The 576,716-nt window shown below is 38.3% G+C and overlaps 2 protein-coding genes and 1 long non-coding RNA gene across 3 annotated transcripts; 1 reads left to right on the forward strand and 2 right to left on the reverse strand.

Moving 5' to 3' along the window:
• Window positions 1-129,590: 129,590 nt before the first annotated feature.
• SLC16A7 (solute carrier family 16 member 7) lies at window positions 129,591-240,595 on the reverse strand. Its single transcript, XM_063309292.1, has 5 exons — window positions 240,296-240,595; window positions 170,416-170,654; window positions 136,456-136,599; window positions 133,839-134,651; window positions 129,591-130,287 (listed from the first exon to the last, which is right to left on the reverse strand). Exons 2-5 carry the CDS (start codon window positions 170,627-170,629, stop codon window positions 130,016-130,018), a joined length of 1,443 nt encoding a protein of 480 aa, XP_063165362.1. The 5' UTR covers window positions 170,630-170,654; window positions 240,296-240,595; the 3' UTR covers window positions 129,591-130,015.
• Window positions 240,596-240,686: 91 nt separating this feature from the next.
• On the reverse strand, window positions 240,687-402,818 carry LOC134500942 (uncharacterized). Its single transcript, XR_010068306.1, has 3 exons — window positions 402,807-402,818; window positions 300,141-300,234; window positions 240,687-240,701 (listed from the first exon to the last, which is right to left on the reverse strand). It is a non-coding gene; the product is annotated as an uncharacterized LOC134500942 (long non-coding RNA).
• Window positions 402,819-512,308: 109,490 nt separating this feature from the next.
• On the forward strand, window positions 512,309-575,049 carry LRIG3 (leucine rich repeats and immunoglobulin like domains 3). Its single transcript, XM_063309294.1, has 19 exons — window positions 512,309-512,625; window positions 521,796-521,867; window positions 522,759-522,833; window positions 548,147-548,281; window positions 549,168-549,311; window positions 550,916-551,059; window positions 551,282-551,425; window positions 551,823-551,966; window positions 553,523-553,603; window positions 554,701-554,772; window positions 555,131-555,202; window positions 557,687-557,850; window positions 563,894-564,214; window positions 569,811-570,092; window positions 570,320-570,772; window positions 570,979-571,140; window positions 572,403-572,546; window positions 572,657-572,932; window positions 573,822-575,049. The coding sequence occupies exons 1-19, from the start codon at window positions 512,420-512,422 to the stop codon at window positions 574,064-574,066; spliced, it is 3,336 nt and encodes a 1,111-aa protein (XP_063165364.1). The 5' UTR covers window positions 512,309-512,419; the 3' UTR covers window positions 574,067-575,049.
• The last annotated feature ends 1,667 nt before the right edge of the window (window positions 575,050-576,716 follow it).

Below are 576,716 nucleotides of genomic sequence, written 5' to 3' on the forward strand. Positions count from 1 at the left end.
TCAGTTTGGTGTAGTGGTTAGGGCATCAGGCTAGAAACCAGGAGACCGTGAGTTCTGGTTCTGCCTTAGGCACAAAGCCAGCTGGGTGACCTTGGGCCAGTCACTCTCTCTCAGCCCTAGGAAGCAGGCAATGGCTTCCAAAAAACCTTGCCAAGAAAACTGCAGTTGCGAGGATTCCAAACTGACTTGAAGGCACCAAAACAAACAAACAAAAGGCTGGATCAGCCAGGCCACTATAAGGTTTATGTCCACTAAATACAATGGGACTTAGTTGATACAGAAAAGGATATGGGTTCATTGCTTTTTTGCAAGGCAGTAAGCCTTGTGTTCCATGGCAGCACTCCAAAATACATTTACTGGGGGAAAAAAAAACCCATTGGATAGAGTGGGGCTTACTAAGTGTGCACTTCTAATCACTTTTAATTTTCCTCTGTACAAAATGTGATATTATTTATGTTAACTTGTGTCCTTTATTTCTTTTATTTTTCAATTACCCAAATCCAAAAGGTAAGGCCTTTTGGGCCTGGGAAAGAAAAAAAAGTGTTTTTTTAAATGTTCTAACCTTCTCTCTAAGGAAATATGCATTATAAATCTATTATTTCTAAAATAATTCAATTTAATATATGCCAATTGCCTGAGGTAGAACTGATTTTTAAAGGTCAATTAAGCACCAAAAACATCATCCAAACTAAATAAATAAAAGCTAAGAAATAGCCACAAACTGTTTACTTAAATCCAGATTTGTTACAAACCTTACTATAAAGCAAGATCAGATTTTCTCCTATATAATGCATATTACTCCACAGTACTTAGAAGTACAAGGTAGATTTATGTTGAGTGTAGGCTGCATTAAGGTCACAATATTAATAGCAATAAAACATCCTGTCTACTTCTACAAGCAAAATTCACTCACAATCGTATTTAAGAGGAAGATGAATTAAATTGCTAAAGGCACCAAGCAGTGTCTGTGTTTGCATTATTAAACATTAAATGCAAGAGACTTGTCTGGTTGTGGTTACTGCAGAAACATACGTGCTCAGCCATCAGGAGACTGCCTCAATCCCTGAATCCCCCACTCCACAAAAAAGAAAAAGTGTCTAAGGAAGGTCATGTGGGAAGCAATGGTTTGGGGAAGATAAATTGCATTACTGTATATAACACATACCCTCCTGTATTTTCACTACAGCTAGACCTCACTTAATGACTGCCCTGTTTAGCAACCATTGGAAGTTACAACACTGAAAAAGTAACTTTACTACCAGTCCTCACACTTACGACCATCCCAGCATCCCTGCAGTCATGTGATCAAGATTTAGGTGCTTCACAACCAGCACACGTTTATGACCATTTCAGTGTCCCATGGTTACAGTGTCACGCAGTAGCCATTTGTGCATTTCACAGCCGGCTTCTGACAAGCAGAGTCAATGGAGAAGCCGGCAGTAAAATTGCAAGTCATGGTCACATGATGTCTCATTTAACAACCATGGGTGATTCACTTAACAGCCATGGTGGAACTGATGTCGTAAGTCCAGAGCAGTCATGTGATGTTTCACGTAATAATCATATTGTTTAGCAACAGAGTTGCCAGTCTTAATTGTGGTCATTAAGTGAAGACTACCTGTTTAAGAGTAAGGGCCTGATTTGACATGCTATTTCAAGCCAAACATACATGCAGGTAACCAGGGATATCATGCAAGCACATGTCTATTAAGCATCAGGGTGATATGAATGATTTTCAAGAGGACCACCTTATGCAAGTGATAGTACATGGCTTTTTTAACCCCTTCTGTATCAGTGTGGCTGGAAGGGAAAGCTCCTACTGGAATCAATTGATTCTTTTTTCTGCAGATGAATAGCAGCTGTCTGATAGGTTTACTTCACCTTGCAGTGGGGCAAGAAAATATTTATACCTCCTATCTGCACTTACTACTTAGAAGAGAGAGAGTGAGTATTGTGATTTGTAATGACACACTTTCAGCACAACCAATTTGCATCTAACATGACAGAGTGGTAGACAAAATTTCAACCATGCATAAGATATGAATTGCGATGAAACTACGTGGGTTCCCATATATCTTACGAAGATTGAATAGTTGGAGAGCAAAAGATAAAATAAATTACAGGTTAACATCTATGATTTGCTGCTATACATATTCAGTCCAATGTAACTATTTGGATTTAAGGATCTGGGTAGAAGTTTTTACAGCTTCACTTATCCATTAAGTAACTGAAACTGTATGGAGTGTATAAAAAAAAAAGGGGTCTGAATCTGGTTAAAACTGAAGCTAGGTATTTTATCAAGATTCTAGAATATGAAAAATACTTTTTTCATTTGCTTTACTTGAACCAATCCAATCTAAAGATAATATCTAAACTGATATCATGTCTCCAGATGTTTCTGCCTGTCCAGAGGGATGGGGGGGGGGAAGTTAACAGCAATAACAGATAAAAAGTATATTCCAAATTGTGCATTCAATATTGTCTTCCTATTGTGAATTTACAGATATTTACAGACACCAAGACTTTTTGTTTTGGAAGTAAACTAGTTGTTGTTTATTCGTTTAGTCGCTTCCGACTCTTTGTGACTTCATGGACCAGCCCACGCCAGAGCTTCCTGTCGGTCGGCAACACCCCAGCTCCCCCAGGGACGGGTCCGTCACCTCTAGAATATCATCCATCCATCTTGCCCTTGGTCGGCCCCTCTTCCTTTTGCCTTCAACTCTCCCTAGCATCAGCATCTTCTCCAGGGTGTCCTGTCTTCTCATTATGTGGCCAAAGTATTTCAGTTTTGCCTTTAATATCATTCCCTCAAGTGAGCAGTCTGGCTTAATTTCCTGGAGGATGGACTGGTTTGATCTTCTTGCAGTCCAAGGCACTCTCAGAATTTTCCTCCAACACCACAGTTCAAAAGCATCGATCTTCCTTCTCTCAGCCTTCCTTATGGTCCAGCTCTTGCAGCCATATGTTACTACAGGGAACACCATTGCTTTAACTATGCGGGCCTTTGTTGTCAGTGTGATGTCTCTGCTCTTAACTATTTTATCGAGATTTGTCATTGCTCTTCTACCAAGGATTAAGCGTCTTCTGATTTCCTCACTGCAGTCAGCATCTGCAGTAATCTTTGCACCTAGGAATACAAAGTCCTTCACTGCTTCTACATTTTCTCCCTCTATTTGCCAGTTATCAATCAAGCTGGTTGCCATAATCTTGGTTTTTTTGAGGTTTAGCTGCAAGCCAGCTTTTGCACTTTCTTCTTTCACCTTCATCATAAGGCTCCTCAGTTCCTCTTCACTTTCAGCCATCAAAGTGGTATCATCTGCATATCTGAGATTGTTAATGTTTCTTCCAGCGATTTTAACTCCAGCCTTGGATTCCTCAAGGCCAGCTTGTCGCATGATGTGTTCTGCATACAAGTTGAATAGGTAGGGTGAGAGGATACAGCCCTGCCGTACTCCTTTCCCAATCTTAAACCAGTCCGTTGTTCCGTGGTCTGTTCTTACTGTTGCTACTTGGTCGTTATACAGATTCTTCAGGAGGCATACAAGATGACTTGGTATCCCCATACCACTAAGAACTTGCCACAATTTGTTATGGTCCACACAGTCAAAGGCTTTAGAATAGTCAATCAAACAGAAATAGATGTTTTTTCTGAAACTCCCTGGCTTTTTCCATTATCCAGCGGATATTGGCAATTTGGTCTCTAGTTCCTCTGCCTTTTCTAAAGCCAGCTTGTACATCTGGCAATTCTCGCTCCATGAACTGCTGAAGTCTACCTTGCAGGATCTTGAGCATTACCTTACTGGCATGTGAAATGAGTGCCACTGTTTGATAGTTTGAACATTCTTTAGTGTTTCCCTTTTTTGGTATGGGGATATAAGTTGATTTTTTCCAATCTGATGGCCATTCTTGTGTTTTCCAAATTTGCTGGCATATAGCATGCATTACCTTGACAGCATCATCTTGCAAGATTTTGAACAGTTCAGCTGGGATGCCGTCGTCTCCTGCTGCCTTGTTATTAGCAATGCTTCTTAAGGCCCACTCAACCTCACTCTTCAGGATGTCTGGCTCTAGCTCACTGACCACACCGTCAAAGCTATCCCCGATATTGTTATCCTTCCTATACAGGTCTTCTGTATATTCTTGCCACCCTTTCTTGATCTCTTCTTCTGTTAGGTCCTTGCCATCTTTGTTTTTGATCATACCCATTTTTGCCTGGAATTTACCTCCAATGTTTCTAATTTTCTGGAAGAGGTCTCTTGTCCTTCCTATTCTATTGTCTTCTTCCACTTCCACACATTGCTTGTTTAAAAATAATTCCTTATCTCTTCTGGCTAACCTCTGGAATTTTGCATTTAATTGGGCATATCTCCCCCTATCACTGTTGCCTTTTGCTTTCCTTCTTTCTTGGGCTACTTCTAGTGTCTCAGCAGACAGCCATTTTGCCTTCTTGGTTTTCTCTTTCTTTGGGATGTATTTTATTGCCGCCTCCTGAACAATGCTGCCAACTTCTGTCCAGAGTTCTTCCGGGACCCTATCTACTAAGTCCAGTCCCTTAAATCTATTCTTCACCTCCACTGCATATTCCTTAGGGATATTAGTGAGCTCATATCTAGCTGATCTGTGGCTCTTCCCTAATCTCTTTAGTCTGATCCTAAATTGTGCAAGAAGAAGTTCGTGATCTGAACTACAGTCAGCTCCAGGCCTTGTTTTTACCGACTGTACAGATGTCCGCCACCTTTGGCTGCAAAGGATGTAATCAATCTGATTTCAGTGTTGTCCATCTGGTGAAGTTCATGTATAAAGCCATCTCTTAGGTTGTTGGAAGAGAGTGTTTGTTATGCAGAGTGAATTGTCTTGGCAAAATTCTATCAGCCTATGTCCTGCTTCATTTTGTTCTCCCAGGCCATACTTACCTGTAATTCCAGGTGTCATTTGACTGCCCACCTTAGCATTCCAGTCTCCTGTGATGAAAATAACATCTCTTTTAGGCTTGTTGTCCAGTAGGTGCTGCAGATCCTCATAGAACTGCTCTACTTCAGCTTCTTCAGCATTTGTGGTTGGGGCGTATATTTGGATCACTGTGATGTTAGATGGCTTGCCCTGAATTCGAATTGAGATCATTCTGTCGTTTTTTGGGTTGTATCCAAGCACTGCTTTAGCCACTTTACTATTAATTATGAAGGTTACTCCATTTCTTCTGTGGTCCTCTTGTCCACAGTAGTAGATCTGGTGGTCATTTGATGTGAAGTGGCCCATTCCAGTCCATTTCAGTTCACTGACGCCCAGAATGTCTATCTTTAATCTTGACATCTCACCAAGTAAACCAGAGACAGCTGCTATTCTAAACATTAGAACTGTACTTTTTTGTTTTTCCTCAGCTGAGGGCCACATTTGGCCTTAATCTGGCATTCTGGGGCTCTACTCAAAAACTAGTGGCAGGAGTCAGGACAAAAACTACATTTGATTTTAATTTCAAATGTAATTAAAATTAAATACAATCAATTAGATTATTTTCCACTTGGCTATGTAACAATTTCCCTTTAATTTTCCCATTAAGATTATCATTTGGTAAGAACTTTTTTGGAGTACTTTGAGGGCTGTTTTAAGACTTTTGGTCCCTCACCTCAAATCATGCATCTTGGTTAAGCATACTTTGTAGGAAGGAAGTTCAATTGAACATAGTGTGACTTTTTTTTTTTGCATGATTGGACTGTAAATCCTGAATTTTATATTTAATCTTCTTGATACATGACAAATACCAGACTATATTAATATTCCAATTCCCTAGTTTCTCCTGGCAATTTCTTATTTTACAGCCTCCTCATCTGTCACATAATATGAGTACAGCTGAGAACTCTTCCTCAAGGCCACATTAATGTGTATTCTTCCAGTCCTTGAATTTGCAGAAAGAGTATGCCAGCATTAATTGTTCAGCCTCAACTTCTATTTTGCCTCAGTACTGAGATTGAGATTGGTGCTGTTTTTACAAATTCAGTGTGAGACAAGTTAAGGAATGCAAATTTCTCTATTTTCATTTCTTCTCCCACAAAACTTCTCAGTTGGTGGGAAAATACATCCACCAATCACTTTCCCTGACATGGTCTGGGGAGAATTTTGATGGTTAGCTAGTTTTGATAGTTCATTTGGATTTCCTATTTTTCCCTAGGGACTCACCCAGAGTTCCCTCGGGATCAGGTAGCTCATCCCACAACTGTTAGGCTTGGGAACGAGTTTGAGCAATGAGAGCTTTATCAACTATCAAAATCTGGTACCAAAACAACTGATCCATGGGATAGTTGGGGAGTTCCTGGGAAAACAGGAGAGAAGACGTTTCCCATTGCACTCTACAATTCCTTTCTCCCTTTATCAGCTCTTTTTAAAATTAGTTTTTTAAAGAGTTTAATGCTATCCATTTAACAAGAATTATCTGAATTCTCACGTTTATTCGTAAGTGTAATAGAAAGAACTTGATATCTATATTTTTAAAAAAGAAACAAATATGGGAGAAGTGAATTTTACAGATTTATCCTGATGGTAAAAGAAATGTGAGTATGTGTGAGAGAAAATAAAACCAGCAGATTCATTCATGCCTAACTGAATTATGTTTTAGACTTTTAAGTGTGTATTAAAGAACAGAAGAATACAAAGGGAAAAGAACGTGCCTCAACTAAATAAAATAAACGGTGAGAACTATGACAAGAACAAGAGAAATATATAATTCATCAGCAATGTATAATTGGCTATTTTGGGTGAAAGTCAAACATTAAGTTCATTGATTTATCTCTCTTATTTTTTTTTTTAAGTGTTTCAATGTTCTAAACACTGATTATGGAATCTACAAGATGATGTTAACTTTACATGCAAGCAAAGATATTGACAGATACAGAGCAGACTAAGATAAGAATTAGTTCTTTTTATTCACCCACTATTGGTTGTCAAGGACTGGTAAGTTTTTACTCTCTGACAAGCATTGTTGTCTCTGTCAGTAAAATCTGCAGTTTTATTGACAATGACCATGTAAACCTAATCTGCTGTTTTTCTTCTAAATTTTATTGGATCTGGTGCTAGCAGTAATAGAAATAATTATTCATTGGGACCCAAATAAAATAAAGAATATGGAAAAACCAACCTTTCTTTCCATAAATGCATTACATAAAGATCTGGATCCAAAAACCATTTGGTTAGTTCAGATAATTAGATGAAATTCATCTCTCACTTTTGTGTCTTTTCCAACCTTAAATTTGGCAACTTGATCAAGTTGCCCAATCACAAAGCTGCACAGGTGATGGAGTAGAAGGGATGTGGGCAACCCAGCATCCCCAGGCTTCACGCTGCTCCCAAAGCAATCTTAGATCACACTGCCTAGATTTTGGTTGCCAATAGCCAATATCTGACAGTCCAATTTTGTACTCAGAAACTATAAGGGAAATGGAAATACAAGAACTCCCATTCCCAATCCATTAAAAAAAATGGACCTAAAGGCTATGGCATTGCTTTTCCAGGGACATCCCAGCATCACCAGTAAGTCTCCTGTAGCTCTGTCATTGTGGAAAATAACTTTGATTTCAGACCTAGTAAGGTTGCATATCACTGCAGTAGAATTTCCCTGAAGTATACTTTTTAGAGTGCGTGTATGTATGTATGCGTCTATGCGTCTATGTGTCTATCTATCCATTTATCTTAGTTCCCAACCCTCAAATATCCATTGCATTTCCACTTTTTGTCTCATGTCAGTTATACACAATCCTATCCAACTTTCTTCTTCCCTCCTGTTTCTATACTGAGAGCCTATTTTTTTTAACTTTAGTCAGTATGCTCATTCAAGCTGCAAGATTATTCTTTTCTGAATACAATGAGGATAAACTGTCTGGTAAAAAAGTAACAGTTCCTATGAGGACTGCCTTTATTTTGCCACTGCTTCTATGAGGACTTCCTCTGGCCAGCTCAGTAAAAGGAAAGGAGGAAGAATATACTTGCAGGAAGAGGAGAGTTTGCCCATTCTCCCCCCCACCCCCTCAATCCTTATTTCACCTCCTTATGCATCGACCTAGAGCAGGGTTTCTCAACCTTGGTGTAATGATTGCCTATCCTGATATACTGAGACTCACAAGCAGATACTTAATGATATCTGATTTATTGGAAGAATAGTATGCAAATACAGAGAAAGCAGAGAATAACAAAAAGCACGCCAAATACAAACTAAAAACCCTTGGCTCCAAACGTAATCCCTCTCCCTGCCCAGCCATAGCAACCACCCCCTTCCAGGTGCTGTTCACCGTTTTCCACATATCCTGGGAAAGCAACCTTGAACACAGGAGATAACCCAAACACATTCCAACCCAGCAGCCAAGAGATAACAATTCCCCGAGAAGGAATCCTCCTCCCTCCTGAGATCAAACATGTATCAGGCAAATGACATGCGAAATGTTACGATGTACCAGGAACATTGGAACAGTGAACATGACATACCGCCCCCCCAAAAATACTAAGGAGCAGGTTTCAGAGGGTAAGCAGCATGAAAACGCCTAACTAGAAGAGGAGAGTAAACATCGTGGGCAGCCACCCACTCAGGGTAGGGGAAATGCTTCCAGCGAATAAGGTACTGCAGGGTATTACAAAGCCTGCGGGAATCAAGGATCTCCTTCACTTCAAAGTGCTGTTATCCGTCAATCATAATGGGCGGAGGGGGTGAAGGTTGGAGATGCCAGCGATCAGAGTGGTGAACCGGCTTGAGCAAGCTGCAATGAAAAACAGGATGTAAGCATTTAAGGTTGTGTGGCAAGTCAATTTGAAAGTGACAGGGTTGATAATTCCCACGATGGGAAAGGGTCCAACAAACTTAGGAGCCAGTTTCTTAGAGGGTTGAGGGGATTTAATGAACTTGGTGGAGAGGTAGACCTTATCGCCAACTTTGAAGGCAGGCTGAAAGGCTCGCTTCCTATCAGCATGCAGTTTGTAGGTTGATTGGGCATCAGCCAGTGCTTGTTGAATTACTGGCCAGGCATTGGCCAGGTGTGCAGCCCAGTCGGAAGGGGAAGAAGGCAGTGAAGTGGGTTGAGGCAGGTCAGGAATGGGCACGAAATCCCAGCCAAAAACAGTATGGAAGGGGGTGTGACCTGTGCTTTGATGTACAGCATTGTTGTAAGCCACTTCAGTGAAAGGCAGGAGATCAACCCAATTGTCCTGCTGATAGTTAACAAAGGCTCTCAAATATTGTTCCAAGGTGGCATTAAGAGCCTCCGTAGATCCGTCAGTCTCAGGATGTGATGCAGTGGACAGCGCCTGTTTGGTGCCCAGCAATTTTAAAAATGCCCACCAAAACTGGGAAGTAAATTGTGTCCCGCGGTCTGTGACCAAACAGGTGGGGCATCCGTGAATTCTGTACACGTGGACTAGGAAGAGGCGGGCTAACTGCTGAGCCGACGGGATAGAGGCACATGGAATGAAATGGGCTTGCTTAGAAAAGTAGTCTTTTACAACCCAAATCACAGTCTTTCTCTGGCTTGGAGGCAAGTTGACAATAAAATCCATAGAGATGTCCTCCCAAGGATGGGAGGGGCTGGCCACCGGCTGCAGCAGCCCTTGCGGTTTACCCCCCTTCCGTTTTGACATGGCACAGACAGGACAAGAAGCAACATAACTTTTTACATCACGCCTCAATGTGGGCCACCAAAACTGGTGCCAGACCAGGTGTAAGGTTTTTACAAAGCCAAAATGACCAGCCAGTTTGTCATCATGAGACCTGAGTAGGACCTCCCTTCACAAACTGTCAGGAACATAGAGACGGCTTTGCTTCCATGCAAAGCCTTGGTCAAATGTAACATTGTCTCTCTTTGCTTGCAACCAAGTGTCAGATTTCAGTTCGGAGAGAAACTGTTGTTGCAACTTAGAAGGGAGTGACAGCCTCCCCCCAGCTGGTGAAACTGAATCTGAGGGCGGCTGTGCACGTGTCTGGCTGCGAGTGACAGCCTGCATACCCAGCTGGGGGTCTGTCCACAAAGTGCCTACCACATCAGGCACTGAGGTCGAATCTTGGGGCAGGCGGGAAAGTGCATCAGCCAGGAAGTTCTTCTTACCCGGAATGAACTTCAACTTAAAATCAAAACGGCTGAAGAATTGAGCCCAATGAATTTGTTTAGGGCTGAGCTTACAGGGCGTGCTAAGCGCTTCTAAGTTTTTATGGTCCATTCAAACCTCAAACGGACACTTGGCCCCCTCTAAAAGGTGGTGCCATGCCTCCAAAACTGCTTTGACAGCAAAAGCCTCCTTTTCCCAAACATGCCATTGTCGTTCCGTCTCAGAAAATTTTCGGGAGAGATTCGCACAGGGTCTGAGGCAGCCAGCAGCATCTGCCTGCAACAAAAGCGCTCCAATGGAGAAATCCGAGGCATCCACTTGAACCACAAAAGGTTTAGTGGGATCAGGGTGTTGCAGGATAGGCTCAGCCGTGAATAGGCTTTTTAGCTTGTCAAAAGCCACCTGGCATTCAGGTGTCCACTTGAGCAATGCTCCCGGGTTCTTTACCCTGCGTGTGTCTCCCAGACCCTTCGTTCGCAATAAGTCAGTGAGAGGCAGTGCAATCTCCGCGAACCCCTGGATGAATTGGCGATAATAGTTGGAAAATCCAAGGAAACTTTGGAGCTGCCTGCGAGTACGCGGGCGCTCCCACTCTAAAATGGCTTGGATCTTTGCAGGGTCCATTTCAATACCCCTGTCAGAAATTCTGTACCCCAAATAATCAAGCTGAGTCTTATGAAATTCACATTTAGAGAGTTTAGCATAAAGCTCAGCCTTTCTCAGTTTGCTGAGCACCTGTTTCACCAAACGCTCATGTTCTTCCATCGTTTCAGTGTAAATTAACACATCATCCAAATAAACCAGTACCCCTTTGAACAAATGCTCATGCAACACTTCATTGATCAATTGCATAAACACCCCAGGAGCCCCTGCCAACCTGAATGGCAAGACTTTGTACTGGAAAGAGCTCAGGGGACAATTAAAAGCAGTTTTCCACTCATCCCCTTCCCGTATGCGTATACGGAAATACGCCTCCCTCAAATCCAGCTTAGAGAAGATTTTCCCCTTGGCCAGATGTGCTAACATGTCTTTTATTATTGGCAGAGGATATTTGTTTAATATTGAGACCGCATTTAATCTGCGGTAATCTGTACAAAGTCTCAATGTCCCATCCTTCTTTGCTTGGAATAACACAGGTGCCCCCACTGGTGAATTAGCTGGTTCGATAAAACCCCTTGCCAAATTTTTGTCCACAAACTCTCTCAGTGCTGCCAGTTCTTTTTGGGTCATGGCATAGATTTTAGGTTTGGGCAGTTGGGCATCTGGGACCAACTCTATGGCACAGTCAGTCTTCCGATGCGGTGGGAGTTGGTCCGCCTCCTTCTCACCAAACGCATCTGCAAAACCCTGGTATTGCTCCGGCAATCCTTCTAGTGGGGTGGTTGCAAAACGTGGAGTCGCGGCTGCCGCCCTCCCCACTGCAGCCTTGGAAGCGTCATCTTCCTCAGGAGCTTGATAGAAACCATCCCCAAAAGTCAAAGTCCTGTGCACCCAATTTATATATGGGTTTTGCTGGACCAACCAAGGGATCCCCAAAATGACCAAAGGACCCCCCACTGGCTCCACTACAAAAGGCAGCCCCTCCCGGTGGGTACCCATTTGCAACGCCACCATGCCCGTGGAATGAGTGACTGGCTTCCCCCCCCCCCCGCTGTAGTCCCGTCCAGTTGTGTAAAAATCATGGGCCGTTTCAACGGAAACATGGGTAGCTCCAAAGCAGCCACCACATCAGGGTGCATTAAGCAACGTGAGCACCCTGAATCGATCAACGCCCACACTTCCACCGTTTTTGTGCGGGAGCCCAACTTCACCTTCACTGTCAGCGTGGGGTAGTTGCCACTCACCGAAATATGGTCGCACCCTTCCTCTACCACCTGCCCAGCGGCGCCCTTTAGAGCAGGTGGCTGGCGTTTCCCACTGGCTGGGACAGCTCGGGCTCCCCCTTGTCCCCAAAGAAAGGGATGTCCTCAGCTTCGGTCTCAGCCAACGCTGCCTTCATCTTCCTGGGCGCGGAGGGGGATTTCCCTGACGACTTGCCCGGACGCTCCTCGGTCTTTCTCTGTGGGCACGCCACTGCTCGGTGCCCTTCCTTCCCACATTGGAGGCATTGTCCTTTTGCAAGACGGCTCTCCTTCTCCTCCTGCCAGGCCGGGCACCCCACTCTGCCGGTGGTGCCCAGTGGCTTGGGCGCTCTCATCATAGCCATTTGCTTAGGACCCTTCCTGCTTTGTGCGAACTTAGCGTGGGCTTGCTCGACATTCCCCGCCAGTTGAATCCAGTCATATAGGGTAATAGGATCTGCTCTTCCCAACGCCCATCTCAGCAACTCGGGTCTCAGTCCATCTTTGAACATTTCTATTAAGGTCGTTTGCGACCAATCGTCCACCTTTGCAGCTAAGGCTTGGAATTCTAGGGCGTAATCGGCCATGGAATTTGATCCTTGGATCAATTCCTTCAGAGCCACCTTGGCTTTCTCTTTAGCTAACGGGTCAGCAAAATGCAACTTTAGTGCCCACAGGAAGTCTTCGAAATCTTCCAACTCCATGGCGTCCATCTCGGTTAATTGGACAAACCAATCAGCTGCCCTCCCCTTCAGTTTGGTGGCCACAGCATTTATCTTAGCCCTTTCCGAAGGAAACAGCCTCCCAAACTCCTCCATATAGCTTTTTGCATTGGTCAGGAAGAATGACAGCTTCGTGGGATCCCCATCAAACTTGACAGTGAAATCCCTGTATCTTGCCCCCCGTGGGCTCCTCTTCCTCTCTTTCTGCCCAGCCCTTCTCCTGGACACCGGGGACCTTTCCTCTTGGGGGGGGGAATTTGAAACCCTGACTTTGGGATTTCTCTTCCCATCCCTATTTCTCCCCCTTCCTCTGTCCTCCGAACACCACAGGGGCGATGGGGATGCATGCTGGGGACTGCGCGGTGGTGATCCCCCCCGATGCCTCCTCTGGTCCTTCTTCCTCACGCTTGGGGGGGGAGGAGAAATAGATGGGGACAACCATCTGTAGCGATGTTCCCTTCCTCCTCTGTCCTGGCCGCCCCACGCCAATGACATCTTGGCCATCATGTTTTCCAGGGACCGTATCCTGGCTTCCCATCCTTGTGATTTCTCAGGGGCCTCAGAGTCCTCCAACCCTCTCTTCTCAATCCTGACCACATTCGGGGACAGCGGATACCTTGTTTTCCCAGACGCCTGGGGCGTGCCTGATAGGGTTCCCTGTTCCTCACCCCCTGTCATCCGATCGCCCGGCGATTCCTCTGCCTTCTTAACCACTTTGGACTTTACCGCTTTTCCTGTCGTTGGGCTGGAACCCGAGGTCTCCGATAGGTCCTCCGATTCCGGAGTGGGGGTCCTTTCCCTTCTCTTTACCATGGAATCTGGTTCCCCCGCACTGGAATCTTCACTTTCCCCTGAGCAAGGAGTAGGTTCAGTCATCACTAACTTTATTTCCTCACAGATACTCTGGAAGGATGTTAGTGGTAAAAGTTTAAATATTCTCAGCTTTATGTAATGATTGCCTATCCTGATATACTCAGACTCACAAGCAGATACTTAATGATATCTGATTTATTGGAAGAATAGTATGCAAATACAGAGAAAGCTGAGAATAACGAAAAGCGCGCCAAATACAACCTAAAACCCTTGGCTCCAAACGTAATCCCTCCCCCCGCCCAGCCATAGCAACCACCCCCCTCCCAGGTGCTGTTCACCGTTTTCCACATATCCTGGGAAAGCAACCTTGAACACAGGAGATAACCCAAACACATTCCAACCCAGCAGCCAAGAGATAACAACTCCCTGAGAAGGAATCCTCCTCCCTCCTGAGATCAAACACGTATCAGGCAAATGACATGCGAAACGTTACGATGTACCAGGAACATTGGAACAGTGAACATGACACTTGGCAACTTTAAGATGTGTGGACTTCTACTCCCAGAAGTGGCTGGCTGGGGAATTCTGGGAGTTGAAGTCTACACATCTTGAATTTGCCAAGGTTGAGAAACACTAACTTAAGAGTATTGCAGGTTGGAAATGTAACTTCAGGGGCACAAATTCTTCAGCACCTCATGACTTGCTGACCACAAAGTGACAGTAACATAGAGACAGAGAGTTTAGTTTGTGCCCCATTCTTTGCAGTGACATCCATGGGGGATGTCAAGGTCAAAACAGGCAATATGATGGTTGTGGCACCATGTTTGAGGTCTTTGTGCATGCATGTGACATTCATGTCCATACAAAAAGGGCAGGGCTTGGATTGCACTGCTGCAACCACTGTTTTGCTTGGCTTAGATGCCAATGCCTCTGTCTGCCACTCTTCCTGCTCTTTGTCAAAGACACTGCTAATCTGAAGACATTTCCTTCTGCCTTTGTTCCCAAGCGAGCATGCATGATGCACGTGCTGTTCCTGCTAGGATGTAGTTAACTAACCCTAAGCTTTTCCTATGCCTATAATGTATTTCCTGTAAACAAAGTATGTTATTGTTATAAAACCAGTTTCACAAATCATTGCTCAAGTCAGTTTCCCAGTCACATGCACACAGAAAGTTTAATCATCCAACCCTGCAGGAAGAAGTGTCCATGGGTTTGTGTCAAATGACAAAACATCATTGCAACTGTGTGACACAAACTGTGCCCCTTTGTATGTATGTTGCTTTTATCATTTTAATGAGAATATCAGATCCTAAAAATACCACTGACTGCAAAGCAGACTATCAGGAGGAAAAAGTACTGTGGGCATTGAGGATGGTAATCTCCCCAAGAAGTATTGCCCTGACAGACACCCTTTGGAAAACTAGTCATTCTGATGACCACCGTGCTTTTTTTTCCAAATGTGCTTTTCTACAATTTATCACAGAAACTTTTATACCGTGCGTCTCAGATTTCTTTCCTCCCTTCTCCCCACGTGGCTTCCTGATCCTTCGGATAAAAGATGATCTTTTATTTTTTGGAGAAAGGAAGGTCGACATGAAAGGGTCTGACAATTTGGTTTGGGTTCCAAAATTATTGGCAAACTCTCCAATCTGAAAGGATGAGGATGGGAAATCTAGTCAGATAAATTCTCAGTCCAGTCTGGAGTTCAGCTATCTCTTATTACTAAATTAAAAGTTACATTTAACTAGCAGTGAAATTATGTTACATTCATTTGTTTGGGTTTGTCAAGCAATTCATATATTGAGCTTTTAATAACCATCTGTTGGTTAGAAAAGTCCTATATCTCCAAGGGTTTACCAGCCAGGGGAGATTAACTGTTGTATGTAAAATTGTTATGAGTGCACAGGCTAAATTAAGAGATTGCTATTGGCACGGAAACAAAGAAAGTAACATGAACCTATACATTTTATATTTGCAGTTAACAAAATGATTGTATTCTAAAAATAATGCTTTGCATTGTTGATTAGTCATGCAGGACTTAGAGTTCCTCCACGTATTTGTAAGCCAAGCTGTTTTACAATTCATCTGTTATATTTAAAAGTACAACATATTTGCCTCACTACAGTACAAAGAGGATATTGTAAAAATTAATATAACCTTGTCCTTATAATTCTAGATCAGCTAAACTGATTTTAGTAGTTTTAGTTTTCACCATAAACTTTAAGTTTGGCTAGTTAATTAGCAGGATGACAGAGTAAACAGCGATTGCTTTTTATCATATTCATTGTTCTCTTCAGGTGTATAACAGGAAAAAAAAGAAGGAAAATGGAACGTGTATATTAGGTGAGGTTTGTTCTGCTGTGCCATAAAACAATGTGCTCTGAAATAGTGCCCTGTAGCATATGTGGCTCATGTACACTAAATCTGCTTCCCCAACCTTCCAGGGCTATACACCATTGCCCTCTGTCTTGCTTGCATTATAGCTTTCGGGAAGGAAACCAAGCAACTATCCATAAGGCAGTTCCTGCACATGAATTTTGTTAAATGTCAGGTAGGACTATTCAGAACAGGAAAGGTGAACCTTGACAAAGAAGCCTATCTAATGCTTATTTGAAAAATCCTGCAAACTTCTTGTCTGTAGCCTATTAGCGTCAGAATGGACAGCATGCTTGAAAGCTGCCAATAGCTATGCCTAGAGATATGGAAGTGCTATAGTCTTATCTGAAAAAGCCTCTGCCAAGAAGAAAGCATCCAATAAAAGAAAATCCCTATGCCTACCCTCATGAAGTCCTCCCATGATTCTGATGATAGAAGAGTACTCTGGGAGGAAGAGAAACATATTTGTCAGCTATTTAGTCTCAGGTTTTGTTAGACCGAAATAAACAAAGCTTCTCATTGTAATAAATGAGGGCTTAAAATTGTATAACCCCTGCCTTTAATCAAACTATCCTTAGTGTTTAATTAAATAGTTCTTGCGGTCGCTGAAGTCCAAATTGTAAATATTTTTGTAATCTTGAAAATATAGAATCTTCTAGAAAGAGTAGCATATTATATCTTTCCTCACCAGATTTTTTTATATGCTGTCTTGGATCCCTGTCCTGGTTAGATAGGAACATAGTCATGCTTTGGCCATATTGATTTCAGTGGGCATAAAGCTAAGCTTGACCAGATTCAAGTTAAAGCAAATTGGCTTTATTCATTTTTAGCGTGATCCTTTTGTTTCAGGTATCAGCTATCTGACTGGGTTTAGAATGACCTCTCATGTTTTATTTATTGCAGCTTTCTGTTTCTTTATTCTACAGCTTTGAGGAAAGATTTTTGTTGGGACTGCAGCATTAGAAGAAAGGGGAAAATGTGCCTTCCTAAGACTACATGTCCTGATGTTGATCTCTCTTCTGTCTTCAGCTGCTTTTTACAGAAAAAGTGTTACATGTTCCATGAAATCATGCATTTAACATCCTGTGTAGCTTAGCCCTGAGTTGCTGGAAAGAGTAACCTGATGGACCTCATCTCATAAGGCTCTAGGAACGATAAAGGGACTAGCTCCCTGTGTATTGTCTCCTTGGGTTAAAATATCCATCTTGGAAGAAAGAGAATACATATGTATAATAAATCAGAGGCCGTTATTATTGTATTATGCAGTGTAGCTATTGTTTACTTACTGCATTTATATCGTGCTTTTTTCTGAAAACCCAAGGCTAAGTATATGGGAATCTTCTCTCCACTTGCATTTTATGACTACCATCACCACATCACTGGGAGGTAAATGATGCTCAGAGAGCATAACTGGCCCTAAATCATCCAGTGAGTTCCCTTGTTGAGTGAGGACTTGAACCCAAGATTCCCTATCTCATTTCAAAATCTTAATAACTATGCTACACTAGATATGGTAGTGATGACGCTACGAAATATGCATTGTTTAAAGTTTGTTCTGGAAATGTTTTGTTCTAAAATAATCTATACATTTGGATACATCTTTTTAAACTAAGAACTCTTGCAAAGTTTGGAGAAGTATGAAAGACTAAACATAACTATCCTAATTTCTATGCAGAAGGCTGATTTATTTCAAAAAGCCTCAAGCATCCCTTCAGTCCAAAGAATAGGCCCTTTCCCAGCGTCAGCAGGATAATTTCCCTTAAAAATGAGCAAGGGTTTGGGGGACGAGGAAAGAAAGGCAGTAGTCTCACAGAGCAGGTCTGCTGTAAAGCTAATGGATGCTAAACTGCATGCATAGCAGTTCCCCAAGGAGGCAGCTTATCAACAGCCAATGTTCCCTGAAGTAGCAGCTTGCTAAGTTTCTGAAACAACCCAAGGGACTGAAAGTGATTTTATTTTCCAAACTTCAGGAAAGATCTACAGAGAAAGGTAAGCAGAACACTGCATGCAATTAACAAACATAAAGGCGAGAGCAAAAGGAACATTCCAGATTTTTGTAAATGAAGTCTGAGCTGAAATGGAGATTCCCATTAAATGAGCCCCATTCCCAGCAGATATTTCGGACTCTTTCTGAAAGGGTGTAGAAGTGTCCACAGCTCCCAAGTCTTCATCCTTTCTCAGAGCCAACATCATTTGCTATCTCAGGGTACATCCACATGTCCTTCTTGCTGCAAAATGAAGATACCCCACTAACCATTTGCTGGCCTTACAAGTAAATCTGAGGCAGGCTGAAGTTGACCTAAGGTGTTCAGGCATGAAGGTAGTGTTTTCCTTATTATGCTAGCAGAAGACGTGGCTATCCTAGGGCACATGGAGGAGACTGGACTCCAAATGTAGAGCTGCACCCTTCCACCTGGCTGGTGGGCTCTAAAACTTCATGGTCGTTTTTGCCATGGTTGACAATGAATCATGACACCTCACTGATGCAGCCCATTCTAAGTTTTTGTTGTTTGGACATGGTAATTTGGACATCATGGAATTCTGTGAGGAGTAGAAGTTTGGGAGAGCATTATTGGCAGAGTGCTAGAAAGCATTTGGCCCAGGAGAGATCAGAAAAGTCACACACCAGGCATTTCTAAAAAAATAATTTTATTTACAGAAAGCAAACATATTTAAAGGCTGTTTGCTGAGAGGAGAGATTTCTCTCAGCTGCATATTCTCTGCAAGCCTACACAGAAGGGAAACTGAAACCTAAAACAAGTCCAGGCAAGTTCCTCCCTTAGGCAATGCAACCATTAACACATGAAAAGGGGACAATTAAATTCAACCTCTTCACCCAGCCAAAATGATTAGTTACCATAGTAACTTTAATCTGTAGTAGAAAACACATTAACACTCCCCTTTTTATACTACAGAATAAGATGCAAACCAATTTTCTTTGACAACTCTGTATGTCTTTCCATTCACAATTTTTGAACATTATTTCCCCTTTAGTTTAACAGAAAGCTACCATCCTTCTTCCTGTGTATTTCCAAACCTAGGTAATTTGTTACAGTTCCAAGGCTTTTCAATGTGAAATGGCTTTTCATGCAGGCTTCAAAATCAAGCCTTTCTTTTTCTGTTGGTGTGAACAGCAGCAAATCATCAACATAAGTGCACAGATACATACAGCCTTGTTTGTCTTTCTTCATATATACACATGGATCTGTGATTTCCAAGCAAAATCACGGTCAAAAGTAACAGTGTGTAAATTTGCTTGCAACCAAGTGTCAGATTTCAACTGGGGAAGAAACTGTTGTTGCAAGTCTGAGGGAACTGGCAAACGTCTGGGACGGGGTGAAATTGAAGCGTCTGGCTGTTGCGCGCGATTGTGGGTCCGTCCACAGTGTACCGACTACATCAGGTACAGTGCTGGAATCCTGGGGTCTGCGGGAAAGTGCATCAGCCAGAAAGTATTTCCTTCCCGGAATAAATTTCAACTTAAAATCAAAACGGCTGAAGAATTGAGCCCATCTGATTTGCTTTGGGTTGAGCTTACGAGGTGCACTGAGTGCTTCGAGGTTCTTGTGATCAGTCCAAACCTCGAAAGGGTGGGTAGCCCCCTCCAACAAATGGCGCCAAGTGTCTAAAGCTGCCTTGACAGCAAAAGCCTCTTTCTCCCAAACGTGCCACCGCCTTTCAGTCTCAGAGAATTTACAGGAGAGATAAGCACAGGGCTTTAAACAGCCCAACTCATCTGCTTGCAGCAGGAGCGCTCCAATGGAGAAATCAGAAGCATCCACTTGCACCACAAATGGCTTGCTAGGATTGGGATGCTGTAGAATGGGTTGTGCTGTGAATAGCTTTTTAAGCTGGTCAAAAGCCACCTGGCATGCGGGCGTCCATTTCAACAATGCCCCAGGATTCTTTGCCCTCCGTGTATCGCCCTGCCCTTTAGTTTTTAGTAGCTCACTGAGGGGCAACGCTATCCCCGCGAACCCCTGGATAAACTGGCGATAATAGTTCGCGAATCCGAGGAAACTTTGGAGCTGCCGACGCGTGCGTGGTGGCTCCAATGCTAGAATGGCTTCAATCTTAGCTGGATCCATTTCAATACCCTTGTCTGAAATTCTATAGCCCAAATAGTCAATTTGAGATTTATGAAAAGCACATTTGGACAACTTAACATACAGTTCAGCCTTTCTGAGCTTGCTGAGCACTTGTCCAAGCAGTTCTATATGTTCCTCCATGGTTTCAGTATAGTTTAACACATCATCCAAATACACCAAGACCCCTTTGAATAAATGGTCATGCAAGACCTCATTGATCAGTTGCATAAACACTCCAGGTGCCCCCGCCAGACCAAAAGGTAACACTTTATACTGGAAAGAGCCCAAAGGACAATTGAAAGCAGTTTTCCATTCGTCCCCCTCCCTTATATGAATGCGGAAATATGCCTCCCTCAGGTCCAACTTAGAGAATATTTTGCCTTTTGCCAGATGTGATAACATGTCTTTGATTAACGGGACGGGATATTTATTTAATATTGAGACTGCATTCAATCCACGGAAATCTGTACATAGTCTCAAAGTCCCATCTTTCTTTGGTCTGAATAGAACAGGAGCCCCAACTGGGGAACTGGCTGGTTCGATAAAACCCCTGGCTAGATTTTTATCGACAAACTCTCTTAGCATTGCCAGTTCCTTCTGGGTCATAGCATAAATTTTTGGCTTAGGCAACTTTGCATTAGGGATAAAGTCTATGGCACAGTCAGTTTTACGGTGCGGCAGTAGTTGATCCGCTTCCTTTTTGCCAAACACATCTGCAAAGTCTTGGTATTGTTCCGGCAGTCCATCTAGCGGACTAGTAAGGAGATGCGGAGTTGTAGCTGCCGCCCTCCCCACCTCGCCGCTGTCCAGTTCATCCCCCTCAGGGGCTTTGTAGAATCCATCTGCAAAAGTCACAGTCCTGTGCACCCAATTTATATGTGGGTTTTGCTGAACAAACCAAGGCATCCCCAAAATGACAAATGGACCCCCCACAGGCGCTACCACAAAAGGCAGTTTTTCCCAGTGGCTTCCCATTTGCAATGCCACCATCCCTGTGGAGTGAGTCACTGGTTTCCCCCCCACTGTAGATCCATCAATTGGGTGAAGATCATGGGCCGTTTTAAAGGAAACGTGGGTAACTCCAATGCAGCTACCATGTCAGGATGCATTAAACACCGTGAGCACCACGAATCAACCATAGCCCACACTTCCATGGTTCATGTCCATGACCCCAATTTCACCTTCACTGTCATGGTAGGGAAATTTCCACTCACCGAGGCGTGATCGCGCCCTTCCTCTTCCACCTGCCCAGCAGCGCCCTTTAAAGCAGGTGGCTGGCGTTTCCCGCTGGCTGATTGCAAACAGCCTCCTCCTCATCCCCAAAGAAAAGGACTTCCTCAGGTTCGACCTCCGCCAGTGCCGCCTTTATCTTCCTTAGTAGGGAAGGAGATTTTCCAGATGACTTTCCCAGCCGGTCTTCGGTCTTTCCCTTCGGGCACGCCGCTGCTCGGTGCCCCTCTTTTCCACACCGCAGACATTGCCCTCTTGCATTGCGTCGCTCCTTCTCTTCCTCCCAGGTCCGCTGGCTGGATTTCCCTGGAGGAGCCGAGGTGTGGGACCCTTTACTGAATCTCCCATATCTCATCGATTTTCGGTGGGCAAATGTCTCTAGGGCATGCTCAACGCTGCTCGCCAGCTGAATCCAATCATATAGGGTTCTTGGGTCCTCACGCCCCAGAGACCACTTCAGAACCTCAGTTTCCAGTCCATCCTTGAACATCTCCACCAGCGTGGATTGGGACCAATCTCCACTTTCCCCATCAGTGCTTTAAATTCCAGCGCATAATCCGCCACAGATTGTGACCCTTGGTACAGTCCCTTTAATGCCCGCTTTGCTCTTTCCTGAGCTAGCAGGTCTTCAAAATGTTGCCGTAACGCCCACAGAAATTCCTCGAAGTCTTCTAACTCCAGAGCGTTCGATTGGCACAGCTGTACATACCAATCGGCCCCCCTCCCCTTCAGCTTGGTAGCAATGGCATTTATTTTCCCCCGCTCTGACCGGAACCCCTGTTCCCAATCCTCCATATAACTGTTGGCATTAGTTATGAAGAAGGACAATTTGGCAGGGTCCCCATCAAACTTTACTGTGAAAGGTGGGGGTCTTGCAGTTTCTGGTCGCTCAGCCCTTTGTACTGCCCCTAGCGAGCGCCTCTTCGCCGGAGGGGACCTCAAAATTGTCACCCTCGGGCCGCTCTCCTCTCCTCGACGCTGGACCCTGCTTCTCCCTCTAGGGGATGGTAGGGGTGACGAGGAGGGGGAATGCCTACGGCAGGACCCTTCCCTTCCTTTTTCAGGCGACCCCCATCCCATTGACATCTTCTTCAGCATGAATTCGACGGAGTCTAATTTTGCCTCCAACACTTTTATACGATCAGGGGTGGGGGACCCCTCAGGCATTTCCTTTCTGACCACCTTGGGTGACAGTGGGTACCGCCGCTTCCAGGAGGCTTGAGCCGCCCCAGGGTCCGATTCCTCCTCCCAAGTAAGGTAGTTACCAGCCGAAGTACTGGTCGTTTCGGGTACTTTTTGATGTCCCTCCTTCTCCTTCGAGTTGGGGTTGGGTTCTGCCCGGACCCCCGGAGCATCGCTTCAGGGTACCTTCTCCGCTCTAACCACCGTGGAGTTCAGTTCCCTTTCGCTCGATGCCTCGCTCTCCATCTCCTGCAATCATGGTTCGTTCCTCGCTAGCGCTCCCCTTCACAGATGAATCTGGATAGGGGCTAGCGGAATAAGGGTTTTGAGATTCTCAGCTTTATGTAATGGTTGCCTATTCTGACAAACTCAGTCTCACAAGCAGGTGCTTAAGGATAACTGGTTTATTGAAAGAATAGTATGCAGATACAGAGAAAGCTGAGAATGAGCAAAAGCGCGCCAATACAAACTAAAAACCCTCGCTTCAAACCCGGTTCCACCCTCGCTCGTGCTTAGCAACCACCCCCTCCCAGGTGCTAGCAACTGTTGCCCACATCGGCCTGAGAAAGTAACCTTGAACACATTCCATAACCAAAACATACATTCCACAGTTGCAGCAAGGAGATTACAGCCTGGCACGGCTGGAAATTTCCACCCAGCAAACACGGATCAGGAAAGTGACATGTGAAACGTTACGATGTATTCAGAACATTGGAATGATGAACATGACAGGGGGTTGCTGCATGTATAATTTGTGGTCTAAATCACCATAGAGAAATGCAGTTTGAATGTCATAGTGGTGAACTGACATTCCTTTGAGTGCAGCAATTTTTAACAGTAATCTGATTGATTCACCTTTAGTAACTGGTGCCAAAGTCTTGTCAAAGTCTAAATCTTTCCTTTGAGTGAACCCTTTTGCAACTAACCTTGCTTTATATTTTTGGATTTTGCCATCAGCATCCCTTTTCAGTTTGAAAACCGACCTGCAACCTAGACAGCGTTCATTGGGAGGTAGATTTACCAGTTTCCATGTTTTATTTTCTTTCAAGGATGCTAACTCCTGTTGCATGGCAGAATGCCAATTTTGTGCAATCTCAGGTGATAAAGCATTCACTTGTTCTAAAGACTCAGGTTCTGTGAATATGTGAAAAGCCTTTACTGTTTCAGCCTGAAAACATGATGGAGGAACACCTTTATCACTTCTTTGAGATCTGCGAGGTAATACAGGGCTTAAATTTTGACTCCTATCACTTTCCTGAGAAGCATCTGTCTCATCAGACAGATCTTCAGTTTGCTTTTCTGGTTTAATGTCCTTATCAGGCAAAAGATCACCATCATCAAGTCCTTGCTGTTCTCTTGTGGTGGTCAGATCAACTGGAGAGCTAGAATTTAATCTCCCCCAGTTTTGTTCAGCAAAAGAAGTGCTTTTGCTAATTATTAATTTCTATCCCATTATGAACCTGTAGCTCCTCTGGCTTTGTTCATAGCCAACAAAGATGGCTTTCTTTGTTGTGGGGCCTCCTTTCCTTCTCTGTTGTTTTGGAATATGAACCCATGCAGTGCTACCAAACACTCTAAGATGGTTTACCTTTGGTTTCACACCATAAAACAAATGGAATGGAGTGTCCTGAATCACAGAGTTATACAATCTGTTTTGTACATAATAGGCAGCAGATATTGCCTCTCCCCGATACTTAAAAGATAAATAAGAATCTTTAAGCATGCATTCCATTGCATTTTGCAAGGTTCTGCCCTTTCTTTCAGCAACACCATTTTGCTGAGGGGTGTAAGGGTTAGAAAGAATTTGTTCTATCCCCTTTTCTGCTAGGAACCTTCTGAATTTATGAGAAAGGTACTCTCCTCCTCTATCACATTGGAGTGCAGATACAGGCCTAGGGAATTTTCCATTTGCCCATGTCACAAAACCTTTAAATTTCTCAAATGCCTCATCTTTGTGTTTTAACATGTAGATAAATGTGTATCTTGAGAAATCATCAATGATGGTCATTGCATACCTTGCTTGTCCAAGACTTGGAGCAAAAGGACCAATAATTTCAGAGTGTACAATTTCCAAAGGTCTAGTTGTAACTCTGTCACTGTGCTTACTCACAGGAGCTTTTAGTGTTTTGCATTCTTTGGAAACTACACAATCTAAGTATTTGTCACAGGGTTTTATCTTTAGGTCAGCATACAGCTGTGGCATTTGTGCTATATACTTGAAATTAGCATGACCAAATCTCCTGTGCATCAAGTGTACACATTGGTCATGATATGGCGTGTTGCCAACTGCAGCCTTGCAGCTTGGCTTCCTTGCATTTTGCACAATGTACAAGGAGTCTTTTAATATACCAGTAGCACACAATTTTCAATTTTTACATATCTCACAACCATTTTTCTTAAATGTTATGATATACCCTGTTGCAGCCAATTGTGCCACAGATAAAAGGTTTGATTGTAAATTTGGCACATACAACACACCTTTTACAGTTTCTCCCAAGCAGGATAAATACAAGTCACCTTGTCCCATAATTTTGGTCACAGACCCATCAGCCAAAGATACACTTTGACTTTCAGTTTTAGACAGTGACACAAAAGAGCTTTTACAATTACATAAATGAAAATTGGCCCCAGAATCTAACACCCATACATCAGAATTACCCTTCTCAGCAACCTGTGCAATTTGGGTTGTCTCAAGAGCCTTCTTCTGTGTTGCCCTTGGGTTCTTCTTCTCTGTCTTTCTACTCTTGGGTCTCAAGGCACAGTCTTTCTGCAAATGTCCAGCTGAACCACAAGTGAAGCATCACTGGCTGGCTAGTGCTGTGGCCTCAGGTTCCTTTCCCTTCTTTTCCCTTGTTTTCTGGTACTGCAGCTTTCCACAAGAGATGGGGGGGGGATCTTTCCTCTCTCTTCTCCCATTCAGCAAGTAAGCACTGTGTAACATACGATGGGGTGAGGTCTGCTTCAGGCATAGCCTCCAGGGTACAAATCAGCGTGTCCCACGTTTCATTCAGTGAGGACAGGAGGATATATGATTTTGTGAGAGGTGTAAATTCCATTCCTCTCTCCTGCAACTCAACAAACAGCTGCTGAATATAATGCAGGTACTCAGGAAGGCTATCTCCTTCTGCAAGGTAGGCTTTGTACAGCTTTTTTGTCAGGGTAACTTTACTCCCTGCTGTTGCCTTTACATACAAGTCTCTCAAAGTGTCCCAAAGTTGCTTTGCAGACTGCATACCTCGCATGTGGACTAGCTGATTGTCCTCAACTCCCAGGATAATGGTGGCTCTAGCCCACTCATCCTGTCTAAGCCATTCAGCACTGGGATTTTGGGGGGTTTGCTCACCCATTGGCAGCCAAAGATTCTTTCTGCGAAGATACATCTCCATCTTCAGGGCCCAATTCAAATAGTTGGTCGCTGATAGGTGCTCCAGAGGCATTGCTGAGGGCTGGGAGGTAGCCATGGCTTCTCCCTTCTTTTGCAAGTCATCTCAGCTGGCTTCTTTGTCCTGTAGACCAGCAGTTTCTGGAAAATCTCCAGGTGGCTCCAAAGAAAATCTTCACAGGTCTTTGCTACCTGCCTTTAAATTGTGCATGAGGTGTGGAGCTGATCCCTCTATTCTCTCTGGATTTTACTGGGCTTACTGGGTTTACTGGGCTATTTACTGGGCCTATAACCTGTTGGCAGAGTGCTAGAAAGCATTTGGCCCAGGAGAGATCAGAAAAATCACACACCAGGCATTTCTATAAAAATAATTTTATTTACAGAAAGCAAACATATTTAAAGGCTGTTTGCTGAGAGGAGATATTTCTCTCAGCTGCATTTCTCTGCAAGCCTACACAGAAGGGAAACTGAAACCTAAAATAAGTCCAGGCAAGTTCCTCCCTTAGGCAATGCAACCATTAACACGTGAAAAGGGGACAATTAAATTCAACCTCTTCACCCAGCCAAAATGATTAGTTACCATAGTAACCTTAATCTGTAGTAGAAAACATATTAACAAGCATGAGGCTCCAGCTGTAGCATCATTGGTGGAGATGGGATTACAGCTGGTTAATGAGGAATTGGGCAATGGCAGGGTGGTGGCTGAAGGGGTAGAGAAGTCCTGAGAATATTTATAACCTTTTTTGGGGGGTGGGGGTGGGCACGCCAGAAGAACATGCTATTAGATGGTTATCAAGGTGAGGGACAGGGAAAAATCATTCAGACACGAAGGGGGAAATTGCTTCATGAATTTCCAGTACTCAGGCTAAAAATAAAAATCACGAACGAAGACAAAAAAGAAAACAGGCCTTGAGAATTGAGGGGCAACAACTGAGGCTTTCTGCATGTGACATTATACCAGCTTGCCAGAAGCAAAATAGGCCTTTTTAGACTTAGGGGACTGCCCCAGAAGATTTATCATCTATGACAAGAGAGTTTAAAAAGGAAGAAGCTTCTGCCTGAAGTCTGAGTGAGAATCAGTAAATCTTTTTCTTTAAAAAAAAACCAGGGTACTTGACAGTCATTGCATGCTTGTAACACTGATATGAACCAATAAAAAACAAAGGAAACTATTTATAATGTTGCTCAGTCATAGAAGAGCATATATCTTTTCATTACCAGCTACAAGGATTTTAGTAATTGTAAGTTGTTCGGATAAAACAGGTTCAATACAATTCTGTAATTGTCCACTTATTTGTGAGAATTACATATCAATTAGCTGTACATATATATAAATTGCTAGTGTTTACACAGACACTAAGCCATCATGTGTTTTGTTTAAGTTTGGCTTAGTAAATGGCGATGTCAGCTATTGAAATCATGGTTTGTCTCTTAGTGTGCTCTATGAGCCACATGAATTCTGGTTATTCATTAAACAATTTAGTATCATGTGTGAACTGAATCAATATCCAGTGATATGTTACTATGAAATTGGCTATTTTTTTCATCTGTAAAACATGGAATTTAGCTTTTTTCAATTTGTTGTCATTCTGATATGTTCACTACAACACCCAGACTTTTTTGCCATCATTGTCAGCATTGGAGAAGGTTTATATACAGGTTTAGTTTCATATTTTAACCAATGTGAACATAGATTAGGTAAATGAAGAATACATACATGCACACATACATTTAACTATGGTCTTCAAGCTTTTAATCCATTTGCTCCTTTCATTCTAAAACCTTCATTAACTTTCAGTATATGGTTCAATATTCTCCAAACCATTTCTACCCAAGAAATGTCTGTCTTCACTAACAAACAAACAAATGTCCTGCAAACATGTGAAAAGATGATCAAAAGATGATTTTATATACATAACATTTAAATTATGGTATCTTTTTTTATTTTAAAAAGGAGTGTTTTATTATTAGGGGACGTGGTGGCGCTGCGGGTTAAACCGCTGAGCTGCTGAGCTTGCCGATCGGAAGGTTGGCGGTACGAATCCGCGTGACGGGGTGAGCTCCCGTTGCTAGTACCAGCTCCTGCCAACCTAGCAGTTCGAAAACATGCCAATGTGAGTAGATTAATAGGTACCACTTCAGCAGGCAGGTAACGATGTTCCATTTAGTCATGCCAGCCACATGACCACGGAAGTGTCTACGGACAAACGCCAGCTCTTCGGCTTTGAAACGGAGATGAGCACCGCCCCCTAGAGTTGGACACGACTGGACTTAATGTCAAGGGAAACCTTTACCTTTATCTATTTTATTATTGGAAATGAATATCCCAGCTTTAAGACTGGCTTCTCTATCATTTTGAACAACATAATTTTATTATTCTTCTATAGACATACATTCAAGAAGAATATAAAACTATGCCACCTGTCATGGTATAAGCTGAATCCCACAGGAAACCTGAAATTATTTCCTTCCAAATGATATAAAACTGCCCAAGCCATTCCCACAGGGTTTCCACATATCATCCAAAGAAAAGCACATTTCTGTTCCCTGTATAACTGATTTGTTCCTGTACTGATTCCTTCACAGGAATATTTTTGCATAGGAAACTCTTTAGATTCAGGAGCTGCTGGGGATGGTCCAAAAGAAGGCTATTACTCTATGATGATAAGTAGCACATGTCAAATCCAAAATGCCATGTGATAACTAGAGAAGGTATGTAATGAACTTCAGAATCACAGAAAAAAGATCTAATTGGCTATGTTCACAAGCTTGTTCTGTGGCACTGCAGTATGTTAACACTGGTAATATTTGCTCATCTATACAACATATAGAGGTGATTTTTCTGCATATTTCCTCACAAGCATTCTTCCATCCATCTTCTATATCATTTTAATCTGAAGAAGCAACTGGTGCTGGTGATGATTTATTTATTTACTACAGATGCTTTTATGCAACTTCAGTCAGCATTCAGCCTCCAAGCAACACAATTCAAGCAGCATAAATGTTTTAATGTAGGAGAATCATCTATTTCTTTCATCTTTGAATAGAAGGTCTATGTTACAAAGTCTGGACCTAGGATGCAAACAACTTGTGCAAATTGAAGTCCAACATCCTCTTAAGTTTCTCAGACGGCTGTTTGTGTAAATCCTTGAGGGGATAGAAAATGCAGTGGCTGTTTGAATCACACACTTAATGGGCTCATGAGCAGTGTTAGTGTGCTATGTAATACATGTTATGCAAACAGTGAATGATTTAAGCAACAGTTATGCCAATCAGTTTGTGTGACTGTTAAGGCTGTTTAAGACTTCTCCACTTTGAGCTAAAATATGCTATTGTGTTCAGCCTTTTCAGATTCAGTGTTTTCCTGTCCCCAAAGCATAACCTAGTCTGATTAATAACTAATTAACTAGCTGACTAATCCAGCTAAACCTCCTGACTGATAGTTTAACCCTGTGCATGATTAATTAGATATATTTCAGGTTAAATTTAATTCCACTGGATTAATTGACCCCATTTTGGTGTTCCCACCCCATCTAGTTCAGTCAGTAATCTTTGCCCTGAAAATAGGCAAACTGAGGTTCTCTATGGGATGGGAGGGTGCTTTCTCTATATGGCAATCTAAAGAAGTACAATCATTAATGCCTAGGAGCCATCATATTAAATAAGACAATGCTGGGCAGGCTAAGATGAGAGAACATCAGGATCTGGTGAGCCAGGATGGACTGTAATGGAATGTGAGGATGACCTTGGAAGATGGGGAGAAGAGATGCCACCTAGGGAACAATCAGATAAAACAGAAAGGAGCCCTCAACAGAGTAACAGCTGGAGAAAGAAACTTAGGAAGGACCCGCCCTAACTACTCAGGCAGTAAATAGGGAGGGCGGAAGTTTTGTGCTTTCAGACTTGCTGGGTTCTGTTAAGGTAGCTGTATAATAAAGTAGAATTAGCTCATCTAGTTGTGTTTCCTGTCTGGTTTACTTCGAAGGGCTGACAGGGACTGCCATAGCTCAGCACTCAAGTCTGTTTTATATAGGAGTGGCATTCAGATTCTCTTTCAGGGTGATGCTGGTTACGCTGGTTATTAGATAACTCATTCTAAGCTGCAAGGATGCTGTTAGCTGTTAAAGCCCACCTTGTGTTTTAGTTGCAGAGTTTTCAGTTTTGGCCTAGATCAGTGTTTCTCAACCTCAGCTACTTTATGATGTGTGGACTTTAACTCTCAGAATTCTCCAGCCAGCCATGCTGGCTGGGGAATTCTGGGAGTTAAAGTCTGCACATCATAAAGTTGCTGAGGTTGAGAAACACTGGCCTAGATTATCCATCCTAATGTGTTTTGCTTCATCATTTTACTGTTTTCACACAATCCACTTCAGAAACCAGAAGGAACATAAGTTTATGAAATGGCCTAGGGCTTTTTACTGAGACTAAAAACAGCCATCTAAACTCTTGGACTACCTAGATATTTTTTTTTACTATTGTAGTCTGTATAATTATTTTGTGATGTTTGCTGGCATTAATGTGTGGATAAAAATCTGTATGGGCAAAATGTCCTGAGAACTTTTTCCAATTAAAAATAGCATCAAAAGCAAACATTCTGTCTGTGGATTAGGACTGATGCAAGGTAGATTAGCAAAAAAGAATCATTTTAAGACAAACATATAAGGTACAAGTTGGAGTATCTTTTTTTCATTCAGGGTAATGTTGCCAAGCTGAATTTTTTTCCAGGCTCAGTTTGGTAAGTAACATTCATCTGAAGCAGGTTAGCATAGCGTTACTGTTGAATATGTTTGTGTTCTAATAACTGGTAGCTGATAGTATAACTAGCTTGATGAAAAACTTTGTACTTGAAATTCTGGAAAGTTTGTGAAATAAGCTTTGGGCTTTTTTTCCTGCTTCCTAACTGGAAAAAAATAGATTTTATTACAATGTCTTCAGATGGTGTTTCTGAGCTTAACTTTTCATTGCAAGCTGGCAGAGATTTACTCTTTATGCTTTTTTTTTCTTTCCTACTGCAAGTTTCTCTAGAGTTTTACAATCTCTACAGCTGCTCATGCTTCTTGATCCGAAAAAGGCCCTTTAGGAATTTTATCCTGTGCTTTAATTGGAACACAGGTAACCAAAGGGAATAACAAATCATTTACTTATTTTTTTTCCTCTCCTTTATCCATCCACCATTCCACCCACTCACATCCACATTTAATTAAAATCCCACCCATAAGAATTCTGTAATTTGTTTGCTCTTTAGTTTTTATTCTCCTTTATTTTGTATTAAACTGACTAAAAAAGAGTAAAACATCTAGAATAATTTTGTTGGTAAATCCATCACTTTTAGCAGCCTGGTCTGCAGCTGTGTTTGCATTCTAAAATTAGACTCCCTAGCTCAAACTAAAATGGATTTGATAGATTCACCTGTACATAACATTTTAATTTAAATTTTGAACTTAGCTTTGCCCGCCAGTATCTCTGCCAGTGAAAAGCAATTCTCAAAATCAATTATAAAATATGCTCTCTAGAAACACATTTTTATATTAAGTGTCAAAAAGATTATTTAGCTAGATAACAAAGGCATAACATATGATACCGTTTTCATTACTGTTCAGTAATATTTGCTGGTAACTGAAGTTCAATAATATCAGGATGACATAATGACCAGGAATTGTAGACAGAATGAAAAAAGAGATGCAATTTTATAAGATAAAATGGTGAGATTCAGCATTTGCATCACAGATTTGTTACTTCTTGAAGTTTGCTTTATTTAAGTCAGCAGTGTCCTGTTTCTTGTTTGCATCAATTCTCTTTAATCTATGTATTGCTATATGAACATAACATAAACTTTGTTTCAAACATATCATCAAACAATAAAATACCAACAAAGAAAGGAAATATAATTAAAACTGTAATCAGTATCAATATAGGTCAAATTGTTTCATTGCCCTACAATCAACTCCAACCTGTGCTAGGTGATCTTCCCTTTTCTGCAGTATTTTATATATAAAAACGGTGGTCCTTCCAATGACCAACAAGTGGGTTCCCTACTGTAAGTGAAACACTGCAACTTTAGTCTTCCAAAAGTTCTTAAATTTTATGTGGGATTCTAATTGATCAGCCCATTTTACAGTAACTGATATTTAAGTAACATACAAGCAATAGAGACTATGGCATCTGCACTACATATGCATGATCCTTCAGCTCTATAAAACCTCCCCAGCTTAACCATAGATTTGTTTATATCGTGTTCTACTAAAAGCTTGTCTATGGTGTTGGGGCACATGGACTGTTAAATACTTTTCAACATGAAATAGAATTTTGTGTCTAGCCAGCCATTTCAAAGATTTAGCACATTTAAGCAATGTAATATCCACTTGGACAGCAACATCACACATCCTTTGCTTGACAATTTTCTTAGCATTTGGACCTGCTTCTACTAGGAATTGCATTGAAATTCCATAATGCAAAGTGGTTAGGGGGATTTGGAAAGCCAAAGTATATTCAGATGTGTGACAGGACTGTTGTTCCAAGCACAGGTTAAGGAGGCTGTCTGTTTCAACTGAATGGATCTTGAACATACTTTAATAATAAGAGTTACATACTTTAATTATAAAATGGCTTTGTATGGAAAAAGTCCCCAGCTTGGCCCTTGCCCCCAAGATTGGCATGCATTTAGTCCACCAAGGATACGTTTCAGCAATGAAGATTAATTTATGGTAAGAGATTAATTTTTAATGTGTGCATTTATATCTGTATTGGAGAAGGTCAGAAGTTACCTCTGCTTTGACTCAGGTTCTGTGGCACATAAAGAATTGTGAAACAAGTATTTTATGTTTGGACCCATCCACAGTGATGTTCAGGACAACAATTTTGTGATAAGCCCCACGTTTTCCCAAAATTCCGTGTTTTGTGGTTTCTATCTATTTTTGCACTATTTTAGTTCTTGTTTCTTTTTTAGCTCTGTACTCTTTTTTCTATTCTCTATTTTGTATTTTAACTATACTTGAAAAAATCAATAAAAATTTAATTGCGAAAGAAAGAAAGAAAGAAAGAAAGAAAGAAACTGAATTTGTTCCAATATAGGAACACTCATAAAACCTCTTAATTCTGCTTCATATGTTAGTATTGGAACTATTTTTGCACTACAGACTTCAAGAATTGGGGGTGTATTGCTATATTAAGAAATAGCTATCCTTAAACTAGGTTTTCTTTTTATACTTTGCATTTAAAATAGGTTCTGACTATAAATATAATATTTATTTGAAATTGTTGTATTTTCATTTCTTATGTTTTTCTACAGGGAGTATAGATGAAGAAAGAGAAATGAGAAAAAATGGGGGGCAAAGGACAGTAGACTGGAGGGAAGAGAGATAGAAACAGAAAAAGAAAAAAAAATTGGAAACAGATGAGTTGGATGCTTTTCTATGCTGAAGCTCAGTTTGATGAGCAAGTTTTGCCTTTTTTGAAGTACTTAGTTTACAACAGAAAGAAAATAGTAAAAGAAACATAAGTTACCATGGGATTTAAAGGAGTGTGTTTGTATTTTGGGGCTCTTAAATACTTCTGCTTTGACTCAGGTTCTGTGGCACATAAAGAATTATGAAACAAGTATTTTATGTTTGGACCCATCCACAGTGATGTTCAGGACAACAATTTTGTGATAAGCCCCACAACGTTTTCCCAAAACTCCGAACTGTAAAAGTTGGAGACTATTGTAGATTTCATTGATAAATAATACTTTCTCTGCTATGATCTTCAGGCAACTGAATCTACATTCACCATGTTACTTTTATGGTGTAGTAGTCCAACCTCACTATGTAAGTATTCAACACACTCTCCACCAATGATACTCAGAGTATGGGCCTTCTCTTCAGGCAGTTGTACATTTAGCTTGATAGTCTACAGGAGGAAGGCATACGAATACAGTGTGCATGAACCAAAAGCAATTAAGGTAGTACCTAGCCAGTGCTAAAGCTACATGTGTATAGTTCAGTGTATAGTCCAAAGTGGTCAATATTGACTCCCAAGGGGTTGATGTTGTTATTATTTCTAGTACTATTAGTTGAAGTAGTATTTATTAAATTATTTTCATAAATGTTTTGGGGGTCAATGAACAATCTGAAACTTCATGAAAGGATCGATGAGCTGAAGAGTTTGGGAACCCCTGGTATAGATGCTCCCATATAAGCTTTCTTTTTGCATACTTCTATGGTCTCACAAGAATAATGTGAGCTGGAATTGCTCAACAAGTCTATAATATGGGGGTTATTGCTTGTTGAAGGAATCATATATTCACACTGCCATCCTGTAACAAATTTCAGAGAAGTACCAGTGTGGTGTTGTAGAAATCAACAGATTTCTGAAGCATCTTAAAATCAACACTTATAGCATAAACTTGCACGAAGTAGTCACACCATGATAAACTTGTTAATCTTTAAGGTGCCACATAATATTCTGATGTTTTCAACAATATGGCTAATTCTGACACCTACTTTTTTATATCCACTGAATCTACAGGCCCTTATTTTCTTCATATGTTAGATTGCAATCCACTTTACAAGCAGTTCAACATAAGTGAAGACATTGAAATAGAATTCGTTCTTGAAATGTTGAGTGACTTCTGATAGTTATATGTGAAATAATATAAACTATAAGGTGTTTTAGAAGTGTTGTGCTCCCCAATCTTTGGCTTAAAATGGAGGGGGACCAATTAAAGCAAGTTGTTTATTTTGTAATCCCTCTAAATGTATTTTTAAATATATTTCTACATTTCTATTTCATTCAGTATAAAACATTTCTATTTATATTTATTCAATATAAAATTCTATGCAATTCTATGGAATCTTTTATTTGCAAGATTTTTTTTTTTGCTGATGTCTAATAATGGTGCTTCATTATCTGTAGCCTAACATGCATTCTGGCTTTGCTTGCTCCATCATATTAGAAAATGTTCTACATGTTTTGTTTGTAAAATGTAATGTTCATTAATGTAATAGCACCCTCTATGTTCCATAACTAGCATGGATAATAATACTCCTTCCAGAATTACATAAAAGTATTTATTTTAATTTCAATTCATGTTTAATATAATGATGAAATTTTATGCTTTTGTTTTCATATTGTTTTTATATAGAAGGAGGGTTTTTTTTTAATAAACAGAGCACAATGGAATGCTAAATTTCAGGCTTTTAATCTCATAATAAAGATCCCATCAAGCATTATTGTTCTAGGAAAAGAAATAAATAAAGAGAAATGGTCTTTTTGGGAAAATGCATGTGAAAAACCCTAATTAACATTTAAAGGTCTAAGTAGTAATAATACATTTGCTTGTGACAGGGAATAATAACTGGTGAAATATGGATCAATTTATTAGAAAATGTAGGAACTGTGCTTTGTAAATAAAATGCAAGCAGATTATGAGAGAGTGGTATATTTATACACATATTCTTCTCTACAGTCTTGTTTCTGAGCTGCATTTATTTATGACCAATACCAGAGAAATGCTTTGTTTAGAATAAATTAGGAAGAACTAATCAACATGGAAAACAAGGATCTTTAAATGTAAACATTACATAGGATTACAGGCAGGTAGGAAGAAAATAGGTTGGCAGTTTAAGAAATATGCAGTCTTTATAACAAGCTGTCCATTTAATCTTTGGAATATGAGAACACTTTTTATGAGCTGAATAGACAGACCTCAGAATATACATATCTTAAATATGCACAGGAGCTTGGGGAGAAACATGGCAGTTTCTCACTAATGCTTTGGAATGGAGAAGATGAGAAGATGAGAAGTTATGAACTGAATGTGGTCTATCAAACACTTCTGCGCATGAAAAAATCCACACGATGTGACCATTGGGTGAGAATGATATTAAGCAGATCTTTTCGTCCTTTAAAGATAGTAACATGAAATCTTTCCCAATTTGAGCAGAAAAGGTAAGTAAAAAAGAATGTTACCAGCATATTAGGAATAACCCAGTCCAAACTTCCAGCAGTTTCATGACTATGAATTGTACAAAAGGCAAGGTAAAAATGCCATGACATTTTCCATATTAGAAGCTATAAAGTGAATTACTTTTGTGCTACAAATTTAACCTGAATATTTTTGAAGTATTTTCATCTAACTGGATGAAAGAGAATTGCTTTCAAAATTCTAAAGGAAAAGAGAATTTCAGTAGAAATCTTGTGGTGGTGGTGTAATGATCTTGGTCTTTCCCAAGGTAGCGAAAGAATATGAATGAAGGTCTTGGGTATTACTGTGCAACACATTGTTGTATGGTCTATTGCCTCCCTGGCTTCTTAATCTTCAATTAAATTCCAGAGGCATGCCTTTCTGACTGAGAAATATAGGCAGGCAGGCTCCAGAATGAAGGAGGCCTGTGTAGCAAAACAGGCAGAAGTACCTGCCTCTTCTAGTGTTACATTAAGCTCAAAACCCTACCAAAAGAAATTCTAAAGAAATTCTCAAGCACCCCAAGAACAAGATTAAAAAACTAGAAGCCTCCTTCATAGTAATTTTCCTCTGGGAACTGCCCACCATACATGACAGAAATAAGCACATCACTGGACTTTTTAATCCTATCCTGTCTAGGAAGTTCAGGAAGATGATTTCGCTGTGAAACAGCTGGGAGAAGAAGTAGGTCATTGTATAATACACTTTATCCATATTGGGATTTTATGTAATTGCACTAGTATAATTAAAAGGAAGATGGTCCATTGGGAACTAATTAAACTAACATGTAGATTAACCCCAAGATTTTCCCTCAAGGCAGAGCACTTTAAGTGATTAGCCCTTAAAATCTAGGTTTATATTCTGTCTAGTCAACCATGATGGTGGAAACCCAATTAGGGTTTCAGATTCTTTTCTTTTTTCTCTATCAGGCTCCCCATCTTTATCAACAGTTTGGCAAGCAGAGATAACATGGTTTGCAGGGAACAGTGTCATGCAAATAGGAACATTGTATTTGGTTGGTTTTTATAATCATTTATCAAAAATAACATTGTATTCATAAACTGGCAGGAAGAATTGGAATTAAGGAAAATAAATGTAGGACAAAGTGAAATGGGCTGAGTTAGGGATCTCTAGGTATGACATTTCCTAATTTGTTTTTAAAAACAAATCTTGAAAAGTTCCTGCTTCTATTTGCAAGCTTCATTTATTTTCATGTCCAAACATTTGGGAATGTTCAGTGGGATAGGAATTGGGCTGTGCTTAGAATCTCTCTCATTTAGTCTCCTGTCTCTATTGCTGGTCAATCATGGACTGCTAGGAGCCTAGTATTCGATATTTTTGTTGTTTGACTGCTAGTTGCCTGAAAGTTCAGTTAACCTTTTATTCCCATTGATGGATCTCTGCTCCATATAGTTATCCTGTCTGCCTCATATTATATCCTGTGATAACAACTTATATAAGTTTTCTATTCTGTGAAGAGGGTTTTTAATTTTTCTGTCCCACTTCTCTTCATGTCCTTTAAATCTGTCTCATCTTAAAACTCAAACTGTTTCTGAAAATTCCTTCTATTCTAGAAGTGGTTGACCATGATGCATGGTGAATAAAGAATTATTCAAAAACAAAAAAAGCCTACTTAACTTGATGCATGCAAAAGGACTCGGCCTTGTCTGTTTACTGCATACAAATCATAAGTATATTATAACTTACTAAATGAATGTCATCTATAAAATGGTTTGGGATGTTCAGTGGCTTATTAGGACATTCAGTGGTTGCTTCAAACCATCCAGACGATATATGTTCTCTTTTGCAGTAATAATTGTTTTATAACTAAAGCGTCAACAAAATGTAGTTAATTATTAAGCATTGGCATATGTATGTGTATATGGTGTCCTGTATTGATAAAATATAGTACATTCATTATTAATTGTTATTCAATAGAATTGAAATGAAGTAACAAGCTCACTTTTTAAAAAAAGTGAATTTATTATCAACTTTTTGAACCAACCCCCCCACCCCCAACAACCTGTAGACAGCTGCTCTGGGCTTGTTACCTTGAAAATGTAAATGCACTAAACTACATTATGCATTCAGACAACCAACTTCTCTTACTGTCATATAAACTAAGAAATATCTGGAAAATAAACAGGACTTAATGACACATACAAAATAATGTCCAGCTACTGGAAGTTAACATGACAGCAGAAATTCAATATGCATTGCAGTACAGGGAAAGACAAAGTAGGTACCTACCATTCAAATGTAGAGAACCTGAATTGTTCTGACAGATGTATCACAGTGACTCATCTCTCAGAATTCAGGTTTTCTACATTTGCACTAGATGACCTCTATCCTAATTAGTTAAATCAGTTTGATGTTACCTTCTGACCTAACCTGCAACCACTGATGCTTCTTTCAATGAAAGAATGGAAGAAAGGCTCCAGAACTAGAGACAGACAAAATGGTTTACCTGGATGTCTTGTCAATCCCATTTCTCCAGTGATATTCTTTCATTAAAAGAATATCAATTGAACAATAACCTGGTGGTAGAAGCCATAGAGGACAAAATATGGAGGCTTAGTTAATGGTCAGATAATGGGCTATTTATCTGTAAAACTCTTTTCATTGTAATATACTCCAAGACAATCTTCAATGGACTGCAAATGATCCTAGAAAGGCCTCTGAGACTTAAAAGATACAATTCCTCTTTGCTGGAACAGTAGCTGCTTGCCTGCCCTCAGTTTCTTGGTCTTTGCCCAACAGTCTTTGGCCTGTTTGTAACTTGACATCTGAATTTTGTTTTTCCATTTTAGGTGTGGTTTTGTCCAGGCAGGACAGGATATATGCATCTGTTCATTTTTATTTTTCAAATCTATTTCAAAACCCAGTTCCTTACATCTATTTAATAAAGAAAATTATGAATTTTGGCAACATTCTTTGGGCAATTCTGCATGGCAGCATAAGCTGTTTGCCCCCCTGGTTGCTCCCAATGGGCCCAGGATGGAAAGGAAAGGAGAATAAATTTCACCCATCTGGGCAGATACCGGAAGGTTGCTCTCTGGGTGGAATGGAGCTGTGCCAACAGAAGATGAGGAAAAACGGTGGTGGCCAGGAGACTTTACTAAAGTCCATAATCTTTTTGAGCCATTACTGGATTAACTGGAATAATAAAAAATAACCAAGAACACCAAGAACATATGAGCGTATGTACTTGATTATTGTATGCTGCCCAGGGTCACTTTACGTGAGATGGGCAGCCATATAAATTTGATTAATAAAATAAATAAATAAAATAAATATGAAGCATCTCAGTAACCAAAGATTAAATGCCTGTACAGGGAAGCGATCAGCTGCTGCAGGGAAGGTTTGTGGTAAGTGCTGAAGTGGGATGTCACTAGACTGGAATGAAGTGTAGTATGTTAACCTCTTAGAAGGGCTTAAGATGGCATGCGATAGGAAAGAGTACTTTGTAAGCAAAACCTCAAACATGGGCAAACAGTGTATTTGCAATGGTCTGGGAGTAAGTGGAGGACAACATCTATTCTTGCCCTCAAGATGTGGTAGGTGGCCCATACAGGTGTTTGGGCAAGCAGAAAATGCAGCTCTGGTGTGTCTCTAGAGAGCTGAATGAAATTCTCATTTCTAAGCATAGGTTTATGCTAAACTCTCTCTCTCTCTTTCTCTCTTTCTCGTTCTCTCCTTGAATACGGTCCAAGTTCAGTCTCTGACAGCTCCATCTAGGAATAGAAAAGACTTCTGCTTAAAAACTTGGATTGCCACTCCAAGAGATAGAGACTGAGTTAAATAAATGTCAACTCCCTGTGTTTTTAAAACTATTTCATATCATTTCTGTTTACTTAATGCAATTCATGCCAGCAAGGTTGAAATCTTAAGGCCACACATATAAGCTTGCCCCCAAATTAGACTGCCTGTGTTAAAAGTGAAACTTTTCAAGTAATATTACTTGGTTTCCAGTAATAGGACTGAAAGTCTATTTTTCTGATCTGAGCTTTTTGCAGCCATCTGTGGAGAGGACAAGGTAAGGGGTTGGCAACTTTTTATTTTTATTTTTGTTTGTTTTGATAAGATGCTATTCTAGTCTGCAGTAGAATGAAAATGGTGAGAAGTTCTGTCCTTTTTTAGCTTTCTGAGTTCTGTTTGTTTGTTTTTAATTAAAGAAACATAAACAGGGAAAAAAACCTAGCCATTTCAAGTAAGATAAAAACTTTAGTGAATCCCATCATTCCCTGAAATAAACACATTGTTCCTTCCCAGTTTTGAGAACTGATCTTTTTTTTTTTATAATTTAGCCCTGAAATTGAGATTTCCATTTTCCATTATGAAAAATGGTTCAAAATTATGTCTCTATCTGTAAAATACATTTATAAAATTTGTACAGCCCCTTCAAGGGGGTGGGTTCTCTAGCTCAGTGTTTGGCCAGGACTCTGCAAATGAAAGTGAATCTGTTGGATTATTTTTGATATTGAGAACATATGGTGGATTACACATCAACATTTTTAAAGAACTACAGTGGTGGTTTCCTTCTAAGAATTTTATGGAGGAAAAATGAATATGGCTTCTCCAAATATAACCAGTATAATAGAAAATCCGCATCTCAGTTCCTGAGATATGAAATTTTGCAGTAAAGAAAAAAGTTGATCGAATTTTGTCTTGTTGGAATGGTAATGTTTAAAATATGAATATCCTTAAAGTTTAGTTAGGGCTGTGTTTTGATGTGACATTAGGATTTAATTCAGAATCAATTAATTCAGTTGATTTTTTAATTCATTCAGAATTGTTTACCTGAGCTTATCCTTGACTCAGAATCCTTTATGGAATTCAGCTTCCAGTTACAAGGACTACTGGACAGAAAAGTTAAGCTGTGAACACCAAAAGTTTGAAAAAAGAAATTCTCCCATAAATACTATATTTCAGCATTGCTATATGGGAAACAGAAATCCTTAATGGGGAAGTAAGGGGGGGAATTATATTTAGTGATTTAAAGGTCTGCCTTCAAAATAGAGTAACCTTGGTCATGGACTGTCCCAGGGCCAAATGTCATGAAGGTGGTGGTAGTGATAATTTAGGACAAAGTCCTTATCAGTTTAACCATCTATTCAGTGCTGTTTAATCCCATTGCCTATCTTTGGAAGTTGTAAGAAAAACTTCTTCCACAGTATTAAAAAAGATGGATAACTTAATTATACTTATCTGTGCCCTTTACACCTGTCTAATAAATAGACAGGTTTATTAGAAGAGTTTAAAGTTAATTATATAATGAAGTGAATAGACAAATGCAAATGGAATGGAAAGCAGACTGTGATAAGCTCCAGTCTGTTCAGGAAAGAATCTCATACTTTCTTGCTACCAGCCTTTCTGTTTGAACAAAAATCTTTCAGTGTTCTGTAATTTCCCACAGACATTAGAAAACCTGCAAATTTTAGCTATACATTTCACTGAATTCTGTCTTAAAACAGAATGTTTATGAGCATTTTTCAAAATAAAATAAGAACATAAACTATGCTTTGAAAACTCTTCCACTGACTTTTTTAAATTTTTTAACAGTCCTTATGTATTAATAAATATCTGACTTTCTAATGACTGTCCATTATGGTGACATTAGGAAGTAAATACAATAAAACCCCACCTAGCTTTAAAAAACCTGCACCAGTTTTGGTAAAGTTTGGTTTCCCTCCTCTAAACCTGATGTTCAAAATTCTCCACAAATCTTATTGTGATGAAAACTGTACAGGTTATAGTTCTTTCTGTTTTTCCCATGCTAGATAATGGGAATGGAGAGCTCCAGGCTTTCCATTATTTGATATGATTTGAAAATAAGTCAAGATGAGCCACTCTCAGATCAATGTGGCAGACTGGATTATTTCCTAAACTGATGAAATGGCTGTGGAACAGTCCTTGCAAAATCTTTATTTTAATATATTATTTAGTCTTAAATATACCACTTTTAAAATTGATCACTTGGTATTTATTTTTAGAGATGTGGATTTTCATTTAGCATATTCAAAACTTACAAATGTTTTTTGTAAGTATTTTGGCTTCTTCCTACTGTACATTCTGAACAAAAAATATGCATCACTTAAATATACAGTTTTTTAAACCATCTGTTTGCAGGGAGCTCCTATTTCACAAAGTGGAATTAAGCTGTGGTTAAATTAATTCTGAAACAACTTGATCAGGTCAGTGCCTTTTGCTGAAAAGAATGGATAGTCTCTTTCTTTGACTTCTCTCTTTCTGTGGGTTTAGATAGAAACATTAAAGCCTCCTGATCAAGTAAAGGTCACTGAGAAATGCACTTCCTCTTCCCAAGAGAAAGCAATCATATACTACTAATTTAGAGCCATACTTTAACCTCATGCCCATCCCCCCTCAGCTCATGACAAGGGAGACAGGTTTATTACAATAGTTTAAAGCTAATTATATAACAAAGTGAATAGACTCATGCAAATGAGAAGGAAAGCAGAAGATTACATTTACCACTAGGAAAATACAGTCAATTAGACAAAACCATAATGTATGGGGCAGTATCTCTAGAACTTAGAGAAGGACAGATTAAAAATAAATCACTAGACTAGATATTATTTTACTGTGCACTGACAGATTGGAATAGATGACCTGAAAGGTCTTTTGCAACCCTATCAGCCATGACTGAATGATTCTGTGATTGCAAATAAAACAGTGCATGCAGTATGAGTTGTTTATTCAAAATTCTCTGCTCAGGACTCATTAGCATATTTGTTGTGCCCATTTGAAGAGATAAATCTAAATTACATTTGCAAAAAGTAGTTCACATACATTGGAAGGAAACTGGCATTAAAAAAATAAAACTTGTCAATAGTAAGAAAAAAAATCCATCTAAAACAAACCGACTATGACTTATGGCAATAGAAGAGATAGGTGGATAGGAAAGGACACTTCTCATTCATGGTCTGTTAGGTTACAGATTTTTTATTTTTTTTAATGGTAAGAGACCTTAAGCTGGCAGCAGATTTCAGGTTTAAACTGAAGCTTGGAAATAGTTATGGAGGAGAGGCCGCTGATAAGATTAACAATTCAGTATTGCTCTCTGAAAAAAAAAGATGTAATGCTCTATGAGTTATACATTATTATAAGTTATTGTGAACTAGGACCTGATTTCTCTTAATTGTGTGTTTTTTTCCTTACCATTTAATGCCCAAGTTTTACTGAGGCAAGTATAGACATTCAGTGTTACTATATGATGGCATCCCAATAATAAAAAAGTACTTTATTCAGAGTATTGTTTCTCTTTGCTTTTTTTTTTTTTACTGTTCATAAAAACTGCTTCCAATATTGCACTGAAGTAATGCAGACACAAGTTAAGCCTTGGAGAACATTACATATAAATAATGAAGCTGGGTCGTCCTTATATAAACTATAGCATGTGCAGTGTCGGCCCTCATTTAAATCATGAACCTGGAAGGAAGAGAATTGCTGGCTGGCAGAAAGTGTGCATGAAATCTGTGAGATATGGGCCCACTATTTATATGCTAAGCAGTCAGGCAGGCTTGTACAGAAATAATCAGTCTCACAATTTATGCATATATTACTGGAAAAACATGGGAGCTTCTGCAAGACTAAGTCCCACATACAGTATTTCTGCAGATGTTGATTGGTATGTTTGGTATATTTCTTCCAACAGCAACATGAGATCAAGACCCTACTCTAACTGTTGGAATCAAAACGTTTGTGCATGTATATTAGCATTCTATTAGCCGCCCAGAGTCACTTGCTGAGATGGGCGACTGTAGAAGTCGAATAAATAAATAAATGAAATAAATTCTTGAAAGAAGGAATCTAACCTGAGCAATGATTAATGAAGCAAGTTTTATCATTGGAACAGACAAGAGATTTATGCAATGAAATACATATTAAGGATAGTCATAGTCTTCCATCTAGCTAACTATACCCTACCAGGAGGACACTCATGACATCAAGAGTTCCATGGGTATGTGTGTGCCCCTAGGGTCTAAGGCAGAAGGAAATGACCTGAGATTAGCCTTTTCCTACACAAAGTTCTGGCTAAGTGATATGCAATGTCTACGCCTCACTGCCCCTTGTGGTCAGTAGGTGCTGAGGTACTGATGAATCAGGGCCACTGAAATAACATTTCCAACAGTAATAAGGCAAACTGACATTTGAAAAGGCAACAACTTGCATTAACTGTATTATTAAAGATCCATAATGAGTTTAAATACATTTAAATAGTAATTACTGATCCAAGGCTGGAACATCTTTCCTAATGATCTTTCAGACTTCTGAAGGAATGCTTCTGGCCCAATGTAGTTGTCTGTCTGTCTGCTCATAACCTTCCAGGTGATTAGTTGGTTGTGCTGAGCTATATCATGTCATCCCCAGCAACTTTTACTTTAGGGGATAAATTGAGTAAGCTTTAGGAAGAAGTTTTGTCTCCATTCAATGACCCTTGCATTTTTTAAATGAATAGCTTTGAAGATACCCTCTTCATCTTTAAAGCTCCACAAGAACCAGGGTGACAAATACTGTAATTCTGGCAAAGCTTTACAGGGAATACTGCAGGAATAATCTGAACTGTAAAAACAACAAAAACACTACAATCAAAGCACAAGGTAACCTGAAAAGCACTTTCTATTAAATTTGTTACAATTCATCAGTTTGTAATCTCTTTTTAAGGTTAAGTTTTGTCTCATTCTGGTTAACAGAAATGTTATGGATACCTTAATAATTAAGATTGCAAAAAGAGTAAATCAACTCCCTCAGCATCAATGTCTATAAAATTTGGCAGAATTAATCTAATAGTAATATGAATTTCCTGCAAATTTTCCATTCCAATATAACAGCATTTATAAAAGGTTATAAATGCTGTTAGATTATAAATGCATTCTGAACAAAATCAGAAGCAGTTATTCATAAATTTCTGTCAAATCAGCTTTATGGTCAGAAAGCTTTGTGGTTCCCAGAAGAGCCTAGCCCACCATGCGTGGGTCCAGAAATTCGCTCCAATATATTTCCAATTTTGGACAACAAATGTATTATCACCTATACAAATGTCATGTAGAACTTTAGTGGACAAAACTGATAAATTCTAAACATATACTGCATATGTTTTGTGACAGGAATCTACAGTTAATCAGATGCTGGATTCTGTTACCCAGTTCTGTGTGATGGCGCAGGATCTTCCAAAACAATTTAAAATGATGGAAATCCTATGAGATCACCAAATCTTTTTCAAGGTTTCTCCATTCTTAATCCAAAATTACCTGCTTTCAGTATTCTGTCCCAAAATTGCATGAGATTTTGGCCACTTAAAAAAAAAATGAGTGTGGGTAATGGAGTGCAATGCAATCTTGCATATGAATGCCCAGGGGTGTGATAGGTTGGTTTTTCTGGCTCTTTCAGTTGGAAGTCCCTAAGGCTTTACCTCAGCTGTTCAGTGACAATGTTTTGGGTGCTACCTACAATACTTCCATGAACTGAATGAAATCCTCAGGTAGAGACAAAAGAACATTGTTTTAAATGGTGTAGCTAGATAATTTTATTTATTTATTTATCCGTTCAATTGTGTCCGATTCTCGGAGACTGCCTGGACATGTCCCTGCAGTTTTCTTGGCAAGGTTTTTCAGAAGTGGTTTGCCATTGCCTCCTTCCTAGGGCTGAGAAAGAGTGACTGGCCCAAGGTCACGCAGCTGGCTTTGTGCCTAAGGTAGGACTAGAACTCATGGTCTCCTGGTTTCTACCCTGGTGCCTTAACCACTACAGTAAACTGGCTCTCAGATAATTTTATACCCTGGACTTAATAGTCTTACAGGGACTATATTTTAAGTAGCCACATATCTTACCTAGGAGTAATAAAATTTCAAAGTCAAAATAATGAAATGAGGATTAACTGCTATTTACAGTTAGTTACAACTATCTAAACCTTGTCATTTTTTTTTTAAATAAGAAAAAAAAAAGACTTCTGTGGATTGCACTGTCAGTCCTATTCATATGCATCTGTGGGGGGAACAAGGGGGCAACTTATGACATATGTTTGTCATCTCCACATAAACACCATGACTTATATACTTGTATCAGGTATCAGGACTCAATCATATAAAGTGTGTGATTTGTGTGATGACATTCTTGCATGCATCATCATTTTGGTGTCATTGTAGTTTGCTGAGGCTGCTGCTAGACCTGCTGGGTCCATATGAGACACTGCTTCTGTCAACTGTTTTTTGTAAATGGTCATTTAGAAGCCCTCTGACTGTACGTTTCTGAATTTTGACCAGGATCCATCCTTCAGTATACCACCATTTCATTCCATCAGTTTAGATCAAAGAATTTCACAAACTCCAGTAGATGCATATTTTGCTAAGAGTCTGAAACTGTAATCAGTGAGTGTAGTCATAGATTGTCCATGTATTCCTCTTTCAAGAAACCCTGACATTCAGGGCCATTCTAACTCATAAAGCTAAGGGCATTGCATAAAACTCATTGTATAAAATTTAATAGCCCAAGAGTTCAATTCCCAGGAGAGGGTTTTGAACCATGTAAGACCTAATAATAACTATAATGGCTGCATGTTCCTGATGAGTCCCAGTAAGGATAAAAGCAGTTTTACATTGCCTCTTGCTAATGTGTAAGACCACAGGAATATATACTGAAATATATTCCCCTCTGGAGAACCTCTAGTACGAGGCTTGACAAAAATAACAGTTCTAACTTTCTAATCTGAGGGCAAAAACAAGGAAGGTATATACCACTCATACAGTATTTTTTTTATTTTTATATTGTATCCTGCCTTTATTATTTTTACAAATAACTCAAGGTGGGGAACATCTCTATTACTCCTATTTTCCCCACAACAATAACCCTGTGAGGTTTAGTTGGGCTGAGAGAGAGTGACTGGCCCAAAGTCACCCAGCCGGCTTTCATGCCTGAAGTGGGACTAGAACCCGTGTCTCTTGGTTTCTAGCCTGGAGCCTTAACCACTAGAAAGTATCTTTTTATACGTTTGCTTTCATTCTATTTCACCAAGCTTTTGTCAGTCTGTATATTTTGTCTCACCTTAAAAATGTAATAGAAATGTAAATCATATTACATTTCTATTACAACAAAATAACAACAACAACAACAATGATACTGGTAGGACTAACACATTATTTCACTTGTGTACTAGGCATTGTACACCTGATATCTTGTATGTGCGAACTGACTCAATTATGAAAAACAGATATGAACATTCTGTGTTTATTTGTTTATTTATTTATTTATTATGTTTATATAGCCACCCATCTCACAAATGTGACTCCGGGCAGTGTAAAATAATGTTAATGACTGTTAGCATCTATATGCAGTAATCACACCCAAATACTTGAAAGGAGTCACATTACTGGTGTCTCATAATTTATGAACTGTTCCCTTTCTCAGTGGAAGAATTTCTTCCATCAAGACCTCTTTCCTCACAGCAAGAGATTTTGGATCCAGAGCACTGGCTGTGAGGCCCAGGTGCTGCGACTTCACATACGTATCTTTTTGAGCAGTTTCTACTGATTCTTTAGTTGACCTTTCCTTATTACATCTTTTTGATTTCCATTTTTCATCTTTCTTGTCAATACATAAAGCCCTTGGGAGTAATTCAAGGAGAATTAGTCACATGGAGAATCAGACAGTGTTATCAGTTGTTCTTTTTGCTATCCCAAACACTGCAGTACATTAGTTTATGCAATATTTTGCCTGAAGTGAGTACTACATAAAGAGAGACTGATTATTGTGAGTGTCTTTGGTAGCTAATGCTTAGAGTACAGTACATTCAGTGCCCAGGAAAGCTAATTGGTGTTGGTTAGTCATTGATGAAATCATCGGGATACTTCTGAATCTATCTGCTTTTGGGTATTCATGATGTGGGTGAAGCCAAGAGTTGTTGTTGTTGTTGTTGTTGTTGTTGCTTACCACCTTCCCTGATGAGAAAGGAATATATGATTCAAAACAAACCCAGTAATTATGATTCAAAGCTGTCAATATTACCTACAAGCTAGCTTATATCATGGAAACTTAACAGAATGGGATTGTGCGGATAAGTGTAAACCTGGTTCATATATTATTCTGGTCCATCTAATTCCTCAATACCAAATTTTAAAAAAACATTGAGAAATTCCACAGCTGCTGTTCTATAGGGGATTTTTTACACATGATTTTCTACACAATTTACTTATTATGATATACACTTCTTTCTACACTATTATATTCTGTAGTTTCACTTTTACGCTATACCGCTTAGCCCTAGAATAATAATTTATGTAAGTTTCTCAAAGACAGGCTGATCTTTACACAACTTTCCCTCACATAAATTGGTTTGTTCAGACATTTCTAGTTGCAAGAAAAGGTGACAGTAGATTCTACTCATTAGGAGGCTGTGGAGTCTACACTAATAATCATGGTATTTCAAAATAAAGAAATCCAGGACAAAGCTCTTCAACATCCTTACTCCTGAAAGTGTGGGATCACCCAAGTCATATTACACTGCTGTTGCATACTATGCCAATTTAAGTGGATCCATTCAAGATACCATGTAGGGGACACATTATTTGCTTTGTGCAGCACTTAAGCCCCTTCCACTGTACTTGTTATGGAATAAATCCTTCCCACCCACCCATCTCTCTCTGGCAAGGGTGTTTGGGAAAGCTGATCTCTTATTAATATCCAGGGGAATATGAACCCATAGTATTCATGATCATAAGACTTGCCTAGATTATACTTTTTCCAGTTGGAGGAAGGCATGTATCATTCCTACTTCTAGTATCTCCAGATGACTATTTAGGGATGCTAGTGCTCAAATGTGGCCTGTATTGCTTCTAAACAAAGAAATAATTGCAGTATAACCATTTTTCATGATGTCCAAAATGAAAAAAAACATGCATGACAATTAGGTTTTAGTCTCAGAATTGGACATTTCCATGTGCAGAAAGCATACTTCATAAAGCGGCTTTTGAAAAGTAATCAGAAGTACTTGTTATTTCTAATGACCAACATATAAACATGTCTTTATGCATAAGAAGACATTTTTGCTAGGCAAAACTCCTAATAAATAGAACACTTGCTGCATTTAGAGTAGGACTAGCCTTTAAACATCATTTCAAGGGCAACATTGACAAAGTAACGGGTAGGACCAGAATTAAAACTAAATTTGATTTGTTTTCATGTATATTTAATTTAAATTAAATATACCTGATTTTTTTTGCTTTTGTCACTTACAGATGGACATTTTGGAAAGATACAGTAAAAGTTTTTGTGATCATATGCAGCTGTGGAAACCCAGGTTGTACGCTTCTGATTTAAAATGTATTTGTCTGGAAATGATAGATTGAAAACAGATTAAAACAGTACCTTATGATTGTTCTAAGCCATTTTGTATGGTTGGTTAAATCAGGTTGCCCAATATGGGGCCCTACAGTTATAGTGAGAATCAACTCACATAATTTTCAACCAGATAGCCCAAAACTATTGTAATCCAGTACACCTGATCTGGAAAACACTTCATTGGTGGAGGCTGGATTAACTAATATTATTTTATTATAAGAATGATACAATAGTTCTTTCTCTCTTCCCCAAAGATTGACTATACAAAAAGGCATGCTCAATTATTGAACAGAAGCCTGCTTGAATATTAACTACAGAACTCACAGCTGCCCTTGAGATGTGTTTCATATTTTCTTAAGATCCTATAATGTAGCTACAGACTATCTATTAGCAATGAATATTTGACATGACACACAAGTTTCTTTTTTCCTTGTAGCAGGGTGATTGGAATGAATAATTAAAGTAGATCAGATGTTGCTAACCAGGTGGTCCTGTTCTCCATGTCTGATTTTCTGAGCAATATTTCAGATGAAGATGGTTCTTAATTCATGCTGTTTACTTACTATGTTCACAGAGCTGGATAATAAAATAATACCATCAGGAATCAAATTCAGGACATTGGAATTGGTATGACATGCTGAATCCTGAGGCTAATTTTTATCCTCCAAGCAGCGGTGGCCACAGGACAGGATCAAAGCAGTCAAGATGGTGGCTGTGACCACACATTTGAAGCTCTGCCCCCTTTTTTATTAACACAGGTTGAAAAGTGGTGGGGCTTTGACTGTGTAGTTGTGACCACCATCTCAATTTTTTTAAAACCCCTATGGATGCCCCAGATTAATTCTTTAAGTACCAATCCGTTTTTTGGCTAGAATGGCCTCAAAGGCAGTATTATCAGGCTCAGAGAAATCCAGATTTAAAAAGTGAAACAAAACCAAAATTTTCATGTAGAAAAATAAAAGGAAAATGAGGAAAAATCCCTAAAGTAAAAATTTAATGGAATACTTGAAATCTGTCCTGTTGGTCAGTACCAAAGTTGTAAATCTTCAATTAATTTGGGGGGAAGGGGGGTACTAACCTCAGGAATATATAATTTGGAACTCTGGACCTGGCAACTTTAAGGGAATCTCAAAGTTGTCATGTTCACTGTTTCAATGTGCACTGTACATCATAACGTTTCACATGCCATGGCACTGATGCGCATTTCTGTTTGGGAGGGAGCTGCTGTGAAACCTTGTGCCAGGCTCTGTATCTATGTTCATTTCAATGGAATGTGTTTGGGTTATGTGCTCTGCTCAAGGACTTTTCCCGTGGACCATTAGAAGCCATTAGGAGCACCTGGGATTGTGAACTTGGGAACATTCTATGGGGGGAGGGATCTCATTTGCGAGAGTTTTTAGTTTGCATTTGGTGCGCTTTTTTCATTCTCAGCTTTCTTTGTGATCCTGCATACTATTCTTTAATAAATCAGATATCTTTGTGATCCTGCTCATGAGTCTGATGGTGTTCTAGAATAGGCAACCATTACAAAAGTGATTTTACGGATGGAGGTTATTTAGATTATAAACTATATTGCTTCACTTCAAAATGTGGTAAGCAAGATCTCAAGCTTCCTTTGGGGATCCATCCTGCTCATGCTACTGCAGGAAGCCCTGGAACTTTGCAACATAGTCTTGCCCTGACGGCTACATTGGATTAATCAGTTTACATCTGATATATATCAGATTTATTTATTTATTTATCGAATTTTATTACGGTCCATCTCACCCTCAAAGGAGGGACTCTGGGCGGATGCTAATTTCTTATGTTATTTCAGATGCTAATTTCTTATGTAATTCCATAAATCTTTCTGTGAATTTTTTTAAAAATATGCATAAAGGACATTTGTTGTTACACACAGTTCTTCCTAATATGCAATTTGCATATGCATTTTTTTTCTTTTCATACTTTTTAAATATCCATTTTTTTTCATATTTTTCTTTCTGAAAGATATATCTTCAAATCATTATCAATTCCATGTTGGAGAGATGGAAGAGAAAGGGAAAAAAGATTTCTCTTTACTTTCTTCCCCCTTAATGATTCTGTTCTTGCCATGACTCTTAACAAAGGATGGAAAGTCAAGTGATCACACTTTCATAGCAGCATAGGGATAAGTAAAGATTTTGAAGGTTCGTTCTTTAAGAAAATGTGATGAAGAAAACTCAAATGTTTAAAAATTCAAATGTAGGATAGAGTGAAACAGACAGGATTGGGAATAGGGAGGACTATTCAAAGATTGGATGTTTTCTGAATCTGTGGTCATAATCAAAAAGATAATCCCATTTTTTGAGGTTTGGTTCTAAGTAAAAATAGGAAAAAGCTTTGTAAAATATGTGCTATACCACTGTTAATGCCACAGACAAAGACTATTGGGATAATAGTTCACACTTTTAATAAACCTGCTTATGTCATTCAAGGATGGGCAACCATCTGCCTAGATTATCTATATACTACTAAAACTCTCATGACTGTCTGTTTGTAACCTTCAATTGGGTGAAATGGTGTGTCATAGTGCACCATTTCACCCAGGCCCACTGCTTTTTTGCCTGCCCATGATCATTCTGTTTCTCTGTTTAGGTAAGGAAATATCTCTGAAAGGATGACCCAATGGGTCATGGGTTGTCTAGTTATTTATTAAATTTGTAAGCTGCTCAGATTCATTTGCAGGCAGCATACAAATTTCAATAATAATTAACTAATTTTATTAATTAATTATAAGTATTAATTAATATTAAATAATAACAACAACACCACCTAAGGTCCCTGTACTGAAAATAACCCCTAAAGGCTTTTCTGACCACAACAGTTAGCAATACCGTTCCGTTCCATTGTAGTAGGATAATGGTAAGTGACACATACAGGCACAAGCACAACTATTCTTTATGAACAAACTGTAAATACTGCTGACACAACAGCCAGTACAGCTCTTTCACTGGAAATGAGCTGCAAATGGGCCAAGAAGTAAGCAAGAGACTCCAGCATTACATGAGAGCAGATCATATGGGGTAGAGAAGATTCTCAAAAATGGCTTGGGATCAGTATGAATTTTGAAAGCATGGCCAGAGATAACGGTTGTTGAACTTCTTGACTCTACTGAAAATAGAATATTTTTTTTCAATTTGTGCCTAGTTTCTGGTTTCAGTAGAATGGTAAGCAAATGATGCCACTGGGTCATCTGGTAATGTGTGACTAACAGCTCCAACACCTTAAGCATAAGCAGCAGTGATGATCATCATTATCAGCAGCTTTTTTGCATTCTAACAAGCACAACAGCAAAAGTCAATAATTCCTTAACTTTCTGAAAACATCCAGCATCACTAAAGTCCTTTGCTTAGTAAGCTCAGCCAGAGTCATCTAATGTGCAATAATAAAATTCGAAGAGCCCAGGAAAAGTTCAATGCTCCTGTTTTGTCTTTGGAGTAGGTACATTGTGGATTGCATGTACTTTATCTTGGGTTTGGCGAATAGTTGAAGCATCAATCCAGAATCCTGAGAATGTGACACTGAAAGTTCAAATTCTACACTTCTCTTTCTTTCTGTCTCTTCTTTAATGAATACCAGTGTTAGGGTTTACTGCACAACGAGTCCTATAGAGTAATAATATTTTAAAAATACTTTCTCTGTAGTTTTATCCTTCACATTCAATGTAATGGACTACTTGGCCTCTTTTTTGAATGAGCTGGCATGTGTCCATCTGTGATTTGTTTTTGTAACCATCATTATTTTTTACTGGTTGTGCAAGAACTCCGCTACCAGATTATTCAACTAGTGCAGATTTCCTGAAGTTCTTCTATTGATGATCCTACAGTCAAGACTTTATCAAAGAATAGCACAACAACCACAATTCTAGCATTAAAGTGTCAATGAAGTGTTGTAACATTACAGGGGCACAGAGATTCCAAACTGGATTCACTTAGCTCAGAATCCTCTATGGCACATGATGAGAATTTGAATATCCACTGTAGCATCATTGGTTGTCAATATCTGGTATGCCTGAGCTAATCAAGATTTGCAAAGACTTTCCCTCCAACAAGAACAGCAAACAGCTGATTGACTGCAGGGACTGGATATGGATGCTGTTTACATGCTTTATTTACACTGCACTTATAGTCTCCACATAGCCTCACTTTTCCAAGACTGACTTCTTTGATAAGATTTAAATGTTTTTTTTTCTATGTTTCCACATAGGGCAAAGGCCATGTTTCTGGATTTCATGAAAATTGGCGCAATGGATGCATGCAAATGGAATGACAATGGCATCCCTTTATAAGCCCTCAGTTTTTCAGAGAACACTTGGAAATCTATTAATTACTTTTGTTAGATGACCAGTTGGTTTACATTCCTTAGACACCGATTCTTATTGGTAGGAACAATTCCTTCCAAAAAAATACATTTTAGTTCCCTTTCTATAACAATGGTGGAAGCTTCCCTTGGAAAGAAGCAGCTTGAATCTTGAAGTTAGCTCAATAAAATTGTTTTAAATCTTGAACCACAAAATACAATTGAATTATGCCATCACTAAATCTCAGATCTCTAATTTGAATCTTATCAGGGATAATTCACCTGCCTCTATTGTTCAGTTCCCCTTTAATAAAACTAGACCACAGTCCAAGCTGAACAATTTCTCTGAAAACATCAAGTTTAATTCCTGACACCTATGCACATTTGATATTACCAATACTGGGAATAATTTACAATATATGAATGTGTAATGTATGCACATGCCAGAGCATGGAAGCAAGGCTTGGATTCTCAGCACATCATGCAGTGAGTAGCAACTTTGTGTTTGTGCTATTTTATTTATTTAGGGATTGATACATTGCCTTTAATAACAGATATTTTCTCAAGGCAACTTATTTTTTAGGAAGAAGTGGCACCTCCCATTTCATTTCTTCAATTGTTGTGGTCAACAGTTTCATGAAATAGCTGGCCCAGAGAAAGGCAGGATGACAAAAGCCCTCACCTCTTCTTAAAAGATATAAATGTTGGGACCAAGGTCCAAAGCAGTTTTGCCTCATATTCTTAAAAGCAGTAATGATTTGGGGAAAAAAGTATTGCCCTGTGCCCTGTGCCTTGCTTATTAGTGTTGAGACTGAAATAATTCCCAAGCAAACAGAAAGCTACTTACTTATTTGGAAACTCTGAGCCCATATTCAGTTTGTTGAAAATTAGCATTGGTACAAAACAGCAAGTTAAGTCTTCCAGATTAATTTAAAAAGTTGAGTTTTAACATAGCATTCAAAGCCTCAGATAAGCCTTGCGACTACGTTAATAAAATTTAGAGTATTTATTGTGTTCCGCAAACCAATGCTTATTCCTTGAAACAAGTTTCGTTGTCCTAATCCTGCCAATCTGAAATAGCATATGCTAATTTGAAATGGAAGAGTTAATAGGTTTTGCTGTTCTATACAAACACATGAAACATCACCTATTTCAGATGCACAGCTTACAGAGCTGCTGATTATCTATCAGATTATCTACTCTGACCTTAGTTCCAATGGCATCATACAATCAGCAGAAACTTTGCTCTGCCAGAAGTGCTGGAGCCAAGTAAATTAGTTTTAAAATTCACTCACTCAGCACAGCAACAATTGCTTTGCTTTGCTCATGTCATGAACTTTACCTTGTGAATTTGGTTGGTGAATGAGACATTATTTTAATTTAGGATACATGTCACTTACAATACGTACCTGAAGGGTAAGATCTGGATGCTTTCTTTCTTCTTTTTTCACCATGAAGGACCTTGAATTGCATACCATCCTAGCAAGTTCTATTCTGAAGCTCAGGTGAACCAGAACCATGCAATGTACGTTAACTATCATCTTCTTTTGTCATCCTCAGTTGATCAGAGTGGGTTACATGAGACATATTCTTCTTGGGCTGACCAAATCATTTGAAAAACATACATTTAAAAACTCATATATTTAATCTTATTTATTTTCTTTCTTATTACAACAGTTTTCCTAAGTATACAGGAAGAAGATATTCACAAGCCATCTTAAAAAAAAAATGTATCTCAAAATCTAATTCCAAGAAATACTTACAGCAAAGTAGCCTAAGAAAGAATAATCAGATGTTCATTCTGGTACAGCTGTCTCAGAATGATTTCACATAAAGTATGTATTAGAGAAAGAAGCATGCAAACGGTATATATTTGGAAAAGCTGCATATAACTATTACCAGTTTTTATTATTTTTTTAAAGAAAAATATTGCCAGAACAGAATACTATAAAAGTTGCACTCAGATTTGGACTGATCTGTACATCTCTCTGTGCATCTTCTATGGCTAAAAATTCAGTAAAGCTCAGTAATACATTATCTGGTTCTTCCAAATGCTAGGGAAGCTTCATCATGTATTCATGCTTACCCTTTACAATATCTTTTGAGCCCTCATTCATATAATTCCTTTGCAACATAGTTGCCTTTACAAACCCATAGCTTAATTGCTCATTCTGACAACATCTCAGCAATATACAGGTGTTTGGATCTTTTACATGAACATTTCTCAAAACAGCATTACTTCTCCAAGACACCAGTAAATGTCTTTTCATAAGTGAACAAATGTATATGCATTGAGCCTCAGATACTAGTAGACCCACCATCAGCATCCAAGCATTTTCAGGTACCTGCTGAGATCCCAATAAGGTCTAACTTTCCTGATTACAGGAAGAGTTTTCACATAAACACTTAACCTGAATCACCACTCCAAGGAACTAGATTAGAAATATGTTTCTCTATGGCAAGTTAAAAGTTTTAAGATGAGCAAGCCTGCAGTTGAGGGATAGAGAACAAAATTTACCAATGTATGAGGTAGGAAATCCTGAGCTGGTCATAGATCTGGCCTTAATATAACATATATTGGTGGTAAGTTTGAAAGAAGAGTTAGTCTTCATTAAATAATTTTTATTCACCTAGCTAATCATGGTTTTATATTGCTAATGGAAATACCAAAGAGTGTTAAGGAGCCCATTCCATACACTGTTTGATAGTAGCTATATGCAAGTTCTCATGGAACTGCTAATAAATTTGGGATTAGTATGTTGCCTTAGAAAATCCTGACATCTCTCAGAAGAAAGCATTTAACAACTTTCTATTTTACTGCTTAGTGTGGCATATGCTTGATAAGTTTGACTGGAGTTTCTTTCAAATATGAGCAATGACCTAGATTTAGATTATCTAATTTATGTAAGGTAATTGAAAAAAAAATAACTCATTTTCTCCAGGTAATAGTGTCTGCTAATCAGCCATACACATACAAATTAAGTACAGGATCTACAGAAAGAGTAGGTATACATACTGACTGAGAATAGAGATGTACAAATTGCATTTCTTCAGCAAAATTCAGGTGTGTGTAGCCTGCAATCTTACAATAGTTGATTTGAAAAGAAAAAAAATAAATCGTCAATGTGCAAAAACTTGGGTCTTGATTACCTCCATATATGATTCTTCTTGGATAAAAGCTTTGCAGTAACATTAGTTTTTTGCTATGCCTATATCTCACTTTCATTCAAGAAGTTGAGATTGTCTTAGTACAGGTTTCTAGTTGTGCTCACAATCAGATCTGAACTAAGGAAGAAAACAGTGCCCAAAACTTGCGGCTACCACATAAGCCTGAGCTTGATGATTTTGTTTCCCATGTTCTTTGCAAAGTCTAGGGAAGCAAAATGCATACAACCGTGGAGAGAGTTTTCCTGCTTCTTGCAAAAGGGAAAAGATTTGTGGGTTTCATCGCTTGGATCTTTTGTTCCGACTGTATTGCTTGAATTAAAGAAGCATTTTGGCAAGTCTGCTTTATTTAACACCAACTCTGCTTTTTCTTTTTTGTATCTCAACAGAACACCCTTGTTTAAGATGTTATTACAACAGGCTGAAATTCTTTGGAGAGCCCATCATGCTCTAAGTTCATACTTAGTTGCAATGATTTCTTTTTACATTTTATTGTTATATATTTTTGAAAGAATATAAGAAATAGATGAGACAAATAATAAGTACAAGTAATGAAATACGGGTGGATAAACAACTAATCTGAGATATTGTAAAACGAATATATTCTAATACATTAAATATATTCTAATACATTAAAAGCTCACGATATTATAAAATATCTCATATCCATTTTCTGATAAACCACCTGGCCTTGTTAAACTTTAAGGTAAAAGTACCTGGTTAACAAAGTTCAACTCTTTTTTTAAAAAAGGACTGTAAATAGTAAAAAACTACACAAAATTGATACTGTAAATTATATATCAAATGAAGATATGGACTCTGTAACCCCAATTTTGGCTGTGGGACTACAATAAAATTGTAGTTCAAGAATGATTTCCAATTAGAATTAAATTCTACATTGGATTTACTTTTAAATATAAAATTATTCGAGACTTCAAGGCACCACCCATAATTCAGCTATCCATTCTTCTGAAGTGTGAATCAGAGGTTTTTTAAAAGACATATAAAATGCTTGCATCCATTAACATACAAAATGCTAATTCTGTGAATTTTGAAAGGATATATGGTTTAGTGAAATTTAATAATCATATCTCAGACATGACAATTTTCAAAATTTGTTCCATTCTACAATGAATTATTTTCCAGTATTGTTGGGTTTTACAACATTGCCACCACATATGAAGAAAAGATCCAACCTATTCATTACATTTCCAACATTTTTTTGGAAAAATAATTGTGATTTTAGCAATCTGATATATGAACAGTAAGACATCTTGTATAAATTCTGAGATAAAAGTAAATATGAAATTCTTCTTCCATTGAATTTCCTTCTGTTGCATCTCAATGATTGTGTCCAAGCTCTGCACCCATTTAATTATACAATCTTTGATTGTTTGGATTCTGAGTCATACTTCATAATTACATGGAATTCTGAGAGATGAAGAAATACATCCATCTGTTTCAGTGAAGTGGGAAAATTCAGGATTGTCTTTAAGGCAGATGAAGGCACCATATCAGGTAATTGAAGTTGAAGGGTATGAAAGGGGAGCAAATTGTTGGTCATTTGTTGCTAATATTTTAGGACTGCCTTGGAAAATATGTTGCTACAAAATTCACAAGTAGTGGGAATACAGTCCAGCACTATATACCAAGCTATTTAGATGGCACAAGCTTCACATAGTGAATAAATTCAAGTTGAATCAGTGATTTCTGGCTTTGTTATTTATTTTTGATTTGTCAAAAAACTCAGTTGCTTGTGAGGCAATCAGTCCAGGGATCTTCTTATGGATTTAATTTAATTGCCAACCTGCCATAGATGCCAGAAATGTTTTACCAGGATTTTCACAAGGAAAAATAGATTAAATTGTCAAAGTGGAGAGCTGGATGGGTGGTAGTGGTACAAAGGAGCTGCCATCTAAAAGAATGGCTCTTTGGGTATGTGAATCACAGAATGGATTTCCAAAGGGAAGGTACATCTTTTAAATTACATTTTTTCAGCAGAAAGAAGGGAAATATTTCAATTGCTTTTTCTTGATAAAAGAAGATATGTGATCTTTGCACAAGCCTTTCATTCAGCAAACGGCTGTGCTTGAAGCAAAATGAGGATGGAAGTGCTGACCTTCTGTTGATCTCTAAAGGGAAGTCCCCAGGAGCTTGCACTGCAGTAGCATGGAAGAGGATTGGACTCAGGATTTTGGAAAACACTGAAACTCCAAAGCATTAAATACATGCTTTGCATCCTACAGTGTGGGCTTTCCATGCCAGATCTTCCTGATATGGATATTTAAAGAATTCAAGCTTGACAAATTACAAACTAACTGATCCCTACTTCTCAAATTATTAAATGTATAAATCTGAATGCAGTAATTTTCTGGCTTTTGCATTATCTGTATCAATGGCAATATGATTTTTTTTTAAGGCCAGCCTAGATAAATTGCAAAATAACTTTACTCAACCTAGTCTCAGTGAAAATTGCTACTGCAGTAAAATGATGGGGGAAATACATATCAGATCTTTAGAATTTATGTACCTACCATACCCAATGTTCCAAAGATGCTTTTTAGACAATTGTTTAAAGAAAATCTCCTCCTACAGGGTTCTCCTGTGCCCTGAACACACTTCTACTGAGCACTGGATTAATATGTGCAACAATAAGCCTGCCATAGCATAGATATTAGTATTGCAACTTAGAATTGTACAGCACTTCAAAGTGGTGTTACTCTTCAACTTCTCAAAGAAACTATCCCATCAAACTGCTCTAAGGTAGCTTTGGTCTAAGGGTTAAGCAGTCATTTTACTTCACTGCTAAATCTAGCAGAAGCATCTTCCAGCTGTTACCTATGTAAGCTGAGGCAAGTTAAAGGATGGAAAGCATCTGCCTGAGAGAAAGTATGTATCCTCTTTGCCTGGATGAAAATAATTCAGTTGCCTCTAGAGCACAGAGCTTTTTGCCTAGATCAGTGTTTCTCAAGCTTGTCAACTTGAAGATGGGTAGACTTCAACTCCCAGAATTTTGGAAGTTGAAGTCCACCCATCTTAAAGTTGACAAGGTTAAGAAATGCTGGCCTAGATGAGTCCAAACTACTTCACATAAGGCTACTTGTTTGGGGATAGCTAGCAAAGATTAGAGAGACCCAAGTAACTTGGTGTAGTCTTTTGTTTCAGAATAGTTTGGAAAGAATGTATTTTGCACTTCTTAAAAGAGAGGTTAGCATTTTGGTCCCTTTTGGGAGATGGGCGGTGATAAATTTGATTAATAAATAAATAAAAGTAAATAAATTGTGACTGTACTGTCAATGTTGCATCATATTTTTTGGCTCAGAAGAAGAAAATACCAAATTAGAACTTCAAAAAATGCTTCAACATATTTTTAAATTAGAATTTCAAAAATGCTTCAACATATTTAAATGATTGTTTTCTTACTTTTCTAAAAAATATTAATGAGATTAAAATAAAAGGGACACTAAGTCTTTGGGTACATCCACAGAACTGCTTTGCTATGCTCTTGCCGCATCCTGGAGTCAGCAAGAAATCATGCTGCCCTAAATCTTTCTGCCCCCACAGCATGCCTTTAGCATGTATTCATGCTGTGCATTAATGCACAATATTTTAAGAGCTGTGATAGCTGGTTCCCCTTTGCTGAACTTCCAGCTCCACCCAACGTCATTCACCACATGACAAGTCTCCTCCAATCGGCATGCCCAGCATTCTGGTTACTCCATGCACTGAATTTCCACACCCCCTTCCCTGTTGTATTATCCACAGATTGAACTCCCCCTCCCCTTATTTTTCCTTTGACCACTAGGCAGTACCAAAAAATATTTTTTAATCTTTTGACTGCCATGTGGCAGTTGACCAGATTTGTGCAGCCAAGATGTAGCTGCTTGGTCAGTGGTGCTGAATTGCTGGAGCCTGAGAAAGGACTTTTGTTATGGAGATTGGTGTAGGATGGATAAACTACCCTGGGATCATTATGTGAGGAGGCAGGGCTTGTCTGGGAACAGTAGCCACTGGCAACAGAATTCCCTGCTCTGCGGATTAGGAAGTACAGGAGCCAGGTCCTTTAATTGCACTTTCAATTACATCCTGTTAAGCGAAGGTGGGGCTAATCAAGTTCAGAGCCTCATACCTTCTAGGTCAACTGGTTGACCAACCCATTAAAAAAGAAAAAAAGTGGCTACAAAAGCCAGGGTTCCAGTGTTACTCTCAACCAAACCAGCATCACAGAAGAGATGCCCAGGCCAGGGACTCGAGAGAAGGAAGCAGTCTCACAGCACATCCACAGACCAATCGAGCTCAAGCATATTACCACACTTGACCACACCACTTAAACCTGCCTGCTCCATGTGCCATGGTTTGTCCAGGTGGAAGGTGTTGAAATGGGATAATAGAAAAAACACATTCAGAATGGAGTACATAAATCCATATTCAGGCTGCCTCAGCTATGGGTTGATATGAAGATATAGGCATTGGTATGAGGACATGTCTCCTGAAAATGATTAGTGGGATATCTTTATACCAGGGCAAGCAGAATGTGTGGGTGTGTCTCCTTTTTGAGCCTCCATAGATAAAGGATCTTGTATAGCATTAAAGAGGCCCTTCCCACTTTTTTACTGGAATGATAGCACTGAACTGGAAATTTTTATGATGCTCTTCTTGCAGTACAAAAGATCATAGGTCTCTCTATTACAAGACTTTCTGTCTGAGAGAGCTTCTACCTATTAAATTATATCAGTTTCCCTCAATCTGCTCTACTTAGAAAGGATGAACTTCAGTTCCCAGAATTCCTAACCATTCTTGCTTTATGGGAGATGAAGGCCAACAACATGTCTGAATTAGACTGTATGGTACAAGATGATCAATCAGCTGGCTTTCCATTCTACCATTATTTTAAAATTATAAATGTTTCTAAAATATTTTAAATTATTTATATTTACATTCCTATGCTGCCTACTCCATGGATTAGAGCAAAATCATGTGGGACACAAAATATATAATACCCCATTCAGTCACTAACCCTTAGCAATTGTCTCTAAATAAGTGGTATCTTCTGCTCCAATGGTATTCTAAGAATCCATCATAACCTTGGGGACAGGCTATTCCAGAGTGAGAGGTTTGTTACCAAGAAGGCTTGTTTCTGAACATCCTGCTTATAATATCTCAGTAGAGGAATTTTCAGCCCACCTTCTTGGCCAGGGAAAAGTGGGAGAGCAGGTTCTATCTGGATGAGATGATCCCACGATTACAAGGACCCAAATCATAAAGGGCTTTCTAGGTAAAAATAAGTATTTTGAATTAGACCAGGAAGACAACTGGCAGCCAGGGTAGGTCTTGTAATATTGGTGTTATTCTATTAAACTGGTGCTGACTGGGCAGCTATTGGGTAGCTGAATTGCCTTCAGAACCAACTGTTGATGTTTCATTTGGCTGTTTAATATTGTTCAGTTTCTAACTAAAACATTGTTTTGCACTTCATGCTTTGTTAATAAAATGCTCCTTTTCAGATGAAGAACTCATTGTGAAGCGCTATCAAATGTTTCTGCTTTTTCCCCTCCCCACAGTATTTATAGTGTATCCACAAAAAAGGAAGAGAACTAAAAGGGAGGGGAAATTATTAAAGCTGGGTTCATCTCAAAAAGGCCCTTCACGTAGCACCTTGTCAGATATCTCAGAATAGCATGCATGCATTTCAGCCTTCAGGAAAGACATTTTTAAATTCATTTCAGTCATTGCTTGTAATTGAGTTTAACAGCAGAAAATCCTTCAGTTGACCTCCTGTCTGTCTTTGTTTCTGCTCTTAATGCAATTGTTCGGAGAGAAAAATGTTCCATCTAAACAAGTCAGAATGACAGGAGGAAGAGAGAGAAGCAAAACAGAACAAAAATGCTGAAGCCATCTGTTTGGAGAACGTTAGAACCAAACGCAGGTAAATAATTGAAACAGCTTAAATTGCTTCCTTGGTATCTCCCTCCCCCCCATTCCCCCACCCCTGTACACACACATCATAAAAATCTCTGAACTACATGGTACAAATACATCACATATGGAAACTAATTTAAACCCTAGAAAACAGAAAAGATTGCTGGAGGAAAAAGAAAACATTCAGCACAGTGAGATGCTTTTAGTGGTGTGAAATTATGTGTGTAGGTTAGGAGAGATGAGCTTATGAAGTGTCTTTTTAAAATAGTGTTTCCTGGTCAAGAATCTTTCTCATACCTCCTCAAGTGCAGCAGGAATTAGCAGCGTTAGTGAGATATGTTTGAGGGCTGGGTGGGTCATGTGCTCAAAATTCAACTGTCTTGAAAAATTGAAATACAGTTTGAATCAGGCTCAGATCCTGTTCTGTGCTAGACCTGAACTGAAATCACGTTCAGCCACTGCCCTTTGGTAGCTTGCCTGCCAGCTTCACTACCTTTTCAATCAATTTCCCCCTGACTTTTATAAAGGGAATATGATCAACTGGCAGCAGGGAATGTGGTTCCAGCTTGAAATGATCCTACTGAAGTGCATGATCCTGTTACAGGAATTCTCTGCTACCACTTATTAGGAAAGTAAAAGCTGTTGCCACAAATTTTTCTAGGGCTACATTTGGAAGCTCTGTAAAAACTGACTCCACCCATGGCATGGGTATAGCATTAAATTACCCAAGTTTTTCTTTCTCTGCTTAAGCATCTGAACATCCCCCTTCCCCCCCCCCCCAAAGTCATTTATTTGCAAGAGATGCATCTTGAGAAAGCTGCTTCTCACTCATTCCGTGTTCTTGGCTTCATCCCCTTCTTTATCCACAGCATGCAGTCTCTCGCTCACTTGCTCTTCTTTTTCTCTCTTCCCCCATCCAAATGTATTAAGGAAAATCATGAACAGGAAAAAAGAACCTAACTGGTGTGGATTTTTAAATAGATTCTTAATAGAAATCTAAAAAAAAAATGAAGTCAGAGAAGTAGAAGACTGCTTTATCAACTAGACTTTAGTACAGAAAGGATTTTCTTATCTGTACCACCTACTCAGTTACCTGCTTCCCCTTAATGAAGGAAAGTCTTTCTTGTTTGTTTGCAAAGGGAAGAATGATGGAAGGAGGAACTATTAGGATTTTATTTTGGTTTTGTAAGCCTTCTTGTTTATTTATAGCCTGTCTATCCCTCAAATAGCCAAGGTGGCATATATACCTTTAGGTTTTTCTTTCCTTCAGAGCAATTATCTGAGATATGTAAGGCAGAAAGAAGGAGAGAAAAACCGATAATATCACAGTGACTGGCCTCCTACACCACATCGGTTTAGAGTCCAAGTTACTATAGTTGGAATAGGCTTGAGGTAGTAATCATGTATTCAAGTACTTTAAGATGGTAAGATGACCTGAAACTTCAACTGCCCTCTACCACATTGCAGTGAAGGGGAAAAAACTGCTATTTCAACCAGTTCCACATCTGAAATATTGATGGACCTTTGGCTCTCCCCCACTGTCATCTACCTTGTAGAATATTCAACCTCATTTTTCTGTAGAACTTACACAGATCCAGCCCAAAACATTTGGCTACCTGAGCCAAAGGATATGCAAGCTCTCACCACTTCCTTCTATGTTCAGAAGTGAATTGACAGGACAGCATCATTTGTCAAAATTACAAGGAGAAGGCTTTCTTAGAGGAGTATAAGTCAGGATGTAAGGTGTATACAGCTCTGTCCTTTTGTACCTTGCTTCTGTTCTATGACCCCAAATCTGTTACCTGAGGTAGTCATCTTGCTGTGGCTAATGTTTTTGGATGTTTTTCAGAGTATGGTTTGGATTTAATTTTTTACCCCATCAAGAAGATATCTCAAACCAATTGATTTTTTTTTCAAAATGGTGGTGCTGGTAAATTATTTTGATACAATATCCTTGAAAATCTCCTTCTGTATTTCAGGAAGCCATGTGCATATTAGTCTGTTTAATGTTAGGTTTTCTTCTTTATAGGATGATTTGTCCTCCCTTTTCCCTGTTTCTGGATTTCTTGTTTTGGTTACCTACTTTTCCTATACCAGCTTAAAACAATTCTTGTATTAACAAGGTTGAATTCTCCCTTCTTGTATCAGTATCCCTATAATCAATAATGTTAAACAGGAGTCCACTTCTACAACACACTGCATTTGCTACAAAGCATGAATTACAAAATAGTGGTTCCAGATGTTGTCACAATCTTGACAGTGAGCAAACCATTTGGGCGGTCTTAACCTCTGCTCAGCAGAAATGCTGACAAAACTTATGTGTGTTTGCCTCTTGCTTTGGAGATGCTGTGTAGAATGTTTATTGTTGATTTGTTCACTTGATATGGTGGTATCTTGCCCCGCTTTCAAGGAGGTCAGGCTGGTATACATGAGATAGACATAAGCCTATCTCATATTGCCTAATCCTAGAATCTATTTTGTATATCCATATGCATGACTCTTAAATACATCTCAATAGTTTCCAGTTGAAATGTTTCATCAACTTCAGTTCATATAAGGTTGACTAGGAAAGGAGACTCTTGCTGAGCTGCAAATATGTGAATAATATGAACCATTTGTACTTTTGCTAGATTATCTGTCTCCATCAAGGTGCACTAACTTTAACACTTTAAACAAACAGAAGATAAGAAATATGGTTCTCTTATTTCTTCAGAAAGTAATGTTGAGCCAATATCTGCCTTACAACTTCTCAGAAGTGTTTTTCTCCTGTTCCTGAATACTTACAATATTCATAGTGTGCTTGAGAATTTTTCTTAGTAATACCCTTGAGCTTGTGTTATTGTTGGAACTGGCAAAGGATGCTTTTGTTGATGTTGCTTTCTTTTATAAATATTTTCTATACATTGAAACTTCTTTGACTGTCCATGTTTCCCAGTATGAAAAAAAGTAAAAAGCAAGGAGTTTTCTCATGGTGTCCTCTCTTAACATTTACCTGTTCAGTAGAATGAACTCAGTGGAATAACACTTTTAGAATTTAATTCACACACACAAATATTTCCTTTGGTCATCCCATAACCAATCAAGTGTACACACTCTGTTGTTACTTGATATCCTTCCCTCTAAATTATATTTCCCCAATTAGGCTTGATGTTTGGGCAGCCTTAAAATTCTGGCCAAGCTCACAGATGAAACACGCTGATTGCAGGGAACAATTGCTTTTATACTACATTTTTGTTTAATCAAAATATTTTCAGGACTATCAGACTTTTTGCAATTCCTTTGTTCAGGCTAGGAGGAAAGCCATTAAATCAACCCCATCACTTGGTCAAATCTTTTCCCTATTTTCTTTCTGAAAATATTCTTTTTGTTAGTCTTGACCTCCATTTTTCCCCAGGTAGGATTACCTGGACTTTTTCTTCAAGGCAGAAATTTTCTATTAACAGAGAAGGATAAAAACATACCTAGACCATTTTTCTCCTTCACTAGCTAGAGTCACTTTGGACAACTGCACAAAGACAGCCAACCTTGAGATTTACCCCACTCTTTCCAGCCTATTGTTTCTCTCAGAGAAAAACCATCTGAAGCCAGACCCCACTCAAACAGACTGGACTAGAGCCCAGCAAGTGTGACCCTGGAGTGGGCAGAGGCTGTCGTGGTATTCTATTGAATTGGACTTACAGTACAGCCCCAAGGAGGTAACTAGACCTTGCAGGAGCTGAACTAAGCCCTTCTGGTACACTGTCTTCTTAGAATTTGGAAGCATTATGTTTATGGATCCCTGAAACAGCCCTGCAGAGTTGGGGTTCACAGCTTGGAAAACCTAGCTGGCTTCACCCGATCGGTTAGATTCAGAAACAGATAACGGAGAGCTATACCAATACTTATTCTTCAAACTCAACTGAGTTCCCAGCTCCAGAAGAACTATGGCTTCAGAAAGCCAAGAAGCACTGAGCAGACCCAGCCAAAGAGCACTGGTAAAAAATGCATTCATACTTTGTATCCTCCAACTGTTATATAATAGATTTATCAGTGGCCTTCATGGACTGTAATTATGTGCATAAGCTGCAAAGGAAAGGTGATTCTTTTTCTTTCTCTCTGCCACTTTCTCTCTCTCTTCCTCTTCAGACCACAAACATTCTATTTTATTGTCCATTCCCAGGTGACCTGGTCCGTGTGCATGCATGCATGTGTGTTTGTGCCTGTGTATGAATGCTATACAGTATTTTATAACTTTCTCTCTTCTGAAAGAATGCTTTGTTTTTTAAATGTCTGTTTTCTGATAAAAGAATGCTTTTTTTTTTGTAAAAAAAATATTTTCTGAAGGAAGCTTTCAAAATCCTTGCTTTCTTTGTGTGGCAAGAGTTTCTATGTTTCTCTTTCTGTCTTCTGCCTTCTCCTTCTTAGCTGAACATTTTGTAAAGTGCATCAGTTCTTCAACCTTGCCCCATTTTCCCAGCCAGTCTCTGAACTCCGACTTCATCTTTCTCTCATTGAATTGATGAGCTATTCTGTGAATGCCCTGTCTTTATTTCATTGAAAATAATGTGCTCTTCTCTGAATTCCTTGCCTTTCTTTCACTAAACTGAATATTCTATTTTTTATAGAATATTCTTTATTTTATTGCCTTGTATTCCATTAGTCTCAAATATTCTTTGTGCTACATTCCCCATAAATTACATATTATTTAAATCATAAGTTTCAAATATTTAATGAATTGTATTTACTGGTTATTGTAGTTGCATTTTGTGAATTCTGGAGTGGTACCTAGTTAATAACATAGAATAGAATTAAGATTCCAACAGATTGGCATTGTGGGAAGCCCTGCTTCTAATGCTAGGTTTCAGAATTTGTTTTTAAAGATCTCCTTTGAAATTAATTTCAGAATCAATTCTCTTTCAGTAGATTATATGGAAAGTGGCAGAAATGTTGTTTGCTTTACCAGCAGGTTGTTCCTTTCCATTCCTAGCAAACAGTGGTGTCCACAGCAATGGTCACTGGCTTCAAAATGGTGGCCGTGACCTAGTTATCAAAGCACTGCCCCTTTGTAACATGTATTGCACAAATGTAAAACGGGGCAGGGTTTCAATTGCCAGGTCTTGCCTGCCATTTTGAAGCCAATAATCACAGCTGCAGATGCCCCCGCCAGCAAAATCTAAGCAAAGTAAGTTTCACTAGAAATGCTTCGTCTACATGGCCTCTATTGGCCACATTTTTAATTGCTATCAAGGAATGTCCTTGACAAAAGAGACTTTGAATGTATTAACATACAATGGATTTGGTCCATACATGGATCACTTATACTTTTATATGGCTGTAAAATGTAATAGACAAAATAATTTAATACAAATCACTATACCTATAAGAGATTTAATTAGATAGAAAGTGCATGGGTAGTACACAGATAATTTTTATTCTGGTCTGATAATATGAGACTATATGCTCTCTGTATGTTACCAAGACAGTTTAAAAAAAAATGGTATCCAGTCAGAATGTCTGACTTTGCCTTGTAATGTTCTGGTTTTTTGAGCTGTTTCGTTCTAATGATGTGCGTATATGTGCACATCCACACCCACAGTTCCTATCAGGAAAAGGAAAAATCTGATTGATGGGGAGGGGTGTTCAAACATGCATTTTCCAAGAACACTATCCTTCAATTCCATGCTGAGTTATGACATGCCTGCTTTTCATTATCTTATTCAAGACGGTGGGTAGCTTCCTGCAGCTGTCAGGTGTTTCCTTCTTGAAATATGCCCACAGGGAAACAAAAAGAAATCTAAATTAGCCATCACAAAGATGCTCCTCTTGCAGTATATTCGGTTCTACTAAGAACAGAAGGAAGAGAACTCCAGACAGCCAGTTGGGGGTTATTTGAGAATGTATATTAAAACAATGCTTACAATATTATTTTACCTTTAAAAAAAACAGTTTGAGTGACTACTGAGGTTGAATTTTTCAGGCTTTCAAAGATATTAGATTATTTCTGATTTTTTCCCCTTAGATTTGGCATATATAATGATAAAGATACCCAAAGTACAAGGCTAAATGCTTTAAGCATCAAAGTTGACTTTAACTTGTTTGGACAGGGTAATAAAACAGTAGGAGACAAATTTTACACACTAATTCAGAACCTTAGAAAGCAGACTGTTGTGTTACAATCCTATATATGAATATGGTAGATTGTATGTTTTTAACGTATCATCCTTGCCTGGAAAGTAGATACATTAAAATGCAGTGGATGTGTGTTTCATCAGCATTCAGTGGTTATAGTGGCTATAAAATAAAGGAGAACAATTCATGCTTCATTATCTGAAAGTGGCCCCCAGCCCAATTTTTGTAGTCCCCAGAGCACTCCAAGATCATGCTGCTAAAATGGTACAATTTTCATTTTCTGTGAGAAATGGAAGAAAATAGATGTGTTATACCTCTGATAGGCTTAAGATTTAAACTTTTTTCTTCTAAGCTCTCCCCAAAGAAAGAAAAATGGACAAATTCCCACCTCCTTGAGTGACATTGTAACATCCCTGACTTGCTTCCTTTGGCCCTTAATAGCCAAAATCAAAAATGCAATCCCAGATAAAAGGTAATATGCTACCACAAATCACAAAGTAGTTTGCAGAATGAAAGACAAGTTTGAGTAGAGTCTCAATGTTATGGATTTAATCTTGAGCTCCAAGTAGATCTTGATTAGCATTTGAAAGCAAATGCTGTTTTACAGAGCTGTGTAGCAACTTCCAGGTGGAAACATAGCATACTAACACATCTCCGTGAAACAGTGGGGAAGACGCAGAAGCAAAGCCAGGCAATATGCCTGAGCTAACAGAGCTTCTCTGAACAAGGAGAAGCCATGAGATCACCCACATGAGCTCTGGGAGGGCAGCTCCTCATGAGGAAGCCCACAGGGTCCAAAGGGACCCTGCAGACAACCTGTGAATAAAGTGCCAGGAGCTGTGGAAGAAGACACCACACTTACACCATCACATGAAGCCTGTTTAAAGGAAACTGGGTCTGCTTGATCCACTTTCTAAAGTGTGTTTAAGTGGATCAAATTTAAAGTGTAAATATACCTTCAGAGCAGCAGAGTACCTAATGCCATGTGGGCGAGTGTGCCTTGATTCAGGAAAAAGTAAAGTATAAAGGAAGGAACCAGTTACAATGATTTAAAAAGAATTAAATGTAAAAAGCTTACTGGGATTTTGGAGTAGGAAAGTTTAAAAAATGGACTAAATGGAGAGTTAAATTTGGAATATTGCCTTATTTAAAGTATTTTTTGAATTAAATAAACAGAAATACATATCTTGTGGAAAAGAAGAATATTTAAATTTGTTAAGGAAGCTGATTGGCTGACTGGGTTAAATAAAGGGATAAGTAAAAAAAGGAAGGGAAATATGAAGTTCTGAGAAGATTGTGTGCTTACAGAAATAAGAAGTGCAGAAAGGGACTAAAGTGTCATAGACATGGGGGAAAGAAACCTCTTTTGTTTTTTGCTCCCCTTTTATGGATTACAAATTTGAAATAAAGACAAATGGTTATTGCTAATGGAAGGGAAAGCTGTAGAAGGAAGGAGAGGATCGTTGGACCACTCCAGAAGAACGTATTTGTTTATGATGGATAAATTCACAGAAGAGGAAATTATTTTGTCCGCCAGCAAAATTATTGTAAGTGTTTAAAATGGAGATATATTGGAGTATCCACAATGGAAGATTAAAAAAAAAAAAAACTCTTGTGGAATGCTGAACCTTTTACAGACTTTTTGCTGAAAATGGAAAAACCTTAAATGATGATTTTTAGACTGGACAATTGCAAGTGTCGAATAAGGGGATGAAGGGATTACTGCTATGTTTAAGAGGGAGGTGGGATAATAATTTTGATTGTAACTACTGTAATGAAGGTCTTTTTCTTTCTTTCTTTTCTTTTAACTGTATTGTTTCCTGCATTTTTTCCTTTTTTCTCTTCTTTTCTTCTTTTATATATATATATTTATTTTATTCAAGTAAAAATTCTCAATAAAAAATATTAAAAAGAAACAGGGCTGTGTTGCCTACATGGGATGTAGATATTTGTAAATAAATATTAGACTACAAAAACCACAAACCATGTATTAATTACCCTTTTCCAGTCCATGATACTTTCATGTATTTTATTAATTATAAGTGAGTTCTATTTGTTTGCTGTCTAAATCTGTTTGTAAATACATAATGAAATAATAATTTTATATGACTTTTACAGAGTAATTGGTAGTTACTCTGATATATTTTAACGACCAAGAACTGTGTTACAATTACAGAAGTATAAAATCTAGTTTAACTAAGTTCTAATTTGCATATTAGCCTAAATAATGTAAATTATGTCATTTCATAGAGTAATTTGCCCCAGATTTTCTTTGACTTGCATCATGAGCCATGATGTTGTGGCTCCTAACTGGGCTCTGCAGAAGAAAGAGTGAAGTTATTAGGCATCTTTTTAAAAACCAAAATCTGATTGAACAGAGCCTAGCACTGATGGAAAAGAAGAACTGCATGTACAATACAACAATAATGATGCTTCTTTTCACAGGACACTATTAACACCCTGTATTACTTTGTCAGCACACAATCAGCAAAACAGCACTGAATTCTAAGTCATCTTGATTAAACGAATCCCCCAATAACTTTTGTGAAACAATTAGAACTGGTATAACTGAAACCCTGAACCTGACTAAAACAATTTTGAAATGCAAATTTTTTAAAAACAAATTGCTCTAGAAATTAGATTATTTCCAGATCAGTCATTTCAGTCATATTAAAGAGAGAAGTGACACCTGGCTACATTTTAGAACAAGTGTATTTTTCCCTACAAATAACTCCAATGAATCACTTTAGAGATGAACAGGAAGCAGATGTCAGTTAAATTGGAGAACTGAATTTAATGACATGGTTCTGTAGGTACAGCAAGCAAAACAGCTGTGTTTTCCTGCCTAACGTTACTTTCTTTGAAGGTATCCTTTATATTTTTCTTCATTTTTAATCTATTCTCTTTCCACAACCTTCTGTGATAAATACTGGGATTTAGGATTATTAATATAGTTAATTTGTGTTAATACTGTCCAAAATTTATTCCTTTAAAGCACTGTTTCTCAACCTTGGAGACTTTAAGATGTGGACTTCAGGTCCCAGAATTTCTCTGCCACAATTTACCTTTGCCATGTAAATGGAAGTGATAGTCCCCAGTTTCTCAAGATCTTACCTCCTTGCTAACACTACCATTAATATTACCATTCAGGATGAAGTAGTTATCCTGAACATGAGGTTTGAGTGAAGAACTTAGGATCAGGAAAGAGAAATGAGGTAATCAGTGGAAAAATGCTTATCTGTGATATCAAACTATTGTTTGATCTATCCTGGCTCTTTTAAAGATTACCATTTGATTTCATAATTATCAAGAGATGAGTATAGTTGTATGAACAGGATGTTCATACCCTGAGAATCTTTGCTTACATAAAAAAAATCTAGCCTTTATGATTACAGAGAGGAAAAGATATCTGGTTAAAAGACAGGTTGTCTGTCTGCTTGTTTTGTTTGTTTACTACTCTGTCAATTTTTTCCATCTATCATACCAATATAGCTAACAGCTAGACAATGAAATCCTCTGAGAAATTGAAAGAGTGATATAGATTTGTCCTAGAGAAAATATGATTGCCATGATTGCTATCTTCAAATATCAAAACAGGCTGAATAACTCCCAGGATATAACTGAAGTGAAAGGAGTTATACTCTAACACATTAAAGTGATCCTGATGAGATGTGGGAAGGTTGACAAAAACAAAGTTATTTTCTGTAGCTCAAAAGAAGAGGGTTAAAACTAATGGATGGAAATTGCAAGACAAGTTTTGGCTTAAGTACAATAATTCATAATTATTGGTTATATCTACCAATTCAGTAGGTTGAGGATCCTTTCCCTATCAGAATAGGAATTACATAAAGAAAGGAAATAAAAGAAAACTGAAACATTGGGGAGAGGAAATAATCAATATGGGGGAAAGTTGGAAAAGTACAATGATAATGATAATATTATATAGAACAGAGATGGGAGTATAACTTCTAATCATATATATCATTTGAGTAATTTTTAATCAGTAATCTTACTTTGCATGCTAAATCATGTGAGGAAAAGTAGAAATTCCTTCTTACATAATGATATTGTTTAATTTTTTTTTCTAGGCTCCCCAATACTTCTTTCAGTATCTTTCCACTGTTTTATAAGCAGATTCTGTCTTTGATCTTCTTCCAAATGATATGAATCATTTAATGACTGTTTCTTTAACATTTCAGTAGATATGGTTATTTTTATTCCCCTTATCATTATCTTTGAAGATTTCAGAATCACATGATGGCTTTGCAAAATGCCTGTAGAGACCCACATGTCTCTACAGTTCTTCACCTTAATCTATAAAAAAGCTGCAGGGTCTAGCAGGACCAGACTGAAATGAATTGCCGTTGCTCTTGTAGACCATCCTTTTGTTCATCTGACTGGCCACAAATGGAAACAGATCTAAACATTATTGAACATGACCTCCCTGCAACACCACTCAGCATAGCTAATGCTGAAAGATTCTGAAAACTGCAGTTTAGTGATAAAAAGAGTTTTGTAGGTTTTGGGATTTCCGGTGGGGACATGGCCGACTGAATAGCTGTGTCCGCAAGCTCCGGGGACAGAACTGACAGCAGTGGGAGTTTTTGGGGCACAGGCAGGCTTTTCCCCAAAGCCTAAGAGCATTTTCATGGACAAAGAAAACATCTGGAATCATCCCATCTGTCGTCTGGAATGGCAACTTGCAGCCTGAGAATTGCAAACAGCTTTTGTGCTGATTAGGTAAGAGCCACCGGGAGGCTGGGACGTCACCATTTCCAAGCTGCGCTATAGCCTTAAAGGGACACTTGTTGAGCCACCCCATTTCTAAATCACTATATATATATATATATATATATGTATGTATGTATGTTATGTACCCTAAGAGAGACTTTCTACAGCAAGGAGAAGTGATCTCTCTTGGTGCTTGTCGTTATTTTTGGGATTAATTTTTTTTTAAAAAATAAAGCTTTGATTTGTTTTCCTGTCTGGATATTGAGGAGGACTGAGAATAAATAATTGTCTCCCTGTTATTATTTTTGTATTAAATTTTAAGGATTTAACATTTCCCTACACGGTGAATCTGCTATTTTGAATCTTCAGTTTTCTGTTCACTTTCCCTGGAGCTGCTTGTTGGCATACTTTCTCTTATGTCAACAACCTTTGGAGATTTTCCATTAACTCATTAACTCCTACTCTCACTGGTAAAGTATGTAGGGGGCACCATAATCTACTGCCTGTCTGTATAAAAAATGCCTTGTGTGTAATATGGAGATATGTAAATGTTTTGGTATATTTTTAGGTGGGATAAAGAATTAAGAATGTTTATCTGGATTGATATTAAGGCTTGTATGATTTCATTTTTCTTTAATTACTTGGATTAAGATGTACTGGATTACTTTTAAGCTTTGTTTGATTTTTTAAAGATTTATAAGGTATAATAATAATTGCTTGGTTTTAGGTTTTAGGTTTCAAGTTTAATAGGGTTAAGATTGTTATAGTTTTATCAATTATAAAAGTAGACAATTTATATTTTTTTATAATTTGATTTTTATTATAGTGTACAGAAATATATAGAATAATGGTAGGAAGGAAATAGTTAAATAAATGTCTTTTGTGTGTGGGGGAGTTGATTTAGAGGTTTATATTATTTCTTTTTCTTTTAATATAAGCAGAAGGAGCAAATGTATTTAGTGACTTTTATAATGTACTAATGGAATGATTTATAGAAATAATAAGATCTTGGTCTGATATAGAATAAGGGATTGATTATGGAAATTGCTGTATATTGTTGAAAGTTGGAAGTCACCTCTTTAGGTAATCTTCAAAATTCTTTTCTTCTTGCATTTCACACTTCTTTAGGTTTTTTTTTTCCTCTTTGTAGTTTTTTGCTTTTTTGTAGTTTTTATCTTATCATTTCAAACTTAATAAAATTCTTATGAAAAAAAAAAAGTTTTGTAGGTTTCCTACCCTTGTTGTAGAAAAAATGTCTGCTTCAACTTTTTCATCCTTTCTTATCTGACAACAGCAAAATAGACTACTCAGCAAATAAAGAACTTTAAGGAAAGAAGATTGTTCTCAATACAATCAGTTGTTATACAACTGTCTGAATTAGGGTATATTTTTTCTGTTATGAGCCATGCTATTTTAACATTTTTTACCATTAAAGGAAGAATTCAAATCATCTGTTCATCATTTCACCCAATGATGCTAAATAGTTCCCTTTCTGTTTCATGCAGTTTGAGAGAAGTAGTGCAATTAATCTGTTGTTTCAGACTGCATTGCCATTTCTATTTATAATATTCACAACTCTGAATCAGATCAGACTTTGGAACATAACAAATTGCACAACTGAGCAGAAAAGACTTCATTTTTCACTTTTTTTAAGGAGGAAGAACAATTCTGGAAAAACAATTATCAGAATATGCATCTCTGAAGGGGATTAATTTCAGAAATAAAATAGTATAAGGCAAATAAAATTGGCTGCCAACACTTTCAGTGGAAAGGAGACATAATGAATATAAATAATGAAGAAACAAAACAACTAATATAAATCAATATAAGTGATGGAGCAAAAAGAAAAATCAAAGAAAAACAACCTACTGTTTAAAGATCCTGTGGGAAAAGACTGCATTAGTGTATCACTTTTTATCCTGGATTAGTGAAGATCTCTTAATAGATTAATGAAGGTCTTCTGCATGAACATTAGCAGAGCTGCATCAGCTAGAATAAAGATATCACCAAGGACAGTCATTGTACCTTGCACTGAAAACTTCTCATAAAATCTCAGGTAACTTTGCTGATGACGACCTTAGATCCTAGATGATGATTACCTGTTAGTAACAGAGATTTATTTGTCTCACTCATAAGGTTCTTGAAGTAAATTGAGATAGGACAGCAATCTGATGCCAACTCTCCAAAAATATATTAGGGGTGTCCTAATGTTCCTTATGAATGCTTGAAAATCCTTGAAATTTTCAAGAATGTGAACGACATGTCCCTAATCTTTATCTCATGGCAATCTCCCAAACTGAGCAAAAGCAGAAAACATCTTGGAAAAGAGGCTAAGAAATTCTTTGAAGAAATGTTGGAGGAAATGTTGCAAATATGTAAAGTCCTGCTATCAGTGTGGACATTTTATTTGAAGCTGCAACATATAGATAATTGGTTGGGCTGGGCAAAACTTGGAAGCCCCGATTTGATGAACCTTGATTGAATTCCCCTTCAAAGCAGAGTGAAGCAAGGACCTGCTTTGAAGTTCCAAAACTATCTGAAGCCCTTATAGCCTTCTAAAGTTTTTCATGGATTTAATGACTTTTTTTGTCACTTCCAGGATTGTTAAAACAATGTATAATATTCCCAATTCATTTCCATATGTAGAGAAGGCTGAAGGGTGTTGAGTGGTATGATGGACTTACTGACATTGAATCAAATAGCAAGCCAACAAGATTTATCCCTTCTTTCAACACCTTGCTTATCAGTGCACCTTGGCTGTGGCAAGCTTTGCTAATATAGTTTGGGCCTCACTCACTTGCTCATCTTCTTTAATGTGGCGGCCAGAAGCATTAACTTTGCCCTCTCTTGTGCTAATGCAACATTAAACTTCTGTGCTGGTCCTGCCAACACAACTGTAGAAAAGCCAAAAGACCAGTACACTCCTTTGCCAGCAATCAACACCTAAATACGCAAAAATCAACACTAGGATTAAGACCAGATGAACCATCAAACAGTACAATACATCCTAATCAAGGAACTATTACCTCAGTCAATCAACCAAGCAGCAAACAACATCCCAATCAAAGAACTCCCAAGGAGAGAACAACACCCCTACCAACACAAGCAGGGAAAGCCACAGTATATAAACTGAGAGCAAGGCCCACTGTCTCTTCGCACTGAAGATGTTGCCTAGTCTGGTAATGAAACGTATGCAAGAAAACAACAAGGTTCAGAAAGCACCAGTGTTCAACCCATCCATTAAGTCTGACTAGCCTGGTACACATTCTTTTATCAAAGCACCCTGCACTCTTGGAAAGTTATTTCTGAGTTTTACACAACTGCCCAATTCTGCACAACAATACCATTTTTAAATTCTGTAGAAACTTATTTATAAAATCTATACAACTGAGGCCAATATAAGTCTATCAATAATTAAAGAAACAGATACCAGGATAATACTTATAGACACTAGTACCAATGTTTGCTGTAGTGGATGTAAGGCTAAAACATGTTACTTTTTCCATGTCTGTCACTTTTTCTGTGCCTGACTGGCCTCTCACTGTGTCATTCTACCTTGCTGCCTTTTTTTTTTTTTTTACCTCTACTGCTAACTGATTAATGCCAATAAACCACAATACAATTGAATCCTGCCAAGGTCCTTAATGTCATTGCTAGAAGGGGATAGCTAATCAGCATTGCCAACTGTTCTAGGATCCAAAACATGCAATGATCAAAGACAACAAAATTACACCCTCCCATAAGGGCAAACCACTGGTCATCCTTCTGAGACCTGTCCATTGGAGCCAGTGATTACACAGCCCTACCCAGAATGGGCAAATGTGCCAACTAGTACATCAGTCTTTACCACAGAACATTCAGTAATCAGAAGCAGCAAAATATACTACCTCACAAAGACAATGGGCATTATTCCTTATGAAAACTTGCACTCCTCCAGAGAAGTGGGAAAGGGAAAACTTACTTTTTAAACCATTTTTGCATGTTTTTAGTGTAAAGATCACTTGTTGCTTTGGTTCTGCACAACTTAGGCTCTTTACTGAAGGGATGGCTATGCTGTCCTTTCTTCAGCCCTGCTACCTCTGCCTTAAAATACAGGGGAAAGAATTCAAAAATGTATTTCAGAGAAGCTCTTGATGACAGCAGATATGTGGCAGGGCTAACATTCTCAGCTTTATCATACCTCCTAGTTTCATCCCAGTCTCTCTCAAAATGAGGCAGCTGCAGGCATTTTAATGCTTCTCTGTTCTAGTCTATGCAGGAATCTTTTTGAGTGATCAAATTTTTAAATCTTGTAGTGACTTTCAGTTGAATTGATTTGCCTTTAAATCACAGACTCAAATCAAACTATGCCCTGTCCAAATCTCAGATCTTGAATTTGAATAAAGGTTGATTCACTCAGATCTAATAAACATAGATTTAGATATAATAAACCATGTCTTGAAATTTCTGAAGTTTCAAAGATCTCACTTTCTGAATCTGCATCTTACTATTTTCTATGACCTTTTAATAATAGTTCCACTCCTCATTGGTAACGTGAAGTATGAAAATAATGAAATATGATTTTGTCTAATCTGGTGGAGTTGGCAGGTAGAATAATAGGCAATATTGTCTAAGAGTGTGTCATAAAGAGATGTAATGATGCAATGGGATAATGTGAATACTTTAAAAAAAGAACAAAGCAAAAATGTCACACATCATCAAAAAAGGCAAGGAAAGAGCAGCTGGGATCACTGAGCAGACTAACCTGAAGAGAAGCAATTCCCAGTAGGAAACATATGTTTTTAATCAAACCACAAGCGTGATAACTTCCATGGACAGTTCTTAGGAAAATATTTCATCAGGAAAAAGGGTCAGAGTCACCCACAATACAGCTGACAAATGGAAACTATTTGAAGGACAATGTATGACAGCTATTGCACCCAGAAAGCACTCTTGTATTATTTTCTTAATGTTTGGTTTGCTTCCATGTGCTTTGATGGCAGTGACTGGACCTCAGAGCCAAAGAACAGAGGAGAAGGCAAATGATCACTAGGAAGGAAGACCCTTGGGTCAAATGATAGATAGTTGTTGAGAGCCCTCTTTAATGTTTTTGAGCATGAATTCTCAGGTCAGATCTTCTCTAAGACAGAAAAAAATCCTATACTGGTGAATATATTAGTATTCATATATTGATGGTAACCTCAGCTCCATTCCCAATGGTATAGTCTTTCCCAAGAGGTGGGGCACAGCAGAACAAATAAGTGGAAGATCCAGTAATTTTCAGCACCAAGGACAGCAAAACAAAATATTTGGCACAATTTTTTTTTAAAGAAGTATTTGTCCTGGTATTTATGTAATTGTATACATAATCAGATATACGCTTGAAGCTCTATATAAATGCCACCATCATAAAATTTTCTCAGAACGTAACTCTCTTTTTTAGGCCTGGATTATTTGCTGAAATGATATGCAAATTAACATTGTTAAGGTTGATTTCAGTAGAACTGTATGACAACTTTCATGATAACTCTAGGAAAGACAGAATAAATTGGATTGACATCAACATCCTCAATGTAGTTTATTTATTTATTTATTAAATTTCATCACTGCCCATCTCCCTCAAAGAGCGACTCTGGGCAGTTGACTATATACTGATGTATCAAACACTAGGGAAATTGTAACATTTGCTTTTCTTTTTCTACTTGTGTCCTTATATAACTCTGTTTTTCTTACACTATATTGGTAGCATGAACTATTATATCTCTATAGAGTAATGTAAGTTCAGTTTAAGATTTTGGACATATTAAACAAAGCTTAATATTACTAGAATCCATAATCCTTTGTAGCACTGAATTTTGATACGTAAATCTGTGTACCTGAGAACGTTTGCAGTTACTATATGTCTGATTAGTTTAATATTTGCATTTTCTTTTTGAATTATTTGGGTATTTCTTCTACAAATTCTGAATGAAGAAAACAATAGGGTTGAAAAGGTCCATAGTATTAAACATTAATACGTTTACATATATTGTATACATTATTAATAATACTGACAGAACATGTGGGGTACTCAGGGTCCCTTCCCCTACTTTCTGGAAGGAGCCAGTCTAGGCAGGCTGCATGCTAAATATCTCTGAGCACCTTATCTTCATGGCAGTGAGCCTTCATAGCTAGAATCAAGAAGAAATGTGAGCATGGTCCCATGTTAATATATTTTACAGAATTAAACTTCTCTCAGCAACAGAGTTGGTGATTCTTCCAAGTTTTGAGTGAAAGATAAGCACCAAGTAAGTCTCCTTCAGAAGAGTATGGCAAAGAAAAGGAAGTGAGCAAACACTGTAAGTTCCTAGGAAGAGATACTTGGAACATGTAGGTATAAAGCCCCTCATGGGCTAAGAGGCAGACAGAGGGAAGAGAGGTGAGGTTCTCATACACGTGATGATGCTGTTAGCTGCAAACAGTATCTCCTACCCAAAAGAAAGCCACTTATAGCCTTCTGTGTACAATTAGTAGTGAGAAAGAGACACAAGACATTTGAACAATGATTATATAAATAGTACCCAAAATAGATAGACACATAACAGTTGCTGGCACTGTCTTGAAATGGGTCCATAGCTTTCTATAATAAAGCTACTGGATTCTTTTCTCATGTGCCTGTTGAATTAGTCCCAGTCTAGCCATCTGAGAGAAGACTGACAAGAGCAGAGAAGAAAATGAGCCATACTAGCCAAGCTCAGCCAGCAGCTATCTGCAGTATGTCTTAGGATAATTCTTGTTTACTAGCACCTACCATCACCCAGTGAAGTTCCATACCTACATTATAAATCCATATAAGGTGAATTTATATAAGGTCCACTTTTTTGATGAAATGTTCTGCTTTAGTTTTCTTTATTTGTTGATCTGATTTATTCATTCTATTAGGTCTAGAGCTATTAACTGAAGATGCCTAAGCACTGATGGTCATGGACATTCTATATGTGCATGTGTATATATGTGTATGTGCTTGTGTGCATGTATTTTAACCTGAAAAAAGACTGGATATGTTATTTGGGGGGGCATTACCCACAATTAGAGTTTCACATTGTCCCCGATAACTTTTTTAAAAAAATAATTTTATTACAGTTATACAGATAAAAACTAATACAAACTACAAAAAAATAAAGGAATAAAAAGAAAAAGATAGAGAATGCAGAAAAAAGGAAAGAAAGAAGAGAAAAAGAGAAAAAGAGAAAAGAAGGGAAAAATAATAATATAGCTAAGAAAGAGAAAGAGAGCCAGTTTGATGTAGTGGTTAAGGCACCAGGCTAGAAACTGAGTTCTAGTCTTGCCTTAGTCACAGAGCCAGCTGGGTGACCTTGGGCCAGTCACTTACTCTTAGCCCAAGGAAGGAGGCAATGGCAAACCACTTCTGAAAACCTTGCCAAGAAAACTGCAGAGACTTGTCCAGGCAGTGTCCAAGAATCCAACATGATTGAATGGATAAAAAAGACAAAGAAAAGAAAGAGAAAAGAAATATATAAAGAAGTAACTTCCCTCTTCATCACAACAAGTATAAAAAATTGTAACAATTTATCACCTTCTCTTAAAATAAAACAAACAATCTCTTCATCCCATATCTCATTTCTTATCTATAAACAAATCCTTCAAACCTTGTCATTCAGTCCTAGTCAGCAAAAGTCCATTAAGGGTACCAGAAATAACATCTATTTTAACCTTGATCAAATAAACCAACTTTATATTCCTTCCCTTCTCTTTTAACCATCTTGGTCTTTAATCCCTTTAAAAAGTGTCCTAGAACTTGATTTCTTTTCCTTTTTTCTTTATCCCTTCTCACCAAGTATTCCAAAACTTAAACAGGTCTCCTTTGTAAATATAGGAAATTTATCCAAGTCACTCTTCTGGTTTGTTATTTGTATATCCCTTTTAATTATTAAAACATCAGCTGGCTAGATCATTCTTGTAGCCTGTTATTTTTAAATCCACATTCAAATCTATTTCAATCTTGTCTGGTAGAACTTGTACCTCTTCCATAATGTCATTTACACACAGTCTATCTATGATGGCAGATATTCTTAAAATTAACTCTGAGTCCATTGTTCACATAGTTCCTTCACTATGTTCAATGTTAAAGTATTTTGCTCCATTCTGAGTTAGCAAGTCAAATTTAAGTGTTCATCTCCTTTAATTGTAATCTTTATTTTCTTCTGGCTCCCTCTAGTGTCCAAATTTCAAAGTGCCATCATATCATGCCCCCCACCCCCTGAAATCAAAACAATAGTTGTTTCCCATGGGAAGGATTATTTTAATTATTTTCAAAATCTTATTTCAAATCTATCTGGGCCCTTAGTCCATTTATAAAGTTCCAAAATCAACATTCCAATCACACTTTTGCTGTTTATTCAAAAAAAAAATTTTTTTCTAAGTCCTTAAACTCATACTTAAAACTTACCTTAAAGCTTCTTTCATTAAGGATTGAAGGAAATTCACCCAGTGAATGCCATAAAACTTGCTGTACCAAAGGTTCTTAATATTTGAAAAGCAGTAAAAAGTAATTCCAAAAGTGGTTAAGAAATGAGGCTCAGACTAACTTTATATCCATATAGGCTGCAATATGACCGTGAGCTTAGTTGGAATCTCTCGACTTCCAGCTGTTTGGCTCACCAGGCAACCACAAAAATTTCAGTGCAGTCCACTCACGAGGAGCAGCTCTCTGGAGTACATGTGGGCAATCTCACAATCTCTCTGGAGAGATTTCTCAGGCCAGGATCCACCCTCTGGCTGCCATTTTCCACCATAACACCATCCCTGCTCCTTCAGGGACGTCTAGCTCACCATGTCCTCACTGGAAGTCTCCACATTGTCCCCTGATATCTAGCAATTTATGAACATATTGAAAGGCTACCATAGTTGTGCCACTAACTCTCCAAAACAAGTTCCTCCATTCCCACAAATTTCAGAATGAGTAAGTTGATGAATCACCAAGATATGCCATAGTTTCTTTGTTTCTTCTATAGATAATGATTTGTTTTCTCAGTAAGACCCTGGCAACAGTCAATACACTTCCACAAGAGCCTCATACATCTTCATTACTTTAGATTTCAAATACTTAAATAGAATTACAAAGAGGTAACTCAAATTTTGTGACTAACAAGAACAACAATAAATTATGTTATCCCTTTGACAATATCATTGAAATGTTTTAAACCTGTGATGTTTCATTGTGCATAATTTTAAAAAATTAAATAGCAGATACAAGAAAGTGAGATATAAGATAATCTAGAATCCATTTTTGTATTAAGTCAGTCAGATGTTTTTCAGAAAGTTCCCAAGACCTCCATTTTTTAAAAAAATAGGTAAATATACTTCATATTGTTATTATAACTAAAGATATGATCTTCTTGAATGTGATTATTTCCTCATTTAATTTCTCCATAAATCCTTCTGTGATAGCAAATTTCATGGATTACTTAGGAAGTGTATGAAATGACTTCTCCTCTGCCCCAAATATATTGTAAATTTATTTTGGTGAGTTATCCTGTGTAGATGTTCTCAGAGCATGGATGGAGCCCAACATGGGAACACTAGAATTATCTCCTGTATCTGTAGTCCATTTGAGCTCCAATCTCCTCATATTGAGAGGCCTACATTATTAGGAACTGTACATATTCAGGATTCTGGATGACCCAAAGGAAATGTTCTAGCTAACTTGATAAGGTAAATAATAATAATAATAATAATAATAATAATAATAATAATAATAATAATAATAGATAGAGGGTGTTTTACTAGTGTACATAGAGATGAAAAAAGATCTACCCACTTTAAAAGCATTCACTTCCTTTATCTAGGAGTTTTGATGAACCAGGTTTCTTAGATAGAAGAGGAATAAAAAAACTACTAAAAAGTAAACAAACAATGAAAGATTTACATTAATCAAATTCTTTTATTCCAGTTTCCCATCAAAACTTTGTGTGAATGCTATGAACAGTCATCTCTGCTTGTGCCAATCCAATTCAGTAAATGAGAAATGTCACTGAGGATTAGTTTGCTTAAACATTGCTTGTACTTTTATCCAGGTAATCCCTTTGAATTCCTCCTCGTTTGCCACAACTAGCATTTGCCATTATTGTAATGAGATCTTGTTTTGTACTTTGGCAGACTGTATTGATTTTGCCATACCACTGAACTCAGTCCTACGCAGGCACAGCACTGTTTGCTGCACACACAGGAGGGCCAGAGCATTATCGCCATGCATTATTAATAGCAAGCTTTCGTAGACAAGCTTCTGCACAGAACAGAACATGGCCATTTCGCGATGGCATATCTGTTGAACTTTGACAATCATCTCTCGATTTTCTTTGAGTTTTCTTGCAAAACTCCTATTAATGAATGGCTGCCCACAGCTAAGGAACACTACTTTTATTCCATTAAACAAGAAAATTCCTTCCTGAACCATCTGGGCTGGCAGGTGTTCTTTATCAGATATGGATTGCTATGAGACAAGCACTTGCTAAAGTTAATTAGATATATAGCAAAACAAAGGAAAAAATGCCAGTGTTGTTTCACTGATGACACTAACACTTTCATATGTATGGTATTCAAACTAATCATTTATAATGTTCATTGTAATGGGATGGGAACTTTTTGCCATTAACAAAATGAGTTTCCAAGGGCCCAAAGGAGGTGTGGCAAAACCACTGTGCAGTTGCCTCATGGGAAAAAGCCACAATTGTTAGGTTCTTTTATGGTATGTTACTAATATTAGGGTATTGAGGGTGTTGATTTTTTGTCAGTTGTTTGTTGAGTCAAGATATATAATTTACCTTTAGCAGAGACTTAATGTTTGAGTTCATATACCACTTCAATCCAAAACCTGTAAGTGGCTAACAGGATCTCTAATATATAACAGGTACATTAAGTCTCAAAGAAGGTGATTACTGCCCAGCAGTAGCATGATTTTGGTAATGGGGGATGCAAAAATTGGAGAGTGACTTCTTAAAACATCTGTTAGACTTTCCCCTTCTTGTGTCTGTGGTCCTAACCCAGATCAGGTCACAAGGACTTTCACTTTATTCTTTTAAAAAATAAAAGAATAGAATAGCATTCTATCTATCTATCTATTTACCTACCTACCTACCTACCTACCTACCTACCTACCTACCTACCTAATGTATCTGTAATTTAGCCCTTAGAGATATTTATGGGGAACAGTCTTGTGCTAAAACCAAAACAAATGATCCTGATTTGTATTTTAAATTGTTTTCTTGTCTGTCTCATATTTTGCTGAATATGAAGTATTAAAAAAGGTGTTAACATGATACCTCTATTCTATTCTTGGTCTGATTTTTTTTAACTTCTTTTCCCATTCTGCTCACCTGGTAAGAATTTTCTCTGGTTGTTCATAGAGCTGAGCACAAATGACAACTTTAATTCTCTGCCAACTGTGTGGGCAGAGCAATTTGTGCATGATTTTTCTGACTTTTTCCAAAGGAAGCAGAAACTTGCCAAAAATTTCTCAAGGGCAAAGCAGGATTCCCAATGATCAAGGTATTTTCTCTTTTGAAAGATGTATCTAAAGCAAATTTATTTTCCATCAAATTGAATAAAAATTTGTAGAAAAAGAATCAGGATAATTTTTTGGCTTGCCATTATCAAATGCAATGTACATCTTATTCTATCTAAAAAATGCTAATCCTTTTAGCTAGTCATTTATTGATTAAGGACTACATGAAGTAAAAGCAAATTCTCCATCAAGGTGAGGGTGACTCCTGGTAACCTTATGGACACATTCATGTCTTGGAAATATTATGTAAGTGGTTTGTCATTGCCTTCTTCCAAAGTTTTTGTTTTTAATTGCCCAGTTTAATCTGCAGGCCTGGTACTTCCTTGAGGTTGCCCATCCAAGCATCATCAGCTGTGATCCTGCTTATCTTCCAATCCCAGTCAATGCACAATGAAACATACATTAAATAAACAGGCTCAAAACAGAGTCTTCCTTTTTGAAGTAGGGAATTTTATCTTGTCTTTCATTCCATTTTTCCATCAACTTGGAAGCTTGTGCTGTCCATGACCAATATCAGGATTGCAGGACATATCATATGCTGTAAATAGGCTATGCAAAGGTAAATTTATCCTGGCAAGATTCCAGGGTAGTGAGCAAGATCTGGTTTACGTATTCATATATTTCAGTTTTTAGTTCTTATTTATTATTCTATATCTACCATGAAGGACACTGAATATGGCTGAGATCCAGAGAAGAGGATTCTAAGCAGCTGCAGTTGCCACTATGCTTACTGTTTGATCAGACTGGCTTTCAGAATGGACAGCATCCATCTGGCATAATTAGAATACAGGCACTCTATTTTCATTTTCATTTCTTTCTCATGGCAAATAGCATTCATGAAAAGAAATTAAACATTTCTCTATCTGGCTAGTTTATGCTCAGCACAAGTGTGGATTTGTTTGGAACGTAAAAGATTTGTGTGAGAGAATAGTTCTGCTGCTTGTACTAATCTACAATGATATTTCTTTCAGATGCAAAACTGATCTAATGGAAAACAATTTTTATTGATCCCAATGATTAAGATAAGACAATTATGGATAACATTCTGAAACCTAGAATGTGCTTACCCAAAACAAATTTATAAGGGAATGCATACCATGGAAAGTTCATATTTTCATTTCATTCATTTCATTTAGGGATCTCTTAGCAGCTGGGTCCCTAAAGATTATTTAATATAAAAATTCATCACAGTTTATTGAATCAATACTTGGAAAAGTTTATCAATGTTTTATTATGTGGTTTTTAGAATAAGGTATTTTGGTGGCTCTATAGCTTGAAATAAGAACCTCAATGTCTGAGATTTAATGTGATGACCATGACGTGGAATACTTTAGGGGTGAGATAATCAACTTGTCCCATCAGAATTGCATAAATAATCCAATCTCAGACTTTCTAAATATACAGTGACCCAACACAATCAAATACATCTTTTTAGAAAAATGTGCATGAGTGGTGTGTAAAATAGTATATTTATTCGTATAGAAAAGTATGCACAAAAATGTACTGTATATTGGAAATTTCATTGCAGTAAGTGTATGGACTAGTATTGCATACAAAAGTGCATTGCATACAAAAATGAGTGCTTCAGTAGAATTGTGCCAAGAACATATACCAGAATACATTAAGACTCTTTTTTGCAGAAATTTTAACCCAAAAGCTAAACAGTATTAGGTTCAGTAAAATCAGACATTGTAAAAAAAAGGTAATCAAAATTTTGCTCATTGTGAAATTTCGGATAAATTCTTCTTGGGGCAAATTTTCATTGGCTTCATATGTATTCACTTACTAACAATGGTTCAGAAAAAGCTTGTCTCTTTTCTATTAATTATTTTCTTTTAACTGTAATTTGCTTTTAGTTCTGTCTGGCCCTTCTCATCTGCCTAAAACCAAAATGAATTCCTTTCTTTTCATAAAGTCTCTGGCAAAATTTATTAAGAAGGGGATGGAATTACAACATTTCCAGCAACTAAATTATTTCCAATCTAGAAGCAATATATCCCAAATTATATTAGGAAAGTCTTCCCCATTTTCTCTCTTTTTTAAAAATTGCCTTTAGTGCATGAAAGACCGGGAGCTTTCTTCACTGATAACAAAATGAGCCTGCAGGTGGCTGTTTATTAAACCATATCCTGAACCTTATCAGGCTAGGAACCGACCATTAAATTGCTATTACATTCTCTCAAAATTCCAGGTGTGCCCCCAGCCTCAACATGGCCTACAGCAGGAGTATATTAAGGAACGTTGTGAAAAATACATATAGGAATACTTGCACACAAAGAGCATAAGTCATGGATAGTTGTGTAAATTCTGTAAAAAAAATGCCTATAAAAATGTTTGAGTGGCAAACATGACATGACATGACATGACATAACAGCTTTATAACAGCTTCATAACATAACAATGTAACAGCAACATCACATCCCATCATCAACCAATATTTGGGGGCATCTGATAAAAAACTGACTCAGTGAAAGCACTGGAACAAAATGGAATATGAGTATGTACGATTCTGACATGGAATTGTGTTTGTCCTGATTCTTACATCCCTAATTAGCAGCCACAACAAAGTTGGACAGCAGTATGCAAAATGCACTGTGGCAGATGGAAAGGGAAGGAAAAAAACCTCTCTGTTTCTCCAATACATCTCCATTTTGAACCATGAATTGTCATGTACGCTGAACAGCTTTAAAGCCAGGATGAAGAAAACTGAACTTTAAGGAGAACCAATATTACAGGCAGAACCTCAGCATTTGTAATGCCAAAACAATATATGTAAGATCTTCAAACTAAAGGCAGAATAATAGGATAAGAATTCCCATACCTAAAGATAATGGGGACATTGTTCACAATAAAATCAGCTATAAAACTCACTTGCACTTTACAGCCAGCTCTTTTTCCTGGTGGCTGACAATGTTCACATTCCTGATTGTGCCTTTTCTTGCTATAAAAAATGAACAGCATTTGTTAATGAGAATGCCTGTCGGTGAGGTTGATTCACTGTCGACAGTGCCCCTTTTCAGCTCAGGAAGATGTTGAAGAGTTGCCATTAGCAAAAAAAAAGGGGGGGAGGGTCAGTTTAAAGTCTTTGCCGCTTGAGCAAGGCTTGTAGTTGAAATGGTGATGAAGAAATATGTGCAGCTCCTAAAATATGACTTTCTCTCAAAACTGTTTCACGTGGAAGAAATATATAGGCTCAACATCATGCATTTGCGGTGGAACTTTAACCTTAAGAATGGGATAGCTATTCATTTAATTTATATTTTAATGTGAACTCACCCAGTCTGGATTTCCCAAGACTTCAGCAGAGGCAAACTTGAATGTGGTTACAGACAAATATCTGCAGTTTTCCTAATTTTATTATGTGGTTTATACTTCAAAAGACTTAGAGAAATGCAAATACTGGAGAAAGTGCACACAAAAAGTGGAAGGGCTCTTCAGCATCATACGGCTAGGAGAGATGTGTTATATTCAGAAGGGGGCTGTCAGAATTTGTGGGGAGGCTTTAAAGTAACAGGAAGAATAGATGTAAACATGGAAGGGCGGGAGTCACTTCTTTAATTATCTTTTTTTTCTTTCTTGAACTGTATTGTTTTCTGCACTTTTTCTTTTCTCTTTTTCTCTATTTTCTTTATATATTTCTGTATTTGTCTTTTATCTATGCAAAAACTCTTAATAAAAAGTGTTTTAAAAAAATAAACATGGAAGACTGGCTGCTAGTAGCTTATCTCAGAAATAACAGCTCAATCCAGGCTATCAATAGTCCAGGAAGAAAAGTTTCAAAACTTCCAGAAAGACTCCACCTTGCTAATAAATGATGTCTGGCAGTTCCTATCCCACTGTCCAAGATTCTGTACTTCATCTGGAATCCTTGCATTAAAACACCTTATTAAAGTCTCTGTAATTATTGTTTCCTTGACCATGTCCTTCTGTGAGGGATCTTACAAGGGCCTTCTCTGTTGTGACACAATATTTTTGAACATCCTTTTCTTGAAGGCCAGCTGGAATTGTTATTATCTGGTTTTCAGTGTCAGATGAAGGACTGGCAATTTACTCTTGCATTTGGGTTTAGCAACTTCAGTCAGACATGTTTTGTGTCCCTTAGTGATTGCAGGCTGACCTTGCCATGTGTCCCTTAAGCATGTTGTTGTTGTTACTTTATCTATCTTTTTTTATATATATAGCAAAAGATGGGAAACATACTTAATACTTCTGCCTTCTATTTTTCCCCACAATAACTACCCTGTGAGGTGGGTTGGTCTGAGAGAGAGGGACTGACCCAAAGTCACCCAGACACCTAAGGCAGACTTGGAACTCACAGTCTCCTGCTTTCTAAGCCAGCACCTTAACCACTACTCCAAACTGGCTCTCCTTCAATGTTATTATAATTATTATTGTGACTTAACTTGATAATCTGAATTAAGTTACTATTAATTTTCTTGGTTTCATCTTGGCTTTTATGGATTGCAACATGGCATGACCTTGGGCCAGTCTCATCTCAGCTCACCTCACAGGGTTGTTGTTGTGGGGAAACAGGAGGAGGAGGGAGTGTTAGGTATGTTCCCCACCTTATTTATAAAAATAATAAAGGCGGTATAGAAAATAAATAAATAATAAATAAATAACACCATGTAATATTTGATCCTTTATTTATTTATCAAATGTATATGCTGCCTGACTCCCAATGACTTCACAACAACTAAAACAATAAAAATACAATAGCAATTAGATAAAAATAAAAGATGGTGAAAACAACAAACTAGACAGGAATGAAGCAAAGGGTCTTCACTCTTCCTTGCCAAAGGCCTGGACAAAGAAAATGGGGCAAACAGTAAATAGTCCCGTCCATTTTCTAGTCATGCAGTTGACGTAAGTGTAAAAATAGCTTCCACACTTATTGCATTATTGTCTGCATCAGGAAACTTTTGTGCGCTTATCCAAGAAAACTGAAGAGATAGCCACAAACAGACAGTGCTTGAAATTTCTTTTTTAATCAGTTGAGTTGTTCTGTTGGTTTTTTGTGTTTGTTTTTTGTCTTAATTTCTTGTTTGCTGCCCAGAGTCATATACATTGTTTAAAAATAGATAAATAAATCTGCACAAGACCTGAAACCTGTGCTCTTCTGTTCTTACTAAAGAAATCAGCCTGTCTGCTCAATAAGTCTGCCTTACTATAACAAAGAATATTTGCTCGTTAAACAAGTTAGGCTTTTTGCCTTTCATTTGACTAATATAAAATTTTGTGGTGTATAAATATAGGTTTAGAGAACCCCCCCCCCAAATGTAATGAAGGAGATAAGAAAAAAGAAAAGGAGATTAATGAAATCTAGGTTACACCAATCCCATTCACTATGACTATCCATACTTTTTTATCCTTGCAAAATGTTTTTGCTTCTACTATAGCCACATTTTAATTCATACATTGCCTTTTGTTCCTTAAACTTCCCACCTCTCTCTTTTTGAGTATCTCATCCAGTCATAACTTTCTTGGTCTTCCCATTCCTTTAAACCTATTCATTTTCCTTCTTTTATTTCTTAAGTGTTTTGATCCTCATTCATTCTCTCTAAAAGACCAAACTTCCCAATTACATGTCTTTTATACTGGACACTCACTTTTGGTTTTAATCCATGCTGATTCATCACTGATTCATTCTTAATCCTACCTTTTCTTTTTACCTCACACTCTTTGTAAGTAACTCATTCCTATTGTGTACTTTTATATTTATCCTAACATACTCAACTTTCACTTCTGTATAACAAACAGCAGAATCACACTCTTACATGCAGTCATTTTTGCTTCTTTTGACAAACATTCATGTCTTACAACAGACATGTACTACTCACTAATTTTCTACCAGCATTTTCACATCATAATATTTCTCCATCCATTTTCCCAGCTTTTCTAACATCTAGCCTAAATACCCCAATGCATCTACTTCCTATAATATTTTGCTATTGTAGAGGAATATGGAGATGGCCTTGCAGGAGGTATTCAACACCAGATTAGCCCTGGAAGGGAGGAAGGAGTGAGAAAGAAACTCACAATCATCTTGCTTGGTTCTCTTTTATCAAGTAAGAGTGAGGACACAGAATCTCCATCAGGTTTCAAGATTCTGGAATTATAACAGAGGTTCCAGTATTCAGTCTGGTTCCTGACCTGGCCTATTTTGAAGGGTTGTCAGCTATTTATATATGGTCACTCCATTTGTCTTGTCAAACCTACATAGCTAATGTAGTCTTAAATACACATTAATTTTCAGTTCCATAACCTGGAGATACTACCAGACAATGCTCATGAGGAATCCTCTTTCCTTGCTCTCCCTACTTATAAATGTGACCTTTACTTCAGATGTAATTCCAATGTTCTCTGTAGGATTTAAATTTATATTGTTGGGAAATAGAGCAAGTATATACAGTAGATATGCTATTGAAAGGTTGATTGAATTAAAATCTCATCAGTGATAATGGTGATTAATATCAGAGAAAGAAGATATACATTTTTAAAGGCAATTAGAACTGGGCAGCCTCTCTGATTAACCAACATTGGGCAGATATAGTATAGAAACCCTAACATTTTGGCCAGCCAGTGCAGGGTGGGACTTTTTAAAATACACAACGTTGTTAATTAAAATTAATGAGGTTGTCAATTGATATTTCCAAATGGGTAGACCAATGCTACCTTTATGTAGCAGTTTTCTGGATGGCTAGAGACTTTGTGAGAATTAGAGACAAGTTTTTGCCATCATAAATGGCTTATAGGTGTCTCATATGAAAGCAGAGTACTCAAGAAATTTCTTGTTTTGTAACTTTAATTTTATTTTAAAATATACTATTAATCTTAACTCTTAGATTTTTATTCCTTGGATAGTTTCCATTCTTGACTGCACAGAGGAATGTTTGACAGACTTACTGCATATTCAAGAGTTCCCATAGCATGCCAGATCTTCTAGTTATTTTTCACTTTTCAACAAATTAGGAGTTCTCAGTCATTCTTTCATTAACTTTCTGGGATTCTCAGTACATAATAAAGAAACTTCGTCACAGAGTGTATTCCAAATGATGCACTTATTGTCACCAAATCTGGACAGATTTTATAAAAGAAAAGAACAGTTCACGTATGATAAGGAAATCAATGGATACTTACCATGAGAGCTTTATAGCATCTCCAGTACCAAAAGGAGCATGCTTCTGCCTAGCAGTTGCTAGGCAACACATGTGGAAGGATGTCATTTAGCTCATGTCCTGCTGTTGGCCACTGTGGGAACAGAATATTGGACTAGATAGGCTTTATATCTGATTCTGTTTGGCTCTTGTTAGGTTCTTATATCTGTAGACTTCATACATACAACGTTTTAGCAGTTTATGGTCAAACAAAATTACATCCTGCTTTCCACCAGAATTTTTTATTAACTATGAATGTTTCAGTTACAAGCCTCACTAAAACACATCCACCCACATTTAATCATCTGAAGAAAATAAGCAGAATGTTTTTGATTCTTTGCTAGGAAAGTTTATTTATTTATTTAAGGTCCAAGACAATCATAAAAGTGAAGCATTGCAAAATGCAGTGAAGAAAAGAAACAAAAATAAAAATTACATATACTGAAAGCCATGGCTATCAAGACAGATTTTGCATTCTTATTAGAAGTTTCTCAGAATTGATCACATAAAAGAAGAGCAATAATCTTATAATCACAGGAGCAATTAAATTTACAATTGGAACAATGAGTTTGGATTTTCATTGTGTATATAATGGACAATTTAATAGCATATGTGATTCAACCTCTGTATCTAAACATGTGCAAGTGTGGCTTTCATCCAGAAGGTTACTGTATCTGCTGATTTTCAACTGAATGGGAAGCACCCAATTTATGCAAGAATAAAGAATCTTCTGTGAGGAGCATATAAGATATTTAAAATATATATCTAGGGATGAGCAATTACACTGTGGAGAAGATGGGAAACATTGGCTCTGTCAATCTGAGTATCTAAGTCTCAAAATCTCTGCTTTAATTCAGCCAGTTTTATACAGGCCTAAAGGCACAAAATGACAGCAAGGAAAGGCCACAATATGCCAAGTCATTGGGTGGTATCAAACCTTGCTAGCAAGGTGAGATGGATCAGGGAAGTTCCTCCAAAAACTTGCTTCAATCAGAATTTAAGTCAGCAGTCTTAAATGAGCACCAAATGAGATGCAGCCAAATTCTAATCATATTAAAGCATCAGAAGTTGAGTGAGTCAAGTGCATTATATTTTTAAAGAATTTTGATTGGATGACTTCTGAACTTGGGGTCTCCTTAAACAACTAAATACTCAATAGCATTGTATCCAGATTTTTAGCTTTAAATAATTTAATGGCTGCTGGGACACAGTTATTTCCAAACTGATTTGCAAATTTAACAACTGCAAAAGATGCTTTTGGAGTTATTATAAGCAGTTCTCTTGCTTGAATTGGACAACTGATAGAAGATTGGAATTGAACACCCAAGTACTTAACAGATTTAACCTATTTAATAAGCTTACCAGAGAGTTAATATTTAGCAACGACTGGCCATTGTAGAAAAAAGAGAAGTGCTTTTATCTTGTTAATGAAGTATAGGCTTTTGTTTTTGTGTTATGTATTCATATACTAATTTAGTGTTTATGGAAGTGGAAAATTAGCAGTCCTCATTTAATCAAAGCAACTCTTCAGAGCTTTTTAAAAAGATAAGTTATCTAAAGCATGTCACTATTAGATACATTAAACTGGTGTTTTTCAGACTTGGCAATTTTAAGACATGTGGGCTTTAACTCCCAGAATGCCTGCGTGCTGGCTGGGGAATTCTGAGAGTTAAAGCCCACATATCTTAAAGTTGCCAAGTCTGAAAAACACTGCATTAAACCAATCTCATTTTTGTTAAGAGGTAGCAACTTGTGCTGGAAGATGTGGTTACATAGTGATACTTAACTACTTTACTACTGATATGTAATTACCCTTAGGATATTTCCTACGCAAATAATGGATTGGGATTTCTTAATTTGAAAAAGCCCTTAACAGCCAAATGCCCCACCAAAAAGTATTTTGGCAGGGCAATTCCATAATGAATAAGAGTATATTGGAATATGTATATGGGTACTGGGGGGAACTCATTCTATCTTCTTTTCTTCATATTGCCTTAACTGTCATTATGATGATCTCCAGAATTGGCACAATTGTGGGCCAGTATGGAACGGGAAAAACACTTGGGGGCCCAATCCCGGAGAATCGTATTTAATTCCCCAGGGCAGTAGAATGTAATTGCCGGGATGCCGGTGCTCTCATTGATTCTGTACTACAACATCAGCTGTGATGTTAGTGCTATTGTACTAGTGGGTTTATCCTTTTTGCTGGTGAAATGGTACTTCTGCTCTTCCCTGTATTCCCTCAGTAGACTAAATATCTGCCATGGTCCTGGAGTTTTAGGGTTTTTAAAAACTAATTTAGCAATGTCTTTTAAATGCATCAATTTGTGAAAGCAAATCAAAATTACGGTTATTTTTAAAATATATTTTCTCCCATATTCATTTGGCTATCGTATCTTTTCTTACAATTTCTTCCATGCATATGTTTTTGCTCCCAAAACACCCTTTGTCAGCTTTGCATGAAGAGGAAAAAATTACTCCAAGGGACTGTAATAGAAAGGGAAAAAAGGAAAAGAACTGCACATTCTTTATCCCTGTAGTGTACAATCTGTCAAAGACTATTTGTCAATACTGTCTGATTGTTGTATTGATCTGCTAATAATATGGCTGTAGGTTGAAATTAATGATACAGACAATTTTTCAATATGTAATTACAGTAATTTTCCCTGCTGTGTTTTCATTGCCTTCATCTAAAGGATCTTTTCAAAAACCTCCCAATCTCTCTCTACTAATATTTCAATTTATATGACTGAATAGATGTCCAGACACCTCTAAGAAAAGGCTTAAATACATTTTAAAAAATTAATTTGTCCCCTATTATCTGATTCGGTTTCTGTAGATCAGAAGCTTCTGTGCAAATGTATCTATACACAAATGTTGTGATTCAATCAGCTTCTTTTATTTATTTATAGCACAGAATTAATAATAGTTGTTACTAGATAGTGAAATCCTGCATGCATGCATGCATGTATCTATGTATGTATGTATGTATGTATGTATATTCATTCATTCATTCAGCAAGCAAGCAAGCAAGCAAACCTGCTGTTTTAATTGAGTTCATTCCATTTGTTTGCAATCTAAATTGTTTATTGTTTGTTTGTTTATTTCAGGCATTTCTTTTGGTTTTTAGCTGAAACAAATAAACAACACCTTCCTGGAGCAACTATTAAAAAGAGGATAAAAATGTAGTCATCTTTACAGAGGAATCAGAGGAAACTGATTCTCCAGAGTCATATTCGCTATCCTAAGGAAGGTCTTTGCAGAGAAGATAAGTCATCTCTGATCCGCCTCCTTTTTAGACTTTTTCTTATTTCACCTTTTATCCTGAATGGAATTTCTTTTACTTCATCATTGCCAGCTCCTTTTCCCATATGCCCTGCATCTGTTTGCCACTCCTCACATTCTTGATCTCCATATGTTTCCTATTTTTGTGCTCCAAATACTTCAACTTTGTTTTCACAGCTGCACCAGCTCCTTTCTCTTCCCATATTCTTCTCCCATAGTGAATCTGAGGCTTCATCCTCTATCATAAAGAGTTTTATTATGTCTGTTACTTATGCCAAGCCCCCTCTAGCCATCTCCCAGCAACTTCTCTCTCATCTAGCTACCAGATCAGACAATGAGCTCTTCCAACAAGCATCCTGTGTGTAGCTAAAAGTAAGTGTTGCCAGGTTTTGCTTTTATCAGTTGGACCTTCTGCTAAATGATGCCTCTCATTGCCACATATGTATTTATCTGCTTTCTGGGTTACTTTTGCAATTCTGCCAATGCAAAGGATAACTGCATATTATTTTTTAACTTCATCACTGGGCAATGTCTTCTGGTCTATCGAGTTATGATGCCAGGTTGGTAAAAGTAAGGATCTTGGCTTTCTCAGCAATAACACCAAAACTATGAAATTTCCTGCCAGTCAAGATTCACTATATTCCTATTTCTGTGACTGACCTTGTCAGTTAAGAACACCTCACTGATCTGGTCAGCTTTGCGAGAATAATTTGGGGGTCCTCCTACACACCCGATTCTTGCTCAAAGCACAGGTGGCAGTCATGGCTAGGAGGGCCTTTGCACAGCTTCAGGTTGTGAACCCATTCCTGGATCAGGAGGTTCTGCTCACAGTCGCTCATGCTCTAGTCACCTCCAGATCAAACTATTTAATGTGCTCTACATGGAGTTGCCCTTGAAGAATATCTGGAAGCTTCAACTGGTACAGAATGCAGTGGTGTGGGCAGTTACGTGTACTCCTAGGACAGGACATGTGACAGCTCTTCTCCATGAACTGCATTGGCTGCTGGTTTGCTTCCAGGTCCAATTCAAAGTGCTGGTTTTAACCTTTAAAGCCCTTCATGGCAAGGGACTGGGTTGTCTGAGGAACCACCTCTCCCTGATTATATCAGCCTGTTCCATTAGATCCAGCAGAGAAGGCATGCTGCAGGTACCATCCTACCAGGGACCTACATCTGGCAGGCCCCAGGTGGTGGGCCTTCTTTGCCATGGCACCCATCTTATGGAACATTCTCCCCCCATCCAAAAAAATTTGGTTAGCTCCTGTCCTGTTCAGACTATGAGGCAGCCAGACAGAATTATTATGAAAACACTTTATTTAAACCAACTATTTACAGCAGTAAATTCCTGGTGAATAAGGCAAAACAATTTCAATCAAGACCACCCAGGCAATGGTGGATGAACAGGCAAGGCTGCAGGATCAGACTGTGGCAGAACAGCAAGGCAGAATTCAGCTAGCTCTCTGATCAAATCTGTCAGGCTTGGTGAAGCTACAGTGTGTGGCGAAGCAGAAGCTGGAGGCAAGGTTCTGTGAGCTGGCACGCAGATAGGACTGGGCTGACACATGGAGGCTAGGCAAGACTGGACTGGAACCTCTGGGCAAGACTTGGCTCTGGAGGCTAAGCTGGGCTGGGCTGATTATTCTAGGCAAGGCTGAGAACTGGAAGCAAGGCTACACTGGACTGGAGATCCCAGGCAAGGCTGGTAGCTGGAAACCAGGCTGGACTGGACTGGAAACTCTAGGTAAGGCTGCTGGCTTGAAGCAAGACTAGACTGGACTGGAGATACTAGGCAAGGCTGGGAGCTGGGAGCTGGGAGCAAGGCTGGACTGGACTGGAGATTCTAGGCAAGGCTGAGAGCTGGAAGCAAGACTAGATGCACACCTGGATTGCTTTGAAATGTGGTGATGAGATCTGGAGCTAAACACAAGGCTGTGCTTGGCAGGAATGGCAAGAAGTGGATCAATGAGCAGCTTGTGCAGAAGGCGATTCTGCAGAGGTAGAAGACGCTGGCGCTGGTTCCACTCTGGCTACAGGCAAGGCATCTGATGCAGGAAAGGACTCTTCTGCAAGTGCTGTGAGCTCAAAGGATCAGTTGTCTCCGGCAGCTTGCTCTTCGCGCATCTGCCTTTTATGCTGATCTTTTCTGTGCCTTTTCTCTCCAGCAGCCAATCAAGCTGCTTTCTGATTCACGTGCTTCTCAGCTCTCCTGTCTCATATGCTGATTGGAGAGTTCAAATCCCCCACTGGAGTTTGTCCAGTCCATTCTTGCAAATTCTCCCACTCTGCTGAGTCACTTCCTGGTTCAGCTTCTTCAACCATCTCCTGATTAATTTCGTTTTTTCCTTCTGACTCCAGATAAGTTTCGTTTTCAGAAGCAGAAGCAGGCTAAAACCTCACAACTCCATCCTTCTTGATGTTCCGGAAGTCCCTCAAGACCTGGTTATGTCCCCAGGCCTGGGGGTCCCAGGGAACCAGAGACATATTTAGATTATTCACTCCATTATTGATGTGGATATACCCATTCTATCTCTGCCTGGGATTTGTATATTTTTAAATTTTAATTAACTTCTAATTTTTAAGGTTGACTTGTTTTATATAGTATTTTTAAAATTTAATTATTGTATGCTGCCCAGAGTCACTTCTTGTGAGATGGGTGGCTATATAAATTTGATTTATAAATAAAATAAAATAAAATTACAGTTAAGTATTCTACACTGGTTTTGACATTGTATTTGTCCTTTCAGAAATGGTTTGTTTTCCTTTCAGTTTTCAATTTCAGCTACTGATACATTTTCACTGGGTTTCTTTTAATTTTGCTGTGGTATATTTTCTTGCTCTTTTGTAACAGAGTTGTTAGGAAATGTCTGCTGAAAGTGGAATCAAAAGTACTCAACTAAATTTCAGATCATCAGAAAATCACAGTCCTTTACAAAATGTGTTCAACAGTGCTCAGTAAAGCTACCTGAGGAATCCCAAATTGCTGAGCTAAATTTGAGCAAATAGAGCTTTTGTAGCTAGATAGCTCTCTTTATTAGTTATTAGTTAAAAAGGTTGTGAAATTGTTGACTGTGTCAGCTCTCTTTCTCCCACAGAGGAAAAGCTTTCAGAAAAACAGTCAGGCACAACTAAGACTGACAATTCACAGAGAAAGGGCACATTGATTACAATGCCTTCAAAAGAATTTTTGAGTAGTGAGCTAAAAAGCCAGAAAGTACAGTGCAAGATACAGACAATGACAAATGTGCATACCATTATCCAAATAATTATTTAATGAATGGCATTTTGTTTGCCCCATTCACCTCCACAGGGCTCGCATTACTAATATAGCTTTTTTTTTTTTGGTATTTTGAATATACTGCTTTATAAGGTTTTTCTTTCAATCAAAGTTATTTAAATAGATAGTGATACTGAAAGTTCTATTTTCAGCAGGACTGCTCTGAGAGCTACACTGTATTCATTCAAGTCTGGGAGCTTAGGCATGGCACATTCTCCACTCATAACTGGAATAAGAGGCAAGGCCCAGGAGAACAAATTTTACTAGCTGTTTTATAAAAAGGGAAAGATTATTATCTGCTGGCTGCCCCTCTTCTGAGCTGCTCAGACTTCGTCTGATTAGAATAGCAGACACCAAGTGTTGACTCAAGGCTTTATGGTCCCCCTAGGCCACATTGACTGATGGCATCACCTTCCACCAATGTGAAGATTTATATTTTTAGAATAATTCAGAAGAAGGAGTGGCACTGGCACCCCTAACTTTGGCACTCTGGGCCAGTGCCTACTCAGCTTTAGCCTGAAGCAGATCCTGCATACACTATGTCTAACTGATATTCATCACAAAGTGTATTTCTGAAATCCTCTTGACACACCTATATTACCCTGCCCCACAATATCTTCCTTCAGTGACAGCTGATTTGCAGTGAAGCAGAGTGTGGATGGGAGCTTAGAAAAAGCTGCAAAAACATTGGCTATATTGGTTCACTAGTTTATCACAGATAATTTGCTATCCACCTTAAGCTAAAGGTGATTTTTTTTTTTTTTGCAAAAGGACTCAGTTGTGCTTTAGCTTGCAGCTAGGGCAATTCTAGAAACTCTTGATTATTAGCACAATATTATAGGTTATGCTCTTGTAACCTTCACTCTGTTACTTCTATAGCCCTTGAAATATTTCTCTTTAAGCTATATAGAGAAATAAATCCTTGGATTCTGGTATGTTCTTGTTCCTGGCTGTTTTATTTGCTAGTTGGCTGATCATCAAGGAATTGCTAGGCAAAGAAAAGTTTTCCTTCAAGTATTGTTGAATGACCACTCCTAATATCTCTCACTTTTGAGATGTTGGCTTGGGTGTTTTGGACATTTGGATCAATAACTATTTGATTATTACAATTTTCCTCTGCTTGAGGAATTGGGTTACTTTTTCAGCAAACACAAACACTTCGTATGAGTTCTCTGCTTTGATTCCCATGATGCTGCTCAAGCAGAGAAAACAGGACATTGCTGAAGTTGTTATAAAATGTCTCAAATCAAGCACAATTATTTAGCAATTCCTTTTAGCCTTTTGGATGATTAATTAGTTCCCTTCATTTATTTTATGTTCCCAGTTATTCATATTTGTTGTGTTCCTTGGAGTAAGCTCAATCAGAAGAGAAACTCATTTGCAAAGAAATTGGTTGTGAAACTCTTTCATTCAGTCTCAGTAAAAGTCAAGAATGCAGATAATCTTGGCTATAATATCTGGTTGACTCTGTCTAGTTAATATGCTACTATTTTCCTTTTTTATTCCAGTTTAATTCCTCTGTACCTTTATGTGGCCTATCATACTTAATAAGTATTTTTCTTTTCTTTAACTTATCATTTCTCAAACACTGATTGCCATATCCATAGTGTCACTGATTCTCAACAATTCTTATCTACGGAATATGAATTCACTTCATCTCTGTCTTTATCCTTGTGTTAAAATAATTAGAAATTGTATATTGGTTAATCTTCTGGGAGACTGATATGCCAACTATGCCATTTTTCTCTTTTATAATGTGTGTATTTGTGTTAAAAATAAAGTCCGTATTCTTTGAACTAAATGATTGTTGGCACTATTACCCATTGTTTTAAAATAACTATATACATGTGGTTGAAGTGCAGTAGATAAACCCACTGTTTTCATGCAACACACCTAGGGAAATTCTTCATTTTCATGTTCACTTTGATAAATGGCCAAATACGGATTTTGATAAATGTAAATCAGCTTGAAATCTAAAATCTCCTTGGGAGTGTTGAGTGCTTTGTGAATACCCAGAAAACTCTGTACATATTAGAATTATTTGGGTGGGCTTTACCTTCAAATCTTATTTACTAGTGTTCCTAAACTATAACTCACTCACCCTTCCTTCCTTTCCTTCCAGTTTAACTTGAAGAGAAATTTGCACCAAACTTATCTTTCACGGAGATTTTCATCATTAAATTGGTACCTAAATAATCATATCCTTGGGTGGATAGACAGGGAGTTTTCAAATCAAAGCAGAAAGAATCCATTAAAATGTAACTTACATTTATTATCTAAAACAAATATAGCTGTAAGACTTAATAATTCTTAAATTAAGAATTCTCATAAAAATATAGGCAAGATATTTCTGAATAACGAGAACATGTACAATTTTCAGTCATGAACACAAACTAGAATTGTCAGGTGTACTCAGGAGGAAGTAAATACCTTTGTTATTAATACCTCTGCTGCTAGGATGGTACATCCAAATATGTCAGGTCTGTGCTATTTATACTGTTCAAATGCTTGCTATAATATGAGCCTGAAGGCCTCTGGATAAATTTCAGACTTGATTGTTTCAAGAATGAAACCTTTTGCCCAAGCAGTGTGGTTTGTGGAAACCAAATTATTACCCTTTCAGAGTACATACATTGTAATACAGTGTTTTCAATCCACTTCAAATGATGAGAATAACAATAGAAAAGTCCACCTCTTTTACAATTCATCAGTAAACTCAAAGGATGAAGAGAGAGATATAGAATCACAGTTTTACCTTTCCTCCTGTCACTTGGACTAACAGGATAAGTTCCAACTGGTTTAAAAAATAGAGGGCAATCCACCTTCCATTCTTTTATTGGTGAACTTGTGGAAGGCAGGGACAAGTGACTGTAGGGAACTGGATATATTCCTGCCAGTGTTTCAGTAGCCAACTGAAGTGGAAATGTTTGCCTACAATGAATTGCATCACAGCAGGCAAACCAGTCAGCTACTACTTGCACTGGCACAAGTGAGAAAATTACTTTTGATGTGTAGCGAGAAAAAACACATGGAGGTTATCTTCCCAATGTGCTGAGGCAGGTTGTAAGAGACTTTTCAAACTCCAGGAAAAAGGATGGTGGGTTGCAAAATATTATGACTTCAGAACTTCTGCACATTTTCCCTTTATCAGGAAAACTTGTATCCACCTCTCACTGCATTGACAGTCAGTTAATAAGATGATCAAGGAATGTTTGCCTCAGCCTTGGAGATAAGGGGGAAGGGGTGCTAACATAAACATATCTATCTGTCAAGACCTCTCCATCCTACCCTCTTTTTCCCTTTCAATAAACATAGTTAATAAGATTCTGTGAGAATCTACTTTTCTTGGTCATGAGCAGCTGCTAGAAGCTTGACCAGACAGATGGTGTCTATTCCTGCCCTGGTCAATGGCTGTAGTTGCACAAGAACACACGGTTCATGTGGATGAGCTGTTACAGAGTTCCCAAAGGAGAAGTGTGTGTCTTACTTCTTAGCCTCATCCTTTCTCGGCTGCTCTCTTCATTGTCTTCATAGAGCTGGGATATTTAACAAGCTGTCCCACCTGCTAGAAACTGCTTCTAGCATCCTCAACAAGCTATTGCTTCTCTGGTTCACTCATTCCAAATAGCGAGCTTCTGGGTTTGATAATGCCATTCAGTGGCTGTTCCCATTCCCAGTTAGCTCAGTGTCTCACTCTAGGCAGCAAAAGCCTCTTCCCCATGACCGTGAACCACAGCATAAAACTGTATGAGAGAATAAATCAAAACTCATCTCAAACAAATAATTAAAATTTAACTATTCCAATTAGCCTCAATTAAGAAGTTACAAACTTACTCCCTGTTGGCTTCTTTTACTTTTTTCATGCCAATTTGTTCCTCCTGTTTACTTATGTAGAGTATGTACTCTTCTATTTACTCTAGTGGTTACTCTGTATTTCCTAAAAGGCCAGTTCAGTGTAGTGGTTTGAAACTACACTTAGGCTAGAAACTGGAGGTCAGTGAGTTCTAGTCCCACATTAGGCATGAAGTCAGCTGGATGACCTTGGGCCAGTTACTCTCTCTCAGCCCTAGGAAGGAGGCAATGGCTAACCACTTCTGAAGGGTCCTGTCCAGGCAGTCACCAGGAGTCAAGACTGACTTGAAGGCACACACACACACACAAGTATTTACAAACCTTTTGGGTTAACTTACCTCCAACAGTAATGAAGAAGGAGATTTTTGAATAGCATCAATTCATCTTTTATTCATTTCACTAATATCCTCATTGTTCTGTTATATTCCAGCAGAAAATGCTCACTACCTTCAGTTTAATAAATTTATCTTATAATGAGACAAACTTTGGTTTTCCTAACAGAAAAGGAGAAAAAGTTTCATTGTATGATCAGATTTATTTAAGATAAAGGACAATGCTACATAGGTGGGAAAGTGTTTCTAAAACTGTTTCAATTGGCACTGAGCTGAGTGAATTTTCAGGCATTTCTCCATTCTGTGTTTTGTTTTGTTTTGTTTTGAACTTACTAGTAAGTTTATTCATTTTTATCTTGTTGGAAGGATGCTGGGAGAACATGAGGGCATTAGATGCATGTTTTCTCAGTCTATTTTTGACTAGCCGGCTGGGTGACCTTGGGCCAGTCACTCTCTCTCAGCCCAACTCACCTCACAGGGTTGTTGTGTGGGGAAAATAGGAGGAGAAAGGAGTGTTATGTTCCCTACCTTGAGTTATTTATAAAAATAATAAAGGTGGGATAATAAATAAAATTTAAAAACTAATAAAAAATAAAATGTATTAGCAAGCAATAGGGATGCATTTTTTCTGCTGAAGTAAGGGATCCTCTGAAAGCAGAATTCCTTCTCTACTTGCATCCCAGACAGAAATCTACCATATGCTCCTGGGATGTTCTTCTAGCCTAAAACACACATAATATTTAAGGTTTTAAAAAAGTGGAAGCAGTAAAAATAAATTGTAATTATCCCATTAAAAACATTCCAGTCAGGGAAAATTGCTTCCAATGCAATTGCCTTGTTTGTATAAATAATTCATTAAAATAAAATGACTCCGCAACTTTATCTTCTCCAAGTTTAAGATTTACAAATGATAACTAATCCCTTCTTCACTATTTGACTACTACTACTACTACTACTACTAATAGTAATACCATTTTACAAACCCAGGTGTTTTGGGGGCAGAATCTTTAAATTTTGAAGCAGAGGAGAGGAGAGTCAAGGATTTGTTAACTGCCAAAGCAAAAACAGTATTAAATTATTCATTTAAAGTTAAAATCCTGAACCAGGAGAGTTATTTAGAGTGGTGAAAAAAGAGAATAGGAGAAATTCCAGCTTGTCAACATCAAATAACTAAAAAGCATGGCTGATTATAATTTTACCCAGTGGGATTATATATCTTTTTTCTTACATTATTTTCTCTCTGGTATTTTTCTTTTCTTTTCTTTCATATAATTTTTATTAAGAATTATGATTACAATAGTAAAGACTAACACAAACGAAACTTACAGAAAGAGAAGAGAATAAAAAAAGAATAAAAGTGCTGGAAAAAAGAGAAAGAAGAAAAAGAAAAAAATATAATAAAGAAAAAAAGAAATATATAAAGTAGTGACTTCCAATGTTCATCACAATGAGTATAAACAAATTTAGTAATGCTTCACCCCTTATAAGGTTATAAACAAATATGTCTTCATCTCTATCTATAAGCACATCCATAAAATATCAACTCTTATTGTCTTTCTCTTTGGCATGAGATAAAATATAAAGATCTTCCTACTTATGTATCATTAATATTTATAATAAGAAAGAAAATGATTGAACAAATTTTCATCGCCAGGATCTCAGATTTAGATACAACCCAGGCCAAAAAGTTTAGAAAATGCTTGCATATTTTTTATGGTTCAAATTGTACACCTCAGTGTAACCTTCCCAACCCTTCAAATGTGCTGGCGTCCAACTACTAGCCATGCTGACTAGAGATACTGGTATAAGAATTATACTCTAATACAACTGGAGAGAAATTGATTTAGGGAATAATGGGACCCTGTCTGAGCACTCAGGCATATCCACTATTCATATTTATTTTTCCCTACCAAAATTAATGCATAACCTCATTTTCAAGATAAAGGCTAGATAAAATAACAAATAATGCTACATACTTAGATCTTGTCCATAGCACATAAATGAGAGATAATTAAAGTATTTGAACATCTGAAATTTGGAGCATAACAGTTCCACTGTAAATTTTAGTCTGACAGTCTAAATCTCCTTATATTCATTCAGCTGGGTGAAGCCCTGGATTGGTTTTAGGCAGCTTCATTCAATAAATTTTGATTAATTGCAAATACCCTTCCATCCCCCTATCAATTATAAAGAAAAATCAATGATGATTACTTCTTTTCAACAGAACTGAGAATAATAAAGATTTATGGCCTCTAATATATGCAACTGTTGTATTTTCTGAGAGAGAGTGAGTGAGCAAGAGAGAGAGAGAGGAATTCTAGTCAGTTCACCAGAAATGTGAAGAAAAAACTTCGCAGCTTCAAATTGGAAAATATGAATGAAAAAAGTTTGCAGCTTCAAAATAATTTGAGATAATCATGGCATATAATGAAACAGGCCTTATTCCACTCATTAAGCCTGGCCTTGATGTTTTGCCTCCTAATTATACATCTTTTATATTAGAAAGTACTTCTTCGAATTCTGTATGAACCAATTAGAAAACTATTTTCAAAACACATATGATACAGCATCTGTCATTTGTTGACCTTTTGGAGAGCTAGCTAATAGGCTTGTGTCTAGACAACCAATGGATTAACTCCATCGGAACAAATTTAAAACCCTTCTTAGAAACTCCTCATTTAAATTCAGCACCGAAGCAGAATGTGTTAGTGGGGATGTTAGCACTAACTCAAAATGCTGAGTCTAAATACGAGAGTTCAACAGGGCAAAGTCAAATGAGGTGGTTCCCTGCATTAAAAAATAACTCTCTGGAATGGTTTTGGATGCTGATGACCTGATCATTGCAGTCGGAGTTCCAGTCCTGCTTCCTGGGGCCATAGCAGATCAGTGATTATCATGTCCTACACATCACACAATGGTATCTTTGCCTATGCTAGATGATCATTTTATTGGCATGTTGGTCATCTTCACTTCAAGCAGCTTGAACTCAGCTAGGAACCTTTGGGAATGATTTGATGCTGTGTAGACTGTGTTTGCAAATATATTGTTTCAAGGATAGAACACAGGAGAAGGAAAGAAACAGAGATGGATGTCTAAGCATTCCTGACATGTCTATCAGTCTATCTTTCCTGGAGTCATGGAGACATGGAGATGGCGGTACCCCATACAGCACATTGATCAGTCAGTCACTCTTCACCATAGACAATGGTATCAGTGTTTTTGTACTGTGCCGTGTATCAGCATTTCCTCAACAGCTGGGCTTCTGACGGTGGATTTGGAACTGCTATGACCCCTCCATCATCTTTTGCTGCCCTCTTGAGCTGCTGATGCTGCTACTTCCCTTTTCTAATGCACTGCAGCAAGTCACTATTAGAAGAGGACTTCTTCACCTCTAGGTGTCTTGCTTAAAATATATATATATAGTTTGTAAAGTACAAGAATATGAGGGTCTTCATGAATAGGTTTGGGGTCATATACCGGTCAAGTAAAGAGGAAATTGGACAGGTCCAGAGTAAAAATCACTTTTTAAAAATTTTTTTCACTCCATCGACCTTTGTTAAAATTGATGTTAACTTGCTTGATGAAAATTATAGGCAGCTGAGATTAGGCACAGTGTACTCATATCAAGAGTCCCTTTGCACAAACTCCCTCAAGCTATCTGCATGTAATTTGATTTTATCTCCCAGTAGAGGCAACTGTATCTGTAAAAAAAGAAGTTTTTCTATCAAAGCCTCCCCGAACATGTCACATGCACTTTTCTAAATAAAACAAAAGTTAAAGGACTCTAGTTCCGCTCCAAACTGCTTGCACCAATTTAGTAGTCTGCATCCATTTGGAATGGAAGTATCTAGCATTTCTGCAAATTTCATCCTATTCTGTCAAAACTAAACTAAACTAAATAAAATAAAATAAACTTTACATCTCCTACATTAACTAGTTTGGGATTTCCAAAATTAGTTAATAGAACGTACAAGAGAGAAAGAGAGAGAATATAGATAAGAAACTCTATCCGTCGTAACATGAAAAAGATAAGGAAGGAGACTGTTGCCTTTTCTATTACAGACTGGGGTAACCTAAGTTCAAAGTCAGGGAAGGAGAAACTTCTAATTTAGTAGCAGTTTGCCAAGGATTTAGTTACTTCCAAAGATGCAAGAGACTAAAAAGAATCTGACCAAATGAGATTAATATATCCAGAAAGAAGAACAATCCCAGAGCCTTCTTAATATATCTTTTTCATGTCCTCCTGTGACAATGACGGGAATTTCAATGTATAGCATCCCAGTCCTGGGTTTGTTGTCTCACTTCAACCTAATTGGCTTCTTTTACATTGTATTTACAAAGCTGTAAGAAAATATTCACTTCCTGAAGGGTTAAAACAAGTTTGTTGAAGGAAAATCCTAGTTCAAAACCTACAGGAGAGCCTCAAGTTCCAGAGGATCCACACAGCTTTTATTCCTTTTATGAAATGGGAGATTTTAGGAGTGATGTTGCAGTTATTCATTGAACATGCATTGAATTTGATTAAAGGATATTTCAGAGCCATTATTTATATACTTGAAATGAAAGCTGCTGATGGTTAAGAAGATAAGGTTTCCATTTCCAAACCTATATTTTCATTTGTGCTCATTCAGTCTCTTTCCTTCCCTACCTTCTTTATTCTCTCCCTCATTCTCACACAGACCCACATAGGTGTGAAGAGCTTAAATATGTTGATTATGAATATCAAGAAATTATTTAGACTAAATAAAAATATTTCCAGTGTTCTGAAGATGCAAGTAAGGTGGAAATATGTTTTACTAATTATTTTGTTTCAGCTGACAGTTAATTGGAAACCACCCTAGGAAACATCCCACTCCCCAAATATCAGTGATATTGGAATCCTGTGAACTATTTACAGTTCATCAATATCAAGACTTTTCAAAATACTGGTATTTTAAAAGAATCTCAAAGATATTGGGAAAATAGGCATTATAAATGTTTTCTGGGACAAATTAGATTTTCCCAGGGATACTTTAAAAGATGTGGAAGTGATTTTTTTTTTAAAAAGCATATTTGGTCTAGTGGTTAAGGCAATGGGCTAGAAACCAGGAGACTGAGAGTTCTAGTCCTGCCTTAGGCATGAAAGCCGGCTGGGTGACCTTGGGCCAGTCACTCTCTCTCAGCCCAATTCACATCACAAGATTGCTGTTGTGGGGCAAATAGGAGGAGGAAAGAGCATTAGGTATGTTCGCCACCTTATTATTTATAAAAAAATAATAAAGACAGGATAAAAATTTAAATAAATAAATAAATAAATTTGGATCAGATAAGATGACCTGCACATATATATTATAATGCCTAAGTCTTTCTTCCTTTGAAGACTGTCAATTCACCAAACTCTGTTTTTCAATGGAACTCTCATGTTGGTCAGTTACAAACATTGGAATGGTATCCCCAAACTTGTCAAGTGTGAGAAGCTCAATCTGCTATCTACAATTATCAAATGCTGCTACCAATTATTGCCAAGACATACACTGCCACAGATGTTCTGGTGACTAATGTATCCTCCAGATTTTTATTCCCATTCAGCCCTTTCCATATACTTTTGTTTTGAGTATCAGCTTTGTAATATGCTACTATATGTACTCTGTATCCCAATTTAAATCCTACATCAGTCTAATCACTCATGCCTCTGATGAAGTAAGTGGCAGCTCATGAAAGGTTATGTCTTTTAATAAAATACAGTAGTTGGAAAAAGTGTTACGAGACTCCTGATTTTTTTGAAACACAGTATTTCCCCCCCCCTGGTTTCCAATCATCTTTCTAAATTACATCATCACATTTTGCCTACTTTAAGTCCTTTATACTTATCTATACATCTGATGTTAGCTACCTAATGTTAATTTTTCAGAATCATGCTTTCTTGGTCATATACACAATATAAAGATACAACCAAGGAGGAGAGCCCTCTCTGCCATTACCCTGCCCTATGGAATTACTCTTGCCCCCTGAGGTGAGGTTGACCCCCACTCTTCTGGCCTTCAGGAAGAGCATCAAGACCTGGCTCTGCCAACTAGCTTGGGGATCCAAGAGGGATAGGCAGCCCTGGGGCTGGTCAGTGGCTTAAAGATGCTCTCTCTGCCTTTTAGTTTCCCTCTTTTACCTTCTATTTTTTGAATTTCTGTACTATTACAATGGTTTTTATAGCTTTTATAACCACCCAGAGTCACTTTTATAGTGAGATGGGCAGTGTATAAATTTAACAAATAAATAAATGAGTAAACTAAAAATCCATATACACTCTTGGCATACTCTGGTTCTGGTACCTCTCCACCAACTCGAAAAACAAAGCACCAGTTAATTGTATTAATGACTTGAACATGGTTAGCTCCTGTCATAGGATGCTGATGTGCTGTATGTTAACCTATCAATTATTATTTATATCCCATTCCTATCTCATAAAATTCCCAGCATTTACTCTTTCATACTATTGCAAGAAAGCACACTGACTGCATATACATCTCAGTTGGAAATCAGCAAACATATTTAGTATCTGACTGATTTCCACTGGTGTAGCATCATTAATCTGCATCTCAGATTCTCAGGAAGAAGTGCCGATAGCTGCTCTGTAACTATCCTGTTTAGGCAACCTGCATTTTGATTTGTTTTATTTTATATACACCTTCAGTGTGCTATGAAAGAAGAATGAAATCACTGAATATAATCAACTACAGGTTCTAACAAGATTAAACAAGGTTTCTGAACATGCTTAATACATCAGAACTGAAGGGAACAGAAAGGAAAATTGAAGACTTTCAGGATGCAAATACTTAGAATAAAATTGTCCAATTTTCTTTTTTTTATAAGAATCTTATTAAATTTCAGACAAAGATAAAAGCTACAGATAAACAAAAACTACAAAGAAAAAGAAAAAAAAAGTATGGAAACACAAGAGAAAAAAAAAATAGAGTTACAAAAAGAGGTGACTTCGAACTTTTAACAGCAAGGATATACAACAATTTTCCATAATCAATCCCTTACTCTATATTAAACTAAAATCACATTATTTCTATAAATCATTCCATTGGCACATTATAAAAATCACTAAATACAGTTGCTCCATCCCCTTATATTAAAAGAAAGAGTGTATGTATGTATGTATGTATGTATGTATGTATGTATCTCCTAATCAACTACCCCCTCAAAGATAACATTTATTTAATTATTTCCTTCCTACTACTATTCTATGCATTCCTGTCTACTATAATAAAGATCAAACTAAAAAGCATATAAATTGTCTATCATTGTACTTAATAATACAACAGTTTTAATCATCTTAATCATGTTAAACCCAAAACCAAGCAATATTTTTATGCTTTAGTAATCTTAATCCAGATCATTAAAGATAAATGAAATCAGCCAAACCCTAAAAGCAATCCAGATAGATATTCATAAACCCTTATACCCGTTCAAAATAGACCAAAGCATTTACATATCCCCACAATGTACACAGAGCTTTCTTCCTACAGAAGTCAAACAGCCCAACTGCCCCCCTCAAAAACTCCGACTTCCCTTCAGAAGACCTCCCATACATAATAAGCCCTTCTTTTCCATGGCATTCCATCAGAAAATTAATTTTACTTATGGACTGCAACTCAATCTCTCCCTTTAATTTCTTCAACTTGACTATCCAATCTTCCTCCAGCATTTCAACAGAAGTCAAAGAGACATTTCTGTCACTGTTAAATTCTTCAATTTCATCTGCAACAAGTGACACATTTTAAAGCTCATATTTTCCACAATGTCCTGAATGCCTTGCATAAAAACTTGGAAAGAATCAGAAAGAATCAGTTTGAAGTCTCGATGGAAGTCTGAGAATGTTTGTTTAAGGTCCTCTATGTCTCAACAGTAGATTATGGTGCCCCCTAGGAGTTAACCAGCAAAAGTTGAAGATATGAAGGAGTTACATAATGTGTTTACACAAGTGAAAGTGATAAGCAGACAGTTCCCCAGGGAAAGTAGAAGAAAAAAAGTTCAAAATAGTCAATTCAACATGTAGGAAAATGCTAATATCTTCAAATTTAGTACAAAAATAATAACAGGGAGAGAATTATTTACTTTCAAACCTCCTTACTGTTTGGATGGAAAACAAGCCAAAACTTAAATGAACTTTAAAAAAAAAAATAATCCCCAAAATAACAATAAGCACCAAGAGAACCCACTTCTCCTTGCCGTAGAAGGACACTCTTAGAGTACATAAATGTTTTTTAAAAATATGAATTGGGTGATTTAGAAATGGGGTGGCCAGTCTTAATGTCCCTTTAAGGCTACAGCGGGGCTTGGAAAATGGTGACTTCCCAGCCTCCCGGCTACTCTTACCAGTCAAGAGCTAACTCTGCAATCTTCTGGCTGCAAGCTGCCATCTGGAGGGCAGATGGGGTGATTCCAAGTGTTTTCGTATCCCAGAAAACATTCCTGGGCTTCAGGAAAAACCTGCCTGAGCCCAAAAATAATGCGCTAACCAGTCAAGCGCTAACTCTGCAATCTTCTGGCTGCAAGCTGCCATCCGGAGGGCAGATGGGGTGATTCCAAGTGTTTTCGTATCCCAGAAAACACTCCTGGGCTTCAGGAAAAACCTGCCTGAGCCCGAAAATAATGCCACGTTGTCAGTTCTGCCCACTAAGCCCGCAGGCACAGCTGTTCAGTCCTCCATGTCCCCACTGGAAGTCCAATTGCCCAATTTTCTAATAAAAGATTTAACATTTGAAATACTATTTTCCTATTTTACATAGTGAACTGCTGAAATTAGAATATTCAAAGTAAGCTATATTATTCAAGTACAGCAATACCTCAGAGGAAATAGAAGTAAGTATGCTACCTATTGGATGGACTTGAGTAGCTATAGCTATCAGGGTATATGCAGGAAGGGGAAGTATTCTACTCTGAATTTTATAGTTTTAATTTCAAGTATTGTTTAAGGCCCTATTTACTTTATTTCCCTTTCCTCAATCTCAAGTATTCTTGCTCAGCATATCTAAGGATTGGGTTGTATAAATTACCAAGGCTTCAGGATTTGGGTCAATAATTTGTTCTATGAAAAAGAAACAAAAGCTGAATACAAATGTTTATGCTCCATCTTCACAGTCGACAAATCAGTTTCATTTGGTGCAAAAAATAATTTCCATAAGACAATAATTTCATCATTCGTATAACCTTGTATATTTGGCCTGTCACCATTGTGGTATCCTGTCCTATCCCCATCTTCTGAGTCAATGATATATTTGTCTGTTGCCCTCTCTCTGGAGGTGAATTCTGAGGAAAAAATCTATTGCCACAGTAGACAGTAACTCAAGGAAGCCATACAGGGCATTACCAATCCAACAAATTCTATGTACATGTAAATAAGCAAGAACAAATAGCCTGCAGCTTCTAGTGCAAGGCCTGGGATCTGGGTTACTGTTTGCCATAAACATGAACTTGTTCAAAGGAATCTGTGTGGGAATTATTAGTCTCATTCTGATCGCTCTTTTGAAAAACAATTTTAGCAACACAAAGTACAGCAAAAACTCAGCATTACCTTTTGAAGGTAGTGAAATAGCACCCTCCCTCTCCTTCCCAAAATCAGGATGGGGTTGGGAGGAAATAATGGCATTGTATTTGGCAGAAATTATTTAATTTTGGCTTTAATTCAAATAGTTACTTAAAACAATGAGAAATCCTATACGGACTTGAAAAATAATAGTAAGTAACAGGTAAGCAAAGTATTAGTACAGTCTGAGGTGTGATCCAAGTTTGCGACTTTTTTTTAACTGCAGCAGAATATAGTTGGTATCCTACTTAATACCTGAAAGAAAGAATACTGTAAAAAGTGTTTTATAAATTTTTATGTAAGTTATAACATGAGAGAATAGTGTTGTTACCCACTCCTTGCTTCCCTGAGTAATTAAATATTCTAAAAGACTGCTACCTGTGTTTTGATCTTCCATGGAAGAAGAGCTTGGGAAACTTCACCAGTTTTGTATTTTTTTTTCTGTGTAAGGGCAGCATGAGTAGTCCTACTATAAAGCAAATAAACCGCCCTACATCAAGAGCTCAGTGTCACCTGCCCCCAAGCTGCATCAACTAATCTGCCTCTGATTCTGTTCCCAAAGATTCTACTTCTGTTCCTTCCTTTCCTTTGCCTGAAGAGTAATAAGATGTGTCACCTTCTCCAACCTGGTTTCCGCATTCCAAATATTCCTAACATATTTCTAAATCCACAGATTAAAGCAATTATCCAAGAACCAAGGAAGAACCATCACCACGAGACACAGCCATAGCAGTGCAGCTATTCAGAATAATTTGTTAGCAAATCTATAAAACATTATTGTTCTGATGATTCCAGAAATGACATATTGGTCTTGTTAATCTCTTTAATATGTACCCCACCTATTTCTGATGAAAACTCCCTGGTGTTCAAAAAGTGGTCATTGACCCTTAATCTTTCTATGGTAGGTTGAAAAGACAAAGGTCAGTGAGGGTTGCACTTTTAACACCTTTTTTCAAATATGTGGAATGGACTCAAAAAGTTAATATGAATATATAGTATATAGATAGCAAATTGTTTAATTGTTTAATTTCTTATTAGAATTAATGAAGGTAATTTAGAGAATTAAGGAAAAAAAATAATTCGCTAGGATACTAAGCTGTACCATCTAGAAAGTTGGAAACCCTAAACTTTCTATTTATTTATTTATTTATTTTTCATCTTATCCCCCCCTTTTTATTTTTATTTTTTTATTTACACACACACACACACACATATATATTTCCTTTTTTCTTTCTTTTTTCCTCTCTCTTCTCTTTTTTCTTTTTCTTCTCTCTTCTTTTCTTTTTTGTATTGTAAGATATTATTGTTTGTATGTAATTCTACGTTTATTAAATAAATTAATAAAGATTTCATATAAAAATGTGCACTTAGTTCCTTTTTTGTTTTAAAAAGCATTAAAAACACATGTACAGTTATCCTATAGCTCCTCAGAAGCTTTTAGTGATGAGCTTTGTTGATGGCTTTTTGAAAACCCAAATATTTAATATCTACTGAATAACATTGTGTATGAAGTCTAGAAGCTTAGTAGGACAAGCAGAAGAAGGAACAAGGCTAATTCTCATATTAGTCATTTTATAACTTATTATTAAATAATATTTATTATCATTTTTCCCAAAATGGACTTTAATTTAATTGACAAACATTTTCTGTATCTCCTATTATTCCCACTTTATAAATTGAATTTTTTTTGCCAGTGAGATATCTTGCCTACTCTTCAGTCTTAAGAAACAGATGTCACTGGTCTGGATTTGTTTTTGTGCTGGCTTGCATGCTTTCTTTTCTCAATTCACTGTTGTTCTTTATGCACATTTTTGGCAGTTGAGACATGTGCATGGACAAGCTTACACCCACACAAGCAACAGGAGGTCTAGAGCATCATGACTGGAGTACATATTCCTCTAAATTTGGGTGCATTATGAAATCAAATTTGGGAAAAAAACAAAAAACAAATTCAACATGGGTAAGAGCCTTTATTAAGGATTATCTTGTGGCAACAAGAGTGACAAAATATAATTATTTTTCCTCTCTTATCATGTCTGCAGATAGCCACCTTACAGTTCCATTCAAGGTGATTTGGTTCTCCCAGAAAAGGGATGGGGGCAGAGAAACATCTGCAGGGCTACTGGGAAAAGTATGGTGTGGTGTGGCTGTCAGATAAAGTTGCTCAGATTCATTCTGAATTGACTGTGGCTGTGTAGGTCCTTTGGACTTGACTAAGGCATGGTCTGGCTTGGTTATCTGAGAAGAGTTTAAGCCTGTTGGTCCTAAGTTAGTGGATAGGATCCTGGGGCTATAAGTACAGCCAACTGTGCATTAGATCCATGTCTCTCCTGTTCAGTCAAGGCTTTTCAAGAAATGACATGGGGTTGGATCCAGGTAGTAGTGAATGCATCCTTGAAAGAGGGGTTGGTTCTTCTGGCTCTTAAAGAGGGAATGATGTGTCCTCTTCTCAATAAACTATTGATGGATCTGATGGTGCTGGACATTTTCACCTCACTTTTTAGTGGTTTTTGAGAATTGGTCAGTTTGCATCTTCAGAGAGTCCTGGAAAAATGGATTAACTGGACCCTTTTCAATTGGGTTTCAGACTGGGATATAGTCTTGAGATGGCACTGATTGTACTTATTCATGATCTTTGGAAGGACTAGGATGACAGTGATACAGTCATCAAGTCTCTCCTTGATCTGCCAGCAGCCTTTTTTACCATCAATCATGGTTACCTCTGGACCACCTTTGGAGGTTAAGAGTTTAGAGCTTAGCTTTGTGGTGGTTTTCCTTCCACTGGGGATGGTTCCAATTAGTGATGGTAGGGAGGGATACAGCCCTAGATCCCTGCTCTGCAGGGTTCTTCAGGGCTTGCCACTCTGCACTTCTGGTTAACATCTACATGAAGCCACTGGACAAGGGTCATCTACTGTCATGGAGTTAAATAGCTCCAGTATGCTGATGAGATTCAGCTATACATCTCTACATCTGGCCAACCAATGGCATTTCTTTCCCAGTCTGGAAACTGTGGAGGTCTACATGAGAAGAATAGAGGTTTACTCCTAGTACGACTTGGTGCCTGGGGTTTTAGACCCTTCTATCTTTAGTTTTGGACAGGGTTGCATTCCTCCAGACAAAACTGGTCTGCAATTTGGGTATCCTTTTGACTTTGGCTCCTGCTTGAAAAGTAGGTGGCAACTGTGACCAGCAGCACCTTTGCACAAATCCATCTTGTGCATGAATTGTGACCATTCCTGGATTGGGATACCCTGCTCATAGTCACTCATCCTTGATCACCTCCTGTTTAGATATGTAATGGGAAGAAGGAATAACAGGAGGAAGATCTGCAATCAAGACAATGATCAGATAAAAGAAATTTGAGTCCAGCCAGATCACTTACCTGAGTAAATGTCCCCTAGTTCTCCCAAAGATAAAGGGAGGGAGGGAGAACAGCATTCAAAGTTGAAAGATTCTGTTACTATAATCTTATAATAAAAGTAATATTGGCCTGCATAACTTTGGTTTCCTAGTCTGTACTACAGTGGAGGGCTATTACAACACCCTTTACATGGGGGTGCTTTTGAAGACTATCTGGGCGCTACAACCAATCCAGAATGCAGTAGCACCGATAGTCATGGGCATACCGCAATATGCCCATGTAACACCACTATTCTGTGAACTGCACTGGTTCCCAAAAGACTTCTGCATACAATTCAAGGTGCTGATTACCATCTATAAAAGCCCTTCATGACACAGGGCTGTGTTATTTGTGGGACCACCTATATTCAATTGTTTCTGTCTCTCTCTGCTTCAGGTCACCTCTATGAAACAAACCTAGGAGATATGCCTTCTCTGCCATGCTGCCTGCCCAATAGAACAGCACACCCTAAGATTCAGATGAAGCCAACCCTGTTGGCTTTACATAAGGCCTTGAGGATCTAGCTACTTCCCCAGGCATTGAGCCAGGGTGTTGGATGAGCCTGAGAATATGACTGGGGTTGGCCTTAGTTGTATGATGTTCTCTGCTGTTTTATTTTTGTTGTTGTTGGTTATTTGTTTTAACATTGTGTTAGCTTCTCAGAGTTGAAATTTGCAACTTGGGCAACCATATAAATTGATTAAATATAAATACATTTGCTTTCATATTGAATATGAAATTGAATATGAAATTGCTTTCATATTGAATATGAATTGTCATTAATTATTGGACTTGTCCAATCATACTTGAACTTTAATTTCTCTCTGTTTGTTGCTTCTGATTACATCATACGTCATGTGGCTTAAAATGTACTGCCTTTTATTTAAAGCCAGTTTTTAATAGCTCACATAAGGAAAATGATAAATTTCAATATACATTTTCTTACACTGGCAGTAATTCAGACTTCATACACAGTGTATTCAGTAGATATCAGATTCCAATGGGCCTGAAAATAGCACGGCAAGAATGAAGACTATATACATATGTGGACTAAAACAGGTTAGTCTTTCAGAGTCCTGTTGCATCATTATACTCTAAGGAGAAATATTGTCAGAAGTGGAATGGACACAGCAGAACCATGTGACGTGTGTGCAATGAAAAAAAAATATCACATCTCTTTTTGCATTATGATAGTGACAGAGTTCTGCTGTTTCAGGGATTTTCTTACTTGGGGGTTCAAGGTCCTTCTTTAAAAATGATGCTCAGTGACAGAACTCTTGTGGATCTTTGGGCAGGATCCTGGGATTTGCAATTTGTTGTGATTAACTGAATTTACAGGTTCTTTCAGTGGGTTACCAGAATAAGCCGTATAGATGGTTTATCCTGTCTTGTTCCAGAAGAACCCAACCAAAACTAAAATTAAGACTCAGACTGATTTTCCTTTCCCTGAGGTAGGTTAGTTAGACTTCATTGCCATTTAACTATTTTTATAGCAAATAAAGGTATAACTGTAAGTGGATGTTTAGAAAAAGCCTAGGCACTGTAAGAATGCTCTCAACATTCTCAGCTGAATTTTCCCAAGGTTTTGGTAATTGGAATTCTTCATTCATGTATCCAAACATAAAAAAACAATACATCAAAAATATGTATAAATATTTCCATTCTCAATTATTTAAAAAAATGTTAAAATTCCATATGGAGTTCTTCACATGCACCATTTGCCACATCTGTTCCTTACATGCTTTAATGATTCTTAATGCATATTCGTGCATTACCGATTTTCTTTTTAAAAGCAGTGCTCCTTCCATGTGATTTTAACAATGATTCCATTCTCTCCAGGTTGCTTTCCCAGTGCATAGGATAGTAAGTGTAATAAAACCTTGAATAATATGTAAGAGAGAGATGGATGGATGGATGGATGGATGGATGGATGGATGGATGGATAGATAGATAGATGGATGATAGATAGAGATGATAAACAGATACAGATGATAGACAGACAGATAGATATAGAAACATTATTAGAGTCCTAGTCAAATTAACAACAGGAAAAAAGCAAAGTGTGAGATAGCAAGTAAAAACCATAGTAAAACCCAATAATTATAAAGCAAGTGTGGTCAAATTGTGACATATTTTACAAATTGTAAAACAAAACTTAGCCACATTAAGAGGAATAAAATCAAACTGATCAGATAGCAGCAACTATAAATAAATGGTTCTGGAGGCTTTGAAATCTGACTAGATGGAGTGCTATTAACCACAACCAGGCATCTTGTAATGAGAGCAATATAAAAGAACATGGGTTAATGTTTCAGGAACTTTTTCACCATAGAGGTAAAGTCTGCTCAAATGGAATACCCCACAGAACAGCTATTGAGAAGACATTAAATCTTGCCAGATTAGGGTTCTTCTGAATTTTGGAATTGTAATTTGGTTTATATATCTGGCTGGCTTGAAAAAAGGGCAGATGACTGCCCAAGAACATATCTCTGGGTATTGCAACCATGTCTGATTGGGCTTCCAAATCCTCAGTCTGCTGCGTAAAGGCTGCCTCTGTACATTCATATCCCATCAACAGGATTGCATTAAATGAGAATCCATAGCATTTCAGTTTCTTCTACAGTGTTTGTTTCAAGATGAAATAAACTTGTCACTTAAAAGTATAGATGTTAAGCCCATGGGGGGCAGGGGGGAAGTAACATTAACTAATAAGAGAAGATGCATGTCCAAATATAGGTTTCAATTGTGGCATAAGACCATATCAACCACATATGTTTAATTTACAGAAACAATGTTAATAATTCTTTTAGTTCAAACTATATAATGGATCAAAACTTGCAACAATTCTTAGGGAAAAATTCATAGAGAAACAACGATTCTATGTTAGTAAAGATACAGTTGAAATCTATGATTTACAAAAAGGAAGGAAAGAAGGAAATGGAAACTAGGGCTCAAAGATTGCTTGGCGAAAAGGTAGGGATGGGAGTGAAGCTAATTTATACTGTATAAATGAAGTTACAGAATTAGTGAAGTAGAGAATTTGGGAGAATAAGTGAAGTTATTGCACTACTACACAAATGAGAAATACTAAAATCTGAAAAAAGTTGCAATGGAAGTTGTAATGGATACAGGCTAGAAGAGAAACTGATATGAATTGGCTCAGTAAGGAAAGTGTCTAGAATATTTGATCATTTTTATTCGCCATTATGGTTAAGTGTTAAAGATTTTCCTTGAGGGGGAAAAATGGCTGACTTCAAGTAGGGAATAGTCTTACTAAAAAGAAGCATTTTCTTTAAATAATATTGTTTATCAACTAATACCTAGTGTAAAAGTCTGCATTCTAGCATGGTCTATTTAACTGAAGCAGATGTGAAGTGCCTGTGTTTGTAGGTATCCAGCTGTCGGTAGCAATAAGGTCCAAAGAAAGAGACTCTCCAGGTGAATGGTTTGCTTCTTTTTTCTTCCTCCTATGGTTCAGGTGACAACCCCTAACATTTCTAAATAGAAATTCAGGAAAAGTAGAATGTGTAGTGCAGAGAACTCTGGAACAATAAAAGGATGAACCATGGAAAAAAGACATCTGCCTTACAGCAAAGTCAAATTTACTGGACTCTTTGCCTCAGGATGGTCTTTTTTGACTAGCCACAGTTCTCTAAAGGTTCAAGCAGAAGACTTCCTTAGCAATCGAAGGACAGTGGCAAAGAAAGCATTTGCTCTACCATGCATAAAATCTACACCCCTGTAGCCTGCAAGCAATGCAGGTAGCAAAGAAATGTTACCACTGATGAACTCCAGCCCAACAGGAGTAGCACATAAAATAACAGTGAGCGCTAACAATCAGTTCAGAATTTTACATAGGGTTTTTATTTATTTTTTTTCATTTGTTGTTAATTTGTTCATTGTGGATATGCTTTACCTTAAATGTCCCGCATATACATGGCGATTCTAGACATTATTAGATACTAAAATAGGCCTGGAAGAGCAATTAGTGGGTAAGGAAAAATAATAAATATCTACTTAAACACCACATAATAACAGTGTGGTTGTCTTTATACAGTGTTAATATTCAGTGTAAACTGCAAACATTTGTCAAGTCAAAACTGCTTATTGAGGCAAGAAAGAGAGACATTTACTGTGATTCAGATCATCTTTGGAACATGAACAGCACCTTGAGCTAAAAGTGATTGTCAAAAGTTATATAGCTAATACCTGCAAGTAAAAACAAACACACTAAAAAGTCATTGCCCCAGACATGTAACAGTATTTCAAATTAAAAAAAAAAAAGACATAACTATTGCAATGGCTAACATAGAAATGGTTATTGCATATCTCACTATCGCTTAGAAGATTTCACTAAGATAAAAGCATGTTTACAAAGTTGAATATGGAAGTAAAATACATTCAGCTCAGTTCAATGGGCCACAAACCAGAGACAGTACAGAGCACGATATTTCCAATTTGTTTTCAACAGCAAATCCACTGTCTCTCAGGGATTCTCTGGCAAGTGATTTTGGAAACTAGAAGTATCTTAAATACATAATAATAATAATAATAATAATAATAATAATAATAATAGGTATCTTACAGCAATTCTCTGGATTGTGATCATAGTCTTCCTTTATATTGATCCAGGAGCAGTTCAGCCATATTTGCATACAGGTATAGAGATATATGAAACATGTACAATACATTTAAATTTGCATTCATGCCATTTAAATATTGGTAATTGTGAAAGAGACATATTCAAACCAGAGGCAAAGCAAGGCACAACTAAGTATCAACTGGTTTCATCAAATTGTAAATCAAAAATGTTCAATCAAAATGTAAAAGTAACCTTTCTTTTCTTTTTCAAACAAAAGGATGCAATGAACAAGCTAGTTTAATCAATTCTGCATGGAGCCATCTGCAAATCTGAAAATTTGTAAGGCTTTGCTGTTTCCTTTCTCTCTACCCAAAAGAAATAGTTCAGTTTCCTAGGGTCACATGAGCTAATTCACATAACTATATCTGAAGACATTTCCCTTTCCCCTTGTTTTTTGTTGAGAATTCATGCATTAATCTAAATCAGAGGTTGGCAATCTGTGCTCCTCCAGATGTTGCTGAACCCCAATTATCTGCCTTAGCAATTTGGCCAATGATATAGAGCAATGGAAGTTGCAGTCTGATCATTTCTGGATGACTATAATTTAAATGCCCTAGCTTTTAGATCCCAAATGAATGCATATTCACTATGCTTTTGATCAAAAATTATACACGCCTGTAAAAATGGTACAACTATGCCCCAAGAGAGGAAAATTTAGATGACCGATTCACTTGCTTCTCAATCAGTTGTCAACACAAAAATTAACAAACAAACCACACACCCTAAACCTAGTGCCACTGCAAAAAATCTTAGGCATTGAAGAGCTCACTCTTCAATATATCCAAAGACCATAACTGCAAAGTAAGTGCTGATTTGTAGGTGTACAAATCAGCCAAAGTTCAACTGAAATAATTGATTTAACTCTACAAATTGAGTTGATTCAGATCATTCAGTCAAGTTTAATTCAGATTGTTGATTCTATTCAGGAAAGGAACACCCAATTTTACTTAACACATCAAATTGCTTCAGTGATTCAAAGGTTAAATTTGAAGGGGTGATTTTATTAAAATGCCTTTGAATTGAACCTTCAACTTGAAAATTCAAGCCGCCTTACTGATTTACAATCAGTCCAGCTCCAATCTTTGACTTCAAGAAATGGACAAGGATTTTTTGGAGATGGAACATTGCACACAAGAGATGGAGACTTGCCTTTTCTTTCCTCACAAATTTTAGAGATTGTTGTGTTCATCAAAGGGAATGTGTAGTTTCTATGAAGAGATTCCTGAATTCATTTTCACCGCAAGCCAATTTATCAATGAACAGCTAATCAGCATAGAGTGAGGTATCTTCTTATAAATCAGAGCTCTGCCATCATTTTCCAGTCCTGTGTAATGCTTGAATTGAGCAGGTGTGATGATCATACCCATTCCAAGGGACATAGGAAACAAATCAGATGAATGACTACAGACTAAATTAGAAAATAATTGGTTTGATTGGGACTGAAATTTCACATAGACTCTGGAGATGCAACAGTTTTGAGCATATAGGAGCTAAAATACTACTGATTCAACTAATCAATCCATTATTTGCCTGATGCTTGGCCTATGCCAGAGATTTGCAACTTCATGCAGCTACCACCAAACCATGGTCCTGTAATTCTGTCCCTGTGCTGTTCCTCTTTGCTGTACTGGCTTTTTTACTTCCCAGTCTGCTTGAATGACGAAGCAACAGAGCTTATCTGTGTGCCTGATCTGCTCCCTGTGGAAGGTGTGCAGATTCAGTCCAGAGGAGAAAGCATTGAATGGGCAGTAGCAAATTGCAAAATGGGCAATAGCAATTAGAATATTCAAATTTTCTTCACTCTACACCCACTTATTTAACATATAGAAACAGTGGTGAAGTTTGTTCTCTCTATTTGACTGCCACTTCCTATATCCAGGGAAATAAAAATTCAGAATAATAAATGGTTTGTGTTGAAGGTACCTCAAGACACTTCGATGTTATCTGCTATCATGTTGCCAGACTTGTAGGCCTCAAAAGAAATAATAGTCAAAATGCAATTTATAATATTCATCTCAAGAGCGATAATACTCACTAATAGCCATTATAGTATTGTCTTTTTCAAATGCACAACCCAATGCAGTTTGAGCAGAACAGGTTCACAGGGAAGATGGGAGGCCATATCATGGAGGTGGAAGTGTCATTTATACAATAAATGAAGAGGCTTAAGGAGAACTGGTTTAAATGTTTTAAAGAACTGGTTTTGAGCCTTTTAGATTCCAAACATGGGATGATTTTTTGGTATGTGACTTTAGGATTCTCACAACTCAAGCATTCTCTATCACAATGAACATCCAAGCAACAAAATAGCATTTGTCTCTTAACAGGCTTTGCTTCTGTGGCTTTTTAATATTCCAGGTGCATGTTCAGCTCAAACATACATAGAAACAAGCAAAAACCTAAAATACATTTTGTTCTAAACACATTTTTTTAAAGACAGTTGCTTATACTGTTCTTGCAGAAATTAAAATATGTGTGGTGATATTCCAGGCCACAGTGAGGCAGGGCTTTAAAGCAGTGTTGTAAAATATTGCAATGTTCATCTTTAATAAATTCCTAATTGAAGGAAGATTAAGGAAAATGGAAAAAATAATCAAGTACTCTTCAGAAAAACATCATTTTCAGCAATTACAAATATATTTTATCAAACCTACACACATACACACACACACTGATGCACACACAAACATTTCCAGCAGACATGAATAATGACAACCACATCCTGATAAAAGAAGTCTTGCAAGGAATTAGGCAACTTCATTCTTTTTTGGATTTAACATTTGATCAGCTTTTTATATCATTTCAGTACATCTATATACATTGATGCTTAATGCCTTTACTACTTACATATTCCAGCAAAATAATACACATTTGTCTGGGATACCCAGGTGGAAGAAATGTGCTTGCAAGGGAATTGTACAGAAGTATCTTGTTCGCTATGCATTTAGCATGACTTTTAGATCCCAGCCATTGTGACTAATTTTAGGGGTGAATAATAGGAAATGAGGATGTGTGTGTGCCACTTGCCCTACTGTGCAAATATTTAGTCAATTTCCTTAGGTATGTCTGAGTAGAATGAGAGGATTATGTTGCCAGGAAGATGACTATGGAATATTTTCATGTACACATAAATAGCTATTAGTATCAGTTATACATAGGACATACAATAAGCTATTGTTGCATGTGCTTACTCATGCCTATGGCTGCTCACACCCACTGGATGGTGGTGTGGATAGAAAAAATCCAACTGCCATAACCTGCAGATAATTCCAGAAATTACTAGCCAGAGAAACTCCCTGGAAATAAATCTAGAAGAAGCCATGGGCACACTTTCCTGAAATATCCTAGAGATGGCATGGTAAACTTAAATAAGAGTATAGATGACCGTGCTGTTTGGGGAGAGAAATCAATGGGCATGAATATGTTTACTGAGAAGCCATACTTACGGTTTACTGTTTGTTCTTGATGTATCTACTGAACGTAACAGTAGGCAAACAGAAACACCACACAAATCTGATTTGCCACAAATTGTTAGCATATTTATTATTATGACTATACCTTTTCCACTAGGAGAAGAGGGTTGTGGGAATGGGATTGGTTTTGTGTCTATTGCTAAGCTAACATGCTTGGTTTTCCACTTTCTTGACCTAGATATGTAGAAGGAAAGATCCTTTTGTTTCTTTGTCTCAGGCAGTAAATGTCTTTACTTGGTCCTGGCCATAATTGGAAAGGAAGCTACAGTTCTGTCATGTACAAATGATCATTAATGAAAGGCCAGTGTTAGGAGAGATGAATAACCTGGGCCATGAATGTGCATGCTATGGCTTACACTTAACAATCCAGAAGGGCTTTTAGTTTCACTTTTTACATGGTTATAATAAAGAAGTGGCTGCAAAATGGGATAAATAAAAACAGATTTGTTTAAATTGCACTACCCCCCCCCCCCCAGGAATACTTTGTTAGATGAGGATGGCTTTCTAATTTCACTTAACTCCTATTTTTAAACTGTTTTTTTTTTTTACATTAAGCTTAGGAGTTCCAAAATCTAAGTCTGTCATAGGGTATAGGATAATTATATAGGCAAACTGATGCCTCAAAGGCTGCATTTGTTCATGAAGCTCATATCTTGCAGTTCCTGAAGCACCCTGTTACTTCAGCTGTTGAAAATCAGTAGCATGATTTTCTACTATTTTGAGATGGTTTAACACACATGCCTGTACTCTAAGGTTTAAATTAGATTTAACATTAAAAAAACACTTTTCTCTTTTTTTAAAAAAATGTCCCTGTCATGTTTTGATACAGTATATAGCTATATCCACTTTGCATCCTTCTCCTTTTCTTCATCCTCCTGCCTATGCCTGCCCCCCCTTTTTTTTTTTTGTCCCTTCAAGTCAATTTTGATTCCTGGCAACTGCCTGGACAAGTCCCTGCAGTCTTTTTGGCAAGGTTTTTCAGAAGTGGTTTGCCTTTGCCTCCTTCCTAGGGCTGAGAGAGAGAGTGACTGGCCCAAGGTCACCCAGCTGGCTTTGTGCCTCAGGCAGGACTAGAACTCACAGTCTCCTAATTCCTAGCCTGGTTCCTTAACCACTACAGTTAGTGGGCACAATATAGAACCAAACTGGCTCTATACTGTGCCCTTTACCCTGCCAAGAATGTTAACTGTAGCTCCAATCTTCAGAAGGTTGCAAACCACAGAAAAGTCATAAAGCCAAAACCTAGAAAAAAAAAATGCTTCTAAAAATTCAGGACAAAGATCATTCAATTACAAGAAACTGTGCCAGGTTTAGATTTTGTCTCCAGCAATAACACAGAGCTTAACCAATCTACAATCAGTCAATATTAAATATACATACAGGATTTTATCGTACAGAAAGTAATAAAGAACACATTTCCTTCTTGTCACTTTAATAGGATTGATTTATGTTATGGGCAACTTTTGTATGCTAATTTCTTAATATACAAACTTGCTCTGGAATACCAATAGTTTGGCTAATTAATTTCACTTCCTCAGGTCCCAGTAATCTGAACTGCCAGTATTTTAAATGCCACAGGTCTTGAAAAGGGCAATAGTTCATGGGACACATTTTCGATTTTAATTGTAAGCTAAGCAGAAAAATGTTAGGACAGCAAATCAGATAAAGTAAGACACTTACTAAAGCAAGCAAGCAAAAATTGGAAGGAAGGGAGAGAGGGAGGGAGGGGATGACGGGGTCAATGTGTCACCATACATTTTTGTTGTTTTTTAAAAAAAACCTTGAGGTGTTACTATCTCTAATCGTCTGAAAATCTGCCAAATGACCAGAGTTTCTAGATATTAGAAAATAGGTTTGAAATGTGAAAACATTCTGCTTTGCTAAAAGCAGGTTGCCTATATGCCATACAAACAGAGCATACATGTTTTACAAATCTGAACCCTTTTCACTTAGAAGACATCTGTGGTAAAATGTCCAACTGAGAGTAGTTTGTACTTTCTTCTCCACTCATATGTAATCAACAACTGTATTTTGCTATATTTGTTAAGACTTTTTCTTTCTTTAAGGATTTCATTATTTATCCAAGCTCTTGTCACACATTATGCGTGCATAGAAGGCATCACACCACTCATGAGAGGGACAGTATTCTTACCTCTGCTCAGAATGTGTTTCCTGACCTCACCTAGAGAGGCCCACATGCTGGCATGGTGGTCATGCAGGATGGGCAACTGTGGGCCACATGCAACCACCCAAGCCCCCCTGTAATAGCCCTGAAAAACCCTTGGAAGGGACACGGTTGAAAATTTTTGGAATTGTTTGTTTTGTGGAAGGTTTGGAAGGAGATAAGGGGCAAATGGGGGCTTTAAGCCTTGCAGAGATTTCCAGGCCAAATGAAAAAGACTGCCTACTTTGAAGTCATCCTCATGCAAGCAGACGTTTTCATGGTGTTTTTAAGTGAGCCTGGATACCAAATTATCTCTCTGTTCTAACCACATGGAAATTACATGGAATCTACATACAAATCTAAGATTTCTTTCTTAAAAATAAAAGTGCTCATCTACAGGCAATCCTAGGTAGAGCCAACCTGACACAGGGGCCAGGAATGTCACCACTCCTCAGTAACTGGATTCACTTATAAATGGGCAACATTGACAACTCTGTATCCTGCATATCATATATACTTAACAATGGACAGTTGCTTTGTATAGGATGAAAATGTATAATTACTATTATATAAAAATAAGACAGCATGCATGCATACAAACCTCCTAAAAACTTGAGTGTGCCCATAGAGATCCTTCAAAAATTGGGGCTGAATTGCACTTTTTATTGTGACAGGAATTAAATATTAAATGCATGATGAGTTCCCATTAATTAATTAATCATCATTAATAATCATTAATTAATTCTAATTAGATTGAAATTTAATCTAATAAAATTTAATTTTTTTGCCCCTTTCGATTTCTTCATCCTAGCCACAGCTGCTGAAATATAAATATAGTTCTCAATGTTTCCCAGAACTGTACACCCTTGATAGAAGCAATTGCATAAGCTCTATGGCACTCTGAACCCTATTCAAGCATACAAATGAATGAAACTTATCCTGCCCTTGGCCTTTGGGCATGAGCAAGGAAGTCTGAAAGTGCTTGGCAATTCCTTGAATGTAAGTAGCACCCTTATGCTATCAAGGATCGTATAAAGCACAGGTAGAATACTTTTCAAACTTGCTGCTGAACCCAGCAAGATCTGGAGGATGGAGCTTGGAAGGCCCAGTGTGAATCCCTAGCCCCTATAGCGACACATTAAGAAACTGAACTAAAGGCAACTGTGGTGAGGCTGTGAGTTAACATCTGAGTTGGCTTTAGAGGATCTTATTGAATTCTATGGGACAAAAAAAACAACAACTGGTGACCTTTAACTCCTGAACAGAAATCAAGTTAATATCTCTTAATGTAGCTTTAGTGGAAGGGCTGTTCAAATTAATTTCTAGCAGACTTTTCTTGTAGGATAACAGAATTCATTTTATAGTGGATTATAACAGCTATGTGAGTAGTTGAATACAATAGAAGCAGGAGTTACACCACAGGAGAAAAAAAAATTCTATCTTCCCAATTCATATTAAACTAGGGATCTGATACTAGGATGTAACCTGTACTGATAAAATGAATGCTTCTCCATGAACCAAAATTTATTTCCTGTTTGCTCTGTTCCTATTCTGGTTAGAAACCTGTAATTGAAAGCTAAAAAAGCAGAGTATGGAGACTACACTGTGCTTTATGGCATTTTAATTAAGCAGCTTGCATTGTAGATATCAAGTATTAAGCTGCAGCTTATCTTGTGGATCATTTAAGGAAGATCTTTTATAGCTAGGATGTGTCTGTGTGTGTGCCTGCGCTCATGTACACATGCCTTCAATCAGTGTTGACTTCTGGTGACTGCCTGAACAAGTTCCTGCAGTTTTCTTGGCAAGCTTTCAGAAGTGGTTTGGCATTGCCTGCTTCCTAGGGCTGAGACAGAATGACTGGCCCAAGGTAACCCAGATGACTTTGTGTTTAAGGTGGGACTAGAACTTTCCAAGGGGGGGGTAGGGAGGAAATATATAAGATAATCAACAGTGGACTGCATCTGCATTTCATCACTTGCTGTGCAATATTGGTTATCTTGCTTTATATCACCATTGTACTGTTAGATGATAAAACTCTGTATCAACTTGGACTGTGCAGATCTTTGAAAGGGATTTGCTTTGATGAAGATTTTGAGTGAAGTGCCCCTTGAAAGTATCTTCATAAAGGTAAGTAGGTCAAAGGGTTCTCTATTTCTAATTAATGTAGTGGGGTGGTTCCTTTGTTGCAACAGTAGCTGTGCACAATTACAAGAAATGTGCAGAAGCCACTGTTTGAGATGCATATTGGCCAACTGAGGAAGATTGGCTCCATCTTGACTCTTCATTTGAGGTACAGGATCAGTCATGATCCATAATCCTCTACTACCCCTGGTGCTCTGTTAACAAGGAAGGAAACTGTAAAGGGAGAAGGGTCTGCCAGATGGAGTTCAGATATGATTTGCTGGTCAGATCTGGGCACTGATGAACTGGTTTGAATTTTCAGACTGGATATTTTCTTTATACCAAAATTCTGCCCAGGCAGGAACACTGTTTCAGAGTAGGCTAGTTCAGAACTGGATGTCACCGATTAGAAGAATTATTTGTTCTTCAGACAATCATCTACCAAGATCTAAAAAAAAGGAAGGAAAGAAAGAGAAAGAAAAAAGAAAAGAAAAGAAAAAAATTCTACTGCTCTATGATCCCTGTCCAGATTTTTCTGCTTCTGAAGATGGGGAAAAAAGTAGAGATGGCCAAATGGTGATCCACAGATTTGATATAGTCTCCCTCCTGATTATTTTTTCTGGTCCCTGATATCCCTGTGAATGTTTCAGACTGCATGGTCTACAGCAGGAAAGCACCGAATCCTTGTTTAGAGCAACTTTATTAACAGGTATCAGTTTGTGTGGCAAGGATTCACACCCACATCTTGAAAAAAAGAGTGATCACCAAGGGCAGAGTATTTAAAAAGGTAAAGGAGCCTGTTTCAATAAGTGTGGATACAAACAGAGTGAAGTGATGATCACAAGGCAACAGGTTGTTCAAAAGTTATACCCTGATGCTAACATCTGTGCCAGCATATCTAGCTACAATATACAATGATGAGACAACCCATCCTAAGTATTATTTCCAGATCTTAAGATCTGGTTGTACATATTTAAATGTCTAACGCTTTATAGCGGAGGGGGGAAAAAAAACTATTTTTCCGCTATAATGAAAACATTATTGCATTCAGCAGTAAAACTTACCATTTTCATATGTCTTTAAAAGCCACATAGTAAAAGTTTGATCAGAGATAACAGACCCATTTGGATCTACCAAAAATGCATTATAAAAACAGTGATACATTTTTGTGCGCTTTTTACTCAAGTAGCTATTAAGAGTTACTCCACTTTTTACTTTCGTATTTAAACCCATAGTTTTAAATTATTTCCTTCTAGTGGACAATAAAAAAGCAACAAATCAAACCACCCCTCCCCCACAAAAATAAGCTTGTGAAGAGATCAGTAGGCATGGATACTTTATCACTGTAGTCATTTTCTTCCTTTACTATAGTAGCACTTTTTTTTTGCATTAGAAATTTGTTTGGAGCAAGAACCTTTGCTACTGGAAGACCCTACTGTCACAGCACTACCCTGTTCGGAGTTTGTGTTTAAGCAACTTGTATCAAATTCTACAGGAGCCCTAGCATACATGACCTCAAAATAAAATATCATCCATCCACTATAGAGCAGAATAAGCAATGGATCTTTGAGAGACTCCAGCATAATCCTCCTTTCTCACACCACACTACTGATTGTTCCCTTGTTGCAATTAATGGGTAGACCTGGACAGGTGCAGGTTGCTTGAAGGCAAGATGCAGAAAAGTTCAGTCTAGCTGCAAATAGCTAGACATTTTAACAAAAGTCAGTTACCAGGGCAGTGTGATGGAAGAAGAAGAGGTTATATGCAGTTCTGGGAAGACTCTTTCTGTACCCTTCTCTCTCTTTAAAGGGGACAGAACAGTGATTTAATTTACTGTATTTTATAATGCATGTATTTTTGCAAATGCCTATTGCCATTTGGTATTGTGACTGATTATAATTACTACAAAACATCTGGGCTGTACTTTGAACATTATAAATATGCATATTTATGTTAAATATTAGTTTCTCTTTCTGAAGAACTGTCTTGCAGTTTGCTGGATCTGTTGAGAACTTCTTCACTCTCTTTGTGGGTCAAAGGCTCCACTTCCTTGGAATCGGCATTCTTTAAGGCGTTCTGCCTTTCATCTTCTAATTTCTTCTCTTTTGCCAAAAGTCTGTAGTTGATTGCATTTCCAATGAACAGCCAGATGCTTGAAACAACAACAATTATACCACAGACAAAATACATATATTTGTAGTCTTTGGTTATGTCCACAAGCATACCTGAAAGATTAAAAAAAGAAAGTAACCTCAGATAACAAAGAAGGTAAGTTTTTCTTCTTAACAACTGGAAAGAAGGTGTGAACAGTATCTTCAGGAGCAAAAAATGGTTCTTGATGTTTCAAACATAGGAATTTTTCCTTCAAAAATCTGTTTCTGTTTTAATATATCCATGCATATCCATGTATATCCATGAATAGTGAAACACAGGGTTGAGAAGAGGGGATCCATGTGTTGCAAGCATACCATCATATTTGAAAGTAGCTGCTCCCTAGAAAAGTTACTGTAAGTAAGAACTGTCATAATAAGAACTGTTATAATCTGCACTGCTTTCAAGTGTATGTAAGTACAGTAATCAGTAGTATATTTACAGTATATAATATATTAAAATTCATGTAAGTAATATTTTCATTGCTTTATCAATGAAGGATCCTTGGCTTGAACTGAAAGGTTAGATTTCTATGTGATGGGTTAGAGAGAGAGAGAGAGAGAAGGAAGGAAGGAAGGAAGGAAGGAAGGAAGGAAGGAAGGAAGGAAGGAAGGAAGGAAGGAAGGAAGGAAGGAAGTTTCCTTTAAAAAAGATGGTACAGGTAGTCCTCGACTTACAACCACAATAAGGACCAGAGAATTCATTGAAAAGCAGTGCAGACATTAAGCGAGGCATCCTGTGACCACACCTGATTTCATGATATTTTGGGGGGTGGTCGTTAAGGTAATCATGTGGTTCCCCATTGATTCTGCTTGTTGGAATCCAGCTGGGGAGGACGCAAATGGTGATCACATGACCCTGGGACTCTGCAACTGTTGTAAATACATGCCAGTTGCCAAGCACCCGAATTTTGATCATGTGACCACTGTGATGGTCGTAAGTGTGAGGACCAGCCGTAAGTCACTTTATTTAATACTGTTGTAACTTTAAATGGTTGATAAATGAATGGTTGTAAGTCAAGGACTACCTGTATCAGTTATGCCCAATCCTTCTGAGTGAATGACTAAGTGAAAAGAGTAAGTGGGAGGAAGAGAAACATCTGTGCCACTCAATGGCTTTCTTTTGGATGCCACAGGAGCAGAGGGAAGGTAATGTGGTGTACATCATTCTGCCATCACTGATGAGTATGTAATCAGCTGGCCATTGTGTGGGAAGATGCCATTGCCATTTTGCTGCAGCTTGGGAAGACTGGACAACAAGTTTGCAGTTGGATTCAATTCAGAACTACTGTAAGATTTCAAATATAACCTAACAGTATGATGGCTTAATGTTGCAGGGTCACTAAAAGCCACTGCAGTGATAAGGTTTATTTATTTAACTTCTACCTGCCACAGTCAGAATGGATTTTCAGTGGCTTACAACACATCCATAAAAATAAAATAAAACATCCATGATATTATACAAATAAAAACCAAGCAACCCCCAAATATGTATTCATCAATCAATAACTGATGGTATCAATTAATTCCCCAAAGGCTTTCCAAATTAACTTGGTTTTTAATAGTTTATGGAAAGCCAACAATGTTACAAGAAAACTAAATAATGGGTAGTGTTCTACTCAATGTGGCGTTCTCATCCTTTTAATAAAGCTCTTTGCCAGAAAGGGAAGAGTGAACATAAGAAAAGATCTGTAGAAGGTCAAGGCAGAGCATAGGAACATAGGAAGATGCCTTATTCTTAGTCTAACTTTTACTCTAATTAGTATAATATTACCTACAGTGACCAACAGCAGCTCTCCAGAGTTACAGGCAGGACTTTCTGCAGCTTTATCTAGATACCAAAGACTAAACAAGAGAACTCTCCATGCATAGCATGTTCTACACAACTGAGATATGACAGAAGTTGATAACTTTTAGTGTAACATTTGAAGTATTACTGATAAATCTAAAAAGCACATTTACCTAGAAATTTAGTAGGCTTACTCAGCCCAATGAATTCAATAGACTTGAGTTCTAAATCAAACAGAGCTTTGACATGTTTGAGGGACTGATCATTGTTAAATGTACACATTGTGGATTCACTCCACTAGGTGGCACACTGAGAGCTTGTGTAATGAATTTCTTCTCAAAGGAAAATCTCCCCAACACTATGGCAATTAATAAGAAGTGCTTTTTCAATGCAAACATGCTTAGTCTTTGCTTTATTGAAGTATTATATTACTATATTATAATATAGACTAGGGCAAATTAAATATTTAATTTCTGTCCCTTGCATCAATGACAAAAATGGTATCTTCTAAGTATGTGGTAGATTGATTCTATATATACATATACAGTTGGCAGTAATCTCACATATGCCACATATATAATAATGGTAAGACAACTGAAGAAGAATCTAAGATACTGGAGATCAAAATAATGAAGAATAGTAACACCTTAAAAGGGGATTTGATAAATCCAATCTGGCATTTAAAAAGCAATGAGGATTTGGAGGGCATTCAAAGAGACCAAACCCATGCCTTGCCCAATGAGTACATCTGTGCACTCATTGTAAATATATGAACTAAAGAAATCTGTGCACTCAAAGTTCTAGACACATTGTTGCACTTGCTCAGATTTATGGACTGCATTGATGCAAAAATATTTCCAGACATTCACAATGTGCATACAAACAGGCAGAAAAGACAAGCCAGCCTATGTGGGGTGAACTACTGGATGCAACCCCACTTCCTGCTCATACAGTATGCAGATTTAAGGAATGAACATTTTTAAAAAATCTATTGTTTACATTAACTTTCTGATGGACTTGCCATCATCTTTATATGAATAATGATAAACAGTGCCTACAGACTCCTCTCCTCTTGTTTGTCTGCCTGCAAGTACTACCTGCTCATTGTTAGAATAGGTATAGTTTCATTAATAGGCATTTGCTCTAGTCAACAAGTGGCTAGGAATTCTGGAAGTTGCAGGCCGAACAATGTGAAGGCACCAGATTAGGGAGGGCTGACTAGAGTCTTCATAGTAGAGTCTTCAGAACTGGGTGGTCTGTAAATTTGTGTAAATAAACAATAAATAGTAAATCATACATGCTAACAGTATTTTTAAAATGTCTTAGCAACACTCATATATAGCCTAGGAACAAGAAGAAAGTCTGAAGTCTTAATTCTAGAAAGGTATATGGGTAGAGGTGTACACCTCACTGCAGAGAATTATGTACCTTGAGTTCTTTGCAGGCAAGGCAGAAAATAATTCTTGGTAATAGTAATAATAACAAGGAGGGAAGGATGTACAGGTGGTTTGATGTTAAGGAGAAGAGAACCTTCTTTAATGAGAAGGAGCAATCAACTGAAAGGTAGGACCTATTGGAAGGAGGATAGGCACAGGAAGTAGGTTGCACATTCTAAATATAGTAACTGTTTATACTGAGAGAAGAATTAAAAAACAACAACAACATATTGCTAGAGGTTGAGCCCAGGAAGCAGTAGAATTGGAATGAAATGTCTGGGAACAAAATCACATATCCTGGCCTGAAGTAACCAGCCAATCTTTTGGGTACACATTCTAATTATACAAATAGTATAACATGTCAAATGTATAATCATCACCTTCATCATCCCCATACTTACCTCCCATAGGTGGGCCTAAAAGAACAGGGCAGCACTCCACAATTGTGACCAGTCCTACTGCACTGGAGAACCTCGAAGCACCAACAAGATCCATCAATGTCTCAAAAAGGACACTGCTAACCATTCCAAATGCAAGTCCAAAAAGTACAGCATATACAACCAGGCCTGTATAGCTTTCAGCCAATGGGCACAGGATGTGGCAGACTCCATTGTACAAAACAGCAAAACTAAAGAAATACTGGATTTTGGGCCGGATGTATTTGGAGTTTGCAATTAAGCCCATTGATGGCCTGGCAAACATATCTACAAAAGCTAGGATAGAGAGTAAAAAAGCTGCTGAATATTCATCAATTCCTTTGTGCTTGGCGTAAGGAGCTAAGAACACAATTGGGGCAAAGAAGCCAAGAAACATGATAACGTTTCCAGACAAATAAATCAAAAAGCCCCTGTGTTTGAAGAGGGATAAATCTAAGTATTTGTTGATGGTTTGCCAGACCGATTTCTTGTCATTCTTGTGCAAAGCAGGATCTCCACTTCCTTTTTCCACATCTTCTTTGATGGCCTGCACAGGTCTTGGTCCAACGGGCCTCATAAGTGACCCAGCCACACAGCAATTTAAAAGAAGTCCTCCCAGAATGAGGAAACTTCCCTTCCAACCAAAAGCATTAAAAAGAAACTGATTGAGGGGTGCCAGAGTACTTAGAAAGACTGGACTTCCAGCCATGGCCAGTCCATTAGCAATGGGACGCTTTTTATAAAAATATTTGCCAATCATTGTCAAGGCAGGTTGCAAGTTGAAAGCCAAACCCAAGCCTAAAATAATAGCAGAAAAAAATAGAGCATTACTGCATTTAATACACAGCAACAATCCTCTCTAACAAATCAAAATTGCCTCTCCCATCTCCCCCTGCCCAAATGTGAAAATGCCAACCTGTAATTCAGATATTTCAAAAGAGCCACTGGCCCTGGCAAATAAATGCAAATAGTCATTGTTTCCCACATGCTTTAATGTCACTGATATGCCACACTACATTTCATTCACTCATTTTCTTCTATGGCGAAGCAATAAAAGCAAAAGCTTTAGCAATGGGCAATCCATGTTAGAGACAACAGAATGACAGAGGAACAATGATAACAAGACCTTGAGGACATTATTTGTATGTTTTACTATGCTACAATCCTATTTGCTCTTGGTTCATTTCACAGAAGTTATTAAATGTCACCTTTTCTATAGAAGGGCAGATTTTAGAAGTCTAAATCCTCTGCCTTTAGCTTTATCCTTTACTTAGCTTTGAATAGGAACACATAAAACAAGCTTCAAATAATTAATATACATGGGCTATTACACAGCAAATGCTATCCTCAGTTTTCACCATGAGGTCTTGAAATACACAGGTATTTTTCTCTACACAGAGATACAAGGATCTCTGCAGGTAGAGCAGAAGGGACAGGCCCAAGCATCCAAGCAGTCCATTTACCCCATACATCCTTATATAACATTAGACACAAGAACACAGGGGAACTCCATTTTTTCCCCTATTCTACCATACTCTGTTATTAAAGACAATTTTGTGAAATAAAATAACTTACATATGCTAGTGTTTGTGATAATTAAACACTGCAAGTGCTTTGTTTTGTCTCAGGTATGCGCTAATAACATGTGCCCTGTCATTTCCTAAGCCAACCTCATTTTTCAACTCTAACTGTCATAGCCATTCAGCATAGTTGTTATAGATCTTTCTGTGGATAGAACAGTGTGCCAAAATGTGTTCTGCATTGACTTGATCTGAATACCTCCCATGGGGCTTTAGACAGCCAAGTCACTCTGGCTGGAGCTGGCATACACAGGCTAAACAGCTGAGTGTCTGCGCTGCAAGAATTGCTGAAAAAGGCAATCAGATCCACCTTGGCCAAACTGTGTATTTGGAATGACACAAAAATTATTACTGTAATGTCCAACATACTACTCATCAATTGGTCAAACAATCATCACATGTGGACTAGTGACTGTTGCATAAGTATGTCCAGTAAGAAGGTTGCTCCAACTTTCCAGAAAATAGCCGATCAGGAAAAACGCCACTGATAATTTTTTGAATATGATTATAAAGCTATCAATGCTTTTAACTTTGAGAATTCAGTGAAAAGGACATTCCATTAATAGAGACCACACAGTATGTCTTATATCTGGGCTTCAGTATATTGTTTCTTTGCATCTAAGGCTGCTTTAGACCTTTCCAGTTAGAACTGCGTGTTCTCCAAACTCCCCAATAGGCCACTTTAAGAATTAAACCCATAACTTAGTAAAGGGCAAAGGGGTTTTGGCATATTATCTAAACTGTGAATTCTTTGTAAGGATACCTGCTGGGTAGAATGATGAAAAGCGAAAAGGACCTATATAAAATTGAAAGTCAATAATTATGATAAATACTGTCAGGAACCAATCAATTATTCTCCTGTAATTACAAAGCATTGCAGAAAGATTTATGCAAAAACTACATCCTAAGTTGAAGGAGGGAAGGAATCAATCAATCAATCAATCAATCAGATACAGATATCCAAAGATGCATGCTGAAGGAGAACACTGGGAAAAACAAATGGAAGAATACTGTTATATTACCTCCAATTACACCAACACATATGTAAAGTTGCAAGACGCTGTTGCAGAATGAAGAGGCAATCATTCCAAATGAAGCCAGCATCCCCCCAGCAATCATGATTGGCCTACTGCCATATTTGTTCACCAAAATACTGCTTATAGGGCCTGTGGACAGGAAAAACAAAAGCAAAAAATGAGCTACTTTCTGAAGATTAAAATATAAGCAAGGATCTTTTCAGTGAGTGAAATAAAGACTTTATGTTTAGCCCACAAAATGTTGAGTATATGCTCATTAACATCACTTGCTATTTACACAACAGACAATATGCCCCACAGAGGTGAACAGAAAGGCTCAAGCATACATATACTAAGGCAACCCAATCTATGTAAGCCTGAGCCTTGCCTGCAGCAGGATGAAGCAATTGGATACATTCAGCACTATGAGATAGGTGTCTGTGGCCGCCTTCCCTCCCCTAGTCTCATGGCAGAGTAGTTACATTGGCACCCTGAAAAGTGTTCAGTCAAAGACCTCACTGTCTATTAGTGATAATAAGAATTTTGGCTGTGTGCCACTTTGCCTCTCTTCCCATTGCACAGGGTTGAACACTATTAGCTGTAGTTCCCCCTGATCCTCCTCCTTTGTTCTTCTTTTGCCATTCTTTCTGGCCAAAAGGGTGACTTACAACTAGGTGCTTAAGATGCTTAAGTTAAGGCAAGGTGTCTGAATCGAAGAGGTATTGACTCGAGTGGCATGTATATTTGGATTTGCTCTAGGCAGCACAATGGCTCGGGACGGTACAGAATGAATCTTTCTCAATTTGCTCCTTCAGTGATCTGCCAGAGTGGTTCTTTCTTCAGGCAAAGGAGTGATAAACAGACCCAGCTGCATCTCAACCTACAGTTTGACAAAATCAGCTTAGTTATTTCTGCACATAAAACCACTCTGATTGGCATGAAGAGTACTCAGCTGAAAAGGGTGTGCTAAATATCCAGACTAGCCTGTTGTCAGACACATTTGGAAAATTTTCCCTATCGTATTCTGCTTTCTCAGAATAGAACAGTATTATCAGTCTCAGCTCTGTATGCATTACATTAAGGTACTATCCATACAAAAAGAAGAAATGAATTCTAAAAAGTCAGAGCAGTGTAACATTTAAACCTAACCCTGAAAATGACTCTAGAATAAAGTGAAATGTCAAACACTGCATTTGATTTTACAGAAAACCCATTGATGTGTTATTTAAGGTATGAGCTTTACATTAATCTCTCCCCTTCTAGACAAAGAACCGCCTTAATATTTCCACTATAGGAAGTTAGGTAAACTCTACTGTAGTTTGTGCTTACAGAAGGTACTACAGTGTGCCAACCACCCCCATGACTAACTATCCCTCCTCCCACCCCAAGCAAAGTGGCATAACCAAGTCTTAACCCCCTTTCAGAAGGCTGGGAGAGTGGGGGCCCATCTCACCTCTGGGGGTAACTTATTCCAAATGGCGGGTGCACAGCAGAGAAGGCCCTCCTCCTGGACCCTGCCAAATGACAATCCCTCATGGACAGGGTGTGTAGCATGACCTCTCTGCCTGACCGGGTGGGACAAGTCGATGTAATGGGGGTGAGGCAGTCCCTTGGGTAACCTGGACCCATGCCATGTAGGGCTTTAAAGGTGATAAACAACACCTTGAATTGGATTTGGAAGCAAACTGGCACCCAGTGCAGCTCACACAGAAAAGGTGTTACATGTGCCCTCTTTGGGGCTCCTAAAACTGCTCATGTGGCCGCATTCTGCACCAGCTGTAGTTTCCAGATACTTTTCAAGGGTAGCCCCAGGTAGAGTACATTGCAATAGTCTATGTGGGAGATGACTAGGGCATGAGTGACTGGCCGGGGGGACTCCCAATCCAGGAGGGGGCATAGCTGGCACACAACACAAAGTTGTGCAAAGGCTCACCTGGCCACAGCTGTCACCTGCTCTTCAAGCAGGAGTCGTGAGTCCAGGAGAACCCCCAGGTTCCGCACCCATTCTGTCTGGGGCAGTGCAATCCCATCCAGAGCCAAAGATGGTAAGTTCCTTTTTAATTTTAGCATGTTAAAATTGTATATGCAGATCCAGATCAATAGTATAGAGTTGTTCAATTTACAATGTATACCATTTGGCGTATTGGGCAAAGATATATTTACTGCTATCTTGTGATTGGATTTTGCAATCTAGAGCTAATGAAATGTATTCCTCTTCTTTTTCAAGAAATGTTGAATGCAAGACACTTTTTTTCAGCAATATGCTAGTTCTGCTGTTATTCTCCATTTATACATTGTCTGAATTTGGGGGGTTATACTCTAATCTGTGGAAGAGAAGCATAGCGAAGAAGAGGCTCAGCTGTTCATAGTGAAGTTATTTTGGAGCAGACTCCCTAAGACATAATGGGTGTCTAGAGCCCATATACATATGTGATACTTGATCTCTGTTCTTCCAGAAGTTTTTAGGTTATCTTAATTAAAATAAGCATGCTGAAAGCAAAGTAATAGCTTCCCTAATGATCTTTATTTGTAAGAATGCTTCTGAATGTCATATAGACCCATAAATACACATAGAAAATGAACTTGATTTTTGCTGCAAACCAATGCTGTTCTACTTGCCCGGGGGCGGGGGGGGGGGAGAATAAAAAACAGAGATAAATTAAAGGGTGAAGGAACATCCTAGCATACTAGATAGGAAGGCAGAAAACCATTTCGCTAGTTTGCCTTTTTGTCAGTGGGTGATTTGTGAATAGTTATGCCCCCATAGGAATAGACAATCCCCATGGAAGCCATTTTGTGAGGTCACATGATCCTCTCTCAGTATTCTTATTGTGTACCAGCATCTATAGGTTCAAAAATGATGACTGTCCAGATAATTGGATTTGCAAACAAACATGCATCTTCTTTAAGAGTTTAAAATTATGCTACAGTCTTATGCCTAGTTGTCAAATACATAAAGTCATGTACATTTATATTATGAACATGTAGTCAAGCTTATAATTGCTATGCACAAATGCAATTGCACATTTAACGATTTCTATTATTTGTTAAAAGGTATCTCTAATGGTCTAGTCTGCCACTTTATACAAGCTAACTTTTATTTTTAGGAAGAATCATGCTATTCTCTGTCTTTGGCATGCCCAGTCAACAACCTTTCTTTGAAATAAGAGGCAAGTTTACTGTTCTTCATTTGACCCCAATTCCCCAGGCTGCTTAAGTAACTCCTGGACATTAATTTCATTATTCACACTATTCATTTGATAGATTTTCATCTGATGGGGCTCATTTTTGATATCAAAGAACACATGTAATGATGCATGAATAAGTATATGTCTGTAAGAAAAAAGGGAAATACAAGATATAGGAAATTAATGGGAGTTCAACATGCTTGGGAGTGATCAAATTATGTTTGAAAAGATGGGAGGCATAATCAAACCCTTAAGCCCCATCAAATACTTGTCATCAATTTTAGGGAAATAATCCTATTTCTAGCCCTGTAGCCAGGAGCTAAGAAGGTTAGGAGATTAACTATAGCTGTTAATTCAACAAGTGTATGTAGCTGCAAAGTTAAATGTGTGGCCACTCAGGACAATTTTCAGAACAATTTTTTCTAAAGGAAAAAAAATATTTCAGGTAATAAAATACCCTAGTATTTTATTCTTATTCTTATTTTATTTTATTAATTTTATTCTTCAAAAATGGCAGTTCAGGATTGGCTCAACATATTTTGCTGAAAAAGGCAAAATAAAAGAGAGGCATGAGGCTGACCAATTGACAAGAGACCTTCTTTAAGTCTAGGAATGGAACAGTGTCTTCCATAACATCTGAGATAGCAAGCTTGCCTCACAGCAGTGGTCGTAGGTTTTTGAGGGTCCTAGTAAAGTGAATTATTTGGGGCCCCTTATTTTCCTTATGTGTGTGTGTGTGTGTGTGTGTATACAATTCTGTAAGCACTGGAATATCCAGAGAAATATAAATTCTGAAGGACAACTAATTGTGTACTGATCCTCACAGTTGTCCAGGAAATGGCAATTGTATAAATTCACTTAAAGATATGGAATAAAGAGTTTTCTACCATCCATACCGCAGTTCTGGGATATGATGTGGCTTCCTCTAAAATATAAAGGCAATGTTTTGATGCTGTTTTACCAAAGCTTGCGTGCTGTGCTGGCTGAGAAAGCATTCCTTCTGCATTGAACAGAGAACTAAAAAGGTTGAACTATGGATAATTTAACAGTGGATTAGCAAGAATAAGCATGCAACAATATTAGATATGCTCTGGCAAGTTGCCTGAGCTACTACTTAGAAATATATTAGTTTAGGAACGTTCTTAAAGCTGTATTTTGAGGCCTGCTTGCCAAAATACTGCTTGCTATTTGTGACACACAGGTTGCATTAATCTTTTACCTGTCCCACCAAATTAACAAAAGAAATGCATTGTTGCACACATCTCTACTACATCTCCTGTTTGCCTTTTTCTTATATTGAATAGTCCCAAATGTTGTAATTTATTTCTCAAAGAAGATTTGTGCTAGCTCTTATACCATTTTGGTTGCTTTGTTCTGTGTTTTTTCCAACTCTCTGATGTACTTTTAATGATATAGTGACCAGAACTGCATACGGTAATGCTCAAAAGTATGTTGGTCCTGCCAATGTTATTTTTCTTTCTTTCCTTTTTTTTTTTTTTTGGTTGTTTAGCTTTTGTTTTAGTGCAATATTGAAATCATACTAATAGCAAAGCCAGTATAAATAGATGACACCGGCTGTGTTATGCAATTGTTCAGAAAAAGAATGTTTCTTTCTTCCCCCAGCCTTCTCCACTCTTTCTTCCTATACTTTTCATGACAAACTATGTCTGTTACCCAGGTCACAAAACACTGAAGTCAACTTTCCTGGTTTAAATCCAATCTGTATTGATTCTTTCCCATATTCTGGAAGACTGTTATGAATAAACTGAAAAAAATTCATGAGACTCAGTGCTATTTACTATTATCCTTCATCAAGCATATGTTCCAGAATAAACTATGATGTCCTTACATTCACATTTTGTAATGGTTAATTTCCTCTCTTGATTTTGTTTTTGCTCCTGCTCATCTATATTTTTTTTTAAAAAGTCCAGAAAATTACTTTATTGTCAGCAAAGACGTAATTTAAATTAATAATATTTCAGTTAAATTATTACCATAATAATTATATACTAATCATGAAATAACTTCACATAGATATATAAATTACAAATTATATTGCTGTTTATAGTTGTTATAAACAATTGCAAATAATTTCTTAGTATTTCTAATATAGTGAAATCTATATTAAGTGCTAAGCATTTGAAATCAAACACACACACTGAGGTCATTTAAATATCAATGCATATTTCTTAAACAGTGTAATTATGAAGAATGGAAAAATCAGTACTTCTTTATGTTTTCATATGTTTAAACAATGCACAATACTTTCTGTTTACTTTTAGCAGTGCTGTGTACAACTGTGTTATGTTAATGGAAGATCAGTTTGAAAAAAAGACGGAGAAAAAAAAATAAAGGAAGATTTGTTTGACACCAAATCCATATCTCAATGGGTCTCAGGTAGAATTACATATATCTGTCCAAATATATTAGGTACATTCCATTAATTGAATGAATGAAAGAGAGTCCAAGAATCTAATTATATATAAATTATATATAAAGACTAAAAATAAATATTTTTACTTAGATATTCTATTTTATTTTATTTATTCAATTTATATAGCTGCTCATCTCAGACGAGTGACTCTGGGTGGCTAACAATAATAAAAAAACAAACAAAACAGTACAGAAAATTAAATATTAAATATAGAGACATGTGCCAAGAATGCAGCACTTTCTAGAAATAATAGATATCTTTAAGCACTTCATACACACTCACTTACTCAGACATTCCTATTTTTCCTTCCCCTACCCACAAATAAGTGAAATAAGGCCAATGATCTAGTGAGGGCATCATGAGATGTTGTGAGATTATTAGTTGCTATGAAAGTTTCCAAAGAAGTTGTGGGAACTTCTAGATTTCACATTATCACAAGACCTCCAGAGGCTGTTGGAAAAGCTCATCACCCCTTACAGTGAGGTCAAGTAATAAATTGGATTCAGGGACTTCAAAAAGACATATTCAGGGGCTGTGGCACATATGCAAACATTGATTGTTGACACTAACCTATTTGAATAGATTGATGTCCTCCTGAAAGAAATGTTTTAATGAACTGCCATATAAATACCTTTCTGTAATAAATGTTATCTTACTGTAATAAATGTTTTCATTCAGATGATCAACTGTTGCTATGTATTCTATACCATTGACAGCATAAATGACTACTTACATCGTTTTTCTTTGTGGTGCTTTACATTTAAAATCCAACGTTAATGAAACTTGTCCTGTCTAGTCCCAGACATGTCTATGGACACATGTGTTTCCTCAAGGGATATTTTAAGTCTGAAGGTTTCCTCAATTGCAGTTGAAAATACAGGTTAGCTCTTGTCTTTAAAGCTTTTAGGAACAAGAAGTAGGAGTTGATTGCAGAAGTGCCAATGCAAGCAACTGATTGCACATCAGTAATGCTCAAATGGTTCAATGTGTAAAACTGGGCAGACTTAAAAGATATTTGGACACTTCATCCCTTCTCTTATTCCTGCACCATGGCTTTTCATCTCTTCATTTCAAGTCAATGTGAAGGAAAAAGGGAGATCTTAGACTTCTACCATTTACATCACCCATACCAATAAACCATTAACCTTTTTTAGCACTATACACTTCCCATGTTCAGGTTTAAATTATGCACTATGCATGATTTTTCCTCCATATTGGTTTTTAAACTGAACCATCCAAAGCCAATTACCCGTAGGAATTAAAGAAAGAAATTGAGGAGACATTTAGTGGTTTAATACCTTTCCATGTGACTTACTCTGCTCAAACTGTTTTTCACTTGGTAGACAGGGATCAAACATTCTCCAAAGTGAGATAGATTTTCCCCTATAGCCTACAGGGAAATGTTCTAAACTTGAAACTTTGGGTCATGTTTTTTATTCTTAAAATATGTTATTGTAGAACAGGAAATTATGTACATAAAGTTAACAAAATTCATGGGGTAATGGTGCAACTGTAAAAAACAGCCAGTTTGGTGTAGCAGTTAAGGCACTGGACCATAACTCAGGATACCATGAGTTCTAGACTCCCCTTAGGCATGAAAGCCAGCTGGGTGACTTGGACCAGTCATTCTGTCTCAGTCCAACCCACCTCACAAGATGGTTGTGGAAAAAAATAGGAAGTGGGAATGTTTTTTACACTGCCTTGACTTGTACAAAATAAAGGTGGGATATAACTCAAACAAACAAACAAACAAACAAATAAATGATGTACATTTTCAGCAGTTCCCAAGCCTGACTTCAGCCCTCTTGATGTTGTCTATGAGATATCTACGAAATGCAAACCAATCATTACATAATAAACAGGTAAAAATTATCCTTCCACCAGCCAGTTTCAGAGTCTGGGGCTTTATTTTTCCCCTACAACATGCATATGCTTTAAAGATTACTCAAAACTGTTTCAAAAATCCATGAAGAGCTTGTGATAAGTGTGGCAGATAATATATGGATATGTTTAACCTTTGAAAAACTCAGTTGAATCCAAAGGAAAGTAAAATGTTCCTGTGTATGATGCTATACAAAACGTTCTGAATCATTTTTTTTTTCTAAGCACACTTTTGCTGAAAATATATTATAGGGACTCTGTAGTTTAGTTCCTTTTTTTTTTTTTTTGACAGCAGAATCAGAAAGGAAAGAATTAGGTAGCTTTTTCATCTTGTCCTCCTCTGGATGCTGCCTGCTCAGGTTACTCGGGGTTATTATAAGAGATTTAGTTTTAAATCCTTTTCTAACTGTCTAGAAAATACAGTTATTTAAAGTTTGTATGTATCTTTCTCTCTCTCTTTTTAAAACATCTTTTTGGATGCTAATGGTACATCTATTGTCTTGCAACTATAGTAGTTTATAAAGTATCTGTATGTGTAGATAGAAACAAAGTTAATACTTTTCTTTGATAACCTGTTTTTTTGTGGTTCAAAAAGTTTGCAAAATATCCTTTGGTTAAATACAGTCAGGGTAATTTTGGCTATATCTAGCAGCATTGCTTTGAGAGGCCTTGATGTTTAAGAAGCAAAGTACAGAAATGAAAATGTTAGAGACAATTTAATTTTTTTTTTAAAAAAGGATTGCCTGCAAAGTAAATTATTTCTTCGTTGATTCTAGTACAGAGGTCCTCTTAGTTTACTTATATTTAGGAAATAATTGACAAGCACCAAGTAACTTAACAAAGATGTATTAGTTGCTAAAGTTAGCTTCACTACCCTTGTCTTAGGCAAATTAATGTTAAAGGATGGGAATGTGAAAATCGGTGGTGATTTAAAATCCTGCAAAATCCAAATAACATCTTTACACACATTAAAAATCACTGATCAGTAGGCTTGTATCGCTAAATAATTGCATTGTTTCCAGATGTTTCCTTGATCTGGACCATTGCAGTGATTTTCTTTGAGGCAGTGCTTCAATGCAGAAAACTAAATATTCTGCCTCCTGCCTGCAATCAAAGCACTGAAACAGGCCAACTCAATTCACCTGGCTGCTTCACCTGGGTGAAAACAAGCTTCTGCCCCTCCATAGATCATACACAGAATGCCCTTTAGCATCCAGATGAACCCAGGGATGCTGTTCTTATGTGATGCTTCAAAGAGAAACAATGTTATATTGTTGATCTACTTAGTTATATTATCATACTAATCTGGATGCAGGAAGAAAAAAAAAAACATTCACATTCCACCTCCTTTGTAGAATTTTAAAAAATTGTTTATGTTTAAACTGGTACAATGATAATGAGTGGATTGTACATTTTAGGAATTATAAATTAAAATGGTTGTGTTTTAGAAGAAAAAATTCCATTCCTGAAACTATATGGGAGCCACATAAACTCAGTGTACATACAGAAGCTTGACCTATTTTGCATTATGATCCAATATATTTGTTCCATTTTTAATCCAATGTATAAATTTAATTCAACTTTGAAAATATATCTTATAAGAATTCTCTCAAGTTTTAATAATGTATAAATAGTGATAGTGATCCATGTACTAGATATTACAAGGGGCATATGTCATTCCTAAGACATATTTTTCTCTGAAATACTATGAATCTGAGATTAATACATAGTAAACTTTGTAATATTCTCCTTTCTAAAGAAAAGGGAAGGATTGCAAATTAATACAAAAATGAAATTGTTATTGTTCCTTTCCATCTAGGACTGAAATGTATGAAATAGCCATGTTGCTGAACATCCACTTTGTTTAAAAGGGGTCTAAATGTATTCAGCATAACTGTATCCACTTAGCCACTGGATCCACATAAGGCTTTCTTTACACATAATTAGAAAACATTATTTCCATCTTGATTGCACACACCAGTTAGGAAGCTATAGAAGAACTTAGTTGTCTCTTTGAAACAGGAATTGAAAATGTTTGATTCCATCTATACATATGTGCCTCAGTACCTCCTAATGAGTAAACCACATTATTATTATTATTATTATTATCATCATCATCATCATTATCGTCATTATTATTAAATGTATATGGCATGCCATCTCACACAAAGTGATTCTGGGCTGCTTACAATAAAACTAACAATTTACACATATTATAAAACCAATTAAAATAATTATTAAGACCAAGATTGCGAGAAGGTTAAAACCAGAATGTTATGCCTGATGTAGCCACCGTGTGGGCTCCCTGCTATCAGGGGATCCCCAGGCCTGATGAAAAAAACACATTTTGAGGACTTTCCGGAAGGCCATAAGGGTTGGGGCTAACCTCATCTCAGGGGGTATGATCCAAAGGGCAGGTGCTGTGGCAGAAAGGGCTCATCTCCTGGGTCTCATCAAATGGAATTCCTTAGCAGGCAGGACCTGCAACATGCCTCTCCTGCCTGACCTTATGGGATGGGTAGATGTAATCAGGGAGAGGGGGTCCCTCAGATAACCTGGCCCTATGCCTTGTAGGGATTTAAAGGTCAAAAACAGCACCTTGAATCAGACCCAGAAGCAAACTGGCAACCAATGCAGCTCACGGAGCAGAGGTGCAACATGTGTACTTCTACCATCACACACAACTGACACACAACATGAAGTTGCACAAAGGCCCTCCTGACCATGACTGCCACCTGCTCCTTGAGCAGAAGTTGTGAGTCCAGATGGACCCCGAGGTCTGTTTGGGGCAGTGCCACCCCATCCAGTACCAAAGATGGTAAAGTCCCAGATTTCAAAGGCCCTAAAACCCAAAGCCACTCAAACTTGCCAGGGTTCAATTGGAGCCTATTGTTCCCCATCCAGACCACCACAGCCTTCAGGCACTGGGACAGGACATCAACAGCATTGCTTAGTTCACCAGGGGTGGAAAGATACAGTTGAGTATCATCAGCATACTGAAGATACCTCACCCCAAGAGGCCAGATGATTTCCCCCAGCAGTTTCATTTAGATGTTAAACAGAAGTGGATAGAGCACTGAATCCTGCAGCATCCCACATAATAGGCACCCCACCCCACCCCACATTTTACTCCCAATCAACACTGACTGGTATTGGCCCCAAAGGAAGGCAGTGAACCAGCACAATACAGTGCACCTATTTCCAACCCCTAGAGCCCCCAACAGGATGACACCATCTTCTGCTGTCACAGGCTGGTAGAGTGATCTTACCACCACTGCCAAAGCCTCCTGAGACTCCAACAGCAACACCCTGCACCGTGCCTCTGATGCCAGCAGCTGGATTGTTGCCTCAGGTGTAAAAATGGTGGCAAACATATTCTGGTGAATGTCCTCCACAGCAGCCCTCCCGCTGTAGATGTAAGTCTGCAGGAGCTGGGAAAACACGCTACTCTGCCACCTCCAAACCAGCTGCCCAAGACAGAACCTGACCAACTCAGTTTTGGATCCAATTCGAGGCAGTCCAGTTTGCCACCAAAGCCAGCCTGGGAAAGGCAGGTAGGTCCTGATACCTGATACCACCAAGCAGCCCAGAGTCCTTCTTTTGGGGTAGATGGGCAGTAATTAAATTTGAATAATAAATAAAATAAATAAATAAATAAAAAATATCTTCCACAACTTCAACAGCCTCCATAACAAACTCCAACAGCACCCAAAACATTCTAATAGAGCCTGCATTCTATACACCACCAACTACTGTCACCACCATCTTGCCAGAAATACAATTCTACATAATACATACTGACAGTATCCACACAATATTACATTTAATGCATAGCAGTTGGAAATGGAGACATCATCTATTATTCAGTTTTCCTGACACTATGGATTCAGTTCTGTAGTGACTATCCTATCCAAGTCTCCTAAGTTACACTGCTATTTAGGCAAGAAATCCAGGTTTCTGCTGTCCTTCTCAAAAACTGCCTATTCATTCTTCCACACTAGCTTGATTTTCCCAAATAAAATAGTCTTTCCAAGAGCTAAAAATAGAATCTGCATGAGATATACAAACTTCAAATTAAAATATTTTGGGAATTGCTGTGTTATTTATTGCTAAAATGAGCATTAAAGAACTTAAAGGGAAATGCAATGGGTTGGTAAAGTTAAAGAAACAAATTCCTATTTATTTAGGAATACGCTACTCTCACTGGGATGTGGATCCTAGTCTTTGACCATAAGGTCCAGCTTTAGGGTTTTAATTCCAATTTCCATGGGTTCTATTGAAACAATCACTGTTGAGCTTTCAGCATCTTTGGGGCATGGGATAGGGAGAAGAAGATGATAATTTTCATTGCATTCTGGAACAATATACCATGGGATATAACTGCATGTGATTGATGAATTTTTGTAATATATAGTTGGCTCTAGCTGAGGCATTTGGAGACTTTCCAGAAGTGGGTTTGCTTGTAACATGTGAGGGTTTTTTTTTAAAGCCTGAACATTAAGGAACATAACTGTCTATTAATATGACAGTTTAAATTACCATTTTGTTGTGTTCTGGGATAGATATAGTATGCTAACTAGACTAGGAAATTGGTGCCCTCTGGATGTTTTCTTTTACATGTTCCAAAATCCTTTGCTGTGTCAACTGAAGCCAAGAGTTGTTGAATAAACCAGCTTGCTTATCCCAGCACTAATGTAAAGCTTTCCTGACTTGAGTGCTTTATAGTTTCTCTGCTAGACCTGTTTGTGTTGTGGTTCTGCACAGCAACTTCCTAGAGTATCGGTCTGATGTTTTAATGCACACCTGAATAGCATATGACTCACTAAGCATGGGGGGACCTTGATTTTTATTGAAATTGTAATGCGTAGCCTACCTTTTCCCCATTGTCTCAATGGGAGTCTTTTCATCTTGTTATTTGCAGTCAGGAAGGTATTTTTATTAGAATACTGTTGGGGAAGTAAGACTTAAAACACCTGCAAATCCTGTGCTATGTTCTTATATTTTTTCTCCTTTAAATCTATTTTCTGTGTACATACATACATACATACATACATATAAAGGAAGTTGCTGGATCCTCCTCCCGTTTACCAATGCAGAGTTACATTAAATCAACTCTTGTGTCTCCCCACAAGAGGGTAGTAAGATAGGTTGAGAAACTGTCCCAAAATCACTAGTGAGATTCCATGGGTAAGGGTACATTTGAACCTGACCCCCACCAGTGGTGTACCTATCAGATTTGATACACAGAGTGGACCATTTGTTAAGGGCCCCTCTTCCATTGCTGAGAGCCAGTTTGATGTACTGGTTTAGGCATCAGGCTAGAAACTAGGAGACTGTGAGTTCTAGTCCCACCTGAGGCACAAAGCCAGCTCAGTGACCTTGGGGCTTTCTCTGTCTCTCAGTCCTAGGAATAGGGAACTGGAAAGCCGCTTCCAAAACATGATGCCAAGAAAGCTTCAGGAAGAAATTGCCAGAAGTCAGAACTGATTTGACAATTTTTTTCCCCGTCTGCCAAGGAGTTGATTGGCACATCAGCAGCAGTATCCCAAGTCTACACCCACCCATATCTTCCTCCTTGCTTTCTGCAGCATCCTTATTGCCTTTACCTTGGTACGCTACTGATCAAAACCACCGTGGCTCTCTTCATGGAGTGTTTTTAGAATGTTAGAATCTCTAGAGAAAATCCACTGCTGAAAAACAAAGCATGCTATAATGTTGCAATATAATACATAGTTAGGTGAAATCCCACTTAATTTCAGTCCAACTTATGTCTAACTGAGAGAATGCTTAGTGTTGCAATATCAGTCAACTAAGGATGGCAATTTTCAGTGTTGCCTTTTGTCACCTTCTTTAAGAATCAAATATGAATATATATAATCTTATAGCAGCAGGGTGAGATAAAACATCTATGCTTCTAAAGTCAGTTGAACAAAATGTGGATGATAGAAGATACAGTGGAATCACATCTATTCATACAGGTGTACTCATTCTGCTTTTTCCAACTGAATATTATATAAATGAACAACAAGTATATGGTATAGATGATCTAAGATGAATATTGGTTAGTGCAAGAAATGAGGCAACAGGGTTTGCCTTGGGCCTTTTCATAAGTGGATGTCATCTAAATGCCATCTTTATTTCTTTATTGATGACTGATCTGAGAATAGGCAGAGATAAATGCTTAGGAACAGCAGAAAGCAAAAAGGGAGCGAAAGCAAGTCAAGAGATCCATATAGGTCTAGTCTCCATGGTTATCAAGAGTACTATCAAAATAAAATGACTGCAGGGTTTCAGCAAAAGAAAGAAGGAATATTTTATTTCTATATTCATGGGTGCTCCTTCTGAAGTCTTTTCCTTAGTTTCTGCTTGAATCTGCTTTTTTATGCACATGCATGAAAATAATTGTTTACGTTGCCTTGTAATACTGTGTATGTTTTAAATATATTTCTCAGCATGTGCATTGTAAGATTTTTGTACTGTAAAGTATGAATGTTTTTAGTGAGAACTGCATTACAAAGTGGAAAAAAGTCTAAAATCCAAAGAAAAATTGTCAAAATGCACAAAGTATCAGTAATTCTAACACGAATTATCTGAGATGAATCTACATTTACTGATCCCCATAATCAAAGTCCAACAAGCAGGAGCTATGCTTATAATATTGTTGAGAAGACAAGTCTGACTGATAGCTTTCAAGTACTGGATACCTTCAAAGAAGCGAAGAAATACGAACACTTAAATCTTGCAGGGCCACCAAGCCTCATGCAATTTTGATCACCTCACCCCTGGAGATCTCAAAACATGGATTCAAATTAGAACATTCACATCTTTCAATGTTTTAGTATTCTTATCTGCAATATCGCAAATGTTAGGGCAAGAATACTGAAATCCCATGAGAACCTGCAATTTGTTAAATTTCATCCATTTATTTTAAAAAATGACATTTACATTTAGGTTTCCACATCAGATATATATTATGGGTATTTGAGGCCCATTGGTGTTCTACTGACAATCCTTGTATTTAAGAAAGCATAGCAACCCCTCATATCACTGAACACATGCACATCCTAATATTTTACTATTACTACTACTAATAATAATAATACATTGTTGGTCCTTCTTGTATTATCACACCCACCAGAGTAATTTTATGCTTGATATACTAAGTTGGCTATAACAGCCTAACATGCATAAGCTTTTGGAAGTGAATATGTTTCAAAACTGTCCAAAACAGTTATTTCTGCTTAAAGGAAAAAAAGAGCAACATGCTGGCTGCCGTAACAAGCCAAACTGCACTTTGAACAGAATGACGAGCTGAAAAACAGTCAGCAGCACCAACTGTCTAAACAGGTAATCAACAAAGAGACATTAGAATAGGACTCCTGTGTTTCTGCTTGCAGTACTTCACCTTGGGCATCCATAGATGTGGGTGAGGGTCAGAATCAGTCCGACTCCTTCAAAGAAATTACTAAATGAAAATAGGGGAAGTGGCACAGGAAAGGCATATATTGTTCTGCTCCCCAAAACCTCACTATTCTTTCCCAGTACCTGCTGAGATGGCTGCTTTTCTCAGTTTAACCTAAGAGGCATAACCAATTTAGCTTATTGTTAGTGCACTCCAAAAAGTTGGCAAGATCAGGCAAATGAATTTGATTTAAATTTAATTAAAATGCATCAATTTAGCTAAAACTATTCAACTACCCCTTCTGGGTTTAATAATTTACTACTATCACATTAAAAATCAAATTTATTAGCAGCTATATAGGCTGCATCACAGGACTAGGAGCCAAAGATTGTGCACCACTGGCCAGCCCTGGAAGCAGATTAAGTTTCAGAACAATTCTTGTTCTGTATCTGCCACACTCTTTGCTAAATTTTCAGTAAAAATGACAATGATGGACAGCAATCTTATTTTTCTCTTGCGCTTTCTTCTTTTTAAGTCAAATGGCTATTAATTCCCGATTATTGTATAGCCCTAATCAAAGATTCTTGACAGACTATAGTGTGTCTTCAACATTCAACCTTAATCATTTAGTTCATAGAAAGAAAGACATGAAATTGTTTATGACCATTTCAGCATTCAGCTCTCCTGACCATATTTTCTAGTGTCATCTGGAAAAATAAGATACCTCCCATATCTTCCCTGTCACATAGCCTGTATTCTCAGATTACTGTATTAAATATTCAGGATACTTTATTATACAACCTTTATGGTTAGGAATAAAATAGATTTCCTGCAACTGTTAATCAGGTGAGGATTTATTTATTTAACAGTCACACTCAATAGGTGGTTTCTGATACATCTTATAATCTAAATATGGTCTCAGTTTAACAAAAGAGTTCTTGCAAGCTATGTCCTTTTTTAAATCAATCATGCCATATATTTTTGTTTACATATTTTTTCAATATAAAATTGTATTTCTATATAATCTGTATTTCTAGATAAACTCATAGAAAAGTGAAAAGAAATGCAATGCAGAACACCCACAGAAAATAATGAGAAGATCTGAGTGATCTAAAAGCACATTTTTCACGGAAAAGTTAACTTCTAGTCCTAGCTTAAATCTCATAAGCATTCAGGATTAAGGAGAGGTACATTCAGTAGCAAATAAGTATATGCTTACGCAAATGTTATCAAAATAAAGCATTCAGCTCCATCACTGTTGCCTTATTCAAGTTGTTTTCTTTTCTATTTTATTTATTTATATTTGCTTTAAAGACTGAGATAAAACAATTCCATGGTGCAATTGTGGAGGTGGGGGAAGAGGACTACTTAGACATTGAAGAGAACATTGTCAAAATGGCTTGAGGGGATTCTGAACTGATGTCTGAAAACTGCATCAATAACACAGTGGATCAGCCAGTGACAGCCTGAGGGACTCTTTTTTGCCATCAACAATAATGAGAGTAGACCCAGGGGTCCCATCTGCAGTTCTACCAAAAGTGCTGTAGCAGTAACCCCTCTTCTCTCAATTGGCTGATGTCTCCAAATGAATTAATAGAGATGGGGAATTCTGAGCCTGAAAGTGTGTGCACAAGTACATAGCTAACTCCACTGGTCCCAGGGGAACTTAATTCTAACTAAATACATAGCACCAGGTTACACAGTTGCTTTGTTCTTTTTTGTGCCTTTCTTTTCTATCTGGCTGGCTGTTGGTCATGACTACATCAGAATTAGTATTTGGATGCTGTATTTACTATAAAATGTACCGATGGAGATTGTTCCATTACTGTTGGTCTGCGGACCAAGCATTCCTTCCACATGTTTACCAATCAGGTGGAGGCTGAGAGCACAGCTGTGCCTCCTGGTGTCACTCCCACTATCACTGCCTACTGCCAGTCCCACTAAAAGGATGCACAGAATATGAGGGTACCTATGCAGAGCAGAATGCCCATTTTGTATGCAGATACCATCCTTGTGCAAAACTGATCGCAAAAAAGGCCAAATAAGGTTTTTGTTTCTCATGTTGTTTCCTTCTCTTTTGGTTAGAAAACCCTCACCAAATTAAGATGGGTGAATATCCTTGGCAGGTAGTCTCTGTATATAGGTTTTAGCTCAAACCACAAGCTATATAAAGTTTTTACTTTTCTGCATTGTGTATTTTTGTAGTTGTTTTTCTTTTTTGTTCTCTGCCCAGAGTCTGAGAAAGAGAGAGAAGGAAAAAGTGAGAGTCAACCAACTAATTAACTTAGTAGATAAATGTCAGTCTCCTTAATGAGAGTATTATGATTAGAATGCAGCTTTATGGTTATAGAGAATGGACAAGTTATATCTTAAGTTTTTATTCTACAATTCTGGAGCTATGAAAATAGAACCAAGAATCTCAAGAGGTGTATTATCAATTTACTGTATGATCTCATTCACTCCTCCACATTGTCATAAAGCCTGAAGCAAGAATTCCTGCAATTATGATTGCTTTCATTGTTACTGCAGTGTGCCATCACTGTAATTAATTTGTTATATTAGAAATGTAAATTTCCATCTGTTTTTAATCCAGGCACTCCCATAAACAGGATTGTATTTATTATGTGCCGACAAATATAGCACCATCCACACCTACATCATTTTGTTCCATCATTGTTAGAGGTATTGTTTTCCAAAACTATAAATGTCACTTGGCTGACAGATTAACTATTCTCAATGCTAGACATATAGAAACTGTATAAACTGTGATTTTATATTATTTATAATTTAATTAGTTAATGTATTTATTAAAAACAAGGCAATTAGTAAACTTGGAAACAACCTTTTAATTAAGTGACAGCTGGGCTCAGCAATCCTATTGGGGCAAAAACAATGGAATCCATAATAGAAAATCTGCCATTCCAAAAATTCTGCTGGTCTTGTGTGAGCCTGACAGAACATATGAGCCAGCTTCATTCCTCCCTGCCTCCTCTTCCATAGCATCAAAGAACACTAAGAGAAGCACATTTAGAGGTCATAAAGTCCAACCTCCTGCTCCATGCTGGATCCACTAAAGCATCTTTGACAGCTTCTGTTTGAAGGCTTCCAGCAAAAGAGAACTCTCAGCTTCATATGGCAGCCTGTTTCCCTGGCTGATAACTCAAAAAGACAAGAATAAGACCTTGTTATTTTGCCTCTTAGGGTCACTTTTTGTGCTGTGCCCACAGATCACTATGCTTCAGTTTTGCCCCTATTCACAAAGGTCATAGCAAAATGTAAGCAGAATTCCTAAAGGATTATGGGCTCTCTTATGCACAGAGCAGCATAAGAACTTGGTTTCTCCATCTTCATTTTCTGTTAGAATGATCACCTGATTAAATTTGCATGCTCACTGGAACATTGCCTGGACCAGAGGTCATTCTAAGAAGAAATGATGAAGGAAGACATATGCTCTTACACTGCTCTGTTGGCAAAAAGTTTTAAAAAACAGAGTAGCAACTAGAAAAATAAGGTGATTTCTAGGTTCTACCCCAAAGATGCAGGAAAAATAGCTTACCTTTTGCAGAGAGTAATGGCTCCCGAAAAGTCTAGAGGTGCAGTTCAGCCTAGACTTAGTTATTAATTAGCTTTCTATTTGATTTCTTCCTTTTTCTTTTTTCTTCCTTACTTTATATTATTGTATTATAAAAAACTTCATATTAGTTTTTATCTTTCTTTATAAAAGTTTTAATAAAAAAATTATAAAAGTAAAAAGTCCATAAAGGGTTGCCAGAACTTTGCAGAAAATGTCCTATAACCCTGATCAAATAAACCAATTTTATATTCCTTCCCTTTACTTTTACCTGTCTTAATCTTTAATGCAATCAAAGATTGTTGTAGGATTTGATTTCTTTTCAATTCTTTATCCCATCACACAGATTTCTTCAAGGCTTTAACAAGCCTCTTTTTGTAGATCTAATAAGGAAACATTTTTCAGGTCATTATCTTGGTTTCTCATTTGCAGTTCCCTTTTAATTTTTAAAACTTCAGCCAGTTTCTTTTCTATATCCAATAAAGTGTCGTTTTCCAAATCATTCTCTTAGCCTATCATTTCTAGTTATACTTTTGGTACTTTCTCTGTCTTGTCAGATAAAATTTATTTCACATCTGTCATTCCTTCATTAACATCTTTTGGACACAGTCTATTCATAGAAGAAGACATCATTATTGACAGTGCTGATATTGTAGTTACTAATTTCTGGCACCATTCTTCAAAGATCTCCTTTAATGTTTCTGATGTTATAACATTTTGTGCGCTTTGTAAGTCCCAGTGTTAACTGACATCAAGAACAGGCTTGTAGTTTGTTTGTTTTTTCCTTCTGCTTAGAAACTTTAGTCTCCTCTAGTGTCCAATTTCTAAAATCATAAAGTAACATCTTTATTATGGCTTACAATAGCCAGGATAGCCAAAATAAGTCTGTTTCCCATTGGAAGCTATTTATTTTTTATAGTTAATTCCAAAATCTTATAGGAAAAACCAATATTCCACATATATCTGGACCCTTAATCCATTTATAACTTTCTTAGATCAAATTCTTATTTAGCCTTTTTGCTGTTTATTTCAAATTCTTTAAGTTCTTAAGCTTATAAATTATTTTTCTTTTGTTCAGAGTGGAAGATAAACTCACCCAATGACTTGTCATTCCAAAAGTCTCTAATAGCTTTAAGATAGTTAATAGACAATTTCTGAAAATGATTAGAAAGTGAGGCTTGAGAATGTAGAATCCTTTAAAAGGCTCTGTTGCAGTTGTGAGGAAGATGGCTAATCCCTTCATCTCCTGAAGCTCAAACCCACAGAAAACCACTGTCCTGCAGTCTCCTCATGTCCAGAGCACATATTGGCAATGTCCCATCCTCTCCTTATTTGGAGAGGTTCGAAGGAACCGGTCCACTCACTGGTTCCTTGGTCTTTGCTGCAGCTGTTGGCTCTGATTTCACAGAGACATCTTCAGTTCCAATGCTCCCCTGGAAGTCAATGATCACCCTTCTTCTAACCACGGTTTCAGTTTTGTTGGCAGCATTCAGATAAAGATCAATGCAGCAATATGAATCATAAATTATAGGCCAAATTAAGTTTTTCCTGTATATGAGCTACTACTTCCTATTGTTTACTACATTTTTTAAAAAAAAATCTTGGAGACAATCGCTTACTGAGTAATTGTGTGGACATGATTTAGTGTCAGAAAATTATTTTTCTTCATTGTCAATTGTGAGTCAGGATGAGGTATCATCAATAAGCCCAAATTTAAAATGAAATGTTGACCTGAAGCTTGTTCTTGGAAAGTCTATTTGGAGGCCTGCCCCCCTCCTCCAAAAAATCAGCATGGTCCTGGCTATTTTTGTTATTGTTCCATCAATAAGGCATGGAAATTCTGTTCTCCCCACACAAGAACCACCACGATTTTCTATCATTTGACTACAAACTTATAACAAATCTATGCGTATATTCATACCCAGTTTCACCTGAATTTTTCAAAGGGTTATATTTTCCTTAGTATATATTAGTATATATTTTTCTCTAATATGTGCACTTTTTGCAAACAGATTTACACTGTAAAAAGCTTTGTATGGGTATTTCCTCTATATGTACATCATTTGTTTTTCATTTATTTTATGCATATTTTCTTGAATTGGAAATAACGTCATAACATTTTGAAAAGGACATAATTTGTTATGCATATGTGGTTCATCTATTTACTCTGGAAATCCAAAGCTGGTATATTGGTATACATATTCTACTTTAATATTTTGTAGAGTTATTCAACCCACTGTTATGGTGCTCCCATCATACTTAATTGCTCATTATACATTTTACCCAAGCATTTAAACATACCTTAATAACTAATTACTTTTGGAATGTCTTTTCTTAAAGAAACTTAAAGGTTTAGTGGCTGCTGGTTTTGCAAATGCTGACCTCATACAGTTGTTTGAATGTTTTTAAACCACTATTTTATAATTGTTTTAAATTTTGTTTGATGAAGGTGGTATATGTTATATCATATTATGTAAGACATAGTGGGAGAATTATATCCCCAGAAGTGGCAAATATGTATGGAAATGGGCTTAGTGGTTATAACATTAGGGGGTCTTTAAACCACACTTAGAAGCTAATATTTCCAAAGAACACTGAAATCAGTTGAATAAAACATGACTTCGGTTCTCATGTGAATGTGCTTTCAAGTTTATTAGCTCTGACTCCAAGGGGAGACTTCTCTGAAGTCCCATTCCATTACCTTGATCAACAATTCAAACATTTAGAAAAAAATGCACCAAATATTTATTTTTCTCTTTTTTAAAAATGAAAAAAAAAATACTGATACAGAGTAGGCAAAAGAGCTTGTCATATTGTGCTGGAAAAAATGTAGAAACAGGTGAAGAGTTTATTCTAAATATGTATTTGAGCATTTGGTCAAACCCAAAGCAATTGAAAGATGAAAGGAGATGTGTGTGCATATTCATTGTGGTTTTCCCAAAGTGAAAACATATCACATGCTGTTATGCCAACTTATTATTTAAAAAAAAAAAAACCAACCCTGATCCTACCATCTACTATGAACAGATTTCTTCAGGTAGAAGGAAGAACAAGACCAAAGGAATGACAGGCACTTTGTGGGAGGAATACTTTACCTATCTGAAAAGGGCAGGAAGAGAATAAAGTTATTACATGTCCCTGTGAGAATCTATCAAAGCCAGTAGTTTTATGACTTACAATGATAATACAGACTTGTGATTGTTAAGGATACACTCTTGAAATCAGAACATTCCCAATTTTGTACTGTTTGTCCTGCACAGAAGGCATTAATTAAAGAGCATGAGTAAAACCCTAATGGAGCAGAGCAAAAGCTGCCACTTTTCCCTCAATATCAACCAGATGCTGATAGCAAACTCATGAACATCACTTCCCCAAAATGGCCATCTAGATGCCGATGGCAACTCACCCAGGAAATGTTTATCTTCAGGAACAGTTACTTCTGTATCTGATTATGGAGTATTTTTACACTTTTTCCAACTTAGCAGGCATCAGTCATTTCTCTGCAGCTATTGACATTGATTAGAATGGGTAATGTAGAGTCTATTATGGAGACGAAAACAGCAGTTATGCAGTACTGTAGGACACTGGAAGATTCCTTGCAGTTACCCTTTTCCATTTTTTGGAAAAAGTTTGTGTGGGTAGGTGGATTCACTGAGTTTGGTGATACTATGAACTAAACTGTGCTTTATTTTGCAGACAGGACAGAAATGTGTTTGTATGTGTACACATTGCTGTGCTTCACAGGTAGCATTACTAATACTATTAAAATTGTGTAAATGCAAAGACTACTAGTACAGTGTTGGTTTGGGCTTGTTTGTTGAGCTTTGGGGCTTTTAAGCTTTTGAAATAAATTTTAAAATGCCAAGCTTGAGGACTTGTTTTCAATTGGCAGTGAGCAAGTCCTACTGTATTTGTCTACAATCTGTTGTCTGACTTTTACTGACTCAGCTGTAGCTTTGTGTGATTGTTTATTTTGTTCTGTGAGCTTTTCAGAAGGAGTTTTGCTGCTTCCCCCCCACTTTTGAATGCGATAAAGTTCTATATATTAATTCAAGAGTTAAAACAGCACAGCAGCAAAGGAACTGCCTTTTTAATATTTGTTTTATATAGTGACATACATACATACATACATACATATCAAGGAATATAATTGAACTGGCCAGGTTTTTTCCCAGGATCATGGTGAACCTGATGCTGTTAAATTGTTTAATTGCTAAATAAGTACAAATAATGCTGACGATAACAACCAACTAATTTGTGCTAATATGTTGACTGAGCATGTCAGGAAACTGAAAGATTCCTCTTGAGGGCCAAAGTATTGGCCTTTTTGCTAACTGTTTTAAAATCTTTTTCTAAAGATAAGATCACCTTCTTGAACAATTGTCATTAATATGGTGTCCAATATGAGAATAAACAGCTATCCCACCTATTCTTGTAGCAAGGTATAAAACAAGAGAACAAAGTTTTGTCTTGAATTCCCATTGTTTATTATGACCATTACTTCAAATGTTCCAAGTTTTGTTCCATAGAATACAGAATATTCAAGCTGTTTTGAGTCTTCTTCTGATAATGTGTAACCAGCTGTTTTGGTTGTTTTGAATGGGACTATTTATCTTAGGCTTCAAACAAAACATGTTTTCTGTTTTGTATGCATATCTTCAGTCATGATGGTATGGGGTCTGGAAACTAAATTCTATGGGGAAAAGTTGAAAGTGTACAAAAAAGTTTGAGGGCAGACATGATAGGCATTCTTAAATGCATGAGGTTCTATTATACAGAAGAATGAACGGAACTGTTTTGTTGTTATTATTGCTCTATATAATGTTATGTAATCTTTTTTTCTGGCTGAGGATTCTACTTTGTATCTGAAGGGAGGACAGGACAAAAACACCAAATATATTTAATTAACTTTTAATGAATTAAAATTTAATACTGAGCTGGCCCTAAAGTTTTTCCAGGTTCTAAATGACACTGAGTACCTGCAGAGAAGGAAAAGGCTCATCTCTGAACAAGCTATTAATCCTGTGATTAGAAGACATTTAACCTTGTAAACGGGCTAAAATTGCCACCTGCATTTCTTTGTCTGTATTGCTGCTCTGTTTCAGTAAACCTGAATATTGTCTATACCTCTCCAGGTGGTTCAGTAAATATCAACTGAGTTTCCGCACATTCTATTTACGACATTTATAAGTTCTTAGCAATATGAGAAACCTTTTGGAATCACTCTGTGTTCCATTTTTGTGTCTTTTTCTTCTTGGAACACAACCAGCTTTCCAACTTGGTCTGTACATATTCTACGTATGTTCAAAGCAGTTTTAAAATGAAATACTTGCATCAAAAACCAAGTTATCCCCTGAACTCTCATAAAAAAATTGAAGGCATTATAGTCTTTAAACTTATCTCCCTTTGTTTTTTATTGCTGCTGTGCACAAACCGTTTAATGAGCGATGCATGGCGTTAAAATAAAGGAACTTAACTGTATGTTCTTTGAAGTTCTGCTGATTTCAATAAACCTCTGTTCTAAGCAAATATACTTGAAACTGCTGATTATGAGTTCAAACACATTTTATTAAAACTAGTGCACAGGATATGGGATGTATGGCATGAAATCTCTGGTGCCAGTGGCTGGGCTAGAATAAAACAATGAAATATTCATAAACTATCCAACATAAAGAGATAAGAAAGTGGGGGGGGGAAGCAAAAACAAAACATAACACAAATAAATCCACCTCATGGCTCAAACAGATTATTTTTCTTTCCAGAAGCCATTCTAAATACCTTTAAAGAGAGATCTGCCCAAGGAAATCCATAGAGAAACCCACATTTTTAACACAGTTGAGCTTCTTTAAAATAAGGAAGAAGAGAGTGATATAAACAGAACAAAGTAGGTCTACCATAATCAATGCTTTAAATTACATTTGCACAAAGAAATGCTTTAAAGACATTTAAATAAATGGTTCCTTTACTCGTTTGTATATGTTCTTATCAGCCCTTTGAGGTAGGCAGGTCAAGAAGAAGATTCCAGGAATACTTCTTTATTATTGTAGGGTACAATAACAGAAGATTGAAAGCCTGTCCAAATTTCTCTCTATCTGATCTTACACTTACAAAATGAAGGCGGGTTTATTTTGAGTTTCTTTCTTACATAGCTTCTGGACTGTGTAATCACTTCTCCGCTTTTCTTGCATACCCTCCCCAAGGTCATCTCTACATTCCTGTAGGGTTCCTGATGAAAAGGAGGTTTTGTCAATTAGCTATGCATTTTGTATTTGTGATCTATAAGCAATATTATATTAAAAAGCAGTCTCTGCTGAGAGACTCCCGATAATTCCATCGGTGCTTTGTCCACAGTATATGGAAGACATTTGCGATAGTTTTCTTCTGGGCTGCTTTTTTGACTTTTCAGGCTACCCACATTCCTGAGATTTTCTGGTGGTTTCCTTTCCAAGTATTAACCAAGGCCAACCCAGATTAATTTTAACAAGATCAGTCAAGTGTTAGAAGAAGTATTATTGCAACAATTATTATTGAACTAAATCAGCCCTTTTTCCTTTCAGTGTTAACATTCAAAATTCTTGAGAATATAGAAGTATAATTTTATAATCTTAGATGACGTTTGTCCTAGATTTATTGACTAAAGTCACAATCCCTACTTCTGTATTATTTTATTCTACCAACAAAGTCAAATTAGTTCAACATATGTTAAAAAAAAGAAAAGAAAAGAAACATAAATGTGAAGTATTCCCTCATGCCCATGAGACATTTCAAAAGTGAGAAGCTGTGTTTTCAAGGACATACTAAATGAGGTCCTTAAAGTTCAGTGCTGTGTATAAGCTAATAGTAAATACAAGTTTGTCTCTCGCACTGAAGGACACAAGCAACTTATAAAAAATGTTGCAGCTGTTGTACATTTACTTTTCTCTAAACCATTGTTTCAACAATTAGACTCATTCTTGCTATTTTATGAAAATTATTCTTATAAGTAATCATGTGCAAAAGTTTTTGTTTCGTTTTAAAAAAGCAGCCATCTGGTGTTCATATTACATAAATGTTGCAACTGTCTTTTTTCTTGGTAGTACATGTCATTTTATTTTCAAACTGATGTTCCTAAAAAAATCTGAAAAACTTCCTTGGAATTGGAACTGAAGAATAATTGTCATGTATTTTCTGAAGCTTACAAGGAAAAAACAATATCAGCTTTTTGCCAGTATTTTTGCTAATATACACTATTCTTGCAAATCAAGGTTTATTTGCATAAAGTAAATTATCAATTACTTCTATAGTCTCATACCATTTAAAAGAAAATCAGAATCCAAAATATTAAATTAAAAAAATCTATTTTGCAGTCATCTGAACCGGTAGCTTTTGATAGGCTTATGGGTTCTATAAACCTTCTAAAGAGTGGTCTGTGCTAGTGACCATCACAATATCCTGTGATAATGAATTCTAATGAGTTCATTATTTATTTTTCCAGCCCTGCTGGCAATAATTGTATTAAATATGCCTGGAGCCAAACAGCACACTGACCTTTGGAGGTTTTTTTAAAGGTATACAGAATATTAATCCAGATCAGGATTTAAAGCTCCTTCAGCAATTTCATCGCTAAAATCCATCTCTCAATGCAACAGTTTAAAAAAGAAAAAAGCCAAACTGTCATCAATAGAGACTTTCCAACTTCTTCCAAGTTTCCTCCAAGTTTGGGTAGATGGGTAAGAGAGGAAACTGAATATTGAGATGGGGTAGAAATCTAAGTCTCTGTGTCATGGTTTTGATCCAGACTGTGCTTTCATATCCTTAGTTTAGTGTAAAAGGAACCCCATAAAAGGTTCAACTGCCTGCTAGGTAATTAATAAGATATAGTGTACCTTTAACTGTGAATTTTATTGTTTTAATATTCCTTATGTACTGAAGTGACATTATTTCTCTTTGTAAAATTAAATTTTGTTACTTTCAGGGAGAAAAGATAGATAATCTGAAACTTTTCTTACTTCATTTGTAAATAGCCCCCTGACTTAAAACAACCACTATTTTTAACAGACCTTCAGAAGTGCTTTTTGCCAATTAACATAAAAATAAACTGTAAGAATTTGTCTATGAGATACTCCTTAGTTGCCATGGGAACAACCCTTCAGGAGTCTGTTGCAGTAATAATCTAATAAGGCTGGTTAGCAATGCATTCATGGTTGCATTCACAGTAACACATAATGTGGTATCAAGGGATTTCTATAGGTATATACAAAGACAAAAACTAGACTTGTGCATTCATTGAAAATTATTTGGAAGCATAGCACAGGAATCCACTAATTAAAGTTGAGACTTCTAATGCATTGGCATCTTTTTTTTCAGGCTCATGAAGAAGCTTCAAAAAGTGTTGTGCTTGAATGACTGGCAGAGAAGTGCTGTGCTCCTGAGTTCCAAGACACTTTTTGGGAATCATTATTGAAGAGTGCATTGAATCAAGGGCCAAACAAGTTCTGCAGTGGGGCAGATTCAATAATTGCATACACATTCCTCTTCTTTTGAATTGTATGGCAATTGCCAAAGTGGCAAATTCAAGGAATGATAGAAGGCCATGAAGCTGAAGGATGGGAGAATGAAGCTGAGGCTTTTTTTCACAGCTTCACAGCTAAAACAACCTTTTGCCCCTAACCTCAGACAAAGATGATGGCCCTTCCTATTCCACATACATAATCTGGCTGGATTGGCATTTGATAGCATGGCTTTTTCCTCCATACCTAAAAGCAGCAGGATAATTCTGAGTGCTTAGGCCATATTATATGACAAAGGAGAACATCTGGGGAGCTAAGAAGGAACAGCCCAAGGGCAGCTGCAATTGCTTCCCCACAATTGATTGCTTGAGTAGTTCTTGCACTTGGCTGGTCGTGTTCTCTCTTTAGGGTTCATGTACTGACCAGTTTTATACTAGTAAGACATTTCAGCCATAATAAAGAGATCTATCTTTCTTTTTTCAACCCAGAGTTCTCACTTGAGGCACAAATGACAAAGCTCAGATTATCCTACTTTGAACACATTATGCAAAGACCTAGCTTCCTAGGGAAGGCTGTAATGCTGGGAAAGGTGGAAGGAAAGAGAAGAAGAGGATGAACAGCAGCAAGGACTCAGTTACACTGGTGATAGGGTTTCTGTTGGAAGAGCTGAAGGACCACAGTAGGGACAGATCATCATGGAGACAATCAGTGTGGTTGCTAAGAGTCGACAACAACTTAATGGCACATAATCAATCTTTCTTTTTAAATATACTGTATTATTAAATCTGGGTGCAAGGTATCCATGCATTACAAACTTTCTTCTAAGAATCTTTCAATATAAGGTATTTATGATAAATAGGTTCTAGTCAGACTGAACTTCCTGACATATTCTAGCCTATCAAGTTGGTGAGTTTTCAGCCTTGGCTTCTTTCTGCCCAAAGAAAATAGAAGGTGCTTTTTATGTCACAGAATATAAAACTTGACAAATCCTATACCAATCTCAAAATACACAGTGTAGTTGTGACACTGCGTTGTCTTTTGGGAGTGAAAGCTTTAGCTGAGAAATTCCCTTATTCAATCAGTAAAGCCAAATCCTACATTCCCTTTATACCAATATATTTATTGGTATAAAGGGAATGTAGGAAAAAGAAAAGAAGGCAACAAACACACATGCAGAATTCCAAATGAAATCAGTACAGCTAGCCTAGCTAAACTAGTTAATTATTATCTACTTTCCTGACAATTTGGGTTTCAGCTAATTTGTATTTTGCAAGAGAATAAATAGCAGGAAGTCATCTGGTCTCCCATTTAGAAAATCTGATAGCTTGCCTCTCCCTCCTCTTTTTCTCCCTCTTTTTGAACACTATCTTCACTTTTATATAATGTGCAGGATATCTAAAAAACAGCTCCTTCCAGCAGACTGACTGTTGCTTAGTCCAATAAAAGAAAATGCTCTGCCTGTGAGGTTATGGGTCTAGCCACTCAGAAGTTATCTAGTGAGTAAACCTGCCCTCCCAATAACTCTTGGTGGAATGATAAAGAAAGTCTCCATTTTTTACCAGTTGTGTTGTTGTATGAATGGGATTACATGGGTGAGACTGGGACATTTTTTTTAATCCATTGAATCATATCCAATTCTTGGATACTCCATGGAAAAGTCCCTGCAGTTTTCTTGGCAAGGTTTTTTGGAAGTGGTTTGCCATTGTTGCCATTGCCACCTTCTTAGGGCTGAGAGAAAGTGACTGGCCCAAGGTCACCCAGCTGGCTTCATGCCCAAGGCATGAAGAATTCATGTCTCCCAATTCCTAGCCTGATGCCTTAACCACTACACCAAACTGGCTCTCCAATTCCATGTATTCAGGGCTTCAGCATGCAGTCAATTTACTGCATGTTTTATGAGGTAGGTTTGGGTCACATCAAAACTTAAGGGCTTATAATACCATTACATTAGAAGAATTGCTGGATTCTCTATGAAGGTGTTAGGATAATTAACAAGTTAATGGTCCATAATGACTCAGAAAAGTAGAAGTTAATGCAAAATATTATTCCTCCCTTTCTACCTCATATCTAAAAATGATGTAATCTAGGTGTCTATGAAGAAAAACTGGGGAGAATTCAAGACTGCAGAAATATAGAAATCCAATGTAGACTTTGCAAAAATCTTGGGGATCTTCCTCCCCTGGAGACAAATGAGATATGGGGAGCAGTGGATAAGATAGCAGAGCTATCTTTAAACATGCCTCCAAAATACACAGCAAAAACAAAAGTAAAAAGTAAAGGAAACCAAGAAACAGAAGAAGGAAAAAAAAGAAGGGTCTGGAACCTCCTAATTTGATGCATATATATTCAAAGTCAAAATATAAATATTTTATTTAGCCATTTGGATTATCTTGTTACCTATTTCAAAACTTTTTTCCAGACACTACTGGGGAATTTTAACTGGAGATTTTTAGCAACAGACATTGTCAGCACAGAAAATGATTTCACTGTGCATGTCTCATGTAATAGTGACTCCAACCTACATATAAAATGCTATCATAACAGTGATAGGAGCATAAGAAAATGAGTATCCTGCTACAATAAGGAAGATCTTCATATAATAGCACTCCTGTGTATTAGTTCCATTCTTACTTCAGAAATTACATGTGCGGCTTCCATGCTTGTCTGTATCATGAGGCACATGTAATATATGGGCACATGTAATATATGGATCTAAGTAAACAATTAATTAGAATGCAGTTCCACAGTTTCATACATCTGGCAGCGTAGTTGAGAACATGCATCTTGGACTACCATTTTAAGATAGAGCTCTGCCAAAAAAAACCTTCCACATTTCCTTACATTTAGTGGGAAAGAGGCAGATTTTGAAATTGTTTTTCACCTATTTTCAAATAAATTATCTTTGAGGACACTGTGGGATTTTTTTATACTAACGAAGATGTAAGCTAACAGAGGGATTAGTATATGTCTTCCACTTCCAAATGTATATCCTGTAAGAATTGTCGTTTTCAGACTTTGGAAGCACAGGGATCCAGGAAGGCTGCAGACTGACTGATGATGATAGATTTGCTACATTATTTTATTTACAGTTTGTCTTTTGACTCAAGGGACTGCTCAACACATGATGGCTAACAAAGATAAATAAACAAACAAACAAACAAACAACCCCCCCCTCAAAGCTGAAATATAATTTCAACTTTGAGGAGGACTGCAACTTGGTTTTAAGAAAGAGTGCTTGATATTGCATGTCAGACAGATCTGAGCACTAGAGGCAATCTACATGGGTGGGTTCCTTTCTGGAAAACATAGATTAAACTATATGTTTAATCTGGTTTGCTCAGCGCACTGTAGAGCCTTCTTTTGGGCCTGCTTTAATGTTCTACTCTTGGCAGTACTGGATGGGAGGCTTCACAAAATCCCATTTAATGAGGGAAATTGTTCCTGTGGCCAGAATTAACCTGAGACATTAGTTCAGGTATTTATTTACTGCCCTTTCTCTGAGAACTTGCATGCTGGTAAACCTATACCACCTCCAAGGAGAGATCAAGCTTTTATTGAAGGAGAAGGAATTTATTTCCTTCTGTCAGACTGGAACCCTGCTATTATAAACAGAGTTGCCAAGTTCTTATCAGCAGCTATAGCCATAAGAAGGCTTAAGGTGTCCTAGTTTTGGAATGATATAATGAAGTCCTTTTATTATTTTATCTTAATTTTATCTCTTTTGTTTTGTTTTGCTTCGTTTTATTTCATTTACTTTTGTTTACTTCTTATACATGTAAATGTTAATTGGCAGGTCTATATGGTGGTTTTATTGCTCATTTATATTTGAGCCTGCTTTCATGGGTTGTTTTACTGCAGTACCTTCTTTGTTGGTCATTGACTGCAAATACATACATACATACATACATACATACAACAGCTGGATTACTGGCAAAGTTTATCATTTTTGTTTATTTAAACTGTGAAACTTTGAAAAGACATATTCATAAAAATTGAATAGGAATAAGTTTCCTATTAGTAAAAGGAAGATATAAATATGTAAAATAATTTTTAAAAACCTTCCATCTATATTCATTTTCCTGTGCTGTCAAGTGTCACGCTGAAAGTCCAAATCCTGGTGACGGTTTTCTATCTTGATAAACCACTATCCAGCTCACCACAGTAATCAATGCGTTGAAAATGGCTGAACTTAATGATGCAGAAAATAGCAGCAAAACAGGTTTGCTTTCAACTTATCATTAAACTAATACAATGATCATATATGCATGAGATGACCAAGCTGTCACTGAATTCCTATACTTTGCATTTCATTAAGGGCATCATCTGACTAATTGAGAGTTTCCTTATTGACTTTACTGGGAAATGATACAGTCACTAAGGAGATGTACAAAGAAAGTTACTTTTTCATATGTCATCTTTCTGGCAGTCAGGGTCATACAGAATTTAAACCAAGAATAAAAATGAAGTAAGGAAATAAAATGTTAAAGAGTGCTTAAGAGGTCAAATTATATATGTGACAACTAAATTTCTCATAAAACAAACTCAGTGAGTTTTTAAATTTCAATTTGTAAAATGACTCAAAGTTCTCAAGTGTGCAGTTCAGGCTAAAGAACAAGGAGTTGCCATGGAGATATAACTATTCCTTTCCAGAATGAAGGATTCTTCAAGACCAAACCTCACCATGAACTCCAAACACTGTTGTTTGCCTTCATCCATGGGCTTTGTTTTATGATATATCAAATCAATACATTCCACACCTATACCAAAAACAAATGCACATTGCTTAAACAGCTACAGACTCCTGGAAGCTCTGGTTACTGAAAGAGCCCTATCTGAATGGAGAGGTCACATCAAGAGCATGCTGAGGAGAGAACACAACGAATACAAACCTTGTTCAGTACAGTTTAGCACATCTTGTTTATGCTTTCTTGAAGGGGTGAACACTACGCTCGACCTATTTGCTGGAATTAACCATGAATCTAGGAGGCCATATGGATTTGCCAGATGGCCTGATATAATTTAATGACATTTATTCTAACTATGAAGTAAGTGATAAACATAATTAACATTCCTTTAGCTCCTTACTGGATGTCTTTTATTAGTTTCATTTTTTTTCAAACATTGAAAGGTAAGTTAATACCTTGTTACGGAAACACAGATGCCTGCTAATTACCTCGGGAGGTTGAATGCTTCTGAAGCGGAGATCCTTTGCTAGATTCTTACTTACCCAACGACCCCACTGTGAAGATTAATAGGCAAAGCACTAAATCATAATGAGTGTGTCAAACCTCAAATGTTTTTCAGGTTCTCTTAATTAGCATTAAGAGATACAGAGTGTGCCCACAACATTTCCAATATATCTGTCCTGCTTTGCCATAAATAAGGTATCTTGCGCCATATGTGCTTCCTGCTTTATTCCAAGCTATAGTACATCAAATGGTTGAAATCAAACAATCAGATTTAGATTTTAAAAAAAAGTCTCACAAAGGAATAGTTCTCATTATTTTAATAGTTTACCTATTTCATCTTCTGCCAGTGATTGTTTAACGGCTTTATTTCACAGGGAGCTATTTTGTGGTAACTATGACTTCAAAGAATGTTTACCTTTGGTGAACTTACCTGCTGTTAGCAGTTAAAATCACATGAGTCCGGCAAGATAACAAAAGAACTTTACACAGCTTAATTGTGCTACACTTCCTATTTTGCATGTACAATATAGAAGGTACTTCAAACTTCATTTGTGAGATGTAGAATTTATTTTGAACAGAATGCTCAAAATAAATGTCTGCACTGCTAACTATAATGTGAATTTCCAAAGAAGAATTATCCTAGTATTTTCAAGATGTTTAGGTATCTTAAGAGACATAAAAACATTCTAATACTCTCCAGCAGTAAATCAAGGGACAGCATTAACTTTCCCCATCAAAATCACAATTTATTGTGTGAAGTGAAAATTATCAAAGTGAATAGTCAAGATTTAATTTCCACAGCCAATATAAACTACTAAATAAAAAGACATATTACTTTAGCTGCAATGGTATTTTCCACATCAGGGAAAAAAAATGGATTCTGATCCCCTTCTATGTAAATACAGCAGCTTTTGGGACTTTCCCAGGTAAAGATTGGTGGGAAACTGGATAAAGACAGATAAAGAGATGGAATGGGAGATCTGATGTCAAGCTGCCTTTCTGAGCTTAAAGCCTTATCTCCTTCATTGAAATAAAGATTCCACAAACTTCTAATGCTTCTTTGATGCTCTACAAAGAGCCATAGAGTATCCTAAGTGATGTCCTGATATCCTGTTTTCCATTTATCCATTGTTGGATGGTTTACTTTACCTGCATGGGTGATTTTCCCATTCTTGTTAGACCCCTTTCTTAACCTTTCTCCCCCAACAAAAACAGTGCTTTCAAATCTGAAGTTCACCAGACTTCAAAACTCAGAATGTTTTCTGATATTTTGATTCTTTCTAACAAATGTACTATGTGGTTTAAATGTGGATTGATATTTATTTTTTCCAGACAGATCCACATTTTTCCTGCTTTGTGTTTCTCACATAATCAAAGAAGTTATTGATAGGGTTGAAAAAGAGTGGGAAAAGGCACCAGCTGTTCTCCCAAACAGCACAAGTCAGAAACAAATCTCTACATTTAATGGAGGCTGTTTCTGGGTAAGTGGGTATAGGATTACAGTCTTAAAGAGTGTATTTTTCTTTTTCCAAATTGTGGACTACATTGGGCCTTTGAGTAGTATGATAGAGGCCATACTCCCTAAAGTAGATGAGATTAATGCAGATAATTGATATTTTGGTCATATTTAAACTGCAATTAGGTGGTAACTTTTACAAGCTTTTTGAGACACACAGCCATAGCATTTGGGAGATGGAGCCCCATAGCCTGGTGGCCTTGGGTTGTGCACCACAAAATCTCATAACAGAATTTTGCTTTGTTTAGTAAGACCAAACAGCAGACCAAAAAAAAAAAAAAAAGCTTTTCCGGTACCTCCTGCATACATAACAGCCAACATGATTGATGATATCCAAGCTATCTCGCTATATGATGTGCCAAAGATCTCTTGTATCTCTTTGAAGAACACTGTGATGGCTTTAGGGAATGCATAGGAAAATCCAATGGAGATGAAAGCTCCAAAGACCACGATCCAACCCCATCCTCCATCAGGGGGAGCACATTGCGTTGCTGTCGTTGAAGGTGGCATTTCTTTTTTTTTTCTGGTAACTATGCTGTAGGGAGAAATAAAATGTTGATATTGTGTTTTAAACAGCTGCCTTCCTCTTTAGCATACAGTCACTGAAAATTAAATATATTACTAATTTCAAAAGCTGTTATCTCCCAACACAGGAACTGGCGATACATTGTTATGTTGCTGTGGATGATTTAGTACAACTACCCATCTATAATAGCCAAAGATGCCTTTTGAAGTGGACGAATTTTGGCAACAGCTATCTGAAGATCCTTGTTAGGTAGGATGTGACTTTTGCAGGTCATTGATCCACACCACCAAGATTCTATTTAGCAATTAATCACAGGTGATAAAGGGACCTGCTTTATCCTGCTAGTACCAATCTGCCTAGATTATTTCTGGCAAAGTATGTTTGGCTTATTCAATAGGAGAATATGATCTATATCTGATATGAGTAGATAATATATTCTACCATCTCAGCCATGACTTTCTGTTTTATTTTAAAAGTACCCTTTATTTTAAAGGTAATGATCAAACACAAATTATTTCAAACAATACTATATTAAGCTACTATGCAAGATCAATTAATAGGAATGTCCAAGTGTACTTGCTGAGCCATTAATAAACTGTTATACTATTGCATTATTATGAAATCCAGGGCAGCAATAAAATGTATTTATACAAGCAAATAACTAAATGCCATCAAAAGCCATGGAAAGCCTGGCTTCACACATCACACTTTAGGGCTATGCAATGTTTTGTATTTGAAGGAAGATAAGTGATTTGGAATGCACATGGACATCAGTCAGCCTCAGACCAGAGAACCACATTGTGATTCTTTGGTTTTGGCTCAGAATGATGTGGAACTCCAACTGTTGTAGTTTACAACCATGGCCAATGTCTGGAAGTTCTTATGAATAGAACATGATGACATGATTAACAAAGGAAGGAAGGCTAAACAAAGTATAGCTTATTTTGGTGTTTGTGAACCAAGTTGCTATGTTCTTATGAAATGGGAGTATATGTCCATGTTACTTTCATAACTTAAATAATTTTTAAGTTTCGTTACATAATTTACCAAATCTCTTGAGAAAATATCAATACACACAAATTTTCTATGCAGGCGAGTATTCATAAGCAGCTTTTGGAAATCACCATGACTTGTGGAAGCATGTTACCTCATGATTATTTAAAATGGAAAATAATTTACAACATAATTAAATCTGAAGATACTTGTCTCTACTGTTCTGTTTTTCATGTCAGTAATATTCAAGTTACTCAACAATGATTAATATATGGTTTTAGTACAAGGTGCCATTTAGCCTAGGTGATGATATCACAAAAATAGTTGGTGGTTTCTATGGTGTCCATATAATATATGCACAAAGCTTCTTAGATTTTTGTCATGAAACATGCCTTTTTTTCACCTCAGCTGGTTGTTTTTTGATAAGTGGCACCCTGAACTCACAAGACTTTTACTAGTCAGCTCCACTAGTTTAGCTTGTATTATGAATATGTATAACCACCAGCAAATAATGATAAATACTTTTGAAGTTGGATATACATATTTTAATTTTAATAGCAAAGTCTTCATTTTATATATACATTTTACAAATGTGTTACTGATTTTGCCTTTCAGGATTGATTGTCTGAGACAGAAACTTGAAAGAGTAGAAACAGGAGTTTCATAGTCCCACTATATAAAATATACCTCTTGTTGATTCCAGAATTAGAATGTAACAGTTGCTCAACTATTACTTGACATACACAAGCTTAGCAATTTTACAATAAGGGATATACTTGGAAAGAGAAAAATTAGTCCAATAAATGTATTTATAACATGTTTCCAATAAAATAAATAGGTATTGTATTTTCTCCTTTAGATAGATACCCTAGTACTGTACAGCAAAATCGGTTCTATGTGCCATATTGCACTGAATAGTGCGATATGGCCATAAGAATGTTATTAATGTATAACAGTACAAAATTAATAACAAAACCTATTTTTCTTAGAGATAAATATACAGAACAAATTTTTATTGGATCATTGCCATTGACATTAGGCTGCATTCTCACAGCAGTACAGGGCTATGCAGGTTTTCAAAGGGGCAATTCACTTCCAAGAAGGTTCAAGTAAAACACCCACTAAAGCAATGTGCTTTGTAAAGCAATGTGGCATTCTCATTTCTGAGACTGAAGCTATCCATCCATCCATCCATCCATCCATCCATCTATTGTTGACATTTATATCACTGCCAATCTCCCCCCAAAATGTTACTTTGCATTATTCTCCTTTGTAGCTCCTCTCACCTGTTTGTCCCAGAGCTCCCCACAGGGCTTCCAGTCTGGCCAACTTTGGCAAACACTCTGGGAATCTCTGCTGCATATACCAAAACTGGCCAACCTAGAATCCTCTTTGTACACACCAAAAACCTTTCAGGAAGGATAGCTTTAGTGCATGCTCTGACTGGCATTGGTAGAGAAGGTAAGTGGAGCCATCTCTCCCACTAAAGGCATAAAGTGGTTGAAGGAGACACAAATTGCTTGGTTGAGGTGCATAGTGTTGCATCTTTGCTCCAACAAAGCAGATCATACCATTTTATGGCACTGAAGCAAATTTAAATTTCTTTGAATGTATACCCATCCAGATTTTAATATTGCCTTTAGAAGCCTTTCTTCTGTTACCACCACTTAACGTAGAAGGTATCTATTGGTGGTGACACTCTACTTGTGAAATATCCTCCCTGAAGATAGTTACCTGGTGTGTCCTGTGCTCTTTTCAATACCAGGTAAGCTTTTTTTTAATTCGACTTTTAAAGGCTAGGACATCTTTTTTAAGCACAGAGTTTTGCACCTATATGTAGTGTGTGGGTGGGGTTAGTTTTTTTTTTCTCCCACTTTAGTTTTCTCTTCATGTTAGTGAAGAAATGAGCTGTTATTATTAATACTTTCCCTTTATGCCCAGATCCAGAAGAACAATTGCTAATAATTTCTAATTTCTATACACAGGTGGCAGCATTTTATCATAGAAGTGTTTTCCACATGATTGATGGGCAACAATCAGGGACAGTAACATGAGACCATATATCCAGGAATGTATGGCTAGTTAAGGCACAAAAATCTAAAAAAGCACAGAGACTTCATTCTTTTGATATTCTGATGTTTATTCAATTTAATTATATCAAGGTGGGTTTTTAATTTTTTTTTCAAGTTTGTCTTTCACTGACAGGTACTGTTTTTATCAGATAAAAGAACATCATGGGGAGAACTGACATCTGACAATTTTTTCCTAGGGCCACCAGTGTGAGAATTAAGACTGTCAGGAAAATAACACTGTGTGAATCAGTCTGCTGGAGCATTCACAGAAATCAACTTTTCTATTTCCATACTCCCCTGCAGGCTAATGGGAAAAAAAGAAAATTCCTGTTTCCACTGGTACAGATGATGACTTCCATTTACTAAAAGATCAGAAAGATACCTTGCCTAATGGGAAAATCAAGTCCCCAGTATTAAATAAAATTTTAAGAAGAATAACTGCAAAATCACAAATGGACCACCATTGCATTATTTTATTTGGAAACCTCTGATCCAACAGAACACATGCAGAGGAACAGAGGAAAAGAGCAGGATGTGCAAAACCTTTCTTTTAAAGAATAGAAAAACCACTAATCAACTGTTTGAAGGGCAAAAGAGAGTAGTGAGAATGAATCTCACCCTGTTCCTTATACCAAACAGCAGCTACTGCATGAAAAGACAGGAGGAGGTAATATACACATTTGGGCACATGTTGTTTTGAGCAACTTATAAATACTCATGTTAGCTTCTGTACATACTATATATTGCTCTGAGTCTGTATTATCATGATTGAATACTGTGAACACCAGCTGGATCAGGGCAAATGAATGCAATTTGGATCCAGCTTGAAACTGTGCAAATATATGTAGCAAATGCAATAGGCCCGGTAGACAAAAGCAGGCAGTAATGTATACATATACTCAGCATTTAAAAAGGGAGAAAATGGCAATAACAAGGTCAGGGGAACAGCCATGACAAATAATTCATCTTGATATCATGCACTGTAGATTCTAGTCAATCATGATCAACCTGTTTAGATTGTTCTTCTGCAAATGCTTCATTAATATTCGCTGCTTGCCAAGTGACAAAATCAACTCCTAGTACAATAAATAGCTTGTCAGGAGAAACTAAAAATGCCTAACTCTCTCTCCCATTTTCTTTTGTAATAAAACCTCTGGATTTATTATAAGCTATAGTTCTATTACTCCTAATAGTCCTCCTATAGTTCTATTACTATTATTAATCGGTTACTGGATTTATTATAAACTATAGTTCTATTACTCCAGCAAAGGATCGTTACCTTGTTGTGGTGCTGGAGCTTGAGCACCTCAGTGACGACATGAGCTAAACCATGAAGGGCCACCCAAGACGGGAAGGTCATGACAGAGAGGTCAGACTAAATGCGATCCCTGGGGAAGGTAACAGCAACCCACCCCAGTATTCTTGCCATGAAAACTTAATGGATCAGTACAACCAGAGATATGTTGGCATACCATCAGAAGATGAGACTCTCAGGTTGGACGATGGTCAAAATGCTACTGGGGAGGAACAGAGGATATGTTCAACTAACCCCAGATGTGATGACACAGCTAGTTCTAAGCCGAAGGATGGTTAGCGGCTGATGGTGCTGGTGGTGAACGGCGAATCTTATATTCTGAGGATCAACACACCATTGGAACCTGGAATGTAAGATCTATGAGCCAGGGCAAATTGGATGTGGTTATTGGCGAGATGTCAAGATTACAGATTGACATTTTGGGTGTCAGTGAACTGAAATGGACTGGAATGGGCCACTTCACATCAAATGACCACCAGATCCACTACTGTGGACAAAAGGACTACAGAAGAAACAGAGTAGCCTTCATAATTAATAGTAAAATGGCTAAAGCAGTGCTTAGATACAATCCAAGAAATGATAGAATGATCTCCATTCAAATTCAGGGTAAGCCATTTAACATCACAGTGATCCAAATATGCGCCCCAACTACAGATGCTGAAGAAGCTGATGTAAATCAGTTCTGTGAGGATACGCAGCATGTTCTGGACAATACACCAAAAAGAGATGTTACTTTCATTACAGGAGACTGGGATGCTAAGGTGCACAGTCAAATGACACCTGGAATTACAGGTAAGCATGGCCTGGGAGAACAAAATGAAGCGGGACATAGCCTGATAAAATTTTGCCAAGACAACTCACTTTGCATAACAAACACTCTCTTCCAACAACCTAAGAGATGGCTTTATACATGGACTTCATCAGATGGACAACACCAAAATCAGATTGACTACATCCTTTGCAGCCAAATGTGGTGGACATCTATACAGTCAGCAAAAACAAGACCTGGATCTGACTGTAGTTCAGATCACAAACTTCTTATTGCACAATTTAGGATCAGACTCAAGAGATTAGGGAAGACCCACAGATCAATTAGATATGAGCTCACTAATATTCCTAATGAATATGCAGTGGAGGAGAAGAATAGATTTAAGGGACTAGATTTAGTAGTTAGCGTCCTGGAAGAACTATGGACAGAAGTTCGCAACATTGTTCAGGAGGGGGCAGCAAAATACACCCCAAAGAAAAAGAAGACCAAGAAGGCAAAATGGCTGTCTGCTGAGACACTCGAAGTAGCCCAAGAAAGAAGGAAAGCAAAGGCAACAGTGATAGGGGGAGATATGCCCAATTAAATGCAAAATTCCAGAGGTTAGCCAGAAGAGATAAGGAATTATTTTTAAACAAGCAATGTGCGGAATTGGAAGAAGACAATAGAATAGGAAGGATAGAGACCTCTTCCAGAAAATTAGAAACATCAGAGGTAAATTCCAGGCAAAAATGGGTATGATCAAAAACAAAGATGGAACTAACAGAAGAAGCAGAAGAGATCAAGAAAAGGTGGCAAGAATATACCGAAGACCTGTATAGGAAGGATAACAATATCGGGGATAGCTTTGATGGTGTGTTCAGTGAGTTAGAGCCAGATATCCTGAAGAGTGACGTTGACTGGGCCTTAAGAAGCATTGCTAGTATCAAGGGAGCAGGAGATGACAGTCTCAGCTGAACTGCTTAAAATCTTGCAAGATGATGCTGTCAAGGTGATGCATGCCATATGCCAGCAAATTCGGAAAACGCAAGAATGGCCATCAGATTGGAAAACATCCACTTATATCCCCATACCAAAAAAAAAAGAAATACTAAAGAATGTTCAAACTATCGAACAGTGGCACTCATTTCACATGCCAGTAAGGTAATGCTCAAGATCCTGCAAGGTAGACTTCAGCAGTTCATGGAGCGAGAATTGCCAGATGTACAAGCTGGATTTAGAAAAGGCAGAGGAACTAGGGACCAAATTGCCAATATCCGCTGGATAATGGAAAAAGCCAGGAGTTTCAGAAAAACATCTATTTCTGTTTTATTGACTATTCTAAAGCCTTTGACTGTGTGGACCATAACAAATTGTGGCAAGTTCTTAGTGGTATGGGGATACCAAGTCATCTTGTCTGCCTCCTGAAGAATCTGTATGACCAAGTAGCAACGTTAAGAACAGACCATGGAACAATGGACTGGTTTAAGATTGGGAAAGGAGTACAGCAAGGTTTTATACTCTCACCCTACCTATTCAACTTGTATGCAGAACACATCATGCGACGTGCTGGGCTTGATGAATCCAAGGCTGGGATTAAAATCACAGGAAGAAACATTAACCTTTTACAGTTCCAGTTCTTGCCTGACAGTAAAACAGAAATTCTGATCCACTTTTTTGTCTATATTAATCATTATAATTGGTCTTTACCAGCATGAATCACATCAACCAGTGCTGTAGCAATGAATCTGCTGGAAAACATTCACAGCAATGTTTAAAGAAAAGACGAACTTTCCAGATTGGTTGAAAAATCTTGACTGACAGACCCCATGAAATAAAACAAAAATTTAAGGGTTAAATTATTAGAAATATCTGAGGTTAGAAAATGAATGCAATGTTTATAGATTATAAAATCACAACCATGAACTTGATGGTGGGATGTTTTACTTGGGGTGATAAACTTTGAACTTAAAAATGAATATATTCCCCTTAAGTCTTGACTGTATAAAACATTCATTTGAAGTATGTATAATCCAGCATCTAGTATTATTTGGCGGTGTGTAGAAGGGGGCAAAGGCAGATGTAAATACACAGAAGTGAAAACATCTGTCTTCCCTCTATTTCCAAATCACTAAATTTACATATTCATACATTTTAACATAGTACTTTCAAATAAAATATGGCTTAATCTGTCTTTGTAAGAAACTGAGCCTTTAAAAAGCAACAAACATTTTTCTTTCTGTTTTTAAGTAAAGCCATTTATATTTACACAGGTCAGCAGAAGCTATCATTAGAGAATACAAAATAAACACTGTCCTAGTCTTTGAGGAACCTCAGAAGAACTCCCCAAAAGTATTATCCAGTTCTGTATTTAATTTTCTACACAGGCCAAATGTAAATGTGGTCGGCATAAACATAATAACCCACTCCTATTGCTATTCCCAACAAATAATATTCAGAACTTGAGTCCCTCTGATCTGGAGGCAGATTATAGCCATCATGTCATGTTGCTGTTGCTAGCCTGATTACCCATAAACTATAGTTCCTAGCAGCTACAGCCAGCCGAGCCAATAACAAGGCATGTTGTAGTCCTCATTCAGCAACATCTGGATTGCCACAAGTTCCACTTATCTAATTTAGACTGGATCATAACCTTAACACAAAATTGGCAAAGGCAGCTTCAATAGTTTATTATAATGGACTCTTCATTATATTGATTCTGAAATATTTCAACCTTGGACTTCAATGTGTTGTCACGTTATTCAATCTATGTTCAATTATTAAAGCTATTTGTGAAAGTGGAGAAATTTAAAGCTGTGAATAGAAATCTATTTTAAGAACCTACTATAGTCTCATAGAACAATGGAACCAGTTTGGTGTAGTGATTAAAAGCACCAGGCTAAAAACCAGGAGACTAGTTTTAGTTCTAGTCCTGTTTTAGGCACCAAGCCTGCTGGGTGGCTTTGGGCCAGTCAATCTCTCTCAGCCCTAGGAAGAAAGCAATGGCCCACCACTTCCAAAAACCTTAGCTGCTGAGCAGTTTTTTTATTATAGTGGGATAGAAGTAAGTTTAATAAATAAAAAAAATTAACAATAACATTGTGTGTGTGTGTGTATGATAAATCTATGCTTATACATTTTTATTGTCACACACATTGATCACATAGAACATTTTATTTTATTGAACAAAATGAACAGTTTAAAAGGTATGAAATGACATGGTGTATGTGGAAAAAGAAAGTTCAGAAAACAGTGATTTTAAGTGTTTAATCCCAAAGTAAAAATATTTAGAAAGATTCAGTCACTATTGTCAAAGTTTAGCATGCATTTTCCAACCTGATCCAAAGCCTCAACAGATGGAGCATCTAGAAGGGCTGATTAATCTTCAAACACATTGATTCCAATTTTGCATAATACCTATTCACACACTGTAGCCCAGTTCACACATCACCTTAAACCATAATGTTCTGTGTTTCAATTTTACTTAGGATGATATATGAACATAGCCAACATTCCTTGTAAGTCATGCCTATGGCTTAGTAGTAAGTATGAACCAGACCACTATAGCTTATTCAACAAACCAGCATAAAACAAGTAATGGTGTAGTGTTATGTGAAGCTCCAGCTATATATACACTTTTTCCATTTTTGGCTGGTCCAGATAGGAAAACATATCAGGGCTTAAAACTCTGGTCACGATGGAGCAACTGTTAATGTTTCATGATTTCCCCCAAACCCATTATTTTGTGAAGGAAACTTTCTCACACTTTTATCTATCAGGAAGTTTGGCAGCAGCACAACTTTAGCAGGAGAGTGACCCCTTCTAGAACTCATGAGATACTATAGTTTAGCTCAGTGTTTCTCAACCTCAGCAACTTTAAGATGTGTAGACTTCAACTCCCAGAATTCCCCAGCCAGCATTGAAGTCTACATATCTTAAAGTTGCTGAGGTTGAGAAACACTGGTTTAGCTTACCAGAATATGAATCCATGAGAGATCTGCCATTGACAGGAACAGAATAAAGAGGGCAGAACTGTATAGAAGATTGTCCTATTAAAATTGGAAAGATTAAGTTTCAAATCTCCATTTAGCTATGGCTTTTGACCAGTTATTATAGCTTTAAGCAGAAGTTCAATTGTTGACATGATGGTAGCAGTAGGTAGGAGATACTGTACACAGAGCCTGGCCTCAGTACCTTTACTTCCCATTTTCAAGTGAAAAATCTAAAGGGAATTTCTCCTTCTGTTCACTTGAACATGAGTAGAAATTCCATTTAAGATGTCCTCTCTCAAAATGGGAAGATCAGAAATTGAGGGATTGTATGACCAGCTTATATTTATGCCTAACTCCTTTTCATACTTTCAGCTGCAAGAAAACAAGGTGAGTTTTTCCATTAGTGCTTGTTCAAACTAATCTACAAAAGTAGGATAGTTGGGAGGATAAAATGGGGCAGAGAAGTAAGTCTGCTGCCACTAACACCTGGGAAGAAAAACAAAAGGTAAATATAACACAAATAAATACATGTGATACATAGTAACATCACATCACATATGGATGTGCAAGCCCAGCTAAGTTTAATGTCTTAACTAATTTGTCCATGTAGATCTGTTGATGTTCTTTCAATTTCATTAATTCTTTATTTCTGTGCTGCCAGTGCAAATGGTTTCTCTGTATTTTCAGAGAATGGAGAGAAATTTGCTATGCAGTTTAAAATGGCCCATTTCACATAGCTACTGTCATGTTCACTGTTTCAATGTGCACTGTACATCGTAACGTTTCACATGCCATGGTACTGACACGCGTTTATGGTGGGAGGGAGCTGCTGTGAAACATTGTGCCAAGCTCTGTATCTATGTTCATTTCAATGGAATGTGTTTGGGTTATGGGCTCTGCTCAAGGACTTTTCCCACGGACCATCAGGAGCTGTTAGGAGCACCTGGGATTGTGAGCCTGAGAAGATTCTACTGGGGGAGGGATCTCGTTTGTACCGAGGGTATTTTAGTTTGCATTTGGTGCGCTTTTTTCCATTCTCAGCTTTCTTTGTGATCCTGCATACTATTCTTTAATGAATCAGATATCTTTATGAACCTGTTCATGAGTCTGATGGTGTTTTAGGATACGCAATCATTACAGCTACCAACAAGTGACAGGCTCATGAAAGGAAGAAAAACCAGCATAGTGAAAGTTACGTGATAGATATTTCTAAATATCTAAGTGGGTTCCTTTTTGAAGAATAAATGTAAGGGGATAAATAGCATAAAAAAAAAAAACCCTGCTTAATAAATGTTGCTGACTTCCATCTGGCAGTAAGTGTAATTCCAGACTAAATTGTTGAATTTTGAATTGATACCATATTTGGTTGCTAATTGTGTCAATCCCACTTATCACTGCAGCATTTCTATTTTAGAAGGTCTTAGTTACTTTTGACAGAACAACATAAACAAGAGAGAGTAGTTTAGATTATATCATTATAAGCAAAACATTCTGTTTATTCCTTTCCATTATTTCCTTAAATACCATGAAATGTGGCTTTTACTCATCGCTATGAGCTTGATCCAGAGTCATCTTGTATTGGGACTTAAGGTAATTCTGTCCCCTGAAACAGGAACATATTCTTCTCAGGTTTTCTGAAAATACCAGTCAATGATTTGTAGTTTTCTATTTTGCCATCATTGTTGAAAAAAATATATACTTCAATATTTGATAGAAAATATACTAAACAAAGTGAAAAACTTCAAAATTCAAACTTAAAGTGTTCTTGAATCAGGCCTTAAAGAATTGATACATAGCAAAAAAAGGAAACTTTTCAAAATATGGTACTCTGAATTTATTGTAGTATAAAAACCATCATTTCTAAATCAGCATGGCTATTAGAAATAAAAGCTATAGTAGTGCAGATTAGGGAATGCTTATTAAGGACACGATCTAGCTATAGGTAATAATTTCTGATTTCAGCATTAGTGCTTGGGCATCAGAAGTAACCAAAAAATGTTTAACTTTGGCAGATTGGTGGCAGTGTTTTAGATTCCAGATTAGCAGAGAAATAGTCAGTTGAATTAATTGCACAATAAACCAAGTGAGTCATATGTACCGGGAAATGCCATAAATCAAAGAAAATATCTGTTGGAACACTGGGCACACAGAACATCTATCTGAATAATGACTTTGTTGTCAGTTTCAGGAGATAAATTTCATCAGATCCATTAACAAAAAAAGCATGAGTCACTTGTGATTGTCAGATACCTGTTTATCTATCACAGCTTAGGTTTCTGTGAAATGTCCACTAAATGTCAAGCTTTGCAGAACCATATTATGACCTGCATGGCATGTGAATTGTTACACCCATGGGCCTGGGCAGATCATTAAATGTAGAGATGAGCTATGCATAGAGAAAGAATAATGATCTTGCCTACCAATCCTGAGACTGGCTAGTTGATCAGATAAACAAGGATGATCAGGAGAGTAGAACCTCGGCCCCATCAAAAGACTATGAAAGCACTGGAATTGCTTAGCTTTGAGAAGATAAATCTGAGGAGGCTTTCTTCTAATATCAAAAAGATGTCATGCAGAAGAAGGTTGACCTGTTCTGTATCACATGCAATTGCAGTGGGAGGAATAGCAAGCTCTCTGGAACAGCGGTCCCCAACTTTTTGGCACCAGGGACTGGTTTTGTGGAAGACAATTTTTCCACAGACCAGGGGGGCAGGGGATGGTTTTCCTTGGATTCACAAGGCACATGTCAGGCACTAGGACTGGAACAGAAACCAGCAGGTTCAGGCAAGGAGCTCTATCCTGGTAACTGTTGGAGGCTTTGGCAGCAGTGCGGATAAAGCTTCGCTCGCTCGCCCCCTGCTCACCTCCTGCTGTGTGGCCCGGTTCCTAACAGGCCACAGACCGATACTGGTCCACGGCCTGGGGGTTGGGGACCCCTGCTCTAGAATATTCACACTAAACTCCCTGCATAGACCAAGGCTACATACTGGTAGTCTGTGAAAGAATCCACCCTCTCTGCAAGGGCAACAAAATTAATGTGCACTTTGGCCCTAACAGTGTAGCAGCTGGGCCTTCATTCTTAAAATGTGAAACCCTTTTTCATCCACGGAATCAGTTTCTAGCAGAACTGCTGTATTAGTCCACTGAGACAGCTAAACTCTTTGGATGGCTTATATATAATTAATCAGCTTTTGTCTGCAGCTTCAAGCCTCTGAATATCCATGTCAAGGGATTTCTCACCTGGACCCTTAACCATGAAAAAGACTATCTTAGATAACAAAAACCTATTAGGCATGCCATTAGCACAGAATAATAAGAACATATTTTAGCTCCATAAAATAATCTGAGCCTGTATTTTTCTTTCTTAAGGAGTTTGCATTGCTTCTCTCAGCCTGTCTTAAATGTTTTTTTGCAAAATAGAAAGTGAATAAGAGGCATTTATAAAGTGAAAACGCATTCCAACCAATGTCCGTTTAACATTGCAATTAGAATAGGCAAGGTCTTCTAACTTGCCTGATGAGAAAGTGATCAACCTTTTTAAAGAGCTAAAAGATCTTTTTTATAAATTAAAAAAAAAAAAAGCTAATGTAAAATTGAACAAGTTTGAAAGGGGGAAGAGTTCTGCCCTTCATACCATATGTAATGTTATCAGCATCATAAAAAAATATTCATGTAACTGTTGTTCCATATTCAAGTCACAGTAGCTGGGACAATAAATATTATTTTTTCCATAAACTACAATCTGCAATTTTAGAATGGTAAATCCACGATTTATGCCCACTAATAAAAACAGTTCTTCAAATGAATATGCAGATATTTCCTGTAGCCAAAATCATAATGAATCTGTGGACCTGAATCTTGGGCACTTGCACAAGCATTTAGTTGTTTGCTTGATTTTGTATCTTTCTCAATGCTCCATTCTTTCCTTTGAAAGGACAAAGAAAAAATCCAAGGAAGAAGAGAGCAATCCAGGCAAAACGCATTTTAAAAAAAGAGTGGCAATGGATTCAGAATATGGGAACCAAATGTCTAAAAAATCTCCCAAATGAACATCTGAAAGTTTGCTACAGTTATTATACTCTCTAGAACTGCCTTTGCCAACCTAGCAACCCTCACGTTTCTTTGTTTGTTTGTTTATTTATTTATTTTTGTGTAATTGATTTCTATAGCTCAGTACATGACTCTAGGCAGTACATGACTCTAGGCAGCTCACAACATTAAAACAAATAAAAATATATACAAACACAAAATAAACAGAAAATAAAACACATAGCAGCTGGAGAATCATAAAAGAAATCATCAACACAGCCAGGAAACAGGGTTTGTCACATACTGGGTGGCCCAGGCTTGAGCACAGAACAAATTCTTCAAGGTCCTGCAAAAGGCCAGTAGGGTTGGGGCCAACCTAAACTCTGGAGGGATGATGTTCCAGAGGACGGGTGCCATGCCAGAAAAGGCTCTCCTATGGGTTCCCACTAGCCTACACTCCTTGGTTGATGGTACCAACAGAATGCTCCCTCTGCCAGATTGGATAGGATCAGTAGAAACAACCAGGAAGAGACAGTCCCATAAGTAAATAACCTACAGGACTGGAATGCAGCTTCCAAGGTTTCCTGCTAACATAGACATTGCAATTCTGAAATTGCAGTCCAAACACATCTGAAATATACCAGTTTGTAGAATAAGATCAATGTTGTCAACAGTAGTTAATGTGCTGCCATTTAGATCTGAAGAGAAAAAGATGTTTCAAAGGAGAGGTAGACTTGCACATTGCTCCTATCAGTGCCACTTTTAAAAAGCAGAACCTTTTCTTGAGTTCACACAGCAACTGCTGTGGAAGTACATTTGTGAGTTAATGGGAGCACTATCTCCATCTCAATCTTTTTAATGTCTCCATAACTCAAGTACATATTTGGGTGAAGCTTCTTTAAAGAAACACTGAGAGGGGCAGGGAGTATTTCCACATCTCCTCAGAACCATCTTTACTGCTTTGGATCTGAATAGCTGTACATCCCACTATACAGTTTTTGACAAGAGGAAATATCAAATCAAAGGACAGTCTAATCATTTTTGCCCATACTAGAGGCCACCCTATCAGATATACCACCATCTAATGCACACACAACCTATTAAACTAGGACTGAAGATTCAAACTTCTCATCATATGTGAAGCTTGTTGACTAAAACTGGGAATCACTCTCTCTTGGCCAAAATTTCCTTGTAAGTTATTGGGAAAGTAAAACAGGTCAACAGAGGAGATGTACAATACATTGATTTTTTTTGAGGAGAAGGTAGAATAATAATGAATGAGATTAAATATGTGTTTTAAATAGTGAATAGCTGGCTAGTAAATAAACTGAGAGCCAGTTTGGTGTAGTGGTTAAGGCATCAGTCTAGAAACCAGGAGTCCTAGTCCCACCTTAGCCACAAAGCCAGCTGGGTGAGCTTGGCTAGTCACTTTCTCTCAGCCCTAGGAAGAAGGCAATGCCAAATCACTTCTGAAGTCTTTCCAAGAATACTGCAGGGACTTGTCCAGGCAGTTACCAGGAGTCAACACTGACTTAAGGGGACAAAATAAGTAAATAAAAAACTGTACAGAGCTAGGCCTTTTGCAAGGAAGTATTTTTCTGGTGGAAGAACTTTTTCTCCAGTGGATGCCAAGCAACAATGCTGATACTTTTGGAGCTTCTTCCATTTAGTCTTCTCTGGCTTGATACTAATTCTTCTGTAATGCTCAGTTTCTACTCCAATGTGTTTTACATGGGGCTGCCCTTAATGACTACCTGGAAACCATAACTTAATAATAATAATAAGAGGCCACAGACTTACCAGGTCTGATACTGGGAACACATAACACTAATTTTGCAGACCCTGCATTGTTTGCTGATTGTTCCTGGGTACAATTTAAGGTGTTAGTTTTGACCTATAAAACCCTCTATAGCTTGGCACCTAGGTTCCTATAGGATTGGCTACTCCAGCCAACACTGACCCAATGTATCAGAACATCTAGGGAGAAGCTACTTATGAGTCCACATTTCCAAAGGATTTGGGAGTATGAAGCTAGAAGGTGCTGCTTTTCTATGGCAGTGGTAGTGCTTTGGAACAGCCTCCCAATGAAGACCCACAAGCAGGACAGAAGGGCAACAACTCACTTCCACTGTTGCTCTCTAGCAGTTGTAATGTTTGAGTTGAGCTTTTATTTATTTTTTTAACTGATGTAAAAAGCTCTAGGATTTGTAGAACATGAAGCTATACAAACTATTTTTATAAACTTATAAAATATTTAAGGATGTTCATCAAATTCATTCAAGTATTAATCTCAGCCCTCCAGAGCCTGAAGTCATCTAGGTATGTCAGACCATAACTCCAGAGTTTTCAGCCAGCACTATGAAGAGAGTTGGGTTGGGAAAGTAATTATTTTAGTAAACAACAGCAACCACTGACTCATAAACAGTCCCACTTAATCTGGATACTTTAATCCTGAATTGGCATCAAATTGAACCTCTAGGACAAGAAAGGTCATTCAAAAACTAGAGGGAAGATCACTTATGTAGCTGACATGTAGCATTTATATTCAGAGGGGGAAGTCAGGCTAGTCTTGTTCTCAGTGTCATAAACCTCACTAGTTCTGCCTTTTGATGTCTGTGATGGCTAAATTACTAGGAAGCCATAGTCTAGTCTAGCTAAGGGAGCTATATAGATACATGGCATTCCTTCATACAATCCCTGATTATCTAAGACTTATGCTTATGTAGATAAACTCCATTATATAGATAACAAATTGATATTTATAATCAATAAGTGATCATTCATAAATATGTTCAATGCACAGTTGTTAGGAGTGGGCATAGCTAATGGACAGTAATCCATTGCTTTTCATGCACTCAGTGAACACATGGGGGCATTATAGGTCTATCTTTATGGTGTGGCAGGAATATATGACAGTCTAACACTGGGCATATTCAAGAGAGTGGCATTTGGATAAGGAATATAGGTCTGCATAAATTTCTGCAAATAAATGGAATAAAAGTACAAAATGCTTACTGATATACTTATTTTCAGGGTTTGTTTGTTTTTTCATTTCATTTCATTTCTTACAGCTTGCAAGAGCAGTTTAAAGATACTGTACAATCAACAAATAGTCACCCAGAGTTACATATGTAAGAAGGATGGCCATATACATTTTCTAAATAAATAAATAATACAATGATCATCCAGTAAAAAGAGTTTCAATGTATTAAAAACTGGACACACTTTTAACTCCATACCAGCTTAATCCTGACTGTGAAAAAAAGCTTGTCCAAACCACAATAGCTTGAAAGCTAGTATTTTAAATATTTCACTTAGCAAATGTGATAAGATCCTATAGCTCTGTAAAGTATGGTGATTTGTTTAATAATCACAACTGTACATATCTGAGCTCTGCCGAAGTCCAGATACTCCTTATTAGAAGAGGACTGCTGCTTATGATCCAAATTCTGGAGCAGAATATCCTATCATGTCCCATATAGAAAGAAACATACGCTAAGATAAGCATTTTTGAACTTTTCACCAATTATCCATTTTACAACCAACATTTAAGAACTCATTTTCCATCCTAGTGTCTTACAGATGTCTTATATTACAGAACTTATGCTGGCTGGGAATACTGGAGTGGTAATCCAGCAAGCTAGTAGGCCAAGCTGGAGAATGATTTTAGACATATTTGATGGCATTTTTCTTTGCAGTAATCATAATGTATTCATTGTCAATAGCTACAGTACATGAGATTTCCATGTTCAGACAGAGACAGCATACTTCTGGTTACTGGGTACTAAATGACAAACAGCAGGAGACAGCCATTACCTTCAAATCCTGTTTGCAGACTTCCTGGAAGCACCTGGTTGATCACTACAGGGGAGCAGGATGTTAGGCTTCATGGACCTTTGGTCTGGCCCAGCAAGACTCTTATATTCTTAATATATATTTTTAATAGTTTGTTAGGTATCCCCAGCCAAGAAAAATAACAGCTTGTGAAACAAATGTACCCATTTGGCATTTGTTCTTTTCTAGACCAAAGTTCACTAAAACTCTTTAACTATTTCAGCCATTATAGGAACATAGTAATTCTAGTCTTTTCAGTTTCTAATAAGTATCCCTGTAGTATTAGACCCGGGGAAGATATGGTGGGGTGTTGGATAAGCTGTTTCAGGGGAAGAGAGATCTCCAATCGGGTAGTGATTTCCCCTTCTAATTTGATTACCCCATCCTGTGGACCAGCTAGTCAGACTGCTGGTGCCCTGGACTCATGGCTGATGCCAGATCTATCTGCAAGAAAACTATCCTCATCCATGCTTTGCTGCTGGATGAGGCAGCAGATACAGTGTTTATTAACAAAACCTGGCTTGTCACAGGCAACAGTGTAGCCTTGCCCATCCAAGTACTGGGTTTTTTAGCCCTTTCAGCAACATGGTCAGGGAGGGAGAATGGCTCTGATCATGAGGATCAGGGACTCTATCTGTGATCAGGGACTCTTCTGTTGAAAAACTGGGATCTGAGTTTACAAGTTGGGCTGAAGACACAAACTTGGGTTCCTGCTTATGTACCTACCACCTGCTGATCCTATTTAAGCTTCTTTATCTGATCTTCGGGCTGCTGGTGAAGAATCTTCACTGTGAATGTTTTAATTTTCGTTTATATGTCCTGTACACTGCTGAGAATAATTTCATTGCACCAGGCTGGAACTATAAACCTTTCCTGCTCTGAGTAAGACCCAGGAGTTCATGACCTCCATGGCAACCATGGCCTTGGGTCCAACGTGTATAAATGGTCATGTTCTGGATCTCATGTTTGTCTCTGAGCAGCTGCTGTGTGATATAGGGTTGGAGGTCATTCTGTAGCTATAGTCAGATCATGCCTGATCCAGTTGTGATTGGTAACCATCTGTGACATCCATGGGGCAGCAGGACCTATTTGGATGGTCCAACCCAGTTACCTAATTGATCCAATTGGTTTTCAAAGGGTGCTTGGGGAATTTCCCTGCTCTGTCCTGCAGTTCTGTTCAGTGCCTGGTGAGCAACTCACAACTGGATGCGAACTGAGCACCAGACATTATTGTCCTAAGCAAACTCTTTCTGGCATCCAGTCATGGTTGGTGTCTTGGTTCACTAAGGCCCTTGGGAAATGAAGCACCAGAAACAATGCTTGGAGTGCTGGTGGAGGAAAACAAGGAGGGGATCTGATCAAGATGATACATCCCCATGTTTGCGTCTGCACCATGGCAAAAAGGAAGGTGAAGTGTGGACACTTCACCTTAATGGGCTGTTATCCAGCAGCCCTGTTTAGGGTCACGAACTCCCTACTGGAGAGGGAACAAGCTTGAGACCTCCTGTCTAGTTGCCACAACCAATTTGCATAGCATTTTGCTAACAAAATTGCTCAGATTCACTGTAGCCTTAATTCCTCATGGACAGAGTCTGTGGTGACAAAAGCCTTCTTTCCATATAATCTGGGATTCCTTTTGGATTGCAATCACTAAGGAAGTGCATAGGAAGGTAACTTGCTCTTTAAATCCCTGCTTTTTGGGGCCCTCTGCTACTTGCTCTTTTTGGGGCCCTCTGCTACTTGCAAGTAGCAGTTTTCCTCTGCTACTTGCTCTTTAAATCCCTGCTTTTTGGGGCCCCTTGCATGTCCCAGCTTTTGCAGGGAGCAGGCAGACTGGTTACCACTTTGATCTGTGAGAAAAGCAAAGCCTCATTATGGGAGGGAGAGCTACCAGCAGCCTTCATGGAGACTATGTTTTCCTGCTTCTGAAGAGAACATCCCTGAATCCAGTGGTCTGTGATAACCATTGTCATATCTCCAACCTCCCCTCTTTAGGGAACATTATTAAGTTGTTAGTAGCAGACCAACTTTGCAACACCTTAGAAAAAACAAATTATTTGGACCTTTTAAAGTTTCTATTCACACCAGGGTGTTGGGCTGACAGCATTGGTCACTCTCTTGAACAACCTGCATAGGGACCTAAATAAAAGTAGTGCATCCCTCCTGGTCCTGTTGGATCTCTCAGCAGCCTTTGATATCATTAATCTTGATATTTTGCTGGACCACCTGCAGGGCCTTGGAATTACAGGCATTGTTTTGCAATGGCTCTGCTTCTCCTTCAGTGGACAGTTTCAATCTGCTGTAATAGGGGAGGAGAGGATGGCCCAGGGCCCTTGATGTGTGGGGTGCTGCAGTGGTTGGCCCTCTCCGCTGCTCTTTAACATGTATATGAAGCCATTGGCTGAGGTCACCTGACATTTCAGGTATGGCATCATCAGTATACTGTTTATACCCAATTGTACATTGCTACCCTAGGCTGTAGGGGAGATGCTGTTAATGTCCTTTCCCCATGCCTGGAGGCTGTGAGGGTCTGGATGGGAGAGTACAGGCTTCAAGTTGAATTCAAGAAGATAGAGTTACTGTTGATATATTGGGGTTCTCTGTTGCCAGGAGTGTTGTCCCTTGATAGGCAGGTACTACTAGGGGATCCTTCTGGACTTATTGTTCCTGCTTAACAGCAGGTGGAAGCCATGGCCAGAGGAACCTATATCCAGCTTTGGCTGATATCCTGGTTGTGGTCTTACCTGGTGCAGGAGAACCCGGCTACAGTAATGCCCTCATTACCAGATTAGTACAATGTGCTTTACATGGGGCTGCTGTTAACAACTACCTGGAATCTGCAACTGGTTCAGAATACAATGGCCCACATATTTACTGGGCTTCAGAGGTGGGAGCACATGACACTAATTTTGCAGATTCTGCATTGTTTGCTGATACAATTTAGGTACAATTTAAGGTGCTGTTTTTGAGCTATAAAACCTGTATGGAATGGCATCTGGGTTCTTACAGGATCAGCTATTCTAATCAGAATTGACCCAATCCAACAGAAAATCTAGGGAGTAGCTACTTATGGTTCCACATTTCCAAGAGATTTGGGAGTATGAAGCTAGAAGGTATTGCTTTCCTGTGGTGGTGCCAGCACTTTATATCAACCTCCCAATGAAGACCCACAAGCAGGAAAGAAGGGCAACAACTCACTTTCACTGTTGCTGTCTAGCAGTTGGTATATAGTGTACAGAAGGCAATATAGCTTTTAAGACTAATACCCATTTTTCACTCTCCCCTGTGTGAATTTGTCTAGTTTCCTTTTTAAACCACTGGAGTCTTATGACTCAGATGATGAAAAAAAAAATCATATTAATTCCAATTTAGTATAGAACTCTTTCTTCTACATAGATGGCATCCATTTTTATACATGGAAGAAGATGTGCATATCAGAGGCCAAGATGGTTTTTGAGTTCATGATTCATAAGCTAATAAAAGTTAAGCCGTTCAATGGAGAAACATTTAAGCATGTGATTCAGCTTTTTAGTGCCAGACAAAGCAATTCAAACTTTGCCTTCAGAGCATTCCAGTTCATCAAGGACAATAAAGTCATGTAAGACTAATGTCAAGCAGGGGCAGGTTTGCATCTTCTTCTGTCTTTTCTCATGAGATTTTAAAATAAGAATAATATAAGAATTTCCTTCCAACTGTAAGCAGAGAAATGATGATGTAAACCTGGACAACTCAGCACTATTTTTTCTCCTAGTATAGGGGTGTGGTAGAGAATTAGGACATCTTAGAATTAACAGCATGCCCTCTGGAACATCTGCATTTTGATCTTCTTGGCACTATCATTTTAATAGCAGAAAAAAAATGTCCTTGTTGGCAGACTTGATGAAAGGGGATGGTGAAAGGAATTTCTGATTTCATAAATCTTTTAATCTTACAGACTCCACTTCAGATCTAGACCTGCTTAGATTCAGTCATGTGCTCACATAAAGTGCCTTCAGACTAGGCCTGCAATTATCAAAAGTTTCTCATGTTCCTTCAAACATATTTAAAACATTAATGCAATTATCCATGGAAGTTGGAGATGGAAGACTATTCCCAGAAGAACAGCCACCACATTTATTTGAGAGCTGAAGCTTTATTTGTTTCTTTGGACAAATGTTATGCTTCCTTTCAAAATAAATGGCAAGAAAATCATCTTAAAACAAACATAAATATATACCACTACAGTTCAGCTATCTCGTCTAAACTTTTATTACCCTCAACTATTATAAGTAAGCAGCAACAGAGGTGTAGAGTCCTCCCTACCAAATGTAATCTATCCCACTTGGATTTTATATTTATATTTATTATTTTATTATTTTGGTTGTTTATTTTGTAATGTTATATGTTGATGCTTTTAAAAGGATAGTTTTATTGTAAACTGCCCAGAGTCCCCCTTTTTGGGGGGAGATGGACGGTGATAGAAATTTGAATAATAAATAAATAAATAAAAACAGAAATATTAAAACCTACTGTCATTAATGTATATAGACCAGAATTCATTTTCTTAAAAATGAGCCCATATAAAATAGGTCGTCAATGATGATGCCTAACCTGTTCCTGAAATGCCTATTTCCCACTCCCATCATGCCACCCATACATATATGCACACACAGATATTGCACAATACAACCAGCAAGATGGATACACCAGTGGACCTTTTCACAAACATAGCAGGAAGCCCACTTCAGTGTAGTCATTTATCCCCCTGTAAGTCTCTTTCTGTCCCACAGCCAGCACTTGACTGACTGCAGATTGAAATGTATACCTTCAGTCATTAGCACACAAAGGTTACGTTTAACAACTGCATCTCCATTGAAAGATAGGAATGTAAATAGGGACTCCTTTTAAAAATAGAGAAAGAGAATGAATATAAACTTAGAAATACCATGAAGGGACTTAGATATAGTATAAACAAATGAACTAGTTCAACTTCTAAATTATTACTAACATAATAATTTAATGAATAGAGCATGAAGAAATGGGCAATGGCAACCATACTTCTCTGGCACTTATTTCAAAGGCCACTGCTTTTTGGGTTGCTTTAGAACTAATAACTGGAATGAACACTAGTATCTGCACATTTTGTAATCTTATTTTTTCATATGATACTTTGTAAAAGTAAAAAAAAACAGTGTAGTCTTAATTTAACACTTAAATGAAATAATATTAATTTAATGAGAGGAGAAATCAAGAGGTTGGGATCTTCAAGAAACCATTTCCTCAACTGGCCAATCTAGACTCAATACCAAGTTTTCTTGGAATATCTGTTCATCTTTTTCTAGCCCAATGAAAGTTTCCATATCCAACTTACATGTTCTCAGCTGTGTGAAATCAGTTTCAAAGAAAATCTTTATTATAGTCATAGACCAGCATAAGGAATCAGTTTTACAAATGTTGATCTGTTTTCCAGAGATTGGTGTTGTTTAGATTAGAATCTAATGGATTAGAATAATTCCAGGGCCATACCCCTTAAAAAACCAGAATTGTATATTTCTGCCTCAAACAAAAGTAAAATAGTCTATTTCCATTATTATCTAATTATAGGATCAGTTTAGGAGGTGCCATGCTTCTATTAATGTTTTGATCTTCTGCCTAATCATTTTGCCAATCACTGAAGTGACTTTATTTATTTTTTTGTCACTGTGCAGATACTCGTCCCTTTACAACATCAACCATAAGCATGTGTTATTAATTTTCCTCATTTCTATTATTTCATTATTTAGAGTACAACCATTATGTCAGCCATTCAGTGATAAAACTATGAAATGATTCAAGAAGTAAAATATCTGGTGCTAACCAAGGTCACCTTCATATCCTTGTGACTAAGTGCCAGTCACCCTCATCAACCCAGCAGTCACATGCCCTAGCTGCTAACTCATGTAAGCTTCAGTGTTGTATTTAAACAATATTAGATAAGCTGTTTTATGATACAGTAATTTGGTCTTAAGAAAAATTATAGCTTTAAAAAACTTAACATTGTTTTGATGTGGGCTTGCACTGCTATTCTAGTTCATAGAAAGTTTCACTGTCTTTTTTTAAAAGATCATATAAATAACAGCTTCTTTTGTCAAGACAATGTGTTTATAGATGTATAAGCTGACTCACAGAGACACATTTGTTCTATAATTTTCAAGTATCAACTTGTATGTGTAAAAAAATCTATGGAAAACAATGTTCAAATCTCAGTGTTCAAAAAGGCAACATGAGCTCAAACAATCATGGAACAATAGGGTTTTCCCCTTCTTCTTTAAGATGTTACGGGAAAAAATGCTGATCAAATAGCTAAGAAAATTTCAGGAAAATGATGTTTCACACTGATGTTTCCATAGTAAATAATTTTCTTGCCATAAGACCTAAAAAACAGAGATAAAACTTCATAATATTTTAGTTTTAAAAAGAATGCATTTGGATGACACCAATTCTTTCTGGTTCAAAGTAATTTAGGCTGAAATGTTTGGGAAACTGAAACTAGGCAATAGTGCAATAAAGTACAAAAATTGTGGCATACTGTATGCTATCATAAACTTAATCCAATTCACAAAATGGGATGCAGTTCATGAAAGCCCATAGCAGGAGTGCACAAATCCACAATCCACAGGTTGCATGTTGCCCCTAATGTAGCCTATCAAGCATTTCCACAGTCTGTGCAGGCAGAAAGTTATTTGGGGGTGGGATGGAGGAGGGGCATCTGAAACTGGGGCAATACAATTCTTTTCAAAAGCTGCATACTTTTGGTTTTGCTCTGGAACTTCTACATGTCATTTAAAACGTTACAACTTTGAGGAGGATCAAATATTTTATGCTTACTCTAGCTACCATATACAAAGGATTTTGCCCAGCATTTGCGCTACATGGGGTATAAAGTTCCTACATTATACCCTACCGTTGTGCCTACTACCACAATAATTTAGAGCCAAGAAGTTATGATACAGGAATATTTTATCCTAACACTTCTATTTCCTTTCTTCACCAGGATAACAAGGAACCCTCCTGTTATACTGCACAAATTGTATGAAGCTGGAATAAGATAGTGAAGGTCAGTATCAAGAGGGAAATTACATCTGCTGCTCATGTTTTCATTGTTCATTTTTCAACTGTCTCATGTTTTGACCTCCTTCTCCTTGTTAACTGTTGCTAGATTCAATGAAAGAAGAGGATAAAAAGCTTCCCATCTGCAAGACTCATTGCCACTCATGAGTTTACAGTTGCTTTTTTAAAAAGAAAACATTGACTTTATTTATTTAGAAACAGAATTTCAGAATGTCTATTGATAATCTGTTTCTTGGAAACGTCAAACCAGACCCAGGGTTACAATTAAATGGAAAACTGCTATTTTTTATTTAATTAGTATCTAACACAACCTGAATGTCTTATTAGTAGCTCAAGGAGATAGCTCATCTCTGTTTGCTAGGTGACTGGTTTCATCAATCCAATAGTGAAATCCAATGCTTGTCTTACATTGCAGAAGCTCCATAAGGATCATGAAAGATGCTGGCTCTGTCCCCACACCCATCCACACAACTTTGGAGGGTGGGGGTAGATAGCAGGATAGTGCTCCACTTACAAAGCAGTCCAGAAGATTCTTACAATTTACAGTTTAAAGTGATACACAAGAAAACAATAATATATCTTAACAGAATAATCCATGTAACATGCTTTATCTGTCTTTTTTCCTCTCACTCTCTGGTGCGTAAAGTATTGAAAATAAAAGAGGATTATATTCCATATTTCCTGCTAATCGTTTTCTGTACTATTCAGTGTGAAAGTGGGATAGATACATTCCACTGATTTTGGGAAGGGTTAGGATTTGATTTACGTCAAACAAATACCTTTTATTTCATTGAAATTCCAGCTGACATTTAAAAACCATGTAGCATGTTTTAAGAGTATTATTATTCTTTTTGCTGTTCATAAGGGATGGCACTGTTTTTCTAACCCAGCCCAATGCTTCCTTAATGCCTGAAAAGAAATTGTACACATTTTCCTATACAAAGTGTTCCCTTTGCTTTTATGCCTACAAAAACTTCTGATTAAAAAAAGAGAGAGAACAGTGTATGGTCTTTCTGGGTAATCAAAGCAACATTCCATTCAACACAAAAGAGGAGAAACAGGAGTGGGGAGGGGGCAAGAAGAGAGAATAGCATAAAATAGCATCATTGTGAAGGATTCAACACTCTAATATGCCTTAACAACCTCATAAGAAAGTGTACAAGATTTTTGATTTGTAAAATTAATATTAAGCTACATAAACAAAGCATTGCAACCTTAGATTTTGCACATCATACTAGCCATGGTTATTACATATGATATATCCATCTAAACATCTCAGTCAGATTACTGGTGAAGAATTGCTCATTTTGGCTGCAATCCCAAATACACTTACCAAGGGAATAAGTTCTATGGAATTTCTAAATCAATATGTATAGAATTGTTGACAAATTATATCGTATGTAATTCTTGGTAACTCTGGAAAATGTCATGACTGACTGATTTTTGTTTCTAATGATTTTGAAGAATTGAAATTACTTTTAAAAGGAAGTTAGGGTCAGTTTAAAAGGAAGTGAAGCATGCTGTATATGTGTCAGTGCACTGTATATATCTCACAGTTGATAGATGTGGGCAAAAGTACGTTGGCTTGGAAGATAATCTCTATATTATCTGATGGGCAAGGGGGATATGGTAGGAGATATCGGCCACTCTCAGTGTCTAAGACTGCTGCATTCTAGCCCCCTGTGCTCAGCCCCAAGACCTGGTCTTTGGAGCTTCAGCAGCCCTGGCCTCCAGCTGCTGCTACTCAATGCTAGATCGGCCTGTAAGAAAGCTCGCCTCACCCATGACTTGATCATGGATGGAGAGGACCAATCTGGCATATGTCTCTGAAACCTGACAGTGCATAGAGGTTTCCCCTCTCTGAGATGTGCCCTTCCATGTGCAGATATGGCACTGGCTGCAACTATGAGGCAGGGCTGGCATGTGGCTGTGGTTATTTGAGAGTGTCTGGTGGCTTTTAGATGTGCTGCCCTGGCATAGCTGAATGTTAGACCCTTTTGTGAAATTGGGCTGTAAGGATGAGTTGGAGCTGCTGTTTTCCTACCTTCTTCTCTATAGCCTAGCAACACCTCTAACTAAGTTCCTCAACTGTGTGGTTTAGTTGGCAGTGGAGTTCCCCAGTCTTATGGTTCTGTGGGACTTCACTCTGCCTTCTTTGGGTCTGCAGTCAGAGGTGGCTCAGGAATTCATGTCCATCATGACAACCAACTTATAGAGGGTCAAACTCACAATAGAGGGCACACATTGAATCTGGGTTTTGTCCTGAGGCACTAGCATTGTTATCTGGGATTGGGGGATGTCAACATCCGTCTCTTGTCATGGACAGATCACACCCTCTTGCCCTATGAGCGTACAGGGGCTACCCCACTCCCCAAATCAGGGAGGTAGGGGCTATTTGATTGGCCCACACCAGGTAACTGATGGAGCCAATGTGGTTTCAGAGGGAAGTTGGAGTTCTTCCTGAAGCTCTGATGCATAGTTTGGCCAAGGCTTTGGTCATGTCTTGGAATTAATATGCAGTGGGAGGCCTGGACTGGATTGTGCCTAGGTGGACTCTCTGTGATTGTGGATTCCATAGACCTCTAAGAATGAAGTAACATAAGAGTGCATTCATAGACAGCTGGTCTGGGGCCCTTTTTCAGGTAACCAGGTCCCTTCTGGGTAATGAGGAGCTGGGACAGCCCTTGCAGGGCCTCTGTGAGGAATATTCTCAGCATCATAGAGTTGGACTCCACTTGGACAGATCCTAAGTAAGTGCCCAGTGCTTGTCTGAGCTCAGTTATCTGGGAAGAGTTTGAACCAGTCAGTCCTGAGGAAGCAGGCAGGATCCTCACGGCTGTGAGTTTGGCCACCTGTGTTCTGGACCCATGCCCTCCTGGTTGGATAAGGCTTCCTGGGAGGTGGCATGTGGTTGGGTCCAAGTAGTGATTATTACCTCATTGCAGGAAGGGGTGGCGCCACCTGCCTTGAAAGAGGTAGTGGTATACCCCTTCTCAAGAGGGGATAGGGTGAAGTTGAAGCCTAAAGATGCTTTTGTTGGATGCATCAGGGGATGATGCTGAGGTGACTTTTGTTTTTTTTTTGCTGTTTTGCTTTTCTTGTTTTTTTGCTTTTATTGCTGTTGTGAGCTGTCCAGAGTTATGTTTCTTAAGATGGAGGTAACATAATTTTTTTATAAATAAATAAATAAATAAACTTTTGTCCAGTTTCCAGTTGTGGAAAGGGTGATAGGCACTCAGCTTCACAGGGGCTTGGAGGAAGCAGATTATCTGGACTCTTTTCACTCCAAGTTATCTGGATCCTTTTCAATCTGACCAACTGGGCATTGATTGTGCTTGTGGATGACCTCTGGAGGGCTTGGGTTGGAGTGGTACAATCCTCCTGGCCCTCCTGATTTCTAGGTGGCTTTCTATACCATCAACCATGATATCTTTCTAGACCACCTTCAGAGGTTGGGAGTGGAGGGCACTGTTTTGCAGTGCTTCTCCTCCTTCTGTGGCCAGTTTCAGGTGGTGTTGGTGGAGGGAAGAGGTCCAACCCTTCTCACTGCTCATCTTTAGTATCTACATGAAACTGCTGGGTGAGATCATTTGGAAGCATGGAATGTGATATGATCATACACTAATGCCAGTAACAAAGTAACAGAAAGAAACAAAGAGTGCAAGGAAATCTGTGCACTGAAATTACTTGTATGAAGACCAGACCATAATAAAATATTTTAAAATTGCAGGCTTATACCAGCTGTATTAATGATACAGAAAAGCAAGTGTATGCACCAGATATTGAATATGCTCCCAATTATGGATTGAGTTTCAGTATTAGTTTTATGCCCAATAATTGTCCCAGTTGTTTTATTTATTCCATATCAGATATTCATCAGAAAGCAGGGATGGGGTTCTGAATCAAGATGGTCTTTTGAATCACAAGTACTTTTTCTTCAGAATAACTCCAATCCCTTTAGGGATGCTTTCCCATATTCCCTCATCCCCAATGACTTTTATTGGCTCTGAAAGTCAATTATGTGAAACTGAATCAAAGAATACAAACAGGGCTTTGAGAGGAATCTTTAATCTGAAGGCATTTTTTTTTTTGAAAATTCACTCTAATGCATACAGCATCAAAACTTCAGAACTTCAAAACTTCAGGAATCAAATAAGAAGACAACACTTTTAAAAGAAATGAATGTAGGAAAAATATTTTATCTCCTGGATCATCAGGTTATTTCATCCCATTAGTTGTAGTGATCAGTATGAAAGATCTAAATCATCCAAACACTGTATATTTAAAAGAAACCTTGATTTGATAATTGGCTTTTACATTATTATTATCATTATTATTATTATTATTATTATTATTATTATTATTATTTGTAAATATGAAGAAAATAGTCAACAAGCTCCATGAACAACTGGATCTGAATAACAGTCATCTAGGTGGAGCTCAAATGTATTTTTAAAAAGCTCTGAAGTGCAGCCTGGCTTTTTCTCTCCTTGAAAATTCTCATATGGCCTTCTGTTACTTCCTGTTAACAACCCCCCATTGCTCTGCTAGCTACTTATAATGAATAATTAATGGCCTATTGAATAAAGTGGGGTGGGGGGAAATCACACACAACAAATAAAGAACTTATAACAGTAAAATACCTGGCTAAACCACTCTCAGCCAGTTACATCCAGATAAAAGGAAGCCTTGTGATCTTGTGGCAAAGCCAAGACAGTTTTTCCTACTTGAAAGCATGTGACAAGCACAGCTTCAGGTTTCCAATACAGATCTGTTATTATAGCAACTGCAACACATGCTGAAGGATACCCATGGAAATCGTCACTGAGAAAAAGAGCAGATAAGGGCTTGGTTTGCAGTTTTCTCACCACCTTCCTTTTTTTGGTCAAATGAGTCAGTAAAAGTGTTTGACAAGCAGAGGATGTAATACACAGCAACCAGGAAAAGACAATAGCCCAGTGAAAGTCTTTGTAAGAATCAGGATAAGAGGTCATTCCCACAATGGTTAGGCTCACGTGCTAACCATTGCCCTTGCCCAAATACAAAGGCATCTTCCTATGGATTGCGTAGGCTGCATTTTGTCCTCATATCTGAGCAATAAGATGATTCACTAAACTGATCTTACTGTTACTATCTTTACTTCAGAAGCTCTGAAATGGACTTTGTTGCTACTGTATGTCTTATTAAGTCCCTTCACACAGATTGTGAAGCATTGGCTAGGCTAGAAGACACTGACTCAGCCTTGCCTCAGGGCAGAAATCTGAACCAAAATCTGTGTAGCTCAGGGTCATCAAGAGCTCATAGATGAGAAATCTGTGACTTTCCAAATTCTTAACAGCCCCAGCCAACATAGTCAAAGGTTCTTGGGAGTCAGCAACTTCTGAAGACACCACTGTTCCATCTTCTGTCTAAATGTCTCTCTTATGAAGCAGGTGCTTGGGGACAATAAACTTAGAGCAATTCAATTCAATCAGTCACCAAACTTCCCTATATGATATACGTTTTTCCACCATATATATAAAGCAATTGGAGTTCATGAATTTACATAATCTTTCTCATCAGAAGAAGGGAGGAACTAATAAAATGATGTAAAATAAACCATGATTTCATACCATTACAAGTGAGAAAAATATATGCTATATAACCATTTTTAAAATGATCAATGGCAAGGTGAAAAGTCCTATGCTCTTGAATGACATTGGAAGAAAAACGATGATCTGAGGTCAAATATGACCTCATATTTTGGAAGGAGACAAAAGTATGACAAGTATCTGGTTAAGAGGTTAGATCTACATAAAATAGATTTCGGTATTATACTTATAAAATATAACGATTGGCAACAGGAGCTCCCAAAAATGGAGGATGCATTTGGCATACAAAGATAGTTTTCTGAGATACCTTACTCTTAATTTTAACCCTAATCTTTCATATGTGAGATTTCTTTCACTGTCAAGAACTGCATATTCATTTTACTTGCAAGAGCTGCCCTTTAAACCAACTTTTAAAAGTTCTATGTCTCAATGGTCTGCATATTTTTAACCTCTTAGCATCTACTTACTCTGCTGAAGCTAAATTTCATGAGTTTCTTCTAAAGCCATCATGCTAGTAAAATGCTATTATACCTAGTGCAGTTTGAGTACAGGGGAACATTATTGTTATCTCTAATAGGGCAGGCCAGTGCTTGAAAGAAGTCTAACTTTCATTTTCAAACTAAATACAGTACATTTGCCCACAGTTGCCCACATTAACATGTCTCAAGCTGACTTTATTTTTATCAGTTTGCCTGGCCAGATATGTTCAGGAAAACTGGGCCCTAGAGCCCCAAATTATGTATGCTAGCTTGTTATTTCCATTTCATGCTTCTGCTGCATATAACATTTTTCAAGCAACCTTTCACAAGCAGATGTTAGGTACATGCTGTTCATTTAAATCATCCCTACCAATTCTGAAATGGGTAACATGAGATCATTAGGAAATGGGAATGGAAATGACATTTAATGTTTCTGAAGTGAGACATAAACCACCAGGCAAAGTATTTATAAATAATTCATCCTAGAATTGTTTTCACCATGGAACAGGACAAATGGACCATCAGTTCAAGGTACTGCTGTGCCAAATGTTCAGCCTATTCTGAGGTTGTCCTATTTTGAAAAGAAGCATGGCCCACCCACTGACCAAGGCAAGATGACTTCATATCTTTTCAATCATTTCCAGAATTTCTATGCTCCCTATAGAAGAGGCATGGAGAAAAAAATCCTCTTTTTTCCTTGGGGTTACTGTAGAATTCCTGCCAACAGTGAGGCCTAGATCTGGCCCAGCCTTAATTGAAAAACTGCCATTTTAGGCACAATTGCCTTGAAGTAACCTTCATAGTATAAGCTATTTCTGAATGCCATGAGTATAAAGCTGTACTGCACTGCTATAGACTAAAAGGAAAATTCCATTATAATGGGAGTTGCTTCTGATGATTTTTTTTAAATATTGTATTAGACGAGGATCTTTTACTAAATTTTCCACAAAGCAATTACATGTTAAACCTCTCATTATTTACCATTTAGTCCTTACACACACACACACACACACACACACACACACTATAGAATCATTGTATGACTTATACTTGAAGAAATTATGAATCACAGAACTATGTGTTCTAACATGATATATGGCTGTCGTATGTTGTGGCAGGAATCCATAGAGAACATGCCAACTCTCTGTTCTGTCTATCCTTTCCATAGTGGCCTCTGCTCTATGGAACGCCCTTCCCCTTGAGATCCACCAGGCCCCCACCTTCTTAACCTTCCAGAAAGCCATTGGGAGCTGGCTTTTCCCCCAGGCATTGGGATAGTAAGATTGGAGCCCAGGGGACTGTAAAGCTGAAGAGATGTAACTGTTGGATAGGGCGCCTGGTTTTTCTTGTTTGTCCTATTTTATTCTTGTGTTTTTTATTATTGTTGTTAGCCACTCACAGTTGTGTCTCACAAGATGGGCAGCCATATAAACCTTTTAAAATAAATAAAATAAAATACCACCCCATACCAGACTTTGTATAACCACAAATATAAATTAAAATGTGCAGATTGTACCTTGCTGAATAATTTAATGTACAATTATCAGGCAATCCTTCTATCAGTTTTATAGGTCTGCCAAAATGTGTAGACAGTAACCTGTCAAATAATTTAGTGAGATATTTTTAGGAAATCCTGCTATCTATTTTTATTCTTCTGCCTTCTACTTTTCTAAATAATAAAATAAGTCACAGTTTTGATGGACATGTAAGAAAAGTAGTATACTGAACAAGTTGGAGAAGTTCTGAGCTAAGCTTGGAAACAGACTACAGGAAATTACTAAAGAACACCTCAAACCTCAGCCTTTGAAGTATCTCATCTGTCTCTCCTTCTCTCTCCCAATCTTAAAGCTATTTTGTCTATAATACCACAACAGATTTTCCCCACCTATTCTTTTTCCAAGGGTTGCAGGAATCAGTGGAACTACAAAAGGGAATTTTCTACCTGTTTCTTTTTTGTGGCGTTATTGGCAGTATATGTTCAACATATTTTATCATGCTGCTGGAATGTTGGTGACCCAGCAGGGGTACAGTGTGGTAAAACCCTTTATCTTTTCCCCTTCACTGCATTTTTACAATTGCTTCCACTATTACTACATTAAGGAAAGAAGTGGAAGAGAAGGTTACCGATTGGATTAGAGGTAGATATGGTCTATGTGACACACCTCTGAGTCCTTGGACTGGCTCAGCATTTTTTTTTTCCAGGCTTCTCATATTCTTTCTGTCCAGCTTAGAAAAGTCCTGAGCCCATCTAAAAAAGCCTTGGAAAAAAATAATAAATTGGAGTTATCACTGAAGATGCTTCTTGCTTTATTTTTATTTTACCTGTATAATCAATAAGATTAAAGTTGTTTCAACTGAGTTCAGAACCTGAGAGTTGATGCAAATAATGTCTGCCACAATATTCCATTGTTGTTGAACATATACTCTAGCTTAAAGTTTAGACACATTTGTTTGGAAGCAAATAGCCCTGAAATAATATTTGCCTCTGCTTAGATCATGACTAGTATCCAAATCTTATATATGCTTACTAATGGGACATACTCCAAAATATGGGTAATGTTTTATACAGACTTCATTCAGAATAAATCCCATTAAATTAAGTGGAATTTTTTTCTGAGTAAATATGCTTAAAATGTATTTATGCAGAAGAAATACAATGCAGCTCAGGAACCCAGTCCTTGGGAAATACTACTTGATAACCAAAGAGGCTGAATTCCAATATGCAAGGGTGTACTCAGTGATTGATTTTTAGATTGTGGGGATAATGGTATGGAAAAGAAAATTTCTCCAAGGCTACACATAATTCAGAGAAGTCTGAAAGTAGACAGAGCTACTTTCTCCAAAACCAGGCCTGCTGACCTGCCTGCTGAGGCTCTTCCATAATGGTGGGTCACTGCTTTGGAGATTCCCACAGAGCTTCAGAGAACATCCATCTACATGTATACAGCCTTTAGATTGTCCTATAAGAGGCATCAGTTGAAGATGGTGACCTCTATTAAAGCTGACAAATGTGTTTAGAGTTGTGCTGAAGTATAAGTATCTGTTGGGAAAGGAATGGTATCACTTGTAAATGGGAAAAAAAATAGTTGATTGAATTGGATGCAACTGATTTTGTTGTGGTTGTTATGAAGCATTTGTAACATTCAGTGCAATTCTATATATGTGTACTCAGGCACAAATCCTACTGAGTTAAATGGGGATTGCTGCTATAAAATTGGATAGATGATTGCAGCCTGCACTGATTTCTTTATAAGGCTTCAGTCATAATATTTTGCACCTGTCTCAGATGACCTTTCTTGTAAATATTTATTCTAAGACACCACCAGTTGGGCCCTTTTTTCCATTTAAATATTTATTGTTTAGTTTTGCTCATACTTACAATATAACATTTCCCACCCAATCCAGAAGAAATAATTATGTTCTGCACAACTAATGGTCTTGAACTAGTGACCTAATAAAGTCAATTCTAGCAAAAGAAATAGAAAATGGATGTAGTAGAAAAGGACAGCAAAAGGAAAAAAATAGTTTCCCATGAAACCAACTTTTGCTAGAATCTCTAATAACTTTTTAGGCTAGTTTTAAAAATGTAAAGCCATTTTTTTACTTTAAAATATGACTTCATATGGTTTTTATTATGCTTTTATTCTATTTTTACTAGAAAGCCTTCACTCCAGAATACTTCAAATGCAAAGTGGCCTGAACTGGCTATACCAATAAACTGTGGATCACCTTATTTCTTAAGTAACCAAGGCTTGGTTGAGATTGGTTGAATAAATGAATGAGTATTTCAGCCAAGTAAATTTATTTTAGGGACGCGGTGGCGCTGCGGGTTAAACCGCTGAGCTGCTGAGCTTGCCGATTGAAAGGTCGGCGGTTCGAATCCGCGCGGCGGGGTGAGCTCCCGTTGCTAGTCCCAGCTCCTGCACACCAAGCAGTTCAAAAACATGCCAATGTGAGTAGATTAATTGGTACCGCTTCGGCGGGAAGGTAACGGCGTTCCGTGAGTCATGCTGGCCACATGACCATGGACGGGTCCTTACGGACAACGCCGGCTCCAAGGCTTAGAAACGGAGATGAGCACCGCCCCCTAGAGTCAGACTCGACTGGACTTTACGTCAAGGGAAACCTTTACCTTTACCTTAAATTTATTTTAATCCTACATCATGCCAAACTGAGTCCCAAGCAACCATGCTTTTATGAATTTAGTAGTCCTTGTTATCTTGGATCCAGTACATGCTGAAAACTTTGCCAAATCAGCATTAAAATATTGGCAGTGCTGAATATCTGTTCCCATGTAAACATTTTCCTCTCTCCCTTATCAAGGCATTCACCTTTCCTCATGACTTGCATAGTCTGCTACTATCTGACCCTTAAATATAGACTGTCAGCCAGACATTTTACCTCTCTCTTTCAAGGTTGTTCTATCATTACTCTGGAGGTCATGAAAGCTATTTTTTTTTTTACATTTATTGCGGCTTTTGTCAGGTCACAGTTTGAGGAAACTACACTGCAACATTAACGCCTTCTGTTAAAACTGCTTATTATTACAACTTTTCTCATAAAACATATGCATTCTTTTTTTAAGGCCTAGTTATTTACATTGTTCTCTTAATCTTGTTCATTTATTGGCTTATTTGAAACTTGTTAACTCCTCACTTACTCTACACTGAATAGTGATGAAAACATGGCTCAGTGCTGTTCACTTCTCAATTATGTATGCTATCTTAGGACTCATATAACCTATTTATCTGTTAGTAGGCATTATTTTCCCCTGCAAGTCTTATTATGCTGCCTCACTGTGAGGGGTGTGTTTGTGTATGTTTGTTCTTGGGAGGCATAAGTGAAGAATGCTGGGAGTGTATGCCAAGGGTATATAATCCCACAGACTCACCCAAGATGTGAAGGTCAGCCCAGTTGCTGGTTAAAGCAAAAAGTACCTATACTAGGCAGGAGTGATATAAGAAGATGCTGGCTATCACTTTAGTGACAACAGCAAAGGCATCATTTTGTGCTGTGCAACAGAAAGCAATGGAAAAACATGCCAGTGTTTTACCAAGAAAACCACCTGGACAAACAAGATTAAGTGACTGACAATATAGTACCAGATGATAGGCCCCTCAGGTTTGATGGCATTCAACATGCTACCAAGGAAAAGCTGCAAATTTTTCAGAGTACTAATGGTGTTTATGATGTGGCTATATTAAAATCTTTGGGACATTTAGTTGCTAAGGTTGCCATATAGAAAAGGGAAACCTGAAGCTGCAAAGACATAATTGCAGTGGGAACATGGAACTTAAGAAGAATGACCATGGGAAAGCTTAACACAGGGAAATATTAAATGAATTGACTACACATTGACATCTTAGGCAGGAACAAAATTTTATATGCTAGGAAAATAATGCTTAGGATTATCCCATGCAGATTATACTTCTGCATGAAAAGATGCCAGATGTTCAAGCCAGGTTCAGAAAAGGCTAAGGAACAAGAGACATTTATTGCTGATGCATGCTAGGTCAATGAGAAAGCCAAAGAATACCAAAAAGAAATCATTATGTACTTCATTGATTATAGAAATATATTTGATTATGTCAACCATGTCAAGCTGTGGAATATTGTTAGGAAAATGGGAATCCCAGTACATTTCATTGTCCTGGTTAGGTCAGGAAACCACAGTGTAGACAGAACTTAGTGACACAGTCTGGTTCCAGATAGCCGAAAGAATGAGACAAGGCTGTATGCCATCCCCTTATTTATTCAAGTAGCAAGGTATATGCATGCAATTACATCAGTGATGAGGGCATTAATTCTTTCAAGAAATACAGAATTTCAAAAACAGCACTACTATTATAACAAAAAAGTTAAAACAACAAATGCTTAAGTTGAGTTAACCTTCAAGAAGTATTTTGAAGTAAATTAAATTGAGTTTTCAGTCTTATGTAAGTTTGAAAAGTCTTAACTGAGCAAAGCTGGTCCAAGTTAATAATGCTGTGAGAAGCTCAACTTACCCCCAAACCAGTGAGTCTTAAGCTAAGGCTATTATATAATTTACTTTTTTACGGGCAGAATAAAAATTGTACTTATATCCCATCCGTTTAAATCCTACATCAGTTTAGCCAGTCCATGCATGTGACAAAGTGAGCTGTAGTTCACAAAAGCATCTATCTTTTAATAGAAGGTGCTAGTCAGAAAAGGTGCTACCCCCTTCCTTCTGATTTTGGGCTCAAGCAAAATAAAAGTGTTGAAACAGGTACATTCTCTGGAAAAGCTTATCTTGGCATGGCTCTTTGAAGGCCTTCCCAGGTTGTCTGCCCACATTTGGGCATATGGATACTTCAGCTGGGACTACAGGTGAGGATAACCAGGGAAAGCCCTTGAAGCAGCAGTTCTGAGCCTTCTGGAGGATGTGCCTGCCTCAACCATTTAAAAAGGGATGCTTCACTCATGTTACTGACTTAGAATTGGTCTGACAGTTGACACATCTTCCATCAGTTCAGTTACTAATCATTTCAATTATTACCTATATGCAGTGCAGTTTGATTTCTTAGGTGTGTACTATCACACACATGGTTTAGTTGTATTCTAGATCTCATGAGTTACAGTAGACATAACTAGAAACATACATGAATGTTCAATTAGTATTTCTAGAATCTAGCTTTAAACACACTTTTAGAATTATTTCTACTCCCCCCCCTTTACCCCACTTTTCTCCTGGACTCTTAATATGCTACATGCAAATATTAGTTCTGTGAGACTCTATAGAAACCAAATTTTCATTTTCCGTTAGTGCTAACAATAGGACAAATGTCAGCAATAGCTGCACATGTGACAAAATCCTTAAAAGATCCTAAATAAAACATATTTTAGTAGTCTAACTTACTTTAAAGTTAAGGGTGGTGGAAGAGGTAGAGTGATGATGATAATAAAACAGCAACTTCAGGCAATGGACACTATTAAAATACACCAATACATTAAATGTACTAAGCATAAAATGATAATAGACAATCAAGAAATAACAGCAGTGTTCAGAATCCAACAGTACTGTTGTGGGATGAAAAATGACAAGGCCAACAGAAACGTTTTACATTGAATTGTAAATTGTCCATTATATTTTTGTTTACCCTTCCAGCCTACATGGGCCATGATGAATATTAGGTCTCATGCGCACTTTCTTGCAAAAATCCCAGTGACTTTAAATGAGACTAGGACAGAGCTAATGATGGCAGTGAGCATAGGACTGCTGCCAAATATATCATCTCCTTGTGGAGTAACTCTTCGACCTCCTGTTAACAGATACTGTAGTTATGGCTATGGTTGTCATGACCTGAATACATGTAATCCTCTTTGAATCTCTTTTCCTGGAGCAATAAGGTAGAATAGAGGTAGAACAATAGACAACTTTATATTTCACATGTCTATAACTATATTTTGCAAAGGGAAAACAGGGAACTTGGCATAAGATGGCTATATTAAGGATCAGCCTATTCCTCTTCATATTTCTTTCCACCTAAACATATGCATAAGTTATATTACATACCCCAATGCATCAGGGCCTAATGCACCACAGTCTATTTTCTCAGGGACTGACAAGTGAGGCCATTCTAGTCTACACTGATGTGGTTTCCAGATTATTGTTCTGCTCAAGATGTAGACACAGATCTCTGACAGGTGCAGTGTTCATTCATTACAATCAGTTAACTGATCTGTATGCACAAGAGTTAACTTCATCTGTTGCAATCAGTGGAGGAGCTGTTCTACTCAGGGAAGTTCTAGGCTGAATGAGATTATCAGGCTGTAACACTTACTGGGCTAGGAGTGTTGTGGGGGGAGAGGGTTATGTTGAATCAACAGTAGTACTTTGCAAGAGAATCATTCTAAGCTTCAAACACATTACTTAGATTCTTTGTTATTTAAACAAGTGTCTCATAGGCAAATGAAAGTCACAGTGCCTGCCCTGGAGAATTTGCAGTATAATGAGTTTCCAGTCAGATGACCAAGTGATGGCTAACAGCAGAATTGAGGGAGAGGGAAGATGAACATAAAATGAGACAATCAGGTGGTCTGTGGAAATTCTACTTAGTATGTGTGCCATGTTAGGTATACATATTCATAGAGGTCAACATATTTCAGCTTGTCATGCACATTGCTTGAGATAATATATGTGACAATATACAGCACAGTAGAATCTAAAAACTGTATTAACACTTTAAGGATCCTGCTTTACTCTTTTTTAATCCCCCAACAGCAAGTTCTGGGTTTCTCTCTCATATATTTTGCCAGGCAGCTTTCAGATAGCTCTAGTTTCTTAATTCATTTTAGGCCAGAACTATACATGATGCTTCTAGAATGGTGTCATGAAACTCAAACTCTTATTATATACTGTACATAACAGGTGCTGTGATTGGTTCTTTTCTTTTTACCCTAAATAACAAAGACATGCTGCCAATGATGCCATTAATAACTTTCTTCCTGATGCAAACAACAGTTTGAAGTGGGGAATCATGGTAAATGATATCCAATTTATAGAATCAAAGATTTATAACCAACCATAAAGATTACTTAGTTGAATCATCTGTTTGGTGCAGGATCCACTATAGCATCTTTAATGGAATGGCCACCCACTCTCTGTTTGAAAACTTCAAGAAAAGAAGCACTCACCATAACAGGTGGCAATCTGTTCCATCATACAGGGAAAATGTTCTTCCTGATGTCTAGCCTGAATTTCCTTCCTTGTAGTTCTATCCCCCTGGTTCTGGTCCTGCCCTCTGGGCAAGTCCACTCCTTCTTTGGTGTGAAATCCTGCAGACTGCCATCATATTTCCTCTTAGTTGTCCTTTCTGTAAACTATACATATTCAGATATTTTAACTATTCCTCACAGGCATGCTGTCTGGCTCCTTCCCCATCTTGGTACCATTCATCTGAACTTGTTCCAATTTGTCACTATCTTTTTTTATTTATGGTGCCCAGAACTGGACACAGGACTCCATGTAGGGTCTGATCAAAGTAGAGTGAAGCATTTACTTCCTGTGATCTGAACTCTATGCTCCTGTTAATGCATCCCAAGATAGGATTTGCTTTTTTAGGAGTTAGTTACTCTGCTGATGTATGTTTAACTGTGATTGACAAGGGCACCTACAGTAGATCCCTCCACGTATACTACTGCCAAAACAAATCTCCCCATCCTATACGTGTGCCTTACATTTTTTCTACCTAGATGCAGAGCAATTCTTCCCATTAAACTTCATCTTATTCACTTCAGTCCACTGGTCAAACCTATCTGCAGCCCTAGTTTTGATGGTCCTATTTTCAAATTTAAAAAATCAAATTGTGTGTTTTGGTAAAACATACAGTTTTGCCTTCACAATTCTACCAAATAAAATTGGAAATGTCAAACAAAAGTAGTGGCAAATAGAGGAGTGACAAATTTCTTTTTTTTTGTCCAAATTATTCACCATTCTGCAATGGTTGGACTTGTCCAGAAGTTAAAAAGAAAAAAGCAGCTACAAAGTGGCAAAGCTGTAAGGAAAGGGGAGGATAATGAAAGGGTTGAGGAACATCTCCCACATTCCCTCCCATTACAAGAATTTGACCAGAAGGGCCACTTTAAGATATATTATTGACTTAGGCAATGGACAGTATAGCACTTCTTTCACCTATGTACAGAAGCCAACTGGCCTGGCAGTTGAATTCAAGACTCGCAACAGAATAGTGTTGTCCATCTATCTGAGAGCATTTAAGAACTTTAGGATAGCCTATGCCAATTCAGGCCTCCCAGCTGGGGGACTAGTGGAGGAGCTGAGAAACAAAGACAGAGGAATTAGCATTGCTTTCCCTCAGAGTATGACTCCAGATTAATTGCTTCATTTCACATGTTGGCTGGGCCCTATGTGGGAAAATGCCACTCTATTATGATCATATTGATTATCATCTACCACAAAAATATATAATGTAGTTACATAGATAGATTGATATTCCATATCCAAAGCTAGAACCAAGACTAATCACATCTCAAGAATCATGGCATTCTGGAGGTTCACATTCATAGAATGGGTAATAACCACAACAGTGGCTCATAAGAGCAGAAAGATAAGAAAATATGGTAATAACAACATTCAGACTAAAAAAAAAGTCTTAGACAAAATCAGGGATACATACTACTGACATATTTCAAAAATGTGTGTTTCTAATTAAAGAAATAATAATAGAGAAAAGGTTATTATTCATTTTAAAGCAAGTAGAGGGAAACTGCCTTTTGTAGGAAGCTTCCTCTATGGAGCTCTAGAATAAGAACCCTGGAATAATCAGGGCTGTCAATCCTTTATTCATGGAAAATGGTATAAATGAGGAGAGAGGGAATGCAGGGTAGCATTATCCCTGCTCTTCTTATGTATAACTTAAACATGTTAGAATGACTAAGAGGAGTACAGAACACTTATTTTAAATTTTTATTTATTTATTTTCTATCCCACCTTTATTATTTTTATAAATAACTCAAGGCAGCAAACATACCTAATACTCCTTCCTCCTCCTATTTTCCCCACAACAACCTCCTTACCCTAAAACAATAATTATCTACAAAAACGTATGTGATTTTCTTTAGAATCAGTTTAGAATGATGGTGGCATTTCTGTCTATTTTGTAAGCCAATTTCCATAATCAAAGTTCCAATGCTTTGATTATTGCCTCAATACTTCAGTTGGATTTATCCAATGGAATATATAGGACTACATGTTAAAATTCTGATCCAGCCTATAAGCAGCTTAAGTTTAAAAAAGACTATGCAGTTCAAGTGTGCTATATTCTGAGTTTTCCCTTTTTGTGTGAAACCATTAAGCAAACTATCTCAAGTGCTGTTTCAAGCACAAATGCTGATCATTCACACTCCTTTCTTTTTTACATTATAAATTTATTGTTTTTAGTCCTCACATTGGATATGCATGCATTTTATCATACATTACCCAACCCAGTCTAATTTTCCTCTTCTGTTCTACCTACATTAAACACACCACACACTGAACACAGAGCTTTTACTTTATGAAAACATTGTATGCATACTTGTATATATAATTTCAAAGAAGTCTTTTTATCATAACCCAATGTATGTCTGTAAGTCCTCTTAAATTCAGTGGTTCCCAAGAAAATGAACATAGGCTGTAGCCCTCTCCGCAAGTACAGTTTGGAGAATGGATGTCATAGATTAATGTTTACTATTGTATTATTACTTGTAAAATAATCAAATTATTGTTTTACCAAAAAAAAACCCTCCATGCCTTGTATAATGTTTAACAATGCATGAAAAAGTCTAAACAGTAGTGGCAGAATAATTAAAGAGACCTTCTGTTTGGTTACCTGATACTGGGAATATTTTCCCTTAATCTCAACTGCACCATTTAAATTAAACCCCTGTCTAATTCATGAAACCAACAATGATTTAATAAGTTGTGAAATAAGAAAAAATTAGCCTAATTTCAGGAATCAACAAAAAAGGAATTAAGCAAATCCCCAGGCTAACTGATGCATTTGGTAACTCGTTTATCAAATGTGTGAAGTAACCTAAGCCCTTGATGAGTTTTACTGACATTTCATAATTGTAGCAAATAACATTTCATTAATTACTCAGAGGTATTGCAGTTTGATGAAACAGGTAGAGGATTATTAATTTATGTTTTATTTTCTTTGTAAGAGTTCATGAAAATGGTTGTTTTTTGTCCTTTAGACAGAGGTTTTATTTAACTGATAAACCAAGCAAACATTCAAAATGCAGTAAATGCTTTTCTTCATTAACAAATGAGACTACTTCATAGACAGTGCCTAAAAGTAACTTAAACAAAAACAAAAGAAAAGAAAATGGGAGAGAAACATTTGTTATTTCTTATCTCTTTCATTTGCTCAGTGAAATTGTTCAACTAGTTTTTTTAATCTTCATAACACAATGAACTATTACATTTGATTTCAACTAAATTCAGTTTAACAGAACGAAACTCAACAGGATTAAATCTGGTTTAAAATGCTGACGACTGTGCATATATTACTTAAACATCAACAAGAAATTAATCACAAAAACATCCATTGTTCATTTCATTACTAATTTATATTTAATTTAGTTCTTTTCATTTAAATAATCCTGCAGTTATCTAAAACAAGAAAAGAAAGTGATACATTACCTGGCAGAAGATCCCTGCCTAAATGCAACAATTAACTCTTGTGACTATGGAGTTTTTACAGTCTGAACATTTAAAGTCACCCACCTGATTGGTTGGTGTTTGTTTATTTGTACAGAACCAGTTGCAAATAGGCTATGAGGATTCTTCTCAGTCAAATATTTAAATGCTACTTCACAAATGTACCGATCGTTCATAAAAAGCAGACTGGACTGCCACTCTTGTTAAAAGTTCAAGTACTTTTTCTAGTCTCATCATGTTTGTTAAAAAGGCATTTTATTCCACATGTTTAAGTACAGTGATTCAAGTTCTCCAATAATATTTTGCAACAGAAAGCCAAGGTGCCTATTTCTGCCCCCTCAGTGTAGCTGCAGGGAGGTGGAAATCAGAATGTAGTAGAAACAACATTCTTACAGACATTCTCTCCAGAATATTGTCTGAATCTCAGAAGAGCTAAAGGCTACTTAACTCCCTAGACAACAGTTTGTATGACAAAGCTAAGGCAGGTAGCTTTAGCCCAAAAAGACCGGTCAGTTTAAGGCTAATTCTAATACCTGCTTGGTCAATTAACCCCATTTTCTTGTCCATATTGTGCATTAACTCTCCCACCATAACCCCAACCATGGATATGTGTGAAATGGGCCAATACGTATTTGGTATATGTGAACTTGACAAGAGTTTGGTATGTCATTCTAACATTTTTGCTTATGGACTGCGATTTAGGAAACAGGAAATTCCATCTAAGAATATCCATCTGCCTTGAACTAGGGCAGCAATGAAAGTATTCAGGGCCTGGAAAACACAGGATGTCAAGTCATAATGTGGTGTATTTGGTTTTGCGTTAGGGCAATGTGTGAACCCAAACGCTGAGGCTTATGAACCAAACTTCATGGCTTAGTATTTTGTGTAGCTCTATGGTACTACACTGCAATTCAAAACATCATGATTAAAACAAATTGTAGCAAACTGTAGCATGATGTGTGAAATCCAACGCATTTCTGTTGCATGCTTTGTATCACTTAGGAATCTCAGCATAGAAGCAACAGTGAGAAAGTCATTATAACATGTGGGGCAAGGTTGTGTGTGTGTTGGGGGGGGTGTTGTTAGTAGGGATGGATGAGAAATGTGTCACATTCAAATTACAAATTCTTTATCAAATTTCCATAATTGAATGCATGCAACAAAATCTCCCCAAACAATTTGAATTTAACAATGCAATCAACAGCTAAAAGGAAACCTACAAAAATGCAGTTTAAGATCTATATGCTTGAAAAAAGGAGTATTTTAAATGTGCTTAAAATACAAGCAACAAGAGAATTTTTCATGAAAATTATGCAAATATGTCCACTGCTTTGTGACCAGCCCAAAGGACCTCAGTTCAAACATCAATGCACTTGTATGTTGTTTCTTGTAGAAAAAGAAACCGCTAGGCATTTCATGGTGCAGAGAGACATAAATGTTGTTGGACCTCTGAAATGTGCTTAATAACAGGATTGTGGAATCTGTTTTTTTTATAATTATGCCATGAGCACAAAAAATATTGGGACCTATCGATATTATATTATGAATAATATCTGACATTAAATGCAGGGTGTCTAACAAGAACAATAAATTCTGTTGGAAATAGGAAGCACTTATTGTTTATGCCAACTCAGATTGCAACGAGCTTGCATTTTTTTTTATCTACCATAACTATTTATGCTGAAAAAGAAAAAAATTAAATGTACTCTACCATCCTGTATTTAGATGCCATGAATCTGAATGGTTTGTGAAGCCCTAAAGTAGTTGGAAACATGGATTGATCCAGAAATGCAGAAACCATCTTTGGATGACTCACCTTTGAATGACCCATCTCTGAAGCCTCAGGTAATTCAATATGCAGCTGTTAGAATTTTAACTGGGCAGAGGAAATGAAATAATTCCTGCATTATTGCTACATCTTGATTCACTAGAAATGAATCAATTCAAGCTACTTATAACCTTCACTTAAACTATAGGTTATCTTAAGAACATCTCTTCCTAAATAAGCCTGTTGAACACACATAGCAACACTGAAAGGAATGTTCTTTTTCCCCCCAATCAAAGATACAGTGATAAGAACATGCAACAGGGCTTTCTTTGCTTTGACTTCAACTTTGCCCAATATCCTCCTAAAGAGGTTCTGGCTGGCTATGAAAGTATTCATTTCAACTACCTTTTTTTGAACACACACACACACACACACAGAGTATATCTCAGCAGGTCAAGAACTTGAAGAGCTGGACAGCACCTGGCCTGGACATGATCCACATCTACTGGCTAAAGAAACTAACAGCGGTGCATGAACACCTAGCAGCACAGATGTACTAGCTGCTAGCAGCAGCTCCCAACCAGACTGGCTAACACAATGTAGGACAATGCTGATCATGAAAGACCCCAACAAGGGAACACCACCATCCAACTACCAGCCAATAACCTGCCTCCCCACAACATGGAAAGTCCTATCAGGCATCATAGCCACCAAGCTGCAGGACTATATGGGGCAGTACAGCAGCACAGCTCAGAAGGGCATTGGGAACAACACCAGAGGCTCAAAACACCAGTTGCTCATAGACAGAGCAGTCACCCAAGACTCAAGGTCTAAACAGACCAATCTGAGCACAGCCTGGATTGACTACAGGAAAGCCTATGACTCAATGCCACATACATGGATCAGTGAATGCCTGGACTATGCAAAGTCAACAGGACACTCAGGGCCTTCCTCTGAGTGGGACTGTGGAAGACAATACCTGAGGTCAACTCAAGACAGCTCGCACAAGTGGCCATCAAGTGCGGCATATATCAACGTGATGCACTGTCCCCACTGCTGTTTTGCATAGGCTTGAACATTCGGTATGTCATTCGGATAGAGAAGTGTGGTTGGATGGTAGTAAAGAGAGGCAAAGTAGTTAAGACTGATGGGGTGGAACTACCAGCGGGCTGCATAGCGAACATACAGACCAGCTACAAGTACCATGGTATCCCACAGTCACATGGGAACCACGATGAGGAGGCAAGGAAGACAGCAACATCCAAGTACCACCAAAAGATAAGACAGGTCCTGAAGGTCTAGCTTAATGGGAAGAACAAGATCCATGCCATCAACATGTATGCCCTCCCAGTCATCAGATACCCTGCTGGTATAGTGAGCTGGCCAAAGGAGGACTGCCAATGGGAAGACCTGGAAGCTTTTCACGATGTACAGAGGCTTCCAGCCCAAGTCCAACACCCAGAGACCGTACACCAGCAGAAAGAGGGAGGGTGTGGTCTGGTGAGTGTCAAAGCCACTGTCCTGGATGAGATCCAGAGCATCCAGGACTACATCAGTAAGATGGCCCCTAAAGATGAGCTGCTGCAAGAATGCCTGAGGCAGCAGCAGACATGGAAGGAAAATCAAACAGAGGAAATGCCATGCAAGACAAGACCCTGCATGGGATGTACCACTGACAGATAGCTGAGGTGGCTGACCTTGGGCAATCCTACCAGTGGCTGGAAAGGGCTGGACTAAAAGACAGCACTGAAGCACTGATCATAGCAGCACAAGAACAGCACTAAGCACCAGATCCATAGAAGCAGGGGTCTACCACACTAGACAGGACCTGAGGTACAGACTGTGCAGAGAGGCCTTAGACAGTCCAACACATAGTGGCAGCATGTAAGATGCAGGCAGGAACAGCATACACTGGACAGCACAACCAAGTAGCTGGCATTGTGTACAGGAACATCTGCACAGTGTATAGGCAAGACCCTCCCAAGTCCAGATGGGAGATTCCACAAAAGGTCATGGAGAATGACAGGGCTAAGATCCTGTGGGACTTCCAGATCCAGACAGAGAGGCAGGTACTGGCCAATCAACCAGACATTGTGGTAATAGACAAGGACCAGAAGACGGTGGTGATAGATGTAGCAGTGCCAAGTGAAGCAACATCAGGAAGAAGGAGTATGAGAAGCTGGAGAAGTAGCAGGGCCTGAAGGAGGAACTAGAGAGGATGTGGAAAGTGAAGGCCAAAGTGGTCCCAGTGGTGGTAGGGGCACTCGGGGCTGTGACTCCTAAGCTGGGAGAGTAGCTCCAACAGATCCCAGGAGCAACATCACAGCTCTCCATCCAGAAGAGTGCAATGCTAGGAACAGCTAGACTAGACTAGATCAGAAATAGGCAAACTGTTTTGCTCCAAATAAAAGATAAAAAGGTTCTAGCCCTTTTGCACATCATGCACTATCATCACACACATAAGAAAGGAGTGGAACTTGCATCATGTCAGTGTGGTTTTGTTTTATTCACTTGCTCCCTTCTGAAAACCCCAGACATCTGTGGTGGACCTGGTGAAAGTAGAAGGCCAGATCCAAGCATGCCATGAAAGTTTCAGACTTTGCTATGGTGTCTTTGCTAGGCAAAGGGCACAAGTGCTCTTATCAAGTTTTCTTGACCTACTGATTTTTAAAAAACATCTTAATTTTAAAAAAATTAAATGTGAGGCTTGTATGCTACAAAAATGCCAATATCCTGCATCATCCTTATTTACAAGAATGGCCATAAACTCATACATATTCTCAGAAAACAAGGTGGCTGCTGTTTATTTATTCTGGGCCATCTGCCCAGAAAACAAAGGTACACTGATAGATCACAAGAAGCATCTTGAGGGGATGCTTCCAGTAAATGGATCTTTTATGACTGACTTCACCTAACATGACAGTCATTTTATGATTATGCAAGCCTCCTTCATAGAAATCATTATATATGCAGTCTATATGTGGCCACAAGCCCAAACTGATTGCTTCCCTCTGCTCTAGGCCCCCAGGAATGTTCCTGAGCAATGTATGTCTGAAAAAGAAAAATAATATAACCTTTAAAAAGTAAATAAGATACTATGCATCCCTGCTTGAACATTCTCTTTGAAAAGGAGGAGGAAGGGAAACCACCACCACCAGCAGTCATGAATTAGTTAATACCAGTAAAACCCAGTTCATCAAGCCCTTGTTGGTAGTAGGACCAGTAGCAAAACTTCAGAAACATTTTACCACTGGATTTGGGTGGAATCTTCATTAAAGGCTTGAACAAAACAAAACACAATAAAAATTAGAAGAGCTTCACCACTCAAAGTTTGCAATTGTTTGTGCAACAGGAAGGAAGGAAGGAAGGAAGGAAGGAAGGAAGGAAGGAAGGAAAGAGGGAGGGAGGGAGGGAGGGAGGGAGGAAGTCCACAGAATGCTTTAATGAGTTATTTATACAACTCTTAACACAAACAGCTGAAGATTTATTAGCACAGGTATTGAGATGTCAGAACTGAGCAGTAAAACCCAACAAGAGTATCTGAGTGCTTAAAAACATTCTTGAGCTTGTTAAGTAGGACAAAGGTTAAACACTGAAGATGAAGAATATCTTATTTTCTACAGTTACATAAAGAAAATCTGTTCAGAATGTCCTGTATAATAATATTATAAAACATCAAGTTAAGAAGGGAAAAGAAAAACAAGCCGTAGAACTAATGTTGGAAATAACAGTAAGGCCAACCTATCTGCCCTGCAAAAATCCAGAAGACCACTTAATGGCAGCAGAGTGGTAGAGACAACTCAGTAAGATGTTTTCATATAGTGATTGCCTGATTTTTTTCAGCCTAGCATTTGTAGCCCTAAAAATAGCATAGAACTCAATGAGAACTTATATAATCAGCTCATTCCTGGAAGGTCATTTCTTCAGTTTTGAATACCTACCTAGTATTTCTCCCTATTTTTTATAAACAAGTGAGCTTTTTATTCCAACTCATTGCTACTGGGTTTACCAAGAGTCTGGAAAATTATCTAAAGAAACACATGGGGGAAAAAAAAACTAACACACAAGACACACAATATTTCAGCATAGCATGCTACTGTGTTGTGGCTCAGGCAATATTCTAATCCATCCATCTAATGGAAAAGAACCAGAAAGTCAAAAAAATTCAAAATGTTCAGATAGTGTTGATGCAAAAGATTGGGTCCAAGGATCATGATGCATGTCAATGTTTCTCAAACTTTCTGCAAAGGCGTACCACTAAATAAAAGTTCGTAAATCATGACCTTTGCAAAGCATGATCCTAGAAAGGAAATTATTGTTTTATTATTATTTTATTTATTCACTGTCCTGCCTTTATTATTTTTATAAGTAACTCAAGGCAACAAACATACCAAATATTCCTTCCTCCTCCTATTTACCCCACAACAACAACCCTGCGAGGTGACTTGGGCTGAGAGAGAGTGACTGGCTCAAAGTCACCCAGCCGGCTTTCATGCCTAAGGCAGGACTAGAACTCATAGACTCCTGGTTTCTAGCCCATTGCCTTAACCACTAGACCAAACTGTTTGTGGACAAACTTCTCTTTTGGAGGATGGATTTTGGAGGACAGACCTAAGGAAGATACAAGCAGATCCCCTATCCTTGATTTGATACTAAACAATAAGTAAGATTTTAGTTGAGGAAATGAAAATAGCAGGAACATTGGAGGAAATTGACTGTAATGCTGATGCTCTTGATTTTAAGGACTTCTACTTATTCAAGCACTTGGACAGGGATTTTTTTTTTAAAAGTGGATCTTAATAAATTCAGAGTAATGATGGTAAATAAGATAAATAAATAAGATAAATAAGATCCCATAAGTTCAGTCTTGATTAGCAAGTCCATTAAGGGTTACCAAAGATAACATATCTATTTTAACCTTGATCAAATAAACTTACTTTATATTCCTTCCTTTTACTTTTAACAAGCTTGATCTTTAATCCCTTCAAATAACATCCCAGAATTTTACTTCTTTTCATTTTTTCTTTGTCCCTTCTCACAAAATTCTTCAAAATTTTAACAAGCGTCTTTTGTAAATCCAGTAAAGTTATCCAGATCACTCTTCTGGCTTGTTATTTGTATAACCCTTTTAATTATGAAGATAACAGCCAGTTTCATTTGTATATCCAGTGTAGGATCTTTTTCCATATCATTCTTGTAGCCTGTCATTTTTAAATCCACTTTCAGATCAGTCTGTCTTGTTCGGTAAAACCTGTTTCTCCTCCATAACATCTTTTAAACATAGTCTCTCTATAATGGCAGACAGTCTTAAAATTAACTTCTGGGTCCATTGTTCACAAATATCCTTCAATATGTCCAATGTTAAAGTATTTTGCTCCATTCTGTATTAGTATGTCAAATTTAAGTGTTCTTCTCCTTTAATTGTAATCTTCAGTTCCTTCTGGTTCCCTCTAGTGTCCAACCTTCAAAGTCCCATCCTATCATTTTTTTTAAGAATTCAAAACAACAGCATTTTCCCATGGGAAGGATTCTTACAATTAATTTAAAAATCTTATTTCAAATCCATCTGGACTACCTTAGTCCATTTGTAACTTTCCAAAATAAATCTTCTAAACACCTTTTTGCTGTTTACTCCAAAAAAGAATTTTTAAAGTTGTATTTAAAACTTCTTTCACTAAGGATTGAAGGAAACTCATCTGGTGCTATAGAACTTGTCATTCCAAAGGTTCCTAATACAGTAGCTGAAAAGCAGTTAACAAGCAATTTCCAGCAGAAACTTCCTAACAAAGCAGTTTGAAGGTGGAACCAATTAGCCAGATGAGGGAAGAGTTCAAGCAGAAGCTAAGACAACCAATTCTCTGGATGCTTTAATTTGGATTCCTGCACTGAACAAGGAGTTGGATTTGATGACCTGAATGGCCCCTTCCAATTGTCTTATTTTAATATTCTATTCAAAAGCACATAGCTTCTTTAAAAGTTTCTATAGACTCTTTAAAAGACCAATCTCTTATAAATAAAGCAAACTGTTAAACCATCAGTGAAGTGATCATAAATTTGTGTCACAAAGGGCTAGTTATTTTTTATCCCTTAAGAAAAGCATCAGAATCATGGCTTACATTCTAGTTGAAGTCAAAACCAAGTACAGTCTAAGGTTAACCATAAGTCATCATCCATTTTATAGTTAAATTTTATAGTTAATAAATAGGAAGTTAAATGTGACTAATGAAAAATACTTCCATGCATACAGTGCTCTCACAGACAAGAAACTGACAGATATGAAACCAGAGGCTTTGGGGCAGGTTGCAAAAACATAGTTTGGGAAAATCTCTTCTATAAATCTAGAGCAGTAGGCCCTAACATTTGGAATTTTTGAGAGGGCTGGCTTGGTTATTGCTGTTGTTTATATATATATACAGCCCTACCACCCTCAAAAAATCAGGATCTTTGGGTCCTGTCCAAATGTCCCTTTGGAGTGCAATCCTAAATATGTTGGGGGAAAGCTAATGGGGCCTTGAACCATCCTTGTATTAAGCTGGCTCCCCAGCCTTATGGTATGATTGCTATACCTTGCTCAGAAACTTCTTTGCTACCTAACACAGAACATTCTCATCAAGCCACAAACCAGGCACAGCCCAGTCCTGGTTGTGATGGAGCCTTTCCAGGAAAGGTCAAAGTTACCAACCAGCTATGCCAACCCCTAACATCTTTCAAAACCCAGCATTTAGAGGCTTCAAAACACAGTATCCCACAGAAACAAAGTCAATGCACATCCTTCAGTGTTACTCCAATCCTGGCATACCACAAAAAAGCAGGGGAAAAAAAAGAGGTTGCTTTTAAGCAGTAATTGAATGTTTTTATTTTTAATTTGGGATAGGATATTTTCTGTATTGGTTCAGCACAGCTTAAGCTCTTTGCCAGACATTTTGAAGGCTGCTGTTCTCTCTTTTCCACATGGTTACTACTACTGCCTTAAAAGAAGGGCAGGGGTAACATTTGAGATACTTATTGCCATGAAAACCTTGAAGATATTCAGCTAAACCTGACAGAGTTAATGCTCTTTAATGGTCTATCATCCCTTATATTTTCAACCCAATAAATGAAGCAGGAGCTAACATGGATGTTTCTCCATTGCAGCATATGGACAGAACTTGGTTTAGAACTATAACTTAGAACAATTCAACTCAAACCTTGAACTGTTCAAATCAAGGCATGCCCTGTTTGAATCAAGACAGATTCAGATAGCCTAATATTGGAAGAGATCATTCCCTTTTTTAATAGAGGAAGGATTTTCAGGAACATATCTGAAAATTGGGGCTGTATATGCTTTGAAAATGATTTGGAAGAAGTACCTTGAACAAGTGTGATAACTCACTGCTCGCTCTTGCTCTCTCTCTCTCTCTATACACATACACACACACACATATACACACACACTGTATATATACTCTAAATGTACATAAAACTTACTGTTATATATCTGCTGAAACTGTCTCAGAATAATAATACTTTTTGCATATTCCCAAGATGTATCCTGATTTCTACTTCCAATAAAAATAGGTTCCTGCCAGTGGATAAATTCCCTGACACAAGGCTTCACTCATCCTTAAAATAAAAGGGATCCCCCACCCCACCCACACAAACACAAATCATCTGAAAAAAGCCAGTCTGTCTTCTGTAAAATGAACTGATTCTTGGGGCTTTAGCCAAGGAAGTAGGCAGTCCATTTTTCTGCATCAATAAACCCAAATAAATGTAGTTGCGGGCAGAGAAATAAACAGTAGCATTCTCTCTTGTCCAAGTCAAAAAACCAAACTCTATCACCCTTGGTGGTGGAATTCAACCAAACACAAGAAGTTCTACCCTCAGCAGGGCTCAATTCAACAATTCAGGTCCACCCTTTTAGCAAAACAAACGCAAACAATTCCCTTCTCTATAGACTGTAGGGGGAGGGAAGGCAATAAAAGGTTAACAAAAGTGGCAAGAATCAACATAATTTGGAGGAATTCATTCAAAAAAGGACATTTACTTTGCTTATATTTTAAGGACAGTGAATCCTTACTTACAAGGAATCCGTTCTTTGATCACTGCCTTTTGTGTAACTCCAGTTAAAATGTTTTCTATTACAACAATCCTGTCTATAAATAACAATATTTTCCTCCAAGTTTAGTTGTAAAATTTGTCACAGAAATTATCTGTAAGTTTTCATGTTCTTGTTTTTTCCCCATTTAGTTTACAAAAGTTTCACTATACTACCTGTAAGACATAAAAATGACAACCCTACTCTACCTATCAAACTGGTGAATGTGTTCCAACAGTCTACTCATAGAAGCATCCATTTAGTTGTAGCATTGCCATGTACGTGTACCCTGGAGATGACACAGAAAAGTGGCATAGTTGCAAGTATTTTGTTGTAACCTACTCAAAAACTATTACATTAATTCCCCCATGTTTTACAAAGAATTACAGTATATCCTACATAGGTAGTTGTACTTGTGTTTACACTAATACTTTTTGCTGCCAACACATTCCTGAATTCTTCTTTGTTGATAAAACAGACAAACTGTCCTAACAGCCAGGAAACACGCTGAGACAAGGAACTGGTCTCTAATGTTTATTACTAGTACATAACAGGAATCCTAACAAACTAAAGAAGCATGGGAAAAACCCAGCCATGTAAACCCCAAAGGTTAAGGCGGTCCCGATCTGTGTCTCTTTGAATGGCTGACCAATTCCTCAGTGCTACGCATGCGCTTAACAGTCTGGATGGGAGCCCCCTGCTCGCCATCCTTACTCATGACAGCCCCCTCCCCTCCAGAGTCTTGATAAGATTTGCCATCTGCTTGTAAGGTCCCATGGGAACTGGGCAACGATGGAAAGTCTTCAAAGGAAAACTCCTCCACGGACGAATCAGTGCTGCTCTCCAGGTCTGATAACGCGTCTGGGCCAGGTGGCTGCTGCTGGAAAACATCTAGATAATTAGAAAAGTCATCCCCCTCCCCCCTGGGAAATGCAAGCCTGAGATGGAGGGCTGCGGCTCCCCCACCTCCTCTGTAACTGGAGTGAAGGCTTCAGGCGGGGGGGGGGGGGAAGGAGCACACTCACGAACTCTTCTGCTTGGGCTTCTTCGGCCTGCTCAGCCGAAAGAGGAATCTCAGGTAGAGTGCGAGGCTTGGGTTTGTGAGGGAAAAGCTGATGAAAATGATGAACCAGTGCTGGTGCATGCACATATCTGGCATTCTCCCACGTGCGCTCTTCCTCATGGTACCCTTTCCAGTGTATGAAATATTGGATGCCCCTTCCCCTCCTCCTAGAGTCCAGAATCTCCTCAACCTCGTATTCCTCCTCTCCCTCCACAATTACTGGAGGGGGGGGGCAGTTCGATCGCAAGGCACTTGGGGGAGGGTCTTTGGCTAACAAGGCTCTGTGAAACACTGGATGGACTTTCATGGATGCTGGGAGCTGTAAACGATAAGCCACTGGATTTATCTGCTGCGCCACAGTGAAAGGGCCCACAAACTTAGAGTCCAACTTCTTGGAGGGCCTGGTAGAGTTCAAAAACTTGGTAGAGAGCCACACTTTGTCTCCTACTGCAATCGCTGGCCCTTCCTGTCTATGAGCATCTGCCGCCTTCTTGTAAGCAGTCTTTGCCCTGTTCAGCTGCTCCTTTAACAACTCCTGTGCGGCTTGTTGCTTTTTAAGAAAATCAGCCGCGGCTGGAACAGTTCCCTGCTGGGAGGAGGTGGGCAACACCTGAGGGTTAACCCCGTAGAGTGCCTGGAAAGGGGACATCTTGGTAGAGGACTGTACAGAATTATTATATGTAAATTCTGCCATGGGCAGCAGGGCTGGCCAATTGTCTTGCCGATAAGTGGTGTAACACCTGAGATACTGCTGTAACCACTGGTTAATTTTCTCGGCTTGCCCATTACTGGCAGGATGATGCGCTGATGACAGGTGGATCTGGACCCCTAATGACTGGAAAAGGGCCTTCCAGAACCTGGAAGTGAACTGTGGGCCTCTGTCACTCACCAAGTGATTCACCATGCCTCTATACCTAAAAACGTGGTCCATGAACAACTGCGCTGTGGCTGGTGCAGATGGGAGGCCCTTGCAAGGAATAAAATGTGCCATCTTTGTGAAAAGGTCCACCACCACCAGTATGGAAGTCAGCCCCTGGACCGGGGGTAAATCAGTGATGAAATCCATGGAGATTGTATCCCAAGGCCTACTGGGGGTGGTTAGGGGTTGCAAGAGTCCTGTGGGCTTCCCTGGGAGAGGCTTGGCTCGTCTGCAGGTGTGACAAGAAGCAACGTAACCCTTTATGTCTGCAACCATCTTAGGCCACCAGTAGTCTCTCAGAGCTCTATGGAGAGTTTTGAAAACGCCTCCATGGCCTGCCGTTTGGTGGTCATGACACAGTCTCAGTACTTCTTCCCTCAATGAAGGGGGAATATACAATCGCCCACTATGCCAGAGGATTCCTGCCTCGACATTGAATGGTGAGGCAGTGTCTTGCGGGCCCCTCTGGAGGTCATCCATCCTGGCCCTGGCATATGGGTCCTGTTGCTGCTGAGCTCTGACTCTTGTAAATAGGTCCTCTGCTTGTCTGCCTGCTGCTAAAGTCTCTGTCTGGCTCCCCCTCATACTCTGATCAAAGTTGTGAGGTTGTAATATGGTAGCCTGTACCTCCTGGTTAGTAGCTGGGTTTGCCTGAAAGGATCGCGACAGGGCGCTGTTTTGCGCCCCGGGCACATAAGAAATAACAAAATTGAAACGGGAGAAAAACTGGCTCCATCTGATCTGGCGTGGGGTGAGGGATCTGGTGTTCTGTAGAAGCTGTAAATTCTTGTGATTGGTGCAAACTTTCACAGGAAAGGTCGCCCCTTCTAGCCAGTGCCTCCACTCTTGGAATGCTGCTTTAATTGCTAGCAACTCCTTGTTAAAAACATCATAGTTTCTCTCTGCTGGTGAGAGCAGGCGTGAAAAAAAGGCACAAGGAAGCAATGTATTCTCGGCTTTGTTTGTATATTGCAATAACACTGCCCCAATGGCAATATCTGAAGCATCTGAATGCATGATGAATTGCTTCATGGGATCAGGGTGTCTTAACAGCGGCTGGGATGCAAAGAGCTGCTTAAATTCTTGGAAGGCTGCTTGCTGTCTCTCCCCCCAAATGAATTTTGCTCCTTTCTTCAAAAGCTGTGTGAGGGGTCTAGCGAGATCACTATAGCGTTTTATAAAACTCCTATAGAAATTACAAAATCCTAGATATCTTTGTACTTCTTTAACATTTCGGGGAGGTGGCCAAGAGAGAATTGCCTGGACCTTAGAAGGATCCATGGATATGCCTTCTGTAGAGACGTTATAGCCCAGGAAATGTAATTCAGTTAAATCAAAGGCACACTTCTCTAGCTTGGCAAACAGCCTGTTCTCTCTCAGTCTTTGCAAGACATTACGTACATGGGTTACATGAGTTGTAGCATCCTCAGAGAAAATATGTCATCTAGATAAATAACCAGATACTTATCTAGTAAATCAGAGAAAACATGATTCATAAATCTGGAAAATATGGCTCCTGCATTAGACAAGCCAAAGGGCATAACAAGGTACTCAAATTTTCCAAACCTGGTGTCAAAAGCAGTCAGGTATTCGTGCCCCTCTTTCACCTGGATCAGATTGTACGCACTCCTGAGATCCAACCTGGTAAAAATGCGTGCCTTCTGTAAGTGATCTAGCAGATCCGAGATTAAGGGCAGAGGATAGGATTCTCTTTTTGTTTGTTTATTTAAAAAACTGAAGTCGTGGACCACTCTCATGGGTGTCTCCTGGGTTGCAGGTGCCAACGGGTCAGGCTTCTTTGGTACAAAGAAGGTAGGAGCAGACGCTGGGGAAGTAGATGGTCGGATGAATCCCTTTTGGAGATTGGAATCCAAGTAATCCTTTAAGGTGGCTAGTTCCTTGGGAGACATGGGATATTGTTTCCTTGCTGGAATCTTGGCTCCTGGTATCAACTCAATGGTGCAGTCACAGTCCCTATGGGGGGGTAGTGCTGTGGCCTCTTGTTCGCTGAAAACGTCTGCAAAATCTGCATACTTGGCTGGCAAGTGGACTCCCCCTGGTACTGTGACTGCGTTGGTTGCTGGAGAGCGTGGAGCGGCTTGAATCTTGTGGTGCTGGCATTCCTTAGCTGGGAAGGAGATTGCTCCTGTAGTCCAGTTCAGCAACGGGTTGTGGATCCTCAGCCAAGGCGTGCCTAGGATTACTGGCACATTTAGCGATGCAGTAACATAAAGCTGGATCCACTCAGTGTGGTCTCCCATTGTCAGTTGCACCGGTTCTGTGAGCCTTCTAATCGGCCCTGCCTTGAGGGGCTGGCCATCAATGGTCTCCACTTCTATGGGGCATGGCAATTCTCTGGTCAGGATGCTGAAGTCCTGTACGGTCTGCACATCAATAAAATTGGTTGAAGCTCCGGAATCCACAATGGCCTCTAGCTTGACCTGGTGCTCTGGGCTGACGTGCATGATTACGGGTAAGTAGTAAAAGGCTTGCCTGGAATCTTCGGAATGAGCTCTCCTTAATTGATTGATGGTCTCCCTGCTGAGCTCTGTGGAGGGAGACCGACGGAGTTTCCCTGGTTGGAAGCAGAGGCGGAGATGGTTCCTGTTTCAGCTGCTTGCCTTGGGGCTCTTACTGGAGTCGCTTGGCCTCTCGCTGGGCAAGCTCTCACCATGTGCCCCTGGGCTCCGCAGTAGAAACACAGGGCTCTCTCTCTCCTTCTCTGCCTCTCAGCCTCGGAAATCAGTCTCCTGCTTGCCCCAATCTGCATTGGCTCCTCTTGTGCTGAGTGAGAGGATGCTACGGAGAGAGCTGGAAATCCTGAAAACGCTCTGAGGGTCCTGTTTCTCCCCGGTTGCATCTGCCTGAGCTCTTCTAGTCTGGCATCTATGACCACCGATAACTGATATAAGGCTTCTAGGGTAGCTGGTGTTCCCTGGCGCACCAATTCATTCTTAATATCCTCATCCAGCCCTTGTTTGAATTGGTCTTTTAATGCACTCTCATTCCAGTCCAGATCTCCTTCTAATAACTTGAAATCAGCAATGTAGATTCCCACCCTCTTGTTACCTTGCTTGAGCTTCCGAATCTCTCGGCTGGCCATGGCCTCTCTGATCGGGTCGTCAAAGTGTGCTCGGAACCCTGCCAAAAAATTCTGGTAGTCGTTGAGAATCGGGTTGTTGTTCTCCACCATGGGAACAGCCCATTTGGCTGCTGGTCCCTTTAGCAGGCCTAGGATGAAGGTGACTCTGGTTCTTTCTGTGGGGAACTCTGCCAGTCTGCTGTCGAAGAACATAGTGCACTGTGTGAGAAAGGCTCTCAGCTGTCCTGCTTCTCCTCCAAATTTCTCTGGTAGACTGCCCTGGGATCTCAAGACTACTGGTGGAGCTGCTGCTGCTGCTGCTGGTGCTGGTTGTGGGTTAATCGGAGCTGGTTGTTGTAACTGCTGTAGCATGGCAGCTTGTAATGTGTTGATCTGGAGATCTACTTGTTGTTGGTGTTGTTGCAGGGCTGCTGCCAATTGTTGGATGGCGAGCCGCATTTCTTGGTTTTATGAAGACATTTCCAAACGTCTCTCCTTAATTTCTTGTTCCTCCCTCTTTCGATGGGAGTAGGAGTTTGTTAGGATTGATGTCCTAACAGCCAGGAAACACATTGAGACAAGGAACTGGTCTCTAATGTTTATTGCTAGTACATAACAGGAATCCTAACAAACTGAAGAAGCGTGGGAAAAACCCAGACATATAAACCCCAAGGTTAAGGCGGTCCCGATCTGTGTCTCTTTGAATGGCTGACCAATTCCTCAGTGCTACGCATGCGCTTAACAGTCTGGATGGGAGCCCCCTGCTCGCCATCCTTACTCATGACACAAACCGGCCAAAAGCCTCAACCTTCTCAGACAATTAGTTGCTTGGTCCTCTTTTCTGCAAAACAATGCAGTGTGTAAACTATACCTGGGATGAAAGGGTTAATAATAAACTTTAATCCTTGGTTACTGATTATCAGATGCATGGCAAATAATGTTGCTTAAATACAATTTCATTATTAAGCAGTAATTTGAGAATGTGATACTCGTTTCGCCGGCTGATAACCTAGTCTCCTTGTAATCAATTTAGGACCTCCAGTCTGTACTTCGAGATTGAATTTTATCTCTTATATGATTCATGTTGATGAGTGTTCCAGAACTCAAAGGCACATGTACTTAGTGGTCAGTTGAAATACTGAGCAATATTGGCACATTATCCATCTGCTGTCAGAGCTTCATTGGTTATCAGTAAGTTTCCACATTCATGGTGTTAGTCACTACCTATAAAACCCTATATGGCTCAGAATCTAGGCATCTTAGAGGCTGCCTTTCCCCAATAGTTTCTGCTTGCCTACCCAAACAACAAGGGAATGCCTGTCAGATGCCAGGAGAAATGGTGGGTAGGGGCCCAACTGTGGGCATTGTCTGTAACAGCTCCCCTCCTTTGCAGTTTGCCCCTGAAGCAAGAATGGTCCAATGGTCTTCCAGAAATGGGAAAACCTGGTTCTTCCAGAAGGCCTTTGGGACTTAATAATAACCAGCTCAACAAATTTTAGCTAATTAATTTTAGAACCTATTTGAGGAATTAGATTTTGGATGATACTCTTTTAATTAATTGTAGTATTAATTTTGTACTGTGTTTTATTTTCTAAATTTTGTAAGCTGCCTAGAGTCTGTATGGTTTTAGGTGGTGGACAACTTTCATAATTAAATAAGTAAACAGCTTCCAACACTATAATTTTACCAGAAATTATATAAAGAATATGTTTGGTGCTTTAGAAAATTTAGAGTAATATAGTATGGTAGCATGGCTCAAACATGTATTTTCAACAGATGTAATTCCCATTCCATTGAACAGTTCTTATATACAGATGTTTAAGTGACCTGTCCTGTGATACCTTAAATGGATGCAAATAGCTGGGAGTTTACAAAAATCACAGATTTTAGAAGTATTTCTAGTCCATTATTGCTGAAAATGCTTTATGTGTGGAGACAAAACTCAGAATCTGGAACAAAATATTTGATCTCACAGTAATGAAAATATGACCCAGAGTCACATAAATAGTATTTTATGGAAAATTGATTTCGTATTATATTAAAATTCATAAAGCTGGACTTTTACTCCATAGAAGTGAGTATCTAAAATTCATCTTAATCAGATTAAGTAAATGACTAAAAGAAATGTGAATCTAGACTGCTATTTCATGAAATGTTGTAGCAGATTTCCTCTTCTTCTAATCCTCAATACACTTTGTCTGAACTATGGTGGCATATAAGATTCCATATGTACCTATATTGTTTTTCCTTATAAAAATTCCTTCATTTTGTTCTCCTCCCAGCCATCTGAATGTTGTTCATTTTTATTGCATGTATTATTATATTTTCCCCTCTTTTCTTCATTGCTTACTTCCTTCCTCCTGTTTCTTTTCCACTCTGCCCATTCATTCAGTCCTTCTAACTGTCAATGAAAAAGCCCAATACCATGATTTCAGAAGTGCCAAATGTCACCTTTTAGATAACTTCCTAAGAGGCTGGAAAAGGAACTGGAAAGGAAACGAGGACAGGAAATCAACTAGGGTACAGACTTCACAGTATCTTCACTGACATGAAGCAAAATGACACCCAAACTGATTGGTAACTGTGATCAGAATAACAATAGATACCTCCTACTCAAACTTTCTTATAAAGTTCAACAAAGCTTATGAAAAAAGACTCACATTAAAAAAACAACAAGACAACATTGTGGCTTGAACAGAATATAATGACAGCTCATTAGAAAGATGGAGAGACAAATGAATAAGTTTTCTGATTTCATTCTATGGTATCACCTATATTATTAACTGCAATTTCAAATAAATGGAGAATCAGATACCAATTCAGTATACTGAAACTGTATTTTAGAAAGATGCTATTTTAGAAAGACACAATATATAGATACAATAGATATAGATAATACAATATAGGTGGTGCAGACATTAAAATGATTTAAAATTTAACCTTTAAACTCAACTTATTGAAGAAGCTGCATCTTATTCAGCTACTTTAAAGAGGTGCTGTGCATATTCCACAGCACCTCTTCCAAATCTTTATATATATACACTCATTAAGACTGCTAATATATTAGCAGTCTTAATGAGTGTGTGTATATATAATGATTTTATAATATATGTAGCAATCTATATTTAGATTGCTACATGTATTATAATCAACTATATATAAATATGGATATGTCTTTCATGCTTATCTCACTATAGCAGAATAAAAATAATTCGCAGAGGTCATTTAAATGTGACTTTATAGTTACTGGGTATTTTCATGTTAAATAAATACTTCATTAGTCTTAATAGCTGTTTTTATGAATTATTTTCTGTTCGTGTTACTGTCGCTGGTAACCCTACATGTTGCTATACTTCCATTTTAGACAATAAATGTGAAATTAAATTAATGTGAAATTACAGGCCAAGAAACAGGGAAGGCAAACATCACAATGCAACAAGGTTACTAATTGAGCAAAAAGGGAATTTGGTGATTGTTCACCTTAATATATAGAAATATATACTAGCAGCTACTAGATGACATTGAGCATTACTGGGTCAGGCTGCATATCTGAATGAGTTCCACATAGCCTGACACGGTGATAAGACTGTTCATGAAACAAGAGCAGCATATTTCAGCCTACGTCACCAGCTGGAATGGTTTGTTATTTAGGTGCTTGAGAGAGGACAAATGATGTGGCTAAAAATGCAGAAACAACACTGAAAAAGATAATAAATGGTGCCAATGTGAAATATAAGGGCTTTGATTGCATTATACTTTGTCCTTTTTGCTATCTACATTTTACACATTAGAGGCTGTGTCAAGGACAAATTTCTTAGATAACACAATATGCTGAATCTCCAAATAAGTTACAGATGCCCAAGCCTAGCAACTCCCTTCCTGAAAAGTAGTATCTAATATAGTGAATTTTTTTTAGTGGTATCAATAAGGAAAGATTAGAAACATGTATTTGGATGGGTATCTAAAACAGATTTTAGCCTGATAAATAAGAAAGATTTTGTAACAAAGCAGAGTCCTCATACGGCATTATTTTTGTCTAAACTTTAAAAAAAAAAAACAATTGGCTGGAAGTAGTGACCTGAAAGACTAACAGATAATTCAGCAACAGCAGCACAAAGCATGTAATTTATCCAATGGGAAGGGAAAGACAAGTTCTCCTTCCACCATTTCCTTTGCAAGCATCAACTTCTTTAAAGAAGAGGAATTGTGTGATCGTGAGTAGAATCAGAACCAAGTGTTAGAGCTAAGCTGAACAGTGACACTGAATTAGTTCAGATAGGCCTTTTTCTTGTTTAATTGTTTCAGAAACCGGACTTCGATGTACTCAAATACTGAGGTTAATGTGAGGCATTTGCAATATGTATTGTTGCCTAATGGGCTGACTGCTGTTAGGTCTTAATTCATTTTGTTATAAACAGACAATATAAATAAATTCAAAGTCTGCAGTCATGGAAAAAAATATTGGCTCTCTTGATCTCCTTAAGTCCTCATTCTGAATGCCTCTATTTTCCATACATTTTTCAGGAGTAGTTCCATTTTCAGAAGCAAATACAACAATGCTTCTTCTAGGATGTAAGCATTTTTCTGCATCCTTCTTCCACTGACACATACAGCAAGCAATCTGCATTCAAAAAATATGATCATTTCTAGTATAAGCAATAGTCTTCTAATGATGTTTTTCCCCTCAAGGCTACAAATTTGTTCCCAATTAACCTAGAATTCAGGATGCACAGCAAATAAGATGCACAATTTAATGAGAAAGCATGCATAGTTCAGTGCTTGTATTTAGCATAAAACTAACCCTTTCTAAGTCAGTAGCTTGTTGCTCATAGGAATGGGGGGTTATTTCATGGAATCAAATGGTTTTCCATACATAAACAAAACTTACATGCACACATCTTATTAAGCACAACACAATATGGAAGAGCTTCTGCATTTAATATTTGGGAAAGATTAAATAAGTTTCTGATTCCCTCTACTACCCAACATAATCTATAATTTAATACTGAACGTAATGTAGAAGCATATAATTAAACAAAGAAGTGTAAGCTCCTTCAAGAAGTTTCAAAATAGCTTTAACAAAACCTACTAAGTAAGAGCTATGTGGAAAGCATATTCTCAAAGACCATCACTGAATCATGTTCAGCCTTTATAACTTGTATAGTTGGTTATACTTTGCCTTGAATAGCAACAGTTGCATATGGATAAGCCAACTGAATATAATTCTCTATTCAGTTCTGAGTTCTAATAAGAGGTTATAATAGAGTTCAGATACACTGTCTCTGTTCTCATGCAGTTAGCTGTTACTTTGGACTTTTACTGACATTTCTTTGACAGTTTAGCTAAATAATCCATTTTATTCTGGAAAAGGCAACCAATCTAAAGATTTGAAGCTTGTCAGGAACAAGAGGAGAGTCCCGCAAAGGTCAGAATCTAATTGTTGACATACTTCCTCTGTTGATTAAATTAAAAGTAGTTACTTTCATGGAACTGCAGATACATACAAACTGACTGCCAATGTTTTTGTTAAGCCATCAGAACATGAGGATGCTTGTAAATGAGCAAATTCAAACGCATTTTGAATATTGACTCAACCCAAAACATCCTCAATCCCAAAATATTCTGATTACAAAATCATCAGGGTAATTTTAATACTCTCCTAAAGCATGGCTTAACAGAGTCCAAGTTAACAGCTCTAAGTAAAGCCAAGTAACCTGGAATTTCTCCCAGGATTGTTTTCATTCCCAGCAATCCTCCCATTTATCCATTTGTTTCAATTTATCTGAGTCCTGACAGCCAGTCCTTTGTTCCAAAGTCTATAACTGCTTTTGAATTTAAATATATCCAGAATTCACTTTGATTAGGTATCAACATGTCCATGAGTTTAAACTCAGTTCCAAGGTCAATCCAAACTAGGATCAGCTTGGCTTATGAGACCATTCTTATAGCCCTATATACTAGTATTACCTTCCATGTGTTCACATACACACTTCATTTTGGTGCTTAGGTCAGTTCTTCAAGACAAGTCTTCCTTACCTTCTTGAACTATTTTAATACATTTGCCCAGAGATAAAACTTTTCCTACTGATTAGTTTCCTTCAGGGGATGCATATTTATTCCATATATAACACAGGTTAATTTATAAGCTCCTTTCAAAATCTTTGTTTCTCAGTGGCTTGCATCCTCTATTTGAGTTACCAGTTCCATGTTTAATGGTGAAAGTGGAAAAGGAAACTCAGGACATTGCAGCAGCTGCTATAAAATAACTCAAATCAATCAGTGCAACTAATTAGTCAACTATTTATTCTAAACAAACCTTCTCATTTCTTCCACGTCTACTTTTCTCTATCCATCTTTTTTTATCTTAGAATATCAAACTAAATAGAAGATCTGTATAGTGAATAGGCAGGCTACAAACTCCCACTCTTGCAGCCTGCCTACCAGCCCCTCATGCCAGAAGTCCAAGAGTCCAATTAACTTTGATATATCATACAATAACCTTTCTGCACAACATAATATCCAGTGATGCCTAAGCTGTTTTAATACATATACTAAGTACATATCCAAGAGTTGGGAAATTGAGGGTAGCAACTGCTCTCTCTGTTCCTCCAAGTACAATAGGGGGCCTGGATGGGGAACAACAGGCTGGTAATGGATTTTTGGAGCATTAATAGAAATAAAAACAAGCTGATATTGAGAGACCCAAGAAGTCTCTGCACAATATACAACAATAACACTGTGGTCGTCTTCAGACATTAGAGGTCTTGTCACTGGTGAGGGTGAAGCCAGTAGTAACTCAGTGGTGTGTCATTTTATGTCCCATAAGACTTTCCTATGCTGAGAGACATGAAATATCTCTGTAAACCCACTGTGATCAACATGTATAAAGGACAGAGCCATCAACACCCTTTGCCAACTTGCAATAAAAACTTCAAAACATCATAAAAATAAATTCTTGCATACCCTGAGAAATGGCATATAAAAACAGCATCCTGTTTTGAAGAAGTGAAGAAATGGGGTGACATTTTTTCAGTACAATATCAATAAATAAAGAGGTTTTTTAATTGATTCCTAACAAAAGACTTAATAACCAGTGTTTCAAACCTCTCCCCTACCCTATTCTGGCTTTTGAACTGAACAACCTTTAATTAATTAATTAATTAATTAAAGACATAATTATCTAACAAACTGCTTAGAATGTTGATACCATATTGCTATCAATATAATCTAGAACTCTGTTTAGTCTTAAGTAAGATTAGCCAACAACAGCAACAATTTATCATTCAGGGACTGAGATAATGAAGAAAAAAAAGGGGGGGGTATTTTAAGCAATGATATTTTAAAAAGGAAATTCAACTGTAGGTTTACAAAGTGATAAAAATGTGGTGTTTCAGTACAGTGACAAGGCCTTGGAATAGAATTACTAGTTCACAACAATTCTGACAAATCTACTACCCACATATACATTTCATTGGCTACAAAGGACATATTAACAGGCTTACAGGAAAAAAAAATAAAAGAAAAAATGTGTCTACTAAAACATCCCTGTTTGGTTTCTTAAAAGAAATTTGTGCTTGCCTTAGGAATTAAAAAAGATCTTAGTTTGTTGATTGGTTGGTTGTCTAGATATATCAGTTCTTTAAAACATATTGTTCTGTCTTTGTACAACTTTGTCTGATACCATTCAATACATGCTTTGATATGAATATACTGTATATATACAAAAATTCCCTTCTCACCCCTCTGGGTGGTATGTGTCTTTCTCAACCTTGGGTCCTCTACCAGAGGCCTGGGAGTTTGAGAGTTCTGCGCAGTATCTTAGCTGTTCCTAGCACTGCACTCTTCTGGACAGAGAGCTCTGATGTTGCTCCTGGAATCTGTTGGAGCCCCTCTCCCAGCTTAGGAGTCACAGCCCCCAGTGTTCCTACCACCACTGGGACTTTGGCCTTCACTTTCCACATCCTCTCTAGTCCCTCCTTCAGGCCCTGCTACTTCTCCAGCTTCTCATACTCCTTCTTCCTGATGTTGCTGTCACTTAGCACTGCTACATCTATCACCACCACTGTCTTCTGGTCTTCTCTACTACCATGACGTCTGGTTGATTGACCAGTACCTGCCTGTCTGTCTGGATCTGGAAGTCCCACGGGATCTTAGCCGTGCCATTCTCCACAACCTTCTGTGGAATCTCCCATCTGGACTTGGGAGGGTCTAGCCCATACGCTGTGCAGATACTCCTGTACGCAATGCCAGCTACTTGGTTGCGCTGTTCAGAGTATTGTCATGTTCACCATTCCAATGTTACCGTTATATCGTAACAGTTCGCATGTCATTTGGCTGATGCGTGTTTCATTTGGGAGGGGAGGAGGATTCCATCTCGTGGGATTGTTATATGTTAGCAGCTGGATTGGAATGTGTTTGGGTTATCTTGTGTGTTCAAGGTTCCTTTCCCAGGACATCAGCAGAAACGGTTACCAGCACCTGGGGGAAGGGGGGGGAGTTTGCAACGGCAGGGCGAGGGGAGGGATTACGTTTGAGCCGAGGGTTTTTAGTTTGTATTTGGCGTGCTTTTGCTCATTCTCAGCTTTCTCTGTATTTGCATACTATTCTTTAATAAATCAGATATCATTAAGTTCCTGCTTGTGAGTCTGAGTCTATTAGGGTAGGCAATCCTTACAAGTATGCTGTTCCTGCCTGCGTCTTACACCCTGCCACTATGTGTTGGACCATTTCACTCAACAGAAATGATAACAGATTTAAATATAACTGATACACTTTCACATTAACACTTCTGGAACTGAAAGCCTATGTTAACACTATTAACTGTATAAAACAATGAATTTTCTATTATTCATATTTGCCATTTTTGACAGTTCATCATAAAGTATAACTAAATCTGTATTTGGATTAATGTAGCTAAAGTTCCATATTTTATACTATTCTTTTAATTGGAGAATGAGAATTTAGAGAGAGATGAATCTAGTCAAAATATGAAAATTAAGAACTGCTACTTCTTCTTCTTTAAAGTTTTGTTTGTTCATTAGGAAATAATCGGTATTTGCCTTCTTGGTATGGTTTAGTTTCTTGTGTTAATTCTAGTAGCAACTTGTGTATTTCCAGTTTGTTTTAGAAAGTACACTTGTGTAATGTGGCTGATGGGTGCAACCTTTGGCTGTAATCCATAATCTCTCTGTCAAGTGACTAAAAGCAAAGGAGAGGCCAAACAGTTAGACCAAGGATCATGGAGAATCTGACTGGAAGGAGAGTTAGAACAAACAAATAAACACTTTGTTTTTATAGCATATATTAAACCTGTAGATTTCACAATCAAAATATATGCCTTCAAATACTATTTGGAAGGGAGAGGCCTATGTCTCTTGTTGGAGAGCCCCCTGAAACGCCTGGTTGATAATTCAGATCAGAACAAATCCTTTATTACAATCCATGACCAGATCTGTTGACAGTTCTTAGAAATAAAATGCTAGACTAAAATAGTCCTTGGTCTGATCCAGCAAGACTATTCTAAAGTTCTTATCTTCTTCCTTTCAGTGGCACTCTGACTCATCTTAACTCAATTATATCCAGGAAACCAAAATGGGTATGCAAATCCTTCAAAAAAGGGCTCATACAATAATTTTGGAAACTGTTCCTGTCTCCTCATGCATGTGAACACATATTCACATTGCTTTACTGAAAGAAAAAAACAAAGTGAAATTGCTATGTCTGAACAGGTAAAGTGAAGTGGTTGTAAACCAGCATGCTGAGGCAGCCATATGAGCCTGGAAAAACCTTAATTATACAAAAAGAGGAACTTCAATATGTCCCCACCTGTTCCAAAGCACCTCTTCTGAAGGATTTGCACAGTCCTTCAGTAGGGTAGCATTAATCAATTAGTGATATGGGAAGAAGAAAGTTTATGCCATAATAAATGTGCTAGTCTCAAATGTGTCACAGGGTTTTGCTGGGTTTATCATCAGTACTGGCGTATATAACAGCCTTTCCAAAACTGATCCATTTTCAATCACTGTCCCATAGCTGAAGTTCAGAGACCGCCTTCACACAACACGCCTATTCCAGTTGCTAAGCCATAGGAAGCGAAGGCAAGGATAATGCTAACCAAGCTTAGCATTTGATGTAGAGACGTTTTCTAGGACATTATCTTTAGGTGGCTAAGCAAGTATATTGTGACTGCAGCTAGGGTGACTGCAGCTAGGGTGCTTAAATAAACTTTTTCTTTATTAGGAAATCTTGCAGACAGAGTATGTGATAAGTTCAGAGAAAAATGGACACAGAGTTGAAATCGAACCAGCTGCAATCATTTGATGATTAATAAATACAGTTTTGTGATGGGTAGCTCACTTGATAATGAGATTTTGGTGCTCATGGAAAGAGTGGGGGCTTTCATTCAAAATAAATCTGTGCCATGCAATATGGCTGGAACTGCCTTTGCTTTCAATTGCTTCAAAGAGACAGGGCATTTAAACTTTAAGAAAAATACAGACATAGCACATTTCTATTTTCCCTGCTATTCTAAATACATGTTTGGTGGTTCTGATGTAGACTGAGCCCAGGAGAGCTTACACCATCATAAACTTGTCTATCATGAGTCCAAAGATGTCACAAAGGTTCTTTACACCAGGACTTTCTATGTTAGTAACACACACACACACACAGTGCACAAAACACAGAAATACCAAAATCAAGGCAATTCCACTTGTCTCTGACAGCTCCAGAGCATTCTCCCTCAGTGGGGTGAAAAGGACCTAAAAGGTATTACTTTAACGAACGTCCCCCTGGACAGTGTAGCATTGAAAAGATTCCTATGAGCGGTAACCCAGCACGCCCTTGATACCCGCTGGCTGACAGCGATCCCAGCTGTTCAGCGGCACTCCACGTGGCCTCATATTGCTTCCAAACCAGCGAGAACCAACCGGCTAAAGCAAGTCAGCCGAGCCCCTGTCTCACCGCATCCCCTCCCTCCACAGAAGGATGAAGAAGGTGCCTTTCCATTTGGCCGCCTCCGCAGGTCTCCCATTGGCCAAGTCCGAGGTGGGGCCTGGAAACGAGAACTGCCTGCTTGTGGCCCAATTCACACGCTCGCGAAAATTACCGGGGCCAGGATCCTGCCACCCACCCATCCTCGGATGTGCTAGGGACCAAGGCCAAGCGGGTCAAGCCGGTTCAATACACACCGCCCTGGGCAGAAACATACACCGTTAACCGGTTTCTCCCGGAATTGAAGAGGAGTGGAAAAGGGCCGGGCTGTGCGACGAGCTGGATAGGGAGACCGGACGCATGATGCTGCGGCTGCTTCTGTCCCCGCCTTAGCCGCAGCGTCCTCGTCCTGCGGCAGCGCACAATTAACGGGCTGGCCCCAGAGGGGTACCCGCTGGCGTGCACCGGCCTTGTCACCCTCCCCGAAACAACCCGCGGTGCTTATCCCAATGGAGTGAAGCCACAGTCAGAACTGCTTTCAAGATGGCTGCTTTTAGGTCCGGGTGGAGGGAAACGTAATAGAAATGCTAGAAGCTGTAGCCTCCTATAGAGGTAAAGCTGGTTTTGTTAGTTTCCTAGCGCAGAGGATCCGGGTGCGAAAGGTAGCGGCGCCGGAAGAAGGGGACGTCAGTCTGACAGTCTGTGGGTGATTTGGCAGGGAGCAAGAGGGTCCTCGGCTAGGCTCCCAGCATCGCCCCACGGCGTGATGTCTGGGGCGGGGTGGGAAGAAACGTGCACTTACGTAAGTGTCCCCACGCACCTTCGTGGACGCGGCCCAAGGTGTGTGTATCGTTTTGCCTATGGGGGCGATTGCCAATTTCACGAGTCTCTGGGACATCTCTAGGTCATCTATCAAGTGGGAGGGGGGAAGAGGCGGGGTTTGTGCAGATACTTCCCCTGTCCAAGGGCGAGCAGTTCTGCAAGTGCCGGAGAGGTGGCGGGGCGTGAGCGTTTTGTTTATTCATTCAACTTTGTGGCAGCCTTAGTCCTCTGGCTTGCCCACGGTTCACTAGAACCTCTCCCACGCGTCTCCCGCTTTCGCGCACACGCACATTTAGCAAAGCGGCCCGTGAGGGAGGCATCCTTGTCCAAAGCAACGCGCTCCAACCACAGCAGCAGCAGCAGCAGCAGCAGTGAGGTGGCAGAAAAGGACGCTCTTCTCTGCGTTCGGCGCCTGGGGTGGGAAACGGCGGCCAGGCGTGTTACAACGTTCCTATACAGTCCCCCACACACACTCCGAGGGCAGCGGCGGTAGAAGCAGGGACAGAAACACGAAGCGGTAGGCAACGGACACGCTTGGCTAGGAATAAACAGATCGCAGGCTGCTGCTGCCAGCCCTTGCCTCCACCCCAGTCGCCCTTCCCAAGCTGCGCCAAGGGGTACAGGTTTTGCCTCAAAGAACCCACTGCATGGATCTGTTTTACGTTACCTGGCTTCGTCTCTCTGTCTCTTTCTCTAGCTTAGGCTGGTTGGGTTGGCGCTAATCTTGCCGCCGCCGCCGCGCCGGTTCCTGCTCCCTGTCACTGGGTGAATGGGATTATTTATTTATTTCCCGTGACGTGATCCGCAGCGGGAGGAGGAGGCGACACGAGGCTGAGGGGCCCTTTGTGCAGCCCGTCTGAGGCTGCCTTCAACCGGAGGCCGAGAAGGAGGAGCGGGAAGCTGCTCCTGGTCACCCGACCTGTCCTCGCCTGCTTCTGTTGTTGCGACTGCTGTTGCGTCCGCTGCGAAGGATAGGTGTCAAGGGCAGGCAGCAGCTGGAGTAGCATCCCCCGCCTTGGCGAAGTAGGGCGGAGGCTGCCTGCGGTGGGAGGCGGAGGCCCTGCTGCTGAGCTCTTGTCTCCAAGCCGGCAGCTCTCCCTTCCCGTTGGGCGGCGAAGGAGAAAACGGAAAGCGCGAAGGAGGCTGGCGAGATGAGAAGAAGGAAATGCGAAAGGAGCCCTGCGTGAACCCTGTTTCCAGGGCGGCGGCAACCCGCTCTGGGCCAGTTGTGTTAAGAGAGGTCGAGGTGTTGCTTTGCTTAACGCCGACCCCTCCGACCCCTTTATTCTGAGGGTGAAACTGTGCGACTGTAGCAAAGGCAGAGAGGCGACCCACCAAATCATTACAGCGGGCGCCTCCGCTTGCTTTTGCGCTCGGTCAGCAACGGAGCAATGGAAGCACCACCACGCTTCGCTCTCATACCCGCGCTTTCCTACGCTGGTGTGGCTGGGCCCCGAGATCCGGAAAAGTTCACCACGCGGTTGTGTCAGGATCAATAGGCAGAGATGACGAGCTGCACAAATGGGGTGTGCAAGAGAGTACTGGTTTCCGTGGGAAAGGGTCACAAGAGGCCATCCTTATTGCCAGACTTACGTGGAAACCGCGGCTGGCAATTCCTCGCAACCTTTCCCCGACTTTAGGTGACTCATAGCAGTGTCTTGGTGGTCAGAGAGAGAGCCGATGCTGCCTTCTCTGGCAAGTTTCCTGCTTGGGGGAGGATCTCCTGCTTCTCATCCTTGCTCTCCCGTGGGATTGGGGGCGTGGGGGGAGGAGGAAAAATGAAGTTGCCGTCAATACTTGATCTCTCCTTTCAAGAAATACAGGGCCATTTCAGACCAGTGGCGGCAGGATTAAGCCCCTTTGTAGAGGATGCTTTGTAGGGAATACTTCTGCCCCATCATCAGTTCCAATCCCCAATCCAAAACTGTTTTAAACTGATCATCTGTTGTCTTTATTGCCAACAAAAAGTGAAAAGCACCCCTGTACCCCCACCCCCCAAGCTGCAGCACAAAATAAACCTCCAAAGCCTACAGTACTGCATCCTAGTAAAAGGAAGGAAAATAAATGGCTTAGGGTGCCTGCCCCCAGTCCAGATCCTTATTTCACACTGAGTTTATTTGGCAGTCTCTAGCAGTTTCTGGGATCTGGAAGAATCAAGCCAACTCTGCTCTTGAAAGACCAGTTAGCATGGCTGCAGCCAAAGTTTCAGCAGGCAAGAATTTCCAGAAATGGAGAAACAGCTTCTATACAAACTCCCCGGAATGGCAGCATATCAAACAAACTAGCCTCACATTGGTTTCAAGTATAAAACAGCTGAGCCAAAAATAAATTGGTTCAGCTGCAGAACAGAGAGAAGGATGAATGTGGGAGTAATCCTAATGTGTTATATCACAGGAAGCTCTCTTTTGTTCGCATCATTCTTACAGGCCTGTCTCCTCATTACCTTTTCTTTGTATCAGATTTAAATCCCCCCTGCCCACCTTAAAATTTCCATGGGTTAAAATGTAATTGATTCAAATTTAGTTTTCTTTGGTTTGCATTGAGTTCTACATTTAAATATTACAAGAGGTTTTTAGATAGCTTAACGTCACTGATTGTATGCAAAGGTTATTCCAAGTGTTTCTCAATATGAGCTGCATCTGTTATATAAGAAACTGCCCATCCTATAGGTTTATGTATTCTTTTAATTCATAATTTGGAAGTACAATCCTCAAATGGGATTTTCACACAGACACTGTTATAGCTGTTTCATATGTATTTATTTAGGGTAGGATTCAGTGACTACTGCAAAACTGTCTGGCAAATTTTCATTCCTGCTAGTCCACAAAATACAGGAAGTTCAAGCTTTTTCAGTGTGAAGAACCTGTTCCTTAAATGATCAAGAGGGATGGGGCTTCTGAATGTCAACTGAGAAGCTCCACCATTTCTCTTCTACCATAGTAAAATTGCTATGGATGCCTCTGGACACCAGCATCAAGGTGGGAGCAAATGTGTTCAAGGGTTCCTTCCCCCCACCCCCCAGTTCCTTGCAGAGAGTTTTTTCCCCGCATTGGGGGGAAAATATTTATATTTATATTTACATGATGCACTTGTTTTTATGATTTTAATCTCTTGTTATCTTAATTGAATTGTAAACCACCCAGAGGTGCTTGGTGAGATGGGTGGTGAAGAAATGTGATGAATGAATGAATGAATAAACTGTCCACAAGGATTAAAGGGGGGGAGGACAGTTCTCTGCAAGGGACTAAAGCTTAGTTCTTTGCAGAGTGAGTTTCTTTCCCTGTTAGTTCCTTAGCCCCACTGAACCCATCCAAGTCCCCATGGACCTTTAGGGTTCTGTGAAATCCAGTCTGAAAAAATTCAAACATAACAGGGGATGATGATTGAACTTATCAGTTATTTATACTCTATTTATATAAGCACTCAAGGCAGCTTAAAACAATAAAACAAAATGCAATATAGAAATAAATATTATGAAATTCTAAGTCAAATTAAAAGCAAGACAAGTAAAATCAATTTAATAATTAGACTGTTGGTGGAAGTGGTACATGTTTGCCATTTTACTGGTTGTGGAAAAGTATAAGTAGTACAGAAAATCTACAGATTTTGTGTGTGTGTAATTTTCTGCAGAGGCATCTGTGCTAATATACTCCATTTAAGTTGTATATTATGGCCCATATGACAAATTACTGATGGCACATAATACTGCTTCTTTGTTTTTAAATTTAGATTAACAGTTGATCCTTTTAACACTAGCACGAAGAGCACAGAATTATCTTCTATGTGATTATGCAATAATTATATATTTTGTACATGATTATTATTGCCCATAGCTGTTTTTGAGCTTAATCTTTTTCTGTTGAGCAGCTAGAATTAATTCTGCACTGGTTTATTATGCACATAACAAACCAATCAGATAAATTGGGCAGCCTAAATCACTGAAATCTTTGTGATACCTTTGTGTGCAAACTGATAGATTATGCTTATATAGTTTGGGGGCAGGGAAACCTTTCAGATTTTCATCTTTCACCTTTTCTGGATATTTGCATATCTTTTCTACTAAATTCATTTGGGTCCTACTAAGATACAGAGGTGTATGAATGAACAAATCACACCACTGTTTGATACCTTTCTCACAAATGTTAAGTTTCCTCATCACAGTGAAGTTCTTGCCACAGAGATTCTAAAAACATTACACCCTGATAATAAGACATTCTGAAAAATATCATTGATGCCCATCAGTCTGGAAAATTTGTCTGCTACAGGACATCCCATTTATCAGGGCAAACTTGGCTAAATTGTCCCCAAGCCAGGCTGAACCAAAACTAAAAAAAAAAAAGATTAAGCTACTTGGTGTCTTCTAACATGTTTGCCGTTGCACTGAGACCATCCTGTTGAGCATTTTGCTCAAAAATTTAGTATTTCAGTGGTAGTTGGCAAAATCCCCTAAATCCAGGCATGGCTTCTTCAGGAAATTCACTGGGTCTTTTAGCCAGTCCTCTTGTCCAGTCTATCTCACAGAGTTGTTATTGTAGACAGCAAATGAAAGAAGATTCCTGTGTAAGCAGCCTTGAGCTCGTGTCAGAAGAACCTCAGCCTAGCAAAAAGGAATTGTCTTAGCATGAGAGCAGGAATGTCACTGCCTTCAGCAACAAAGCTTGAGACATGAGAAAAGAAGACTAAGACTTCTATGTATAAGGGGAAGGCATGAGGAAAGAACATTCAGGATTTGAAGTAGGACTAGATATGAACTCTGTACCATCAATTCTGCCCACAGAGAGACTGTGAACTATCTTTTACAGCTATGGTTCCAGGATTACAAGAAAGATTTAATTCCTAGCCATATTTGTCCAAAGTCTCTGGACAGTTACAGCCTAGTTTGTGCTAATGTTAGGAAGCCTGAGCACAGCTGGAGGAAAAGCAACATATACATCTGATAAGCAAATAAATAATGCAAAGTGGCGTTCCCCACTCCCTGCCTACCCCATCAACTAACTCAAGTAAACCAAAGATGGACAGGAGAACATGTAATAGGCTGAACAGCCACAAGTTGTATCTACATCCTCATAAATAAATTTAAAAAGTGTACTGGACACCTAAAACATACTATGTCAAAAGGAATGTTCAAGACAGCATAAAGGCAAGTGATTTTATCTTTACAAGCCTTATTTGTGGCCTTCACTACCATGCAATAGGCACAGTTATGTGCACTGATGGGTTTTCAATCAGTTTTACATCACTCTAGCCACCTCCTGGCCTGTTTATAGCTTGCAGCTTCAGAAGAAAGCAGGAAAAAGTTCAAACCCTACAGTGCCTGAAAGTGAACTTGCAAGAAGTTGTGTCAGTGGCCAGTTCTGTTTGCCCATTCCCTAGGTATAACGAGAGCTTTCACAGGATCCCCGGCTTCTGAAATTTTTCATAATATCCAAGAATCTACAAGATTCCATAAATACGATCTGACAGCAGGCTATCTTAATGGATGCTCGACACCTATAGGTAGGGAATAATGAGACCAAATTTCACTATACAGTAGTCTGGTCATGACAGTGGGGAAATTATAACCTAATATCCAGAACAGATTCCTTAAGATCTTAGTCAAGGAATGAATTGAGGCTATTGCCTGCCACACGCATTGACCCAATGACAGCCTGAGACAGACTAAGGCTATTATAGAGGCATAAAATCCTGGACTGACCTTCATAAGCCAGCCTCTGGGATACTGTCCTAAACAGTACACTTGAAACTACCTCAGTTGGCTTGATCAGGAGACTGTGGCAAGCAAAGTGGCCAATATACCACCAGAATCCCCCATCCAGTTGGTTGACATGCCTCTGGAAAAAGGTCCACCCAGTTCTGATGAGCAAGCTAGCACTATGACCACTTTTTCTCTAGCCATGAAAGAGCAAGCTGTTTGGCCTAAAAAAGATGCTTCATTACTTGCCAGCTGATGGACATGCCCTCAGAATATTTGCTACCTGACCACTGGCTGACTCTGGGAGGCCCCTTCCTTCCTTCCTTCCTTCCTTCCTTCCTTCCTTCCTTCCTTCCTTCCTTCCTTCCTTCCTTCCTTCCTTCCTTCCTTCCTTCTTATAATAACAACAGTAATAATAACCTCTAATCACAAAATAATAACTAGCCAAGGCAGCATAATAGATATACAACACTACACCTTTACTAGGTTCAACTAACATCCCCTACATTTAAAGTAGGGTGATGCAGGTGGTAAAAAGGTAATGAATGGGCAGCTTTAAGGCACTATGCAGGTGTGAACCTCAGGAGTTTGGCTTATGGGAGGATTTAGTGTAAAATGTATGAAGGTATGAAATGTATGAAGGAGAGAGAGGAGTTTCCAAGGGTGGGATTGAAATTGAGTCTGCTCAGCTTTGGTGGGGGTGGAGGTTGAGGTTACTGACCTAGGTGGGTGCTGTGTGTCTCTCCTTAACTCTCACTGCACAAAACTGATGAATAGCCTAGATACATTTTTCCTTGCTCCTTCTGTGGATTAAATAATCCAGAGGTTGGACTTCAGGAAAGAAAAGAATTCTTTCTGTGCTACAAAACAACTGAGAGCTTTCTAAGCAGAGGAAAAAAGCAGACCAGACTGCAGAGCAGATAGCTTAAAGCTGAACTTTTAAAGCATACTAATATACAACTGAAAAGAAAATAGTACAATTACTGAAGCTGTTTCATCTGTATAAATGTAGGAAAGGAATGATGGGATGGTCAGTACTGAGGATATTGGAAAATTGGAGTTTATGTGTCTATCCTCTGGAGTTGTTTAAAGCCAGGTCTGAACTCTTCTTAATGGAAGCTGAACCTATATAAGTAACCTTTTCCATCATCTGTAATCTTTCTCAATGTTACTTTGATGAAGTAGTAGAGGTCCATTTTTTTTTTCAGGATTGCCAGCCTATCTGCACCTTGCAACATATTGTCACAGCAGCATTCAGAAAAATTGTAAACAATGGGAAACATATCGGTCTTACGGCACTGTTTAGGATCTGCTTACTGCTGTGTCTGCCATCAGCCTTTCCTTCAAAGCCTTCATGCTGCTTTTCACAAAGAAGTGGTTCATGAAGAAAGTGATGGAAAATGAAACCTGAATTTGCTGCTGTGTTTAGGTAGTAAAATGCTTAGAGTAAATCTGATACTAAGGTTATCCTTAGTGGTCACTTTTCTTTCACTGCTGAAATCAATAGGCCATTCCTTCATGTTGAAACAGTGCCATCCCACTGATGTCAATGGGACAGCAATTACAACTAAGAATGGAACCTGGCACAAACCCTTCTGCTGAGCTGCTGCTTATGTCCCAAAGTCACACTGCACAGATGGTGTGACAAGCATTGGCAGCTGTTTTCCATTGTATAACTAGCTGGGCACAATGTACCTCTGAAGGAAATTAGGAATAGCACAGGACCACAGATCGTTCCTGGAAAATAGAAAACTTGATTACTTAGAACAACAGAGTTGTAGTCAAGGGTAAATGCAATGTTAAGTATTTTAGTCCAAAGAAACAGTATAATGGAAAACACAAAAAAGACGAAGCAAGTGCAGTATGAGTGCATTAAAAGAAGTGAATTTCTGTTTTGGAAACTCATGTTTAACGAATACTTTGCATTAATGTTAGATTAAATTTCCAAGGAAGAAAGTAAGTTCCAGTTTTATTTCAGTCTATAGGGAAGGTTAGCATGTCATACAAGTACGTTATCCTTTCTACTGTAACAGTGTTACTTTATGAAAGTTTCCAGCTATGAAGCAACAGCATCAATGTTCAAAACTGTTCTTTTTCCATCTGACCGAATTAATCTCTTTGAATGGTAATAATAAGCTTTCGTGGGTTTCAAGAATTATCCTTCTTTTCCCAATCTGGTGTTCTTTTTTTATATTAAAACTTTATTAATTTTCAAAGTACAATTAAAATACAAAATATAGAATATAGAAGAGCTAGAGCATAGGACTAAAGAAAAAAGAAAAAGCTATAAAAGTGCAAGCAGAGAGAAAACAGAAACAAAGTGACTTCTGACTTTTTCCAAAACAGATATGAATAAGTTTACAAATACAATCTATTACCATTGATTAAACTTTAGTAACATTATTTCTATCAAAACAAACCATTTAATTGCTAAAACCCAAAATCAAAGCTTTGTTTTTTTCTAGCACAAGCAAATAATCTAAAAGTGGTTGCCAAGTAGAAATAAATCCAGAAACAGTGTTTTCTCTTATTAACGCTGTTAACTTAAGCCATTTTGGGCCAAATCCATTAGTTTAATAATCCAATCTTCCACTGTAGGTATTTGTGAATCCTTCCATCATTGTCCATATAAGTCTTGCTGCTGTTTCGTTGTTTATTCGTTTAGTCGTTTCTGAGTCTTTGTGACTTCATGGGCCAGCCCATGCCAGAGCTTCCTGTCAGTCGTCAACACCCCCAGCTCCCCCAAGGACGAGTCCGTCACCTCTAGAATAACATCCATCCACCTTGCCCTTGGTCGGCCCTTCTTCCTTTTGCCCTCCACTCTCCCTAGCATCAGCATCTTCTCCAGGCTGTCCTGTCTTCTCATTATGTGACCAAAGTATTTCAGTTTTGCCTTTAATATTCCCTCAAGTGAGCAGTCTGGCTTTATTTCCTGGAGTATGGACTGGTTTGATCTTCTGGCAGTCCAAGGCACTCTCAGAATTTTCCTCTAACACCACAGTTCAAAAGCATCTATCTTCCTTCTCTCAGCCTTCCTTATGGTCCAGCTCTCGCAGCCATATGTTACTAAGGGGAACACCATTGCTTTAACGATGCGGACCTTTGTTGTCAGTGTGATGTCTCTGCTCTTAACTATTTTATCGAGATTTGTCATTGCTCTTCTCCCAAGGATTAAGCGTCTTCTGATTTCCTGACTGCAGTCAGCATCTGCAGTAATCTTTGCACCTAGAAATACAAAGTCTTTCACTGCTTCTACATTTTCTCCCTCTATTTGCCAGTTATCAGTCAAGCTGGTTGCCATAATCTTGTTTTTTTTGAGGTTTAGCTGCAAGCCAGCTTTTGCACTTTCTTCTTTCACCTTCATCATAAAGCTCCTCAGTTCCTCTTCGCTTTCAGCCATCGAAGTGGTATCATCTGCATCTGAGACTGTTAATGTTTCTTCCAGCGATTTTAAATCCAGCCTTGGATTCCTCAAGCCCAGCATGTCGCATGATGTGTTCTGCGTACAAGTTGAATAGGTAGGGTGAGAGGATACAGCCCTGCCGTACTCCTTTCCCAATCTTAAACCAGTCTGTTGTTCTGTGGTCTGTTCTTACTGTTGCTACTTGGTCGTTATACAGATTCTTCAGGAGGCAGACAAGATGACTTGGTATCCCCATACCACTAAGAACTTGCCACAATTTGTTATGGTCCACCCAGTCAAAGGCTTTAGAATAGTCAATAAAACAGAAATAGATGTTTTTCTGAAACTCCCTGGCTTTTTCCATTATCCATCGGATATTGGCAATTTGGTCCCGAGTTCCTCTGCCTTTTCTAAGCCCAGCTTGTTCATCTGGCAATTCTTGCTCCATGAATTGCTGAAGTCTACCTTGCAGGACCTTGAGCATTACCTTACTGGCATGTGAAATGAGTGCCACTGTTCGATAGTTTGAACATTCTTTAGTGTTTCCCTTTTTTGGTATGGGGATATAAGTTGATTTTTTCCAGTCTGATGGCCATTCTTGTGTTTTCCAAATTTGCTGGCATATAGCATGCATTACCTTGACAGCATCAACTTGCAAGATTTTGAACAGTTCAGCTGAGATGCCATCGTCGCCTGCTGCCTTATTATTAGCAATGCTTCTTAAGGCCCATTCAACCTCACTCTTCAGGATATCTGGCTCTAGCTCACTGACCACACCGTCAAAGCTATCCCCGATATTGTTATCCTTCCTATACAGGTCTTCCGTATATTCCTGCCACCTCTTCTTGATCTCTTCTTCTTCTGTTAGGTCTTTGCCATCTTTGTTTTTGATCATGCCCATTTTTTCCTGAAATTTACCTCCGATGTTTCTAATTTTCTGGAAGAGGTCTCTTGTCCTTCCTATTCTATTGTCTTCTTCCACTTCCACGCATTGTTTGTTTATCTCTTCTGGCTAACCTCTGGAATTTTGCATTTAATTGGGCATATCTCCCCCTATCACTGTTGCCTTTTGCTTTCCTTCTTTCTTGGGCTACTTCTAGTGTCTCAGCAGACAGCCACTTTGCCTTCTTGGTTTTCTCTTTCTTTGGGATGTATTTTGTTGCCGCCTCCTGAACAATGTTGCGGACTTCTGTCCATAGTTCTTCTGGGACCCTATCTACTAAGTCCAGTCCCTTAAATCGATTCTTCACCTCCATTGCATATTCCTTAGGAATATTAATGAGCTCATATCTAGCTGATCTCTGGGTCTTCCCTAATCTCTTGAGTCTGATCCTAAATTGTGCAATAAGAAGTTCGTGATCTGACCTAGAGTCAGCTCCAGGTCTTGTTTTTACCGACTGTATAGATGTCCGCCACCTTTGGCTGCAAAGGATGTAGTCAATCTGATTTCGGTGTTGTCCATCTGGTGAAGTCCATGTATAAAGCTGTCTCTTAGGTTGTTGGAAGAGAGTGTTTGTTATGCAGAGTGAGTTGTCTTGGCAAAATTCTATCAGCCTACGTCCTGCTTTGTTTTGTTCTCCCAGGCCATGCTTACCTGTAAATCTGGGTGTCATCTGACTGCCCACCTTAGCATTCCAGTCTCCCGTGATGAAAATAACATCTCTTTTAGGCCTGTTGTCCAGTAGGTGCTGCAGATCCTCATAGAACTGCTCTACTTCAGCTTCTTCAGCATCTGTGGTTGGGGCATATATTTGGATCACTGTGATGTTAGATGGCTTGCCCTGAATTCGAATTGAGATCATTCTATCATTTTTTGGATTGTATCCAAGCACTGCTTTAGCCACTTTTCTATTAATTATGAAGGCTACTCCATTTCTTCTGTGGTCCTCTTGTCCACAGTAGTAGATCTGGTGGTCATTTGATGTGAAGTGGCCCATTCCAGTCCATTTCAGTTCACTGATGCCCAAAATGTCTATCTATAATCTTGGCATCTCACCAATAACCACATCCAATTTGCCCTGGCTCATAGATCTTACATTCCAGGTTCCAATGGTGTGTTGATCCTTAGAACATTGGATTCGCCGTTCACCCCCAGCACCGTCGGCCGCTAGCCATCCTTTCGGCTTTGAGATAGCTGCGTCATCACATCTGGGGCTAGTTGAACTCATCCTCTGTTCCTCCCCAGTAGCATTTTGACCATCTTCCTACCTGGGGGTCTCATCTTTCGATGGTATACTGACATATCTCTGGTTGTACTGATCCATTTAGTTTTCATGGGAAGAATACTGGGGTGGGTTGCCATTACCTTCCCCAGGGATCGCATTTAGTCTGACCTCTCTGTCACAACTTTCCTGTCTTGGGTGGCCCTTCACGGTTTAGCTCATGGCATCATTGAGGTGCTCAAGCTCCAGCACCACGACAAGGTAATGATCCTTTGCTGAAGCTTGCTGCTGTAATCATATATAAAAGCAAAGTCCCATATTTTTTCTCAAAAGTTTCCATCAAACACAAGAAGAACAGTTCTGGTTTTTCTTGTAACTCCACTTTGAGGATCTTTTGAACCAATCTGGTATTGAACCTGTTTCAACATTCACTCTATAGTATTTGTAATAGTCTGAAAGCTCTTAAAGGGAAATTTTGGGTCAAGCAGAGAACACTGTTTTTTGTTTTTTTTTAATGCACAGAAATCCTTCTTTAATCCTTTCTGGTAGGGCTTGCACACTTCCAAAACTATTCAGATGTTTTTTGGACCTTGTGCAAAATCAGCACAACTTTGTTCATTAAAGCACATGTTCCTTTCTCAGGCTTGTGTGGAAGCCTGAAAAAACATGTTGTTGCTTTAATGATTCAGTCTTGGGAAAGGCTGCCTTAAGGTGATGAAGACAGACAAATGTTATGTTCATGTTTGGTGTGCTGTGAAGCGCCATTTGAAGATCAAATTCAAAGTGCTGCACAGCAATATTTGATTCCCATAAGGTAGCTTTTAGGTAAAACACATTTACCTAAAATACTTTTAGTTAAATTTAGGGCACTTAGCATTTTTTTCATTGGCATTTCTTTTTCAAGGTACAAGAAATTATGTGAGATGAGTAAGAATGTTTGGCCAGAAGCATGTAAACTGCCTTAAGAATCCCTATTTCTTGAGCCATCAGTTCAGAATTAAAAAATGTTGCCACATTTGCTAACACCATAAATGTTGATGTGAATAAATAAGAGTGCATCTTTCAGTTGGACAACTGAACAAGTTATTAAAGAGGAATGAAAATAATCTGGACATATTACAAAGTATTATTTATATAAGCAGTATTTAAACTTTCAGAAGTTTTTCCTCACATTCAAAATGATATTACTATTAAGAAGAAGGAGGGTACTGGATACTCTCTATGCTAGCCTGCCTATACCCACTAAGCCAGACTGCTGCCCCAGGTATGTTAAAAACACTGTAACATCACCATAGTGGAATAAGGTTGATTGCTGTTTTGGTTATATTCTCTATGTGGAATGTCATCTTCTTTTTTGGCTCAGGCAAATCTTTTAGTCTGTTGTGATCATGCTGACAAAGTTCACAAATAATATGCTCTTGATAACATTTTTATTTCCTGTTGGGAATTCTGAAAATTCTTACTCATAAATGACTAAGATTGTAGTAAAGTTGCTTGCTCTTTGATTGGACTCAGTGAGTCTGAGTCTTACCAATAGGTGGTGCATTCCTAAAGCATGGTTATTTGGTGACAATAGTTCTCTGCAGGTGTTCCCAAAAAGAACACACAGAAAGAAAATGGAATACATGCTAGTTCTTCCCTAGTTCTAGAAAGTCTGTATGGAAATTAACCTTTAATATGTTGATATCCATGCAGTTGCTACATTTTTTACCAGGGTAGCAACAATCTGCTATCTGCTACCCAACAGTATTCTAGCCACCATGTCTTTTGTTTGTCAACCTGGGTTAACCTTGTACAAAATCAACACCATTTTGTTGTTCATTACAGCACACGTGTCTTTTTCAGGCTTGTAATCTAGGTCAACAAACTACAAGTGCTCTATTAATATAACAAGATATGCTTAAAACAAATGAAACACATTATGACTTTAACATGATGGCCTCATGTAAATACAATGGCTGAATTTCCATAACATGCTGATCTACAAATCACCCCCCCCCATTTTAGCTAGTTTAGGATGTTGTGCATACACAGCATATGAGCAAGAAGTATGACAAAAAATGAGCACATAGAAACAGTATCATCAAATTCAGAATGGTTTTGTTTTAAGCAATCTTGCTTAATGTTGTGAAAATGCTCAAGTTTTGTGAAGAGGGTTTCATATATCACCTACTGCATTTTTCATAAGCATTTGTAATAACTGTCAGGTTCATTTGATGGCAAAGTTGCCAGAGGATAAGTTTGTAGGGCAATTAAACCAACAGAGCAGAAGAAAGTAGGCAAGAAAAAGAAGGCATAAGAGGGCTTCGAGTGTTATTTGTCTTCATTATATCTCTGCTCACACAATGGACAACAGGGAAGTGCTTGGAAGATCTCTGAGCTGTGAACTCTTAATGAGAGAATTCCTTGGTGGTGAACAATCATACAAAACGCCAAAGCCAGAAGGGTTATCTATGAAATGATATCTATGAAGAAATCCCCCCATCTTATAATTCATATAATTATATATTGAAAAAAGATTTATATGGAGATATACAATTTATATATATTTTAAAAAATTGCCAGATTGCATTTCAGATTGCATTATTTTCAAAAGTTGTGTTTCAGTTCAAATCTTTACCAGCATTTCTAAGTTCACAATGTAATGATTTTTGAAAAAAGACAAGGTTGTTTTATTAGAGTTGCGTTTATCACAGAACAGTGATCAGAGTCCTCATATTAAAGTGGTAGGAGTGAAACTGGAGGCATATCAGAAAAGTAACAAATTAACAAATTATGAGTTGCATGGAAAGAAGTGATGTGAAGAAGAAAGTTTCCACATAAATAACACGAGTTACACTAGATAATTGCTTCCCTGAAAAAAAAAAAACCTATATCAAGAAAGATGCCATTTTTACAAATTTAGGGTGGTAGGAAACTAGCGAAAAAGTGTTATGCAGACTCTTCAATGGTGGTAATCATAACAACATGAAAACATGAACTAATATAAATATGGTTCTATGCTGCAAAATTACACCATCTTGCAACAGCTATTTATATTTAGCATACTGAAGAAGATATTTCTGCAATAGGAGAGAACACATTCTATTCATCCTGCCTTCTAAAACTATAATTTTCTGTAATATTCCTCATCATATGCATGGCTAAACCTAAATATTTCTAATTATTTTAAGGATATATTGATTCAAGTCAATTAAATGCCAGTGAAATCAATAGGTACCTTATTGTTCTTATGGACTTAAGTAGTCAATTGTTTTATATCTTTTTAAAAAAACTCAATTGGATTAAAATATATATCCAGATTATTAAAAAAAAATTACTAAAGTGGAATTATTGCATAATTGAGAGGCAGTATAATCAAATTAAAGCATCGTGTGGCGCAGAGTGGTAGGTGGCAGTATTGCAACTGAAAACTCTCCCCACGACCCGAGTTCAATCCCAGCGAAAGCTGGATTCTCAGGTAGCCGGCTCAGGTCAACTCAGCCTTCCATCCTTCTGAGGTCGGTAAAATGAGTACCCAGCTTGCTGGGGAAGGTGACGACTGGGGAGGGCAACGGCAAACCACCCTGCTATAGTCTGCCAAGAAAAGGTCACAAAAGCGGTGTCCCTCCAAAGGGTCAGACATGACTTAGTGCTTGCACAGGGGACCTTTCACCTTTCATTATCAAATTATGTATCAGCAGAATTTAACTGTAACACGTAACTGTAACATGAATCCTATGGAAGAATGGAGCCTAAGAAATGGTTATAGTGTCTGTAAGTTTTGGAATGTACTGTTCCATGTTTTCTGTTTTATTTATAATGTGTTAACTATTTTGATTGTCTTGTAACGGTTTTGCTTTTTAATTGTTTTGATTGTTTTGCTTTCGTTATTTTAATTGTGTGTGCCGCCCAGAGTCACATATGTGAGATGGACGGCTATATAAATTCAATAAATAAATAAACAACTATAGTCAAGGGAAGTATAGAAGCCAAGTTCAAATTAAAGTTGCTGTTTTTTCCCTTCCTCACAAATATATGAATGCCTATTCTGGAGAATATAACTGATGTAAAGAATGAAAAATAAATGATACTTTTGATTTACTTCTAAGACAGATATATTGGCTTATGATTAGTTTTAAAACAGATCTATTAGTCTGTTATGCAGCTAAATTAATCACTATTGAACTCCCATTTGGTCAGATGCTTTCTAGGCTAACTCCTAGGAAAATAATTCTGCTTTGTTTGAACCCCCAATTGGTTTCTTTCAGGTTTGTAATTTAAACATGTACTGACAGAGTCTATTAAAAAACAGCAATCTTTGTTCTTAAAAAAATATTTAAAGTACTTAACTGCTGTTTCATGTTCAGACAGTAGAAAAGAGGTAAGAGAAGCCATGAAAAAATTTAATACACAGTGTAAGTTACCACCCTGGGTCGTTACACAATTTCTGATCACTGCATTATAGCTCAGAAGGTAATGAGGAAAGATAAAAGAAAGGAAAAAATTTCCATGTTCCAGGAATACCAATATGATGCCCAATTAGCTAATGATCATCAGGGCAGACACTCAAATCTATTTTTAGTGTCAATCCTAACCTATAAAAAGTGTGAGGTAGTAACAGAGTATATTGCTATCTCTCGTATGTCAGGTTAGAGAGCCAACTCCCACATGAGGTGATACGGCTTCCAGAAAAGTTTGAGTCTTAGCAGAGATCTCTGCTATACTATCTGTTATATCTGGTGCAATTATAATATCATGCTTTGATCATATTACCTGCTCCTTCTACAAATGGGATCTGCAAAGATGCAGGAGTATGTGGGCCTGAGATAGCACAGCAGTGGAACTCTAATCGATCACAGATGGGGAGAGATTAGCTTAAGGTAATTAAACAATTCTGTTGGAAACAGGTAAGTGTTTAGATCAGGGTTTCTTAACCAGGGTTCCATGGAACTCTAGGGTTCTGCAAGAGGTCACTAGAGGTTCCCTGGGAGATCACGATTTATTTGAAAAGTTGTTTCAAATTCCGGCAACTTCACATTAAAGCGGTAAGTTTCATTCTTTATTTTTAGTTTATGAATGCTATTAATGCATATACAGGCCTACAGATGAAATGGATATAATAATTTTGTAACTTCCGGCCTATAGTTGAGCCTGAATGTGCAGGGGTTCCCCAAGGCCTGAAAAATATTTCAAGGGTTCCTCCAGGGTCAAAAGGTTGAGAAAGGCTGGTGGATTGTGGTACTTTGAAATCAAATAATGTTTCAGGAATTTACATTCATGTGGTAGTAATGTAGAGAGACAAAAATTGAGAAATGTAAATTTCTCCATTACCTGAAGGAATGGAAAGTTGAAACATTTTGTATATTCATTTTTAGGTCAATTTTATACCTGATAGAAAATAAGCTATAACAGTTAAAAAGTTAATTACTACCAGGCTATATACTAAGTCTTCAGCAAAGGATCGTTACCTTGTCGTGGTGCTGGAGCTTGAGCACCTCAATGATGCCATGAGCTAAACCGTGAAGGGCCACCCAAGACGGGAAGGTCATGACAGAGAGGTCAGACTAAATGCGATCCCTGGGGAAGGTAATGGCAACCCACCTCAGTATTCTTGCCGTGAAAACTAAATGGATCAGTACAACCAGAGATATGTCGGTATACCATCGGAAGATGAGACCCCCAGGTCGGAAGATGGTCAAAATGCTACTGGGGAAGAACAGAGGATGAGCTCAACTAGCCCCAGACGTGATGACGCAGCTAGCTCAAAGCCGAAAGGACGGCTAGCGGCCGACGGTGCTGGTGGTGAACGGTGAATCCGATGTTCTAAGGATCAACACACCATCGGAACCTGGAATGTAAGATCTATGAGCCAGGGCAAATTGGATGTGGTTATTGGTGAGATGTCAAGATTAAAGATAGACATTCTGGGCGTCAGTGAACTGAAATGGACTGGAATGGGCCACTTCACATCAAATGACCACCAGATCTACTACTGCGGACAAGAGGACCACAGAAGAAATGGAGTAGCCTTCATAATTAATAGTAAAGTGGCTAAAGCAGTGCTTGGATACAACCCAAAAAACGACAGAATGATCTCAATTCGAATTCAGGGCAAGCCATCTAACATCACAGTGATCCAAATATACGCCCCAACCACAAATGCTGAAGAAGCTGAAGTAGAGCAGTTCTATGAGAATCTGCAGCACCTACTGGACAACACGCCTAAAAGAGATGTTATTTTCATCACAGGAGACTGGAATGCTAAGGTGGGCAGTCAAATGACACCTCGAATTACAGGTAAGTATGGCCTGGGAGAACAAAACGAAGCAGGACACAGGCTGATAGAATTTTGCCAAGACAATTCACTCTGCATAACAAACACTCTCTTCCAACAACCTAAGAGACGGCTTTATACATGGACTTCACCAGATGGACAACACCGAAATCAGATTGATTACATCCTTTGCAGCCAAAGGTGGCGGACATCTGTACAGTCGGTAAAAACAAGGCCTGGAGCTGACTGTAGTTCAGATCACGAACTTCTTCTTGCACAATTTAGGATCAGACTAAAGAGATTAGGGAAGACCCACAGATCAGCTAGATATGAGCTCACTAATATTCCTAAGGAATATGCAGTGGAGGTGAAGAATAGATTTAAGGGACTGGACTTAGTAGATAGGGTCCCGGAAGAACTCTGGACAGAAGTTGGCAGCATTGTTCAGGAGGCGGCAACAAAATACATCCCAAAGAAAGAGAAAACCAAGAAGGCAAAATGGCTGTCTGCTGAGACACTAGAAGTAGCCCAAGAAAGAAGGAAAGCAAAAGGCAACAGTGATAGGGGGAGATATGCCTAATTAAATGCAAAATTCCAGAGGTTAGCCAGAAGAGATAAGGAATTATTTTTAAACAAGCAATGCGCGGAAGTGGAAGAAGACAATAGAATAGGAAGGACAAGAGACCTCTTCCAGAAAATTAGAAACATTGGAGGTAAATTCCAGGCAAAAATGGGTATGATCAAAAACAAAGATGGCAAGGACCTAACAGAAGAAGAAGAGATCAAGAAAAGGTGGCAGGAATATACAGAAAACCTGTATAGGAAGGATAACAATATCGGGGATAGCTTTGACGGTGTGGTCAATGAGCTAGAGCCAGACATCCTGAAGAGTGAGGTTGAGTGGGCCTTAAGAAGCATTGCTAATAACAAGGCAACAGGAGACGACGGCATCCCAGCTGAACTGTTCAAAATCTTGCAAGATGATGCTGTCAAGGTAATGCATGCTATATGCCAGCAAATTTGGAAAACACAAGAATGGCCATCAGACTGGAAAAAATCAACTTATATCCCCATACCAAAAAAGGGAAACACTAAAGAATGTTCAAACTATCGAACAGTGGCACTCATTTCACATGCCAGTAAGGTAATGCTCAAGATCCTGCAAGGTAGACTTCAGCAGTTCATGGAGCGAGAATTGCCAGATGTACAAGCTGGGTTTAGAAAAGGCAGAGGAACTAGAGACCAAATTGCCAATATCCGCTGGATAATGGAAAAAGCCAGGGAGTTTCAGAAAAACATCTATTTCTGTTTGATTGACTATTCTAAAGCCTTTGACTGTGTGGACCATAACAAATTGTGGCAAGTTCTTAGTGGTATGGGGATACCAAGTCATCTTGTCTGTCTCCTGAAGAATCTGTATAACGACCAAGTAGCAACAGTAAGAACAGACCACGGAACAATGGACTGGTTTAAGATTGGGAAAGGAGTACGGCAGGGCTGTATCCTCTCACCCTACCTATTCAACTTGTACACAGAACACATCATGCGACATGCTGGGCTTGGGGAATCCAAGGCTGGAGTTAAAATCTCTGGAAGAAAGATTAACAATCTCAGATATGCAGATGATACCCCTTTGATGGCTGAAAGCGAAGAGGAACTGAGGAGCCTTATGATGAAGGTGAAAGAAGAAAGTGCAAAAGCTGGTTTGCAGCTAAACCTCAAAAAAACCAAGATTATGGCAACCAGCTTGATTGATAACTGGCAAATCGAGGGAGAAAATGTAGAAGCAGTGAAAGACTTTGTATTCCTAGGTGCAAAGATTACTGCAGATGCTGACTGCAGCCAGGAAATCAGAAGACGCTTAATCCTTGGAAGAAGAGCAATGACAAATCTCGATAAAATAGTTAAGAGCAGAGACATCACACTGACAACAAAGGCCCACATAGTTAAAGCAATGGTGTTTCCTGTAGTAACATATGGCTGCGAGAGCTGGACCATAAGGAAGGCTGAGCGAAGGAAGATCGATGCTTTTGAACTGTGGTGTTGGAGGAAAATTCTGAGAGTGCCTTGGACTGCAAGAAGATCCAACCAGTCCATCCTCCAGGAAATAAAGCCAGACTGCTCACTTGAGGGAATGATATTAAAGGCAAAACTGAAATACTTTGGCCACATAATGAGAAGACAGGACACCCTGGAGAAGATGCTGATGCTAGGGAGAGTGGAAGGCAAAAGGAAGAGGGGCCGACCAAGGGCAAGATGGATGGATGGTATTCTAGAGGTGACGGACTCGTCCCTGGGGGAGCTGGGGGTGTTGACGACCGATAGGAAGCTCTGGCGTGGGCTGGTCCATGAAGTCACGAAGAGTCGGAAGCGACTAAACGAATAAACAACAACATATACTAAGTCTTTCTTCCAGAACAGTGTTTCTCAACCTTGGCAACTTTAGAATATATGGACTTCAACTCCCAGAATTCCCCAGCTAGCATGCTGGCTTGGGAATTCTGGGAGTTGAAGTCCACACATCTTAAAGTTGCCAAGATTGAGAAACAGTACTCTAGAACTAAAAGTATTATGGTTTACCAGTGAGGTAGGATGGGCTGAAGGCAGTCCAATGTATCACATAGAATTTTAGCACTTCGTACTGTAATTCAAACTCAGGAAAACGTAACTTGTTTAAGAGGGTACTGATGGGTGTAGCATGCGCTCCCATGTCGGTTCTGAAGCACTGAAGGGGGTTTGTCTTTGCACATCTCCACAAAGCAATGCACATCTCCACCAAATAATTTAATAAAGTAAAAGTAAAGACAAGACATTTTTCTCTAAAAAAATGAATGGGTCTTAGTTTGAATCTAATATCATAATTCGGTTTTCAGTGACATAAAGCAAAATCATTGAATTACCACCCCTTTTCACACAGTGTATGTCCTGATTACCAGGAAATACACTGAGACAATGACTTGGTCTCTAATATTTATTAGTAGTACTTAACAAGAATCCTAACAAACTGAGGAAGCGTGGGAAAACCCCGCCATATAAACCCCAAAGGTTAAGGCGGTCCCGATCTGTGTCTCTTTGAATGGCTGAACAGTTCCTCAGTGCTACGCATGCACTTGACAGTCTCGGTGGGAGCCCCCTGCTCTCCATCCTTACTCATGACAGTGTATGACATCAGTTACTGATATAGCAGAATCTGCCCTGCATTTTCTCCAAGTTTTTCTTCTACAAAAGAGGCTTCTGTTTTTCTCCTTTATTCATGGTGGTGATTTATTAGTTTTAGCTTACTTTGTTTCTGAGGAGGTAGAGGATGCTATTTGGTGTTGGTCAGCCACTTCTTAACAAAATCAGTGCAAGAGCACCACATTCCACCCATGAGAATGTCATCATAATTCTCTTTCATGAAATTGAATGAAAGCTTATAGAACGAAAAAAGCAGGATTTTTTTTTCCTGATTTACAATAGGACTAACATAAATATTGGTGCATTTCTATTCTGAGAAGATTCCTGATACCAAATTTCCATTTTTAAACTTGTTAAACTTCTCTGGCATATGTGGGATCAATGGGAAAAGATGGGGGATCTCGAAGATGTGGTTCTTTTTCTCTTCCAGAGAACCAGCACTGAACTCAATGTGAATACAGAGTTATAATACATAGCAGGTAATAAAGAGAATAATGAGGGTATTGACTATAGTAGCAGAATGTCAAACATCATGAAGTTCAAACTAAGAGACTATGACTCCTCTTTCTCTTAATCTACCAATATGATTAGCAGATCAAGGCACTGACTCCTTTCTCTTTTAATCTGCTAATCAGGAATTGCAGTTAGAGACTCTTCCATCTGGACCATTTACTCCAGGACATTTTCCTGCCTGAGATTAAGTCACAAATGGTGACCCCAGTGGTGACCCCTCACCAATCAAGGTTTATAATATCCAAGACCAATCAAATTATTTTGTCATCAAAAGTGGAAAATCCACAGGGGTGTTTCCTTCATGGCTGTAATGCATCAATAAAACTAATGACACTTCCAAAATCAGCTGCTTGAGATATTTACCTTGCTCACCTAATGATTGACTCCATCACAGTCTTGTACAGTCTGATCCATATTATTCCCTGAATTTGTATGGCAATAATTCTGGTCCACTAGATTTTTTTACTAAGTAAAAAAGACCCATAAAACCTACGTCTATATTCATTTGTAATGCTATCTTATCTGGCTTTCTATGTGTAAATTCTACAATGTAAGATTCTACAATATATATCATAATCCTACCATATATCATAAACTCTACAATATAAGAAACCCAAATGTCTTCATGTTGTTCATCCATATTTTGATGGGTTTCTTTCTCATATATGCACACTTCCCTGTGAGCCTGTAATAAAACACTACATGTTTATTTACAACTGCTATAAGAAGAACATGTCTTACAAGAAATCAGATTTAAAAATCAGACTGTTTTAGCAGGGTGGGAGGGAGTTGGTTCCTGATTGTATTAGTCAAACTTTAAACCAAGTGCATGTGACTTGATCTGAAAAATCACATGATTTTTATACTGTATCAGTTCTACTATACAATCCCTGTTTTCCTTATGCTGTTTCAGGTCTTTGCTCTTGTCATGTAGCTGCCCAAAGACCTCATATTAACTGGGTTACATACAGTATTAAAATGCTAACATACCACATAACTAGCAGCCATATAGAACTATGTCCATAGCAGTGATGTTACACTACTAGAGTTAGTCAAACTGGCATGGTAACAATAATACATGTGATCTAGTTGTAATTGTTCATTCACATTACTTCTAAATGTACAGCCCAATCACACAAGATATGATCTTACTGCAGGACTTTCTCCATTTCATATCACTAAGGTAATTGCTCTTCTGTATAGATTGCCTGAGATGTTTGTATATCATAGCAAACATGCACTGCAAAAACACTTCAGAATTAACAGCACTACCATATGCGATTTGATAAGAGAGCTTCTAAATTTCCCCTATTGTAAAATGAATGCCCACTTGCCCATCACATATGGAGCAACTGTAATAATAGAAAAATGGGGAGAAAAAATTAAGTAAAAATGATCCAAGTAGTCTAATAGTCAGAATCAATTTAGTAAATGCAAAATTGGTTGTCTATTACAATTTAAATATAAAGTTTTATAGTCGGAACAAAGTGTGAAATAAGTTAACCAGGGACTAGATTGTTACATTCTGGCTCATATTAGCATAATTAATTATGTTTCATTGTAAAGTTCCCCAGAGCTCAAGGTAGAATGCTTGCTTCCATGCATACAGAACTGTATTCTTTCTGGCATACCACTCCTGCATTTTTGAACAATATATTATAGAACCATAAGCAAAAATGGTAAGTTGGATTTTGTTCTTCTAAGATGCTGTACATTAATGCATTTGATTATTTTCTTTTATGTGAGAAGACTCCATTGTATAAACCTTGGAATTTTAATCAGGTTTCTATACCCTGAGGAGTATGCAACTCTGTGTGCAATTTGTTCACAAATTCATAATATTGCCCCAGGTGTCAAAACACATTTTAATAAAATTAACTACTTAAGAGAATATAGAAAACAAACCCTATTATAATTTTAAATAAAGTATCATATAAGTACTTATATGGGGCTACCCTTGAAGAGTATCCGGAAGCTACAGCTGGTGCAAAACGCAGCCTCATGGATGAACTTGGGTTTCCCAAGATCAGCACACGTCACCCCTTTGCTCCGCGAGCTGCATTGGTTGCCAGTTTGCTTCCGGGTCCAATTCAAAGTGTTGGTTATCACCTTTAAAGCCCTACATGGCACGGGTCCAGGTTACCTAAGGGACCGTCTCCTCCCCATCACATCAACCCGTCCCACCCGGTCGTGCAGAGAGGGCATGCTACGGACCCCGTCTGCAAGAGAATTCCATCTGGCGGAGTCCAGGAGGCAGGCCTTCTCTGCAATAGCCCCTGCCCTTTGGAATATCCTTCCCCCAGAAGTGAGATTGGCTCCCTCCCTCCTGGACTTTAGGAAACAGCTAAAGACCTGATTCTGTAATTATGCCTGGGGAGAGAGAGAGAGTAGCCATTCCTGGGGATGGTTAGTTTCTTAGAAGGACCCAGCTCTGCCTGCAAATCATAAAGAACTTCCAGCCATCGAGGTTTTTATTATATTTATTGTATTATGTATTATAGTGTTTTACAGTTTTATATTTATGTTTTATTGTAAACCGTCCAGAGTCCCTTTTGGGAGATGGGCGGTGATAAATTTTATATATATATATCATAGCACAATTTCACCTTTTAGTAGGAAATTTTGGCATGTTTCAGCTGGGTGAAAACTCTCAAGAAGGATCAAGGCTGAGTGTTTAATAGTTTCAGAATTAGGTTCAAAACAAAACAAAACAGCAGTTCCAGATCTATAAGCAGTGCAATCCACAACTGTGTATTCCTCACATTTATTTTAATACATGTATACATTACTATACATTAACAATGAATGCATGGAGACATTGGTGCTCTAGTGGAATGTAAGATGGGTGAATGTTCTCCTGCATGGAGTAAAGAAGATGACCTTTACAGAGATAGGCCAGCTCCATTACCAAAGGGGAAAACCATGGCTTATGTCCAAAACAAGCAGAAGGTATGGGCCAGAGGTTCCCAAACTGTCTTGGTTCACAGCATCTTTAGTGTCTGTCATTTTTTCACAGTACCCCGAAGGCCAAAACTGTGAACTACCTTGAGCTAGCAGTTTGCATTGTGTCCCACAGATGTCAAGTATTGTCGTGTTTCCCTCCAAATTTTAAAATAACTCTCAGTGCCCCTGTGGGTTTGCTGCAGCACTGTGGGATACTGTGGTACACAGTTTGGGAACCATAGACTTAGACTAAAATAGGGACTCACACTGTTTACCCCTGTACTGAAAGCTAGGCAAAGAGCTTAAATTAATACAAACAGTTTAATGGGGAGAAATAATTTCCAGTGTACTAAATTGTTAATAAATCAATGTTCCAAAGAACTTCATGTAAATTCAAGTGTGCCTTCCAATATGCTGAGATGATTTTTCATGATCACCAGTAGATTAGTAATCTTCAAAAAGTTAGTGTGTTGTCAGGAAAAGCAGGACTATAATAGTTTCTGCTAGATTGGAATCACTGAATAATTGATATAGTACATGTACTACAAGAAACAGACTGGGGCAGGAAAGCTTTTAAGAGTATATAGTCTTCACGTTGTATACCTAAGTCTTTCCTTTTGGGTAAAAATAAGATGGCTCTGAGTAGTAATGAAAGCATGGGGGATACTGATGCTTTGCTTTGTATATTTAACAATTTCTTGTTCTTTGGGAATCATCTGCTCTGTGATATCGACATTCTGCTCCTATTTTGTTCTGTGTATGCCAGAAGTTCATGTCCTGCTTTGCTAAATAAATCTTATCTTAATAAATCTTTATTTGCCCTTGGGTTATTTAAAACTCACACATTTAGCAACTTGCTAATCTTGAAGTAAACTGGGAAAAACTTTAAAAAGTGAAATTAAAAAGTTTTCCATACTAAATGGGATTTTATTTATGTATAATTATTTTATTACATTATTATATTATATACACACATACATTTACACATATAAACAGACAGTTTTCTTCAAGCTGAGTTCAACTCCTCATGACTTCATGCATATCTTCATGTAATGGTCTTGGTAGGTCAGAACTGGCTTGCTGTTATCTTCTTCCAGTTTTGTTCTGTTTTGTTGTTTAGTTTTTAGCCCTGATATTCTATTTAAGTTTCAGCAAAGGATTGTTACCTTGTCGTGGTGCTGGAGCTTGAGCACCTCAATGATGCCATGAGCTAAACCATGAAGGGCCACCCAAGATGGGAAGGTCGTGACAGAGAGGTCAGACTAAATGCGATCCCTGGGGAAGGTAATGGCAACCCACCCCAGTATTCTTGCCGTGAAAACTAAATGGATCAGTACAACCAGAGATATGTTGGTATAGCATCAGAATATGAGACCCCCAGGTCGGAAGATGATCAAAATGCTACTGGGGAGAAACAGAGGATGGGTTCAGCTAACCCCAGACATGATGACGCAGCTAGCCCAAAGCCGAAAGGATGGCTAGCGGCCGACGGTGCTGGTGGTGAACAGCGAATCTGATGTTCTAAGGATCAACACACCATTGGAACCTGGAATGTAAGATCTATGAGCCAGGGCAAATTGGATGTGGTTATTAGTGAGATGTCAAGATTACAGATAGTTATTTTGGGTGTCAGTGAACTGAAATGGACTGGAATGGGCCACTTCACATCAAATGACCACCAGATCTACTACTGTGGACAAGAGGACCACAGAAGAAATGGAGTAGCCTTCATAATTAATAGTAAATTGGCTAAAGCAGTGCTTGGATACAATCCAAAAAACGATAGAATGATCTCAATTCGAATTCAGGGCAAGCCATCTAACATCACAGTGATCCAAATGTACGCCCCAACCACAGATGCTGAAGAAGCTGAAGTAGAGCAGTTCTATGAGGATCTGCAGCACCTACTGGACAACACGCCTAAAAGAGATGTTATTTGCATCACGGGAGACTGGAATGCTAAGGTGAGCAGTCAGATGACACCTCAAATTACAAGTAAGCATGGCCTGGGAGAACAAAACGAAGCAGGACATAGGCTCATAGAATTTTGCCAAGACAACTCACTCTGCATAACTAACACTGTCTTCCAACAACCTAAGAGACGGCTTTATACATGGACTTCACCAGATGGACAACACCGAAATCAGATTGACTACATCCTTTGCAGCCAACGGTGGTGGACATCTATACAGTCGGTAAAAACAAGACCTGGAGCTGACTGTAGTGCCAATCACGAACTTCTTCTTGCACAATTTAGGATCAGACTCAAGAGATTAGGGAAGACCCACAGATCAGCTAGATATGAGCTCACTAACATTCCTAAGGAATATGCAGTGGAGAAGAATCAATTTAAGGGACTGGACTTAGTAGATAGGGTCCCGGAAGAACTATGGACAGAAGTTCGCAACATTGTTCAGGAGGCAGCAACAAAATACATCCCAAAGAAAGAGAAAACCAAGAAGGCAAAGTGGCTGTCTGCTGAGACACTAGAAGTAGTCCAAGAAAGAAGGAAAGCAAAAGACAACAATGATAGGGGGAGATGTGCCCAATTAAATGCAAAATTCCAGAGGTTAGCCAGAAGAGATAAGGAATTATTTTTAAACAAGCAATGCGCGGAAGTGGAAGAAGACAGTAGAATAGGAAGGATAAGAGACCTCTTCCAGAAAATTAGAAACGTCAGAGGTAAATTCCAGGAAAAAATGGGTATGATCAAAAACAAAGATGGCAAGGACCTAACAGAAGAACAAGAGATCAAGAAAAGGTGGCAAGAATATACAGAAGACCTGTATAGGAAGGATAACAATATTGGGGATAGCTTTGACGGTGTGGTCAGTGAGCTAGAGCCAGACATCCTGAAGAGTGAGGTTGAATGGGCCTTAAGAAGCATTGCTAATAACAAGGCAGCAGGAGACGATGGCATCCCAGCTGAACTGTTCAAAACCTTGCAAGATGATGCTGTCAAGGTAATGCATGCTATATGCCAGCAAATTTGGAAAACACAAGAATGGCCATCAGACTGGAAAAAAATCAACTTATATCCCCATACCAAAAAAGGGAAACACTAAAGAATGTTCAAACTACTGAACAGTGGCACTCATTTCACATGCCAGTAAGGTAATGCTCAAGATCCTGCAAGGTAGACTTCAGCAATTCATGGAGCGAGAATTGCCAGATGTACAAGCTGGGTTTAGAAAAGGCAGAGGAGCTCGGGACCAAATTGCCAATATCCGCTGGATAATGGAAAAAGCCAGGGAGTTTCAGAAAAACATCTATTTCTGTTTTATTGACTATTCTAAAGCCTTTGACTGTGTGGACCATAACAAATTGTGGCAAGTTCTTAGTGATATGGGGATACCAAGTCATCTTGTCTGCCTCCTGAAGAATCTGTGTAACGACCAAGTAGCAACAGTAAGAACAGACCACGGAACAACAGACTGGTTTAAGATTGGGAAAGGAGTACGGCAGGGATGTATCCTCTCACCCTACCTATTCAACTTGTATGCAGAACACCACATGCTGGGCTTGAGGAATCCAAGGCTGGAGTTAAAATCTCTAGAAGAAACATTAACAATCTCAGATATGCAGATGATACCACTTTGATGGCTGAAAGCGAAGAGGAACTGAGGAGCCTTATGATGAAGGTGAAAGAAGAAAGTGCAAAAGCTGGCTTGCAGCTAAACCTCAAAAAAACCAAGTTTATGGCAACCAGCTTGATTGATAACTGGCAAATCGAGGGAGAAAATGTAGAAGCAGTGAAAGACTTTGTATTCCTAGGTGCAAAGATTACTGCAGATGCTGACTGCAGTCAGGAAATCAGAAGACACTTAATCCTTGGGAGAAGAGCAATGACAAATCTCGATAAAATAGTTAAGAGCAGAGACATCACACTGACAACAAAGGTCCGTAGAGTTAAAGCAATGGTGTTCTCTGTAGTAACATATGGCTGCGAGAGCTGGACCATAAGGAAGGCTGAGAGAAGGAAGATAGATGCTTTTGAACTGTGGTGTTGGAGGAAAATTCTGAGGGTGCCTGTCATGTTCACCATTCCAATGTTGCCGGTACATCGTAACATTAGGCATGTCATTTGGCTGATGCGTGTTTCGTCTGGGAGGGGAGGAGGATTCCATCTCGTTGGATTGTTATATGTTAGTATGTCCTAACAATCAGGAAACACACTGAGACAAGGAACTGGTCTCTAATATTTATTGCTAGTACTTAACAGGAATCCTAACAAACTGAAGAAGCATGGGAAAACCCAGACATATAAACTCCAAAGGTTAAGGCGGTCCCGATCTGTGTCTCTTTGAATGGCTGACCAATTCCTCAGTGCTATGCATGCGCTTGACAGTCTGCATGGGAGCCCCCTGCTCGCCATCCTTACTCATGACATCACCCTCCCCTCCAGATTCACATTCCATTTCAGCCCCCTCCCCTCCAGAGTCTTGATAAGATGTGCCGTCTGCTTCTAAAGTCCCATGGGAACTGGGCAACGATGGAAAGTCTTCAAAGGACAACTCCTCCAAGGATGAAGCAATGCTGCCCTCCAAGTCAGATAACGCCTCTGGGCCAGGTGGCTGCTGCTGGAAAACATCTAGAGAGTTAGAAAGGTCAGCCCCCCTCCCCCCTGGGAAATGCACGCCCAAGGTGGAGGGCTGCGGTTCCCCCCCCTCCTCTGTAACTGGAGTGAAGGCTTCAGGCGGGGGGGGGGGATACACACTCACGAACTCTTCTGCTTGGGCTTCTTCGGCCTGCTCAGCCGAAAGAGGAATCTCAGGTAGAGTGCGAGGCTTGGGTTTGTGAGGGAAAAGCTGATGAAAACGATGAACCAGTGCTGGTGCATGCACATCTGTGGCATTCTCCCACGTGCGCTCTTCCTCAGGGTACCCTTTCCAGTGTATGAAATATTGGATGCCCCTTCCCCTTCTCCTAGAGTCCAGAATTTCCTCAACTTCGTAGTCCTCCTCTCCCTCCACAATTACTGGAGGTGGGGGGGGGGGCAGTTGCGATCACAAGGCACTTGGGGGAGGGTCTTTGGCTAGCAAAGCTCTGTGAAACACTGGATGGACTTTCATGAATGGTGGGAGCTGTAAACGATAAGCCACTGGATTTATCTGCTGCGCCACAGTGAAAGGGCCGACAAACTTAGAGTCCAACTTCTTGGAGGGTCTGGTAGAGATCAAAAATTTGGTAGAGAGCCACACCTTGTCTCCTACCGCAATAGCTGGCCCCTCCTGTCTGTGAGCATCTGCCACCCTCTTGTAAGCACTCTTTGCCCTGTTCAGCTGCTCCTTTAACAACTCCTGTGCGGCTTGTTGCTCTTTAAGAAAATCAGCCGCGGCTCAGACAGTTCCCTGCTGGGAGGAGGTGGGCAACACCTGAGGGTTAACCCCGTAGAGTGCTTGGAACGGAGACATCTGGGTAGATGACTGTACAGAGTTGTTATAAGTAAATTCTGCCATGGGCAGCAGGACTGGCCAATTGTCTTGCCGATAAGTGGTGTAACACCTGAGATACTGCTGTAACCACTGGTTAATTTTCTCGGCTTGCCCATTACTGGCAGGATGATGCGCTGATGACAGGTGGATCTGGACCCCTAATGACTGGAAAAGGGCTCTCCAGAACCTGGAAGTGAACTGTGGGCCTCTGTCACTCACCAAGTGATTCACCATGCCTCTATACCTAAAAACGTGGTCCATGAACAACTGCGCTGTGGCTGGTGCAGATGGGAGGCCCTTGCAAGGAATAAAATGTGCCGTCTTTGTGAAAAGGTCCACCACCACCAGTATGGAAGTCAGCCCCTGGACCAGGGGTAAATCAGTGATGAAATCCATGGAGATTGTATCCCAAGGCCTACTGGGGGTGGTTAGGGGTTGCAAGAGTCCTGTGGGCTTCCCTGGGAGAGGCTTGGCTCGTCTGCAGGTGTGACAAGAAGCAACGTAACCCTTTATGTCTGCAACCATCTTAGGCCACCAGTAGTCTCTCAGAGCTCTATGGAGAGTTTTGAAAACGCCTCCGTGGCCTGCCGTTTGGTGGTCATGACACAGTCTCAGTACTTCTTCCCTCAATGAAGGGGGAATATACAATCGCCCACTATGCCAGAGGATTCCTGCCTCGACATTGAATGGTGAGGCAGTGTCTTGCGGGCCCCTCTGGAGGTCATCCATCCTGGCCCTGGCATATGGGTCCTGTTGCTGCTGAGCTCTGACTCTTGTAAATAGGTCCTCTGCTTGTCTGCCTGCTGCTAAAGTCTCTGTCTGGCTCCCCCTCATACTCTGATCAAAGTTGTGAGGTTGTAATATGGTAGCCTGTACCTCCTGGTGAGTAGCTGGGTTTGCCTGAAAGGATCGCGACAGGGCATCTGCCAAGCAGTTTTGCGCCCCGGGCACATAAGAAATAACAAAATTGAAACGGGAGAAAAACTGGCTCCATCTGATCTGGCGTGGGGTGAGGGATCTGGTGTTCTGTAGAAGCTGTAAATTCTTGTGATTGGTGCAAACTTTCACAGGAAAGGTCGCCCCTTCTAGCCAGTGCCTCCACTCTTGGAATGCTGCTTTAATTGCTAGCAACTCCTTGTTAAAAACATCATAGTTTCTCTCTGCTGGTGAGAGCAGGCGTGAAAAAAAGGCACAAGGAAGCAATGTATTCTCGGCTTTGTTTGTATATTGCAATAACACTGCCCCAATGGCAATATCTGAAGCATCTGAATGCATTATGAATTGCTTCGTGGGATCAGGGTGTCTTAACAGCGGCTGGGATGCAAAGAGCTGCTTAAATTCTTGGAAGGCTGCTTGCTGTCTCTCCCCCCAAATGAATTTTGCTCCTTTCTTCAAAAGCTGTGTGAGGGGTCTAGCGAGATCACTATAGCGTTTTATAAAACTCCTATAGAAATTACAAAATCCTAGATATCTTTGTACTTCTTTAACATTTCGGGGAGGTGGCCAAGAGAGAATTGCCTGGACCTTAGAAGGATCCATGGATATGCCTTCTGTAGAGACGTTATAGCCCAGGAAATGTAATTCAGTTAAATCAAAGGCACACTTCTCTAGCTTGGCAAACAGCCTGTTCTCTCTCAGTCTTTGCAAGACATTACGTACATGGGTTACATGAGTTGTAGCATCCTCAGAGAATATTAATATGTCATCTAGATAAACGACCAGATACTTATCTGGTAAATCAGAGAAAACTTGATTCATAAATCTGGAAAATATGGCTCCTGCATTAGACAAGCCAAAGGGCATAACAAGGTACTCAAATTTTCCAAACCTGGTGTCGAAAGCAGTCAGGTATTCATGCCCCTCTTTCACCCAGATCAGATTGTATGCACTCCTGAAATCCAACCTGGTAAAATTGCGTGCCTTCTGTAAGCGATCTAGCAGATCCGAGATTAAGGGCAGAGGATAGGATTCTCTTTTTGTTTGTTTATTTAAAAAACTGAAGTCGTGGACCACTCTCATGGGTGTCTCCTGGGTTGCAGGTGCCAATGGGTCAGGCTTCTTTGGTACGAAGAAGGTAGGAGCAGAAGCTGGGGAAGTAGATGGTCGAATGAAACCCTTTTGGAGATTGGAGTCCAAGTAATCCTTTAAGGTGGCTAGTTCCTTGGGGGACATGGGATATTGTTTCCTTGCTGGAATCTTGGCTCCTGGTATCAACTCAATGGTGCAGTCACAGTCCCTATGGGGGGGTAGTGCTGTGGCCTCTTGTTCGCTGAAAACGTCTGCAAAATCTGCATACTTGGCTGGCAAGTGGACTCCCCCTGCTACTGTGACTGCGTTGGTTGCTGGAGAGCGTGGAGCGGCTTGAATCTTGTGGTGCTGGCATTCCTTAGCTGGGAAGGAGATTGCTCCTGTAGTCCAGTTCAGCAACGGGTTGTGGATCCTCAGCCAAGGCATGCCTAGGATTACCGGCACATTTAGCGATGCAGTAACATAAAGCTGGATCCACTCAGTGTGGTCTCCCATTGTCAGTTGCACCGGTTCTGTGAGCCTTCTAATCGGCCCTGCCTTGAGGGGCTGGCCGTCAACGGTCTCCACTTCTATGGGGCATGGCAATTCTCTGGTCGGGATGTTGAAGTCCTGTACGGTCTGCACATCAATAAAATTGGTTGAAGCTCCGGAATCCACGATGGCCTCTAGCTTGACCTGGTGCTCTGGGCTGACGTGTATGAGTACGGGTAAGTAGTAAAAGGCTTGCCTGGAATCTTCGGAATGAGCCCTCCTTAATTGATTGATGGTCTCCCTGCTGAGCTCTGTGGAGGGAGACCGACGGAGTTTCCCTGGTTGGAAGCAGAGGCGGAGATGGTTCCTGTTTCAGCTGCTTGCCTTGGGGCTCTTACTGGAGTTGCTTGGCCTCTCGCTGGGCAAGCTCTCACCATGTGCCCCTGGGCTCCGCAGTAGAAACACAGGGCTCTCTCTCTCCTTCTCTGCCTCTCAGTCTCTGAAATCAGTCTCCTGCTTGCCCCAATCTGCATTGGCTCCTCTTGTGCTGAGTGAGAGGATGCTACGGAGAGAGCTGGAAATCCTGAAAATGCTCTGAGGGTCCTGTTTCTCCCCGGTTGCATCTGCCTGAGCTCTTCTAGCCTGGCATCTATGACCACCGATAACTGATATAAGGCTTCTAGGGTAGCTGGTGTTCCCTGGTGCACTAATTCATTCTTAATTTCCTCATCCAGCCCTTGTTTGAATTGGTCTTTTAATGCACTCTCATTCCAGTCCAGATCTCCTGCTAACAACCTAAAATCAGCAATGTAGATTCCCACCCTCTTGTTACCTTGCTTGAGCTTCCGAATCTCTCGGCTGGCCGTGGCCTCTCTGATCGGGTTGTCAAAGTGTGCTCGGAACCCTGCCAAAAAATTCTGGTAGTCGTTGAGAATCGGGTTGTTGTTCTCCACCATGGGAATAGCCCATTTGGCTGCTGGTCCCTTTAGCAGACCTAGGATGAAGGTGACTCTGGTTCTGTCTGTGGGGAACTCTGCCGGTCTGCTGTTGAAGAACATAGTGCACTGTGTGAGAAAGGTTCTCAGCTGTCCTGCTTCTCCTCCAAATTTCTCTGGTAGACTGCCCTGGGATCTCAAGACTATTGGCGGAGCTGCAGCTGCTGCTGCTGCTGCTGGTGCCGGTTGTGGGTTAATCGGAACTGGTTGTTGTCACTGCTGTAGCATAGCAGCTTGTAATGTGTTGATTTGGAGATCTACTTGTTGGTGTTGTTGCAGGGCTGCTGCCAATTGTTGGATGTCAAGCTGCATTTCTTGGTTCTGAAGACATTCCAAACATCTCTCCTTAATTTCTTGTTCCTCCCTCTTTCGATGGGAGTAGGAGTTTGTTAGGATTGATGTCCTAACAACCAGGAAACACACTGAGACAAGGAACTGGTCTCTAATATTTATTGCTAGTACTTAACAGGAATCCTAACAAACTGAAGAAGTGTGGGAAAACCCAGACATATAAACCTCAAAGGTTAAGGCGGTCCTGATCTGTGTCTCTTTGAATGGCTGACCAATTCCTCAGTGCTACGCATGTGCTTGACAGTCTGGATGGGAGCCCCCTGCTCGCCATCCTTACTCATGACATAGTAGCTGGATTGGAATGTGTTTGGGTTATCTCGTGTGTTCAAGGTTCCTTTCCCAGGACATCAGCAGAAACGGTTACCAGCACCTGGGGGCAGGGAGTTTGCAATGGCAGGGCGAGGGGAGGGATTACGTTTGAGCCGAGGGTTTTTAGTTTGTATTTGGCACACTTTTGCTCATTCTCAGCTTTCTCTGTATTTGCATACTATTCTTTAATAAATCAGATATCGTTAAGTTCCTGCTTGTGAGTCTGAGTCTATTAGAGTAGGCAATCATTACAGTGCCTTGGACTGCAAGAAGATCAAACCAGTCCATAGTCCAGGAAATAAAGCCAGACTGCTCACTTGAAGGAATTATATTAAAGGCAAAGCTGAAATACTTTGGCCACATAATGAGAAGACAGGACATCCTGGAGAAGATGCTGATTCTAGGGAGAGTGGAGGGCAAAAGGAAGAGCGGCCGGCCAAGGGCAAGATGGATAGATGATATTCTAGAAGTGACGGACTCGTCCCTGGGGGAGCTGGGGGTGTTGACCGACAGGAAGCTCTGGCATGGGCTGGTCCATGAAGTCACGAAGAGTCGGAAGCGACTAAACGATAAACAACAACATTCTATTCAAGTCTTCAAGTACTAATCAGGCCCATCTTCTGAGCTGTGAAGTCAGTTACTTTCAGCTTAGGTTTTTTTTAAATACTTAGCGGTATGTTTTGCATACCACAAAGCATCCAGTTTTAATCAACCCATGTGCAGCACAATCTGTGCAAGCTCTTGTCTGAGTACATGCAGATAGAGCTTCAGCTTGATTAGATGCAATTTTTCTTTCTACCAGATAAACCAGTATTTTCCATATTGTCTCTGTATCTTTTTCTACTCTATTTCATCTTCTCCACTTTCTTTCTTCAGGTGCATCTGAGTGACTGATCAGTTGCTGAACTGAATATCACCCTCAAAATGCTCCTGCATTTGCAACAACTTGATTTGGCTACTTCCTAATGGATAGTTCTTCTGATCCTTGTGCCTCATCTATGATTATTTTCTACATCCCATTTTGTCTAGGTCAAGACATAAACCCAACTCTTTCCCAATCTGTTGGTGATAGGATCAGTCCAGAAATATTTACTCCATTCAAGTGTCAATAATCCAAGCAGTGTCCTCATATAAGATGGATCAGCAAGTGTTTTTTTTTTAATGGCACCTTGCAGAACCATTACCAACCTGCAAAATACCTTTCAAATTGACAGTTGTTTCAGGCCACCAACAATAAAGTGTGTGTGTGCCTGCCTGCCTATGTCATCCATCCATCCATCCATCCATCCATCCATCCATCCATCCATCCATCCATCTATCCATCTTTAAATTGCACGAGAGGCCCTCTAAACCTAAAACAAAGCTCTGTAAAATATCTGTGCCAAGTTGTAGAGGAAGCTTGTATATTTCTTTGCTAACTCAAAGCATGTAAGTATAAGCAGTAAATTTTAAGAGACATTATAAATAAGATTGAGTCAAAGGATATTGACTATAATCAGTGGAATTTCAACTTTGAGGAGGGCTTACTGCATGCCATGATTGGTGAAGCAGGAGCACTAATTTGTTCCCAGCAAAAGAGCTTGACAAAAATGTTACTTTGCAAAGTCTGATCAGTAGCTCTTGCTAATGTTCAGTTTGCTGGAAACAAATTTCCTCCCAAGATTTTCAGAGAACATATGATTCATAATCAATTTGACAGAACAGTGCTATGCACTGTACCACATGGGGGGAAAGTGCTAATACACTTGGTGATAAAGCTTTATTACTCTAACATTGAAGCCATCATTAAACAATTGAAATTGGGAGGAAGCTTCTAGACTTATAAAAGATAGCATACCGTGATTAAGTTCAGGAAGATTTCAAACCGTGAGATACTGGAAAACATAGAGGTTTGGAGGACATATTTTCTGATCTTGAAAGTCTTCATCTGCCAAATTTTGCTATTACAGTGGCATGGGACCAATTAATGTCCTTATCATTTTATATGTGCAGGTATGCAAGTATGAGATTCATTTTCAATCAGGTATCACAGAATAAATTAACCATCTGACTGAAGAGAAAAAAAAAAGATTGTAGGATAAAGCAGTGTTCCACAATCCAGTGTTCACCTATTATTGCTAATTTACATTTCTCAGTATCTTTCAGTATTACCCATGCTGGCCGGAGCTTCCAGGATTTTAGCAACATCTAAGAGCCACAAATTCTCCACCTCTGATATACAAAAATGCAGTTGTGTGGATTAGATTTAGCACTTCAACATGTGCATATGCATACTTCTGGTGAATATATTGGCTGTGTATTATATTTCCAATATTTATTTAACAACTTGAGAAAAATTCCAAACACTGATATAGAAGCATCATTATGTACAACTGTGATTGTCACATCTCAAGAAGAATATTGTACAACAGGAAATGGGGACAGAAGACTAAGCAAAATAACTAGGAGCTGTTGTTCTTCTGATACAGGGAAGTTGCAATATTTGAAATTTTTAGTTTAGCCTAAAGACAAGAACAGATGGATATGACTGAAGCTTGTAATGACTCATAAGGTAAAGGTAAAGGTTTCCCTTGACATAAAGTCCAGTCGTGTCCGACTCTAGGGGGCGGTGCTCATCTCCGTTTCAAAGCCTTGGAGCCGGCGTTGTCCATAGGACACTTCCGGGTCATGTGGCCAGCATGACTCATGGAACGCCGTTACCTTCCCGCCGAAGCGGTACCAATTAATCTACTCACATTTGCATGTTTTCGAACTGCTTGGTGTGCAGGAGCTGGGACGAGCAACGGGAGCTCACCCCGCCGCGCGGTTTCGAACCGCCGACCTTCCGATCGACAGCTCAGCGGTTTAACCCGCAGCGCCACCACGTCCCACAATGACTCATAAACCAACCCTTAAAATGGAAAATGAGAAGAGTTTTTCTTCCTGTCTCATAATTGTTCATCATCTCATAAGGATCCAAATTCATGGTGGTAGATTCAGGACAGATGAAAGGAAGCACATAGTTAGATTATTTAGTTATTTATTAAATTTCTCCACTGCCCATCTCATGCAAGATGATGCAGAAATCTTTAAAAGAAGGTAGCTATATTCACAAAGGATTTATTGATAAACTCATTCAGTAGAAAAGCAGTATTGAAATAAATAAAAATATAAAAGTGTCCTTCACAGTCACTTGCCATGATGGCTGCATATTATCCCATTGTGTCTGTGAACAGCAGTTCTTGGAAGCAACAGCAGAAGAGGTTACCTCCTCCTGGCAGCTTCGGTATTGTTTCCCAATGCAGCTACTTCCTCGTCTTACCTAAACTCTGCAATCATTTTTGTGTATGACTGGTGGGCAAAAAGTAAAACATCTCTGATTGGGAAAGGTGATTGAGGCTTCCTGTCCCCTCTCTCAAAGTTTTGCCTGCAAACTGTTAGAATTTGTTTATTGATTGATTGATTAATCACATTTATATGGCTGCCCATCTCACAAGAAGCGACTCTGGGCGGTGTACAACAATCAGTAATAAAAACAACAAATATACAAAAACAATCATTATAAAAACATAAAATGTCACTATTAAAAATGAAAAAAAACCACTATAAAAAATTTAAAACACACAAACCACATGGAGAGAGTAAAAGATCAGCCACAATGGAGCCATCTAAGAACATCTCTGACTCCCTAGGACCCCCAGGCCTGGGGACATAACCAGGTCTTGAGGGACTTCCAGAGTTTTAACAGGGATGAAACTAAACTGACTTTTTTGGGGGGGGATGTTCCATAGGATGGGCTCCACGGCAGAGAAGCCCTGTCTCCTGGGACCCACCAATGTAGGTGCCTGGCAGAGCGTAGCTGCAACATGCCTTCTCTGCCAGATCTAATGGGACAGGTTGATGTAATCGGGGAGAGGCGGTCCCCCAGATAACCTAGTCCCATGCCATGAAGGGCTTTAAAGGTTAAAACCAGCACCTTGAATTTCCCTGGAAGCAGACAGGCAGCCAATGCAGCTCGCAGAGCAGAGGTGTAATATGTGCTCTTCTGGCAAAACACAAAACTTCCTGCACTGCTGCATTCTGCACCAGTTGAACCTTTTGGATACTCTTCAAGGGCAGCCCCATGTACCGTGCATTACAGTAGTCCAATCTGGAGGTGACTAGGGCATGAGTGACTGTGAGCAGAGCCTGCCAATCCAGGAAAGGGTGCAACTGGCACAATTATGGTAACTTGATAAATTCAATAAATAAATAAATCTTGCTGGACATACGTAGAAAGGGGGAAGAGTGTTATATGAATAAATTCATGTGTATGCGATTGAGTATGCCTGTGACCATGCCTACTTCCTCTTCATGTAGACTTGCAATTGTTAAAAATTGCTTCATGCTTTTCCTATTTAATCGGGTCCTTCCTCCTGTTCATGGAACATACTCGTATTCACCTTATAAATTATACGGCAACCTCATTACATTTTTTATTTAGGTGCAGGCTGAAAGCATTTTATTCACTTTGTGATTGTGCTACTGCATTTCACACTTTGTGATTCTGCTACTGCAGCTACATGTCTCTCTGGGTGTATTTATTGTACTTGATGTTAAACATATTTAAATACTGTATACTTGCCAGGGAAGTATACGTACACAAACATTCCAGCTTTATTTCAAAGAAGACTATACTAATGGCAGTCTATATACTGCAAAGGGTAAACATTTAAATTTCCCAGTGATATCCAAAATAAGTATGCTATTAAACCCCCATGTTTTAATGAGGTCAGGGTGTTCTAGGTCATGTCTTTTACCCACGCTGGAGAAGCTAAGCCACTAAGAAGCACGGTCATCTATTCTTTAATTTTCTGGTATTAGTGGCATTGTAGAATCAAAGTCCTTTAACATTCAAAATGTGTTTTGATTAGGGGTGATTCCCACAAAATGAAAAGTTTTACCATACTGAGTGTACAGCGGTTTGGCAGAAGCAAAACCTGGAATATATTGATTGCTCCAGGTTTGGATCACAACCCGGTTGACTGTACCTTGTCCTTCTGTCACAATCTCTTCCGTACACATTCTGTGTGCTAGCCTGCCTCCTCTTCCTCCTCCTCCTCCTCCTCCTCCTCCTCCTCCTTTTCCCTTACTTTAGCTGCTGCCACATCATCCACCTCTCCCCTTCTCTTCTGCATGGCCTGTGCTCCAGCCACCCACTAGTCTTCCCAACACTTTCATTTCTCTGCTTCTCCTCAGTTCCTTTTTCCTTCTCACTCTCAAACACTTCTGCCCAGAGTACATGTTTCAGTTTGGATACTGGCTTTCTAAAACTCGCTGTTCAGTGCATAGAACAGGTTACGCATGACACATATTGCACATCCCTAGTTTTAACTGTCACAGTTGGGTTTAATATACTTTTTAATTCAATCATTTCTCCAGCTATATCTTGCTATATTACAAGACCTTCTAACTACTTTCTCTCTGCAATACCACTCATGGAATACTTTGAGACTTCATCAAAATTACTCTATAAATAGAATGTTCATAGGATGCTTGTATGATATCTGAAGGTGCTGTGATTACAGCACCTGAAATATAGTTTACATGAAGATCAGGTTGCATAAGCAGACAGATAAATCTAGCAGAGCTTCACAGTAGGTTGTAAAGACATTCAAGCATAATTAAGCTCATCCATCTGTTACCAATGCACTTAATTTGGGGCTGGTAGAAACAACAATGCTTTTAAAAGTTCATGCAGGAAGGTCACTCACTCTGATTTAAAGGTAGAGAATTATATCTGTATGTACACTGAAGAAAATCTGATTAACTATTTTGAAGATAGTATACTCTGTCAATATGTTATATGGTTGATCTGTATTATTTTGGAAGATGAATGCATGAACTTATCCATTCTATCCAACTAATATATTCTATTCTAATATATAATCACTAATGTCTTCTATATAAAGCTATATTTAAAAGTGACTAGGAAACAGAAAACAACACAGAATGCAGATGTCTGAATAGGTTAAAGAATTGTTTCATATGATTCTTATACACTATACTGATTATGTTTAAATAGTTAATTTTAATATTTCAATTTTCAAAGCTTGAAATGGTTGAGGACCAACTTATTTGAAAGACCTTTTTCATTTTAGCAGCTTTCTCCCACTTCAAGATCAGTAATGGAGACCACTTTTAGATGCCTAATTTATTGTCTTCTTAGCTGATCAGAACAATACGTCCCCACTTCTGAAATGTGTTGGTATCTGGTAAGGCCCCAACATTACAAACTTTTAGGAAACCGCTGAATGCCTCTGTGTGAGTATGTGCATCTGTGTGTGCTATCAATGCCACTTCAGTGATAAAACAGCAATAAGATCAAAATAGTTTTTTCCAACATCTAGCATTGCAGAGGCCTTTCTTAATTCCTGTTAATAGAATATCTTACAGTGGTGGAAGAGTAAGCAACTGTTATCACGTAGGCAAGACAGGATACCACAGTGCAACACATTGAAATCTAACTTTCTTCTATTCATGTCATTACCTTAGAACACCAAATAAGAACAATACTGATATATAGCATGTTGTAACTTGAAAATGCTGATACACAACACACCTATTTAGAAACTGAATCGGCCTTCTAAATTTGCTGAACTAAATGTGTTGAACTGAGTTACCATTCATACTGGCAGGGCTATGAGAACTGAGAAATGGGTTGGAGAGTTAAATTCAATGAGCTTGCAGAACTCTCCTTTCTCCTTTTACCCTCCATGTATTATTTTTTTCACTTCTGAAATAGTCATACATCTATGACTAACTAAAATGTGCCATACATTCTTCTGCATGCAGTTTTAAGAAACTTCCTCCCTTGTACATTTTTTCTACATATACCTGAGCTCCAAATTCTTCTGAGCATTTTCTAGCAATTAGAGGTAGGATGCAATGAAGCATGAGATAAAGCATGAAATAAAGTATTTTCTTCCAGTCAAGTGGAGACTACTAACCATTTCCCTTAATAATTTTGTGTAGCAGCCCTGGGATTGCAATGTAAAGACCACTAACAGTTTGGGGAACAACTGTCTTTTCCTTACATCTGCCAAACCTCTTCACTTAGCAGTAGGTAAAATGAAAGTTTGAATGAAATTCAATTTCCTCGTCAAACTGCATGATGTAGAGTTCCTAGTCAGAGTGTGAATCTGCCTTTCATTGTTAATGTGAAAAGCATCCATAGAAATACATTCAGCTAACCCAATATAATTTCTTAACAAATCCTATTAGAATGTCCTGAGTTCTTTGTAGCATTTTCATAGGTGTTGTTTTATTGAGATCACTATGGGACTTTGGTCTCAGTAGTACTAAACATGTAGACTGGTTGATAATTCTCAGTGGTAAGTGAAATGTATTTTGGCAACTGGCAGCAGCAGCAGACATCTACTGACTAGACTGGCTGGGCTCAGAAACTAAGTAGGGTTGGGCCTTATTAATACTTGGATTGAAGATCTCCATGGAATATCAGGGCTCTAGACTATACTGGAGAGGTTTTTTTTTAAAGGAAAGGTACAAACAAATATAAGGACAAATCATTTATTTAATGTTGCTAAAAAAAATATCTAAGATCATGTTCATGAAATCACCAGCATGACTGCAACTTTTGAGCCTTGTTTGGTGTCCAGTACTTCATTTTTTAGTCAGAGGCACTTGGCAAAATCAAGGGGTTAATTAGATTCTCAGTGGCCACAACATACGGCTGAGTTGCATTTGACTTGAAATATGTTAAGTTGTGCAAGCTTGACACATGCCCAGCTCATACACCTTCTCATGAAGTAATACTGCTGAAATCAGTTGAGATGCCTCTGGAAATAGCTTGCGTCCCTCGCACAGTTATGGTCAAGTACAAATATTTCTATTAATATTCAGATCAGTGTGATTGAGATTTTTTTCAGATTATAATTCATATTTCAGTCTGAAGGCATTTTTACTCCAAAGTAAAACAAGGGTGAGTGTCTCACTGCCACACTTCAAGGTTAACATGTTGTCAGAAATCAAGCTTTAAGAAAGGTTGTGTTGGAGAAAAGCCAATCCATCTCAGCCCTTGAAGATCAAAGGAGATTGTGAGAAATGAAGCAAAGATTACAACCAAAGAATGAGTACAAACCAGAAGGACAAGAAAATCCATGGTATTAGTTTAAAGTCAGTGCAAGAGCAGAGAAGGAAACAAAAGACTTTGCTTGCAATAGTCCCAAAACACTGGATGCTTAAATAACAAGGAAGCAAGGAACCTTTTGTACTTGTTAAGAATTTGTTCTTAAGCAATTGTTCCCATCAGCTATTTGGTCAAACAAAATAATGATATTATCTGGATGTTGAATGTATGTTCATTGGTTTCTTCATATTTAAAATGCAGGACTGGGCACCGTAGTTATTCAATTGCTGACTTGAAATTCATACCTGTTGGAATGGTATCCACTGTACATTTTGAATTATTTCTAACTTGCTAAATTCACAACTAATCAGGCTGACTCAGAAGCAGTAAACCAGACTTTCTGCTTTAAGTTATCTTAGAGCTTTTTACTGTTTGATGAGTCACAACATCTCTATATTAACTCAGGTATCAGTTGTTGAAGAAGACCAGCAGAGGGGGCTATTGCTACCTGTGATGGAAAGAGAATGCTGAATTGAACACTTTTGAATGGGAAAACCACGTGGCAAACTTTGATGAAGATAATTACATTTTCTCACATACTCACAAAATGGATATTGAACAAATGTCTTCCTATCCCTAGTGAAGAAATCACTCTAAGAAAACAAAACTATACTTTAAGTTGAAAATCCAGCTCATCTGTAATTCCATCTCCCTTAACTAGATACTTAATTTTGTCATTTCTCCAGGTTTTATCCTGGAAGTTGGAATCCAGTACCTGAATGTGTTTTATCTGTTCTAATAGATAACATTGTAAGCAAAGCAAGCAAATGATTGGCTTGTAATTTCTTGCAAATTACAAATTGCTTGCAAATCTCTGTCTTTTATTATTAAAAATATTCTACCAGTTGTAATTCATTCCTCAGCTTTTCCAATTTGTAATATTCCATTAAATTATTTCATGGACAGTTGTAAGATGTTTAAGCCAAAATCCATTTACTTCCTCTTTTCCTGTTGCATTCCAATTCTTTTTTGCTTGTGTTTTAATCATTACTAATGTTATGATGGTGCCATGTAAGCTGCCCAGAGTCGTCGTATACGAGATGGGTGGCAGAGAAATCTGATAAATTAAATAAATAAATAAATCCTTTTTGACTGAGCCAATGCTCTTCTCAATTGCTTTTATCTATTTTGTATCATTATTATGTTATTTTGGATTATCCCAGATGCCACTCTAAAATGTTAATATTTCACCTTTATCAGGGCAAGCATCTGTTAGAAGTATGCTTTATAAAATAAATGCAGATTTTTGAAAGTTCTGATGTTTTAAAATCAATTCCTTGTATCTTCATATTCTTCCATTTTCTGTGAAATTGCCATGACTCATTGTTTTAATTCCTCTAAGACTTATTTGTCTTAGAGCCAAGATTATAACTTTTCTGTAAAATTTTCTTATTTTTCAGTTTTTTTTCCTTTAAATTCTTCAAATTGCTGATATCAACTCATAATTTATTGATCTTTCAATTGAATTCTCCATTTTGGTGATTGATCTTGTTGCTTTTTTTTTACAGCATTGTATTGCAACTCTGGTTCTATCACCGCTGTTGTGCTATAATTAGTTGATTAGTTTTGACTAATACAGTATATTTTTTTCAATATTTTCTGCTTTGTAACTTGTACCTTTCAGAACTTTTAATAGTTCCTTTCTACTCATTTTTTTTCAGTGGTGGAAGCACTTCTCTATGATTTGAATTTTTTATATGTTCATTCTATCTGTCTATTCTTGGTTTTTACATTTCCAATCCCCCTCATTTTAATTCCCTGGAAAAGCATCGTGAAATCCTATTTGGATAAAAATCAACTTTTTGTTAGGCTTCCATGAAATGAGGAAGGAAAAGAAATATCTCACTAGATATGGAGAGGCTCTTTATGGATAGTGTCTCTCTTCCATTTCCGATCTTCCTCATTTTAATTCCCTCAAATAATCCACGGGGAAATATTTTTTGGTTGGAAACCTTTGGGTTAGTGTTAATTTTTTTTCTGAAATCAGTGAGAAAAACCAACATTATGGATAGATTCAGTGGGGCTGTTTATGAATAATAGGCCTCCTACGTTTACCAAATGCATTGAGAAATCCACATAAGTTTTGGGTTAGTCTTTTATGAAATCATGGAAAGAAAGCAATGCCAGCAATAGATTCAAAGAGGTTATTTTTGTATATTGGGTCTCTTATATTTTAATTCCTTCTTATTATAGTTTCCCAGACTTCAATTAAATTGGAGAGAATATCCAAGATGGTGGATAGATTTTGAGAGGCTGTTTATCTATAGTGTGACTCTTTGTTTTCCTTGTTTTACTTTGTTGGATTGTTAGATATTCTCATTCTTTTGAATTGTGAGTTAATAAAGGACACTGTTCTATTTAATACACTTATTGTATATTCCATTTGTTGTTCTGAAATATGTTACCTGAGCGAATATTGTCAAACTGCACCTCCACCAAGTCTTCTTTTAAATGCAGAGACATTCAATTTATTCTGCTTGATCATAGAACAATTGAGGAATTGAATGACAAGGTTACTTGTTGATGCTGAGTCGTAATAACTTTCAGATGAATGCTGGTAAGAAAAATGAAATTATAGGAGTTGGTTATTTTTGCCCGTCTATCTGTTGATTTTAACAGATAATTGATATCTGAGCCATAAACTGATATCTGAGCAGGCTGCACAAAAGTGTATCAACCAATTTCTGGAATGTTCCTGTCTCCCACCAGATATTAAGATTTTCAGGCTCATAGAAGTTCTCCAGTATGTCACAGCATTGTCTGGATTGTTAGGCAATCTGCCTTCTAACTTTCTTTAGTAAGTCTACTAAAAATAATCTACTTCTGTTTTTCACATTACCAAGGATTCTGTTCAATTCACTATAGTTCCATCAGCCTGATTTTAAGTATGTGTCTGATGGAAGGATTTTTATGTACCTTGGTTTTAATTCATGTGCATTTTAGACCTTTGTTTCTGCATAACATAGCATTTCTCAGAAGGGCCTACACACATGCCCATACTTAGAAACACACTTATACATAATGTGTGGTTATGTTTGAAGTGCTTCCAGTGCCACCTATTGGTCAATATAAATAATGTTCTTTGTTTATTAAATAATGACACCTTTTCTACAAATCATAGCAAACCTTAACATTTTAAATAATATAGTTAATTCAGAGATCCTGTACAAGGACAGAAGATGTTTTAATTAGATGCAACATAACTTAATGTTAGACTGAAACTCTAAAAAATAGATATACAACTTTTTTTCTTCTTCTTCCTAGAAATAAATAAATGAACAACCTTCTACAGAAATACGCCATAGAAGAAAGGAAGCTGATGGCCTCTAGAGCAGTGTTTCTCAGCCTTGGCCATTTTCAGATGTGTGGATGTCAACTCCCAGAATTCCCCAGCCAGGGAACTCTAAAGGCTGTAGTCCAACACATGTGGGGCAACAGGTTGCCTATTCCTGGTTCAGATGGTATGATGGAAATGGAACAACTGGCTAAGAAGTAAGCAGTGGATAGGATTATATTTATATGGTTCTTCTTTCCTTCCTTTTGCCTGGAAGAATGACCCACTGGAATTGTGTTACTCAGGGTGAAATTGATTACGTATTACAATATACATATCTATGTCTATCTAAATGTGTATGTGTATATACATGTGTGTGTGTGTGTGTGTGTGTGTCTATCATCATTATTTATATCTACCATATATATTCATGGATAAGCCCATCCACGGATAAGCCAACCCTTGAATTTTTAACCAAAATTGGATTTTTTAAATTTTCATGATTGGCTTATCTGCAGGTGGCACATTTTTCATAGTATTTTGGGTAAAAAACATTAGAGTCGGCTTGTCCACAGGATATATGGGTACTTTTAAAAAGTATTACCATATATACTCATTGATAAGTCCATCCACGGATGTTGAACCCAATTTTTTTAGTATATTTTGGCACCTAAAACCAGGGCCGCAACTGGGGGGGGGGTGCCAAAATGGGCGCAGAATCCATGTTTGCCCCGGGTGACACAGACCCTAGCTGCAGCTCTGCTTAAAACTCTCAGCTTATCCATGAGTATATACGGTAATGTGTGTGTTTGTGCATACATATATTTGCTCTAAATATCTCCTTCACAGCAGATTTCAGTTCTTTTCAGATTTACATGCTGACAGAAAGCCTGTCTTTTTAAAATTAAGAAGTACACAAAAATAAAAAGCATAAAAAAATGTCCTTGTTATTTAATGTGCATATTTGAAATACACAAAACCCTTTTAATGTTGTTTTCCGGAGGAAGAGCTCAAAACACACTGGAATCTTTTCACAAATTATTTTTTTTTATCAATTTTGAACATTTTGTTCTTTTTTTAAAATGCTTTTAATTATTTAAAAATTCCAGGAACATAACTGGAAAGCTTTGTGATGGAGGTAGTAAGATACAGCCAGCTGTCCCTAACATGGAAATTAAAAAAGAAAAAAAGCTTTTTTCACTTGAGGTTAGACAGCAATCTGAACTAAGGGCACTTCTACATATGGCATTTGCTCCACGTGTGGATTGGCTCTGCACCCTTGTGATCCCATCCTGTCATCTCTATTGAACAGCTGAGCCAATTTATTTCTGGCTCAGCTGCAGTTCAAAAGGAAAAATGCTCAGTGCTTTTAAAGTTGAAACAGCAAAGCTCAGTAGAACTTGGGATAAGCTGTTGGTGGAAATCTCCTTCTTGGCTCTTGGGGTCTTCCCACTCCCTATAAGATACTAACTGGATAATGAAGCCTTAGTAATTTTAGGATCTTGGATGAAAGTGTTATTCCCCACTCCTGCCCTGTAGGAGTTTTATAACCTGTCAGTTCTGATATATCTGATTCTTTTTAAAGATTTCTTGACCTATGACCTATATACGAATGTCCAATTATCGTTATTCATATATTAAAACAAGTAAGGAAAAGTTAAATTGTGTTCTTCATCATATTGTAGATCTTTGTGATGAAGAATTTATCCTTTCTTCATGTATGTTCATCTGATAATAATAATAGGTCTTCACCTGATACTATAATAGGACACAATCTTCATTTGATAACATAACAGAACACAAACTAATAATTAATGAAGTGGGTAAAGTGTACTAAAATGAGACTTTATGAACCTTTGGGATTAAAAAGCCTCAAAAGATTAATGTAACCTAACTATTTTCCAATTTAATTTACAAATGATATTATTTATAATCTAACTATGCTTTCTCGTGATGTGGAGGAATATAGATAACCTATTATAATTTTCAGTTTTGAAAATGACCTCTCAGCAGATACAGCTGTTAGTGAATGTACAATATTGCACAGATAGAACAAGTGAGAAGAATGTGAAGTAGTTGTTTGGAGAAAGAGAGAGAGACAGAAAGAAAGGGAAAGAATATTACTTTTAAAGATAAACTGAAGGTATTCTAAAACTGTGCATTTTGCTTGATGTTGATTATATATTCTAAAATGAATAGATTTCAGACATCAGCTTAGCAGGATCAGTGCTTCCCTCAAAGTGTGATGTACAGTTTTGCATCCCATTTCAATACTTTCATCATTGATTTTTGCTAATGAATTCACATTAAATTTGAAACTTCACATTATCTAATTATTATTGTTATTGTTATTAACATTTAAATTTATATGCCACCTGACTCCCAGTGACTCTGGACCGTTTTAAACAGTTCTAACAAGAAAACAAGAACGGATAAAAAGAAGGGTAAAGATGGCAGGATGACAAAACTGGATGGGAACAAAGGAAAACAACCCACATAGTCCAAAGGAGGCTTCAGTCATCCTTGCTAAAGGCCTGGGTGAAGAGCCAGGTCTTCAAGAACTGGTAAATCTCCCATTTAACTAAGCAATTGTTTCATTCACTATAACATGAAACAACTCCATGCAAAATTTGTGTTTTAGTTCAAGTATGGGCTCATCTCCATTTTCATCTGAACGTCTTCAAAAGTCTCAACAGTTTTTATTGCTTTTAGAAAATCTTGAACTCTCTTCTCAGTCATATATTCCAGAATGCTTTTCAGTAGTTCCTCTGCAATATCTAACTTCATATAACTCATGTACTTTGCATAAGCTTGCTTATTTTATTCAAGACAGGAAGTCATCAGATAACTGTACTAAAAAGGACTTCTTTTTTTTAATTGCATGGCACAGCAATTCAGTGTTCATGCTGCTTTTCTTCTTGCTGGGAAATCCTTGTGAGGTCCAGCAGCCAGATGTGTAGACTATTTAGCCGTGACAAGTCACATTGCCCGGGGTGCACCATGGGGAGGCTAGTCTACATTGCACTGAGTTGGGCTGAGAGGAAGTGACTGGCCCAAGGTCACCAGCCAGCTTTCATGCCTAAGGCAGGACTAGAACTCACAGACTCCTGGTTTCTAGCCCAGAACCTTAACCACTAGACCAAACTGGCTCTCAAAAAACTAGCCCTGAAAATGGATGGCACTGGAGCGTTGGGCCCATACCCAGCTGTCGCCAGTGAAGCATGCCCCAGGGGCTAGGATGCTATGAGTAGGAGGGCCACCGCAGTGGGCCTTGAAGCCTAGGGTGAGGGCCTGGCTGGAGCTGCCGTGGGCGCAGATCTTGGTGGTAGTAGCAAATATTCAAAGAGGACTGTGAATGACTGTAACTCAGCCATAAGACCATAGGCCTCGACATAAATAATGTTGTCAAGGGTTGGGATGTTCAGCAATTCAGTAATTGAATTACAAATGTCAGAAGCTTCAGTACAGTACAGCTTTTTCAGTATCAGTGTTTCCAATGGCATTTTCACTGCATGTTCCACAGACAAAGTCAGTATATTCTTTTAGCTGAAGATGCAAAATATGATAAACTCTATATATATTTCCAAAATAAGTTATGATTGTGAACTATTTTTCCTGTAAGTGGATCAGTCTTGATTACATAGTCTCCACAGCTGTGACAGATGTTTTACCCAAGTCTCTGGAATGAATTGGTCTTAACAGATTCAATGTCAGGTGAGCTTTCACCAGGGTGATGTAGCTGTGGTATATCATTCTCATGCTCATGGCTACCCTTATGTTGATCAAATTCAGCAGGAGGCCCTTCACCTGATTTTGTGGGGCAGGGGCTATGCTTCCCTATCTTGAGTAACAGTGTTATGAAGTAATTTTTCTAACTGTCTCACTGTCTGTTTGCCTCTGATCTGCTTGTTTTTCTTGCTTTCTTATTTGTTGCCCCAGATTATTAATGACATGATGCCATCTGAATGTCACAAGAAAAAAAAAAGTTCAAGGACTTATCTACTAAAAATTCTCTGTATCAAATGCTGTCATACAAATATATTGGTGCAGCTGGCTGCCTGACTAAAGCGGGGAAGCTAGTAAACTAATCTTCAAAGTTTCATTTTTTAATTTAGTGAAACTATGTCAGAGTTGGGTGTCCTCAAACATAGGCCTCTGCACATTTGCAGTTTGCTCATTTCTGAAGTAATCACTGAAACTATATACTTCATGCTAGAATTTCACAGATAATTTTAATCAATCAGAAGGGAAAATGCCATGGTGGTTTGACTCTTTCTTAGCAAATCTTCAGTATCTTTGTTTTTAAACACCAGATTAGAATTTAACTATGGATGGGGGCAGAGTGCTGAGATGAGATCATGTTGTGTCTGAGGCATTTTATAGCAGCATGATAACTTCAGGGGATCAGCTTTGAACTGTTTTAACCAGATTTGATTAAATTGTGTAAATTGTGTTGGTATGGAAGTATCCTAATTAAGCATAATAAGGGTGATGCACATTGAAAGAATTGATTTTGGTGGAACAATTGCAAGAGGATTATTTGGTTTGAAAGAAGAACAAGTGGCTATATCAGAAGTCTAAGATAAAGGGCAAGATACACACACACACACACACACTGTATGTATGTATGTATGTATGTATACATATATATAAAGAGAGAGAGAGAGAGAATGTGTGTGTGTGTCTGTGTTGGCAGATTGCTGGGAAAGCCTTTAGCCCAGGAGAGATCAGAAAAGTCACACACACCAGGCATATCTATAAATATAATTTATTTACAGAAAGCAAAACAAAAGCAAAACATATTTAAAGGACTTAGCTCTCATTGAGAGCAACCTAGCTTGCTACATGCCGGCACAGAAGAGAAAGAGGAACTGAAACAAGTCGGGGCAGGTTCCTCCCCCCAGGTGCAATAATTAACAAGCACGTGAAAGGAGACAATTAAAGTCAACCTCTTCACCCGGCCAAAATGATTAGAGACAATAGCACCTTAATCTGTTAGTAGGAAAACCATTAACAGTCTGTGTGTATACACACACAGACATACATATATACTTATTTATATAAGTATATATGTATATTTATTTATTATTGGTTACTGAAAATTGCTTATAACTTTCTTTTTTAAATACTGTGTCTAGCCAAGCTTGTAGATAAAATAAAAATCTGTATTATATATAATCAAACAATTTCACTGCATTTAACAAGCAGCTCTACCACCCATACTATCAATTCCTTGCCTTTTGAATGTTTATAATATTTACAATTCTTGGCAATGGAAACTTTAGTCTTTAAAAGTAAATTCCAAGTAATGTTTCATTTAATATTGATGACATTTTCAGAATACAAATATCAAGGTTTACTTGTATTCCTGATTTATGACATGAATTGTCATGCACTTCCCCCATTACAGAGCTATGGAGATATGGAAAACCTATAGTTCTTGCTGTGAGGGCCAGAACAGACAAGATCAGAAGCAAAGGGCTTCAGATTAGACCTGTTCATTACAATAACTATGAACAACTATCAACTGTTCCTGCTGAGAAAAGAGTAGTTTTTAGCTTCTTATAATTCATGGGTCAGAGCAAGAGATATAAGCCTTTAATCTGGGTGTACTGTATATAGCTTGAGTCTTGGCATTAGCTGGTTTATTTTGTTATTCATGGCTTTCTTAGTATTTGCAATAAAACCATTATAGCAACAGCTATATCACTGAATCTCTGTCTGCAACAGAATCTAGCCTGATGCCTTAACCACTATGCCAAACTGGCTGAGTTTATTGTAGTGGTTAAAGACACCTGGCTAGAAACCAGAAGACCGGGAGTTCTAGTCCCATCTTAGGCACGAAGCCAGCTGGGTGACCATGGGCCAGTCTCTCGTCTCAGCCCTAGGAAGGAGGCAAGGTCAAACCACATTTGAAAAACCTTGCCAAGAAAACTTCAGGGACTTGTCCAGGAGGTCAGCAGGAGTCAACACTGACTTGAAGGAGATATATACATACATACATATATAAATACATACATAACATGTGTGTGTGTATATATATATATATATATATATATTCTGAATATAAAATGATTGAAGGTTCAGCTATAAGACTGTGAACTGGAAGCTTGCAACACACAGGTACCTAGGTATTTGGAGTAGTGTTTCTACTATTATTTAAAAATAGGCAAAGGTTACTGTAGTATTTGCTACTCAGGTAATCACCTCAAGAGATAAGGATACACATAAACCTTTGTTCAGATTGAGTTCTCCATCTGGGACAAAGTACTGGAGAAGCTGAAGAACCACCATATTCTAACTTGCATGATGTAGCTATCCATACAGTTGCATTAGTTAAGCCCTATTTAATGAGTATGGGGGTAGGTCTATAGGAAACACCTGGTTTTAGTCCCTTCTTCCTTTAACGGAGCTGTCTTCCTCGTGTGACCTCTTCTGGAATGCAGATAAGGAACTCCCCTCTTCCCCACACTGCTGCACTCTTTGAGATTCCTATTCAAGCCCCTCCCACAACTCCCAAAAGGGAAAATGTATCAGGCTTGGATTACTGCTGTCACAATAAAAGGCATACTCAGCTCTGTTAACCATGTAATTTAGCAACGTTAATTACCTTATTTCTAAAATTGTTTTAATGTATAGCAAATTCCTTTCTCAGTTAAGAAAGAAAAATCAGAACCCAGCTCTGGTGTTTTCCCTCACCTCCTCTCCTCTCCACTTCTTTCCTCTCCTCTTCTTTTCTTTTCTTTTTTAAAAAAAGCTGTGTTCCAGTGGAATTACATACAATACGGCAATGCAATTTTTCACAGTGTGATAGGATTCTCTTTTGTTTTAGTTAAAATGGCTTCTCAACCACTTGAGTGCTACTAGAGGACTTGATCTATTATTTTTTACTGAAGTAGCCTGCTGGAGTGTAAAACAGTTCAAACCCTGGAGCAATTAGGATGACATCTTGCTAGATATACTATATACTATACAAAGTAACAGTAAAACAGAGGTGGTTGGTACTCTGCCTTCTGTCAAATGATACGTAATCCCCTTAGATACGGAATGAAATCCTGTTAGACTTATTGATGATAACAACAGGTTTATTCACAGACAAGCTTTCAGATGTACTAGCACTCTTGTAAAAGTGACATTTTGCCATTTTTAAGCTATAATGATTGTGTGCAATTTTAAAAGCAAACAACTACACAGACTTCACATGAAAACACCTACATGGAGGAAAATGTATGTCTTGGGCTTCTCCAATATATGCTTACAAAATCAATTTAAGCAAAATGTGTTATTTATTTATTTTTTACTCCAAAGATTACACTCACATTATTTATCATTCATTACTAGTAATGAATAAGATTTCCAGGGAATCCACACAGCCTGATGTTAAACCCTTTGAACTTAAGAATGAAAACGTATCCAAAGTCCTTTCTTACATTCCTCATTGATGTATAAACAAACACACACACACACACACACACAACAAACATATATGGTTTCTCATTGCTTAACACTGCATGTAAGCATTCTTTACTGGATAAATATTTGTTATTCTTTGCTGTGAGAGGTAGAGGAAGCATTGATTTTAAAAATTGAAGGATGGCCTTAGCTAAGGTGATAATCAATGTAAACATATAGAGTATACACACCATCTTCCTCTGCAAGGATTTTCTGTATCTTATATAGTGTATAGTCCACATGCATATTCTCCATGAATGTAAGGTGTTAAACAATCAATTTTCTAAACTTAAGATTAGTTGGTTGATCTTCTAGTTAGTCTTCAATATATACGAAAAATATTAACATATAAATTCTTACAGATGAGGAAATGACACCATTTATACTGACTGAATTTGTACATTGCACTAATCCATGCTTGTTTGATTTATTGAATAAACCTCCATTGACTGAAACCAAAGCTTACAAACCACAGCAACTAAATTCACATAACACACTAAACTAAAAGCAAACTATTGTATTGCATAGTGCACTATACTTTGTCAGTATATAATGACTGGCACCATTATATTATTTAAAGGTGCCAGTCTTTAATATAATTATATTATTATTTATTATTATAGTTATAATGTTTTATCTATTTTTGAAAAGCCTCTGTATTCCAAAAATGAGAAGATGACACAGTATGTTGCTATATGGTCTAGATTTAATGATAAGCTTAACACTGAATTAACTTTCTATAGTTATTTATAGTCATATGTTATATTTATCTTTTTTCCTGTTAATTAGGGTGGATGTTTTGTTTTTGTTTTGTATTTTACTCCTTTAAAATAAATGTTTAAAACTGGATGATACTACCGTATATGCTGGTAAGAGTACCCTGGCACTAATGCACAGATTTCACCAGAGAGATTTGAAATCCTCATATTTTTTTTAAAAAAATATTGTAATTGTCTACAGTAAAATGCCTCATAACAAATCCATGGGAATTTATGGGACTTCCCAGCTCAGAACATGCTTTCTATACAGGTACCTACAAGTTTCATCCTTGGAATTTTTAGTTAGAAGGATCAGAAAGGTATGAAAAGTGCCTGTCCTAACAGTGAGAATCACAATGAGATGAGGAGTAGTTCTCTAGTGTTTATTACTGCTACATAACAGAATCCTAACAAACTGAATAAGCGTGGGGAAAACCCAGACATATAAACCCCAAAAGCTAAGGCGGGCCTGATCTGTGTCTCTTTGAATGGCTGCTTAATTCCTCAGTACCACACATGCGTTTTCCACCCTGGATGGGAGCCCCTTCCTGCTCGCCATCATTACTCATGACAGTGCCTGTCTGAAAACCTGGAAAGCTGCTGATTCTCATTGTTGATATGAGTTAGATTACTACAACTATCTGAATTGATACTTAAGGTATACATTTATATTTGGCACATCCTACTGACTCTTGTGTGCCCCCCCCTTCTTTTTGTTAGATATGTCATCCCTGTCTACCAAATTGCTTCCTTTATGATACAGAACAGAGGAGGGCTCAACTGGTGTTCTACTTTCCATCTTTATTTTGCTGCTATTATCTGCATAAAAGGGTTAAACCTGGAACAACCAAAGGCCACTCCCTCTTGGATCTGTCCATGCTAATTACCCACAGTGTTGCTTCCAGTGGCTCTGGAAAGTTCTTGGACTTTTGATGTAGCTATTTGGAGAATATAAATGTTTGCCTGTTGTTCATGTTTCTCTCTCTCCATTTTTGTCTACCTTATTTTGCCAATTAACTTCTTTTATGTTTGCTCGTGTTTAATAAATAAACTTCAAGCTATATTTTTTGCTAGCTGAACTCTCTATGCTTGCTCTGATCTGGATTGATTGGAACTGTGCTGGATGCAAACTAAATTAGAAATTGTCCACAGTAACTTTACAGCAAAAGGAAGATGGGTCCCTCAGGAGGCCAGAACTAAACACTGAGTACCCAGGAGCACCGCGCCACAAAGGATCCTAGTCATACAACATCCCAATTTATTTTAAGGCCCTTGGTCAAGCATAACATTGAACCAGCACTTAGAGCCCACTCATCATGGATACTCATTAGGACTTAAAACATCCTAATTGAGGTCTGATTTTTTCATGCTTAAAAAAGCTAGCATAGATTTTGAAAATGGCAATGACATCAGGACCATTTTTAGGTACCATAGAGTAACATGGCTCTCACAATGCCTATGAAGGTGGTGACACTATTTGAAAAGCTGTACCTTATAGAAGTTTTGGAGATGTCATTTCCAGAAAACACTCAAGCCAGGATAGTTTGATGAAAAAGGATAGATTACTAAAGCCCAAAATGTTATGAGGTTGAACTCAACAAATTAAGTTGAATCAAAATAGTGCTTCAAGAAATAATAATAACTAGAATCTAACATACAAACTAAGTAATTAGCAGTGGTACTGTAATGTTCAGACAAATGGTAAACTTGAAATTATCAGGGAATGGAAATTTAATCAAATGTGTGTCATAGTATATCTCTATTCAGAAGATATTAAAAGAAAACTATGTGAAGCTTTTTGGTAATTTAATAAATGAACTATTATTAAGTTAATTGCCAATAGACTATAAATGTATAGTAGAGATAATCAAACGTCATGATGAGACTTCCCTTGAGAATATAATTGCCAAACTGGAGGCATACCAGCATGACCTGAATGATGCAATTGAAGAGAATTACCTAAACGAGATAAAAGGGAGAAATATAGTCTATTATTATTGCAATAGGAAAGAGCATATTAAAAGGGAGTGCAGAATTTATAGAACTAAGACCTATACAAGAGGGATAATGAGATCAAACATCCTAAAACAAAAGTAAAGCCTGCATAGGGACTGAAAAAAAAAAAGTTGCAAGTAAAAGAAATAAATAAATGCTTACTTGAAATTAAGTATGATCTTGAAGAGAAAAACAGATTTTTGCTGGATAGTGATGCACCAAAATATACCTGCAAGAAAGATGTATTTAAAAGCCTTGATGTACCTCACCAGGGAAAAATTAATTTAGCAAATTGAAATATAATTTATTATATAATAAATATAATTTAACAAATGGATATATGTATTAAGCCTGATAAATCATAATGAGAACAGGAATGTAATATTTCAAGAACCATATCATGTACTTGAATTGGATGCAAATTCCTTAAATCTGTGTTGTCTTATGCAACATGCCTGTGAAATTGTGTGTCAGGCTCCACAATCAAATGATTGCTGAATCATCCAATCGTGTTTGCCTGCCATGATGAGTCAATGCATGTCAAGAGAAAGATGGGAAGGGGAATTGCAAAGAGTGTGAATTTCTGTTGTTTGGGCTGGTAGGGAGGGAGTCAAGGCCACCCTGCCAGAGACATCTGTGCCTGGTATGGCTGACTGTTAGAAGTTAGGTGGGAAATAGATAGGAGGGGGGAATTGGGTTACTGGAACGTTTAATGAGCTGGTTTAGGCAGGAATCTTTTAATCACAGCATTTCTTCTGTTCTGTACACTGGATCTCAATAAACCTGAATTCTGCATATTCCAATTGTGCATGAGTTGGGTCAATGTTGGGACTAATGGTGTCAGTTCTTACATAGTGCTTAAAATTGGACTTTGTAGACTTTGTCGACTTTGTTATAAACAACTACCCAGTAGTGTAAATTGGAAAGCATAATGAATCTAATTTGCTGAAGCTTATACAACTTGAACAAACAGAATTAGGATGCACAACAACAATATAACAACAATAATTCAGCATACAAAATAGCATACAAGATTTGGTTACAGACATAACTCCATCATTAAGAAAATAAAGTGGACTTAGCAATTGGATTGCATGTTTGTCTTTCAAAAAATAAAGGGAATCAAAATGTAATTGTTGTTTAAAAGCAAAATTTAAAAAGGAATAGTTTTCTTGGATTTGAATTCAAACATACCAGTCAGATGTTGGAACTTATTTTTTCAGATGTTTTGTGGTTCATATCAATAAAAATGAAGGATGGGGATAACATTCATAGACTGTCACTCAAAGTATATTTATACCTATTTCTTAACCAATAAGAATGGAGTGTTTAAAAAATTCAAGCTTACTTCTGTGCTTACACAGAAAAAAGTTCAGCAGAAAATGAAGATATTCAGGTATGATAATACTACTGTTCTACTCATTGCAGCTGATTGTATAAATTTATATTCGGCCAGGGAAGACCACTTCTGAAAACCCCTTTTTCAATTCCTCAGAATTATGCAGAGTAAGAAATGTCCAAAAGCTGAGAACTCCGATTCCTTGTAGCTCCTTTCTCTGCAGTGGAACTATGAGGATACAAATCTCTCAGGATGCAGCTGAGCCTTTACATCTTTAATAACTGTGGCACTGACATAAAACCGTAGTTTTTTGTGATTACTTGTTTATATATCAGAACATTTTTCATTTGTTGAGTTTTGAATGTAGCTGCAAAATGTATAAAACCCAAACCAGTCAAGGTTGATAAATCTTCTGTGCCTGACAAAACAACAACAAGAACAACAGTAGGCCAATTTAGGCAATGAGTTAAGAAAATATGGCTAACTAGCAGACTATCATGAGTTTTATCTCCAAAGAATATCTCTCATTGAGGCAAAAGACAAAACATAGCTTCAACACTAAAAATGAGGCAATATCCTCTATTATTCTTAAGAACAGCAATATTTTGAGGGGCATAGTACAGTCTGTGTGGTACACTTTCTCTTTGTACGCTTAAGTGTTTCTCTAGCCACTCAATGTCTATTGTCTCATACAGCTGCCTCTCTGGGCCTAATAGTAGGGCTGGTTGACAGTTGGTTTTCCTTCATTGTTTCCACACGTCTTTCTATTGATGCACATCTGGAACTTCATAACTTGGTATACGGCATACATATCATCCACATGCTTATTGCATCATGCAATTGTTGATGTATCCATGTGTCTAACTGGAGAGAAAGATTTCAAGTAACTAGAATTTTCCAAAGAAAAAGCAAGGGTATTTTTAGCTGAAACTAATGGAAAACAAAATCATCAGTATGCTTTTTATGAGGCCCTTGTATTTCAAATACAAAAAAGTCCATGCTGATGCTTAAATAATAACAATAAGCATGAATAATATTATTTGCCTAACAATGATATTGCTGCTGCAGATTGGTTCTGACTGAAACATGTTTAATAATTCATATGAGGATGTTTTCATATATTTTTTTGCAATGAAAGCTTATGTTCTCCTATAAATAAATTTCCTCTGAAAGTTGCCACACTTGTCTTACATTCTAAAATAGTTAAAAAATCCAGTACTTTCTCAGTTAATGCTTCTTCACTGCTTGAGCACTTTGTAGTCTCCTCTGCTTCTGCCGCTAAGGGTCTATTCATCAGGAATTAATTAAAGTCCATTTCTTTGCCAAGGCTGCTTTCCAAATCATTATAAGATGATTCCTAGTTATTTTATGCTAGAGGACTTCCTTTCTATTTTGGCTGATTTTCCACCCTTTCCACTGTTATTTTAGCAGACAATGAGGTATTACAATTGTTTTTCAGTGGCTTTTGTTCTGGCCCCCCTGGATTTGGTCCTGGCTTGACTTCCATAATCTCCGCGACCCAATAAAGTATGTGTGTGCACTGGCCAGAGGCCATGTAAACATAGATACAATTCCCAGCTTTCTGTTTTGTTCTTCTTACTGTGGATACCTTTTGTTTGCTTCCCTAGCTAGGGAAAAGAAAACATAACAGAGATACATTACAAGGTTGTCAAATAAATCCTTTTCAAACTCTTTTCCTAGTCAATAAATGATAAGCACTATAGAGGGCTGCCCCACCTACAATTTTTTATGAATTAACATTAGCATTTTTAATGTCATTAAAAATAACATTTAATACACTTTTCTCTTAAAATAATATGTTTATATTATTTATTGATTCATATATTGGCTGCCCATCTCACCAAAGCGACTCTGGGTAGCAAACAGGTAAAAAAAAATTGATATAACAATTTTTTAAAAAGGTGAAAATAGGTACATAACAGGAACAAATAAAAAATAATGACAAAAATTTTAAAGAACAGTAGGATCTAGCAATGGTTTCTTGAAGTGGGAAATGGATCACCACCTCTGTATGTATTGACAGGACCATTGTTTCTCTGAAGGATACATTCGGTACAACTACAGTCCACCACACATCGCCTCCCAGGAAACCATAGCTACTCAGGATGGATATTGGTCTAACATACAAGTGGTTGAACTGATACCCCTGAGGATCTTGTCCGTTTCATCAGAACTAATGGGATCAAACCCAGCCCAAATTATACTGCAAGGCTGAGCTTCGGTCAACTCTGTAGAATCCGCTTCAAAGCTAGAGTCCAGTTTGGAGTAGATCGGAGTGACTGTCTAACTGTCTGACTGTCTAATATATTTCTCACAATGGCCTTATAAACGGATCTACAGTGTTAGATGATTTGTATTGCTGAGACTCACTAGAATACCGTTATCCCAGGTCTTTCATTTCTAGAAGGTCTTATTTCATCCACAGAACAGGAAAAAGAGATGAACCACTTAGTACATAGGTTTTCTTTGCCTCTGAATTTCTAACCTTAGGAAACAATGTGTGTAATAAATTTTATGACAATGAAGGAGAGTTAGTTGACCACAAGCCTAATCTGGCCTTGAATCATGGTAGTGTTTCATCTGCTTTCTTCACCTGAGTCTATATACTTTCAGACATTCTCCCAATTCACTACTCCTGAGCCTCACTATTTTAAGTGTATAAGCAATCAGATGACCCCAAATAAAGCCCTGTGTCACAGAATGGAAATGTAGGTAAATGAATTCTGTTTGTCATTATGGTGCTTACTTCCTTAATTTATGTAAAGCTTTGATCTTGTGACAAATCCTAATCATGGTCAAAGAGTAATCAACACTGCTCTTTATGAGCAGCTAGAAGTACTGATCTGCTTTGCATAGGAGACAAAAGACCCACCACTTCTAACCAATTTGTAGTAGTCACCTGAACTATTCTTACACTATATAGCAAGATTTTAATTTCCTGGAAGCAGTTGTACATTTTGCCTCAATGTCTTCAGGAGGAGAAAAAAAAAACCTTATGCACCTAAACTGTATGGGCATAAACTTCCCTTCTGCAGATTTCTACAGCAAATACATGATATGTACAGATACCAAGGAGAGCAGAGTTGGGAGGTGCAGAGGAGAGCCAATTGGATTGATTCAATATTGGGCATTCTGGGTGAATGCTGTCTCATCTGTCTTCAACCAGGACCCTATTAAAAATGGGATTGCTTAAATCCTCCCCAGACAGGTGGACAGAGCTAATCTAAGATAGATAGATAGATAGATAGATAGATAGATAGATGATCTTGAAAGTGCTAAATGATCCCAAGCATCCATAAGTTCATTTCAAAGGGAGTTGCATTTTGAAGGCACTAGGCTGGGAAATGCTACAGAAACCTTTTCCAGTATCATATTGAATCCATGAGAATGTAGCAGAAATCCTATGTGCCAAATGATATCTTGATTTGCTTGCCTGGAATTCCATCAGTAATAAAGCACTGTTTTTCTCTGTTGCAGATTCAATTACTTACATGAAATTATAACAAAACAGAGTCTCAATAATGTTCAGCAAAACCTAGAGGCTAAAAAATAAAGCCACCTTTTTGGTGTTACTGTTAGCATCACCATCATTTATATCAGCAAGCTTGCAATTCTTCTGTGACATTGCCGTGTTCAAGTCTGAGGCCATCAAGTTGTTTTTCACTCCTAGTGACCACATAGATAGATTTTCTCCATGACAATCAGTCCCTAACCTGTGCTTTCAAGTTTTCCAATGGTGCACTCATTGCCACTGTAACTGAGTCCATCTACCTTTCTTCTCTTTCCTTCCACCTTTCCCAGCATTTGAGCCTTCTCCAGAGATCTAGATCTTCACATAATGTGTCCAAAGTAGAATAATTTGAGCCTGGTCATTTGTGCCTCAAATGAGAACTCTTGTTTGATTTATTTAATGATCCATCAGTTTGTTTTCTTGGCTGCCAATGGTATTCTCAGAAGTGTTTTCCAATACCACATTTCAAAGGCATCAAACTCTTCCTATCCTGCTTCTTTAAAGTCCAACTTTTGCTTACATAGAGTGTCACTGGGAATACCATGGCTTACATGATTCTGATCTGTGTAGGTATAGACAGTTCATGGGATTTGAAATCAAAATAAATAAAAATGAGCAAACCAAATCTTTCCAGTTTATGAATGCCTCTTGTTTATAATATTATTTAAGTATGAAAACACCACAGTATTTGCTTTTTGCATATTGTGGGGTATGGTATATGTAACATATATCTGAACTGGCACACTATTTCTTTTTCTTTTTTTAATCTGTATTGAAATTTTGGAGCTAATAAAGCATTTGTTTAAAATGCCAGCAAAACAACAGATCAGGTAAAATGGTTGAATTGGTGGGCATCTCAATTGATTTACTTCACGACAGTTGCATATCCCTGGAGCAAAAAGCTAGCATGAATGTCTCACCTGAATGCATAAAAGAATGAGCCATAAGAGAATCCCTTTCTGACAAAATTGTATGCAAGGATATTGTATTTGTTATTAAATCATACTGTACAATGACAATGTGTCCTACAGCTTCTTTCAATTATTCTTAGGATTGTAATGTACACAGTGCATAAATATCTAATTGTTCGTGATGATTAGTTCATTTTAATAATGCCCAAACATTAAATATTGAATAATTGGTGTCCTTAATGAAAATAAATAAATGAATAAATAAATAAGCAAGCAAGCCTGCTGGAAGGATATTCTATATATCATGGCTGCTCTTCATTATAGCCAGCGATGTATAATGGTAATTTCATGAGGCACAATTCACATACACATTGAAACAATTTCTCCAGTGAAATTTTGTATTGGACCTGCACACAAAGAAAGACAGTAAAAGGTAATCAGAAGTAATCTTGTCTGGCATCAGAACTGTCTCTGCCAATGTTCCCAATAATATACAAAAAGCCACTAGTTAATGTGTTTGTTAGCAATTTCTTTCTTTCTTTCTTCCTCTTTTTTTTGAGGGGGCGGGTCTCACCTTGAATGTTTTGCTAAGGTCAGCTCTTATGAGTACATTTTTATATCCTGACACAATAGTTAAAATTCTACCTTGAATCCCAGAGGAATTTCTGGGATTCAGGGAAGTTCTGCATGACCAATTGTGTATATGACTCTTACAAAGACATGTTCAGCTTTAGCTTCACTCACTGACACTTCTAGCAGAAATTAACAGTTGTTGTAATGTATACTTCTTCCTTTTTGGCCCTCAGCTCATGATCTCCACCATTCATAATTCCAAGAAACAGCATTCTCTGCTTAAACTAATCTTCCCCAATCAGCTATCAAATGTATTGGCCTTAAGTTCCCAGAATTCTCAATCAGCAATAGCTATTGGTTTCTAAACATAATGACTCCAACATGACAAAATGTGCATTGTGACATTATGACATAAGCTCTGACATTTTATACTTGTATCACAGCACTGCACACAAGTATGTAAGGGGCTTCATTTGCATCATAATATCATGCCACCTGTCTGTTCACTTGACTCCCCCTCCCATTCCCCTCCCTTTGCAGGCAGCTGATGCAGTCAATACATTCTGACAATTATAATGCAACACTATTGGAAGGCACAATGTGAGGGATCTTGGTTAGATCATTTGCAGCTTTTGCCCATCTTGGTTTTCTGCTTTTTCTTTGTGCTATACGGATTCTCAAGTGAACCCTAGCCTCCTTGCCCACTCTTGCTAAACCAGTATTGAGTTTTGGATTTTTGTTTTAATTTCAGCCAAACTGATCTTTCATCCTGCCTTCCATTAATTAATTATATTATTTTCAACATTCTCACTGGGCGTGTGGAGGAATCAAGGTGCTTGTGAATGTTCATATCTTCACAGCAGCTCTGGTATCAGAACAGTTCATGGAGACAAGCAAGCAGTCATCTAACCTACAGACTGAATTTCTTGTAACACAAGAATAATGAAACTATTGCCATTTCAGATTTAATACAGTCTCCTGTGCATTGCTTAACATTGGACTATCTGGTCTTCTCACATTTTTGGCATAGCATCAATGCATTAACAAGGTTCTAAGAAGGCTTCACATTCAAATACTTTTCTTTTCTCCATTCCACCTGGAGAGATTAGGTTAAGTGGGACATTTGGGATTACCTCCTATATCTTTATATAACTCTTTCTTTCTATTGCTTGCAAGTGGATGAATTTATGCATTACACTAAGCAATATTTTACTTAAATGTAGTTTATTGAATAAGTCCCAACTGGGTGAGTTCACACATTATATTAAACTAAAAGTATACAATCATATTATGGCTTATCATAATATGCGAATTCACCCATGCTGTAAATTCAAGATACTTCTATCAGGCATGAATAAAAGACTTGTTCATATACCAAAAGAGTCTATACAAATCTGCTGCTTGTATTCCTTTTTTTCCTTTCATTCCAAATCTACTAAAGACTATTTTTCTTATACTGTTCAATATTTTCCTGGTTAAGCCAATCAGTGCCATCAAATAAATCAATATGATACTTATTACTGAATACACACACATACGATACACACATAGAGATCCATTCTAAGTTAGTTGACTTTACTTTCCACAAAGATCCATAAAATTTACAACATGAGTCACTTTTTACACTTACATTTCAGTGTGATCTAAATACAACTAAGAGGCCTCACTATGTGCTTTACATGTAGAGTGTGTTTACTCCTTTTTATATGTACAAATGGCAGTGCTTGACAGGAATGGTTAGAAAATCAGTGTATTTTCAGTGTGACTGAAAGCTACAGGCAAAAGGCCACAAGACTGATCGTATTATTACAAAAACTATTCCAATAAACCTGGCATCTAGCTTCTTAGACAGCCATGTGAAAGCAGATGTTTGGCAGAAAGACAGATGTAATCTTAAACAGTAATGGTGGGTGGGGGAGGCCCACCATTATGATGATAGTTATGCTTGTATGAGGTGCTGGCGTGATTATCTGATGCATAAAGTGGCATTGAGCAGTCTGAAGTTCTTGGAGAAAATGGAAAGCTTCTGGAATAGGAAGAGCCAGAAGGCATTTGGTAGCAAATGTGAGTGCTGGCTGTAGGTGCCATGAAATGATGACAACTTAGTGGAAGCAGGAACTGAGTTATTATGAGCAAGCCAAGCCATGACTAAAAAGTCCTGCTGGTAATTTACAGAACAATGAAGATATTGCTATAAGGTAGCATTTGCTCTCTTAGTTTCCTCCTTTGACTTTGGATGATAGGTAGATTCAGATGGAGGTTTACATTCAATAGCTGAAATAGAACTTTCCAAAACCATGTCATGAATTATGGGCTTTATCAGAAATCAGATGATTGGGCAAACTGTGGTTCAGGAACATGTGTTGACAGATGGCTTAGAAAAACTGTTACAGGGCAGAGAAGAGGCTGTAAGAGGAACAAAATAGGCCATTTAGAGATCAACTACCATCAAAATGACATCTGCTATAACAGAAAACCACCGAAGTAATGGAGAAGGAAATGGATAGTGTTTCTTCCTCTTGTAGTTCTATCTACTACTGGAGATTGGCAATCATCAATGCTTTTTGAAGATTTACCTGGGGAAATATAGTGCAATGGTTTTCCATGCCTTCCATTATTATATTTAATCTCCATTATTGTGTGTACCACTGCAACTGTTCCAGACTACAGATTTGTACTTATAGTTGTAACTGACAGAGAAGTTGCCCTCTGCCAGGAATATTCTTATATCCTGGCAGCATAACTTGCTGGGTCTCAACACTGTCCTTAGATATAAGTAGCATTTTTGTTCAGTTAGAAGCAATACCCATATATTACTGCTATTGCATTCTGCTAGTGTTGCAGCTAATTGTCCACAGCTTCTTACTCAACCATGCTGATAGTGTAGTTAACCGTTATGTCTAATGATCATTGAATCATCTGTATCCCAGTGTCTCCTGTTTTACCACTACAATTAACCAGTAGAATTCAATCTGCTTGCATTAGAGACAGTTTTCTCTGCTAAGAGAATGGGAAAGGGGTAGCTCTCCCTCCAACTTGCAGCTGCCACACATCTTGCTCTGGGATCTTCTAGAGATATTGAGAATGTATAAAAGACAAACAATTCCCATCATATTAACAGAAGCCTATTACCTGCCCCCTATACTCTATGAAACTATTTGGAACCAATTTAAGTTTTGAGTAGATGCAGCCTCTGGTATGCATCTGGAAAACAAATATCTAATTGTATCCCATGTTATATCTTCCTTGCACACATAAAGCATGATAGATATAATAAGGATTTTTTTTAATCTGTTCAGTTGCGTCTGATTCTTGGAGACTGCCTGAAAAAGTCCCTGCAGTTTTCTTGGCAAGGTTTTTCAGAAGTGCTTTGCCACTGCCTCCTCCTAGAGCTGAGAGAAAGTGACTGGCCCAAGATCACCCAGTATCCCGGTTTCTAGCTTGATTCCTTAAACACTACACCAAACTGGCTGACCAAATATGGATACTTTGAATCTAAGATACTACCTGAAGGCTAACTTTGCACACGCAGAACATCTTAATATGAAGATAGTTCTGAATGTTTATAAACATCTAAGGCAGCCTCCCCTTAAGGCAATGTTACCTTGGTTGGCATTACCTGATTATTGTAATAATTGTGGTACATAATTGATTGTTATAGTTCCATTGTATTTTTATTTGTAGTACTTCATGTTTTTTTAAGTTCTAAAGCCCCAGGAGACTTTGGATGAGAAACAAGCAAGCAAACTGATAAATCTGTAACACATACATTGTGGAATCTTTGCACTGGCTATGAATGGTCAATATCATTCTCAGTAGTGCTTAGATAGGAATATAATACTGTGACAAGATCTAAGCATGGAATATTTATTACTTCATTCTTGAAGCATAATACCTTTTCAGTGGTCTCACATCTTGAATCAGTCTGAATTTATTACTATATTTTCACTTCCCTTCTCTGTGTGTCTTTATTTTCTTTTCTCATTTCAAAGCATGAGTTTGCTCGGCATCAGTGGTTTTGTACCTAAAGACACATTTTCCTAATTTTTTTAAATTGTCGTTATTGTCAGAGTGATCTGGACAACAACACAACTGTGTTGGACAGAATGGAGTGTGAACATTAGTCAGGATTAAGATTTACAGTTGCTCTATATGGATTGAATTAACACTGAACAAAATTCAGAATTCTTCAAGCCCCAAATCAATACCATATTTTATTGATCCACACTGAAATGTTGTTTCCAGAACAGAATGGATAAAAAAAAATAGCAATATCCTGTGGCATTCTGAAGAACCTTAAGGATCACATCCTGAGATCCAAATACTGATAAATGACATTTAGGAGGAAATGAAATTGTTTTGTAACAGATGTCTTTAAAAGACAACAATGACCTGTTTTCCCCAATAAAACTGAGATTATACTGAGACACAAAAGGTCATCAGAGAATGAATTCACTTTAACAATGGTAATTCTGAAACAATAGACACAGCATGATATGTTTGCTGAGCTAAATATCCTTTTAAGGTTTTTGTTTGCTTGTTTTTGGTGCTCTAGCTGGTCAGATTGCTTCCTGTCCATAGATCAGTTCCTTTGCAGCAGGGAGAACACTGAAATGATCCCACTATCTAGGCAGAACAGATCATACTGGTCTCTTCTCCAGGTGGTTAATAGATTGCCTCCCCACCCTCCAAGCTTATACCCAGGCAAAAATACTTTCATCCAAGCAAACCTGTCAACTGAGTTTCAGATTATCCAAATCCTCATCAGTCTATTGTGTTTTTAATTGAAAAGTTTATTTTTAATTTTCACATTATTATATTAAGTGTGTGTGTGTGTTATATATATGTGTGTGTGTGTGTGTATTTACACACACCCCCTACACAAACACACAAACATACACACTCCCATAGCTGCAATGTATACATTAGCAATGATAATTTTGTCTGTTGTGAACCTAAGTTTATGTCATTTAATTACTGTATGTTGTTGATAGAGTCTAAAGGTAAAGGTAAAGGTTTCCCTTGACGTAAAGTCCAGTCGAATCCGACTCTAGGGGGCGGTGCTCATCTCCGTTTCTAAGCCTTGGAGCCGGCGTTGTCATAGACACTTCCGGGTCATGTGGCCAGCATGACGACTCGGAACGCCGTTACCTTCCCGCCGAAGCGGTACCTATTGATCTACTCACATTTGCATGTTTTCGAACTGCTAGGTGAGCAGGAGCTGGGATTAACAACGGGAGCTCACCCCGCCGCGCGGTTTCGAACCGCCGACCTTCCGATCGACAGCTCAGCGGTTTAACCCGCAGCGCCACCGCGTCCCTTCTGATAGAGTCTAGATTGCATTTATAAAAGTTTACCATCAACTTGAGCTGTCAATTAAGAGACATGTTGTCCTCTGATTAAAACAAGTATCACAGCAACTCAGTCTAGGTGATGCACTGGGAATGCTTAACAAAAACAGCAATCAGATTTTTTTTTAATTTGTTGCAAAAATTTAAATTGTACGACATGAATCAAGGGATGGGTAGCATTTTATCATCATTGCCATGAATATACGGCCTCATTACACATAAAACTAGATCCACCTGCCATCTGAGTAAATATCCACCTTTATTTGTTTGTTTGTTTGTTTAGCTTCATTCTTATACCACCCATTCAAACAACTCTGGGTGGGGTAGAGTAAAACCTTTGAATAAATCCAATCATTACTCTTGTAAAGCAAATTTGTTGAGGTTTTCCTACTAACAGATTAAGACTGCTATATGTGCCTAGTCATTTTGGCCGGGTTAAAAGATTGTATTAGATTGTCTCCTCTCACGTGCTTCATGCAAATCACCTGGGGGGGGAGGAAACCTGCCCGGACTTGTTCTCACTTCCTCTTTTCTCTCTGCCGGCAATGTAGGCAAGCAAGGCTTGCTCCAAAGGGAGCTAAGTCCATTAAATGTTTTGTTTTTGTTTTTGCTTTCTGTAAATAAATTATTTTTATAGAAATGCTTGGTGTGTGACTTTTTTGACCACTCCTGGGCTAAAGGCTTTCCCAGCATCTGCCAACAGGTTATGTGCCCAGTAAAACCCAGAGAGAAAAGAGAGATCAACTCCACACCTCATGCACAATTTAAAGGCAGGTAGCAAAGACCTGTGAAGATTTTCTTTGGAGCCACCTGGAGATTTTCCAGCAACTGCCGGTCTGCAGGACTTAGAAGCTAGCTGAGGTGACTTGCAAAAGAAGGAAAAAGCCATGGCTACCTCCCAGCCCTCAGCGATGCCTCTGGAGTGCCTATCAGAGACCAACTATTTGAATTGGGCCCTGAAGATGGAGATGTATCTTCGCAGAGAGAATCTTTGGCTGCCAATGGGTGAGCAAACCCCCCAAAATCCCAGTGCTGAATGGCTGAGACAGGATGAGCGGGCTAGAGCCACCATTATCTTGGGAGTTGAGGATAATCAGCTAGTCCACGTGCGAGGCATGCAGTCTGCAAAGCAACTTTGGGATGCTTTGAGAGACTTATATGTAACGGCAACAGCAGGGAGTAAAGTTACTCTGACGAAAAAGCTGTACAGAGCCTACCTTGCAGAAGGAGATAGCCTTCCTGAGCACCTGCAATATATTCAGCAGCTGTTTGTTGAGTTGCAGGAGAGAGGAATGGAATTTACACCTTTCAAAAAATCCTATATCCTCCTGTCCTCACTAAATGAAATGTGGGACACGCTGATTTGTACCCTGGAGGCTATGCCTGAAGCAGACCTCACCCCATCGTATGTTACACAGCGCTTACTCGCTGAATGGGAGAAGAGAGAGGAAAGATCCCCCCCCCATCTCTTCTGGAAAGCTGCAATACCAGAAAATGAGGGAAAAGAAGGGAAAGGAACCTGAGGCCACAGCGCTAGCCAGCCAGCGATGCTTCACTTGTGGTTCAGCTGGACATTTGCAAAGAGACTGTGCCATGAGACCCAAGAGTAGAAAGACAGAGAAGAAGAACACAAGGGCAACACAGAAGAAGGCTCTTCAGACAACCCAAATTGCACAGGTTGCTGAGAAGGGTAATTCTGATGTATGGGTGTTAGATTCTGGGGCCAGTTGTCATTTATGTAATTGTAAAAGCTCTTTTGTGTCACTGTCTAAAACTGAAAGACAAAGTGTATCTTTGGCTGATGGGTCTGTCACCAAAATTATGGGACAAGGTGACTTGTATTTATCCTGCTTAGGAGAAACTGTAAGAGGTGTGTTGTATGTGCCAAATTTACAATCAAACCTTTTATCTGTGGCACAATTGGCTGCAACAGGGTATATCATAACATTTAAGAAAAATGGTTGTGAGATACGTAAACATGGGAAATTGTGTGCTACTGGTATGTTAAAAGACTCCTTGTACATTGTGCAAAATGCAAGGAAGCCAAGCTGCAAGGCTGCAGTTGGCAACACTCCATATCATGACCAATGTGTACACCTGATGCACAGGAGATTTGGTCATGCTAATTTCAAGTATATAGCACAAATGCCACAGCTGTGTGCTGACCTAAAGATAAAACCCTGTGATAAATACTTAGACTGTGTAGTTTGCAAAGAATGCAAAACACTAAAAGCTCCTGTGAGTAAGCACAGTGACAGAGTTACTAGACCTTTGGAAATTGTACACTCTGACATTATTGGTCCTTTTGCTCCAAGTCTTGGACAAGCAAGGTATGCAATGACCATCATTGATGATTTCTCAAGATACACATTTATCTACATCTTAAAACATAAAGATGAGGCATTTGAGAAATTTAAAAGTTTTGTGACATGGTCAAATGGAAAATTCCCTAGGCCTGTATCTGCACTCCAATGTGATAGAGGAGGAGAATACCTTTCTCACAAATTCAGAAGGTTCCTAGTGGAAAAGGGGATAGAACAAATTCTTTCTAACCCTTACACCCCTCAGCAAAATGGTGTTGCTGAAAGAAAGGGCAGAACCTTGCAAAATGCGATGGAATGCATGTTAAAATATTCACGATTATGTTTTAAGTTCTGGGGAGAGGCAATATCGACTGCCACTTATGTTCAGAACAGGTTGTATAACTCTATGATTCAGGACACTCCATTCCATTTGTTTTATGGTGTGAAACCAAAGGTAAGCCATCTTAGAGTGTTTGGTAGCACTGCATGGGTTCACATTCCAAAACAGCAGAGAAGGAAAGGAGGCCCCACAACAAAGAAAGCCATCTTTGTTGGCTATGAACAAAGCCAGAGGAGCTACAGGTTCATAATGGGAGGGAAATTAATAATTAGCAAAAGCGCTTCTTTTGCTGAACAACACTGGGGGAGATTAAATTCTAGCTCTCCAGTTGAACTGACCACCACAAGAGAACAGCAAGGACTTGCTGATGGTGTTCTTTTGCCTGATGAGGACATTAAACCAGAAAAGCAAACTGAACATCTGTCTGATGATAGGAGTGAAAGTGATAGGAGTCAAACTTTAAGCCCTGTATTACCTCGCAGATCTCAGAGGAGTAATAAAGGCGTTCCTCCATCACGTTTTCAGGCTGAAACAGTAAAGGCTTTTCACATATTCACAGAACCTGAGTCTTTAGAACAACTGAATGCTTTACCACCTGAGATTGCACAAAATTGGCATTCTGCCATGCAACAGGAATTAGCATCCTTGAAAGAAAATAAAACATGGAAACTGGTAAATCTACCTCCCAATGAACGCTGTCTGGGTTGTAGGTGGGTTTTCAAACTGAAAAGGGATGCTGATGGCAAAATCCAAAAATATAAAGCAAGGTTGGTTGCAAAAGGGTTCACTCAAAGGAAAGATTTAGACTTTGACAAGACTTTTGCACCAGTTACTAAAGGTGAAGCAATTAGATTACTGTTAAAAATTGCTGCACTCAAAGGAATGTCAGTTCACCACTATGACATACAGACTGCATTTCTCTATGGTGATTTAGACCACAGATTATACATGCAGCAACCCCCTGGCTATGAAAAAGGGGAGAATCTAGTCTGTGAACTGCAGAAGTCAATCTATGGGTTAAAACAAGCTGCTAGATCCTGGAACCAAAAAGTAGATGAAAAACTGCAGAATTTTGGTTTTGAAAAAGGAAAAGCAGATCCCTGTGTATATATGAAGAAGGACAAACAAGGCTGTATGTATCTGTGCATTTATGTTGATGATTTGCTGCTGTTCACATCAACAGAAAAACAAAGGCTTGATTTTGAAGCCTGCATGAAAAGCCATTTCACATTAAAAAGCCTTGGAATTATAATAACCTAGGTTTGGAAAAACACAGGAAGAAGAATGGTAGCTTTCTGTTAAACCAAAGGGGAGATAATGGTAAAGTAATGTGAATGGAAAGACATATAAAGTTGTCAGAGAAGATTGGTTATGCATCTTAATCTGTAGTGTAAAAAGGGGAGTGTTGAGGTTTTCCTACTAACAGATTAAGACTGCTATATGTGCCTAGTCATTTTGGCCGGGTTAAAAGGTTGTATTAGATTGTCTCCTCTCACGTGCTTCATGCAGATCACCTGGGGGGGGGAGGAAACCTGCCCGGACTTATTCTCACTTCCTCTTTTCTCTCTGCCAGCAATGTAGGCAAGCAAGGCTTGCTCCAAAGGGAGCTAAGTCCATTAAATGTTTTGTTTTTGTTTTTGCTTTCTGTAAATAAATTATTTTTATAGAAATGCTTGGTGTGTGACTTTTTTGACCTCTCCTGGGCTAAAGGCTTTCCCAGCATCTGCCAACAACATTCATTACCCCTTATTGAACCCTAATCAACATAATCATTAACAGCCAAATTCCAGTTGAGAATGTATTTTCAGTGCCTTCTGGAACACCAGAATTAAAAGAGCAAAATGCATCTCTGGGGGCAGCATGTTCCATAATGTAGGCACAAGTACAGAAAAGTTGACTTTTGCCTGCCCCTTTACCTCTCACAGGGGCAGAATCTTGAGTGAAGACTCTTAAGAAGTCCCTATAAGATGAGCAGAACCTTATTGGATAAGGCAGTTCTTGATGCAACCAAGTGCCATGCTATATAACAAGCATGAATTGGGGCTAGAAACTACTGGCAACCAGTGCATAAATCACAAGGGGTGTTTTTCTGCAAAAGTGGGTTTCATTTACTAGGATCCTGACTGCCATCTTCTATACAATTGAAGCTTCTAAGCCATCTTCAAAGGCAACTGCATGTAGAATGCATTACTAAAGATATATTCTCTAGTTCCACTCAACATGAGTAATAATAACCCACTTGTTTGTGAATAAGTTGGTGGGGGTCTTTTTTGGGAAGTTTGTTTATTTATTTATTTATTTATTTATTTATCAAATTTATCACCGCCCATCTCCTCCTGAGTAGGGACTTTGGGCGGTTTACAGTAAGAACACGGTTAAAACAATAGAATATAAAACTATACAATAAATATAGTACATAATAAAATATAAATATAATAAAGCTCAGATGGCTAAAAGTTCTCTATAAATCCGCAGGTAAAACAGGGCCATTCTAGGGAGCTAGCCATCCCCAGGAGTGACTATTCTCCTGCCCCAGGCGTGGTGATAAAACCAGGTCTTTATTTGTTTGTGGAAGTCCAGGAGTGAAGGGGCCTGTCTCACCTCTGGGGGAAGAAGTTTATCAATCTCCCTTGTTGGTAGCCATCCACTGGCATTTGGCCTATAGACTTCACTTGTGTTTTGTGCTGCCTTTTATTTCCAAACTCTATGGAAAGCTAAGTATAAACATAGTAAATCAAATCATATCATATCAAATCAAATCAAATCAAATCAATCCTCACTTACCGAGCAAATTAGGAATGGATGTGAAGGATGAAGTGTAGAAATTCTTGCACAGTATGGATTACAGTCTGAACTGCAGAAGGACAGCATCATGCATTTTAGGAATGAATAAATGAATAATTTCATATTCACTTAGAGGCAAGTGTTACACATTTTTGTGCTTCATGTTCCATACAAATCAAGAATTATGAATTTTAGTACTCTATCCATGACAAAGAAATAAGGAATGGGATATGAATTACCAGTGAGGTTTTCTGGGATGGTGTGTTTGCTAAAGATTAAATCAATTTTGAAGAACGCCCCTGATTTCATAATATCTGAGAGACTCTGTTCTGTAGAATATCAAACATTCAGCTGCTGGTGAATTATTTCTGCTTTTCACATTCTCTTTGCATAACCAATGCTAAACACATTCCCCTCTTGAGTATTATAAATTAAAAATGCTCTTTTATTGCCTTGTGACTCAGGGACCTTAGCAATTTGTTTGCACATTTAAAACTTTTTAGTAAGATTTTAATCTATTCTGGGAATAGACTTTAAATATTGTTAGCAGTACAAAGAATTATAATATTTCTGGCCATATGCTACCTTACTTTTTAGTTTGACACACAATTCAAAGCATGCAAATTAGGCTTCCGTTTGGTAAATTTCTAAACAAATGGTGCCATATTATAAATACTACACAACAGTTTTCATACACCCTGTAGCATTCCCATACACTTAGATCAGAGAAACAAGATATGAAAAGCAGGAAAGATTGGGGAGATGCATAAGTCAATTATTTTCTCCTCTTACTGGAAAAGTTCTGTACACTGTGATTATGTCAGATTTCATAAGGCTGGGTCAGTATTTCAAAGGAACATTACAAAGCAAAAAGGCAGCGTTTCAAGTACTTGTATGGGTGTTTCAAATAGATGGTGGTTTTTTTCTCCATATATTGTTAACATTACGATGCCCCAGTTTGTATACAAGGGCAAAAAATTCATTAGTCTTAGCATTTCAAAAGACCCTAATCTATGGTGTGAATTTCTTCAGATAAGTAAGAATGTAATACAGCTTTTTATACAGGACTTAACTCCTTTTTCCTAGATATAGCCCACTATCAGTTTTCTATATCAGTGGTTGATTTAAAAACATAGTCTCTTCTGGCTATAACACGAGAATTTTCTTTTGTTTTGATCATTTAACACTTTTATATAAAAACTTTCTGAATGAAATTTATTAGCCTTTCCACCTGTTTCCATCCACAAGACCTTACTGGCTACCTTTATCTTCTAAATTCCATTTTTGTTGTTTATTCATTCAGTCACTTCCAACTCTTTGTGATTTCATGGACCAGACCACGCCAGAGCTTCTTGTCAGTCATTGCCACCCCCAGCTTGCCCAAGTCAAGTCCATCACCTCTATAATATCATCTATCCATCTTGCCCTTGGTCAGCCCCTCTTCCTTTTGCCTTCCACTCTCCTTAGCATCAGCATCTTCTTCAGGGTGTCCTGTCTTCTCATTATGTGGCCAAAGTATTTCAGTTTTGCCTTTAATATCTCCCTCAAGTGAGCAGTCTGGCTTTATTTCCTGGAGTATGGACTGGTTTGATCTTCTTGCAGTCCAAGGCACTCTCAGAATTTTCCTCCAACACCACAGTTCAAAAGCATCGATCTTCCTTCTCTCAGCCTCCTTATGGTCCAGCTCTTGCAGCCATATGTTACTACTGGGAATACCATTGCTTTAACTATGAGGACATTTGTTGTCAGTGTGATGTCTCTGCTCTTGACTATTTTATTGAGATTTGTCATTGCTCTTCTCCCAAGGATTAAATGTCTTCTGATTTCCTGACTGCAGTTTCCATATAGTACACACACACGTGCACACACCTACCTATCTTTCCAGACTAAACCTGAGAAAGTTCTACCAGAAAGTAATGTAAAGTGGTCAGACAGAATTATAAGATATTAGGTTATACTAAAAGGAAGTTTTAACAAGTATTTATTTATTTATTTGATTTTTATCACCGCCCATCTCCCCGCCCCCCCAGGAGGGACTCTGGGTAGTTTACAATAAAAATAAGTTAAAATTCAAGTTGATTATAAATACAAAATACAATAAAAATGAAAATATAATCTAGATAGCTAAAAGTTCTCTATCAGGCCATGAATATAAGAGCCGTTCCAGGATCATCCTAGGGCACCAGCCATCCCCAGGAGTGGCCATTCCTCTTCCCGCTCCAGGCCTGCTGGCAAAACCAGGTTTTTAATTTTTTATGGAAGTCCAGGAGCTAGGGGGCCTGTCTCACCTCTGGGGGAAGGATGTTCCAGAGGGCAGGAGCTAATGCAGAGAAGGCCTGCTGGGCAATGTAAATGGATTCTCCATGATCTTATTATGGCCAAAAGACTGATACTGCAGTATTGGAAAGACAAATGTAGGCCCCATTCATTCAATGGATTGAAGACCTGATTACATTTGCTACCTATGAATGGATTGCCTATGGACATAAACTTTGTATGGACAACTATAATGAAATATGGAAGTCATTTATACAAAATATAGTCAGTTAAAGACAAATCATAGTTATACACATGTATTAGAAATAAATATATATGTACTTGAATAATATTTACACTAGATAAGTATATATAGAATTGTAACTGTTGTAATGATATATTATATGCTATTTTTTCCTGTTTTTTTCTTTTCTCTCCTTTTTTAAAACATTCTTCATGTGTTGTTTCTTTTTTTGAGAATGTATGCATCTACATCATAATTACTCTTGCTTTTCTTTTTCCTTGTTTGTTATTTTAAAAGCAATGTCATCTCTTGGATTTTTATTCTTTATTTTTATTTCTATTTATAGTATTTTTATTGTATTTTATTATTCTGATGGTTTTAATCATTTGTTGTAAACCGCCCAGAGGCCTCCGATGGGAGGAGATGGGCGGGGATAAATTAGATAAATAAATAAAATAAAATTAATTAATTAAAATAATTTTAAAAAGTACACACATACCTGTCATGAGATATACTGTATGGCTATAAAATACATTTTATCTACTCAAATAATTAATTTCTCAGTGGATGGTTGTGATGTTCCCATGCTCTGGATGAGCAGCCATTGTTTAAGATAATGAAAACACTTGTCTGGATCATAGAATTTTTTCACTCGATATACAGGGATAAGTTTAAAAAAAGCAGGATAAAAAATAAAAAAATGTATTCCCTGTTACTTAGCCATGAGATGTGTTTGATGGAACTTCTTACTTTTTTCGCTACTCTTGAAAATTAATCATCTGGAAATAGCATAAGTTTTTCCTTCTAATATTTTACAACGTTTGCATTTTTGGGGTTGCTGTGATATTTTACCAAGATCAGACATTCCCCCCAAAACTGACAACTATCTAATTGTGTAGCTAGTGTCTAATTGTGGCTTTGAAAAGAATTATATCTCAAACACACATGAGCACATTAATTAAATCCACTTGGTCTGAGCGAAACAACACTCATGTTTCTGGAATGAATGCAATGATTAATTATCTTCTAGATAAGGGAAATTTAAAACACATTTTTCATGCCTTTTGACCTTAGATTTGATCCAATTCTTGGCAGACCACCAGCTTGTTATTTTTAGCTTTAACTCTTCCAATATTTTTATACACTCCTCATATAACTCATTCTTAAGTTCCAGGAAATTGGTGATGTCCTTACAGAAATATCTGAAGGAATGTCAGGGGTTAAAAGCACTTTCTATATGTTTCCCATTTGAACTGTTTTTTTTAAAGCCAAAGTCTCTACCAGGTTTGTGGCAGGAGGAAAAAGAGAAGTAATAGTTTCTCTGTTGAAACTACTCTCCCAGCTCTACGGAGGCATCTTCAAAGACTAGATGTGGGCAGGGTTATCTGTGAGAAGCTGGATACACCAGAGAGGGAGAAAGCTGCTTGTTCGGTTTACAAGGCATATTTTCTCTCCAAAGTTACCAGATTAACCAAAGACGGTATCCTTAGTCACCAGTGCTTTTTGCTAGCAGTCCACAAGGTTATGGACACAACTTAACAGAGGGAGAAAGAAACAAACTGCATCCTAACAAACCACCATTCTGCTGGCCCTAAGCTGACTTGCTTACAAAGAGTCAGAGAGTTCTGGCATGTTTGGTTTACAGAAATCAGTCACTGATGAATGCTTTTCAATTCTAGGTAATATTGTATGTTCATTAAATGGAAGTTCATCATTTTAGAAGCCCAGAAATAGGCAAGAAAACATAAACAAGAGAAAGTGCAGTCCTTGTTGTAAGAAAAAGAGATTGCTCATTTTGAGAGACACATAAGGTTGAAAGAGTAAACAAGAGAGGAGGTGGGGGGGTGAACAAAAAGAAAGGACAAGGCTGACAATGCTAAAAATCAATATTCAATTATGACATGAAGCTATGCGTATAGACTGATGCTATGGAGTCATTTTTTAAGATCATTTTTATTCCTAATCAATTGTGTCCCAGAAATGCTTTCGGGGATTAATACCTGAAGAGGAAGTAAGGTTGCCAGAGGGCTTGTACAAATGATCCTTTGACAAAGTTGCAAATAATAGTAGGTTTAGCCAGTTGTAAAACTAGGGCTGGCCTCAGAATTGAAGTCCAGAGACGCACAGCCAAGGGTGATCCAAATGACTATCCAGAAAGTGGCAAGTGAGAAAGCCTATGACAAATAGGTCTAGCATGCATCCCTGGGCAATACAAGCATGATAGGACCCCATCAGGATTGATTCTACTCACCGTAACACCATTTCTTCTTTTTTAATGAAATTTTGATTTGTTGGATTCTTGTCTGAGATTGTTTTATTGATGGCAAGTGGATTTTTAATTGTTTAAATGAAACTTTTACAGTCAGAAAGAGGCAGGGTGAGCACATGGGTGCTAGTATCTTATTTTGAAAGTATAGTATATTTTCTATGACAAAAAAAGAGAAAAATAAATGTGTTTAACACCAAGGATACATACTGTTTTCTTCTAACAGTCATAAAAGTCATGATAGGTTTATGTGTTATATGAATTTCAGGGCAAAACTGTGAATGTTCAGCATGTGAGAGCGAGGTGCAAAATTGCACATGTTTGCCACTTGTCTTAATTTGTTCTAGCCTATTAAAATGTAGAAGTAGTTGTAAAGCATGGAATGGTGGCAAGGTGGAAAAGAGGAGAGATGTGTTATGTGCTTCACAGATGAAAAATAAAATGATTGTCTGAAGAGATTATTATTGTCTTAATAATCTTTATACTGTATAAAGATTATTAAGTCCAAGGTCTAAAATTATGAAGACCATTTTGGCCACTGGGCCCATATGGAATTTTGAAATTGTGTTATCTTACTAAATGGTTGCCATTTGAATGTAGAGGCTTTGCAAAATAGTTACCACAGTCCCCACTTGCTAGAAGACAGTGGTTCAAAGTGCCCTTTGGGATGATCCTGCTTAAACTTGCCTTTTTTTTTCTTGGATGATGGGCATACATCTAAACAAAGTCCTCAGTTGTAGCTACCATCCATGCTTCTTTTCTAGAAAGCAGATGATGAAGAGGCTATTCACTTTCTTTGGTAGATTATTCTAGACAGATTTAACTTCGTCTGTGCAAACATGGATGCGTTAACTGGCATGCTTCATCACAACATAGGTGTCATGTTCACTGTTTCAATGTGCCTGGTACATCGTAACACTTCACATGTCAGTTGCTACTCCCGTATTTGATTTGTAACACTTCACGTGTCAGTTGTTAATTGCGTGTTTGATTTGCAGGGAAGGGAGGCTTCCATACCCTGGACCGTTATCTCTGGGCTGAGGGAATGGAATGTGTTTGGGTTTTCTCAACTGTTCAAGGTTGTTTTCCCAGGGATGGTGAAGACAGTTACTGGCACCTGGGGGGGGGGGGGGGGTTAGAACGGCCGGGTGGGGGGAGGTCTTACGTTTTGAGCCGAGGGTTCTTAATTTTAATTTGTATTTGGCGCGCTTTTGCTCATTCTCAGCTTTCTCTGTACTTGCATACTAATCCTTCAATAAACCAGATGTCCTAGAGTCTACTGGTGAGCCTGGTTTTGTTAGGTTAGGCAACCATTACATAAAGCTGAGAATCCTTTAAACCTTTACCACTAACCTCTATCCAGAGCAATCTGTGAGGAACCAGAGTTAGCGATGACTGAGCCTACTCCTTTCTCGGGGGAGAGTGAGTATTCAGATGCTGGGGAGCCGGATTCCATGGCTAAAAGGGGTGGGAGAGAGCCCACTCCGGAGTCGGAGGACCTGTTGGGGGTGTCGAGTCCCAGTCCTGCGATCCACAAGGCTGTGAAGTCCAAAGTGGTGAAGAAGGCAGAGGAGGCGCCGACCAAACAGGTGATGTGGGATGAGGAACAGGGATCCCTACCAGGGACGTCAAAGACGTCTTGGAAGCCGGGGTACCCGCTGTCCCCGAATGTGACCGTGGCCGGTGAGAGAGGGTCAGAGGACTCAGCAACCCCCGTGAAAGCACAAGGGTGGGATGCCCAGTTGCAAGCCCTAGAGGCAATGGTGCTGAAAATATCGTTGGCTTTGTGGGACCCGGTCGGGGAGAGAAAGGAGCACCACACCCGACAGTCGTCCCCCTCTCCTCCCCCCTCTCCGGGTGCAAGGATGAAAGGTCGGAGGAGACATCAGGCGGGTTCACCATCTAGCAGCCCCAGACGATCATCACCATCGCCCCCACGGCATTTGGACGACCGAGGAAGGAGAATGGAAAGGGGGGAGAGGAGACATCCCAAAGTCAGGATTTTGGATCCCCCCCCCCCAGATGAAAGATCGATGGGTGCTAAGTGAAAGGCTGGGCAGAAGGAAAGGAAGAAGAGCCCGCTGGCCACTAGATACAGGGACTTTACGGTCAAGTTTGATGGGGACCCCACGAAGCTGTCATTTTTCCTGACAAATGCAAAGAGCTATATGGAGGAATTCGGGACACTGTTTCCTTCAGAGAGAGCTAAGATAAATGCGGTGGCCACCAAGTTGAAGGCAGGGCAGCTGATTGGTTTGTACAATTGACTGAGATGGAGGCCCTAGAATTGACCGACTTCGAGGACTTCTTGTGGGTGCTCAAGTTACATTTTGCTGACCCGTTAGCAAAGGAAAAAGCCAAAGTGGCCCTGAGGGAGTTGATCCAGGGATCAAAGTCGGTAGCAGACTACGCCCTAGAGTTCCAAGCCCTAGCTGCCAAGGTAGATGATTGGTCACAGACAACCCTGATAGAAATGTTCAAGGATGGTCTGCGACCCGAACTGTTGAGGTGGTCCTTGGGGAGAGCAGACCTAATCAGTCTATATGATTGGATACAGCTAGCAGGGAACGTGGAGCAAAGTTTGCTCGAAGCAAGAGGGGTCCCAAGCAGATGGCCATGATGAGAGCGGCCAAACCCATGGGCACTGCAGCCAGAGCAGGAAGAACGGCATGGCAGGAGGAGAGGGAAAGCTGCTACGCAAAAGGGCAGTGCCTCCAGTGTGGGAAGGAGGGCCACCAAGCGGCGGCATGCCCGAAAGGAAAGCCTGAGGAGCGCCAGGGGAGATTGTCAGGGAAGTCACCCACCTTGCCCAGGAAGATGAAAGCGGCTGTGGCTGAGGGCGAGGAAGGAGGAGTCCCATATTTCGGAGAGGAGGGGGAGCCTGATTTGCTCCAGCCGGTGGGAAACGCCAGCCACCTGCTCTAAAGGGCGCCGCTGGGCAGGTGGAAGAGGGAGGGCGCGACTACCCCTCGGTGAGTGGAAACTTTCCTACGTTGTCAGTGAAAGTTAAGCTGGGCTCCCACACCCGAACTGTCGAAGCATGGGCATTGGTCGATTCGGGGTGTTCCCGCTGCTTGATGCACCCGGACGTGGTGGATGCGTTGGAATTACCCACGTTCCCCCTAAAACACCCGATGATTTTTACCTAGTTGGATGGTTCTACGGCGGGGGGGAAGCCAGTCACCCATTTTACCCATCCACCGGGAAGGGCTGCCGTTTGTCGTGGTGCCTGTGGGAGGGCCATTGGTCATTCTGGGGATGCCCTGGTTGGTGCAACAAAACCCACATATAAACTGGGTGCACCGGACTTTGACATTTGGGGATGGGTTTTACCAAATCCCTATTGAAGAAGATGCCCCGCAGGATGTAGTGGGGAGGGCGGTGGCGGCGACTCCGCAACTCGCAGCCGCCCCCCTGGAGGGCCTGCCGGAGCAGTACCAGAGTTTTGCAGATGTGTTTGGAGAAAAGGAGGTGGACCAACTCCCCCCTCACCGGAGGACTGACTGTGCCATAGAGTTGGTCCCTAATGCGCAGCTGCCCAAACCTAAAATCTATGCCATGACGCAAAAGGAGCTGGCAGCGCTACGTGAGTTTGTGGACAAGAATCTAGCTAGGGGTTTTATTGAGCCAGCTAATTTGCCAGTGGGCGCCCCTGTCTTGTTCCGAGCAAAGAAGGATGGGACTTTGAGACTGTGTACGGATTACCGTGGGCTCAATGCGGTATCGGTCCTAAATAAATACCCGTTGCCCCTCCTAAAAGACATGCTAGCACATCTGTCTAAGGAGAAAATCTTCTCTAAACTGGACTTGCGGGAGGCATACTTTTGTATCCATATACGGGAGGGGGATGAATGGAAGATGGCTTTCAATTGCCCGCTGGGCTCCTTCCAGTATAAGGTTCTGCCGTTTGGGTTGGCAGGGGCACCGGGGGTGTTTATGCAGCTGATCAATGAGGTGTTACATGAGCATTTGTTTAAGGGGGTTTTGGTGTATTTGGATGATGTGTTGATTTACACTGAAACAATGGAAGAGCATGGGCGTTTGGTGAAGCAGGTGCTTAGCAAACTAAGAAAGGCAGAGTTGTATGCCAAGCTCTCCAAGTGTGAATTTCACAAAAAACAACTGGACTATTTGGGGTACAGAATTTCAGATGCTGGGGTTGAAATGGATCCTGCCAAGGTACAAGCTATTGTGGACTGCGAGCGCCTGCGCACGCGCAGGCAGCTCCAAAGTTTCCTTGGCTTTTGTAACTATTATCGCCCATTCATCCAGGGGTTCGCTGAGATTGCATTGCCTCTAACTGATTTACTGAAAACCTAGGGGCGGGGTGACACACACAGGGTGAAAAACCCAGGGGCTGTGCTCAACTGGACGCCTCAGTGCCAGTCAGCGTTTGACAAACTTAAGGGGCTGTTCATTGCTGAGCCTATCCTGCAACATCCTGATCCCGATAAACCTTTTGTGGTTCAGGTGGACGCTTCTGATTTTTCCATTGGGGCTCTCTTGATGCAAGCAGATGCTGCCGGCTGCCTCAAGCCTTGTGCGTATTTATCCCGAAAGTTTTCTGAAACAGAAAGACGGTGGCATGTCTGGGAGAAAGAGGCGTTTGCGGTGAAAGCGGCTTTAGACACTTGGCACCACCTTTTAGAGGGGGCTAAGTGTCCGTTTGAAGTCTGGACTGATCACAAGAATTTGGAAGCCTTAGCACGCCTCGTAAGCTCAGCCCTAAGCAGGTTCGCTGGGCTCAGTTCTTCAGCCGCTTTGATTTCCAATTAAAGTTCATCCCGGGGAGAAAAAATTTCCTGGCCGATGCGCTCTCCCGCTTGCCTCAGGATTCAGCCCAGGCACCTGACGTCGTCGGGACACTTTGGACAGAGCCCTGATTGGGTATGCAGGCTGTCACATGCAGCCAAGCCCAGGGCCAGTTGCCCTCAGTGTCAGTTTCACCGGCTGCTAGAGCGCCGGCTGTTCCCTCCCAATTGCAACAAAAGTTTCTCTCTGAACTGAAATCTGACACCTGGCTGCAAGCGAATAGAGACAATGTTACTTTTGACAAAGGCTTCACGTGGAGGCAGAATCGCCTCTATGTGCCTGACAGTTTGCGAAAGGAAATTTTAAAGGGATCTCATGATGATAAGCAGGCAGGTCATTTCGGCTTTGTAAAGACCCTACACCTTGTCCGCAGGCAATTCTGGTGGCCCTCCTTAAGACGTGATGTCAAGGACTATGTTGCTTCTTGCCCAGTGTGTGCCATGTCAAAACGGAAGGGGGGCAAGCCACAGGGCTTGTTGCAGTCTGTCGCCAGTCCCTGCCGCCCTTGGGAGGAGGTCTCCATGGATTTTATCATTGATTTGCCCCCCAGCCAGAGAAAAACTGTGATTTGGGTGGTTAAAGATTACTTTTATAAGCAAGCCCATTTCATTCCATGTGCCTCCATTCCGTCGGCACAGCAATTAGCCCGCCTTTCCCTAATCCACATCTACAGGATCCACGGGAGCCCCTCCCGCTTGGTCATGGATCGAGAGACACAGTTTACTTCCCAGTTCTGGAGGGCATTTTTAAAACTGGTGGGCACTAAACAAGCCTTATCCACAGCGTGGCATCCTGAGACTGACGGGGCCACGGAGGCTCTTAATGCCACCCTTGAGCAGTTTCTCCGCTCATTTGTAAACTATCAACAAGACAATTGGGTTGATCTCCTCCCCTTTGCCGAAGTGGCATACAACAACTCCGTTCATCAGTCCACGGGATGCACGCCTTTCAGTACTGTATTCGGTAGGGACTTTGTACCCATTTCTGATCTCCCTCAACCCACCGTTCCACCTTCGTCTCCTTCGGATTGGGCTGCACACTTGTTGGATTCCTGGCCAGTCATCCAGCAAGCATTGGCTGACGCCCAATCGGCTTATAAGCTCCATGCTGATAAGAAACGTGCACCTCAGCCTCCTTTTAAGGTGGGGGATAAAGTTTACCTATCTACCAAATACATCAAATCTTCTCAACCTTCCAAGAAGTTGGCACCTAAGTTTGTTGGTCCCTTTCCTATTGTCGCTGTTGTGAATCCTGTCACATTTAAATTGGACCTGCCACACAATCTTAGATGTTTACACCCTGTTTTTCATTGCAGCCTGCTCAAACCCGTCACCCACTCCAACCGCTGGCACCAACAGCCCGCTCCTCCTGCGCCAATCATGATTGACGGGCAGCAGCACTTTGAAGTGAAGGAGGTCCTGGATTCTCGCCGGCTGCGTGGCACACTGCAGTACCTCATTCGATGGAAGCTTTTCTCCCACCCGGAGTGGGTTGCTGCCCGCGATGTGCGCTCTCCCCTTTTAGTTGCACGTTTTCATTCTGCTTATCCTATGAAACCTGCACCTTAGTGTTCTTTGTGGGTGCGATATGTCATGTTCACTGTTTCAATGTGCCTGGTACATCGTAACACTTCACATGTCAGTTGCTACTCCCGTATTTGATTTGTAACACTTCACGTGTCAGTTATTAATTGCGTGTTTGATTTGCAGGGAAGGGAGGCTTCCATACCCTGGACCGTTATCTCTGGGCTGAGGGAATGGAATGTGTTTGGGTTTTCTCAACTGTTCAAGGTTGTTTTCCCAGGGATGGTGAAGACAGTTACTGGCACCTGGGGGGTGGTGGTGGTTAGAACAGCCGGGTGGGGGGAGGTCTTACGTTTTGAGCCGAGGGTTCTTAATTTGTATTTGGCGCGCTTTTGCTCATTCTCAGCTTTCTCTGTACTTGCATACTAATCCTTCAATAAACCAGATGTCCTAGAGTCTACTGGTGAGCCTGGTTTTGTTAGGTTAGGCTTTATGTAATTAGTTATAAGTAAAATTAAAGTGGTTATAATGCATTTAATCTAGCTCTGTATTATCTGTGAGGTTTAAGCCTGCTTCTGACTCCTAAAATAAAACTTAATCAGAGTCAGAAGGGGAAAACGAAACCTATCAGCAAGATCCTGAAGAATCTAAACCAGGAAGTGACTCAGCAGAGTGGCAGAAATTGCGGGAGATGATTGGATAAACTCCAGAGGGAGATTTGAAGCCTCCAATCAGTGCTCGAGAGAGGAGAGCAGAGAAACGCACAAAAGAAAAAGAAGCGTGATTGGCTGGTAAGGGAAAATGGCACAAAAAGGAGCAAATAAAAAGGCAGGTGCGCCAAGAGCAAGCTGCCAGAGACAACCGCTCCTTTGAGCTCACAGCACCTGTGGAAGAATCCTTACCAGCTTCGGAAGCCTTGCCTGTAGCTGATGCGGAACCAGCGCCAGCGCCTTCTGCCCTTGCAGAACAGTAGAGCCTCTCTCCGCTGCCCCTGTTGAGCACAGTCTTGTGTCCAGCTCCAAGCCTCATCGCTTCGCTTCAGCATGATCCGGGTGTGCCTCCAGATCTCAGCCTTGCCCAGACACTCCAGTCCAGTCCAGCCTCTTCTTCAGGTCTGGGTCTTGCCCAGGCATCCCAGCCAAGCCCAGTCCTGCCTGCAGAACCCAGCCTTGCCTAGACACTCCAGCCAAATCCAGCCTTGTCTCCAGAACCCAGCCCTGCCCAGATACTCCAGCCCAGTCTTGTCTAGCCTCAGTGTGCCAGCCTGATTCAGCCTGCGTGCCAGGACATCAATCCAAGTGTTCAGCCTCTCCTTTGCCCCACACCCTAGCTCCTTCCAGCCTTGCAGCTTCGATCAGAGAATTGGCTAAGTTCTGCCTTGCTGCCTTGCCACAGTCTGACTCTGCAGTGCTGCCTGGGTGTCCTTTGTCACCTGGGTGGACTTGATTGAATTACATGCTCCAATCTATTGCAAGGACTTTCTATTGTAAATAGTTTACTCAATAAAGAATTTGATTAGTAACTCTGCCTGGCTGTCTCATAGTCTGTACAGGACATTTAGCAATGCCATCATCATGGCCAGAATCATTTTTAATGTCTAGCCATAGTACACTTCATCTTCTACCAAATTAAGAGAACTCTCATAGAAGATTACCATCCTGACATGGTAGGAAAGCTCTCTGAAGTAGCTTCTCTGTCTCGGAAAGTAATACAGGCAATTGGAAATATGGAATGTGGAAAGTATGTGAAAGAGGAAAGATGTGCAACAACTACACACAGACTTTCAGTGTGAATTAAAAAGGGACAAGGAAAGCTATTTCAATTAAGAATATCAACAAAGGAAATTAGCAAAAGAAAAAAAAAGGAGTATTTTCTAGAAGATCAGAGAAATCATAAGAAAAATTACAACCAAAATAAGACAAAAGTAATAATGGAAGAATCTGATAGAAGAAAATATGGTTAATGGAAGACAGAAAAACTAAAATTCTTTACAAATGGAAATGCTAAGATTACAGAATGAAGAAATATTTGTAGACAGGAAATATATTCATGAATGAATTTCATTAGAAATAGTGGTACTGGAAGCAATAAATTAGTTGTCTAATAATAAAACATTAGGCACAAATGCACTGTCCACTGAGCTGCTTACAAAGGCAGTTACAATGTTAACAATTATGTATCAACAAATATGGAATAAGACTGTGTGGCCTAAAGATTGGAAAATATTGGTGTATGTACCTGTACCAAAGAAGATACATGTGAGAGGATGATCAAATTACAAATCATTGTACTAATTTCCCATATAAGCAGTTTTCCTTACAATATTTCAAGGAAGTTACACCAAATGTGGCAAGGAAAATGTAAAATAAAGAGGCATGTTTCAAAAAAGAGAGAGGGATGCGAGATCAGACTCCTAATATAAAATTTTGTTTTGTCTCTTTATCTTTCTATTGATCTTGGCAAGTCATTTCTTGCAGATCCCCTCCATGGTTTATCCCATGTCAACTTCTTTTCTTATGGGGTTATAGAGAAGGATGTCTAAAATTATTGATTTCCTTTCTTTTTTTAGGTCTATGTGTATGTGTGTCTGTGGGTATGTGTGCATTTCTCCTTTGCCATCCTTTCTGTACATACATCTAGCAAGTGCACTACTATGGGGAGTTACATACATACAGCCAGAAGTGTGGGCACCAGAGTAGGCATTTTCCAGGCACAATTCTATTCTTGATGCTATTCTACTGAGGTCATTGGGATTTTAGTAATATAAATGGTGTTTGATTTGCCCCACTTACTTTATCTTCTCTTGGCTGTGAAAGAAAAATAAAATCTTTAGCAAAGGCAGTAATTTGCTCTGACGCTTAAGTTACAGGCAATAAGGGTTGATTGCCAGTAAATTATCCCAAATAGCTCTGCCAGTCTTGATTTTTTTACTAGTGTTGAATTGAAAGTTACCTTCATTTCATGAATGGGAATATTCCTGGGAGAAGCCTTAATGGTTTTAAGGCTATAAATTCTGCACAGCTACATGTTCAAAATGCCTAAAGCACAGGGGGTCATATATTGCTTCTTGTTGGTGCCCCAATGCACTAACATTCTTATAACTACAAAATAAGATATAAGGGTTACTAATACAGTAGTGTACATATAACAGGTCATATCTAAGCTTAGTATATTTTACAAATAATACACATTAAAATCACAGCTTTAGAAACTTAATATTCATGTCTTAAAGAGAGGTCTCATCTATCATCTCAGGCTAATATAACTGTTAGGCTTTTGCAGAAATGCACAGAATAGGAAAGTAGGGAAAAAAAAACATTTGCTAAGCAATCAAGGTTCAAAATAGCTTTTCCTTCTAATCCACTTTGGACATTCACTGAAGTCAACAATGTAATTTTATATAGGATAAAGGTCAAGTTAACAAATTAGATCCAGAACAACTCAAATCAAGGAATCAAAATTAGATATTACTCCAAGGGGAAGATATGACCAGAGGGTAAGTACTAGAAACAGTGAGGTTAACAGTAACAAACGTGAATTCATCTGATCATTTCAAATGCTCACTCTTATTTTGAAAGAGGGCTACATCTGAGTTAGTTATATAGTTATAATCTGGGTGTGAACATGGCAAAGTCATGGTTCTGACTGAATACATTATATGATTGTGTATTAGACTACATAAATGCAAGCTATCTCAGTAGAGATATCTTAGAAGACAAGATTGACTGAAGGGGATCACTGCAAGATTACTCCAGGGTAGATAGACAAATCTCAAATAAATGTAGGACTCTGGAGTTTGTGACTGACTGATAGACTCTAGTTGTTAAATGTGGGGATTCCTGAGGGCCAAGGGGTATTCCCAAAGACCCCTGATGGATCTAAGGTGTGTATCAAACCTCATGTAGCTCAGCAAAATCAAGGAAGCAAAAATGACACAGTTTTAGTAAGGTATCTTTCATGCTAGTCTGGGGTAAATACAGAATCCTGGAAAATGTAAGAGAAATTTCTACCATCATTTATCATGAGTGAAGATGGAGACTTCTTGAATGATTTGAAATGCTTCTTCAAAGGTTTCTTGCCACCTAGACCAAGTTGCCATTTATAAGATAAACTGTCAACTGGTACACCCATTATGTCTTGATTACTTATGTCTTCTCTCTCTTCCATTCCTTTTCCACCCTGCCCTGTGTGAAAGAAAGAGAGAGAGAGAGAGAGAGAGAGAGAGAGAGAGAGTTATACCTCAAGTCAAAATTGGCCATAACAATACTAATGATACAATGAAAGTTGCAAAAGTCCTAGGCCAGATAGACACCTATAGAGTGGTATTAAAATTATTAAGGGGAGTTTGGCTCATATTTTGTTTGGAGATATACCAGGAAGTCCTTGAAAAGAGGACTATACCAGTATCCTATTAAAAGCTGGCAAGCCCCCTAGAACTGGGCAACCTATCGTCCAATTTCTTCATTAAATCTTGATGCCAAGATATTAACAGCTATTCTGGCAAGAAGATTATAGAAGGTATTACCTTCAATAATTCATTCAGCACAATCTGGTTTTATGAAAATGTGTCAAGCCTGAGATAATATTACACTGTTAGGAGATTTATTATCATTGGATGGTGGAAAAATGAAACAGCTGTTTTGGCATCACTAAATGCAGAAAAAGCTTTTGATATGGTGCAAATTGAATTTCTGGTACAACTGATGAAGGAAATTGGATGTCCTTTAGAATTTGTTTCTTGGATAAAAATTTACTATTTTAATCTCTCTGCCTGGGTGATTATGAATGGCATTATTTTTTGTAATCAAAATACAATACAGAAGGAGCCAAGGATATTCTTCATCTTGTTTCATATTCACTTTGGTATTGGAGCCTTTGGTATGTCTAATAAGAGAGCCTGGTATTATTCTGGGACTATACAGAGTAGAATGAATGAATATAAGCTGTTATTACATGCCAATGACATTTGTGGTATTTTTATTCTATCAAAGAACTAAATGAGTTGAAACTGCACTCAATAGGACAAATACTCTGAGTATTCAATAAACTGAAGTATGTCTAATATGCCAACTGGTAACAATGATCCTATTGTAATAGAAAAAAAGAATTTGTATTATGTGTTAATTCAATTAAATATTTATTTATTTAGTAAATCAATAAATCAATAATAAATATTGTTGTATTGATTTATTTAGCATATTTATATAGCCACCCATCTCAATAAAAGTGTGACTCTGGGCAGTGTACAACACAACAGCAATTAAAAACTCCATAACAATCTAAAAACAGTCAAACATAAAATAAACACATAAAAAGAACATATAAAATAAACATATAAAACACAAGAATGCAGGAGAACAAATTTGTACAAATTACAAATTGTACTCTTGTAATTATTCCTAGGAAAATACCTTGTTTAGTCAAAATTAATATTTTGAATTGTATTACCCAGATAAAAGACAATATTGGGGATGAAACATGGATAATATACAAGATGTCTCAAATAGAGAACCTGAGCATCCTGTGTTACAGAAATAATGGTTTCAGGTTTTTAGAAATCTTATCTACTTTTATATTGTATCTTTAGATGTTGAAGAAGCTTTTGATTTGATCCAAATTTATTTTCTTAAGCAAGTGATAAGTATATATGAATTGCCATTCTATTTCATTAAATGGATGGAAATTTATTAACAACAACCCTATGCACAAATTATAACAATCTGATTGATTTCAAAGGCATTTGAGTTAAAATGTGATACCCATCAGAGCTGTCCACTTTCTCTGCTACACTTTGATTTAATTTTGGAACCCCTAACAATTTCTATTAGGCAATCTGGTGATATTACTGATAACATGTTCACAAGTTCTAATTATAAATTATTTCTATATGCTGATGATATTTCAGCAATTTTAGATAATTGCACTAATTCATTGGCAAATTTTATTTTCAACATTTTGATAAATATTTGATAAATATAATATTAATTGGGGAAAGTATTTACTTCCTTTAGTTTCTGAAGTTTCAATAGCACAATGCAAAGACTTAGGTTTTGTATTTGCCACAGGTTATATTTAGTATTTAGGACTTTATATTCCTAAAACATTTCTAAATACATGAGATTAAATATTAACAATTTTAGAGAATGTTGCTTTAGATATTAATCTATCAACAAAATTCCATTAAGCTGATAGAGCAAAATTAATATTATTAAAATGAGTATCACTCCACAGTTAATTTATGCATTAAGAGATATCCCAATGTTAATCCAAAATAAAAATTTTCTTTGGGAAGATGTTATTGAGGAAAATAGACCACCTAGGATTTCATTAGCAAAACTGAGATGATCTATTGACATTGGTGGTTTTAATTTATCAGATTTCCAAAAATATCATTTGGCTTATAGTTTATCAACTACATCTATGTGGAATGACTCCTTAGAAAGCATCAATCTTTGTGGGCTTTTTGGAAAGATTTTATGTATTTTCATTAAGGTCCTGGCATTTGTTAAGGTTGATATATAGTAGAAAGGCTATTTTGTTCCTGTGTTTATGACCAGCCAGATATGTTTGGGCCTTGTTGGGTTGTAGATTGTTTTTTGATGTTGACGCTCATTAATATTTAACTTGATGGAAAAACTCTACCTTAAAAATAGGGGGCAAAATGTTCTAGTCATGAGTGGAATCTGGAATGCATCCTTTACATCAATTAATTTGTAACAACTATTTTAAAGATTTTTCTTGACTTCAAGTGGAATTTTGTCTCCCTAATTCCCAACAATGGTGATATAATCAACTGAAGAATATTTTAATGTCACAATATGGACTGGATGTTTTGGCTGCATTTAAGAATCTGAAGTGTTAACATATTTGATGGAGTTGATGTTTGAAATTGAACCCTATCCTTTTTATATCAAAAACTAAAGGACATTTTTAAAGTTGACATTAAGGACATATATGGTTCATGGATAAAAGAATTGGAACACCCAATAAAGGAACATCAGTGGTGGAAGGTCTTAAACACTGTTAAATTTGCTTCAGTGGATTTAAAGTTAAAACTGAATAAGCAAAATATCGTATTTCACATTTGCCAGGCACCCCAAAAATTTCTAGCACTGAAGATGTTGCCTAATCAGGCAACAAAATGTCTGCAAGCAAACTACCAAGCTCAGAAAGCACTAAGAACTCCACCCCAAAAATGTATTAGAAATGACAGACATCTGTTTTTCTCTATTGGTAATATAAAAAATTTGAGGGGTCATTGATTGTGACTCATTGACATATTTTTGGAATACTATTGTAATGTACATAGTTTTATGGATTTTTTTTAGTATGTTACAGAGAGTAATATTCCTAATAAGTAAGGACTGATTCAAGAAATCTGTGTTTTATCCCTTTTTGAAGAGGAAATTTTATCCACTAATCAAAAAATGGTTCAATATTTTTTTGTGGTATAAATTTTACGACATTTTGTAATGTTAGGGAATCATTATTTATTTTTTTCATAAAATAGATGTATAAATCTGCTTGACATTTGATTAATATGTAACTTATATAGTTTTCCCTTTCTCTGATTTTTATTCATTGGCTTGTTGTTTTTTTTAATTTATATTTTTATTTCCTGTTGGTGATTTGTTTTGTTTTTGCTTTTGTTGTGTATTTTGTATTTTTCTATTTCCTTTTGTAAGACTTGCTAAGAAATTCTTTAATTTTTTTTTTTTTTAAAGGAAGGACACACTTTTCAGATTTGAAAGGTTAGCTCAGTGAAATTTGTCAGGTCTCAGCTTTCGAACTGGTTTTGTATTAATGAGACAAGATTAGACAATATGATTCCATATAGTTTAATTCACTGTTAAATTCAATTAAATAGCAATGATTTGTTGATTTGTATAATTATAGTATTATTCTGATACTATAGAAAAGCAGTGGAATGAATGAATATATGTATGTATATATGTATATATGTTTATATGCATATATTTCAAATATTTCAAACTTAGAACTTTGTCATAGACAAAGTTGTCATCTTTGGTTCTGGATGGGGTTGCACTGCACCAGACAGACCTGGTGTGTAACCAGGGCATCCTCTTGGACTCACGGCTCCTGCTCGAAAAGCAGGTGGCAGCCGTGGCCAGAAGGGCCTTTGCGCAGCTTCGTGTTGTGCACCAGTTATGCCCTTCCTGGACTGGGAGGTCCTTTGAACAGTCACTCATGCCCTTGTTATCTCCCATATTGACTATTGCAATGTGCTGTACATGGGGCAATCCTTGAAGAGTATCCAGAAGCTTCAGCTGATCCAGGATGCAGCCGTGCGGGCTATTTTTGGTGCCCCTAGAAGGGCGCACATAACACCTTTGCTGCATGAGCTGCTTCGGGTACCAGTTTGCTTCCGAGTCCAATTCAAAGTGTTGGTTATCACCTTTAAAGCCCTACATGTCATGGGACCAGACTACCTGAGAGACTGCCTCTTCCCCTCTACATCAACCCATCCCACCTGATCACGCAGAGAGGGCATGCTGCAGACCCCGTCAGTAAGAGAATTCCATCTGGCAGGGTCCAGGAGGCGGCCTTCTCTGCAGTAGCGCCTACCCTCTGAAACATCTTGTCCCCAGAGGTGAGGTTAGCCCCATCACTCCTAGACTTCTGGAGGAATTTGAAGACCTGCTTCTGCCACCAGGATTGGGGCGAGGAGGAGAATAGTCATACTTGGGGTTGGCTAGTGCCTTGTCCCTCCTATGCAAGGACTGAATGAGATCACAGCCATCTGGAGTTTATTTATATTTAGTAGCTATGTGTAATTGTTTTATAGTGCACTTTTATACTGGAATTTTATTATATATTTATTGTTTTTTTATTATTTTGTTGTAAACTGCCCAGAGTCCCTCCAGTGGGAGGAGATGGGAGGTGACAAATTTGATAAATAAATAAATAAATGGCAAGTCTGATGTGTGTGTGTGTGTGTGTGTGTGTGTGTGTATACCTCATTCCAGCTGTACCACACACAGCCCTCTCCAACGATAAGAAGAGTTTTCCCACTAGTGGGTGATGTTTGATGGGACAGTCAGGAGAAGCTTCTAAACTCTTTCCTTAAATTACCCTGTGCATAGTAAACACCAAAGTGATGGCAGTATGCCTGTGGTAGGATAAGCACCAATCTTATCAGGGTGCAGTCTTCTGTTAGCCCAAGGATAAATGGATAACTCTTTAAATAAGCTGTGAGAAAGGTCCTTTGAAATTGCGGTCCAGAAACATTGACTCTATCTTTTATCCTATTGACTGCGAGGGGCATTAGGAGTAGAGAACAGCTAAAGGACTCCTCTTTATTGTTCTCTTTCTCTCCACTCAGCTTTCCCCTGGTTGGAAGCTTACTTCCTAAGGGGGGGGGGGGGCTAGGGGGGAGAAATACCTCCTTTTCTCCTCCTTCCCCTACCATGAAGACAGAAAGCTTAGAGATGCAAGTTTTCTGTGATAGCCTTCTCAAGGCTTAATTATCATTTGAGATATTAAATATCTATTTCTAAAGATCTTAATGGCCTTGATTCTACTCATATACTTATGTTCTACGAAACATGAACCTCAATGAATGAACTGAAGGAGTTCCACCAGGATTCTCTCAGTATTTTTTCCTTACAAGAAGAAACAAAATCTGGTACCTTTCAAAAAAAATTATTGTCCTGAGAGATTGCTTGACAATTTCATCTCAGTAAGGTTGCATTCTATGGCACCTGGTCTCCTTTTGTGGGAAGAAAGGTATAATTCAGCACCTACATCTTGGGAGCAAGAATGTGAGTGAAGACTTCATCTTTCATGCCAGAAGGTAATTTTTCATTTGGCACTCCATCCAGATACTTGCATACTCAATTAAAAGCACATATGGTCCATGAACAACAGTGAATTCCTCTTTGCCAGTTTCCATTCCTCCTTCTGCACTACTAAATTATAACAGGGCTGCAAAAATATGTTTTACCTATCTTTCCCCCCCCCAGCTTTCCAAATACCATCAGATCAATATATTGTTATCCTAGCGATAAAATAATGCAGGGATCATTGTCAGAAATGAACATCCATGAGAATTCTGTGAATATTAATTTTTTTTTCTATTGAGGTCTTTTTATTTTGGGGTTTTGTTTTGATCTTTTAGCAAAGAGGTATGGAGATATTTACTGTTAATGAGTAATTCTGGTAGAATTTATCTTTGCAATATTCCCTGAAGCAGCTGCTCTCTTTTCAAAATAATGAGCATATGGTTTTATCATATTTCATTGATTTGATTCCCTTCAGCTAAATAGGATTTCAGCAGAATACAAACAACTTTGCGGAATTTCTATATAGTTTTACTTAATTTAAAAACAAGAACAAGAAAAAAATACTGTTTAGCGAAAATACTGTTTAGAAATTAAAAACAAAAAATCCAAAGGTGGCATTTATGCTCTAGAACAGGAACTGCTTAGAAGACCATAATCTGAAAATCTGAAAAGAAGGAATAGTAATGGGAATGATCTAATATTATGAAGAAGTCAATCCCTATTAAAATCATTTTATTTTTTTTCCATTTATTTCAGCAAAATATGAATCTGAAATATTTTCACAAGCTTATATTGAATTACATGCAAAGCTAAATCACAATATGTAATATTTTTATCTATTAGTTTGTTCTGAGGTTGCTTTATGTAATTAAAAAACTCTTCACAGAAATGCAGCAGTGTGAAGTACATAATATCCAGTATGATGAAGGCTGTCCTTGACATAATCTTCATTTCACAGCAACATTTATAAAATAAAATCATTGCTAGGAATATGTATTCCATATGGAATTAAAAGACTAAAATGTCACTCCAAACTTGTAGAAAAAGGAATAAAAGTAAAGTCATGTTTCAATGAGCAGAAACAAGTAGAAATGAAGATAGTAATTATTTTAGGACTGTACATTTGAGTTAAAATAGCCTGAATTTGGCTTTGAAAAATATGTTTAGCTTCTAAATCTGCAAGGTGATTAATGCAGATAATTCCTTGACATTCTACTAAGATCAATAGTTGACAGAACAGCTACCATCTACCAATTCTCTTTTCAGGGTAATCTGGTCTAAGATGAAGAAAATTCCTTTCCTATTCCAGATGTGCAAATGTTGTGTGTATATGTGTAGATTTTGTGTGTGAGAGAGAGAGAAAATAGAGAAAGAACAGTGCTATTCTGAATTTTTATTCAATCTAAAGGAAGATTTTGACTTTTTTTTCAGAGAGGCAAAGAAGTTGGGCCAGACTGTTACTTTTCCCCTAGTTATCACCTGACCTAGAGATGTATATACAGTATCTATCTTATATTTAATTTGATAGTAAAATAATTGGTCTGTCTTAGACATAGATATTTTTTTATTATTATTCAATTTATATAGCTGCCCATCTTAAACCAGTGACTCTGGGTAGCTAACAATCATAAAAACAGTTAAATAATTAAAACAGTACCAAAAAAAAGTAAATACAAATAGCAGCCAAGAGATATTAAAATCTGTTGGTGTCAGCACAGCCAGGAAACAGGGCCCTTTGCACACTTGGGAACTCAGGCCTTGGCACAAAGCCAGGTCTTCAAGACCTTCCAAAGAGGGTCAGGGCCATCCTAATCTCAGGAAGAAGGATATTTCAGAGGGCAGGTGCTACGGCAGAAAAGGCAAGTCTCCTGGCCCCCACCAGCCGACATTCCTTGGTTGACGGGACCTAGAGTATGCCCATCCTGCCAGACCAGATTGGACATGTAGAAACAACTGGGAAAAGATGGTCCCTCAGGTAACCCAGTCCCAAGCCATGAAGGGCTTTAAAGGTGACAACCAGCACCTTGAATTGCACCCGGAAACACACCGGCAACCAATGCAGCCCCCAAACCAGTGGTGTTACATGCGCTGAGTAGGCAACACTATTTACAACTTGTGCAGCTGCATTCTGTACCAGCTGAAGCTTCTGAATGCTCTTCAAGGGCAGTCCCATGTAGAGTGCATTGTAGTAGTCCAAACAGGAGGTCACAAGGGCATGAGTGACAGTGAATAGAGCCTCCTGGTCGGAATGGGCGCAACTGGCGCACAACCCGAAGGTGTGCGAAGGCCCTCTTAGCCACGACTGCCACCTGCTCTTCAAGCAGGAGCCGTGAGTCCAAGAGGAGCCCCAGATTAGATATATTGGGAATTAGAGCAGCAGGACTTGAACACATACTGTTACAGTACACCAATGATATATTAGGCTTTATTAATAATTGTATATGTTCTACCAAACCTTATTGATAGGATGCATCTCTATAGTAAATTTTCGGATTACTCAATTTATAAAAATTGGACTTTCACTTCTTGTTATTTTTAAATATTTGGGAATGATTATTCCAAGGAAATGTTCTTCATCTGCGGATGCAAATGTATACAACTGTTAATGCATACAAAAATCAATATAAAAAGATGAAAAACTAAGTTTTCAGAGAATGATACTCTAAAAATAAATACTGTTGTAAGGCTAATATATTTACTGAGAAGTATTCTGATATTTGACTAGTAAACTTTCTGCCAGTTGGAAAACACGTTTCAACACAGCCTAAAAGAAGTTCATTAATGGGATATTTAATACTTCAACTACATCACACTCATCTATAAATTAATGCTACACATGGTTCCCTGGATAAATTGGGGAAATATTTACTGTTGGACACAGTTTGGCAAACTTGATGGCTAAGGTTGCTTAAAATTAGTAAGTGGTTGAGGTCCACAATGGCCATTGTGGGAATCAAAAGTGGGGGGAACTAAAGTTTTCTTTTTCTATCTTTCTTTCCTTTGTGCTCTCTTGTCATGGCATTATTTAGGGAAGTTTTGGCTTTCCTCTGAGGCTTCCCTGAGGTGTTTAAGCTGAGAACAATCAGGGTTTACATAATTTCTCTCTCTGTACACTGTAGACCTTAAGACGCATATAAAACTGAACTGGGTCATCTTTGAAGAAACTTAGCTCAGAATTTTTCTTGATTCATAAACTGTCCGTTTAAGACACACTTTGAAGTCTAAACCTGTGGAGAGCAGTCTGTATTGAATAGCAGATGGAGGCAACCTCAGGATTCAGAATTGTATGTGTCCTGTGAACCTCCCAACTTTTCTTTTTTCATTTATTTTATGGCCCCCAGAGCATCTATTGCTAGAAGCTGATGCCTTATCTTCTCCTGTTTTTGAAGTGGGATACAGTATATACACAATAAGATCCTGTTGAGTTCTTTGCAGATTGGGGTGTAAATTAGCTCAAAATGCATTTAGTATGCAAATGCTTCTGCTGGAGACAAAACCATTTCATCTACTGTTATGAAAAGAATTAATCATTTCCCATCCTTTAAAAATGTGTCAGAAATATGAAAATCAGCGCAGTTGTAAGTATCAATGCTTATACTAATGGGGCAAGGTTTCCCCCAGATAGTCCTATAAACTGTAATGTTTTTTCTCATTTTCTGATGTTCACATTTCAGGGAGATGGATAATTGCAGCACCTCTGCCTTTGTGACATAATCCATACATTATTTATTTTTGTTGTTGCACTAATCCTGCAAGACAGATGCCATTCCAAACTAAAAACCTCTCCTTTGATGTGAGAAGTGGTCCCTCAACTACCAAGCATACTAATTAATGCTGAATAATTGAACAAAGAATGGTATTTTTTTTTTTACTTTAAACCCATTCCATCACATTCTCTACATGGCAGGAGTAATATAGTAAATAGTGAGCAGTGTAATAAGCATACACATATGTCAAATCACATATGTGTGCATACACTATGCTTGCAATGAAAGTGAATTATTAATAAGATGAAGTAGAGTGTGAAATACAGCATAGACAACAGCAATAAGATTTCTTTTTCACTTTTCAATGTCAGCTACAAAAAAAAAATCTCAACTACAATCTTGTTTATTACACTTTTAAAACCAAGACTACTGAACAAGGAAATAAATTCAGGAAGATTATAGATGTTTTCCCCAATGAAATAAAGTAAGGGTACAACATTAAATCTTTAAAAACAAAGGGGGAACAGATAATATTTTTTCCCCTTCTTGCTGCTTGGAAACTCATTTGATTTCAGACTGATGGAGCTGAGGAAATCTATAAGACAATGGAGCTATTTCTCTTCACTAATTTCAATATATAACAAAGTCTGATTGGCCAGAGGGATCCATGGCAATTTATCATGTGATCTCTGACTGGCTGGGATAAGATCATAAAAAAGACTTTTCAAGTTAAAAAAAACAAACAAACTTAGGCAAAAACATACTGGGTGCTATATCTACAGGCATCTTTTTTAAAAAAAATAAATGAGTGAATGATTAGTTTTTTATGCCAATTATTACATATTCTGAAAAGGTAAATTTGCTTTAATAACTTGCATAATGTGCACTTCTACCCATGCAAGCTTTTCGAGATCCCTATTATATCAGAATGCACACATAATTGACCTATAAACTAATCCCTTCTACTTATAGTAAGGAAGTCTATCAGGGCTAGCTCACTAAAACTTGCAGATATTGCAAAAATTCAATGCACCATTGATCTCCATTACACTCATATATACAATTGTGTGCCATTTTTACAATGCTTTCCTTATTTTTCCATTGACTTTCTTTCTGTTCCTCTTTTGCCTTGATTTGTCTCTTACTGCATCCTAAGAAAAAAGCTAAAAGCTTCCTTTCTCCTGCAGGTGCCTGCCCCTTTTTGGGCAACAAAATTGCCAGGAGATTGATCCCTCCTCTTTCTTGGATAAGTTATTATTTTTCTTTGCTGATTTGATCTGTTCTGTCATTAAATTATAAACATCACTGGGAATGTGAAATGCTTCCTGCCATCTTTGGTATAGGGGAAGACCAAATATTCAATGTTGAAATATGATAGAGATAGAATGGGGGAAAAAAGACACCCAAATTCTGTAGAGATACTCTTGTAAGCAGAATGCTCACCCTATGGCTTTGAAAAGAAAAGATGTATGTAATATATAAAGAATGCTCTCCATGTATTTACAGGATTCGCATGTTCACAACATATTCACTGTCCTGACAGATTAGCATAAAAATCAATAAATGCCAATGTTTTTCCTGTCTTTGCTGAGTCTCTCCTCTCCCTGATGCAATTTCTACTTGCTGTTGCTCCTAATATGGATATTAAAAGCAACAGTCCCTCCCCCCCATTTTAATTAGGTAAAATGCAAATCTGCAGCTAATTATAAATGTAAGAAATTAAGCAAACAATATAAACCTCACATATAACAAGAAATGCTATTAATCAAAAGTAATCCCATTTGAGAAAAAAAATGTTCATTTCATCTTATCAGAGATTTCAGAAGCTTTTGGTTTTGACTGATGGTTCACTGTGAGTAGATCAGAGGCAGATTTTAGGTGTGCTGTGATCAGATGAAGTCTGGAAATATGTCAACTACTAAAGGCCTGGCCACACAAATATTTCTTTAGGGCTGCCCTTAGTCTTTAGATTGTGTAATATTCCAAATTTAACAAACTATATCATACCAGGGAATAAGTCATAATGAACCATATTAATGTGTGGATAATAAGGAAAATGTGTTTGTGATATGAAAAAAAAATGATTAAGGATTAACGTGACAAAAGAATACCCACTTTAGAGAAATGATGAACTTCACAGAAATGTAACAGCCAGTTTGATATAGTGGCTAAGGTGCTGGGCTAGAAACTGGGTGACCAAGTAAGGTGGGCACAGGTTTTTTAACTTTTGTATCTCTGGCTTTCCTGGCTCACAGAACAATCAGGCTAATACTTTTATCATGTAAGCCAGATTGCTACTTAATCTACACCCCCTTCCAGACTCTTTTTCCCCTTGCACACTTCTGCTCCCATTTCTGGAAGGGTGAGAGAAAAGGGCAAACTGGAACATTTGATTCCTTGGAAGAGCATCTCAGATAGTGAGTGCTCTTAGGAAACAGCAGGTGGTTTAAGGTCACTGTAAGCTGTTTCTCCAAGGCTGCTGCTACTATTATTGGGGCCTTCAAATAGTAGCAGTGCATAGCTTTAGGGCCACTTATAGGGTTCTATTGATGTCAGGAGCTGGGTTGCCTGGGAATCACTTGCCAGTGCTTATGAGCTGCTCACAATTTTGAAAGTATGTACACCTTGTTGAAAAATTCACTCTATGTTCCCTTATTTGCTCTACTACAGCTCTTTACTTCTTGCTACCACTTCCACTCTCCTCTGGAGTCTTTGGTGCTCTTGTAACAGTTCAATATCTTCCACAGCAATTGCTGCTTCTCTACCATTAGGTGCATCTTTCTTTTTCTTCAACTGTTCTTCTCTTCTTTCTATTATCACACAGATTTCTCTTCAGCTAAGGCTGTCTGATTTACTAAAGCCAAGGCCCTTAAAAGAAAACAGGCAAAGGAGGATGCTGACCTTCCAGTCACCATGGGTCCTTTCTTCCACAAGATGGTTTCATTCTTGTCTGCAATAAAGAGACATGTTTGAGTCATTTCTGAGAGCCTTCTGCCAAGTAATCTCTATTTTAAATAAGAGATTAAGTGTCTGGAGAGTGAAGAATTACAGAAATGCTTCTGTGAAGCCTAACATTAACTGTGCCAAGTTTCAGCTGGATAATTTCAAGTGTTTCACTACATTGTTAAATATTTCCAGTGCACTTCTTTGAAGGCAGAAAAGTAAGTTGTTTTGTGGAGTAGCACAGTCCTGACGAAGACCATTGTTGATCTTAGCAGAGTGGTATAGTTTTGTTGTCCTGGCTCACAGGGTTTGAATGGTGCCAGGAGGTTTGACATTGCTGACTGGCAATCTTGATCCTTCCTGGGAAGATTCATTTATCACTGGCAAAACTTAGTTGTATCAGGCTTGTGGTTTGCAGGTATAACTCAGTTAATTAGCAAAGAAAGCAGAAGCAGGCTGGCACAGTGAAATACAGTCCACAGCTTTCTGCAGACTATAAAGAAAGAGGCTGGCACAGAAAAAAATACTTCCTTGCGATCCTTATTCTAAATTAGTAAACATAAAGACCAGCTCTTGCAGTCTTAGCCTCTCAACCAGGTACTCAATGTTAAGAAACTTAAATCTGTTTCAATTATGCAGAATTTAAAAATAAGGTTTAATCCAAGAATGTATACCAGAGTGGTCACCCTTGATCCCAAATTCAGAGTGCTGAAAGATGAACTTTATTATCTGAACCAGCACAGAACTGTGTGACATTCTGCTAATATGAGAAAGAAAAGTTACAGTCACAGTCAAAAAGCCAAGAGTTAAGAAGAGTGAATTGAATCCAATGTACCACAAAAGAGGCAGAAATTGAATGAATTGATAAATCTCAGTGGCTAGGGATATTAGGTACATGTAAAGCATTCTGTGCAAGACATCTCCATGTGCAGAATGGCCAGTTTCAGGTAGTACAAGCATGATCCCAAAACATACATGTTCTGAGAGAGAAGCCATCAAACAAGCTGAGAGCATGATAAATTGTTTCATGACTACTTTATCAGAACATATTCTCCAAGCATGCACACACATCCATTAACATGCCCACAGTATGCATACCCCAAAGAAAGACTCCATTGGCCAGTAGTTGGTAGGTTCAGAGAGCATATATTCGCTGTCTCAGGCCAATGCAGGGATGTGCTCTTCCCTCCAGTTCCCAGTTAATCTCAACTGCCACCATTTTCTTGTTGACTACAGATAGAGCTTAGATATAATGAAAACTATTTGCTTGGCTTGAAATAACACAGAGAAATAAAACTCCATGTCCGGAGTTTTATAAACAAGTTTATAAAACTCTGGACGTGATAAAGTGGGTTATAGGAGGAGTGCATTGGAAAGTTAGAGATGATGGGTAGAGTCCTGCCCAGTTCCTGGTCACTGCTGTTTGGCACACGTTTTGCAGCAATGTGCTGAGAAAGGTAGGCAGCAAAGTCAGAGAAATCAGCCATTGGCATCCGTGGTGGGGTTCAAAATAGACAGGATGAAGTTTGTGATAGCACAATACAAATCCTGCCCTTTTTGTACATGATTCAATAGCACATGTCCATACAAAGGAGTGGGGCACACTGGGACCGTCATCTTGCACACCCTGCAATGCCACTGGAATCAGCTGATAACTTGGCCAACTACACACTAGCCTACTACACATTTGTATATGCACAATCAGGGCAGCAGCTTTTGACAGCGAGTCAGTACTCAGTACTCAGGCTATAGACAGCAATTGGCAATGGGACAGTAGATGTCATACTGGTATAGTTTTCTGCCTATTCAAGGTTGGTGAGTAACATTTTAACTCAGCAGTGGTAAAGACCCATTGGCAAGAAGCTGTACTGGGAAGTTTTGGCTGAAGCTTCAGACTAGCAGCAGAGCAACCAGGAGTGGAGGTTGTGCTGTGATGCTGTAGCACTGCTTTTATCAGTACAATGAACACAGCAAGATCCTGCAGATGCTGCTGCTAGAGATAATTGCCAGTGCTAAGTTTATGTCATCCCTTTGAAGTAGGCCAGGTCAGGAAATGGACACCACAAGAAATACTAGAATTCTATTAATATATAACAGAATCTGGAAAGTCCTTCCCTCCTTTACCTTTAGACTCCTTTAGAATCAAGGTGGGACAATCTTCAGTTTCATTCTTATGCTCTTTCTTGTTTTCCCAGGCTGGGTTAATGTTTTAATATTGTTTGCTGCATTCCTTCTCCAAGATCATTTCTATGCTTCTCTACAGCTTATGGCAAGTGATCTGGAGGATGTGTCTGCTCCAGGCAGCTCACCAAATTTTTTGAAGCAAAGCAAATTGAAGCAATGTCATTCTTTGAAAAGGACATCCCAAAGGATGAGTAGCAAGGGTTGGGTTTCAATTTCTGTATGTTGGAAGTGCAATATATCAGAAGGCTGACTCATATGTTTGGGGCCTGTTCCATTAAAATAATATTATTTTAATATTTATAAGGTTATAAGTAGGGTACTGGGAAAAGAAACAAGAGAAATCAAAGAAAATTTTAAAATTGGGAACCTACTGAAGCATGAAAAACCTTGGAATTATTGGGCATGGGCAGGATCTAAGAATATTATTTTATTCCAATGGAAAGACTGTAGGCCGCCTGACTTAAAATCATGGATGGAAAACACTTTATACTTTCTACATATGAATTAATTCTTCATTGAGATTGTGAAAAGTCTGATCCATACAAGTCTATGTGGTCAAAATTTAATCTGTTTAAGACTTATCTGTTGTATATATACTTATTCTAATATGGATTACTTTTATTTATACAGTATATTATTTTTGTTTTGTTTGCATTATCAGTTAATATTCTGTTTGGATATCATTTTTTCTTTTTCTTTTGTTATAAATTAAAAAGCAATATAAACTTTAGAAATACTAGAAGCAAGGTGACTATGTTGCTTTGCAAAATAGCTTTGAAGGAGTTCTTTGCTCAAAATTTCAGTGGAGTGAAGCAAGACTGGAGAGTAGCATGGTCATTTTGTATACATTCATTCAGAAATCCTGATACATATAATTACTGTGCAATTTATTTAACTTACAATTTAAAATATACTAGATGGTTTAAGTCTCTGACAGATTGCTCTTCTTGTTATTTCTTGATCAATTCCTCTTTTTTTTTTATGAACTCAAATAAAGTTTCTCTTCCTCCCTGGCAGAGGTATCCAAAAATATGGTCAAAAAAGGCAAGATGGTATCTGCAATGGTGTGATTGAAGCTTCTCCTTTTTTTATGTGTGTTGTATGTTCAGTTGCACCATCATGGTGGCCATCTTGATTATGACCTTGTGGATATCCCTGCTTCAGGGACTGAATTATCTCTTTCATTCCATAAAAGCCTCTCTCCAACTACCTTCGAAAAATTCCTTTAGCCTTCCATTGCTACCTTTCTCTTCCCCCATCTCTTTCAGACTTCTATAGTAAGCCCAGCACACTAGATATTAACTTTTTTAGGGCCATAGACAACTTACAACATAACCATGCACAAATCCTTACACAAGTCTAAAACATAATAATGCCTCCTGCATAGACAAGTGCAGTTTTCTCTATGAAGCTGAAATTGCATAGGAAATGTCTGTTATTCCAAAGGGGAGCCGTACTGTAGTATCCACTTTTCCTTTAAAGCAAAACCATCTCTGGCAAGAGCACTACTTTCATCTGTAATTATCCGTATACTTCTAGGATGTCATCTTTTAATACTGCCCCAGCATCTTACTCAAAGTGCAAAGAGTGGACCTCAGCAAACCAGCCAAATGCACACAGAACTTGAATCCAAATGAATATTTCTAAAGGCTGTCCTTGCTTCTCCTGCACAGCTTAAGCAAGTACTTTTTCATTTAATCCATGCCATGCAATTCTTTGGTACATGGGTCTTCTTCTCTTTTGCTACCTTCCTCCTTTAAATCAGCGTAGACTGCGCTACAAAGGGTTTTGAGTTACTCTGAAGAACTGAATTGCCTGCATAGGAATATACCTTTTCTTCTCAGGAAGGAATAACATGGCATAGCTAGAAATTTCAGAGCACAGCCAAGAAAATGGGAAGAACAGGGACTCAACAGAAGAGTGACCAATATAATAAAAATGTTGCATATAATGGGATGTACACGTTCAGTAGGTCTCTCTTGAATGGAATAGGGAGAATTCCAGGGACAAATCCAAATTAGGGATGTTCCAGAATTTTATTCAGCCTATATTCACATTTCCTAGATAATTAATATGCCAATAAGATCATCAATTTTGTAAAATTACTGTCCCCCATCTCAAACTGTCCCAGCTCAAAAAAACAAACTAAAATTATAACAGAAAGATAGGACTTTACCCTTAAATTGTATATAACAGTTGCATATCTTGTGAGGGAAAAACTTTTCAAAAGTAATGAGAAATTCTATGTAGTTTTTTTCTTATATGCAGATTAATTCTTGGACACATCCAAAACTGACAGAGACTGGAGCTCATCTTATTAATAATTTATGTAGCTATAACAATAAGAAAGAATACTGTTTTAGATTGAAATTGATGTTTTGTATTTCACTTCCTTTTCTGCAGCTTCTATTATGACAAACCATAATAATCTCAATCCTTGATTAGTCATATAAATTAAAGATCTTAAAGAATGAACCTTAAAGAAGATTGTCAGTCTTTTGGCTTCATTCTTTTACTCTCTGTTGTATATCCAACTATTTAACAATTTCTTTTTTCCTTGCGAATCATATCAGATATCTTAAGTAGGTTCCTGCCTAGAAAAGTCTGCTTGTTAAAACCAGCATTTACTAATCCAGAAAAATGTGTTAATTTTCTAATAGAAAAGAGAAGAAAATTTCCCCAGAGACCTGAAAAATGCACAATACCTTCCCCCCCCCTTTTTTTTAATGACCACATAATTCAAATTTGCTCAATTAAGTTAAAGCAATGTTAACATCCCATGCAGATGAAATCCATAGTGGCCAGGGAAAAAAGGGCAAATGATAAGTGGTCTCTCAGATTTTCTTTCCTTGCTCTATAGCTTTTTCATAAGGTTGTAAAAAATGGAGAAAAAATCTGATGTTGTCAAGCACTGGTAGCTGGCAAGACCAAGGAAGATCTTAAAAAATTCTAATTAGAATGGCCATATGTAAAACAGAGAGGATACCTGCATTTTTAAGGATATGTTTGCACATAACCCATGTTGACAGAATCAGGGTTTACTGACAACCTAATTGCTTAGGTTTACACAAGAGCTGTGTTTTGTTTGTTGTTTATTCGTTTAGTCGCTTCCGACTCTTCGTGACGTCATGGACCAGCCCACGCCAGAGCTTCCTGTCGGTCGTCAACACCCCCAGCTCCCTCAGGGACGATTCCGTCACCTCTAGAATATCATCCATCCATCTTGCCCTTGGTCGGCCCCTCTTCCTTTTGCCTTCCACTCTCCCTAGCATCAGCATCTTCTCCAGGGTGTCCTGTCTTCTCATTATGTGGCCAAAGTATTTCAGTTTTGCCTTTAATATCATTCCCTCAAGTGAGCAGTCTGGCTTTATTTCCTGGAGGATGGACTGGTTGGATCTTCTTGCAGTCCAAGGCACTCTCAGAATTTTCCTCCAACACCACAGTTCAAAAGCATCGATCTTCCTTCGCTCAGCCTTCCTTATGGTCCAGCTCTCGCAGCCATATGTTACTACGGGGAACACGATTGCTTTAACTATGCGGACCTTTGTTGTCAGTGTGATGTCTCTGCTCTTAACTATTTTATCGAGATTTGTCATTGCTCTTCTTCCAAGGATTAAGCGTCTTCTGATTTCCTGACTGCAGTCAGCATCTGCAGTAATCTTTGCACCTAGGAATACAAAGTCTTTCACTGCTTCTACATTTTCTCCCTCTATTTGCCAGTTATCAATCAAGCTGGTTGCCATAATCTTGGTTTTTTTGAGGTTTAGCTGCAAACCAGCTTTTGCACTTTCTTCTTTCACCTTCATCATAAGGCTCCTCAGTTCCTCTTCGCTTTCAGCCATCAAAGTGGTATCATCTGCATATCTGAGATTGTTAATGTTTCTTCCAGAGATTTTAACTCCAGCCTTGGATTCCTCAAGGCCAGCTTGTCGCATGATGTGTTCTGCGTACAAGTTGAATAGGTAGGGTGAGAGGATACAGCCCTGCCATACTCCTTTCCCAATCTTAAACCAGTCTGTTGTTCCGTGGTCTGTTCTTACTGTTGCTACTTGGTCGTTATACAGATTCTTCAGGAGGCAGACAAGATGACTTGGTATCCCCATACCACTAAGAACTTGCCACAATTTGTTATGGTCCACACAGTCAAAGGCTTTAGAATAGTCAATAAAACAGAAATAGATGTTTTTCTGAAACTCCCTGGCTTTTTCCATTATCCAGCGGATATTGGCAATTTGGTCCCTAGTTCCTCTGCCTTTTCTAAACCCAGCTTGTACATCTGGCAATTCTCGCTCCATGAACTGCTGAAGTCTACCTTGCAGGATCTTGAGCATTACCTTACTGGCATGTGAAATGAGTGCCACTGTTCGATAGTTTGAACATTCTTTAGTGTTTCCCTTTTTTGGTATGGGGATATAAGTTGATTTTTTCCAGTCTGATGGCCATTCTTGTGTTTTCCAAATTTGCTGGCATATAGCATGCATTACCTTGACAGCGTCATCTTGCAAGATTTTGAACAGTTCAGCTGGGATGCCGTCATCTCCTGTTGCCTTGTTATTAGCAATGCTTCTTAAGGCCCATTCAACCTCACTCTTCAGGATGTCTGGCTCTAGCTCACTGACCACACCGTCAAAGCTATCCCCGATATTGTTATCCTTCCTATACAGGTCTTCTGTATATTCTTGCCACCTTTTCTTGATCTCTTCTTCTTCTGTTAGGTCCTTGCCATCTTTGTTTTTGATCATACCCATTTTTGCCTGGAATTTACCTCCGATGATTCTAATTTTCTGGAAGAGGTCTCTTGTCCTTCCTATTCTATTGTCTTCTTCCACTTCCGCGCATTGCTTGTTTAAAAATAATTCCTTATCTCTTCTGGCTAACCTCTGGAATTTTGCATTTAATTGGGCATATCTCCCCCTATCACTGTTGCCTTTTGCTTTCCTTCTTTCTTGGGCTACTTCTAGTGTCTCAGCAGACAGCCATTTTGCCTTCTTGGTTTTCTCTTTCTTTGGGATGTATTTTGTTGCTGCCTCCTGAACAATGCTGCCAACTTCTGTCCAGAATTCTTCCGGGACCCTATCTACTAAGTCCAGTCCCTTAAATCTATTCTTCACCTCCACTGCATATTCCTTAGGAATATTAGTGAGCTCATATCTAGCTGATCTGTGGGTCTTCCCTAATCTCTTTAGTCTGATCCTAAATTGTGCAAGAAGAAGTTCGTGATCTGAACTACAGTCAGCTCCAGGCCTTGTTTTAACCGACTGTACAGATGTCCGCCACCTTTGGCTGCAAAGGATGTAATCAATCTGATTTCGGTGTTGTCCATCTGGTGAAGTCCATGTATAAAGCCGTCTCTTAGGTTGTTGGAAGAGAGTGTTTGTTATGCAGAGTGAATAGTCTTGGCAAAATTCTATCAGCCTATGTCCTGCTTCATTTTGTTCTCCCAGGCCATACTTACCTGTAATTCGAGGTGTCATTTGACTGCCCACCTTAGCATTCCAGTCTCCTGTGATGAAAATAACATCTCTTTTAGGCGTGTTGTCCAGTAGGTGCTGCAGATCCTCATAGAACTGCTCTACTTCAGCTTCTTCAGCATTTGTGGTTGGGGCGTATATTTGGATCACTGTGATGTTAGATGGCTTGCCCTGAATTCGAATTCAGATCATTCTGTCGTTTTTTGGGTTGTATCCAAGCACTGCTTTAGCCACTTTACTATTAATTATGAAGGCTACTCCATTTCTTCTGTGGTCCTCTTGTCCGCAGTAGTAGATCTGGTGGTCATTTGATGTGAAGTGGCCCATTCCAGTCCATTTCAGTTCACTGATGCCCAGAATGTCTATCTTTAATCTTGACATCTCACCAATAACCACATCCAATTTGCCCTGGCTCATAGATCTTACATTCCAGGTTCCAATGGTGTGTTGATCCTTAGAACATCGGATTCACCGTTTACCACCAGCACCATCGGCCGCTAGCCGTCCTTTCGGCTTTGAGCTAGCTGCGTCATCACGTCTGGGGCTAGTTGAGCTCATCCTCTGTTCCTCCCCAGTAGCATTTTGACCATCTTCCGACCTGGGGGTCTCACCTTCCAATGGTATACCGACATATCTCTGGTTGTACTGATCCATTTAGTTTTCACGGCAAGAATACTGGGGTGGGTTGCCATTACCTTCCCCAGGGATCGCATTTAGTCTGACCTCTCTGTCATGACCTTCCCGTCTTGGGTGGCCCTTCACGGTTTAGCTCATGGCATCATTGAGGTGCTCAAGCTCCAGCACCACGACAAGGTAACGATCCTTTGCTGAAGCAAGAGCTGTGTAGAGCAGTGAATTTTAATGATCCAGCATGACATCTTTTGCATCTGGCCAGATGACTTGTTGAAGGATTCCAACTAGATACTTAACGTGAAAAAGAAGGATTATAACATCCCAAACCATTCTTTTTCTGCCACTATAGTCACTTTTCCTTCATCTTGGCTTTCCTGTATTCTATCCTATATAAAATTTTTGCTCTGAAATACCAATTTTTCCCTAATGGCATTTTCTAAACTAATGGACTTGAATCTGTGATATTTGTGATAATATAATCAGGTTTGTTGATCTATAAAATGGGAATAAACAAAGTGTTGAAGGATTTCTGAGTAAATGAAGTCAATGAGGACAATTCTCAGTCATGTGAAACTTAACAAGATTCTTTCATGAATTACAAACAATAATACCCAGGGTAACACCTGTTACTGCATCCGCAGGATGACTAATATATACAGCAATGGGCAACCATTTTCCCATGACACTCCATAAATCATACACATGAGGTCTCATTTCATCATGCTATATAAAGGGATTTCTTCTGAAGGGGAATGTGCTTTCAACAGCAGATGTTTGTGCTTTGACACCAACTTAAGCCTGACAGGAGGCAAGGAAGAAGATTTCTTCCTCATTACTCAAGTAGTCTTTCAGGCATTAAGTGATACATTTTATTTTGTAGGCCTCAGAGAGTTTATGATTATGTTGGACAGCATCCAGAAGATAATTCCTAGACCATTTTAAGTATTCATGCACTCATATAAATTCCCAATAATGCAAGCTGTAAGGAAACTGGACTCAGGTAGAAAGCAGTCCCGATAGCATATGCTTGATCTGAAAAACAACAGCCCTGAAGCTCCCAAGATGAGCTGTTGTTGCTTCTCAGACCCAGAAAGTGGTTTGGAAGAGAGCAGACCTCTAAACAAAATATGTGACAATTGTGATATTCAAGAGTCATTAAGAATTACAGTAAGGGTAGGTTTGGTTTTTTGTTTTTAGTTTTTGGCATTTGAGACAATGAGGACTGAACATATTTAAATATATGTTCATTTTGTTTCATCTTTTCATAGAAATACAGGATATTAGAAGCACTAAGAATATTTAAAGCCTTAATATAAAATAGAAGAGACTATATGTAACTCAGAGTTTAACTGTGGAGTCCTTGGTGGTCTTTGAGCTTGGTTGTTTGCTTGCCAACATTTCATTACCTGATGTTACTTAGTCAGGTAATGAAATGTCAGCAAGCAAACAACCAAGCTCAGAGACCACCAAGGACTCCACTTAATATAAAAACATATATCACATAATAACCCTGTTTGAAAATTATATACCTATTTTTCTTCAAAACAGATACAATTTAGTTACAACTTGAATTGAAAAAAATTATATAGAGTAGCAGAATTTAGAAGTCAGTTTTGATCATTGATCTGCTATGTTAATGACAAAATGGCTTCAAGAATCTACTGGATTTCATTTTAGCTGAAATAGATTTACGTATCTAGGGATAATATTCACTAAGAAATTAAAGAAATGTAATTATCACTTTCTTCTATGAAAAAAATAAGCACACAATGTTAGTCATAGCAATGTTTTTAACACTATTTGGCAAAATAGCCATAATTACAATAATTGTTCTCCATAAAATTTGCCCACACACACACACACACACACACACGGATCAGGCAAGCCATCCAATGTAAGCAAAAGTTTATCTGATCTGAACCATCATTTGGCTATCATTCAGTTAAAGTAACTAGCTTTGGGAACTGTGAAAGTCCTTTTTCATTCAAGTTTTAAACATGAATCTGGTTGGTGGTTTGAGGACTCTCTCTCTGCCTTTTAGCTTTTCTCTTCTCACTTTGTACTTTTTATAATTGTTGTTTATGACCTTTTATCTGTAAGCTGTCCAGAGTCACTTGCATAGTGAGATGGGTGGTGTATAAATTAGATAAAATAAATGAATAAATAAATAAATATCCTCCTCCTGGTTCTTAAGCTGATGATGTTAATCAGAATGTTTGAAACGTAGGTGGTTTAAAACTTAGGTGAAATGATTTCCAGATCCACATAGCACTCACATAAATTATATTTAGATGACTCCAAAGAATTCTTAATTCCTGACAATCTAACACTAACTCATGTTGAACCCATTGAACAATTATCAAGAATTTTTGCTTTATATATTCTGCAATTTCAGGGCTGTTGACTAAAAGCCACACCATCCTACAAGAGCACAATAGTTCCATATAGTTGACCAAAAAGCAGCACAGATATGATTGTGCAGTCACCACAGATTAAACTAAATGTGAGATTTTCATTTATAATCTACAAAAGAGTTGGTCATAAATTCTAACCTGATTTAAAATGAGACAAGTATTGTATTTTATTCTTAAGAACCTTAATAGTGTTTGAAGAATAGTTTATATCCATATCAAACATTTTTTCTTTAAAAATTATTAGAAAAAGACTTGGGATTTTATATGATATAAAACATAAAATATGTAAACATATTTTGATGGAAATATTAAGATTAAGATTGCAGGTGTATTTGTACATGCATACATATACACACATGAACAAGTATATACACTTCTGTATAGTTTCTGGTTGGTGTTCTTAATTTTTTTTTTAATTAAATGTGTTGATATTTATATGTTTATCTAGAACAGCAACTTTTCTTGACTAGCTGTTTATTCTGTATTCTGTCATCTGTGTAAGAAAAACCCAATTTATCATAACATGTAGGAAACTCTGGTTAAATGTTTGATAGACATCAATAAAATATACAAATTCATGTGTGCTGTGCAATTTGCGTTGTCAGAAGATACATTTAGGCTGATACATTTTTCATTATGCTAGAATAAATCACCTGAATTGGGAAAGATCAAGAAGCTTTGTTGGCTTGCTAGTACTCTATAGTAGAGCTTATAAAAATGGAAAACATTTTTTTTTTTTTACTTTTCATTATTTCTGTATTTTTGTTACTGTTATAACAGATAAATTTTGTGAGGTCTGTTGTTCTTGACTTTACAGCCTAAACACTGCTGACATTTTTATGTAACTATGCTGCATAATTACGTTGTAAAATAAAAACTACAAACCACCAAATGTACAAAGTCACCAAAATATAAATATATCACTCAACATAAATAAAATTGTTGTTGTAAAATGTAAATAAGAATGCCCTTCTATAAATTTGTTGGCTCAAAGACATGAAGGAGAGTCCACCTGAAAATACAACCTCATTAAAATAAAGGGTTTGTTTATATTAATGTGGGTGGGACATCGATTATTGACTGTCTTCCCAAGGATTGTATCAAATACTATGTCACATTTTTGAATTGAGGAACACTGTTATGCTAACATAGTTTCATCAGTGGCTATGTTACCCAAACTCTACTATTGGAAAAACAGCTTTCACTGACATATATAGTATATCAATCACCATAAGTGATACCCTATAAAATCATGGTGCATTTTGATGTATCAAGAATTTGTAGACATCTCAAAGTCTTTCTTACTTTCATAGTCTATTCCTACAGAACTATTCCTAATCATAGTTCCTTCCTATTAACATTAGTCAAGACTCAAGTGACTTTAGAAATTATGAAACTGGATCACAGCAGATTACTTTTTGAATAAATTGGAAGAACAGACTGATTTCTTATTTTTCAATTAAAACCAATTCTAGGAGGGAGGGAGGGAGGGAGGGAGGGAGGGAGGGAGGGAGGGAGGGAGGAAGGAAGGAAGGAAGGAAATTGTCCAGGAATGAGACAAAGGAACTGGGAAATATCCAGAGATCACAGTGATGAAATGGGAGAGATCACAGTGATGAAATGTTGGGCCAGACAGCTGCCTCGGCTGCAAGAGTCACCCTGGGTCCTGTGAAGAAGGTAAAATGCCAAATCTCTGAAGATGAACAGAATGGTCAGCAGCTGTGTTCACAGTGAAAGAGCTTATCTGTGAAACCTCTCCCAAACAAGCCCTAGTACAGGCAAGTTTGGCATCCAGGAGTATGGGTTATCAGGAGCTACAGTCCAGGTGCAGTCATTCCTCATCTTTTCCAAAGGACTGTGCAGTGGGCTAGGGAGAGCCAGACAGGGGGTTAAAGTCCCAGTGGGACTAGAGTTAAGTGGAAAGTTAAAAAAAAAGAAAAAAAAACGAGGAGAACTGTAATATGTGGAGTGTAGTATTATAGGTAATAGATTTGATGAAGAGATTGAAAATAAACGTTAAGAAACAAAACAGTAAACTAGTTCACTATTATCAGAAAAAGAAACAAAATTTTGATTTGTAGAAAAAAACAAACCCATTATTACTGTCTGTCTCCTTCCTTCTGACTGCTGCCATTTCACAAAGTGTACCTATGACAAGTTGAAAAAAGCTTTTGGAAGAAAGCAGTGCCACAGTTCCTTACTGTTGGTAAGAGAACTTCATGGATGTGTCTATGAAATCACAAGGTGTCAAACTGAACTTGAACAAGACTGCACCTTTTTATTAAATCCCCATGTAATCAAGCTTTCTTGCTTAGGACATAAAACATGTCCAAAGGCTAGGTCATTGCTGCTGGATTCCTCTGGCAATCATATAGAAACTTGCTACAGTACATTACAACCTTTATCAGGGAGAAAGAAGGAAACACAGTCTTCATTGAATCCTGTTAATATCTTTCTCACTAATGGGACTGAAGTTTCTTTAGGCAAATCTTCATAGGAAGAGCAGCACAACAGCCCATAAACCAGTGTTTTCACTCCTTCAGAACCACAGAAGCATACTTGTTTCTCTTAATAAATTTTCTTACATTGGTCCTCTAAGAAGGTACAGTATATGACGAAACTGCCCTAGCATAGGCAGTCTTTGGGCTTTTGGCACAGTATTGTGATCAACTAGTTGGCACAGAAGGGTTGACTGTTTAATGTAGCTGGATTAGGCATCTGATGTGTTCTTTTTGCCTTTTTACATTAAAGAATTCTTTGCCTAAGGAATTACTTGGCCTGTGCATACGTGAAAGCCAGCAAAACTATCAGAGAAACTCCAACTAGATGTAACTTTTTGTTTACAGCTTGGGCTAAAAATTATCTTCAGAATCTCTTCAGAAAGAAAATAACCCAGAATTAAAAGTTCAAGCGCTAGTTTCCAATCTAAAGAAAACTGCCTTCAAACAGGGGGATTGAAACAGTTTCCTTGATGACTTCAGCTGAACTGCTTCCAACAAGCAGAATAAGGGTGAGGGGCTGAGCTGTTTCCCACTGCCTTAAAAAGCTTTCTAGGCATGGGAATATATTCACTCCTCTTGTAATAAAACAAATAAAGATAACATGGCAACTATATTATATTTCTTTGGGCATTTTCAGTTCTATAATCCTGATGGGCAATTTTCCTGTCTGTAGTTTAGGGGCAAGGAAAAGTCTACATTTTAAAAACACCTTCACTTCACTCTTATTCCTACTTCAATTGAGTTTCTTAGAAAGACCATATTTTTTGTCTTATCTGCAGATATTCCTCTCTACAGAAACCAATCTGTATTCCCAGGCCTGTGCTAAGCCCAATACTGGCTGTGACAAGATTATGTCATCATAGGCCTAAACTAGCACTGAAAGTTGCTTGTTTCAAGTTTACAGAAAAGTTGTGCTGAAATATTTAAGCCCTCGAGTTTATATAAACATTGAGCAAGAAGGGGACAAAAATACATCCCTTTTTACCCCCTCCAAATAGAAATCACCTCAGTTATTGCAGTCCAGCTAGCTCTCAAACTGACCTGGTAATATAATTAATGAGGCCTTGAGTTGGTGCCTCAGTATATAAATGAGATAAGCCTCCCAGAGTAGGTTTGGAATCCAGTAGCACCTACACTGAATTAAACAAATAAATATGAGTTCTTTAAATCACAAAAAGCTGCATAAACTGATGATTTGGATTTCTGAGCATATTTTTGATCAGGTGGCGCAAGAGCAAACCTCAGTCAGCCTGGAGTGGACAGACAGTTCCAAAGCCAGCCTGAATCTTTGCAAAAATATTTTAATTATATAGCATTTCTTCAAGTTTCTAGTAGGGATGCCTAGCACAAAAGTTGTCACTGATTGTTAAAAAATTAATTGGGCAATAGTTGGCTGAGCCGTTCCATCTACCTCTTTAAAATTTGGAATAACAATTGCCCGAATCAAGTCCCTTGGCATATAGACATACCAGTCAATAAAGGTAAACATTGATGCCTAGAATGGAGTCTGCCATTCTAATTATTCCTTATCAGCTCACTTGGAATATTGTAACTTCCTAGAGCATTTCCTAAATTCAACAGGTTGTAAGAAAAGAGCTTTGTCATCTCCATCATGTATTATTAGTGACTATACACAGGAAAAAATAGAAAGAATGAGCTGTGAAAAACAAAGCAATTGATTCCTACTTCCTCAACATTCCCCCATAGAACACTCCAAAGGCTCCTATGTACGTGCAGTATGTATGCCGGATACGTCATATTATAACCACCTTGACCTGTCTTACAACTTTATAAATGTCAGGGTCAAAACAGGGTATGAGAAAAACTTTGATAAATATGTTTAAAAGGACATAATAAATAGAAATTAGGAAAGAATGCTGATAAGGCCGAAAAGTGGATACAACACAGAAAATGGTTTTGGTTTTTTTTAACATATGAGAAAAAATGGCAACCCATATTTTGTATCATCACATACTCCCATACAGGGGAAACAAACAACCACAACAAAAACATGAAGCTTACTTGCTGACCTGAAGATATATTATTCTATAGTTCAATATTATGTCAAGTGTCTCTCCGAAACCTAAATAGATTATGTCCATTTCTTCAACCCCATCTCTCTTTTTGCTGTGTGATAAAACAAAGATTTATATTCTTTTTCTCCTCACTTGGGTACATCAATCTCTGTCAAGTCGTCTCTCTGAGTTCAGAACTTCCATATATCAGAATTGGATTCAGTGTAATATTGATAAATGTGAAGAACACTTTATGGACATATGGCATCAATATATTCCATCATTCTTGATGCTTCGCTTCTTATCCAATGACAGTTTCATTTTGTCTGTGTGCACGGCTGTTGTTTGTCTGCTTGTTTGTTATGTCTGTTTGTTTGTTTCTGATCCAATGTAATATCTATAATTTGGATTAAATCAGAAATGAATTAAATCCTCTCCACTAGAAGTCATTTGCTTTCCGGTGAACAAATGTGGCTGGGAAATGTATTTGCAAATATTGGGTAAAAAGTAGCAATTTGAAACAATACCAAGCTGAATTCCAAATAACCGAGCTAAGCATCCAAAATATTACTGGCTTTTATAGAAGCTTTATATAAGTTTTGAAGATTCTACCCACGTTCTTTCTGTCAGTCTCTTTCTCTCTCTGACTCATCCACTTTCCAGACCTCAAGCTAAGGAAGCATCACTATTGCTATCACTTGCAATGGCACTGAAGGTCAGTGTCTTTACTGCTACTTAGTTGAGATGCTAGAATGTATAGCAAGAGTAGACATTTTAAGCATCAAATGCAGCTCAGTACTACATCCACCTTCAATCTAAACATTGCATGGTTACCATAAAGTGCAAACCCGATGCACTTTTACTTTTGGCTTTTCCAGGAAAAGTGGAGGAAATAAAGAGCCAGACACTTATAGCTGGAGAGAAACAAACTGAATTTCTTTAAAAGAACATAACATTCTAGCTGTTGATGCCAGTGTAAAGAGTCATAAAAATTTCTGATACAGTCCTTAGGGAATATGGCATGGGCTGCCAGTTATGAAGTCTACTGAGCACAGGTTGAATCATTTAGGAGCACTGTGCTAAATTTCATAGAGTCCGATGAGAACATAGAGGTCATCTAGTCAGTGCAGGATCCTCTAGAGTGTCTCTGACAGATGACCTCCAGCAAAGAGGAACTTTACACCATTCTGTGGACTTGTGAAGTCAGGAAGTTCATCTCCAAGTCTAACCAGAACCTGCTTCCTGATAGTTTTAAGCTATTGGTTCTGGTTCTACTCTTTGGGGCAATAGGGAATAAGTCCAGTCCTTCAGTCCTTTGAGATGTGTGAAAACTGTTAGCATATTTCCCCTCAGTCATCTCTTCTGTAAGCTAAACATATCCAGTTCCTTTAGTTCCTGATATGAATTAGATCTCAGACTCAGGGCCACAACTGGGGGGGGGGGGCAACCGGGGCATGTGCCCCAGCTGCTGCACTGATGGGGCACCAAAATGAGTGCTGGGGGGGTGCCAAAATGGGCTCAGAATCCATGTTTGCCCCGGGTGACACAGACCCTAGTTGCAGCCCTGCTCAGATCCCTCAACATCTTGGAAGCCTTCTTTCAATCTTGTTGCAACTTGTCATCTTTTCTGAACTGTGGTGATAAGAACCAGACAAAGTTTTTTAAATGGGGTCCAACCAGGACAGAGTAGATAGGATCAATTACTTCTCACAATCATCTTAATGCACTCCAAGATAGCAGTTGCTTTTTTAGCAGTTACAACACACACTGCTAGCTCATGTTTAACTTGGGTTGTCAGAGACATAACCAGACCCCTTTTACATGTACTGCTGCCGGGCCAGGTCTTCCCTTCCTATATTTGTGCCTTTCATTTTTCCTACCCAGTTGTGGAACTTTACATTTTTTCAGTCCACTGTCTAAACCTGTCTAGATCTGTTTGATCCTTCTATCAGCCACTCCTCCAAGCTTTTGGCTGTGCCATTTGTCCCCACTTGAATCAACAGCTAAAAGTAGTTCTTCGTTGGTTTGAATAGTTTCTATCATGTCCTGGATATGATATCTGAAAGACAACAAAACTTCCACAATGCCATTAAAGGTCTGCACAGAGACACCTCAGTTCATCTCATCAGTGAGATACCCCCACCATATTCCAAGTGTCTTGCTATGTTCCATGGCAAATTTGCTTAGGTGGCTGCGGATCATTTCCTAGAGAGAAAGCCTGGTGTGTCCTCTTTAGGCAGAGATGGCATAAACCTTGCTGATCAAGACAATGTTTCTCTTACTTTCCATATTGCTTGCAGTCTCTCCTGCTGGACTAGAAACCAGGAGACTGTTTCTTCCCTTAGGCATGAAAAACAGATGAGTGACTTTGGGTCAGTTACTCTTTTGTAGCCCAAACCACTTCTCAGGGTTGTTGTTTTGAGGGAAATAGGGGGTGGGAACATTAGGTATTATACTGCCTTGAGTTGATCAGAAATAAAGGTGGAATAAAAGCTAATAATATATAAAAATAAATAAAACTTACCTGTTTGCTTAGTCTGGTTGCAAGTTCTCAGAAGCTAACTGTGAGGGGTCCGGATGCCAGAGGATGGTTCAGAGGTGAAGGCAGCCTTCAGGATTTTGAAAGATCATTGCTTGGCCTTGGCCCAATTAAACTTGGTTCTTTTTTGTGGTAGATTGTTCAAGGGTGTGGTGAGTGCAGAGAACTGGGGTATGAACACATAGTAATAACTGGCAAACCCCAATAAACATTGTACATCCTTAGCCCGACATGGGGGTTGCCAAGTCTGGAGCGTTTTGACCTTGTCCGGGTCCATGGAGATGCCAGTAGTGGAAATATGATGCCCCAAAAAGTCAATGGTGTTTTGTGCAAGCTGGCATTTCTCCAGCTTGCACAATGAAATGCCTTCTGAGTCAGAGGAGGAAATAGAAACTTACTGAGCTGAAACTGGGAAAACAAAACCTGAAGATGCGTCAGCAGTGTGGGAAGAGTCCAAGGTGCTGATTGGCCAAGATTTGGGGGAGGATTCGAATCCTCCAATCAGCACACACCAATGATGGGCAGAAAAGCGTGCGAAAGAGAAGGCAGTCCAGAAGGGTCCAGGCACACGAAGGATCGGCATAAAACACAGATGCACGAAGAGTAAGCTGCCGGAGACAACCAATCCTACGAGCCTGCAGCTTCAGCAGAAGAGTCCTTACCAGTGTCAGAGACAGCGTCTGTTACCAAAGAAGAATCAGCACCATCGGTCTCTACTGATGAGTACTTGAATCCTGCTCCTGCTGCCATCAAGGATCCTCTTATTGCCGAGCCATCTCAGTCTTGCATCCAGTCTTGGCTCTCTGCGGTCTTCCTGTGCATGTTCCAGGTGTGCTCCTCATCCTGCTCCAAGGTTCCAGCTGATTCCAGCAACCTTAGCATGCCTCCGGTCCACAGTTTCTGCTCAAGTCTTTGGTGCAGCCTTGCAACATTCCTAGATTGCCAATTAGCTCCAGTTCTTCCATGCAGCTTCAGTGCACCTTTGATTCCCAGTCTTGCAGTGAATAATTGGTCCAGTCTAACCATGCTTCAAGTGCTCAACCTTGCTCAGGAGTTTTGCACCTATTTTGTTGTGAAACCATATCACAGTCTAGTCCAATGGTTCCAGCTGAGTCAAGCCTTGCTCCGAGTCTCCAGCCTTGCTCCAAGTCTTCAGTCCAGAGAATCCAGCCTAGTCCAGAGCTTCTAGCCAAGTCCAGCCTTGCTCCGAGTTTCCAGTCTTGCTCTGAGTTCCTAGCCCAGAGAATTCAGTCTAGTCCAGAGCTTCTAGCCAAGTCCAGCCTTGCTCCGAGTTTCCAGTCTTGATCCAAGTCTCCAGTTTCTGGATTCCAGTCCAGCACAGGTCATCATGTTCTGTCCGGTGTGGTCCTTATTCCTCAGAAGAGTCCAGGGGGTTCTGGTCAGCCCCACTCAGTGTTCCAGTGCCAGCTTAATTCAAGTACTGTTTGTTAGCAGATTGCTAGGAAAGCCTTTGGCCCAGGAGAGATCAGAAAAGTCACACACCAGGCACCTCTATAAAAATAACTTTATTCACAGAAAACAAACATATTTACAGGCTCTCAGTGAGAGCTGCTTAACTCTCTACATGCCTACACAGAGGGGAAACTGAAACTAAAACAAGTGCAGGCAAGTTCTTCCCCCCAGGTGCAAGATTAACAACTGAAAAGGGGACAATTAACTTCAACCTCTTCACCCAGCCAAAATGATTAGTTACCATAGTAACCTTAATCTGTAGTAGAAAACGTATTAACACTGTTCCAGTTCAAGACCTGTTGTCTTCAGCTTCAGCAGCATCTTGTGTTCCAGTCTTCTCCAGCCTTCCAGTTCCTGTTTGGGAGTCCTGTTCCTCTGCTTTGTCACCAGCTCCTCATGTAATCTTGCCGGTTACCTTGTCATTGCCCAGTTGGGCTTGATTAAATCCAGTTCTTTCTTGTTTCAAAGACTTAATCATTGTAAATAGTTATTTAATAATGAATATTTTTGATATTAATCTGCCTGGCTGCCTAGCCTGAACAGGACCCCTTCCATAATCTGGCACAATCTAGATGTATTGGGATAGCATATCCCAGAATTTGGAGCCAACTGTTGAATGTAGTATCTAAGCCTTGGCTGATAGCTCAGCCTTGAACACATAAATCCATAAAAAAATTAAGGAAACAGACATGGCTAAGAGTTTTCATAACATGTATGCCTCATCCTTTGTTTTCTATTAAGTAAGAGTAGATCAGTTAATATTCTGAATAAATGGACAGAAAGCTGATATCAGAAATGACAATATTAAAGTTTGTTGTTTATTTGTTCAGTTGCTTCCGACTCTTTGTGACTTCATGGACCAGCCCATGCCTCCTGTTGGTAGTCAACACCCCCAGCTCCCCCAGGGACAAGTCCGTCACCTCTAGAATATCATCTATCCATCTTGCCCTTGGTCGGCCCCTCTTCCTTTTGCCTTCCACTTTCCCTATCATCAGCATCTTCTCCAGGGTGTCCTGTCTTCTCATTATGTGCCCAAGGTATTTCAGTTTTGCCTTTAATATCATTCTCTCAAGTGAGCAATCTGGCTTTATTTTATGGAGTATCAACTGATTTGATCTTCTTGCAGTCCAAGGCACTCTCAGAATTTTCCTCCAATACCACAGTTCCAAAGCATCTATCTTCCTTCTCTCAGCCTTCCTTATGGTCCAGCTCTCGCAGCCATATGTTACTATGAGGAACACCATTGCTTTAACTATGCAGACCTTTGTTGTCAGTGTGATGTCTCTGCTCTTGACTATTTTATTGAGATTTGTCATTGCTCTTCTCCCAAGGATTAAATGTCTTCTGATTTCCTGGCTGCAGTCAGCATCTGCAGTAATCTTTGCACCTAGAAATACAAAGTCCTTCACTGCCTCTACATTTTCTCCCTCTATTTGCCAGTTATCAATCAAGCTGGTTGCCATAATCTTGGTTTTTTTGAGGTTTAGCTGCAAGCCAGCTTTTGCACGTTCTTCTTTTACCTTCATCATAAGGCTCCTCAGTTCCTCTTCGCTTTCAGCCATCAAAGTGGTATCATCTGCATATCTGAGGTTGTTAATATTTCTTCCAGTGATTTTAACTCCAGCCTTGGATCCCTCAAGCCCAGCACATCGCATGATGTGTTCTGCGTACAAGTTGAATAGGTAGGGTGAGAATATACAGCCCTGCCGTACTCCTTTCCCAATCTTAAACCAGTCTGTTGTTCCGTGGTCTGTTCTTACTGTTGCTACTTGGTCGTTATACAGATTCTTCAGGAGGCAGACAAGATGACTTGGTATCCCCATACGCTAAGAACTTGCCACAATTTGTTATGTTCCACACAGTCAAAGGCTTTAGAATAGTCAATAAAATATTAAAGTTAATATATGAAAATTCCCTGTGTTTCCCCACATATGGATTCATGTGCAAAGATCTTGTAGATTAATTCATTATTTAGTTAGGATTGTATTCTAATGAGATGATACCTTTGTGGGAATGAACACATGAATGATAACAATTGCTACATGTTTACATTGGCTTCAATCCTTCTACTTGTTTTAGACTTCTCATACAAACTTTCATGTACCTCACTATTTCTTTGTTTGAACACTAGTAAATTAAAATGTGAGCTTCAAAAAGCACTGCATTTGGAATTATATGTGATGATAGGTGCAAAATAGCTGTCTGATTGAATTGATGTGTGCTGACTATTTTATATATACAAATTATTTTTTGTGGCATACCTGTGTGAATTTATCTTCAGCTGCCCACACTTGCAAACATTTTCTAAAAGAGAGATAGAAGGCTAACATTACTGAGTTATATTCTCAGGAAATCCTTTTAAAATTTTATGAACTAGGTTATGGGTTATTATTCACTGATCTGTCGGGAAGAGTATTCCAAACTCAATCTTTTAGATCTGTTGACATACTGAGGGTTTTTTTTTTAACCAAATCAAGAGCATTTTTTATTTGAGGGTACCTTTGTGTGATAAAAGTTGTTTACTGTGTCAAGGGAATTCAAGAAACACATGCATTTCTTTGGAAGCTATAAACATTAATTTTGTCTATTAAATCAACTCATATGGATAATCTAATATAGGTGCGAAGGATTGATACAAATGATATTGCATGTTATCTGTATGATTTGATTTTATTATGAGGTTCTGTAGAATTAATTTTAATTCTGACATTTAAAAAGCGATAGGAAAAGAGGTGTGTATTATTTTAAATAATGCTGCACTGAAAATGTCTTCAGCGTTTTTTCAAATAATCTCATTCAGTGCAATGGAAAATAATTACTTTTTTTTTCTTCCCAAAGAGAGAGAAATGTCAGCAAAATTCTCATGAGTGCTATGTCTGGGTATTTTTTCATATGCTGTACATTTATTTTTCCAGAAGCCTGCTGTGTCCTTGATTTCACACTCTGAAATCCCAAGGGAAAAATGTCAGAACCATCAGATCAGGTTGTCTGGGCAGCCAAGAAGGTTGTAGAGGAAATCACACAGTTGCACACACATGCACACATGCATAGACAAACCCAAGCCAACAATACTAGCTACTGGTTAATAATGCAAGAAATACTAGCAATGAAATGTACTCTAAATTTTCATCAAAACAAATCCTAGGTATGTTGAAAAAGAGGGAGGATGCTCTTTCCTGGGGGAAAAGAAAATTCAGAGAAAAAAAACTCAGCAAAATGTTATATTTAATATCTCATAAAGTATAACCCAGTGGTCTTACATGCACGGGCACACTAGGATTTGGATTTGCTTTGGAGAATTCCATGGAATTTATTTTCCCTCTGGAATATATTGTGCCCCACAAAAACATGCTGGATTTGGAGCTTTGGGGAACATTGTAGTATAGCTATAGGGAATGGGGAAGATATTGCTAAGATGTGTGTCTGATTTTTAATCCTATATTGTATACAAGCCTATCATGGTTGGGGGTAGGACAATTTGATTGTTTCTGGATTATACCTTTAAATATCAGAGTCAGCTTTTACATACAATAATAGATCAAATCCATCTTTAGTGAAATGCCATTAGGGAAGATAGATGGTTTTGTCTTCTCCAGTTAATATGATCAGGATGAAATAATGCTTATTTTTTCTAAATTTTGCTTCTTCAAGACCTCATTCACAACCCATTAAAGTTAAGGTTGTATTTTCCATTGATTGCAATAAGACTTGAATCATATTTCTAATCAAGTTGCAATTTTTTTAAAGATACCACATAGCCAATCTATTAGTGATTATGCCAACCTCAAAGTATTAAAAAAAAAAGAATCCTCCCCCACAATTGTTATCCCAGGTTTCTGGTAACTGCAATTTTAATTTGCATTTCATCTATTGTTTAATACTTGTACTGCTGAGAGAGAGACAGAAGAGGAGAGAATACTATCCACACATCTATTAACATGCATAGAAGTATCATAAATTAAATTAATTAAAATGACAAGCATCATTACAACAGTGTAATAGAACCAACTCCTCATCCCCCCGGCCTGGAAAAAAAACCCAGCATTTTCACTGTCTTCTTAAATTGTAAAGATGTTCCAGAGTGGGGCTGCATTAGAAAAAGCCTGCTCCCAAACGTTTGCCCCATTGACATCCCAGAGGAAGGGGAACCAAAACGTTGCTTCCCAAGCTACTTGTACAGTACAGGCAGAGTATTTAGAGAAGACAATCCTTTCAATAATGTAGATCCACACCATAGAGTGCTTTATGGTGAAAAAGCATTACTTTTGATTGTATTTCATCTAATGGAATGCCCTCAGTATAGGTGCAATACTGCTGCAATGGCTTTTACCCATCACATGTGGGCTGCAGCATTCAGCACCAGCAGAAGTTTCTAGGTTGTTTTGAAAGGCAGTCCAAAACAGAGTACATTTCAGTAATCCAAACTTGAAGCAAGGATGTCATGAGAAACTGTTGTTAGAGCCTCTTGCTCCTAAAAGAGCTACAACTGGCATACCAGCCAAAGCTGGGCAAAGATTCCCTTGACCATGGGCTCCACATTCTGATCAAGCAGAAGCTGTGAATCCAGAGAACCCCCCTAAATCATGGGCCAACTCCTTCAGAAGCAGTAGAGTCCCATCCAAGTTCAGCAAATGGATCATCACCAAACCTGATGCCTTTTGGACGAAGAGCATCTTTGATGTTCAGTCTTTGATGTCCTGTCACTAATATATGTACGGCATTTCACCAATGACTACAAGTTATGTCTAAGAGCATATTTTTTTCATAATGATGCAATTTTGGTTATTTTTATTTATCATGTGTGCCCTAACCACATACAATCCACATGAAAATGAGCAAACTGGAAAGCGTGTGTTTTGTAGGCAGACAATCAATTCCCAGCATTTGCAGATAGGGCTATGAAATTTCCTGTCTGAAGCCCTGAAGATCTGCTCTCAGTCAAGGTCAGTGATATCGGGTTAAATATACTAAAGATCTAAAAGGTGTATTTTTCTACTTTTTCACTTTTTATTATTTATTTTGTTTTGCTTTCCATGAAGGAAAGTGTGCCTTCAGCCAGCATGGGAATTCTGGGAGTTGAAGTCCACACATCTTAAAATTGCTGAGGTGGAGGAACACTGATCTAATAGATGTTGGTTGAAGAGAAATGAATAAACAGCAGTTATTATACTCATTGCTTTAGTCATGTTTCATAAGCAAAAAGGGGGCCGGTAATCTGCATTTTAATAAGTAGAATTAAATACCAGATTAAAGTAGCTGAAGGAAAATACTATCAATAGTCGTGAGGCAAGTTAATTATGACTGAAGTTATTCCCCATTGCTTTTACTGTATATAGAAATTAATAGTAAAATCATATCTTCTCAGAAATAAGCTTCATTGAGTTCAAGTGGCATATACTCTCAAATGCTGTTGTATTCAGTGACATTTATTCCTACACATTCAGGTAAGACTGCCTTAGTGCAAGTAATTTAGTTTGCATCCTATGTTAAGGTCCTTTATGGGAATCCTATATTAGGTAGTGAGTTAATACAATTCCTCTTTATCTAAAGTGAATCCTGTCCCATGTGTCTACATACAGACAAATATACATCTTATTTTAATTTTAAAATGCTATGAGATAGAAGCACCTGAAGAATATGCAATATGAAGGGATAAAAGAGGGCAAAAGGCAGTAAAATAGATTCTGTAAAAAAGAAGAGTAAGAAAATGAACACAATAGCATGAAGAAGAGCTAAATGAATGATTAAAAATTATGTCACTAAAGCAATTCTGGAAGAAAAGTAATAAGCATTCAGTAAAGGTGATGACATAAAAAATCATTTACTGTTCCATTGTGTGTCTCTATTCTCCGGTGTAATTTCCTTTATATAGAATGTAGCATTGATTCATGCAGGAATCAAGTTCACACATTCATGGGTAGGTAAGAAGTCCCTGCAACAATTCTTGCAATCCATCTCTCTTAGAGACTGAATAGTGGTAGTGGAGAGTGTTTGATTTTTAAAGAGGCTACCCTACCATCTGGAACCCTGCTTTTCCAGGATTCTAAACTGCACAAAAAGCATGGCTTAATGTAAAAGACTCTGTCTTTGCTTCACAGCATTAAGGTATGGGTGGGTGGAAGGTAGCAGAAATGGTGATTCATATAGAGTATGGGTGGGGATAGACCTAAAAGGCTTGGCTTCACTCTGTCTTTCAGATGATTGCAATCAATTTTGAATGGAATAACTGAATTAGGGTAGTAAAGGGTAATGAGTAAAAAAAATATAGCTAATCTGAAACAAGATTGCATGTTCCTTGAGGCTTCCCCATCAATTATCATTTAAATTCATCCTAATTTTAACTGACTGTTGAGAGAAACATTTTCTTCTGTGATAAACCTTTGACTAGATACAGTAACAGCTTAATAAAGGACAAATTCACAGTATTATCATTCCCCTAACATCAAGCAGGCAGTATCTTTCGTTGCAATGTGACCAATTTTCTTTAAGGGATATAGAACTTCCAGGAGAAACTCCTATTGTGTAGAAGATTTTAAAAATAAATAAATGGGATGGGTGATCTACCTTCTTTATTTAGATACCATCAGTTCCAAATATGAGGCATGAATGAAAACAAATCAGCAGAGGAAAGATGTGCTATAAATGTGATGTTCTGGGTAGAAACAAGCAGTTGCAAAATGAAGGTTTAACATGTATTCCTAGGCATCTTCCAAGAGACTTGTAACAATTAGTTTATATCACTTCTAGTTCCTGTCAAGCGAGTGGAGGTACTACATGTGTTGCCCAAGAGGTGCCACAAGAACTTTGGAAAGGCTAGCTTGTGGTAATCTTTCCTCTGGACTAATCAGTGCCCTTGTTTGTAGCTGCTGTATTCTCAGCATAGCATCAGCTCCAATTTCAGGGGTGTGCATGTATGAAAGAGAGTCAGAGAGAGTCAGAGAGTCAGACAGATGGTAGACGGGAAACATATGCTTGTTATCTTAAATACACTGAAAATATCACCTAAGGATTGTTGTGATGCAATTATACTACAAACCGTGTACGATTGGTCAGTATTATTAAAACTGAGTAGGCTGGGCCTGCTTGCAACAGGGTGAAGTGATTTTCTTCAAGACTTCACCTTATGGAAAGAAATGGTTAGAAGACAGACGTAAGTATATGAATAATTTATATCAAATAGTTTCCCAGAATATATACTTGCACCATTTAAATGCCTCTGAAGCAGGTAATTACACATTTTGTTTTTCCACATCATGAAGAAACATATACTATCTGAAATTTATTATATGATGGTTTGTTGATATTTCCAAGAAATGAAAGCAAATATTTTTGGAATAATATAAAGAGAATAAATTATCTTTTCCCCTAAGCAAATAACACAATTACTATCAACAAATTGGAGCTAAACTCCAGAATGGTGTCTTTTAATTAAAAAAGGATGGCCTTTTTAAAAAGTATTTCACTGAATAACCCATTCCTTTGTGTGTTAATTGCCTTTATTAAAATTAGCATTTTAAAATTTCTAATTTTCTTGCTCATCTGTGAAATGTCATTCATTGCCTCATGTATCGTATCTTCTAATTAAATTTTTATGGTATCTAATTTTACTTGTTTATCTTTTTTCCCCTGAAATGTTGCCTATTTTTACCAGAACTGCTGAATGCTTACATGATTTCCCTCCTGCACCCAAATCATTCCCTTTAAATTTAGTAATAAGCAACAGACATGATTGTAATTATGATTTTCAAAAAATTGCATGCATCTAAATAAATGGAGCTAATTATTTTCAGGAGCTTCCTGAGAGGCAAAGTATATGTGACATGGAAGACATGTGAACCACCTTTTACTGGTTCCTTCCCTTTCCTTTCTAATGAACAGATGCTGTGGGAGGTTGCTAGTCTGATTGTAGCATCTGCTAGAAACTATGGTGACATCATGGGCATCATAGCATTGCACAAATTATGTAAATTGTATCATTTGCATAATGTGTATGATTATGATAATGTGCACATGATTTACCCCTCCCCCACCAGAGATACTAATGAGTGTGACTCCTATTACCACTCTTGTCACTTACATGGGTAAAATTGTCTCATCCAAGCTACTTTCTGCCATTTTGGAAGGAAAACATGAGATCTATCTTGTCTATTATAGTGATAAAACAACCTGAGGAAGACAATGCTGTAGGGACAAAAAAGGAAGTGAAGGAAGGAGTGGCATTACACAACACATCCCCTGCACTGTTCAGATTGGCAGCCTCCTGTAACTCCTGTTCATCGTCTAATAAACTGAGAAAAGTCGACTCTTGTTTCAGCTTTTTTATAGGGTGTTTTCATGCATGGATTTTATTTCTTTTCTATTTAATATTTTGCTGGGGTTGTGACTTATTGTGCTTGTGCTAACATTGTACAAAATGAGGTGGCCACCTCCATCTGTGATTGCTAAGAAGCAGCAGGAACAGCAATGTGTCATGAGACAGGCTGTGTCTCCTGCAAGGTTACCCTGAGCCCTCTAAGCTACTTGGCTACCTTCAGGTGGGGTGGAATGAAGATCTCATCAGTCAAGAAAAGAGAGCTAGCTATCAATCCATTTACTCTTTGCATAAGGAAATGGGGGAGGACTATTTTGTTCTGTGCACGACTGGAAACTATATCTCTATTGTACACCAGGAAATGTTAGCTACAGTATTTAAGATAACTGACAGTCACTGGGGTAGTAGGAAAGGTAGTTCAGAATTTATAGCTCATTGGATCTCACACCCCTTGCTTTCTTGCTGCATTGCTCTTGCTAAAGAAGAGACTTGGATGGCCACTTATCTCTAGTCCTGAGATTCTTTACATTCCTTTCAGATACATCCAGAAATTAGGGTTGAATCTTTTGCGCCTTGACACTTAATATGTTAATTTAGCTTAGACATTGATTTAATGAACCCTTTGAGGGAACTGGTACCTGTTGTAGCTGAATGTCTGTTAAATCTAAAGGTGAGAAAAGAGAGAAGAATATTAAGGGGGGGAAAGAAAAAGAGAAAGATAGAGGACAGTTATTCTTTTATTTCTAGCTTGAGACACACCAGAACTGATGAAGAAAAAGATGCCCTTCTGAGAATGCACAGAAAAGGTGTCCAAATGACCCAAGTTTGGCAAAAAGAGGGGTGCTGCAGCATGTGTAAGAAGAGGGACAGGGAAAGGAGGAAGTGAAGGAGTGGAAAGCAGTGCCTAAGGGTCCTGGGTGACTGATGAGGAGTGGGAAGTTTTTGGAAAGTAGCACAGGAGGAGGTAGCATGTCTTGAGGAGACACAAGGGGGGCATTTTGCTCAAAGACTCTTCTTTCCCTTCTCAGCACTCCAAGAAGGTGGAAGTGGATGGGAGGGGATCTTTCTCTCTCTGTCTCTGTGTCTGTCTTACTGGGTGCAAGCAACTGTCCGGGCTAGTTTGGAAACAGTGGGCTTCACTCATTAATTATGGGTCATGTGCAAATAAATAATGTGTTAGTTGCATCCAAAGTCTGCTAAACCAAACCAAATGGTTTAGCTTATTTCCCAATAAGCTTGGGAAAGCTTATCAAAAATAAGACCATGTTTTCACAAATTTGTCAATATGATTTTAGTATCTTCTTGGAAAACAGCAGCCCAAATTTCTCTGATTCATTTCTAAACTGATAAGACTGTGGTTAGTAATATACATTCCAGCAGCCATTGGTACATTAATATCAAACAAAGATTGCCCTTCTTGAGATGTTTCGAAGCAGATCTGGTACTGCTTTCCACTCCTTCACTTCCTCCTTTCCCTGTCCCTCTTCTTACCCATCCTGCAGCACCCCTCTTTTTGCCAAACTTGGGTCATTTGGACAGCTTCTCTGTGTATGGTAAGCAGATGGATGGTTGGGGTGGGTTGGGGCAGGATCTTTGTATGTGTGTGTGTGCCTTTAAATCATTCTTGACTCCTGGTAACTGCCTGGACTACTCCCTACAGTTTTCTTGACATGATTTTGGGAAGTAGTTTGCCAGGAGTTTTAGTCCTATGTTAGGCACAAAGCCAGCTGGGAAACCTTGGGCCAGTCACTCTCTCTCAGCTTCCTAGGGCTAAGAGTGAGTTACTGGTCCAAGGTTTCCCAGCTGGCTTTGTGCCTAACATAGAACTAGAACTTCTGGTTTTCTGGTTCCTAGTTTGGTGCCTTAACCACTATACCAAAATGGCTCTCAGTATTGAAGTAAAGTTGGTTATTAAGTGTATGGAGAGGAAGAGAGGGAGAGAGAGACTAATAATAATAATGTCATCATTTCATCAGTATCTGCAGCCGTTGCTTGTTCCCCTTCAATGGCCTCCCAGGGAAAATACGATTCCAGTTTCCAACAGAACTAGGACCATTTTCTTGGTCTTTCTGCCCATGGCAGAAGATAACATTATTGCTGTTTATACTGAAAACTGCTTTTGCGGGTTCTGGATCATTTCAAGGAAGGTATATTTTGTGTAGTGAATAAATCACTGAGTGTAAATGTTTATTATGATATGCATGCTTTATTAATATTTCAAGATGCTTAAAGTTTGGGCACGTGTTGATAAATTGGACTGCATACTTATAAATAACCCCAGTTTTATGTTTATATTTATAACTGTAGATTCAGCCCCACACAACAGGCAAATGCAACACTGAGCAAACACTTCCACCATGAGAAATAAATCTTAACACACCCTTGTATATTATTTGTCAGTTAGTTTGCAAAACAAAAAAGCAAACTTCTGTACTGATGCTCTGTGGAACAGAATGTCTGATCTTTCATGAAAGAAAAGTGTCATCATTTAGTTAGAGAAATTACTGTTGATGGGTTGAAATGAGGCCAGATGATAATATTAGAATCTTTAATTAGAAGGAAAGCAATTATTCCTGAGAAATAATTGCCAGATGAAGACACAGTTCACATGTTATGCTGAAATACTACATGCACATGTACATGTACATGTTTCCTCCTCCTTTAGTCTTATCATTAGAAAAATTTCAGAATGTTCCAGTTCTGTTTAAGATTGGCATCTTGAAAAATTAAGCAGGGTAAAGTCTGGTTATTATTTGGATGATAGATAACAAGACAGTCCCAGGACTATAAGACAGACTGGAAAGTTTAAAAAAATCCTATGAAACAACTTCTGTAGTATAGAAGTGTCCATGGAAAGAAAGGTTTCCATGAAATTACCAGGAGTCAAACTCAGCTTCAGCCTTTGTTTAAATTAACAATTATTGTTACATTTAAAACATTAACTATGGTTAATCTTAATCACAGTTAATGAAAACAATCCAGCTTCAAACAATAATTTATTTATTTTTAAAACTGCAAACTATTCTAAAAACTAATTATAGGCTTCTGGGTGAGGTTCTATGGCAGACTATGTGTCTCTGGAGGAGTAGAGATGGTGCTGTTGCAGTGAATGGCAGCCAGTGGTGATTTCTGGCTGGTGGAGACTTTCCAGATACCCACCTGCACCATGGACTGCTGCTCCTTGTGAGGAGACTGCAGGATGGAAGTCTTGTGATTTTCTCATGAGTAGAGTGGCAGGGGGTAAAGGGAGAAACAGCTTGCTTACACATGCAAGCACAGCCTTTTAAAGGATACTAAGTTCAACCAAACTCTCACTTTCTTAATCACTTTTGGATACAACCAATTTACAGTTGAAAAGAGGTCTTTGAGACTTCTGGTGAGGACATGGCCGACTGAACAGCTGTGTCCATGAGCTCTGCGGACAGAACTGACAGCGGTGGTTCTTTTTTGGGCTCTGGCAGGCTTTTTCCTGAAGCCCAAGAGTGATGTCATGGAAATAAAATGCTCAGAATCATCACATCTCTGGAACAGTGACTTGCAGCCTGAGAATCATAAACAGTGTTTGCACCAATCAGGTGTCATGAGTAAGGATGGCGAGCAGGGGGCTCCCATCCAGACTGTCAAGCGCATGCGTAGCACTGATGAATTGTTCAGCCATTCAAAGAGACACAGATCGGGACCACCTTAACCCTTGGGGGTTATATGTCTGGGTTTTCCCACGCTTCTTCAGTTTGTTAGGATTCCTGTTAAGTACTAGCAATAAATATTAGAGACCAGTTCCTTGTCTCAGTGTGTTTCCTGGTTGTTAGGACATCAGGCAAGTGTTGCTGGGAGGCTGGGACATCACCAATTCCAAGCCACGCTGTAGCCTTAAGGGACATTAGGTTAGGCCACCCCATTTCTAAATCACCATATATATATATATATATATATATATATATATATATATATATATATATATATATATATATATTAAGTTATGTACCCTAAGAGAGACTTTCTACAGCAAGGAGAAACGATCTCTCTTGGTGCTTGTCATTATTTTTGGGATTAATTTTCAAAAATCTTTTAAAACTTTGGCTTGTTTTCCCATTTGGATATTGAGGAGGATTAAGAATAAATAACTGTCTCCCTATTATTTTTATATTGAATTTGAAGGATTTAACATTTTTCTACACATTGAATCTGTTGTTTCGAATTTTCAGTTTTCTGTTCACTTTCTCTGAGAGCTGCTTGTTAGCAGCTTTTCTCCTGTATCAACAACTTTTCAAGATCTGCTATTAATTCATTAACTCCTACGTTTACCAGTCAAGTATCTAGGGGCACCATAATCTACTGCCTGAAACATGGAGGATTTCAAGGAGACTTTCTCAGAGTTCCATTGTGAGCTTCACTGTGAGTTTAAACAGATCTTTTATGATACCTGTTAAGCTATTCTGCAAGATATTCAGGACATTGCAGAAAGTATCAGCTTTAAAATGTTTCATCTGGCTGAGGATGTTGTGAAAGAAGGTGATTCTAGTGAAGATGGAGATGTTTCTACTGACAATGAAACTGAAGCTCTTGTTGTGCCAGATGGCCAGGAGTTAAAAGAACAGACTGAATTGCAAATCACAAATGCAGCTGGGTTTCTTTTCTTTTTTTTATGGAATGCTATGGGAAAGAAGAGGCTCTGTTCTGTAGGTTTTTTACTGAGAAGTCTGAGTTTCCAAGGGGAGCAGTTGGGCTGTTTGATTTCTGTATGAAAAATGCCTTGTGTGTATATGAAGATATGTAAATGTTTTGGTTTATTCTGAGGTGGGTAGAGAATTATTTGGATTGATATTAAGGCTTGTATGATTTCATCTTTCTTTAATGATTTGGATTAAGATTTATTGGATTACTTTTAAGGTTTGTTTGATTTTTAAGATTTGTAAGATATAATAATGATCGCCTGGTTTTAGGTTTAATAGGGTTAAGATTGTTATAGTTTTATTAATTATAAAAGTAATTGTTTTATAATTTGATTTCTATTATAGTGGACAGAAATATATACAATAGTGGTAGGAAGAAAATAAATGCTCTTTTTGGGGAGGGAATTTGATTTGGAGGTTTATATATATATTTTTCTTTTAATGTAAGGGGAAAGAGCAATTGTGTTTAGTGATTTTTATAATGTGCTAATGGAATAATTTATAGAAATAATGTGATCTTGGTTTGATATAGAGTCAGGGATTGTTTATGGAATTTGCTGTATATTCTTGTTTTGAGAGTTGGAAGTCACCTCTGTGTAATCTTCAAAATTCTTTTTTTGTGTGTTTCACACTTTTTTAGTTTTTTTTCTTTTTTCTTTTTTGTAGTTTTTATCTTTGTTTTAAACTTAATAAAATTCTTGAAAAGAGGTCTTTGAAAAAAGTGGGCCAAAAATAGCCTCTATATATTACAGAATATTTACTGGATCCCCAGTAACAGTAAGGATGGTAACTATTAATAATAAATGGATATGAGAAAGAATTTGTAGAAAATAAATTTGCAGTGGAGGATGCTTAAACTGAAAATCACTTTACCTGACAGCAGAGGTTCTTAAACTTTTCAGTCCTCTGACACCCTGAAATGGCAAATGAATGTGTATGAACCTTCCATGAGTAAATGTAACGATTTCATAAAGGTTGGGCAAGAAATAAATAAACTACATTTTATAATTAATTTTGACTTAGACTTCACAGGGATTCTCAAACTTTGTAATATTTGGAAGTTGGAATTAAATCTAGTTTCTTTTATGCAGTTTGTTTCTGTTTTAATTTTTATCATGGTTCTCAACAGAATGCTAATTTATATATCAATCTGTTTTTATGTTATATATTCTTCAGCATAGATATTCTCCTTTATAGATCTGCCTAACTGCTGCAATGTTCATTGGTGGCCTTTTGGATTGTAATATATCCTTAAGATCTTGTATAATGGTGTAACGAATGTTTGTTGGAAATGTTTACAAGGTGAAGGAACTTTTTATCACCTTTGGAGGACCTGTGAGAAGATTAAAAAATTTTGGGACCAGATATGTACTATTATTCAAATGATTCTCCAAGTGAATACACACACACACACACACACACACAGAATTGTTCCTCTTGGGTTTGATGGAGAAGGAGTTAGAGAAACAATATGGAACTTTGCTTTTATACAGTATATGATTACAGCTGCAAGACTTTTATATGCACAACACTGGAAAGTTCACGAATACCTACAGTGGAAGATTGGATTATTAAATTAGTGGACTTGGCTCAAATGGCTAAGCTAACAGCTTTAATAAGAGATAATACTGTTCCTGGATTTGTCTCTACTTGGCAACCACTTTTAGACTACTTGTGTTTGTTGGAAAAAAATGAAGTTTTGATTGTGGGTTTTAGTGATTAAATGGTTTGTTTTGATAGAAATAATGTTACTATGGTTTAACTAACGTTAAGAGATTATATTTCTAATTTTATCTATATCTGTATTGGAGAAAGTCCAAAGTCACTTTCTGTTTTTGTTTTTCTATCTATTCTCACTTTTATAATTTTTTTTATTTTTTCTTTAGTTCTATCTTCTATCTTTCCTATCTTTTCTATTTTGTATTTTAACTATATTTTGAAAACTAATAAAGTGTATATATACTGTGTGTGTGTGTGTCTGTGTGTGTGTGTAAGGAATGCCTAAGACTAAATAAAAGACTCAGACTCTAAATCAAGTTTAAACTCTGGCTTTTATTTAGAATAGAATGCACACCAGTAAAAAGCTGAGAGTGAGGGAAGCGTGCCAAAAGTTGAAATAAATAGTCTCGCGCCAAACAGCGCTCCACCCCCAACTCCCCGGGTGTGCCCCACGAGTTCCACGGAGTGACAGGTCATCAAGACTTGGTAAGTGAGAGGTCGTCCAGTCCCATTCACCCCGGGCATCACCCCGTTTATCTTCCTGCGAGGTAATGGTCCATTACCAGGCGATTAGACTTCGATATTCCTCGAAAGCCCAGCCGCGCCCTTCTGAACCTCGCCCTGATCATTTCTTTGACAATGGTGTCAATGGTCAATTACCGGGCAATGAGACCTTGTTGTTCAATAGATCTCCCCACCCATTACCTTCTTTGTCCGGTTTATCGCCCGCACCTCTCCAATCATTGACACGCATCTGTGCTTTGTCATGCGAGCCGTTACGATGTCACAAACATTGCAACGGCGATCATGACAGTGTGTGTATGTGTATGTGTATGTATATGAATATGAATGAATGCGGACGGCAATGGCAAACCACCCCACTATAGTCTGCCAAGAAAATGTCATGAACGTGGCGTCCCCCCAAAGGGTCAGACAGGACTTGGTGCTTGTAAAGGGAACCTTTCACCTTTCTTTCACTCATTCATATATTCCCTTTCCTTTTCCTTTTTTTGCTTTCTCCTTTGGACTTTTTACTCTCTCTTTTTCCTTTCCTTTCTTTCTCTGAATTTAGTTTGTATTAATTTTTATTACTGTAATTAAAATCTTCAATAAAAAAATTATATACAAAAAAAACACAAAGATTTAGTCTGAAGATCTTCAATTTGTATCAACCTAATGGAAGAAGTTTTCTGTATGATGTGCATTCCCTCTGCCAAGATATAAACTTTATTACAATTTTGCTGCATCTGAAAATGCAAACCTCAGCATTTGAGAACTTATGACAGAGCTGTTGTACTAATTAAGACCACTATTATATTACTTCATGTAACTTATTGGATTTATGTGTTTTTATTTAATAGTATTTTAATTTATCTTTATCAGAATTACATTTTTAAAGTTATATATACTGCCTAGGGATTCTTTTCATGACAGGTGATATATCACCATTCTAGATAATAAAGAAATAAATGGTGTTTATGCAGGAAAAGAATCAAATGGAATTGAACAATTCATATATCTGATTGGGTTAACTGAATCTTAATGTTTTTTCTTCCTTTCCAAAATTATATTTCATGTTTAAACTGTTATAATCAATCTGGGTTCTAAAAACACTTGGCTAAATAAGAATGTATTCTTTATCTGTTACACGTATACCCTTATAGTTTAAAAAATGTTATAATTATTATCTCTTGCAGAAGCCACATTCTCTTCTTGCAATTCATGGACTCCAATTATTTTCATTATTATATCTTTTGAAATCCATGTGGTGCATTTTGCTTCAAAATCAACTTTGCAAAGTTACATGGCTGCAGGTAGTAGGAAAATATGGAGTGGAAGTATTCTGTAATTTTCTTTCTATGCTTTTGTTTAATGTGGCATGTGGAAGTTAAGATTGTTTGTAAGCAATTCTAATCTCCGATTACTGGCAACTGTTTATTTTACCAGAAGGACGATATATGGACATATAAATTGTGTGCTACAGATTTACAGCTCAATCTATGTTCAGAAGTTGCACCTTGTAATTAGGCAAACCCCCACATGAACTGTTGAGCAGGTGTATTTGGAAACTCAGGTCAAAAGAGAATGTAGTCTTTAGAACAGACATGAAAATATTTGGGTATATTAGGAAAATTAGAATTAGATTCAGACTCCACTGGTAATCAAACAAAAGTTACATTAACCTAGAGCATCCATCTTAAGGAGGTGACTTATTAACCAGAGAAAGGCAAAACCAAGGCTGTTTCCAAGATTTCCTCTAAGAATAATCTCATTTTTAAAAATCATTATTATCTCTGGCCATTGCTAGAAAGATGTGACCTATGTTGCTAAGCACAGGGAGCTGTGAGATTGTAAAAGGATATTGGTAATTTTTCCAGTAAAGGAAAATTCCAAGCACACATTCAGGAAGCCCTCAGCATTTCTTGAGAATTCAAGGTAAGGTTAAAGGGTCTAAGCTAGGAAGATGCAAAGGGATAATACCCATTTCCCTCTATGGTGCTCGTTCTCTGTTACTGCTCTCAATTTGGCCCTTCTAGCCAGAGTCCCTCTCCTTCTTTCTTCCTAAGCACAGTAACTGGGCCTTGGGTGTTGAAAGATCCTGCTGAATCCTGTGTCATCATTTTCTTTGCAGATTCAGGAGAGGTATACGTTCATTGTTTTGTCTACTGTTTTGCTTCAGCACCTCTTTGGTTAGATGTGTGCCCAGCCTATGTCCTAAAGTCTTTATTTCCCTATGGATAATGTCCCCTGCACAAACATTACTCTTGACTCATCTCAGCCATATATTCTTTCATAATCAAATATTATAGCAGCACCTCTGTCCTTGATTCCAGCTCCTGATTAGGGAAAGAATGAAGAGGATTCATGCCCTCCCCACTTCCCTTCCAATTCATGGGAGTGGAAATGAACTACCTTGTTTAATGTCAAGGCTCCCCAAATGCCCCAGCCATCCCAATGTACCCCTAAGCCTAACCCATTCTCATAGTGTTCTATATTTTAAAGAAGGGCTATTAGAGATGGGCTGCAAATAGTATTTTCCATATCACTTTGCTGCCACCTAGTAGTTATATGGATTTTTGCAGTGCAGATCTGGTAGTTCTTTCTAAATAAACTTTTTTTTTAATGGGCCTGGAAATAGCTTGATACAACTGCTAGAATACACACCACTTTCAGATAATAATCTAACAACACTTGTGTGGACTAATTTAGAGTTTCTGAACTGTTTAACAGTCCAGGAATAACAGTCTGTTATTCTTAAGGGTAGCCTGAGATCTATCAAATGGCAATAATCTAAATGAGATATTACAAAATGGGATAGTACTAAAATAGGCATTTGTAGCTAAGTTACTTAAGTGGATAAAAGACACTTCTATAAGGCATGATAAATACTGGATCATTAATAATGCTGGATCAGCAAGGTCTTCAGCTACAAGTCTGCTATTCTAGGACTGGGGTGAACAATGTTTGATGGCCGGGGGCCCCTAAAATTTTCAGAGGGCTCTGAGGCACTTGATGGGGAGGACTGGATAGGGACTTGTTCTCTATTTTGTTTTCTTAGGCGGGTTGAGGCGGGGGGGGGGGTTCTTTTCCTTTTCTTAATCTTATGTTAGAATTTAAACTGCAGTTTTAAAATTGATAGGAAACCATGTCACTGACTTTTGGCAACATGCTTAGCTATGTTGGCAGATGAAAGAAAAAGAAGATGAGGGCTGCACTTACCTACTACTATTTAGAGCCATGCAGTTCCATCTTCACTCACCTTGACTGGCAAAAAAAACAAGGAGCAATATAATATTGCTAGGGCAAGATGACAAAGAAATACTGAACTGTAAAAGCGTAAAGTGCTCTGCCACTTTTACTTATCTAATTCATTTTAACACAGCTCTGCTTTTTCTAGATCACAGATCTCTGGCTGTCCCTGTACTATGCCAATCAGAACATCTAATCACAGCAGCACTGTTTCCTTTAGCCTTGATTGGAACATAAAATACAGACTTTCATAATTGTCAGAAAAGTTTATGTGTGGAATTAGAATCCCACTACCTCCATTTGCTTCAGCTGTGGCAGCAGCAATATATGAACTTTTGCATTCAGCTTCCATTGGAAGTTGCTTGGGTTGGTTGCTGTCAAAAAAAGAAAGACAACCAAAGAAAAAGTACCATTATTTTTAACCCATCACCATTTCTTATTTCTTATTTCTCAACTTCCAGAACTGCTGTTATTTCTGTAGTGATGATCAAAACTTTTGAGAAATTAATGTATTTGGTTAAAATACTTTCCATAATTAAAAATGTTCAGCAAAATTCCAAACAACTTGGAGTTCAGTTAGCTAAGGTCCCCTTCTATCCAAAGCCAAAGAGAAAGCCTGGAAACCTGTCAGAGAATTTCAGTTATCTTTTTCATAAATTCATGGGGTTGGACAAGACCAAACTTCTCTTTAGCAGCCTCTACGTTCCCCAAATACCAGTAACTCCAACCTTCCTTGCTTTCCAGAAGGATGTGAAGACAGTACTATTCCATCTTGCCGTTGGCCGAAGTTGTAGATGCCATCTAAATATTTGATAGAACTTTTGTTGTTTATTCGTTCGGTCGCTTCCGACTCTTCGTGACTTCATGGACCAGCCCACGCCAGAGCTTCCTGTCGGTCGTCAACACCCCCAGCTCCCCCAGGGACGAGTCCGTCACCTCTAGAATATATATATATATTTGATAGAACTATTAATATATATTAATATAGATAATATATTTGATAGAACTATGCTTGTATTATTTTTAATTTTTTAAAAAATTAAATTATTGTGTTCTACTCTACCAGTTGTATTAAGATTGGAGTGGGTTAGAAATTTTGTTAAATCTTTCATTCTCACTCATTATCTATTTATCCATTCATTCAAAATGATAAAAATAATGATGCTTGCTAGGACAGAATCCATGATCATTGTTTTCATGTTTTATAAAGGACTAAAGCACTGATTTCTATGAAACGCACTACGCTAAATCTACCCATGAAGGTTTATTTTTCCAGCAAAAATGTATTACATTACATTCTGATGAAAAAAACCCTATTTATAGTCATTTAAGTTTTTGCTTTAGTAGACAAGTCACAGACCAAAACTAAGGAACAAATCAATTGCAGAACTTCAGCGGTCAAAGCAAAATGCATGAAAAAAAAAAATTATAACAGTAAGTCATCTTCTGTGTACCTTTTACAGATAAGTTTTCAAATGTAAAATCTAATACAAATTCATAGACCTTTATTGAGAGAATATCTTATTTAAGCATGAATAGATATTTCAAAATATGCATAAAATGTAGTGTTTATTCTAAATCTGACTCAGTTCTTGAACATTGTTATTAGTACAGTGGATTTTCTAAATCATTAGTAAATACTACAGGAGATTTTGCTTTATTGATAGGCATTGCCCAAATAATGGAAAGTACTGTGCTGAATTAAATGCAATTGCAACTTTGGATTATTTCCAAAGTTTAATTATTTCTCAGCTCGTTTTATACTTGTTGGTTCATTGCAAAATTAAAGTTGGCAGAATATTCTTTTTTATTTTTGGACTGTTAAAGTGCCAACAACAACAGAGTCTTTAGAGAAACGTAGAGTAATATGGTTCAGCACAATTATACCTCAGATTGCCCTTCCAAGCTGCTCAACTCCAACTATGTGTGCCAGGCCAGAAATTAACAGTAAGTTGTGGCTAAGCATCAATATAGGACATTCCAGCAGTTTCTGTCTTCAGCACTAAATCTTAGAGCATCCATGAATAATTCTTGATAGCAGTTTGTAACTTTCAGCATACCTAGGAAATTCTCCATTTTTTAAAGGTGAACTTTCACTTCCATTTCAATGTTATTGTCTCAGTTTCCAAATAAACACAAAATTTAATATTTATACCAACCATATAATCTCAGAAGTTGAAAGAACATAAAGAAAAAAGTTAATGTCAGTCTAGAGTTATTGATTGATTGATTGATTGATATCTCCAAAAGCTCCATTTTTTCCCCATAAAAGTAACCCCAAGTAATAGATTAGGCTGAGAGACAGTGATTAGCCTAAAGTGAGTTTACCCAGTGACCTTTGTGGATGAGGGTGGACTTCAACTTGGGTCTCTGCAGTCTTAATTCGATCTTATTGCCAAGAAAATTAGATGAATGTGCCTGTTTAGTCACTTGGAGTCAAGATTAACATGAGGAAGTCTTTACCTTTTATATATCAGATGATAAATTGATTATTGCATTTCCTGTGTACATTTTTAAAAACCAGAAATGACTCTGTAGGAACAGGATTAGTGTTGGGCACTTGTTATTGTTGTGAAGGAAAGGATTAAATTCCCCTTCTTCCCTGCCCCCTGTGGTGCCCAATCTACTATTGAATATTTCCATTTTTAGTGGTTAAAGTGCTGAGCTAGAAACCAGGAGACTGGGAGTTCTAGTCCTGTCTTAGGCATGAAAGCCGGCTGGGTGACCTTGGGCCAGTCACTCTCTCTCAGCCCAACACATCTCACAGCGTTGTTGTTGTGGGGAAAATTGGAGGAGGAAGGAGTATTAGGTATGTTCACCGCCTTGAGTTATTTATAAAAATAATAAAGGCAGATAAAAAATAATAATAAAAAAATAAATGTAATAATATTTCTAACTTCACATGGCATTTAGCTCTAAATTAATGTATTTTTCTGCAAAAAAATAAAACCTCTATACTTAGCTATACAGAAACTCAAGTTCAGCAGATTCTATAGCAGTCCTTCCTGAATTTGTTTAATCTGTTACTACGTTAGCACTCCCATATTTACCAGAGTGGGTAATAGATGATAGATGTGTGGACCCCAGTGCTGGCTGGGGAATTCTGGGAGTTGGGTCCACATGTCTTAAAGTTGCCAAGGTCGAGAAAAACTGGTCCACAGTGTTGACAGAAGTCTGGAAAGCTTCCCTAGAGTATAATTATCTCAAAGTGAAGCAACCTTCAAAGTCTTGTGTGTTTCAGTATTACTTTGATGATGGAATCACTCTGCACTCAAGACTAGTGCGTAGAGGACTCCTAATATTGTTTCACAGCACCTTGGATTTTATGTTTTGCTTTGGGCATTGCACACTTAAGTATTTAATATTCTGATTATTTATTGTCAGCACTAAGCAACTAATTACCCATGAAGGAATGAATAGTAGATTAACATTTTTGCTGTTAAAAGTATCCAGTATTAATTGGATGATTAGCAATAAGAGAATTAAATGTTGATTTAATACTAATTGTAAGTTGCTTGAGCCAAACATTGTAAGTTTGAATTCAGCAAAATTTTGTACATAATATTGTACCAACCATAAGGAAGAAATAAGTATGAATATTGTCTTGTACTATATTTATCCACTTCTTTTCATGGCCTTTCCTGCTTTCTATTCTAACTTCTCCATAAAGCATTCTAATTCCAAGTTTTACAGTGAAAACTTTATAGAATAAAACCTCTTGTGATTAATTTGATCCAAGTATTTGGATCAAATGTATGTACCAATGTGTGTTTTTTCCTCTGGTTGTAATGTTTAATGAATAACAAAGGATTAATTTTTTATTTGATTGGTGCTTGATCTCCTGTATTTTGGCATGAACTTATTTTACATTTGGTTCTCCAAGGCACTTTTTTTCCATGATGTCACCACTAAAATTGAATTGGCATTTGTGCACTTACAGTGATGCAGCCAGGAATTAGAATAATTAGTTGATGAAGCATATGTATTTCTCTTAAGTTGAAGCAGGATCACCCTGGTTATACTATTTTTAATAATGACATCAGTATTTTTAAAAATATTGAAATTATGCCAACATACCATGCTTTGGGGGAATGAATGAATGAATGAATGAATGAATGAATGAATGAATCTATCTATCTATCTATCTATCTATCTATCTATCTATCTATCAATTGATCTATCTATCTATATATTGTTTAAAAGCAGGTAAAACTTTTTATAAATAAAATTAAGTAGATTTACTACTGTGAGTTAAATAAATAATGGAAGTTTATTTTGTTCCACTATTAAGTTTGCCATTAAGCTTTGCACATTCTCATGTAATGTACCCTGCAGTGGACCGGTATGGGGCAGCAGGGGAGGGAGGTGGAAGGGACCAGGGAAACAACAACTTGAGCTAGAAGAAAAACTGGCAGAATGTGAAGAATTGAACTCTTGTCTATTTTTTTATTTAGTATGTGCCATCAAGTTGGGGTCAACTATTAGCAACAACAGAAATAGATTTTCTCCATGATGATCTGTTTCTAAGCTGGTCTTTCAGGTCTTCCAGTTGTGCACTCATCACCAATGAGCTTTAAAACAAAACAAAAAGACCAGTCTTTCACCAATCACTAGTGAAAAAAATTATACCCAAACATACCCACACACCAACATTTCATTGGTCCACCATAGGAATTTCCATTTAGAAGGGAGCAGGCAGTATGAAATAGCTGTTGAGGCCAAAGGCAAGTGACCAGAGAGGAATAAGCCCAGTAGCCAACTGGAGCAGAGCTATTTGCCCACAGTAAAATTAAGTGAAGCAGGCAGCACCATTTATGCGAGCAGAAGTCAGAAAACATTACTTTTCACATACAGCAAAAAGATAGATGGAGGTTGCCTTCACAGGAGGCTGGTGGTAGACTGGGGACATGCATCATACATTCCTTTCTCTGAGAGACAGTTAGTGGGCTACAGTCAGACTATAGCAGAACATGCAGATGAGCCGAGAGAGAATCAGAGTGGGGTGGAGAGGGGAATAGATCTACATGGGGATGGTTGCTATAGACCACTCCTTCCACACTTGGACTATTTTAGATTCTTCACCACCTGAATTCTTTATTTTTACCTTTATTTATATTATTTATTATTGTATTTTATTCTGTGTATTTTATTGTTTTAATTGATTGTTGTAAACCACCCAGAGTCCCCAGACTGGAGGAGATGGAAGGGGATAAATTAGATAAAAAAACAAACAAATACATAAATAAAATATAAGAGGTGTTTAGATTAGCAGAGCAAAAGTGTTGTCTTAGATGGAGGTGAGCATATATAGTAAATTTTAATAATGAAAAGTTCTGCAATCTCCAGTTAGCAGTTGCTAGTTAATTAATATCGAATTTTATGGTTTTAACGGTTTTGTTTATTGTTTTTATTTTATTTTATTTTATTTTATTTTATTTATTGTTTTGTGGTTGTTTTAATTATGTGAGCCACCCAGAATCATACATGTATTCAGTGTATTTAGATGTCCTTGAATTGGAAAAGTTAAGAAATACAAGGATATAATTTCAACTTTTAAATTTTTTGCACATAGCAGATACGTAATATTTATAATATACATTTTTATGCAGTGTTTAGTGTCATAACTGCTAGATGACTAGCTATTATCATGTAGCCAGCTCGTTTCTGCTACAAAATCCATATAAGGCATTTGCAAATTATAGTAACTTTCAGTAATGTATGTTAGCTATCCCGACTAAGTGACTTACACTTTAATGCACTTTTGAATGAATAGAAAAACTAAAATGCATTGTTTGTAAAATTAATGCTTTTCTGTCCAATTAAAAATAAAAATAAACAAATAAATAAACAAAAATACACAGACCAAAATGTGCCTGGCCACTGGATTACCCAAAATTGCTTGCAAAAGTGCACATTTTACCAAATAAAAGCAGAAAAATATTTATAGGCACATTGAGCATCACCATGCATGCCATTTTCAAGGGAACTTCAGAAAAGAACAGCTTAAAATGGATGGAGAAATGGGATGAGCTGAATGGAAAACAGAAGACCTGAGAAACTGAGAGACACTAAAATTCAGAGATTTGTTCAGCTGTGGTTGAAGGATAGTTTGAAACTGCTTATGGAGTTGAGTTGCTTCTGCTTTCCCTGATCATTCTCCCCGCAAGGCAGAGGTTATCCAATCCTTTAATGTCCACATGAGGGCAGTATACCATAGATAAATCCAGACAAGGTACTGGAGATTTAGCTTAAATCCTCCTTAAAAGTAGTCTTTTCATAAACCCAGGATATTCTGCCAGTATTCTATGATTTGAACCATTTACATCAAATTCCTTTCAATCCATCAGGATAGGCCCTGAATACCTGAGTCTATAGTGATTGCAAGAGCAAGCTTTTTGAAAGTCTTTACTGCAATAGAAGGAGTTAATTGCTGGGCAGTTCGAATGATGATTAATATCCCCAGAATGAAGAAGCTGGGCTAGGTTTTCCTAGCACATATTAATTAAGGCAATGAGATGGCACAACAACACTTCTCTTTGATAGAGGCCAAAGGCTACTTTGTCTTCTGGCAGAAATAGCCACCTTCTCTTTCTCCACAATACAATACACTTTCTGGCTATATTATTGCCTCTTGCAACTATTATCACAAGTCCAGGACGAAAGGAACAAGAAACATAAATAGATTAAATGGCCATTCTGCTCCACAGGGTTTATTTTTTTAAAACTGCATTGTAAGAGTTTTATCAAAGCTAACAAGGAAAATCAGAAAGGAGGTTTTCAATGGAAGAAGTAGGTAATGAGAGACACTATGAAAACTAGAGCAGTTTTGTTTGAGTTTCCAGTCTAATAAATCATATTAATTAAAAAAAAGATGTTCAATCTTCTGCTAATATCAAGCCTACATTTTCTGAGTACAAAGCTCTTTAGAAGCCAGGGAAGATAAATCGAGCAGCTAAGCTAGGAAAAGCTAGAGAGAAACAGTGTAGAGCAATCCTAATCACTCAGAGTGACTAACATTTCAATAAATCATCTTATCTAGTCTGACCTCTGTGGCATCATCTGCAGAAATATCAGCCTGATCTGCATGCGCTTTGCTGAGCCTCAGACATACAGAGGGACAAAAAAGAAAAAAGAATCATTATTCTTTTAATACCAGATCGGGAGAAGTAGTTGTGACTTGGGATGATACTGCACCTGTCTATCTTTGGTGAAGGATGAATTTCACCCTCCCTGAAACCTTGCTTCCTTAAATAAGGGCCTATTTTATTTTATGATTTATTTATTTCTATTCATTTAATACAATTTACTGGTTGTCCGACTCCAAACAAAAATAAATAACAAAATCAAAACAAAAAGAGTGTTATATGGATTTGTGTGGATTTTTGACCACTGAAAAGCCAGAGAAAGCCTGATCTCACAGGCACTATTCAACTGTTACCATCCAAACCATGATGTTTTGATGTTTTTTTGCAAATATACTGCTATAGAAATCCATAACAAATTTCTTCTGGGAGCACCTGAAAGAGAAAAGAACATACTTAGTATTCTCAAAACAAACTGAACTGTTTTTCAGGTTAAGTTATGCTACCCATTAATTTCAACAGACATGTGTCCATCCTATTAGTCATATTTCCTACCTTCAGCTTCAATACGGAAGCATTCATTTTTGAAGAGGGGGAGCCATATTCTTATCAGTTATTCATTTATTCAGACTGTCAGATTCATCACCACAAATATTAAAGAAGAGGAAATCATTGTAGTAGAACCAAGCTAATAATTTTTAGACCTCCCCTGTTTCTAAGGTTGTATAGAATGAGTTTGGTTGCCTTGAGAACCATACCTGTTTTCTAAAGAGTTTAAGGAAACAGGGATGTTGAAAAGAATGCTAAGCATTTTGGTACTTCAGGAACTGAAACACCGACACACATGCTCATCTGATTTGATCTCTTTCTCTTCTGTTTCAGGTCTGCTGCTTGTCAGGGATGATTGATGTTACTGATTGCCCAGTAAGCTGGGCTGTATATGTTATGAAATATCTTACTTATCTTTTGGAAATACTTGCATTTATTTCCTCATTGGATTACAATTAGATTAAAGTAATGGTCAAACATGGGTTGTTTACTTTAGTTAAGCTAATGCATTCATTTTAATCAAAACAATCAATGTATAAAAAAAGTATTTGTTTATTTATATTTCAAATTTCTATCACCGCCCATCTCTCCCAAAAAGGGGACTCTGGGCGGTTTACAATAAAATCACAATTAAAACATATAAATTACAATATGATTTATTGTAATTTCTCTTCCTGATATCATTTGCCACTGTTGTCTTGGCAAAATTTCACATGCTTTCTATGAGGTGGAAATTTATTAGAATAATTCCAGGATTGATCCAGATTTCCATCTTGTTTGGGGAAGGAAAGCTCTGGAATGTTTAAGTTGTTTCATATCTACAGACCTTTCCCAAGTCCCTTCTCTTCAGCATTTCTAACAATGAAGGTTTTAATAGCAGAAAGAGCTGGTTGGGAGATGAAGTTATAGGCATGATACAACATCAGATTTCCTCCTCCGTGGTCATAGGTCTCTCTAAAATAACACTGAAGTTCTCATATGATCTCAACTTTAATATTTTAAATATAAATTGTTCTATCTGCATTTTGTTATTACTCACTTTGAGCACTATTTTTAGTGGAAATAAAAATTATATATATTTTTAAAATCCATATTCTTATTGCATTCCATTTCCCAAGTAATCCTAAAACAGATTAGGGAAAGTAGGACATGTTTGCCCAAACCACAGAACCACAGACTACTTAAACCATGGATGAAGTAATCATAAAACTGTCACACCACATGAAAATCTGTTTGGGGAAAAAAAATGGTACTTGGTCATACACTCACCACCTATACAAGTTGGTTCTGCATCATCATGGGAAGTGAACTAGTCTATAATTTATATCTACTTGCTCATGTGCAAAAACCCTTCATAGGAAAGCAGCTGATTAATTCTAAATTCTATGCACAAACAAGAATCATCAACCTTGTTATATGAACAACAGTCTCTTCCCTAGATAAAGCCTTCATTGCTGGAGATTGTCCTAGTGCTCCACTCTAAAATGAGTTATAACGTCAGCAGCAGTATACCATTAGCTGTCTCCCAGAAACTTCCTAGGAGTTGCTAAATATCATACAGAAAGTTAAAGTAGTTTATGACAGCTCTGTAGAAGACAGGCCTAATAAAGTATCAAGTATTTATTTCTTTAGTATAATTTATCCCATGCCATCTATTGGGTTGTGTGTGTGTGTGTGTGTCTTCTCAGTCTCAGTAAACAATGACAATTACAGTTATATAATCATGCCAACTGCATAAATTTTGAAGAATTTCCAGATGTTTCTTTTTTATTGAAATGTATCAATTTGGCATTTAGAACACCAGTGGGAAGAAGATCATGCTGATTCCATCTTGCTCTCATATTAGTCAAAACAAAAATGCACAGACAATTGATTTCAAAGGGAATGGAGACATATTTCACTGAGTAGTTATTAGATCTGATTATATTCTCTACTCTTTGTGGAGAAAGGGGAATTAATCTCCACATGTGGAATTTGTTCACTTTGTCTATCTGGTATGAATTTGGAGAGTAATTTTGTTATAGTTTTTATGACATGATTATATGAAAAGGGCTAATCTAGTCAGATGCTTGCTAGATAATTTTTTTCACTGAAATTCGCATTATGCAGATGTTCTCAAAGGCAGCAGCGATTTGTCCTTAGCCACAAGTTCCCACACATGGAGATAATGTCCATCAGTTTATTAGACACGCTGTTGCTTCCTTAGACTTCTTCAGACTTTGCCTACTGAAATGAATGCATGCCGAACTATTTGCTAAAAACAGAACGGAAACAACCACAGTGATTTTCTTTTTTAAAAAAGGGAAATTGTTTAATTTATACCCTGCAGTTTTGCCCAAGGTGCAAGTTACAATAAGAAAAAAATATAATTATAATATAATAAAACAAGTTTGTGAGAATATAGAGAATATATAAAGAATATAGAATATGTACAGAAGACAGAGAAAAGCAAAGGACAATAATGGCCAAGCTATATAAAACAGTGGTTCTTCAACTCTTTCACCCTTTTCCAATCGTGAATAATGTTATTACCTTCACCAAAACAACCAACTCTGTTCTTTCACACAAGCATCCAACAGTGGCAATCCCAAACTGGATTCTTGACTCACAAAAAAGCAATTAAAAATTGCTCCATTATGCCTGGATATGTCCAAATTTCCCAGTTTTAGAACTACTTATCCAAAATGAAAACAAAAGAAAACTTAACTGCAGCTGGATATTCTCAGTGGACTTGAACAGAAGTAAACATTGGCCTGTAGGCAGAATGCCTTTAAGAAAGAATTAGATTGGCATCTATGGGGATGGAGTTTGGGGACAGAGAAAGTCCTATCTCATGTCCCTGCCAAACTTGCTCCCACTATTGGCAGGACATAGTGAAAATCCTTTCCCAAGACCACCTGATTCATACTGTATAAATTGCTCCTTCAAAGAACTATTCCCAAGTCCTCATTTGAACCCTTATTTCTTGGCCATACTGAAGAGCTAGAATAGCCTGGTTTCTGTTCATCATGATCAGTATGTTTTTAAAATATAAGCAATAGAAGATAACTAAATCAAGACAAACAACTATTGGGCAATTAGCTAAATTAGAAAGATTATAGAAAACAGGAGAAACTTAACCAGTAGTACCAGGAATCTTCTGAACACCTTGTCAAAAATAATATGCTGTCTGCACAGTGAGCAAGTGAACAAATCAAAATTTTCAGTCACCCAGTTACCTCAGTCACATAGAATTGTAAATGTAAGCATTCATTTTCTTTCCCAGTACTGACATTTTAAGATTAGTAGATATGTGTGCTTTTCTTCCCTTACACAACATTATTCTGTCAATGAACTGGGACATTGTTCCTAAATTTATATAACTCAGCTTCTTTGCAATTCCCAAACCGTTTTTTTTCATTTTTTTTACAAAATTGATAAAAAAAAGAGAGGCCCTGACACAAATGGATAACAAATTTATGAACAGTAAAACAGTGTGGAATTAGGTGCACAGAGCTTCCTTTTACGTACTAAGAAAAATATGACAATTTATCATTTTAAAAAGATGACATGATTGGGGTAAACTGAAACTTTGTGCTTTGCACACAATCTTAGAGTCTTTTTATTTCTTTGAATTCATAGTCAATAGTTTCATCTGTAGGGGGGGAGGAATGACCCAAAAAGTCAAGTTGGCTGCACCAATCATGCAATCAAAATCCCATCCCTTATTTATACACAACATAAAAATGTTTCCTCTAAGCCTTCTTTTCTTCAGGTTGAACATCCCAAGTTCCTTTAGTCTGTCTTCATTGGGCATGTCCTCAATTCCATGTATCCTATTTGTAGGCCTCCTCTAAACCTTCTCTAACCTGTTAATATCCATATGGAAATGTGGTGCCCAGAATACTATAGAGTGCTCCAGGTGTGGTCTCACCAGTGCTGAGCAGAAAGGAATAATGACTTCACTTATCTTTGTTACAGTGCTCCTTCTAATGCACCCCAGAACTATGTTATTTCTTACAATTGGTCTATTTTAAACATGATTAGATCTGGATCCAAAGCAAGGTATATTTATTTCACTTAATTCAAAATTTGATAAGCCAGCCCTGCAATACTTCCTTGGCCCTTTTATTTCTGATGATTGGACCCTAGACATCTGCCCCGAAGTCTTATGTTGATAATACTATTGAGCATAACTATATGATTTTATTTTAACCATGCATAGTAAACAACAACAACACAATCTCATTCATGTTTATGCAGAACTAAGCCCTAGTGTTAATAAAAATCACTCCCTAGTTTGGGTACACCCCAAACTCTTAGAGGAAGCAATACAAATTTCAGAAATAAGACCTGCAAGCAATTAAATTCTGGTCATCTCATTAGTTATGCAATGGTTCTCCAATTAGAACCACTTAAAAGATGTAAGGAAATGAATAACATTGAAAGTGTGGCCATTACAATTCCAAATAGCCCACCTGCATAAATTTATAACTCTTTATAACTGTGGTTCAAGCATTAGCTGAAGTATAGAATAAATATGCCCTTCAATCCAGTTTATCTTCCAAATTGCTTAGCTTTAGTGTGAACATCAAGTGATATTCTACAGTGGAACATTTGGAATTCATTAAGAGCAATCATTACTCTGATGAGGTTATACTGATTGTGTCCTTTCCCTTAAGTGAGAACAGAGTTTGGTGCATTCGTAATCATCTACTTCATTCTTTTTCAACTGCAAGCAATCTAAAGACTGTGAATCATCAATTTCTGTATTTTTTTATTCCCATCCATCCACTCGCAACACTTAACAAAATAATTCTAACCTTCTCCCCTTGGATCACTTGCATTCATGTTGCACAACTTTCTCCAGAATTAATTCCTAGTTTTTTTTTCATTATAACATAGGGTGAAAATTTCTATGACCTAAAAATGTTAGAAATATACAAGCATTTATGACCTTAAAACCATTTTAAAATGACCAATTAAACCAAAAATATGATTTTAAAGCAAAAATATGACTTTACAATTTTTCTGAAATTAGCACCTAAGTTTTAAAAATCTGTGCTTACACACACACGGACACAAATTAAAAGGTTTATTCTTCTTCACTTCCAGTGCAGAAGTGCTAGTACTGAAGGAATCAAATGAACATTTTGAGAGTAAATTGGTCATCCCTGGATTAGTTTTAATCAACAGCAGAATTGCTTTGGATGACCACATGCATCTTGAGGTTATCAAACTCAAAACTCCTTCTGTTGTCCACCAGTATGTTCTTGTACCAGGAGAAACTCCGTTCGACGTCACAAGAGGTTATAGGAACAAATATGAAAAAAGCAAACTCATCTGGAGAAAATTCTGGCTCGAAGTCTTCAAATTTTGCTCCGAGTCCATTTAGAACGTTACTTATTTTGCAAAGTGTTGAATAACCCAGATTAGACTGCAGCACTCTTTGCAGTTTATCACTAATTTTTTCAGCCACTTTGCCCTTTTCTTGTTTTAAATCACTCTCAGTTTGTTTTACAATGTTCAGGGCATCACTAAGTTCCATTCCTACAGTTCCAAGGCAGGTGATTGCTCTTGATAATCCACTGAAGTTATATCCTATATATGCTAAGTTTCCAGCCAAGGTTTCAGAAAAGAAATATTGCATAATCTTGATGGAGGAAGATTCACAACAGTCAAATTCTTTAACTATCCACTGCAAGGAAGCATAATTTGTGAAATAATACATAGCTGCATCCAGCCAAGTCCCCCAACATATCATGACAGGTTGGGGAGGGAGAGCCAAAGTAGGAGCAATTTCTTTGAACTTTTGTACTTGAAGTGGAGCTTTAATGAACACTTTTTCCCCATTCGAAATTATCTACATCAGGATAGTTCCTTCGAATCTCTTCAGCCACTCTGTGTAACCCACGTGCAAGGCATGTGATATAGATCATTTTTGGATAAAGAAGTTTAAGTCCCTTGGCTGCTTTAGTCATGTATGGTGCAGCATCTGTTACAAAGAGAAGGATATTTCCCTTTTTTACACCATCCAGCCAGTGTAGTTTCATAGAATCATCAAAGAGCATAGCAATAGTGGAATTGTTTACTTTTTGTAGAGTTTCACATGTTAGAAGAAATTCTTCACCAGGCTTTTCACATTTCAGAGTGCCAGTAATAACACTGGCTACATATCTTCCTTTTACACCACTTGTTTCATCTATTGAAACCCATATCTTATCGTTGTCAACAGCAGATCTTATCTTTGCTAACACATCTTCATAGCAGGCAGAGATGTAATTTTTCCTTACAGTTGATTCATTTGGAATTGGGTGACTGGTGTACTTCTCTAAAAAATGCCTGAGGCTACCACTACCTAATTTTCTTAAGGGCTTATTTGAAGTAACCATCATTGTACAGAGATCCTTACAAATTACTAACTGGGTATTTGATGAACCTGCAGCTGAAGAAGCTCTCTCAAAAAGGAGATGTTGTCTGTTCTCAGAGAAGGTAAATCTTGCTAAACAACTCTTGTGTTTCATGGTGTCACAATAGTGTTGAATAGTAAAATGCTTTGGGGCCAATATCTTAACTTCACATGATTTACAAAACAAAATATCACCATCACTACTGAAAATCTGCTCCCCAAATTCTTGAACAAGACGCCATAATTTCACACTTGCTGAACATCTACTTTTAGGCATGTTGAACTCAGATTGCAGCTCTCATGTGACTCCACCACCTTGAACACACACACACACATGAGTTGGGGAGCAAATGAGAAAAAGAAAAAAAAATAGGCAAATTCTCATTCTTTTTTTCAGGCCTGGTCATGGGAGAAGCCTCTGCCTGCTAAAGTCATTTTAAAAAAGGTTGCTCTCCCTCTCTTACACACACACACACAAACACACACAGTCCTGAGTTGGGGAGCGAATAAGGAAACAAAATAAAACAAAACAGGCAAATTCTCACTTTCTTTGCTGGCTTGAACTTGCTGGCTTATCAGGAGGCTTCCCAATGACCAAAATATGACCAAAATATGACATCTGTTACAAAATTAAGCAGAAATATGACATAACACCTTTAAAAAGTCAAAATATGACTTTTCATGCAAAATAAAAAGCATCTAATTCTCACCAGATTACTCTAAAACATGTTTAACTTACTGTACTTATACATTCAAATAAAGGTTCCAGAAAAAATATGACATGTCATAAAACTCCCCACCCTAATTATCACATGGATAAACTAACCAATTATAATTGTAATAAACTTCACTATAAAAAAGGAAACTTCACAACTTCTGTTTTTCTGTCCTTCATTCACTTGGGCTACCTTCTTATCAATATAACCAAGCATGCCTGAAATACGTTATGACTTCCAGGGGCATGGCGAACCAAACATGTCTCTGAAAGAGTGGAGATGATGAAGACTGAAGAACCAGTGAGTAGACTGGTTCTTCAGAACCTCTCCTGACAAGAAGAGGATGGAAATTTACCCATATGTGCTCTGAATGGCTGCTTCTCACAAGGAAACTGCAGGATAGCAATCTCCTGTGGGTTTGAGTGCTGGGAGACAAAGGGATCAAGCCATCATGCTCACAACCATGGCAGAGCCTTTTAAAGGACACTGGGTTCACTCACTTCACTTTCTAATTACTTCTGGAAATTGCATATTTAACTATTTTTGGGCTATTAGTTTGAAAAGCCACCTGGTGAGTTTACCTTCATTCTTGAACATAAGTTTAAGAATTTAAAGATTTGGAAATAAAAGTTAAATAAGTTAAATAAGACTTTGATCTAAGAAAGGTATAAATGAATTAAGGATCCGGACAAATTTGGAATACTGAGACTTTTACTATAAGATTTTGGAAATAATTATATAAAATAAACAGCTTTTTGTGGGAACCAAATTGTTTTCTCTATCTTAAGTCATAACAGAGATTGGAGGTGATGATTTCAGAAATTGGACACTAGAGAGGACTAAAGACTCCAGGCAGAAAAGGAAAGGGGAAAAAAGAGTAAACTTGTCTTTGGTATTCAGTTACTATGGGGAATTACAAAATGATACAAAATGTTATAATATTGGACATACTCAAGGAGATTTTTGAAGAATGGGGCCAGAAATTAGTAGCTACAATATCAAAAATGATGTCTGTTTCTATGGCTAGATTATGTCAAAAAGATGTTTTGTCTGATGCAGAAATATTAAAACCATAAATACTGAATAATAACAAAAAGTATGGATTATAACATGGAGAAGACAACTACAGTGGAAACACAAATGGCAAGGCAAGACAATGACCAGGATAAAGGTTTTCTACTGGATAGACAAAAGAAATTGGTTACAGCTTTGAAAATCTAAGTCAAAATACAAATTATACAATACAATAATATTTATCTGGTCAATGACCAGCAAAATTTAAAAGGAGAAAAATGAAGTAAAACAAAAAAATACAATAATATACTACCAACTAATAAAAAATATCCCATAATAACATAGCATTCACTCCACTATTACTATATTAATACAAATGCAAATTATAAACCAAGAAAATGATCTAGATAATTACTTTTTACTGGTTTTACAAATGCAGTTTGCTAAAGCCTCAAAGAGGCCTTTGAGATGGGAAAAAGAAAAAGTGAGGAAGGATCAAATCTTATGACAACATCTGAATGAATTAACGTTCAAGGTTGTCAGAAGTAAAAGGAAGGAACATAAAGTTGGTTTGTTTGATCAAGATTAAAATAAGACATGTTTCTATAAAGCTCTGGGAACCCTTTATCAATTTTTTTTGCTGACACCAGGACTGAAAAGTTGATGATTTATGGATTTGCATATAGATAAGGGACAAGTTATGGGAAGAAGAGATATTAATTTGTAACCTTATAGGGGATGAAGAGTTATTAAGATTATTAATTTTCTTTATACTTGTGATGAAGATCTCCTCCTTCTCCTTTTCTTCTTTCTTTCTTTGCACTTTTTATTCTTTATTTCTATTTCTTCTTCTCTCTCTCAGTTTAGTTTGTATTTGCTTTATGTAATTAAAATTTTCAGTAAACATTATACTTGGAACACATCATAATACCAAGTGTAAAATATTTCTTTTTCTGTTGTACTTCTCCACTTATTCTTCCTGATTTGATATATGCCAATGAAGCACACATCTCACCATTTAGATGAGATGTACATGATTGTTTTATGAAAAATAAAAGATTCAATGTTTTATTCATTATATTTAAATAAAATCCTCTGATTCACACATACTCTAGTGATAGGTATATTTACTTGGAAGTAGAACACACTGATTTCAGTGACACTTATTCCCAGGTAAGAGGATGCAGTATTATAGGTTTACGTTCTAGCTACTGAAGCTCAGATTAAAAATGTCCTAGGGGGGACATGGCATTTTGCAAATCATAGCTTTAGATGAATTCATTTAAAATCATTTTAAAACCTTATTTCCTTTGTCTCAGAGATGGTGCTGCAGATTGCTGGTTCTCCACCATCATTAGAAAAGGGGAGCCAAGTGTCTCTAAGCCACAATTTGTTCTATGGCCAGGTAGAAATCCCATTTTATTTTTTTTTCCCCAGTTCTTATTCAATTTTATGAAAGAGAGTTTGCTTTAAAATAACTGTGGATATTTTAAAAAATATTATTGGCTTTGTTGTTACTTATTTAGGTAATGAGATATTCAATAAGCCTGTGAAAATCCTTTAAAAGTAGTGGTTCTGAACACAAGGGGGCATAAAAAGATGTGTCCTTCACCTGAAGAAATCTGGAGAAACCATCTAACTAATTTCTGGTGGAAACTTTCACAAGGCTATTTGTACCAGTTATAAGTTTGTCTTTAGCTACCAACTGCAGGTTGACCAGTGGCTGGTACAAAGGGAAATCTACAGGCTGGTGGTGCTCAAAAATGTCAAAAGAGTGGGGATGACCATGAGATTGAAGCTTTGCCTATTTTTACATAGGTGTGATATGTATGACACATTAAAAATAAGCAGTGTTCTTAGGTGCTACAGATTTTCTACCTATGACTTAAATCAGGAGTACCCAAAATAAGTACCACTGGAGCCACTTTCATGTCTTAACAGCAATGTGTCAAACAGGAAAGGCGGAAAGAGATATATTCTGCGTTGCATACAGAGATTCCCATGTTTACACTGATGGTGCCATGCAATATATGAAACTTGACAGGAGGGACTGAGCATAGAGTTAGGGAAGTGAATATTTATTTAAAATATTTGTATATTGCTTCTTATTAAAATTAAATCCGAAAGCACTTTAGGATTAAAATATTCTAAATGTTGGGCTAACTGCCTAGAAATGAGGAGATGGTGACGTCTAAATCTAGGGTGACTGGAGGAAACAATTTGGCTTATTTGCACTACTAATCCAATTTGGGCTAGGAAGAACTCACCCTTCATAACTTCAAACTGATGAAAGTTTTCTTTCTTACTCCCACATCACACACATCCATATGCCATTTAAGCAGATGCCTCAAATGTCCTCTGAATTTCTGTAAACTCCTGAATGTGTAAGATAGATTTCATTTTTAAAGAAGGAAAAAAATCCATTTACACTGGCCTTAAAGAGATGTATGCTATGTTTTACAGAACATTTGCAGCTGTTAGAGTTTTTGAAGGCTCCAGTTCAAATTGAGTTTGTTGTTCAAATGATTATGCTGCAAGTAAACCAAATTTTTGACATGCCAGTGATTTAACACCTCTGACTTGATCATGGGGTATTAGCTGTACAGTTGGCTTCATGTTAGTTCAGATGCAAACAAGATAGATTGAAAAATTGAATTTCATCTAAACTCGCTAGTTTGTTTGCAATTTACACTGGCCATTTGCCATTCTTAACTAAATGTAAATATACTACAAATAAGTTTTACAGCACAGTTATCTGCAGATTTGGACTGCTATTGGATGTCAGCTGCCAGTTTATCAAACTGTAATTGCATGCCAGCTTTCAACTACTGATGGTTACTCACTCCTTGCAGCTGTTGGATAGCCTGGCTCATGTTTTCAACTTTCCAAATCTCTCCTCAAAACTCACCATTTCTATTACTGTATATCCTTAACTTGTGGGGAAAGAGGGAGAAAGAGGGAGAGGGAGAGGGAGAGGGAGAGGGAGAGGGAGAGGGGGAGGGAGGGAGGGAGGGAGGGAGGGAGGGAGGGAGAGAGAGAGAGAGAGAGAGAGAGAAACTGCCAGTTTGGTGTAGTGGTTAAGGCAACAGGCTAGAAACCAGCAGACTGTGAGATCTAGTCCCACCTTGGATACTAAACCCAGCTAGGTATCCTTGGGCCAGTCATTTGCTCTCAGCTCTAGGAATCAGACAATGGCAAACCACTTCTGAAAAACCTTGCCAAGAAAACTCAGGGACTAGTCTAGTCAGTTGCTAGGAGTCAACAGTGACTTGAAGGCACACACACAAACACACAAATAGATATAGATATATGTGTTTGAGAGAGAGAGAGAATGTGTGTGTGATTACTGTATATACCTGCTAACCCCTCATTCTTTTCTTCTTGTTTTTCCCATTGAGTTAAGATTATCATTATATATATCAGGCTATAACAAAACTTCAGGGTAAACATTTAGTTCTTTTATCTATCCAATGTCACATTCCAAAATTATGTTCTAGTGACGACTTTGCAAGACTGGAACAATCAGTTATTAATCCAATTGAAAATGAGGAAGGATGACAATTATCTTATACACAATGGATCAGGGATTCTATCACCAGTGCTCTGACTCTGTAGAGATATACATAAAAATATATTTATCACCAACTTAAACCTTTGGCTTGAAATCAGCAAAGACAAAAACTCAGGTAATGAAACTTTGTCATTTTTCTTTAGTCAGTTATTAGGAAAAGCATCCTCTACATGTTTTCTACCTGATATAAGAAATTTTGAAGTGGAAAACCAAAGGTTGAGGAAGTTGTCATATCTAGGAGTACATCACATAATAGGTTGACCACAAGTAGAACTAAAATGGTCCAAAATGCAATAGTAGACTGGCATACATGATATAATGATGGGATAAAATTGCTTGGATCCCTTCCAAGTTGGACTCCGAGCTTGAGACAGAGTCTGACGAGATACCCGTGACCACCCTCTCCGAGTGTCTGGGGGCTGTGGGGGCCTGGATAGGGAACAACAAGCTTCGGCTAAACCCTGGTAAGTGGCAGAGGATTAATGGAAATGGAGTGGCTGTGGATTAATGGCTCCTCGGCTTCTGGGAAATTGTCATCTTTAGTTCTGATGGGGTTGCACTGCCCCAGACAGATCTGGTGTGTAGCTTGGGGGTCCTCCTGGACTCATGGCTCCTGCTCGAAGAGCAGGTGGCAGTTGTGGCCAGGAGGGCCTTTGCGCAACTCCATGTTGTGCGCCAGTTATACCCTTTCCTGGAACGAGAGGCCCTTCGAACAGTTACTCATGCCCCGGTTATCTCCCATATAGACTACTGCAATGCGCTTTACATGGGGCTACCCTTGAAGAGTATCCAGAAGCTACAGCTGGTCCAGAATGCACCCACATGGGTAATCCTAGGTGCCCCAAGGGTGGCACATGTAACACCTTTACTGTGCAAGCTGCCCTGGGTGCCAGTTTGCTTCCAGGTCCAATTCAAGGTGTTGGTTATGACCTTTAAAGCCCTACATGGCATGGGGCCAGGCTACATAAGGGACAGTCTTATCCCTATCACAAAGAGCCATCCCACCCAGGCATGCAGAGACAGCATGCTACAGATCCCATCTGTTAAAGAGTTCCATCTGGCGGAGTCAGGGAAGCGTGCCTTCTCTGCAGCAGCACCTGCCCTCTGGAACATTCTCCCCCCTGAGTTGAGGCAGGCCCCCTCACTCCTGGACTTCCACAAAAAATTAAAAACCTGGCTTTGTCGTGATGCCTGGGGTGGGAAAGAGAATAGTTCCTCCTGGGGATCGTTAGCTCCTTAGAATTGTCCTGTTTTGTTTGCGGACACAGAGAGAACTTTAGCCATCTGGATTCTATTATATTTTAATATATTTATATTTTATTGCTTATTGATATTATTGTATAGTATTTATATTATATTGTGGTGAGGTTTAAGTAGAAAAATAATCCAAAACAGAACAGAATAAGTTCAAATGCTTCTGAGTGATTAAAAATAGGCAAGTAATATATGGTAATAAGTAATGCACTTCACTCTTTCATTCTACAATGGACAATTATATTTATTTATTTATTTTGTTTACTTTCTATCCTGCCTTTATTATTTTTATAACTAACTCAGGGCAGCAAACATACCAAATACTCCTTCCTCCTCCTCTTTTCCCCACAACAACAACCCTGTGAGGTATGTTGGGCTAAGAGAGAGCGACTGGCCCAAGGTCACCCCATATATCCTACATACCTGAAGAGGAGACTCTTCAGAAGAGGAATGTCCTGTGTGAAGATCTTTTGCATGAGCAGAACTGCTCATGAAATTCTCATGAAGTTTTGCTTTTCAGGAGGGCTTTTCACTTATGCCAATAATATTTGTATCTGTTTCCATCTGTTTTAATAATTTATACTTTAGATTGGCAGCTGTAATACTCTGTAGGAAGAAATACAGAATACAGAATTTTCCTTCATTGCGTGAAATAAGAAAATAATGTTTAAACACTCCATAGGAAAGAGGTAACCATCTCTTTTTCTTTCCCCCGCTTGCTGAGCTGCAGTCAGTATCATTCTACAAAAAAAGGACCATATTTTTCACTATTGAGTCCAGCACTTTGCTAAGAGATATTCAACCCCTTTTGCAACTGGAGACCACCAATTTTTTGAATGCATCAAAAATATTTTACTTACTTTTTAATAGGCTATTCACAATGTGTAGGACTTCCATCCAAGTTACTAAGTGTATACCTCTAGATTACACAGGTACCAGATAACATATCAGCATTGGCCTATTTTCTGGACAGAGCACCAATTACTTTAATGGACACATCAGTTTATACTAAGCTTTCATCATCTGTTCTTCTCTCTAATTGAATGCAAAAGTAACATACTTCATAATTGCATTTGAATAGTAAAAGATAGGGGATTGGAATGCATGTTTAAATTTTTGCATCTGCTCTGTAATTGTTGCCATCACAAGCTTTTACCCAGGGAGAACAGAAGGAGGGGAAACTGGCATGTAGTTAATTTTTCTGGCAGGGATGACTTACTGGCATAACAAGTTATACTATTTATGGGTAAGGGAACTGCAAACTCAAGTTATACTATTTATGGGTTAGGGAGCTGCAAACTTGAGGTAAGTAAACTATCTCAGAATATATGAGACAGTGAACAAGTAGAGGAAAACAAAAGAATGTGATTAAACCTGCTGTCATACCCAGATATTTTCCAATATTTCCTCTCAATACAAAATTACTGCTTATATCTGTTAAATCCTAATGGAGGAATGGAGGAAGGAATGGAAAGGAAGAACTGGAGGTAGGAATGGAGGAAGGAATTCACCCACACTGGATGCTCAGTTAACAAAAAGTCTGTTGAAATAAGTCTTTCTTAGTTTTCCACATGCCAGACAGTACTTTTATGCAAATAGAATTGATACAATCTTGAATCTCAGAAGAATCACATTGAGATCTAGGTAGAAGAGTGTGAGGATAGTATGATAACTAATATCTACTACAGTTTTATGCCAGCAAAGGATCGTTACCTTGTCGTGGTGCTGGAGCTTGAGCACCTCAATGATGCCATGAGCTAAACCGTGAAGGGCCACCCAAGACGGGAAGGTCATGACAGAGAGGTCAGACTAAATACAATCCCTGGGGAAGGTAACAGCGACCCACCCCAGTATTCTTACCATGAAAACTAAATGGATCAGTACAACCAGAGATATGTCAGTATACCATTGGAAGATGAGACCCCCAGGTCGGAAGATGGTCAAAATGCTACTGGGGAGGAACAGAGGATATGTTCAGCTAGCCCCAGACATGATGACGCTAGCTCAAAGCCAAAAGGATGGCTAGCGGCCAACGGTGCTGGTGGTGAATGGCGAATCTGATGTTCTAAGGATCAACATACCATTGGAATGTAAGATCTATGAGCCAGGGCAAATTGGATGTGGTTATTGGTGAGATGTCAAGATTAAAGATAGACATTTTGTGCATCAGTGAACTAAAATGGACTGGAATGGGCCACTTCACCTCAAATGACCACCAGATCTACTACTGTGGACAAGAGGACCACAGAAGAAATGGAGTAGCCTTCATAATAATAGTAAAGTGGCTAAAGCAGTGCTTGGATACAATCCAAAAAACAATAGAATGATCTCAATTCGAATTCAGGGCAAGCCATCTAACATCACAGTGATCCAAATATACTCCCCAACCACAGTTGCTGAAGAAGCTGAAGTAGAGCAGCTCTGTGAGGATCTGCAGCATCTACTGGACAATACACCAAAAAGAGATGTTATTTTCATTACAGGAGACTGGAATGCAAAGGTGGGCAGTCAAATGACACCTGGAATTACAGGTAAGCATGGCCTGGGAGAACAAAATGAAGCAGGACATAGGCTAATAGAATTTTGCCAAGACAACTCACTCTGCATAACAAACACTCTCTTCCAACAACCTAAGAGACGGCTTTATACATGGACTTCACCAGATGGACAACACCGAAATCAGATTGACTACATCCTTTGCAGCCAAAGGTGGCGGACATTTATACAGTCGGTAAAAGCAAGACCTGGAGCTGACTGTAGTTCAGATCACGAACTTCTTCTTGCACAATTTAGGATCAAACTAAGGAGATTAGGGAAGACTCACAGATCAGTTAGATATGAGCTCGCTAATATTCCTAATGAATATTCACCCTACCTATTCAACTTGTACACGGAACACATCATGCAATGTGCTGGGCTTGATGAATCCAAGGCTGGGGTTAAAATCGCTGGAAGAAACATTAACAATCTCAGATATGCAGATGATACCACTTTTATGGCTGAAAGCGAGGAGGAACTGAGGAGCCTCCTGATGAAGGTGAAAGAAGAATGTGCAAAAGCTGGCTTGCAGCTAAACCTCAAAAAAAACCAAGATTATGGCAACCAGCTTGAGTGATAACTGGCAAATAGAAGGAGAAACATAGAGGCAGTGAAAGACTTTGTATTTCTAGGCACAAAGATTACTGCAGAGGCTGACTGCAGTCAGGAAAAGACGTTTAAGTCTTGGGAGGAGAGCAATGACAAATGTCGATAAAATAGTTAAGAGCAGAGACATCAAACTGACAACAAAGGTCCGCATAGTTAAAGCAATCGTATTCCCTGTAGTAACATATGGCTGTGAGAGCTGGACTATAGGGAAGGCTGAGTAAAGGAAGATCGATGCTTTGGAACTGTGGTGTTGGAGGAAAATTCTGAGAGTGCCTTGGACCGCAAGAAGATCAAACCAGTACATACTCCAGGAAATAAAGCCAGACTGCTCACTTGAGGGAATGACTGGCAAAACTGGAATACTTTGGCCACATAATGAGAAGACAGGACACCCTGGAGAAGATGCTGATGCTAGGGAGAGTGGAAGGCAAAAGGAAGAGGGGCCGACCAAGGGCAAGATGGATGGATGATATTTTAGAGGTGACAGACTTGACCTTGGGGAAGCTGTGGGTGGCAATGACTGACAAGAAGCTCTGGCGTAGGCTGGTCCATGAAGTCACAAAGAGTTGGAAGTGACTGAATGAGTAAACAACAACATTACAGTTTTAAACTACTATATTTTCTCAAAATAGGCATGCACAGGGAAAAGATCTCTCTGGATGCATTTGCCTAGGAATTAAAATCTGCTCATGGGACTCTCTCCTATTGTGGGAGATGCAGTTTATGAGCACATTTATGAGGTCTTATTCTTAGCTATGGTGCATTTGTTACAGAATTCATTCCCACTGGAATTCCTGCTAGCATTGATCTCAGTTCTATTTCAGAACTAAGTAAAGTTTCAAGGGCTGTTTATCATTTATAAAGCTCTACATGGTATAGGGCTAGTTATCTGAGGGACCACCTCTTTCCCATTTTTCTGCCCATCCTGTACAATCAGACAGAGCTGGCATGTTCCAGGTTGCATTGATTAAACTGTCATATGAAGCAGGATCCAAGAAGCTGGCCTTCTCTGCCATTACACCTGCCCTCTGGAACAGTAACTCCCTAGAGATTCAAAGTGCCCCTACCCTGACTTTTTAAACAAACTTTAAAAACCTGGATCTTCCCTGAGGCTTTGGCTGTAGAGAATAAGGAAGATGACCTTGCTGGAAATATGCAGGAACCATTACCTAGACAAAGGGGTCTGAAACATCTTTTAAACCCTGGAAAACAAGGTAACATTTGAAAGTGGCTCAGAAAGACGTCTCCTTGATTCACAGAGGTATAAGAAGGGGTGGGGAGGAGGTACAGCACAATTGTTATTATAGTCTGTCTCAATAAAGTATAGTTCAAGTCTTCTGTAGGAGTCTGTTTCCTGGTTTCGTCTACCTAGCGAGGTTAACATTGGGCTAGGGTGGTTGTCAAGTCCTTTTAGGTTAGGCATTGTATGGGGAAGAAGGTTTTTATTGTTCCATCTGGACAACTATTGTTCTTTTCTGATATTGTGATGTTTCTTGCTTTTTTTAAATTGCAAGCTGCTCAAACTCATTCAGGAGTTTGGTGGCTCTGGAATGTGAGTATGTGTGTATGTATGTATGTATGTATGTATGTTAACCTTATGGGTTTTCTTGATTGCACTATGGTGGTATATTGTTGGCTTCTCTTGCACCTCAGCGTTAGGGATTGCAGATTCTTAATATTTATATTTTAATAAACATATTATTTACAGTGCTTTTGTGACTGTACTCCATCCTAAATTGCATTGCTAGTTAAAAATAATTCAGTAATAATACGTACAAAAATTGTCACTTCTCAGGGCACAAATACTGCCATGGACAAATGAACCAAAACTATACTCTTTCTTCCCTAGAACTCTTTGAGCTTTGAAAAATGTTTTATTCAGAAAGGTGGCCTAAGTGGAAAAAAAAAATTACAATCAGAGCTACAGATACTACTGAGCAAAATTCACATGCAGACCATTTGATTTGATTCTATCAGACTTATAAGTGTCTTTTCATTACTCTGCAGCTGATGCTTTCCAAATTATTATTATCGAGGGAGAAGAATAAAATTAGTCTTACAGCAAAAGACATCTGTTTTCTCAGAGAGACTGCATTATTGCCTCCCCCTCCCAAAAAAAATCCTTCAATCTTCTTGCAACTTCTAGACATATTAAATTTCGCAGCAGCAAACAGTCAAAAGAGGTAAATGTGTTTCATGACTTGTCTACCTGCTGGGCTGCTGGCACGTTGTTCAAAGTCATGAAAGAGAAATTCAGTCAGAAAGAAAAGGTCCACCTATGCTATTGAAGTGTTCTATATTTTTAAAAAATTGTGTTTCCTGCAAATATATATTACTGTTTTTGAAAACAACTTCTTGAAATCATATACCACTTCTCTGATTTCACTTCTATTGTATCTATTGAAATTGATGTGATTATATTTTAAAAGCAAAAATATGCAGGTGGCTTGGTCTGAAACAGCTGGAAATCTCAGAAACTACTTAATCTGTAATATCTATGTTACGGACACTTTAAGTTGCCAAGGAAGTTTCAAAGGCAGATCCAGAAGCTACATATTGCAGTTGTCTATAGGGACATTAACAGAACAATGGTCAAGCTATCTCTGTCACAGCACAAGACACCTTACATATGTCACATATGTCACTTAGGTGTCAAGAGAAAGAGTTAGATGTTGCTACAACCTAAAGCTGTGAACCTAATCCTATAGGTTCCTATAGGCAAGAACAGCATCTAAAACATGCTGAAAAGTGCTTTTGACTCAAGGGAACTATCCACCAATAATAACTCCATTTTATCAAACTTCAGTTTATTACCTTTACCCATTCTCATTATCCATATCATCGGAATCTAACAAAAATGAACAGAGCTGGATATCACTGACACACTGATGACATTATCACTGTACATTGTTCATTGTTTATTGGCATTTGTTTGTTTGTTTGGTAAAATTTAAACCACACAGAAACAAAAGAGAATAATGTGGAACACAATAACACACATTCCTGAGCATTATTATCTCTTGGCTCCTCCTTCAGAAACTAATCAGCTTAAGAAAAATTAGACATTTGGCCACATTTGTATTAAATTTCTATTCCATTGAAAATAATTGATCCAGTAGGATATATGATATGGTTAACTGACCTGAGAATTTCCTAAGACACATTTTCCTTGTCTATTTCATAGCACAGGTTATTTATCAGACTGATTCAGGAAGTTATTGAGGATAGGTTTGATATTCACACCAAAAGGTCAGTGATATAATTTCCTACATGTTGACATCTTCAGATGGGGGCAGAAGACAGATCTAGATTTATTGGCATACATCTCTGTGAATTATAGAATACTATCTAGGTTTCTGATTCTTTTTTATCCTTTATAATTTATTTATTAAAACATTTGAAGGAACATAATTTATAACTGCAAAATAGAAGAAAAAAAGAAAAATAACATAGTGGATAAAGAATAAAACATCAGTTAATAAGCAGGAAGTTTACAGTTATCCCCAAACTGGAAGTTCATTATTTCACTATAGGTTTCTGATTCTCAATGGTTTGTCAGTAGCAACAATAAAATGAATCTCCATCCTCACCCATGCAATATTCTTAAACAATATGGCTACCATAAAGAAAACCTGGATATCTATATACATAAAATGCATGCAATCTTTCATTCAGACTATTTTAATTCAAGAAATTATTTGATACTGGAAAGATTCATACAGCCCTGCTCAAAAATAACAGTGCATGAGGACAAATGGAGATTGGGACTCACAATGTTGTTTTTCAGTCATTCAGTTGTTTCTGTCTCTTTGTGGCTTGATGAGCATCGTTTTGCAAGACTGTCTGTCAGTAAATACCTTCTTTAAATTATTGTAAGCTTATCCCAATAGTAGCTACCCACCTTGTCTTTTGTTGGCAGAAGACAGATTGTCTTCAATTTTTCCATATGTTAGGGTCTTTTTCAAAGACTCTTGCCTTCTCACTTTGTATCCAAAATATTTAACCTTTAGCTAAGAGTACCTCAACCCTTTATTGTCTTCTCTAGTTCTGACAGAGATAAAGTATACATTTATGATACATTTTTTCCTAAAAAAATGGAGTTAGGATGTATATTGCATGAGGAACTCCAGATCTGGATTGAGACCATAATATGCAGTAAAGATTCTGTCTTTTCTACTCTTATGATAAGATCCTATTTATTTTAGAATAAGGAAAATATGCATTAGTAGCTACATTTTTAGTAATATCTTTGATATTGAATGTATGTATTTGGTAACAGACTGTAGTTGATGATTCTCACCCTGATGTCTGATCATTCTTTAAATTATTTACCATGAATTCAGATATATATATTTTTTTCATTTTGCTTTTCAGTCTCTGTTTGGACAGTTTGCCTCATTATGTAAACCTGTAGAATGAAATTGTGGCAGGTAATTTAAATTACCCATTTGGCCAATAGATAATGCAATTTGAGCAAAAAAGAATAGGTAGAGGAGGAAAGAACATTATCTAGCCATTGACTGTGAATTGACCTACAAAAGAGACAATGAAAAATATAAAATCAACCTTACTCTTGTATAAGACTCATCTATCCAGCACACTTGATTTCAGTTATTTGAAAGCTCAGTTATAGAGCTTCTTGGAACAATAAGATTTCTTCCTTTCTCTCATTATTTAGTATTTTTGATACCTGAAAATGTTGATTATGCTTTGGAGGAACTAACAGGCTGCAAGTCTTTATCCAGCAGAGGGCATTAGTATATAGTTCTACTGTATGAAAATTTCAACATACTGTAGATTGAATGCTGATTTTACTTTTCAGTGGACAAAATAAAATTTTCTGTAATGCTATTTCTATCATTCATTATCTTCAGGAAACTTCATTACTAGCACAGCAGTTCTATGAAATATTATTTTCCCATTTTGAATCCCTTGTGTTTTATTTGATGTACAGAACCTAGGAATTCATTATTAGGATGAAGTAAATGGAGAGGAACAAATACTCTTAATGATTCATAACAAATACATGTGTGAGTGATAAAAAGCTTTTCAATTATAGTGCTTTTGTTCTACCACTGTGCTGAATATTAAGAAGGATGCCCTAATAAATGCAAAAGGTGATCCATGGTATTGTTTCCAATAACTAATAAACTGTAACTGCAACACAACCAATATCCATTGCAGCTAAACTTTGGAAAAATTCACACATTCTCAAGTCTGTGCAGAGCTGCTTTTTCATAATTCTTTCCCCAACTTTCCCCTAAAGAAACAACTGTTTCTTTAGGAAACAGTTCTTGGGATAATGGCTAGTTCATACAATCTTTCTGTGTTCAGGCAAGTATAGGCACTGATGAGGGGAGCAAGGCAGGCAAATAATAAAATGCATGTCACAACACAAGCCAAGTGACTTATGTACTTGTATCTGACATCAGTACACATCTGCGGAATGCTGAGGTTTGTACTGAGTGTCACAATTCATGTTCCATTTTTTTTAATAGCATGGTTTGTATCAGATGCCTTGGCAAGCCAGAATGAACATACACTAAAACATAAAGGCAAATGTAACATTGTAAACTACTCTTGTGATGATGAGTATTGGAACCATCATACTACTGCTTCACTCAAATGATTATTTGAATTGAGCTGTACCCTTTGTGTAAGAACATTTCTGAAATCTATCCAGCCAAAGTAGAATGACCTACCAGCCTTTTTTAAAGATATAACTGGCCTTTATTTCATTTGTTGTTTTTCTTAGTCTAGAGTCATCATGGCGAAGCTGATATTTATTGGGAACCAGAAGCAGGGCCGCAACTAGGGTCTGTGTCACCCAGGGCAAACATGGATTCTGTGCCCATTTTGGCACCCCCCCCAGTGCTCATTTTGCACCCCCCCAGCACGGCACCCAGGGCACATGCCCCACTTGCCTCCCCCACAACAGTTGCTGCCCTGACCAGAAGTTGGGGATCAGGAAGGCTTAGCCTTTAGCCTCATGTTTAAAACGGCGTATAATCTGACCATCCAGAGTCATATGTCGCACTATACCATGGTTGATTTAACTATGATTAATTAAACTACAATTATTGGGGTTTACACATGTCAAACCAAACCAAACCATATAATGCTTAGGATTTTATGAACGGATTGAAACTAAGACTTTTTGTGTGTAGGGTGTAGAAGCACATGTCCCAGCATGTAACCTGCCTCAGTGAAACAGCAGCTGCAGGGATTTTCTCCTCTTGCACAGCTGACTATCCAGGCTATCTTTATGCACTGTATTTATTTATTTATTTATTTATTTATTCATTCATTCATTCATTCATTCAATTTCTCAACCAGTGACTCCGGACGGCTCATAACAATAAAAACCATAAAACAAGAAAACAATTACAATTAAAACAATTACAATAAAAAATAAATATACATGGTTGCCAAGTAAACAATGTAAGATGTCAATACAACCAAGGAACAGGACCATTACCACACTTGGGGCCCCAGGCCTGGGCACATAACCAGGTCTTCACAGCCTTATGAAAGGCCAACAGGGTTGGGGACATCCTGATCTCTGAGGGGAGAATATTCCAGAGGGCAGGTGCTATGGCTGAAAAGGCACCCCTTCTAGTCCCCGTCAACCGGGGGCTGACATTCTTTGGCTGACGGGATCCGTAGCATGCCCAATCTACCAGATCGAATTGGATGGGTAGAAACAACTGGGAGAAGGCAGTTCCTTAGGTAACCTGGCCCCAAGCCATGAAGGGCTTTAAAGGTGACAACCAGAACCTTGAATTGCACCCGGAAGCACACCAGCAACCAATGCAGCTCCCGTAGCAGCGGTGTTACGTGTGTTGAATATCCAACTCCACTTACTACCCATGCAGCTGCATTCTGCACAAGCTGAAGCTTCCGAATGCTCTTCAAGCATTCCCCATGTAGAGCATGTTGCAGTAATCCAGACAGGAGGTCACGAGGGCATGAGTGGCAGTGAGTAGAGCCTCCCGGTCCAGGAATGGGCAGAACTGGCGCACAACCCAAAGGTGCGCAAAGGCCCTCCTAGCCACGGCTGCCACCTGCTCTTCAAGCAGGAGCCGTGAGTCTACGAGGACCCCCAGGTTGTGCACTGGGTCCATCTGGGGCAGTGCAACCCCATCCAAGACCAATGATGGAAAAACCTTGTCACCGGAAGGCCCACAAACCCAAAGCCACTCAATCTTGCTTGGGTTGAGTTGAAGCCCATTGCACCCCATCCAGGCACTGGGTCAGGACATCCACGGCATCACTCAGGCGGCCAGGTGTTGTGATAATGTGCTTAGCTTTGTTTTAGCTTAGGGTATGACCCAGCCACTGTGACTAATAAACCACCACCTGGCCGTTGTAGTATTCAGTGAACCCAATCAACTATTCAACAAACCATGACTGAAAAAACCACATGGTTTCATATGTTATGTCACCCAGTCTGGAATTCTGATCAGTGATGTTCTCAGCATGGGTATGGATAGAAGCCTCCTTTCGATCTCTCCATTTGATGGGGGCACTTCAGGATAAAGCTAGCAAGGAAAGGGGAATTTGGGACTGTGCTAAGGTGGATAGATTATTTGGGAACAATTAGACTTTTATTACACAAACGAGTCCCATTTCTTCATATTCTAACATAGTTTGGACGAAATTGTAACATTAGCTAAATCTGAACACTGAAAGAGTATGCTCCACGGAATACTGCAAAGAAAAGTTCCAGATTATTACTAAAATGAAATAGATTGGTGTGGAAAGAAAAGACTTCAGTTAACTTATAAACAATTTAGAAACTAAAATATGCAGTAGAGCTTGATTAAAGGTTTAAACTTTTATATTCATTTGCCAACAACATATCATGTTTCAGTGTTCCCATAATCATATTTTGAAAAAAAAAGTTTTGAAATGTACATGATGTTGTGCAAGAATTCTAATATATTTACAGTGCAACCTTATACATGTCTACTCCTAGTAAAACCCAATGAATGGACTGAGATTTGCTTCAAGATACAGGGCTGTAACCTCAGCCAATTAAAACTGTAAATTACATTCGTCAGGATATCTGTTGATGTGTGTTATATTTTAAGGTACAAGTTTTATTCCAGTATCAGATTTCTCTTACCAAAATAGAAATATTTCACTGTGGCTGTAATATATTGCCAGACAAATTAAGATTAATATGAATAATAATAAAATATAATTATGGCTAACTGAGCTAAGAACAAAACACTGACTTTACAGTTATTTTCCATTTGCTATGCCAATTTAGCTCTGCTATTACCAAGTTTCCTGCAAATGAAGCTTTGAAAGAAAAAAAAAAAAACTGGAAAATGAATTACTTTAAGCACATGGAAATTCCATTGTATTATGAAGTAAAAATATTAAGACTGACCACCTTGGAAGGCATGAAATGTCTGTCTTCGTTATTTTGCTCATTATTTCTACTGACTTAGTCCAGCAATACACTATGCAATTTCATTGTCATTCCATTAAATGATGAAGAGTTCAATGTAGCCTTTGAAGAATAGTTCTCATAAGCATGTTCATTTCTGAATGATTCTAGCATAAAAGTAACATATTGTGTGTGTGTATATGGTCCATCACAGAAGAGTGGATCTAAGTATACTTTCTCACATGTCTTTCATCCATAGAAAAGAAAATCGAAATACATTACTTCCCTACTCATTTGTAAAGCTCGCTCTACCAGCAAAATTACTGACTAATCCCTTAATAATGTATCCTCCTAGCATTAGCTATAACTGCAGTCCCAAACAACCTCACTTGAATTCAGTGGGATGGTAAAAAATGTTAATTCAAAGGATAAGGCTGAAAAAACTTTTGAAGTGAGGTAATGTTGATCAGTCACTTTTGTCACCTTAACTGGATTTTGGAGTGGTCATAAACTAATCCTTTTCTTTTTCTGAATCACCACGTGTTCTGTCTTAAGGCTATTCTGTCCTATTTTATCACTCATTTCATTTAAAAAACATGTCTCAAAATCCACATTTTAACGTGTGTGTGTGTATAAGTATGTATGTGTATGTATGTATGTATGCATGTGTGTGTATGCATGTGTGTGTGTATGTGTGTGTGTGTGTGTATTTTTCAATTTGTTCCTTCTCAACATTTGCATTTATAAATGTCTCTTGGCACATGTTTGAATCAAGAAATAAATGAGAATAATAGAAAAGGTGAAGAGTGATTATGAATCACTGAGTTAGCTTTGCTATTCATTTAAAACAAATCTCTGCTCACTGTCTTTACTTTGCAAGATGCAATATGAAATGCCTAACTCCTGAACTAATATGCAATGGATAGGTAAATTGGATAGGATCCAAGCATTGCTTTATTTTTTTGATCCAAGATGCCATTCCTTACACAGGTCTGGGGAATTTTGTTGCACATTCCAGATTGGATCTTAAATTGTGTATAAACTTGTCCTTCCTCTCCAACCACTCCAAAATGCCGAGCTTCAACCTGTGCAAGAGCTAAATAAGAGTCCCCTTTTGGGGACGCGGTGGCGCTGCGGGTTAAACCGTTGAGCTGTCGATCGGAAGGTCGGCGGGTTAAACCGTTGAGCTGTCGATCGGAAGGTCGGCGGGTTAAACCGTTGAGCTGTCGATTGGAAGGTCGGCGGTTCGAAACCGCGCGGCGGGGTGAGCTCCTGTTGCTCGTCCCAGCTCCTGCACACCAAGCAGTTCGAAAGCATGCAAATGTGAGTAGATTAATTGGTACCGCTTCGGCGGGAAGGTAACGGCGTTCCGTGAGTCATGCTGGCCACATGACCCGGAAGTGTCCTATGGACAACGCCGGCTCCAAGGCTTTGAAACAGAGATGAGCACCGCCCCCTAGAGTTGGACACGACTGGACTTTACGTCAAGGGAAACCTTTACCTTTACCTTTACCTTTGGGGAGAGATGGGAGATGTTAAAAATTTGAAAAATAAATAAATAAATAAATAAATTCCCCTGTCGTGGCTAAGTTCATCTATTGGCTTAAGCCATGGTTTGTTAACTATGGTTTATTGTAGAAAGCATAATAGTCTGGTTCAGCTATAGCCCAATGCTAAGATGTAAAACAGTCACCAACCACAGTGGCTAGATTCATATATTACTTTATCAGAATCCAAACCAACCAACTAACCTGTAGCTCCTTCCCACTTTGAGTTCAGTCACTCACTGTGAACAAGATCATATTGCTGTTTCTAAAGGGAAATCAAACCTAACATAAAGGTAGTTTATTATACACTGTAAAAACAAATCATTTGTAACAGAAATTATTTAAGAAAACTGGAAATTTCCATTGTTTGGTGCTCCTTATTTGAGGAGTGATGTTTTTGTGTGTACCTTTGAGTCAGTCTTGACTCCTGGCCACTGCCTGGACTAATCCCTGAAGTTTTCTTGGCAGCATTTTCAGAAGTGGGTTGCCCTTGCCTACTTCCTAGGGCTGAGAAAGGGTGACTGGCCCGGTCACCCAGCTAGTTTCATACCTAAAGTGGGACTGGAACAGATGGGGTCTAGCCTGGTGCTTTAACCACTACACCAAACTGGCTACCCTGATGTCCTGATCAGACTTAGAGGCAGCGAGGCAGATTAAATATCAAAAATACTCTTTATTAAATGACTATTTACAATAAATAAGTCCTTAGAATCAAGAAAGAACTGGGTTCAATCAAGACCAACTGGGCAGCAACAAGGAAACCAGCAAGATTGCAGGAGGAGACAGCAGCAAGGCAGCAAAGCAGGATTCTCTAACAGAAACTGGAAGACTGGAAGAAGCTGGAGATGAAAGATCTCGAAATGGAACACCACTCGAAATAAGCTGGCACCGGAACACTGGGTAGGGTTGGCCAGAGCCCCCTGGATACTTCTGGGTTCTAAGGACTGGACTGGACTGGACTTGATGACTCGGGCTGGACTGAATACTGGGGACCAAAGACTCAAAGCAAGGCTGAAAACTCAGAGCAGAGCTGGACTCACATGGAAGCCCTGGACTAGGCTGGACACTCTGGACTAGGAACTCGGAGCAAGGCTGGGAACTCGGAGCAAGGCTAGACTCAGCTGGAAGCCCTGGACTAGGCTGGATACCCTGGACTAGGAACTTGGAGCAAGGTTGGGAACTCGGAGCAAGGCTGGACTCTGCTGGAAGCCCTGGACTAGGCTGGATACTCTGGGGTAGGAACTCGGAGCAAGGCTAAGAACTTGGAGCAGGGCTGGACTCAGCTGGAAGCCCTGGACTAGGTAACAATTTGGGTTTACAACAAGATAGATGTGAAACTCCTGAACAAGGTCGAGCACCCAAAGCACGGATAAACTGGTCTGGAGATCCTCGATGAGACTGGAGGCCAGAAGCACCCTGAATCTGTACTGAAGACCTGGAACTAAGCTGCATGCTAGAAATGTTGCAAGGCTGCACCAAAGACTCAGGGGAAGGCAGTGGACTTGAGGCACGACAAGACTGGACTTGAGACTCCGGACACAGCTGGAACCTCGAAACGGGACAGGAAGCACACCTGGAATGTGCACCAGTGAACCACGGAGGTCCGAGGCTGGACATGAGACTGAGATTGTTGGGTTCGGCAAAGAGAAGATCCTCGGTGGCAGCAGGAGCAGGATTCAAGTCGTCTTCATTGGAGAACGCTGGTGCTGATCCCTCTTCGATAACAGACACTGTCTCTGATGCTGGTAAGGACTCTTCTGTGGAAACTGCAGGCTTGTACAATCGGTTGCCTTCTCCTTTGTGTGCTTTTCTGCCTGTCGTTGGTGCACGCTGATTGGAGGATTCAAATCCTTCTCCGAATATTGGCCAGTCAGCACCTGTGACTCTTCCCACGCTGCTGACTCATCTCTAGGTTTCACTTTCCTGGTTTCAGCCTGGTAAGTTTCTATTTCCTTCCTGGCTCAGAAAGAGTTTCGATTTCTGAGTCAGAGGCTGTCTGGATTCTCACACCTGAGGACTTAATACAAATGCATAAAATTAAACGCTTATCTCAGCCAGTAAATCCTAAGTCTTAGACCATCTTTCTTATGTTTTGTCTCTTGCTGATAAGGAATCCTCCCCACCCCTACCTTTACAGATGAAGACACAGAAGCAGTACCTCCAGCATTACATTTCTGCTGCAGGTTTACATTACCTCCAAATACAGGGTGGGCTTTGTGTAGCCTGCCAGAACTTACTGGACCATTATCCCTTACTACTGGTGCTTTGGGCTCATGTTATTTGACATTCATTCAACAGCTATAGGACTGATGCTAATTGTGAAGGGCATGTCTTAGCTCTCCTTCCTTCCTTCCTTCCTTCCTTCCTTCCTTCCTTCCTTCCTTCCTTCCTTCCTTCCTCCCTCCCTCCCTCCCTCCCTCCCTCCCTCCCTTCCTTCCTTCCTTCCTTCCTTCCTTCCTTCCCATGGTTTAAAAGGAAGTCTTCCCTTCCCTTCCCTTCCCTTTTCATTTCCTATCTTCAGATTGACAGTGTGCTAAAATTGTTTTTCTCCTGAGAAATAGCACAAGCAGGTTTGCAATTTGCTAAATCATTTTTCAGGAGACCTCAGAAATATGTTAATGATGTACACATCACATATCTCTGGATTAAGATGAGCTTCATGATTGAGCCAGAGTAGATTAACAAGACCTTCTGCTGAAAAGGTTTCCATATTTTTGAACCAAGCAAAAGTTTAATTAGGGTTAATGAGTACATTCCCATGGCATGAACTATTAAGCACTAAAAATGTTCTTTTCCTTGTGGGCTTGCAACATCTCATACCACCTCATTTTGTTCATCTTGGTGAAATGCCTTTTTATTAGAGAACTGAAACCATATTGGCAATGTTCATGCTTTTTGCTTTGTGATGCTGAACAAACACAGTTGTTATTTGGTGCTGCTTTCCAAATCAAGTGTCTAGAGACTTTAGAAGAGACAGAATTAGATGTTTCGTGTCCTGGCACAAGCAACCTTCACAAACTCGTATCTCCTTTCTAAAGAAGAGTTTAAAATGTGTGTCTGCTTTATTGGTTCTCATTGCTTTTTTTTAATGCCTCAGGAAATAATTGTGAATTTTTTAAAAAAAAAACTTTTATAATTTTTCAAGTGTTGTTTTCCTCAGTTGCTTTCAGCCATTTCATACCTTATTAATGTTAAGTAAATACTCTAAAGTATGAGAAACATACAAACCTGGGGCTGCATGTGGCATCTGAATCTGATTTTTGCACTTCCCCTTCAAGTCTCCTTTGATGGTGCTATTTTAAAGTGCAAAATCCAATGAAATAATGCTAAAATAGGTTAGTCACATTTTGAAAAGCAAAAGTAAAGCTCTCTAATACCTCATAACCTTCCTAAAGGAAAAAAATCTACCCATGATTTGTATCCACTTTGCATCCTTGCCTTGCTCATCATCACTACACAAAAATATTAAGCCTGGCCTTTGGAAGCCAAGAAGATGCCAAGCCCTGATTTGTATGGCTGTTATTTGAAGTGTAATAAGTAAAGTGGCTTCAAGTAACTAAGTAGATCACTGCCACAAAGAGTAATAAATTGAGATTAGAGAATGACTATTAAATGTTCAATGTATTTGCCTTTCACTATTGTCCCTTTCTTACAGATCTATTAAATAAATTTTAAGCTCAAACAAGACAAGATTAACAGATGTAATGTTCTTTAAATAACTCTTTGGAGAAATTATTTGGTTAAATAAAATGATTGCACAACATTTCAAATTCTAAGGCCTGTTGTGGGATCCTGAAGGGGGAAAAAGTTGCTTTAAGAAGTTGGAGGCACAGCTATGTTTGCACTCAAGGCCACCCTGAAGCCTTTGATTTGACAGGTAGGTGAAATGTAGCTGAAACAATTTCACCTTTGAATCCAAAGGTCTGCACAGTCCTATGATGAAGTTGAAGAGGGACAGCACAAGAAATTGTTGAAGGGTTGTGGTTTTCTTATAATAATTCTGGGATTTTGATTTTGTCTTACATGGTGCTAGATAGATTCCTTGTGTCATCTGCGAATGTGATAAGCAGTGTTTGTCTCAATGAAGCTTTTTACACCATGGAAATAATGTGAGTCTTCTCCAGGAAAGAGGTCACACAGTCCTTTGGACAAGGTATTGTGAATCAATTCAAAGCCTCTTCCAAGTATTGGAACTTCTGGGGAAAGCCTCAGAAACAGGGTGGAGCAACACAGTTGCTTTGCTTTAGAAATAGAAAGTCATGAAGCTTATTTATTTATTTAAATAATTTAATTTAATTTATTTAAGGGTTACATGACAATATGTTTTCAGATCCAAGTATATCTATGAAACTGGCCTATCAAGCCATCCACCTGCACCCTAACTCTAGCTCAAATAAATTATAAAAATGCTGAATGATGCAAGGTACAGTCTTTGGGATCTCCCATCGAAAATCTCCTTCTGGTTTGATACAAAGCTATTAAGGGGTGTTCTGTGTATATTTGCCTAATAATAGAATTATTTCATCTCTATTTTACCTACCTGTCAAATCAAAACAACACCTTTGGGAAGACTTTTTAGAATCAATATATAGATCTAAACTATTCCCATGCTGTGCCCTGTCTGTAACTGAGAAAGAGGGAGAGAAGGATAGCATTGAACAAATTATTATCTGAATGGTGTAATAATACAACATGGATAGGGCCACAGTATACTTATAAGTTGGGTTAAAGCTCAGGGTTAAAGCTCAGGCAGGCTGAGATTTTTTCTTTTAGTTTGGTATTTTGGAGTAGAGAGGGCATGTCTTTTTCATGTGATGGCTATTTTAGGGCTTTGCTACAATTTTATTCTGCTTCCTTCCTTTAACTGTCAATTTCAGCAAACCATAGTCATGGGGAACTATAGAAATGGAATTCAAGAGTCATATATAGAACTGTGAGTACCAGTTTATGTGTTTTATTTGTTCACTAAGTAACATTAATATCAGTTCTACAATAGAAGTTTAGCTCATATTGATGCCACGGGGTGATTAGGGATACTGTACCAGATCTGAACTGCAGAATTCTAGTGGATTATCACTAAATGGTGGCAAAGACTTAGAGAATCTCTTCGTTGCCATGCATTGGTTGTTCATATTTTTGCAGCTCAGATCTAGTAGCTCTAGGGTTGATTTCTTTTACTTCATAGTTGATTGATATCAGCCCTATAAGGTAAACCAGACTGAGAAGTAGGCACTGTGTAGACCTAAAGCTGCTTTTATTAGAACAACTATGGTAACAGAATCTTGCAAGTCTGAATATGCTTCCCTTCCTCCCTCTTTTACTTTCATGAGAATTGGGGGAAGGGGGCTGTCTGAGGCATTTTTGCAAACTCCTTTCTTGCCCTGGGCCCAAGCTTTGTTTATCTGGTTGTTGCCTTGTTAACTGATCTTCCCTCTGTCCTTCAAGGCCATCCTCTATATTCACTAGAATTAATGAGTAAAGTTGATATGTGGATCTCTAGATAAAGTTGTAATTGATCAATTAAATTAAAAGGCACTCTTGGCCATCAGAATCAACTGCAGCTCTGCAGTCAAAGGTAAATCTAACAGAACCCCAAGTTACAAAATTTCAGAGCAAATGTAAATGCATGCAAGATCCACATTCACAGACCATAAGAGTTTTTACATTAATGAAGTCTGCATAAGCTATGAAAGTACAGAGGTTGGGGATACGGGCAGTGGATCTGAGCTTGTTCTACCTCTAGATGTTCAATATTGCTGGATTTGCCTTGCCATCAAGCCAATCAAGCCAAATGTTTCATATTAATAGTACCTCTGCATACACCTGTTTTTCTTTCTTTTTTGATTTTTACATGTTACTATTATTTTATATGTACTATTCAGTGTACTTTTTTTTTAATCTGTTCAATCATGTCCAATTCTCAGAGACTGCCTGGACAAGTCCCTGCAGTCTTTTTGGCAAGGTTTTTCAGAAGTGGTTTGCCATTGCTTCCTTCCTAGGGCTGAGAGAGAGTGACTGGCCCAAGGTCACCCAGCTGGCTTTGTGCCTAAGGTGGGACTGGAGCTCACAGTCTCCCATTTTCTAGCCTGATGCCTTAATCCCTACACAAAACTGGCTCTCAGGCTATTTTAATTTTTTTAGTCCTTTGAATTATATCAGTATCAGTATCAGTATCAGTTATATTCTTTTGAATAGCAGCAGGGCTAGGGTCTGTCACATACTAGTTTAATTAGTTAATTAGTTAATTAGATAATTATTAGTTAATTCGATAATTCGATAATTATTAGTTAATTAGATAATTGTTTTATTATTCATGTATTATTAATTATATCTAATTATTAATAGATAATTAGATAATTACTAGTTAATTAGTTAATGTTAATTAGTTAATTAGTTAATTAGTTAATTATCCATTTTATTTTTATTTTTTATTAATTAATAATTAATACATTTAGTATTAATTAATTGATTATTGATTATTTAATTAGTTTATTAGGGTTTGTCAGCTATTTTAATTGGTCAATTATTATCATTAAATAATTAATTAATATAATTAATTAATAGATTGAGTAATAAAATTAATAAAATTAATTAATTAATTAATTAGATTAGATTAGGTTGTAATACTGACATAATTTTAAAGTTAGGGATAGTAAAGTTTGACCTCAATAATTACCCCTAGAACTTAAAATATTCATCACACTATATTGCTGAACTATCATTTTAAAGAAAGAAGTAGTTCGTTCCTTCTTTCTTTCTTTCTTTCTTTCTTTTTTGTACATCAGTTTTGTTGTTGTTGTTGTTAAGTGTAAAACTATAAATGATGGTAATTTATGTTGTCAATTTTTCCCCGACATAGTATAGGACACAGGAGAATCTAAGCACAGTGCAGGTCCTCCAGTATTTTTGCCTGGAGCAAATTTTCTCCTAGGGTTTAGACTCTGGTATCTCTGAGGCTGCTTGCAGCCAGTGTCAGTCAACAGCAACTCCCATGTCAACTGACTTCCTTAACTTTGTAGCTTTTCTGGGGAGCTTGTAATGAAATCCTGTAATGAAATTCCTACTTATAAAAAAATAATCTCATAACTGCATGTGCAGAAGAAGAAAAATCAGTCGTTTCTATAGAAGTAGAAACTACAAAGTTTATAATGCTTGCTTTCTATTTATTTGTTTAGGAAATAACCAGGCACCTTCCAGCCAAGGACATCTGCAGAGGGGAGAATGGTTCAAAAAAAAATTAAGATGACAGCCACAACTGTGCAATTGCCCCTTCAGTTTTATGTTGTATGGGACAAGGCTTTGATTGTGCTGTCACACCCAGCATCTTGGCTTGTTTGTCCTTCTGCAGGTGCCCTTACCTCCAGCCTACATGTGTCATATGGTCCCAGTATCTCAGTGATCTAAAGGCTACCAATATTGTATCATTAAAAATTAGTGGCAAATAGATACATTATGGTGGCACAATTTTTCACACTAAAAACAAAACAAAGCCAAAAACAAGTCGCAAAATAAATATTTTAACTCTGTGGTAGTTTTATAATGTCTACTTTATTTTTTAAAAAATAAAAGATTCCCTTGTGTCCCAAATGCAGAAAAACTATGGTAAAATCACTGCATCACCACACTTGTTATCAAAGTCTCTGAAGGTAGTCAAATATAATATTTTGTTTCTTTCTTTCTTTTTCAAGCATTGTCCATAGAATTAAAAAAAAATAGTTGCCAATGTTTATTTAAAGATATGATGGAGAAAATGCAGCTAAGCTGCAAAAATGCAATCAGTTATACATATATGGTCTTGTAACTCTATCAATATACACCTATTCATGTTGAACATGCAACAAGATTTGTGGGGTTCTTTGCTGCAACAAACATATGTCTGTAAATATTGATTATATATACTTTTTAAACATGTATTGCTAGTGTTAGGTTTAGGAAGATTGCATTTCTATAATCTGGAATAATTAGCCCCTGGATAACTAATGATATTTCAAATCCTCACCTAAAACATAACTTTTGAATATATTATCTCTCTTCCCTTGCCTCAGCCCCTTTTCTCTGAGTAGAACATAATAAGCTTCATCTCACCAGACTAAATCTAGGCCTAGTTCATAAAACACATTAAGCATCACTCGGTTTTGGTTTAGCATGTTGCATCAGTTTGGGGAACTGATAAATAATAGGAAGCTATACAAAACAGTCAAAGCACTTCTCCTAGGTGTGTACATCATATGGGTGGTGATTTATGTGATACATTATGCTAAGAAGTTATGCATTAATATGTTATACAAATCTAGTTGGACTTTGAAGAAGCAGGATAGAAAGAATATTGATGGCATCAACAGACACATAGAGGTAAACAACATTTACATACCATTCAAAAGAGACAATAGAAAAGCCAAAAGACCAGTACACTCCCTTGCCAGCAATCAACACCCAGATATGCAAAAATCAACAGTGGGATTAACACCAGATGAACCATCAAACAGCACAATACACCCTAATCAAGGAACTATCAACTCAGGCAATCAACCAAGCAGCAAACAACAGCCCAATCAAAGAACTCCCAAGGAGAGAACAACACCCCTACCAACACAAGCAAGGCAAGCCACAGTATATAAACTGAGAGCAAGGCCCACTCCCTCTTCGCACTGAAGATGTTGCCTAGTCTGGCAATGAAACGTCTGCAAGAAAACAACAAGGCTCAGAGAGCACCAAGGACTCCACAATGGGTACACCATTGGAAGACCTGAAAGGATCAGGTTGGGGACAGATTGTCCTAGGGAAAATCTATCTATATGGCTGCTAAGAGTGGACAGTGACTTGACGGTATATAATCAATCAATTAATAAATCAACAAACCTAAGAAAAGTGCTTGATCATTTTGTAAAGCTTCCTTGTCATTTTAAGCAGGACCGCTGTCCTCTGTCCTCTGACAACTGCAGTAGTATTGTGAACATGATGTCTTCCCATGCCAATCAAATGGTGCATCAACCAGTATGGTCCTCTTAAGAATCCAGAAAAAGCTACATCCAATTAAATCCAGATGCAAAGTTGTATCTATCTCATTTGATCTTCATTGCTAGTTCAGACTGAGTACTGCCTGCCTTTAAGGTGTGGATGTATATACTGCCGGTTAGTGCTGTGTGTGCTTGAATAAATACTGCTCCTGAATTTCTTCATGATTCTTTTTACAGTACAGGAGACAATTGCAGAAATAAAATCTGTTAATATTTTTGTATAATTTATAATAATTGGCTTAGATCTGGAGAATGATAATTTATGGTGTAGTTGTATCAAGCCAATTTCAGTCTAATGAACCTAGATTTGACTGAAATGACAAAAGCAACTGAACAGCTGTAAAAAAATATGCAGGAAAAACAACAGCTGTGTAGTCAAAAACAGCATCCTTTATTCCTGACATATTTTGGGATAACTCCCTCTCAAGGGAAGTTATCTTTACAATTAATTCAAGGCCTACTCAAGATCCACTTCAAAAGTAATGGCTGAAATGCCACTGCAGACTACAACCTATCATCTCTCTACTGTCCCAGAACAATTAGTCAAGGAAATGTATAATCCTCTAGTTCCCTATTGTGTTACCTACCCTTTCCATATTATTTGGGAAACTGAGTGGAAATCTGCAACACCAAGTATTTTCCCCATATTTACCTCAAGTAAACCTTTGAAATCACTGAATCCAACCCTCAAAGCAGCTACTAAATCTCTCATTGATGGCTGTCCAGACTCTGCTTATATGTTAGTACCTTCACCAGAGAAGAATACACCAAAGGATTAAGTTCTCCTGCCCTATAACTGCCCCCATTATGATGTTAGTTGATTATATATTTATAGAGATAGAAGAGACCATTTATCTCTCTTTATTTGCTTCTTGTCAAAATTCTTTTGATGCTGTCTTCAGTGGTGTAGGCCATTCTTCCTAACTTTGTGTCATGGGATTCTATTTAAAGAAATCTTTAGGAAGCCCTTTTGTGTGTTTCTTATGATAGTTATACTTGACTCCATTTCTTAGGGCCCTCAGCATAACTGACATTAGTACTCCTTCAGTCCTACTTTCAGAGGATTACTGAGCAACAGATAGGCTTTTTTTGTCATTGCCAATCAGCGCTAAGAATCACTACCATGTTACATTCCTGCAATTTTACAGAGCACCTGATATAGCATTTCTCTGGATCATTATGGGAGATCTAAAATGGTGACTATACCCATCCACCACAGAGGCACAGAGCAACTGACTGTACCAGTGAGCTTTCCCAGGAGAAATAGTGCCACAAAAGACACACACTCTGTGTAAGAAATGTAATGTAGTGTAAGAAATTGGCAATGCAGCCAAACTAGACATGAATTTAATAACTTTCCAAATAGCTGGCAGGTTTGCACAAACAGAAATTAACTCCAGTTTGGAGAAATGATAATTAAAAGGATCTGAAGTGAGGAGTGTACGTAACCCTTTCCTTTTCTACTGTGGCTATTTAGAAAAAAATGTTTTCTGACATTAGTATTTTTGTTGGGGGGTGATCCATGATAGGCACATCACAAATCACTATCCTGTATTGTTACAATAATACAGTCAGATTAAACCTCTTTCAGACTACTTTCCAGTGCTGAAGAACATAAAAAAAAAAGTGAATTCCCTTTTACTGATTCATATGGCCCATCAAGCCAATGGTCCATTTAGACAAGTGTTGACTATTAGGGCTCTGCAATTCTTGAAAGGGTATTTTCTTCAGTGAAGATTTCATTAAAGCATACCCCCAAAGCTGCTTTGCAAAGCAATATGGCCTCCTTGCTTCTAAGAACAAAGTGATGAAACCACTTCACTTTGCTTTCCTTTGCTGTTCTCCACAGCACTGCATCAATGCTTCTAGTTTTGAGGAGTGCTGCTGGGGAACGTTGAGGACAACTGTCAGGCAATATTCTCTGCTCAACCTTCTCTATCAGCATTTGCCAAAGCTAGAAGATTTGGACTTTAGTGAAGCACTAGTGCAGAAGCCTGTTCTGCAACTAACAGGTAGGATATTGAGAAGCTAAGACAATTACTTTGCCTCTTAGCTCTGTCAAAGAGAATCAGCTACCTCCATGGCATCAAGCTTTTCACTGAAGAAAATCTGAGTCATTTTACATGGGGATGTTGTCTATACTGACATACCTGGTTAAAGACAGAAGTTTTTCAGCCACATGTGGAAATAACAGGGATAGAAATGATGTCTTTCAACTTGTACTACATGGGCTGCAGAACCTTTAAAAATAATGAATTATTGATCCACGTAACTTAATATAATGTATTAGCCATGCTGAGGGGGCATCAGGTTGGGGACACCAGTCTTTGTTACCCAGTAGCAGCTCTCCCAAATTTTATACAGGAGCCCTTTGCCAGCCCTTTTTCATGCAATCATCATTATTAGCTTTCCCAACACTCAACTATATAACTGAGTAATTCATTTCTCTCATGTGCCTTCATCCTCAGCAAGCAGTATTCCAGTTTTAGTTGCCCCTCAACTCATTGCCTTGTCTGTAGTTTTATCATGTCCTGTCTAGAATTACAGCCATGCTGCTTGGGTCAAAGTTACCATTTTTTGCCCAGTATTTAAGAATGCCTTTAAAGAATGGAACAACATTGCTAACTATGGAATATTCCCTTCAGCTGCAATTGCTTAAACCATTTTCACTGTATATAAGCAAATTATGTAAATTCCAGGTTTTTAGGGAGAGTCCTGCAAAATGTTCATTGCACAGCATGGATTGAAAAGCCTCTGAAATAAGGAAGTGTGAATACATTTTTCTATGGAGTGTTTCTTTTTCCCCCTTCCTGGCTTCATGTGGTGTCATGTTGCAAAACAAGAGAACATGCTGTGACCCAGCATGAGAGACAAGAAGATAATGCACCATAAATGAGAAATAAAACTGCTCTGAAACGTGCTATGCTCATATAGATAGTTTGCATCTCCTGTAACAGTAGTGCCATTGATCTTCCCCCCAGTTGTCTAGGACAACTGCATAGACAGTTTTTCCTACCTTCTTCTGTTTCCTTTTTCTTACTCTGCCATTTCTCAGCCAAAAAACTTCCTGCTTTAATTTCTCTGGCATAGAAGTAAATGCTTTTCTCATTACATTAATATACAAGCAAGCAAGAACAAAATTTAATTAGCAATACAGTCCTCTGCATATTGACTTGTCAGTGAGGATATGTAGAATTTCATAGAAATGTCCATTGATAATGATAAAATGAGACAAGTATGCACCTGATTGTGGTATGTGATCCATTTTATTTTACTACAGGATAGTATCAGTTTCCTCCAACTCTTGTCCTTGAATGACTATTAGATGGAATCCTTCTGCTTTCCTAGAAAGACTCTTCTATAGTTTCAGAAGATGTTCATTGGATCATTCACTTCTTTTATGGTTCATTCATTAATTGGTTCATTTCATCTCCAAATTTCACTCTTTTACTACAGTGAAATGAGCTGTTAAAGATGAGCTGCTTAGCCCTAGCTTGGGTTGTACACCAAAGCACCTATGCCAGTACAAGTGGTCAGTTTGTTTTGACCCTTGGAAACCATAACCACTGATATGATTCAAAGGACTGAAAAAATAGTCCTCAGGCCCTAAAACAGACTCAATCACTCAGCAAAAATTCAGAAATCAAACCAATTTGTTATAGAAAAATTCACTTTAACAATATACTCACAGACATACACACAACTACATGTGATCAAAATATCTAAGGATTCATGAAAACATAGTGCCAGGCTTCCAGGAATTCTCTGGTGTTTTTGGACTTGGCTTGGTCTAGGACCAAGATGGCTGCTTTGTCTGGCACTCAGACCAAGCAGCCATCAACCGACACATAGAGGTAAACAACATTTGCATACCATTCAAAGGAGACAATAGAAAAGCCAAAAGACCAGTACACTCCCTTGCCAGCAATCAACACCCAGATATGCAAAAATCAACACTGGGATTAACACCAGATGAACCATCAAACAGCACAATACACCCTAATCAAGGAACTATCAACTCAGGCAATCAACCAAGCAGCAAACAACAACCTAATCAAAGAACTCCCAAGGAGAGAACAACACCCCCACCAACACAAGCTGGACAAGCCACGGTATATAAACTGAGAGCAAGGCCCACTCCCTCTTTGCACTGAAGATGTTGCCTAGTCTGGCAATGAAATGTCTGCAAGAAAACAGCAAGGCTCAGAGAGCACCAAGGACAGGGAATGTAGCTAATACTCTAGAATACTGAAATGAATTTCAGAGCAGCCTATGAAATTTGACAGAGACAACTGCAAAATCATTCCGTTAGGAAACAGAAATTATTTGCATAGGTATAGAATGAGGGATTCCTGGCTTGGCAATAGTATTGGTGAAAAAGATCAGAGAACAGGGGTTGGTTAGAAGCTGTACAACATGGGTCAAAAAGGCAAGTGCAATATTAGGCTTTACCAGTACTTTCTAAATCATAGAAAGTAATGTTGTACTTTTTTCTCTACTGGTAAGACTTCAACTGTAGTAGAGTGTCCAGTTCTAGGCATCACATTGTAAGGATTAATAAAAACTGATTCAGAGAAGGGCAAGAGGATGAAAAGATACTAGAAACTAAGCCTACACATATAGATGAAAGGAACTGGGAAAGTTCAGCACTGAGACAATTGAAATGCTATGACGGCATCTTCAAATACCTGAAAGGATGTGATATTCTCTACATACTTTTTCTAACATTCAGTTATAGGGAAGCAGATTTTTTACTGCATATTCATAAACCTTCCTAACAGCATGTCAACAGTGGAACCAGTTATCGAAAGGGTGGTAAGCAACTCTCCACTGCATGTGGTTAAATGGAAACTAGAGAGCCATTTGTTGAGGATGATTTAATCTGGATTCCTCCACAGCGTAAAGGATTGGACTTGATGAACTAAATGATCTGATCAAATCCTATGAGTGTCTGACTGTGTGAATTGGGAGCTATAAATAATAAGCATAACATGGATAGCCATTCAATTTACCAGCAAGCATCTCATGCACTCATTGTATCTCATTGGGGGCAGGAGAGAGGGCAAGTAATGAAACATGTGTCATATCATCATGTTGCAAACTCAGGACCTACAGTATGTACTTGTATCAGACACTGAGGCAGAAGAACATGAGGACAAAGTTTATGCCATGATATCACTATGTACATGTCATAGTTTGACACATTGTGGGTATATTGCAGATGGCTATGGTTATATTCTTGATGGAATATGATTTGCTGCACGAGTATGTAATTCTGAACTGTCCATGAACCGTAATTGGGCTTCTGACTTAAGTTCTAATTTTCCAAACAATTAATATTGGTGATATAACTTATTTAAAAGGGTGTTGCATCTTGGGAAACATAATTTTTATCTAAATAGATATAAAACTTTATTAATTGAATTCAATTTTTAAAAAGGATGCTGCTTTTTGTATATTCCCGTGTCATTCAGAATGATCCAGTACATAGATGGTAATCAAATCACAGACTGTGACTCATTTAGGAAGTATTCATCACAAGTATTAATGGTAGTTATTGAGAGTCAGCATTTGATGTTTCTACAGTTTGCCTGAAACTTTAAGTCACGTTGTGCTGTTGTGCATTGTGGCTAAATTATGTGGCCTTTACAAAAGGCTTTAACCTTAGCCAGAAACAAATTTCATTTAGTCACTAAACAACTGTGTTGCACAAAGTAACAATTTTCATTAAAGAAAACTCAGCCAGAGGTCTGAAATTAGATGCCTGCAGGTTTATATGAACAAAAGCTGGCTTGCCTGAGCATTTATGAAACTCAAGGATAAAAGGCTGCAAATAAGGATAAATTAGAATGTGATTAAGAACCCATAAAGGTGTTCATTAATCTGTCACCCTTTTAGTCACTTAACTATATTTAGCAATATGCTGGCAGTTCTTTCTAATGAAAATGAAATGGCTTGTCTGACAATTTACAAAGTAGCGTGCTGGTTTTTTTCCCCTTGTTAGTCCATGGAAGTACTTACTTCTTCTCAGACGAACTTTTTTCTGAGACTTTCAGTCTCATCAGCATTACTTGTTCATCCCTCTGTTGTCAAATTAGCATAGAATGGTTATTATTCAGTTTGACTGCAGCACTGCACAGTTTTATTCATTTGGCTATGAAGATAAGAAAGGCTGAAAGATAAAACCATCAAGCCAAACATTAACACTTGAACTTCTCTTTTCCCCTTCCCTCTTCCTTGAACAGCTGTCCTTAAAAGCTGTGTCCTGGGTTGAGATGGGTTAGGAAAAATCTGGTTATAGTCCTTAGGGAAGGGCTTAGGCCTGAAGTTTTGATTTTATTTGCTTTCTTCAAGTAATACATGAGTCCTTGAATTCACCAACTCAGATAAATATACACACTAACCCAAATTATTTCAAAGTATAAAAGAATTTACCAAGAGTAGGAACCTTGATACCATTCAATTGTTTTATGCTATACCTCCCACCATCCTTTGCTACTGATGTTTCTGAGTAGGATTATTGGAGTAGCCAAAACATTTGGAGTAAATCACATTGCCTGTTCCTCAAATTGAGATATGGGTAGAATTAAAGTGAAATGGTAGACAGCAGGATTCAAATTTTATTTTTAAGGAATATAGGGCCAATAGGATGCTCCACAACCATCACTACCATTAGGTAGAGTAATACAACAGCCTTGAGCAGCAAGTGACGTGCTGCAGGGAGAAATACTGAAATATTGAAAGATTAAAAATAAGACACATCCTGATTTCCCTTTGTTAGTTTGCTGCTCCCTACAGTCCCAAAGGAGGATGCAATCCTATTATTAATATTGAAGAAAGTTGATTCAACTGCCAATCCAGTCAGTTTTCTACATGGAATGCCAGGAGATTCAATCAACAACATTTCTTGGGTCAACGTTGAATGAATGTTTGGGTTCCTGCTAGATTATCCTTTGAATTGCTTATCTGAGCTAAATCAATGTCTTGAAGTTCTTTTTGAACATGTATGAATTGCTTCAGACCTTACTTCAAAGATGGGTAATTCACAACCACCAGTACATCCCTGGAGTGGGCAAGGCTAATGTATTCTGCCTATTAGGGGGTTATTAGGGATGTGGTGACATTTTAAAGGAGAAATGAATGCCTTAAATCTTGGAAGTTCCCTCCACAACCTCTTAAAGATCTGCAAATGGAAAAGTGTTGGACTTTTCTCTTTTTAAGGGAAACTTGAAGGGGCAATGTAAGTGCCTTAAACTTCTTCTTAATGCACTCATTATACTCCTTCAAATGTCTCCCCTCAAAAGCCAAACAGTTTGAAAATGTTAGCCTTTCCTACCCTGATGGTATTATAATGGCACCAGTGGTCATCAGAGATCAAATTAAAAGTACAGCCCCCAAGGGAAAAAAATCATCTTTTCTTTCCTTGTAGTCAAAGGAGATGTATATGACTTCCTGGTATTATAAAAAACTAGGGCCATAAAAATAAAGAAAAATGAAAAGAAGAAATGGGAGATGGGAAGAAAATGCACAGAAAGAAGATACTAGTGCCAGGGCTGAATAGTTCTGGACTTCAGACTCAAAGTGCATCTGTACCATTAGATCAAAGATATACATCAACTGTACATTATGGAAATCTGTTTTTTTCAAGCCTTAGAAAAAATGGTAGACCTTTGTGTATGACCACAAGAAAAGTAGCAGCATGATCTTTTGTTTGTTAAGATGAAAGACTATTAAGTTTTGAAGGTCTGAGTTTCAGATAAGCCTCATACTTATCTGAGGCTCAATACCTCTTTTTTATTTTATGTTATTATTTTATACAGTCAAGTCTTTATATAGTCTGTTTTATGTAGTCAAGTTTGATAATTTTCTTGGTAGATTTCCAGAAGTGCCACTGACGGAAATTATTCAGGCAGTTTTGAATCTTCAATTTATGCAACAGTGGTGTTTTAATGCTAATATCTTCATTATGCCAGTAATATATTTTTATTTTTTTATCTTACTTTATTAAAGTGAAATCCTTAAGTTATATTTTATATGTGGGTTATAATACCGATTTGTATTTTTATATATTGTACACTACCATGAAGAAAATATTTGAAAGGTGTTTGCCTCCATAAGCTTACTTCTTAGCATCTGGAAGCTTCTGCCACCATTTTCCACCCCTAGGTAAAGGCATTTCCCTTCTGTGCTATTTCTAGTTTTTGGTGAATATAACTGTCATTTTGTATGGAACTCACACCTGCAATTAACTGACTGCACACACATTTTTGCTTTTCAATATAAATAAGAAGGTAGTTTTCAGAAAATAATTGAGTCTCCTCTTCTCTGTGGGCTGAAGCAAGAACCTGCACCTCTGATATTGGAGTACAACCTGATGTGTTTTTGTCCTCCTCAACAAGAGAAAGGAATAAGGGCTGTAATGTCAGCCCTTGTGATCGGCAAAAAATACAATAATCATGGACCTAAATACAAGAAACCCACAATTCTGTGTAGGCAAATAATATGCCAATTGTACTTCAGGTTCCATCTTCCTTGGCTTTTAGACACATCTATAGCCAGCATGTGTCAGCTTTGCATGTTTTCAGTTATATATTCATCCCAAATTTTCACATGATATTAGAAAAAAGAATATTATCCAATATTAGGAAAACAACTCATACACAGATTTCTGTTTGTTTGTTTTTCAGATGAGAACTGTGCCACAACATTCAGAGAAGTAGACTTTCTGAAAGGTAACTGCATTCTGATTTCCACAGTTGAGTGAGACCTACACTGGGACTAACCCACAAGACTTACTTTATATAGTAACATTTTGAGAATGCTAGGTATACATTAATATTGATAGTGCTTCCAGGTAACAAATGCACCTAGTCCACAAATTCTGTTTCAGACCTCCTTTGAAAATTGAAAGATCTGACCTAAAGTTTTGGATGAGTTACTTCTTCCATACCTCCTGCTTTTTATGCATGCCTGGAAAAATGTTCTGAAGAACTTGTAAGCTTGTACAATACACTCTTTTGGCCCAACTCAAGGTATTATCCAACTAAGGATTTTGGATGTGTTCATGGACAATCAAGGTTATAATTGCTTTTGATGTGTTCTGATATGTATATTTCTGCTAGGAAGATCAAATAAGGTCAGTCTTCTTAAAACTGAGGACTAAACAAAATTCTCTGGCATTTCTATGCTTGGCCTCTACTCTTGGCCTCTAGGTCTATATTGATTACAGCTACCCATGGATATAGTATCTAGTGATGGGCCAAATGTTCACTTTTATATTTCAGCATCTAAGCTTCAGTACCAAAGATAAAAGAAATCAACCCTTGTTTTCATATACATATGTTTACTCAGCTCCAAGGACTGCAAACTTCAATCAATTATAGTTCTTCTTTAAATGAAATAGGTAATTTCATAATGCCATTTTATACTGGGGATGCTAGACATCTATCATGTTTTGCCAAAGACCACACACTGTCATTGGAAGAGCCAGGATGAAAACTTGATCATTCTTTGATCCAAGGACAATCTACTAGAGACAGACTGCCTGTCTACAGCACTTTGTGAAACTTCCAGAGTTTGTTTCATGGATCTATGACTGTGAAAAATTATATTCTGCAAATATTCTTGATATAATTCCAGGAGGAAATGTTGTTATGCCATATCTGCCAAGATATACAAACATTTTTAAATTGCAAAAAATAGCAACATTCAATCCATTCTAGGGATGAGGAGGAAAAACATGTATCTGGGGTATGAGCAATAATTTAATACAAAAAATATCTTTTTAAAAAAATTGTAAACAGGAATCACCCTGAGCAGCATCAAATATAGGAAACAAGGACTATGCCACACACTGCTTTGTGCAAATTTGCAAATGCAAAAGTTATTTCCTGGCATAAACTCTCTGTTTCTTGATTATAATTTAACTTTCCTTTTAGCAGCATTTATATTTTATGGTTTCAAAATGCCCATATGAATTAAATTCAAGAACCTCTCACTCTCTTCAGGACCTTGCAATCAAACCTGTAGACCATAGAAAAGAGAGTTAAAATGTGCTAGAACAAACTATGCATATTACATTAACACTAGACAACTTTGTATATGTATATGTACAGTATATGTATATGTAAAACAGCCTCATGTGTTACAGAGTGGTAGGCAGCAGTATTACAACCAAAATTCTCCCCACAACCCGGGTTCAATCCCAGCTGAAGCTGGATTCTCGGGCGGCCAGCTCAGGTCAACTCAGCCTTCCATCCTTCTGAGGTTGGTAAAATGAGCACCCAGCTTGCTGGGGAAGGTGACGACTGGGGAAGGCAATGGCAAACCACCCTGCTATAGTCTGCCAAGAAAACGTCGCAAAAATGGCATCCCCCAAAGGGTCAGACATGACTTGGTGCTTGCACAGGGGACCTTTCACCTTCGTATGTGTATGGATATATGTATATAGACATACACACACATGCACACACACGCACACACACACCAGTAATAGAATTGCTTGCCTTGTTCTATGAGCCACTGTCCCGGTATGGTAACCACCAGGAGCACATTGAAAGAAAGGGCTAGACCTGTGATCTCTTCAGGTTACAACACATCTTTTGCATGCAGGGGATGCTCACTGAGTGAGAGAAAACAAAAGATTGATAAGGAAGTTGAGTGGAGAATTTTAAAACATTCCCTTTTCCTTCATTTTTTTCTAGTCCAGGTTAGTCCTAACCTAAAGAGACAATTTCTGGGTACTACAAGCAGACAGGCAGGTTTTTTATGGAAATTTGGCAATGGGAGTCAGCAGGGGAGGCTCCAACCAACAATGATGGCATGGAAAGCTTTGTTGTGATCTGTCAAGGGGTGGGCAAAGACATTCAGTCCCTGTAGAGGTTAGGAACAGGTGCCAGGTTCTCTTTCTAGAGAATGATGAATAGCAACCTGAGCAAATCTTACCATGGAAAGCTGTAGAAGACACTTGGGCCCCCAATAGATTGAAGAATGGGAACTTTTACAAAAATGAGATAATGAAGGCACAGTTGCAAACAATTCCTTCAAGTAGGAATAATGGGATAATTTAAAAACAGCAAACATAAATTCATACAGAGTTCTCTAATATGCTGAAAAGAAAATGGGCATGTATATGCAATGGAAAGAAAGTCATGTAACCAAAGAAGATTACAAGTTAGCCTGTAATAATTATGTCAAAATGAGATAAAGTTTGCAAATAGTACCAAAACCACCACCGCCCCCCCAAAAAACATCCTTGTGGGGAACAAAGGAAAGCTAAAGATGGTGTAGGTCCATTCTGAGGAGAAAGTAATAAATTGATAATGGGTGATGACAAACAGAACTTCTTAACTCCTTGTTTTGTATCTGTCTTATTTCAAAAAGGAAATAGAGTCCTAAAATGGTAAAATATGGTCTTGATGAAACTATTGTTAGAGGGACTTACAGCCTCATGTAAGTCAATGGCATCATTTCAGTTTGGAGATGTTATTCTGAAGGCCTGGTTATCTGAGGAAACACCTCTATCATTCCGAAACTCTCTGGATGCTATGATTTGCAAGTCAGGCCTTTTTGGAGATGCTGCTGCTTTCACCCAATTGTTTGATGACTACATGGGCCTTCTCCTCTGTCTTTTTCAATCAATGAGACATATCCCCTCAGGAGTTGCACTTAGTCTGTACTCTCTTTTCCACTGAGCATCAACTTCTAGTTTCTTTATTTGTTTACATTTTAAATCTTGTTCAGGACAACTTCTATCATTAGTTTGAGATAGCATGACTATGTGTAAATATTTATTGGAAAATAATATTGATGCCTGCCTGTTTCTAATGACTTTTTTTTTCAGCTCTCCCTCATTGGAGCAAACAGGATTGACCCATTTGACCCACTACACACAGTGACTGTTCTGACCAGTCTAGAACAGTTGTTTTGTATGGTGTCCAGATATTACAGTCAAAAGGAGAGGTCCTCTGAAAAATGCTCTCACTTTCTGAAGCTCATTTTTCAGGCACACATGAGAAGGCCTTCTGTTCTGGTTGTCTTAAGCTATGGAGTATACTACCTCAGGAGATGCACTCAGCTCCCATTCTTTCTGATGTGAAGTATACTTTTCTTTTCAGCCGTGTCTGTTCAGCTTGAACTAATTTTATTTTAATAATGATTATAATTGTTTTATTAAATGCTATTTTAAGTGCTTATGCTTTATAGTTTATTATTACCTGTTTGACAGACCTGTGGATGCAAAGGTGCAAGGAATCATATAAATAAAGATAAAGATAAATGGATAGGTAACACTACTTTTCTTCATGTAGTGCTGTGTTCTCAGGGCACACTGAGCCAAAAACTAGCCAATGACATATAATTTCCTTATTTATTTATTAGCTTTTAATCCTGTCTTTCCTCCTAGCACTATGTCCTCTAATTTTTCCACATCAACCCTGTATAATGGCTTCTGTTGAGAGATAGTTAGTGCCCAAAGTCATCCATTCAGTTTCTATGGCTGAGTGCAGACTTAAATCTTGGAATCCCCAGTCCTTGTGAAGCACTTCAAACACTACATCACACTGGCTCTTCAGCGTGTTGTGCGAACCCAATTTGGTCTGAACTCAGGTAGTTAGTTTATGGTTCAGGACATGGTGTCAACCTAGAAAATAGGGTTAATTAAATAAACATTAAAAGTGTTGTGCAAACCAGGCCAATGCTCTTTTTCCAAAATTATCAGACCTCTGGAGATTTGAAGCATGGCCTGTCATATTCAATCCTATCTGAAACTATTTTTTTTTATTCTTGTAACCTGCAAGTTTTTGTCCAGTGCCACATTGCAATATTTGTTAAAAAAGGGTTTTCTCATCATTTGTTTCAGAAAAAGACAGAGGATGGTAAGCTGGAACACAGACTGCATTCAGAAGCATTCAGTGAGTCAACATTTCCCCTAACTGATGTTCTTCATCTCCAAGCTTAGCGGCACACATTTACATGCAAAGCAGACTTTTCAAAAAGGTTGCAACTTCAGAATCAAAAACTGATGTGACCTACATAAAAGAAGTGCTCTGATTTCCTAATTAAAGCAAGCTGTGGCTGCACGCTTGGCTAACAGTCGCCAAAGGAATTATGCAATAAATCTTCTGAGTGTCCTCTAGGAATGTGGAAAGAAGATGATGGTAGGGAGGACAGCAACCAGGGAAAAGAGTTGGGGGAATGAATAACAATGCCCCTGCTCATCACAAGAATGTCCATATAAACACACAAGATAATTCTACAGTATATCTTGCAAGGGTGTGTGTCTGTGTACACGCGTACACACACACACACGCAGACCAAATGTTTTAACAGCTGGAGTTTTAAAACATTTTAAAAAATTGTTTTCCTAAGGATCCCATTTCTTTCTGAAAGGGTGGGCTCAGTGTATGCCAAGACATTAGCAGGGAATATTTATTCTGAGAAACAGGGATGTTTCCCTCTCTCTTCAACTGATTAGCTTTTCAGGAAAAGGAGCAAAACTTATTTCAAATGTTCCTTTCCCAAACTGGGTTAATTTGGGGGATCATTAAAATGGGTCCAGGTACTGCTGAACTACATCTCCTGATCAACATGATCTATTGAGAGTGATGATAGACTCTAGCACTATGATTTACATCAGCCAAAAATTAAAATTAAAAGATACACCTCATATTTATCACTTTTAAAACTCTGAGTGTGTCTGTTTTAGGATGAAGCCAGTATACTTAAGTGGAATTTCACTCCTTAGCAATTGTTATCAGCAAGAAGTGCTGATAATGATCTATGGCTGACAATTAATCAGCTGAATATTGTGTTAGTATACTTTACATAGAGTGAACCCACGATGTAGCAATGAGGAAAAAAAGAAGGGGATACATGGTTTTATTTCTTCATTCATAAGTTTCATTGGTTTTATTTTCCAGTAATTTAAACCATGCTAATTTTATTTTATTTTTTGTTTAACTTTAGTTTTTCCATTGCTGCCAATGGAAATTTAGGAGGTCTGCTGCTGCCATTTAACTTCTGTATTTTCCATCCCAATAGCATAATTTTCCAGGCATACTATTCCTGCCCTCTTCTAAAAGATCAAACTGCACATTTTGGTTTTAATTAATACTGTGACTAAATTTTCCACCCCTCTGAAAGTTTCTCTTTTTTAAAAAGTGTTTTGTTAGAATTTGGTTATGTCATGATGTCTTTCTTTCAGGAAGAAGCATAGTCTGGGACATCAGGGAGGCTGCAGAGCCCTGAAGTGATTTTCTCCTCTCTCTTGTTTCTTTCCCTGTACCTTTTGGTGATATGTACAAATTACAACTGCTTCATTGACTCATCCCAGGAAGAGGGCGGGGAGGAAGAGGAGGAGGAGGAACTACAATAATACAATCACCAATATAGTGTGTTGTTGAGGTTAACTGCTGAACTAGAACCCAGGAGATCCACGTTGAAGCCCATCATTAAAGGAAATGGATATCTTACCTTTATGCAATAGAATTCAACATGTTATGCATAAAGTTCCAAGATGATGATCTTCTGTCTAGTCACTGAACGTTGCCTTTTTTTCATCCCCAGCCACAACTGAGGCAACTTAAAGTTGTTCTTAGCTGAAATGTGTACGCTGATGTGGTCAGGGATGGAATCTGCCCAACTCCTATTGACCAATTTAAGAGCAGTAGTTGCATGATGTGCTGCATAGATGGCTGATTTAGACTGAGAAACAGAGCTGAGTTCTTACAGCTGTGAAGGTGCCAGCTTAGTCACTATGAGGTGCATTATAGGTTTTGTGCTGCTGCCACCAACAAGGGATTCATTTGACTATACTTTTTATGGTTTTTACTAGTTTGGGAGCATAACCCTATTTTCCCTATTCCATTCAGGGTCCATAGCCATCCACAGACTAATTGGCTACAAAGCAGAAATGGACTCACCACCAGTACTACCATTCACTTGCAGCACTTGCTGAGGATGGATCTTAATTGCTTCTCTCTGCATCCATCCTGTAACCCGTTAGCTGGGCAGTTTGGGGGCATACATTTACTTCTCTTTCAGAACAGCAGTAGATCCATATTCAGAAATAGCCCAACTCCATGTGTGAGACCTGTTAGGTGGAAATCTTTATAGATGGATAAACAAATCATTCCAGGCACCCTCTACATTTGCTCAAACCTGCCCCACTCCGCTTTAGCGGAGGGATTGCTTTCCTGCCAGTGATTAATATTTGCTGAGAACAGAAATGAAGTTAACAGAATCTACCAACCACTTTCCTTAATGCTAGGGACAGCTCTGGTCTCATTACTACTACAGTAACTTGTATACGAAAATATTTTTTTTTTCCTGCTGGCTCAAGAACAGGTGGATAGCACTTTAACCTGATTGTCTGTTTATGCCCTATATGTGGAATAATCAGAGTAACAGAGTAAAATTAATTAACTGTACAATATATTTAATTAAAAGTATTTTTTGTCCTAATGCTAAAAAGTTTTTTAGCCTGTCTCTATCAACTCTGGGACTACAGTCAGGTGTCCCCCATGGTATGCTACTTCTAAACCAGTCAATACACTTGTTTGGTAACTTTATTACTGAGCTTTTTATCACGATCTTCAGAGCTCAATGCTCTTATTTCAGTGTGCTTTCTACTGTGAACTCAGAAAGCAGTTTACTCTTTGTCCTTTATCACTTCCACCCAATTGGGGGTCAGCATTGGGGAAGGCTGTGTGGTAGCTGAAAAATCTGCCTTCCTTCTCCTGTCCCTATAAGACAGTGTTTTTCAGCCTTGGCAACTTTAAGATGTGTGGACTTCCACTCCCAGAATTTCCCAGCCAGCTTGGGTGGGAGTTGAAGTCCACACAATTCTGGGAGCTGAAGTCTTCACATCTTAAAGTTGCCAAGGCTGAAAAACACTGCAATAAGGATTGAATTTATTTATTTGTTTGCTTCCTTATTTACTTAACATACTGGGGCTTTTATACCACTCCAATTCAACAAGGTATGCCAGCCCTATAAAAAGGACTTGGCTGTGTTTATGATTGTGGAGGCTTTGAAAAAGGAAGAATGTTGAAAGAAAAAAAGAGGAAAAAGAAAGGAAAAAGTGAGTGAGGTACCCGAAGACAGCAGGCAAAGCAGGCAAGCCTCAATGACAATGATAGTGAAGGGACATCAGGAGCAGGGAGAGGCAGGTATGCTATCCACCATATGAAGGTCCTGGGCATTGGCATCTTCAAGAAATGGGCCAAGCACAGAACAGTAACGGCAGCTTCCAAGATGACCTACAGATACCTCAAGCAACCTCTCAGCAGCCAGTCATCTATAGCAAGCCATGCAAGTGACAGTGGGACAGAATGGGTTCAGCAGGGCTAGTGGTAGGGGCAGGTCTGCAGATCTTGAGATAAAAAAGGGAAACAGAATTATACAATATAGAAATATAATTGAAGAATAGGGGAACTATTCTTCTACCTATCTTTGTGTGCCTGTCTCTCTCTCTCTCTCTTTTCCATTTAGTGGTGCTTCTTATTTTCCATATTTTATTTATATTTTTCCTTCCTTTTTATGCCTTGGCTTTTCACCTATAACTTTCATCACTTACTAAGTTTCAAAATATGCTTTATTTAAGCTGTCATCCTCTCTTCTTCTTTTTCAAAAGGCTTCTCAGAGATTTGGCTTTTCCCCCCCATTCATGGAATATCTCAATATAAGTCTGTTATAATTTAAAGTAAGATTTATTGGTTGGTTGATGATCTTAAGTATAATTTTGCCTTGTAAGAATCAGGCCGTACAACTGCATGATGGTGTGTGGTCTTTGGTTTGAGGGGTGTGTTCAAACTCTGAGCTTTGGAAAGCAGCTGTACCACGTATGTTTTGGAACAGACAAGATCTACAGTGCTTCATGGAGAAAAGGGGGAAAAAATCATAATATAAACTTGAGCTTTGCATTTTCAACTTCCAGCTCATCCTTTTGCTGCTGTAGAACACACACAAAGGCAGACCTATTGATTTAAATCTTCTGAGACAAAATTTGCCTCTTCTGCTATGTAGTATCAATTTATATTCCATGTTTCTTTAATAGCCAAACTAAGAATGAATTTACAGAACCACATTTGAATAATGCATTTTTGGAAAGTTCCAAAAATGTCAGGATCTATTAACATTAAATGAATGGTAGACAGAAATCTTTCATTAATTGACTCCCAGCCCATGATCATGCATTCCATGCATCCTTGCATTTTTAGAATATAATCTTTAATGCAATCAATCCTTCTTACAAAAAAGTATTTTTGTTAACCACTTTGTTATGTAATAATGATTAGTGAATATTAATAACCTTCTAATTACAGGAAGCATTCATCAACAGCAACTCAAACTTTTTAAAGCTTTTTTAAAGCCTAAAGATAGATCTGTATGCTATTGATTCCAGACGGAAATAGGAGCTTTTGTACCTATCCTGGATATCCTGCCTGATTTGACTTCCATTGGGTCTTTCCACTTAAATTATCTTTAGTTTTTCAGTATGAAGTCTGCTCCTAAAAAGAAGATGCCATTGATCTTTCTGAATTTCCTGACACACCCTAGTTTGTTCTTCTGGATATTCTAAGATCTTTTGTCAAGAATCTTTTCTTCATGCCAGCTCTTGGAAAAATAAAAAACTTGCTTAATGAATACTCAGAAACACAGATATAGCTACAAAAACAAGAATACTGTGAAATTTTTTATGAACATAAGTTGTAGCTATGCAAAACTCTATCAAAAATGTAAGGAAAATATTAATGACAACCTCTTTTTAAAACAAAACAGACAAGTATCCAGTAATAAAAAGGAATTTGTATTGTAAACAGGAGAAACAGAAAGAATTAGGAAAGGAATGGTCAGATAAGAATACTAAACAGAACTGCTAAAGTCAGTTTCAGACAGCTAAATGTATGTTATTTTTTAAAATAGGATCTTAGGTTTCAGATCATATACAGGATTCATTACACAGACATAGCATGGCAAAAAGCATGACATTGACTGTTATACTATTCAGTGGGATACTATTCTTCCTTCCTGATGCCACTGGAATAACAAGAAATAGTAAATATATATCACTTGTTTTAAAATACTTGTACATTACTGTGCATTAGATAATTCTGGTTTATTTCCATAAGAAAAGAAAAAGCCTTCCAGTTGCAGGTGAAAACAATATCCTCAATTATATCCTTATTATACCGTATCTACCATAAGTTTGTGGGAAAGTCAGTGACATGGCAAACAACCCCACTCCTTATCCCCAGAGAATGGTGACAGAATTTTCATCTTCTGAGTACAGTTCATTTGTCCAAACAGCATTAGGGATAAAGGGAATGATCTACTGCTTGAAACAGTAATAGGCAGTGTAAAGTTATAAACATTAAGGTTAGAGGTAAGGTAAAATTTCTGCACAGTTATAGCAATTTGGCATTGAAATAACAACCAAGGAAAGAATACAACCCATCAGTTAAATTACTCAGTTCAGGATTAGAAACAGACCATCCTTTCTGGAATGCCATTTTTATATAATCCCTTTATTCTATATATTGTCTATCTCTTTACCATACATATGGCCACTGAACCAAACAAATCCATTATGATGATTCAAGCAATTAATGAAACATTAAAAATTAATAACACAATCATCCCATTTATCCTGGGCCTAGATGGATTATTAAGCCAGCTGCAAACCATTTATGCAGCTGGGGGGTTGCCAGCAAGCTGAGTTCTAAAACATGCATTCTTCAGTCCAGCTGCAAAATGTAATAATTCTCACTATTTGTTCAAACATTTTTCCCTCCAGCCATGGTCCACTTTGTTTGAATTAAAGCTTCTGCTTAATTTGTGTACCATAAGTTTTGGGGGGAGAGTGTGTGGGGGGGGAGGAAGGATATAGAAATAAATGTGAAATTTATTTGCATATTTAGAAAACAAACCAAATTAAAATCTATTCAAATTATTGAATGCTAGATTTGAAATACTTAAAAAGGAAAAGCCAGGGAAGAAATGTAATGGCCAAACACACAGTTACTTTCTGGCAGAGCTGCAGTGCTGGTGGTCTGCCACCATTGAGATTGTCAATGTTGGCAGGAGCAAGAACATACAGTACATCTGATTAATACAGGCAGTATTTATTTGCACAAGGCAGTTATGACTGTGGTAGTGTATGAGACAATGTCACTATGATTAAACGTTCTCACCACCTGTAATAACATATTGTAGATAACTATACAGTGCTAAATGGCACTGGCACCATATGTTTATTAAGGACCGCCAAGTAGTGAGTAAGCTTTCAAGTTCACTGGGACTCTTTTTCTTACTGGATAAATTACAGTTTAGGGCTGTGCAAAGCCTTTAGCAGCTGCACATACTGTAAAATAGATACAGCTGCTTTAAAGAGGTGCTCTGTGCTTGTGCACATTCGAAGTGCCTCCTTTAAATGAGTTGCAAATTCTTGTTACTATTGGTCTTAAAATATTATCTTTATGGAAATGTGTTCGCCAATAGTGCCTAAAATAATAATTAGCTTATTAATGTATGCCATCTGGAGTTATAATTCCCCTGATTTAAGCTCATTTAGAAGTCCAAAGTCCAAAGAAGTCTGTACAAACCAACACATCCACAAAAATCAAATAGAATGATATTTCCCATGCTCTTTAGATCTTTCTCTACATGACAGCAGCATTTATACTGCAGGGGCTGATTCATTTTCCCCAATCTGCATGTCTTCTAGATGTAGATAGAATTCAATTCCCAGAATTTTCCAGCTAGGTCATAACTGAGATTTCTGGGAGTTGATATCCACAATTCTGAGGGGTGTCAAGTTTGGGGAAGGCTGGTCTGATTTTTTTCTCTGGCGACTAATTGGCACTAATAACCTTATAAATCCCTTAAACATATTGTAATAGCTGCTTTAACATCTTTGTGTAACACATTCTTGAATGACTATTAAAAATAAGATAAAAATTGAAGACTTCTTGATTTATCCATATCTTCTACATAGTACCAGAATAAGAAGACCATATTTTGTCCTTTCTTAGCATAGGAGGCAAATAACTTGTGTCCATCTAGGATGATATCTCACATGAAGTATCATCCTTTATCATCCATGGCTCTCTTGCAAGTGCCATATAACTTAGCTTTAATCAAACTAAGCTTCAGGTACTTGAAGGGCCAAGGGCCAATTTAAGAGTGGCAATTAGATTCTGCTGAGGAAGTAGGGTAAAAGATGGGTCTTGGGCCCACTATAAGAGATCCTAGGAGAGAAAAAAGAGAATAAGCATAAATTACATTGGGGAATAGCAAAATTACCATCCCATTAGAGTAGAAACCTAGAGAAGAAACCTAGATAGGCAGGCAAGTGGGATCCAAGGTGTTCTAACTTTTAGGCTGCTAGATAAGATTTTTGCATGTATATACTAGGACAACTCTTTGCATTGCTAGGGGTTTTTAGAATAAGTACATCATGGAAGTTATATATCCAGCAGACTATAGAAGTAAATCTTGCACAATTTAGGATCAGACTGAAGAGCTTAGGGAAGACCCACAGATCAGCTAGATATGAGCTCACTAATATTCCTAAGGAATATGCAGTGGAGGTGAAGAACAGATTTAAGGGACTGGACTTAGTAGATAGGGTCCCGGAAGAACTCTGGACAGAAGTTCGCAACATTGTTCAGGAGGCGGCAACAAAATACATCCCAAAGAAAGAGAAAACCAAGAAGGCAAAGTGGCTGTCTGCTGAGACACTAGAAGTAGCCCAAGAAAGAAGGAAAGCAAAAGGCAACAGTGATAGGGGGAGATATGCCCAATTAAATGCAAAATTCCAGAGGTTAGCCAGAAGAGATAAGGAATTATTTTTAAACAAGCAATGCACGCAAGTGGAAGAAGACAATAGAATAGGAAGGACAAGAGACCTCTTCCAGAAAATTAGAAACATCAGAGGTAAATTCCAGGCCAAAATGGGTATGATCAAAAACAAAGATGGCAAGGACCTAACAGAAGAAGAAGAGATCAAGAAAAGGTGGCAAGAATATACAGAAGACCTGTATAGGAAGGATAACAATATCAGGGATAGCTTTGACGGTGTGGTCAGTGAGCTAGAGCCAGACATCCTGAAGAGTGAAGTTGAGTGGGCCTTAAGAAGCATTGCTAATAACAAGGCAGCAGGAGATGACGGCATCCCAGCTGAACTGTTCAAAATCTTGCAAGATGATGCTGTCAAGGTAATGCATACTATATGCCAGCAAATGTGGAAAACACAAGAATGGCCATCAGACTGGAAAAAATCAACTTATATCCCCATACCAAAAGGAAACACTAAAGAATGTTCAAACTATTGAACAGTGGCACTCATTTCACATGCCAGTAAGGTAATGCTCAAGATCCTGCAAGGTAGACTTCAGCAGTTCATGGAGTGAGAATTGCCAGATGTACAAGCTGGCTTTAGAAAAGGCAGAGGAACTAAGGACCAAATTGCCAATATCCGCTGGATAATGGAAAAAGCCAGGGAGTTTCAGAAAAACATCTATTTCTGTTTGATTGACTATTCTAAAGCCTTTGACTGTGTGGACCATAACAAATTGTGGCAAGTTCTTAGTGGTATGGGGATACCAAGTCATCTTATATGCCTCCTGAAGAATCTGTATAATGACCAAGTAGCAACAGTAAGAACAGACCACGGAACAACAGACTGGTTTAAGATTGGGAAAGCAGTATGGCAGGGCTGTATACTCTCACCCTACCTATTCAACTTGTATGCAGAACACATCATGCAACAAGCTGTCCTTGAGGAATCCAAGGCTGGAGTTAAAATCTCTGGAAGAAACATTAACAATCTCAGATATGCAGATGATACCACTTTGATGGCTGAAAGCGAAGAGGAACTGAAGAGCCTTATGATGAAGGTGAAAGAAGAAAGTGCAAAAGCTGGCTTGCAACTAAACCTCAAAAAAACCAAGATTATGGCAACCAGCTTGATTGATAACTGGCAAATCGAGGGACAAAATGTAGAAGCAGTGAAAGACTTTGTATTCCTAGGTGCAAAGATTACTGCAGATGCTGACTGCAGTCAGGAAATCAGAAGACGCTTAATCCTTAGGAGAAGAGCAATGACAAATCTCGATAAAATAGTTAAGAGCAGAGACATCACACTGACGACAAAGGCCCGCATAGTTAAAGCAATGGTGTTCCCCGTAGTAACATATGGCTGCGAGAGCTGGACCATAAGGAAGGCTGAGAGAAGGAAGATCGATGCTTTTGAACTGTGGTGCTGGAGGAAAATTCTGAGAGTGCCTTGGACTGCAAGAAGATCAAACCAGTCCATCCTCCAAGAAATAAAGCCAGACTGCTCACTTGAGAGAACGATATTAAAGGCAAAACTGAAATACTTTGGCCACATAATGAGAAGACAGGACACCCTGGAGAAGATGTTGATGCTAGGGAGAGTGGAAGGCAAAAGGAAGAGGGGCCGACCAAGGGCAAGATGGATGGATGATATTCTAGAGGTGACGGACTCATCCCTGGGGGAGCTGGGGGTGTTGATGACCGACAGGAAGCTCTGGCGTGGGCTGGTCCATGAAGTCACGAAGAGTCGGAAGCGACTAAACGAATAAACAACAATAGAAGTAAAATTGTTATTGCTTAACAATAAAGATAGATCTTTTCCTCCAACCCTTTGAATACTAAAATGTATGGTTTAGGATTTTTGTACCCATTCTTTTGATTACCACAAAACAAAACACAATTTTCAATGTGGAACTGTCCTACGTCTGCAGAAGCAATACCAAAAGTAGATTAGTTGATCCAGCTTGATGAATAATGACTTAGCTTTTCCTATTATTCGGGAAGGAGCAATGATCCTATACACAAAAAGGATTTTAGAAATAGGTAGATATGGCCATTGGCACTTTATTAAAATGTGTTAATAAACATTAAGAACAGATCACTGTGTTTCCCACACCAGTCCCATTAAATAAATTACTAATTATAATTCGGTTTAGCAAAAAGACATTTCCCAATGGATTATTAATGTTACATTTTGCTTCTAGAGCAAAAGGAATCCTTATTGTGATGTTATAGGTGTCTTGGCTGGGAACATGAATGTACATGTACATTTGCATGCAGATGATGCTGTGTGGTCTTCACACATTCTTTTTCCTTAATTAATGTTGAAATTCTCTAATCTTCTGTTTATTCTCATGTTTGCTTTACTTCCATCGCTGTCAGCATTTATCACCTTCATACTCACACAAAACATTTCATAATTCTGACCTATTCATGATATCATATGCTTTCTCCAACAAACAATAAAGTTTCTAATTCATTTACATACTTCTCAATGTCATGTTGAAAAACAAAAGTGATCTTCATTTCCTCAATGTGTTTTCCAAATGGTGTTCATTATCACTCCCCTTATCTTTCTACCAGAATCCTGCCATTTTCCCAGGCACATTTAGCCCATTAATTCCCCTATAGGTTTTGCATTTACTTATGCTACATTTCCCTTTGTATGGGGAAACAATAACAGCATTTTTCCAATATCAGGCGATGTTGGGACCGGACCAAGAACGATGCTAAGTCAGTGTATTCCAACTCTAATTCTTTATTGTTCTCACCGTATAGACAGAATCTTGCTAGACTAAAGCTATCCTAACTAACCTATGGGGAAATAACCTGGGAGAGTCTAGGACGGGGCCACCCTGACTCTCTTTGACCCCCTGCCAAGACATTCTAGACTGTGAGCCTTCCTATCAGCTTGGAATGTGTTCCCTCCTTCCTGGGAATCAGCGGCAGTGCTGAATTCCACCACATCATCCTGTCCTTCAGGAACACATTCCATCACAGGCACAGATGCAGCCTCGTCAAATGTTCACCAGTTCACACAGTCATTTAATAAGTGAACCACACCCATATTTTAATAGTTCTAAAATTACACCATTTATACCTGCAGCTATACTATTTTTCAACATATTCACAGACTAATTTTTCATCTTTTTTTTTTCTTGGATACTAATATTTTTAGTGCTTGTTTGAATTTTATTCTTCAACATATTTCACTTATTCCTTACAAATATCTAAATACTCCTAAGATTCCCCTAGCTTAGTTCATATCAACTAATTTCATTACTTTTTTTCCTGTTCATTCTGCTAGAGGACCCTTGTTCAGTTCTTGTCCAGCAAAATTGCTCTGCATTTTTCTGCCTTTTTAAAATCTTAACTGTTCCTTGTCTTCTTTGACTACATTCTTTGCACCTGTCTTTTCTCTCAGTACACACTGCAAAATATATTTCTCTCATGCTCATATCATTAGCAATCTTGTTTAATATACACTTTTCTTACCCATAGCCTCTTTCATTTCATCATTTTACCAAACATTCTATCCCTGGTAGCATAACTCCACACTTCTGTAGGACTCCGTAACATACATTATTCTTTTGCTGTTCTCCAAGCAGCTTCCATATTTTCTTTCCTGGCATCCACTATCTTTGCCTTTTTTCCTTAGTTTCATAGCTAGCTAGCTTGCTTGCTTGCTTTCTCATTATCTTCTGTATGCCATGCCAATCACCAGAGGAGCCAATAGATATTTACTCTGCCCTCTATCATGGCTTTGGTCAGTCAAGGCTTTCACTTAATGTTCTTATGGGTTAGAAAAAGGTTAAGTTAGGTTAGTTATTAGCCTGTAGTCATAGCCATGCCACGTGCAACATTTCCTGCTAATAATAGGCACAGTAGTGATTAGTTTTGTTACATTTTGGCCAGTCTGCCACAAACACAACAAAAGCCCAGTTGTACCTCATCACAACAGACAATGTAAGCTAAAATGTCTAATCTAGAGATTAACTTGCAAACCAACATACTGTGGCCTAAATCTCACGAACTCAGAAATGTACTATATGACAGGATGCTTTCTGTCATGCAAATTCTAGAATATAGGATATAATGGAAACAGTCCCAATAATTGACTATTTAACTCTTATCCAAGAAAACAAAATCACTATCAAAGTGATTAGCTCCATTGTCAGATAGCTCTTCCGCTTTGGATGTTTCTTCTAATGTTCAGCAAAATATGCTTCTCTATAATTTCCATACTTTGATTCTCATCCTGCTTGCTGGAGCTACAGGGAACAAGTCTCTGCTGTCTTTTAAAGGACAATGCTGTATACTTTTTAGGCAGCTGTTATTGCATATTCCCCCTTGGTTTTTTCTTCTGCATGTTAAATGTGCCCAGTCATATTTTAAAGACTTTACAAATTACAGTTGGCCAAATAAACTAAACTATTTTGGAATCTGTTGAATACCTGAATTTTCATGGCTTTCTATAACCCAGTAGCCAATAAAGGCTAAGCCGTTACTAGACATTACTGGGGTGTTAACTTCAGTGGACCAAAACCTCAAAACAAAACAAAACCAAGATAAACAATTATATCGACAAAGTTCCAATTTGTTATTTGATCGTTATACGGATTTTTGCTGCCTACACTTGCTAGCTTTAAGACTGCAATTATTGAGCAGAGATGGGATTTAGTGAGCAATGCCTAATGCAAGCATTGCTGAATTCAGCTGTATCAAAAACTAATTTTCTAGATTCTGCTGTGTGAAATCTAGATTTGAGTATATTTTATTATTGGTGGAAAAGGAAATAATCCATTAGGTAGTATTTAACTTCAAACAATGCACATTCATTGTTTACCTTAGTAAATGCATTCCATTACAAACTGCATTTATGTGAGACATGCAGTGCTAAAGCTACCAGAGATCTGCTTTCCTAGAAACAATGCTTGAGAGCAGTTTAATTATTTTGTTCTTCTTTAAATCTCTTTGCCAAGAGTCCTTACTGGATTATGTATTCAACACCAAGAGATTAAAGATGTATATCCCTATAGCTACTACGGAACATTTCGCCACATAATCACTGGGATTATCTTTCTAAGAAAGTAGATCAAAGCTGTGTTTTCTTGTGGGTATCAGATAATAAGGGCTAAACTAAACCAAACTCTCATCACTTCTACATCTATTCCCCCAGCTAGTAGAACAAAACCAATGTGCATAAAAGTAGAGCCAGTGGCAAATGCTTAATTCCTACACAATTGCTGTATGCAGCAGACCAATTTAAGGAGACTACTGGAGAGATGGCAGGTTATAAGGAAGTTTTTAAGACAATAAGGAAGGGCAATTAATAGATTGCATATGTCTTTAAAAGGAAGAGTATGAATAATCCAAAGCAACCTATACTGCTTGTTCATGTATTGGTATGGTAGATAATTGTATTTGCATTTCTTTCCAATAAAGCATTTAAAAGATTTCAAAAATATGATTCCAGAGAATTCAATGTACAACTGCATATTCAATAGTCAGCTAAACTTGCAGTTTCACAAAGACCAAGATGAGGGTCAAGAGAGGGTCAGAGGGGTTATTTGAATTGAAAGGAAATGGAAAATATCTTTAGCTTTCAGCCTATTATGCATCATTCTGTCCTCTGTCTTTAGTGGAATCCCAGCTTTTTCTTATGAAGAGATATTTTTATAGTCTAGACTGGACAATTTTAGTATTAAAAATTTCCCCTGTTGTCATCTAGGGAAATAATACATTGCTAACCTTTTTCACTTTTAATCACAAGATCTATTAAAAATGTATGCATTTAAGCTGGCAAGCTCACAACATTTGATCCCAATTCAGTTAAAGCATGCTTAGTGCTACTGCAATGTGATCTACACATGGCTATTCTTAAATGGGCCCCAAATTATTGCAATTTATATAAAATGTGGCAGTTAGGCAGCTAAGTGGTACAAAATACAGGAATCATACGAGGCCTATCTGAAAAATCTGCACTGGTTGTCATTTGCTTCTTAAACAGAATTCAGGGGAGCTAGTGTTAAACCTTAAAGCCATAAATAACTAACTTTCTGGGGGACCCCTTTATCATTATGAGCCTATATGGATCTTGAGATCTGTAAAAGAGAGCTATCTAAAGGGTCTCTAAGAGGCCATTTATCTGGCAAACAGGTGGTGTCCTCCAACACTATGCAGCTATAGAACTGACTCCTGTCCTAACAGCCAGGAACCACGCTGAGACAAGGAATAGGTCTCTAGTGTTTTATTACTGCTACATTAGACAGAAAATCCTAACAAACTGAAGAAGCGTGGGAAAAACCAGACAGATAAACCCCAAAAGTTAAGGCGGGTCTGATCTGTGTCTCTTTGAATGGCTGCTTAATTCCTCAGTACTACGCATGCGTTTTCCCCCCTGGATAGGGGCCCCCTCCTGCTCACCATCAGTACTCATGACAACTCCCTTAAGAGTTGCCTTTGGTCTCTCACTCCCCATGTATTTAGAGGAACAGCTGTTCTGCCAACATTTTGTTGATTAATTTTTAATATTAGCTTAATTTATGTGTATTTCAAAAAAAATGGTTTTATATTCTTTAATTGCTGTTGATTATCTTGACACTCAATTGAGTATAATGGTGGGATAGAAATATTTAAATAATAAACGTCTGTTGTTTGTACAGACCTGACACATATATGAACTATATAGATATCAGCTGAAGTATACAATATATAACCTTCTGCTTTATAAGCAAGCACAATCTGTCCGTTGGTTCATCCTGCCATAATTGGTGTATGTTGTTGTTTATTCATTTAGTCACTTCCAACTCTTTGTGACTTCATGGTCCAGCCCACGCCAGAGCTTCCTGTCAGTTGTCGCCACCCCCAGCTCCCCCAGGGACGGGTCCGTCACCTCTAGAATATCATCTATCCATCTTGCCCTTGGTCGGCCCCTCTTCCTTTTGCCTTCCACTCTCCCTAGCATCAGCATCTTCTCCAGGGTGTCCTGTCTTCTCATTATGTGGCCAAAGTATTTCAGTTTTGCCTTTACTATCATTCCCTCAAGTGAGCAGTCTGGCTTTATTTCCTGGAGTATGGACTGGTTTGATCTTCTTGCGGTCCAAGGCACTCTCAGAATTTTCCTCCAACACCACAGTTCCAAAGCATCTATCTTCCTTCGCTCAGCCTTCCTTATGGTCCAGCTCTCGCAGCCATATGTTACTATGGGGAATACCATTGCTTTAACTATGCGGACCTTTGTTGTCAGTTTGATGTCTCTGCTCTTAACTATTTTATCAAGATTTGTCATTGCTCTTCTCCCAAGGATTAAATGTCTTCTGATTTCCTGACTGCAGTCAGCCTCTGCAGTAATCTTTGTGCCTAGAAATATAAAGTCTTTCACTGCCTCTACGTTTTCTCCCTCTATTTGCCAGTTATCAATCAAGCTGGTTGCCATAATCTTGGTTTTTTTCAGGTTCAGCTGCAAGCCAGCTTTTGCACGTTCTTCTTTCACCTTCATCATGAGGCTCCTCAGTTCCTCCTCGCTTTCAGCCATCAGTGGTATTATCTGCATATCTGAGATCGTTAATGTTTCTTCCAGTGATTTTAACTCCAGCCTTGGATTCCTCAAGCCCAGCACGCCGCATGATGTGTTCTGTGTACAAGTTGAATAGGTAGGGTAAGAGGATACAACCCTGCCATACTCCTTTCCCAATCTTAAACCAGTCCATTGTTCCGTGGTCTGTTCTTACTGTTGCTACTTGGTCGTTATACAGATTCCTCAGGAGGCATACAAGATGACTTGGTATCTCCATACTGCTAAGAACTTGCCACAATTTGTTATGGTCCACACAGTCAAAGGCTTTAGAATAGTCAATCAAACAGAAATAGATGTTTTTCTGAAACTCCCTGGCTTTTTTCATTATCCAGCGGATATTGGCAATTTGGTCCCTAGTTCCTCTGCCTTTTCTAAATCCAGCTTGTACATCTGGCAATTCTCGCTCCATGAATTGCTGAAGTCTACCTTGCAGGATCTTGAGCATTACCGTACTGGCATTGTGAAATAAGTGCCACTGTTCGATAGTTTGAACATTCTTTAGTGTTTCCCTTTTTGGTATGGGGATATAAGTTGATTTTTTTCCAATCTGATGGCCATTCTTGTGTTTTCCAAATTTGCTGGCATATGGCATGCATTACCTTGACAGCATCCTCTTGCAAGATTTTGAACAGTTCAGCTGGGATACCGTCGTCTCCTGCTGCCTTGTTATTAGCAATGCTTCTTAATGCCCATTCAACCTCACTCTTCAGGATGTCTGGCTCTAGCTCACTGACCACACCATCAAAGCTATCCCCGATATTGTTATCCTTAACTGGTGTATAGGCTATATCATTTAAAACCAGCCTATTTTTTGAAGATCTGAGGAAGCATGGTGCAGTTATTTTTCCTATTTGCCATGTGTTTCTTCAATATTTCAATATTGAAAGCAATTCCAGAAAAAGTGGTTTGTAAGATTGGTACAGCCAGCTACTAGTCCAGCCTCAGCCATGACATTCACTGGTGACTTTAGGCCAGTCCCTCTCTCACAGCAATTTTTTTATCTATTGAGTGGAAAGCATTTAGGGGCAACTCTCCATTGTTATAGGATTTCAGTGCCAGGCAACATGAGGAATCCATAACAAACCAACCAAGTGTAGTTCCCTTAAGGAACTGCAGATATTCCACTAAAAGTTCAAAAATTATCATAAATATAACCACTTGCTGAGAGAACTCAGACCACTTGTTAGGGAGTTCAACTTATATCTGCTTGTAGCAACATTCCCTATTCATTTACATTCAATATCAGAAGCTTTCCCCATGAAACAATGCTGAATGGGTGGCAAAATATTGGATTCCCTACAATTGTGATAATACAGATGGTGTAACCATCTTGGAGTAACTTTGCTGATGTAGCAAGTCTTACAACGAAGCTATTAAACAACCTCTTTAGATTAAACATTTTGCAACTCAGCACGAATCTTAATGTTATGCAATAACTAACTGGAAGAAAACATTGTTACACTTTAAGAATTGCATTTATTGTTCAACTGTTTCAGACAAAGCTTTATCAGCAACAATTCTGAATAAAAAAACCCTTCAAGTTTTTTTTTAATATACATTCTCCTGAATTGCCTGAAAGTCTAAACATTTTATCTTTGCAAAATGTAACCTGTGCAAATAAAATTATCTGTAACTTTCTATAACATGCTTGTATGAATATATATGAATCGTGGTTGATTTACTGCCATGAAACAATATACTGTTCTTTTCAGTAACCTAGGGTTTGTAAATAATAATAATAATAATAATAATAATAATAATAATAATAAGAAGAAGAAGAAGAAGAAGAAGAAGAAGAAGAAGAAGAAGATTTGAATTTATTAAAAAGATGGTGGGGTATTGTCAGTGCATGGTGTTGATATACAAAAACAATACTTTTTATTTAATGTTATCCTTTTAGCATATATCATAACATATTTTTTCAGTAATAAACATTGTGTACAAAAATACATTCAATAATTTTATTTCTCTTTCATGCCCAGTAATTGTACTTTATCTTCTGCCATGTAGAGAATTTGATTTAAAAATGCATTAGCTTTTGTTCTATCTTTATATACAGAAAACCAATTCGTTGCATTATTATTGATTTGAACACATTTTCTCCTGCACCAGCCAGGCTTTTCTCCTGGGTGTGTGTGGAAAAGGGGTGGGAGGAAAATGGAGAGAAGATAAAGACCACAAAATGAGCCTACACTCAGATAAATTTCCCTAGGCTTGGATGAATGACCTCTTGTATCAACTTTTTGGCCTGTAGCCATTGAAAAGGTTACATGCACATTACCACATTGTTTTAAGTGGACTTTGCATGCACACTGCCTTGGCAGTTGTGGGAATGAGTTCTTTCATTCGCTTGGCTCTTCTACAAGGACATGCAACCTTGTGGGGTCAGCGGGCACTTCAGAATTTAGATATGATGTCATGAGGTCCTCTTGCAAAAGGAATGGTATGTGGGCTTCTCTTCACAAAATAGCTGTGCTGGTGGCCTGGCCAGTCACAAAATGCCCATTTTTGTACCACACTTCTCTATTTCCTCTACTCCCCCAACTTTTGTCTAGCTTTTTGTGGTCAGGTGGGGATGTTTTAAAGCATGGCTCTTCTAAGAATGCCAATGGAGCTTATGTGAGGCTCAAATGTATCCTAGGAAATAAAGATGATGGCAGAAGTGTTATTTTGCTGAAAACCAGCTTCTTGTTCAATTTGTTTTTGATTGAGATAAGCATGACAAATGAAAATCATATGAGGCAAAGAGCCTGGTGGGCACCAAAGAATATATTACTTGAAACTTGCAAGAATGTTGCTACATATCCCTCCTTTAGCAAATAGTAAAGAGGTGGGTTTTAAAAAAATGTTTATCAGTTATTGTCAGAACAAATAATACAAGTAGTAATCAAGTAGAAATTAATCAGGCACTGTAACAAAATGTGTTTGAGTTATAAGAGCTTCGTATCTTCTTTCTTGGAAAGAAGGGGAGAGATTGTTCAGACCAGAACAGCTTTAAAGGCATAGATCAGACTGTTGGTTGGCCTAATCCAGGTTTTCAAAATCATTTCTTCTGATGTTGAAGATAAAGCTTTGAAGGAATGGTTTAGAGCAGCCAATCTGTTTTCAAAAGCTTCCCTTTGTTCCTTAAGCTTCCTTTGCCCCATCTTGTGGCATATTCAACCAACAGACTACATGATTTTTTGGGGTGGAAGTGGGGAAGGCAATTGCATGAAAAAGCCATTGTGTGGTTGTTGTTAGGAATTAAATTGGCAGTGTAATTGTGTATTTAATCTTTAATGAAAAGTTTATTCCTTTTGGGATATTTTTTAATCAGACTTTTACAAACCTCAAGGATTAGTCAGACAGCTCATCTCTACCACTTGAGCATCAAATCTCCAATAGCTTGGAGATCAGGATTGGAAAAAGTAAGTTCCTAGGAATTTTTTTAGTATCTTCCACTAAAGGAGTAGCAGCACAGGAACAACCAAGCAATTGTGTCACCATTTATTCACACTAAGTCAAAACTCTGAACAACCAAAAACACCCATTAATGAAAGCTGACTTATTTTAGAATTTGTTTTTTAACTACTAATCCCATCCGAATAAGTCAGGTAGAAGAATACAAATGAGAATAATACAAAGAAACAAGTAAATTACATTATTTGCTATTAATCAAGAAAGACATAAAAATGAAACATTATATATAATACATGAGCAGAAACACAAAGAGTAAAAACATTCTTCAGTCAAGTTCTTTGTCATTTTTCCAGACTTAAGATAATACATTCATTCTTAATGGTGTGTATATATTTATCTATGTCTTCATAAAAGTAGCAAAGCTGGCTTTTCTTTTTCTGATTGCAGAATTTTGCATTTGTTGTGTTGGCCTGCCTTTCATAATGTGTGAATAACCTAACACACACACACACACACACACACAGACACACACACACATATATATATATATATATATATATATGATAGATGGATAGATAGATATAGATGATACAAAAATACAGTGGATATGGAAATAAATTCCATAGTGTAATTGCCAGAGGGACTTACCATGTTATTTCTATGCAGCTCAAACCTATATATCTCAAGTCAGAAGTAAGCTATTCTGATTTGTTCATACACACTGTCTTAATGCATGAAAACTGCAAGCTGTATGAAACAGACCATCAAGTTAAGTCATAATACATGTAATCTTTACTTACTAACTTCAGTTGGTAGTTGGAGATCGGCAACTCCATTGCTAAGTGACATGGTTGTAAAGTGGAACAACACATGACCGTGCCCAACTTAGGATGTCAGTTACAGCTGTGGTTGTTAAGCGAATCTTGTGTGGTCATTAAGTGCAACATCATGTGACTTTCAACTTCCTGCTGGCTTCCCCATTGACTTTGCTTGTTGGAAGTGGCCTGTGAAGGTTTTAAATGGCAATCACATGACTTCAGGAAACTGCAACTGTCATAAATGTGCATCAGTTGCTAAGTGGGGCATGTCATGTTATGTGGGAATTGTATTTTGTTAACCCAAGTGTAGGATTAAAATGCATGGTATGAACCCAACCATTACCTGAAGCATTAAACCTCTGAATCAGGTTTGAAGTAGCTTGTTCTGCTTCATTGCTCCCATCAAGAGCCACTTTGCTTGGGAGATGGTCTGAATGACTCTAAAGCTGATCATTTTTATACAGGATTTGATTTTCCTCTGTAATGGATCCATATCTCTAAGAACGAATATATTTTGGTAGTGTGAGACATTGACACTGTTGCTAGCTTAAGCTGACACATCTCACTTTAGCACAATCTCCACATTCTTTCTACCTCTGTCTTACACAAGACTTGAACCTTCTTTCTATGAAGAAACATATCAGATTCCTTATGCAATACATCATTTAGTTTCTCCTGAAACGTAGCATATTTTGCACCTCTAGTTTCCATAATAAAAAAGAAATACCAAAATATATATGGCAGGAGATGCTAATTCAGCAAGCCACACAAGGTTTATTCTCATAAATTACATCTCAGTGACGTTTTGTTTTTGTTTTATTTACAGAATAAAAAGCTGTAGCTTATGTGCTAGGACATTAAATCCATTCAAAATAAATGGCTTGAACATAATCCAAAAACAATTCTGCCCTTTCTTTAAATTTATAAGAAAACAATACATATTTTCTTCTCAGGGTATAAAGGCAATTAAACACCAAAAGCGATTCTTATAGTATAACTGAAGAAAAGGGCGGATTCGTTCTTCATCCTGAGAAACAAGAATACGTCACTGAAGAAATAATGCAACTTTCCTGTTGTTCTATATAGATTATGATGATGAAATCAAACACCTGATAATTAGCAGAACTCAGGGATAGCTCCACTATTTGGCAGAAAGCAGCAGTCCCCTCAGGGAGGTAGCAATTTCCCTGGATTGTACTCCTGCTTACAGGGCTAAACTTGCCTCATTTTAAAGCATAGTCAATATTTGCAATCCCCCCCCCCTTTTTTTTTCCCTCGAGAAAATAAGTCTGTGAGCTTTATGGGCTGCTGGGCATATTTGAAATGTTGGGAACCTATCACTAGGCTTATCAGAAATGGCAAATTGAAAGGAATTTGCTCATTCATTTGCCATGGTGCATGTGCCATGTAGAATGCATAGATAGATGCAGTTTCAGTAGAATGTGGCCTCTTTTTCAAAGTGAACTGTTCATGCACTGCAGCATCCTGATTCAATGCACCATGCAGTAAATGAATGCTAATTAGAGGAAATGCTCTCACATTAGAAAGGAAAGAAGAGTAAGCAGGGATACAGAAATTCATCCCTTCCCACACATGAACTCATAGAAAAGCAATACTCCAATATGTCCAAGGCTGGATGTACAGCCCTTCGAACTTCGATCTGATGGCAGCATGATCTGGATCTGGTTCTGGATCACCTCAGAGCTGTGCAGACTGATGCCTCAAGCACCAACTATTTTAACTTGCTGAATCTACTCAAGAAACCCTGTAACAGAGGACATAAATGAGTTGCAGGGTAAGGGAAGTGCCAACCCTATAATAGCATTGCATTTCCATACTTTTCTTTCGCAGTGTGTAATAAGCATCTTGGATGGGGATGCTTGTGCTTGAACTTCTTCAGAAGCCTAACCAACAAACTTAAAATGTTCACTGTAATAAGTACTTGAGAATGCTGATGAAGAATTACGTCCCCAAAGCAATGCCCTATACTCACTGTCAGGACCATGCATAAGAATGTTATAAGACTGGGACCTAAGAATGTTGCATAGTGGCACATGCTAGAAATATTGGGCTTAATTAAGTAGTCTAAGTGATTGAAATGTATTGTAATTCCCCAGGGCACCAATGACATTCTTCTTCAAAATCTTCTTTGAAATAAAATTAGTAACAAATACAGTAAAATCCCAATTCTTTGGCACCTGTATCACAAAGTCACAGTTAGTTTAGATCTCAATAGATTGAATAAGTGACCAAGGATAAATTAGTAAGTGCAGATGTGAGAAGTTGATGAAATCGTATTATCTGAAATGTGTCAGTCTGCTCAAATGGGCTTGCCACCGGCCAACTAAATCCTACTCATGCTGTTAAAGAATAGAGGACGTCAGGAGATGGGTCTGCTGTCATGTTCTTCAATTAGCCCCAAAGTGCAGCCCTGAGATGCTTAAATTTGCCCTGGACCTTCTTTGAACTGCAAATTTACATCTGCCTCTGCAGCCTCTTGGAAACTGATGTAGGAGAACATAAAGAGGGTGCTGACTGCCAAGATATCCACTGTCCCAAATGGTAAAAAAAGTAAGGCCCAGCATGACTTTTACCTCCTTCTCTCACCCTCTCACCAGTACGTCCCCATCTTGGCAGCTATGTTTAATGGAGCATTAGTGTGGTTGAAACAAAGCATGAAAGGAGAAGATAGTGGATAATGGAAGGGAAAACTTGCCTCACTACTCCACTGCATTTTTCTGCGCTGTGGCTACAGTTACAACCTCCACTCGTCTGGAACCTTTGTGCAATGCCACTATTCAGATACAAAAAGGGCAGGTCTTGCATTACTATGAAGTAATGCTGCGTTGCATCCAGTTCAACCCCCACCCTACAGATCCCACTGGATATAACTGTCATGCCAGCTACTGAATAACAGCTTCTCAGTCCTCATCTTTCATTCACTCATTCATACACTCAAATACCGAACCTGACAGTACCTAAAATCACTTGCAAATATCTTTTATATTAATTTTATGAGGAAGAATGATCTGTGGCATTCGGTTAAATCTTAGGAGCAAGGTTGTTTAAGCTCTGATCTAGATGCTTTTGTATGTGATATAAAACCCATTGGAGGATTTCAAGAAACAGGCTACATATTTATCTCCCTCATTATTCCATCCTACACACCTGCAGGTTTCCCTCTTGGCCTTCTAACTTCTTCATAACAGTTCAGATAATTAAGAGGGAAGTTAGCTGATTACTCCAGAGAAATAAGGATTTCAGTGCATGCAGGCTGAACTAAACTGAATGGTTTCCTAAAGTGACCATATCAACTTTGCTTGCATTGTCTTTAGAGGAAGCCATTCAGACTCAGAACTAAACTAATCATCCTTTCACATATCTTCTTAATAACACTGACTACTGCATATACTGTGTAGTTGTTCTCTACAAACTCATAAACATTTGCCTGCACACAGAAAACCAAACGTATGTAAAAAGACACAGAATTTTACTCCCTAGTAAATGGAGCAATTTGATGTAGTGGTTAAGGTGCTGGGCTAGAAACCAAGAGATTGTGAGTTCTAGTCCCACCGTAGGCATAAAGCCAGCTGGGTGACCTTGGGCCAGTCACTCGTTCTCAGGCAGCAGGCAATGGCAAACCACTTCCAAAAACATTGCCAAGAAAACTGCAGGGTCTAGTCTAGCAAGTACCAGGAGACAACATTGACTAGAGGGAACAACAACAAAAAAAATGTGGGTACAGACCTGAATATCTTTTCCAAGGCCATCATGGCTGGTCTACCAAGTGCTAGTCTGCAGCATATTTCTTGACTGCTTGTTCTTTTACTGTCGATGGTTGATCCTAAAAGGCAGAAAAGTTCAAAATCTTCACTGTCAGTTCTAAGACTGCTTATTGTCATTAGTTTGGTCTCCTATATTTAATTTTAGTCCCATTTTTCCTAATTTTTTACTGTGTTTCTTGACTTTTATTACTAGAGCTTGCAGATGCTTTGTATTTTTGGCTATCAGAGTAGTGTCATCAGCCTAGTGCAGGTTATTGATGTTTCTTCCTCCAGTTTTAAAACCACACTCATTTTTTTTCCAGTGCAGCTTCCTTTAACATGGGTTCAGCATATAGGTTGAATAAATAAGGAGAGAGTGTACAGCCTTGACTCAATCCTTTGCGAACCTGGACCCAGTCTGTTTCACCATTTTCTGTCCATACTGTGGTTTCCTGACCTGTATATACTGTAGATTTTGCATGAGGACAATGAGATGTTCTGGGATTCCCATTTTTCTGAGCACATTCCACAGCTTGACATGATTGACACAATCAAAGGCTTTTCTATAATCAATGAAGCACATACTGATTTCTTTTTTATATTCTTTCTCAATCATCCAGCATGCATTAGCAATAATGTCTCATGTTTCCTGACCTTTTCTAAACCCAGATTGTGGATGATGAAATTATGGTCCAAGACATCTGAAATAAAAATACATGTTTTGCGTGACTGCAAGCACCCAGAAAAGTATGACAAATCCACACATTCTTATACCATGGGGAAAAGTTCAAGACCATATAGAAAAGCCAGACTCCATTAAAATAAATATATATTGGCAGTGGGGAGGCAATCACTACCTGCTTCACACAGCATAATGCTTGGCTTACATTACTGCCAGGCACTGCTGCAGCCAACAGATCTTTGCAGACTGGTACTGTTCAAATATTGTTGAAGCCAGCCTGGATGGGAAAGCTCATGTCAGGGAGAAACCAGCTCAGTGTATTTCAGCTTCAGCTTGCAACCACTATATTCAATAGATCATTCATATATCTTCAGCACTCAGCCAGAGAGTTTGGAAAGTCAAGTCATGAACAGGAAGTAATGGAGACAAAGCAGAATTTCTTAGTTGAAGCTCAGATGCAGAACTACCTTATTGTTGTCATGGCTACAAGTTCCACATGGCTAGAATCACGGGTTTCTAAAAAGAATGATGCAGTCTCTGGGCTTGAAGCTGTATATATAAACCAAATTAGTCTACTATGCTTTTACCTGTTCCATGGCTTACAATGAAAGGAATCATACATCATGAACTCAATTATGTAAGTAAGTTAAACTGGTTTCTTGAAAATACAACTTTCTTGAAATTTTATTTTTATGATCATAAATTAACAGGACAGAGAGTTGTTAATCCAGAAGGTTCCTTTCTGAGAATTGAGCCATTCACCATCAAATACAGACTAAGATGTAAATAAGTACTTCCCTTGACCATTTATCTTCCTGCAGTTTCACTGAGTATGGTACACCATGGATCTTTAAAATGCCACATCCATGACCCCTCTATTTGTAAGGTCACCTCTGTGGCTGGCGGGAAAGTTAATAAACTGCAACTGACTCCAGACTTTATACTCATAGTATTCAATTCATAACAGGTTCGTAAGAGTAGCATGACTGGATAAGAAGACTGAATCTAGCGCATGAAGAACTTGCAAACTTGACTTCAGAAATAAAACAGGATATATGGAACTCAATCTCAGCAAATTAGATCAGCATAGCCCTGAGATCACACCACATATTGTGTTTGCAGGGCATGGGTAACCAGCCAGCTTCTACCATGAAAAGACTATTCACACATGAACACAACCCCAGTGAAGTGAGAAGTGGCCACCTTTGATAATCTTCCATTACTCTAAAAGCAGGAAGTAGAGATTCTCTCTTCCACCTTAAAATATGAAAAAAGAGAAGAAAATGTACACATTTAACTCAATATTACTGAAGAGTCATTTTGCAGAAAGCTTATCCATTCCTACCTTTTCTGCTTTTATTTCTATGTTTGGTGGTGCTGATAATGCTGAAAAATAAATAGCAGAAAGAGAAAGATTATTATAGCAGTCCTATTTTTATAGCAGGGAGAGATGGATAGCCTTCTTTTTCTTGTTTGTGTGACACAACTAACCTGGAATAATTTGATTTCAAAGAGCCCCAGAGCTTTCGTTGTCTAGGTCTAACAAACTCCAGTCACATCACTGACTGTTGAAATGATCCTGGTAAGTATACTGTAAATAGTATAACAGAGACTGAAAACAGGCTTCCCCCCCAACTTAATTGCTGAAAACTTGTGAAATTTCACCCAAATGCTGAAATCTACCATATTGTGAGCATTACATTACATTACATTACATTACATTACATTACATTACATTACATTACATTACATTCTGAGGGAGAACCATGATAATTCTGTAAGTTTTGGGGACATAAGAAGTTGCTGACTCTTTAATGATAACGTATGCACACACCATTCACATAAGAAAGTCTCCTTGCTTGTGTTGCTAGATAATATCCATGCAGAGTTCTAATGAAGTCTTTATCCTGGATGATACCTGCTGCTACCTTTTTAAAACACATTAATGAGACATTAACCCTTACTGCCCTATGTGGGGTGACCTTCTATCATTACTCTTCCAATGAATTAATGTTGCCAGGAAAAAGTGAGCATTGTTAACATCTTCTATCCAAATTCATATTTAATGACAGTATTCTCACTGGCCATTTGTTACTTCAGAAATCGATTACTTATTCAATACTAACTAAATGTCAATGATAGGTAAGAAACTGGTCTTTCTAAAAAAAGACCAAGGTATCAAATAATCCTGATTAGGGAGGCAATTTGGACTGTACAGACTGGACTATAAAGGGGATCTATAGGTCTTTCCTTGCCTTGGCCAAGATCCTTCTCTTTCCCAGGGCTGTCTCCTGGATTGTCCAGAGAGAGGGGAAGGTTGGTTAAGCCCTTCAATGGGCTCTGCTAAATTGGACATTCAACATACAAACTAAAAAATCAGCTTGGTTGCATCTGATGTTCTTGGATGCATTGTGAAAACGGAACTAGTATGATGTTAAGATAGTGAGCTTTCTGCCAGTTTTGGGGTGTTGGCAAACAGCTAATCCTACTATCCTTTGCAGCTAACCTGTTTCTGTATCATCCATTCACTGGTTCATAAACGCAAACATAAAAAGCTTCTAAGCTCTGTGTCTTTTCCCTTCTTTGTTCTACCACACTGAATGTAGAGAGTAGGAAAGATTACCTTGATAGAGATATGCAAGCTCTATTACCAAAGCAACAAGGAGTGAAACATATCTTAAATCCACAATAGAAAATACTTGGAAAAGGCTCAGACAGACACCTCCCTAATTCACAGGAGTATAAGAAGGGAAGGAGGTAAAGCACAATCAGACTTGCAAGATTCTAGCTTCCAGGTGAGGTTCTATGGTGGACTGGATGTCTCTGAAGGAGCGGAAATGGCACTGTGGCAGTGAACAGCAGCCAGCAGTGCTTTCTCACTGGCAAAGTCTTTCCAGATAAAGGAGAGACTGAGAGATCACCCACCTGCACCCTGGACTGCTGCTCCTTGTGAGGAGACCGTGGGATGGAAGTCTTTTTTTAAAATAAATTTTATTAAAAGTTTAACAAAGAAATAAAAACTAACACAAACTAATAAAGAGTAAAACAAGCAAATAACAAAAAAGAAAAAGAGAACAAAAAGAAATAGAAAGAAGAAGCTTCTGATTTCTTCTGCAGCAAATATAAGTACAGTTACAAACTTAACTCTTACTCTATGGTAATTTAAAAAACTCACTTTTTTTATTATCCAGTTCTTTTCTAATCATCAAAACCACAAATCATGAGTGTTTTTTTTCTATTTCATGCAAAATGTCTATAAGGGGTTTTCAGTCAGCCATGAATGTAGATAATGTTTTTTCTCTAACCAAAGAAGTTAACTTAGGCATCTCTGCAAGCTCCATCATCTTCACCAGCCATTCCTCTATTGCAGGCATAGGATAGAAGTCTTGTGGTTTTCTCATGAGTAGAGCAGCAGCAGGTGGTCAAGGGAGAAAGAGCTTGCTTGCACACAAAGGCACAGGCTTTTAAAGGACTTCAAACCAACAGCAAAGAGCTTAATCAAGATTTTGACTTAGAAAGTTATAAATGGATAAAGGGGATGGAAAAAAATCTGAAAGATATTTTGGTGAAAGTGCTTTGGCATTACTTGGAATTAATTAAATAAACAGTAGATGTTTATTTAACATGAGAATGTTGATTGTTTGACAACAAACATAAGATAATTGGTGGAAGTTACAAAATAAGGAGATAAGTGTAATATGAGATGGATTGTTTCATCTAAGCTATGGAAAGATAGATTGGACTAAAGTCTTAAGAGTATAGAGAAAGTGAAAGAGGAAAAAAAATTGAGCAGCAAAAGACAGAATTTGAAGTTGAACTATGTACCAATTATGAACATGTAATTGCAAAAATGTATAAAGTTTTATTGAAATTTGAAACAGAAGAAGAACAAGTGAAAAACTGTGTGATAAGATGGGCTAAGAACTTTGGACACAATACCCAAGATGGGACAGTGGGAAAATATGTGCTTAAAAGGATTGAAATTTACATTAAGTTATAACCTAAAAGAGATTTTTTATAAAATGATGTACTGTTGGTATATGAGCCCAGAAAAATTGTCTAGAATGTATAAAGTTATTTCAAACTTATGTTGGAAATGTGGACAACACCAAGGGTTATTTTATCATGTTTGGTGGACTTGTAAAAATGCCAGAAAATTTCTGGGTTCAAATACCTATAATGATACAAAAATTTTAAAGACTAAGTGTAATGATTGCCTATTCTGACATACTCAGCCTCACAAGCAGGTTCTTAATGAAAACTGATTTATTGAAAGAATAGTATGCAAATACGAAGAAAGCTGAGAATGAGTAAAAGCGTGCCAAATACAAACTAAAAACCCTCGCTTCAAAACCAGCCCCGCCCTTCCTCCCTCCTAGCAACCACCCGCTCCCAGGTGTTAGCAACCATTACCCACATCGGCCTGAGAAAGTAACCTTGAACAGAGTCACTAACCCAAACATACATTCCACAGCTGCAGTAAGAAGATTACAGCCTGGCACGGCTGGAAATTTCCAACCCGCAAACACGGGTTAGAAAAGTGACATGCGAAACGTTACGATGTTACAGAACATTGAAACGATGAACATGACACTAAGATTCAACTGAACCCAGGACCTTTCTTGCTGGGATTAATGGACAGTCAATTAGAAAACAGCCATGGAAGATTGTTTTTACAAATGATTACTGCTGTGAGACTATTATATGCACAAAAATGGAAACACTCTGAAATACCCACAATGGAGGAATGGTTGGTAAAGACAACAGAACTAGCAAATATGGCAAAGTTAACTCCCAGAAGGAAGTAGAATGTTTCTTCTGGGATTCTCATATTAACTTTTCCCAGTTGGCTATTTGCCACAACTATTTCTACTTTTTCAGAAGAACCTTCTATGTTTTGTTTGTTTGTTTGTTTGTTTGTTTTTTGTCTAGAGGGATGTTCACTCTGATAGCCCTGCATGCAACAACTAATTCAGCTTTGGCTCAAATACATTGTTATTCAAATCATGGCTTAGAAAACTGTGGGTGAGTTTCTGACTTGGGAAAAGACTAGATTTTAGGAGTCCTTGGGGAGATTGATCACATGTTGCTAAGTATTAAGAGCTTCAAAACATCCTTCACATCCCCCATAGATTGTTTAAGACTGGATTCTTAAAGCTCTGATTACATTACAAAGCTGTTAGTTTGCTCCTGCAAGCTTGGGAATTCTGTTTTCTGGCAATCTCCTCCAAGTCTTTCTGATAATGCCTGCAGATAAGAGCATAAAGAGGAAAATTCTCAATAACTGGTAATGATCACTGCCAAGATAGGAAGCTACCTTAAAATCAATACTCCTGTTTGGTAATTTATCAGATATTGTGTAATCAATCATGCTGGCACCCATGACTCCTAGAAATTGAGTTCTCTCTCAAAATTATCAGTAACCAAGTTGTTTAAATTTAGTAAACTAAATTTAACAGCCAGATGTGCTAAAGTCCATCCCCCATTATTAATTCCTTCATTCTTAGAACCACAAGACCCAAAATGAAGTAGCCTGTCAGGGCTAAAAATACCAAAAAAAAAAAAAAAAATTGGGGGGGGGATTATTGTCATGACCCAGCCTGGCATTAAAATCTGCTAAAATCAGCTTTGAAGTTGGAAATTGGGAAATTATTCCAATAGATAGTCTTCAAGTTAATTTGAAAAATAATTTGTTCGGGATAAGGGTTACCTGAGGGACCACCTCTTCCCCATTACATCAACCCGTCCCACCTGATTGTGCAGAGAGGGCATGCTGCGGACCCCGTCTGTAAGAGAATTTCATCTGGCGGGGTCCAGGAAGCAGGCCTTCTCTGCAGTAGCTCCCGCCCTGTGGAACATGCTGCCCCCAGAGGTGAGATTGGCCCCATCGCTCCTGGCCTTTCGGTGGAGTCTGAAGACCTGGTTCTGCCACCTCACTTGGGGTGGAGAGGGGAATAGATCTACATGGGGATGGTTGCTATAGACCACTCCTCCCACACTTGGACTGTTTTAGATTCTTCACCACCTGGATTCTTTATTTTTACCTTTATTTATATTATTGTAGTTTATTCTGTGTATTTTATTGTTTTTAATCGATTGTTGTAAACCGCCCAGAGTCCCCTGATGCGAGGAGATGGGTGGGGACAAATTAGATAAATAAATAAATAAATAAATAAAATAACAATCTTTGAGGACAAATGTAATAAACTAAGAGAAAGAGTTGGTTACCAATTTTCAGCTTTATAGAGATAGTGAGATATTACACTGAATAGGGACAGAGGTAGTTGCATGTCATTTGGTGGAGATTACAATGTTAATGACCCTGTGAAAATTTTCATCAATATTGACCCAACTCCCTGGCACAATATGTGCTGCTCCCACCACAAGGCAAGAGACAGGCCTAGCAATTGACACTTTCCCCAAATCTCTTCAAAGATATACCTGGCCTTGAAAGGAATGCTCCAAATTGTTTACTGCTTTGGATGATTTTGTGGTAGCATTATTAATTCAAGATTATGAGAGCTGGGTTTTGTTGTTGTTTACAGAAAAGGCATAATACCTATGAATACATCCAGAAGAAAACACAGATTTTTTTAAAAGCTGAAACAGCAGTTATAAGGGCTTGACTTTCGAATAAAGTCAGTGTTTTATAGTCCAAAATGCCCTACATGATGTCATACCATGTATGCGTCTGTGTACATATGTGTGTGTGTATATGCAACTTGAAATGAAATTTAATGTTACAGTTAAAAGCAGCAGGGCTGCTAATCTGAGTGATAGGCTGTATAGCAAACCATGATTTGCAGACTTTGCCTTTTCGGGAAAAGTTGTTGTTACACTAATTATGTAGAGACATTATTTTTTAAAGAAAAAGTACTGAGCTTTTCAGTAATTACACGTTACCTGCTGCTTGCTGTTACTGAAGTACTACTAAAGTGGTACAAATATAATTGTTTCCATTCATTTTCATGAAAAATCCCTTGCCAACTTGCTGCTTACAACAGTGGCTGAACTTGAAAAAAAAAATAGGGAAGCACTTTAACTTACAATTTTTGAGCTTCCATATTACTTTCCCTGAAAGATTTCTATAGTGCTGAAACAAGATACAAGGCTTTGGCCATACCTTTATCTTTTGCGTAAGAGATAGGAAGTATAATAACTATTGTGGATAGGATCTTCTTCCCCAAACTGCTGTCCCAAACAATGTTTAACCAGTTTTCTCCAATCTTTAGGATTATGGGAGTGGCTTACACACCTGCAGAGCACCACACTGCAAAGGCTGCTGTATGATATACTGTTGTCTTTAAAGAGACAGAGAGGACAACCTACACCAAACCTCTGCTAGAAAAATTTGTAGGGGTATCACTACAGGAAGAAAAGAAGCTAGACTTGCTTTGAAAGCACCCACACAGGTGATGTTTTCTTTGCTGCCATTTTTGTTTGGTTTTATTACACTTGGGGCAAATGAACTCGATGCTGGAATTTCTAAAAACATAAGGAGGTTGCAATCTGTTTCCACATACATTATAAATTAATTTTTTGCCATTGTAAGTTTGACGTGTGGGTATGTGCCTTCAACTCAGTTTTGACTCCTGGTAACTTTGACAAGATTTTTGGAAATGGTTTGCTGTTGCCTTCTTCTTCCTAGGGCTGAGAGGGAGTGACTGCCCCAAGGTCACCCAGCAGGACTAGAACTCAGTCTAGTCTCCCAATTTCTAGCCTGGTGCCTTAACCACTACACCAAACTAGCCTGGCTCTCACTGTTAACTTTCCTAGGATATAATTAACGTACATCTGTAGATGCTTTATTTTCAAAAAATAGTTAGGTTATAACTTAGCGCAGAAAGGGGAAAAAAATCCAGAGAATCATTGAAAACTATGGGAGATGAGAAAAGGGTATAATCTTAGTGTTAATTTTTATCCTTTGTGTTTTAAATATCTAACATTTACTAACAAAAAAATTATATATTGTTGGAAACTCCATGGATCCCAACGCAGATAGCATGATTATGACTACTTACTTCAAATACAACCTCTACTTATGGAAGTAAATATAAGAACCATTAGATTTACCTAATAAGATTAGATATAAGTTTGTTTGTTTGTTATGTTTATAGACTCCTAGGCCAGTGGTTTACAACATAAAGTATAAAAACATGGTAAAATATGAAAATCAGTGAAAACGTAAAACTACCCTACATTACATACACATACCACACATACATAAACAGTTTGCTGGTAACTTCAATCCTTGTAACCATAATTCTTGGGTTTAAAATCTGTGTTTGTAGCGACCACAAAAGAGTTATAACACTCACATCTACATCTTGTAGCTGGGGGCTATGGACAAAGACCACAGCAGATGAGCAGTTTATGGGAAAACAGTTAAAATCAATTTCCAGCTATGAAGAAAAAAAATCAAGCTCCATGTCACCATCTATTGGTAAACCTAAGTTCAGAACATATTTCTTAAATGCCAATGTGATTAAATGCCTTGTCAATATGCCATATCAACAGACTACTGGTGTATAGACATGATAATTGTGTATAATATCTAATGATTAGCCTATATAATGAATACCCTGATTGATGTATTCACCCAAAGGTATGCTTGAGCAGCTGTTGCTTATTATACAGGCTCTTTTTCATTCATATTCTAAGTTAAGCAGGTGAACATATTTTCTTTAGAGACTGTAAAATAAGTGCAGATTGATATATTGATTGTACATATGGTAAGGCTTATTCACATTAAATAATGCATGAAGAAAGAGCTACACACTATACAATTACTGTAATGTAAAAAAAGAAGAATGTGTTGTTTTCCTAATGTGGGAAATCTTGAAGACATGAACCAGCAAAATGGCTGCTATAGGAGATTTGCCTCTTAACAGAATGACCATCATAGTGGGAATGGCCAATCACAAACATCCACTTATCAGAAAGCAAACTAGCTCCTAAAGATACTCTTTCATGACCAGTGGGGCTTTGGGAAATCCAAAAGATCGTGTGATGGGCTTCCTCACAAAATGGTTTCCAAGATTGGTGTGGCCAGTTTCTACCCACCTTCCCCTTAACCAAAAGTTGAATTAGCTCCCTAGGATTTTATCTACCACCCTAGGTGGTAGACTTGATCAAATGTTACCAGGCACTTTACTCCAATCATGTCCCTGAAACAGGGCCCTTAATGCATTTCAGCAATGCACAGTGGTATCCTGCTTCTAACTGCTTTTTCAGAGTGGCAGCACTATTTTGAACTGGCTGTTCCCTGGCCTTAAAAGTGGCCAGGCAAAATGGCATATCTTGTCATTAACAACTGGCGATATCAAAGGTAAGCTTTCCCAAGTATAGATGTCACCTTACATTCAGTGCTTGGAATCAAAGCAGTGCCACTTCACTCAGCCCTACCAGTAGGACCTTTGTGTGGCTCAAAGGCATCCCTGTAAGTAAATTTGATACTATAGGCTAGTATTTTGCTTTAGAGCATTTGGCCTTCCTATTGTTGTTGCCTATTTAAATAGTTGGTAAAACAAAGTGGGCACTAATGGAGGTGTCACATTAAAAAAGGGCAAGCAGGATACAACATTGTAAGCATAGTCTATCTGTACAATTTATTCTAGACATTTTTAATAAATATAGTTTATTGTTTAACAAACATAACAAAAATCAGTCTAACATATTTCTCGTACTTCAAAATTCATTTTTATATTGCATATTTTACAGTTCTTATATACTTGTTAAATACACAATATGGATTAATTTGTTTTGATATGTTCACAATGTTTAGACCATGCTTTTAAATTTTTGAAATAAGTCACTATTGTTATGGGTGAATGATAAATGGGTGGTTAGTAATAATGCCCATTTGTGAAAATTGGGGCTATTAATCCTTTGGCTGGCAAGTGCACTTGAATCAAAAGAAGTGGGTTACACACTTGTCTGACCTAATAACAGAACATTTGGTAAAACAGAGCCATTTGAAATGAATAGGAATTCTACGGGGCTCACTCTATATAAAACTTGTATACTTTAGTCTCTCTGAAAATCTGAGTGAAACAAAACTAAAGTTCCAATGTCTGTGAAGTGAAACAACCAAGAGGTTTCCAACAGTTGTGTAATGGTAGAAATTGCATGGAATCTGAATGTATGCAACCTATATAGTTCAACATGTTGCATTGCTTCTTTATATCCACCTACCTATAAAAAAATGAAGCTGCTGTATTATAGAGTAGCCACACTTTGTACTCAACCATACTGTGTTTTCTTTATAGCTTAATATAACATGTGACTCATACCCTTATGCTTGTTTAACAAATCTTGGCAGACAATGTTATAGAATCCCTGGTTGTCCTCTAGAATGGGAAAATTTCCCAATAGTTAACATAACTATTAACATAACTTCTGCATGCTTTGTCCAGCTGGTAGACAAGCTATGTTGGTGTTAAAATGTGTTGAAATAACAAGATTGACCAAAAACAAAATAAAACAACCTAACTGTAACTCCAAGTGAATACAGGATAAAGGTCTGTGTTGTGATGGCTGTTAGGGCCGAAGCCAGCGAGACTGGAAATAAAGAGTCTGAAACCAACAAGACTCTTATCAAGGCCATCATCAAAAACTGGGCAGGTACCCTCAACATCCAAGGATGGGCAACATAAAGCCTATTACCACATAAGGCAGGCGAAAGAGACATAGGGTGTAAAACTTAGAGCTAACATGTAAATACCACTAAATTGGCCTCACATTCTGGCATTGGCAGGAGCTGACTCTAAGGGTAAGGATGACTGGAATCCAGGGGGAAAGGGGCAGTGCAGTACCAGGAAGAAATTTACAGCACATATTTCATAGTACTACCAGTGAAAAAGAATCTGAGACCACTATGCCTGAAGGTGAAAGAGAGTTTCTGAAGGTGAAAGGAAGACAACAGGGATCAGTTATTGAAAATACTGAGGACATGGACATTTGCCCTACTCTTCTTGTCAGATGGACCAAGAACTAGATTTCTTCTGAAGAGGAAATGGAAATTCCCCATGCTGAGCTCTCAAAGCATGAGGAAAAAGGGTTCAGGAAGGTTCTGTCAGCTCCAGCCCATGAATGGATGAAGCACCTCCATGTCCCTGGTGATCCAGAAAGGAAAAGATGGAAAGATTTTGGTTGGATGACCTATGCTGTAAGAGGACTCCATGACTGAGCAGAGACTCCCCCCGCCCCCGAATGGCTCTAACACATTCAGAACAGGGCCATTGTTTGAGAATACCACTGACAGCAGCAGTGGAAACAAATGAGAAGTTGGATATGGAAAGACGTCTGATAGCTAGATGGGTACTTTAAACCTCTTGGGGCTTTTTGAGTTCTCAGTATCTGATGAAAAAAAAGGTAAAAAATACCTCTGGGTAATTTTTTCTCTCTCTTATTCAAACAAACAGCATCCATTATTTACTGCTGGATCTTCAAGCTCCAGGTCTTCTGGCTACTCTTGTCTATTTTTACTGATAACCATCAGGTAAGGAATATGGCCATGGTCTGAGATTTAAATTACATTGTAAAGGGAACTATTTTCCTCTATTGAACATTATGCTATTTCCATGTCCCCTAATGGTGTATGTATGTGTAGTAAGTGTGTATATATATTTTTCTGCTTTTGAGTCAGTGTTGACTCCTGGACAAGTCCCTGCAGTTTTCTTGGCAAAGTTTTTTGGAAGTGGTTTGCCCTTGCCTGCTTCCTCGGGCTGAGAGAGAGTGACTGGCCCAAGGTCACCCAGCTGGCTTTGTGCCTAAGGAGGGACGATAACTCACAGTCTCCTGGTTTCTAGCCTGATGCTTTAACCACTACACCAAGCTGGATCCCTAATGGTATATGTACATAATGTATAAAGTGATTGCTTGTTTCTGAAAACTATATAGATTTTGAAAAAGAGCAAAAGACACTGGCCAGCATTTTTTTTTTGGTCTCTTTCTGGCTGCCCTTATCTTCATCCCAGAGCCATTTGTGCCACGTATATTCTGTCCCACCTTCCTTCAGCATACCATTCCTGATTATGCTTCAGGGGTCTTTAAATTCATCTCACACTAACACTCCTGATGTGAGTCTAACTGTTCAGTCCAACATTGATCTTTACTAAAACAGTACATCTTCAAGAGCTAATGCTGTCTAGCTCCATGTTTGGTTGCCAGCCATCACATCTCCCCTGTCATGGTTCTCCTTCCTCTTCCTTTCTCTTCCTACCTGATTTTCCAATTTTATTTGCCATGGATGGGGAAAATTCCCCATGACCCAATTTACGAGTGGAGATCACATGATCTGCTGAAGCCAAGTTTATTTGAACAGCGCTAGGGACAGAATTTATTTATTTATTTTCTATCCTGCCTTTATTATTTTTATAAATAATTCAAGGCAGCAAACAGCTTTTATGTAGTCATATAATAAATGCTGACCAGTAATGATGTCAAACGTCAATCATCTTATCTTTGATAACATGGGTTAGATTTTCTGCTTATAGTGAGAATACACAGTAAATAAAGCAGAGGTCAGCACAAGTCAGCTTTTGTGGTTAGTTATTTCCTAGTTCCCATTTAAAAATACAAGTGCTGATTAAGATAACTCATGTGCCAGCATCTGCAAATGCCTAAGGAAGCTATTAGGGAGGCCTTGGTAGTGTGAAGATCTTGGTTCAGGTATTTGTTTTACTCCTTCACCAGCAAACCAGATCCCCTTTCTCTACTATAAAAAAATCTTCCTAACTCCTATTCTCAGTTCTACTTATGTCAGTAAAATAAACTGAGTGTCTGGGCTGCCTTTATGCCTCCATGACAGATCGATTCTCATTGCACTCTCCACCCCACCCTCAGAATTGCTCTCCATGAACACAAAGTATGTAATGTGTCAATAAAATATGAAATGAGATGTATGGATGAGACATGTGAATGAGGTATGGTGAGCATCAGTGGATGATGTATGTGTGCATGCGCACATCTCATGAGCCAGCCCTGAAGGCCACACTCAGGGCCAAAATATCTTAATTCTGAGGCTTTATTAGGCTTACCATCAAACTGGCATATTCTTTATTATGACCAGTGAACATGTTTTTATATATTACTCTCCTGATTTCAAATTACTTCTTGCTTGAAGTGTTTTGCCACCATTAGCACTGAACACTGAAAGAGAACCTAGTTCGTCTTCCTTCCCCTCCTCTCCTCCCCCAGTTAATAATTACACTTTTACTTTCTACCCTAGGACAAAGATGGGTGTCTTTGCACCTGGTTAGAATAATGTGTATAGATATATGTCAGGGTCAGGCTCGCTTCGCAATAAGACACGGACTCACTTAATGGGTATTAAGGATTTCCGGTTTATTGGAATGGTAGCTGACAGAATGAAAAACGGGAACGGGGGTGCGGTGGTGAGGCGCCCTGTTTATACCCTCTTTCGGGGTCCCGTGCTTCTCCACCCTTCATTGTCCCTAATCCCTCTTGATGGGTGCCTTGATGGTTGCGTGGGCGTTTTCCCAGTGTCTTCCCTTGTCCTCTTGTCGTCCAGGCCACCAGGTGCAGCTTATCTCTGCTTATCAGAAGCCCTTCTTTTCAGCTGTATATGAGTCCATGGGTGTGGGTGCTTTGGGTGCTTGTTTTAATCTCTGATTTAATTATCTCCTTCCTCTATTCCTTTATGATCATGATCTACATTGTGAGGCTCTTTGTGCCTTTCAATGAGGTCATGACATGCTGCCCCCCAAAGATGTCTTTAGGGTGCTGGTTTCTCTGGGTATGCCTCGTGGAACCTTCTAGCTAGTTGTCTTGCCATGACATGTTGTGCCTGTACCCACTCTGGGTGTGGGAAATGTTTCCATTTAACGAGGTATTGCAGCTTTCCTCTTTGCTTTCTTGAGTCCAGGATTTCTTGTACTTCAAAATGCTGTTGGTTGTCTATCATTATGGGTGGGGGCGGGGGTTCTTCCGTATGCCATTGTGATGTGCTTGTCGGTTTTAGTAGGGCGCAGTGGAATACCAGGTGGACCCATCTCAAGTTGTGGGGCAGTTCCAGTTTGAATGTAACTGGATTGATTACCTCTGTGATTTTGAAAGGTCCGATGAATTTCGGTGCCAGTTTCTTCGAGGGTTGCGAGGTTTTTATGAACTTAGTGGAGAGGTAGACCCTATCTCCCACTTTGTAGTTCGGTGCCTCCGCCCTGTGGTTGTCGCATATTTTTTATACGTAGTTTGTGCGTCTGCTAGGGCCGTTTGGATGATTGGCCAGGTTGTTGCCAGCTGTGCCGCCCAGTCATCTGGTGAGCAGGGCGGGGCATCTGGTTGAGGCAGTTCTGGTATCGATACAAAGTCCCTTCCGTAGACCACCTTAAATGGGGTGTGGCCAGTGCTCTGATGTACCGCATTGTTATAGGCTACCTCTGCAAAAGGTAGTAGGTCCACCCAGTTGTCCTGTTGGTAATTTATGAATGCCCTCAGGAACTGTTCAAGTGTTGAGTTTAGGATCTCTGTAGATCCGTCCGTGTGTGGATGCCATGCCGTGGACAGTGCTTGCTTAGTCCCGATTAGTTTTAAAAATTCCCGCCAAAATTTTGACGTGAACTGTGTGCCCCTATCGGTTACCAACCTGCAGGGGGCGCCATGTATCCTGTATATGTGTGTCAGGAACAGGCGTGCCAGTTGTTGTGCGGAGGGGATGGTTGCACATGGGATGAAGTGTGCCTGCTTTGAGAAATAGTCTTTTACCACCCATATTACTGTTTTCCTTTGGCTGGGTGGGAGGTCCACAATAAAGTCCATGGAAATTTCTTCCCATGGGCGGGAGGGGCTGGCTACTGGCTGCAGCAGCCCTTGGGGTTTCCCCCCTTCCGTTTGGAGGTGGCACATGTGGGGCAGGTGGCAACGTAGTCTTTAACGTCTTTTCTCAGGTTTGGCCACCAAAATTGCCTCCTCGTTAGATGAAGGGTTTTTACAAACCCAAAATGTCCTGCAGTTTTGTCATTGTGTGATCTGTGTAAGATTTCCCCCTGCAGAGATTCTGGCACGTACAAGACTTTCTCTTTCCAGGCGAGACTGTCCTTGATAGATACAAGGTGTTGGTTGGTTTGCAACCATGTATCTGTTTGTAGTGCTTGTGCGAGTTTTTGTGGCCAGTTCGGTGAAATTGAATGGCGGCTCCGTTCATTCCCTGCCGTTCGTGCTGGCGTGCGCTGATTCCTTGTCTGGCTGCACGTGACAGCTGGGCAGCCCAGCTGTTTCTCAGTCCATACTGTCCCCACGATGTCGGAGGCTTGCGTGTCGTCCTGTGGCCGTCGGGAGAGGGCATCTGCCAGGAAGTTCTTCCTGCCCAGTATAAATTTCAGCGTGAAATTGAACTGGCTGAAGAACTGAGCCCAACACACCTGCTTCGAGCTGAGCCGTTTTGGCGTGCTGAGTGCCTCCAAGTTCTTGTGGTCCATCCAGACCTCGAAGGGGCAGGTGGCCCCTTCCAGCAGGTGCCTCCACATTTCCAGAGCTGTTTTCACTGTGAACGCCTCCTTTTCCCATACATGCCATCTCCGCTCTGTTTCGGAGAATTTGTGGGAAAGGTAGGCGCAGGGTTTTAGGTGGTTGTCAGAGTCCCTTTGGAGTAGGATAGCTCCGATGGAAAAGTTGGAGGCATCTGCTTGCACCACGAAAGACTTGGTGGGGTCGGGGTGTTGTAGCATTGGCTCAGCTGTAAAGAGGTTTTTTAGTCTCTCGAATGCCGTTTGACAATCAGCTGTTCAGTTTAGTAACGCCCCTGGGTTTCTTGATTTGCGTGTGTCCCCCAAGCCCTTTGTCTTAAGTAGGTCAGTTAGGGGTAATATAATCTCCGCCAGCCTCGGGGTAAACCCCCTGTAAAAATTCATGAATTCGAGGAGACTTTGGAGTTGTCTCCTCGTGCGTGGGCACTCCCACGCCAGTATGGCTTGGACCTTGCTTGGGTCCATTTCTATTCCTTTAGCTGAAATCCTATACCCAAGATAGTCAATTTGTTTCTTGTGAAACTCACACTTGGAGAGTTTGGCAAACAGCTCTGCTTTGCGGAGTTTCCTGAGCACTTCTTTTAACAAGCGTTCGTGCTCACGTTCCATTTCCGTGTAGATTAATACATCGTCGAGGTAAACCAACACCCCCTTAAAAAGGTGGTCACACAGGACCTCATTAATTAATTGCATGAAAACCCCCGGTGCTCCTGCCAGTCCGAATGGGAGCACCTTATATTGAAACACCCCCAATGGGCAGTTGAAGGCAGTTTTCCACTCATCCCCCTCCCGTATCCGTATACGGTAATAGGCTTCCCTTATGTCAAGTTTGGAGAATACCTTACCCTTTGCCAGGTGGGACAAGATGTCCTTTATTAAGGGTAAGGGGTATTTATTTGATATGCATGCTGCGTTTAATCCGCGGTAATCTGTACAGAGCCGCAGTGACCTGTCCTTTTTCTCGCGAAAGAGGACTGGCGCTCCTACTGGAGAGTTTGCAGTCTCGATAAAACCTCTTGCCAAGTTTTTGTCCACAAAGTCCCTCAATGCTGCCAGCTCCCGCTGGATCATGGCATATATTTTGGGTTTGGATAGGGGTACCCCCGGGACCAGTTCAATGGCACAGTCCGTTTTCCTGTGGGGGGGGAGTTTGTCCTCTTTCTCGCTGAAGACGTCTGCAAAGTCCACGTATTTGATTGGCAGTCCCTCTGGCAGCACCACCTCTCTGTGCTCTGCAGTCGTCGTTGCCCCCCCCCCATGGCCGCTCGGGGGACCCTGTTCCCTGCAGGTGCTTGATAACGCCCATCAGCAAACTTAATCTCTCTGGTTTTCCAGTTGATGACTGGGTTTTGCTGCACAAGCCATGGGATCCCTAGTATGAGTAGGGGTTGCCCCACCGGTGCCACGATGAAAGCCAATTTTTCCTTGTGGCTGCCGAGCCTTAGTGCGGTTTCTCCGGTGTATTGGGTGACCGGGCCCCCTCCCGCTGCTGATCCGTCAAGCTGTGTGAACACCAAATGGTGCTGAAGTGGATAGCAGTGGAGGTTAAGCGCGGCTACCAGGTCTGGGTGCATTAGGCTTTTGGAGCAGCCAGAGTCAATCAGTGCCCAGACCTTTTCAGTTTTATCCCCATGGGTGAGGGTGACATGGACATAGAGGGTGGGGCATTCCTCACTCACCCCTTTGTCGTTGTGCCTGTTACTCTTCTCCACCTGTCCTTCAGCGCCCCTTAGGCCAGGTGGCTGTCGTTTCCCGTCGGCTCATTGGGATTGCTTCCCTCCTCCTCTGAGCTGTAGGGGAAGTGTCTGGCTCAATACTCCCCCTTCGCTGCTGGTCGCTTTCTTGGCACTGGGGTTGGTGCAGTTGGTGCCCTCTTCGTGCTCTCTCTGGGTGTCGGTTTGGGGCATGCTGCTGCCTTATAGTCGTCCTTGCCGCACGTGAATCACTGCCCTTTTGCAAAGCACCAGTCCTGTTCCTCCTTCCATGGTTGGGGTCTCACCTTCCCCAGCCTCGCAGCTGTTCGTGGGGGTCTCGTTGCCTCCGTCTGCTGCGCTTCCTTCTTGGCGTGGAGGAACGTGTCGTGGGCGTCTTCTGCTTCCCCCGCCAGCCAGATCCATTTGGTCATGGAGTTGGGATTGTTGCGGCAGAGTGCCCACTGGAGGATGTTTAAGTTAAGTCCTTGTTTGAATTTCTCAATCAGGGTCGATTGAGACCAGGTGTCCACTTTTCCGGCTAGGGCTTGGAACTCCGTGGCATACTCTGCCACGGGGCGCTGGCCTTGCCTGAGTGTTTTCAGTGCCCTTTTAGCTCTTTCTTGCTCAAGGGGGTCCCTGAAGTGCAGCTCCAACGCCCACAGGAATTCTGTGCTGTCCTGCAGTGCCCGGGCGCCTGATTGGCACAACTGGACGTACCAATCGGCAGCCCGTCCTTTTAGTTTTATGGCCAGGGCATTGACTTTGCCCTTTTCCGTCCTGAAGCAGGGACCCCATTCTTCGAGGTAGTACCTCACATTTGTTAGGAAAAACGAGAGTTTTGAGGGGTCCCCATCAAACTTTATGCCAAAGTCCTTGGCAGCCATTCTGGTTTGGCTCCAGGTCATCTGTGGGCCATGCAGCGTGCTCCGCGGGGGCTGGTGCGGGTCGGATTGTCTCCAGTCCTCTTGCAGTAGCCTTGTCTCTCTCTGGGTCTCCTCACAAGTAAGCCGGCCCGTAGGCAGGGTGGGAGGGCGGGATGTCCTCCATCAGGTGGGCTCTTGGGACCGGCCCCTGCCATCGCCGCCGCTGTACTCCGAGTCCTCGCTCCGCCTTTCATCTGGGTGCGTCTCTGGTCGTTGGGTGGGCTCCTGGGATCAGGCTCCACCGTAGCAGCTGCTGTCCGCTGGGTAGCCGCTCCGTCTTTTGTCCGGGTGCACCTCCAGTTGTCGAGTGGGCTCCTGGGACCGGGCTCCGCCGTATCTGCCGCCGCCGCCGAGGTCATCCCGCCGCCTCTCGTCTGGGTGCGCCTTCGGTCGTCGGGTGGGCTCCTTGGACCGCGCTCCTTCGTAGCCACTGCCTCCCGCAAGGTCATCCCGCCGTCTCTCGTCCAGGTGCGTCTCCACGATGCTGCCGCCGTGGGGTTTCTGCGCCATCGTCAGCTGTTGGAGCAGCAGCCACATCGCCTGCATCCCTTCCTCCAGTGCGTCCAGCCTTGCCGCCGCCTGCAGACTCCCGCCAGTGCGTTCGCCACTCGACTCACCCTCTCTTCGGGTGGCCATTGTGGAGGACGGACCTTCCCTCAGTCCCTCCAGGGTGCCGGGCGATCCCTCGACTCCATCCGCCGTGGGTGTCGGCTCGGCTCGCGCTTCCTCCGGGGTGCCGGGCGAACCTGGAGAGGACCCCCTCATCTCGCACCCGGCGGCACGCAGGCCCCGGGGTGCCGGGGTGGTTCCCTCCCACTCCTCTTCCCCCGAGCTGGATCCCATACTTACCCGGGCGTGGCGCCGCCCAGACCTCAGCCGCATCCCGCCCGAGGAAAGGGGAGCTTTTCCGCCAGGTGCCGAGTGGTTGCTCATACCTAGCTGGGTCCCTCACAAGCTGGTTGGATAGGTGCTAGGTAAAAAATTTTTGTCGGTTCCCGTTTTTATGTCAGGGTCAGGCTCGCTTCGCAATAAGACACGGACTCACTTAATGGGTATTAAGGATTTCCGGTTTATTGGAATGGTAGCTGACAGAACGAAAAACGGGAATGGGGGTGCGGTGGTGAGGCGCCCTGTTTATACCCCCTTTCGGGGTCCCGTGCTTCTCCACCCTTCATTGTCCCTAATCCCTCTTGATGGGTGCCTTGATGGTTGCGTGGGCGTTTTCCCAGTGTCTTCCCTTGTCCTCTTGTCGTCCAGGCCACCAGGTGCAGCTTATCTCTGCTTATCAGAAGCCCTTCTTTTCAGCTGTATATGAGTCCATGGGTGTGGGTGCTTTGGGTGCTTGTTTTAATCTCTGATTTAATTATCTCCTTCCTCTATTCCTTTATGATCATGATCTACGTTGTGAGGCTCTTTGTGCCTTTCAACGAGGTCATGGCATATATGCCAAATGCAACTTTACAGCTCTGGGCAAGTTTGACTTAATTTTCATTTGAATGCAAACCACATCTAAATCATTCACGTTGCAGATATCAGCACAACCCCATGAAACTATTTTGCAGAAATAGACAGTACTCCAAAATAGATTGGTTGGGCCTGGCAGGAATGGCAAAGCAATGGCTATAGCTAGGATTAGAAGGAAAATGGAAGAGGAGAAAAAAACCCAAGAGGTTTTTCTTTTCTTTTCTTTTTGATTTCATGTACTGACAAATCTTTAGAATCTTTTTTTCAGGTAATCCCACAGTTTTCAAAACAGCAACTCTATTGATTTTGAGCCATGACTCACATGTGGCCCTGGAAGCAGGAGGATGAAGCTTTTAAAATACAATCACCCAAGCCAAATGGTTTTGTTCCACAACAACTTTGAGCTTCACTTTAAAACAAACAGAGCTTGACTCACAATGCAATGGCGATTGATGTTTTTCATCAAAACCCAATTATCATTCCATCACGGCACAGGACTATAATGCCACATTGGCTGAGCCAAGGCAAACACATTGCAAACGTCTGAAAAATTTAGATCTGTGTTTTTGGAATGTAACTGCTGTTATTAGTTCTCTGAGACGTGCTTGATCTTGTCCATGAAATAAGCAAACATAAATGGAAGCACTTCTTTTAATCAAGCATTTGCAGAAGTTAACTTTCACTAACTTGGCAAAAGGGGGGAAAGAATGGGGAAGCTCTTTGAGAGAATGTTTAAAGAAGGGATTTAAAAAACAAAACAAAACCAGCCTAAGCAAACTGGGACCCATCAAGCCAAATATAACACACCAGCCATGTACCATGGCCTCCTGGATACTTAGCCAACTTCTTTGTTTGTTTGTTTTTTTCCTCTCAGGAGTGAAGAAACAGGTTGCACCTGATAAACCAGAATACATGGATTGCAAAAATTGTGCACTTTATTTTAAACCAAAAATATCATCCTCTTTTGGCACTACTGATCTATTTCTACTGGCAATCTGTTGATTTGGGTTTCAGCTGGCACTAAGTATTGCCCTGGGATAGCACTTAAGTATTACATTACAGCAAGATGTCACTCTCCTGCCAGGTGGAACAGTATTTCTTTTATTTTATTTTTATCCCGCCTTTATTTTTTTTATAAATAACTCAAGGCGGTGAACATACCTAATACTCCTTCCTCCTCCTCTTTTCCCCACAACAACAACCCTGTGAGATGAGTTGCGCTGAGAGAGAGTGACTGGCCCAAGGTCACCCAGCCGGTTTTCATGCCTAAGGCAGGACTAGAACTCCCAGTCTCCTGGTTTCTAGCCCCGTACCTTAACCACTAGACCAAACTGACTCAGTTGAAAGAAGTAGATAGAGTTATCTTATTTGCCACCATTTTATTTTAATATATCAATATAACTGCTTCCCAAGCAGAGGTTACAGGCACACTGCAGCAAAATGGCATATATCAGGTGCAGTGCTGAGATGTAAAGAAGATTGGATGGAGGATCAAAAGAAATCAAATTATACCTAAGGGTGAAACACGTATGAAAGCAATATGCTGTTCTCAGCAATTACCATTTTAAATCAATTTATATGCTTGATGGAAACACCCTTTCCCCCACTACCAGGTGGACTCAAAGCCACACCTATTGCTGGTAATAATACTTCCATCAGGTTGTTCTATCTACAGGTAGATCTTGATCAACAAACAGCTGCCTTACAAAGCCAGCTTCATAAACAGCAACTGCAATCATGAAAAATTTTACATAACTTTCAAACTTAGCTCTCAGTCTCTCTTTACTGTTCCAGTTGGGACTCAGCTATCATTTTCTCTCTGGGAAAACTAAGGGAAAAAATGGAAAAACACCCAATTTCCATGAAATTAATGGGTCTTAGATGGCAATTTCCTAAATTGTACTTCTAAGTAGTTGTGTAAAATTGTGCTCTAATTTAAGTTGCTAGGCAACTTAGTTCCATACTCTGAGTTCAGATTAGTTTTGTGAATGTGTACAAGGGTGAAACTCTTACTTAAAAAAATAATTGAGATTAGAAATTCATGTCAACCTTCTGCCCACATTACTTTACATCATAAATATTGATCCTGGAATCATTTGCATGCATAGCATGTATTTAATGAGCTAGAGCTGATTGAAATGCTGACTTTCTCTTATTGCTTGAGATGGTCACTTTGGACCTTTACTTTTGCAGCATGGGAACTGATAGATGGTATTCTTCTGCCATGCAGGTACTATCAGATTTAGGTCACCTCAAGTGTTTTTCAAATGTGAACACTGATTCTCTTAGGATATGAACAAATGCTGTTAGGGAAGAGGCTGGATTATCCTCCCATGATATCATAGCACCATCAGGAGATCTAGGTCACATAGGAGGAGGCCACAACAAGGCTTCCAAGTATTGTGAAACCTGGAATTGTGAAATGACATGGCATAGCCATGGTATACAATACTATTACTCCATGACAATAGTATACTATACTTCAATATCTCAGTCCCGGTGCTATACTTCTCAGGGTGATAAGTTACTGTAAACTAGTAAAGCAACTTTGTTACAGTCTACAGGGATATGTATCTTTGCATAGATGAGCTTTTCCTATCTGGTACATGGATTCCAACTCCCACTATATTTATTACATAAAACTAGCATGGAAATCTGCCAGAGAATTCTAGGAGTTGAAGTCCACCCATCTTAAAGTTGCTGAGGCTGAGAAACACTGTTCTAGAGACTGCCCAAGATTGCCTCCTGCTTAGATTTTGTCTAAGTTATGTGGGAGCTGCAGTTTGCAGCTTGGCAACGAGACTTCATACTGCTAAAGGTGAGGCTGGCTATGCAGGACGTTCTTGAAAATGGTGTGAATTAAGCTGCCAAATGGATGTTGTTCCCCTCTGATGGATGCCCTAAAGGGCTCCACACGTAGCCACATTTCTTAAAGTTCATCAAAAGCTCTTTATCCAGCTCCACAATCTGCAGAATGGGGGTTATAGGATTGAATTATTAAATGGACAGAGCTTGTGGAAATGACAAAGCTGACCAGTCTAGTCAGGGCAAAAATGATTAAGACTTTTTTAAAAGACTGGAAGCCTTATATGGACTTTTTGCTGAAGGAAGAAAGACAGAACTGGTTATTTATGGATCTGGGGATTAGAAAGGGTTAAAGAGGGATGGGTAAAGAGTAAGATGGCGATTACTTGATAAAAAGAAAGGCAGAAGAAAAAATTCTGTTTTCTTTCTTTTTTCACTTTTCTTTTTTCTTATTTCCTATCTTCCTTCTTTTTCTTCTGTTTCTCTTCCCTTTTATATATATTTTTTGTATTATAAAATCCTAATAATTTTTTTTAAAGAAAAGTATTCACAAATTACAGTTGATGTAAATTGTGATGGGCAGGCTGTTATTCAGGGCAAAATACAGAAAACAATGTAGTCTGTCTTGAAAGATCAGCACTGAATGCCAGACCCCTGTAGGGCATAATTTAAATTGCTGATATTAAAATTAGGAGCCCTGTGTGACAATCCACCTTTCCCACTGTGAATCTGTCAGGTTAGTTAGATCAGCAAGAGTGGCCATTTGGAAGATAGACCTGCTCCAAGAAGCTCAGATACCTGGTATGTGGGAAAGAGCCTTTCCTGGTGGCTATGAAATGGTCTCCCCAAAGAACTGTCTTTGGTTCCCACCCCCACCCCCCCCACCCCCCCACCCCCCCAGTATTGTGAAAAATGGTAACACCACCTTTCTTTTGTCAAGCTTGTAGTTATTCATAGTTTAATTGAATGGTTTTTACTGTTACGTTTTATATTTTGCATTTTTTAAATTACTGTAAGCCCCCTTAAGTGTTTATACCAAAGTCTTTTCTTCTTTCAGCAAAAAGTCCATATAAGGCTTCCAGTCTTTTAAAAAGTGGGGCATAAATTTAATAATAAATTCATAATGGGAAATGTACTCAGGATGGTGACATTATGGGCTTATTCAATGATTGTTCTGTAATAAATGATATCCCAGAAGCAGAGGTTAAGTGGGGGAACCATCATTAAGTGACCTTGTGTGCTTGGAGGATGGCTGCAAAATTACCAGGGACACTTTCATTTTGGAATTCCTATGTGAGTTTTTGTTTCTCTGGTTGAACAGAAAGAAAACTAAATCCAGGGCTTTGTCTTGCAAAACAAAAGTTCAACTATTTTATGAATCCTTAAAGACACTGAGAACCATAATCTTCATTTGCAGCTGCAGAGGATTTGGTTCTTCACATCCTGGAAAAAATATTTCTAAATGGTTTGGTCCCACAAGTCATTCTTTTTGCATAGCAAGTTGGATTTTTTAAAGTCATAATTAAATGCAAATGAGTCATTAGGCTAGAATCCATGATTGCCATATCTTTATATCATCTCTGTTTGTTAATATGCTCTGTGAAATGCCTGCTTATAATGCAATTCTGGCTAAATCTCTTTTCCTTTAGAAAGCTGCTTTCTATCATTAACTGCCAATTAGAGGTCCATGGGATGCTGCTGAAATTCTCTGACCTGAGCCTTCTTCCTGCTTGCAGCTTAGAAAGTTTATGCTTAAAAAACATCTCAGTGTCAAAGTGAAGTTTATGCTCTAATACAGATTTGTATTAACATTATGTACATTTTATTCATAGATAGTATCTCTTTTATTCTTTTCTCATAATGAATACATTCATCTTGAAATTCCAATAAACACCGCTGTTTTCAGTGGCAAGACAGAAAAATAATATATTTGAACTGCATTCCTTATTGTCTCAGCTAAATTTTCTATAGAATGACAGAAATTACCATCTCTTCCTTTATTAAAGAAAAATATATAATGCATTTGCTGTTAAGGATGGCAATGGTTTTCTTTTCCTTTTTAACCACTGGCTCTTTTATAGGATTGAGATTCAGCTGTAACAACAAACCATGATTAAAATTTGTCAGGTTTTATAATTAGGTGCAAATCGTGACTTCAAATGGAATTTGTCATCAAAAATAAATTATGGTTTATTGTCTTATAAGGGTAGAAACTGAAATGACCCATCCTGGCCTTGGGCTGTGTGTGAACCAGATCAAACAAACACTAATGTTAAAACATTCACACATTGCCATTCATTCATCCAGTGTGAATTCCAGGGGAACATACAATAAATTAACTGTGTAATATAAAGTAGGGTTTGTTTTTTTAAAAAAAAAGACTTAATAGATTTTGACTTTGATGATGTACCAGCACAAGAGTTGCTAGGGTGAGATGGGAAGTCATATATATCCAAATAGATAAATAAACAAACAAACAACCTAAAATGGTGAAATAATGTATTTTCCTTTCATGATATTTTTCAAAAGGAGGAGGCCAGAATAAATTACCTTCCCACCTAGTCTCTTGCTCCTGTGGCCACGATTTTTTCCTACAGTTATGCTGTATATAATTGCCCAGTATAAACAAAACATTAAATATGCTTCTTGCTGAACTTTGGGCACATATAGTAATTATATAATTAAGCTGCACAATTATGAAATCAGAATGTGCTGTTACTTACTGAAAGTATGCTACAACTTAATTTCCCTCATTAAAACACAAGGCAGGAAAGAAACAGGCAGATTTGAAATTCTATGTCAGAGGAATGTTAAGGCCTCTGTTGTGGTTTTATTAGTAACTCTGCTGAGATGGGAGAATTGAGACAAGCTGTACATCTTTTCTTAAGCAGCCAAAATTGTTAGAGCTGCCTGTATGCTGGAGCCCATCTCCCTAAGAAGTGCGAGAAAACTGTCTCAAACAGCTGCATGCTTTTTTCCTACATCTGGCTGAATGAGGGCCCAGAACCACAAGGAGTGTATCCATTCATGAATACTATTCTGCCCAAACGGTTCATCGGCACACTAAATGTAGGTGACAGATCTAGTTACCATGAATGGGTGAGATCCTGCTGTTCTCTCTGTGTATCCACTGAATAGCAAACCAAACATGACATTGTACTTATAAGGTAGCAGGTACTGGGTGCCTAACCAGATCATAACTATAGCATGGGTTATGGTGGGGCCCTAGAGGGGACTTATCCTTCCAGAAATCTGCATGTTTACCTTCTGACCCATCTTCTCTGTCCAAAGGGAGGTGTAATTAGCAGATACAGGCAGGATGGTGTCTCACATGGACCATAACAAGGGCAGGGGTAAGCATTGTCTTCCCATGCAATGGTTCCCATCCAGCTAGAACCTTTATTTTTTCCCCATGTCCTCATGATGGCAAATCACTTCACAAAAATCAGCTGTGTGGCAGTTTGCACAGGAAACAGAGATTTTATCAAAAGACAAAATGTGTGTTGTGATGTCACAACACAACCTCCACTCCTTATGTACTTATGTGTGCCAATATTTAATTCAGCCATAGACCTGGCAAAACCAGGCACTGTGTTTATTTAATTTTTACTATATTTATAATTAGTTTTTCCTTCAGTGATGCACATGGTCTCCTCTAATCTATGTTATCCTCACAGCAGTCCTGTGATACCTCTTAAGTAAATCCAAAGTCACCAAGTAAATGCCCCAGTTATGTGGCAATTTGAATCAGATTTTTTTTTTTCAGTTGAAGTCCAACTTTCTGACACTAGGGTCTCCAGTGTAGTATCCACCTAGCATTTTTCAGTTTTTTTAAAAAAAACATTTTATAAAGAAATATCACGCTACAAATCAAAGGATCAATCTTCAACAACATCTTGGTGTCAAGAATATTTCTGTGTCCCAAATGGATCCTATATGCTTTCTTTAAAAAGAACGTGGTAGGCAGCAGTAACTCAGAACTTTGAAAGGCTTAAAAAAAAAGGATTAAAGTAAGCAGAGGGAGGATGGAGTGTACCGCAGAGGGAGCTAAAGTAGGCTTCCATATCTGGACTGTAAAGATCTGGACAACCACTAGTTGGCAACAAAGAGATACCTGAAACTCATTCTGGGAGATTAAGGGAAAAGGGTCTGGAAGCAGAGCTTCTGTGTGTCTGCCCAGATCTTGGGAGTAACACCCCTGCAAGATCAGGATGGGAGCTACACTTCTCATCTTTAGGTAAAGAATTAAACCTGACTGTTTGGACAAAGTTTGGAGACTGAATAGCCAGGGTTTTATGTTCCATTTTAATCTCAAGTTGCTCTTTGCATTTTATTCTTAATGTTAACCTTAATTTGGGGTGTTTACTATTATTGATGTACACTGCTTATAATTTGGTTATATAGAAATCCTGGGAAAATGAATAAAGAGGGGGATATAAATAAACCTTTCTTGTCTGGCTTTTTGTAGCCCAGATTTGAAAGTTCTAACTAAAGTTGTTGCCACATAGCATATGTAAGTTTCTGTAGATGGTTTATGAGTGTCACAGTAGCTATTTGGTAAAGCGGCAACTCTCACCTGCAGCCATTTGTGCTTAGGGTTAGAGTGTTCAGAGTGTGTTTATTTGCTTGGAGTGTTCAGAGTGCTTAGTGCTTAGAGCAGTGTTTCCCAATCTTGGCAACTTGTTCTGTGGACTTCAACTCCCAGAATTCCCCAGCCAGCATGGCTGGCTGGTGAATTCTGGGAGTTGAAGTCCACACATCTTCAAGTTGCCAAAATTGAGAAACATGGCTTAGAGGATCTCTGTTGCAATCTCTCCACCATAAACATTACAGCCAGGCAAAGCTTTGTTTCAACACCACTTCACAAAGTAATACAGCCCCCTCTTCCATTTCAAAGAGCAAAGCCAGCGTATTGTTTTGCTGTACGCTGTTCTGAAAGTCTCCTTGAGGGAGCTATTGGTAGTGATCCTGGAGGCTGTCAAAGCAAAGCCAAATGCCTCAGGAGGCTGAGCAGTGTTGTCATTAGAGTGCAAGGTGAATTACCACACTGGCACAGGTCTATACAGTGTGTGGTCTCTCTCCCACGCACAGTTCTGCAAAATTCTGGTAATACAGAATCCTATTTTCTCCCTGTTTTAAAAGCTTCCATAGCTGATTTATAAAAGCAGCAGCCCTGTGCCTCTGTGTAATGAGTTACTAACCTTCATGTGCACTGAACTTCAGGATTTTGAAGTAACCAATGAAGGGAGGAAAGGATGTATGTACAAGGGGCTTTCCTTAAAGTTCTATGCCAAGGGCAGAGGGTGCAGTGCCAGAAACTGCCAATGGAATAAGCCCTAAGCTGCCTGTTCTTTCTCAGGAACAAGGCCTTTGACTATGGAAGTTCAGAACATCTGAACATACAAGTTGAGAAGTCATCTTCCACAGTATCTGCTGGCTGTACTTCAGACACTTTCATGGATCTCTACAGGATAGCTAGTGTCTTGGTGTTTTTCCCTTCCCTTCCCTTTCCTTCCCTCCCTCCCTCCCTCCTTTCTTTCTTTCTTTCTTTCTTTCTTTCTTTCTTTCTTTCTTTCTTTCTTTCTTTCTTTCTTTCTTTCTTTCTTTCCACTAGTAATGGAAGGCATATTTTTATGCAAATATGTACTTCTACAGGGGAGAAAAAAATACCATCAATCTTCTTAGTGAGCAAGAGATTATTTTTTTTCCTCATTTCATGTTCAAGCAAGCTATAGCTTGCTTCACCCTTTTTCTCTTTCTTGACTAAATTGTGCAAGGCCAAGTTTCCCCCATGAAAGATAAGTTTTCAATGATGAATCTAACTCAGAAGACAGTGGCTAAATTTGCAAATAAACTGAATATGGTTTCCTCTGAACAGGGATTCCATTTGGATCCCAGAAGTGTGCTTCCTGTAGTAAGAAACAGGTTATAGTTTGTTGAAACTTTGGGGGTTTTTTAAGCTTAACATTTATTTACTGTTATCTCTCTACACCCAGGACTCTGGGTGGCATATAGCATATTAAACAAAAATTATTACACAAAAATAAACTCTCAGACAAAATACAATGCACACCTGCAATCAAATCAGCTGGCTCCAAAGGCTCACTGGAAGGAAACAGCTTTTACATGAAGTACAACTTTGATGTCGATGTCTGGTGCTCAGTGATGGCATGACACAGAAACTGGTATGTGTGTGTGAATAAAAGCGGTGAGAATTCCATAAAGCAATTCATTAAGGCATCAGGAAACAATGAAAAGATAGAGGCCACCACCTCAAGCACTAAATGAGGGAGGAGTTGCAATGTCAGGGTCCCAGCTCTCACTACCACCATGTGCCAAAGATTTATTTTATAACCTTTTTCATTAAAAAAATAGTCTGCCCCACATTTTCTAAGCCTGCTGTTTTTATATGTAGTGGTAGATCCCCTCCCTTTGCCAGTGTTGGCATGAGATTGAACTGCCCATTTAGTTGTTTTCTGTCCATGGAACAGAGGCAGCTACCATTTTATCCCTTGCCTCAGGCAGGTGAATATCCAGGGCCAGTCCTGAGGTGGCAGGTGGGATCAGTGTCAATTCAGTTATGCTGGGACTAGAGACATTCTCCCTTATAGTGCATCTCTCCTGATGAAATCATGCATGCAGCATACCACCATTAGCTACCACAATGTCACATCACTTCACAGCATTATGGATAACTATGAGGGTAGCTGCATGGTATTTCTAAAACATCAGAAAAAAAATGGTCCAGGCAGCAGTGGTATCAGTAATAGGTTTCGAGCGGGTATACACAGATGCCATGTGCCAACACCTGTTCTGACCATATCCACTTAGCATGCTTTGTTTCCTTGGAATAATGAAGCAATCACCATTTCATTTTCCCAGGCAGTTTACAATTTATTTACATAGGATGATTTCAGCTGTGGCCCATTTCTGCTGCTTGCAATTCTTGCCTTTGTGTGGGTTTGTATTTTGTTTGATGTGAAGATACTCAAAAGCTGTTTGGTGTTTATTGTTTTGTAATGTCTGTGCATGTCTGCATGTTGAGGAGCTGGAATCTGTGCAGCTTAAATATAGAAAAATACATGTTGTTTTTGTTGCCACTTGTCTCATGAACTTTAAAAGAAAAAATAACTTTTCTCTTTCAAGAGAAATGAGATGCTTTGTCCTTCAAAAGAAGTGGAGAATAACAGGATGATGGGAAGAAACTAGCTTAAACTCACAGAAAAATAATTGCCTTCCCTCCCAAGCTTTGCTCCAAACTCACAAGGTTCTACTGGAATCTATTGCAACAAGAATGCTGCATCAGTTTGAAAACCTCTCCAGACCTTTGTATTCCCACCATGCTGAAGTGTAATGTAGACAAAACTGCTGCAGAGCTAGCTTAATTTATGTACAATTAATTAATTAATTGGGGGGAAGTGTTGGTTCCATTTCCCAATTTAAGAGGTGCCTTGCCTCATAACATCCTTCTAGCTTTTGACCTGCTAATTCTGTAAGGAAACTGCTAGTGTGAGGTTTTGCAGGTCCTCTTTAATAATTCAAATAAAAATGAACAGGAGTGAAAGTGACAGGAGTTTCCACCTTCTCTTAAGCTCAGGACCGGCCGGTGGGCAAAGGGCCTGCTGGATTCCTCCTTTCCTTACCACTTAGGATCTCAGAGCAGGCAGCGATATTTCTCCTTTTTCTCAGTATTTCAAGTGGGCAGAATAAATACCATCATGGAATGCCTGCAAATGTCATCTGATGGTTTAGGGAGAGAACATTCTGTACATGTGAAAGTGCCCTTTTCCCCAAGGAATGCAATGGGGTGTTTCAGAGGCAAGTTAGGCTGTGTCAGAGGACCTCCAGGGTCTATATCCATCTCAGGATGTACAAAGCATACTCCCCTACGTACACAATTATATTTTCTTAAAAAATCAAATCTCTCTATGCACTTCTGCTGCCTCTTTTAGCTAAGAATTTGGGGCCCGGCTTTGTTGTTGTTTTAAAGCCATATCCTATACAAAATAAGCACTGGAATGCTTATATCATCTAAGAAAAATGCCTTTTGTTTTGGCTATTGGCTTGGGGTTTTAGAAATGGTGGATTTTGAGCAGAGGGACCTAATAGCTCTTCAACTAATATTTTTCTGTGTCAAATGTTCTCCTTGGTGGATTTTCCCATCATAAGATTCAAATAAATATTTGCCTGTGTACATTTACAATTATAATACTTCAGGGGATGGAAGAACTGTTGAGCTTGATGTGGGGTGGAAGAAATGGAAAGAGATTAAGTGAGAAGCTCTCTTGGAAAAATGTAGGTTATAAAACAGCTCATGGGGAGATCATAACACATAGGTATGAGGTGCAATTTGTTCTCAAAATCACTGAGCTGGGGAAATGGATTATATAGATCTGGCCTTGTAGGCTATGAACTAATGCAGATGTATGTAAACAAAAATACTTTTAGAAGTATGTTGTCACATGTGTAACTAATTATTACACCATTTTTCTTCTGAGACACACAACCTAGAATAGCGGAGGATAGAAACTAATATAAACATTCATATTTCACCATGCAAGCAGTTTGTGCAAACTGGTTGTCAGGAGGTCAAATTAAATGTATACTCTTTAAGCAGACACATTGCGTAAGCGAACAACAGCTCACTACCCTAGTTTTAATTGCTTTACAACTTTCTATAATACCTAACAGCACAGTAATTATATTTTCCCTTTCTGTTGGTTTATGACAGGGCAAAACACCTTCCCCCTTAATGAAAGTGCAAAAGCTGTAATTGAGAAGATGATGCCTTGAGAATTATGCAGTGCTGGTGGATAGAGTTGTATCTGAAGAAGTCTTATATCTGGATATGAGCTACTTCAGGCCAGAGGCTAAATCTAGTTATCAGCATAGCCTCAAATTGTAAAAGTCCCAAATCACAGCCCCAGTTATGTACCTTGTGTTCAAAGTTGTGAGACACAGGCAAAGATCTGGCTAACTCCTTCTCTTTCTTTATGAGTAGCAGAAACAGCTGAGTGAGTTTCCTTCCTTGTATGCCTCATCTGGCATCTCTTGCCCAAGACAAAATGACTGAGACAGAATTCTGACATTTCATTACTACTCACTATAAGATAAAAAGTATTAGAGCCTTTTGCCTAGAAGTCAGCAATTGTAAGGGGCTATAGAAATGATCTTGTGGAAGGGATAAAGTAATTGCTCACACTTACTTCAATCTCTTTCTTACACTTACTGTGTAAGCTTTTCTATAAGTCCCTTCTAAATGGTTCTTTTATACCTTCCTCAAGGTCATCTCTAAATTCCTTTATAGCAATAGAATTGCCCCTATGAATTTCAAGGCCTCCACAACCATTCTGGGGAACTCCACAAAATTTCACTGAAGTTTAAAAAGAACTTTAGGATAATTTTAAAATCACAAAATCTCATAAGATTTCAGCATAGTCACATGGACACTCAAGAGACGGGTTGAGGCAAGACTGATGAAAGCACATGAAAACTGACAGAGTTTTCAATGATTTGGTGGAAAGACAACCAGGCCCCCCAAAATGTTGCTGACCCCTGACTTTGTCTATCTCTTTCTTCATGTAGGACTGTGTTAATACTTGAAGTATTGTTGCCATCATGTCAGCCCTGCTTAATTTAAAACTGTGGAAGAAAGTCCTATTGCCAGCTGTATGAATTAAACCATGAATATTTGAGAAAGCATGGACCAAAGCCCTGGAGGGAGAAAGGGAACATTGTTTCCTTCACATCTATTTACTTGTCCAGAAGAAAAATGACACAAGACAGAGAAGTCCTTGTAAATTAAAAACTGGCATTTGAGCAGAGGCCCAAATGATATGCAAGGATGTAACATGGACAGGGAAATGCTGCCATGTTCATATTTCTGAAATCTGCTTTCAAAGGGGTCATTTGATTCTTCAGTTCCAAGTCCTAAATGATTGGGAAGCAAGGACTATGTTCAGCCTTGAAGCCTGCCAGAGTGTTGACATCTGCTGAACAGACATGTAGCTTTGTCTTTATTTTTCACTTCTATGTCTCTGGTTCCCATAGTTGAATTGTAGCCAAATTATGACACTAAACAGCAGAAGCCCATTTCCAGAAGGGACATGCCTGAAGGGGAGTCTTACACTGAGGGAATCATCTTCATGAAGGAAAGTTGGTTGCACTGCCCCTGCACTTGGACAGGTTAGGATGATACAGATATTTATTTATACACAAATGCACACGCACACTGTTTAGTGATATTGCAAATAGTATGCAATGATAAAATTAATTTTAAAAATTAAGTATGCCCTACAAGTGCTTTGACAAGAAAATAAAACATAAACCATTGATGGAATGAATAGGAATAAATTTTAATAAATAGGAATAATAGGAATAGGAATAATAGGAGTAAATTTTAATGGTGACCTTTAGCCTGTTAATTGATCCAATTAAATATACTGTTTGCCCTATTGATTATAAAGTGGTCTATATTACACATTTGAATCTTTCTTGGTAATTGGGGTTTATAATATATAAAATAAGTTATTTATATGACAGGATTTGAGACAGATAACTGATGCATAATGTAAAGATGGCATTTCTCTGATGGGCCTCTTCAGTAAGTGTTTGGGAACCACTGCATTGCTACATTAGACAGCCGTGGGCAAGGAGTGTCACAAGTGCTTCAGGGATCATTGCATGGTTATGTTCCAAGGGAGGTGGTAATCAACAATGAATACATATACAAAAATCCTTTTATCTCAAGATCAATTGAGCTATGTTTCTCATGGGGTGGTGGATTGGGAACAGTCTTTTTTTCTTTCTCAGATGAATTGCCAAATTGTTTTTGTTTGTTTGCTTGCTTGCTTGCTTGCTTGCTTGCTTTCTTGCAAATTAGTTGAAACTCCTTGTGAATCCCAGTGTCCTTTTATCATTGCCACCCATGTATAGACACTGTTAGAAAATTTACCAATGGTCTTCAGTCATTGTTTTTTTAGGGATCTCAAAGCTCTAGCTTAGCAAGAAAAATGTTTCATCTTTCAGTCTTGAGTCCTTGTGTTATGACTTGCTGAAAGACACTGAAAAATTAAGCTATCCGTAACAGTGAGAACCACATTAAAGTGCAGCAGAATAAAAGATCATATAAATGAGCAATCATTAAAATCTACCACAATCCTAGAAAGGCACTATTTGAATACTGAGTACCATTTTGGTTACATAGAAGAGGAATTAATACCCACTGCAGAGCATGTGTTTAATGCTCTGTTCACTCAGTTGTTATCTACACTGCAAATGAGAAATATTATTGAATATTTTAAAAGGATGTTTTTAATCAGAGAATTACTATCGATGTTTAAAAAATCATTTGCTGGATTCCTAAAGGATAGCGTAAGGACACAAATCCTAGCTACTGTTAACTAAAAACCAAAACAAAACGTCTTTTTAATAGGCATAATGCTATTCAACAGGTGGATGAAAAAGACTTTATGTGGCTGTACAAGATTTCTTACAGTACTGCTTGCCTGATTCTATGCTCCAATCTCTACATTCAGAGCGGCTAGTATTAGGGCTAGTTTCCACAAGCATGTTGCAGCAGTGATATGGTACAGAAGAATTAGTGGTCCCAGAAGCAGAAAGGCAACGTGGAAACCAATAAAGAGATATGATATAAGGGGTATAGTAATATATAATTATATTACAAGAGATATATTTCTATTATAATAATGAAATGACCAAAAATGTAGTTTCTAAATGCCAAACTGTAATCCTCAAGGACCTAAATGAAGAATATAAAATTCCTTAGGAATTTGGAATTGGGGATATATTTTAAAAAATACTCTCCAAATTTTCATAGGAGAGGATTTGGGAGCTCTACCAAACCAGGTTGCACTGTCCATACACTGCATCACTACTATCTTTCCCAGATCAGCAGTCTACATAGTGAAGCACTGACTTGCGAATAATGCTTTCACCCTTCAAAATGTATGTTTCCAGTAGCTGCACACAAACTTAGGCAATTACTTTGGTTTTTTTTTTCCAATTTCTTTTTAAAAAGAGGTTACATGGGTGAAATTGACTAAATAGCATTTGGAGCTTAAATGGATCCTGGAAGAAGTTGCATACGAAAGATTAGTAAGAAAAGTTGTGAATGAAAATACGTGATTTTTACACCATTTTTTTCAAGATCCAAATGCTGATTCAGATATCTGTACTTTCAATGTAAGTCAGTTGGTGTATTTCAAACCAAGTCAGTCAGTGTGATGACAATCCTGTTTCGGTATTAGAAGAGTCAGGGCACACAAAACTAGCTGCAGGTAAGGAAGTAGCAGCATTAGAATGGGGCTAGGCAACAGTCAGATTTCATCATCTACTTCGCTCACCTGGAAATTATAAAAACAACAGAAGATTTTCCTCTCACAGAAAATACTCTTAAACAAAGTGCCGGGAAAATTAATTGGTCCATCCTACTGCATCCACATCTATTATTTCTACTTACTCACCTTCTGAATTTTCCCATACCCTCGTAAGGAATTATATTCCAAGACCATTTGAAGCTTAGTTATGCTTCTTAATCTACCTTATGTAGACATGGCATGTATAGTGCCATGGCCAAAGAACAGAGATAAGCTTCTCAAGCTGGTGTCCTCAGAGATGGATCACTGCTGTATACCAAACACGAACAAATCTATATGCCTTATTTCTGCTAAAGGAAAGCAATTGTGGACTTGATATGACGATAATTCAACAATTTCTGGCTAGTCCATTGATCCTATTTAACCAGAGGCCACTAGCCTAATATTGCTGACTATCTGTATTATTTTAGACTACTGAAGAGGTTTTAAATGGAGTTGGTTCATAATTTTTTTTTTTTCCTAATGTCCCTGTTCCACATTTCTTTTGGTTGGAAAAACATCTTGCCTGAAAATACTACATTGTTCTGGGAAGCAGCCAGCAAAACAAAGCAGCAGCAGGAAATATCAGAGGAGCAGCTGAACAGAACTGCTATTACTTGCTAGCTCAGAACAAGAACTGTCCTTCTTGGGATAATTGTTTTATCCAGCCACTGGCTGTTTCACCGGGAAGGCTGCATTTAAGGCCCCCTGGCCTTAGCAATAATCCCTTTGGAGAGTGATTTGAGGACAAGCACTTTTAGTGATGTTGAGAAGGTATATGGTCCTTCTCCATGTGGGGGAGATGGGCGGTGATAAAAATATAAATAAATAAATATTGGTTGAGTGATTGTGCTGCTCCTGGATAAAGGAACTCAAACCTCTTTCTCTCCCTCTCTCTGTGTTTGTGTGTGTTTAGGTGTGTGCTTATCTGTAATATCCTTTTTAACTGATTGACTTGTTAACATATGTATTGGAATGGATTAGCAAGTGTGTGAGCAGAGCAGGGTATACATCTCTGGAAGGTTTGACATTAGCAGGCTAGCAGACTATTACAGTAATCTGTACAGTAGGGACATTAGAAATTTAAAGGCTATTCCACCTTCCAGCAGCCTTGTCAACTTTAGGCTTTGGAGAAGTTGATATTGCAAGATCAGGTTAGTTCAAAATAAAGTAAAGTTCTTCCACAATTGGATCACAGAGAAGAATGCTGACCTGACTTGTCTATTAAAAATTTGGCTGGGGAGAATCAGGTTACTAGTTTATACCCAGTTTTTCCTATTTGGGAACCAGGGCACGTGGATGGGGAGATCTGTGTTTGTGATCAGAACACTATCTCCTTACCCATGAGAGAATTGGTTCATATTGAGAGTATGTAAGTCACTCTTGAGACCAGGAATAGACTGGGGATTCTATTAGTGAACTTTCTGTACTCTGCTTTGACAGAATCCCTGGCTGAGCTAATGCAGCTGGTCTTGGAACTGTTTATTATTTATTAAACAAACTTATATACAACCACCCATCTACCAGGCAGATCTCTGGAAGAAAACAAAAACACTATAGAACAACCATTTAATAAAATAAACAACACTGAGGCTCTGATAAAACTTGCATACAACCACCAACCACCCCATGCTAGGTCTATCAAAATCCTGGCCCTAGTATCTGGACGAAAAGCTCGGTCTTCACCACTTTCTTGAAGGCCAACAGGGTTGAGGCCATCCATAACTCTTGGAAGAGGCTATTCAATAAGGCAGGAGCCATGACAAAGAAGGCACACTTCTGCCAAGTGACACTGTTTCACCGAAGGGACATAAACAAATTGTAAATAAACAAATTCAAAATCAAACAAATCATTCAAAATCATATTAAAATGATTATGCAATATCTTCAAAATTGCTGTGAAAAGATAAAATAAAATCATGTTATACAATGTCAGTAACTTAAGTAACAGAAAACAATGTTAATCTGGTTATTGTCTTATATTCATATTTCAATAACTATTATTAAACAAACTGAATATGTTTGATGCAACTACTTCTTTATAACACTTTATAACAGGCTATTTATAATACAACTTTGCAAATATAAGTCCAGTTTAGAACTAGATAGCACTGCTTTAATTCCCAAAAATATCTTCTAAATACAGTATAGTGAGGAAAAATTTTAAAAGCCTGGGAATGCCCATTAATAAACCAAAAAAGAACATTTTGTAGAAATGTATGAATGTATTAAAGTTTCAAAGTAAGCATTTCCTTTGTTGCAAAAAATAGAATTCTCTTGCACAGTAATTTTCATTTGGGAAAATAAATGAAAATGCATACTTAGTGCCACAAGTACAGTTTGTGTACTTGTTTTTAGTGTTTATGTGATTCTGTATCCAAGTGCAAGCATATTAAGTATAATTTGATTGTACTTGATATGCTTGCACTTGGATACAGAATCACATAAACTGTTTATTTATTAACAGTTGATGAGAAAGCATTCAACATGACTTAGTTTTAATTATTGAAATTATTTTTACCTATAATGCAGTTAGATAAATTATTTTTATCTATGATGCAGCTAAGGACAATAATTTTATTAGGCCAACAGTAGTTTTACAAAATAGTTGCAAGCTTTTGAGAATCCAAGAAGGGAGGGAGGGAGGGAGGAAGAAAAATGTGAACCTTTTCCATTCTTAATTGGAATGAGAGTTGTTTCCAGTTATTCAAACAGTCTTGTTGGGTACAGAACCATCCTTAGACTACTCTCTCTATATAAATATAAATATAAAATATAAATATGTGTCTGTGTGTGTGTCTCCATTCAATTGTGTCCAATTCTCGGAAACTGCCTGGACAAGTCCCTGCAGTTTTCTTGGCAAGTTTTTTCAGAAGCGGTTTGCCATTGCCTCCTTCCTAGGGCTATTAAACAGCTGCTTTAACAGCTGTTAAAACTGTTTTTATCTTATGTTAAATACAGAGATCTTTTGGCTGGAAGAAAATGAGGAATAACTAGACAGACTTCATATAAAGTAGAAGTTGTTGCAGTAGGTAACCAAAGTCCCCAAATTAATTATATGTATGAAGTTTTGATCACTGAACTAGAGCCAGACATTTTGGAAAGTGAAATGAAATGGGCCATGGGAAATATTTCTAACAAAGTTGCATGATAAAAATCATGGAAAATATTGCTAACAAAGATCCATGATGAAATACCAGCAGAATTATTTACAAGATGATGCAGTTAAAGTGCTACATGTGGGTTGTAAGCAGGTATAGAAAATACAGCTATGTCAAGGGACTGGAAATAATCAATTTATATTTCAATATCAAAAAGGGCAGAGCCAAGGAGTGCTCAAACTACTGAACAATTGCACTTATCTCATATGTTGATAAGATAATGCTCGAGATTTTGCATCCAGACCAACATCTGAAATGAGAACTGCCTGATGTACAAAGTGGATTCAGAAGAAGCAGGAGTAGCTAAGATCACGTTGTTAATGGATCCATAGATAATGGAAAAGGCAAGTTAGTTCCAAGAAACCCCTTATTCTGCTTTATTGATTATACAAAGGGTTTTGTATAGATGATAATAAATTATAGATAGTTCTTAAAAACATGGGTATACAGGACCATCTCATCTGCCTATTGAATAATTTGTTTGAAGATCAGGATGCAAGAGTTTGAATGGAATACAAAACAACTAAATGGTTCAAAATTGGGAAACTGCTCAATAGTATATACTGTCCCCTTACTGATTTAACTTGTATACAGAATATGACATGAGAAATTCTAGACTAGAAGAAATAGAAACTGGAATTAAAATTACTGGGAGAAACAACAACCTCAGGAATGTTGATGCTAATGCTCTGATCACTAGAAGTATGGCTGACTTGAAAAACCTCTTGTTGAAGGCAAATGATGAAATTTAAAAAGCTAGTCTATTGCTCAATGTTAAAAATGTTAAAAAAAAGAGTAAGATGACGGAATCATTTGCAATATGACAGAAAGATTATGACAGATTTAGGAAAAATATTCAAGTGCAGAGACATCACAGTGACAACAAAGGCTCATATCTCAAGGCCACTGTTTCATAACGTAACATCTGGCTGTAGATGCTGGATAGTTAAAAAGTCGAACAAAGAACAATTGATGCCTCTGAATGTTGATGCTGAAGAAAATTGTTGATAATACCCTGGACTGCAAGAGAAAATATTCGATACTATATGAATTAAAAGCAAGCTGCTCAATAGAAGTTCTAATACTGAAGCTAATACTTAAAAATTTTGGGCATATATTTCGGACACTATAAGAAGGCAAGAATCATTAGGTACATTTAGTTGAAAATTAGCACAACTGGGGAAGTTAAACCAAATTGTTGTTGTTGTTTATTCGTTCAGTTGCTTCCGACTCTTCATGACTTCATGGACCAGCCCACTCCAGAGCTTCCTGTCGGTCATCAACACCCCCAGCTCTCCCAGGGATGAGTCCATCACCTCTATAAACCAAATAAATATGATTTATAGTATACCATTTTTGTTGTTTAAAATGGTGAAAACAAGCATTTGTAATGATATACATACCTTAATAACTTTTCTTTGATTACAATACTTTTTCCCAAAATATGAAGAAATACTGTAGAGATCCTCCATGGAGTGACACTTTGATCAGCTCAGGGTCTCCCTTCCTTGGAGGACCTTCTGCTGATTTGTACATATATCGGATCTTTCCCTGACAAACTTTCCCAGGATCCTGTCATGAGGGAAAAATGCATGCGTAGGAGTGAGGAGTTGAGTAGCCATTCAAAGAGACACAGAACAGACCCGCCTTGACTTTTGGGTTTATCTGTATGGGTTTTCTCACGCTTCTTCAGTTTGGTAGGATTTTCTGTCTAATGTAGCAGTAATAAACCCTAGAGACCTATTCCTCGTCTCAGCGTGGTTCCTGACTGTTAGGACAGATCCTGACATATTGTAAATGATATCTTCTTCTTCTTTTTTGCCTTGAAAGATTGCTTCCTCTTTTTCCTTTTTTTATTTCCATTTGCTTTTAGTGAGAATAACTCATAAACATGGACTTCTCTGTTTTTAGAAATGGTGGTTGGAACACATCCACTACCAATACGGAACCTTCCTCCTTGTTCTTAACACCTTTCAGGAATGACATGGCTTCACAAATATCTTTATGTCTAGAATGTTGGCTGTACCTAGTTTTCACCCTAGCACAGCTAAAAGAAGGAAGTGCTTCAGATTAGCATCAGTTCATTTTTGAACAGCCTACTTTAGAATGTCTCTATTTCTAGTTGGTAACTCCACCTTAGCAATGGGGAGGCACTGAATAAAACCATTCAGACCAGAGTTTATTTGCTATGGCAGGGATAACAGGTAGACAAGAAGTGAGCCACCAATACTGCGTCCATTGACTTTTTTTTTTGGTACAATGGTGACTAAAATATAGTAAAGACAGAAATGTATACTTAGACCAGTGTTTCTCAACCTTAGCAACTGGCTGGGGAATTCTAGGAGTTGGAGTCCACACATCTTAAAGTTGCCAAGGCTGAGAAACACTGACTTAGATAATGAATCAAAATCCACAGGGGATACAAATCATATACTACCTAGACAAAAACAAAAACAAAAAACAAAAAAACTAGTACTGAAGAGGCAGACTATTCAATCAATAAATAAATGTCGTTTGAAAGGCATCCTTCCCATTCACTGATGAGGAAGATATGTAATTTATAAAAATAATAAAAGCAGGATAGAAAATAAATAAATAAGAAGGGAAGGGTTTTTCCAATTATCAGAATGGTCTGTGTTTACTTAGCATCTCTTGGGAAGCATTTTTCTCAAAACTACAGGCTTTATTTATCTTTGGTGACATCAATTCTAACACTATGCCTGCTTCCAACATTCTTAGGAAGAAATGCATCAGACCTCATGCAATTGTGTGCATGAACCTCTTTGCTGTTCATTAAAGAACCAACTTTCTCCAACCTAGTGTCTTTTTGAATATATTGGCCAGTTCCCATAATTCCCAGTCAGACTTTTGAGTATATTGGCTGGGAATTATGGGGATTGGTCCAATAGAATTGTAAGTTTGTAAGTTGGGAATGGCAATGGTGCATAGCCACAACCTTATGAATTTCCATTCACATAAATTATAAGTGTGCATGTCCTCAAAATGTAATGTAACAAATTACTGTAACTGCACATTATGCAGAAATATCCTACTAGAATGTCAATCTGTTGAGCCTATATGTGTGCATTGCCTTTGCTAATTGGCAATATAGGTCTATACATGTAGGTTTCAAGCAGATGTTACCATTCTTTTCTTGAAATTTCAGGGTTTGAATCCAGATAGTCTATACATAAAGCAAATGTTTCATTCCTGGGTTATAGCCTCAATACTGACTCACATTTGATGATTTTGAAGGCAATGCTCATGTTTGCCTTTGTATCAACTTTCACTTAAGTCTAGCATTTCTTCTAACATGTACTTCATTACTGCGAGAGTGAATAAACTATATTACAATATTTTATTGCAATTCTTTCTCAAAAAGTTTCATGAATGCTCATGGAAAACAAAACTGCTCCCTGCCTGAAAAAGAAATGATAGCATATAATTAGCAGATGAATGTTACTGAACTTTATACATTTATTTTATGAAGTATTTTGATCATGAAAAATCCAAAATGTATTACCTTTTCCAACATGCATTAACGATATATAAAGTAGAAAGCCTAGAAGAATGTCTAGAAAATTATAACTCAGCTGCAGGCTGATTCTAATAAGATAATAACATTTAATCATATGGTTATCACCTGGGCTTTTTTTCTTCTACCTCAAAGAAATGTTTAAAATTAAATTGGTTGGTATTTAAAAATAGCTTCTTAGTTGTTGCCGATTTCCAGGTATCTAACTGGGAAAAAAAGATTTAGGCTAGGATCCAAAGGGTAACAGTTCTTTCTATACCTGTACAGTGGTTCTGTTCTTGTTTTTTTTAAACAAAAAAGTTAACCCATATCACCTAGTATATTATATACAAAAAAATAGGAGATCTCTGAAAACCCACAGAGTCAAGTCTAATACAGACAAATACAGAAAAAAAAAAAAAGCTTGAGATTTGACATGTGAATTTGCAATGCTACTCAAGGCATCCCTAAACATTCTTTGGGTGGGTCTCTCAAACAATGTAGAAGAGGTAGCTTATGCTGGGAAAGATGGACCGCAGTTTGTACTAGAATGTCATTACAATGCAGAAGTAGAAGACATCTCCCTTGTTCTCAAATCTTTCTGCTTCAGAAAGAAATAAAGCCTTTAAAGGGGGTGATTTCCTGTCCCCTCCGCAAGTCTTTGTGGAAGTGGAACCTGCATCAGAGTCTTTTCTTTCCAGAAGTTAATAGAAGCATGACATAAACCAGCAAAGTAGGAAGAGAGTAGGTAGGCAAATGCTTTAGGAAGTCTTATGTATGTATGTATGTAAGTATGTATGTCAGAAGCACCTTGGTAAGCACCTACCAAGGTGCTTCTGTATTGAGAGGATTTGCTGGTGACGTCAGCATTGCCCAGGGGATGCCAGAGGGGGTTCCATTCATGTCCCTGTTATTTTCCCACCAAAGTGGTACCTATTCATCTACTTGCATTTTCCATGCTTTCGAACTGCTAGGTTAGCAGGAGCTGGGACAAGCTGATGGGAGCTCACTCCGTCACGCAGCTTGCGCTCCAGGTTTCAAACTGCCGAGCTGCCGACCTTAATGGTCCTCTGACTCAGCGTCTTAACTACTGAGCCACCGTGGCCCCTTATTTATTTATTTTCTATCCCACCTTTATTATTTTTACAAATAACTCAAGGCGGGGAACATACCTAATATTTCTTCCTCCTCTATTTTCCCCACAACAACAACCCTTTGAGATGAGTTGGGCTGAGAAAGAGTAACTGGCCCAAGGTCAGCCAGCCGGCTTTCATGCCTAAGGTGGGACTAGAACTCACTCTCTCCTGGGTTCTAGCCTGTTGCCTTAACCACTAGACCAAACACAGGCCATCCCTATTTGCATAAGCTGGTGCCCCAGCACTAGCACAATTTGCTATTGATGGGCTGTTTGGGCTGTTTGTCTATGGAACTTTTCTCCAATGTACCTCATATAGTACAAAAGCTGAAAAGCCAGTGGACAAGCAGAGAGGCAACCAGGCCAGGGCAAACCTTCCATAAATATACACATGGGCAATGCTTTGGTCAAGGGATGCACACCAGCACAACCTACACCATGAACCCATCCTGCACTATTTGGGTTAGCTTTCAAGAGGTGGAGATAGCTTGTCTTATGGCTCAACTATCAAAATGTCTAGGACCAGCCTTGAACATGTTTGTAAGTTCAAAACTATACAGCTTACAGTGCTATTAACAAGTCTTCAGCCCATGCTCTGCTCACCTTGCAAGTTATACTGATACAAATTACAGCCAAGACGGAATATGGAAACATTTGGAAAGTCATTTTATTTTGCCTGCCTGCACACATTTAATTATGTAAATACTGTAGCCCAAGTTAGAAAATGATATGAATTTCAGGAATATAATCTCATTTGTTCTACAGTATGCTTTCTTCCAGTGAGGAAGGCTTGAGAAAACAATGTTGTTGGATGCAGTTTCTAAAAAGTGCAAGGTAGGAGGAAATCTCTTAAGCAGTATCCTAATATTTTTTTTTCTGCTCTGCTTTGCTACGAAGTAAAGAGTGCCAAAGGAAGATAATACCATATAGAAATATTCCATTGTTTTCCATAAGCCCTGATGGGAAATCACACTCAATTTATTCATCTTTCATAGGTGTGGATGATAATTCCTTTGAAAATTGTCCATAAACAGTGTGCCTACTGGTTAAATATTACACCGTTTAGAAGTTAACTGAACTGACAGAAATGCAAGCTCAGACGTATTTGTTTTTTAAGAGGATATCCGCATTTCAAAGTGTTTTAGGACCCTACCATGCCATATCACGCATACCAGAGCTCAAAAACCAGGGTTAAATGAAATCAAAATTGCCTTGTTTAGCTATCTTCCTCATGCCTTTCCTTTTCTTTTGTTTTTCCAGTTTCAAATTGTAAATTGTTAGCTCCTTGTGAAATGAACATACTTCGATACTTCGTCAGATCACATACATTTTATTTATTAAATCTGTTGCACACTTTTGCTTATACTGAAATAGCAGTCTAAGTGTGGTGATGAGGATGAGGATGATGTACATTTGTCACATGCTACTATGATATAGTTAGAGTGTGGGCAGAACACATTTTAGAAGCTTAAACTAGCCAAACTAAAAGGCACTTTTAGGATCCAAAGATCAATTCTTGATCTTTAAGACATACTAAGCCCCGCCTTCACAATTTTTTCAAGATATTTTTTTAATAGAAAATAATAAGTGGGAAGAGGCTCAAAGAAATTGAGGTAAAAAAAAAATACTACTAACAGAGAAATGTGCTGTTTTGCTCCATCCAAAATCTGTCTGAAGCTAAATATGACTACAGCAATAAATATCTCTCTGTGCCATTTTCTTCAGGGCAAGATAGTCCTTTCCCATACCCATGATAGCCAGTTGTAAAACGTTCATAGCGGGTGTTTAAAAAGTCAGGATGGTGTATCACATGTCAAAAAGAGATGGGGCTTTTGATCACACATTTGCGTTCTCCACCTTGACTTTCTTGATCCTTCCCTGGCCAGGTCCTTTGCCCAATTATTCGGTTACTAGTTAAACAGTTTTCTGGTTATTCTTTTTGGTACTGTATATAATAAAAAAAGGGGTGTGATGGCTCAGTGGTTAAGACACCAGGCTTGTCGACCGGAAGGTTGCAAGTTGGCGGTTTGAGACTCGAGCGCCACGTAATGGAGTGAGCTCCCACACTCGCTCCAGCTCTTGCCAACCTAGCAATTCGAAAGCATGCAAATGTGAGTAGGTAAATAGGTACCGCTTTGGCGGGAAAGTGACAGCGTTTCCATGATTGTCATGCTGGCCACATGATGCGGAAGTGTCCTTAGACAACACTGGCTCTTCGGCCATGGAAATGGAGATGAGCACCGCCCCCTAGTGTGTCATTAGACACGACTAAACTGGAATCTTTATTTTTACCTTTTATTGTATATAATATGTTTTTGTGACCTGTATAGCAAGGATAACAATATCGGGGATAGCTTTGACGGTGCGGTCAGTGAACTAGAGCCAGACATCCTGAAGAGTGAGGTTGAATGGGCCTTAAGAAGCTGTCATGAGTAAGGATGGCGAGCAGGGGGCTCCCATCCAGGCTGTAAAGCACATGCGTAGTACTGAGGAATTAGGTAGCCATTCAAAGAGACACAGATCGGGCCCGCCTTAGCGTTTGGGGTTTATATGTCTGGGTTTTTCCCACGCTTCTTCAGTTTGTTAGGATTTTCTGTTTATGTAGCAGTAATAAAACACTAGAGACCTATTCCTTGTCTCAGCGTGGTTCCTGGCTGTTAGGACAGAAGCATTGCTAATAACAAGGCAGCAGGAGACAACGGCATCCCAGCTGAACTGTTCAAAATCTTGCAAGATGATGCTGTCAAGGTAATGCATGCTATATGCCAGCAAATTTGGAAAACACAAGAATGGCCATCAAATTGGAGAAAATCAACTTATATCCCCATACCAAAAAAGGGAAACACTAAAGAATGTTAAAACTATCGAACAGTGGCACTCATTTCACATGCCAGTAAGGTAATGCTCAAGATCCTGCAAGGTAGACTTCAGCAACTCATGGAGCGAGAATTGCCAGATGTACAAGCTGAGTTTAGAAAAGGCAGAGGAAGTAGGGACCAAATTGCCAATATCCGCTGGATAATGGAAAAAGCCAGGGAGTTTCAGAAAAACATCTATTTCTGTTTTATTGACTATTCTAAAGCCTTTGACTGTGTGGACCATAACAAATTGTGGCAAGTTCTTAGTGGTATGGGGATACCAAGTCATCTTGTCTGCCTCCTGAAGAATCTGTATAACGACCAAGTAGCAACAGTAAGAACAGACCATGGAAAAACGGACTGGTTTAAGATTGGGAAAGAGTATGGCAGGGCTGTATACTCTCACCCTACCTATTCAACTTGTACGCAGAACACATCATGCGACATGCTGGGCTTGAGGCATGCAAGGCTGGAGTTAAAACTGCTGGAAGAAACATTAACAATCTCAGATATTCAGATGATACCACTTTGATGGCTGAAAGTGAAGAGGAACTGAGGAGCCTTATGATGAAGGTGAAAGAAGAAAGAGCAAAAGCTGGCTTGAAGCTAAACCTGAAAAAAACCAAGATTATGGCAACCAGCTTGATTGATAACTGGCAAATCGAGGGACAAAATGTAGAAGCAGTGAAAGACTTTGTATTTCTAGGTGCAAAGATTACTGCAGATGCTGACTGCAGTCAGGAAATCAGAAGACGCTTAATCCTTGGGAGAAGAGCAATGACAAATCTTGATAAAATAGTTAAGAGCAGAGACATCACACTGACAACAAAGGTCTGCATAGTTAAAGCAATGGTGTTCCCCGTAGTAACATATGGCTGCGAGAGCTGGACCATAAGGAAGGCTGAGAGAAGGAAGATCGATGCTTTTGAACTGTGGTGTTGGAGGAAAATTCTGAGAGTGCCTTGGACTGCAAGAAGTTCAAACCAGTCCATACCCCAGGAAATAAAGCCAGACTGTTCACTTGAGGGAATGATAGTAAAGGCAAAACTGAAATACTTTGGCCACATAATGAGAAGACAGGACAGCCTGGAGAAGATGCTGATGCTAGGGAGAGTGGAGGGCAAAAGGAAAAGGGGCCGACCAAGGGCAAGGTGGATAGATGATATTCTAGAGGTGACGGACTCATCCCTGGGGGAGCTGGGGGTGTTGACGACCGACAGGAAGCTCTGGCGTGGACTGGTCCATGAAGTCACGAAGACTCAGAAGCGACTGAACAAATAAACAACAACAACGTTTTTGTGGGAGGCAACTCTTCTTGAATCCTGGAAGAATAGTTATTTTTTGAAATCCTTTATTTCACAGAAAGCTATTCAAATGAATTAAGAACATGGGTCAAATCCTTCTTAGAAAATATTGTCTTTTTGTATTAGTCCAAACCTTCCAATCAGTTTTCCAGCTAAGACTTTGGTGGGGGAGAGGTCAGTCCAAGCCAAATGACAGCTGACCTTTCAGGCTCCCCTACATGTGATCTCACATAGTCCATTTCTTGACCAGGAAGGCAGCTAAATGGGTGGCCTAGCTCCACGGAGGTCAGAGATGCCCTGGCTTTTCTCCTTGGCTGTACCGGCTTTAAGAAAAGATGGGGAAAATTATAGCCACCCATATAAGAACAGGGACTCTGACTGACACCCAGAGGATTAAAGCAAAAACATACCACTACCACCCCCAATCCAGAAAGATAAAATGGAAAAGCAAGCACCTAAACCACTAAAATTTAGGCCAGATGTTTCAGCCACAGCTTCTGGAGTATAAAGTTTATCCTGATGAAGACTGTAGACTGAGTACATGTAAAGTATTAATGGTAGGTACCAGATTATACTTACCATTCAGGGATAATGAAGATGGTTGTTTCCCTTAGCTCTGAAGGTGAAACTCATAGGCTCCTGGCCAGACTGTGGTGTTTTCCAAGACACATAAAAATAGCTGGATTGGTCCAATCAATCAATCAAATTAAATTCATGCCTTGGTGGTAATCTTTCTTAGGGAAAACAAGGTAACAGAAAAATGTGTGAAACTTTTGAATTCTCTGTTCATTAAGTAAGATGATGCAAAAAGCAGGGACAGGGCAAACAATGTGCCAAGCCATACTGTGATTTTGCTGGCATGGGTTTTGTAAACTACAGTTTATAGCTTAGCCACTAAAGCTTGATCCACAAACCATGATTTGACATGACAAGTGATCCAGATAATCACTGTCAATGACCTGGGGCCCCTCAACAAGGTTTTATTGTCCTGTTCACAACAAATTACAATAGTGAATTGTATTGCAGCACAGCTTAGCTGGAACCTTTTCTACAGCAGACTTTGCTTCAGGGCAACTGGCAGTTTGAAATCTAACATTTTAACACATCTTCTCTGCTGACAAAGCGAATCAGCCCAGTACTCTGTGTTTGTATACAGAATACATAGGATGGGAAATTTTCATCAAGTAGTTGCATGTTGATCTGATTCATTGCAAGATTTATCTTGTGAAAATTTGCTGACAGCAGTACTGGGTGGGGGAAATATTCTCTAAGTGGAAAACCTTCTGATGTTAACTTTTATTCCATACTAAGAACAAAATGGTATTAACAGTTCTGGAAGTTGGGAGGGGAGTAAGGCTATTAAAAAGCAATTCTATGGATACAGCTTCTTCTATGGAAATTTCTCCTCAATTGCAATGCTGGTTCAAATTGTCCCATCAGGAATCTGAATCTAAACAAGTGTTTCTCAGGGATGCTTTTCCAGCTAGGTGGAGGACTAGATTAGCACTCAAGTCAAAGAATAACCCTTCCTTCCAAAGTAAATTTTACAGTACTTTCATTTTGCAATCTCTTTACAGATTCACAAGGAAGCCCTTCAAAACTATCAGCCTCCAAAGCAGTGTTTCTCAACCTTGGGGGGTTGAAGATGTCTGGACTTCAATTCCCAGAATTCCCCAGCTAGCATGCCAGCTGGGGAATTCTGGGAGTTGAAGTCCACACTTCTTCAGCCATCAAGGTTGAGAAACACTGCTTTAAAGGAACAAAGCAGTATACACCCCACCTAAGATGTGTGGGAAAAGGCAGTAGGCAGGGCATTTCCAGCCACCAATTCCCAGGTATGTAATAGGTATATAATTCAAAAGATTATGGATATCTGAAAATATTAAATCCTATCTCAGCCATATTAAGTTATGTGATTATTCCTCCCAAAACATAACAAGTTTAGGATATCACAAAGACATATGATTTAATGAAAGATTATTCTACTAACCTCCACAAACAAGATGATTTACTTATTCCTTTTCTATACAAATACAATGAAGTCCAATAAGTTTAAAACATTACCTTTTGTTACATAAGCCAGTCTACCATGTATTGAAATTTTTGATAGACATGAAGATAGTTTCCCATTGTCTAAGCTAAGTGTTGATCTCCAATTTCTTGTTCCATTCAGTCTTTAAAATTTGCATATCAATTTGATTGATCAGTAATGATTAAGACTAACTGTTGTAGTTGCCACAATTGGCAGATGTTTTCCTATGGGTAGCCAATGTGCAAAAGAAAAAGGACAGCAGAGCCAGAGGATTCAGCCAGTTGATTTGCTTACCAGGTGCTGCACAAAACTTGTGGCAGTGAACCAGAACAAAAGCAATGGAGGCAGGACAAGGAATGGCAACAGAGAAGCAAATTTCATGTTTGCATAGTTTTCTGCCAAATCAGCAGAAACAAAGAAAGACAGAGTCAAGATATTACGGTAGCATCTTCACTGCATCCTAGGTATTATTTGGGCAGGACTCTAAGTTCCAGGATCTATGAGAAAGAGAGTTACAGTGGATCCAGTCCTCCATTATTTTGTGATGGGAAAGAGAAGATCACTAACTGTTGGGGTAATACTTATTAATTCATAAAAATGAATCTGATCCAAATGGTTCTGTGGAATATTCACACATACTATACATACACATGTACATGCATATATAGAGAGATGAAGTGATTGTCTTCCCTCCCCCTTTTAGCACTTGATGAAATCACGATAAATCTGAGAGTCCCATTTACTTTAGGTACAGGGAGCCAATATCTCAGCAAGATTTAGCCCACATCCAAAGTCTACACAGTGAATGCTGGGTAGTTCTGACAGTTTCTGGGCACAGCTATAGAAGACAACAAAGCTGGATATTGGAGAGTGCTAAAATTCTGGCAAAGAGACCACTGCCCCATTAGGGCCATTGTTCTGATTTTGTACCTCCCACTTGCCAAGTTTGGACTTAGAAGTAATTCTCAGCTTGAATAACTAGCAGATGAGGGTGTTCACTGCCTTTAATAAGAGTTTATAAAACTTCATTCTTAGCCATTATTTCATTGGCAGCCATTCATTTTCCTGCCATACTTCCCCCTCCTGTCCCTCTATTCTAAGCAAGCAGTATTTTAGGTGTAAAATATATTTTCAAAGAAAACAACACTTTAACAAAGTTAACAAGATTGCAAGTTGGTAAAATTGGGCTCACAATTCTATAGACATTTAGGATTAGGCATTAACTCTACTGAACCAAAATATGCTGTTAATGGCTAAAGAAGTATTTGATCCAAAAAAGGAGAAGAAAGGGCAGACAGGTTGCCTAAAGTAGCTTTAAAATTGAGCTGTTTAGCTTCATTCCTCTTAATTCACAGGACCATTTTCAGTATGTTAAAAATGAAAGAATATAGGAATCAAAGACAAATATTTTTCTTAATATGGGCTTTCCTATGTTACTTAAGCTTCAAAAGAAATATTTTGGGGCTGTGCTTTCTTCATTACATTCCAGTGTTTGCTTTAAACTTGATTTTGGAGTCCAAAAAATGAAGTCACATCTAAAAAAAGTTTATTTAAAGCTTTCCTAAGGCAATAAGCAATTTGAAACTCGTTAACCAATTTCTCATTTATCTAGTCATAGCACATCCTTGATTGCTGCTTTCATGAAAATATGCTGAAGCCAAAAGAGCATAAATGCTGTAGCACTGAGAAACTATTTTCAATGTGTTAAATTGCAGGAATAAACAAACTAAGACATTACCAGAAGAAAGTATAAATTTGTGATATTACAGTGTTCAAAAATATTAGAAGTCAGTTTTATGCTGATTAATCAGCTTTTAAATGGAAGTAACTGAGAGACAAATTTCTCCCAGTTAACAGACATTTTAAAAATATGTTGAATTAAGACATATTGAAGGGTTAAAAACTTACCAAACCATAGTGACACCAAGTAAATAAGGAGGCAGGAAGGGGAGGATGAGAATAAACCACTTCCACTGAGTAATGATCAAAAGAGAACCTGGTGGAGATGAAAGGTAATAGTAGAGATATGAACATATCTTCTGTTGACTTGGACCATTGGTTTATTTAGCCCAAGACTGTTTATTTGTTGTTAATTTTACTAGGCTTACATGCTACTCTAATCACAGCTGAGTCCAAGACTGTTAATAGTAGTGGCTTGAAAGTAGGTTTTCCATCCATCCTGGAGATCCTGGGGTTGAACCTGGGACCTTCTGCATGAAAGCTATACAGCTCTGCTGTACCATCAACCTATGATGGAGTTTGGATCAGCACAAGGTAGGAAGAGTGAGCAATTGTCAGCCCAAAGGTAGACACTGAGTTGCTCTTTTCTGGCCCCTAGTAACTATCCTGATGGTGCTGCTGTGTGGTTTGCCATCAGAATTTGGCAATAACATTTGATTGCAAGCAGCCATTTTAGTAGTGATAGGAAACCATGTATACGTATATGTGTATGTATATGTGCATGTGCATGTGCATGTATATGTTTATGTTTATGAGGCTGGGAGAGAAAAGGCAATGCACATGTGCCAGTATGTGTTGGCACAGCTTTGGAAGTGGAAGATAATCTCCACTTCACTCCATTTCCCTGATTTAGGGAGGCTTTGTTAGCTACAGCTGTCTAACAATACACAAGTTTAACTCTATTTAGATATAAGAGAGAGACAGAGGACAGAACAGTGCCATATATTTTTAAAAGAGGTTATATAATAAAAAATGAGGACTGTTTATTTTACCCCCTACCCCCACCAAGTTTTCAAGCCTTCATTTAACTTCCCATTTACCATATGCAGGACGTATCTTGAAGACATTAGCCGTTATTACTAAATGTGAATTGCCAGAAGGAGACTCAAGTTTATTTGTAATGGAGACAAACACTCCACATTTGGGTGAATGCTACAAATGGCTGAACATATGGTGCCCTAGGCAAACTTTCAGAGAGAGTTCATATGGTTTTGCTAGTTGTAATCAGCACAACTCAAATTATCCATAATTTGGTTTTCACGGTTGGGTCTTAGATCGCCCAAAATCAAGTATAATTACTACCACAAAGGAGAATTCTAGATGCATGTCAGGACATTCATGATGGACTTATGACACACTAGAAAAAGGTTCTACAATTACTAGGAAATTATTTAAACACATTTTATTGTTTTTTCCTCAAAGGCATGTGAAATTGCAGTGAGTAATCACAGGAACTAAGGTAAATGGTTATTTGGTTTTTGTGTTATTATAGTATTAATAGAATTATCAACTTATTTGTTTTTTCCTAGAGAGCATAAAGGTGTCCTTAAAGCATCTAGTAAGGATAAGGCACACAAGGAGTGGGAAAAACTAAACAGCAGGAAGAAGATAAAAAAAAATCTGCTCTAGTGAATGGATAATGAAAAAAATAGAGCTATGAATATCAATATCCTGCTCTTTTGTAAAGAATATTCTGCCCACATATAATCTATGTCAGCTTTCCCTAAACTGGCACTTATGAAATATATTGGGGCTACAACTTCTACAATTGGTTCTGGGTTGAAGATGTTTATTCTACTTGCCCCTCAGATGATGGAGAATTATATCTTCTAGCATTCATCACCATTGGCCTAATGCAATATGTTAATCTTATGCTCCTTACAGTGCCCTCCATTCTCAGCATCCTCAGTTGACAGTGCTGAAATGTGATGGCAACATTGCCACTTATGAAAAGGAATTTTCTAACCCCAACCTCATAGGTGCCACATAGATGTATTAAGGCTTAACGTACTTATATTTCAACCATCCCAACACTGCAAAAAGCAAAGCAAAGCAAAACAAAACAAAAAGATTATTTACAATGTCTGTGTTTCTGGATTCATCTCCCAGTGACATCACTTTAACTCACCCTGATATGGATGGTGTTAGTCTATACCTAATTGATTACTGAATGCAAAAGTAACTTCTAAAGATTGTTATGGTTGGCCTATGGTTCCCAGAATCATTCCAAACCTATGAACAGCATTTTCAGGGGATGTTCTAGAATGTACTTATATGTCTCTCTTGACAACCAGTCTATCGAGTCCTCTAAATGGTCTTCAAATAGCAATTACCTCTTTTCTCAAGATTAAAAGAAGCATCTTACCCCTAGAGATTGATAAAGCTTCCTGTCTCATGTTTTTCAGAAAATCTTTAAAAGCAGTTTTATTTTACCCAGCGATCAACCCCATTGTGCCTATCTTGGGGAAGGAAGAATAATTACTCATTTATTAATTACTACTGTTTTGTTTTTCTTTATAATTTGATGTATTATTATCATTACTTTTCTCAATTTAATCTGTCCTACATGCCTAGTCTTTTGATTTGGGTGAGCTATAAAAACTGTGAAATCACTTCAACTATCCATCTATTTGGAAAAAACTTGTTGGTAACTTGACATGAATGTTAATTCCCCATTTCTTTCAGAGTGGTACACAAAGATGGTATTTCTATTTATCCACCCAACAATCCTATAAGATAACCTGGGAGAGAATGACTGGTTGAGGGCCATTAAAAATCTGTCTCTCCCACTAATGTCAGCTAGAGTGTATTGCTTTCAGACCCCTGACTTTTGATGTGGTGACTAGGAATAGGGCCTTCTTGGTGGCAATGCTGCAATTATAGAGGTCCCACCTGAAAGAAATATGGCTGACCAAAATGCAGTATTGTTTTAAACAAATGTATTTCCAAGATCACAACTGTCCCGGTACCAGAGTTTTGCAAAACATGTATTCTTTTTATGCAACTGTATTTTATTGTTTTGTTTTATTATTTTTTTATCAAAATTTTACTGAATATTTGAATTGGATTTGTACATGGGAACTGAACTCCTCTGTGAGGAAGTAAAGTATAACACCATCAACATCCTTATCATCATCTGCTATGCCATGCAGGCTGAATTAATCGGGGCTAAAATAGTTTCTTGAGAATTGCAAATCTAGAAATGGACTTTTAGAATATTGTTTTAATGAAATTACTTGAATTTGTGAAAATGAAAACACTGTTATCCTCTGGACAGTAAATTTAGTCATCCAAATTCTATCTTCCTTGCTTTCCCCTGTCCTTGCATACAGTTAAAATACCACAATATGACAAATGATGTAAATTTGTGGTATGTCATAGTTCACAGTCTCTTCCTTCCTTCCCTACTCCTTTCTTAACCTGGTGCCCTCCAAATCAGTTTGGAGTTACAACTCTTAAAATTCCCAGTCAACATGGCCAAGATGTCTTGAAGTGATGGCAAATGTAGACCAACACATCTGGAAGATTCTGTTTAGGGAAGGCTGTTCTACCACATAAGAATAGTTCAAGTTTAGCTGTAGCATAAACTGTTCCATCAGACTCTGAACACAACCAATAGTTACTAAATTCTTTTGTATGATACTATAACACTTTATTTTATAGTAGGATCCCTAAAGTTTAAGTAAGTATCCCACCCTGGATCTTTTTGTAACAACTCTGTGACACCAGAGAGTCACGTTAACAGTGCTGTGTATCGCATCCTGTCAGGCCACATATTTGCAATCACCAGTTCAAAATTCTTAGTTAAGTATGTACTTGTTAAAATATATATTTACTTTTTTATATTACCCTTTTATATAAATTATTATAAAAACACAAATAAAAGAGCAGCTTATTTCTATTATTCTTGTTTTTCTGAGGTTTTTTTTAAAATTAGTTTAAAGTCAAGAAAACATTTCAGTTCTGTCTGGATAATTTTAGGCACTTTTCATTCTGTTCTTTTTCTTGACACTTAAAGTGAAGGTTTAATGCCTCTATTAACGCTTATTCGTGAGTAATCGCCCTTGCCAACACTCAAGATAAGAAATACTGTGATGTTTTAAAACACTTTCCAATGAAGTCCAGGTTCATACCAGCAGAAAACGCGCTTACCATCCAACTGCTATTGAACGACCTTTACCTAGATTTTGAATAATTCAAATTTTGATTAGCATCAAAATATTGATTAGATCGTCTTCGTTAGCATTGATTGGACCTTCCATTTTCATACCACCTCCGGGCTTATTTGTGCGCCCGTTTCATACGTTTGCAGAAGAGGGCTTGGTTTGCCTCCACACTCCATCCCTTTGGCTAGAGATGGCACCAGGGCTTTTGTTGCGGCGAAACGATTGACGGAGACCCGTCGGGAAAGCCTTCCGCTCGGGTTGGCTCTCGCGGCCAGAGCCACGCTCGCCCCGGGCGCCCCTCGTCTCTTTCCCCAGCCAATCCGCCCTGCCCGTCCTCGTCCCCGTCCATCCCCGCCCCGCCGTCTTGTTGTTATCACATGGCAGGGGGCGGGCTCGGCTGGTCCAGGCAGGCGCTGGGAGGCGGCAGAAAGTTTGGCGGACTGAGTGGAGTTGGTTGGGCGGAGAGGAGAGGAGAGTCGCCCGCGGATTTGCCGGGCGGGGGGAGGCATGAGGGGACGCCTTCCAGCGCCCTGAGAGTGGCAAAGCCCTGCGTCGACTTCACTCCGCCCGCCCAGCCCGAAAGCCCCAGGTGGTGAGGGCGCGAGGGACTCCGGACATGGGCTCCTCTGCGCGCCGCTGGGTGCTGCAGTCGCTGCTGCCGCCGCTCCTGTTAGGACGCCTGCTCTTCTGCTGCAGCCTCTTCTTCTCGGGACTGGCCGAAGAGTGGCCGGCTCCGTGCCGCTGCCTGGGGGACCGACTGGATTGCAGCCGCCTCAGACTGAGAGAAGTGCCCCAGCTGCTCCCCAGCAGGACGGTGCAGCTGTGAGTATAGGCGCTCCTCCGCGGTGGGGGGAACTGGCTCCTGTCTGGCGTCAAGGCTGGGGCGCTGATCTACGGCGCTAGGGGGTGCTCGGCGTTCCCCTGCTGGGCCGACTAAATAGAGGCGCTGGAGAGGAACTAAGATTGGATCTTTGTTGGACGGTGTGCAGCGTGGGTGCTAGTGGTCGAGGTGCGGGTCCCTTCACTCTATTTTTGAGCAGAGAAGGATGATCCATAGATAAGTCTTCAGCGCTACAGCTCCCTCCCCATCGCCACAAATATCTCAGCTTCCCACCTCTCCTGTTGCCTTCTGCAGCCTGGTCCCAGCCGCTGGATTGCCTGGATGGAGATTCTAGGTCAATGACTGGAGATAATCTTGCAGAGCTGCCTACACCTTTCTGGCCATTAGGACTGGATTTCCACAGCTAGGCTGACATCCTTGGCTAGATTACCTTTCAGTCCTTTGTGTGGACTCAGCCCTTGTGGATAGTTTGTGTGTTGTGCAAGGCCTGACAATAGGACTGATTAAGCAAACCAGAGCATTTGAACCCAGCCTACCTGTGCTGTCTTGGTACTTCCTGCTGGAGGGCAGAAGCTGGTGGAAGGGGGAATAGTCCTTGCTGCTGCACCTCAGTAGCATCATTGAAATTAGCAGTTAAGCCATCCTTCCCCATTTGGGGCCCTCCAGGTATGTTGAAAGGTAACAGTTCCCATAATTTTTACCCATCACCTGGATGACTTGGGGCTGGTCACAGCTGGAATGAACAGCAGCTCACATCTCTGCTCTTAGTCCCTCACCTAAATACTTCTCCTCTAGGCCTCATAGAAGTGAGGATTGGGCCAAGTCTTAATGGTCCTTTCACTCAAAGGCAGGCAAGCAGGTGAGATGTGAAACCACCTCTGATGTTACAGTATGTCCTGTTGTGTGCACATGGAGCTGGTACCTATTTGTTTTGTAAGCTAAGGCCTTGGGGGTGCATCAACATCTGGAGACTGCAGGAAAAGGTCTTGACATTTTTATGCATTGTAATGGTCTCTTAAATTGGGGTGGGCTTAGAATAGATGTTGCCATTTAGATAGCTGGAAAAAAAAAAGTAGATTTATTGCCTCTAGAATGAGCATTGAGACTTGGGTTTTAGGCCACTGTGCAAATCGAATCTGTATCTATTCCAGTAGAGATTACTGCTTTTCTCTCCCATATATTTTGTTTTCCTGCTGAGGAGTGATGTTTCATCATTTAAGAGATATTTTAAAAAAATCTTTACAAAATCCTAAAATGGGAGATATCTTCATAAAAGAAGTCTGTGTGTCTGTATCTGTATTCATGAAGAGTGCACATGAGCTTCCCTCAACTTCGTATACTCCATATAATTGTAATTAATCTTCACAGATGGTTGATAGAGGTAACTAAGGATTATGGTAATTGTAATACAACACACTGAAGGATATTAGGCTAGGGAAAGTTAATCAATCTGTTTCTAAGTCTTGGTCTGTATCTGGGAATATGATTCCAAACTTGTGTAAGATAAGATCATGTATGTTGATCTTCTGATGTATTGCATCTACTGTGTAGGAGATCAGGGAGGGGTAACCAGGTTAGTCTTGTGGAATAAAAGCAAAAAAGAAAAGAAAAGAAAAAACAGTTGTATGATTCATAACAACTAACAAATATATTATTGCATAAGCTTTGAACTGGAATATGATTCCAAACTTGTGCAATAATTCATTTTGTTAGTCTAAGTTTCCAGAAACATTGTTTGTTATTTCATTTGGGTGTTATCTAGTGGCAGACTAAAATAACTATTGGGCAAGGGTTGGTTATCATTTGAAAAATGACAATTGAGGCACAAATGTAGATTAGGCACAGTACAAATTTTCAGAAGCAATAACTGCAAGAATACATAATGTAAGGGACAAAATAAATGCTGTCACTGATAGTCACATGCATTTATTGTTTTAGGGCACCATGACCATTAATCAAAGTGGTTGCGGATGATGGGAGCTGAAGTCCAAAAAGATTTAAAGGACCATTTTCTACTTGCATTTAAACTAACTTTGGGCCCAGTATGGTTCCTGGGCAACAATCTTGCTTGTTGAGAGCTGTATGGGAAAGGTGAAAGATTCTAAATATTTTTTGTCCATGTGATTTTATTTAATTGCTCTAATAGTTTCTGTAATGCACTAGGCATCTTTTCCTTCTGACGTGGATTTCTGTTAAGAATGGCATAAATTAATATGTGTATATTTGCATGAGAGATGGACATGATAGTTTTGAAATTGTTTAATTCTGCAGTTTGCAAGGATTCTTTATAGCAAAAACTTAATGACTTAGATTTGTTTAAAGTCAGCAAGGAATTGAAATGTGCTGGTGTGGTATGTTTGTTCTGTATCTGTTGTCTTTTCAATCACTTCTAAAAGTATTAATTTTCTGTTCCACTTCAGAAGCTAGTAGAGATAAGAAGTTTAAAGTAACAGGAAGTCTTTCAATTAGTTGTGGCTAATTCTGTTCAATTGCCTCTTCTGGAAGTTGTCCTTGCTTATTGAAAAAAAGACACTGGTGTATTCATACCATATGTTATGGCATATGGGATTAACTATGTATGATTATAGCTGTGAATGTCTACTCAGAAGTAAATCCCCCTGTATTCAGTGACTCTTATTCCTAGGTAGATATATGTATTGCAGCCTTAGAGAAGGGAGACTCAAGGATTGTAAACATAGAACAAAATTTGATAAGTAACAACTGATGTAAAGATCAGCTTGCATAATTGGGCACTTTGGGGGGTATTTTTAATTTAAAAATCTTCAAATTGTTTTAACTAAAGCTATTAAATATAGACTGTAAAAATCCAGACAACTACTAGATGGTAGCAAAGAGACACAAAACCAGTCCAAATATGGCAGACCTAGTCATATACAACATTTGAACAAGAGCTTCTCAAGGTTTATAATATGTAAATCAGGTATCCTGTCACAAAATGTGCAGTACTTAAGCAGTCTTTATCAGGCAAGATCTTTCTCTTCCTGATTAAAAAAAACCCCTAAACTAAAAAATCAAATGGGAAGAAAAAATTGGCAGATGTTCAACCATGTCTGCATTTTATTACAGTTTTAGATGGAATGTGGGAGTAGACTACAGACATGCAAATAGAGTCTTTTCAGGTGCTTTCAGTAGTGTCAGGTTGCACTAGGAGTCTCCTAAGGAATGCTGAGAAGAAGAAACAAGCCTACAATGGTTTCCCCCTCCCATTTTTGAAAATATACAATCTAGCTGTCTGAATGTCTCCCAGTCCTTCAGTGAAACACCCCAATTCCTTGTTCAGTGGAAAACAGAAGGAAACAACATAAATGTGTTCACGAAGTCATCAGGACAGCTTGACTTGAGGGAGCCTTTACCTAAGGCAGTCTGGGTGTTTATGGACATTTTAGGTATTTTATTGGGGAAGAAGAAAAGCAAGAGCCATATACTTGAACATAGAGGGGCTTAATTCTGAGTAGACAGGTATTAGCAGTGCATCCTAAGTACATGTTTTCCTGAATAACCAATTTTACATGTAGGAAACCAGTAAAACCAACATGGGAGATGTGTAGCTAGTAATTCATAGACACTAATTAGGACTTAGAACTTTTAAAAAATCTTGTCCTTTTCAAATGGATGTTGGATCAACCAAAACAAGAACAAAGTATCTTTGTGACAGTTAATTTAGTGTCAGTTAAAACAAAGAGATCTTTTGTGGTTGCAAAAGCAGTGGAAGCTTTCTAATTGGATTTCCCCTGGAGAGGCAAATTGTCCATATGTACATTCACATTCCTTTACAAGAAGTGTGAAAAATGGGCTCCACTTGTATAAATAAGCACTTGGCCTTTTGTAAGGAACCCCGCTGTGATCACTCATGGGCAGCTGTGTCACTTGTTCTTAAACTCACAGGGTGACGTCTTTGTAGGTGTCATCAGACCATGTGGTCCGCTAGATTTTGTGACAAGTTTCTTTTGTTAAAGTTAAATGCCTTCAGCAGTTCCTGTTCGTTGTTTGCTTTTCATGCCCTTAAGAAAAGCAGGCAAGCAGGCCCCCCAACCCCCTTGGCCTCCTCTTGCTCTTGCCCTAGGAACCCTCAACTGCTAAGAGACAATAGGTAAACAAAATAGGCTGTTGTTATTAGCACTGATCATTGTTGACCCAAACAGTTTGTCTGTGAACATACTGGCAAGGGGGATAAATAGGAAGCCTGGGTGATAGATAAGTAACAAAAAAGCCCTTGGCTTGTTTCTGTATTTAAATCCTAGATTTGAAATTTTATTTTTTAGTGAAGAGAAAATACTGATTTCAGTGGACTTGACTTCAGTTTAAACTGCAAATATGTGTGTGCGTATACATATACATGTATGTATATATACATGTTGTGTTTGTGTATAAACAAACAAACAACAAACCTAGAAGAAATTTATATGTTTATTACTAGTAATGTAATTAGTCACAGTAAAGTGCATTGTTAGGTTGAAACTCCAGGTCATCCTTTGAATACATAGGAAGAAGCTTTCTTGAACTTAATGGGATTTATGTCTGTGTAGATATATATAGGACTAGGTTACATGAAGAATAGCTTATTGTACTCAGTCCATTTTGAGGTGGAGACCATTTTCCTAAGTAGTGCAGTTTGATTCCAAAAAATTAGAATTTAATGTGCTTTTGTTATGAAACTTGACAAAGGCTTACCTTGTAAATATATATATTCATTTTGCTCGTACCCCAGTCAGATAACCATCTTTTTCTTCATAAAATACCTTGGGGGGGGATACTTTCTTATTTTCACATTCAGAGTTCTAGATGAAATAAATTCTGGATGCTGGGTAGAAGCAAATGTAACTACAAAAGCTGAAATTATTATTTTTTTAATCTTGGAAACTCTTGGAAGGCTCTTAGAAGGCTAAAATTATCTTTACATGTTGTCAGTGTTGTGGTTACTCTTATAATTGTGATTGACATAGCAAAATGGGTGGTGGAAAATAGCCAGTTTTAACACAGCTTTAATGCAGGCTTTCAGTAAAGGTGTATGCATATACTAAAAATAAAGCCAAGACTGTTCAAAAGCAGTGAATGTTTTTAATAATTTATCAAAAAATATCTTTGCAGACTGACTTTATTTGTAGCATAGAGGTCTAAGAATTCATAGAACTACTCTACATTTTAAGAATGTAGCTTTTGTTAGGTTTAAAGTTTAGCAGCCAGATGGGAAAAGAAGAGAAAATCTGAACAGTTGCCAAACATTTTTGCTGTTTTTCAATTCTCTTTGGAATTTTAGATTATTTTACCAGGGTTTGTCTAGGAATGTTAAATCTGTCACTGAGACAGGGAGGGAAAGCTAAAGGATGCTTTCTGCTAATGTTTGTATTACATCTCAGTATTTACATTTTCTAAACCCTCTAGTCCTTACCAGAATTGCTAGAGGAAAAAAAGTTTGGATAGTTTTCACAGCTGTTCTGCAGTATTTTCCAGACTAGAATCTGAACACAGCAGGCTGATTTATGAGTCACTTTGGACCTGTGTCTTAAAACAGCTACAGTCTACCTCTTTGTTTTTTAGCTGTCCTTCTTTCTGCTGAATTAGCAGCTCTAAAGGTCTCAGTGGGGTTTGATTAAGAATATGTTGCTGGATTTGCATTTTAAAAAAATGACCTACGTTTCAGCATTTCCAAGAAAAATGATACCAAATACACTTAAAATGATGTACATTGAGAGGCTGAAATTCCATACATGCTTTGTGAAGAATAAGTGTCTTTGAAGTTACTGAGTCTTGGGAACATAGGGGCGTAGTACAGTATTAGGTTGCTCTGAGATATTTTTTTATCACCATTTTGTTCAGATTTGAGTTGATCATCTGATATGTATATCGTTAATGTTTTTTATAATGTACAGTGTCTTGAGCACTTGAACAGCAATAACATTGGTTGCTTCCTAGAAGTCTCCATTATCCTAATGCAAGAATTGTGGATGATAAAACTACATCTGTCCCTACATCTAAGGAAATGAGGAAATTCAGGACTCAGTATGAAGTAAGATACTGGTTTGAATGAGGGTTTCTGTTTTCAGCCTGGACACTCAAATACAACATTAAGCATTGATTTAATATTACATGAATGAGACTCAGGCTCATGAGCTTTCTCCTTCTCCATGAGTCAGTGACAATAGTGTATGCTTTCATTTGTAACAAGATGCAGTTTAGAATTATATCTATACCTTAATGACTGTGTTCAAAGCCAAGTTCAATCAGTGGTGTCTAATCCTGGCTTCTTCCACTATATCATAGTTAAGATCTGTGTAGTTGTAAACTTGCAGATAGAGGTGTTGAATCCAAAGCTCTGGGTCTTCTCTTTGTAGCCTTACAGTGAAGTAAGTGGAGGAGACAGAAATGAATAAAGTACTCTACATCCTCATCCATTTTACATATCTATTCCAAACAGGTCAGGATAAGTCTGGACACGTGCAGAGGCTTGCTGCTATGAAAACCTCACCACATCAAAAGTTCCTTAACAAAAATGTAATGCTTCAAGATGTCTTCTGCATTTTCCACATACAGGAAGGCATCTACAAGCCCTCTTGCCTGTTACTCTGAAAGGCTTAAAGAAGAGTCTCCCTCCTTGGATGATTGTACCAACTGCTGGGATCTTAACAGGCCCTGTCTTTGTAAAAGTGGAATGCCTGTTTTCAATGCCTGAGTCCAGCCATTCTTAGTCATTTAATATTTCCAATGCTGCTAGAGATCTGAAACCACTGGAGAGATTTTTCTTTCCATGTGCTGTGGTTTTAAAGAGGGAGGAGGCCAAAGGAGTGGAAAATGTGTGTTCCACAACTTCAGTGATGCTAGTGCTTACTGCTAAATTATAAGGAAAGATTGATTCATTTTATTTCTTGCCAGTTTAAGGAATTCTGTCAAAAAGATTTTGAGGTGCTCTAAAGAGAGATATCTGCATTTTAAAACCTATTTTGTCAGGAAGCTTCTTCAAAATTGACTTCAGAAAGAATCACCTGTATTTCAGCTCTTAGATTGTTTCTTCTTGTTTTGTAGAAATGTCCCTTCAAATGAATAATCTTTTCCTTTTGTATACTTCTACAAGCTAAAAATAGTTTTAAATGGCAGGCCTATTAAATTTCTCATTATAGTATTTGATTTTGGCTGCTGAGCAGTGAAGAGACATTATAAAAAATCTGGACGGGGAAGGGAGAGAGCAGGTCACAGAAAATCTGCTGATAAAACACAAAGGTAGCCTGAAACATAATGCACATGCAAGTTATACATAAAACCCCCTTGATAGACTCCAGATGGGGAGTAAGCTTGAGCTCTTCGGTGAAAATCCCTGACTCCAGTTGAGTAATAATTGGCAGCAGTAGTTGTAACAGTAGGATTTTTATAATGTAAAGTCTGTGCCAGGTTCCCACCCCCATTCTTAGTGTTATAACTTTAGCAAAGCAAATCTGGCAGGTCCTAAAGAAAGTATGTCTTCTATATTGTTTCATGGTGTTGATGCCTTCCTTCCTTCCTTCCTTCCTTCCTTCCTTCCTTCCTTCCTTCCTTCCTTCCTTCCTTTCTTTCTTTCTTTCTTTCTTTCTTTCTTTCTTTTTCACCTTCCAGTCATTGTTAACTCCTGGTGACTGCCTGGGAAGTGGTTTGCTATTGAAAGATCCACAAATACCTACGGTTGAAGATTGGATTGTTAAACTAATGGTCTTGGCTCAAATGGCTAAATTAACATCTTTAATAAGAGATCATTCTGTTTCTGCATTTATATCAACTTGGCAACCACTTTTGGACTACTTGCTTGTAATATGAAAAAAAGTGATGTTTTGATTTTGGGTTTTAGAGATTAAATGGTTTGCTCTAATAGAAATAATGTTGAGATAGGTTAATTAATTGTAAGAGATTAGATTTGTAAATTTATATCTGTATCGGAGAAAGTCGGAAGTCGCTTTCCTTTTCTGTTTTCTTTCTACTGACACTTTTATAGTTCATTCTTTTTTCTTTAGTTCTGTGTTCTATCTGTTCTATATTCTCCTTTATTTGTATCTTAACCATATCTTGAAAAAATAATAAAGTTCTATATACATCAAAAAGGAAGTGGTTTGCCATTGTCTTCTTCTTAGGGCTGAGAGTGAGGGACTGGCCAAAGGTCACCCAGCTGGCTTTGTGACTAAGGCAGGACTAGAACTCATCAAAATCCTACATGGCGTCCAGGTTTCTAGCCTGATGCCTTAATCACTTTACCAAACTGGCTCTCCTTTATTTATTTTACTTTCTGTCGAATGAAGAAAGGATGTGTGCATTTATCTGTGACTAGGTCAATAGAAATTTGGAGCTCTTTGTTGAAATAATTGTTGATCTCAGATTCTTTGCTAATGCAGGCTAATATATTATATTTTAATAACCATAATTTTATAGGATTGGGCTTCTAATGCCTTGAGCCAAAGCCAAATACTAGATTGGTACAAATCAGGGAAAAGTCTTTCTTTATTGTGAGCTTTTTTCAGACCACTTTCACAATATTGTTAAATTATTTTGATACATTTCTTCATTTCATCCAGGAGGTACAGATATATGCCCATCAAAAATATGCACCCCCAGAAGTAAACATGATCTTGCAGGAGAATCTGAAATGTGTTATGCTTTGCAGCTGAAGTATTTATTCAGGGTTTTTTTCCTACTTGGTATTGCATATGGTTCATGTTAACCATTTTATATGTGAGAATTAATGATCCAGAGACATTTGAATGGAAGAAGTTTCCATGCCACCCAAACATCAATATATCCACATACTGCAAATTTAGACTTACCAGGTAGAAACTATAAATTGAAAGACAGCTTTATTTGCCAGATGTGTCTTTGGCCTCCTAGGCTGCCAAGATAGAAAAAAAAATGTTTGATTTATATGCTACACAGGACAATTGTTGCCATGTTGGTCTTTAAAAAAAGAATTGTTTTAAGTGTTATTGTTTTAAACTGATGTGAAAATAGCTTTTAGTTGTATGCACTCGATAGAAATCATGTAAAAATGTATAAAAGTTTATCATGTGAACTGCTGAGAGAAAATTGGAGGAGATAGATATGAATCAAAATGTATTTATATTATTATAAATATCTCTCATTTTGATGAGTATTTATGCATTTTTTTTAAATTTTACAGTGATCTAGGCCACAATAGGTTTTCTTCAATCAACTCCAGTTCTTTGAGTCATCTTTATAATCTGCGAGAAATGTAAGTAGTTGGTCTGCCTGCAAGTTCTTACCTTTGCCTGTGTTGTAAGATGTCTTCCTTTCCATTGCTTTATTTTACATTTCTAAAATCATGATTACATGTGCGGATAAAACCTAGAATGATTTCATTTGCATTCAGTGGTAAGCCGTGATTCCAAAGGAAGCCAATACATAAAGTGATTGGCTCCTGCTTTGCTCTTCTTTGTGGAACATAAATAGCAACCTTTTTTGCCTAGTCATGGCCCATATATTTACCTATATAGACACATGGCACATTGCTGTATTTTGATAGCCTGCACTCTTTGACCCGTACTCTTAAGTGATAGCTCATGCTGTTTGATAGCTGAGCACTCAGCTGATGGAAAGCATTGGAGGTAACAAATAACATGCCAAGCCACAGAAGATATTATACAACCACATGTAGTTACTAGTCATGGATTGTCTATCTATATGGCAGAAACCAACTACTAAGGGAAAAAAAATGAAACAAAAATTGTGTGTGTGTGTGTGTGTGTGTATGGGGGGGTTCCACTAGCATGAAGGAGTAAATGGGCCACTTGCATCACACAAAGCATACCCTCAATAAGCCAGAATTCTCCTATTTGGTTTATTATTCCATGTATAAATGGTCAGTGTAAGAGGAGGTTAAAGCTGACTGCAATTTTTGTTCTTGTTTGTGTTTAAAAGACGTATAACAATTCAGTAGGCATCTGTGGAACTCAACATCATTAAAAGACTTTTTTGTTTCTTTGGGATTTTGTGCAGCTGTGAGGGTGAGAGGAGAGATGAAAACTGCTAAGTTGTTGGGGATAAAATGGGAAGGGAAAATCAGAAGATACCAGTTGCATTTATTTCTACCTTAGCTAAGCTTTCATTATTTTTTTTTAAACAGAAAACTGAACAACAATGAATTGGAAGCTGTTCCAAATCTGGGACCTATTTCAGTAAACATTACTTTCCTGTCTCTGTAAGTTGATTTGATATATTTTTATTGGTATATGAAAAGAAATACTGTATATAGACATACTCTACATCTGTGCAAATCTTAACATGCAGATATTTTCACAGATAAAACTAATATTTGAAATAATAACATTGAAATAAGTTTAATATAGTGCTGTCCTTGGATCTTCTTGGTTGTGATGATATATTTCTTCTAGGAGTAGAAGCATATATTGTAGAATTTGCACTTATTACAGAATATTACAACTCAGATTCTGAGAATTCTTTAGTTTGCTTTTCCTCTGAATCCTGGACAAAACAGCCTGTAGATTCAATTTATTGTAACTCAAGGTATAACTAGGAAAGGCTTTGTCTGAAATCCTGTAGAACCACTTTCAGTCATTGTGGAAAGTATCTAGTTGTAATCTGTCATTGTTCTTCATTTCTTGCCTGGAATTTATTGCCCTTAGTTGAATGAGTACTTGGGAAAAAAGATTAGCTCAAGTCAAAGATAATATGTGGAACTGTGTGGAGAAAAACTTTATAAAAAAAAATCTAAAATGCCACCAGTTGGTTGGAGGGACTGCAATCTAAATCTTCTTAGAGGGTTTTACATTGCTGTTTTAAGGCCTTGACAGAGTAGAACTGGTTGGGTAGAATGATATGTGCAATTTTTTCTTGTTCCCTAAACTTCACAAAGTGGGTACGTACATACTGTGGTGTTTGCTGTCTGTGTATAGAAGTTTTCTATTGACATGATCTCAATTCATCTAAAGTAGAGAAAGACTGGCTTTTTAAAAAATTTATATGCCATTTTTATTAAAAATCTCAGAAGTATTGATAGTCAAATGATACATAATACAATTATTTTTACAGATTATGATTATGATGTGTTCAGTCCTATCTACATTTACATTGAAGTATATTCTATTAAACATATGGAGGCATAAGATTCTGCTGTAAGAGTATGCAGAATATTTGTAAGATGCAAATCTGTGCCATGAATGTGTGATTTTTTTTTAAGTCCATATATGATAACTTGCATGTGTATGCAAGTGTTTATATGTGTGTTTATATGGTCTGTATCCAATTAAGTTTAATATGCTTGATTCCTTGGTAGAACGCACATAAAATTGCACTGTTTTCACACAGATAATAGCAGTGATTTATAGTTTGTTGTGAATGCATCTGGGCAAGCATGGTAGCCTCTGCTGTGGTATACTTGCTAACCATTTGTTTTAGGTTTGGATTGGTGATTGGGCAAAAGTCACTACCAAACCAAAATTCTGAAATAAACCAGCAGAAATTAAGAGGAATTGTGTGGAGTTTCGGGAAGAGGCCATCACGTAAAATTAGCTATTAGTTTGTTTATTTATTTTCTACCCCCTCCCCCTTTATTATTTTTATAAATAACTCAAGGTGGCGAACATACCTAATACTCCTTCCTCCTATTTTCCCCACAACAACAACCCTGTGAGGTGAGTTGGACTGAGAGAGTGACTGGCCCAAGGTCACCCAGCTGGCTTTCATGCCTAAGGCAGGACTAGAACTCCCAGTCTCCTGGTTTCTAGCCTGTTGCCTTAACCACTAGACCAAGCAAAGATACACACAGCACAGGGAACCTTGGTGTACTCCAGAGTTTGCTAATATGGAAAATTAATATTATTTTACAGGTGAGAATTAAATCCATACTTCTGAATCTTTCTTTTAAAACATGACAGTATATGTGGGATAATCCATTTTTCCCCATTTCTAACCATGCCCACTTCTCTCATGCTGCCCCTGGCAGATTACACAGTTTGGACCTTAACATGAGTAAGTTTGGGCATAGATTCCATGAATCATGATGATGTTTAGCACCATTGTTTAGTTCTCATGTGTCAGCCCAACTAGGAATCTCAGACCAGGAATCAACTCCATGGGAAGTCTAAAAGTACTTTTATTGAGATTGGCTGTAATAACAGAATCTTGAAAGTCTGATTATGATGTACCTCCTTCTCCTTCTTATACTTCAGTGCAGCCTTTTGACCTTGGAAGAACCCTTGAAATATTTTTCAGGTCCCAGGGAACTCCTGCACATTCTGGCTCAAATATAGGCCAGAAGTGACAAAATTATTATATTTGTTTCATGTGTAGGCCTGTATAAATGCATTAACAGTGTTCTTAATCTAAAAATAAAGAATGAAACTTACTTGCTTAATGTGAAGTTGCCTGAATTTGAAATAATTTGTGATCTCCCAGAGAACCCCTGGTGACCTCTCACGGAAACCTAGGGTTCCATGGAACCCTGGTTGAAAAACCCTGTTCCAGTGACTTAGGGAGGCATCTGCCTGAGATACTTCTAAGTATTATCTCATTGTTCTGGACTTAAAAAAATGTTTCAGCCCCTTTTGCCTAGGTAATGGTTCCTGCATATTTCCATTAAGGTCATCTTCCTTGCTCTCTACATCATGATAGTTTCCTGTATCCTTTGGGCAATATCCTTTTTATTTATTAATAAAATTAAGATTTATATATAGTATTTATAAGGGAATTAGGAGAGTAGAATGGAATATTCATCTCTAATGATATTAATAGCTTGTTGTTTTATTCTTTTTGATTGTGCCTTCTGAAACTGGAAACTCCAAAGCACTTTTTAGTTTAACATACAGATCTTGCAATAGGTTAATTGTGATCTGGCAATACAGTTCTAAGCACTTAACAATTACATTTTAGTTATATCTTGAAGTAAACTATGTATTACTTAGTTTATGATGTGTTCAATTTATGATTTAGAGGAGCTGAAAGGGTTAAACTAATGTAATAGGTTTTGCGAAATTGTTCCAGTAATGAAAATGACTATTATTTAGTTGATTACACATGGTGACTTATTAGACTGTTTTCACTCTTGGCCTTGGTCCACCAAGTCAGCTGGTACAGCTGTTATGTCTGCTCTGCTCCATTTAAGTAAGAACAAGGTAACATTTTATATTGGTGTGGCTTTCCTATAGATTAGGTTGTATGGGAGGAAAATATTAAAGATGAAAATCAGGTGTTACACAGCAAAAGGAAACTATTTAAAATATTAATAGAATATTAAATTCTATAAGTTAAATCTCAATAATGAATGTGTGAAAATCACTTTCTCCAGAGAATTTCTTTCTCCAGCAACCTCTGCATATTGTTTCTTTTCTGATGTTCTTTCTGATAGTCTTATGATTTTGGTTGGTGTTCTATGTGATGTGACTGAATTAACCCAATGTAAGTATTTGTACCAAGCACAGAGCTACATTTTTTCTTACTCAAAAGTTAGCACATTAACTTGAATGGAAATTTGTTTTCTTATGCAGTCAGTGGGCTATAATTCAGACAGAGACCACAGTAGGAGACCAAGGATTTAATACTTCATCCCCATATGGCAGGGACCCAAATTAGATTGAATCCCCTGCTATTTTGAGGAAGAAACACAAAACAACACTAGTGTGTGTTATGCATTAAAGAAGAAATGTATTTGTGCATCTCACATCAAACAGCATTGAAAGTAATAGAAACTTAAACTCCTGTTCATAATTGTTAAGGAATTGTAGATTGGTGATAAAGTGAGGAACTAGTATGTAGGTTATTAGATTAAGGAAGTCAAAAGGGTTTTGGGTGATTTTAAAATTACATTTTTATAGACAAAGAGTATTATTAAGATGAATATCAGTAAGTAGTAAGAACTTTGGAATAAAAAGTTGGAATAATAATAATAAATATATTTATCTAATTTTTACATTCAAGAATATTAAGCATGTTTCTTATGATCTTAATTCAACAAAATATTTTTTTTCATGTTTATGGCATGCCTCATAGAATATTTAAAAAGACTTGGTTGTTCACATTCTTGTTATGCTGGAAGTGTAAAATAATGGAATATTTATATATACGACATGGGGTTACCCTGCTACCTTTCCATTTTGGTTTAATATCCATAAATGGTTTGAGTAATATTGTCAAAAATTTGGAATTTATCTATATGAAGAACTGTGGATTTACTGTGGATGGCAAAAAAACCCCCAAAAACCCGAAGATTACTCTTTTTCAGTGTCACTCTGGATTGATAATCTTGGATTGACAACATGTTTGCTTTCTGCTATGAACTGGCTCTTTATTGATGTATTAAAATGTCTAATCAAGATTATTTAATATGATCACACTTACTACTTTGCTTATCTGCATTTTATATATTTCCCTTTTGTTCTTCTGTTGGTTTTTTATATATATATTTCTTTTTCTATACTAATATAAAAAAAATAAAAAATATACTAATGGTCATTGTTTCCTCACCTATTAACTCACATTAACCAAACTGTGATATGTCACAAATGAAAAAGTAAGACTTATTAGATAAGACTTGAGATCTTGATGTTTCTTCTTTCTCTGAAATGTTCTATATTGTTTCAGGGCATCCCAAATGCAAAATGAAACAGACTGTATCATTAGTTCACTGCTGCTGCTGTTCTGTTGTTATTCTGCAACTTGTAGGACCATGTTATTGTTTTTAGCCCAACTGTAACATATTTCTCTTAGACATATTCCTTCAGCTTCCTTTCCTTTTTCCTTTTTAAGGTCCTTCCTGAAAACTAAATTGTTATGCACCACTGCTGAGCTGCTTGAAAAATATCTTGTTGGCACTGCAAGTATTTTAAAACTTGTTATGTTCCCCTCAGAAGGCTTCTTGATTACGTTCTGCAGAACTCAGCTAAGGTTATAATTGTGTACCATGTACCTTGTGACCTCTGTGGAGAATGGAATTAGAAATAGATAGACAGACATGAAAGCCACTTGACAAGAAAGCCATAGCCCTAAGACAAAAGTACACATAGGGATCAGGTGGCAATTGAGTGTGTAATTGGTGACTTACACTCTGCCTTGGTACAGTTAATTGTTCCCTGCCACAATTCGTGAAAGTGCAACAGCAGATCCTTCTGCCACTATAAAACTTAATTTTGCAGTAAACAGTGCTTTTTTAGATCCAGTGAATTGTAATGGATTTTAAGACTACAGTATTTTCTTTGGAACAGACCCAATATAAATTGCTACAGCAGCATTATGGCAATGTTTAGTCTTTGAAAGAATGACTGCATTCAGACACAGAACTCCAGTTAGCCTACACAAAAAGTCTTTCTTGTTTTCTTTCTTCTTCTTAGTTTTGTCTAACTTTTTATGTGATGATTAGTTCTCTTTCAAGGGTGTTCTGATGACCTGGGTGCCTCTGTATGTGTCAGTTTGTATATAGACCATATTTGTACACTGTGTGATCACCAGGTTTTCTGAGAAATAACAACTCCTACAATCTTTCTGTACTCAAATTCTCAAAATACTCCTGTTTCATTCTTTAACTGAAGAAAGTAATTTTGGCATGTATATATTTTGCAGCAGTATTTGTGTTCCTGCCTGAGATGTTCTGCAATCCTGAATTAATTATATACATTACCACATTACTGCCTCCTCTTAGCATATATTGGCTGCTTTACACAGATAATATATGTGCCCTATCATATAGGTAATGTTAGGTTTGTAAGTATTATCTGTATTTTTACAAAGAGTAAGTATATATTCCTAATTTTCAGACAGAAAATATAATGCAGGAACATAGGAACGAACCTTTAGCATTTGTACATTTAGCTATTTCAAGCATAGCTGACTTCTCCATAGCTAGGTTTATGACAGTAATGTAGCCCTCAGAGCAGAACAATTAAAATCAGGTTCCAATGTGTTTTCCATGTTACATTATAAAATAGACATGATTTTAAAATAAAAATGGCAAATTATTTTTGTGCTTCAAATCTAAACTTTAATTGCACATATAGCCCAGAAATTGGCTTTCTCAACTAGATAGTCCTCTGAATTCTCATAAATATCCTGTGCAGGCCAAAAGAAAAAAGCATAAGCCTAATGTGCCCTTTGTTTGCCTTACAATTAAAAGAATTTGTAAATCATCTTGAACCATTAAAGTTATTAAAACATTAAATCCCATCATAATATGAATTAAAAATATAGAAGTCAAAATTAGAATGACTTGATTACAGATATAATAAAAATGAAAATATATCACATCCATCATAGAATTAGAGACAAAAGCATTCAAATTATTCAATGATGTTGAAAGAATTAATGCTATGGTTGAAAGGTCCTGAAAAAAACAAAAAACCTTGTCTGGTTCTGAGATAGCATTACAGAAGTTATCAGGGAACATTTAAAGTAGTGATGCACTCAGAGGTACCAATCACTGGATTTCTTTGCACCAATCACTAACCTTTTAATCAAAGAGGATTTGAAGAAGTGACTCTGCTGGTAATTTTCTGGTTCAGCCAGCTGTGTGGGAAAGATGCAGTCCTTTAGATACTAAGATTTTAAATTGTGCAGTGTTTTATCAATCAGAATGAATACACAGAAATGGGCCAGGGGCAGGGTCAATCAAAATTCATATAGTATCTGCATAATTTTGTTTTGGATATGGTTTGGAAAGAGTAGCTAGTACATTATGTAGCTGCAATGCAAGAATATTATTTGGGAGTGGGAACTAAGAGCGTATGACATAATATTCCCAAGTTATGACAGGTGCAGCCATACTTCAGACAGCTTCAAGGTGAAGTTCAAAGGCAGTTTCATGGACACATTTTGACAATTTATATGGATGTTATGCAGAATAATTGCACCCAGGTTATCCTATGAAGTTGCTTTGGGGAACATGCGGTGAGTTAAAACAAAGTACTTTTTAATGTAGTGAATAATTGAGCTATGAAATTTGGTATCACAACCAAAATGGATTTAAAAGAGGATTAGACAAATTCATGGATGATGAAGCACTCAGTGGTTACTAACAATGGCTTTTGCATTAGAAGACTTACGGTCCCTAATTTCGGTTGGATTGATGCGGTTAGGGTTAGGATTAACCGCAATACTATAACAGTACAATCTGAAACAGGAGTTTATTGTTGCTTATAGATTTTCTATTGGTATCTGCCTTATTAGAATAGCATTGGTCTAATTTAATTCAGTTCTCTTTTTGTCTTCTCCCCACCATCAAGCACCAGACTAATAAGGGAAGGGAATCAGCCAAGACTCATCCTATCTGTTGAAGAAGTGCTTGGACATTGTTGCACTGAGATTTAGCAGGCACAACCATTTGCAGAGAAGCAGGTTTGCCTCTGTGCTCAAAGTTGGCTTTATTTAATTATTTGATTAATTAGATTTAGGCCCCACCCATCTCCAAAATGACACTGTGTGGCTCACAATATTAGAAAACAAAATAAAAGCACTACATAATATAATATAAATATACACTGAACATATAACAAATACAAAAACCTATCCAATAAGGGGGGGGGGCAGAACAGCTCATATTAACCCCATTTGAGTCATCATCTTTTGAACTGGATGAATGCAAACAGGGTCTGGAGTTTCAGCTAACCAGGTTTTCTGACAGTGGCTTGAAATTGGTGTAGCGTCAGGCTGCCAACCATTTCAGTGTCAGATTTTCCTTCATCACACATTTAACTTGTTTTGGAAGTCAGTTTTGCTAGTTTTTCTCTCTGTATCTGACAGCCATTGACTTCCTTTCTCTTCTACTAATTCCTGTGTGGATTGGATCAAGGCAGGATCTCAATTAGTGCCATTGGAGATTAACAATGTAGAAAGCAAATACTACAAGCCTGATGAATGCTTTGGGCTTTAAGAAGATAAATCTGCATCTTGCACTGAGATAGCCTAACCAGTTCATTAAGGTCAGTTGACTGCAAGACTGAATAAATTATGAAAACCTGCATATAATTCTGTTATACAGTTCTGGTTCTGCTATTCTCTATGCCATATATTTGTATTTTTTGGTGTAACATATACAGGGTTTTTAGACAGACAAAAGCTTTAAAACTGAGATCTCTGAGATCCTGCTTCCAATATTGAATTCTGCACTTTCTTGTTATTACTGCAGAATTATACTCTGCATATTCTATCCTCTTCTCTGAACCCTTCCTTCCTTCCTAAAGATTCATTGTCAAATATTTAAATGAATTTACAAGCAGAAAGCTTGGGCTACTTTTTGGAAGAAAAAGTATTTGTTAGAAATGCAGGATCTCAAGAGGTCTCAAGATAGGGATATACAATATTTTCTTCAGATTGGCAGTGCATCAGTAGATGGTTATTGGTAGTGGCAACCCATCTTTGAAATGTCTTTCCGTTGGAGGCCAGTGGTAGCCAATATTATCTGTCAGGAGAAGTCTACTTTATCTTACTTGAAGGTTTTATCATCCCTAGCTTGACCATGCCTTTTGCCCCTTATGTGCTTCTTTGTGTTACTATAATTATTATTTTGTGTCTCAATAAAAATTATGGTATATTTTCTTTGGTTTATTGTGCTGTTTCGTTTTTTTAACCTTTTATTATGTTTTCTTGCTAATCGGAAGGTTATGAAAGTTTGAAATAAGTACATAAACATTAGGACATTGTATGCTTCAAAATTTATTCAGAAGAAGGGTTTTGGAGCTTGCACAAACACAGCACCTTCTGTTTTTCATTAAAGTACTGTACTTGTTCCTTTTGCAAGCTTCCACCTTAGCTTGTATTAAGGGAACAACTCATTACAGTTAATGTCACTCTTGCCTTCAGGGTGAGGATCTATGATGGACTAGACCTCCCTGAAGGAGCAGGGACATCTAGTGGCCAGATGGTGAATCTGGCTGGCACAGTCTTTCCAGACAAGGAGAAATTGTGAGATTGCCTACTTGCACTTCAGGCAGCTGCTCCTCATGAGTAGACTGTAGGAACTGAGGTTTTTGTGGTCGACTTGTGAGTTGAGCGACTGGGAGTTGAGAGATTTCAATCAAGCTCACAGCCATGATGCGGTCTAAATGGACACAGGGTTTGCACAAGCCTCACTTTTTTAATTAGTAAAAACTAATTTGTGTTTTTTAATTAGTAAACACTAATTTACAGCTAAAGAGAGATTTTCTGAGTGGCAGGATAAGAAAATTCCATTTGGTAAACAAACATTCTTTCTGGACTAAAGGGAGAAAAAAGGGGTTTTAAAGATTTAAAAACTTTTGGAAAAAGGCTTAACAAGGAATGGATGTAAGAAAGTTTAAAATGGATAAAGGGGAGAGTTTTTTTAAAAGATCTTTTTGGGGGGTGAAAGTGCTTTTGAATAAATTGGAATTAAAGTAGACAAACAAACTGGACCTTTGTGGGAATGTTTTTTGTTTACTATTAAAGAGTGCAGATAATTGGTGGATTTTACAAAACAAAAGATAAAAGGTAATATGAGTCAGACTATGATGCTGACCATAACTGCAGAGTGCCATCTGAGACAAAAGTATTAAGGACACAGGAAGACAAAATCGAAAAATAAAAGAGAAAGGTTGCCTTTTATTCTTTCCCTTGTAATTGAGACACTTTTCCTTTTGGATTACAATATTACAATGGAAACCACCAGAAAAGTGGCAAAACTATCAAGGGGGAGGATCGCTAAAGCTACCTGTAGAGAGAGGAATTACATCTGATTTACTTCAGAAAATGTTTGAGGAATTGGGCAATAAGTTAGCTGAATCACTTGATACTAAATTGACTAAATCACTGGATACTAAATTGACAGCTTTTGAAAAAAGAATTGATCAAAGACTTGTAAAGATGAAAGAGGAGATGAAAAAAGTCAAGAAGATGGAAAGCTCTGTAAAACAGGTGTCTGGGGATGTAAAATGAATTAATGACAAAGTGGAAATTCTGGAGAGTAAGACAGAAGTTATGGACAGAGAGCTGGAAAGAGAATTAGATAATTTAGCACTACTGGAAATGAAAGAAAAGGAGTTTTGTTTTGAGATTTAGAACGGTTCCAGATGATTCTGGTGAAGAGATTAGAGAAAAGGTTATTAAAGCTTTAGCAAAATTTTTGGATTGGGATGAGGAGGATATGTTCTTCAGTCCAAGTAGCAATTCTCCTGGCTATTTAATTTTTTTTAAAGCCATCTCTGAGAGCACCCTTTGGTGGACTATCCAATTCTCTGCAGCGAAGGAACATCATTGTTCCTTGAACTTCTGCAGCCTTCTCTGAAATAGAACATTTGTATTTTGTTAATTGCATGCCTTTGTATTAATGCACTTTTAGAAACGATAGGCTAAATGCTGATGCAGATAGAGTCAGTACATACAGAACAGTGAAATATTACTATATCGCTCCAATATTTGTGTACCCTGCCAGCAATAGAGCTATGCAGATCCCCAGCCATAATCAATTTAGTGTTATGTCTGAACTGTTTCTTTATTAGCATGCCAAATCATAACCCCACTGTCTTCTTTCTTTACAGGTCAGCTTAAAATAAAGTAACCTGTTTTATTTATTACTTAAAACGTTATCTATCATTTCAGTATTACTAGTCTAAGGGGTATCCAAAAACCATATAAAACCGTGGGAGCCAGACACCAACTACAACTAAACTACATAGAAGTAGAACTTGGGTTATGAGCTCATCAGCCCAATCTGTTGAAATAATATGCAACATGAATGATTCCCCAGGAAATCTGTAAAGGATTACAATTCACACTTGCTTAAATTTGGGGTGGGTATGATTAAAATCCATTGGTGAGTTTTATTTATTTATTTATTTGTTGGATTTTATGGCCACCCAACTCCAAAAAGACTCTGGGAGGTTTACAGTAATTAAATATACATAATTTAAAGAAACATGACCACCTTAACAAACTACATAAGTAACGTTAAAAGACAAAAATGACAAGGGCTCCACAAATATCCTAAACTCTCAGCCTGGGAACGGAGCCTTATCTTAAGCCAGGTAATTAAGCCAGAGATAGCATCTGTAATACAGAGTTTTAAGTACAGCGTGCTTCTGTTAAGGATGCCAGCTAGCCGGGATATACTCATCCTTTTGTTTTCAGTTTTCCATCTCCCTCCCAAGTAAAATTCTAGGTATGCTAGGGGCAGAGGCAAGGGAAAAGTATGATTTCCTATCTATTTTTTTCTTACTGGAAAGACTGAAACTTGCTGATAATTTTACGAATATCATATTGTGCATGGATGCTTTTATTGAGTTCACTGTTAACATGTGATTTACTTCTAAATTAGTTTGCCTAGCACCATTTTCTGCCAGAATGATTGCTTGTCCATGTGAATGATGGAACTTCAAGAGAACAACTAACTTAGCTGTAAATTTACAGTTCAGGATGGGTAACTTATTTTTACAGACAAAGCTGTTGATTCTGTAATTGGAGTGCTTTGATAACACTAAGGTTGCTTCATTTAAAGATTTCTGAAAATATAATACTGAACATAGATGTTCTTAAGAATGAAAATCTCTACCTAGCAATTGCTTGGTAACATATGTTTTGTTGAAATCCATACTCAAGCTGTAAGGAAGGTGTATTCTGTGGTAGGAATCTAAAACTGCCAATGCAGAATTGCCATTATATAACTCTAGAGCAGCCTTTCTCAACCTTTTTAGCCTGGAGGAACTCTTGAAATAATTTTCAGGGCTCAGGGAACCTCTGCATAAAATGTATTATATCTGCAGTTCATGGTACATTGACTTTTATCAGTAATCTGAGTCCTGGCATGTAAGAATTCGCACTAGACTTGTGCAGCACACAAAGTTCAAAAAATGATCCCCCCCCCCCCAATTCATGATCTCTTGAGGAATCCCTGACAATTCCACTTGAGAAAGGCTACTCTAGAGTGACACAGTATTTGGTCTATCATGTGTAGGTCTTTCCACGGTACTTCAGAAACAATATTGTAGAGCTGGAAAAAAACCAGGGAAGAGAAACCAGCTTGATTAGGGTTCTAGTGCAGGTCCCTTCTGAGGAAAGATTACAGCTGTGAAGGCTTTTAGCTCAGAGTAAAGCCAAATAAGGAGAGACATGTTATAATATTGAAAATCATGCATGGTGTGGCGAATGTGGACAAAGATGTGTTTTCTCCCTTTCACAGTGTTATAAACTTAAAAAAGGAGATTAGACAAATTAATGGAGACTCAGCATGCTGGCTGAGGAATTCTGGGAGTTGAAGTCCACACGTCTTAAAGTTGCCAAGTTTGAAAAACACTAGAACTAAATGGACCCTTGGTCTGATCCAGCAGGACTTTTCTTAACTTTCTTATGTCAGATTGGATTTTGCTACATGGGATACAATATAAATAGCAAGTTAGAACCATTCTAATTACAGTATCTAACTACAAAAATTTGTGTACTTCAGTCTCTGTGATAATGTTTCAGTTGCACGTGAATTGCAATACAGAAGTGACACACATGTCGAGGACCCTAAGTGTCCTAATGAAATCTGAGGAGTTTATGCTTCTCATGTCAGTTCTGAACTCTTGACTTGCTATTTATGAATGAGGATTGAATGACTCGACAGAACTTGATAAGATGGACTGTACAATCCAACAGTAAGGCAAGTAAATAAGCAAATTAAATTTTGATTTGCTCATTTGTTTTTAATTGGGTGATGTCCTTTTCGAGTGTCTTTCATGACATTTTCAGGTACTTATATTAACTAGATCCCATGTAGATAAATTGATATTAGAGAGTGCTTGAGTTCTGTCACATATTTGAAGAAGGAGAGATTCTCTTCATTTTGTCATTTTATACACTCTATATTAAATCCATATTTAGAAATGCTTGCATACATCAGCAGTGTTTGTAAAAGGCTATTTAGGCTATCTAATGCCAGGGTGGGAGAAAAGATAGATCAGGAATCAGGCAAATCTGTACAAGATTTTTAGCTAATTGGCAAAGTTTCCTGACAGCCCCCTGCCCCCCAATGTGTCTATCTAAAAAATGTTCTGCTCTGCTGAAAAACACTAATTTGTTGAGAAATAATGCTTTCCTGTGAAAACCAGGAATGGATTATTTTGTGAATGAACCTACAGCATGGTTCTGATATAGTTACAAATTCCTGAGCAAAGTTGAACCTTTTCCTGTATTCTAGCAGGTATTCATAACTTTGTTTTAGTGATTTTTGAAAAAGAATATGATATTAATTACCCCTTTCTAAGTGTAGTTGCAAAAAAAGATATTTCAAATCTGGGGGAATCTGAAGGTTTGCAGAAGTACAAAGGTCATTAGAAGGAGAAGGAAAAACAGAGTGGTTACCATAATCTACTATGTAATGGTCAATAAAAACTGATTTTGTTGGAAATTGAATTTTGTGTAACTCCAGTTTTTTACTTGACTTGATTTCTGAATGTACAAAATACTACAAATAAACAAGATAAGCTTCTTAACTTGTTCTTGATTTCAGAACTGCATGATGGGAATCAGTTGCTAGTTGGCCTTGGCAGCCATTTGTTTAGAACTAGTCCATGGAAGTGCCCCAGTTCATGAGGTTTTCCATCTGGCCTGTACTCCAAGGATGCAGCATTTTAGTCCCACATTGCCCACTCCTACTGTTCTCATTATGTGGGTGGTATTTTTATCAGGCTAATACACGGGGAGTATAAAGGAAAAGTCTGCCAGAGGGTGGGAAGGGAGTTTTCTGACATGATACAACCAGTTCAGCAATTTGGATGTTAGGAACAGCCTGTTAGCTTATTTCTATTCCCCATCACTTCCTATGTGTTTAAAAAGCGTAGGAGATCTTGAAGAGTCACTTAAAATGGAAAGTGCCAGCTGGTTTGGTTATTAAACTGATTATTTGAGATGACTTTCTTCGACTTTTTCATTCTGCATATCTAAATGCAGTCTAAAAGAGTTCAGGAACAATTTCTGCATTCCAGTAGTTTCCCGTTCTCTTCTTATGGGGTCTGGGGAATTACCCAGCTAGAGATGGTAGATTTCATGTATTGCAGCTGTATTAGAAGGTCCAAGGAACTTTAAATAGCCTTGCTGGATATGCAGTATTTGTAGTTTAATAGGCATGCTATTGAAGTGAAAAAAAGACTTTCTTTGTCCAAATAAAATTGAAGAGCTTTTAGGTTGTCCAACCTAAAACATAAAGCTTTAGTTCATGTGCTAAAAATAAGCATTTTCTGATGATATGGCTTTGATATGGCCTTTGCTTGTGAATTATGGAAGAAAAATAGAAGAATTCCTGAGTAATGTTTGTTTTGATCAGCATGTAAAGTAAGTTAGAGTAACGCTCAAATGTTCTTATCACTTAATAGACTGAAGATGAATGAAGGAATTATGTGGGTTGATATATCTTCTTTTTGTGATACAACTGTTTTGTCATGCTTATCTATTAGGGACAGTTAACCATAGTGGTTATTGGGTATAGACTGATGCAGGGGTCAGTTCAGGTTCCTATTTGGTAATTTGGAAAATAGTCAATCCAGGCTAAATCGGTGCTGGCCTTTCCAACTTGAGAATTGTTCTGAAGTGAGATGCATGCCTGTCACTGAATAGTTAAAAATATCTCAACAGAATAAGATGAAATTTGCAGAAAGAAAGTTCTTGGATGAATCAGATGAAGACTGTTGTTTAGTGGGCAATGTTGAAACTGCAGACATTGCGCAAGTGTCCTTTTACAAGAAACCTACAGTCAATCAATCAATGACAACCTAGGTGAAGAGGTTTTGTTTTGCTTCATTTGTTCTAAATCAAGTTATATTTGCTGGGAAGACCACTCTGTAAGCATTTTTACATAGGAGTGATTTCTAAATATAAAATGGCTTATATTGACCTATGGCAAATAATTTATATGACTGTTCATAATGTAACAATGTGGCACAATGTTCATTCAGTGTCCTTTTCAGTATATTGCCCTTTTGGGAGATATACATGACAGATTCCTTCAAAGCAGTATTATTGGAAAGCCCTAGATGATTTTTTTTCCTGTGATAAGCAGCAAGTAGACCTATTAATCCAACTTGAGCTTCCTCAACCTGTGTTGATCAACCCTCTGTATTCTGAAAATTCTGGGAGCTGAAGTCCACACATCTGGATGGTATCCAGTTGGAGAAGGCTGTTTTAGTCAAATGTTCTGAAGATTTCTTGGCTTTTTTCCCCCTCCTGGGCATCTTACAAAGAAATGGAAACCAGGTTTGTAAATATGTATGTTTATTTCTGCAGAATTCAAAGCATATAATCATTTAAGATGCCTCCTGATTCTATCTGAACTATTTTGTAAGGAACTTACTGTACATCATACAGCTATAGATTTCATCTGCAATATGACTCAGCATTCTAACTGAAGATGTGGTTGTACATGTAAATTTGTTTTTACTTTCTTTAGAATTAGGAATGCATACAAATATATGTACATTGGGCTTCTCCTTCCTCTGGATATTTGTTTCTTGTTTTTATATATTTCAGTTGAAATGCATTGTGTTTTGAGGAACTATGAACTTCTGTGATGGTTATTGGTTGTGTTGGTTGTTGGTTGTGTTGGTTGTTGGTTGATGGTACAAGCCAGAGTTCATTTGTTTGTTTATCGAGTTTGTATAGCTGCCCATCTCACAGAAAAGTGACTCTGGGTGGCATATAACACTTAATTAAAAAACCAATAAATATATAAAAAACATTCATTATTAAAAACTATAAAAAACACAGAGATCCCAGCAGTCATACAAAGAATCAACATATATGCCTGATATAACCTCAAAACTTTGGTATTCTAACCTAATTGAAAAATAGGTGACAGCTAAAATCTGTACATCTGAAATTAGTGAAAATATGTGGGGTGAATGTTTTAAATTACCTTCCAGTAGCATTTTTATGGCAGGCTTAAGGGCATGTGAACCTTGAAAAAGAAAGCAGAAACTTGAAATGAAGGTAGAGGCATGGCACACTGAGGTACAGGCAAGGTTTCTTTCTTGGAATTCCCTTGGAAAAAGTCGCTGGAATGAAAAGTGTGGCATAATGTCATTGTGGAGAGGCAGTGAACAAAAGGCAGAAAGTTCTTAAATGTGGTTCAAGATAAAGCTAAATCATTCATCTCCATGTTGAATGCTTGGTCTGTGGTGCAGAAATTTGGAATAAAAAGTAGGAACAAAAAAACATGATAATGTGGGAGCTCCAGCATATGTGATACATGCCAAATAAATGAGATCACAATTGGAAAGGAAATAGAAATTCAACAGTGAGGAAAGCTATAGAAAAGTGGGAGTCAAAAGCAAACATCAGTCTGAAATAAAGTCTGAAAAAGCAACAGAGATTCTTGGTAAGTCAATATGGATGGAGACATGGTAACTTGGCCCAATGCCATCTATAAAGTTTGCAAGGTTAGACTAACACATTGAATTAGGCTTAATCTGGCAGCCAATGCAGATGGAAAATGCTGGCATATTGGGATCATATCAGCCAATCCTCATTTACTACTTTAAGGAGTTGTAGAAGCTCATATATACACACTTCCTTCACATTTTGAAATCTGAAGTGCTGCACAGCTGTAAGAGTTTATCCTGCTTGTGCAGGAAACTTTTTTGTTTCTCTTCTAATAGAAACATAAAAGAAAGTTAAATGTGCTAGGAGTCCTTCCGACCCAAGGACATCTTAATACTATAAGTAGAATTGTGGATATCTGACAGACAGTAAAAAAAGGACCATAAAAGTACATTGAATTGAAGACAAGCAGAATGTGATACATAAGAAGTATGCTGTTTTTGCTCTTTTGTGCTATGGTGCATTATTGTAACATGTAAATAATTTTTATACTGTCTGTTAAATAATATAACTATAAATAATTAAATGATAGATAGATAGATGTAGATATACACATACAGATATATAGATATAGACATCGATATTTCACTGTAGAATCTGATTAATGACCTGAACCAGTTTTTGCTGGTTGGAAATTAAGGGAATAAAAACCCAAATATCTGGAGGGCACTAGATCGAGAAAGGCTGTCCTAGCCCGATTATCTAATATTGGACTTTGGAGCTTCTAATTCTCTTTTTTAAATTTCTCTGAAGAACGCTGCCTCTCTAGGTAAAACACATAGAACTAGATATAGCCTTACATCAAATCTGAATGCCTGCAAAGCGAAACAGTGATTAGTAAAGCAAAAAGAATGGTGAGGGCTTGTCTTGAAGGGTGTGAGGACTCTGTTAGAACCAGATTTTACTAGTAAAGCTTGAAATAAATGAATGCATTGTTCTGTCTCTGTTCAAGTTTAGATTCATGACTTCAGATGTCCTCTGAGGGTCCTTATTGGTTGCAGAGAGAATTAATGGAGTGCTGTTACAAGTCACAGTCTGCTGTCACAATTGATTCTCAGTGGGATTGATGGCTGTTGAAGCTGAAGTCCAGTAGCTACAAGTTAAATTGCAAGTTAAATGCCTTAAGTTTTATTACAGATACATTTATTCTAAGCATTTACACCATTTTGGGCACTAAATAATTCTATTGTCAGTGAACATTAGTGTAATAGAAGTTCTCAGGATACTTTTATAGAAACTAGATTCTTTACAGAAAGTAGCACTGGACCTTGTAATGCCTTTTTAGTTCCACCAGCCTACAAATATACCATGGTAGCTGAATAGATAATAAGCAAATCTAGTTAATGTAGTAGTGCACATCCAGGTTCACAAAGATATTTGTACTCCAAAGCAAAAAATAAAATAAAAATTATGTTACCTTTCCAGATCTTTGGATGTGTGTCTGTTAGGGTGCAAATTTTTGAAGCTTTGAATTGATTTGTACCTATTCTGAATGTCAAATTCATTTGACAAATTGAATAGACTGTATTATTAGATCCATTTAATCAAACTTGTCCAAATCAATTTGGTCCAATTCAGACACTTTCCACAAATGGGCATGTGTATTTTAATGATTGTAATTGGTACATACTGAATCAGATATGAATGAAAGATTTGGTTCAAATCAATTTGTATGTCCAAATTGAACAGGTGTATTTTTGTTCAAATTGAATAGGACCTGTCTTCCATTCTATAGATGACACAACCATTGCCCGCCCCTTTTGGAGATTAGTCTCAATTAATCACTCAAATGATTCAAGTTAAAAGAAAGTTATGTAAGTAATGTCATATTCACAATTGCCTTAATAGAGATATGGCAATGAAAAATAAAACCAAAAATGTTGGGGACCGATGGCATTAAGAATGCAAAATGTAATCCGATCCCATCAATACTAATCACTGCCTAATGTACTCAGTCTGCTATCTCTATTTTGAGATTGAATTTAAACTGCAGAATTTGTGATGAGATACATTATTCCAGTTTTGCTTTTTCTTCTTCCCCTGTTTTTATAACATCTTGCTCGATTAATAGCTCTGGAGAACTCAAAAATATGTGGGTTGGTCTTAACAAAAGTACTGCTCTACTGTAGAAATTAATGCTGGGTGCGGGAGGCTCATGGACCTTGGCTATCATCTTTTAATATAGGAATTGTTAATGACTTATAAATCAACATGGAATAGGACAGTTCTGCAAAAATTGCAATACTGTGTTTTTTCTAAGGAGTCCTGTGTAATGATGGGTTATGACTGAGCACTTATTGCACTCAAACCATGTGCCTGAGATCTGAAAACTTAACTAGATCAATTTGCCCCATTCAGGAATGTTTTCCTGAGAGGTCAGGTCCCTTCCTTAGGCCAGCAAGATATCTACGCCGTACAACTATCCCTAAACTCTGGAAGGCATTATCCTTAGCATGCTTTAATGTACCTATGGCCATTTTTGAGGGCAGATACAAAGATTCCATATGAGCTAAGGCTGTGCCCTTGTGGAAGGGTCTATCAAAGCCATAGTCTACAGTCTACAATATTATATTTCTTATGAGGATGCAAGGGATCATCTTATCATTCCCCTTTTGACAATTCTGGCAAATTCAGATATATTTTATGTACAGTTGCTATTATCAGATCAGTTATAATTCCATTTCTATGAATGTGGCCAAATTCTGTTATACAGTCTTTAAAACCAAATACTCCTTAATCACATCAATTATCTAGTCACAAACCATATTATTTTGTTCAATCTGCTGTTGATGTATTCTGGTCAGTGACCATAATAAAGGTATATATGTATGTATGTATGTATGTATGTATGACTTTGGTGGTATTCTGTGGTGGTATTGGTGGTATTACTAAAGAGGAAGTTTGTATTAAAAATTATTATTAGAACTGATTAATATAAATACATGAATTAGGAGAAATTTGGAAACTTGATGGAAAGTTTTGGGGTCTTCCTTCCTTGGTGATTTAAGAGTTATAAATTATAAATCTGCCCTTCTAGAATCAGAGAGCGATCCATTAAAATGTTTTTAGAGTGCTTTTAGCACAGCTAACACCAAATTTCTTTTTCTGTTGAATTTTTGATGGTAATATTTATGTACAGCTCATTTGTCCTGGTCATGAATATCTGGATTTGATAGCTACTTCGTAAGTTAATCCATCCAGGATTTTTCCTCCTTATACATTTTTTTCAGATTTTCAGCAAAAGCAGTTGATACTGGAACTGAAAAAACAGAAGTATAAGAAAATTACAATATGCTGGTAGTAGTTCTCATCTTGGAATTAAATTTCATTCTGATTTATTTATGCAAGGGTTTGAATTTTGAGGCTGAAATTACCTAAAACACAGCCATTACTGTGATCCTAGTTGAGGATTTCTAAAAAATATTTAGTTGAAAGTTCTTCGAAAGCATGGTAAGAGACCTGAGCTATGGACTGCTAAGATGGTTTGGAAGATACATGGAATTAAACCTGAAGAAAAGAATGGCATTTCAAATTTGTAGGGGCTACTCCCCCCCCCCCATGGAAAGAAGTCACTAATTTTTTATCTAAGCTATAAGTGAGGAAAACCAAACTGTTAATAGATAAATGTTGTATAATAATAAAAAAAACCAAGTCCCACACTGATTACGTTGCCATTCAAGGCCATCTTTTCAGATAACAGTCAACAAAATGCAGTATGTCTTAATTACTGAGAATGTCTTTGGACTATATTGAGATGCAGTTAAATCATTAATGTCTCACCTGCTGTTCTCTTCTTGCAGTCCTGCGTAAAACTCTAATGGATGCTGTCTGTAAAACAGGCTGCCTCAAGTAATTTGCTAGGCAGTTAATCTAATTTGAGGGTGGGATTTTTTAGAGCCATTAGCAACTGCTGAACCTTATGATCATTATCCAACTAGTTGGGGAAAAAAGTCTATTCTATGAAGCAGTGATGACCCAAAGGCTGAACTGTGTATGTTCTTTCTCCTTAACCAAATACTTCCACATTATAAATCAGGAGCCATGGAATTCAGGAAATTGCTGGTCTAGGTTGAAGCACAATTTTACAACAAGGAAAATTTTATTTGTCACTTAGTCATTGGCAGTTTTAGTGGCTTGTTAGTAATCACTTTATGAACAAACTAATGTTTAAACTAAGGCCTCATAAACATGTTATCTCTGTCTTGATTGCTAATACATCTAATTTATGGATTGCTCATTGTTGTTTCTTAAAGATGATTTTTGTTTAAGCAAACCCTTCTAGCCAAGGATTAAAGTTAAAGGATCAGTAGTATACCTAAGCAAGACTGAAACTTGATGCTGACTGAAAATAATATCTGAGCGTAACAAAATAGCATTTCTTGTTTTCTCATCTGCTGTGGCCAGTTAATCCACAACTTCTGTTTTGTGTTTGAGTGTGTGTCATTTTGGGGGGGGGGCGGGGTGAGTGGTAATTAATATCAGTCTTACAACTTCCTTTTAATTCTTCTTTGGACACTGTGTTTGCCAGACATCTTGTTTTAACTAGGAACAGCATGTTTTGAATGACTGGTAAATTGATGTATTCAGAATATTTCAAGTGATACAATTTTTGCACAGCTGAGGAAGGACAAACAGACCAGCTTCTTCCTCTGTTCTGCAGAAAACCTAATATGCATGTTAAGCTTCTGCTTTTAAATTATCTCTGTCTCAGCAGTTGGACTGACAGGAAAATTTGATGTTAGCAGGTGTACTTGGACAATTCCTCATCAGGCCCAGAGCCAGTTATATATTTATTTGATTTATCAAAACATTTACCGGTCACCTTTCTCTTCAGTATGGCATCCAGAAGGATACATACCTATGACAACTTTTAAATAATTTCATTTTACTCAGTTGGGCCTATAAACTATCATTCTAAATTTATCACCTTTCCTGGTTTCTTCCTGGGATATTGTTCCAGCTCATAGTTATCTGGCACTAAGCTAGGCAAGGATTAAGCCAGGAGAAAACCTACTCATTCAACTGTCTAAGAGTCCTCTAAAATCGGGAATTACCTTTGGAACAAGCAACTCAGCAAGGACTTCCTATTTTCTAATTTTGGACCAGGAAACTATAATTGTTCTCTAACTAGAATCAGATGCCCTGAAATTATGCACAAGGAGTAAAAGATGCAATCTTGATAGAGGCATTAGGCATTAAAAACTTATCTGTAATGATGGGGTACTGCACCCTTGTTTCCAGCAAGTTGACCACTGTGTGATCAATTTTCTATAATTTTCCTCAAAGAATGGAAGTCACTCTACAGGGTAACTAGCAGAGAAGATATGGCCTTTGATTGTAATAGAGTTTTGTCTGAAGAAGGGCAGGATGTTTCAACAGTGGTTGATCTAGTATCTAATAACAGTACTCTGAACTGAAAAAATGGAACCGATAATTTCCTTTGCTGGAGTACTCTTTAGGAAATTATGACTCATTTGTTTTCCCCAAATAATTGACTTTAATTTAGTATATGATGTCTGCAAACACTGTAGAAGAAAGGCACAGTTCCAACATTTGTATATCCATCCATCCATCCATCCATCCATTTATTTATTTTTCAAATTTTGCCACCACCTATTTCCCCTCAGAAGAGGGACTCTGGGCAGTTTACAATAAAGCTAACAAGTTAAAAACAATAGCCATAAAAATATAAAATGGTATGTAAATGTTGCTAACCATTCAAAAGAGACAATAGAAAAGCCAAAAGACCAGTATAGCTCCTTGCCAGCAATCAACACCCAGATATGCAAAAATCAACACTAGGATTAACACCAGATGAACAATCAAACAGTACAATACACCCTAATCAGGGAACTATTAATTCAGGCAATCAACCAAGCAGCAAACAACAGCCCAATCAAGAACTCCCAAGGAGAGAACAACAGCCTCACCAACTCAAGCAGGGCAGGCCACTGTATATAAACTGGGAAAAAGGCCCACTCCCTCTTCGCACTGAAGATGTTGCCTAGTCTGGCAATGAAATGTCTGTGTCATGAGTACTGATGGTGAGCAGGAGGGGGCCCCTATCCAGGGCGGAAACACATGCGTAGTACTGAGGAGTTAAGCAGCCATTCAAAGAGACACAGATCAGACCTGCCTTAACTTTTGGGGTTTATCTGTCTGGGTTTTCCCCACGCTTCTTCAGTTTGTTAGGATTTTCTGTCTAATGTAGCAGTAATAAAACACTAGAGACCTATTCCTTGTCTCAGCATGGTTCCTGGCTGTTAGGACAGTCTGCAAGAAAACAACAAGGCTCAGAGAGCACCAAGGACTCCATATTTCAACCCTGAGCTACAAATATTCGCTTCGATTGGTATCCTATTCAAGATAATCAAAAGCCTGCTTTCTTCTGTTGGCTGTTTCTCATCTTAATTATGCTGACATTCTTCTTAATTGTCTCACAAGTTGGGACTTCCAGTGGGGACATGGTGGACAGAACAGCTGTGCCCGCGGGCTTAGTAGGTAGAGCTGACAATGCGGCAATTTTTTTTCGGGCTCAGACAGGTTTTCCTGAAGCCCAGGAGTGTTCTCTGGATAAAGGAAAACACCTGGAATCACCCCATCTGTCCTCTGGACAGCTGCTTGCAGCCGGAAGATCACAAACAGTGTTTTGCATTTGACTGGTAAGTCCTAGCAGGGAGGCGGGGACGTCACCATTTTCCAAGCTGTGCTGTAGCCTTAAAGGAGCATTAAGACCAGCCACCCCATTTCTAAATCACCAAATTAATGTCTGTGTGTGTGAGTGTGTATGTGTGTATGCATGTGTGTGTGTGTGTATATGCGTACCTTAAGAGAGTATGCTTTGAGGAGAAGCTGGCTCTCTGTGCTTATCATTTTTTTGGATTACTTTTTTTGAAAATTCTTTTTTAAGTTTTGGACTTCATTTTCCTTCCAAATATTAAGGAGGATTGAGAGTAAACAATTGCCTTCCTGTTAGTTTTGTACTAAATTTGAAGATACTAGCATTCTCCTACACATTGAATCAGCTGATTTGAACTTTCAGCTTTCTGTTTCTACTTTCCCTTGGGAACAGTCTGCTTATCTCAACTTTCGCTTGTGTAAAGAGATTCCAGAACTTTTCTATATCTTCAACTTTCACTGGTTAAGCTTCTAGGGGGTGCCATAATGTACTGCGTGAGACTTGGAAGATTTTTAAACAGATTATTTCTGACTTCCACCAAGATTTAAACAGATCAGTTGGAGAAATTTAAGGGAGAGAGAGATCTGCATGCAATAAGTGAAATTGATTTTCTGGTGGAACATCATGAAAAAGAAGGGGTCTGGGTGGTTTTCTGAAGAGAAGTTGGGAGATTTTCTGAAGAGAAGTTGGAATTTTTGAGGGGGGCAGTTGGGCTGTTTGATTTTTTAAAGAAAAAGTCTCTGTGCACATTGTGGGGATATATAAATGCTTTGGTTTATTTTGAAGTGGGATAAGTATTAAAGAATGGTTACCTGGATTGTTTTCAGGGTTTGACTGATTTTATTTATCTTTAATTATTTGGATTAAGATTATTAAGGTATCATACAAAAATAATAATGTCTATCTGGATGGTTTTGGGTTTATTAAGATTAAGATTATTAAAACTGTCGTACTATTAAGTATAATGGCAGACAATTTATGTGCTTTTTAGTTTGATTCTTATTATAGTAGACAGATATGTATAGAATAGTAGTAGGAAGGGAGTAACTAAATAAGTGTTACCTTCTGGGGGGAAGTTGATTAAGAGGTATGATTTTTTTCTTTTTTTATTATATTATTTTAATATAAGGGGAGGAAGTAACTGTACTTAGTGATTTTTATAATATGCCAAAGTGGAATGATTTATAGAAATAATGTGGTTTTGGTTTAGTATAGAGTAAGAGATTGATTATGGAAAATTTTTGTATATCCTTGCTGGAAGCCACATCTTTCTGTAATTTTGAAAAAAAACAGGTTTTCTCTTGTGTTTTCACACCTTTTTAGTTTTTCTTCTCTTTGTAGTTTTTTTATTTTTTTGTAGCTTTTATCTTTGTCTTGAAACTTAATAAAATTCTTACAAAAATTGTCTCACAATTTCATATCATATTTATAATTTAATATGATATTAAACTGAATTTAATTCAGCTATTTGTATTGATCTCCTTTATATTCTGGCCATGGATCATTGCCTCTGTCCATCTATTAGATAAACTTTTTACCTTTTTCTTTTAAGATGCTCATTCTGTTTTTTACATTTCCTGCTTGATTTTCTCCTTGCATGTCACCTTGTTGTTTACATTCATCTTCCAGTTAGGCCTCCTATTTCACTGGAGCCCTTTTGTCTGTCATTTGCTCTGCCTTGAGTTTTAATTTGCTTTGGTCTTTCTTGTTCTATTTGTTATCACTCTGCCTCTTCCTCAAGATTCTTTGTAAGTGGACTTTTAAATTTTTGAGTTGCTTCATCTTTGGGTGACTTAATCAAAAAAGAGAAGTCTTACTTCTTTGGTTCTTCCAGTTATCATTATTCTTTCCTAGGGATCAATCTCTTTTTATTGTTTTACTTCTTTTCCCTTCAACTCCTGTCTTCATTTGAAGGAAGTGTTTTTTTTCCCCCTCTCAATTTCTCTATCTTTTGTTTAACGTACTGTGTATTGTGACTGGGAAGAGGTGCTTCTATTTTCTGTTTGTGTGCAGCACCTGGTGCTTATAAAATGGTTTTGATTTTATTATTCAGAAGGCTACTTTCAGTTATATCCAATCATATTTGGGTCATGAAATGAGCAGCCTATCTTCAGCCTGCAGGAAATCCTGCAGGAAGACCCATGCAGAGGCGTAGAAGTGGGCAGGAGAACTGCATTCCATTAACAGATGCTATTCCATCAATCACTGAATCCAGTTTGTGCACAATATAGGATGATGGCGCATTTAAAAATCTCTATATTCTATATGACATTTCTTAGCAATGCTCAAACACTCTGGACTAGAGTTCAGAACCCTTTTCTGATACTCCCTTTTCTTTGCATTCTTCCCTTTCCCTTCTTCCACTTCAAGACTTTTACAGTGCTTAGTAATTTTAAGTACTTCCTAAACAAGATACGATGTTGACATTATGCATGCCTGTTTATGTGTTTTAACTAAATTATTGGGAAATGCAGTAAGTTCGTCAATGATCCAGAAGAAGTTTTTAACATGACTGCTATTGTTTAACTCAGGACAAATAACAAGATCATGAAAATTCTGCCTGAGGAACTGAAGCTATTTCAATCCCTCGAAACTTTAGATCTCAGCAACAACAATATTTCTGTGCTTGAGATGGGGTCATTTCCTCCATTGGTGCTCAAGAACCTGTAAGTTAAGTTCAAGCTTTCATTTCATCCAAAGTTTTCTTTAAAAAAACAACAACTTCTCAATCCTTACTGTAATCAAGTAATCTCTGGCATTTGAGGAGACTCCCAGTGCTTCACAAAAAGCTCTGCAGGCATGGATTTACCACTTTTTTTTTTTCCTACCAACATCTGACACCAAAGAAGACAGGTTAAAAAGGCCTGCACAGGCCAGTGCACTTTGGAATTGACAGTTCTCTTCCATGGCACCTACTTCCCAACTAGAGTTGCTTGAATATGCTAAACTAATAACACATCTGTGTGTAGCCCTATTATTAAGATAATTGGAAAAAAAATAGTGCCCTTGCAGAGCATGCTTTTTGTGCATGGTATCCTCACCCTGGCATCTCAAGAGAGAACCATCATTTTAATCAAAAGAAAATCCACTGGACTTTGTTGACTGTGCCAACTGATTGATTCATTAATTCTTTCCATCCTAATTTAAAGACTTTTTTTAAAAGACAGAGGCAACTGTCTGACAAACACTATTTTTAGTGTTCTGTAAATTGAGTTAATAGTTAAATAGGAAAACAATCAGTATTTGAGGCTATTGTGAAAAAAGACCAAATTTTTCAGTGTAATATTTTGAAGGTATTCAAAATTGATTTGAATATTTTTCCATCACTGAAATGTCATTTGGAGGCTTATGTAAATTGCATTTGTTTTGGATCGGTGTGGAGGATTCTCTGTCTTTTAAGAGCTGTTCGAAGTGATGCTTATCCACTGATGGGGCAAAGGATTTTAAAATGATTATTAAGATAAGTATGGTAGTTGTAGACAGCAGGTGATTAAGACTTCAGCATAGAATCTAAACATTTCCAGAGATGTTAATCATGCCCTTCTTTTCCAGCCACATTAACAACAATCGAATAATTTCACTGGAACCAGGCATTTTTGACAACTTGGCTAGTACTCTTCAAGTCTTGAGGCTGAACAGGAACCGCATTTCAACCATTCCACAGAAGATGTTTAAACTCCCCCATCTCCAACATTTGTAAGTACAGCCTCCAACTGCCTTGTTGTTTTCAGTGATTTTGCAGGCCTCTTCCAGTGGTTGAGCATCAGACCTATTAGCAATCACATAAACTCAGGAGGGATTTAGATATAGCAAAAACACAATTCTGGTCCTACTTTCTTTTTCTGAATGTTTATATTAATTTATTTTGTTTGCATTGCCTGGAATAAGACATTTGTAATGCTGATGTGGTTTATAGTGTTGTATATAAGAAAGATTTAGATTCTTTTCTCTCATTGCTAGTAAATCACTAAAGAGAGAGTGAAATCTTTCAAGATTTACATGATTTCACGTGGCATTGTATTTACCATATATACTCACGAATAAGTTGAGAATTTTAGGTGGCAAAATATACCCCCAAAATTGGGTTTGGCTTTTCCGCAGATGGGCTTATCTGCAAGTATATACGGTAATACTTGGTTAAAATACCAGTATATCCTGTATAATCTCACCTATAAGCACGTCTGAAGGAAAGCTGACCCGCAAGTTTTTAACCAAAATATCATAAAAAATGGATTATCCATGGATTACCCACAAATAAACCAATTGTAAAAATTAAATCATACAAAAATTTTGATGCCAATCCAGTAATAGACACTAAGCTGCATTAAACTAATACAATGAAACAACCATAGTAGAATAACAAGCAGTTATTGAACCAGCAGATCGTTCATCAAAAAAGTAAAAATTTAACACAAACCTTTTTATAAAACTTCATATTTTAGTTTCTACTTTTTGGCATCTGTACCATCATGTGGAATTGCTCAGTGGTTCCTCCTGCTTAAAAAAGTTGCTGATCCCTAGTGTAGATATTTAAAACAAAAGAATTAAAATGAGTAGAGTAGTAAATAAGCTTATGAAAAAAGAGGAGGAGGAAATAATAGAACAAATAAAAGAAAATTGAGAGATATTAACCTGAATACATAAAAGGCTAACAGTTTAGCATTTGAGGGGGCTGGTTAGAGTCACTGCAAAAGCTGAAGGAGAGGCTGCATCTCAGCAAAACTAGCATGGGCTTTCTGAGTTACTGTTTTTTATTGTTTGTAATAATTCACTAATAAAATTCTAAATTACAGAAGGTTGGAGATGTGGGGAAAAGGGAAACTGCTCTGGAGTTTGCATGGGTAAAAGGAATAATAGCCATAGAAGTGACAGAAAGAATTTATACAGAATATAGGTTAAAAAAATAATAATAATGTGCTGAAGAAGATGTCAGGTACAGCAAAATCTAAGTAACATTTTAAATGCTAAATAAGAGAGCATCAGAGGCAGGACCAAATACACACATATGTACACCCATGGATAGCACATAGCTTCCTAAACTCTTACCTTGAACCCCTGAATTCCTGGCAGCATAATTTTCATCCTTTTCAAAAATGGAGATGCAAAGTAAAATAGGCTTGAAAGGAATTCAAAATTATTGGCACTGTCATGCCTTAGAGTTTTGTTTTTTTTTAAGAGCAGTCTGGTTGAAAAAGAATGTTCTCTATTTCTGCTAAACATACAGAGACCCAGGCCCACACATGCAGTGCTTAGAAACTTGAATTTACCTGCAGTAATATGGAATATTTTTCTCCCTTCAGAGAGATGAACCGCAACAGAATTAGAAAAATAGATGGGCTTACTTTTCAAGGACTGCCTTCTTTGAAATCATTAAAAATACAGAAAAATGGGCTTGTTTGGCTCATGGACGGAGCTTTCTGGGGATTAAGTAACATGGAAATACTGTAAGTACATATTTTCACAGTCTTCAAGAAAGAACCATTCTGAGTACTACAGTTAATTGTGTTTGAGGACTGATTTGTTCACAAAATATACATGTATAAAACACAAGGTGGTACTTTTTTTTCTAGCTTGCTTTTATGAGAAAGAGACTTGATGTCCTTTTCTACCTTTAAAATGGTTAAAGCTTGCAGCTATAAATTGGTTTTTCATTTTTGTATTCTTAGGCAGCTGGATCATAACAACCTAACAGAGATTACCAAAGGCTGGCTTTATGGCTTGTTAATGTTACAGCAGCTTCATCTTAGCCAAAATGCTATCAGCAGGATCAGACCAGATGCCTGGGAATTTTGCCAAAAACTCAGTGAGCTGTGAGTAGTGGTTTTGTGGGTTTTTTTTAAAAATCTCTCCTCTGTTTTAAAAGTAGAGTACAGGCCAAAGTACGATTGGAAGAGCGGTGGGATAACACTTTTCAGGATGACAGTGGCTTTGCTTTTATGTGCATGTGCTGAATTCACTGATGCTTTCTTGTAAGAAACTGAAGTCAACTATGTTTCTTTGCACCAGTAACACTTGGACTTTGTTACTGTAATTTCAAATAAAAGAAACTAGTTCTGCAATAATATTATGTGTCATGGAAAATTACACACAAACTTGCATTAAAAATAAATTATTCTGAAACTAATTAAGGAATGAGTTAATTCTTAGCTTGAATGTCTTGTTTATGCTGATTTAAAACCCAACATCCCCCTTTTTTTTAATTTGCAGGGATTTAACTTACAATAATTTAGCAAGACTAGAAGATTCAAGCTTTGTTGGTTTAAGCCTGCTGGTAAGGCTGGATATCGGGAACAACAAAGTGAGCTACATTGCAGATTGTGCCTTTCGGGGACTGTCCAGTTTACAAACTCTGTAAGTTTCAGGAAAACTTATTTAAAGATCTAAGGCAGCCTCCCCAACTGAGTGTCCTCCAGTTATTTAAAACTTAGGAAAATTATGAGAACTAAAGCCTAACCCATATGAAGGACATTAGGAAAGGCTGGTGTAATAAAACAGTGTTGTCTTTCTGTAATGGGTCTGAGAAGCTTGTGAAGGAAACCTCAGTAATAGGTACAATTTGCTCAGTTCTGAGTTCTTTTTTAGATTGACTTATAATTGAGGGCTTTTTAAAAGTACCAAAACTAATTTGTTGCCTACATGTCAAAAAAGCATATTGCGTATTTTGGGAATTTCCATTTTAAATTACAAGTTAAAAATCTAGATAGATTGTTATAGAAATATGGAATAATAATACAGAACATGTCATACAGTGACATCTGGTGGGGCAGGGTTGGGGGAATTTTGGGAAGGAATATGAAATCTTGGGAGATTTGGAGATCTGAAAGAATTTCAAATATGTAAAAACTATGTAATATTTTTAGATCTTCAGACATTATACATTGGGGGGGGCAGGTCGTATATCCTATGATACACACAGGAGCACTGTTGCCAACTCCTGGGTATGGGGTTACCATTGAAAAACTTTCAATGATGGTGCTGTTATCTGCATAATGGAAAAGAATGGGAACCACTAGGAACATCACTTGCTGTTGCTGTTTCAGAAGCACTCAGCCATTTATCCATGTTGTTGCCCCTTATGTTTATATGTCACACATTCCATTGATGGGAATATCTGTGTTCCAACTCATATTATGATATGTAAATCAGGCAGTGGTCTCAACCTCTTGAACTCTGCAGCATCCGTTGCTTGGTTCTGTTTTCCCATAGCTTCATTCCAGTAAGAAATAGCTTGTTTGTAAGAAGTGTCTGATCTTTGCTACAATTCATGTATATTGACCCGACTGCTAACCTCTATTACAGTCAGCTTCTCTGTTTGCCTTTCTACCTTCCCTCTCTAGCTACTGGCATAGCTACTCTTCTAATGGGGAAGCCAAAATATTGTTATGATCAATAAAAACCCTGTATGTTTGGTAAAAGCATTAAAATCAGCAAGATGCCATAAAATAGAATTGTAGTTTATGGCTTACAGATGGAACTACCATTGAAAAAGTGTGACTAATGCTTAGTGGACTGAATATTATATTGAGTCTTTTTTTTCCACATGACAATTATTAACATGCTCCTAGATTGCAGAAGACAGCCAGTTTGATGTAGTGGTTAAAGAATCAGGCTAGAGACTGGGAGATTGTGATTCTAGTCCTGCTTTAGTCACAAAGACAACTAGGTGATCTTGGGCCAGTCACTCTCTCTCAGCCCTAGGAAGGAGACAATGGCAAACTACATCCAGAAATCCTCCCCAAGAAAAGCAGGCAGTCACCAGGAGTCAACACTGACTCAAAGGCACTCCCCCCACAAAAAAAAATTGTAGACACTATCTTCTCAGGAGTTACACAGATTAAAATTGTGATTTCAAGCACCTTTGTCATATCTTGGGACTGATTTCAAATATTTTCTTCCCCTCATAACAGAGACCTTAAAAATAATGAAATCTCATGGACAATTGAAGATATGAATGGTGCTTTCTCTGGACTTGACAAACTTAGATGGCTGTAAGTATAACTTTCTTCTCTCTACTTTAGTAGTGATTAATGTTTCTTCTTGTGGTCCTGGATAGAAAGCTATATCAAGGACACTAGCTCCTGCAAATTATCCTTACTGTTGCTGCTGTTATTACTGTGGTGGTGGTGGTGGTGATTATTACTGTTCCACAACAGTCCATAGATAAACAACAACCACAGAAGAAATGGTAAAATACAGAGGAGCCAGACATAATATCTAGGAAATTTGATAGTATTAGCTGATATTAGATCAGCTGGCAGCTATGATCAGGAGTGTGAAAACTAGCTAAAATGGAGATGGGAAAATGGAGATAACATACTATGAGACTTTGTAGCCAAAGTTACTCATTTTTAATTATGTAGGCATCTTAATTCAACAGTTTCTTCCTTCACATATTATCTTTCTCAATGGAAAAGTATGAAAAGGATTTGAAATATAGTTCAGCTTCTTGCTGTTGATTTTGTGGCTTTTCTGGTCTTGCTTATAATGACTGAATCTGTTTTAATCACTATCTACACATTTCTATTTTTGCATGCTGTTATTTGGGGCATGTTTTATGGGATGTTTTTGGTTTTAAATTGATCTTGCTTTCATTGCTTGTTGTCTTGAGAATGTTATAAAGCAACTAATAAAAGCAGTACATAAAATAACTAATTTCTTAGCATTACACATAGTACTATAAAATGTCTTATTTTTATTCATTATAGATATTGAAGTAATTACATTATTGAAAGGCTGTTTAGTTGTGTGCAGAGATAACATTGATAAAGCAAACTAGTATCCAGGCTTCATTAGAATGCAAACATTTTATTCAAACTCCATGCAGGTGGGAATAAGAGATAGGTTATGTGTATTCCTAAAATAATTGCTCTGTCAAATTATATTCATAAACATTTTTAAAATGCCTTCATCTCTCTAGTTATTGAACCAAAATAAAAGCATCTATTTAGGAAATGAAATTACTGTGGCAGGAAGAAGCTTAAAAGGCAAAGATTTGCAACATGATAAAACATGGCCCCAAAGGCATTATCAAAATGTCCAAAAATACTTCTTATTTTATTGCATCTGTTATGTATTATATTTCCAGGCTACTCCAAGGGAACAGAATTAGGTCAATTACTAAGAAAGCATTTTCTGGTCTGGATGCACTTGAACACCTGTAAGTAGTTGAAAATCATCCTTAACTAATCAGTTACTAAAATATACAGTGATGCTAACAGTAGAAAAAGTGGTTTACTGGAATCGTACAGCTGGCAATACAGTGTCCACAAGCCACACTTGAACACTTTTCTGGGTTAGGGATTAAAAATAATTTTAACCCGGGCTTTTCTAGGAAATGGAAAACTCTTTTTTTAATTCATCAAAAGAATTCCCCTATACAATACAAATGTGTCTATCCAGAAATATTGCTAAATTGTTACGTATAATGCTAATGAGATATAAACTGCTTTTAAATTTTCTTTTGGAATAGCGTTTGTCCTAAATTGATCTACATTAATTTTGCTTTTCTCCTACAGAGATCTAAGTAATAATGCAATCATGTCAATTCAAGGAAACACATTTTCACAAATGAAGAATCTTAAAGAATTGTAAGTATCTCTCTTTCCTACAACTTTCACACAGCTTTCACATAGTTAGAAATACCCAATAACAGCTGAGTTTATCTAAGGTGACAGCACATAGCAGACCTTTGCTGAACTTCAAAAAAGCAGGCAGGGCCAGACTTAGTACTTGCATCAGGAAATCACAAGGCTGGAGACAGGACCAGCCAGTTGGAACAATTCCCAGAAGGAGGAATGGTGAGCCACATCATTATTGTTGCTGCCCCAAAAAATCACATGGATGTTTCCATGAAGTTACCACATTCAGGTCAATTTGAGGGAGTCTTTTCATTTGATAACACAGTGAGGTAAGTGGGAGGGGCTTGTTTGCTTGCTTGTGAAAAGAACTGTGAGACTTAGTTCTCACACTGTCAGAGCAAAATAACCTGATATCAGATCTCACCATGACTAAAACAAAAGATAGATGGAAAATGAACCTCTTGCCTGTGAAAGAAGTCCACTCTGCTCTATGGATAGGAGAAAAAGACACAAAAAGTGAACACTTGAGTTCAACACACTGTAATGGTTGCCTATTCTAAAACACTATCACACTCATGAGCAGGAATTCAAAGATATCTGATTTATTAAAGAATAGTATGCAGGATCACAGAGAAAGCTGAGAATGATAAAAGCACGCCAAATGCAAACTAAAAATCCTCAGTGTAAATGAGATCCCTCCCCCCGTAGAATCTTCCCAAGTTCACAATCTCAGGTGCTCCTAACGGTTTCTGATGGTCTGTGGGAAAAGTCCTTGAACAGAGAACATAACCTAAACACATTCCATTGTAATGAACACAGATACAGAGCTTGGTACAAGGTTTCACAGCAGCTCCCTCCCAAACAGAAACGCGCGTCAGCGCCATGGCATGTGAAACGTTATGATGTATACTATACATTGAAACAGTGAACATGACACACACACACACACACACACACAACTTGCTTTGGATATAAAGTACTTGCTGGAATTCTAAGTCTTCTACAGTAAAATTCTTTTATCAGATGTTCCTGGATTTTTGTGTACTTGTTAATTGTTTCCAGTCCAGCCTGCAAAGGAGAATCTTGAGAAAAACATATATTTATGGAATTCAAGCAACAATATTTTTAAGACTTCATACTGAACAAGTAAAGCTAATTCCATACTGAAGAAGACATTTTGTTTCAGGATAGTTCTAGGTTATTTTACCTACTGAATAAAGAATTACATTGTTGGCATACTTTCTGCATGATCCCCTATTTAAAATTCTGATAATACTAACATTTGATTGATTGATTACATTTATATGGCCACCCATCTCACACAAGGCCACTCTAGATGGCATACAACAATGAGTTAAAACAATGTATAAATAAAAACAATCATAAAAGATAAAATGATTATTAAAAGATATTATCACAAAATTATAAAATCACTATAAAATATACCAACCCCACAGAGAGCAAGAATGTCAGTCATAGTGGAGCCATCTAAGAATGTTTCCCATTCCCAAAGACTCCCAGGCCTGAAAACACAACCACATCTTGAGGGACTTCCTAAATGATAGCAGGGAAGGAGCAAGCCTAATTTCAGGGGGGAGAATGATCCACAAGGAGGGAACCACAGTAGAGAAGGCCCGCCTCCTGGTACCCGCTAAATGCAAGTCCCTGGCAGATGGAACGGGTAACATGCCTTTCCTGCTTGATCTAATGGGATGGGCCAATGTAACTGGGGAGAGGCAGTCCCTCAGATATCCCAGCCCCATGCCATGAAGGGCTTTAAAGGTCAAAACAAGCACCCTGAATTGGGCCTGGAGGCAAACTGATAGCCAATGCAGCTCACGAAGCAGAGCTGTAATATGTGCTTTTCTAGGGGCACACAACTGCCTGCAGCGCTGCATTCTGTACCAGTTGAAGCTTCCATATATATGGGTGAACCTTGATATGGTGCAGAAGTTTTCTTTAAAGGAAGAGTTTGATCTGAATTAAAACCAACTTTAGATATTCCCAGTTGAAATACAAATGCCAAATCAGTCAGTTATGAAGAATGGAAATAAGCATTAAGGCTCCAGTTTTGAAGGCAGAAAGGTTCTTTGAAGCATGCTGAACTCTTTAAAGCAGTTAAGTGTTTTCCCAGAGTCACATGTCTGGGCAGAGACATGTTTAGTTTAAGGAGTTCCTACGAGTTGCTACATGTGCACCATGCAAGCCCTCAAGCACCTTTTTCTCTTTGAATCTGAAACCCTGCACAGCCCTAGTGGGCATATGCTATTTAAGAATGCAAAGCCTGTTATTTGGAACCTGAACAGAAAGACCATCATGTGAGAGTTAGCTTCCAACATCTTGTTATTGTCACTGACATCTTATGATGCAGTAAGCTGTTGGGCACCAGTTTGTTGTTTGTTTATCCTCAGGGTTGTATTTAATATTGTTCCCTTTAAACATAGAAGTCTGTGGGTTTCTTGTGGCTCAAATGTGTTCCCATTTGTTTTCCAGATATATAAACACATCAAGCCTTTTGTGTGATTGCCAGCTGAAATGGCTACCTGAGTGGCTGGTAGACAATAAATTCCAGACTTTTGTAAATGCCACATGTGCCCATCCTCAGGTGTTAAAAGGAAGAAATGTTTTTGCTGTCAGCCTAGAAGATTTTGTGTGTGGTAAGTTTAAACTGCCCTTTTTATCCCTGTCAGGATTGTAAGTAAAGGTAAAGGTTTCCCTTGACGTAAAGTCCAGTCGAATCCGACTCTAGGGGGCGGTGCTCATCTCCGTTTCTAAGCCATGGAGCCGGCGTTGTCATAGACACTTCCGGGTCATGTGGCCAGCATGACGACACGGAACGCCGTTACCTTCCCGCCGAAGCGGTACCTATTGATCTACTCACATTTGCATGTTTTCGAACTGCTAGGTGAGCAGGAGCTGGGACGAGCAACGGGAGCTCACCCCGCCGCGCGGTTTCGAACCGCCGACCTTCCGATCGGCAGCTCAGCGGTTTAACCCGCAGCGCCACCGCGTCAGGATTGTAAAGTTGGTAGTTATTTTAGAAAGGAGCTAACAAGCTTTATCTTTAATGTTTTAGAGTTAATTCTCCCTCACTCTCCCTATATGTGTGTATGTAGGATATTCTTTTTCTTTTCACTTTTCATGTACTCTGATCTGCATATATTACAATATGTGATTTCAGGTTGGGAATCACACTTTATTATTGATCACGTATGCATATTTCAAACAGGGTAAATGAAGGTAGGTAATATAGATGCTATGGCCTTAAAATACCAATATTTCTTGGGTAAGAACTTTAGTTTAATATGTTTACATTGGTGCATGTTTAGTGTTCTCAAATGCAAATAGTAGTGACCTTTTCAGTTTTGAAAAATCTTCATGATTAAGCAATAGTCAGACCCAGCCTTTCTCCATCTCCTTCTTCTCCTTCTCCTTCTCTTCCTCCTTCTCCTTCTCCTTCTCCTTCAATACCAAATCAAATATCTTTATTTTGGTTCTTGGTTTTCCTTTACAGTAGGAAAAAAGAAATAGTTTGATACAGCAATTCATTATCAGGGAAAAAAGAGAACAATAAGACAGTATATCCCCACAAACCTAGGAATACTTGGGAATCTTGAATAGGGCTCCAGAATTCCTGTCCCTTTTCCCCTTAAAAGGAGTCTTTCTGTTACCTGAATATGCTTATGGAACTGGGGCAAGCATGTTCTTCCTTTTCTTGCTCTTTTAGCTTAGTGTTTCTAACATTCTTGTAAAATTAGAAAGTATATACTACATTTGTTTCCATTTAGCATGGTATTGTCCCATCTTCTAGCTTGGTATTTTTCATAGCTGTAGCTTCACTTCTTATTGCTACAAATCTCTAAGACTCCATCTCAGCTAGACTGGGAAATGTAAATTTCTCCAGATGTTGCTGTGCTACAACTTTCAACAACTGTCATCACTGGTTGTGCTAGTAGAGGTTGACGGTTTAACAACACAGGAGGACAACAGGTTCCCTATATCTTAAGGATTACATTTCCAAATGGAAAGGGTACATGCTCACAATTGAACAAATTGCAAGAGAAATACTTTTATGTTTGCAAAATTATCTGGCTAATAATCAGAACAAGTCTGATTGATTTGTTATGTAGAAGGAAGTATTATTCAGTTGGTCGTGGACTGTCCCATTCCAGATAGCATGGCTGATATTTCCATAATAAGGGCATATATTACTGTATCTAAGGAATAGACAGAACCTGGAAAGGAAGCCTGAAAGGAAAACATTTGGAAAAGGGGCAACTGATACAACTAAGATTTATCTTAGTCCAAGATGTTGTTATTCAAACAAGTGACTGTGGTGCTTACAAGCAAGAGATGGGGACCCTCCTCTAGACTACCATTGCTCTGTGCAATTGTTATTGGTGCCCCAATCCAGAAGTTACCTCAACTCTTAAAGTTAACAGCTAATCCTGTCCTCTCCAAATTTATCTGGTTCATTTCCAAATGAGTTTGCACTCAGATAGAAAACCAGTGCCAAGCACATTGGACTCAGAGGCTGGAGTTCCCCATGTATGTTCTAGTTTTAAAAAGAAAAACAAATAGTATTTGAATCAAGAAGATGAATTTTGACATCTTGCCTTTGTTTCTTTTTTTGATGTATCCATCATTCTTTCATTATATACAATAGATCAAGTTAATAAAAAAGATAGGGAAACTGTAGTTGTAGAACATCATACCTTATATATAATAGGATACTCACTAATCTATATACTACTAAAGCTCTCCCATTTGTCAGTTTGTAACCTTCAGTTGGGTGAAACAGTGCATCATAGGGCAACAATTTTTGAATCAACGAACCTGAAATGGGCTAATTTAAAGAATGTGTCCAAAATCCAGGGCCCGTTACTCACGAGGAATTGAAATTTAGAAAAGTTGTGGCCACTTCACTGCCACTGCGCTGCCAGTTAGCCACGGTCACATGATCGTCATCTCAACACTCCCTGCCAGCTTCCCACAAGTCAGTGGGAAAGCCAGCAGGAAGTCTGAACTCTTCGGAAGCAATGATGGCACCATGCAACATTGCGGTAAAAAAATAAAAATAAAATTTGGCAGCCTAATTGTGCTGTGTGGAAAGAGAAGGTGAACATCATGGTCAACAAATAACACCAAACATCATCGGGAAGTGGCGAGGAGGAGGAGAGAACAAGAATCAGATGTGGCCAGGGCTGCATGACTCCAGGATCAAATAGGCAGGATAAATAACATGATAGAAGGAGAGACGGTGGGGAGAGGCATGCACGTCTCCAGAATGATAACAAGAGGCCCAAAAGGAGAAGAGAGGAAGAGACAAAGGAGCAGAGAAATGCAGGTGTCCAGGATCAGAAACAAAGAACAAATAGCAAAAGATAGAAACAAATGGAGGATGAAAGGACTGCACATCTACAGAGTGACAAGCCACAGAATGAGGACATAAGAAGAGATGGAGGAGGAAAGGGAAGATCAACTTGAGAATATGTGGCAAACAGTAATTACTGTGAGAGTTCTTTAACACAATACCCACCTTTGACGACAAGACCTCAAGAGAGAATGAGCAAGGGACAATGCATGACTCGCACGGCATAATATTTCTGCTGATGTTGGTCCCCTATTCCCTGGAGAAACCACCAATTTCTGCTGGTCGAAGGGAAAGGTCAGGATAGGCAATTTGCAGCCTCTATCTAATGAAGTCCTCAGTTTATACAGCAATGATGAACCTATGGCAAACGAGTTCAGGAAGAACATCAGACAGTACAACTGCTTCTTCCAAATGACTTCCTTTGTTGGCAAAGAAGTCCTTGGATCTTTCAAGGCTTTGCAATGGAACATGGATGATAGTGGAAGAACTCCACAAGAATCTCATTGTAGCGAAGATAAACATTGGAGTGTGTCATGATTCCAAAAATGTCGCTCAATTTATCAGAAGGTGAAGATGTCCCTCTTCAGCAGACCCAGTTCCTGATACAGTCATGCTTTACTCTTACTATATGTAAAGTGCAAGGACGAACCATGGAGAATGTGCTGATTTATCTGGAGAAGCTGGTATTCCCATGTGGTCAACTGTATACTGCTTTAATCTGGGGAGAAAGAAGTGAAAACATTAGAGTATTCTTAAAGGATGGCAGATCAACCAGAATTGTTGTCATCAAAAGTATCCTTCGTTAAACAAAAAGCATCTATATTTCTCTTCCTATGCACCTTTCTTCTTTAATAAACTGATGTCTTTCATTTTCAAACCAAACCAACAGCAATCCACCCATGGTCATTCTGTTTCTCTGTTTAGGTAAGGAAATATTTCTGAAATGACCCAATGGGTCACAGGTTGTCTAGTAGCATATAATCCTATATATAATAGGATACTCGCTAATAGCATCTGCATGGCCTGGCTTGTTAATAGTCTTAAATTAAATGCCTAGTGTGCCACTTAGAAGAGTTACTATTTGAATTAATGTTATTGTGCAGTATGTTTCAGGAGTTGGATAAAGTTAAGTTGTCTGCTAACCAAATGTAGTGAATTGAATAAACATGTTTTTGATCTTAATATCCCAGTTACCATTTTAATGTTTCAACAGATAGTGTTTCTTTGACATAGTTGCAATCAAGAGAAGTGGGCTGCGTAGTTCTTAGGTCTTACAGTTGAATAATCTTAATTCAAATACTCATTCTTGCATTCATTATGATTGCTCAGCAGGAGAAAAATACCACATGCTTTTCTGAACATAATGCAAATAACGATGTGTATGTGGTTTTAGATACTAAGTCAACTTGCCAGGTTAGAGGATTTGAGTTGGGGGCTTGCTGAGAAAACAGAAAATATTCATTTTAACAAAAATGAAAAATATCTGCATAGACATTTTCTTATCCTTATAATTCAAAACTGATGTAACTTGTACAACTCGCAGCTACACAGAGATGATAAATTTTAGATGCAAAGGCAATTGCTCAGAAAATTATAAACTGAAAATCAGTATTGAAACATGCCATGCTATCTAAACAAAAACAGTGCCATTAATTTATAAATGAACTTGCATGCTATCCTTGTATGTGACTGATATTTGATATACAACAGAAGTCAGCAGTTGTTACTCCTTGGGGTAAAACAGCCAGGCTGCATGTCACTATCCTTACAGTTTTAAAAAATGGTATGGAAGGATCAGTCTTCTTATATTGAGAGTTGCCTGGAGATGTGCTTATCATACACACATGATACTTATTTATTAGAATGACCACCTAACCATACCTATCAAGTGATAAGTAATATGATTGATTGAGAAAGTCTGAATATTATTACACATGTCTTCTCAGAAGTAAGTCCCTCTTACAGGTAGTCCTTGCTTGACACCCATTCACTCAGTGACCATTTGAAGTTAAGACAGCACTGAGCAAATGGTATTTACAACTGGTTCTCAAAGTTACAACTGTTGCATCGCTCCCGCAGTCATGTGATCAAAATTTGGGCACTTTGCAGCCTACCTGCATGTACAACCACAGGGTGTACTTCACCTTTCCCCACCCGTCTATCTCCCCCCATCTCTGTCCTTTTGGCCACCCTGTACTCCACTGCCCCTGCCACCGTGCCCTCTGCTGCTCTTCCACCCTGCACTCTGCTGCCCCTGCTGCCCCAAGCTGACCTTTGCTGTCTTCTTCTTTCCACTGCTGATGAAGTGCGAGGAAGAAGATTGTGAAGGTCAGCAAGGCACGGCTGAGTGCAGGGGGTGGGGTGCAGGATGGAGTGCAGGGTAGCCAAACAGGCAGAGATGGGGAGTAAGTAGGTGGGTGAGGACAGCTGAAGCAGAGGCGAGCACAACAGGGCAGAAGTATGAGATCCTGGTCTAGTGATAGTGTGGTCCTGGCCTAACAACCGCAACTGGGACTACTGGAACTGCCATCCCTAAGCAGTGTGATTGTGTGATATTTCGCCTAATGACTGCTTCGCTTGGCGATGGAAATTCCAGTCCCGATTAGGCTTGTTAGGCAAGGACTACCTGTATTTCTGATAGACCCCCTTCCAGTGTATAGAATTACAGCCTAGATATGCTGTTGATGATACTAATAAAATTAGGAATGTGTTCATTTTATTTGATGGCAAACATTTATAGTGTCAAAGCCCAATCTTTGTCCAAATGAAATTAGGCATCATATATGGGTTCTGAAATGTTTCTCTCTCTCTCTCTCTCTCTTTCATACACACACACACACACCCCAACACAAAACCAGCATGATGGAATATAGCTTTGTGTCTGTCTCTCTCTCTGTCAGTGGAGCCTTCCCTTCTCTATGCTTTTAGGTTACTGGACAGCCAGCTTTTTCAGTAAGTAGCTATGTGGTGAGTGTGCCAAAATGGAACTAATTTCTTTTAAACCATACGGAATCCCTTTGTATATAAATACGCAAGAAAGGTTAGTGAACTTATTAGACCATATTTCTAAGTGGAATATGTATAAAAGATTGACATTCATTAGATTAGCAATTACTAACTTGGTATCAGTCCCAACCAAATTGTAGAAGGCTGGTGTAGACAAAGATTGGTAAAAGAACTGGTTTTAAAAAATGAGTTGTGCACTATAAAATTGATTGTATCAAAACTAATAGAAGGTTTTCAAGTGTGGTCTCTCACTTTTTCTGATGGACAAGAAATTGTGCGATCTTATTCATTGCTACTCTTTTTGTTTTCCTCTTTTTTAGATGATTTTCCAAAGCCACAGATAACTGTCCAGCCTGAAACTCAGTCAGCAATCAAAGGTTCCAATTTGAGTTTTATATGTTCAGCAGCCAGCAGCAGTGATTCCCCGATGACTTTCGCATGGAAAAAAGACAATGAATTAATACGTGATGCTGAAATGGAGAATTATGCATATCTTAGGGCACAGGGTGGTGAAGTGATGGAATATACCACCATCCTTAGGCTGCGCAATGTTGAATTCAGTAATGAAGGAAAATACCAGTGTGTCATATCCAATCACTTTGGCTCATCATATTCTGTCAAAGCTAAACTTACAGTGAACAGTAAGCATTTCAAATGTACTTACCCATTAGACGAAAATGTACAATGTAGCATTCCTTCTAAAAAGTTTTACTCAGCATATTTGTTTAATAGATGTTGAGCGGCTATTAGTCAGCTGTATGAATGCATGAGAAAACAAATGAGATTTTTGCTGAAGTTTTATTTGAAGAGCTTTAAAACAGTAGATTCTGTTTCTCATTTTTATCACAGTTATCTGTATCTGCTAGCCTCCATTTAGATTGCTGTAATCTATACAACCTCGTGTGGCACAGAGTGATAGGTGGCAGTATTGCAACCAAAACTCTCCCCACGACTCAAGTTCGATCCCAGTGGAAGCTGGATTCTCGGGTAGCCGGCTCAGGTCCACTCAGCCTTCCATCCTTCCGAGGTTGGTAAAATGAGCACCCAGCTTGCTGGGGAAGGTGATGACGGAGGAAAGGCAATGGCAAACCACCCTGCTGTAGTCTGCCAAAAAGGCTCAGACATGACCTGGTGCTTGCACAGTGGACCTTTCACTTTTACAATCTATAGGCAAAGAACTTACAGCTCCCCATATTATAGCTCCCAGCATCCCCAACCATTGGCTATGCTAGCTGGAGTCCTGTGAGTTACTCAGCAACATATGGAGGGCCATGGGGATTTATTAAAAGGAAAACTATATTTCAAGGCTATCTGGAAATAACATTTAACTAGAATACAGCTGCTCAATTGCTAACTAGGACCAGGGTTTAGGAACTCCATTTGTTTCTGGGCTGTTCTGCTTCTGCTCTCCTGACACAATTAAATGTGTGTGTGTTGACTTAGGCTCTTTATGGCTGAGTATTTGGGTACCTAAAAAAATTATCTTCATATCTGTTTGACCTTTCCTGGAGGACATCACGGGAGGGTCGTCTCAAGGAGTCCTATGAAGTGAACAACAACAGGTGGCAATGAGAGGAAGATTCTCAGTGGTGACATCCTCTCAGTAAAATGGTTTCCCTCGGGATGCTACCAGATATATTTGTTTGCCTGTTTCATTTTTAAGACTTTTAACCTCTATTAGTTTGTTTTTGTTGTTTATTTATCTTCCAGTGTCAGTCTTCTATTAGGAGCTCACAATAAACATTAAAAAAACAATAAATAAATTAATAAAACGTCAGTAAATAAATTAATAAAATGTCAGCAAATTTAAAAAGCTAAGAGCCAGGTATAGTGGTTAAGACATCAGGCTAAAAACTAGAAACTCTTAGTTCCAATCCTACCTTAAACATGAAGCCAGCCGGGTGACTTTGGGCCAGTCACTCTCTCTCATCCCTAGGAAGGAGGCAGAGCAAACCACTTCCAAAAACATTGCTAAGTAAACAGTGGATTTTTTGAGGCAGCTACTAGGAATCAAGATTGACTTAAAGGCACAACTGCAAAAGCAAGATACAGATCAGTGGCCTGGGAAAACAAGACTTTCTGCTCTTTTCTTTTGTTTATACCGTATTACTTCTAATTGTGTTTAAGATATCCTAGAAACTTTATTTGAAGATTTTACTTGAGCAATCAACCTTGAAATGTGAATATTTTATACAGTATACTTTATATATACTGTATAAATATTTACAGTATATATAAAGTAATACTATTTAATACTGTTATTTTGTTTTCCTGATAATAATGTCTTCCTGTTCCTAATACCTCAGAACTTTGCAAACTTGTTTGTAATTCAGTTCTTAAGTAAAGTCATGTGTAAGGCACAAATGTCTGAAAGGCACATCATATTGCATGCATAGTCTGAGCCTAACCACAATTTGATCCAGAACCTGGATACACAGAGCTGCAGATCTCATCTACCTACAAGTCTTCTCCTTTCCTATCCAGATCAAACCTTAAGCTGCCAATATGACGCCACCTTCTTGGCTTTTCTACAAGTTGAAACCATCTTCTCACTACATATGAAATCTATGAAACTCTCCTCACTCCTAATGTGCATTTCAGAAATGTCTATACTGCATTCATTCAACAGATAAATGAGTAAAACATAACCATTTTTCTGCCATCTCTGCTTTTTTATTTATTTTAACCCCTTGTATGTTTTAAAATATTAAATTTATAATTTTGGAGAGCTGTAATGCTTCTTATGAAGGGTCATATGCAGTTTTAAACAACGAAACAAGGAAGATGATAATATACTGTATACTATACAATATAAAATCATAACAAAAATTACCAAATGAGTGAACAATTAAAACATATAATAAGCTTAATCATCATTATCCTAATCATGGTATGCATATAATGGGAATCAGTAGTGCTCTCCCCCTGAAAGAATTCAGTAATACATATTCTCTCTTCAGGAAAATTCTTTGTCAATTTAGGCTTAGAACCAATGCATTTCTTTCAAGATTAGCAGAGCAAATTTATCCTAGTTAAAATGTTGGCGACTTCGACTTCTGGTGGGAGCATGACTGACTGAGCAGCTGTGTCTGCAGGCTCTGCAGGCAGAGCTGGCAACGCACACTTTGGTGGGGGGGAGGCTTGACAGGTTTTTTCCTGGAGCCCAGAACTTTTTCATGTGAAAGCTCGGAATCACCCATCTGCTCTCCAAAGCACCCTCTTGCATCCAGAGAATTGCAGTGTTCGTGACAATCCAGTAAGACAACAGGAGGCGGGGGACGCCATCACTTCCACGCTGCGTTTGTAGCCTTAAAGGGACAGTAGGTCGAGCCAACCCATTTCTAAATCACCCAGTTTATATTTTTTTTTAAGTTCATGTACCCCAAGAGAGCCTTTCTACATCAAGAAAAAGTGGAGTCTCTTGATGCTTATCATTATTTTTGGATTAATTTTTTTAAAATGTTTTACGTTTTGGCTTGTTTTCCCTTTTAAAGATTAAGGACAACTGAGAATATATAATTGCCTTCCTGTTATTATTTTTGTACTGAATTTGAATGATTGAACATTTTCCTACATTTGCTGTTTTGAATCTTCAGCTTTCTGTTTACTTTCTCTGGGACTTATTTGTTAAGAATGCTTTCTCTTGCCAATTTCATTTGGACCTCTTTCATTAACCCATTAACTCATTAACTATCTGCATGAGTCAAGTATCTGAGGGCACCATAATCTACTGCCTGAAAAATGGAGGATTTCAAGGAGATTTTCTCAGAGCTTTGTTGTGAGCTTAAGCAGACTTTTAAAGAGACTCAGAGTGTCATCAAGCTATTCTGCAGAATATTCGGGACATTGGGGAAGATATTATTTCTAAAATGTGCCATCTGGCTGAAGATGTTATGGAGGAAGATGGAGATTTTGGTAAAGATTGTGTTTTTACTGACAGTGAGATTGAAGTAATGCCAGGTGAAGAGTACATTTTGATGATGAAGGGGTTAAAAAGACAATCTGAACTGCAGACTACACAGAAAGTTGTTTTTCTGGGGGATTGTTATGGCTTTCTGGGGAAATGTTATGGGAAAGAAGAAAACTTGTTTTGTGGGAGTTTTTTTTGCTGAGAAGGCTGAGTTTGGGGAGGGGGCAGTTGGGCTGTTTGATTCCTGTGTGGAAAATGCCTTGTATGTAAAATGGAAATATCTAAATGTTTTGACATATTTAAGAGTGAGGTAAAAATTTAAGAATGTTTAATTGGATTGATAATGAGTTTTTTATGATTTTATTTATTTATTTATTTATTTATCAAATTTGTCACCGCCCATCTCCTCCCACCAGAGGGACTCTGGGCAGTTTACAACAATAACTAATAAAACAATAAAATTACAATATGTAATTTATGTCTTTCTAATTATTTGGATTAAGATTCACTGGTTCCTTTATAAGGTTTGTTTGATTTTTAAGATTTATAAGGTGTCTATAAGGTATAATAATTGCTTGGTTTTCGGTTAATAGGGTCAAGATGGTTGTAGTATTATTAATTATAAAAGTAGACAATTTTTATGGTTTGATTTTTACTATAGTAGACAGACCTCTACTATATATACTATACAGGGCGCAATGGCTCAATGGTTAAGATGCCAGGCTTATCAGTCGGAAGGTTGCAAGTTTGGCGGTTCGAGACCCGAGCGCCACATGATAGAGTGAGCTCCCGCACGCCCCACCTCTTGCCAACCTAGCAATTCGAAAGCATGCAAATGAGAGTAGGTAAATAGGTACCGCTTCGGTGGGAAGGTAACCACGTTCCGTGACTGTCATGCCGGCCACATGACCGCGAATGCGTCTTTGGAAAGCACTGGCTCTTCGGCTAAGAAACAGAGATGAGCACTGCCCCCTAGTGTTGGACACGATTGTGCAGGGGAAACTTTACCTTTATAGTAGGCAGAAATACATGTCTGGAAGGAAATAATTGAATAAAGGTTGTGTTTAGGGGAGTGAAGCTGGTTTAGACATTTATATATTTTTCTTTAAGGGAAAGGAGCAAGTACTTAGTGATTTTTATGTGTGCTGATGGATTGATTTATGGAAATGTGATCTTGGTTTGATACAGAGTAAGGGATTGATTATGGGAATTGCTGTATATACTTGTTGAAAGTCGGAAGTCACTTTTGTAATCTTTAATTTTTTTTCCTTAAGTTTCTCACTCTTAGTTTTTTTCTTCTTTTTATGTTTTTTTCTTTTTTGTAGTTTTTATCTTTGCTTTAAACTTAATAAAATTCTTATAAAAAATTGTTGGCAACTTCATAGCTTCCACATTGTGTTCAATGAGCATAAAACTTCCACACTGTATTTTTTTTAGATGTTTTTATCCTTTATTTATTTATTTATACTTCAAATTTAGTCACCACCCATCTCGCTCAGAGAGCGACTCTGGGCAGTTTTATTATTTTTATAAATAACTAAAGGATGACCCGGAAGTGTCTATGACAACGCCGGCTCCAAGGCTTAGAAACTGAGATGAGCACCGCCCCCTAGAGTCGGATTCGACTGGACTTTACGTCAAGGGAAACCTTTACCTTTACCTTAAAGGTGGGGAACATGCCTAACACTCCTTCCTCCTTCTATTTTCCCCACAAAAACAACCCTGTGAGGTGAGTTGGGCTGAGAGAGAATGACAGGCCCAAAGTCACCCAGCCGGCTTTCATGCCTAAGTTTGGTAGTTCTATGTCTATTGTACATAGATACATGGAATTGTAATACAGTACATAATCTAAACAAGATGTTGACTAAGAATGGATCACAGTGACCAGACTATATCCATGAATAATTGAAATTAGCAAGCCAGGAGAAGTAAGCAAAAGTAGTTAGCCACCTGCACATGACAAATCTCCATTAGAACATTCCCAAGCCCTTTCCAGAAAAGGTTGAACATACCATTCTTCAAACTTGGAAAAATCTAACTAAACACCCATGTCATTCATATAGAGAAGTGTGGCTTGTAAAGATTTTTCTTACGATCAATGCTTTTTAAAATTCCATATAGAGGTTTGTTTTTGAATATGGCTTGAAACGATTTAGAATGTCAGAGAAATAATTTAAAAATGCATCTGTAAATTGATGGTGATACTGACTTTACTTAAAGCATATAAGTAAGCTGAAAACAACATGTGAATTACAAAGTGAATTACAAAGCAGTGAATTGGAGTAATCACTTAGTCTGAAAACAAAGTTTTCTTGTCTTTTTTGTAGTGCTTCCATCGTTTACCAAGATCCCCATGGATCTTACAATTCGTGCAGGGGCAACAGCACGGCTAGAATGCGCTGCTGTTGGTCACCCCGTGCCCCAGATTGCTTGGCAGAAAGATGGCGGCACTGACTTCCCTGCAGCACGCAAGAGACGCATGCATGTGATGCCTGAGGATGATGTGTTTTTTATTGTGGATGTCAAAATTGAGGATACAGGTGTTTACAGCTGCACAGCTCAGAATACTGCAGGCAGTATATCTGCAAATGCAACATTAACAGTATTAGGTAAGGATAGCATGTCCTTCTCAGCTTGACACTAGTAATTTGGTAGTTCACCATTTTGTTTTTGACAGTGATAAATATGGATTGATACACGTAGCGTTTCTTTATTAGACCTAGATCTATTGTTTTTAGTCTGTTGACTACATTTGCATATAATTCTATGGTTGAGATTCTAGCCTGAGAACTTTCTGGGTTTACTGGTTACTTCAGACTTTTTTCTGCATTTTCAGAAACACCCTCATTTTTGAGGCCGTTGCTGGATCGAACCGTGATGAAAGGTGAAACGGCAGTCTTGCAGTGTATTGCTGGTGGCAGCCCATCTCCTCGGCTGAATTGGACCAAAGATGATGGCACTTTAGCGGTGACAGAGAGGCATTTCTTTGCTGCAGGAAACCAGTTGCTTATCATTGTGGATACAGACTTTGAAGATGCTGGGAAATACACATGTGAAATGTCTAACACGCTTGGAACCGAGAGAGGCAACATTCGCCTGAGTGTGATTCCCACTCCTACCTGTGATTCTCCTCAGAATGCTGCCCTGTCTCTAGATGATGATGGATGGGCCACTGTGGGTGTTGTGATCATAGCTGTGGTGTGCTGTGTGGTTGGCACTTCCCTTGTGTGGGTGGTCATCATATACCACACAAGAAGGAGAAATGAAGATTGCAGTATCACAAACACAGGTGGGTAAACTGAAACTTGGAAGAGACCTCTTAAAGATGTTTGTGGTTACCCTCCTGAAGTTTTCCTTGCAGAAATATTTGTGTCTTTTGACTCACATTCAGAAACCTAAATAACTTCTGAAAATCATCCTTCTGTAGCTCATGTAAAATACTTCAAAGAATTCAGCCACTGATAATTTTGTGCGTGTCCATTTGCTTAATCACAGATGAGACCAACTTGCCTGCAGATATTCCAAGCTATCTGTCATCCCAAGGAACTCTAGCTGAAAGGCAAGATGGATATGGGTCATCAGAGAATGGAAGCCAGCATCACTTTGTACAGTCATCCCCAATGGGTGGCTATTTTTTTCAACAGAGAGAAAGCAACGGTAAGGCTTTAACAGGTCTATACAGTTCATGTGTATTCAGAAATAAATCTTGTTGAGATTCAGTGGGATTTATTCCAAGGTAATGTGCTACAGAATTGCAGCTTAAATTTCTAATTGTACTACACTGATGCTTAAGATTTCACCACTGTTGTTCTTTGACCAAATAAATTGGAGAATAATAGTTTTACTATTTTACTATTTCTAAATTTCTCATCAACTGCTTTGATGATGGATTGTCTCCTGCCTATTATTGTCCCAAAGACATTCTGGTACTACAGTATTTGTCCAAATGTTTCTAGCTTTATGGCAGTAAAAAAAAAAGGAAGCTATCTTCTTCTTGATATATATGCTTTTTCCAGCTGAGGAACACTTCCAGGAAATGACTTGAACATTCTTGTTACTCTGCATGTTATTTCATTTTTAGTTTTCACCTAGAGCCATGTTTTTCAACAAAAATCCATAATACTAAAAACACACAGATTCCTGCCAAGTATTTTCAGCTGCAGTACTAGCTAAGGCCTTGCTGTTGACAGAAACATACTTTTTTTTTTTGAAGTTGTGGAAGAACAAACAAAGCTTATGTTCCAAGATATTTTCTCAAGACTTAACCTAACCCCAGACCTAAGTCTGTGTTGTCAGTGATTGGTCTTATGAAACATATTGCAGAACAGGAAGAGACTGTATTTCAGGTTGACAGTTTTGTCTATCCATGGCTAAATTTCTTGTAAAAGAGGGGGAAGGAGGTCCTCCTCCCATATATGCACACATCTGGAGAAAGAATATTGCAACAATGATCCATAGTCTAGTTTAAGTTTTCCCAATCTTGGTGTCCTCAATTATTTTTGGATTTGAGTTGGAATTTTCAGCCAGCATAATGTAACTTTAAATTTTGTTATATAGCACACTCTTGCTTTGCAGTATTTTTCCCTCCTAAAAGGGATTCCTCAGACTTTTTGATTAGCTGCCTAAGAAAGTCAGGGGTATTTGCAGGAATCTAATTATTCCTCCCATCAGAGTCAATTTGATATCCATATAAAGACTGTTTAATTTGTGGTCAGCAAATATAAATGAATGGAGAGTGTGTCTTGCTAAACATTTGGAAGCCACTAAGGCTGTCACTGTTTAAAGAATCTGTAACTTAGCATACTCAAGCTGATTATTGCTTTGAATTCAGTTAGTTTTCTCTATACATAGATGTTTTGGTTTGAAAAAATAAACCTAGAATCAAATGAAGCTGATAGTGTGTCATCTTCCTTTTAAAGGAATTTGTCATACAGATAACTGCAGTGAAAATGACCTGGAAGCTGTAACAGATCCATTTTTATGCCATTATCTGGGAACTTCAGGAAGTCTATATTTAAAAGGAAATATATGTGGCCCAGATATGTTTGAAGTATATCATACAGGTAATTTACATTATATAACTGTTTAAATTATTTCCCCCCTCTTTTTGGAATGTTAAGGGTCTTTGTTCGTTGAAATTATAACAGTTTTTCCCCCTATTGGTTTCTTTAAGGCAGCAATTCAGAGCAAAGAACAGCATGCATGGACCTTTATGATTCAAGTTGCTTAAAGAAAAAAGACTGCTACCCATATACCCACTCACCTGAAGATCCTTTTGACCGATATCTCAGTATCTCCAGAATACACATGCCAAGTAGTAAATTGATTCCTTCTGTTTATACCCCAAGTGAAGAGAATGGAACAAGAAGTTCACATCTAAATGTAGACACATGTGAATTTAAAAGAAATCAGGATCTGTCTTCCATTACACCAAGCACCACTTTCATGGGTATGTTTTAATGGCTTTCTAATCCAGGAATCCTCAGTACATATACTGGGGAGCAAGCCACACTGAAATGAAGTAAGCAGAACTGCTTTTTGAAAAATGGTTCTCTTTCATACCCAGGTGGATGGGGAATTCCATTAAAAGTTTTCTTTAGAGATTTATTCAGAATGTGATAATTAAACATTGCCTTTTTGCTAAAGAAGGGATGAGAAGCCTATGACCCCTAAGATATTTTCAGCATATTTCCATATTGGGGTAGCTGGAAGCTATGTCTTACTACATTTGTACATTTGAATACAAGGAATAAAGTTGTAAGGCAGTAAAGTTGAAAAATGAGGTCCTAACTACTGTATTGTTGAGAAAGTACCTTTTTCCTATATAGCTGCTACTTAACAAAACATACACATATGAAGTTCAGTGTAAAGATTCTCACTCATCATGTATCTATATCATTTACGGTTTCTTGAAACAGCTCAGACAGTATTTAGTCTTAATACCTTCCAGTGTTATCCCTGTAATAATCCTTAGAGGTAGATTAGGCTGAGAAAGAATGGTCATTCAGTGAGCCTTAGCAGTCCTCTGTCAAGTTTCAAAGGCCATTTACTAAGCTTCATGACTGCGTTTAAAATGTGAACCCAGATCTCTCTTAATTATTTCACAACACTAAATCTTGAAAGATGAGCAAGAAATCAGTGTTGTTCTTTTTCTCTCCCAAATAGTTGAATATATGAACACAATCTGAACCAGAGTAATTGGCTAATTAGAAAAAGTGTAATTACTAAATTTATGATAATAACATAGACCATTTCATTGGTTTATGTTATTTTGTGGATCATTTATTATGCTTATCCATTTTTATAACAGCTAATAAATGTTTTCTCTGTCTCTTCAGGAACATTTGGAAAACCTATATGGAAACATCAGCTTGATTCTTTGCCAAGCTGTAAGCAGTCTTCTGTTTGGCAGCCAAAGGCCTCCCAACATTCTCATGAATCATTGGATTTTGACTCTGAGTCTGAAGGTGGTAATAAAATGGGCAGGACGTTTCCTGAAGTGGACAATAGCAATTTTACTTGCAGGCAACCAGCTGAGAACCATAGGACTCCTACTTTTCAGTCCTTTGACTTGGATACATAGCTTCCCATCAGTGCTAGCCCAAAATCAACTTATGAACCAAAAAAATGTACTACCTCAAAGTGGACATTATTTAAAAAGAAAAGAAACCTGATATTTTAAAAGAGATTTATGATTTTTATACAGATGCAGCTTTATTTGCAAAACATTATTTCAGGCAGATTATACATTCCTTATATTTCTGATAAGTGTATAGTTTTGTTTAACCAAACAGTACCTTTTGTAAATTAATGGTGTGAATAATAACTATGCATTTGTTACTGAGACTGACTTCATTTTATTCAAATGAGTGTTTTAAACTAATACCAATTCATGTGCATCTACATGAGTTTAAGAAACTGTCCAAAGTTATGGGCAGTTAACAGATTCATTTCTGACATAACTTTTATTATGTTTTGTTGATTTGTGCATTAAAAAGCACTGGAAACAAGCACATACAGCCAAGATCATATTCAGAGAAATAAGGAAGTTGAATCTTTCCTGCTGGTTTCACCTGAACTGTGCTGCATAACATTGCCCATGTCATAAAACTGAATGTTTTGGATATATGCAAAAATATACTTGTAAATTTCATGTCCCCCATAGACTTAATTATTTTTGCCCTAGGTGCTATTTGTGATTATTTCCAGTTCTAGTTAATATGCATGGTCAGTATCAAATCAAGTTAGTAGCAATCCCTGCTTATAATGTATCCATTCCAGTAATTTAAATTGCATTTCTAGATTATCTTTGAATAGATGAAAATCTGGTAACATTTAGCTATGTTCTGGCCCTGCTTGTCCTAAGCCTGCCTACCTTTAGGAGTAATATATCCTTGGTTTTTACAAACCAGTTAAAGACTGCATTCAGTATATCTGAATACTGACTTTGTAAGTTTGATCATTGACAAGAGATATAGGGAAAACATCAATTTGAGATCTTGGACTGTCCACCTGATAGCCTGGACTGTTGTGCCCAATAAAAAAAGACTCCTGGGTTGGTCTATGTTCCTATGCACCCTTATCCGAAGACTAAGCCCATTGAATTCAGTTGCACATATCTGTGAAGACATTTATGAATTGTGTTATTAGCTGGAAAAATTGTGTTACCACATATAAAGCAGCATCTGAGGTTAGAGAAGTCATGCACTCTTCTCGAGAATTGTAATGTGTGATATGGTGGAGAATAGATCTATGTGGCAAGGACAATTGCTGGAAAGATTGCTACTGCATTTGGCATAAATTGTTGCTGGCTATGTCCACATATGGCTTTTTGCTTGCTTTCCATCACACAAGTATGAATTTGAAGTGGTGTGGGGGTATGGATGTGGGTGTGTGTTTGAATTTAAAAAACATGACACATGGAGCCAGCCCTAAATCATTAAAATGTCAAGTGGTGATCTGTGAGTGGTTGAATCGTCTTTTGGACATGGCTGATGAAGGACAACAGGCTGGTGAAGTTTATAGCTTTAATGCCGCCATCCTATTCAACTACCTTGGTAAACAAGAGTAAATAGGAAAGAAATCACAGTTTCACTGTTCTTATACCTTCCAAACCCATGCTTATAATGATGCTATATATCTTAAGTTACTAGGGTACTAAGGTTTCTGTGGCATAACCTGATCCTGTTAGTGCTAAGGAAAAAGCACAAAATTTCAGTAACACTAGATTGTCTTCCTTGTCTTTATCAATGTAGACTATTCTGTTCATGTAATACTTGCTTCACAAAGTACTAGGAAGCTATAATATTTTGGTCCAGCCATTTATTTAAAAGCTGGGCATCATCAGGATTTTTTTAAAAAAAACTTTGTCTTTGTTCTTGTTATTTTTTTAAAAGGAAGCCAACGCTGAGATTTTGCTCTTTGTATTAATTTCATTAAGAACAATTCTCGTTACAGAGATTAAAATTTCAGAATTTCTTTTGGGTGATCTAGGTTCTTCACACTGTGTGATAAACTTCACCATGAAGTATTTCTGCAAAAGGCTGAGCTTATATATAGAAATCTTTTTTATTTCTTTTGCATTGATTGAACAAATCCAGATTAATATAAAACAATTCCATTTTTAACTCAGAAATTATTCAGTTCTTACACATTCATTTCAAAATTAAGTTGGAGAATGCATTCTTTTCCAGCTCTAGTTTAAACTAGAACTGTGTTCTGTTCCCCCTCCTTTTCTCCCCCCCCCAAAAAACCTTAATCACCATTTCAAATCAAGGATTAGGGCTTGTCTCTCTGGTTTAAAATCAAAGTGTAGTACTTTGGGGTAATTAAAGCTAGATTAAAACAGTCCCATCTGTCCATTGGTGCAGTAGGCTAGGCTCTTGAAAGCTGTGAATCCTCATGTCAGCAATATGCTTGAGACCCATGTGTCTCCCTGTGGGCTAATATTACAAGGCTGCCTCCCCCCCCCCCAACCCATTCACTTTGAAAGTGCAAATTTATATACTTGTCAAGATTTTTTCAAAGCAAAATTGAAAGCAGCTGTTTAGACAGAACTCTGTAAGCCACATATCTCAGATGCGGAAGAAAAGTTCCCCCATTTGCACCACCCCATCTAACAATGTCAGAGAAGCCAGGTTTTTCCCCTATCAAGGAACCTGGTATCCAGATTGCAGTATAATTTCCCTCTTTAATTTAGGTTTGGAGACAGGAAGTTAATCTATCTTCAGACA

The sequence above is a fragment of the Candoia aspera genome, chromosome 7, assembly GCF_035149785.1.
Source record: "Candoia aspera isolate rCanAsp1 chromosome 7, rCanAsp1.hap2, whole genome shotgun sequence".
In the NCBI taxonomy this organism is placed as follows: domain Eukaryota; kingdom Metazoa; phylum Chordata; class Lepidosauria; order Squamata; family Boidae; genus Candoia; species Candoia aspera.

Excerpts from the sequence above, each read along its gene's own strand:
- SLC16A7 (XM_063309292.1), bottom strand. The coding sequence starts at position 170,629 with ATGCCACCTTCAACGACAGCAACGCAATGTGCTCCCCCTGATGGAGGA. Across the intron at positions 136,600-170,415 it reads GGCTGTTATGTATGCAGGAG|GCCCTATAAGCAGTATTTTG; the intron begins GTACCGGAAAAG and ends TCCTGTCCACAG. Across the intron at positions 134,652-136,455 it reads ATGTGTTGGTGTAATTGGAG|GCTTGGGTTTGGCTTTCAAC; the intron begins GTAATATAACAG and ends CTATTATTTTAG.
- LRIG3 (XM_063309294.1), top strand. The coding sequence starts at position 512,420 with ATGGGCTCCTCTGCGCGCCGCTGGGTGCTGCAGTCGCTGCTGCCGCCG. Across the intron at positions 512,626-521,795 it reads CCCAGCAGGACGGTGCAGCT|TGATCTAGGCCACAATAGGT; the intron begins GTGAGTATAGGC and ends TAAATTTTACAG. Across the intron at positions 554,773-555,130 it reads CTGGATGCACTTGAACACCT|AGATCTAAGTAATAATGCAA; the intron begins GTAAGTAGTTGA and ends TTTCTCCTACAG.